The sequence below is a fragment of the Mesocricetus auratus genome, unplaced genomic scaffold (assembly GCF_017639785.1).
Source record: "Mesocricetus auratus isolate SY011 unplaced genomic scaffold, BCM_Maur_2.0 Super-Scaffold_100007, whole genome shotgun sequence".
Classification (NCBI taxonomy): Eukaryota; Metazoa; Chordata; class Mammalia; order Rodentia; family Cricetidae; genus Mesocricetus; species Mesocricetus auratus.
In genome coordinates, this window is record NW_024429191.1 from 62,205,519 (window position 1) to 62,706,502 (window position 500,984).

Here is a 500,984-nt window from a genome sequence, read left to right on the forward strand (position 1 = left end):
GACCCCTTTCTTTCTCCCTCATCTCTCTCTTCCTCCCTGCAGCTCCTCTGACAAACCCACAGGCTGAGTGATGGGGGGGCACTATACCAGAGATGATTTATGGTGCTTTGTTATACAAATCTTTTCATATTCCTTCCCGTCCATTCTGCAGCCAATTCATCATGCTATTTCAACACAGCTTCGGATGGTGCACTGTGGTTCACAGTCCTGAGGACAATTGTTCACTCCACTCTGGCATTCAGGTCTAAAAGAGAGAAAGACCACCTCTCTGTTGGGGTTGTCTTAAACTCCTCTGCTTTCCCAAGACCCAGTGCACAGCCAGAGCAGTGAAAAGAAAAAAAAGAGTATCATGTAGCTAACTGGCATGGAAGCTAAGGTCTGCAGCTGCCTTGTAATTACAGCACGGGAGTCAATGTGATGATACAAGTGTGTTGTTTCAGGGAGGCTACAAAACCACTTTGCAAAGAAAATCCCAGAGATATATTTTACTCAGTGCTCTGGGAACTCCAGATCTGTTGGGTCAATTTTATTTTCAATACTAGAGATCAAATTCAGAGCCTCCTGTATGCTAGGCAAGCTCTCGCCTACTGAGTTATAACCTACTCCCCAAAGCCAGTGAAACATTTGAGGCTTCCTTCTATTATGTAAACAGACATTACAATGATCAAAATTATGTTTTTCATGACTACGAGTAAAATGGAAATGAACATTTCCTTCCATCATTTTTGCTCTGTGTGTGTATGTGTGTGTGTATACATTTGTGTGTGTGTGTGTGTGCGCGCGCGTGCGTGTGCACATTTGTACATCTCTGTGTGGAAACATGCTTGTGTTCCCTCCAGAGTGTGTGTATGGAGGTCAGAAGAACCACCTCAGGTACCAGTCCTGGCTATCCTGTAACTCACACTGTGAACCAGGCTGGCATGGAACTCACAGATTGCCTGCCTCTGCCTCCCGAGTACTGGAATTAAAGGCATGCACCACCACTGCCTGGCATGTGTCCAGCTTTATTGTGGGTAGGGAGCCAAACTCAGGTCTTCAGGCTTTTGCACAGTGAGGCTTTCACCCACAGAGCCGTCTCCTTAGCCCTCTGTCCTATTTCAGGCATGCCGCTCATGCGATACTATATCTGGTGCCATTTTCTTGCCATGCGGACTTAAATTCTCAGGTAGAAGTCACATCTGCTGAATGCTAATATAAAAGCATGTCAAAACGGGTACTTTGACTTTGTTTATTGATTACTGCATGTCATCACCTTACTGCAAAGAGGTAAGTAGATGATATATCCTTGTTTCCTACTGAGTGATGCTGAGTGAACTCACTGCTTCCCTCCATCCTCATTTTCCCTTCATGCACATACAGAGGGAATGTTTGCTTCCTAGTTTCAAAAACAACAAACAAGACTTCTTCTTCTTCCTCCTACTCCTCCTCCTCCTCTTCCTCTTCCTCCTTCTCCTTTTTCTTAATCTTCTTCAACTGGGTCTCTTTACATTTACTCAAGTGGTCCTCAAATTCATTAGTGTAAACTAAGTTAGTCTTGAACTTGTAATCTTCCTAATCAGCCTCCCAGGTGCACTACCACACCCAGCAGTGTGTGTGCGTGTGTGTGCGCGTGCGCGTGCGTGCACGCACATATGGTCACATGAGCTTGCATATGTGTGCACATGAATGTATCCATGCATGCACATGTGTGCACGTGTAGATGCCAATGGTCAATGTTAAGTGTCTTTCTTCCGCAACCAATGTCCACCTTATTTTCTGAGACAGGGTATCTAACTGAACCTGGAGCTCATCACAGACTAGGATGGCTGGCCAGTAAGCTCCAAGGTTCTGCCTGGGTCCACCCCACTTTGGTGTTATAGACTGGTTCTGCCAGGGACCACTTTTCACATGGACACTGAAGATCCAAGCTTAGTAAGCATTTTACTGACTGAGCCAGTGCCATGGCTCTTAAAAAGAGATATTTTGTAAAACAATGAGTTCAAAACATTAAATACTCCTTATATGCAGGCATTTACCTTTGATCTACAGGACGCTAACGTTTTATTGCTCCTTCCAAATCATTCCACTTCTGTTTTGCTGTAATAAGATAGGAGGCTATCCAAAAGTAGTCAGATGGGACAAAGGGCATGCACGTGAAAGATTTTACAAGTATTAAGTCATTTGTGAACACTAATTATTATGGAATATCAAATATGACAATCTGTTTGGGTTTTCTCCTGAGAAATTTGTCCCCAGGAATTGTACAATCATGGTTCCCAAATACCCTGGGGTGGCACAACAATATGTCTACTGTGGCAACACAAAGTATTTAAATCTGTCAGCAACACAACAGTAAAAGTCAACTAGGAATGGTATAAATCACTAGTTGAGAAAACAGATCCTGTTTCAGTTTTTAAAAATTGTTTGTTTGTTTGGTTGGTTAGTTGGTTGGTTTTGTTTTGAGACAGGATCTCTCTATGTAGGCCTGGCTGTCCTGACATTCACTATGTAGATGGACTAGCTTCCCAGAGATCCACCTGCCTCTGCCTCCTGAATGCTGCCATTAAAGGCATGTGCTGCCATACTCAGCAACTGTTCTCCACTTAATAAGTTTGGATCTTTGTGCACCTGTGTTTTCTGCAGCTGTGTAATGAAAAAAAGAGCTATATGCATTATAATGTGGAATGAGAAGTAAGTATGGCATTATCCAGCTGGTTGTGCAATAGCCAAGACACACATACATCTCACTAGCAAGTGAGTATAATTTAAAATGAAATTAAGATGTATTTTCTTTGTAATTATGTATTATGTCTTCAAGTTGCTACTAAGTTATGAGATCATAAACATTTATTGAGGTATTTGGACCTAATAACTTAATGTATGGAATTCAATTGTTTTCATTTATGTGTTCATTCATTCATTTATTCTGAGGGGAGGCATGTGTGTATCCAGGGAACACATGTAAAGATTATAGGTCAACTTGCAGGAGTCAGTGCTCTCTTTCTACTATGTGGACCCCAGGGATTGAACTTAGGTCATCAGTCTTGGCTTCTACCTGCTAAGCCATCTTACAAGCCCAATATATGGAATATTAAGGATATTTCTTTTAGTCAGAATTGCTGTAAAAATAAAATGGCTGAGGTAGCACAGACACGGATGTTTGTGAACCTTGATTTCTCCACTGTATGCTGGTCCTGAGAATGATACAGCATTTATTGGCTGTGATGCTGAGTGAAGCACAGAGTTTTCAAAATAGCACCAGGAAGCTGGCCATTGCTGCTTCTTTGCTTAGGGCAGGTCTCTTCAATAATGCTACTCTCATTTTTGTGTGAGACTACAAAGACTTCAGAGTATGTCTGCATGAGTAGCAATAAAACTTTATAGCTGTCGTTACAACCAGACATTTGGGGTTAAATCTGCTATCTACTGCTTATTCCATGTCTTTCTTATTAGTTTAACTCTTAGGTTTTCTAAGACTGAACTCCTCAACTACTTTTCCACAATTAGACACACAAAATTCATGTCTGGTACACAGCAGAGGTTTTAAGGCTTTTTTTTGTTTGCTTGTTTGTTTGTTTGTTTTTCGAGACAGGGTTTCTCTGCGGCTTTAGAGGCTGTCCTGGAACTCGCTCAGTAGACCAGGCTGGCCTCGAACTCACAGAGATCCGCCTGCCTCGGCCTCCTGAGTGCTGGGATTAAAGGCGTGCGCCACCAACGCCCGGCTTAAGGCTATCTGTTAAAAATTGTGTTACAACAAGTTTACATCATTTGAAAGTCAAGATATGTTTTTAGATTGTGTTCAAGGAGACATAAAGCTTTTCCTCTTCTTCCGTCTCCCTAAGTCCAGCTGTGGCTTCCATAGCTACTGGATAGAGCAAGTGGACAGAAGTAACTTTCTATAGTACAGCTTTTGTCTTGCTGTGGCTTAGCAATATCTTCTGAGGTGCCTCCTGTTTCAGTACAACTTCAAACTTGTACAAAAATAGTACACCAGCCTAGAGTTTTGTTATTGATATTATTATTATTACGGTTTTTTGAGACAGGGTTTCTCTGTGTGGCTTTGGAACCTGCCATGGAACTTGCTCTGTCGACTAGGCTGGTCTCAGACTCACAGAGATCTGCCTGCCTCTGCCTCCCAAGTGCTGGGATTAAAGGTGTGTACCACCACAGCCCAAACAGAGCCTTAAAATATTGGTACCATATTTGTTTTCACATTTGTACTTTGATCCTTTCATTAACATGTTATCTGATGGTTTGCTCTACGATAAGCATAATTTTCTTCTTTGTAATGAATGAAAATCTTGTAGGGACAGACTTTGTGACAATGTGAATATTCTGTTTTTTCATCTGAATCTCACCCATCAGTTTTCCCATACATAGATGACTATATTATTACTGATTAGTGTCAGAAAATTATTTTCCAATTCTAACTTCATAATTATTTTTCTACATTTTATATATTTGCTGTTCTTTGGAGACAGAGTCTTGCTATGTATCACACGCTGACCTAGAACTAATGATCCTCCTACCTCAATCTTCTGAGGACTGGGATTCCAGATATATGTTATCATACCCAGCTTATTCTACACTTACTAATTAATATTGTTTGCTATTATTGTTACGTTTTGTCTGTGTGTGTTTGTCTGTCTGAAGACAACTTGTCAGAGTTGTTTCTCTCCTCCCACCGTGTAGATCCTGTAGGATCAAATTCAGGCCATCCAGCTTGATGGCAAGCCTGGTTACCCATCACCTACTCCCCTTGACAATCTACCAAAAAGTCTCACTCTCCCACATTTATGTACTTGATTGTTTGTATAGCTACATATCTTGTTCAATGGATTGTGATTCATTATTATCACTGCTTTTATACTAATTACCCCAGCTTTGGCCAGTCAGAATCTCTTCAGAATGACTCTCTTGGTCATCATGATTTTTTTTCAAGCTGTAGCCACTTTTGCCAAGGAACTATGATTCCTTTCAGTAGCAAGTGGAATTTAGAAGCCAAGATGTGTGGGAAAGGTTTGTGTATTGTTTCTAAGAGAAGGAAACACACACATACACACACACACACACACACACACACACACACAGAGGGGGGAGAGGGAGAGAGGGAGGGAGGGAGGGAGAGATAAAGAGAGAGAGAGAGAGAGAGAGAGAGAGAGAGAAGCTTTATAGTAAAAATCATGATTTTAGGGGTTGGGGAGAGGGCGAAATTGGTAAAGTTTGAGGGTCTGCATTCATATTCCCAGCGCCAACATGAGGGGTAGCATGAGCCTGTACCTTTGGGACTGAGGATGGAGGTAGTGACAAGTAAGTCCCCAGAAAGAGAACCTGCCTCAAAAGAACAAGGTGAAGAGCAATGGAGAAATGTCCTGACATCAGCCCTTGACAGCCACATGCTCAAAAGCCTACACACACACACACACACACACACACACACACACACACACACACACACACACACACACACACAGAGTGATAGTTTGAGTACAATTAGCTCCCATAATCACATAGGGAGTGGCATTATTAGGAAGTGTGGCTTTGTTGGACTGGGTATGGCCTTGCTGGAGGAAGTGTGCCACTGTGGAGGTGGGCTTTCAGGTCTTCTATGCTCAGAATATCGCCCAGTGTCTCAGTCCACTTCCTGTTGCCTGCAAGATGTAGGACTCTCAGCTACTCCTCCAGCAACATGCCACCATGCTTCCTGCCATGATGATAATGGACTGGACATCTGACATTGTAAGCTACCACCTCAATTAAATGCTTTCCTTTATAAGAGTTGCCGTGGTCATGGTGTCTCTTCACAGCAACAAAAACACTAAGACACACACAAATACGCATACATATGCACACTGACATACACACAGACTACATGCAAACACGTGTACACACACATACACACATATACACACACTACACACATACACACACATGTATACACCAATAAACACATATACAATAAATATAAACACACAATAAATACACACACAATTTTTAATTCATGAATTAAACTTGTCTATCTTGCCTAATTCTAACTACCTTTGTAGAATTCCTGCCATTATTCTCCCTTCCCAGAGTAGTGACTTTCTTTTCTCTCTGTTAGGAAACGGAACCTCATTATTTATAGCATATTACTTATTTACCTAATCCCAGAATACCCAGAATGAATCACTGACAAAAATAAGAGGCACACTACTTCAAGAAAACACATTAGAGTTTAATATTAATTTATAGTTTCCTTTTATTTATTCTAAGAGTATTTAGAGAGACAACATTGTATATAAAATTCCTTGGGCTGGATGGGTCCCCACTACACACAAAGCTGCTTCTCCATGTGATTATTATATTATCCACTTCTATTCTATTTAGTAATTTTTTGGTATCATATGGACAGCGCTCTAAAACTCAGAACCACACAAGAAGAAATATTCATAAACCATGAACAGTAACACATACCTGTAGTACCAGCTACTCATGAGGCAGTGAATTGGGCACCATAGCGAGACTCTGTTGAGACTTGGGTTAGGGAAGAAGCAAGGGGTGAGGGGAGGGAAGAAGAGAGAAATGCCATGTCCATCCCTCTGCTCAGCCCAGCCCCGCGCTCTTTTTACTTCCTTCCCACTCACATCTTACAGGTAATCAGTCTTACTCATTTCTCATTCACCTCCCGGATTTTCATTTTTGGTTGCAAAAGCAGACACATACTTATTTTCTCACTTGTTTTTTTTTTGTCTGTTTGTTTTGCTCCAATAGAAGTATACTAGAAATATTCTTTTACACTTTGGATTTTTTTCATTAAATCACATATCCTGGAAATGATTCCCTATTGGCTTACACATCTCTTCACTGATTCTTTTCTACAGATGTATAGAATGTAGAATGTACTATCATTTATTCCACCGCCCTTCTCACACACACCTTCATGTGGCTATTTAGGTTGGCTTTATTATTTTGCAAGTATAAATACAAGCACTGCAACAAATAACCTTGAGTATTTTCACGTTGTCGAGGCACATGTTCAGGGTAAGTTCTTAGAAGGATTGCTTTCTTGAAAGTCACCATTTTAAAGCATATTTAGATATACAATGAGATTTTAAATAAATTTAAAACACTTTCATAATCATGTTCATTATATATTTATCCAGATGGGTACTTTTGTTTTAGATTTTGAGCCACTGGACTTTGTATACCATATTTTGTTTTGAAACGTCTTAACTATATTACCCAGGTTAGCCTGGAATTCATTATATAGCCCAGGCTATTCTAGAAATTGTGATGCACTGGCCCCAGCCTCCTGAGCACTGGGTGTAGAAGGTTCACCACCACACCCAGACACTTTATCTTTCACACAGCATAGATATACCCTAACAAAGGTGTTATGATGATGATTGTCTGACAAACCCTTCCTAAGCAGATTTAGACTCATGTGCATTCATTTAGTTTAGCTCCAGGAATAATATTGCATAAAAAGACTGGGGGAGGTCCCTTAGATCAGAGTAACAGTGGTAGGTAAGGGCAGGTGTCGTCTGCCTGTGGGAATGGCTGAGTCAGGATATCTCTGCATCTTCAAGGAGAAGGTATTTCATCTACACAGAACTGGAGTCTCGTAATGAATAGTGAAGGAGCTGATGGGAAGGTGCTATAGAGATGGCAAAGCGTGCTTTAAATCATGTAGAACATCTCCTTTCTCACTACAAGAATGTATGTGTGTATGTACATATACACACACAGATTGATAATTATCTTAGGCTGATATTGCCACAGCTTTCAAGTTAATAAAGTATTTTAAAATGTTTTATAATTATGATTGGACACTCTTGGCTGGGCATCCAAGGAGCAAAGGCGGCTCCATCTCAGCCTGACCATGCTCAGTACAGCGACATTGTTCTGAGTTGTATTGTTTGTGTCTTCCTTTGAGACAGATTCCCTTATACAGAGTGGAGATGCTCTGAAGACAACACAGCCTGAAGAAATCTCTGGAATTTATGGCTTTCACAGCTTGAGAGCAAAGACAGGAATCACTCATCTCTTCCATTGCTTACCAACAATGGCAAAAAGAAAAACAGTCCTCCTTTGTCCTTTCCACTGTAAAAAAGAAATCTCCCTATGGTACAACTTTACCGTTTCTTAGCCACTTTATACTTCAGTCATTTTCTTCACATGGTTGTCTACCATGCTCCTTCAAAGTAAATTCGCCTATTTTTCTCTCTATAAGTAACAAATACCCGCCCCCCCCCCGTGTGTAAATATTTCCCTTCTCATTTGCGACAAAGTTTCATGAAGAGATGTAACAACAGGAACCTGACAAGACCCCTTAAATTCCATTCTACACAAATAAACTCCTGCCAAGTCCCTGCAACCAAAAAGCAGTGCTTTATTAATTTGTTGCAATTGTGACATTATTAACCAACTGTGTTCCAGGAGCTCAAGCCCTGAAATCACACAAATGGGGTTCAGTATCCAGCGTGGCTATTTATTGTGTCTGAGAATGAGAGACAGGCTACTTTATAGTCCTGAGCCCTGGTTTCTTGGGGCAGGGGAGCAGGGTAAGAGCTGTTACAGTAATTTGGAGAACTCAGATAATCTGAAAAGTACCCAGGACTGCAGCAAGTGGGAGATGCTCAATAAGCGATAGGCGTAATGAAGAGATTTGTTTTCATTAGTTTTGAATTCTGATGTAATCTCTCTTCCAGACATGCATTCTGCCATACCACACACTGTATTATTACAGGTCAAAGCTGGTCTGAAACAGCATAAGCCCTGCATGTAATTTCGCTCCAGGAAATTAGGCTGTGGGGTCTATGAACCCAGAGTTTGTGTCTGCTCTTCATTGTGGACGGTTCACTTAGGAAGGCTAAAGTCTGTACTCCAACAAGCCTGGAGTGCCACCGTGAGGTCAGCGTTGGTGCAGGTGCTGTTTCTTTGAATTCTTTCCTAATGACAGACAGGAATGCCAGAATAGTCAACTTCCACTGAGTCTTTTTACAGTGAAACCGGCAGAGAGATTTCTGTTGACTCTTATCACAAAAAAAGGAAAAAACCAAACACTTCATCTGGATCCTGAAGTCTTGGTGTATCTTGAGAATTTGGAATTAAGACCTTAGTTTCAAAAAAAGTGAGGAAAGTGGTCTCACTATGTTAATGACTGCTGGCTTTGTTCTCTATAGCCCACCATCCTCTGCATAAACTAGATTTTAATTGAGGCCCCAGAGCTTTGGTCCAGGTGTCTCTGTTGTCCTTAGAGATATATAACAGTTCCTTTCTCCAAATGACTATTAGAAACACCACTCGGGCTGGGAGGTGATGACGCACACCTTTAACCCCAGCACTTTGGGGGCAGAAGCTGGCGGATTTCAGTGAGTTCCAGGCTAACCTGGTCTACAGAGTGAGTTCCAGGACAGCCAGAACTGTTATACAGAGAAGCCCTGTCTCAAACAACAACAACAAACCCTCCACTCAGGACTGGGGAGTTGGCCTAGCTAGTGAAGTGCCTGCCCTGCAAGCACGAGGACCTTCATTGAAATCCCCAGAGCTCACATCAAGCCTGCTGTGGTAGCGTGGATCTCTAATGCCAGTGCACTCTGCTGACATAGGGGGTGGAGACAGGAGAATCTCTAGAAGCTCCCAAGCCAGCAAAGAAACCCTGTCTCAAACAGCATGGAAGGCAAAGACTGACGACAAAGTTGCCCTATGACTTCCATACAAGTGCTGAGGTCTCACTCTACAACTTAAGCTGGCTGTGAACTCACAGCGGTCCTCCTGCCTTAGCATCCTGAGTGCTGGGATTACAGGCATGAGCTGCCACACTTGGTATTAACGTGCTTTGAATGCCCTCCTTTCCTTGGGGTTCATCTTTAGTTTCCCTGATTCTGGAGTTGCCTCCTTTTTGCATCGCTGTGATCTTAAAATTTCGAAGTGTTTCTGTCATTGGCTCAACACCCTCGGATGGCTTTCAGTACCTCCAAGGGTGCATAGGGCTCTTTCAGCTTTTGGAACCGTTAATAGGCCTCAAACACACCAGGCTGTTTGAACGACTATGGACATTCATAGCAGCTGCTTGCTGCATTACACCTTTACCCACTGCGTCTTTTGGAGAACATTTTTTAAAGATAGTATTTCATGTAGTGTCCAGGCTAGTCTTCAACTGGATATATAGCCAAGGGTGACCTTGAATTTAGTTTTTAGAAATGTATTTATTGTGAATGTGTACATGCCACAGCAAGCATGTGGAGGTCAGAGGACAACTTGTGGGACTCTGTTCTCTTCTTTCACCATGTGGGTTCTTGGGAATGAACTGAGATCATCAGGTTTGGCAACAAGTGCCTTGACATGCTGAACCATCTCACCAGCTCAATGACCTTGAACTTCTGACCCTTCTGCCTCTATTTCTCATGTTCTGGGATTATAGGCATGTGCCACCATGCCTAGTTTCCTAGTTAATGGGAACTTAACCTAGGGCAACCACTTTACCAACTGAGATATATCCCCGACCTGCTGTGTCAAATTAATCTTCTTTACAAAACCTATCCTAATGTTCTACAATGCCCATGCCATCACCCCACAACTCCCAACGACAACTCCTTCACTCCCTATGTCTTCTACTGCTGGTCTTAGAACATTTTCTTACTTTGAGCTCTGCATCCCTAGAAGACTCTACTCCTTGAGAACAAAGACGGTCTAATTCATCTTTGCATGCAGAGGCTGTGGTCTAAGGCAGCCACAGTAAAAACAACACTCATGCTGAAGTTGGTTGAATGATAAGCAGGGAGTATAAGAGGAAAAAATTACAAAACACACCTTCAGGCCATGGAGTGGTCACTCTGTTCATAACAACAAACTGTCCCAAGCAGCTGCCACCTTGGTGTTGCACAGACTTTGTGTTCACTGGCTACAGTTGAGAAGCCATGTGTGTCCAACAATCGCACCACACTAGTTTTTGGAGAAATTCCAGTTATACAGAGCCCATGATTCAATTTCCTCTCCACTTTGATTGACGATACTTTCAAATAGTTTTGTTTTGTTTTTCCCCAAGGGGAAGTGCTCTCTTAATGAGTCAGCTGGATATTGTTGAGGCAGGCAGTGTTGTAAGTCTGCTTCCTTTTGACTTCATTCTTCAGTCTGCCAAAATCTATTAATCCAAAGCACCAGCCTAAAGAAATAGGTTCACTGCTAAGTTCATAGAGATTGTTGTGTGTTTTATCCCATTTCCTTAGCTCAGTAAGATTTGCTGGGCTCAGAAGGTGGCTCAGTTTGCAACTGACTAACCATGCAAGCATGAGGACCGGAGTTCAGAATCAAAGAACCCACACACAAAGCCAGGTACGGTGGCATGTGCCCATAGCCCTAGCACTGCAGAGGTGGGAGATGGTTTTGGAGACAGATGGATTCTGGAAGCTCATTGGCCAGTAAGCCTAGCCAATTGGATGGGCTTCAAGTTTAACAAGAGACCTTGTTTAATAAATAAATGTGGGGTTTTGAAAGATGGCTTAGTAGTTAAAAGCATTTACTGCCCTTATGGAGGATCCAGGTTCAGTTCCCAATATCCACATAGTGGCTCACAACCACTTATAACTCCAGTTTCAGGGGATTCAGTGCCTTCTTCTGACCTCAGGGGAACCAGGCACACATGTGGTACCCATAAATACATGCTAGCAAAACAAACAAAATAAAAAATCTAAAAAAAGGATGTGGAGGGCCAGAAAGGTGGCTCAGCAAATAAAAGTAGTTGCTGCCAAGTCTAAAGTCCTGAGTTTGAGTCCTGGTGTCTACAAGGTGGAAAGAAAACACCAACTCCTGCAAGTTATCTTGTAACATCCACACATCTGCTATAGTACGTGCATATATACACACAAACTTAATCTAACTAAAATTAATAAAAATAGAGGTGATATCTGCCTCTGGCCACATACATTCATGTGTACCCACATGCATGCATGAATACATACATACATACACCCATGCAAACCTGGACGCAGACCACACAGACACACTGCAACACACACAGAGTATAACACTCGAGCGTGCATGCGCGCATGCACACACACACACAAATTTATTGACAACTTAATGTGAACCAGACTACATGCTCAGCAAATGTATTAAAAAGAGGCATGACGCCGGGCGTTGGTGGCGCACGCCTTTAATCCCAGCACTCAGGAGGCCGAGGCAGGCGGATCTCTGTGAGTTCGAGGCCAGCCTGGTCTACTGAGCGAGTTCCAGGACAGCCTCCAAAGCCACAGAGAAACCCTGTCTCGAAAAACCAAAAAAATAAAATAAAATAAAAAATAAAAAAAGAGGCATGACACATGGTCTCAGCTTCAGGAACTGCAAAGACTGTGGGCAAATATAGAGATAAAAATGCAGGGCAGTAAGAAAGGAGCTAAAATGGAGGAACATGGGCCAGGCATGGTGCTGCATGCTTTTGACCCCAGCACTCAGAAGGCAGAGGCACACGGATCTCTGTGAGATTCAGACTGAACTCCAAGCCCATACTTTTAAAGTAATGGATTTGACCTATAGCACACATTTAACGAGCAATACAACTCTAATCTCTGAAAGGATGGACATGAGCTGAGTCGTTGGTACAATGTTCAACATTTCCTAGCAAGCAAGGCCATCCACAGGACTTTCCTCACGGCTCCTGGGAGGTTATTTCTTTAGTGAACCATCAATACTGGGTGGCTATAACTGGAGGGGGAGAAACTATAACCGGCCCTTGCTTTATCTGGTCTTTTACGTGAGTTCCCAGGATCAAAGCATAATCATTAAATTTGCAGAGTTAGTGTCTTTGCCTGTTCGGCTGTCTCCCTAGTCCCCTCAAAGTTCTATTTTCTGGGAGTAAATATACTTAAAACATTAAATGTCCCCACTGTAAGCCATAAGAAGGAGAAAAAACTCCAGTCTCATCTCATGGTCACTCCACACCCGTTCTATTTGAGTATGAGTCTCACCAGAACTTATTTTTCTCTCTGTCCTGCCATATGTGTTACATATGTAACATATATTTATCTCTATAATTGATATAGATATATGAACCTTGAGTATATGTTCTGTACTATTTATATGTTAATGGCTCCCAATTTTGTTTCTACAGCCTTCACCTTCATTCCTGAACTTCAGACTCTTAGGTTCAAGTACCTACATGGATGGCTTCACTTAGTCAACTAAAAATCTTCATATCTATACAACATAACAATTCCATGTTTTATGCCTCCCACCAAAAAGGCTGTTCTTCCTTTATTCTTAGTTCAGTAAATGACATGCCATCAACCCAGCGCAAACCCTAGTACTTAGCTCTTTTTTATTCTTTTTCCTCATCCCAGGTACATTAAGCTCTACCTCCAAACTATATGCCAAATCGATCTATCCACACTTGCACAGATATCAACCCAGACAAAGGCAACACCATTGCTACTTTAGTCTCCATTTCCACTCTTATCCATTCTGTGTCCTTTCTTCAAATAACTAGAGTAATCATGTATGACACTTTCACACATTCATTCACCAAGTATTGAGAGCATACAGAACCCGGGATTCAACAGTAAAGCAAAGTAGATCTTCATGGACTTTCATTCCAGGAGAGAAACACTACAAAGCTAAAAAAAAAATTGTGTATTTCAAACACAGTGAGGATGAAACTTAAAATGTGATAAACTAAGATAGTTGCCCTTTGCATAAATATTTTTAGTTTTGTAGCATGTCTATATTAAAATCCAAGTACTTGCCGGGCGTTGGTGGCGCACGCCTTTAATCCCAGCACTCGGGAGGCAGAGGCAGGCAGATCTCTGTGAGTTCGAGACCAGCCTGGTCTACAGAGCAAGTTCCAGGACAGCCTCCAAAGCCACAGAGAAACCCTGTCTCGAAAAACCAAAACAAAAAACAAAAACAAAAACTAAAATCCAAGTACTTCCAAGGTTTTGAGATCGGGTTTGTTTGCCACTCCATCTGTAACCCTGTAAGCTTAGCTCCAGCCACTCCAAACTTCTTTTCTTCCTTCCTCATCCCCTCTTTCCTTTCCTTTTTCTCTTTCCTTCTTTGTGTGGTACTGGAGAGCAACTCAGCACCTGGCTTCTGTTCTAACAATGTCTCAGACCCTTTCCTTTCTTCAGAATGGTTTCCTCTAATCTGGAATGCTGTTCCCATGTCTTGGAAAAGTAGCCCCTTCTCACTTGATTGAACCGTCCAATCTAACTAAAAGTAGCCTCTACCCCTTCTCTATCCATCAAACCTTTACATTTGCTTCACAGCACTTTTCATTTTCCTAAGTTACAGTGTCTGGTTAAGTGTATCTCGTCCCCGCTAGACGGTAACCGTAAGTGCAGAATCTTGGCGTGCGGCTCAAAACACTATCCATACAAGCCTAGAACGCTCCTTCGCACAAGAAGCGTCTATTTTGTGAACGAATCTACAGCTCAGATTTCCACCACGCAGGTCACACACAGGCTCCGCCTCCTGGAGCTACTTCCGCCTACGGCCTCTCCGGAAGCAGTCGCGGAGCGGAAGTCGTATACACAGGCGCTGTGAGGCTGCGGGGTTTCTGGGTAAAGATGGATGCCTATGATCTGTTTCGCCGGCTCGGAGCTGGCGCCAAGTTCGACGTGAAGCGGTTCTCGGCAGACGCTGTTCGATTCCAGGTGCTTTCGGTACACGGGGAGCCGAGTACCCGGGAAGGGGAGGGGTCCGTAGAAAGACTGCTGGCAGCGGGGCAGCGGGCACGCTGGATTCCGGAGGCCTGGCTCCGACCACCCCCAGGGCATTTCCCCTCTTTAGGGTTCCGCTTGACCTCAGACCTACCCCGGACTTCTGAACGACCGTCTCCGGAGCCCAGGTCGACTCAGTTGAGCCTGGCACGGACACTTTTGTTTCCCGGCTCCTTGCTTTACTTTCAAAGTTAGAATCCTTTCAAAGGCCTCTTCTCGGAACCCAGAGGAAAGGAATTTGGGAAACAGTCTTTCACGGTAGCCTACCCAGGTTTGACTTCAGTGTGCAGATAGCTGTGATTTACTGGCATGGTTCTTTTCAGCGTTACAACCAACCAGAAGAGTGGTGTTGAAATGCGGTGAGGGGAGTGTCTTAGAGTAGTGAGCATGAAGGGAAGTCAGCGTGAGCTCCTTTGCGAACAGTTTGATCATAAACCTTACTGTCAGAGAACAGAACCTTTGTGAGGGGCGATGTCTGTGTTTCTTCGTCCTGATTGCAGTGCTGTTGTTAAATTGTTGATGTGAGAATGAAGTAATTTAATATCTAATAAACATGCTTGACATGTAGTAAATTGTTGTACCCAAGTCGCAAAGTCCCCAGAGACCACCAGGAAGACCCACCAAATTGCAAAAGTAAGGTTTTAATGATTGTTCATCCAACCATGACAGGGACCCCTTCTGGCAAGCTGACACAGCAGCCTCCAGAGGGAGAGAAGTTCCCTGTCTACTGCTAGATTTTAAAGACAAAAGTTACAGGATTACATCAGTAGGTACGGGTTGGTTTCTGATTGGTTGACATTTGGGAACAATCAAAATCATCTTTTGTGGCCAAACAGTTCCCAGGAACCAAGTATCTAGATTGCTGGGGGGTCTGGAGTTTCTCTGTGTTCAGTTTTGGTCCTAGACTCCGGGAGGCCAGAGGATCTGGAGTTTCCTTGTGTCTTTTCTGTAGCCTGTCATGGCTACTAAAGCAGGGGGCTGAGTGAGGGTCTGATTCCTTTATTTCTAAATTATTAGAAGTGAAGCCCTTGAGCTTAGTTTACCCCCTTTCAAAATGTTTATAAGTAGTCATTGCTGTTAGTGTAAGGAGGTCAGAGAGAGGGAGGGAGGTGTGTGTGTGTTTGTATTCTATTTGCCTAAACTCACAACACAACAGATTCCTGGTTGAAAGGGTTAAAATGGTGAATTGCTGAATTCATGTCCTCCATGGTGATAGTCATGGTTGGGTGAAAACAGCACTATTCTGGCATTAGATCTCATTTGAAATTTTGGGGGTTTTAGGTAGGAAAAAGGAAATGCAATCCTGATTCTTCAGAGGTGCTAGACTTCTTCGGAAACAAGAAGTCTGTCTCAGATGAGTGTGAAGCATTACAAACACACCAGGAGCTCCAAAATGAGGAGAAAACAGAAGAGGGCCTGTTGGAAAGGAGTAAGGAGCCCAAGAAGAAAAAAAGAAAGAAGGTGACATCAGGTTAGTATTTCTGTTTAACTTTTTTTTCAGCTGTGAAATAGTGCAAGCTGGCAAATCAGATAACACATACCCATTCCTCTGTTGATGACATTTGGATTATATCTAGGTGCTGGCTATTAATTGCTACCACAATGATACTCACACATAACCTTTTGTACAGGTGTTGCTCTCTCTGTAGGCTAATAATCCCAAAGTGGAGGCACTCTGTGAAACGGTATGCACACTCCCTTTGAATAGATACCACACAATGACTTCCACACCTTTGTCAGTCCCCGGTTTTTTTTTTTTTTTTTTTTTTTTTTGGTTTTTCGAGACAGGGTTTCTCTGTGGCTTTGGAGGCTGTCCTGGAACTCGCTTGGTAGTCCAGGCTGGTCTCGAACTCACAGAGATTCGCCTGCCTCTGCCTCCCGAGTGCTGGGATTAAAGGCGTGCACCACCAACGCCCAGCCAGTCCCGGGTTTTTGATTTGAGACAAGGATTTTCAAGTGCTGGGGTTGCAGGCCAGTGAGGTAGGACAGCAGGTAAAAAAAGGTATTGCCACCAAAGCCTGGTGACCTGAGGTTTGATCCCCAGAACCCACATAAAAGGAGAAGGATAGAACTGACTCCACGATGTTTTCCTCTGACCCCACCCCCAATAATAATATATTTCAATAAACCAAGTGCTCGGGTTAACTAAATGCTGGGATTACAGGCATAAGCTACCACATCTGACCTAGCACTATTATTGGTCTTATTTTTTTCGTTGCCAATCTACTTAGTGAAACTTAATTTAGATATTAGTACTATTTTGAGACAGGTCTGTACCCTAGGCTGCCCTTTAACCTTCTGAACACTTGCTCATTGTGCCTCCATCTCCCAAGTGCCGTTGTTTTTTTAGATATATGCCATCACCTGGTTTTATGCTGTGAAGGGGATTGAACCTAGGGCTTCATGCACACTAGACAAGTACTCTGCTCACTGAGCTGTAGCCCCCCCCTTAAATTTTGTGTTTTCTTCATAATTGAGGTGGAATATCTACTTATTGTTTATTTATTTTGAGGCAGTTTCTCCGTAGCTCTGACTGTCTTGGAACTCACTGTGTAGACTAGGCTGTCCTCAAATTCACAGAGATCTACCTTCATCTGCCTTCTAGCGCTGGGATTAAAGACCCACGGCACTACATCTGCTTTGAACATCTTTTTCTATGCTTTATGGATACTTCACTTCAGCTTTTCCTTTTCATAGTTTTTCTCTCTTTTTTTCTCCTGTATAAGAAATGTATTGTAAGAGCTTTTATGTTTTATGTCTATTAAGTTTCCTACCCATTTACCTTTTTTTACAAAATAAATACATAAGTTATACAATGATGCTGAATATATTTCTTTTTCAATCTTTATCTCCTGTTACTTAGTTTTATTATATTTTTCTAGAGCTACTGTATTTGTACTCACTTATGCTTATCTTCAAAAAACAAAGGCATGCTATTTTCATATGCTTATATACTTAATAAATATAAATTCTTTATATGCTTTCTTTTATGACCCTTTCCCCTCCTCTCTGCTCCTACCTCCTCCCCGTTTTTTGAGACGGTCTTGCATGGTCCTGTCTGCATTGGATCTGGCTATGTAGACCGAGATGACCTTAACTTAAGGCCATCTTTTTGCCACTGCCTTCTCTCTTGCTGGCTTGTGTGTGTGTGTGTGTGTGTGTGTGTGTGTGTGTGTGTGTGTGTGTGTGTGTGTGTGTGTGTGTGTCTTGGAGATGTTTGGATCAATAGGCAGTTCACTGATTTGTTCTCTTTTTTTTTTTTTTTTTTTTTTTTTTGGTTTTTCGAGACAAGGTTTCTCTGTGGCTTTGGAGGCTGTCCTGGAACTCACTCTGTTGACCCGGCTGGCCTCGAACTCACAGAGATCCGCCTGCCTCTGCCTCCCAAGTGCTGGGATTAAAGGCGTGCGTCACCAACGCCTGGCTGATGTGTTCTCTTTAATACAGTATAGTATACCATTATGTTCCACAATTGATTTAAGTTTGATTTTTTAAATGGGGTGTGTATTGTGTGTGTTCATATGATGATGCTGTATATGTGGAAGTTAGAGGACATCTGCAGGAGTCTAGTCTCTCCTTCTTTCGTGTGCATTCTGAGGATCAAGCTCATGTTGTCAGGCTTGAGGGTTAGGACCTTAACCTGCTGAACCTTTAAGATTGATTTTACAAGGTCATCTATGACTGGCATTTAGTTTATTTTCATACTTTTGCTCTTGTAGTGTTACAAAAATGTCAGTGCACTTATCTTGTGCATTTGTATGACTGTATCTGTCCAACAGATACTTAGAATTGCAGAGTGGGCGAGTCAGTTTAAATTTAGATATTGTAGGATGATCTACCAGAAACATTGTGTCACTCAGAAGCAGAGTGTCTTCTTTTTAGCACAGTGTAGTATGCCATTGTACTCTGTAGGGCTAGTACTTCCATTTTTCTGCTATTACATTCTAAGAGTTTTCTCTTTCCCTAGCTTCAAGGTAGATGGTGAAAGCTTTGCCTACTGTTAAAAAAGAAATGCCACAAATATAGAGAAAGGATTCAAATGTTGAGCAATCAGAAATACATAGATGTGTACTGTAACCATTCAGTAATAAATGTATGCAGGCTATAGATCTATGATATGTGTATTTATTTTCAATTAGAAATGTTAACATCATGGATTAGTGGTGACTAGGGCTTATTAGGACTGCTGTCTGTGTTACCCAGGCTTACCTTAGACTGCTAGGCACAAGTGATTCTCCTCCACAAGCTGAATACAGATGTGCACCACTGTCTGCAGGAGTCTTTTCTCTCTCCCTTCTCCCACTTCACTCTCTCTTAAGTAATTCTTCCCTGCAATGCCTACTGAAAATACTGCTTGGGAAGCAGAGGCAGGCAGATCTCTGAGTTCATGGCCAGCCTCATCTACATATCAAGTTCTAAGTCAGACAGGACTACATAGTGAAACCCTTTCTTTGAAAAAAAAAAATGAAAGAAGGAAGGCAGACAGACAGAAAGAGTGAACAGGGAGCTACATTCTTTTTCCATAGCTTTTTGTTTGTTTTTTGGCCTAGCAGGCCCGAAAGTTGAGATCCTTCTGTCTCCCTCCCTTGTGCTGGGATTATAGGCATGCACTGTCAGACACAGCTCAAATATAATTTCTATTGTAAATTTATTTCCTCCCTTTTATTCAAGACTGTCTATGGACTCTGTTCTGTTCAGTTGACTTATATTCCTGTGTTCTCATACCAGTAACACTTGTTTTAATTCTTGTGACATTAAATCTAAAACCAAAACAAAAAGCAGAGCAACAGATAGACTGGCAGGGCATAGTATCACACACACCTATGTAGTGTACTAGAGACCACCTAAGACCACATACAAGCTAGATAAGAACTCTACTGCCTCTGAGCCCCAATATATACTTTAAAACAGATGCAGTTTTATTGAATGTCAGTTATGTCTCTATGAAGTTAAAATTTGTGTTTTTAAAATTCCATAGAGGAGCTGGAGATACGGCTTAACAGTTAAATGCACTGACTGTTCTTTTAGAGGACCCAGGTTCAATTCCTAGTTTGTACAAGGCACCTTATACTGCCCATAACTTCAGTTCCAGGGGAATCTGATGCCCTCTTTTGACACATGGTACACAGATAAAACACCCCTATACATTTAATAATAATAAAAAAAATCCAGGCATAGTGGTATTCGCCTATAATCTCATCACTTAGGAGGTGGAGGTAGGAAGATCAGGTGAGGAAGGTGAGTTTTACCTACATAGCAAGTTCAAGACCAGACTGGGCTAAAGAGGACTCTGTTAAAAAAAAAAAAATACTCAGTAAAGATCTTTGCTCACTAGTCATAGAATTTTTTTTTTAGATTATTCTCACCTGTTGGTTCTACCATGCAAATATTACAGCTAATCTGGTCTTTAAAACAATCATGTCTGCTTTATAGATACAGAGAGAATTGCTATCTTTATAATATTGGAAAGCCCTATGCATTATGGTTTTATTGCTGTTGCCCATGAAATCTTTCATCATAATACTTTGTGGTTTGTGTTTTGGTAAGCAGAAGCTGGCTGCCGTATCACTTGTGTAATTTTCAGTTTATCTCTTGTTTGAAGCATACAGTTGTCCTGATGTTCACAGCTGAAACAACTAGCAAAAGGAAGGGAGAGCTTCAGACTTTGACTGTACCATCAGTATACCTCACCCATTTCCAGTCTTACATGCACTATTTTGTAATTTAAGAAAAGCAGTGCAGAGGAGAAAGACACCCTATGACAGGGTCCAAGCAGAGGGTTGTTTTTTGTTTTGTTTTAAGTAGGGAAAGGGATCATAAAAGGGGAAGGGGGGAAACTGACCTCCGGGGACAGGAGCAGCATCAGAGAGGAAAAGAGGGGCACAGAGAGAGGGTGGGGAGGGAGGGAGGAACAGACAGGGAGAAAGAGGGAGAGAAGAGAGAGAGGAGAATGGGAAGTAGGCAAGGCCCCTTTAAAAGGGAACATAGTGAATGTGCATAGGTGGTGCTCTTAGAGGCTGCAGGAGCTTAGTGGCTGCAGCTGAGAGCGTATCCTGTCAGAACCCAAAGGACAGGCCAGTACAGATGCTTGAATACTAACAGCTATTATTCCTTCCCCAGTTGGATCTGCTAATGTTTTTTCTGGTTTAGTGGGAAGTGTAGCCAGTCTGGCACACCTAACACAGTTGCATTTGGTAACTTTTGATCCTAAAAATATAGAAATTACTGCTCAAGAAGAGTTTGATGCTACTATACAGTGGACGTCCTCTGTGGAAGCAAAGATTCAAGAAGAGAAAAACACCAAAGGAGAAAAGAAACTAACTTCAGAAAAGTTGGAACATCTCAGAAAGGAAAAGGTTTGAAAAATATTTTCAGTAGCCGTCTGTGCAGAGCTGGAAGTGTTTGGTTGTGATTACAAATAGATCAGATAGAAAGAATTTAGTTCCAGTTGTTTATAGATATGTAGTGTTTGTATATAACAATTCTTGACCTCAAGTTTCAAGAGTAGAATTAAAATTTTCAAGTTTCTTTGACTGGAGAGATTTCTCAGTGGTTACTCTTTCAGAGGACCCAGGTTCGGCTCCCAACGCCCACATGGCAGCTCACAACCAACTGTAACTCCAGTTGCAGTGGGTCCCTGTTCCTGCCTCTGTAGGCATCTCTTGCACACAAGGTGCTTATACATACATACAGGCAAAAACATTCATATATATAAATTATTTTTTTAGTATTTAAACTCCTTTTGATACACATAAAATCTGGATCCCTTTCTCTTTGGTGTTGAATTTACTGGTTTAAAAGTATTTTCTCCTGTAGGGATTACAGGGTCAGAAATTTGTTTTGTTTTTTATTTGTTTGAGTTAAGGTGGCAAATGGCCCACATGGATCTCCTGATTCTCCTGCCTCTGCCTCCCACTGTCAGGATTGCAGGCATGTGGGGGATAGGACACCAAAGCAGTGACTGGCACCGTTGCCTCCTGTGCCCTTTCACTTTGCTAGTGGAGATTGGGTGCTTCCTTCAGGGTTATTGTGCTGTGCTTCAGTAACCCAGAGGCCAAAATGTGGCTGGCTGTGGACCAGAAAATGAAGTTGCCCAGTCACTACCTCTAAACTCTACACTTGGCACTCAATTTTTAAAAATGCAGGGGCTGATTGGCTTGGTTTTTCCTTGTTTTTTGGTTTGTTTTTTGTTATTTTTTTAGGTTTATTTATTTACTATGTATACAGTATTCTGTCTGCATGTATGCCTGCAGGCCAGAAGAGGGCACCAGATCTCATTTTAGATGATTGTGAGCCACCATGTGATTGGTGGGAATTGAACTCAGGACCTGTGGAAGAGCAGCCAGTGCCTTAACCTCTGAGCCATCTCTCTAGCCCCCTTGTTTTTGTTTTTAAATACTAAAAAGCACTGGCATTTGTATGCTGAGATTGAAAACATAATTTCAGCGCTTGCCTTCTAGAAATTTCTATAAAGTCATGTAAGTTACAAGTGTGACAGAAGCACATTTCAGTGTGTGACACACCTCTAACTTCAATTTGAAAGCACAGACAGGTGGGTCCCATCATCTGTGAGGGTCTTCTGGCTGTGAATACCACAAAATGTACTTAGTGTCTGTGTTGATTAGGGCTTGAATTTAAGCAGAAAGCTTCATGTGTCACCATAGCTTATCCCAGAGCTATTGCTGCTGTTTTAAAACATCTAAGATTGTTGCTGTTTGGCCATATCCATGGTGGCTCCTTTGTCTAATTTACAGATCAACTTCTTTCGGAACAAACACAAGATTCATGTCCAAGGAACTGATCTTCCTGACCCAATTGCTACATTTCAGCAGCTTGACCAAGAATATAAAATCAGTTCTCGATTACTCCAGAACATTCTAGATGCAGGCTTCCAAGTGCCCACGCCAATTCAGATGCAAGCCATTCCAGTCATGCTGCATGTGAGTGCAAAGATCTAGGATGCCTGTAACATTCCACTGTGTCCTCATTCTCTTCCTGTCCCCTTGAAATTCTTTCCACCTTTGGTCTCCTGTTAAATCCTTCATTTGCTTTGAAAGTCTCAAGTGCTTATGCCCCATAAAGCCTGCTTAACACAATAAGATGTGATAATTTCCTTTCTCGGTACCTCTTGTGCGTAGGCATGGCCTTGAATCCATGGTCCTACTATCCTAGCATCTTAAGTGCTAGGACTTTGGGAATGTGCTACTGGGCCTGACAGTCAACTATTCTTTTTCAAGAAGCATTCAAACCCTCTGAGTATGCCAATTGTTTTGTCTTCTCATTCCTAGTTTTTTAACATTCTTGTCCATATTTCAACTTTGCCCCCAATACTCTTTATTATTGAAATATCCCTTACATACAATAAACCACACCAACTTTAAGCTTAGTTTAGTAAGTCTGAACAGTGTGTAACCTACGTAATGTAATTGTTTTCTAATGGAGATGTGCATTTCTCAGAAAATTCTGTTGTGCCCTGCTTGTTCATTCTTTACCTTACCCTACCCAGGGGAAAAAACAAAAAACAAAAAAAAGAAGATTGTTTCCTGTAAACACTCTTGTCACCTAGGTCATTAGCCACTATTCTAATCTTCACACATTGTATTATTTAGCAAAATCTTCCCAAGGCATACTCAGTTTTATTTGTTATTTCCATATATGCTCACATTGGTTTGACCAGGCTCTAAAAACTTAATGAACTTTTCCTGTGCTTACTGTGTTCTGTTGTTAGGGTCGAGAACTTCTGGCTTCTGCTCCTACTGGATCTGGGAAGACTTTGGCTTTTAGCATTCCCATTTTAATGCAGCTGAAACAACCTGCAAATAAAGGCTTTCGAGCCCTGGTTATATCCCCAACTCGAGAACTTGCCAGCCAGGTATGACTATGACATAGAGTTTTGAGAGAATGCATTCATGTTTGCTTTGATACCTTTCTTGCTTAAGTTGGTAAAACTCTCAGAAAAATGTCTTCCAGCCAGGCAGTGGTGGTGCACTCCTTTAATCCCAGCACTCAGGAGGCAGAGACAAGTGGATCTCTGTGAGTTTGAGTTCAGCTTGATCTACAGAGCAAGTTCCAGGATAGACTCCAAAGCTATAGAGAAACCCTGTCTCGAAAAACAGAAAAAGAAAAAAAAATTTTGTCCGTCGTGGTCTAGTGTCCCGTAGAAAGTATTCTATATATTACAGCATATGGGCTGGTCTTTGAAAAGTCTATAATTTTATGAAATGTGATTTTGACAATTATCCTTCTTTATAAAGGCTCCCAAGATCTTTGAGGTTGAAAAGGTACAGTGATATATTCATCGCTGAAATTTTGTTTTTTTCATCCAGAAAAGTGAAATATTGATGGACATGGTGGCTCATACCTGTAATTCCAGCATTGGGGGGAGGAAGAAAGAGGATCAATATTTCAGAGTCATCTTCAGTTTTTTTTTACATAAGTCTCAGTCTTTAGTCCCAACACCCTGGAGGCAGAGGCAGATGGAACTCTGTGAGCTTTAAGCCAACCAGGGCTACATAGTGAGACCTTGTCTGAAGAAAAGAAGAAAATAAAAGAAACTACTTCATTCTCTGAGAAAGTAGGAGCTCTCCGTTGATGAGTTCTATGGTTCCAGTGTGAAGAGTAAGCACATGCTGTGCAGGAGGATGGTCAACACTGGGCTGTGAACACTGCAGCACATGGAAGGAGTTTGCTGTTGTTTCATGGACTAAATTAGGATCTTGAGGAAGATTGAGTCCTTTCAACTAGAGCACTGCAGGTTTCATCTGTGGGTTGATAATAGATGTGTTAAATGAAGTTGTGCATCCTGATCTAGTTTGTTTGTTTGTTTGTTTGTTTCTTTCTTTCTTTCTTTCTTTCTTTTTAGTTTTTCGAGACAGGGTTTCTCTGAATTGCTTTGGAGGTTATCCTGGAACTCACTCTGTTGACCAGGCTGGCCTCGAACTCACAGAGATCTGCCTGCTTCTGCCTCCCAAGTGCTAGGATTAAAGGTGTGTGCCACCAATGCCCGGCCTGGCCTAGTGTCTTAACCACTTTGGTTTTCTCTTTTTTTGTTTTAGATTCACAGAGAGTTAATTAAAATATCTGAGGGCACAGGATTCAGGATACATATGATCCACAAAGCTGCAATAGCAGCTAAGAGATTTGGACCTAAATCATCCAAGAAGTTTGGTAAGAACTTCCTGCTTAGTGTATCTAAGGGATTTGGAAATAATAAAGGTGGTGCTAATTGCAGTGTAAGAGTTGTTACAGTGCAAGTCAGGAGAGAGAGATGTTTTTTTAAGTCAAGATCTCATGTAAGTCATGCTAGCTTCAGATCTAGTTGAGAATGACCTTGAACTTCTGACCTTCCTGCTTCCCAGTCCTGAGTGCTGGGATGTATACCACCACCGAGTTTATGTGGTGCTGGGAATGGAATCTAGATCTTTATGAATGATGGGTAAATACTATACCAACTCAGGCACATCTCTAAGCTTGTAATTATTTTATTGAGACAAGGTTTATCTGTGTATTCCTTACTGTCCAGGAACTAGCTCTGTAGACCTGGGTGGCCTCAAACTCAGAGATCCACCTGCCTCCTGAGTGCTGAGATTAAAGGCATGGGCCACCATACCTGGCTTTAATTAATTTTTATTTTTTGTTGTTGTTGTTGTTGTTGTTATTTTTCAAAACAGGGTTTCTCTATGTAACAGCTCTGGCTGTCCTGGAACTCTCTCTGTAGACCAAGCTAGCCTCAAGCTCACAGAGATCCACCTGCCTCTGCCTCCTGAGTGCTGGGATCAAAAGCATGCACCACCACCGCCTAGCTAATTAGTTATTTTTAAAGAAGATAAACATAGATTCCTCCCACCCTACTCCACCCCCTCATTTCCCCCAGGAGATCTGTGCTTATATCCCAGCAGATTCTCCCCACTAGTCACTGTTAGTATTCAGGCATCTGTTCTGGACTGTCCTTGGGGTTCTGACAGGACACGCCCTCAGCTGCAGCCATGAAGAGCACCACCTGTGCATATTCACTATGTTCCCTTTTAAAAGGGCCCTGTCCACCTCCTATCTTTCTCTTTCTTGCCCTCTCTCTGTCTGTGTGTCCTGTCCTGTGTCCCCCATGTGTCCTGTCACCCCCCTTTCCTTTCTCCACCTCTTTCCTCTCTTGCTGCTCTTATCCCTGGAAGCTGGTCTCCCTCTTCCCATTCCCCCTTTTGTGATCCCTTTCCCTAATAAAAAACCCCTCTGGTTGAACCCTGGTGCATAGTGTCTACCTCTTGCACGCCACTTTTCTTAAATTACAACAGTCACCACAGTACATTTGGATATTTGTAGTTGTTACAGCTGGGAAACCAATAGCCCATTGTGGATGAAGGCTAGAAATACTGATAAGCCCCCTACAATGCCCTAGACAGCTGTCTATAGAAAGTTGTGTGACTCAACATATCAGCAGTGCTAGGCTTGGGAAATCCTACCTCGTGCCCTTGATTTCTAATCTACTGTGGAAATGCCTTGCAGGTGAGAATGGATTGCATGGCTCCCCTTTAATGAACCAGAGAATTTGCTTTTTAACTTGAGTTCTGAGAAAGATTTCATTCAAGATTTTTATCCAAGCATGGTGACACACACCTGCAGTCCTAGTGCTGAGGCAGGAGGATCAGAGAAGTTTTTAGGCCAGCCTGGGCTTAGGATGATATAGTTTTGCCTCTTAAAAGTTGGAAAGGGCCAGGCATTGGTGGTGCACACCTTTAATCCCAGCACTCGGAGGCAGAGGCAGGCTGATCTCTGTGAGTTCGAGACCAGCCTGGTCTACCGAGCGAGTTCCAAGACAGGCTCCAAAAACAATACAGAGAAACGCTGTCTCGAAAAAGTTGGAATGACTGATCAGGTGGTGGTGACGCATTCCTTTAATCCGAGCAGTTGGAAGGCAGAAGTAGGCAGATCTCCGTGGGTTCAAGGCCAGCCTGGTCTACAGAGTGAGTTGCAGGACAGCCAGAGCTGTTACACACAGAAACCCTGTCTTAATCCCCCCCCCCAAAAAAAAAGAAAGCTGAAATGGCTGCAGTATAATAAGTTGGTACAACTTTTGCCTAGCATGTGTAATAAATAGAAGGCCTTGGCTTTTGCTCCTGGGGTGGGGAGAAGCACAGCAACTAGCCTGGCACTAGGCAGGGATAAAGTGATCATGAGTTTGGGGAGTCTCAACTGCATAGCAAGACTCTGTCTTAGGCAACGAGAAGGTTGGGGAAGCTGCTGAAATAAAATAGAGTACAAATAGAGAGTTTTATGATGAAGGGGAAAAATGTGTGTTGGCTTACTAACAAGCAAGACTTTTTGTATTTAACTGCTCTTCCCTTCCTACTTAAGGTTATTAACTGAAATTCTGAAGGCTTAATTCTGTACTCAAAGGAATGCATCTTACTTTTGTAATTTCTAATTTTCCTATAGATATTCTTGTGACTACTCCAAATCGACTGATCTACTTGTTAAAGCAGGATCCACCAGGGATAGACCTGACAAGGTACAGCATGCTAGTCTTTTGTTCACCTGCTTATTTTATTAGTTTTCTCATTACTGTGACCAAATATTTGACAAACAGTAATTTAAGGAGGAAGGAAGACAGGGTTATGTTTGAAGGGATATAGTTCATTGTGTCATTGGGGCCAGAGGGTGAGGCACCAGTTCTCCTTGCATCCATAGTTAGGAAACAGAGAATGACAGCTGTTGGAGCCTAGCTTGCCTTCTCTATTTTATTCAGTACTGGACCTCAACCAGTGGTGTGGTTCGTACAGTGTGTCTTCTGACCTCAATTAACCTGGTGTAGGTAATTCTCACCAATGAGCCCAGAGGCTTGTCTCTGGAAATTCTGGGTCCTGTCAGGTTGACAGTCAGTGTCCTCCGTCATGGTTATATTGTGTTCTCAGTTGCTTTTATTATTGTCCTTTGGCACATACTGCCTGCCAGCTTGTGTCAGTGTAATGCTCAGAATATAATAGCTTTAATTAACTAATAGAAAAAAACAATTGGTCAGGAAGAAACTTACACACTTGATAAACAGTACATAATCACCCAGACCTTTTTCACATATTTCAGCAAAGGCAATGGAATCTTCTGTTGTTGCTAATACAGCTTGTCTTTGAGGATTTAAAATAAGTGACTGAGCTACATTTATCATGTTTTGTGCTAATTTTTCTTGTATATTTTTTTTCTCATTTGATGAACTCAATCAAAAACAGCATCATTGCTGGGTGGTGGTGGTGGTGGTGCATGCCTTTAGTCCCAGCACTTGGGAAGCAGAGGCAGGCGGATCTCTGTGAGATCGTGACCATCCTGGTCTACAAGAGCTAGTTCCAGGACAGCCTCCAGAGAAACCCTGTCTCTGAAAAAACAAAACAAAAAACCCAGTATCATTATGGGACTTTTTTTTTCATGTATCCTGACATGTATTTTTTCATGTATCCTGGATGAATTATCCCAGATCTTCTAGTTCAATAATACAGGTTGTTTTGCTATTTCTTAGTGTTGAATGGCTGGTAGTAGATGAGTCAGACAAACTGTTTGAAGATGGTAAAACTGGGTTTAGAGGCCAGCTGGCTTCCATTTTCCTGGCCTGCACATCCCACAAGGTCAAAAGAGCAATGTTCAGCGCAACCTTTGCATATGATGTCGAGCAGTGGTGCAAGCTCAACCTGGACAATGTCGTTACTGTTTCCATCGGAGCAAGGTAAATATCTGTTCTTTATGTTATCCCACTCACTTCTCTTAAAGTAAGATTTTATGTTTGTTTTGACTTAATGAGATAGTTTGTTTGGCATGACACCAACAAGCAAGAAAAATTTTACTGATAGAAGTGTGTGTGTTTGTGTCTGTGTGTGTGTGTGTGTGTGTGTGTGTGTGTGTGTGTGTGTGTGTGTGTGTTTATTTTAGTATGTGCATGTGGGGGGTGGTATGTGCACATGAATACAAGGTCAAAGATGTGAGAGCCCCTAGATGTGGGTGTTGGGAATCAGCTCAGGTCATCAGTGGCTAGAGAGATGACTCAGAGGTTAAGAGCACTGGCTCTTCTTCCAGAGGACCTGGGTTCAATTCTCAGCAACCACGTGGTGGCTCACAACCATGTGCAATGAAATCTGATGCTCTCTTCTGTAATGCAGGCATATATGGCAGACAGAGCACTCCACTTGTACATAAAAATGAATGAATGAATGAATGAATGAATATGTTTAAGAAAAAAGAAATGAGGCTTTTTTAATAGTTTATTTAAATTCATTTTATGTGCATTGGTGTGAAGTTGTCAGATCCCCTGCCATGTGGTTGCTGGGAATTGAACCCAGGTCCTCTGGAAGAGCAGTCAGTGCTCTTAACCACTGAACCATCTCTTCAGCCCCTAAAAATGTGTTTTTAAAAGTCAAAATTAAGGATTTTTTTCCCCTCAGATTTGCATGATGAAAGATTCTGATGTTTCCATGTTACTCTTCCCATCATTGTACCTTTATTTCATTCACAAAATATATTGTAAGCTCTGTGGCCACCCATACTTAGTTTCTTTGTTTGTTTAAGTAGGAACAAGCTGGTGTTACTTAACTACTTGATAAGTGATTCTTGTACAAAACATGATTTTGTTAAGTACCAGGCATCTAGTTCAGTGATTGAGCAGTTACTTAGCATGAGGTCTCTGTTTCATTCTTCAGCACTGAAAAAGAGATAGGTAGATAGGCATTTCATGCTAAATTAAATTACACAATCATTGTTTTTTGTTTTTTGTTTTTTTTAAGTTCAAAGTGAAACCTTGTTTGGCAAGATTGCTCGACATGCTTTCCACCAAGCCTACCAGCCTGAGTTAGATCGCAGAGTCCGTGTATGGAAGGAAGGAAAGCATATGTGGTGATCAGAGGACACTGTCAGGAATTGATTGAGTCTCAGGCTAGCCAGTTTACATAGCTTGCACCTTACCCGTTATGCCACCCCTGTGGCCTGTTTGGGTTTTTTGAGACAAAGCTTTACTATGTGTCCCAGAAAATTAGCCTAAACTCACAGAAACCTGGGCCAGCCTCCCCGGAGCTGGGATCACAGGTCCTCACTAGCGTGCCTAGCTCAAATTTGATTCTTAAAAGTGCTTTTTCTTAGGAATTCTGCAGTCGAGACTGTTGAACAAGAACTGCTCTTCGTCGGTTCTGAGACTGGAAAACTTTTGGCCATGAGAGAACTTGTGAAAAAGGTATGTTGGACTGTGTACTTGACTTTTGGTGAAGGACATTCATTTTCTGTCATCATCGGCATTATATTTAGTGTTGATTCATTCTTAATGATCCAGTGGTGGTGAGTCTTCTGTTCTTTGCTTGAGTAGAAGATCTACCTGGTGATACCTTGATTCTCCATCTACTAATCCATGTCCCCTTTGTTCCCTTGTCTTTGTTGGTTTGCTAGAGATTGTCTGGGGCACTTAGTAATGAATAATTCCTTGTGTCTGGTTTTCTTTTTTTATTCCAAAGTAAGTACTAAATAGAATCCTTGGTTAGAAAGTTTAAAGAGTGAGTTTTCTAGTGGTTAAGAGTCCTTACTGCTCAGCAGAGAACCTGGGTTCAATTCTCATTACCCACATGGTGCCTTACAATCATCTGTAACTTGAGTTCCAGGACATCTGACACTCTCTTCTGACCTCTGTGGGCACCAGGTACACACATGGTCACATACATATATGTAGGCAAAACACTCATACACATAAATCTTCAATTTTTTTGTTTGTTTTTTGTTTTATGAGACAGGGTTTCTCTGTATTGTTTTGGAGGCTGTCAGTCCAGCCCAGCCTCGAACTCACAGAGATCCGCCTGCCTCTGCCTCCCGAGTGCTGGGATTAAAGGTGTATGCCACCACCGCCCGGCTCAAATTTTAAAAATAAATCAACTACTGGGTTCAGGGTAAGGAGCAAAAAAAGAAATATAAATTACAAGGCTGCTTTTTGGAATATATTCTTAAAGATGAACAAAAATATGGCAACTGCCTTAGTGGAAGCAGTTAGGATGGTTGGAAAATGGAAAAGAAAGGCATTTATACATCCTTGGGTGCTGTGCCTTAGGAGTAGGACATGGGCTTCTGAGCTGGGGGTACCATTCTACCTTTGGGCAGCTCACCTCCCATAGACCCCAACTCTGCAGTTTTTACTTTGTAAATGATATAATATCTACTTCAAAAAGCTATTCTAATATTTAATGTGTTATACTAGTACTTATAATAATGTTTGCCTATGTATATGTACTCCTGGGATTATTTTTATTTTATTGAATTAGGATCCCACTCCAAAGCTCAGTTTTTAAAGGTTTATTTATTATGTACAGTGTTCTGCCTGCATGTATGCCTGCATGCCAGAAAAGAGTACCAGATCTCATTATACATGGTTGTGAGCCACCATGTAGTTGCTGGGAATTGAACTCAGGACCTCTGGAAGAGCAGCCAGTACTGTTAACCTCTGAGCCGTCTCTCTAGCCCTATATTGACTTTTTTTTTTTGAGACAGGATTTCTCTGTATTGTTTTGGAGGCTGTCCTGGAACTAGCTCTTGTAGACCAGGCTGGCCTTGAATTTACAGAGATCCACCTGCCTCCTCCTCCCGAGTGCTGGGATTAAAGGCGTGCACCACCAATGCCCAGCCCTTTATTGACATTCTTAAGGATGTCATTTTGCCCCTAGAAAATTTAAGATTTTTGCAGGTATTGATATAGTGAAATTAGATCAGAGATTTTTAGTCATGTAAGATCTCTGGAAAATCTATTTGCAGTTAAAAAGCTTTATTCTTTCATTAGATCCCCAAAGAGTATAAACAAAGCAAAAAGGAAGAGTCACTGATAGGGACATTTGGGAACATGAGGTGGGGTATAGGGAGTGTTTGATGACAACAAATGTAAAAATAGTGTGCTGAGAGCTGTTAGTTAATGATCAGGGGATTGGGAATTTTATTTGTTTACATTGAGACAACTAGAACTTAATCTTTATTAAGATGCAGGGAAATTCTAAAGTTAGATGTGGTTTTTACATTATGAGCAGAATCAAACTTCTGGAGCTAGGAAGTGGTGGTTTTAGCATGAGCACACATTATTGTAGGAAAGCAACTTTATTGGAATTAGTAAGATAAAGAATACAGTCCAAAAACAATGGAAAGAACCCATTGTAGAGGGTAGATGATGAGGAAGATGGAGGCAGATTTAGACACTGTGAGTAGAAGTGCGTGTCTTAGAATCTCTATTGCTGTGATAAAACACTGTGACCAAAAATAAAGCAACTTGGAAAGAAAGGTTTATTTCGGCTTACTGTTTCACATTAGAGTCCATCATTGAAGACAGTCAGAACAGGCACCTGGAGGCAGCAACTGCTGTAGAGGCGATGGAAGGGTGCTGCTTCATCGCCTGCTGCCCACTAGCTTATTCAGCCTCCCTCTCTGTCTGTCTGTCTGTCTCTCTCTCCCTCTCCCTTCCCCCCTCCCCCTCTCTCCCTCTCTCGCTCACTCTGTTTCAGTAGCTATGAAGCCAGTCTGGAGCTCACTCTGTAGACCAGTGGCCTTGAACTCAGAGATCCGTCTGCCTCCCGAGTGCTGGGATTAAAGGCTGTGCCACCAACGCCCGGCAAGCCTACCCTCTTATAGCACTCTGGGACCCCTGCCTAGAGATTGGCCCATCAATCATTAATTAAGAAAATACACTACAGACTTGCCTACAGGCAAATCTTGTGGAGGTTTATTTTGTTTTGGTTTTTTTGTTTTGTTTTGTTTTGTTTCAGTGGTTAGTCCCTCTTCCCAGATGACTCTGGTTTTATGTCAGGTTGACATAAAACTTGCCAGGACAGTGCATCAAATTGAATGGCTTATTTGTGAACTGAAAACATATTATGAAATACTGATTGTGTTCTTCTAAGTTATACATATAAATTTTGCCTCTTTCTCCTAGGGTTTCAATCCACCTGTTCTTGTTTTTGTTCAGTCCATCGAAAGGGCTAAAGAACTTTTTCATGAGCTCATATATGAAGGTATTAATGTGGACGTCATTCATGCAGAAAGGACACAACAGCAGGTAGAAAGTCAACTGTACTACAAACATACACTGCCTGTTTTCCACTCTAGAATGGTACTAAAGCATTTAACATGTCTTCTTTCACCAGCGAGATAACACAGTCCACAGCTTCAGAGCAGGTAAAATCTGGGTTCTTATTTGTACAGCCTTGCTCGCAAGAGGGATTGACTTTAAAGGCGTAAACCTGGTCATCAATTACGATTTTCCAACCAGCTCAGTGGAATACATCCATAGGATAGGTGAGCCTTTTGTCTTCATGCCCTGTTGTCCTCTCATCTTTCTCAGCACCTCTATTCACTCTTTGGTTCTATGAAAATCCAGTGACTTTGGGGAGCGGTTCTTACTTTAATGGTGTGTGCAAGCATGCTCATGGTGTGGGTGTTGGTCCTCAACTTTCCATGTGTTTGAGGCAGGGACTTTCTTGTCCATCATTATATATATCAGGGTCATTGGCCTGTGAGTTTGCATGGATTCCCTGATCTCTACGTCCCATCTTAACTAGGGACATAGGAATTACAGGCACATTTTTACTGTTTCTAGCTTTTACGTGGATTCTGGGGATTTGAATTCATATCTTCATGTTTGTGCAGCAAATGATATGTCCACTGAACCATCTCTCCAACACTCAGTGACCATTATGTGAACCTTGAGAATGTCCTTCCAGTAAGAAACAAAAGCTTTTTGTGGTTTGATTTCTCCTAGGTCGAACTGGAAGAGCAGGGAATAGGGGAAAGGCTGTTACATTTTTCACTGAAGATGATAAGCCGTTATTAAGAAGGTAAATTAGTGGCTGAGGTATAGCTCGGTTGGTAGAGCTCTTGTCTGGTATATTTTGATTCCAGCGTCAGTCCTACCACCCTACCCTCCCCCAAAATGTAAGAAGCATGTAAATTATGAAATATAACTATTTTAGTTGCAGTTGACAAAATTGCTTCATTATTTTTGTGTGTATATTTTATTAGTAGATAATAAAAAATATGTCTATGTCCCAAATTCTGTTAGAGGCTGTATAGTAAACCCTGTCCTAAGGATCAGGGGAGAGATCAAAGAGCTGTGTTTTTGCCCTTCCTCTATTAGGACTTGGAAGCATTGACAGTGGAATATTCAGTGTTTGGTTTCAGAGTAACAGAACTCCTCTGAGAGCCAGCATCCTTACTGCATGATATTAAGGTGTAAGTGGGAGGGAAAGTGTGTGTGTGTGTGTGTGTGTGTGTGAGAGAGAGAGAGAGAGAGAGAGAGAGAGAGAGAGAGAGAGAGAGAGAGAGAGAGAGAGAGAGAGAGAGAGAGAGAGAGAGAGAGAGAGAGAGAGAGAGAGAGAGAGAGAGAGAGAGAGAGAGAGAGAGAGAGAGAGAGAGAGAGAATGACAGGGTCTTACTGTGTACTTTGGTCTCTGAGTAGCATGGACTATCCTCAGACTTAGAGTCTGGGCCTCCCAAATCAATGCAGGAGTATCCCACCACACTTGGCTTATTAGTAAGGTTTTTGAGTTATCGAATACTATATATGGCTTGTCACTTCAATCAACATTCTTTTTTACCATGGTGCATCCTTTCCTTACTTGGGGCCAGATGGAGTTTTATATTTAGTCCAAGAATCATTTGCTACAGAGGAAAAAATATTTTAGTGACACATTTTATTTTTAGTTAGTTGTAGCTCTTTGAAGTCTGGATATCATATACTTTTAGACTCTCAGGTCTTAACATAGCCTGTCATTATAGATTTTTATGCAGATTTCAGCTTTTGGAGATGGGGTTTCACTAAATAACTGAGGCTGGTCTGAAACTTACAACCTACCTGCCTCAGCCACCTAAATGCTCGTATTTCAGGCTTGTGCCAACACTGCCAGCTATAAAGGTTCGGTGTTCTCTGCCTACAGTGATTTTTGGTTGAAGGATAACCGATGGCATCTACCATTTCTAACAAATGAAATGCAGTTAAGGCAAAGGGATTGTACTCTGGTCTGTTTATCAGTTCTGATGAGTTTGATGTATACCTTCAAAGCCTCTGTTATGTCACCCTTTGTCTTTCACATGTCCATATGTAGGAGTATGTTACAAGAGCCTCGATGGGTCTAAGGCCTTAATAACCACAAGGATGTGACTGATGACATCTGTGTAACTGTGACCGTTAGTTTCCCCATCAAGCCATTGTGATGACTAAATAGGTTATTATATGTAGAAATCTTGGAGTGCCAACCCTTTAGTAAGCACTGTCACTTAATGAATTCTGGCTTACCTCTATTTTGATTTAGGATTTGTAATAGCTGCTACCTAAAGTTACTCATCAGTATATCAAATTCAAGTTCCATGAATGCTTCTCTCAGGAATCCACTATGGTTCATTTGACAGTAATTGGTATTCTCTGAGAAGACAGTGCTGGAATACTTTTGGGTAGTTTTAGTTCCTCTTATGTTGTACAGAAGGTTTTGTACATGACTGATTTTGTATTGTACAAGACACATCCCTGTTTATGGGTTCCTTTTTCAGTGTTGCCAATGTTATCCAGCAGGCTGGCTGTCCTGTACCTGAATACATAAAAGGTTTCCAGAAACTATTAAGGTATGCATTTAAACTTACTTGAAACCTTCTCTTTGGGTTTTTACAGATACATTCTTGCTTTTTGCTTACTTTGTTTCTTCCCTCTTGCCTTTATTTAATTTGCAGTTTAAGTATATATATCCCAGAATGGTGCATTGTTGAATTTTACATGTTTTTGTTTGTTTGGAGAGAGGGTTTCACTCTGTAGCTCTGGCTGTCCTGGAATTCTCTCGGTAGACTAGGATAACCTTGAACTCATAGAAATCTGCCTGCCTCTGTTCTATAATGCTGGAATGTACACCACTATGCCTGACAAATTTTACATTTTTAATCTTATATACCGATGATCCTTGACTTAAAACAGGGTTAAAGTTAGCTGGGTGTTGGTGGCACACGCCTTTAATCCCAGCACTTGGGAGTCAGAGACAAGTGGATCTCTATGAGTTTGAGACCAGCCTGGTCTACAGAGCGAGTTCCAGGACAGGCTCCAAAGCAATTCAGAGAAACCCTGTCTTGAAAAACCAAAAAAATGCCGGGCGGTGGTGGCGCACGCCTTTAATCCCAGCACTCGGGAGGCAGAGGCAGGTGGATCTCAGTGAGTTCGAGGCTGGGCTGGACTGACAGCCTCCAAAACAATACAGAGAAACCCTGTCTTGTAAAACCAAAAAAAAATTAAAAACAAAAACAAAACAACACAAAAAAGTGTTAAGGTCCACTAAGCTCATTTTAAATTGAAGATATTATAAGTAGAAAATTAATTTAAATGTATCTAGTCTACCAGATATCTAAGTGTAGTAACCCAGTGTGCTGTAGGATTTCACAGTTTATGTAATTTTGTTTGTTTTTTTTTAAATAGGGTCTCAGTTTGTACTCAGGCTGGTCTGAAACTCACAGCAATCCTCCTGCCTTGACTATCCTAACTACTGAGATTACAGGCATAGATCACCACACCTTTCTAGAGTATCTGTCATCCTCATTGTTGAGTGACTCACTTGGGGCTTTGATTCCCTGCTGCCATCCAGCATTGCTAAAGAATTTTGTGCCACCTGATGTGTGCTGTGAAGGTCAAATACTGAGCAGGTGTCACTTTGCATCATAAAGTAAAAAACTGTGAGCGTGCTGTAGCATGGCTTCTGTAACAGCATCAACTGGGTGTGCTGCCTAACTCTGTTCAGTTTCCCTTGTGTGTGGCTGAGTGCACACTGCATTCAGTCCTGTGCACTTGCTACCTGTCTCCAGGACTCTTCTTCCTGCAGAACTGCACCTCTGTACCCATTAAACAGTCTTAACCTTTTCCTAGGTCCTGGCAACCACTGTTCTGTTCTGTTTGCTGTTTCTGGTTTTGACTGTCTGGATGCCTCATATTAGTGGAACCACATAGTATTTGTCTTTTTGTGGTGGACTTATTTCACTTTGCACAATGTCTATTAGTCAGAATTTCCTTGCTCAAAGCCCCTACCACATTTTACCTGTCCCTATGTAGGTCATTTAGGCTGTATCCATGATACATCTATTGTAAGTGATACTGTTAAACATTTTGCTTTAGAATATATTATTTCCTCATCAGCTTTTTCATCTTTGAAATTCAGATTTTTTAAAAAACTATTCAGTGAGTGAGATATGCTTAGACTTATTAGTGATGGTTAATTTTATGGAGTCACACTGTTAATGTCTACTGACATAGACATTGTGAGGTAGTCCCAGAATGTATTTTAATCATAGCCAATGTTTTTTTAAAGACTGATTTCCTGTATACTTATGAAATAGTTGTAAGAGCTATCAGCTAATCTGCTTCATTGAAATGTGTATAGCCTCACCTAGCTTTAGCTTTTAAATGATCTTGTGTTTAATTAATTTCCTTTCTCACTTCCTAACTTCCAGCAAACAAAAGAAAAAGATGATTAAGAAACCATTGGAAAGGGAGAGTATTAGTACAACTCCAAAATATTTCTTAGAACAAGCTAAACAGTAAGTATATATATGGTAAGAAAAGTACCACATAGAGTGGGCATTGTTTTTCCTTAAGATACATTTCTAGAAGTAAAATGAATAGATAGGTAATCCATTATAAGATATAATAGAAATGTGTTTCAGGTTGCCTCTTTGAGAATTTGCATATTTCAGTGTTAAAATTTTTCTGTATCCGTATGTTAATCACCTGGGTTTCCCCCCATGTTTAAAAATAGATTACAGTTTGCTGTGAATTAGAATTGCATTGCCTACTCTTTGTACCATCTGTATCAGGTCATCCTACTGAAGCCAGTAGTTAGGATCATTGACAGGCATTGATTGAGCAGTTCTTGAAGTTTCCATCTCCTGGGCAGGATTTCATATAATCCTCTGCTTACATTGAGGTGCACTGTAACATTTAAAAAGGACTACTTAAAGGTTTTTTTGGAGGGTATTAGCATAGGTCTTGGAGGATACATACAGGTATGTTTTGTCTATTAGTGCTAGGAAGCTACATGTTTTCATAGTTTGCCAGACTCTTCTGAGTTCTGTTACCCTAGTTAAAGAAAATTGCACTTTTCACAAATTTCTCAGTACTAGAGTAACATGTGCTCTAATAGAATTGCTCAGTTCTAGTGATTTCTTGTGTGTATTCCTGAGGGTGCCATTGGTGTCCCAGGATGCTTTGTGAAGTAAGCTAATGCTTCTTTCCATTACCTTAAACTTGGTGGGAAAAGCCATTAGGTAAACTGTTCCATAGACCTACATCATTCACGACAGAACACTTGATGCTGGTGTGATAGAGACTATAAAACAGGCCATTTGAGAACATTAGAGGATTTTTTTTTATAATAATACTTTTGTTTTCCCTTTTTTTTTTTTAATTTAAGTTAGAAACAAGCTTCTTTTACATATCAATCCCAGTTTCATTAGAGGATCCTAAACAAAGGGCTGGAACAGTTACAGGAAGTTTCAAAGTGGTAGAGGTGTCTAAGAAAAGATGAAATTTAGTTCTTTAGAAAGAACAAAGTATGTAAAGGTATGAAACTGTGCACCATCCTTGTAAGAAGAACAGGAGTCTTGCACGACATTCTAGTACTCTGGAAATGTTCACTCCCGGGCTGACAGTGCACAGTGTCCCGGAGTTTTGGTGGGTTCTCAAGATTTAACATGGAGGAATAAGCACCACAGACTTAAAAGATTTGGAAGCTTACTAGTTTAAATTCCATTGGTACTTTTTGGTACTTTCTCAGTTTTATGAATTTTTAATATGGTGTTGTAGGGCCTCTGTGTGTGTGGTGTGTGTGTGTGTGTGTGTGTGTGTGTGTGTGTGTGTGTGTGTGTGTGTGTAGTCTTTGTGGAGCACAGACTTTATCTAGAATGTCATGAGGACTATTAGGCATGTATCAGAGTCTTACTCCTTGGGAGAGCTGAGAGCTAAGATAACATGTGCTGACTCTGGTACTGAGTAGAAGCCTGTGGAGGTTTTTCTAGAGGCTGAAAGTCAGCTGGGGCAAAAGATGGAGGCTATTAGATTTTAATAGGATGCAGCAGTGGTTTTTTTATTTATATAAAACACTGTTTTGAGTAATTGTACCTTAAATGTTTTGTGTTCGTAGCATTCTGGGCTAATTAAAACTTAGCTATAAGAGGACTTTGGGATACTGGTGTCAGTCTTGTGGTACCAGCCACACAGAAAGGTGCTTTAATTTTCTTTGTTTTCTCCTAATTTAAAGGCTGTCCTTAGCATAAGAACAATATCCATCATGATCTAGTTCCTGCCCCTTCTCCATTACAGATGTGGGTGGCTTTGGGGCATATAAGTTCATGTCTTCATCTCAGCTTCCACATTAAACTTGGAACCTGATTCCTTGTTATCTAGTGGCCTCACTTCATTCAGGTCCTGCGGCCCCAACCTGGTGTGATGAGGGGTAGATCTGGATTTGAAGCTTAAAATAGATTCTGATAGGGACTTTCTTGGGTGACTTTGGGCAAGTTCTTGTCTCTCAAAAATTGTCTCCATTATATAATGCTTGCATTGGAGGTACAAACTCTGCTTTCGGAGTTAGTTGGTCCAAAAATTACATGAGCAAACAGTCCAAATAACTTCTTACTGTAGTATGCAAGTATTTATTGTCTCTTAAGTTTTTCCTTTTTCTATATTAACACTAGTTAATGCATTCACCATTCACAGACTGTCAGTGTTCATGCCTAATATTTATTACTAAGGTGTGATGACCAGCAAGTTTTTAGCCATTCTACCTCATTGTCTTCATTTGTAAAATGGGAGTTAGGAAGATCCCTTGACTTAATGCATGTACAAACAACACTTAACAGCAGTGTCTAGTACTTAACACTGAACCAAGGGGTCAAGATCAGACTGTCCTTTGTGCTATGTAATAGTGGAGTTGGTTGTGATGTTTTTCATATGAACAGTGGTTTTTATCCTGGATGGAATTAGCTAACATCTTTGTTCCCAGTGCCTCATATGCTTTGCTGTACACTAACTTTCAGCACATGTTCATTTATGTTCTTGGTTATAGAAGTAAATGTATATAGAATTGCTGATTTGATGTGTCTTCCTTTTCACAGGAGAAAGGTTGCTGGCCAGAACAGCAAGAAGAAAGAAACTCTTGAAGAGAAAAGTTAAAAATAGATACCTTAGAAGACTATCCCCACAGTTTAATTTATAAGCCCAGCATGAATTTTCATGGATTATTTAACAGCCATCTTTACCAAACATATTAAATCAACAAGGGCATGAGAGAAGAAAATTCTCCTAATTTACTGATGCATCAGGGCAAGCTTCACCTTGTAGGTGAAATTTATACAATGGAAATAACATGCATTGACATTTCTGCCTGAATCAGAGAGATACTTCTTATAGAAGAAAAAGAGTTGATGTTAAAAATAACACCCAAATGTGGTGAACTCTTAAGGATTTTGCCCTTCAAGTGTGAAGCATGCTGTGAAGAGGCATCTGGAACAGAATTTTAAAATAAAATCTTGAGCTTGAATGCACCATCCACACTTGCATGCATGGAGAGTGTTGTGTTTCTGATGTGGACAAGAGCAGCACAGGCCATCCACTAGGAAGAAGTCTAGCGCTCCTTTAGTGTTTATTTTAATGGCTTTTGTGGTATGAACCACAGAAAGTACCTTATCTATGGCTATCCAAGTTCCCGAGGACTAGAAACTTCAGTCTGTTGAAGTGTACTTCAGCATGCTGGGAAGGAAGTTCATGCTTGGCTGTCACAGTGTTGCAACTGTAGGGTTATAATCGTCCTCTCCCTTTGACTTTATTCTCCATCATTTAACATGTTCTTTCCTGTCTTCCTGTCTCTTTCCATTCAAGATGAAAGCTGACAACAGTGTTTTATCCTGATAAGGAAAAACAGTCCTGTTACAGGATATACCTGGCTTCATTTTCTCAGAGGCTTATCTTTGCTGAAGCTTGATAGCCTTCATCCACCCTCTGCCAAAGGAGTGTGGTCATATGCGGGCCAAGGCAGTGCACAATGTGCGGGTGTTCCTTAATTTCTTGTTCTTTACAGTGGAATTCAAAAAGGCTTGATACATGTTGAAGCACTTAGACCTGGTACCTAGAGTTGCCCGGGGATCCATGCTGCCACAGGACTGCAGTGCAGATGACCGCCAGCATCTGAATTAAACCTGTTTCCTTTACTCTCAGCAGTTGATGCTTCATTCTAAAATCAGCACAGGAGACCTTTTTAATGTGTGTTTGTTTTGAGAAGGGATCTCTGTAGCCCAGACTGGCCTAGAACTCACAGTGATCCTCCTGTTTCAACCCATTGACTACTGAGAATACAGACATGAGAGAAGACTAACTTGAATATATGGGACAAAGATTTTTTTTTAGTCAAAATTTATTTAAATAGATTGACTGCTCCAGGGAGTAAAAATAAAAGTACATAGATTTTTATTCTTGCAGATCTCCAAATCCGTGCGTCTCCTAAAGTGGATAAAATGTTGGAACTGTTTGCCTGGTATATTCTTTAGTTTCTTAGAGCTTCAGTTTCTCCTGTGTCTTAAGATGTAAAGGAGCTCCGTGTCTGAAGCTTTGTAAACTCACAACAAATAGTCCTTCAACAAACATTAAGTTTATTTATATTTTTTTAGGAACACAGGGCTTGCTAGCAGCACCACTCTTACAATTAATGGCAGTGAGGAAGTACAGGAACACCTTGTGTGGTGTAAGGCCATGATCCTGAAGTATCTGAACAGAACTAAGATGGGGAATGTCGTGGAAGGCTGCAGGATAGGGATGCTAAGGGATCACCTTGGCAATTCCTAATCTACTTCCTTATTTGCTCTTTATTCTCCACTAAGCAACCTCCTAATCTATACAGTAGCTACAAAACCTACATTAGCATGGTTTATAAAGGGTTACTGGTGAACTTAAACCCCTATATATCAGTCAGGACTCTGCTACACAAATAAAGCTTTGTTCAAGGAAGAATAAGACTGAAAATAGAGTCAAGACCAAACAATAAAAAGAAGAAAAGAGGGCCCATTGAGTCCTGGTCTTGGTGGTTGTAGCTCTGAGATCTGAGCATATTACATGAAGTTTCAAGATTATTTTTTCTCATTTGTAAAATAGCAGTAGTAACTTATAGGGAAACCAGACTTTTAAATGCACATAAAATTCCTGTCTGGTGGTTTATGTTTAGTAACCTATTATAATTTGTCAGTGGAAGCTGTAAGGCAAACCGTGGCAGGGACTGATTGTAATTAATCTGTTAAGAACTTGAGAAAGTTTTTTCTCAACATACTTTACTTCTAGGTAGCTTGATTAGGAGCTAAAGTGTCAAGGTAAAAACATACTCTGCACAGGTTTAGCATAATTGTGCTTACTGCACCTTGCCGAGAAAGGGAAAACACTACATGACGCAATGGCAGAATCAAACACAAGAGTGGTGCACCTTGGAGGATGTCCCCTTCGTGTGTATGGGATTTATGTGCTCTTGGTTGGTTTACTAGAGTAAAATTTAAATACCGCCATTGCCTGTGATGGATGCTGAAAAGGTTGCCAGGGAAAACAGCTGTAAAGCCGTCAAAAGGCCGTCCAGGATCCATCTATTGTGTAAGAACAGCAAAAGAGCACCTGTGTACCGTCATCCAGTTCAAAAATCTGCATCAGTGCAGACCTGCATTTGCAAAGGGACTCCGTCTGTCTCGCGAAGCCCACAGTGCTTGAATCCCGCAGCGCGCGACGAGGTCGCGCCGCTCGTGCCCGACGGCTCTGGAATCACGTGGATGCTCGGCCCCGCCCCGTCATCGGCCCCGGCTTGGTGGGGCGGTGTCTGCCCCGGAAGTGCCTGTCTTCGGCTGACAGCTGCTGGCGCGGCGGCCGCCCGAGCAAGATGGCGCTGCGGCCCGGAGCCGGAGCCAGCGGCGCGGCAGGGGCGGGCGCGGGGCCCGGCGGGGCAGGCAGGTGGGTCGGCGGGGCGGGGCGGGACGGGGGCACGGGACCCGCAAGTGGGTCGGCGCGATGGGCAGGTGTGGCCGGGCTCAGGGGCGGCGGTTGCGGGGCGCGGGCGTCCTGGGGACCCGCGGGGTGTGCGCTCCTGTGCAGGCGCCGCCGCCGCACCTGTCGCGGGGCCTCGAGAGCCGGTGTTTCCCTGCCAGGCTTTCTGGGCTTGAGCTACTGTTGGAGCGAAGGCTGTGACAATCTGGTCACAAAGCTGGAGCAACCGTTTTGAGAGTGCCTGTAGAGTATTATTGTTTTTTCCTCTTTATAAAGCATCCTGTCGTGTCCTTTTTTTTCACGTACAAATAGGAAGATTTGAAAATCTTTGAATTAGTAATTGTCTTGAGATAGAGCTTGTCTTGTAGATTAGCTCAACACTTGCTTGTCTCCTTCTTAAAAAGGCATTTTGAAACAAAGAATTCACCGAGCAAAATCGGTGTGCTCTTTTTACAAAAGCTTCCAGACTTTATTGAGCTCTTGAGAAAAAAAAAATCTGCCCTTTGTTATAGTTCAGATAATTATTACCCTGTGCTTCCTGTATCCAAAATGGCAAAGGGGCATTTGTAACAAGTTCATTATTATTTAGCGAAATGTTTGATTCCAGAAAGTCTGCACCCCATTTCTATCATGACTCAGTCTGAGTTTGTTTAATTAGCTGACATACAGAACACACATTCCGAGGTAAAATTAGCTTTTCATTTTTAAATATCCCAAGTTATCTTTGGAAATAGAAGTGTTGGGAGTTTTTTTCACGTGTATTTTAATTTTGGAGTCACTTACACTCCAAACGTGTAAAGGACTTTAAAGTTACTACCTCTTACAAGTGCATATATGTGATATACATACACACATGTGCGCTAGGAAAAAAGCAGTCACTTGAATAAACCAATGTATGTGACTGGGTTTTCCACTTCCTCTATATATCTTTGTTTTGCTTCCTCCTTTGTTTCTGTTACTGTTTCATTAGGGTTTTTTTGTTAGTGGTTAGTATAAATCATTTTTGCATGCAGAATATGAATATACATGATGACAATTCCTAAAATGTTCCTAAATGGCATTAGTCTAATCAAATTTATGATTAATAATGGAACCAGTTCTAGGGATTTTGAAAGAATTTTATATTTTAGGCACAAATGTTTTCTTTATTCAAAAAAGAAAAGAAAAGGAAGAACCACAGGCGCAGAAAGTTAAGTGCATTCGTGGGTCTGGTTTATAGTACTTTAACGTCACTGGTGCAAGCAGGTGTGCTAGCACATGCCTAAGATACCAGTTCTAGGGCCAGGCGGTGGTGGCGCACGCCTTTAATCCCAGCACTCGGGAGGCAGAGGCAGGCGGATCTCTGTGAGTTCGAGGCCAGCCTGGTCTACAAAGTGAGTTCCAGGACAGCCTCCAAAGCTACAGAGAAACTCTGTCTCAAAAAACCAAAAAAAAAAAAAAAAAAAGAGCACTTAGGCTCTGGCCAGCATCCAGAAAGGGGGAAAAAACAGAAGAGAAGAAAAAGAAATAATTACACTCTTCTGAGTCAGGTCCCAGAAAAGTGGATACCTCATAGGGACTGCACCTGGAACTCACCCTTTTCGAGTTCCAGCACAGCCTCCAAAACAATACAGAGAAACCCTGTCTCGAAAAACAAAACAAAAAAAACAAACAAACAAAAAAAAAGATACCAGCTCTAAGGCATGCAGGCAAGAGAATCAGGAGTCCAAAGATATCCTTAACTACATGAGAGTTTGAGGTCATCCTGGGCACCCTGATATCCTGTCTTAGGGAAAAGAAGGACAACAAACGTGCAGGCCAGTCCAACAGGTACCAAATAGGGGACAGAAAAGTGGTTACACTGGTCCTTTGAAAGGCATGTGTTGTTACATTTATTAGATACTTTCTTAGGCTGAATATACATATTCAGGAATATTTGGATTTGGGGAAAGCAATGCTAAGGGCTAAAGTTATCTGATAAGAAACTAACATAGTAGCTTAGTATACTTAAAGAAAAACAAAAACCAGCACACTCTATCTCAGCCTTCAGTAGAAAAAAAACTACAAACTAGAACTGATTTTGTAGTCTTTCTTCTGCCTTAGATACTATTTCTTGAGTACTTTCTTTTAGCTACTTAGTTTTCTAAAAAGCTAATCAAAGGCAGCCACATGCAAACAACGGCTTTTAACCAATACACTGGACTATTCTAGAGTGAATACATAAGACATACAAATGACAAAATTTACCTTTGACCAAGTAAAGCAGCAGAGTTGAAAAAAAATCTGGATTAGTCTAATGACCCTGCTTGTGCTCATTAAATGCCTGTGTGTGTAAAGTACTGTTTTGAAAATGTTCTTTGTTTTTTGAGACAATGTCTTATTAATTTAACTCAGGCTCAACATAGAGCCTAAGGTAGCCTCAAACTTGTGTCTACCTCAATCTCACTAGTGCTAGGGTCGCGGGTGACACCACAGTGAGCTAAGCATTATTATTCTTGATGCTCTAATGGGTTCAAAAGACTCAGTGGTCAGACTGTGCACAAACAACCTGAGCGCCCTTTGTCTCCCTGCTCTCTTAGAAGCTTTGTGAATGCTTGGTGTCTCCATCATCTGCAGTTTCTTGCCTATCCTGGCATATTTTTTTAATGTAAATATTTGTGGGTTCCACCAAAATGGGCAGTAGTGAAGTTGATTTTCAGCTGCACCCAGCAGGGTGGGAGGGAGAAAAAGGAATTGTGGTGTGGGGATGGGGTGGGGGAATAGCAAACACTGCAGGAGCAACAAGCAAACCCATCTGCGTTGCCAGACAGGCTGCTACTGGACGCAAAGAAGCGTTTCATGAGATGGAAGGAAAGGAATGCCGGATCAGAGAAGGCCATGAGGGTAAACTAAGGCAGACTCCGACTGCTAAAGGAATCATGCCCTTTTAAGCCCAGCTGTGCATCTTCTGACAGGCTCTTTACCGAATGGCCTTCGGAGGATGCCTTTCACCAGTGCTGTATTAGATTAGAGACCAGAGCCTGAGGCTGAGAAGATCCACTGAGAAGACTGTATTTAAGAGTCCCGGCCTGAGACATGAAAGCTGGTAGCAAGTGTGGGTTGGTAGCAGAGTCTCGTAACAAGCAGAACTCCAGGTCGAAGACTTGGCAGCTCAGTTAGCATTTGTCCCTTCAAGTCTAATTCTTGGAAGCTTTGCTGTCATTCACACCCTGTGCCCCGCCCCATCCCTGTCCTTCCCTCAAGCTTACTTAACTGCTGTCTAGCCACTCTGAAAATTAGTTGTCAGGTCCTGGCTGGGGTGGGATTGGGGTTTACTGCCAAGCTTCATGACCTCAGTTCAATCCCAGAGACGCACATGGTACATGGCGATGACTGACTCCCCCGAGTTGTCCTCTGTCCTCCACATGAGCACCCGCCCCCGACACACACCCAATAAGTAAATGTAACGAAAAAGAATGTTAGGGTGCTGGAGACATGGCTATGCTGTGGGCACTTGCTGCTCTTCCAGAAGACCTGAATTTTATTCCCAGCGCTCACATAGGGGAGAAGGCTCATAACTGCCTCTAACTCCAGCTTCAGGGGCTCTGATGCCCTCTACTGGCCTCTTCAGGTATCCACACACGGAATCACACAGGAAAAGAAAAGTAGTTATCTAAATATTTCAGTCATAAAAATACAGGAGTCAATAAGCAACTTTGCATTGTTAAATTTTTACTAGAATAAGCCATGTTTATCAATACAGTTACGTTATTCTTATGTGAGCTTAGTTTTTCAAGTAGCTTTTATTTATAAGTATTCTTTTAAGATCGTTTTTTAGATTTATTATCTTGTGTGAATTTTTGCCTATATGTGTGCACCAGAGGTCAGAAAAAGGTGACATATCCCCTGGAAATGTAGTTATAGGTGACTATGAGCCACCATGTGGATGCTGGGAAATGAACCTAGGTCCTCCACAAGACAGCTCACTATCCACCTTCCCCACCCTGTGATACGTCCTCTATCTTGTCTCTGTGGTCACCTTAGACGGGACCTTGACAAACACTGGGTCCTGTGTCCTCACTGGACGGGGGGGAAAGTAGACAGGTAGGGTAATAGGAGGGCTGAAACTGGTAAAAGAGAATACAGTTCACTCCAAGTTTTTACTGAGCTGCTCTGACAGGTTTGCAAGGTCTTGATAGGTTGACTACTTACCTGCATCCTTTCTACTAACTTTATCCATCTTGGTGTGTGAGTGGCAACCAGAGCATTCCTTTAACACAAACAGTTTATCTAGTGCACAGAGCCTGGCATGGCAGCACACATCTATAGTCCTAGTTACTCAGGAGACGAGACAGAAGGATCCCTAGAGCCTAGAAGTTCCATCTTAACAGAAAGATGCGAACCAGTCAACACACAGCTCAGCTATTGTTGCCTCTTGTATGCCATTAAGAAAGAGGGCTTACTCTTGGGGCCTACTTGTTAGCAGCAAGATTCACTCAGTGACCCAGCCCCTCTACAAAAGCCATAAGTAACATACAGCCAGATGGATGTCCAACTAGAATGCTAAACCACCTTGCAGTTAAAAGGAAACAAAACACTAAATTGCTTTAGTGAACCATGAACTCTAAAATTGAGTTTCAGGCATTTTCCTGGAAATGGGAGGACCAGTGTGGTAAAACAAAACAAAAATGCAAGGGCTCTTGAATTTGACATAGTTTCTGGTGCTCTCTAAGTTACACAGAAACTCTCAAGTCTTTGACTCTGAAATTGAGAGCCGTTTCCAGTCAAGAGTTTTCCTTTCTTAGTCTGGAGAGTTGCTGAAGTGGCTAACAGCCCAAACACCCCTACACATAAAGTAATTTCTTGTAATTAAAAAAATCTTCTTGATTTTGTCCCCTTTCCAGCCTCAGCGAATGGACTAGTTCCTCAAAGTAGATCCTGCGTTATCCTTAGTCCCATTCCTTCAAAAACCTTGTTTTCCAGGCAGTAAGGATCTTATGTGCATCCTCCCGAACCTTTCTCCCTGCCGATGCTTCTTCTCCCCGCAAGACCATCATCCCCAAGGCACGGGCTTTTTCCTTAATCTTCATCTACACAAGTTTTGCTGCAGCAGTAGACACTGGCAGCTACTTTCTTGAACTCTGTCCTTAGTTCTGAGATGCTCCCTTGCCTCTCAGTGTTCACTCTCTGTTTCCAGTGTAAGACTCCAAGGTTGCTATGTGTGCCTACTTCCTTGTCTATGTTATGCATTTTGGCTTTTTAAAAAATCTTTATTTAAAAGATTTATCTGGATCTCTGGATTTTTCCAGGTCTTTCTCCAAGACAGGGTTTCTCTAGTAGCTCTGATTGTCCTGGAACTTTGCTCTATAGGCAAGGCTGTCCTCAAGATCTCATAGAGTTCTTTCGGTCTCAGAGCGATCCACCTGCCTCTGCCTCTTGAGTGCTGGGATTAAGGTGTGCGCCCCCATACTCAGCCTGAGTTTCTGACTGCCTGTGGGTTGCTCCTCGAGGTCTCCTCCCCAGCGCCTTCCTCCCCAGGCTGTGCACCGGGTTCCCAAGTCCTCGCATTGTCCCAGCTCAGCGTCCCCTTCAGTGTCCTCTGCTCTCCCGCTGCTGTTCCACACCCTGGCAGCTACCAGGTTCTCTTAAGTCTTCCTTCTTCGTATCTTTTGCCCACTTCCTCTCCATCCCTTCTGCCTTATGTATCACTCTTTTTAAATCACTCCTTAGGAACATTGTGGTAGTTTCTTGGCCAGTTCTTTTTACTTCGTCTTTCCATATGCTGTCATTAAAGTACACTTTGTGACATGTTGTTCTTCCTCTCAAAATGTCTAATGGCAGATGTGTCACATCCAAACTACAGTGGCATACCACTTCATGTCCTTTTGGGTAGCTGTCTTTACTTGTGTGTGTGTATGTATGTATGTGTATATGTATATGTATATGTATATGTATATGGGACTGACAAATGTGTCTCTGGTTAAGAGCACTGGCAGCACTTCCAAAGGTACAATGTTTGATTCCCAGGACTCACATGATGGTTCCCAATCATCTGTAACTCTAGCTTTCCAGAATATCAAACTTTATCCTCTTGCCTTTGCAGGCACCAGGTGTGCATGTAGTGCCCAGACGTACATGCAGGCAAGAGATCTATATCACACACACACACACACACACACACACACACACACACACACAAAGGTGTTGTGTGGGATGTGAAAACAGAGTCCTGTGCCTTGCTGCTAGGAATGTGGACTGGTGCAGCCACCATGGGAAACAGAATTATATGACCTAGCAGTTTCACTGATGGGTACGTATCAGAAAGAACCGAGGGATGACTCAGGCACTCACTCACACAGCAGTGTTCATAGCAGTATTGTTCACATCAGCCAAAAGGTAGAAGGAACCCGTGCGTCCGTGTAGCGATGAGAAGATAAACGGTGTGCTGTGCATATTGAGTTGGATCAAAGCTGTGGAGGGGACTGAGATGCTGATGCATGCTATAGTGTGGATGAACCTGGAACAAGCTTACCTAAGTGAAATAATTCAGGTACTAGCTGGTTCTAGTTAATACTCAGACTTGGACTAGATAAATTCACAAGTGACAAAAAGTAGAATCACGGGGCTGGAGTGTGTTAATGGCACCAGAGTTTCTGTTTGTGCTGAAGGAAAAGTTCAGGACATGGACAGTGGTGGTAATGGTTTAAACATTGGGATGTCCTCATTATCACTGAATTATATACTTTAAATTATTCAAATGGTAACATTCTACAATATGTATATACATACATATATAATATATTCATAATATATGCATAATATATATTATATACATATATATACCAGCTTCTGACATAGAATGTTCAAAATAAAAAATAAAAAATAAACATTTTAAAGACCTATGACTGGGTTTAGTGGCTCATGATTATAGTTCTAGCATTGAGGAGATGGAGGCAGGAGGATTGTTGTGAGTTCAAGGCCAACCTGGACTACATAGTTCTAGGCTAGCCTAGGCTATAACATGAGACCCATGAGACCTGTGAGATCCTACCCTATTTAAAGAATAAATAGACTATAATATTTTCTTCCTTCCTTCCTTCTTCTTCTTCTTCTTCTTCTTCTTCTTCTTCTTCTTCTTCTTCTTCTTCTTCTCCTTCTCCTCCTCCTCCTCCTCCTCCTCCTCCTCCTCCTCCTCCTCCTCCTCCTCCTCCTCCTCCTCCTCCTTCTTCTTCTTTAAGATGTCTCACTGTGTAGCCTTGGCTTGCCTTGAACTCCCCACCTCATAACGGCTGGGAGAAAAGGTGTGCACCACCAGGCTTAAAATCCTTTCTTACTTCCTCTCTCCCTTTCTCCCTCCCTCCACTGGGGACTGAGCCCAAGTGTCCTACCCCTGAGCTGCACCCTGGCAATCTGGTTATTTTAAAACATATGTTTAGCCACAGATCATCTTTTTTAATGATTTATTTTTTCTTATTTTATGTACATTGGTGTTTGCCTGCATTTTTTTTTTGGTTTTTTGTTTTTGTTTTTTGTTTTTACGAGACAGGGTTTCTCTGTATTGTTTTGGAGGCTGTCGGTCCAGCCTGGCCTCAAACTCACAGAGATCCGCCTGCCTCTGCTTCCTGAGTGCTGGGATTAAAGGCGTGTGCCACCACCGCCTGGCCTTGCCTGAATGTTTATCTGTGTGAAGGTGTCATTTTGAAGTTAAGGACAGTTGTTAGCCACCATGTGGGTGCTAGGAATTGAACCCAGGTCCTCTGGAAGAGCAATCAGTGCACCTAACTGCTGATCCATCTTTCCAGCCCCCACAGATCATCTTGATTGATGTCCTACATCTCAAACCTCAGAACTTTTGCCAAAAGTGTATGTTGTACAACTTTTCTTTTTCCCTTTAACAAGCTTAAAGCCAACTCTGCAGATCCTCCTAAGGTATAGCCTAAAAATTAACCTCGCTTTTCTGAGCTCTTAGTGTTTGGATCTTGCTTAAAATAGTATACTTACTACTGCCTGCACCTGTGCATTCAAGATTGCAAGATGTTTCAGTCCTTCCATATAGTAGATGCTCATTAAATGTTCCCTGAATGGACATGAATCCAGCCCTCTCATTTCATGGCTGGAGAATTTTGAATCCAGGGAGTTCACAAGGTGACAGAGCCAGGAATAGTGTCATGGTCTTCTGTTTTCTATTTCACCCCACAAAAAAATGTTCTCTCCACATTAGCAAGCTGATACTTTGTATCATAGGAAAGGTAGTCTTTGTCTTTATTTTTATTTTATTTTATTTTTTGGCTTTTCGAGACAGGGTTTCTCTTTGTAGCTCTGGCTGTCCTGGCACTTGCTCTGTAGACCAGGCTGGCCTCAAACTCACAGAGATCCATCTGCCTCTGCCTCCCAAGTGCTGGGATTAAAGGTGTGTGCCACCAACGCCCGGCTGTCTTTACTAATATTAATAATTCTGGGGCTAGAAAGATGGCTCAGCAGTTAAGATCATTTGCTGGTTTTGCAAAGAACCTGGATTTAGTTCCCAGCATGCACATGGAAACTCCACAACTTTTTGAAACTCCTGGGGGATCCAGCACCATCTTCTGGGTTTATGGACATTACATGCATACAGTGCACAGGCAAGCACACAGGCAAAGGACACACATACACTCTTTAAATATGCGGAGGCGCCAGCATTGTACTGCTGACGTGATAGCAGGCCCTGTCTGAGTCTTTCGTTCTTGTCTGAAATCTTATACAGATGCAGATACTGATGTATTTGTATTTCTGTTGCAGCTTCATGTTTCCTGTTGCAGGTGGGATGAGGCCCCCTCAAGGTATGTGAGAGCTCACATTTATCTGTCAGTACTGGAGTGGAACCCAGGGTCTCACACTCTGCCCCTAACCCACATCCTCGGGCCCACACTGAAGTTGTTACCCCCTGTTTCTGAGTTAAATGAATAAGTAGAAGATAAATTATATTGCTGCCCAATGAAGTAAATTTATCTTATAGTCTTAACTCTGTATGACACCTCCCAAAATTTCTTTTATTTTTTATTTTATTTTATTTTTGTTTTTTTGAGACAGGGTTTCTCTGTGGCTTTGGAGGCTGTCCTGGAACTTGCTCTGTAGACCAGGCTGGCCTCAAACTCACAGAGATCCACCTGCCTCTGCCTCCTGAGTGCTGGGATTAAAGGCATGCGCCACCAATACCCAGCTTCCAAAATTTCTTTTAAAAATGTTTAATTTGGGAAGTGAAAGGATCACTCCTCAAGTTTCCCAGACTTACTTGTCCATTATATCTATAGGTTATTATTTAACCTCAGAGATGAAGGAAAACTTTTCAGGGCAAGAAATTAAGGACAAGTGATGACACTGAAACAAACTGTAATTCCCATGTCTTCTTCCACCTTCTTTGTGCCAGAGGGCAGGAGCTGGTATCTTGTGCTTCCCAGGATCTCCAGCACCCTGCCTGCATGTGTGGTGGACTCCATGTGATATTTATTGAGTGAATAAGTAAACCTCTTTAGTATCTCGTGTGTGCTTTTCCTGTGTGTCATGGTCTTACTATAATGATGCACATAAAAGAGATCTGATATCCTGATTTAAAAGTCTATAAGTCTCAAGTTAATGCTAATGTACACCTTTAATCCCAGGACTTGGGAAGTGATGGTAAGCCAGTTTCTTAAATTTGAGGTTGGTCTGCAAATTGAGTTCCAGGCCAGCCAGGGCTACATAGTGAGGTACCTGGAGAGGGAGGGAGGGAGGGAGGGAGGGAGGGAGGGAGGGAGGGAGGGAGGGAGGGAGGGAGGGAGGGCAGGCAAGAAGGAAGTCAGGCAAGAAGGCAGGCAGGAAGGAAAGTATGTCTCAGCCATCTTGGGGACATATGCCTATAATTCTAACAATTGAGAGGCTGAGGCAGGGTTGTGAATTTGAGCCAGCCTGGACTATATAGCAAGACCCTATAGAAAATAATAGGAGTTGAGTCTCAGTTTTATCCCTGGAAATGTCTGTATTCAGTACACCCATCTCTTGACTGTAGAACTGGAGCCCACCAGAATCAATTCTAGCCATACCTTGAAGGCACCCGGAGTTGACCCATTCTGCTATAGACAAGAATTGAGGGAAGAGTTTACCTGCACTTGTCTTGCTTCTTTCTGCTCCCTTCTGCGTTCCATGGGCTCCCCCTCACCCCCCTCAGCCTCCAGCTGCTGTTGAAAAGTTACCCTTCTCACAAAGCCAGTGCTGGTTGGCTATGTGAACTCACTGGGGAAACAGAAACTTCTAGGTCACCAGGAGAGAGGAAAGATAAAGGGCACTTAGGGCAAGTGGGAATTAGCTCCCTCTGACTTTGTCTCCATCCGTGGGAGAGGTTGAGTTCAGGCCAAGTTTTCAAGGGTCAGTTGTATGCTTTTCATTGTGTACATGTGTATATGTTTCCTAAGCTAGCTCTGCTCAGGTGTCCCAGATTTACCTCAAATGGTCTAAGGTACCCTGTCCACAGAGTTGTGTTAACTGGCATGTGTGGTTCGTTGCTTTGTATCTTCTTACTCTTCGAGGTAAAAATCCACATACAGGACAAAGAAACTGAACAAGAAAAAGATCCCAAGAATGGCTGATAATTTTTAATTCTAGAATTAGGATTTTTTTCTAACATTGTGTGTATATGTGTGCACATGAATGCATGTAAATGTATAGTGTACCACATGTGTGTTGGAGCCCATGAAGGTCAGAAGAATTGTCATATTCCCTGGAAGTGGAGTTACAGGTGCTTGTGAGTCACCATGTGGGTGCTGGGAATTGAACCCAGGTCCTCTGTTAAGAGCAGCAAGTGCTCATAACCACTAAGCCATCCCCTCCAGTCCCTGAAATTTTGAATTGTTTTGTAGGGGTGTTTTGTTGTTGTTTTTAGTGATTTTAAAAAATTGTTCCTGTGGTGTTAAGTAAGCTAGTGATTTTGTATTGGGCTGTATTTATGACTGTCCTCAGATCAGCTGCATGTAGCCCACAGGTTGGACATGCCTGCTAGAATCAATGAGATTGCAGGGTGTGGTAAAACGCAAAGTTCGAGTATAATTTGTGCTCAAGCTATATTTTTATTCACTGTCATGAACAAGGCATATGGAACTGTTCCTTATGTGTGGTAGACAGTTACTGTTACTAAGCCCCAGAGAGCGACGCATCTGTTCTCTGCTCTTGGACTGGGGAAGTTTTAGAGGTACTAGTGACATGGTACTTTGCCCGTGATTTTCCTGTCCTGTGTCACACATGCTTCACACAGCACTGACTGCTCTGGGTAAACCTCGTTAAGGGAGGGGAAGAAGACTAGCATCTCTTTGACATAAAAAGCATTAAGTGGCTTTGCAGATGAGAAGTGAAGTTGCAGAGCAGAGTTAAGAAAAACCAGGAGTGCCATAACTCCGGCACTCGAGATGTTAGAGGCCAACCTGGCTATATAGTAAGTTCGAGAGAGAGAGAGAGAGAGAGAGAGAGAGAGAGAGAGAGAGAGAGAGAGAGAGAGAGAGAGAGAGAGAGCATAAATACATGCAGAGTGAGCAAATACTCAAGGTACCATGGGTAGTACATAGCGCATTCATTTGGCTTCCAGAGTCATGATCTTAAAGTGTTATTATCCACTGTTACATAGCAGAGGACCCCAAAACTTTACAAAAGAAGCTTTTTCTTTTACAATGTGTCTATGAATCAGGAATCTGAGAGCAGCTTTGCTGGGTGGTTCTGGCTCAGAGCATCTTGTGAGTTGCAGTAAATCTGTCAGGCAGAACTGCAGTCATCTGAAGGGTTCATGGAGGGGAAAGATCTGCTTTCACGATGGCTCATTCAAGGTGGCAGACTCATGCTGCCTCTTTGGAGGAGGCCCCAGATCCCCACATGCGCTTCCTGTGATGCAGAGTGGCTTCCCCTAGAACACATAGTTTAAGAAAGCAACAAGGAAGCTAATGACTAGCCTTAGGAGCCAAGGTATGCTGGCACGCACCTGTGATTACAGCTTTGGGAGATAGAGGCAGGACGATCAGGCTAGCCCTTCAGTCATATCAGATCTTGTCCCCAAAAGAACTAGACTGGGAATTATGTGCTGTTGCCACCACAGTATATTGTTAGCTGTACAAGTTCAGCATGGGAAGAAAGATGCAAGCTTATGAATACCAGTGGGCAGGAATCACTGGGGCCCACAGTGAAGACTGAATACTGTATTTAGGCCACATTTCATATCCACATTTCAAGTTCTGCAGAGCCAGTATTATTACTTTCACTTAATACAGATCCTTTAATACAGTTCCTCATGTTGTGGTGACCCAACCATAAAATTAATTTCGTTGTTGCTTTTATGAATCGTAATATGAATATTTGTGTTTTCTGATGGTTTTAGCTAACCCCTGTGAATGGGCAGTTCCAATACCCCCCAAAGGGGACTGGACCCGTAGGTTAAACACCACTGACTTAACAGATGGAATTTTATAACTTGCTCAAGATCACATAGCTAAATAGGTGATGGAATTCTCATTCAAGCCTGTCTCATCAGGACCATATGCATTCTCCATTGTACTGTACAGCTTTTCAATTAGCAAGTCCTCTGGGTGTTGTGGTTTCAAGGAAATAAACCTTTAGAACATGTTGATTTTAATAAAGTCTTGGTGTTTTCCAGCAGGCCTGATGCCAATGCAGCAGCAAGGATTTCCTATGGTGTCTGTCATGCAGCCCAATATGCAAGGCATGATGGGAATGAATTACAGCTCTCAAATGTCCCAAGGACCCATTGCAATGCAGGTACTTGCTTCTTAGTTGATTGTTGTTAGGCATCTGTATGTCAAGAGCTATGGTTTTAAGAACTCAATGTTGTGTTTAGAAATAGTTTGCATTTTATGGAGTTTTATCTCTCTGTCTATCACCTGTCTGTCTATCTATCATCTATCTACTTTTCAAGGCAGGGTCTCTATGTAGCCCTGGTTATCCTGTAACTCACTTTGTAGACCAGGCTGGCCTCAAACTCACAGAAATCTGCCTGTCTCTGCCTCACAAGTGCTAGAATTAAAGTTGTACACTACCACTGCCCAGAATTATGGAATTTTATTATATCTGGGTTCAGGGAATCCCCATTGCCTTGGCCTTCTGAGTAGGTGGAATTGTAGGTGTATGCCACAGTGCAGTTCAAACTCAAAGACTCAACACATGCAGGTGACTGTCTCAGTTTCCTTTCCATTGCTGTGATAAAACACCATGACGAAGGCAACTTATAAAAGACAGAGTTTATTAGGGGCTTAGAGCTTCAGAGGGTGAGTCCATGACCATCATGGTGGGGAGCATGGCAGCAGGCACACAGGCATGGCACTGGAGCATAGCTGATAAGTCACATCCTTATCCACAAATGAGAGGCAAAGAAAAGGAGCTGCCTGGGAATGGTGCTGGGTCTTGAAGAATCAAAGCCCATCCCTGTGACACACCTCTTCCAACAAGGCCACGCCTCCTGATTCTTCCCAAGTAGTTCCACCAACTGGGGAATACGCATGCAAATAAGAGCCTGTGGGGCCATTCTCATTCATACCAGCACAGCAACTGTTCAGGACAAATGTTAGTGTTGCAATTAGTAGAATAGACAATGGAGCTATATGTTCTTTCTTACGATCTAAGAAATAAAAGCTGAAGTAGAAAAATCTTGGTAGGGAACTCAAAATTATAAAAAAAAAAGACACAATAGATTTAAGCAATTTCAGGATTGAAAAAATATGCTAACCAAAAGACTTCTATGGGTGGTTTAGCTGGAGATTAGAAATGGCTAAAGAAAGACTTAGTGAGTTTGAGAGGTCAGAAGAAGCTATTTCAGTTGAAGACAAAATAAAATGTATGAGAGGAGCCGAGGAACTGGCTTAGCAATGAAAGTGCTTGATGGCAAGAATGAGGGTGGTATTTGTACCTCAGAAGCTGATTTAAATGCCCATTGGGCATGGTGCCCTGCATATAAATCTAGGCCTAGATGGTAGAGATAGAGGGATCCCCAGAGCAAGCCAGCAAGGAAAACTAGCTATATCAGTGAGCACTGGGTTTGAATGAGAGACCATGCCACAATAAATAGGTGGAAGAATAATTGAGAATTGTTCTGGGCATCCTGGTCCTCCATCTGCATGCTCATCTAGGTATAAGAGCGCATGCATGCACGCACGCTCACACACACACACACCAGAAAAAGAAATGTGTGAGAGAGTTCAATGATATGAGAGAAGACCTAATATGTGTCCCATTGAAATCCTAGAATTAAAGGAAAAAGAGAATAAATGAGAAATAATAGCTGAAACATCTTCTGGGTTGTTGATGATGCTGGTGAATAGTATCAGGAACAAGTGTTCCCCACTTCTAAGACAGTAGTCTCTAGTAGGCTTCAAAAGCATCCACAGTTCAGAAGGGAAGCTGTCGGGAGAAACTTCTACTCAGGAAAAATTGCCATTATTGTTACTCTAAGTTTAATGTTAGAGTTTGTGAGTGGGTATTGTGCTGAGGGATTCTTATTTCTGAATACTTCAGCTAAGTATATATTACTGTATTGAGAATAATTTATTTTTGATTAAATCTATGTTACTTGTGAAAGTTTAGGCTATTACAACTTGATATGAATATCAAAATATTTATCTTTTGTTAGATTTTATTTATTTTATGTGTATGAATGTTTTGCCTGCTTTTATATTTTTGTACTGTGTGTGTGCCTGGAGCCAGGCAATGTCAGAAGAGTCCATCCAATCCCCTAGAACTGGAGTTACAGGTGGTTCAAGATACCATGTATGTAAAGAGAAGCTTTTTCCTTGAGAGAAGCCTTCCTGCCAGTCTGGTTCTAGAGCCGCATCAGTCCCAAATAAACACACAGGAGGCTATATTAATTATGAAGCTGTTGGCCTTGCTTGTTTCTTACTGGCTAGCTCTGACTTAAGTAATTACCCCATAATTGTTAATCTGAGTATTTCTCTTACTGGAGAATAGTTCCAGGCTTCCTACCCCATGGCGTTACATCTTGACTCTCTGTGTTTCTCCTGTTTCTCTTTCCCAGAGTCCTCCTCGACTCCTAGTCCCACCTATCTTGATTCCCTATTGGCCAGACAGTGCCTTATTGACAAATGCACAGGACTTCCCCTAACACATGTAGGTGCTGGGAATCAAACTCCAGTCCTCTGTAAGAGCAGCAAATACTCTTCTTTTTTTGTTGTTGTTGTTTTGTTTTGTTTTGTTTTGTCTTGTTTTGTTTTTCGAGACAGGGTTTCTCTGTATTATTTTGGAGCCTGTCCTGGAACTTGCTCAGTAGACCAGGCTTGGTCTTGAACTCACAGAGATCCACCTGCCTCTGCCTCCCGAGTCCTGGGAATAAAGGCGTGTGCCACCACCATCTGGCCGCAGCAAGTACTCTTAAAAATCTGAGAATCATTTTACATGTGAAATGACTGCCGTATGCCGGGGTCTTCACTGATGCTGGGAAAACAGAGATGCATACATAATGCTATGACACCTTTCCTCAAAGCATGTGGATTTCTGAGCACACTGGCGTGTAACTTTGTGCTTCCGTGAAGCCTGATGGAGTTTACACCAGTGGTGTCCTCTGACACTAACGGCCTATGTTGTTTTAATCTTTCACTAGAACGTATCATGTATCTTACTAGTAAAAATACTATGAAATAACTTTGCAAAGTTTGTTAATAATTAAAAAGAAAACCCATATATTAATTAATCTGTTGCCTGTTGTTTCTTCTAGGCAGGAATACCAATGGGACCAATGCCAGCAGCAGGCATGCCTTTCCTGGGGCAGCCACCATTCCTGGGCATGCGTCCTCCAGGCCCACAGTACACTCCAGACATGCAGAAGCAGTTTGCTGAAGAGCAACAGTAAGAGATGCCCAGGATCCAGGGATAACACAGTTGCAGCTATTCTATAGATTATCAGATGTTCTGCACTTTGAGGCTAGAAGAGATACATTGTTTTTAGGACAGTTTAAAAACGGGTTTGTTTGTTGTCTCATTTTGAGACAGGGACCCTTAAATACTTTGGTAAGACGTTTAGAGACAACTGAATGGCAGGGCACTTAACTTGTAAGCCCAACCTCTTGGGAGGCTGACATAGGAGAAGTGTGAGTTTTAAGCCAGGGGGGCAATATAACAAGAGTCTATCTCAGACAAAACAAAACAAAAATACAGAATAAAATGCTTTCAGTTCTAAGAGGGACCCAAAATGAAGTGGTTTGTCAGCACAGGTTACAAAGTTACCAACAAACTTGGTTGCCTGGCTGGCTGGCCCCTTGCTCCTGAAAACATGGTTCTTGATCCTGGAGACTCGGCCTTCCTTCCCAAAGAAATTCCCGGTATATTTGGTTGTTTTTTGTCTTTTTTGTTGTTTTGATTTCTGGAGTCAGAGTAACAAAAAAGGCCCAGGGTGATTTTGAATTTGCAGTCTTTGTGCCCAGGCCTCCCAAATGCTGGGATTATAGGTTTTTGCTTCTACATCCAGCTTCCTAAATTGGTTGTTGTTGCTACCGCTGCTTTATGGTACAGCACTAGCTGCTAGGCAAGTGCTGTACCACAGAGCATGAATTTTACTTTCTTATATGCAGAACAAAGCGTGCTTTTATGTTCATCTGCCTCCCTGGTATTCGTGACTGCTCAGTGTACCAAGACTGTTTCCTCTACTGCTGGAAATCTAGGGGTGGAGAAAGGGGTTCATGTTCTCTGTCAATTAAGGAAATAAAAGCAGGAAAGAAATAAAACTGGAGATCCATGGAGTCACAACAAAGCCATCATATGATACCTTAGGGATCGGTGTCCCCTCCTGGGGTTCTTTGTCTTACTGATAATACAAATTAAGAATGTACACAAAGGGAATTTGAGGACAAAGAACAGATTCAGACAGATGTTTATGGGCAGTTTATTAGTTTGAAAGGAAAAGTCCAGGGCAGGAAAACTAACTCTCACAGCTGTCTAAAGGGGGATGATGGGGAGGATAAGACTGTGTGGAGGTCAACCACATGGCAGGGCAAGGGAACCTTAGAAACAGAGTTAGGAAGCCCCAAGCCTTAGGAGTTTAAGAGCACTTAGGCTCTGGCCAGCATCCAGAAAGGGGGGAAAAAACAGAAGAGAAGAAAAAGAAATGATTACATTTTTCTGAGTCAGGTCCCAGAAAAGTGGATACCTCATAGGGACTGCACCGGGGGGAAGGGACTCTGGGAACGAAAGGCATGTTAACTTTTTTTTTTAAGATTTATTTATTTATTATGTATGTAGTGTTCTGCCTGCAGGCCAGAAGAGAGCACCAGATCTCATTATAGATGGTTGTGAATCACCGTGTGGTTGCTGGGAATTGAACTCAGGACCTCTGAAAGAACAGCCAGGACTCTTAACCACTGAGCCATCTCTCCAGCCCCATGTTATCATTTTTTAATTGATAATTTGGAAAATATTTTAAAATTAAATATAATTACACAACCGGGTGGTGGTGGCGGCACATGCCTTTAATCCCAGCATTCAAGAGGCAGAGGCAAGAAGGATCTCTGTGAGTTAAAGGCCAGCCTGGTCTATAAGGCTACACAGAGGAACCCTGTCTTGAAAAATCGAATATCTATATTTATATTTACATATAATTATATATATGAAATTACACTACCCCTGCCTTTTCTTTCCTCCCTTGAAGTCTTGCCATATATACTCTCCCCTTGCTTTCTGTCTCTCAAATCTATGGCCTCTTAAGTACAACCTACTTAGCCCATATTATTTTACTTGTAGGTATATAATTTCAGGGCTGACCATTTTGGTGTGTTAGATAACCAACTGAGGGGCTCTTTCCTAAGGTGAACTTGCCTTCCTGGGGTGGCCCCCTCGCCAGGTCCTTGGGCTTGCCCCATTGGGTTAACCCTTCAGAGAGGGGACAAGGCCATGTCTCCACCTAGAGGTGAATTTCCCTCTTTACACTTGCAACTATCTCAATTGCTGTCTGGCATGCATAGGCCCTGGGTTTCATACTCAGCTCTACCATCACCAAAAAAACAACAACAACAAAAAAAAACCCAAACAAACAAAAAAAAACAACAACAACAAAAAATCTTTGTCTTACAAATTCAGTAAGAAATAAAAATACATGTAGATTAAGTGAATCATTCTATAGATTCATTTAAAATATTTTATAGCTATTATTCAGAAGAAACAGATTGTCATAAGAGAATTACATATAATGAAGAGTGAAGAGTATCATTTTAGAACTGCAAATGTGTATTGCTGAAGCTGATAGTAAAAGTCTGAATGGAACTGTTACTGCTTGAAGCTGAATGTTGATGTAATTGTTTTCCCTTCAGAAAACGATTTGAACAGCAACAAAAGCTCTTAGAGGAAGAAAGGAAAAGACGTCAGTTTGAGGAACAAAAACAAAAGCTCAGACTTTTGAGTAGCGTGAAACCTAAGGTGATGTATGCACGCCCCCACCCAGCACGCGTGTGTGCGCTGCACGTGCCTCCTCTCTCTCTCTCTCACACAGCACGCGTGTGTGTGCTGCACGTGCCTCTCTCTCTCTCTCACAGCACACGTGTGTGTGCTGCACGTGCCTCCTCTCTCTCTCTCACACAGCACACGTGTGTGTGCTGCACATGCCTCCTCTCTCTCTCTCTCACACAGCACACGTGTGTGTGCTGCACGTGCCTCCTCTCTCACACAGCACGCGTGTGTGCGCTGCACGTGCCTCCTCTCTCTCTCTCTCTCTCTCACACACAGCACGCGTGTGTGCGCTGCACGTGCCTCCTCTCTCTCTCTCACACACAGCACGCGTGTGTGCGCTGCACGTGCCTCCTCTCTCTCACACAGGCAGCAGCCCAAGCTGAGGCTGCAGTGGATTTCTTTACATCATGGTTTTCCCCAGGCCTAAAGGGAAGGATTTTTCTTTCTCTGTACAGATAGATGTGCTATTGTTGGGGAAAACAGGTATCAGCCATTGTCTTCTCAACTCTCTCTTTTAAGCCACCATGTTGGTAATATTTTTCTTGGAAAGCATTGGTCATAATAGGATGATAGGAAGTGGATTTGTCAGGTTCCTCATAAAACATTTAGTATCTCATAGCCTTGTCCTATAGTATTTGAGAATGAACATTTTTAAGTTATTATTTTTGGTAGAATGTCAGAAGTACATGGTGAGAATATTGGAACTAAAGCCATTCCTGTATTCTCACACTTGAGAGTCAAAAGCAGGAGAATGGCCATGGGTTTGGGGCCAGTCTGGGACACAGTAAACTTTAAAACTGTGTCTCAAAAAACAAAAAGAGAGAGAGAGAGAGAGAGAGAGAGAGAGAGAGAGAGAGAGAGAGAGAGAGAGAAAAGCGTATCAGAAATAGGTCTCTGTGTATTAGCTTGAGAAGGGAAGAGCGTGGAAGACAAGGGAAACTCTAAACACAGGTTTCTATCTTGCAGACAGGAGAGAAGAACAGAGACGATGCTTTGGAAGCCATAAAAGGAAATTTAGATGGATTTTCCAGAGATGCTAAGATGCACCCTACTCCAGCATCACACCCCAAGAAACCAGGTAGTTTCATTTTAAGAAACATAAAAAACTTTCTTTCCTTGGAAGTCAGTTGATCATCTCCCCATATTCAGTTGGTCTCTGTGTGTGAAGGTCAGTGCTGAGTTTTTCCTCCAAGCTGAATTCAGATTTGAACATTTTAAAATATAAGGGATCTGACCCAGCTAACAGCTAAGCTGGAGCTTAAAGTCCTTAGTCCTCTACTTACCATCACTTTAATAACTCCCTGGAAAATTTGAATAGTGAGTGTACTGATGTTAGGAAAGTCTTTTGAGTCAGGTGGTGGTGCACACCTTTAATCCTAGCATTTGGGAGGCAGAGGTAGGCAGATCCCATTTTTAAATAGTCATGAGTATAATACTCCTTAGGAAAGCTCAGTTTCTTCAGTTAATTTCTTTGTAGTTTTTAATCATGAGGTAATCAAATAAAATTGCCTTTTAGAGAAGCAGGGTAGAGAAGAGGGTTTTTTTATGTTTTGTTGTCATTTTAAACACTTAGTTAAAATTATCGCAAAACGTTCTCTCATCTCTTTGAAATTAAATATTTTGACATTTTGTTATCAGTTAATTTCAATAATAATATACTATTAATAGCCAAGCAATTTTCATAAAACATTCATCAAATCAAAAAGTACTATATACTGCTAGAAAATATATCAATAAACTTTATCTTAAATTCTTGTGTTTTAGTATCTCTTATAAGTTAATATCAGGAGGAAACAATAGTGACATTGTTATAAATTTTTTAAGTATTTATTTTTATTTATGTGTGTCTGTGTGTTGGTGCCTAACAACAAATCCCAAACCCTGGAGTTACAAGCTGTTGTAAAACTGACGTGGGTGCCAGGAACCCCCACAGGTCCTCTGGAAGAGCGTTAAGTGCTCTTAACCACTGAGCCATCTCTCCAGCCTGTTATTAATTCTTGATCCTGTTCATTTCACTGATTAGACTATGAACCTTGATTCCTATTACCAAAATCATGCCCAAAGTAAAGTATATACTAAAACTGGAAAGAGAATAGATGCTTTCAGTCGTCTTGAGATGAGGAAAAGTGTGTCTAGAACTGAAATTATTTATAAGCCACACAGGCTGGTGATGGAGTGACTCAGACTGTGTGGTGACACAGCCCTGCGATCTCAGCACCAGGGGCCAAGGCAGAGGGGCTGCAAGCTGGAGGCTGGCATGGAGTGCAGACCTAGCAAGTTACATAGCTGAGCATACAAACATTGACAGTTAGGGCTAAAACTGAACCTGGCACCAAATTTACAAAAGGCAGAGAGCGGTGGCCATTGTGAGGTCCCACATTGTGTTCATACAAAGACATCTGTTGTCAACACAGATCTGTGGGTAGCAGTTAGCCTCAAGGGAGACATGTTAAGTAATTAGCTGTGTTGTGCTGTTCAGATCTCTGTTCATATATATTTGTTTGTTTGTTTAGTAGGATTGTCTAGGCCAAATGTAGTGGCACATGCCTTTAATCTCACCACTTGGGAGGCTGAGACAGGTGGATCTCTGTGAGTTTGAGGCCAGCCTGGTCTACAGAGAAAGTTCCATAGTAGACAGGCTCTGTCTCAAAAAATAAACAAATAGACAAACAAACAAAATATTATGGATAGACCAGTTGGATTTCAGAAATGATTACCTTTTTGATAACACCTAATAAAATGAAAGAAGGAAATGTGAGTTAATTTTATCTGGTTTTCAACCAAATATAAAACAGCTCTAGAACTTCTTTTAGAATAAAACAGAGCACTCTGGTTCCATTGATCCATGGTTGTCTCTCACTCACCTCCACTGTTCATATTTCATATGTGCTGAGGGTTGTGTTACATCTGGATTTCTTTCTCTCTTCGGTTTTCATTCCTGTATGTTTCATTGCCATTTTCCATTTTGCAGATTGTCCCACATCATCTCATTCTACTAAAACTGTCTCCCCATCACCTGCCTTTCTTGACGAAGACGAATTCAGTGATTTTATGCAGGGGCCTGTTGAGGTTCCCGCTTGTGGGCCCCCTTCCACAGCCAGGCCCTTTCGGTCTTTCCTCCCCACCACCCCTCTGGGCCAGTTGCACACACAGAAGGCTGGAGCACAGCCTCTCCCTCCAGGTCAGGTTCCAGTGTCTTTTGCCTTACATGGTGGCCCTGGGCAAATTCCTTGTTTCTCTACTGCTTCAGCTTCACACGGTGTGCAGAAAGCAGGTAACTCTAGCGTTATTATCGAAGTGTTAAGATATTCTAGGATAATATATTTCTCTTATGTAAAATTATATAGTGCGATTGGCAAAGAAACATGGTATATGATTTGTGCGAACCATCAACAGCCACCAACCAAGGCCAGATGAAGTTTTCACAGCTTCATTTGCTAGAAAAGTGATTTAAAACCTTTTGCTGCTGTGTTAGAAACAGGTGAAACCATCAGAAAACTTTAAAAGCAAACTGACCTCTTAAAATGATGCTTTTGCTTGGGAAAAAAAGAATCACTGATATAGTGTTAAAATAATGCTCTAGAGAGAACTCCATTAAAAGTAATCTTTCAGGGCCCATGAGATGGCTCAGCAGATAATGTACTTGCCACCAAGCCTGATGACCTGAGTTTATCCCCAGAACTCACACCCTGGAAGGAGAGAAAAGACTCCTACAAGTTTTCTTCCCACTTTCACACATGCACCAACATACACACACAAAAAGAAATAAATGTAACCCTTTTAAAGTGTGATATCTTAGTCAGCCATGGTATACACATCTATAATCCATTCCTTGAGTCATGGAGGCAGAAGAATCAGGAGTTCCAGGTCATCCTTTGCTACATAGTTCAAGGCAGCCTGAGCTACATGAGACCCTGTTTCTAAAAGAAAGGAAGGAAGGGAGAAAAGAAAAGAAAAGGACTCCATCTAAGATGGACATGGTGACAGTGTATGTAATTCCAGCACTAGGCAGACAGAAGCAGCAGGACCTGCTCAGATTTGAGGCCAGCCTAATGCAGTGACATGTTTTATCCTTGGAGAAGTCTTTAAATATTTCTGTACTTCCATTTTTGTCATTTGTGAAATTATGGGGCAGGCACAGTCTATCTCAAGACAGAGTGTGCTAGGAAGGGTCCTGGGAGACCTGTATGTAGTCTATAAGATTTCGTCATTTGACAGATATGGAAAACAGGCCAGATGGTCTCCCACTAGTTAGGAGACTGTGTCTGGGAGCTTGCTGAATTTCCACAGCATGCCCCTCCTTACTTCACAATTCTACCTCCTGTGGCATGGAACCCCTGAGAACCAGAGTAAGGTAATTATGTTAAGTTCCCCCAAACCTCTGAAGTCTCTCAAATCCTTCACCAATGGTAATAATTGAATTATTATGAAATTCCATGCTCTGTGGGAGTTCCTCCACTGAGAACATGAGGGCGGGGAAGGGATGGTGAAAAGATTGGGATATGCAAGTCATATACAAGTAATCCTTCATGCTGTTTGTTTAGGCCCTTCCTTGGAAGAGAAGCTCCTAGTATCTTGTGATATAAGTACATCTGGGCAGGAACAAATTAAATTAAACACTCCTGAAGTTGGGCAAAAAGCTGTAGTCCCAGGTTCCAGTAAGAACTGTCCCGGCTTAATGGCCCATGACGGGGGTGCTGTAGATGGATGTGTAAGTGGTCCCACCACTGCAGAGGCAGAAAAGACTTCAGACCAAAACCTGCCGAATGGAGAGAGTGGTGAGCTCCTGCAACGTTCAGCACAAACTTTGTTTAACCAACTGCCGCTCAGCCGCTAACACGAGCATTAATCTTAAAATGGATGTTGCTTGATTGTGCTAATTCAGATTTTGCTTAAAAACATTTATGCAGTCTTTCCTCCAATTAACCCCTAAGATTTTGCTCTGAACTCTGAACACACTGTGATACTCCTCTTCAAATGATTTTGATAACCCTGTTTCTTAATCGGAATCACTCCTAATCTAAAATTTCCTTTCATTTGACAACAGTTCCCTTTTGGTTCCCCTCGTGCTTTCTGGTTTTTGGTAAAAGTTAAAAGTTTAGCTGTAACTGGAAAAGTCACCAATGAAAATGCAGTCTTTCTGTCTGAGCTAAATTGTCTGTGCTGTGGCCTGAAAGATCCAGATTCACACACTCAGGGCCCTGGGCTGGAGCCCACAGCACCACAGAAAGACAAGCAGGTCTTTGGGCTGCAGTAGACTGCACACTCAGCACCCACATGACCCTGGGTCCTGTTCCCAAAACACAAAAGCTAAATCCATATTTTAACTGGAGATGAATCAAAATATGGGCAACCCTGTAGACAAACCCCAGGAGGATATTTTACACTTGTAATTTTAAGCCACTCTCTTGTGTTTTCCCCTTAACTTGTCAAACACATTAAATGGTGCATGCCCCCTGTGACTCTGATTATTGATTTGGTACCTTGTACTCTCTCTTTATATTTTAATTCATAGTTACTGCACAAGAATTGTTGGAAACCAAGTACTTTTATTATATTGGTGACTTTTTTCTAGTGACTCCAGCCAGTGCTCCTCTTTGTAAAAAGCAGTGGCTTTTCTCTTCTGCAGATCATGTGTACATTAACCATCCTTACCTTCTAGGGGTGGCTGTGTTTCCCTCTCAGGACCCTGTTCAGCCCAGAATGCCTCCTTGGATTTACAATGAGAGTTTGGTTCCAGGTAAAGTAAGGCTGCTTTGCCCAGCATTCTCCTCTGGATATTTTACTTTAAATATTATAGAGATATTTTAAAATATTTACTGTCTTGGTAATAAAATATGCAGAAGGAAAGAAGGAATTGTTACTTATATTTTTTTCTGGGGGAATATAGAAAACTACATAAATAAACCTCATGCTTAAGACTGCTTTATGGGCTGGGCATGGTAATGCATGCCTTTACTCTCAGCACTTAGCAGGCAGAGGCAGGTGGCTCTCTAAGAGTTCCAGGACAGCCAGGGCTACACAGTAAGACCCTGTCTCCAAAAAAAAAAAAAAGAGAGAAAGAGAGAGAGACCGCTTTATTGAGAGTGGCAAGGTGATTCATGGGGCAAAGGCCAAGCAATTAGAGTTACTGTGTTTTAAATGATGATATGATCAGACACTTATTTCAAAGACTATCAATAATCTATCTATCAAGAATCACGGTATTGGGGCTGAAGCGACGGCTCAGTGGTTAAGAACATGGCTGTTCTTCCAGAAGACCTGAGTTCAAGTCCTAGCACCAGCATAATGACTTAAAATCACATTCCAGTTCCAGGACACCAGACACATGGCTTCTGCAGGCACCAAGCACACATATTTACATGCAAGCAAAACACATAAAAAATTTTAAATATCTTTTTTTTCTGAGACAGGGTTTCTCTGTATTGTTTTGGAGCCTATCCTGGAACTCACTCTGTAGACCAGGCTGGCTTTGAACTGACAGAGATCCACCTACCTCTGCCTCCTGAGGATTAAAGGCATGTACCACCTGGCAAAAATATCTTTTTTAAAGAATCATAGTAGTATGTTTAAGACTTTCTTAATTTTTTTTTGCTGATTGTCTTATGAAACTATATGAAATGAAAGATTGGGTAGCATCGTTTTCTACATTGGAAAGTGGGGTTTGTTTTTTCTTCATGTGTAGTTTTATTGCTGACCTGAGGAAATGACTAAAATTGTGTGGTAGTACTTAGTGGACACCAGTATGTTTAAGTCAAGATCAATAAACACAGAAACAGCGGTCATGTCAGCAGCAGACACTGTGGTTAGTAAGAGCTGCTTGATTTGCTGCTCAGTGCCTTGCAGACGGGAGGTGATGTCCGCCAGCTCATCAGTGCTGAAGGGAGGCACAGACAAAGTTATTCTCCACTTGAGTAAGTCAACCTTGATGCAAGAGCTATACAGGAGAATTTCTTTCTGGGAGAAATTGGTAATATCTACTTGTTATTGTGATCAGCCAACTGTCAGTCAAAGGCTAGATATTCTCCCAAACCATGCAGAACTCCATTTACCCATTTTGAGTCTCATCCCCTTTCTTTTCTTCAAAGCTACAGAAACTAGACCTTAGTGTATTTTTTAGTTCTGTCCACTTTCTGATAGTTTATCTTTTTCTTCATTTTTTTTCCGTACACATGCATGCATCCTTTCCCAGTCAAGTCTGTGGAAGTCGGAGGACAACTTTGGGAGTAGGTCCTCTCCTTCCACCTTGTGGGTTCCAAGAATTGAACTCAGGTCATCAGGCTTGGCAGCCTTTCCCCACTGAGTCAGATGCCAACTAAAGTAAAGCAACTTGACTTTAATTTATTAAAGATTATTCTTTTATACCAACAGTGGCAACAACAAAGTCAATCACCTGCAATGTGTCTGCATTTGTCATCTGGTCTTTCTTTTAATAGATGCCTATAAGAAAATTTTAGAAACTACAATGACTCCAACTGGAATAGATACTGCTAAACTTTATCCCATTCTGATGTCATCTGGACTTCCCAGGGAAACTCTCGGACAGATATGGGCCCTAGCCAATCGTACTACACCTGGCAAACTTACTAAGGAAGAGCTTTATACTGTTCTCGCCATGGTAGCAGTAACACAGGTAGATCATTTGTGATAAAGTGTTTAAAAATGCGTAGTTTATATAATGCACATCCTAGCAAGTTATTCTTTTGTTTGAAAGTGAAAGTAATTGATGAAATAAATTTCTGCCCTTGTTTAGAATTCCTTAAAGTATACTTGGTCTGTCTGGGCAGTGGTGGCACATACCTTTAATCTCTGTGAGTTCAAGGCCAGCCAGAGCTACATATTGAAACCTTGTCTTGAAAGACAAACAAACAAGCAAAAGTATAGTTAGCCTTGTAACAACTTTTCTTATATTTTGGAATTAGTTTAAGTTAGCTAAACTTACCAGACAGAAAATGTCACAGTTGGTGTGTACTGGCCTTGTCTAAGTATTAGCGTTGGAGTTTTAAGTGGGGATAGTTAGATGAAATAAACAGGTCCAGTTTTCTGTGTGTATAATTACATTTTTAGAAGTATAGAACAGTAGTGGATCCTGCTGCATTGTCCTTTCTACTTTTCTCCTGGTATCAGATTCGTGTATTTAAGGAGTCAGACAAAGAGAGTGAAACAACAGGAAAGCTATGTGTAGGTCTTTCTTGCACAGAATTTGAATGGTCTGCAGTCAGCTAAAATGTTTTCATCTCCTGATGTTCCTGTAGAGGGGTGTTCCTGCCATGAGCCCTGATGCTTTGAACCAGTTCCCAGCTGCTCCCATTCCCACCTTAAGCGGCTTTCCTCTGGCTCTGCCTACCCCAGTGAGCCAGCCGACTGCGATGCCTTCTGTCCCTGCAGGCTCCATGCCCCTCAGCCTTGGACAGCCCATCATGGGCATTAACCTTGTTGGACCAGTGGGTGGAGCTGCAGCACCAACTTCCAGTGGCTTCATGCCAGCCTACCCCTCACACCAGGTATGTGTGTGCTAGATGATTCCTAGAAATGCATGTGGGCAGCTTTCCTTCCAGAGATATAGTCTGCTGGGTTATGGTGAGCGCTTGATGTGAAAATTAAGCCCTGTAAAGATGGAGGTATGGGTCATCAATGAGCACCTACAATGCTCAGGATTCTAAGTTTTACCCCAGCTCTGCAAGAAATAATTTTTAAGTATTAAGATAATACATTTTTTTTTTGGTTTTTCAAGACAGGGTTTCTCTGTAGCTTTGGAGGCTGTCCTGGAACTCACTTTGTAGACCAGGCTGGCCTCGAACTCACAGAGATCCACCTGCCTCTGCCTCCCGAGTGCTGGGATTAAAGGCGTGCGCCACCAACACCTGGCTGATAATACAAATTTTAATTGTTTATTTTTATTTGTTTTTAATTATTCTTTAGACACACAGAATATTTGTTGAGAATTAAGGTATTTGCTACATTGGAAAGCAGTTAAGGAAGACTCAATAACAGCCTCTGGACTTCTGCACATGGCACACACATACAGAGAGAGCTTGATTTAAGGCCAGATGTGGTAATCCACACCTTTGATTACAGCTTTCAGGTGGCAGAGGCAGTAATCTCTTGAGTTTGAGGTCGATCCTGGTTTACACAGAAAGTTCCAGGTCAGCCAGGACTACATGGAGTCTTAGTTAGGGTTTCCATTGCTACAATGAAACACCATGACCAAAAAGTAAGTTGAGGAGTAAAGTTTATCTGGCTCACATTTCCACATTGCTGTTCATTATTGAAGGAAGTCAGGGCAGGAACCTGGAGGCAGGAGCTGATGCAGAGGCCATGGAGGGGAGCTGCTTACTGGCTTGTTCCTCATGGCTTGCTCACCCTGCTTTCTTATAGAACCCAGGACCACCAGCCCAGGGATGGCACCGCCCATCATGGAGTGGGCCTTCCCCCATTGATCACTAATTGAGAAAATGCCTTAGAGCTGGATCTCATGGAGGCATTTCCTCAACGGAGGCTCCTTCTCTTATGACTTATGTCAAGTTGACACACAAAACCAGCTGGTATATGTGGTGAGATCCTGTCTCAAAAAAAAAAAAAAGATTTAAAAGTTTCACTTCTTAAATTAGCACACCAATATTTTTAATGTGTAGATATTTAAATTCAGTGAACATGTAAGGAAAGTGACTAATCCTTCAGGTCTGTTGGTACAACTGTTTGAAAACACACCCATGTCTTCAGAGATAGTAACTGAGGTTAGCATAGATGGACATGATGCCAGCAGTAACCCTTCTCGTTAGATAAAACATACTGCTCATCATAAAGAAAATGTTCACTGGGTTTCAGTTTCTCCATACAGTGGATGTAATCGCTAAAATTAACAAAATAGATCTGCATTTATGGCATGGAAGGATGGTCCTGTTGCATAATTCCATTTTTTAAGTACTGAACAGTGCAGTGTGAGCTTGTTCCATAAAGCAAATGGACCATGAACAGTCTGCTGCTGCTCTGGGTGTTAGCCTAGGAGCCTGTGGTTGCTTTATGCATGTGTATGACTGGGTGTGAGGCAATCATGGCGTGTCTGTTCACAAACATTGCTGTCAGTATTGGTTTGCTATCAGCAACCCAACAAATGTCATCCAACTACTTTAAAAATACTCAGAGGTTAGCTATTTAGGCCAGTCTCTTTACATTTATACCAGAGAATACTTTAAACTATGAAACAGAATTCTTGCCTTAAGCACTTTATGCTCAGTGGTAGTGCTTGCCTAATGTGCACAAGACTCTGTGTTTGCCTCCAGCACAGTCATGTGTACACACACACACACACACACACACACACACACACACACACACACTCAATTATGAAATAAGGCAGTTGTAACTTAATTGAGCAATTAAGTAAGAGTCTCTGAGATTGCTGCTTGGAGAGCAGTTATTTGCTTTGGCAGTCTTGTGTTCCCTAGGTAAATATCCCTTCTGTACTGGCTAGTTTTATGTCAGTTTGACACAAACTAGAACTATCTGAAAGGCCCCAATTTAGAAAATGCTCCGGTAAGAGTTGGTTATAGGACATTAGTGATTGATGGGGAGGCCCAGCCCATTGTGGGTGGTGCCATCCCTGTGCAGGTGGTCCTGGATGCTATAAGAAAGCAGGTTGAACAAGCTATGTGAAGCAAGCCAGTAAGCAGCTCCCCTCCATGGCCTCCTGCCTCTAGGTTCCTGCCCTGTTTGAGTTCCTGTCCTGACTTCCTTCAATGATGAACAGTGATATGAAAGTGTAAGTCAAATAAACCCTTTTCTGCCTAAGCTGCTTTGGTCATGGTGTTTCATCACAGCAATAGTATCCCTAACTCTAAGACACTTTGTAATCTAGGTGGTAAAGACAGAAGAAGATGACTTCCAAGATTTTCAAGATGCTTCCAAGTCAGGATCCCTAGATGATTCTTTCACTGACTTCCAAGAGGTGCCTGCTTCCTCAAAAACAAGTAACTCCCAGCATGGAAACAGGTAGAAAAGAGTTGAATATATTTAACATTGCACTTTACCATTCGGGGAAGGGCATCCAAAGAGCAGTTATGTCCCTATTCCTCTCATGGGCCTGGGCCATCCTCTGCCTTCATACTTTTATTCTCCGCTGCTGTGCTCTGCTGTCCACTTGACCTTTGGTGTAACGAGTCTTTCTCTGTCCCACCAGCCAGCTCCCAAATCATGACACGGAAACTTCTTACTAATTATGAAAGCTTAGCCAACAGCTTAGGCTTGTCTCTAACCAGTTCTTATACCTTAAACTAACCCATATCTTTTAATCTCCATTCTTTTACGTGGCTTGGTTACCTTTACTTTGTACTACCCATGCTGCTTGACTCCATCCTTCTTCCCAGCATCTGCTATGCCTGGAAATCCTGCCAGTCACAATGACATACCTTCACACAGTGTAAAGAAATATTCTATCACACTTTGTCTCCTCCCCTTCCTTCCAGTGTACACTTGCTTGTCATATTTGTCTTTAAGCCTGATTTGTGGGGCAGGGTGTGGTGATGCACCCCTTTAAGGGAGGCAAAGTCAGGTGGATCTTTGTGAGTTCAAGGCCAGCCTGGTTTACTTAGTGAGTTTCAGGACAGCCAGGGCTACATAGAGAAAACCTGTCTAAAAAGGAGGAAAGAAAGAGTCAGGGGAGAGGAAAGAAGGGTGGAAGGGAGGGAGGAAAGAAAGGAAGAATGGGAGGGAGGGAGGGAGGGAGGGAGGGAGAGAGAGAGAGAGAGAGAGAGAGAGAGAGAGAGAGAGAGAGAGAGAGAGAGAGAGAGAGAACAATAACAACCTGACTTGTGACAGCTGAGTGCTTGTACCACAAGGCTTTGAATTCCGTCATTAAATCAAGTCTTCAGCTGTTGAAAAAAGTTTGTTACAGAGCGAGTTCCAGGACAACCTCCAAAACAATACAGAGAAACCCTGTCTCAAAAAAAGCCAAAAAAAAAAGTAAGAAAAGTTTGAAGCAGGAATATGTAATTTTATATTTTTAGTAGTATACTGTGCTCCTGATTTTCCATGAAAATCATAATTCAGGGCTCTGAACTTTAATAATTCATTTGTCATTGTTTCCCATCAGTGGCTTTTGACCTTCAGATTTCTGCTTGTTTGCATACAGATAAACAAACATTTAACTTAGGTTTTTCTCTAGAGCAGTAGTTTTCCACCTTCCCAATGCTGTAACCCTTTAATACAGTTCCTCATGTTGTGGTGACCCCCAGCCATAAAATTATGTTCATTACTACTTCATGACTGTGATTTTGCTACTGTTATGACCTGTAATGTAAATATCTGTTTTCCAGTGTTCTTAAGTAACCCCTGTGAAAGGGTTACTAGCTCCCAACAAAGGGGTTGCAACCTACAAGTCGAGAACCATTGCTTTAGACATGGTTATTGGTTCAGTCAGTATTTGTCCTTTCTTCCCATACTTTCTCTATGATTAGGATACCAGGCAGAATACACAGAAGGGATGGTTTCTGTTATACAGAACACATCTTTGTTTCTTTTATGTTCCTGTTTGTATAGTTGGTACCATTTTAACTAGTCAGCCCTCCCTGAATAACAAAATAACTAAAAATAGGCATGATAGAGGATTTTTCAGATCAGGAACAGAAATTGTTCTTCTGAGTATAAGAATATATCATATGCCAGTTCATGGTGGTGCATGCCTTTAATTCCAGCACTTGGGAGGCAGAAGTAGGTGGATCTCTGTGAGTTCCAAGCCAGCCTGGTCTACAGAGTGAGTTCCAGGACAGTCAAGGCTGTTACACAGAGAAACCCTGTCTCAGGGAAGAAAAAAAAAAGAATATATCATACAAGCTGGGCAGTGGTGGCACATGCTTTCATCTCAGCACTCAGGAGGCAGAGGGAGGTGGATCTCTGTGAGTTCCAGGACAGCCTGGTGTACATAGAGAAACCATATCTTTAAAAAAATAAATAAAAAGAATATATCATACACAGTTGGATATGGTGGCTCACACTTGTAATCCCAACACTTAAGAAGCTGAGGAGGAGACATGCCATGAGTAAAAAGCCGGTCTGGGCTACCATGTGAGTCCCTGTCTCAAAAAACAACAGAAATATATACCAAACATATGTAAGCAACATGTAGTGTCTACTACTGTAATGCCAGCATTGCATCACACATCTCCTAGACAAAGCATTACATCACATGTCTATCCAGATCTCTTCCTTCAAATAAACTTTACACATACAATCTGGGTGCTCCTATCTTAATGACTCAGGCAAGACATCTCAAATTTACTGCATAGAATTAAGTTAATTTCCTACTGAGAGACTTGTATTTGTAGCATCACCATTACTAATTTTCTTTGGTCCTTGGTCCATGATATCACCACACCCAAACACCAGTGTGTGTCCTCTCTCTCTCTCTCTCTCTCTCTCTCTCTCTCTCTCTCTCTCTCTCTCTCTCTCTCTCTCTCTCTCTGTCTCTCTGTCTCTGTCTCTGTCTCTGTCTCTGTCTCTGTCTCTCTCTCTCTCTCTCTCTCTCTCTCTCTCTCTCTCTGCCTTTGCCTGGTGTGGAAAAACAGTCCATTTTCATGTAGTCCACACTCCAACCTGTCAGAGAGACTTGCTTCTCACTATTCCCTTTTAAGCTTCCTGCCATTTGTACTTTCTCTGTCCCTCAACCTGGAAAACCTCACCTTATTGGTCTCTCAAGTTAAGTGAAAAGTTATTTCAAGTCAGGTGGTGATGATGCACGCCTTTAGTCCCAGCACTCAGGAGGCAGAGGCAGGCAGTTCCTGAGTTCGAAGTCAGTCTGGTCTTCAGAGTGAGTTCCAGGGCAACTAGGACTACATAGAGAAACCTATCTAAAAATTCAAAAAAAAGACATTTTCTAACTCTTCCAGCAGCCCATGCCTCTGAGATGAGTTAGCATTCCTCCTTTTCTCCTAATTGTACTCTAATTGTAATGGCCTATATTCCCATGTTTCACCCCAGTAGTGCTTAGCCATATAATTGTTAGATGACTATATTATTGTAGGTGAACTATAAACCGAGTTCATCAAGTGGGTGGCACATTCCCTCAGGGAAAGGCCTTTTAGTATATTAAGTCAAAATTTGTGGGTAAAAGTTTTAAAATGATAGTCAGGCCTGAGATGTATGGGCTTTTGATAGGTTTTTATTTTTTATTTTGGGGTTTTTCTTTGTTTATCGGCTGTTTGGTTGGTTTGTTGTTGCTGTTTTTCTTGTTTTTTAATGTGTGTGTGTGACTGTATGTCACATGTGTGCAGGTGCCCAAGGAGGCCTGAAGAGGGCATTAGATTTCCCTGGCGCTGAGTTAAAGGCAGTTGTGAGCTGCTTGACATTGGAGCTAGGAACTGAAGTTGGGTGCACTGGAAAAGCAGGAAGTGTTCTTAATAATTGAGTAATCTAGTTGTTTTGTTTGTTTGTTTTGCTTTTTTTATTTTTTGAAAAAGTGTTTTTACTATATTGTCCTGGCAGGCCTAGAACTTACTGGGTAAACCAGGTCAACCTCAAACTCATAACTCTCCTTGTGCCTCTACCTCTTGAAAGTGCTAAGGACCACCATACCCACCATACCCAGCTGCTGTTGGCATTGTTTGCTACATTGTTTTCATGTCATTTACCTTCGTATACAGCTGCACATGTGCCTTTTACAGCTTTCATTTCACACCTCCATGTTTTCCTTTTGTAGGGTTGCAGGTGTGGAGACAGGGTTTCTCTGTGGCTTTGGAGGCTGTCCTGGAACACACTCTTGTAGACCAGGCTGGCCTGGAACTCACAGAGATCTGACTGCCTCTGCCTCCCAAGCGCTAGGATTAAAGGCATAGGCCACCACTACCCAGTGCCATGTTTTCCTTGAATGAAATATTTATCTCTTGTCTTAAAAGTCTATACTTGTGCATATGTGCAAATTCAGCATATGTAGCAGACAATGGGGAAAAACACAAGAAACAGAGACCAAAGTTCCCAATTGCTGCTGCATGGAAGCTGTTTCATCAGGGTGCCTAACCTTTAAAGCCCTCATGGCTCAGTCTGAATTGCATGTCTGTGGAATCTGCAGCTGCAGACAGCTGAAATTGGAAAATTCAGAAGAATATTGTGTATCTACTTAAATGCACCAAGTCTGGCATCTTTATCTCTAGACAGTACTGCACACTGACTATGTGCACATCCTGTACAATGCTAGGTACTGTAACTAACTAGGAAACTGATTACAGATGTTCAGAGGGTACAAAGGGGTTACAGGCGAATACTATGCTGATCATATAGCAGACATCTGTATGTGAATTCTCTAGAGTATGATAATCCATATTATGTATTGTGAATTTATTTTAAAAGCAGCCTGTTGAATCATAATAAATAAGCCTAGAGAATCCACCTTGATCAGTGTCTGAAAGCAGAAAATGGACATTATTTGTCAGAAAAGATGACAAAACAAGGGTTTAGAGGTAGACTGTGGTGGAAAGTGTTACATCAGAGAAGGAAAGACAGACAAGGGAACAAATGACTAAAGCTTTATTCAGGAAGAGACCTGTGGAGGGGAGCTCTCTAGTCAAGAAACCAGAGAGCCTACCACTACGTACAGGCTGAGCAGTTATGGGGCAGAAAGGGAGAGGTATAAGGGGACTGAATTTGCCTTTTGGGTACTGTTGTTAGGGATAGCTAAGGAAATAGGTGCTTGGTGTGTGAGAGAATGTTAGGCAACCCATAACCATATCTGTGGCCACAATTACAGGAGGGTTGACAGGGTGGAGAGAACAAGAATCTAGAAAAATAATTTGCTTTAGTTCTGAGAGCCAAATTACTGCAGTTCCTGCAACTGCTGTGTTAGCCAGAATGGAGAAGCTTTGCCCAGCAGAGCAGCGTGCCTGACAAAGAGCTGTGTTAGTTGGTGAGAACACAGCAGTTAAGGGCAGCCCTGTGGTCGGGAGCCTGGGATCTATGGTCTAACCTGTGCCATATCTTCAGAATAAGAAACGGCTTCAAGAAGGGCTTTTGCTGCGCAGAGAGCTGCAGCATTTGAAGCACTGTGTCCCTGACACAGCTCTGATGTCAAGGAAGAGAGAGCATCCCAGGCCTGAAAGCAACAACATACTCGGGTGGAGTGACCTGGGAGCCAGTCCATAGATGGGGTTCTGAGATAGAAAGTTGTTACAAACTTGAAGCACCAGGACCCTGGGGTCTGGTTCATTTGTTTCATTTTGCTGAGAACTAAGTCAGTTCTTTGTTTTTGTTTATGTTTTTTGTGAGTTGTTTGTTGAAACAGGGTCTCTGTATTACATAACCCTGGCTGACCTGAAACTTGCTAAATAGACCAAACTGGTCTCAAACTCACAGAGATCTGCCTGTCTCTGCCTCTCAAGTGCTGGGATTAAAGATATACACCACTACACTCTACTCTTAAGCATTTCTTTATAGATATTTATATTTAGCAGAATGAGAAAATGTCTGTGTAAGAAATCTCAAATAGGAGTCTTTTCTATCACATACTAGAAAACTTGTATTTGGGACAAGGAATTCAACTCTTTTTACCCCCCTGTAAAACTTGGATGAAAATGTTTTAAAATCACCCCCCCACCACCACCACCCCCACCTAGTACAACGTTTGTTTATGCAAAGGTCCGCTCCTCTAGTCAGGAATCTGAAAGCCTGGAGCAGTGACCCTGCTCCCCTTCCTTCATTTCCTTTCTAGCACCAATTCTTTTTTTGTTGTTTTTTTTTTGTGTGTGTGTTGTTTTTTGTTTTTCGAGACAGGGTTTCTCTGTATTGTTTTAGAGGCTGTCCTGGAACTCACTTTGTAGACCAAGCTGGTCTCAAACTCACAGAGATCCGCCTGCCTCTGCCTCGAGTGCTGAGATTAAAGGCATGCGCCACCAACGCCTGCAGCACCAATTCTTTACAGACAAAGTCAATTAAATTAAGACTGTGAGGTCAGACCCCAACCATTAAGGAGAAGACACAGTCACCACCCAAGTTAGAATAAAAACCAAATGGTACTTCCGGTCTGTGTATTTGCTCTTCGTGATCAAGAGTGACTTTGCCTTATCCAGACACTTGGGCCGGAATGGTGGTCTCTTATTCTTAACATCTGCCACAGCCCTATGGAAGTAGCTTCTCTGGAGGGAAACAAATGTGTTGCAGATTCTTACGTTTTAAAACAATGTGGCCCTCTCACTTGAGTACTTCCCTTAAGGAACAGAAATGACTGTTTTCATGTATAAAACAGATAATAACTGCTATATATAACTGCCATAAACACTCTGATGCTGATTACAGCCTTCTTTTAAAAAATAATAGCTCCAGAGAAGGGACTGGAATGGAGCACTGATTTGTGGTGTGCATATAATTAGTGTGTGTCAACTTTCTGCAAGGGAACTGAATTCTGTTGATTTCCATCAGCACTATTTCATTACCCTGCAGAGTCTCTTTTTGTCCAGTCCTGTGAATATAATTTTAAAATTAATTACATTCAATTAAATGTCGCATTTAGTAGAAAGATTTTGCCACTGAGCTTTAAAAAGACCATAGCTAAAATTGGAGGGTTCCAAAAAGCAGGCAGACCATCCAGCTTCCTGGGCTTTTTGTCCTTAAACACCAATTACCTGTATTACTATGCACATTCTGGTCAATGAGCTATAGTTTAATTATTTATGGCATTGTAAAAGCATCCACCTACATGTATAGATGATAAGCTATTACATTTGTCAAGATCAGATAGCAGCAGCTGTGTGGCAGGGATGTGAAATTTTAATATTCAATGCCTGTCAGTCTTGAAACACGGTGGACCCCATTACCATGCATGCAGGACAGCCTGGTTCCTGAGTTGGTTGTGGACCACTGATAAGAAGATTTAAATGACTGTGGAAAGGCTTTTGCTCCAGGGCAGAGACCTCAATAGAAATCCATTTCTGTGTCTTGTGCTGTGGTATTGACTGACACCAGCTGGTGGTGAAATGCAGCCATTCATATGTAAAGGTTGTTCTTCCAGGGAACTGCCTGGGTCTGATAAGAGAAAAGAAGCAAGGCTCCTATAGTGTGTTTAAGCTTTCCAAGAGTCACCCACGCAGATGTTACTCATTACACTGTTTTTCCAACCAGAAAGAAAAAAAATATGTCCACAGATAAAACTATCTTCAGTCTAATTTTGAAGAGATTGTTGTTATTCTACAAAGATAGCTCTCTGGGACCACGCGTGTGATCCCTGTAAAAATGTGCATTCTCTTACCTCTGTGGTTGCTTATCAGATGTCTGCACTTCTGCACAATGATCAAAAGCAGAATTTACATCTTGGCTTGAACAGCATTTTAGAAATAGACTTTTACAGCCTGAACCCATTTAAGAGAAGTCTTAGTTTGTAATTTATCTTTAAATATTAGATATACATGTTTGGTGGAATTCACTATTAAATTATTGTGAACTGTAAGTTAAAATGGCAGGAGGCTGTCATTCTTTAATGATCTATTTTCAGTGCCTTTATGGCTTAAACAAATGCTTAGATACCATTAGTGTAGATGTCACCCCTCCTCAGTCAGACAATTATTACTTTAGTGTTAATATTTATTTTCAAGAAAAGGGACATCGTTTGTAGAGTTTATATGTAGTTTCTAACTTTTAAAGCAGAAAGCCATGTAGTCCTAGCATTCAGGAGGTAGAGGCAAGCTGGTCAGGAGCTTGGTATCTTCCTCAACTACATGAAGGAAATGTGAGACCCTGTCTCTCTCCTTTTAAAAACATCTTCCATTCTTTAGTGTTTGTGAAGTGGCAGTGGGCACGTATGTGCCCCGGCACGCATGGGAAGGTCTAAGGACTGTTTCCGGGGCCAGCTCTCTCCTTCCACCATGTAGATCCTGGCATGGGACCTTTATCCACTGAACTGCCAGCAGCTGTTTTGGGGGTTTTGTTTGTTTTTTAATGGTAGGAAGGTCTGCAGTTAAGAGCACTTGCTGCTCTTCCATAGTGAGGGAGAGTTGGGAGAACATTCCCTTTCTCTTGGGAAAGGCAGTGGAGAAGAAAAGGCCTGCCTGCGGGAAGAGGGGGGCAAACATCTGGGTAAAAGGAGATGAAAACAGAAAGATGGGGGCTTACAAATTGCCTAACCTTGAGTCCCCACCCCTGGGATGCTCAACTGTTTCCCCTCTTATCCCCCAGATGTCAGCCTGCTTCAGTAAAGCATTTTGATGTTTGTTTGTTGTTTTCCTTAGCTCCCACTGTGTTTCTGTCTGCGTTCTTTCCCGGGCAGTCTCTATGCCCCACAGAATGAATACAGCTAACACCTGGATAAGTTCCATTCCCAGCACCCACGTCAGGCACCTCACTTCTACAGTAACGACAGCTCCTAGGGAGCCAATGCCCTCTTCCAATCTCTAGGTGTATCTGAATACATATGGCATACACACAGACATACATTTTCTTTATTTAGGTTTTTCGAAACGGGGTTTCTCTGTGTAACAGCCCTGGCTGTATGGAACTCACTCTGTAGACCAGGCTGGCCTCAAACTCACAGAGAATCCACCTGCCTCTGCTTCCTGAATGCTGGGATTAAAGACTTGTGCCATCACTGCCCAACTGGCATACACATTTTGTTTGTTTTGAAACAGGGTCTCACTATGTAGCTCTGGATGTCCTGAAATTCACTATGCAGACGAAGCTGGCCTTGAACTCACAGAGATCTGCCTGCCTCTACCTACTGAATTATTGAATTGAAGGTGTATGCCTGACACACAGAAGTAATTTTTTAAAAAAATTTTTAAAAGAAAGGGAGGCTGGGCAGTGTTGGTGCACACCTTTAATCCTAGCACTTGGGAGGCAGAGACAGGCAGATCTCTGTGAGCTTGAGGCTAGCCTGGCCTACAGAGTGAGTTCCAGGACAGGCTCCAAAGCTACAGAGAAACCCTGTCTTGAAAAACCAGAAGGAAAAATGAAAAATGAAAGGGAGCCAGGTGGTGGTGGTGTACACCTTTAATCCCAGATTTAGGAGGCAGAGGCAGGTGGATCTCCTAGTTTGAAGCCAGCCTGGTCTACAGGATGAGTTTCAAGCCAGGCAGGCTACACGGGGAATCCCTGTACAGAAAGAGGGGAAGGGCAGAGAACCGTGACCTCTAGCTGTGTCCTCAGTGCTAATGAAGGAGGATTCTTTGGTCTGATCAATAACGTACGTTTCCTCCTTCCTTGTAGTGCTCCGTCACTGCTGATACCACTTCCTGGAACTAAAGCCTCCACAGATAAATACTCAGTGTTTAAAGGAATCTCTGCTGACAAGCCCCCTGAAAACCCTGCTTCGTTTGGAGGTAAAAGCAGTTTGTCAGTTGATAAATCTGTGGCCCTAATTTTTAATTAAGTTGTATAAATCTTTACACAGCAGGTTTTTTATTGACTGTATCAGGTGCTGTTCCACATGTTAAATGTATTTGCTCAGCCCAATCTGCTGTGCTTCTCTGGCTGATGGCTGGGTTCCTCACGGTAATGAGTTTCTGTCTCTCTGTCGTAGAGTCTGGTGACAAATACAGTGCGTTCAGGGAGCTTGAGCAAACAGCAGAGAGTAAGCCTTTAGGTAAGTTTGGAGTCCGTTCCTTCTTTTTTCCTTCTGATGTATGAGGGGTAAAAACCAGTGCCTTGTGTGTGCTAGACAAGGTTTTACCACCGAGCTACATCCTCCAAATCTTTAAGAATCTTTCTGAGGGCTAGGCAGTGGTGGTGCACGCCTTTAGTCCCAGCACTTGGGAGGCAGAGGCAGACAGATCTCTGTGAGTTTGAGGACAGCCTAATCTACAGAGTGAGTTTCAGGACTATTTCACAGAGAAGCCCAGTCTTGAAGAAAAGAAAAAAAACAGAATTTTTTGTGGTTTTGTTTTTAGTGACATCCATAAACATTCATTTATTGTATATGTGTTTAAAGGAAAAATAATTTTAAAGAATGGCAAACCAAATGTTATAGCACACAGCTGTATTTGTAGCACTTAGGGGATATAGACAGGAGGATCACAAGTTAAGGGCAAATCTAGGTTACATAGCTAATTCCAGGCCAGCCTGGGCTATCCAGTGACAGCCTATCAGTCTCTAGATAGGCCCAGCTGGCCGGGAACTTTGCCCTTCAAGTGCTGGGATTAAAGGTGTATGCCACCATGCCCAGCTGAATAAAATTTTGACATACTGTTTTATGGCACGGTAATGATTGTTGTGATACATACTCAGACTGCAAGGTTTTAATTCAAAAGTCCTTAATAGTTGTTGCAATGCCTAGTCAGCCTTGTGGAACAGTGCTAATCTGGGGAGCCTTGAAATTACAGTGAGGCTGTGTGGCTGGTTTGGGGGAGGTACTTTTAAAATTTCAGGTAAATGTCAAGTCAATACAGTTTCCTTTGAAAATGGTGCATTGCCTTTCCCTGGCATCTGCCAGGCAACTTATATCCTGTGTCAGAATGCAGGGTAGATACCATGATCACGTAGGTGGTTTTCCCAGGGCGAGGCCCACCCATTGCACTTGGGGTGTGCTGACCCCTGCGATTTCCTCAAATGCGGGAAACTCGACTGCATAATTTGTGGTAGTGTGGGACTGAAAAAGAAAAAAAAAAAGAATGTAAGACTGCTCTATCCTGATGTGCCACGGGGCTGCTCATAGCAGTGCTCCTGTGGACTGTGGGGAAGGCAGCCACCAGTCTTAATCAAGACTCTTAAAATCAGTTCTGGCGTGGTGCTTGGCATTATTATTGTTCTCTTGGCTTCTCATCCATCATTTGGAAAGAAAAACATTCTAGAATAACATTATTCAAGACAGCTCTGGGGCTGGGGAGATGGCTCAGTGGATAAGGACACTTGCTGCCCAGCCTGACAACCTGATTCCTGTAGTTGGAATTTTTTCTCTGTCTCACCCGGTCCCACTGGACCAGTTTCTCTCCTGCCCGCCAGGTCCCCACACCTGCTTATGAAATAGCACTCTGAGGCTTAATATCAATTACAATTGTTTGGGCAATGGCTCAGACATTAAATTACAGTTACAATATTTAGTCTATTTGCATTTGGCAAATTTTTTAAAAATACTCTATCATCTATCCTATCTTTGTGAGTCTAAAGTTTTATATCTAACTTATCTTTTATCATAACTAAGGAAAACTTTAACTATCTGTCTTCAACTCCATTAAAGACCCCAGAAGGTTGTAATATTACCAAAGTAAACAAGAAGTACATTGCAAGCAGTTTCCAAAATTCTAGAAATGACAGAGACAGCTGGCTGCCTGGACAGTCACCCAAAGTTCCTCTGTGATATTGGGACATCCATTTTTAGCCTGCAGACCTAGAGTATCTGGCAGACTTCTTAGTGAAGCAGGAAATTTGAAGATCTGTTCTACCTTATACTGACAAAGTTGATCAGTTGCTTTCTTCTGTGTTCTGCAAAATGTCTGGCAGTTTCCTTTGTGAAGCAGGAACTCTGAAGGACCATCCTGTCTTAGCTTGGCAAGTTTAGCAGTCACTCTCCTGTGGGTCCTGTATGCCCAGTTCATACAACATACTGTCAAGCAGTTCAGGCAAGAGACGTTTCTTGACCAAGTGGCTAGCCACACTGAAAGCAAACTCCATAATGAGTTCTTCATTGCCCATCTTCCTCTCTGAAGTAATTGGTGTTGCCAGGAGCAGTTGTGTCTCACTGTTGAGAAAAGTCTAAGTTCTTAAAACGTTTTAAATGCCATATTCTGCAGGTGTTTGAAGTGTTGAAGATTATCTATCGATCTGAACTATATCTCTGTATAGCTAGAAAACCTAGCATTACTGTAAGTTTGACTATTATAGATGACTATCTATTAATGTGTATTTCTTAGTTATATATTATATTTTTAAATTAACAGCATAAACATAATACCTTAAACAAGAGTAGAAATATATACAGTTTAACAAAATCGATCTTAAATTTGTATCAATAAACCAAAAATCCATACTAATGTAAATTATTCATTTCTATATCATATCCCCCACTTTTTTTTTTAGAGATTGACTGTGACCATCAACTATATATAATCAACCCCTCTTAGATGAAAACAAACCTTTATAAATCATATTTTGGAAATTTGGACATAGTTCTCTAGGCTGATTGGAGGTGCTGTTAATCTTATGGAGGTCCTGAGAAAATTCAGAATTATGGTTAGATTTTGGCTGTAGTAGTCTGTGAGGCTGCAGTCATCTCAGGCAGTTGTCTTGAAGCTGTTCCAGGTGATCTTGTTCAATCAAACCATATTAGCCTGGAAGGAGTCCATAGCTTTTTATCTTCTGTGAAACAAAAACAGAGCCTCTTTTAAAGTAACATGTCCATAGGCTAACATATGGGTTTAGCTTAGCAATCCCCACAATGAAATGTCACTCTATAGTTATCTCATTAACAGCCAAAAAATTTAAAGAAAACACAGTAATATATATAATCCAGACTCTGCATGCACTTTCCATCTTTACATTTCTTGTTGTAATTTTTTATTACTCTATTTCTCCTCTAAGGACCTCAGTTTATTATCCTTAAATTGTCTTTAAGCTTTCTCAGATCTTATGTGGAGCCCTGAGAGCCTCACTTTGGGCGCCACATGTAGTTGGAATTTTCTCTCTGTCTCACCCGGTCTCATTGGACCAGATCATTATCATTAAGCCGGAGCCTCGTGGCAATATTTCCTTGTGTTTCATCTAAGCCTATAAGATGTGAAAGCTCTTTCTTCCTCCATACTTGTGTTAGACACTAGGCATTCAAATGTGATCTCAGAGGAATCCTGACTTCATTTTGTCTAAGGTCAGTTTCTAGGGGAGCCTGGTTTAATGTCAGGGTTTTTGTGTGATATGGTGTTAATGACCATGATATAAATGTTACTTTAAAATTTTTTATTTTATGTATATAAGTGTTTTTACCTGCATGTATGTCTATGTACCACATGGGAACCTAGTGCCCACAGAGCCCAGACGAGGGCATTGGATTTCCAGGAACTGGAATTACAGACAGTTATAAGGGGCCATGTGAGTACTGGGAACTAAACCCAGGTCCTCTGAAAGAATAGTCAGCACACTTAACTGCTTAAGGGGCCATTTCTCCAGTCCTGTAAACATTATTCTTATTAGAGACAAGAGGGAAAAGGTAGTGGTGCTCAAAATGTAAGCAGTGCCTTAATCTTGCTTTCTCAACCTGAACCAAGGCCCAGTTATTGCCATTTTGGTTTGCTTGTTTTCATTTCTCTCTACTTCACTCAGTTTAAAACCTTCTGAGCTACTAACTTTGATCAATTATGTTGAATGTTTTAGTCTCCTAAATTTTTTTTTTTTTTTTGGTTTTTACGAGACAGGGTTTCTCTGTATTGTTTTGGAGGCTGTCAGTCCAGCCCGGCCTCGAACTCACAGAGATCCACCTGCCTCTGCCTCCCGAGTGCTGGGATTAAAGGCGTGCGCCACCACCGCCCAGCTAGTCTCCTAAATTTTTTTTAAAATTTCCTTGGCCTGAGCCATATGTGGTACAGACCTTTCCTCCAAGCACTTGGAAAGTGGAGGCAGGAAGATGAGGAACACAAGTTCATCCTTGGATACATAGCAAATTTGAGCCAAAAATTAGGAGCAGTGGGGGTTCTTAATGTCAAGCCTTAGGGCCTCTGCAGGACCACAGTATAGAGTAGAGTTTCTCCCATTGCTGAGTCACAGGCTAAGCCACAAGTTCCACCTAAATTCTGAAAATGTTCTACATAAAGAAAGGACACTTGGCCGGCATTGTTAGCTCACGCTTTAATCCCAGCACTTGGGAGGCAGAGGCAGATGGATCTCTGTGAGTTCGAGATCAGCCTGGTCTACAGAGAGAGTTCCAGGAGAGGCTCCAAAACAATACAGAGAAACCCTCTCTTGAAAAACAAAATAAAACAAACAAACCAAAAAAAAGAAAGAAAGAAAGAAAGAAAGAAAGAAAGAAAGAAAGAAAGAAAGAAAGAAAGAAAGAGAAGAAAGGACACTTCTTATTCGGGCTTTAGCCAAATATACTCACTTGAATTTCTCAGGGACTAAAACGTTAAAAGGAGGAGCTTGCAAGAATCTACAAGTGAACCAAAAAACTGCCAGTGGGAAAGCAGATCCACTCCTACTTAGCCTTTGTTGAAATATGCTTTGTTTTTGAAGTTATAAACCCCCATTTTCATTTCCTTTTAACCCTTTCACCCAGTTTACATTTCTGGTGGAAAAATATACAGTTCATCATCAGTAAGTTTAGTTTGTTGTGTGATTTGTGTTTAAAAATCAAAGTCTGTCAATTTCACAGATATTTCAAAGCAGTACATCAAAGGTTTATTTAGGACATGATCTGGACATCATAGCTCACACTTGTAATTATTGCCTCCATGAGACTGAGGCAGGACAATTGCCGTGAATTAAAGGTCAGCCTGGGCTACCATGTGAGACTCTGCCTCAAAAAAACAAAATGACCAAAAATTTTACTACCAATTACCTTTTCATTTATAGGAATAACACAATTGTCATAGATGTGTCTCTAAAATCCTAGGATAATTTTCAACTTTGTATTTCCTGTCAATTTGTGAAATTGACCTTTTTTATGTTATGACTTTTAATGTTTATGTCTTGAAAACAATAATTATAGGAAACTTGAAGGCTGCTCCTTTTTCTCAGATTTCTTTAATACTGTGGATGGATTGGTATTGATGTAAATAGATTCCGTATCAGACTAAGAATAAAAATCACATTGTTTCAAATGCTTTTCCATCTGGAAAATCAAAGTGCATCTCATGCATCAGACACAATAGGTTTAAAGCCTGTCTTCCTTGGGGTCAATTCTAGGAACTGATTTTAAGGGTTTGACTCTAAGTACATTTTTATGGATCATATACATCTGTTTCATCTTTTAGGAAACATATTTTTTTTTGAGACAGGGTTTCTTTGTGTTGCTTTGAAGCCTGTCCTGTCACTTGCTCTGTAGACGAGGCTGACCTTGAACTCACAGAGATCCATCTGTCTCTGCCTCCCCAGTGCTGGAAGTTTTTTTTAATGGGTGAGAAGCTGGACATGGTAGTGCATGCCTATACTACCAGCACTCAGGAAGTAAAGACAGGAGACTGCTACAAGTTCAAGGCTGGCTTGATCTACCTAGTAAATTCTAGGCCAGCCCAAACTGCAAAGGTTTTTTTTTTTTTTTTTTTTAAAGGGGGTTAGGGAGTAGTAAAGAAATTTAGGGTTTTTTTTTTAATCTCTAGAAGTGAAAAATAGATGATGTTGGTTGGTATAGCAATATTCATGTGTCACGTCTGCTGCGTGGCCTGTGTCCGAGAACGTGCGGAGGGTGTCGGGGATTGACAACACAGAGACTCGTTCAACGATATAAAGAGAACTTTAAACAGGCTCCAAAAAGGTTCAAGAAAAACTTCCTAAGAAAAGCTCCCACCAGAGAAGCTTCTGCTCTCTCCTCTCCCCTGGCTGGTTCTGCTCTGACACCAGAGGTGGATGTGTGTGGGTTTTTGAAGGTGCGGTTAGTCTTTGGACAAGGTCGAGGTCAGGGCGGTTTCTGTGGGAAGGCCTTTCCCAGGAACTTATTGTATCATTTTTAGTAAACATGTTTTTACTAAACATTGTCTTACAGCTGCCTACTCCCAGGCAGAAGGGGAAGTGGCCAGGAACTTATTGTATCGTTTTTAGTAAACATGTTTTTACTAAACATTGTCTTACAGCTGCCTACTCCCAGGCAGAAGGGGAAGTGGGTCTCTGCTCAAGGTCTGGTGTTCCCACAATTCACCCCTTTTTATTTTCAAATGAGGCACTCCTGGCTTAGGTCAAGTAGGGTCACCCTCCCTTTCCCGTCTTTGGGGGACCTTGAACCCCTGTTTTAGGTGGGAGGGGTCTTCCCCACAGGTTGCCCGTCATCGGAGATACCCCAACCTTAAATCATCTGTAACCAACCTTCATGGCTATTGGGATTGCTATGGGCTAAGCTAAGCAATACTTGGTTACGGATCTCTTGTCTCTGGAACAAGGCACGTTTGAGCTCGGCATAAAGCCAGAATGCCTACTGCCACTGCCACCATTTCCAGGACCCCCATCGACATAGCGCGTCTCCATCACCATACCCATCACCAGATCTGGGCCATAACATTCTACCAGCCTTCATCTGTTACAAGGGTAACCAGCATGTGATTTACATTTACAATTTGATAAAGTTTCCAATCGTTTCAAGATCTGCTCAGGAAAGCATTTAGAAAGTGCACTTGCACAGATACATTGGGCACAATCATTGATGTTACACATGTAGCATTATGAAAAATATGAACAATAGTTGTCGCATTAGGACAAGTTGCATTTCTCCAGAAAAATACACTGGCCTAGTCGTGATTCCAGAAATAGGAACCATCAAGTCTGATATTTCAAGTGACCATGTCCTGTTCAAATACTGAAAAGAGGCTTTTGCCATTCATCATAGTCCATACCAATGTCCAAATGCTTTAAATGGGTCCTTTTTTCTCTGTTGGCTTCACGATGAAAACTCATGGGTCCGGAAGGTTGATGCAGTAGGTCTGTTGAGAAACTGGAAATCTCGAACCGACTGTTTTCTTTCTTTCTTGGGCTCTAGATTCGATGACATCAAGGGTCAGGAACACTGATTTAGGAGATCTCACTCAAACTGGCTTAGGTAGGCTCCCATGGTCTCAGGTCCAGTTTTTCTCTGCTCCATGCATCTCACTAAATGGTCTGACAGCTGCCGAAGCTTTATTCTTTTCCTGCAAGAAAACACAAACATGCCCTCGACCCCAAATTAGGGTCTTCTCCACTGTCTAGTGTATGGCTGTCTCCATTTGACCTGAGCAATGGTTGCTCAAGTTCCATCATGCCAGAATCTGTCTGAAGCTCACTGGCATTCACATTATAAAATTTTTAAATGAGGAGTGTATTATTTGATGAGTCATGTGGGGACTGGGGGCATTATTCCCCCTTTTTTATTTTCTAAAAAATTTTTTCTTTTTGAACTGTTGAAGCTGGACCATAACAGTAGAAGGATTTGTCTACCCTCCTTGGTTAACTATCTAGGTAAATTGGGATTACTACTTAGATTATTTGTAGATGCCCATTAAAAAGGACATATCCTTTGGATATTTCCCAAAAACTTCTGAAAATCACTCAAAGATTGTAAACTATACTGTGTCCAAATAAGTTTTGAAAATTATTTGAAGTCTGTGAGCAGTCTTTCCCAATCTAACCTGTAGAGCTCTCACTAGCTGACAAGGCCTCATTTGCATCTTAAATTTTTCTGTTAAAACATTAACAGACTGGCTGGATGTTCCTTTTGGCTATATTTAAAGCAATCTAGGTAGCTTCTTAACTATTTTTGAAGGGATTTAAGTATCCTTTTAATCATATAAGCAGTTCACACTCACGCATTCACAATCACATTTCATACATACCGGTGTGGCCACACCATACATTCAGAACATACATGCATCTTTCAGTCATCCTTTTTCCCTAGGTCATGATTAGTCTGTTGCAATGAAGCTTCCTTAATTGAAATCTATGTAAAAGAACAACTCCAGCCAATCCTTGAACTAAAAAGGTTAAAAAGTCCTATATGTTTTTATCATTCCTCCATTTGAGCTACAGTCATGGGGTACAGCCGTACCTACTCCTTGTAACTCTGTAGATGCAAGGTAGAGAGGCCAGGCTTTTGGCCAAAAGTTTTTAGAGATGACTCACAAAATAGAACTTAAATGTAAACAAAATTTTCCATTCCATATACCTTTGTCTTTTTCTTTTTCTTTACTTAATACCAGTACCTCTTTACTGTTACCAAATTTTTTTTGAGTCAGGGTTTCTCTGTATTGTTTGAGGCTGTCAGTCCAGCCTGGCCTCGAACTCACAGAGATCTGCCTGCCTCTGCCTCCCAAGTGCTGAGATTAAAGGTGTGTGCCGCCAACGCCCGGTCTCTCTATTTAACACTATGTTGTTTTTTTTTCTCTCACTCCTACTTATATTTTTAAACACACTGTAAACCTTCAGAGGTTTTTCTTCATCCGAGTCTGACTTTACTGTAAATCTTTATGTTTTTCTGACCACGTGTCTTATCTGTTAAAACCGTGGCTGTTTATACTGCAGTTTTTCTAAGATGGCGGGCATAAGCGTGGCTCCAGACTATCTCCTCAGTCTATGCTGACATCCAGCAAAAGCTGCTGGCTTGGAGACATGGTCACTGCCACTGCCAGATGCAGGGGTCATATACAAGTTGGTTTTGGGGCCCTGGGGTGGGGCCCTCTTCCAGTTTCCCTGATTATTATTAGTAGGAAGGAAATTTCCCTCCCAGTCAGTTTTAGAGTAGCAGTTATTGGCCCAATGATATCCCCTTCGACAACGGGGGCATAAACCAGGTCTCTTGAGACCCGTAGTACTATTTTGAGGGCACTCTCTACGGAAGTGTCCCTCCCTGCCGCAGCTGAAACATGTTTTTCTCCTTCCCAGAGTAGGTCTTTCTTTCCCCACTTGGGGCCGAATAGCAGCAGCTAACACTTGGCCCTGGATGAAGTTCCCATCAATGTCCCTACAGATCCGGATATAGTCATTTAGACTTTTATTGCGATAGGGGCGAAGGGCTTCCTTACAATACTTATTTGCGTTTTCAAATGCCATCTGCTTGATGACTGGCATCGCAGGCCCAATGCCCCCAAATATTCTTTCTGCTACCTGACTGAGACGGTCTACGAAGTCTTGAAAAGGTTCGGAAGGTCCTTGAAGGATTTTGGACAGATGATCCCCTCCTTCCTTGGAAGGCAATGCTTTCCAAGCCCCTTGGGCCGCTGCTGCCACTTGGGCATAGACTGCGATGTCATATTGCATTTGTTGCTGAATGGTGGCGTATTGACCACTCCCGGTAAGCATCTCCACATTTCTCTGGGGCTGTCCAGCCTGTGCATTCCTTTGGGCTGTCTGGCTGCATCTTTCCTGAAACTCACCTCTCCAAATCAAATAATCTCCCCCCGACAGAGCTGCTCTGCAAAGCTGCTGCCAATCGCCAGGTGTCAAATTAAGAGACGCAAAAGATTCCATTAAGGAAAGTGTAAAGGGAGCCTGTGCTCCATAATTTAAAGTTGCCTCTTTCAGTTGTTTTATATCTTTGAAACTTAAAGGGTCATGGCGCCGAATGACCTGTCGAGAATTGTTCGGATCTGGAACTTCCATTACTGGGGCCACCACCGGGCAGCATTGGACCCCTCCTCTGGGTCTTCCCTCCAGGTCTGAGAAGGACTGGGTTATCTCATAGGAGGAGTCCCTTTTTTCAGAGTATGGGGAAGGGTTTCTCTCCCTGTCCTGTCTTTCCTTAATTAGAATCTTTTTAGTTCTTTTTTAAGGGCTGCGATCTCAGCAAGTAACCGTTCCTTTTCAGACTGTGACGAGTCTGAGTCTGAGCTACTTCCATTTTCTAGGTCTGATAGAGAAGGATATAACCGATTCTGACCGGAGTCCTTCTTTTTGGGTCGCGCCCGGAGATGTCTACCCGTTTTTTTGTTGTTACTAAGAGACTCCTCCTCATCCTCACTAACAATGGAGCCTCTAGTTTCAATCACGGTCTCTTCATCATCACTCTCTGCCCCTGAACTCAAGGAGGCTTGAGTCTCAGTCTCTTGTAACTCTAAAAAAGCCTCTTTTGTGTCCTGAACTACCTGGTGGTGACGAACCTTATCTGTCAAAAGTGCTCCCCTCACTAATCTCCATAAGGAGAATGTCGTAGGGGGCAAGGACTCAGATCCCTCTTTTCGTAAAAGTCTATGAAGATCACGGCGAACCTCCTCCCAATCTGGAATATTTAAGCTTCCCCCAGTAATGAACCATGGACTGGCTCGTTTGATCGATTTTAGAAAGCCTTCTAGGGTTTTAGACTTGACTGCAGTCCCATGTTCTTTAAGTAACTTTTTTAGTTGATACTGTAATGATTCTAGCTTCCCGGAACTATTCCCCATAGTTTCTTAACCCCGTCCACTTACCTCGCTTTCACGATCTCGGTGGAACCTCCAATTGTCACGTCTGCTGCGTGGCCTGTGTCCGAGAACGTGCGGAGGGTGTCGGGGATTGACAACACAGAGACTCGTTCAACGATATAAAGAGAACTTTAAACAGGCTCCAAAAAGGTTCAAGAAAAACTTCCTAAGAAAAGCTCCCACCAGAGAAGCTTCTGCTCTCTCCTCTCCCCTGGCTGGTTCTGCTCTGACACCAGAGGTGGATGTGTGTGGGTTTTTGAAGGTGCGGTTAGTCTTTGGACAAGGTCGAGGTCAGGGCGGTTTCTGTGGGAAGGCCTTTCCCAGGAACTTATTGTATCATTTTTAGTAAACATGTTTTTACTAAACATTGTCTTACAGCTGCCTACTCCCAGGCAGAAGGGGAAGTGGCCAGGAACTTATTGTATCGTTTTTAGTAAACATGTTTTTACTAAACATTGTCTTACAGCTGCCTACTCCCAGGCAGAAGGGGAAGTGGGTCTCTGCTCAAGGTCTGGTGTTCCCACATTCATGTTTGGCATATTCTGGATTTCATTAAATGACTTATCCTGGTGGGTTTCATTGTAGACCTTCAGACAGTGTAAGAAATCTGAGGTCATCTGCATCCTGATATTGTAATTGTGAGTGATAAGACTGGATACTAATGAAGGATGGAAACCTTAGTAAAAATTGTGATTCACCTGGTCTACAGAGCAAGTTCTAGGACAACACAGAGAAACCCTGTCTCAAAACACAACAAAAACAAAGAATCATGGCTCCAGAATTTAAATAATCAGTTCTCAGGGGCTGGAAAAAGTGGGTCAAAGAATACAATGTCTGCCACAGAAGCCCAGTTCAGTTCTCAGATTCCATAGGAAGAAGAAGGGGATACTCAGTGCCCCAGAGCTGTCCTCTGACCTCCGCATGTACACATCGTACCCACACATCTAACAACAGTAATCGTGGGTTTTACATCTTTATAGTGCTCTTGTCTAGGGCACTTAACTTGCTTTCCAAATAAGTAGTTATTTTTTTAAAGATTTTTGTCAAAATTTTTCAAATTAAACCAAGCAGTGGTGGTGCATGCCAGCACTTGGGAGGCAGAGGCAGGTGGATCTCTGTGAGTTCAAGGCCAGCCTGGTCTACAGAGTGAGGTACAGGACAGCCAGGGCTATTACTCAGAGAAACCCAGTCTCAAGAAACCAAAAAAATGTTCTTCAAATAATATGTCCATGTACTTGAGCAAGACCTCATTGTATACTGTCTGATAATTGTATTCTTGTGTGTATGCTCAGCATTGAAACTCAGTTATGGTTGTATTGTGTATGAGCTTTACCACTGAGCGCTGAGCTACAATGCTAGCCTCTAGTAATTGGATCATTTTGTTTTTGATGGCAGTTAAGTCATTGGTTGTTTGGTTAGTTGGTTGGTATGTTTGAATCCTGGTCTTGTTATGTCGCCCAGGTTGTCTTCAACTGTGATCCTTTTGCCTCAGCTTCCCAAGTTCTGGGAAGGTGCGTGCCACAACACCCAGCTTCTAAATCTTTTGAAAATGATTAGTTTTCAGTGTTGTTATTCTGAAACTCAGAGGCAGACCTTTTCTCAATACTTCACCATTACTTTTGATTTTGTTTAAAACTATATGACATGTATCATCTTTAAGGGGCTGCTATTACAGTGTGCTTCTCCAGAGCCTCCAGCTTCTCTTTCAGTTTTTACCAGAGGAGGGGAGAGTCCTAGGCAGTGCTTTCCTGTTTCCGTATCACTGGCTTTAATGAAGAAACAAGTTGTCTGTAGAGTGTGGACTATGGTTACTGTCAAGCCAGGGGAGAAACCTACAGAATTACTCTTCAGTTCAGTGCACCACGTTCTCTATGGCCTTCAACTCTGTGGCTGTGCTTCACTGCACTTTTTTTCTTTCAGGAGAGAGCTTTGCCGAGTTCAGATCCACAGGAACAGATGACGGCTTCACCGACTTCAAGACTGCCGATAGTGTGTCACCCCTCGAGCCACCATCAAAAGACACTTTTCCGGCAGCCTTTCCCTCCGGAGCTGCACAACAGAAACAGGCACAAGTGAAAACCCCTCTGAACTTAGCAGACCTAGATATGTTCTCCTCAGTAAACTGCAGTGGTGAGAAACCAGTACCCTTTCCAGCTGCATTTAGCACGTCAAAGTCAGCTTCCACGAAGCCTCCACCGGCCGGCTCTGCGGCCCCCTCGGCAGCACTGGTATCCACTAAAACTTCTAGTTTGGTAGATGATTTTGGAGAGTTCAACCTCTTCGGGGAATACTCGAATCCTACCTCTGTTGGGGAGCAGGACGACTTTGCAGATTTCATGGCTTTTGGCAACAGCTCTATTTCATCTGAGCCAAAAGCAGATGACAAATATGATGTCCTCAGAGAGGAAGTGAGTCCCAGCCCCTTGGCCAGCAGCACAGTGGAGAGTGTACAGAATCCACCTGCTGCATCTTCCAAGTATGATGTCTTCAAACAGCTCTCCCTAGAGGGAGCTGGACTGGCCATTGAGGAGTTCAAAGAGAACACTCCTTCCGCAAAGAGTGACGATGACTTTGCTGACTTCCACTCCAGTAAATTTTCATCCACAAGCTCCGACAAATCCCTGGGAGACAAAGCGGTGGCTTTCAGACATGCCAAGGAAGACTCTGCCTCGGTGAAGTCTTTAGATCTCCCCTCCATCGGTGGCAGCAGCGTTGGCAAGGAGGACTCTGAAGATGCGCTTTCTGTTCAGTTTGACATGAAACTGGCTGATGTGGGAGGAGATCTTAAGCATGTCATGTCTGATAGCTCTTTGGATTTGCCAACAGTTAGTGGCCAGCATCCTCCTGCCGCAGGTGAGGAATTGGTGAGATTGCTTTGGTGATGGTGGTGTAGCTTTTAAAGATGATTCTGTGGGTACTGTTGACTGACAGACTGAGGATATCTAGTAATTAGTTAGCCTCCTGTTGTCTGTCTGCTCCAAGCAGTGTTAAACATGATATTATGGAAACCTTAATCTGTGGGTACTCTGGCTGCTCCCAAGCTTAGACTGGAAATGCCGAAATATTTTTATTTTTGAAACCCGAAACTGACTTGGTGTCAGAGGCCCATACAAACTCACTGCTCAGTGAACCCCACTTAGCCAGGAATTTTATCATAACTTTCGCAGTGTCCACAGTGTTTCTTCATCCCTGTGAGCAGGGCCAGTGCTCCTGCTCTCCTTTTGTCTTCTGTTGAGTATATTTAGAGTTGTTAAGACAGTATTTATGTGGTTGGTTTACAGAAACTGACTTCCTAGATCAAGAGAGTGAAAAACTCTCCCCACTTGGAATGCAGTTTGCCAGCTTCCTTGAGTAGAGGGAAATAGGTCACTTAGGGATGCTCGGCGTGTCAGGACCTAGCGGGGAGCAGGCCTATTTTCAGTGTTGCTGTTGCAGTGTTACTGCAAGGATTAAATTGTGATAACCCTGTAGATGCTAGGGTAGGGTAACTACTAACTTCTGATCAGATGTGTGAAACCTTTCACTAGGGAGCCCTCTTTAAACCTTGTGTGGATTTGCGTGTAGCAGTTTATTCTCTGGTTCAACTTCCTGTCACAAGAACTAGATTCCCAAGTGTCCTAGTTTTTATTTTGTTTTTTAATATGTATATAGAAAGATAAACCTATTTTGTGGCCTTTAATATTGAGAACTCTCTCGGCATTACTGTATTATTCTAGAAAATGTAGTGTGCACGTGCAGGGTTTGTTTCTTTACCTGAGAGGGACAGGTAAGACACTTGCAAGTTTACAGGCTCAGCAGACATTGTGAAGTGCTGTAGGATCCACAGATTTCAAACTGGCAAATAGTGTCCGTCCTTTGCTACTGAAAGGGTTTCTTAGCTGAGTTTTGAATGGGAAGCAACGTTAGCAAAGATGCGCGTGTTTCGTCTGCTGCAGGCCAAGGGGTTCCCCCGGGTGCAGCAGGCTGTTAGCGCTCCTCTGCCCTTTGCTATTATTTCCTCATTTTTTCTGTTTTTCCCTTTGCTGCTGTTTGTTTGATTGGTGATTTTATTCTTCTTTTTTTTTGTATGAGCTGAGTGAGCCACAACACTTGGTCATAAGGGCCATTGTTTTTTAAAAAACAGTATTTGATTTTATTTAAAAAAAAACAATTTCACAACATGTATACTAGCCTTTTGGACTCTGAAGTTATTAATTAGAGGCTATTTTTCTGAAAATGAATCTATATTCTTTCACAGTGCCAAACCACATATCTTTGTGAAATGAGTTAATCCAGGTTTGGGATGTCTTTTTCCTGCCCTTTATTCGGTAAGGGGAGGTTGGCCTTTGACTGAGCTCATTCCAATGGACCTGTTAAATAATCTGTGCCCATGCTCTCTCTGTATGTTTGGAACATTCCCGGAATGGAACCTGTCATGTTCAAGCCAGCTCTCGTCAGAGGAGGAGGCCTGACAAGCAGATTGTTTCCTCCTGTGGCTCTGTAAACCTCTGGTGGGAAAGGAGCAGTAACCCTTCAGAGCGGTTGTTAAGAGGGTTGATGGCTGACCAAGGAGTTATGCCTATGTGTCGTTGAGAAAGATTGCTGCATAAGTAAATATATTACAGAGGAAGAGTGGCAGGCAGGCATCGCTTCAATGCACTGTGACTTTATTTTACCCTTCCACTCACCGTGGAGTCTCTTGCTCTCTTCTTCTGAGGGTTAAAAGAATATCCTGGAGAAATAAGAATTGGGCTGATGGAGCAAAAAGAACTTGCATGATTACTGTATTGTTTATGGACCATGGTCCTGTTTGGAAGCCCTAACTTAACTCTGAAGGGGATACTGTCTCTAGCCCATGCTGTTAACTCTTTGTATGGAAGGTAGATAATACTAATAATATTGCCTGGTTTCTCTCTGCACATCGTCACATTTACCTTTTAGCCCTACCTTGCTGCGTATAATCTCAATGAGGCTGCTTTCCCACCCCCTAAATTTACTCTTTCTGGCACAGCATCGTCTTGATGTTCAGTCCTTAAGATCCTTTGTTTCTCTGGCAGCAAGAGCTTACTTTGATTTGTGACTTTCTTAAAGAGTTAGCAAGACCTCTGTGGCTACCTACCTGTGAAGTAGCTCTTTTTGACATGGAAAAATCTTTGTATTTTAATCAGCACCTTATTATTTTGGGGGCTGCTTTTCTGATGTCTTTTTTCAACATAGACACTTGTGTGTGAATGTGCCCTTTGGAACTTGCTTTATCCTCTTTCTCTGCAAACACTGGCCTGCATGCTTACTCTGATGGCTCCTTCCCAGCTATTCTGTACCATTCTCTTGCAATCTGTAAGTCCTGTGTTAATAAACAATTCTTTGGCATATTTTGAAAGTGTGGGGATGTGTGTAATTTATGTTTTTCAGAATCAGACCAAAGAAATACCTGGCTGGTATAAAATTGAAGTCATGTCCCTTGAGACTGTGTTTTCTTTTTTTCCTCCTAAGAAAGCAGGGGTGTGGTTTAGTCCTTGCCCCTTGTAAGACCATTGACAAGAGTCCTTAATATAGCCTCGAACTGAAGTGTAGCTTGAGCTCAGTTAGTAGCATGCTTGCCAGCATCTGCAGAGGACTTATTAAACCTCAGCACCAAATAAATCAATATATGTAGAAATATATTAAGCACAGTCCTTAGCAATGTAAAGCTAAAGCTCAGCCAGGTGTGAGACACACACCACTGATCTTGGCACTTATGAAACTGAGACAAGATTGTGAGTTCAAGGCCAGCCTGAGTATACCATTGTGTCTCACTAGACAAAGTAAAAGAAAAAAACAAAACCAAAACATGAAAGAGTGGAAGGAGATAACGTGTACACTCTGACCTGGACACTCACACATGGCACACTTGTGCTCACACATAGACACACTATACACACAATAGTAATAAATGTTAAAAACTAAAACAACCCACAAAACAAAAGAACTAAGCTTTAAACCATTTTCATTTCTCAGAAAGCAGTTTCTGGCCTGACTCAGTGGTAGACTGTTTACAAGGCACTGGATTTGATGCCAGCATTGCAATACATCAGTCAGCAAATTAATTAATAAAAACCTCAAAGACCAGTGAAAGTGAGCAATGAGGAGCCAGACTTGGAAACCATTTGCTCTACTTTAGAATAGGATAACAGTGAGGAACCTTGACAATCTACTTATTTTTCAAGTCCCAGACCCAAGCTACCTAAAGATTTTGGAGAAAAGAATCTTTTCAATATTTTCACTTTTACACATGATTTGAAGTTTTTGTTCATTTTTAGAATTTGTGGAAGAAAGGATATTAAACTCCTGAAAATGGGAATTTTGAGTAGGATTCCAGAGATCATTTTCATATGCCACCAGAGAAAGAAAAAAGCTGTGTGTTGGGGTTGAAGTACACTCAAAGAAAAGCCAGGCCCTCCACTCGAGATGTATAATGTGTTGGAAGTTGAGAGGTTACTGTTAAAACCTTGTACAAGATGCTCTGCATTTTAGCTGTGTGTGCCGCTACCAAACGTGGAAGAAAAACCTCCAGCTAGTGATGCCAGCAGCTGCACTCTCCATTGTGAGACCGACCTCATGGAGCTGTGGCTTCCTTTGTCCGTAGATTCTGTAGAGCCAGAGCAGCCTACTGGGATTGCTTTAACTCCCTTGTGAGTGGAAGTGACTGTCCCTGTGTGTGACTGTCATTCATTGAGCAACTCATTGTGTCTAGGTAGCGTATTATTTTTAGGTAGGTAATTTTAATAGCACAATCCAACATCCCTTGGATTCTGTGCTATAGGTTCAAACAAATAGCACTGTGGTGTTTATCCTGATGCCAGGTAAGGTACGGTTGGTTAACACTTATTTCTGTTTGTGCCTGAGACATCCCACAAATGTGCTGGTGTTCTGCAATCACTGCATTGTTCCTGTTAGAATCCACGCTGATCACCAGAGGGAACTGGTGAGAACAGAGAACATTGGCAATGCCATACAAGCTGTGCCAGCTTCTAAAATAATTGAATGAATTGGATTGTTATTATTATTATTATTATTATTGTTATTTGTGTTGTTGTTGTTTGAGAAAGGGTTCCTCTCTGTGGCCCTGGCTACCCTTGCACTCACTCTATAGATCAGGCTGACCTTGAACTCAAGAGATCCACCTGCCCCTACCTCCTGGGTGCTGGGATTAAAAGTGTGCACCACCACCACCTGGTGATGATTTTTATTTATATCACTTCTACTTTGTTTGAGTCAAGGTCTCACTATGCTGCCTAGGCTGATTTTGAACTCCTGAGTTTAAGTTACCCCTGCTGCCTCAGCTTCCAGAGTAGTTAAGACTACAGGTACATGTCATCATGCCCAGTTATTTTTACTTATGTACATTTTATTTATTGCATGCTAAACAAGTGCTCTACACTTGAGGTACACTCTCAGCCAAAATCACTTTGTCTTTCTAATGAGTGGCTTCTGCTTGGTTCTGTCATTTGAGGACTTTGGATAACTTGTTTGGGAAATGTCAGAGAGCATATACCCTGGAGGCTCTGCCCCCTAAGTCTGCTCGCTCCCTTTTGGTAGTCAGAAAGCCTTCATTGTAATTGCCATCTTTTGTGCTCATTTGGTATCATTTTGATGGGATTTCTATTATTTTGTACTATTTTTAATTATGTGTGTGTGGGGGGGGGGGTGCTTGAGTGCAGGAGCTGCGGAGACCAGAGGTATTGGGTCCCCTATAGTTGGAGTTACAGGCCGTTGTGAGGTGCCTGGCATGGCTGCTGGGTCCTCTGGTAGAGCAGTAAGTACATGCTCTTAACCTCTGAGCCCTGTTTCCAGCCTGGGATTTCCCTGACTGGCCTTGGACGGTCTTACTGTCTCTTGCCTTCTCTCCTCCTCTTGAGTTTAGTACTCTCGTGCTTGCTGCTTTTCTTCATTGAACTTAAAGCATTGACATAGAAACCTGAAGATGCCTACAGTGTGGACACAATGTAAACCATAACATCACAGGAGTCAGTGTAAACATGCAGAGTAGGAAGTTGCTGCACAGATTAGAAAACACAGGAAGGCCATCAAACAGCAATGTTTTGTAGCCTGTTGCTTGGTGAAGTCATTTTACCTGTTCTCTACCACAATGCCTATCAGGATGCTTGAGACTTAACAAGACATAGTCAGTCCAAGCCTTGCAGTTAGTGGAGAATATTCTCTAAGGCAGAATTGGACCCAAAATGGGGAGAATTGGAAATACACAAATATTTCATGGTTTGTGTTGATAAATGAAGGCTGGGTTAACTCAGCACTAGATGTTAGAAGTTGTTTCCTCTTTGGGCCAGCAAACGTTTCTACTGCTGTGCAGAACACTGAAGAATGGTGGAATTCTACATGTAATTTTTTTTCTTTCTCTAAAAGCCTGAGCATATGCCCACAGCTTTAGAAAACATCCACAGGGGTGGGTCTCACCTTCAGTGTCCTGTGTTGGTGACTTGCATGCCTGGGGATACCCTGTTTTCATGTACAACATGCATTCAAAGTGGATTTGAATAGAGGTTATGGAATAGCCTGATGGTGTTAGCTGCCTGTAGGAGAAAAGGCTGTGTCTTGACTTGATCATGATGAGTAGGTTGAACTGTTTATTCTCTTGCCCTTTGTCATAGCGAATTTCTGGTTGCAAACAAATCCATGTGTGAAAGCACACAGTTTGGCTTATTACCTGAGGCCGCTTGCTGCTCTGTCTCGCACCACCCAGCAGCAGAAGAATTGGAGATGCTCTTCTTTTATTGCAGTCATTACACATTTTCTTTTTTTTCTCTTATAATTTTAAAAATTCAGCTACAAAATTGCGAAGCCATCTCTAGTCACTTTCGTGCTTATAACATTCGATATCATTTTTCCCAGACAGGGCTCCTGTTCTTTATGCTGGAGGCCTTGCTCATTATTTTTAAGATCTTTATACAATAATACGTAGAACCAGGTTGCTAGGCAAATAGGGAGCTGCTAACATGAAAAAAAAAGTTGTTCTTTACCTTCAATCAAATTATGTACCAATGTTTTCTTAGAAAATGGTTTACCAGTATTCACTATACCAAAAAAAGCACACTCCGTATTTATAGTGTATATGGATGCTAACCTCAGGGATGGGTATTATGTAACTGTCATCTTTTTGGCTGTTATGTAATGCCAGTTTAGTGCTTATGTGTTGGAATTAATTACTTTTTAGTAAATTGCTTTTCATCCACTGGCAGCCAGTAAACAAGCAAAAGTAAAAACATTCCATTTCAAAGGTTGCATTTAGTGAGTAACTCATAGTATGTTTACACACACACATATATCAACATATCAAACATCTCCTTTTAAGTCTTTCATTTGGTTTTTCATTTAGTTATTTGATCACCTCAATGAGTAGCTCCGGGAAGTGAAATGTTCTATGATTTCATTGAAGATCTTTGTAGTTTTAAAGTCTTGTGAGCTCTTTAGCTAAGGTAATCCTTATTGCTTACAATGCCTTTTACCTGATGTGAGTCATTCTTGATTAAAAAAAAAAAAGGCTTGCTTTCCTGTTGTATAATTAGGCAAAAAGGTCTTTTTTATTGCCATAGCAACTTGGCTGCAGTGTTTGAGCCAAAGCCAGAGCTGTCATTCCATAAATTTATCTTTGATCTGAAAAAAAAATCACTATTTTTTAGCAGATAAGATACTGGAAGCAGTTTCTGATATGGTTTCCCCAAAGGGCCTTCTGGAAGGGTCTAATAATAAATGTATCTGTGTGGTAAAGCATTCTGCTGAATGCACCCCTGACAAATGAGTCTTGTGTTTGCTGGAATCTTCCTCCAGGTTGAATGACACCTCATTTGAGACTGCACGTCTAGATCTAGGCAGACCCTCTACCCAGAAGGGAAGTACTGCAGTGAGGGACTAAGAAAGTGCTTTGTCCAACAGCTTGCTTCATTCATTCTAAACTATAAACGTGCTGCCCAAATCACTTTCCTTCTTATTAAGTAAGCCACATGTGAAGGGTGCGGTTTGCACTGCAGAATTTTAAAGTATTCCATCATTTAGCAAAGGAGAGTTGCTTTTTTACTGGTTGACTACCTAGCATTTTTGGGGGGGCGGGGGTTTCAAGACAGGGTTTCTCTGTGGCTTTGGAGGCTGTCCTGGAACTAGCTCTTGTAGACCAGGCTGTTCTCGAACTTACAGAGATCCACCTGCCTCTGCCTCCCGCTGGGACTAAAGACACCACTGCCTGGCAACTATCTAGCATTTTTATTATTAATTTAATGCTCTTATCAGAGCATAGGGAGATGTGTGGAATGATGGTGGGAGAGCTGTGGAAGTGTCCAGAACCTCGTACCTATTCGAAACTATATGCTATTGCTCTGAAAGGAGGGAAAATGACCAGTGCCATTCACCCATTGACTTAGTTATGAAAATCTGGTCACAGAACTTTGCATTCCTTGTGAGTTGTGTGTAGCTATCAGTGTGGTTGGCCTTCTCATCTCAAATACAGTAGTGAGAGGAGCTTCTTTCAGCAGGGTACTAGGGCAGGCTAGAGACGGCTTCCCTGGTGTTGCTTTTTGAAAACTAGCTGCAAAGCTAAGCCTCGAATCTAGCTACTGGAGAGGCTGAGGCAGGAGGATTTTGAGTTCAAGGCCAGCCTAAGCAGGTTAATAAGAGCCTGTTTCAACAGAGTTGAAAACAGAGAGCTGGAGATGTGGGTCAGTGACCACTGCCTGCTGTACCAGATCCCTGGTCCAATTTCCTTAGTGTAGAAGAAGGCAGAAAACGAGCGGAACAGGTTTTCCTAACAAATCACTGAGATAGTGAGCTGCCTTTTTATTTTCACCCTGGAAGGACTCGTACTGTTCCGTGTGTTGCCCTCCAGGCACTGAGCAGCCTTCCACACACGTCATCACAGCCGATTGTCCTCAAAACCCTTCTAGCACATAGACTCACCTCCACGTCACAGATGAGCAGACCAGGCTTCAAAGGAGTACACGTGGGAGCTAAGACTAAGATGGGAGGGCTTGCCAGGAGTTCACGGCCAGGCCAAACTAGAAGGCTGGTGCCCATGCTAACGAAGGAAGTGGGTGGCAGAGTCTAACTCTGATCTTCCCAGACTGAAAAGCTGCATTCGTTCTGCTGCTGTCTCATTCATTCATTCATTCATTCATTCATTCATTCATTCATAGACCAGGCTGGCCTTGGAGATCCGCCTGCCTCTGCCTCCCACGCGCTAGGATCAAAGGTGTGCGCCACCACTCCAGCTTACTTACTTAAATGTAGACGAAGAAGAGAGTGAGTCTTCTAGCCTAGCACACCTTCCTCTTACTTCTTCCACTTCTCAGTGAGTTTGAGGAAGGAGATGCATTACTGAAGCAGAAACAGCCCACAAGGACCTCGGGCTTTTCATTTGCTGGTCTGGAACTCAAAGAGATCCACCTGCTTCTGCTTCCTGGAATTAAAGGTGTGTGCCACCACACCCAGGCCCTCCATTCTATTTTTTTTTTAGGACTAAAGTAATTCAGGTTGATTTTATTTTTCTCACAATCCATCCCAGCAATAGGATATCCAAACTGACCAAAATTAAAATGAGGTAAGTGACTTCTTGATTCAAATCCTATACGTGTCTTTGCCTGACACAGAAATTTCTAGTAACTTATTAAAAGTTAGATGAGAAGGGTTTTACTTTTTGTTTTGAGAAACTGGATTTTTGGTTTGTCACATTGCCAATAGCTATGCTTAAGAGGAACACTGTCCAACATGGTCCAGAGAAAAAGGGACAAGGTTTGAGTACGGAATACGTAAGTATGCCTTCAAACTAAAAATGAATAATCACTAAATGACCGCAGTCTTCTTATCAGTGTGGGCATGGCTATATAACCTGTCTTTGTAGTAAATTTTTACATATGACAGAAAGGATTTGTTTTTTTGTCTCTTTGTAGACCTGGCTGTCCTGCAACTCTGTGTAGACTGGGCTGGCCTCAAACTCATAGAGATCTGCCTCTCAAATGCTAAGATTGAAGGTGTGTGCCACCATGCCCACCTAAAAAGATTCTTTAAAATCAAACATAAATGCTAGCTGAAAATGAATGTGGTTCTCCTTTAGTTTTTTTTTTTTTTGGTTTTTTTTTTTTGTTTTTTTTTTTTTGGTTTTTCGAGACAGGGTTTCTCTGTGGCTTTGGAAGCTGTCCTGGAACTCGCTTGGTAGTCCAGGCTGGTCTCGAACTCACAGAGATCCACCTGCCTCTGCCTCCCGAGTGCTGGGATTAAAGGCGTGCGCCACCAACGCCCGGCGGTCCAACTCCTTTAGTTTTAGTACAAGCTTTGACTATAGTTCCTGCAGCATGGCGTGGGACTACTGAAATGGTCTAGGCATTTTGCCTAACTTAGGAGCTTGCCTCTAACCGTGAGGCCACCCTTCCCTTTCAGACGTAGAGGACTTAGAATGCGACGCTTTCAGAAGCTATGGTAGCATTCTGCAGTGAGCACATTTAGAAACTGTGTGAGTGGCCGGCCAGACAGGGGTGATGCATCTCAGGGTAGAAATCTCTCTCCATTTGTCCCCTCAGCAGGAAGTGGGTACTTCTCGGCCACCCCAGATCTTCTAAAGAAAGAGGCCTCATTTGGCAGTTCTGAGAACATCACCATGTCATCTCTCTCCAAAGGAACGGCCTTGGCAAGCGAGGATGCTCTCCCGGAGACTCCCTTCCCAGCCTTCGCCAGCTTTAAAGACATGATGCCTCAGACCACTGAGCAGAAAGAGTACGAAAGTGGGGACTACCAGGACCTGCCCACAGTGGAACGGAGCCAAGAGACCACAAGTCCAAGTCCAGCTTCCAGTGTTGCCTCTCACGAAACTCCCAAAGAGTGTGCAGATGACTTTGGAGAATTTCAAAGTGAAAAGCCCAAAATCAGCAAGTTTGACTTTTTAGTAGCCAATTCACAAAGCAAAATGAAGTCCAGCGAAGAAATGATCAAAAGTGAGCTGGCAACCTTTGACCTTTCTGTTCAAGGTAAGATTTTCTTCCTGTGGTGTTATTCCACTGAGGTGTTACACATTCTTTCCTGAGGATAAAATGGTGATTTTTAAAACCAGGCATGGTGATGTGTAGGTGGAAGTTTCTGTCCTGCCTGGTCCTACAGCCGTTTAGTCCCAAACAAACATACTGAGGACTATATTAATTATAAACTGTTTGGCCGATGGCTCAGGCTTCTTAATGGCTAGCTTTCTTAATTATTAACTCATAGCTATTAATCTATGTATTTCCACGAGATCTCGGCTTACCAGTGATGCCCAGGTCCCTTTCTTCCTCTGCAGCTACATGGCGACTCTGTCCCGCAACTCACACTTTTCCTTTTCCCAGAATTCTCCTAGTCTGGTAGCCCCCACCTATACTTCCTGCTGGCTACAGTGATGCATGTCTGTAGCCCTAGCGTTCAAGATGCTGAGGCAGGAGGATCATGAGTTTTAGATCAGCTGGTTATAGAACAAGCTTCAGGCCAACTTAGGCTACATAGTAGATACTATCTCAAAAACTAACAAATAATTTCAAAGAAAAAGTAAAATGGTGATTCTTTGTTTAGCAGGAAATAGATGTTCCAACCTCTAAGACTGGAGTTTCCCTGGAGCTCAAGTCAGTTTCCTGTCCCTCACAGCTGCTTACTGAAGAAAGACCAAGTAGAACGTGTGTCTTTCTTCACTCTCTAGTTTGCTTACAAGTGTGCTGTATGCCAACCGTGGTGGTGAATGCTTTAATTCCAGCACTAGGGAGCTGAGACAGAACTATCTGTGTGAGTTAAGGCCAACCTGGTCTACATAGCCAGTTCTAGGACTATATAGAGAGACCCTGACTCAAAAAAAAAAAAAGTGTGCTATCTAAAATAGCTGAAGAAGTGAATTTGATCATTTTGGGGGCAAGTTAGCTCTGCTCTTGTTCCCCAAGTTGAGTATAGCTATGGGTCTTTATTCAACCTACAGATCTGGGGGTTTTATTTGTTATCATTGTTGTTGTTTTGTTTTGTTTTTTGACAGAGGGTCTCATGTAGCCCAGGTTGGCCCCAAACTCACTGTGTAATAGAGAATGATCTTGAGCATCTGATCCTCCTGCCTCAACCTCCCAAGTACTCCTAAGTTCTGGTGTGCACCACCATGCCTGGCACTGAATGCATATTTATTTAAGTATATGTGTGGGCACACGTGCCAGGCATGCGCAGGAGGGCAGAGGACAACTTTTAAAAGTCTGTTTTCTCCCTCTGTCATGTGAGTCCTGGCCATCCAACTCTAGTTGTCAGGCTTAGCAGCAAGAATCTTTATTTTCTGAGCCACTGTGCCCATGAATGCATTTTTAATGGTCTCTTTGGGCCGATGGCTCAGTGCTTAAGAGTGTGTACAGCAAAGGACCCTGAGTTCAGTTCCTACTGCCCACGTCAGGCACAACTGCCTGTAACTCTAATTTCAAGGAGGATCCTACAAAAAAAAGGGGAGGAAAAAAATAAAGGAGGCTCCCATACCTCTGGCTTTCATGTGCACATGTACTACATACACAATTATTTTAAAGTAAAATAAGGGTGCTGGTGGAGAGGTGGCTCAGTAGTTAAAAGTATTTGTTCTTGCAGATGACCTGGGTTTGATTCTTGATTTCCAGCATCCATATGGTGGTTCACAACCATTCACAGTTCCAATTGATCCAATGCCTTGACTTCTGGGGATGCCAAGCATGCATGTAGTGTACATATGTACACACAGGCAAAACACTCACACATAAAATAAAATGAATAAATCTAGTAAAAACACTTTAATAAATTAAATATTTTTAAGATTTATTTATTTGTTTATGTATTTAATGTAATGAGTGCTCTATCTGCATGTATGCCTTTATGCCAAAAGAGGGCATCATATCCTACTATAGATGGTTGTGAGCCACCATGTGGTTGCTGGGAATTAAACTCAGGTCCTCTGGAAGAACAGTCAGTGCTCTTAACTGAGCCATCTCTCCAATCAAAATTAAATATTTTTCTAAAAGCTACCTGGGGCTGAATAAATGAATCAATGGTTAAGAACATGCCCTGTGTCAGTCATGGTGGTACACTCCTTTAATCCCAGTACTCGAATCTCTGTGAGTTCAAGGCCAACCTGATCTGCAGAAGGAAGTTTCAGGTCAGGCTCCAAAGCCACACAGAGAAACCGTGTCTCAAAAAACAAACCCAAACAAACAAAAATTTTTATAGCTGAACCTGACAGCACATCCTTTAATCCTAGCACTCCAGAGGCACTCTGTGAGTTTGAGGCCAGCCTAGTCTACACAGTGAATTCCAGGACAGTCGGGGTTACATTGTGAGACCCTGTCTCAGAACAAACAAACAAAAAGAACATGCAGTGCTCTTGCAAGGGACTTGAGTTTGGTTCCCAGAACCCACATCTGGCAGCTCACAACTACCTATAACTCTAGTTCCAGGGAATTTGATACCTTTGGCCTCTGTGGGCACCTGCACTCCTATACTCATAACCAAACATATAGCACACATACATAATTAAAATTCACAAAGATCGGCACCTTTAAAAAAGGTTTAAAACTGATCCTTGAAACCTGAAGTAATAACAAACATTTTAAAATTGTATTTCTCAATCTGGATTTCTGGTTTTTCTTGCAAAGCTGTAATATCTGGCAGTGGAAGGCCTGCATTCCCAATTCTTAACAGTCAGCCGGAACTGAACAGCAACACACCCCAGAGGTGGAGAGGTATCTCCCAGTTAGTCAGAGTCTCTGCCATCTTTCTCCAAATCCTCTGCTTCATTACTAACCGCACATCCTGTCTCTGGAGCTCTGGATCTACAGGAGAATGCCAGTCTTCAAGCAGGGAGGTGCAAGCCTACAGCCAATGATAGGAAGGGTCTTATGGCTCCTAGGCACCCATATTTAGAAAGGCACTTGGCATCTAGACACTGGTGATTCAGACCTTAGGGTTATGTAGTGTAGTGATAGATCAGAGAGGAGTAATGGAAGAAACCAGAGGAAGGCTCCAAGCACAAGAGATCAAAACTCAAAGAACTTCCCAGACAGACCGAATGAAGACTGTGTTTCAAATGCCTCCTGATGTGACCTCCTGTAAGACGGTCACATTAACAAGCAGGCCCCTGCTTGAGCCAGGTTGAGTAGCGGAACCTTTGTACCTACTGTTCCCTCCGCCCAGGATCACACAAGAGGAGCTTAAGCCTTGGGGATAAAGAAATAAGTCGGTCCTCTCCTTCTCCCGCCCTGGAGCAGCCTTTCAGAGACCGTTCTAACACCCTGAGTGAGAAGACGGCGCTGCCCGTTATCCGAGACAAGTACAAAGACCTGACTGGTGAGGTGGAGGTAAGCTGGGCAGCTTCCTGGGAGAGCACCCCAGGAAAGAATGTTTTTCCACTTTCCCAAGGAAGAAGGAGGGGAGGGATGAGGAGGAGACGCTGTATACCAGGTAGCAAATAGATCATTAGACGTGGAGGCTGGTAGCGTTAGCCCAGGATGAAAATGTATCCTATGTATGACAGCCATAAAAGTCATGGCTAAAGCTGAAAGTGTTCATGGGACTTTGCAAGGAGAGAAGCATTTAAAAAAAAAACTTTTCCAAAACTTACACTTTATCATCCTACTGAATTTTAAAACATCAACATAGAGGAGAGGAAAAATGTTTTGAACCTTCTGTTTCTGTTTGTAGTACCTTAATTCCATCCCTGTCCCTTGTGATACATGCAAGTGTATCCACACATACACATGCACACACAGTAGTGAACTATAGAATGGAAAGCTGGGGCTGGAGAGATGGCTCAGCCATTAAAGGCTAGGTTCACAACCAAAAATATAAGAATGGAAAGCTGTAGTTTTATTCTGTGTTGGGGGGTTGTTTTGAGACAGTCTCATATAGCCCTGGTTGACCTAAAACTCTCTATGTTGACCAGGCTGGCCTTAAACTCAGTGATCCTGCTTCAGTCCCCCAAGTGCTAGGATTTTGGGGGTACACCCCCACACCTAACTAAAACTATAGGATGGCAGAAGCTCATATAGTAGGTACCTCCATGGTGAGTAGCTGGATAGAAGCTTACACTGTTACTGACTGGAACAAATGAGGCACATTTACACAGAGAGGCTGCTGTAAAATAAGTCCTCCAAGTCCCTATTTCTTGTCTCTTAGTGGATTTTGGGTGATAACTGTCTTTTGCAAGCATGCTTTCGATAGAAGGGAGTCATCCAAGCCCTTTGTATTGAGAGGAGTCACGAACAGAAGACCCTAAACCCACCTGTTGAACTCAGTTCCTTTTATAAAACCCACAGGAAAATGAGAGATACGCGTATGAGTGGCAGAGATGCCTGGGGAGCGCCCTGGATGTGAGTATGTCACTTCTGTGAATCTGAGCACTCTCTTGCAGTTTTGTCTCCTCCTGGTTCTTTTGAATGAATGCAGGCAAACATGGGGGATGCCTTACTTCCATCACCATGCACAGCACAGAAATCATGCATGGCCCTCAGAGAGATGGCTCAGTGGTTCAGAGCACTGGCTGCTCCTCCAGAGAACCTGGGTTCATTTCCTGGCTTCCACATGGTGGCTCACAACCATCTGTAACTCCAGTTGCAGGGGATCCAACACCCTCACACAGACATGCATGCAGACAAAACACCAATGTACATAAGATGAAACTAAATAAACTTAAAAAGAAAAGAAAACCATGCATCCTTCAAGTTTACAGCAGTAGACACTGGCTCATTTGTCAGCTGTCCCCTATGTTTGTCACTGTATTTAAGAAGTAGCAAAGTGGTATCATTGTCTCTGGCCTACATAGAGGTAATGTTTTAACTAAAGACCCTATTTCTCTCCCCCACCCCCATCCCTCTCTCCCTCCCACAGGAGTGAAGGATGATTTCTTCAAAGTTAAAATTGAATTCTTAGGTTTGTCTCTGCATAGGCACTTGTACAAGCCTGTTGGGCACAGATTTTCACACTGGTTGGGTTTTCTACTAATGGGAAATTGATTTGCAGTGACCTTTCTTAGTTATATGAGATATTGTGATTTCATTTCTTGTAGGTCATTAAGAAGGCAAATGACACCTTAAATGGCATTAGCAGCAGTGCTGTTTGCATGGAAGTTATCCAGTCAGCCCAAGGCATGGAATATCTCCTAGGTATGTTCTTTGGTATTTCACATAATCAAACCATGCCATGTTATGTTAGCATCAGTGTTCACTAACTCTACTTTATATAGCTTCACAAGCAGCTGCATTCACAGGCAAAACGTGGACATCATGGGCAGCAGCTATTTTACTTCAGTCTCTGTAGTGTGTGTGTGTCAATATAAACTTTATCTGTAGGGGCTGAAGAAATGGCTCAGTGGTTAAAGTGTCTACTGCTTTTACAGAGGACCAGTTCCCCACACCCATGTTGCTTGTCTCAGAACCGCCTGTAAATCCAGCTCCAGGGGACCCAACACACTTTTCTGGCCTGCACCAGACCCTGCACAGACATGGCATACATTCACACAGATTTACACACGTACACCTGAGTAATAACTAACATCTTAAACCAGCAACAGATATATATAATTCATTTATTTTATCAGCAAACCTTAACTAGTAAGACATTTTAAGTGTCGTCATTTTATGGGTGTCAGCTCCTCCTGCTCTCTATGCATTCTTCCTCTCTGTCCCTTAGTGACAGAAGCAGATCCCGTATCTTCCTGGCTGTCTTCAGCTGTTTACATCGAACTTGAAGCCCCAGTCTGATCCAGGGTTCCTCCCTCCGCAAGCTCAGGCCTCCCTGTGACCTGGGCCACAAGCACAGGAGACCTTCCCTCACCTGTCTGCTTTGTCAGTAAAGCTTTCATTCCCCTTTCTCAAAATCCCATCTCTTCTCCTTCGCCCTATAACCTTGAATATCTTACAGTCCTTTCTGTTTACACTACCTCCCTTCACTAGGGCGAGCCTCTAAGAGGGCAGAATGGGGGCTAGTTTTGTTCATCCCCACACCCCTGACCTCTGTCTTAGTGACTGGCACAGAGAGCATGCTAGTGAAGGGTGGAGGGCTGGTCATCTTGACTCCTGTACCAGCCTCTTGCTCTCAGGCATAGTTCTCTCCTCAGCTGGCTGACTCCCACTGCCCCCAAGGAATGGTGCCTTTCCTTCTAGGGGCTTTCCTAGTATATCCATGGAAGGGTCTATTGGAACAGCCCTTACTTTTTATGGTGGACAGCCATTCCTGCCCTTCCTTTGGAGAAGAGGAGGAAAAGCCTTGGTGTTGTGTGAAGTGATGAGGCCTGGAATTCTCTAGGGTTCACTAACAAAGTCTGGAGTGTATGCCTGTTGCCTGCCCTTAGGATAAGGAAGAACTTGGTACCTCCCTCCTTGCTTAAGAATCCAGCCTCTTAGGGCTGTAGAGATGGCTCAGCAGTTAAGAGCACTGGCTGGCCGGGCGTTGGTGGCGCACGCCTTTAATCCCAGCACTCGGGAGGCAGAGGCAGGCGGATCTCTGTGAGTTCGAGGCCAGCCTGGTCTACAAAGTGAGTTCCAGGACAGCCTCCAAAGCTACAGAGAAACCCTGTCTCAAAAAACCAAAAAAAAAAAAAAAAAAAAAAAAAAAGAGCACTGGCTGTCCTTCCAGAGGATCCAGGTTCAATTCTCAGTACCCACATGACAGCTCACAGATGTCTGTTACTCTAGTTCCAGGTGATCTGGCAGGCAAAACACTAAAAAAAAAAAAAAAAAAAAAGAATTCAGCTTCTGCCAGGCATGGTGGCGTACACCTTTAGTCCCAGCATTTGGGAGGCAGAGGTAGGCAGATCTCTGTGAGTTTAAGGCCAGGCTGGTCTCTACAAAGTAGGTCCCAGGATAGCCAGAGCAAAAAAGAGAAAAATAATTCAACCTCATCAGAGACCACAGGAATAGAACAGTCCTGACCAGGCTCCTGCCCATAATCCCAGCACTAAGGATGCTAAGGCAGGAGGATTGCTACTAGCTGAAGGCCAATGGGTTACATAGTGAATTCCAGACCATCTGGAATTCCCAAAGTCAGTGCACTTGCTACCAAGCCTGATGATCGGAGTTTAATCACAAGACCGACATGGTGGAAGGAGAGAACCAATTCATGCACCTTGTCCTCTGACCTCCAGACTGGCACAGATACCTCGCCACTCCCCCTCCCATATGCAAATACGTAAATGTATTTTTGTTTTATTTAATTTGGTTTTTCTTTTTTTGTTTTGTTTTGGTTTTTTGTTTTTTTATTTGTTTGTTTTTCCAGGCAAGGTTTCTCTGTGTTGTTTTGGAGCCTGTCCTGGAACTTGCTCTATAGACCATGCTAGCCTCAAACTCACAGATAATCTGTCTGCCTCTGCTTCCAGAGTGCTGGGATTAAAGGCGTGTGACACCACTGACCTGCTGTTTTTTGGCTTTTGTTTTTAAAGCTTGAAGATTCAGCGTGGATTACTCTGTGATAACATTAACATTTAGATTCTTTAAAGCTTTATTTCCATTTTCAGTCAGTTAATGGGATTTCTCTGGTTCAACCAAAAACTCAAAGAAATCTGAACTAAAAGCTTAGTATCTCACACAATGTCTTCTGCTCACAAAACACAATTATAAGCATTGTACAGTGTTCATGTGTTTCATCCTCTCGCCTATCCTCTGAGGAGTTGCTGTTAAAGTGTTAATGAGGCACACGGAGGTTCATAACTTGCCCTGAGATACATGGCTGCTGAGAGATGGGGCAGGGATTTGAGCTCACAGTGCATCGCTGTGGAGTTCATGTTCATACTTAAAAGCCTCCAGCAGCATTGGGCAGCACAGTGGTCTGGTGATGGCCACAGTGAAGGCCTGAGGATGTGTCTAGTGACCATCCTAGAATGAGGAGGTGCTCAGACCTCTTCTTGTTGAGACAGTTGGGCCTGACTGAAGACCACAGGAACAAAACCATCTGGCTGATCAAGGAGGCTCACACCTTGTGGTGTTTGAGCAGAATGGCCCCCATAGACTCATAGGTTTGAATACTTGGTTCCCAGTTTGTGGAACTGTTCAGGAAGGATTAGGAGGTGTGGCCTTGATGTAAGGGATGTGTTGGGTGTGGGTGGTTGGGTATGGGAGGTGCTTTTGGGCTTCAAAAAACTCCTGCCATTGCCAGTATGTTCTCTGCCTCCAGCTTGCAGTTTGAGACATGAGCTCTCAGTTCCTGCTGCCATGCCTCCATTCTGCAATTATAGAATGTAGATAGATTCTAAGCCCAATTAAATACCTTTTTTCAAGTCGCCTTGGACATGGTGTTTTATCACAACAACAGGAAAGCAACCAGTACATGCCTGTACTCACAGACCCGTCTCCACACAGTTGTGTTCCTCCTAGTCAGTCATCAGCAAGCTGCAGCTCTGCTTTGTCCTGCCTGCTTTTCCCATACCCAACTCTCTCCTCTCTCCCTGTCAGGCGTCGTGGAAGTGTACCGAGTAACCAGGCGTGTGGAGCTGGGGATAAAAGCCACTGCTGTGTGTAGTGAGAAACTCCAGCAGCTGCTGAAGGACATTGATAAAGTGTGGAACAACCTGATGGGCTTCATGTCACTTGCCACACTCACGGTAAGCCTGTGCAGCAGCTGCTTCTCTTTCAGAGCCTGTCTTGGGGCAGATAATATATTCTTAGGATGCACCTATTGGAGGATGAGTGTGCCAGCTGGACTGCGTTATGTTGCTGGAGGTCTGAGATAGCAGCCCCAGACTGGCTTTGGAGTTCCAAGGCCACTGGAGCTTGGGAAAGTTTTCCACCTTGGCAAAATAGAAGTGTACAACAAGATCCTTATCTGTAGTTGTTCATTTGTCTGTGTGTGTGTGTGTGTGTGTGTGTGTGTGTGTGTGTGTGTGTGTGTATGGAGAGAGAGAGAGAGAGAGAGAGAGAGAGAGAGAGAGAGAGAGAGAGAGAGAGAGAGAGAGAGGTAGAGAGACTGGGTGTGACCTTGCCACAATGTGTGTGTGGGAATCAGAGGACAACTGTAGATATCGGTTCTTACTTTCTACCTTGCATGAGACAGGGTCTCTATTGTCAGCCTCTGTGCACACTAGACTGGGTGACCCACAAGCTTCCGGAGGGGATATAGACATTGGCCTTACCACCTCCTGCTTTATATAGGCTCTGGGAAATTGAATTCATGTCCTCAAGCACTTTGCTCACTGAACTATCACTCAACACCAGTCTTTCTTGATTCTTACGAATGTAAGTTTTACAAAAGCAATGATTTGAATTATCCCTTTGCACTTAACTGATTTATACCCCATAGTGTTCTTTAGAGAGCTGTGTGGTAGACCATCATGTTGTTGTCCTACAGGCCACTCGCCACTGTTATTACTTTTCTTGGATTCATTTTTTCCATGATATGAATAGCTCTGCTCTAGATAAACAGATGACTAGCTCCCCTCTCTGTATTACAGTCTCTCAAAGTGGAGAAGGCCAAAGTGTGTGTACATGCATGAATGCAGCCTGCGGGGCTGCTGCAACACTTTCCAGGTAGCACTTAAGGCCTTGCTCTATTCCAAATGATAACTTACTGGTACTGTTCCTCTCCTCTATAAGCTAGTCACTTCTTTGGACCATTTCAGCATTCTTTTGATAGAATACAGCCGTTAACATGTTTCTATTCATAATATATATCCTAATAAACGTATCAGTTTGTTTCCTGCTTTTATTATTCTCTCTTCTCACCGTTCACTGTTTAAATGGTCAAACCCATTCAGTTAGTCCCTGATGTAGTCCCGTGTTCACAGCAGACAGAACTGGAAGCATGCTGCCACTCCTCCAGTTAACTAGTGACCCTCTGAGAGGGTTGCAGCTCTGCAGGAGGGAGGAGTTCCTAGTGTCCTTGGCTGACAGCCCAGTGATAGCCAGCTGTCCCATTGTGTCCTAAACAACAGATCTCACTGTTGTTCCGTTGCTTCTAGTTTTACTTTATTAAGTTCTTAGCGAGATTAAATGAGGGGCTGGAGGGATGGCTTCTCAGAGCTGCACTGCTCGTTTGTTTGGATTTTGTTTTTTCTTTGGTGGTGCTCGGGCTGGACCTCAAGACTCAGGAAGGCTAGAGGAGTTACTGTACTGCTGCTGAGCCATACACCCCTACCTAGTTCTTCTCTTTTTTTCAAAAGCCTCCATCTGCCATTGCCAAGATGTTCTGTGTAAACTGTAAATCTGGTTGTGTCAATTAAATTTCATTTAAAATCCTTCAGTGGCTGGGCATGGTGGTGTATACCTTTAGTTCCAGCAGAGGCAGGTGGATCTCTGTGAGTTGGAGGCCAGCCTGGGCTACAAATTGAGTTCCAAGACAGTCAGGACTACACAGAGATACCTTGTCTCAAAAAAACAGATAAAAGCAAAAACAAACAAACAATATATTACTGGAGCAGGCCTCCATGGTCTCCAGGACCTCAACCAAACTTCTTAGTTCAGCAGAGAGCTTTCCTCTTACTGAACTAGGCAGCTTTCCCTCTGAGCTCTGCATGGTTTTTCCAGAAGGCATTCCCAATGCCCTTTAGTCTGAATCAAAGGCCCTTCCTGCCTGAGTGTCTTTAGTCCATTTCTCTCAAACATCCATAGTGCATACCTCATTAGTTACTTTTCTTGTTACAACAAAATACCTCATTGAAGCAATTTGAAGAAGGTTTTTGTTGGCTTCCAGTTCATGGTGCGTGGTGTTGTGAGCAATTCTAGCTGTGGTGAGAGCTCCAGACAGCTGATCTCATTGTGTTGGTAGACAGGCAATGAAATGGTGATCTGTGGGTGCTGGTTCTCCCCCTTTCCATCTCTTTGTTCCAACTGAGTCCCATGGTTCACTGTGTTCACAGCATAAAAATAAACTTGATAGTCGAGAGGAGTTTGCTGGCAAGAGGACTAGAATGGATTTTTTTGTGTTCACCTTCTGGGCTCCATGTGAGCCCAGCACTTCAGATGCAGCCCTGTAAAAGCCGAGTGCATCCGAGGGCTCTCGCATCCATGGTCATTGTTTTGCTGATGCTACTTCTGAGCAAACTTGTCCAGTTGTTCCAAATGTCTAGTCACGAAAAGAAGCCAGCAAAGTGCAGAGCATTGTCCCTTGTCAATGAGAAAAACTGGAAACCGCCTGAAAGCTCTAATCTGGAGTTAGTGAAATAACCGGTGTGGCCCCTCATATGAGGTGCTGTGGGCATTTTGTCAGGGAGCATTCTCAGAATAACAGAACTATCACCACATGGCTGGGAGGGAGGCTGCCAACATAATGATTAGGTTGTGCTTAGTGATAGAATCTGTGTTTATAAGTATTCTCTGCCTTTCTCAGCTATCTTTAATGAATATTTATTTTGCTTGCAATGGAAAATAAATTTTCCCTCTGATTGAGAAATTTCTCATTCCCTTCTCACACTCGAACCCTTCCCCAAAACCCCTGTTGGTTGCCGTGGCCTCTTCTTCGGTCATTCTGATGGGTTGTCCAGTTGGCTGAGCTGTATGGTAGGGTCTTTAGCTGCATTAAATCTACACAGCAACTTGACATCTTTACTCTGCCACCATCCTGTCCTGAATCAGGGAAGGACCAGAGGCATCTAGCATGCTGTGTGCTTCATCCTATCCTGAAAAGGTTGAGTTAGGTAGACAAAACCGAAGATTCACAAAGGCTTTTGCTGGAGAGTAGATTGGCAGAGTGTAAGGTTAATGAGAAAAGGTACCAGGAGCTTGTCCTGGTACACAGTCAATCTGAAGTCAAGTCACTTTCTGTACCTTCCCCCTGGCAATTTATATCCCAGGATGGCAGAGCAATTACAGGCCTCCCACTTTGCCTTTAGATTTGAAGGTTCTGTGTTTTGGTGGCAGTCAGTTCTCACTGCTTGGAAAACTAGATCTCCATCCTTCCTCCAGTCAGCCACCACAGCCCCCCTCTTCCAGTGCTGCTGGTGAAGCAGACCAGGGTTAGAAAACCCATCTTGCCTTGCCTTGAGATTGTTGCTGTTTGTCCTTCCAGTTAGGGTGAAGAAAAACCTGGAAGTGTCAGGCCTAGTTGCTGGCCTGTGTTCACCAGGTGAAGTAGCTGCTGTCACTAGCAACTGGAGAAGCCATTTTCCTCAGTGTACATCTTCCCCAACTCCCTGGAGAAGTTGGGAAAGATGCCCTGCCACTGTTGATGAAAATGACTTGTCTTCTAGGCTCTGCTCCTCACTCCAGGTCACTTCTGAGTTTACACACAACAAAATGCCCAGAACCTTAGTACCATCACACCATGCGTTTTGTGACTTTCCCCATCTGTTGACAAATGCATGGGCCCTTCTGTATCATCTGTGCCCTGTCAAGCTGTGGACTATTTCGGCTTCCTTATGCATCTTCCCAGTCTCTGCCTGGCTGCAAGCTTTCACACCAAGCATCACTTTTGTCCAGACCTTTTCAAAGAAGCCACAGGATATGATTTTGTAACGTCGAAGGAAATTTGTCATCTGTTTACCTAGAATGTTCTGCTCCATTCACATCTGATGGCTCTAACTCACTTTGCAGGGCCAACACCGTTAGGTAAATGGAGAGGGGGCTTCCCATTCATGCCATCTCCTCAGATTCTGTTTGCAAGCATCCACTCCCAGTGCCCATGTCCAGCATCTTGGGGGGGGGGGTAACTAACTGGTCTGGCTTTTCAGGCACACATCGTAGCACAGGGATTCATTATCTCTCCTCTGCAGTGCTAGGATGCATTGCAGAGTGCACGTGAATACTGAGTCTTCACTTCCTAACTAGCCGTGTTCTTCAGTTATAATTGCTTCTCTTGCCAGGGTAGCTGTGACAGAGCAATGATCATTCTCTGTTGAGATACTTCCTAGTTATACCATACCGTTTCCTCTTGAGAGCCGGCAGGTAGGTCATGAGTCTATAAACCTTAACTCGGATTACCCACTGCATAAGGAGTAGCATATATCTCACGGATATATAAGGTATGAATAGTTATGAATGAGCCTTTACTGTAACAGAACTGACAAAGAAAGTCATATAAATGCCAATAGCATAAAACCCAGCGTCTGACTATGTCATTCCCACTGTACCACAGCTCTGAAAACCCAGCAACCCTGATGAGGTGCTCAGAGCCAGCGGGTCATTACCAGAGACAGGCAGGCTTAAGGTGGCACCAAAGCCTTGAACTCTTAGCATCTTTGTTTGGCTTGGAGTAAATGAGCTCCTTAAGAGACCACACCACCATTCAGAGATTCATTGTTCTCAATGCACTACCAGTACTGATGGTTACCATTCGTATTTGCAACTAGGACACTGTGGTGGTTTGAATGATAATGGCCCCCACAGGGCCGTAGGGAAGTGGCACTATTAGGACAAGTGGCCTTAGAGTAGGTGTGGCCTTGTTAAAGGATGTCCGTCTCTGGGTTTTGAGGTTTTAAATGCTCACGTCAGGTAGTGTCTCTTGCTGTTGTCTGCTGACCCTAATGTAGAACTCTGAGCTACCTCTTTATAAGAGCTGCCTTGGTCATGGTGTCTCTTCACAGCAACAGAACATTGACTAAGACAATTAGTCACATTATTCCACATTTTGACATTCATTCTCACTTAGTCCTAGTAATGGCATATGAGGTCAGTATCATCTCCATTTCTTTGTAAAATGTATGTATGTATGTATGTATGTGTGTGTGTGTGTGTGAGTGTGGGAGACATGCATGCCATGGTGTAAATGGAAGTCAGAGATGATTTAGGAATTGGTTTTCATCTTCTCCCTTGCTGAGGCAGGGTCTTTCTCATTCTGCTGCTGTACTCCAGGCCAGCTGGCCAGCAGGCTTCCAGGAGAGTCTCCTGACTCTGCCTCTCATCTCACTATAGGAATGAAGTACTCACCACCGCATCCAGCCTTTTGTGGATTCCAGAGAGTAAATGCAAGTAGTCATTACAGAAGATGAACACTTTTACCTTCTGAGCCATCTCACTGGCCCTTAATGTTTGTTTCTGTAGAGGAAGAAATCAGGGCTCAGAAATATCAAATTTTAATTGAAACTATTAAAAACCTAGATTTTGAATCTATATCATCATTTTAAAATCTGTTTTTCCTACTATGGAATTTCTAGCTTTCAAAAGACCCAGCAGCACAGGAACCAAGGTGTCACTCGGTGGACAGCAGTGTTTTTTGTCTTGTTTTATTATGTTTTTGAGATTGTGTTTATTATGCTTGCAGCCTTGGTTAGATATATTCCCCAACTCTCCCCAAACAAGCAAACAATAAAACACCAGCTGTGGTTTCTCTACCTAAAAATGCCCCGTGTGTAGTGTTCATCACAGTGGGGATCCTTGAGATAAGTAAGGCAAAGCACACAGTCATGATTCCAAAATGTGACTTAATATATTCTTAAACTGAATGTTACGGGGCTGGAGAGACAACTTGGCAGTAAGGAGCTCTGGCTGTTATTCCAGAGGACCCAGGTTCAGATTCCAGCACCTGCAGCTCACAACTGTCTGTACCTCCAGTTCAAGAGGATCCAACACCCTTACACAGACATAAATACAGGCAAAACACCAATTCATACAAAGTAAATTTAAAAACTGAGAGTTACATTGCAAAAATCCTTTAATGCTCTGGGTGACTGTGAACTGAAACTCCCTCTTGTGGTAGAAGCAGGCATTCCTCTAGCAGGAAAGGCCATCTACTTCTGTGACTTATAGATGGATGCTCTGATGATAGCCCCCAGAGTGAAGGTCAGCTAAGCTTTTATCTTTTTTTTTGTTTGTTTGTTTGTTTGTTTTTTCGAGACAGGGTTTCTCTGTCGCTTTGGAGGCTGTCCTGGAACTCACTTGGTAGTCTAGGCTGGTCTCGAACTTACAGAGATCCGCCTGCCTCTGCCTCCCGAGTGCTGGGATTAAAGGCGTGCGCCACCAATGCCCAGCTAAGCTTTTATCTTATGAATCTGTTGGATCAAAGAAGCAATTCAGCCCTGGGAAACAAAACTTTGGCATATAAAACCTAATAAGAGAAAAAGGACTGTTTTTCTCCAGATTTGTGGCCAACTGAAGTCACACATTCATGCCTTTTGATTCCATTGTCCCTTGGTAATTCCTCCCAGCATGAAGAAATGGTGAATTTCAGAGTGTTTACTCCCTTAATGATGTGAAATTTCAAGAGAACAAACAGTACACTTTGATGGGAGCATCTCTCTACCCCCTGCTCATCTTGCAAGCATCATACTTTAGAGGCAGCATCTTTACCATGTCTTCTGCTGACAAATGGCACTCTCAAACTTGCCATGTGACCCTGGAACCTTTACTACCTCCTGTGTCACCTTATATGGCAATAATAGCTTCGAGACGGGATTGTTGAGTTAGGGGTGTGTGGTTGAAGAAATGGCCCTGGTGTCACGGTGTCCTTCTGGAAGAAGGTAGCAGATAGGGGTGAGGAAAGGTGGTACGACAGTAGAAGCAGAGAGAGATTGGCAGGCGCTCCTGCTGCTTTTGAGATGGGATCTTGTGTAAGGAATGCACAGTTCTAGACATTTTGGGAGGTGATCTCTAAACGCTCTACAGACAGGCAGGGAAAGAGAGTCTCCTCTGGAACTTCAGAAGGCATGAAGCGCTGTCAGTCACTCCAGACTCCTCCCAGTCATGTTGGGGATAAAGTCATGTTCTTTTAAGCCTTTAAGTTTTGTCTAATTTGTACAGCAGCAAGGTCAGTAGTTTACAACACACTGTAACCAGGTCTAGAACTGCTTGTGGAACTAGTATCTAGGAAACTGTTTTCATCTGTCCGAGTAGACTGAGCTACGGTGTAGTAACAAACACTCCTCTCCCATTCTCAAACAAACCGGCCTTCTTTATTGTTCAGATTGTATGTCCATTTCAGCAGAGAGGCTCTAAATCTGCCTTCACTCAGGATCACTTCCTACCCTGCATGGAATGTAGCTGGTCATCCATGAGGGTCGACGAGCATAAGAAATAGCACATTTTATTTTATTATGATTTTATGTGTCACTGTTTTGCCTGTGTGTCTGTATACCACATGCCTGGTGCCCAGGGGAGGCCAGAAGAGGGAGTCAGAACTAAAGTTACAGATAGCTGTGAGCTGCCATGTGTATGCTGGGAATCAAACCCAGGTCCTTGGGAAGAGCAGCTGGCACCCTTAACCTTAGAGCCAGCACAATGGTTTTAAAGGCTTCCTTCAAGCAGTGGCACACGTGACTTGCTGGCATGGCAGGTGACAGAGCCAGGCCTCATTTCGAGGAAGGTAGGAAGCTTTTCACACCATTTGTCCGGAAAGGGAGAACATGAATGTTGGCAAAGAACCCTGAATGCCACCATCTTCCTTACTGCTGCTTCCCTTCATACCACAGCTGGCAGTTGTTACTGGTGAAGGAGTCAGGCTTACACACTCACTATAGCTGTCTCCGGACTTGTCTGTGCAAGCAGTTTTATAGGACACGCGGCTCCTTAAACTATCCTACAACTCCTTTCCACTTGGGGTATTTTTATGTATACAAGTATATGAAATAGGTATGAAATCAAATGTTTACAGCTAGTAAATCATGAAGACATTTATTTTAAATAGCCTTTTGGTATACATATAATTTACTATTTACTAAGGATGAAAGCAAATTTGCATACTGATGAGATGAATGTGGTTGTTTTTGCTTCAGAAAGATTTCAGTCTTAGCCAAGCAGTGGTGGCACACACCTTTAATCCCAGCACTCAGGAGGCAGAAGCAAGTAGATCTCTGAGTTCAAGGTCAGCCTGGTCTACAGAGTTAGTTCCAGGACAGTCAGAGCAATATAAAAAGATCCTGTCTTGAAAAACAAACCAACAAAAAAAAAAATCAGTCTTGGCTTAATATCTGGTTCTATAGGATAAAGAGCATCTTCATTTTTCAGAGCTGATTGATATTTCGATTTTATAATTGTCAATGCTGAGAATAAGTATAAAATACAAAATGGCTGAAATATATTTAAGGCTATTTTACAAATTGTAAGTAATTCTATACTAGGTGGGTGTCGGTGGTGGATGCCTTTAATCCTAGCACAGGCAAAAACTGACAGATCTTTATGAGTTCAAAGCTAGCCTGATCTACATAGTTCTCACGTAGAGTCCTAGTGAGTTCAATGACAGACAGGGCTACATAGAGAGACCCTGTCTCAAAAACCAAAATCAAAAGGAAACAACAAAAAATTTTATACTGATCCCAAGCCAAAATTCATTTACTGTTCTTTTAATGAAATTCCAGTCAGCAATTCAACACCAGTTTTAAGTCAAACACTAACTATATAACCAAAGAAAAATACACCAATTTGATACTTAGATGCTAAATAATGGTGGCAGAAAAATATTAAAAGTATTTGTTTTCAACTAGGTGTTGGTGGCACACACCTTTAATCCCAGCATTTAGGAGGCAGAGGCAGGCAGATCTCTGTGAGTTCCAGGCCAGCCTAATCTACAGACTAGTTCCAGAACAACCAACAGCCAGAGCTAAACAGAGAAACCCTGTCTCGTAAAACAAAAAAGGATTTTTTCTATAGTTAAAGCATTTTGTTTCTATAAAAACAGAAGACTTTGTATGTACAGTAAGAACTCTGCAATTCACAGCAGAGTCTGGGATCTGAGCGGGGTGTTCAAGGCAGCACTCACTGGCATGTGACAGGTAGCATGTGCAGTGCAGTGACATCACGTGATACATGGAAGAGTGCTATCAGAAACACCTCAAGTTCTTTAGCATCTGGTTCTGAATCAGAGTTTTGGAGTTGCATAGTCAGAAACCTTTTACTGTTGCCAACTTCCTGAAACTCCCACATCCTGTTAGGTGACCCATCTTGGTGACCATAACCCACAGTTTAAGAAGCTGGGTTCCAGGGCTGGAGAGATGGGCTCAGCAGTTAGGAGCACTTGATGTTTGTCTTAGTCAGTGTTCTATTGCTGAGAAGAGACACCCTGGCCATAGCAACTCATGAAAGAAAGTGTTTAATTGGGGCTGGTTCAACAGTTTCAGATATCTAGCCCATTAATGTCTCGTTGGAGACCATGGCAGCATGCAGACAGACATGGTGCTGCAGAAGCCCCAGAAAGTTCTACATCTGGATACACAGACAGCAGGAAGAAGGAAACATTAGACCTGACTTGGGCATGTGAAACCTCAAAGCCCACCCTCAGTGACACACTTTCTCCAATAAGGCCATACCTCCTCCTAATCCTTCTCAAGTAGTGCTACTCCCTGATGACCAGACATTCAAGTATATGAGCCTACAGGGGGCATTTTTATTCAAGCCACCATACTGCTTCACAGCACCTACATGGTGGTAAACAATTAACCTTAACTTCAGTTCCAGAGGATCTGACACCCTCTCCCAACATCCAATGGCACTAGATGCATGTGGCATGAAGAGGCATTTGGATAAAACACACATACATATAAAAATAAATGTTTTAAAAAGAAGCTGGTATATATAATCATTACTAAATATAAGAAATACTTTCCAATCAAAGTTGATGGTCAACCCTGCCTGGGGTGGGGGGAGTTAATGGTCAATTTACAGCAGCCTATAGCAGGCATGATTTATAATTGTGGCCATGGTTGGTGCCAAGTTGCTACTATACATTACAATATAATCCCCTGCTTTTAGATATGTGTTTAAGGGGGCTAATTTGTTTTTGTTTTGTTTTGTTTAAGACAAGGTTTCTCTGTGAAGCCCTGACTGACCTGGAACTCAATCTGTAGATCAGGCTAGCCTACAATTCACCTGCCTCTACCTCCTGGGAGCTGGGATTAAAGGTGTGCACCACCATTGCCTGCCTAGGAGAGCTCGTTTTACCATTTGGAAGATTAATTTAATCACAGATAGTTTATGCAAAGCCTATGGTTCTGGCAACTTACAGTGCGCCCTTACCATTTGCTTTCCTGTGCACCCCATAAACAGATAGTAAAAGACTTTTTATTAATTTGACTGATTTCTTTTTTTGTTTGTTTGTTTTTTGTTTTTCAAGACAGGGTTTCTCTGTGGCTTTGGAGACTGTCCTGGAACTAGCTCTTGTAGACCAAGCTGGCCTCGAACTCACAGAGATCCACCTGCCTCTGCCTCCCGAGTGCTGGGATTAAAGGCGTGCGCCACCACCGCCCGGCAATTTGACTGATTTCAAGTCTCACAGTTTAATTATTTTCTAGTTATTTCTCCAACAGTCCCTGATATGGTAACATGCTCCTTATGCTCTGGACTGGGGAAGTTAATTTGATGCTAAAGTCAGAACAATTTTGAGTAAATGCAGCCGAGAGTAGCGGTTGGTCAACCTAATCTTGGTCAGCCTAGAGTAGCAGTTCTGGATGGTATAGTCACCAGGTAGCTCTGCGCTGGGCAGCCCTTTCCAGCTCCATGTTCAATGATGTCACACAGCAAGCTTGAGAGTCAGCCATGACGGGGTACTTATAATGTGGAACTCAGCAAATGTTTCCTGGGGCTTGATTTATTGTTTTACTGACTGTTTATATTTAAGAAAGTGGCTGAGAAAAATGCTGATGATGCAAATCTTGAATGTATCTAAAGCTATCACCTGTGAATAGCACAAAAGCTGAGGAAACCAGCAGTCACTCAAGTCTTTGACCAGTGACGTTTCCAGAATGTTCTTTTTGTTTCAGCTTAGCCTTAAGTCTAATCAGGTCTAGGGGGTGGGGGATATGGGTCAGTGGCTGAGAGCACTGGCTGTTCTTGGAGAGGACTCAGGTTCAATTCCTAGCACCCACATGGCAGCTCATAACCACCTCTAACTCCAGCTCCAGGGGATCTGGCACCCTCTTCTGGTGTCCATGGGCACTGCTGCATGTGGTACAGAGATACAGGCAAAGAACCCATACACATAAAAATTATTAAAAATTTAAGTCACCAACATTCATGCCAGTATTATACTTATTTGTGAAAACAAAAGTTGACTATGAATCCAAAGGATGGGGAAAAATGAAAAAAAATGTTCTGTGAAAATCATTTGGCAGTATGGAATTTACAATGAGGTAAACAGGTATTCTCTGCTGCTGTTTTAGTTTTTGAGGAGTTTTGTTTGGTTTGGTTTTTGTTTTTTGTGGGTGGGGGTTGGTTCATTTGGGTTTTGTTGTTGTTGTTGTTGTTGTTGTTGTTGTTTTGGTTTTTCAAGACAGGGTTTCTCTGCGTAACAGTCCTGGCTGTCCTGGAACTTGCTTTGTAGACCAGTCTGGCCTCAAACTCACTGAGATCCTCCTGCCTGTGACTCCCAAGTGTTGGGATTAAAGGTGTGCACCATTACTGCCTGGCTGGTTTTGGGTTTTGTTTTTTTTTTAAGATGTATTTATTTATTATGAATACAACATCCTGCCTCCATGTATGTCTGCATGCCAGCAGAGGGCACCAGATCTCATTATGGATGGTTGTGAGCCACCATGTGGTTGCTGGGAATTGAACTCAGGACCTCTGGAAGAGCAGTTGGTGCTCTTAACCTCTGAGCCATCTCTCCAGTCCTAGTTTTGTTTTTTTAAGACAGGGTCTCACTCACTATGTAGCCCTGCCTTGCCTGGAACTATATAAACCAGGCTAGCCTCCAACTCACCCAGACCTGCCTGCCTCTGCTTCCTGAGTGCTCTAATTAAGGTCCTATGCCAGGAGGACCTTAAGGCCTGGAAAATATTCAGAATATTTTCATCTCTTCCTAAAGTTCATTCCAGCTCTTTCATAGTCAACCCCTGATCTGATTTCAAAAGCCACCACTGACCTGATTTCCATAGCCAGAGACTCCTCTGTTTTAATTCTTTATAAACATGAAATGACATCAAATGTTAGCACTCTTGTATCTGGCTTGCTTAGGAGCATAATATTGAAATGCAGTCATGTTGATCAAATGTCACTTTGCTCCCTGGCTGAGTAGTAGTGTATTGTATGAATACATCACAACTTGTTATCCATCTTCTTCTTATTAGACACTAGTTAGTGCCAGATTTAGCTAATATGGATACAGTTGCTATGAATGGTTTGGTTTTTTGTTTGTTTGTTTGTTTGTTTGTTTTGGAACAAGATTTGTTGACATATGTTTTCTTTTTTCTTAGATAAATATCTAGGAATAAAATTGCAAGCACATAGCAGATCTGTATTTAATCTTTAAGAAACTGAGACCTGCCCCTTTAATCGCTGCATTACACTCCCCATATTTCATAGACTTTTGTCGTTGTCTGTTTGGGTATAAAGAGCTGAGCAAACATAGTACTTAGCATACGCCTGCCTGCAGCTATTCCATTTACTGTCTCTAGCCGCTGACTTTCCGTCTCACTCATAGCATTATCTGGACCTCACGCCTCCACCACTGCCCTTGTGACCTTGGCAGCTGCAACTCAGCCCGAACCAAACTATGCTCTCTTCTGTCCTTGGGCACAGGGAATCTCCTGAACTGCCCAGGCCTCCCTTCTTTATCTCCTGCACATGCCCACGGCCTGTGGGTTCTGCCCCCTTCTGAGCCCTTGCATGCGCCCCCCTGCCCTTCCCCTCTGTTGTCTTAGCAGTCGTCTAGCTGAAGAAGCTGTACCTTGAGGACTGCCACCCCCAATCTCTCGCTGACACTGTCATAAGAAGACGGGGTTGTGCCTGCAATGTATACTTTGTCCTGTCTCACCTCCTATCGTTTCTCTGTGGTTCCTTGGTGCTCTAGCCTCGTCCCCCTCCACTCTCCGGGGCTTGGCTCCCACCTTCAATTCTCCTCATAGCTGGACTTTGCTTAGATGTCTTTGCTTTGCGCTGCTTGTGTGTGAAAGTGACATCCTTCCCTTCTCCTACTGCACCCGACTCATCACCCCATTAACCCACTGACCTGTCCTTTGGTAGTCTCATCAATACTCAGGCAGGGTGATTGTGAGTTCCAGGAAGCATTCTCTTGGCTAAGTGCCCCCGTTGAGTGCCTGGACACTCAGTACTCATCCCAAAGTAAGTACTGTAGCACCATTGGCCTTGCATTGCTTGACACCCACCCCCAGCTCCACCCTAGACTGTGAGGTCCCCAGGCTGTGGAGTGGTTTTCTTCCCACAGGCATCGCTAGCAGCTAGAACATAGCAACTGGTTGGCAGATCTAGGAAGTAAGCACTTGTGTTATTAGCTGACTTAACATTGTAGTTGACCTACACAGCATCTGAAATTGCTATGTCCTTATCCATCTTTCCTGTCATCCTCAGCCAGATGAAAATTCACTGGATTTTTCCTCCTGTATGTTACGACCTGGGATTAAGAACGCTCAGGAACTGGCTTGTGGGGTGTGTCTCTTAAATGTGGACTCTAGGAGCCGGGTAAGTTCTTGACTTCCCCTTCCAAGTGTCAAGGTTCACCGCTAATGTGACCTGGGGGACAGCCACATGTAACCCACTTTACAACAAGCTCTGTGACCAGAGGTGGGGATTTGGAAGTCTAGAAAGTTCTATAGAAGCAGACCTGGTTTTTCCATGGGGCAGTAGGGAAGCTGCTGAGGAAGGGAGTGGACAAAGTCCTCCCCTCCCTGCTGAGCATGTGGTTCACAGGGTCTCTACAGCACCCATTAACAGGGGCTGGAGGAGAACATGGCAAGCCATGTGGATGTACCTGGAGGAAAGAGGCAAGAGGCCTGTTCTAGGGACATGGGTTGGTTTGTTTTTTGTTTTTTGTTTTTTTGTTTTTTGACCGTATGGTTTCAACATTTCAGAAAGAAGAGAAGCCTGCAACAGAACAGCCTAAAAATGTATGAGCCAGTTACAGGTTACCTTAGTGTGTCCGTCTCAGCCTTGTGTAAGAGGTCAACAGGCAATTCTGTTGTTGTCCTGGCAGTGCCAATCGTGAATCCTCTACTGACTCATTTTTGTCCCCGTAATGTTTGATCAAACCAACTAATGTGTCTACATGAAGCCACTGCTGTCTTGTTTGCACGCTTGTAACAGCTAATCAGCTTCTGGTGTTGTCATTTTTCTCTGCCATGAACCAGCACCTTCTGGAAGACTAGAAGCTGTAGTGACACACAGAATGAATGAGATCAGAGAGCTTCAAAACAAATCATTTGGATTTTAAGGTTTTATCTGTGGTGTTTAAGAAAGCAAACAGCAGAATGTTAAATAGGTAACCAGAGCTACAGACGAAGGGGACTGTTGTATGTCCACTCAGTTGTCAGCTCCCAATGGCATTAGACCAGTGGTTCTTAACCTTCCTAAAACTTATGCCCTTTAATACAGTTTCTCATGTTGTGGTGACCCCAGCCACAAAATTATTTTGTTGCTACTTCATAACTGTAATTTTGCCACTGTTATGTATTGTAACCATGGCATTAGCCTGTAAGCATTAGGATCAGTTCATTTCTAGTTCTTTTAAATGTTTTCATTCCTGATAGGACTGACACCAGCCATGGAACTCTAAGGGGCCACATGTTTCATTTATGGCAGCCTCCAGGGAGGGAACCAATTCCCCTGACTATTTTAGTGCCTGTGTCCTGCCCATTCCTCCCTCCTGTCACCTTCCCTGTCTTTTCTGTGAAGATTGGGCCCTTTGCTGAAACTAGGTTGAATGGTACCGACTCTTATACCTTTAATTAGCAATAAAAAAAATAAATAAGACCTTCTTACTTGAATCCTATAGCCACCTGCTCAACTTTTGTCTGTGTGTGCCATTCCGGCCTGGGCCTCTGTGCACCTGGGGATTGCCTGTGGCGGCTGCTGACAAACTCTTAGATGTAGGAAGAACCTGACTTGACCCATATCTATTTCTGGCAGGCATTCAACTCGGAAACAGACAGTTTCAAGCTTGCCTATGGAGGACACCAGTACCACGCCAGCTGTGCCAACTTCTGGATCAACTGTGTCGAACCCAAGCCTCCTGGCCTCCTCCTGCCAGATCTGCTCTGAAAGTTTCTCAGTGAAGCTCCAGTTGATGTTTGGTTGTTTTTGTCACATGACTAGGGGTGACAGGGATCAATAAACAGAATACAAGTACTGCAAAATTCCCTTCCATCCATCTCATTGAAGCATTCCCCAAGAGGTGGGGTAGAAAACTGCAATGGAGGTTCCCATCAGACAGCCTTTGACCACTGCTTCCCCTACCCCTTTGTAGCCTGAGGTTAATTGGTAGACCTAAATTGCACGTGACACTGGACACTTGTTTGCTTATCTCTTCTGGTTTTTGTTGATGGTGATGTTGGTTTGACTTTTTTTTTTAAGGATAGGGTCTTGATGCATGCCCCTGGCTGACTTGAATTTGTAGCGATCCTCCTGTCTCTGCCTCCCAAGTGCTGGGTCACAGGCATGTGCCACCATACCCTATTTCTCTTAAGATATTTTAAAATATGGACCACAGTTTTCTGTAAGGAGTAATCTGCTGCTGAAGTGTTTAAACTGTGAAAAATTGACAAAAGAGGAAAAGTAAGTTATCCTAGCACTGGAATCTGCAAGTTTGTCTCCAGCCAGTGCTCGCTTACATCTCCAACTTCAGGGTCCCATGAAGCAGGACACATCTTTCTGCATTTTTCTTGTAAATACTTGAAATAAAAGGGGATTGTGATTAAACTGACACTCTGGACTTGTCTCCACTGGACAGTGGCAGGCAAGGAGGGCATAACTCCCCATTCCTGTCAAACCTCACCCTCTTCTCCTCCCCTGAAACTAGCTCTCAAGGAAACCATCCCCAGAGCCTGAATCAGATGCACACCCTTCTCCTTGGAGCCTTTACTGAGATCCTGCCATTTTGCCTCAACATCAAGACTGGCACAACACAGAGAAACCCTGTCTCGAAAAAACAAAAAAGACTGGTACAAACCATGGTGTTTTTCCTCCAAAAGAAAAGTCTCTAACAGCTGTGGAATGAAATCTCTTCATAGTGACCTCTCTCCACATTCCCAAAGATGGCTGCATAGGGGCCAGCAAGTGGAGAGAATGGAGTTTTGGGTCTAGTGTGGTAGTTCTCAGCCTTCCTAATGCTGTGACCTTTAATACACTTCCTCATGTTGTAGTGACCCCAACTTATTTTCATTGCTACTTCATAAGTGTAACATTGCTACTGTTATGAATTGTAATATAAATATCTGATATGCTGGATATCTGATATGTGACCCCTGTGAAAGTGGCATTTGATGTTGTCCGTCTCCCCCAGGGTTGTGACCCACAGGTTGGGAACCATTGGCCTTGTGAGAGGAACAGTAAGGTGTGTGTGTGTGTGTGTGTGTGTGTGTGTGTGTGTGTGTGTGTGTGTGTGTTAGAGAAACATACCTTAGATGCAACATAGGAAAACAGCAACAGCACTGAATTTTCAAATGAAAAGGCTCACACTGGTGTAGGCATTTGTCATGTAAACAAAATGCATGAAACTAAGAGACCTGAAGCTTCAGTGGTTAAAAAGTGTTACTCCCAGGAAAAGCCCAGCAGTCTGGGGCTCTGGCTGTTAATTTGTGCATTGAGACAGACTTCAGGTCCTACATGCTTTGCTGACCTGATTTAGTTTTTATTTGAAAATCTAAAACACTGGGTTTAGTCTATCTCACTGCTGCGTCTACAAAATTCACCATTTCCCCTTCCAGGGCAAAACTATTCTGTGTTGTTCCTTCTTGTATTTGCTCCAAGATACTGGTCATTTTCACCTGTTGATGGTGCTTCTCCTGGCCTTGCTGAAGAGCAATGCAGAGAGAAGAGCTGATGAATCCACTTACTCAGCTGTTCCAGATGATGTCATCTGCACTGCTAACATCCAGACATCTGTCTGCACTGTGACCACGAGGCCTTTCCCTGCCCGGCCCGGGGCTGGTGGAGCGGGGAGGCTCCAGTGCGCACACGCAGGTGGGTTGGTTTTCAGCAGCCCCTGAAACAGCACCACTAGTGTTTCACCATGGCCCAGAACAGCAATCGGGCTCTCCAGTCTGTATTCTAGATTATTCCCTCATAAGAACAATAGGATTGACCTTAACCAAAGAATATTCCCAGTTTAGCTACATTTACACTGCTGAAGCATTTTCTGGAAATGCTATGGTGAAGTGTTGACTACACAGTGGCCTGTATCGATGACATCTTAAGTACCTGTTAGCTAGATTGTCTCCACTTGTAGATTTATTCCAGAATACCTATGTTAAAACTCCTTACCCGTAGGGTTACTTACTCCTTAGGAGGTGCCAGAGGAAAATTCAATAGACATAGACGAAAATCTTTTACCATGAAAAATATTGGCTGTTTAATACTTTAAGATATTTAGTTAGATACTTCCACCAGGGATTTGGGGGAGTGTAGACTATTAGCAGGCTGGTTTTCCTTGTGTGCATGTATTAAAATGATTCACGTAGCATTCAGCTTCACCTCAGCTCTTTTCTTGTTAGCCAAAAGCCCAGTGTCCTTGGAAACAGTAACCAAGGTTACTTATCTGCATACTGTGCATTGTGTCAGGCAGCTTCACCCACTGCTTGAATGGAGATTAATAAGCACCACTCGGTTTGGGAACTGTGCTCTGCCTTTCCCTGCCTGTGGGTTGGTGTGTGACCTGTGTCTGGACATGCTTGAGACAGAGGAGGCTCAAGGCATGCTCAGATATTACCTCTGTCTTCCTTTTCTGTGTCTGCTAGTTAGCATTCCCTCTGGGATGCACATTTTTAAATTAATATTTTGTGTTGCTATACATATTTCGGGTGTTTGGGTTTTGCTTGTTTTTATGTTTGGTCTTATTTCCTGTTTATCTGTTTATGTGTCATCAAAAAGATTTCTTGAAAACAGGTATTGGAAATTCTTGCTTTGTACCAGGGTCTCTCTGAGAATTCTCCTAAGTATCTCCAGTCAGACACCTTTTGTTAACAGTTCATAAATGAACTCACATTTCCAGGCATTTGTCCTAAAGAAGGGGCCACTGGAGCCTGCTGGAGACATTCCAGCGGATATCAGAGTACAGGTCAAGATGTGTGTAGCCTGTGGTTTTGTGTCTAGATTGGGTACCATTTCCTCGGAAAAGGGTTCACCAAATGATATTGAAAAGCCCCTCCTCCTTCCAAAGTCTAGCCAAGGAAATAGGACCTAAGTGAAACAGCTCATAGTTTGTTTTGTAAATGCCAGTTTACAAATACTTTTCTAACAAAGTATCATAAAAATTGTTTTACTTAGTTTCATTCTTTTATGTTGAATATAGTACAAGTGACTGACAAAGCATTCACCTCTCAGGTCATAGCTGTGGCTTTGTTAGCCGGAGGAATGTTGCAAGTCCATGAAGCATGTCTTGTGTGTGATCTGGAATGTGGTCCCAAATGTTAAAAGACGGTGTGCCGCCTTTCCCCTTTGTCTACATTTTAATAAACAACTACTCTTAATTGCCGTGTTTATGCACTGTAGAACTGGAAGTCTAAATCCACTCATGCTAGTTCTAAGCTGCCCTCTCTCTAACAGGAAACACCCCAACTTCAGACTGCAGCCCTTTTTTTTGTTGGGTTAAAATTCCACAGGTGAGATCACAGATGAACACAGAACAAAGCACTGAGGAGGGCGGTCCACTTCCAGGTGCTCGAGGACACCTGTAGTTGCATCCCAGTGCTAATGTTTACCTGGATGTCTTTTGAGGGAGTTACTGCCATTTGTTCCTATCAAAGGATGACCGTGGGTGTCATTCCCCAGGTGGGGAGGGACCCAGGAGCAGAGCAAAGAGGAGGAGGGAGAGACTTTAGGAAAGAGGCAGCAGGTCAGGAGGGACCGATGGCCTGGAACTTACTAAGTAGGCCGGGCTGGCTGAAAGGCCCCAGTGTCGACCTCCCCAACACTGAGATTACAAATGTGTGCCACCACCTAGCATTTCTCCTTTATTTTTTCCCTTTTACTGAAATTAATTTTTCTCACATAATATATCCTGATTATGGTTTCCCCTCTCTCTCCTCCTCCCAGTTCCTTCCCATCTACCCTCCCCAAAATTCAGATCCACTCCCTTTCTATCTCTCAGAAAAAAAACCAGGCTAAGAGAAAATAATAAAATATGGGAGAAAGCAAAAACTAACACATCAAAGTTGGACAAGACAAACAGAAGGAAAAGAGCCTGAGTGAAGGCACAAGAATCAGAGACCCACTCTTTCTCACACTCAGAAATCCATAAAAAAAGGCTAACTGGTGCATGCAGAGACCCTGGTGCAGACATGTGCAGGCCCTGCGCTTGCTGACTCGTTCTCTGCGAGTTCGTATGAGCTTTGCTCGTGTTGACTTAGAGGGCATTGCTTTCTTGGTGTCCTCCATTCCCTCTGACTCTTACACTCTTTCTGCCTCCTCTTCCATTGGTTTCCCAGAGCCCTCCCTAGGTCCCTGGGCTATCTGGTTTCTTGGTCACCCCAACAATGTTGGGTATAGGTCCCATCTTGTGGAGTGGCCATAAGCTTTGTGTCACCATTGCCCTAGCGTATTTTTCAGGCAGGACACTAATGGGGAAATCCTGTGTATATGTCAATAAAGCACTGTTGGCCAATAGGGAAGCAAGATAGGTGGGACTAGGAGTCGAGGAGTACTCTGGGAAGGAGAAACACAGAGAGTCAAGATGTAACCGCCATAGGGGTAAGAAGCCCGGAAACTTTTCTCCGGTAAGAGAAATACTTAGATTGGCAGTTATGGGGTAAATACTTAAGTCAGAGATATCCAGTAAGAAACAAGCAAGGCCAACAGCTTCATAATTAATACAGCATCTTTTGTGTTATTTGGGGACTACAATGCGGCAAAGCCCAGGCGACTGGCGGGGATAAACCAAAGCAGCTAGCAAGGAAAAGGCTTCTCTCTACAGGACACCATTGTAGATCAAAGGATTTGTGGCTTGACACACTTCTCTTTTGATAGTGTGCCAAGTACCTTCCTGTACCAAAGATGCTAGAACACAGGGATGAAGGCTCTATATAGGCATCAATTTGACTTCTCCATCTTCAATGAGTTGTGTAGGTGTCTTTCAGCAATGGGGCCTTGCTGTCAGTTTGTGGAGAACAATTTATACTCTTGGCAACAGTTTGGGTGATCTGGGGATTCCCATGAGACCCTTTTGGTCAACAATCCAATGAAATATAACCCAGCCCTGGTTCTGGAATCTTGATTTGGTGACAAGAGATGTTCAGTTGGGACTTTGTCTCCCTCATTATTTGATGATTTCATTTAAATCACTTTCATGTATGTATATATTTTAGGAAGCTCCTACTGTATTAGGTTTCCGTGCTACCCCTCAAATGGCCCTTACTTTTAGCTGTCTCTCATCACATTCCCTTCCTTATCCCTCTATTGCCCCTTCCCTACTTGATCCTTCTGTTCCAGCCCTCCCATCCATAACTATCTATTCTATTTCCCTTTTCTAACAAGATCTGTCTGTATCCACTAGTTAAGGATGGATCCTGTTTTTACATATATTCTGTAGTCTGTGTCTTTTTACTGAGGATTTGAAATCATTGATGTCAAGAAATACCTATGAGTACTATTGTTGATTCCTTTTATTTTGTTGTTGTTGTTGTTGTGTGTGGATGTGTGCTTCTCTCTTATTTGATGGTCTGGGATGATTTGTTCCCTTTTATTCCATGTTTTTCCTTGGGTATAGTTAACCTCTTTGTTAGTTTTGTGTTTTGTTTTTTCTCCCAGACAGGGTTTCTCTATGTAGCCCAGGCTGTCCTGGAACTCTCTCTGTAGACCAGGCTGTCCTCAAACTCAGAGACCTGCCTGCCTCTGCCTCCTGAGTGCTGGAATTAACTGCATGCACCACCACCTCCTGGCATAGTTAATCTCTTTGGTTTGGAATTTCCCTACTAGGGCCTTCTGTAGGGCTGGGTTTATGGATAGAAAATTGCTTAAATTTTGTTTTATCTGCCAGGCGGTGGTGGCGCACGCCTTTAATCCCAGCACTCGGGAGGCAGAGGCAGGCGGATCTCTGTGAGTTCGAGGCCGGGCTGGACCGATAGCCTCCAAAACAATACAGAGAAACCCTGTCTTGTAAAAACCAAAAAAAATTTTTTTTGTTTTATCATGGCTTTCTCCATCTACTGTGATTGGCGATTTTTCTGGGTATAGTATTGTGGACTCAGCGTCTGTGGCACTTTATATGTTATTTGGTCCATTTCCCTTGGAGCTTTAATATTCTCTTTTCTGTACATTTAGTGCTTTGATTATTATGTGGCAAGGGGCATTTCTTTTCTGGTCCGGTCTATGTGGTGTTCTGTATGCTTCTTGTGTCTTAATTGGCACCTCCTTATTTAGGTTAGGGAAATTTTCTTCTATTATTTTGTTGAAAATATTTCCTGTGCCTTTGACATGAGTTTCTTCTCCTTCCTGTATTTTTCAGTTTGATCTTAGTGTCCCATATTTCCTGGATATCTTGTGCCAGGATTTTTTTTAGATTTAACATTTTCTTTCACTGAGGTATCTATTTCTTCTGCCATTGGGTCTTGAATACCTGAGATTCTCTCTTCCATCTCTTGTATTTTGTTGACAAGACTTGCCTCTGAGATTCCTGTTCAAGTTCCTACATTTTTCGTTTCTAGATTCCCCTCCATTTAGGTTTTCTTATACATACATACATACATATATATATTTTTTTTTATTTTTAAATTTAAATTTAAATTTAAATTAGAAACAAGGTTGCTTCACATGTCAATTCCAGGTCCCTCTCCGTTTCTCTCCCCTCCTGTGTCCTCTCACCAACCCCCCCAATATCCCCTCATTCCCCAGGAAGGGTGAGGCCCTCCATGGGGGTGTCCATAGTCTTTCATTTCATCCAGGGCAGGGCCTAGACCCTCCCCCAAGAGTTCAGGGTGAGAGTGCGTCTCTCATTGTTAGATAGGAGTCCAAAGTCCATTTGTATACCCGGGATAAATACTACTCAAGGCTCAATAGATTACCTAGGCCTTCTCACTGACACCTATGTTCAGGGGGTCTGGGTTTTCTTACATTGATTCTTTTTCCATTTTCAGGTCCTGAACTGTTTTTGGTTTTTTTATTTCCTCCTATTGTTTGTGTTTTCATAGATTTAAGGGATTTATTAATTTCCTCTTTAAGGACCTCTAACATATTCTTAAAGGCTATTTTAAGATTTCTTTCTTGTGCTTCAGCTATGTTGAACTACTCAGGGCTTTCTGTGGTAGGGTTGTCGGGCTCTAGTGAAGATGTGTCCCGGCTGTTACCATGTTTTTACACAGGTGTCTAGGCATTCGGGATTGGGAAGATTGTAACCCTGGGTGCTGATATATGATCTTGTCTTTGTTGGGTAGATTCCGTGGCTTCTGTTGTCCTCTCTAGTTTTTAGGAGAGTGTTGACCTGGTAGGAAATTCTCCTCAGATCCTGATTAGGTGTGGCCACTGGTAGTTCCAGGTAAAATGGTTTCTGGGTATTGGGAACTGACACTTAGGAGTGGAGATGGTCTGGGGAGGTGAGGGGTCCACATGGGGAATGCAGGGTGTTCCACCAGGGTCCACTTAGACCCCTGGGAATGGGGAGAAAATGAGGAGAGTCACAACAGAAGGTCTGCTACGGAGCTGGGAACAAGACTGGGGGATTTGACTTGCAGGAAGAGAAGGAGAGGTAAAACTGCACCGAGCCTACTTGCTTCCCCTGTTAGAGAACTACGGTTCCCAGGGAGTGCCTGCTAGGAAGGTGAGATAAAGCAGTGAGGGAGGAGAGGGAAGTGGGAGGGGCAGACCTGTGTGAGCCACTGGGAAGTGGGAGGAGCAGACCTGCGTGAGCCACTGGGAAGTGGGAGGAGCAGACCTGCGTGAGCCACTGGGAAGTGGGAGGGGCAGACCTGCGTGAGCCACTGGGAAGTGGGAGGAGCAGACCTGCGTGAGCCACTGGGAAGTGGGAGGAGCAGACCTGCGTGAGCCACTGGGAAGTGGGAGGGGCAGACCTGCGTGAGCCACTGGGAAGTGGGAGGGGCAGACCTGCGTGAGCCACTGGGAAGTGGGAGGGGCAGACCTGCGTGAGCCACTGGGAAGTGGGAGGGGCAGACCTGCGTGAGCCACTGGGAAGTGGGAGGAGCAGACCTGCGTGAGCCACTGGGAAGTGGGAGGGGCAGACCTGCGTGAGCCACTGGGAAGTGGGAGGGGCAGACCTGCGTGAGCCACTGGGAAGTGGGAGGGGCAGACCTGTGTGAGCCACTGGAGAATGGGGGCAGGGGAAGGGAGGCTGCAGCACTCGTCCTGCTGCAGAGCTGGCGATGACCCTGATGGGGTTGGGCTTGGAGGAGATGAGGGACTGGAGTGCATACCTGGCATTTTATGTGGGTTCTGGAAATGAACTCAGGTCCTTATGTTTGCACAACAAGCACTTTACCAACCAAGCCTTCTCCCCAGTCCTTGCCAAGATTTTCACAGGAAAGTTTTTCCTAATTACAAGGAATGTCAGCAAGTATTTTCTTTCTATAGTGCTGTGATTACTATGGTGCTCCTATTCAGAGACTGCCTGACTTAAAGCCTGGCGTCAAGCTAAGAAGCCAGTCTCCTTGTGTTGTTTTTGGTCAAGTACTAATGTTGCATGTATGCTCCTCTGATCTCCCAGAGAAACTGTTCTAAAATTTCCTATATAGATAATGATGTATGCTTGTACTGTGGCTAGCTGTAGACAGAACAGTTTTGTGTTGCTGTGTGAGCAGAGGCATGTCTTCTGTTGTGTGTGTTTTTTTGTTTTGTTTTGTGTCTTTTTGGTTTTTCGAGACAAGGTTTCTTTATGTAGCCCTGGCTATCCTGGAGCTAGCTCTGTAGATCAGGCTGGCCTCAAACTCAGAGATCCACCTGCCTCTGCCTCCCAAATGCTAGGATTAAAGGTGTGCACCAACACCGCCCAGCTATCTTCTCTGTTTACTTTGATGGTGGACTTGAAACTTTGATTTACCAAGATAAAATGGAACGCAGCACCTTTTATCTGTGTGTGTGTGTGTGTGTGTGTGTGTGTGTGTGTGTGTGTGTATGTGTGCGCGCGCGCACTTGCCACCGGGGTGCCCAACCTTTTGACATTGTGACATGTCTGACTTTTGTCTGCTACAGTGTGGGGCCACATTCTATCCTGGGATCTTACTGCTCATAAGCTGCAGGTTAGACACACCTGCTCTATACTGTTCCCACATGCGGATGATACTGATTTCTGCTTGTCTGCAGGGGTGTGAATTGCTGACATGATTCGGCTGGGGTTTCTACTTTAAGTGCTGACCATGACTGTCCTAATGGCTACAACTGAACAGTGACTGGAGAACACCTTTCTTCCACTGACACACATACACACACACCTGAAATGATCAGTAAAGAGCTTATGTTAAGCAGACAGGTTTATTAAAAATAATGCTAAAATAATCCCAGGGCACAGATTTCAAGAGGGTCTTTGCAACAGATTTCATCATAATTACTTATCAACTAAATAACAATGGTTAACTTATAGAATTGCTAAATAACAGAGGAAAAGAAAAGACCATGCTAATCCAATAGAGACTGAGCTGGCCTTGGTATCCCCTAAACATCAGTCTAGCTGGCAGCCATGGGCAAAGCTGGTCTCTAGAGGGTTAATCAGGGCCCTAAGTGATCTTTGCAATGAACTCCTGCACCTGCCAAGACTCCAAAAGGCTTGGGAGACAGAAAGAAAGCAGGAACAGTATCCTATGCTGTTATAAATGAGTAAAGGCCAGTTAAAGATTTTCATGTTTGCTATTTCAAAATGCTAGTTTTAAAAAAACGTTACTAGCAATGTATGTATTTCCCCTCCCTGTCTCTTAAACCTGAACACCAGTGTAGAAACACTCTCGGGAGAACCAGAGAGAGGCAGAGGGGAGAAGACTGTGTGTGGCAGATGCTGGTACTGCTGAGGGGCTGTGGATGCCAGCTGTGGCAGCACTAAATCCCCCAGTAAGGCATCAGGTGTCGGGACTCCTTCTCGTAAACGTCTGGAATGACACCATAGGGTGTCTGTACCATCTTAACCGTCGACTTCCCAAAGAGCTGGCTTTCGTAGTCTATCAGCTGCCTCCAGAAGCCCACGTTGGGCCTGATGACAGGCCTTCGGGCTTTCACCCAGTTGTATGCCTCCAACAGGCACACATTGTGGAATTTCATCAGGTACGCAATACAGAGGGTGGCCGAACGGCTCACTCCTGCAGCACAGTGCACCAAGGTAGCCCCATGCTTCTTGCTCACACTGTGGATCTTGTCGGCCACCATGTCAAAGTACAGTCTAATGGGGGCATGAGGAATGTCAGCCAGAGGCACTTTAACATATTCAAACTGGGGCCAGTTGAAGTTGGGGATCTCAATGGTAGCATTCACGATGCAGGTGATACCCCGGGCCTGGAGGAGGTGCCGGTTGGAGGCCACACTGCCTCTGCCCAAGAAGAGAGAGGAGGTGATCTGAGCAATGCCTCCTATGTCTCCCTCGGAAATCATCCGAGGAGCCATGAGAGTCCGTGGGAGCGTGCTGTGACCTCTGGAGCTCATGAAGAAGCCAGCAGTCACACTTTCATCATCAGGGGCAAGACCAGAGAATGGTAGAGTCCGTCCTCCACCAGGGATTCAAGACTGTAGCCTTCTTCCTGCAAGATATAGGTATCTGTCAGAGCTAGATGTGTTATTCATCTCCCACAGCTGCCGCCAGTGCTTGGGGGAAGGAAAGAATTTGGAAGTTATTTTTAAGGCATGGTACATTCTTTGTAGGAACTATAGAAATCATTTTCTATTGAGTATTGGGAAATGGAGCCTGCAGTGCCAACATGTAAAATCAATACAAGACTACGCTTTTTTTTTTTATAGCCCTTCAGTGAAAATAGTCACCCTATTTTTAGGAAAGTTAAAGACAGAAAACATGCTAACTGGTTCCTGAAGAGCCATCTGGCAGAATCCTGCTGAATGAGGGGCATTCCTTGTTTTTTTTCAGGGTTGGGCTCCAACTCAGACTCAAGCTGGCTAGGCAAGTGTGTTATCAAGAAGTTGCATCCCCTGCCCAGAAACCCAGAATGTTGTATTGCAGAGCCATGGTGTCCTTCTCCCTGCCATGTTTTCCTAACCTAATTGCAGACACTGAGACTCTGTGAAGAAGGAATATGAAAATGATGTCACATCAGGCAGAACAGTAACTGGGCTTAGAAAAAAACACATCGTCTTTTCTTGGAAAAGGGGGCACTTTGCTTTCAACTGCATTTAGCATGTGAGCAGAATAGTAACTTGGCTTAGAAAAAATGAATTGTCTCTCCAAGGTAGGTAATAAACTGCCTTAATGGAATAAATAACAAAACTGAACTGGAAGCTAACAAAAATAAAGCCAAGCCATCTTTTTTGTTTTTGTTTTTGTTTTTTTGTTTTTTCAAATAAGGTTTTCTCTATAGATCAGGCTGGTCTTGAACTCACAGATTACCACTGTCTCTGCCTCTCGAGAGCTGGAATTAAAGGCGTGCACCACCACTACCTGGCTTAAACATACTTTTTATATCTATTTATTTATTAGGTGGGGTGTCTGTGTGTATATGAGGGGGCATGTGGAGGTCAGAGGACAACTTGTGGGAGTTGGTTTTCTCCTATCATATGGGTTTCAGGGATCAAACTCAGGTCTTCAGGCTTGGCAGCCAGCACCTTTACCTGGTGAACCATCTCAACAGCCCCAAGATGCCTATTTCTTGGTAATTTTTATAACACATGAATACTTTGGAAGTCCAAATTTGGGGAAAGTACTGTGCCCTTTCCATGGAAATAATCCCAGGTAATTTGAAGGCACAGTCTTAGTGTGTGCATTTGTACGTATACAATACTGGAGAGTGAAGCAAGGCCTGCCTCAAACGTGCTAACAAGTACCAAGGGAGCTAAACCCTCAGCCTTGAATTGAAGGTCATGCATGCTCTTCAAATTGTATTACTGTCAGAATTGATTTGAACTGACCCTGGGTAATGTAAATGATAACCTTACCCCTTTCTGCCAAGTCTAACCCCCCCCAAGTGAATTCTGCTGGGTTCAGGGATGTGCTGGAATTAATACTGACTTAGTTCAGTATCTGTTCTATGTTTTCTCATTAGTAAAATGTTTACTATAAAATATAAATGTAAAATATCTTCTTTAACAACAGAAAAGGAAATTATTGAGCTAGGTATGGTAGCACATGCCAGGCAGAGGACAGTGAGTCCAAGGTCAGCCTGTGCTACTCAGTGAGACCATGTCTCAAGAAGGAAAAGAAAATTATTTTAATTATTGGTCTCCTGAGATTTCAGACATACCATTCTCTCACTGCCAAACCAACATGTTTCATGATTTGTGCATCCTGACCAGTGTGTAACACCTGCCTGCCTGGTGCCACAGGAAACCTGAGTGTTCCGCCAGACAAACATCCCTGCTTGTGTAGCCACAGCCCCATGGTACTCACGTGCTGAGGAGTCCCGTGAGCTGGAGCCCTTGGTCTGGATTCTGACAGCCTTGGGTAAACAGTGGTTACAGTGTATACAAATCAGATCTGTAGGAAGGCAAAGAGATAAGGATGTAGCGAGTCAGGAAACCTCGTGCAATCCCTCCTTGATTCTTGCTACTAAAATCAAATTTGGGATGAATCTTGAAAGCAGGGGTCTGCTGAACATTCTGGTATAACTTGAAGAATACACCAAGCACCAGGTACAGTTTTGGCACTGACGAAGACAAAGGTAACTCAGGGACCACACCACATGATACTACGGAAGACATCCCATAGACTGTGGCTCAGCCTCTTCATGGCACCTGCTGTCACCGCAGGAGCATGAGGACCTGGGCTGGAAGTCATGGCAGGAAGGACAGAGAAGCAAGAACAGGGGTGGCAAGATGAGCTGTGACACGAGGTATAGAGGGCAAGATGGTGTGGTGTGGGGTTAGCATTATCTTCAGACAAGGGTCCAGGCAGCCTCACAGCAGTGCCACCAGCTGGCCCTGTTGCAGAGAGCAAGCTGAAAATTCACCCTTTCCCCCATTTCAGCCTCTGTACACTCTGTAGACTGACTAGCGCCATGGCCATCTCCAGGAAGGGCTTCCCTCCCACGCAGATGCCCCGCCTCACCCACACAACCCTCATGCTACATGCTCATTTGTGCTCTGCTCACATGTGAATGGTGTGTAAACTGGCATAACCACCATGTGCCACTTGATAGATTTGACACAAACACTCCAGACACCAGACCTTCTAAAATAACACCCTCGCATCCCACTCAACATCCTCGTGTTCCTTTACAATCCATTCCTCTTTGCCTACCACCCTCATTTTACTTTTTAAGTTGTGTGTGTGTAAGACAGACTCTTACTAGGCAGCATTGGTAATTACTAACTAACCTTGAACCACCTACGTAGCCTAGGCTGGCCTCAAACTTTGTTTGTTTTTTGTTTTTTCAGAGATAGGGTTTCTCTGTGTAGCCCTGGCTGTCCTGGAACTCACTCTGTAGACCAGGCTGTTCTTAAACTCACAGAGATCCACCTGCCTCTGCCTCCCGAGTGCTGGGATTAAAGGCATGTGCTACTACCCGGCTGGTCTCAAATTCTTAATCCTCCTGCCTCAGTTTCTTGAGTATTGGAATTACATACATGTGTCACCACCCGTAGATGTCCTATAAGAGTCCTGTAAATTTGAGGATGTCTGGTTCCTTTGAGCAGAGCATGGGATTCATCAGTGATGCTGGGTGTAACTCCGTTGTTATTGCTGAGTAATACTCTGCAGTGTAAACACACCATGTGATTTCTTTATCTGTCACCTACTGATGAATATGGGATTGTTTCTAGCTTAAGGTTATTGTCAGTAAAGCACTACAAATATTCAGGGGCAGATCCTTCTGTGAACAAATGGCCTCCCTTGGTTAAATACCTAGGAGTAAAGACTTACATGACATATAGGTTTAACACTTTCAGATAGTTTCGAAAGCTGGGCATGGTGGGGTAAACCATAATCCCAGCATTGAGAGGCTGGGGCAGTAGGATCCTAAATTCAAGGGCAGCCTGAGCTACACAGTGAGACCTTGTCTCCACTGCAAACCAGCAAAAGAAAAGAGAATATAATAAAATATTTTAAGAGAAAAATTAGGGGCTAGTTTAGTTCTATGGTAGTGTTTGCCTGGCATGTGTGACTCCTAAGATCCGTACCAGCAAAAGAAAACAATGAAAAAATAGTTCTGGGGCTGGCAAGATGGCTTAGCAGGTGAGGTACTTCCCACTGGGCTGCAGGACCTGAGTTCCTTCCCCAGAACCACATGGCAGACATCCACACATGATCTGTGGTGTGCCTCATCCAACAAGCTAACAATGTAGAGACACCAGCATCACCACAGGAAACTAGACAGACGGCTGGCAGTTAAGAGCTCCATGCCCTGCTCTTGTGAGGGATTAGGGTGCAGTTCTAGTACCCACAAGGCAGCTCACAAACCTGATTCCAGTGGCCACCATGGGCACCAGGCCTGCATACATCATACGTACACACACACACACACACACATACATACATTCATACATACATATATACATACATACACACACATACATACATACATACATACATACATACACACACACACACACACACACACACACACACACACACAACAATACATCCAGACAGGCAATCATACACGTAGTCATACACATATGTGGCTCATGTCTGTAATCACAGCACTTGGGAGATGGAGACAGGAAGATCAGGAGTTCAAGATCATCCTCAGCTGTGTAGCAACCCAGGGGCAGCCTGGCTTACATGAGACCTTATACTACACCCAAAGCCAGGTTCAGTTCTGCCACCACGCAGTGACTTTCCTGTCAGGACTCTGACCACTGGGCCCCAGCTTCTTTGGTTCTGAGCAGACTAGAGAACTTGAATTTCCTAAGTTTTGCTGCTGTGGGTCAGGGACAGTCTGAGAACTGCTGAAGCAGTGGGTGCCACCCAGGACATCCATCAAGGCTGAGGTGCTCAGAGAGCTGCCCTCCTTGGAGCTCCACACTGAGAGCTGGCCCATGCTGCAGGGTTCCACAGAGGACCTGAGGTACAAGTGTACCCCGTGGAGGCAGAGGAGGTGATGATGTAAGGAGATGTGTGTGTTGAGGTCTTCCCCTGGCAGAATTCTAGAGAGCAAAATCACTCAGTGCTGGGGACTCTCTACTCCAATTTCCATGTGACTATCTCATTGCCTAGTTAGGAGACATAGCCTGTGTCGTCCCAAACAATCCTGCCATCCATGAGGCTACCAGCCCTCCTGAGCTCGGTGCCCAGGCTGGAGGCCTCTGCAGCAGGATGGTCTTCCAGGGTTCCAGGCTGTGCGGAGGCAGGTTGGAGGCCAGGCTTCACCCATTACTGCTCATGCGCTTGGTGTGGACAAGGAGGACAGATTGTGTGTCCTCTAGACAGAATCCAAGCAAGGCAGACACGATGCTCTGTTCCTGCTGCTGCCACCAGTCATGTGCCAACAAACCTGCTCCAAAATGCCAAAGCTGGCTACAAGGTTTAGAAAAACACCTTCTGCCAGTGAGTGCTCAGAGGGCAAGTACAGCAAACACATCTCTGACAACTGCCCTTGCCCCTTACAAGCTGGAAAACACAAGTTTGGGTAGGGTGGGGTGATTGCAACTGGGAGAAGGCAAATAAAGCCAGGAAAGCTCCAGAAAATAAAAAAAAAAAAAACGTAGCCTCCACCTCTGCACCGCACACTGCTTCTCTGTGGGACTGTATGGGACGCTGTGTCCTCGTCACCTGTGTCACAGTGTCCTGACTGCAACAGCCAGGGAGCACCCCTTTAAATACTGACAGACAAGCCTGAGCCCAGATGGGCTAAGCTCCTGTTTGTCACCTAGTATCCAGAGCAGAGGACTGCCACAGCCTGCACACCCTCTGGGGCACAGAGCCTTCCTCACAGCACAAGGACACAAAGAGCTGTCCCTGAGAGGGCATAAGCAGCTTAGTGTGACCCAGTTCTAAGAATGGCAGAACCTAACCGTAAAGAATGTAAAAGCCCACAGGTATTATACATCACAGGCACATAACATCAACTTAGGAGATGTGTGCTGACAGACAGAAAGGAAGTCTGGCCTGTGTGTGTGGGATCAAAGACTGCCCCAGGGACAAGTGAGCAGGACCCTCTCCTGTTGCACAGTCCTTTGGGAGCATCTACGACACTGACTGTGGTGTCCACCTCAGCCTCCCCAAGCTGCGGTGCAGCTGCATTTTCTTCTTAGAGGGAAAAATGGTTCCTGACCAAGGAACCAACAACGGGACACCAGAGGCACGAAAGCACAGCTGTCCTAAAACAAACACAGAAGGTTGGGTGGCATGCTCTGGGGCATTTTAAAATAAGATATCTTTGGCTAACATTTTTAATTTCAGCACTTAGAGGCAGACAGATCTCTGAGCTCAAGGCCAGTCTGGTCTATGTACCAAGTTCAAACCAGCCAGGGCTACATAAGACACTGTCTTGCCTGTCTTGCCGGGTGATGGTGGTGGTGGGGACATGCCTTTAATACCAGCACTCAGGAGGCAGAGGCAGGTGGATCTCTGTGAGTTCAAGGCCAGCCTGGTCTATAGAACTAGTTCCAGGACAAAAAACAAACAAAACAAAACAAAAAAAACCACTGCCTCAGAACAAAACAGAAAAATCATGTGTACAAATGTCCGGGATTCCAGGCATGGTACATGCCAATAATGCAGTACTCAGGAGAAGCCCACAGAAGGACAGCAGCCAAGATCAGAAACAGCCAGGTGACATACTGAGTCCCTGGCATCAAGGATAGGAACTAACAAAGTTTAGTGTCAGTGTCTCACAGGGGCCTGTAGTCTTAGTAGCATGCCAGCTAGTAACAGCTGCCCTTGCTCCTGGCATGCAGATCTCTGGCCATGTAGAACTGTCCTGTGGTTACACAGTGGTAATCCACACCCGGATCAGTGCCAACGTGGCTGAGAATGGCTGGAAGTCCCAGCCTGTTCAGAGCATCCACCCAAGTGTCACCAATGCTGCTTTTCCTTCTTAATGCTGACAGCCACCAGGCTCAGCAGTTAAAGAAGTAAAGATCCTAGCTGCAGAAAGTGGCCACACTGGTACAGGAGAGCCAAAGAGAACTGCAAAATCATTTAAAATACTTTTAGCTGGGACCAGGGGGGTGAGTCAGGGTGTGTGTGTGTGTGTGATACAAATTATGTACATGTTACATATGTGTGTATACATATATATTATACACATATCTGACGTTCTGTCACTTGGACTGACAATGCTCCTCACAAGAACCATAGACCGCTGGGCGTTGGTGGCGCATGCCTTTAATCCCAGCACTCGGGAGGCAGAGGCAGGCGGATCTCTGTGAGTTCGAGACCAGCCTGGACTACCAAGTGAGTTCCAGGACAGCCTCCAAAGCCACAGAGAAACCCTGTCTCGAAAAACCAAAAAAAAAAAAAAAAAAAAAAAAAAAAGAACCATAGGCCTCAAACCTAACACCAATCACAAGAAATTTTTTAATTTGTTAGCCAGACTCTTGCCATTGCCTTCGGATGCCTGTCAGAGGTTGAAATGAAGCCCCTGTTGCTGACAGCAGCACACATTTAGAACACAGCGCTCAGGCTATTGATCTGGACCTGACCTGGAAACGTCCTTTCTACAGTCTACTTTCCATAATGCCAGAATGTCCTATGCAAGCTGCCAAGGGAGGGGAGCAGTTAGAGTCCTACCAAGCTATGACACCAATGGGCCACAACAATGACCAGCATCACAAGATATCACAAAGGTGTGATAAGTGGCACTCTCACGTTGGCGGCAACCAACAGCTGTCTAATTGGACGTAAGGCCCACTCCACAGGAGGGAATCATGCCTGGGACGTAAGGCCCACTCCACAGGAGGGAATCATGCCTGGGACGTAAGGCCCACTCCACAGGAGGTAAGGCCCACTCCACAGGAGGGAATCATGCCTGGGACGTAAGGCCCACTCCACAGGAGGGGATCATGCCTGGGACTTAAGGCCCACTCCACAGGAGGGGATCATGCCTGGGACTTAAGGCCCACTCCACAGGAGGGAATCATGCCTGGGACTTAAGGCCCACTCCACAGGAGGGGATCATGCCTGGGACTTAAGGCCCACTCCACAGGAGGGAATCATGCCTGGGACTTAAGGCCCACTCCACAGGAGGGGAATCATGCCTGGGACTTAAGGCCCACTCCACAGGAGGGAATCATGCCTGGGACTGGAAACCCAGTCATCTTCCCAGGGCTAGCGAGGTCATGGATCTTAGAAAAGAATCTTCTTGCACCAGGCAGTGGTGGCACACACATTGAATCCCAGCACTCCCAAGGCAGAGGTAAGCAGCTCTCGTGAGTTCGAGGTCAGCCTGGTCTACAAATCGAGTTCCAGGACAGCCAGTACTGTTACACAGAGAAACCCTGTCTCAAAAAAAAAATCTATCAGCATTTTGCTAGACCAACATAATTCCTTGCTACATTCTAAATCTTACCCTTATACCAACAGATAAGTGTGGCTACCACCCCTCATCAAGGAGGCTTCTCTACAGCAAATGGAGACCATTACAGAAAAGCACAACTGGACAAAATGCAGAGATCAGTGGATTGTGGGGAGCCCAGCCCCAAGGGATATATCTGTATCACAACCCCTGCATCTATGGCTCTGGAACATAAAGAAGGAAGGGCAGAAAATTTCTAAGAGCCAGAGAACTAGGAAGACTGCTGTGTGACTGCCTCTCTTAGAAGTGGCTGAGTAGCCGGACGTGGTGGCACATGTCTTTAATCTCAGCACTCGGGAGGCAGAGATGGGATCTCTGTGAGTTTGAGGCCAGGCTGGTCTACAGAGGGAGTCCCAGGACAGGATCCAAACCCTGTCTCAAAAAAGAAAAGGCTGTGTAAACAAGACTTGAACAATGACAATATCAACAGGCATGCTAATGAGGAAGGGATAGATTTTTACAGGGTTCCATCCCTAGACAAAGACCTATAGGCAACTAATGACTGCTAAGAGAGGGGAATTAATCTCTTCCAGGGTTAAGTACCATAATTGGTAATCCAGTACAAAGTGATCAAACATGGACTCAGCAGGTTGCTTGTATATATTTGTCCATATATAAAGAAAAAGGGGCTATCAATTTGAGAGTAGGGATGGGACATGGGAGAGGTTGGAGGAAGGAAAGGGAAGTGAGAAGTGATGCAATTATATTTTAATTTAACTTAAATAAACAAAATAATAAAATATCTCTTAGCTTTAGGAACTTCAGAGGGTCAGTACATACAGGGTGGAGGAGGATATATATATGTTATAGAAATTAAAAGTACACAACACACACACACACACACACAGAGGAGATTTGTCTGTGTGGGTATATGCAAGAGGCCAGAAGACAGTATTGGATCCCCTTGGACCTAGAGAGAGGTGGGGGTTGGGAACTGCCAGAGGGTCCTCTGCAAGAGCAAAAGGCATACTTAGCCCTGAGCCAGCTCTCCAGCCCCTATAGCACTGTTACTTTTTTATACTCAGAAAGCTATGCAATCATATTTTATCCTTCTATTAAGCATCCATATAGTTCTGTAAAAAACAATGAAACTGCCGGGCGTTGGTGGCACATGCCTTTAATCCCAGCACTCAGGAGGCAGAGGCAGGCAGATATCTGTGAGTTGGAGGCCAGCCTCCAAAACAACACAGAGAAACCCTGTCTCGAAAAAACAAAACAAAACAAAACAAAAACAAACAAAAAAAGAAACAGTGAAACTTAAGGTCACTCCTTTTGCTTTTTTGTTTTGTTTTGTTTTTTGTTGTTGTTGTTTTTTACGAGACAGGGTTTCTCTGTATTGTTTTGGAGGCTATCGGTCCAGCCCGGCCTCGAACTCACAGAGATCCACCTGCCTCTGCCTCCCAAGTGCTGGGATTAAAGGCATGCGCCACCACCGCCCGGCAGGTCACTCCTTTTAAGAAGCATTTTAGCCTACACAATGATAAATACTGCTTTTCTCACTTATTTTCACTATTTTTTTGGTTTTGCTTTGTTTTTCAAGACAGGGTTTCTCTGTGTAGCTTTGGAGCCTGCTTTGAGCTCACTCTGTAGACCAGGCTGGCCTCCAACGATCCACCTGCCTCTGCCTCCAGAGGCTGGGACTAAAGGTGTGCGCCACTGCCACCACCCTTGGGCTATTTTCACTATTAAGAACACTAATGTACACCACTGAAGGAAAAGTTGAGTCACTTTGTTTGTTTGTTTTTGAGACAGGGTTCTTAGGTAGTCCAGGCTAGCCTTGACCTCACTATATAACTGAGGCTGACCTGGAACTCCTGATCATCTTACCACTACCTCTCAAGGGCTTGGATTACAGGTGTGGGACAAGCCTAAAAATCATAACATGACTGATAATCTTTCATTAAGGAAACACTTGACAGAACATTAAGAATACAATTCTAACAGATATGATCTAACATTCATGTCAGAGAAGCAAAATGAAATAAAAGATACCCACAAGTTGCTTTTAACGTAAAAAGTGAGCTGACTGAGTGGGGTGGGATGTCTTGACAGTCGTGAGGTCATTTTGCTTTTTCCACCTAATTAATGAAGCAATACAACAGTGTTCTTGGATGAGGACAAATATACACAGTACTCATGAAACTAAAAACACCTGTAATCCCAGAATTTGGGAAGCTGGACAAGGAGGACTATGGTGGGTTTGAGGCCAGCCTAATCTACAGTGAGCACCAAGCGACTGTCGAGATTCCATCTCAGAAAATCTAAACACACAACAATAGAACACTTTAGACAGTTCCACCTGGCTCAGCCACCAGTAATCTAACGAGCAACTGCCTGCAAGACCAGCTGACCATCTCCTTGACCTCTTGTGGACACATTTGTTAAATTAACTGTAGGACACTAGCTAAATGCAACTGGACAACACATCACAGCCCAGGGGAGGAGATGGGCTCTGCATTTAAGGGTAGCAGGGAGACAGAAATCCAGAATAGTGGCATAATACACAATTCTGATGATGTCTGGTTCTGGGCCAGCCATAGTATCTCATTCCTGTGATCCCAGGACTCAGAAGTCTGAGCCAGAAAGACTACTGTGAATTCCAGGCCAGCATGGGCTAAAGATCGAGACTGATTCAAAAAGCAAAAACTGTTTAGTTCTATATGATAAATCCATTGATCATCCAAGCTGGGATAAAATGAAAAGCCTGCAGGTAACTAACTATGTGAGGTGAGAGGTGCATTCACTCAGGCACCATGGGGCAACCTGGGATTTTTTTTTATACTGGGTTAACTAAACAGCACATACGCAAGCACTCTACCATTTATTTCTTTTCCCAGCCCTTTGTTTATCTGGAACAGGGTCTAACTTGGTCAGGCTGACTCTGAACTCATTTTGTAGTCAAGACAATCCCTGAAATTGCAATTCTGACTCGGTTTCCCAAATTGCCAGGATTACAGCCCTAAACCACCAGACCCAGCTAAAATCTTTTTTTTTTAAATCTTTGTAATTTGAGACAAGATCTCATGTAACCTACACTGACCTTGAGCCCCTGATCTTGCCACCCCATCCCAGGTGCTGGAAACAGATGTGTGCCACCAAGCCTAACCCAGAACTGAAGTTTCAAGTGTGACCTTAACCCAGCTTGGTGCTTACCTTGCTGTCATTCATTCATGTGGCAGTGTTTTACTGAGTTATTTAACATACAGCGTAATGTTGACATTGGAAACCCAGAGGTCTGTGAAGGCCTCAATGGGAAAACCAAAGGAATGTAACAGACATGAGGCTTCCAAGGTGAGGCTCTAACCAGGACTTGCTCTTAGAACTCAGGTACTAAGCTGTGAGGAAGCCCAGACTAGTCCAACAGCCATCATGTGACGGGCTATATGTAGGTTTTCCAACCAACAGCCCAGGGGAGGTCCCTACTGATCAGTGATTAGATATGTAAGACGCGTGAGCATGAGCTTAGCCCCAGGCCCCAAGTCACTCCTGACTTTAATTGCCCTCTGAGGACCTAGTCATTATGAAGCTGTTCCCATTATAAAAAGGTCTGTAGGAATCTGTGAACAGATCATTAAAGGTACATGGCATGGATGCTAGGAAGCAGACTAGTAGCCATATGTATGATCACAGCATCTGGGAGGTCTACATCAGACCATGTCCCAAAATTAAAAAAAAAAAGCTGTCAAAAATCTCATCATGACGGGAGGCAGAGGCAGGCGGATCTCTGTGAGTTCGAGGCCAGGCTGGACTAACAGCCTCCGAAACAATACAGAGAAACCCTGTCTCGTAAAAAAAAAAACCAAAAAAAAAAAAATCTCATCATGATGAAGAAAAGCATTGAATAATGGAAAGCAACAAACAGTAAGTGACTCAAATGGAGAATGCAAACAACAGATCCTGTAGCAATGCAAAAAAAGGAGCCCATGATTAAAGCAAAGTAAAATTAGCCAGCAACGCCAAAGCTCAGCTCTTCCTTAGGGAGAGACAGGAGTATGTTTTCTACTGCTATGGCACAATACCATAGGCTGGGTGCTATATGAAGGGCTGATTATACATCTCGGGTAGAATACATGCTTGATATACACAAGGCCCTGGGCTTTATCTCAGTAATCCCCTCCTCAGTGGGTTTATGTAGCTCACAGCTTCTGAGGCTGAAAGTCCATGAAAGGCCAGCTTCATCTGCACTGCCTCTAGCTGAATGACAACACAATTGGTGGCATCAAGGTGGAGGACACGGAATGATGCAACAAAGCCAGAAACCAGGAAGGGGCCAGGCTGACTTTCCGGACAACTCACCTTCATGAGAACCCGCTCCAAAACAGCACCAATCCCTAATCTGAGGGTGATGCCCTAGTGACCTAATCACCTTGTGGTAGGCCCCACATCTTCAAAGTTCCGCCCTCCCAACATGGCCACACTGCAAGCCAAGCCTCCAGCACACGGGCCTGGGATCTCGGCAGACGGAGCCTCACAGACAGACTAACATGCTTCTTTCTACGATCCATTAAAGGTATGTTGCCATTACTGCCTTCCTTTTTTAAAAATTGTTTGATTTTGTGTATTGTACGCGTGTCCGGGTGTACACTGCGCCATGGCAATGTATGGAGGTCAGAGGTGGTTCTCTCCCCACCATGTGGGCTCCTGGGATCCAACACAGGTCATCAGGCTTGGCGGCTTTATCTGCTGACTCATCTTCCCAGCCCCATTATTGCCTTCCAAGCTCCTCACTTCCAGATTCTAGGCACAGAATGCAGGCCCTTTGTTACTGCCCTCTCCACGAGCTTGACAGAAATGCAATGTCCCAACAACTACAATCAAATTCTTGCAGGTCACAAGATGTCAGTAGATCTACATCCACACTCTAGTGTGGGAGACGCTGCTCACTCACCCACCTCACTCTGCCTCACAGAACCTGCTGAGGTAAACGAGAGCTCCTATCCCACTGCAGAAGCCACTGGAGCCGGCAGAGTGCCCCGAGGATTGCTGTCACTCTGCTGTAGTTCTGGGATGAGGGGTCAGAGGGAACGGGAGGGTGAAGAGACTTTTGAAGCCTCCACGGAGAACACTAGTAACCCCTGTGGGACCAGAGCCTCCTGCCACCAGCTGGGCCTTGCTGATGTCACTCAACCGGACCACGGCAAACCAGCCATGCTAAAGAGTCCCAAAAGATCCAGTGAGAAAGATATAAGGAATAGAATGTCAGTGTGTGTTCATGTCCTCTGTGCTCTAGGTTTTAACCTCTCAAAGTCCTAAACTGCTGGAACTCAGACAGTCCTGGTGAAGAGACGACAGAAACTGAACCAATGAGATGCTGATGAGAGCCCATGACACATCCACAACTGTCTGTTGATAACTTGAAATAATATATGCAACAGCCTATGTAAATAATACCTTAAGACCTTATAGTAATGTCAAAAACAAAAAATAGTGGACCACAGATGTCCGGTGAAAGGTAGACAACATTAAATGTCAATACATAAAGCTGAGGCACTTTAAAGAGAGAAAAGCCACAAATCCTCAAGGTTGACAAAGTTGGGACTGTCCTCTGAGAAGTGGGGCCAGAAAACTTGAGATCTCAGTCCCCAAAAGGTCACATGATTAAATTAAAGAGTCAAAAGAGTTCTTAAACTAGAATTAAGGAGACAGGGAAGAAAGCCCTTCAGTGTTAGCAATCACCCCTTGGCCCGTTTACCCTTTGATGTGCAATTGGACCAGATCAGAATCCTAAAAACTCCAGCAGCAAGGTTCACCCTTCTCCCTCCACAGATTTATCATATACCTGACCCAATTTGTGTGTGTGTGTGTGTATGTGTGGTTTATACCAAATTAAAAGAGTGCTGACAAGTTAATTTCCATTTCTCCCATCTTAGTTTTTTAAAATTGTCTTATGTGTGGGATGTCTTGCCTACACACCTTGTGCATCTTGTGTGTGCATCAGGTATGTGAAGACGCCAGAAGAGGGCGCCAGATCACCTGGAACTGGAGTTACAGACTGTTGTGAGCCACACACAGTATCACAAAGGATAAGAAAATAAATAGGTTGGATGGAAACTACGAAATTCATAATAAACACTGTTTCAGTGAAGGAAGAAGAGGAGGGGCCCAAGAGGGCTTCGACATTATAGTGCTTTTTGTTTTCTGAGACAGAGTCTTCTGATCCCAAGCTGGCCTCAAATTGCTGTTTATCATAGAATGATCTTGAACTTCTGATCCTTCAGGCTCCACCTCTCAAGTGCCAGCAATATAAAAATGGGACACCACACCTGGCTGAATTCTTCATGGGGAAAAAAATCTCAACCTTAAGATTATATGTAATCTGTATGGGGACAGTGTTATCCCCAATCTTGTTTTCACCAGTGTGTCCTAATCACTTGTGGCAAACTCACACCGACCCACCTCCTTCTCCTCTTCCCCTCCCCCCCATACCTCCCAGGAGAGGAAGGCTTGGAGCTTCATATGCCCTCTTTGCCATGCAAATGAACATTCTAGTTAAAGTTGTCTCATTATACAGCTACAAACTCAAAGACCAAGGAGTCAGAAAAGTCTGAGATATATAGTCTTTCCATGGGGAGAGCACACCAATGGGCTGCTATCCAGTACCAAATGGTCAGCCCTGGAACCATGCATACAGGTAATGGTATACAGACTGAGCAGAATATATTTAGGAATATATGTGTATATACATATCCATGTATACATATAACAACAATGAAAAAGGAGATCATGCATTTGAAAGAAAGCAAAGAGGAGTGTATGGAAGGATTTGAAGAGAGGAAAAGGAGAGGGAAAATGATATAATTTCAAGAATAAATAAGAGGAAGGAAGGAAGGAAGGAAGGAAGGAAGGAAGGAAGGAGGAGGCCTGCCACAGGCCATCAATCTGAGATCTGACTGGGCATGTATTTCAAAGGGCCCATTCCTCCACAGAGCCTATGGGATGGCAGGAGGAGTGAACAGCTAACAAACTGGACAGGACGTGTTCCCTGTTAGTGTCACACTGAGGTGTCCAGAGGAGCTGGGTCAGCCTCACAGACGAGTCATTGGCAAGGGACTGCAGCAGCAGCTGCAAGGTCAAGGGTTATCAAAGTACACCACGGGTTCCCTCCCTCCCGCTCATCTTTGAAAACCAGATCTGAAAGAAGAAAACCTTTACGAGCAAAAAAAAAAAAGTATTTATGGCATACATAAATAAAAACCAAAAGAGCCTCACAGAGTGTTTTTTATGGTGCCTTACAGAAGAAATAAACAGGAACCATGGCCCCCACATGCTCTTAGCTGATTCTCGAACTGACCCTCGGGGTGTGAGAAAGAAGCCCCTAGGTTAGCTGGGAGGTCACAAAACCTATGCTCTCAGGACAGAGAGGAAATGTAACAGGCAACTCAGTACAGACCAGAATTTAGTAAATGTCTTGGGATGACTTCATTTCTCTTTCCTCGCCCCCACACACATCCCTAACTTAAACTCCAGCCAGCAAACCCAAACACAGGCAAAACAAAGCCTAACGACAGTGTGCTCCAAAAGCAGGACACCTCTGTAGCAAATGTATTCTACATTGCCCCTACTTTTACATATGAAGGAAGAACAAGAGAAAAGCTTACCCTGACAACTGTGTACCACTTATTCCTGTAGTACAGACACTGTGTTCTGTGCCTCTTAGGGAACACCAACACACACAGTGTGACTGCCCTTCCTCAGGGTCCTTGACCAAGGATGGGTCTGAGTTCATGCCTACTTCACACACTTTGAGCTCCACCTTTAGGATTGGGCACAAAGCAAGCATTCACCAGGAGTAGGAGTTAAGGCCTTTAAAGACTTCTAGTTTTAGTACCTCATTTTTGCATAGGTAAATCTTCTATAACTACAGACTGTCAAAATCAATAGGAAGATTCTGTTGAGTATTTTTCAACTAAGTACAATGGGAAAACTGTCTCTCGTGTTTGACTGATAAATCAACCCAAACCATAGACCTTTTTGCTTTTGTTTTTCATGACAAGAGTCTCTCTATGTAGCCCTGGCTGTCCTGGAACTCACTCTGTAGACCAGATTGGCCTCCAACTCAGAGATCCACCTGCCTCTGCCTCCCAAATGCTGGAATTAAAAGCATGTGCCACCACTGCCCAGACTCAAACCATACAACTTAACATGAATAAATAGAAACATATTAGTGGGGCTGGAGAGATGGCTTAGTGGTGAGGAACACACTAGCTGCTCTTCCAAAGAACCCTGGTTCAATTCTTGGCGATCACCTGTTGGCTTACAACTGTCTATAACTTGTGTTCCAGAGGATCCAATGCCTTTTGGCCTCTGAAAGCATGTGGTGTACAAACATACATGCAGGTAAAACCACCATTCACATAAACACACTGGTGTATGACACAACAGGAACCAGATTAACACCACCACCCCACCACCACCCCCTGCCACCCCACACTGCTTATTCATTTAAGAAACATCCAAGCCTATTGTGGTTAAATAGCAAACACAGTGATTTATGACTTCAAGGTGGATGTCACTGGAGGAATGTAAATTGGGACAACCACTTTGGAAAAGGAGCATCACAAATGACTATTCATAATTGCCCAAGGCCACAAACAATCCAGATGTTCATCATATCGTTTGTAGTAAATCTACCCCAAATGAATCAACTATAATCTCACACAATATAAATTAATCTTTAAAAATCATAGTGCTGCCGGGCGTTGGTGGCGCACGCCTTTAATCCCAGCACTCGGGAGGCAGAGGCAGGAGGATCTCTGTGAGTTCGAGGCCAGGCTGGACCGACAGCCTCCAAAACAATACAGAGAAACCCTGTCTCATAAATACCAAAAAAAAATCATAGTGCTGGGGCTAGAGTGATGGCTCAATGGATAAGAGTACTGGCTGCTATGACAGAGGACACAGGTTCAAGTCCCAGTCCCCACAAGGCAGCTCACAACTGTCTGTAACTTCAATCTTGGGGGTCTGAGACCCTCTTCTGGCCTCCTTGGGCACCATACAAACATGCAGCTGAAACACCCATATGCATAAAAATATACAAATAAAAAATTTTAAACACTATAGTACCTGAATTTACACAATTATTTATGTATTGTGTATATATATGATGCCAACCAAAAGACAGATCTAAGCCTTGTGTGGTGGCACATACCTATAATTCCAGCACTTGGGAAGCAGAGGCAGGCAGATCTCTGTGAGTTCAAAGCCAGTCTGGTCTAAAGAGTGAGTCCCAGGACAGCTAGGATTACATACAAAAACCCTATCTCAAACAAACAAAAACAAGAAAACCTACAAGAATGTTGCATAAAGGTGGAAGAGGAATGAACAGCTGTGCTGTTTAGAGGTTTGTACTTAGGAGGTAAAAGCCATAGAAAAAGGAGATTATTTCTCTTAAAGTCAATACAGTAATTGGCTGTCTTGAAAAAGTGTGGGGGGGGGAGTAGATGGAGTCTGCTTCTTGGCCTATGAGATTAGTTACATTTTCTCTAAAATACCTCATCAAGTTACCTTTTCAGTGTATTCCTTTATCTTCCTGTCACATTTAAAAGGTTAAGTAAATACGTCATTGACCAGCAGACAGGGAAAGAACCTGTTCTCTTTGAATGTCACTGTTACTCAGCATCTAAGGTCAGGGCCCTCATCTGCCCTCTACCTCAGTACTCAGCCCAATGCCTCTGGAACAGCAGAACTACTTAATAAAGGTTTGCTATGTAAACCCATGCACTGCTGGCATGCTGACATGAATTGTGTTACACGGAGCCCTTTTCCTGACATTGCCTATTTGAGCTGTGACCCCCATTAATGCTTTCCTTTCTGTTGTGTCTCCCCAGTGATGCTATCATAAATAATGAAGCTACCACCTTAAATGCCAGCTCTGTAAGTTTATACCCAGGCTGCCTCGGTTGCTTTAGCAACTCTCCCTGCCTTCCACTCCCTCTTGTGTCTCCTCTCAGCAAAGACAATTCGCTGCTGTTGGCCATGCATGTTTGTGTTTTAATAGGAAAGTTTCCATTTTGCACCTGAGAGTAAAGCCAGGCATCATGATGATTCAATTACTTTCAAGTTGTTTGTGAAGGGCTCATTTGCCTGTCGCTGGAGAAATACTAAGCTGCAGTCAGAGTTAACATAATTTTACAACCAATTGTACTTAAAAAGCATGCTACCTGTTCTAGAAAGCAAATCCCTATAAACAGGAGCAGCCAACTTTAAAATAATTTTGTTAACAAATCACTTATGCAAATACACATCTATGAAAATGTGGGGAAGGATCCAGGAGATATCAACAGAAAGACACACAGCCATTCCTTTGAAGATGATTAAAGGAAAACAAGGACCTCATCCCTAAAGTTTTAAGTTTTCATACAGAATGAGCAAAGCCTTTTTTGTGATGCTGGGAAAATATTTTGAAACCATCTTGTTCTAAAACAAAATCCCACATGCAAAGACATACACCTAAAAGCTCTTTGTTAACACTAATTTTAGTAACGATGTCTTGAAAGATTTCCCAGACTTAGAGTCTCTAGCCATTTCTTAGGATAGGAGTAAATCTGTATACTATTCGGTTAAGGGATCAGAGAATGCATACCTGCAGTCAGTCAGTAGCAAAGATTTCCGAGGAGAACTCGGCTCAGCGGCGCTCCACAAGGATGCTGAGAAGACTCGAATGAAGCCAACTGTCTCCCGTTTTATGGGGGAAAGCCAAAAATACCAAGCAGCTTTTCTCCTCCCCCAGCGTCAGAGGTGAGTCAGAGCTGGAGGCAGGAGTGGGGCCCATGTGTCAAGCCGCCTGTGCAGGGCTCCTTCCTCCCTCCTTCCTGGGAATTCTCGGCCCTCATCTGACCTGATGTGAATTCTTAAGGTGTCTCTGGCGAGGAAGATGTGGTTACACATTCTGAGGGAGCCTCATTCCTCCGTCTCTCAAAGGAACTGAGACTAAGCCCTTTATGAGCCCACAAAAGACAACGGCAAAATTGCAGCCCTAAACACACAACTTTGCAAAGAAGACATACAGCACCTTTGTTTCCCCCGTTTTTAAAAGCAAGCAATTAGAAAAAAAAAACTTGCATCTTGTCAAAGGACACCTAGATTTGTGGGAGAAGACTGCAGCTGCAGACCACGACCCTGGCCTCTCTGACCTTTCATTGACCTCAGGAAGGCTATTTCGGTATCCCAAGAAACTTAGAAGTGGCTTTTAGAGGCGCAAGAATTGCAGGAAACTGCCTTAACTCTTGGGCCACATTTCATTAAATTCAGTTAAAAATCAGAATCTTTGCCTCCGTTTTTACATCTGCAAAATGGGAAAGCACAGCTTTGCCACCTACCTCTTACAAACCCCACTGAAAACTAACCAGCGAGTATAAGCCAAATGCCTAGGGCTCTCCCGAGTGGAAAGTACAAGGTGTTGTTTTAGTATCCCTAGACAGTGAGACTACTGGTAAACCACCCCGCCTTCCCTTGCCTCCAAGATGCCCAGTTACCACAACATTAGCCGGTGCCACTGGCAACATCCACTTCAATACAAGGTAGTTATACAATCCACGTAAAGCGGCTACACCACTTGGCTCCCTCCCCTACCCCAAGCTCAGCACAGCTCAACTTCGATCCAAAGCAAGGAGACTTAGGAGAAATAAGAGCCATATGTGAGCACTGCACACACCAATCTACCACCGCTAAGTTGAGTACTTAGCATCGCAGAAAGCCAAGAGTTTCCAAGAGCTGGCGGCGCCGGTCGCGGGTGCATGCCAGCAGAGGTTCAGGGATCCCAGCCAATCCCACCCTGCGCCCCGAGACCGCTGGGCACTCGCACAAAGTTTGCAGTGCCGAGGGTCGCGCGGACCCGGGGCCTCTGGCGTCCCCCGCACTCCGTACCGAGAGTCCCAGCTGCGGTGGCGGCTCTCCGGTCCGTGCTGCTACCCTGCTCACGGCTTCTGCCCGCCAGCCTCGCGCGCCTCCCCCTCCCTGCGCGCCACCGCCCTCTTCGGAGCGCGGGCCCGCGGCGGGGACGTGCGTGGGTTCCGGGCGCTGCGCGTGCGCGCTGCGGCGCGGGTAGGGCGTCCCGGCCGGGGTGCCTGCTCACCTGGACGCGCTGGCAGACCCCGCTGCAGTTGTCTTCCTGCCCAGTTTCTGGGCTGGCGTTCGTGGGTTCTTGTCCACATGCAGAGAGGTTACTGCAGGTAAGCACGGGATAAAAGGTGTAAGCGTCTCAACCAGTGACTAATCACCACCTCTCAGCCACCCTCGTCTCCTCCCCCCGCGCGAGACAGCCCCGGGTGCTGACACAAGGGTGAAGGCAAACTCACTCTTTTTGGTTTATTTGTTGAGACAGGGTCTTACTATGTAGACCAGGCTGGCCTCAAACTCACTAAGATCCACCAGCCTCCGCCTCTGCCTCCCGAGTGCAGGGATTAAAGACGCCTGCCACCACGCCCCCAACTAACTCTTCTGTCCCTCAACTGCTGAGTGAATTGTGATGGATAGGTGTGGGCAATTTCGAGTACCTGGGAAACTCCAACAGAGGCAATAAAGACCCCCAAACCACTGACACTACGCTGACGCACTGACAGTGACCATCCACGCTCCTAGGTACTGCCCGGGCTGGCATGTGGATCCCTTGAAATTTATTTGCTCTCGTTCTGGAGGGCTCACTCTCTCCCCTCCTCCCTCTTTCCTCTCCTCTCTCCCCCTCTCCCCTCTCCCCCTCGCCCCTCTTTCCTCTCCTCTCTCCTCCTCTCCCCTTTCCCCCTCTCTGTTTCCCACTTATAACGAGCAGATGCACTTTCTTTAATTCCACCCTGCTCTCCCCTCCACCAGCAGAACTGAGGGAGGACACAGGGGAGATAGGAAAGACTTCCTCTAGCCTCTGCAGTGAGTCAGACTCCAGGAGTCCTGACTTGGTGCCCGGTGCTGTGCTCACCGGAGCCATGTCCTCACTGTAGCAAAATAGTAGGCATCAGAATTGGATTTGGGGAAAGGGGACAGGGGAGGAGCACACTGCACTTGGAGTTTGCAGCTTTCAACATCCTCAAGGAAAAGCTTGAAAGGAAGGTCCTTCCTTCCTTCCTTCCCTCCTTCCCTCCTTCCTTCCTTCCTTCCTTCCTTCCTTCCTTGCTTCCTTAATGAGATACCTAATCACCACTGGTCAACAGGATTCAGAGTCATTTTGTGGATGCTGGGGTATCTAGAAGCTTTGTCTACTTCCCAGATGAAAAGATAACACCAAAGGCATTTTAGTGCTAATCCAAGGAGAGCTAAAACAGCCTAGACTGAAGAGATTTGATGCCACAAAAAAGCATCAAGGCAGCCGGGCATTGGTGGCGCACACCTTTAATCCCAGCACTCGGGAGGCAGAGGCAGGCGGATCTCTGTGAGTTTGAGACCAGCTTGGTCTACAAAGCAAGTTCCAGGACAGTCTCCAAAACAATACAGAGAAACCCTGTCTCGAAAAACAAACAAACAAACAAACAAACAAACAAAAAGCATCAAGGCTTTAAAATTAAGCAAAATTAACCTTTTAATGCAAGCAAAGTAGACTAAATTTAGGCTAAAGCACTGAGTTCAAACTATGCTTGGGGAAAGATATCTTCCTGGCACTATATTCCAGCAGTTTACCTAGTGACTTGTTTTTGACATGTCTGTGTAAAAATAGCAAAATCTGCCAGGAATTGGTGGCCCACACCTTTTGTCCCAGCACTCAGCAGACCAGGCAGGGTCCACAGAGTGAGTTCCAGGACATCCAAAACTACACAGAGAAACCCTGTCTTGAAAAACCAAAACAAAACAAAAAAAGCAACATCTCTAATAGAAGTGATTGTATGCTGGTTTCATTTCTGTATGTTCCTCTACAGCAGTGGTTCTCAGCCTTCCTAAAGCTGCAACCCTTTCATACAAATCCTCTTGTTGTGGTGACTCCCCCAACCATTAAATTATTATTATTGTTGTTGTTTCAAGACGGGGTTTCTCTGGGTAACAGCCCTAACTGTCCTGGAACTAGTTTTGTAGACCAGGCTGGCCTCGAATTCACAGAGATCCACCTGCCTCCGCTGCCCAAGTGTTGGGACTAAAGGCATGCACCACCACTACCCGGCCATAAAATTACTTTTGATGTTACTTCATAACTATAATTTTGCTACTGTTATGAATCGTAATGTAAGGTTGTTCAGCCCCCACCTCAAAGGGCCATGAGCCACAGGTTGAGATGCTGTATTACACAGCCATTCAGTTAACTCATGACTCGGCAACATTCCTCTTTAAATTCCAGCCACATCTGTTTCTTGGGTTTGTTTTCTTTTGTTTTTATTTGCATGTGTGAGTAATATCTAGGTGGTGACAAGGCAGAGCTCATTTTCTGTGGACTATAGGAGCTAAGCCTTCCAGGAAAAATCATGCCTTGACCCAAGGGGAGGGAGGAAAGCACCTGTGAACAGAGATCCTTCTTTGTGTTGTGTGTGGTGTTGATGTAGAGTCGAGAAGGAATTGCTGTAATATCTTTTCTGTACAACACAGGTGTCCCAAGAGCCTCTCTGTGGCTACTAAACCCTTGATAGACAGCCTGTATGACCAAAGAACTCATTTTTAAATATTTTTTGTTTGTTGTCTTTTGGTTTTTTGAGACAAGGTTTCTCTGTGTTGCTTTGGAGGCTGTCCTAGAACTCATCTGTAGACCAGGCTGGCCTGGAACTCACAGAGATCCACCTGCTTCTGCCTCCTGAGTGCTGGGATTAAAGACGTGTGCCACCAATGCCCGGCTTTGTTTTTGTTTTTCAACACAGGCTTCTCTGTGTAGCCCTGGCTGTCCTAGAACTCACTCTGTAGACCACGCTAGCTTCAAACTCTGAGGTGTGCCCTACCACTGCCTGGCTTAAAGTTAGTCCTTTTTAATCAATGTAAATTTATTTATTTATCGTACCGATGATTGAACCTAAGGTCTTTGTGCATGACAGGCAAGCACTGTACCAGCTGAACTTTATCTCCCAGACTGGTAACTTCATATTTATTTACTTAATCTGTATGGGTGTTTGCTTACATGTTTGTCTATGTACCACGTGGGGGCCTGGCGCCTGCAGAGAACCTAGACAAGGGCAGTAGATTCCCTAGAACTGGAGTTACATACGTTTATGAGGCACCATATGTGTGCTGGATGTTGAACCCAGGTCCTCTTGAAACACAGTGCTCTTAGCTGCCTTCTCTCCAGCCCCCAAAGAACAGGTCCACCTGCCTCTGCCTTCCCAGTGCTATGATTTACGGCCTATGCCACAAAGCCTGGGTCACTTCAAATTTAAATAGTTACATGTAGCAAATGGATCGGCACTTTCTAGACTATAAATACGTTTATTGATGTCAATTACTTTAGGAGTCATCTGCTACAAAAGTACAGGTTGTAGGTGGCCAGCCAGGATTTGGGTCCTCCTGGCCACAACCACTTAAGTGGTACTTTGGAGCAGTGCAGTGTCTTCAGAGTGAGATATGGTTTGACAACAGAGCTGATTCCACACTAATGTCTTCCCCCAAATATTCTTAGTTGCTTGGGCAGTGGCTTCTCTTTAGATTGATTTCTATGTCTATCTCTCTCTCGTTTTTTGAGACAGGGTTTCTCTGTGTAGCAGCCCTGGCTGTCTTGGAACTTACTCTGTAGACCAGGCTGGCCTTGAACTCACAGAGATCCACATGCCTCTGCCTCCCGAGTGCTGGGATTAAAGGCGTGCGCCACCACCGCCCGGCCCATGTGTCTCTTAAAAAGAATGTTTTCAGACTGGAGAAATGGCTCAGCAGTTAAGAATTCATACTGTTCTCTCAGAGGATCCTAGTTTGGCCCTGGCATCTACATTGGGTGACTTATAGCTGCCTGCAATTCCAGTTGCATGGGATTCAATGCCCTATTTCAGTGACCTCTCCTGAACTTCTCAGGCACCCAAACACCCACATGCTCAAGCGCACACACACACACACACTCATTTTTTAATTAAAAAAGAATGCCTGCCTCTTCTATTTATGTCCCTGCCTCTGGTTGACAAATTGGCATGGTTTTGATGTCATCTGTGAGACAGAGGAGCAGCAGTGATCAGGAATCTCAGTCTACAAAGTTTGATTTGGGGGTGCCATAAGGTCTTGTGCCTCACAACCTGATTATAGATTATATGGCACTGAAGACTATAAAGATGCAAATCCCCTATGCTAAGTCATAACCTTTGGCAAGTTTCAAAAGGACGGTGAGAACCAGGTATCTGGGAAAGAGGTCTAGTGAATGTAGAAAAACAAAAGAATTAACAAGGCCAAAGTCTCAAGACACATTTCTCGGTGACAGAAGTTTGCCTAAGGCTTGTGTTACACCATAAGATGTAAGACAGCAAGTGTATACCTATCATAGAGATTAAATAGATTTTATTACATATAAAAATGCTTTAAGTTTTACTGTCTCCAAATCAATTTTTTAGTAATAAAGGAATATTCTATTACCCAAGATGAAAAGGAAAATAAGAAAGTGTATTGATAACCATCATTAGTTAACAACACAATGATTAGCATGTGGATGTCTTTACTTTTTTTTTTCTTCCTGTTTTTGATTTTTCTTGGAACAGGTCTCACTATGTAGCCCTGAGAATATTCTATTACCCAAGATGAAAAGGAAAATAAGAAAGTGTATTGATAACCATCATTAGTTAACAACACAATGATTAGCATGTGGATGTCTTTACTTTTTTTTTTCTTCCTGTTTTTGATTTTTCTTGGAACAGGTCTCACTATGTAGCCCTGACTGTCCTGGAACTCCTGGAGATTCTCCTGCCTCTACCTCCCAAGTGCTGGGTTTAAATGCATGCCTCACCATACCCAGCAAACTAATCTCTGTGAATCTTGGATTTGAACCAAGGATCCTCAGCTCCCTAGGCCTTATCCTTTAGGCCATTGGCTCACTATGCCCTTTCCTGTTTGAGATTTTCTGTTGTTTTACAGTTTCAGTCCTGCTATATACCATTGTATAACTTGAAAGCATCTTGAGGTAAGCAGTATGAAGGACATTACAACATATCTAGAATAACTAGGTAATTTAAAATCTGTCCCAACTCTCTGGCCTCAATTCAATGCTAGGGGCTGTGGTAATGCAAGATTCCAAAATAAACAGCATCCTTGAAACATTCATAATTGCTTTAGTATTTCTTTCAGCTCTTAGTGTGCCCTGTATGACCCTGAGTGATTTTTAACATGATCTGAATTATGACATACAAGTGTAACTTCTTGTTCTTGCTTGGCTATATACAGCTAAACTATCAAAGTTTCCATCCTTTTTCCCACTTAATCTTTGCGAAACCCAGCCACATTTCAGACTCGAAGGGTGAAGAGTCTGGTCTAAGGTTATGCTATTACTAAACAGTGAACAAGGTAACAGGATGGTGGCAAAGACTGGCAATCCTCGTGAGAGGCTCTTGACCAGGTCAGACCGAACTGGCAGTGAACAAGCTCAGGTTTATTGGTGCATCTCTCCGAAAAGGTTCACCAATCCCAGGATTCAAGATCAGAGAAGCTGGGTGCCTGTTCCAAGATGGATAGTTCTTATAATCCCAAGCAAAAGGAAGGGTCGTGGTGAATGTCCGGTGGATGCTTAGGTAGGCGTTTAGGTGGCCGGCTCCACCCAGAACTCAGTTTTGGTGCCAATTGGGCAAGAAAGGCATTGTAGCAAGCGTGAGCAGGAATCTTTTCTGTCCCAGCCTAACACCTAGAATTTGAGAGGTAGAGACAGGAGAATGGAGTTTGTCAAGGTCAGCCCCAGCCTCAGCACAGCAAGTTTGAGGACCAAAGAATGCACCGAAAAAAGAAACAACAGTGAGCAAAGATTATTGCTCAGATCTTTCCAATACACCAGTTAAAGGAGACATTTACCAAAGGCCAGTAGCGTATTCCCCTCCTCCTGTTACTTGCTGTATAAACTCTTCATTTAAACACCAGTGTTGGGGCTGGAGAGATGGATGAGTGGTTAAGATCACATGTTGTTCTTGCAGAGGACTTGGGTTCAGCTCCCAGCACCCAAATTGTGGCTCATAATCAACCATAACACCAGTTCCAGATCTGACATCCTCTTCTGACTCCATTTGCACCAGGCACTTACATACATGCAGGCAAAACAATCATATACAAAAATAATAAAATAGATACATCTAAATTTTAAAACTATTTTTTTTAAAAAAGGGAATGAAAAATTAAGAAGGTTGCCCCCAAAGAACAGTTACCTGCAGTGGTAAGAGTACCAGAAATGGTAAGAGACAGCTTTCCTTTTCTTTTTTTTGGGGTGGGGGTAGGGGAGGTGGGGTGGGGTGGGCGGGACAGAGGTCTCACTATGCACTCCTGGCTGTCCTGCAACTTGCCTTGTAGATCAAACTGGCCTTCTGGCTGCCTCTGCCTCCCTAGTGCTGGGGAATAAAGGTGTGTACCACCACACCCCACAGGAGACACCCTTTTAAAGACATCTAAGATAATTAATGGTGCTTTACACAATTTCCTAAAACACCAGAAGAGAAAAAACCTGGTCCTGCTCAAGAGAAGCAGATGCACACGTCAGCTCTGGAGACTCCCCTTTGGTTATGAAATACGATCTGTATCATCTCAAGCTGCTGAATATTTAAATGAAAGACGTGAGTGGCAGGACAGCAGAGGTTTTGGGCTGCTTCCACGAGGCCTACTGAGCTGCTCATCTGTTCTTTGCTTTGCTAAACACTAACAAATCTGTTACAGGAGGGCTGGGAGACTCTTCAACAGGCCCAAGAAGCATACTTCCTTGTAAACAGATCCTCTGTGCAAAGCCCTGAGGCCCTGTCTGACTATACCCTGGATGCTAATTAGGGGTATCACCTTTCATCCTGGGCCTCTGGGTTTCCGGCCTCTTCATCCACCCCATCTTGTTACATGCTCTGGAAATCCAATGCTTCACCCTCACCAGTTTCCATGGAGATGCAACAGTTTACTTTTTTCTTCCCAAGTCTAAGCCATGGTTATTTTTAACTGGAAAACTCTGAGCCAGGTCACAGCTGGGATCTGGATGATGCAATGACGTCTATAGCTACCCTTCTCTCCCACAAACGCCTTCTTTTCTGCAGTTGTTGGGGGCGGAGGCGCTCCTGGGAGACTTTGAAAAGCTGTTTTTGCTTTGTTTCATGAAGTTAAAACTCATACCTTGACTTAGAGCTGGCAGACATTCTCAATCTGAAGCTGTGTGACTACAACCTGGTAAAGATGTTCTTATTGGGGTGGGAAGCCAGGTGAGGCTGACATTGCTTAGGTATCTGTGGCTGGGCCTGGGTCTGGCAGATTGGCTATTTGCTGCAGCTTGTCTTGGTGAAAATGAAGCTTGCAAAGGGGGACAAAGGTAGAAACAAGTGGAGAAGCAAGTGCTCACATCTCCAGCACAAGCAGCAGATGCCCTGGATACCTTACTGTCTACCCATCCTGCTGGAGAAACTTGGTCAGTCCACCTAACGCCAAGGCCCTTCGTTCCCTGGAGCTGGGCTTATCAAGGCCTTTCTGAATGTTTCAACTCCTTAGGATTTTCCTTAATTACCTGGAAACTGCCCTATTTCACTGACAACTCTCTAGGATTATTATAAAAGACTACAACAAAAATAATTCTAAGCAGTCATACATATTAACTATCCACAACTCATCATTGCTTTAAAATACATTTTGTTGTTCTTTTAAAGAAATTTCTTAAATGAGGAGTGATACCAGAGCACAAATCAATAGTTTTCTGTTGTTCGGTGAGAAAACTGATTACTCAGAAACTGGGGGGGGGGGGGAGAGAATGCATTCCACACAACCCTCCAAGGAGAAACATTAGACGTGTCATGAGCTGGAACTTGGCTATCAGCCTGCCAAGATGATAGCATTTCAATGTTTTAAGAAAGGGTTGGTTTGCCAGGTGGTGGTGGTGCACTCCTTTAAACCCAGTACTCAGGAGGCAGAGAAGTTCAAAGCCAGCCTGGTCTACAGAACTAGTTCCAGGACAGCTAAGACTACATAGAGAAACCCTCTGGAAAAACCAAAAAAGAATAGGTTGGTTTAAGTGTCTGAATATGTTCATATGTGCACGCAGAGACCAGTGTCTTCAACTTGTTTTTGCTTTCCATCCTGCTTTTTGAGAAAGAGACCGTCAATGAAGTTGGAGCTCACCCATTTGGCTAAACCCATTGGCCAGTAAGCCCCCTTGAATCCTCCTCTGCTCCCCCCCCCCCACCAAGATTACAGGCTCATGTGGCTATACCTATTGTTTTATGTTGATGCTGGAGATCCAAATTCAGGTCTTCATCCATGCAAGCACTTTACCAAATGTCATCTCCCCAGTCTTCATGTAGTGACCTTGAACTTCTGGTCCAACCTCCATCTTCTGAATATTGAGATTACAGGTATGCATCACTACTCCAGTTATACTAGGCAAACATTCCACCAACTAAGCTATGCTTTCAGCCCTACGGCATCTTCTCACACTTCCTAAGATGCTGATTTTTTTTTCCATAATAACTATGGATCAAGGCATATTAGTAGGTCAAGACCTCAGACCACAGAAGGTCTTGACTAATACAAACTGAAAAGGTTTGCCTGGTAAAGAATGCAAGGTTAATTCAACCTAACAATTGAGTCTGATGCCAAAGACATCTACGACCTGTACTCTGAAGTAGAAAATCAAGTGCGTCAGACTCAATTGCCTGGCCTTAAAGGAGACAGGACAAGCGAAGGATGGCAAAGCACGGGGTTTTCAAATACAAACCCAGTTGGGTGACCTTCAAGGCTACATCTCTTGGATTTTTTTTTTTGTATTGGGTTTTAAATCTTTTTTTTTTTTTTTTTTTTTGGTTTTTTTCAAGACAGGGTTTCTCTGTATTGTTTTGGAGCCTGTCCTGGAACTCGCATGGTAGACCACCTGCCTCTGCCTCCCGAGTGCTGGGATTAAAGGTGTGCGCCACCACTGCCCGGCAGGTTTTAAAGCTTTTAGGAATCACTGTTTTCTTACCTGTATTTCATTCCTGTTCTCAATAGGGAAAGGGGCCTAGAAACATAATGCCCGAGTAACAAGGAAGTCATCGTGAGGAGGGAATTTTAATGTTTTAATGTCAGATGCAAAACATTCATCTTTCCTGCAAGTATCTATGTCACTGAGTGGGATGCCTGGTCAAGGAAATCAACGGGCAGTTAGTACACTTCCGCTGCAGAACAATTGGTTTTTGTGTATTTTGTGAACATAGTATATTATCTTGAAGGTATTCCCAAAGGCGGCCTTCAAAACAGATGGATGAGCAGACAGTGGATCACAACTATGATCCCAGTATTTGGAAGGCAGAAACAGGGGGCCTGGAGTTTGAGAGAGTAAACTTTTTTTTGCACTGATGAGGGATATGAGAAACCTCTATCATTATAGCTGGCTTTCAGTCAAACCTATGTGGATGCAGAGAACCATGCAATGTTAATGAAATCTCTTGCTGGTACTAGGTAGCCTTGTCTAGGTGTTAAGAATATAGATGGAAATAAAAACAGCCGTATCAAATTCAGCAAGTGCTTTTCTAAAATAAATGCAAAAGGTAAGTGACTCCTCTCAAAGGACTCCCAGACTGGAATGTAGCACTTGCCAGGCAAGAGCATGGCCTGTTCAACTTCCAGATTTTTGGGGAAAAAAGTCACTCGGCATGAGTATGGAAGCACACACCTATAATCCCAGCACCCGATCGATTTAGGCAAAAGGATTACAAGTTGGAGACCAGCCTGAGCTACATAGTAAGACCATGTCTCAAAATGAAAAACAAAACAACCCCCCGCAAAGCAAGGCTAGACCTTTGAGAAATTTCAGAACACTAGGCTTGAAATTTGGCAAAATTAGACTCACCAAAGCAATAGTAACCCTACTTCCTAAAGTCTAGCGATCTGCAATGATAGCTTTCTCTTTCCATTGCTATTTCCCACCATGTCTACTAATCCCCAAGTGCTCTCCAGCGTGCGATTGCTTCCCAGGTTTCAGTCTGTCCTACCATCCTCCAGTTCGGGACGGCCGCAGCTGCCCCTTGTATGCCAGCCAGATCTCTTGGCGGCTCCCCTTACTCCCACTGCTGCCTCCACACCATCCTCCACCCCTCCCTCTGTCTAGAACAGTTTCCCACTTCCATCTGCCATTTCCCCACCGCCTTTCATGTTCATCTCTGCCTCAAAAGCCCTCTTCTCCCAGGAAGCTTTCCTTAATCAAGATTAAAACCCTTCACACAACAAATACTACCAAATATTGAAGTTTCACATGTCCCAAGTTTCAGACCAGTGGTTACCCTTCACGGTAGGATGGAATCTGTTTATAAACAACCAGTATTGGTGGTGATAAAATGAATTTTCAAAGAAGAATGACTACTAAAGGAAATCATTTCCACAAGTTGTCCTTTTTTAATTAAGAATTTTTCAAATATTCTGATTATTTCTCCTCCTCCAACTCCCCCATATTCTGCCCACCTCCCCAATTTCATGTTCTCTTTCAAAAAAAAAGAAAAAGGAAAACAAACAAACTCAGTAAGACAAAAAGTTGTCCTTTTAAAGAGGGGAAGTTACTGGACTACTCTCAGAGCCAGCATTTTTGGCCCAGCAGTGTATTTAGTCAGCGAGTGTTTGCTGCAGCAGCCTGATGACCTGAGTCTGATCCTCAGAACCCATAGTGGAAGGAAAGAACGGACCCCAGAGAGTGGTCCTCTAACTCCACATGCACACATGACACAGCCATCCCACCTGCCCTGACCATATGAATTTAAAAAATGTACTATTTTCTCAATCTCTGGATACCCATTAGCAAGTTACAAGTCTGAGTATGTACTTCCAACAAGGCACATCCTAACCGGGTACTTGAATGTTAAAGGAGTTAAAGAATTAGCTATTGGAGGTGATTTGTGCAGATTCTAAGTTATTCCCACCTGCACCTTTGCTTGCAACAGACATGAGATAACCATGACTGTGAGTTTGGCTTCTTATTTTGCTGCAGGCTTGAGGACCACGTTTCAGATGTGGTGGAGCTACTCATCCCCACAGCCAGTGAGTCTCATATGAAGTGGCTTTCCTTGTGTTTGAAAGCAGCTTTTATTGCAGGCTAGCCTCTCACCACTGAGAGACGAGGGTTCAGGTCTCAACTGAAGTACAGCTGAGCTAGTTGCATCATCTCCATCCTCATGGACCTGGTGTCCTGGGAAACTCAGGGTGACAAGGTGAGACCAGGACACAGGACACACGTGTAAGCAGAGACAGTACAGTATGTTGAGGCGGACTCCAACAACCCAAGTGTGCTTTAGCTACCAGAATATCTGACACACCCACAAATTAAATAGCAAAACATTTTAATCCATTAATTCTAAAAATAACAGAGACATTTTATATCCGGTGCCACCTCCTCAAGAGTCTACTGCAGATCAGACAGCCAGACTGCAAAGTACAAAGCCAGACACGAAAGTTAAAAATGCAGCTTGAGGCAGACCATCATCGGGAGATGTTCCACCTCTTCAGCTCATAAACTAAGATGTCAGCTTAAAAAAAATCCTTGAAAGGAAAGGTTTTCCTGTGCTTTAAAAGCCCTCTTTATTTAAAACCTCTCTGCACGATGGGAAGGCAGAGAGTCAGCGAGCTTCACTCTCGAGTGCAAGGATCTGAGCCGGACTCCTGGGATGAAATGCTGTGGCTTGGCTTGGTTCTATTTTCACCAAAGCCACGATGTGAGGTACTATGGTTCCTGTCTGAGTTACAAGAGGTGCTAGGAAAGAATGCCCACTCATGTTTAATAATAACTAGGTGAGCACACACACTGCATCACTATCCCCACAACAGGAGCTCTTTACAGCAGGGCAGAGCAGAAACTGACGCACGTAGAGTCCCTGCGTCTTTCCTTCTTTTCACAATAAGAATCCAACTCAAACCCAAGTCTCCAGCGTGTGTGCACTGTCCTTTGACCCGCCGCATTCCAAACTCCTGGTTTGCATTGCTAAGCAGAGACTCAGGCTTTGGTGATGTATCCCTCTCGGATGAGGAAGTCATAGATTTTCCGGGTTTTGTTCACGTCTATCTTGATGAGTGCTCTTGCCTGTGCCAGTCTCAAGCCTCCTTGCTTGTTACACTCATTCAACAGAGCGGATTTATATTCTAAATAGGCTCCAGGTACCAACCTCACCACCTGGCAGAGCTGAAAGAGAGACAAATGTAATAAACATTGGCATCTGCCACTCTCAAATTTTAATCCAGAAGATATAACAATCCCAAGAGAAGGGGGGGGGGATGTGGTGGTTCAGTAGGTAAAGGCATTTGCCAAGACTTGAGACAACCCAAGTTTGATCTCTGGGACTCAAATGGGGAAAAGAGAAATCCAACTTCTTCAAATTGTCTTCTGACCTCCACATCATACTGTGACACACACATGCCCTTCCCTTCCCCCACACCCAAAATAAAAGGTATTTTTAAAAAAGTGACATCAACCTCCAACTATTTATGGGAGCTGTCGAGTGGCTGGACCACATTCCACTTCCTCTTTTCTCAGTAAGAAAAAGGCACTTGTGATATCAGCCAGGAGAGCCTTCAGCAAGTGAAGGCTGGCTCAAGGGTCTAGTTCAGGTAGGGAACAAATACACGTCCCTGAGGAGCTGCCAGACTTTGCCCAGGAGCTGAGTGCTAAATGCCTGGGGTTGTCACCCAGCACCATTCTGACAAGGACTAGTCAGGGAAATGACACAGAACACAGCAGGGCATTGAGGGGTGGTGGCATTGCAGGTGCCTGGATTCCTAAGTGTAAATCACATCATTGGTACTGGCAGAAGAGAGTAACTTCTGGTTTTTCATCTCCTACCACGGGGAGGAGGCCATCTTTACTGCTAATGCAGAAAGCACATTCAGTTCAGTTCACCTGCCATTATCAGCAAGGAGCGGTCTGAGCCCCTATCATATGGGTAAGCAGTAAAAAGCTGTTTGGACTTCCAGACTATTCAACACACAACCCGAAGAAACTGATCTGTGACTTTCTTCAATACACACTTATTTCTATCCCAAAAGAAATGTTTATGTTTTCTGATGGATAAAAGACTAACTACAGTACACTTTGGTTTCTTAGTGTCTGACATGCGCAGATGTTATAGACCAACAGACAGGGACAGACACTGGACCTGAAAGGAATAAGATGAGCTCCTCTTTTGTTATACTTTGGGGTCTGTTTGTTTGTTTTTGAGACAGGGTCTCTTGCTTGGAGCCCAGGGTTGCCTCTGGCTCCTGATCCTCTTGCCTCCACCTCCCGAGTATCGGGATTACATGTGAGTACCGCCCAAGAAGACTTTCGTTTGTTTTGAGATAGCCTCTTCACTGTGTGGACTAGGCTGACCTCACAGTCTCCCCCATCTCAGGCTTTCAAGTGCTAAAATTAGAGATCTATACCACACCTGACTAGATGTGTAGATTTAAATGTTAGAAACTGACAAAAGTTACACAGAGACAGCTCAGTGATTACAATGGTAAAGAAGGTTATGGTACTTTTCAAACCAATGTGTTGTAGGTGTATTTGTATGTGCATGTGAGTGCACCTGGGAGGCAGAGGCAAGCAGACCTCTGTTGAGTCTGAGGCAAGCAGCACTACACAGGGATTTAGTTCCAGGTCAGTTAGTGTTACATAGTGAGACCCTGTCTCAAAGGTAAAAAAATAATGTGCAATTATATATGATGTTGAATTATTTTCATTATACTTATCAACATGATATGGAGACAATTACAAAACCATTTTAAGTGATGGTTATATTGCTGAAATAAGTGCAGAACCTCTCAAAGCACCCATTTTATTGGGAAAGTCCTATTTTCATGTAAAAGCAACTTAAGGTCTACAAAAAGTTTCACTTACATAAAGCATTGAGTGGAATGTCTGCCATATAAATGCTCAATAAATGACAGCTACTGCTATTATTTAATTGACACTGTTGCATGAACTTCTCTCTAAGAGGGGAAAGGTAGCTTTGAGATGAAAGGAATTTTCTGGTGCTTACCAAAGTTAGCTCTTAACTCCTAGACTACTCATACAAGAGCTGAGCACATTAGACAAGTACAGTAAGATAGACTTGATGTTATAATGGATTTTAATGACAACTCAATGAATTAATCAACCCCTCTCTCTTTCCTCTAGTTCCCCTCCCTTTTATTACCTCCTTTTCTTTTTCATTGAGCTTCTCTGTACCAGGGAGGCCAGTGAGGTTCAAAGGTGGTGCACTTCGTCTTCCTATAGACACAGATGCAAAAGAACAAGTATTTCACAGAGGTGTAACTGTTCAAGTATAAAACAGAAAGCCTAACCCACTCCCTTAGGCGGGTTTAGCAAGCTCCTTGGTCACTGTAGTGGTTAGATTGAGAACAGCCCCCATAGGCTGATATTTAAATGCTTGGTCCCCAACTGGTGGGACTATTTGGGAAGGATTAGGAGGTGTGGCCTTGACAGAGATGTGTGTGTGTGCGGTGTGTACTTTGAGGTTTCAAAAGCCTCCAGCCATTACCAGTGTGCACTATGCTTATTGACCAGCGATCAAGATGATGGCCCTCAGTTATTCCTGCTGCTATGCCTTTGCTCTGGATCATGGACTCTAACCATAAACCAAATTAAATGCTTTTGTTTACAAGCTGCCTTGGTCCAGGTGTCTGTCTTATAGCAACAGATAAGTAACTAATACAGTCACCCCAACATTCATTTGAAAATAAAAATGACAATCCATGTGCTCCTTGTTCTGTTGAAATACAAATATGATCACACTCATCTTCATATCAATGACCACTCAGCACAGAGGAGGAACCTATCTGATCCTCCCACATGGGAGGCTCTAAACTCTGGAGCCCAGATGTTCATACAGTTTAGGAAGGTTATATTCTACGTGCCTGGACAGCTGACAAATAGAAATAGGAGTCCTGCAGGAGAGAGATTCTTTCTTGTCACTAGTCTCCAGCAGGACAAGGCAAGCATGGTAATTAACCAAGTACTATGTACCTTTAGATCAAAGGCAGAGTCAGGTCACAAAAGCTCTGCTTATTTTTTTTGAAAAGAGTGACGTTTAACTAAAAGATCCACACTGGAATAACAAATCAAATGCTATATTTGTTACATGGCAAAGCAGGGACTAATGTCAACTTCCTACCTGAGAAAAAAGCACAGGCATGAGGCAGCACTGGACTTGCCAGGCCAGACCAGTATATAAAGATTAACGCACAAGAGCTTCTCCCTTAATGGACGATGATGATGATACGTCTATGTGGTGCACCGGCCACAGGTCAGACTACAACTGTGTGGTGCCAATGCCCTCCTTCTGGCCTACTTCTCCAGGCTCTATGGATGGAACACAGGTTGCCAGCCTTGCATAGCAAGCACCTTTACCTGCTGGATCATCCTACTTGCCCCTGGTTTTATTCTGAATAGATGCTTGGAATGAGTGATCAGCTGGTGATGGACAGAGTGGGTTAAGTTTTGTGGGTATAGCCACTGGAATGGGGCAGAAGGAAGAAGGGGGACTACTCAAGTTGTTCTGGAGAACCTGATTCTTGGGGACATCCAAAGTGCTAAGAAATGAAGGCTTAGAAATGGAGATAAGGGGCTGGAGAGATGGTTCAGCAGTTTAGAGCACTGTTTTTCCGGAGGTCCTGGGTTCAATTCCCAGCATCTACAGGGTAGCTCACAACCATCTGTAATGATCTGGTGCCCTCTGCGGGCAAGCAGAGCATTCATGCATAGAATATAAATAAATAAACATTTTAAAAAACGGAGACAAAATCATGAGCTACCTCACACATCTCCCAAGGCTGGGCTACAGCAACCAGGGATGGTGGGCTCCCAATCTTTTACTGCCTGAAGAGTACAGAGTCAGAGCACAGAGAGGAGCCAGGAATCTCAACACTAACACAAAGAGAAAGAAGGCAGGCTAACACCAGCCTAGGAGGAAATGGTGAGCTACACAATCATTTTAATTAGCCAGTATTACGTTTCTGTGTTTAGCAAGAGGGGAGGTTTGAAGTAAGAAGTTTACAAAATGAAACCTCGATTCCACTGTCTTTTTGGCTCCTTAAAAGGCTCTCTTTTCCTCTCAAGTATCAATGATGACTTGAGGGGCTGGAGGCAGTTTAGTGGTTAAAAGCACTTGCTGCTCTTGCAAACAATCCAGGTTCAGCTTCCAGCACTGCAGCTCACAACTATCTGTAACTCTAGTTCAGGGGTTCTGATGCCCTCTTCTGGCTTCTGCACACATGTGATACACACATATAACTCAGGCATACCGACATACAATACATTTTTAAATAAAAAATAATTACTTGAAACAAAGGAAAACAATTATCCAGTAAGTGACTGTATCTGAGCACTATTAGATCCTGAATATAAGGAGACTTTTGTTTTGTCTGAGACAAGGTCTCACTATGTAATCCAGGTTAGACCCAAAATTTCCATCCTCCTGACCCAGCCTCCCCAGTACTGGGATTACAGGTATGTGCCATCATAGCAAGTGTTACTGAGAAAATTTCAATTGTTACAAAGAATGTGAACTGGTAACTGAGTCAGATTAGACCACTATGCTTCTTATGGTGGAATGGTCTGGATGCTCAGATTAGGAGAAATGCTGTCATATGAGGCAGGTGTGAAGAGTGTTCAGGACAATTGACAAAGAACAGCACAATTTGGCTCAGGAACTTCATACTAGTATCTCCCCAAATATTTAGTCATAAACAACAGTCACCAAGAATCATCAGACTACATGGTTTAGTCTTGTTCTATCAATTAATCTCAAAATAGGACATACTCAAAAGAGGTAAGCTCAGAAGCAGAGATTCCTTAAGTCTCTCATTACAAGAAATCTTTGAGTTTCTGGCAAGTGATTTGCTGCTCATGTCAAATACAAAGCTCTTCATGTAGCATCCCCAAAGTACACTGCAACTCTGCCACAGAAACAAGTCCAGTCCTAACTGTAAACACCAGGAATTACAAGAGCATCCTTCTGAGTCCTGCTTGAGACAAGGCCATCCCTGTCTGACTATGAAGTCTGAAAGCTTGTGGGTATCCACAAACCATTTCAACAGCTGATTACCATCACTACGCAGAAGGAGGGGAGCTGTGTTACCATAACCCCTGAGATGTAAATGTCATAGTCCGCACTTGCTCTGGGCAGGGGGATGGTTCAGTGCTAGGGGATGCTCATGCCAGTATATGAGAGGCCCTGGCTTCAATCTCCAGTGCTGAAAAAGGAAAAGACAAAATAAAAACAACCCACAAAACCCCTGCTAATAGCCTGAGAAATCATTACCTGAGTTTGAAGCCGTCAGAACAGAAGGACTCAGCCCAGAATCACTAAGACAAAAAGGAATTTAAACTTAGGTCATATCAAAGAAGGCAATTTCTAAAATTCCCTCATCGAACTGTGAGCATTTATGAGGAAGGTCACCCAAGAAGAGCTATGGCGAGACTGCATGACATTTCACAGGATATCTCACTGTACAGGAAAGAAAATGTATTCCAAAGGAGGCATTGCTAAGGGCTCTTAACAGGTGACATCACCAAAGCCATTTGAAACTTTAACAAAAACTGCACTAGCATCTAAGTGGGGAGACACGAGTGAGAGTAGGGGTGAGACAGGGCTTCAGTGTGTATCCTCCGATGGCCTGCAACTCACGGCAGGACCCCTATCTCCAGAGTACTGCAATTACAGTTGTATACCACCATAACCAGCTTCAGGTTCACTTTTTTTCTTTTAATAAGAACAAAAGGCCAGTCACTTTTTTTTTTTCCTTTTGAAGGGAGGGAGTTCAAGACAGGGTTTCTCTGTGTAGCCTTGGCTTTCCTAGAACTTGCTTTTTAGATTAGGCTAGCCTTGAACTCACAGAGATCCGCCTGCGTCTGCCTCCCAAGTGCTGGGATTAAAGGTGTGCACTACCACTGGCCACCCCAGTGCATTTCTTAAATCTGCCAGTACCACATTGTTCCTAGATGGACTGGTAAGAATCCTTACTACTCTAACACACAGAGTACACACATAGGTGTCCAAAAATACATGTTAAGGCCCAAGTATCCCAGGAGGAGCGCCCTCTGCGGCCCACCCTAACTGCGCACATGTCAGCCTGCCGGCGGAGCCACTGCTGGCACGCACTACTGTCCTGGATGTACTGGAGAACTTCCGAGAGCATGGTACGTTTAAGGCGCTCCTCCTCTCTAGTCTTCTTCAGGTGGTCGTATGTCCTGGCACCTGGAGGGAGAGAAGACACTTGATTTCAAGGATAGCACAACAGAGTCAAAGGGCTTACTTACTAAGTGAGCTCAACCAACATTGGTCACTACAGATTTTCTCAGGAGCCATACTTGGTTCTTGCTCTACTTCTTTCATTTGTGAGTGGATCTGACCCAGGGTTCTGAACATCCTAAGATAGTGCTATTCCACTAAACTATACAATCAGTCACACAGACGTCAGATTACCATACCAGTGGCTCTCACAGATTCTAAAGAGACTCAAAGAGCTGGTAAACAGAGAAGCCAGAACATAGCCATAAGCAATCCAGTCTCTCATTGGCTTGTTTACATAGTGCTGTGTCTCAACACGGGGCCCCGCGTGTGTGGTAAGCAATCTAAAGCTGATGGACACTCCCAGATCTGTGCTGCCTTTCTTTATGACCTGGCTCTTCTGTTAACTAGCTTTTTAATTTCTCTCATTTTTCTTTTTCTTTTTACCCAGGAGATAATTTCTCTGTTTAGCCAGGCTGTCCTGGAACTCACTTTGAAGACCAGGCTGTCCTTGAACTCACAGATAACCACTTGCCTCTGCCTCCCAACTCCTGGGGTTAAAAGCATGAGCCACCACTGCCCGAATGTTAAATCTCTTTGAACCTTGAGTTCTTCGTTAAATAGAAGTGATGATCTCCCTTATGTCTGTCATGATATACAATGACTTGAAGGTGAAATGTATCCCACAGACCTGGTACATATTACTTAAATGATAGATATTTACTTCTATTAATAAAATTATGACCAGCTCCTTAAGTAAACTGGATGCAAGCACCTGAGCTCCAGTAGAAGCCTGGTAAACAAAAATGATCATATGTATAAATAAATTTTAAAAGGCTGAGATTAAGACATGCAACCTACGAATCACACATCCCACCCCACCTTACTCTCATGGCCTAGAACATACTATACAGACCAGGCTGGCTCCAAAGTTAGTGATCTGCCTGCTGCTGCCTCCTCAGTTTTGGGATTAAAAATGTGAGCTACCAAGCTCGGCTAAGACTTTCTTTTTTTTTTCCCCCTCGAGACAGGGTTCTCTGTATTGTTTTGGAAGCTGTCTTGGAACTCACTCTGTAGACCAGGCCTCCAACTCACAGAGATCTGCCTGCCTCAGCCTCCCGAGTTGGGAACAAAGACGTGCGCCACCAATGCCCAGCTTAAGACTTTCTTAAAGAGCCAAAGCAGACTCCCAGTTCTAAAGCAGAGTTTCTTTTTGCTGTGTGCCGTAATTTTTATTTTGTCCTGATAAAATAATGATATTTATAGGAATTGAACAGATGAAACTTTAGTAATGAAGTTTTTAAACTCCTCTGAAAAGATTGTTTTTTTTTTTCAAGACCCCAAAGATTCCCTTTTGTACATGCAAGTCACTAGCACTTTGATACTGTAGGTAGTGGAAGCATACTTACTACAAAAATTGGTAATGCCTGCTGTCCTATATTCTTGGAGCCTCTTGATTTCCCTTCGGAGTTCAAATTCCACTGTTTTCCCAGGAGAACAAAGGAGAAAATTTGGAAAAACAAATCAATGTCAGAGAGTTGTTGGGTACGTTTCAGTGATTCTGTAAAAGGCTAGGTGACTTCATTCTAGGATACTCTTTACTGTGAACATCTCATTAGAAATGCCTCCCAAAGCCAGTGGTGGAGGCTCACACCTGTAATCCCAGCACTTGGGAGGCAGAGACATGTGCATCTCTGTGAGTTTGAGGCCAGCCTGATCTACAGAGTGAGTTCTAGGACAGGCTCCATAGCAATACAGAGAAACCCTGTCTTGAAAAACCAAAAGAAACTGTTTTTAAATACAAGGGTTCCTGTTCCACCTTCTGTGTTAGCACTTCTACTCACACAGCCGAGGTCTGTGATGCAGTTTGCCTCTCGATGAGGCCATGCAGCACAGGAAGGACAAAGCTTTGCTTAAGCCCTGGCTTCTTTTTAGCTTTTTCCTATAGGGACCAAAGAGCACAGCATCTTCCATGAGCCAAATTGCTGCTGAGCAGACAGCTCAGAACGCACTGGATTATTCTATGATAGAACAGTCCAACCTGGGTGCCTTTCAAACATGTAATGAAGGAAAGCCATCCACAGGGTGTAGTTCTCTGTAGTGACACATAAGCCGGGAATGATATAAACTAGGACAGGAAGTAAAGGATAAGTCATTCGATACCAACCACACAGAGAATGACAACTAAACAAGGTGTTTCCTGAGGACAATCAACCTGGCTCAGATAAATACCTATGGTTCTTCCTAAGAAATATTTGCACCATGAGAGCAGTGGTAAAGCACTTTTCTAGAAAATTACAACATGACAAAAAGCTTCCTAGAACTAAACTGAGGAGTCGAATATATAGCTCTTGTGAGGCAGGTATAGAAACAAGATCTCAGTGCAGGTTGCCTCAAAGTCTTAGGCCTTCTTGCTTAACAACTTCCATTTTCTTTATAGTGGAAAATCCAATTATAACTGGGATGAATGCTCTTGGGAACACCAGAGAAAGGCCAGAGGAAGATGGAGGTATTGGTTCCATGAGCCAACAACCCTGTTCCCATGACTGAAACTAGATTTATTTATTTATTTGGTGTTTTTGAGTCAGGGTTTCTCTGTGTAGCTTTGTAGACCAGGCTGGCCTCAAACTCACAGAGATCTGCCTGCCTCTGCCTCCCAAGTGCTGGGACTAAAGGCGTGCGCCACCACTGCCTGGCTTGAAACTAGTTTTAATGTTAAAATATTTATAAGCAAAACCATGATGTTTGGAATTGGCTTCAAAATAACCAGCTTGTGGACAGGAGGGAGGGAGTTCTCCCTCCCCTTCAGATGCAGCTGGACAGGTACTGTGAAGCTGCTCACAAAAACACAGGGATTCATTGTGCTGTTCCCTCTGCTTCTCAATATCCTTGACAAGTCCTGGAAGAAGTAAAAACTGCTCTACATGCTGGCACCTATCTGCAATCCAGTTCTTGGAAGACAAAGGTAGGAGGACTGCAAGTCTTAGTCCAGCTTGAACTACTCAGAAAGTCCTAGGCCAGCGTGGGCTACACATCAAGACCCTGTCTTAAAACAAAGACTTAAAAAAAAAAAAAAAGACACCAAAAAGAAAATAAAAACAGAACAACAACAACAACAACAAAAAATCCCCCAAAACAATGAAGAAAAGCCCCCTGCTAATTTGCAAGTTACTAAGTGTTTTCCTTCTTTGGTATGTAGGGTTGTGTCTGTGTATAGTATACACATGCACACAGAGGCCAGAGACATGGGTGTCTTGTTCTATCATTTTCCACCGTATTCTTTTGAGCAAAGAACTAGGTGTTGGCCAGTAAATCCCAGAAATACCCATTTCCGCCTCCTACAAGCACTACCATGGACAAATCCAGCTTTTCATATAAGTGTTGGGATCTAAACTTAGGTCTTCATGTTTATGCAGCAAGTACTCTTACCCACTGAGCTATTCCCCTGCCCCTTACTTAGCTTTTAAATGTACACACGCATATATGCACGAACACAGAAGCACATGCACACGTACACACAAAGCTCAAAAAAACACCTACATGCATGGCTTTCAATGAACTTGTCATGTTCCACTGGTCCCACAATCCTTGCAAATCGCCTCATTGTTTCATAAAGGTCTTGGACCTCCTTGGGATACCGCCGTTCCATTACTAGAAAAAATGAAACACAACATGTCACAGAGATGTAAGGACTTCTAAGTTTCTGGTATTGTTTTTTTTCCAGTTTTTTAAAAATTTAAATTAAAAACAATCTTATTTTACATACCAATCCCGGCTCCCTCTCCCTCCCGTCCTCCTACTCTGGTATTATTTTCTAAAACAAGATGTAAAATGCAAGGACATTTTCCTAACCTCACATGAGTAACTCACTCATTACAACATGCAAACAGGACAGTTGAGAATGCAAATCACTAATCATAATTATAGCATCACAGCACCTCACAAAGAAATGCTTTTATCATGGAGATCATCTCTGCTACCAAGTACTATTGATGTCCCTGCTCATGTCTTTTAATCTGCATGGGACAAGGCAGTAGACTAGGCACTGCTGTCATAAGGGAAAAGGGAATTAAAGGCAGAACCTATGTTATCAGACACAACTCTGGCCAAAATTTTGGTATGGATTATTGTAGGAAAACAAGGAAAGCAAAGACATAAGAAACCTTCTGGCTGGTGTGGAAGTCTAAGCCTATAATCCCAGTACTTGAGGTACAGGCAGGAGGACCATCACAAGCCTGAGACCAGCCTTTCTCTAGAATACTGACTTCCAAGCCAGCCAGAGCAAATAGCAAATCTTGCCTCAAAAAAAAAAAAAAAAAAAAAAAAACCCAGAACAAAAACAAAGAACACCAGAAAAGGTCAATTAACCTGGAAAAACTATGTGCCTTTCTTATCTGGAATAGCCTGTGTGACAACCTGATTTGTGTAGCACCGTGGAAGGCACTCTTCCAATGTGAGGTATCCCTAACCCCTTAGATTTTTTTTTTTGCTTTAAATATGCACAAGTGTTCTGCCTGCGTGTATGAATGTGCATCATGTGTGTCCACAGGGGTAAAAAGAGGGCATCCCTGGAACTGGAATAATAAATAGATGGTTGTGAGCCACCATGTTGGTGCTGGGACCCAAACTCTGCAAGAGCAGCAAGTGCTCTTAACTGCTGAACCAACTCTGTAGTCCTACAAAATGTTTTTATAACCTGAGACCAAAGTTATGTTCAACACATAATTTCAAAACAAGACTGTCTAGAAAATGATCCATTAATGTTCATGTTGTAATTACTGTAACAATTAATTCTTGGGCAATATTGTTGACTATAAATGAATAGCTCTTCACTATGACCATGGACCAGAGCTGCCTTGAACACTTTTGGTTTCATTTTGTTTTGCTTTGGTTTCTGTACAAGGGATCAACGTCACCAAAAACACGTTAGACACCCCTCTACTACTGAGCTACCCCCAAGTCCTGCGTCAGAATTTTCAAATCTTCCTGGGTAATTCTAGCTAGCATTCAATGTGAATTATTAGCACTCCCACAATGACGTGAAACTACTCAACAGTGTTAGAAAAATTTAGAATAAAGAAAAACCAGGTCATACTCACACCGGAACTTTCTAAGGTTGACTAATCCATGATCTCTTATAATCCTAGAATGAAAAACCATAATAATCTAGGTTAAAAGTAAGTTTCATATTTAATGTCTTCTATATGTTAGTTTTTATCACACATCCTAAATATTATGAAGTAGAATATCAGGGTCCAGAGAAGTCAAGTCTCCACACATTTCTGAATTAGCCTCTAAATGGAGAATCACACACTGTCCTTCTTAAGGCATAGAGGACTCTCACAGATGACTCAGTGACCAGTGGCAAATGATGAAAAAACACGTGTTTGTCAAGATGGTTGAGAAGGAAATCTGTCAACATCATGAGACTAACTTACACAATCTGTAGAAATGATAATTAAGATCAGTCATTTAAGGGAAACTACGAGCCATGAAAGTACACACCGATCACACATTAAGCATTTACAACCATACATTTACACACTTTGAAGCCACCTGAAATATAGATTGACCATGTTTAAATAGAAGATCATTATAAAATGTAAGATTTAACAGTAACTCTCAACAAGCAAGTTCTGCAAGGTCACATGGAAAGCCACAAGTGGAGTGTTCTTAGACAACAAGCACCCAACAGTCCAAAGGTCAGAAAAAACAGGACGGCTTTTCTATACTTACTTTTTTCGTCTTTGCCTCTCTTTTAACCTGGAATGATAGATATCCACCACAGCCATCTTCAGAGCTACAAATACAAACACACATATAAATAATAAATATAAAAATAAAAATCAATACAAACCCCCCCCCTGCCAAACAATTATTCCTAAGGGAGGGTGCTGGCCCAGAGTTTTGCTATATGGGCTGGCTTTGAACTTAAAGTCATCTTCCCTCTTGCCTTTGCCTTCTGAGAGCTGGGATTACAAGCATTTACCATCATGCTTGGCTTATCTGAAACTTAACTATTCCATGGAAAATATCCTAGCACACTAAATTTCTCTATCAGTAAATAACAACTGTTATCATTATTTTGGTAGCACTGGCAACCAAACCAGACCAGACAAGTTCTGTACCACTGAGCTGCACCTCCTCCAGTTCAAAAATGAGTGTTGCTCTAACTGTACAGGATTAAGCTCAAGAGACAATGACAGAGCAGCATTGAGGGACAATGTTGGCGTGTTCCTAGAGTAACATTTTCAGTTGGGTGACAGCAGCTGTTTACAGTGCTGACTTCTGCATTCTGTGATGAAAAGAAGCATTAAGCAGCTTAACCACAGTAAAAGCCATGCCTTACTTGCCTGCTCTTGTCCCAACCCTTTCTAGCTTTAGTCTCAGGGAAGGGCGAGCTCTTTCTTGCTCTTTCTTTCCCTGCCGTGCCATTCCCATCTTCAAAGTCCCTAAGGTTGCTGTTCTGGCCTCTCTTTTCACTCCTCGCCTCACTTCTACAAGCTCTTTGGCTCTCAGGGTTCCAAGTTTCATCAGACTATACTATCTAAAACTCTCACAACTATTTTAAGCATCACATTCTCTTGGATATCCCTGTTTACATAGCTTCCATTGCAATCTTACATATTCTGCCTCTTTCCCATCTTAAAAAAAAAAACTCCTACCTCAGTTAACAGCATTACAGGAAAGCTAGTTGTCTAAGACAGAAACCAACCTGGTACTTCTTTCCCCTCTTCCTACATAGCTAGCTAGAGTCTTATCTAAACATCTAATGTTTGCCCTGCGTATCTCTTTCCAATACCATCACTCAGCTCAGGCATATCGTCCTGATGCCTCCTTACAGTACATTATCAGACTTACTGACTATGGTTCCTGCCTTCTTCAACTCCCTTCCTCCAAATGGTACTGAGAGTATTATTTTACAACATAATTTGATGGTACAGTTCCTATGCTTCCAATTCTTCAGTTACACCTACCTCCCTAACCCCCCTTAACAGGAACTCAAGGTCTACACGGTTTAAACTGCCTTCCACTGTCTTGTTTCCTCTCATTCCCTCATACGCTCTCTGTACCATACTCAGAAAGCACCAGCCCCAGATCACACAGCTGCTAAGAACAGATCAGGGATCTAAATACAGGTGACCTGGGTCTAGAGCTGTAAGAAAAACAATGAAGCTGGGCATGGTGTCTCATGTCTTTAATTCTCTGCACTTGGGACGCAGAGGTAAGTGGATCTCTGAATTTGAGGTCAACCTAGTCCACAGACTGAGTTCCAGAACAGCCAGGCTACAAAGAGAAACCCTGTCTCAGAAAAATAGTAAGACTTCCACGTTCTGACTATTCGTTAGTAGCTTTACTTTCTTTATTACCCCTATCCTAAATTTGGCTTATTAATAGTATATTAATAAAAAATTTAGTCTTTTAAAAAACCCACAGGCAGTTTATACTTAGAAGACCTCTAGGGTTAAAAAATGAAGACTAATTATTAGCAATTCTAGAAGAAACCATGAGTAAGACATAACTTAGCACAACACTGCTTAATAACCACCCTTCTGTTTGGAGTCTGAAAGTACCTTAATGACTTCAGTATGTTCTTAAGAACTTGTTGCCTCCTTAAGCTTTGTATAATATAGTGTGTGTTCATTACTGAATACATTCATGGAAGGAAGAAGTCCCAGCATTGCAAAGCTATCTGCCACATGTCTTTTTAACAACCCAAGTGCCCAATCCAAGTGTCAGGAAATATAATCTTTAAAAATAGACCAGCGCCGGGCGGTGGTGGCGCACGCCTTTAATCCCAGCACTCGGGAGGCAGAGGCAGGCGGATCTCTGTGAGGTCGAGGCCGAGCTGGACCGACAGCCTCCAAAACAATACAGAGAAACTCTGTCTCGTAAAAACAAAAACAAAACAAAAAACAAAAAAAGACCAGCTTTTCTACAATGAATTTGACTATGTATGGAAATATACATTTATCTTCATTCAAAATTAGAGCCCAGAGCCCCTGGAATGCTGACAACGCAAAAGCAATGCAATCTCATCTTTAACCCTAGTACAGAGATCCAAGTTCAAGGTTAGCCTAGGACAGCAATGGGTTATGTCCTATTAGTTTTAAACACTTTATTCACACAAAATCTTATTAAGCACAGCAAGTAAGACCTTATCTGGCCTCCTCAAGGCCCAGCTATATTTCCCAGCAGTAGTTCCTGAAGGTCCCTCCACAGAGACAGTCTGAACCCCACATTTCTACTCAAACCAGACTATATGATAGAAGGCAAAAAGGACCAATGAAGTATCGGATATAATGACTTCTTTTAGTGTATGAAGGCAAATAAAAGTTTCAAACTACATACAATCCTGGTAGGCTGGGGGCAATATAATAAATTTTAGCTGGACATGGTAAAATATATATGCAATCCTTCTAACACTTGGAAGATAGTGACAAAAGTATTAGCATTCCAGTTCAGTCTATGCTATATGAAAACCTGTCTCAATGTCTTAAATATGTATGTATTTAAGGAGATGGATGGGTTTTCAGATCTTTAGGTAACAAACTGGTGGGCCTTCCTTCCTTCCTTTCCCTCCCTCCCTTCCTGGAGACACTCTTATTATGTGGCTCTAGCTGGCCTAGAACTCACCAGGACCTGGTTGCCGTCAAACTCACAGAGATCTGCCTGTTTCTGCCTCCCCAGTGCTGGGATCAAGGCGTGTGCCACCACTGCCTGGCAGCATTACAAACTTTTAAGAATGAAATCTTTCTTGATTTGGGGCTTGTTCCATGTAACAGTTCTGCTACCCCAGGGCAATCCACACCCTGCCTCTGTAAACAGAGGGTTGGCAGGTAGGCTGTGGAAGAGAAGGGGATCTGAAAGGAAGTGTCTCTGACATGTGGCATGAACACATACAAAGTTTATAATGAAGTTTCTTACTAAAATGGAAGGACTGAGAAGTAACAATTCCAAACGGAAGGAACAAAAGTAAGAGTAGCATAAATACTTGGAGAACTCACGTTTATGTTCTGTGTGCTTCACTTCAGTATCTATGCATTTAGTATCTTGGAGATCAGTGCAAATTAGAGATACTGTTTTTGTTTTGTTTTTCGAGACAGGGTTTTTCTGTGCAGCTTTGGAGGCTGTCCTAGAACTGACTCTGTAGAACAGGCTGGCCTCAAACTCACAGAGATCTGCCTGCTTCTGTGTCTTGAGTGCTGGGACTAAAGGCATGTGCCACCGCTACCACCTAGCACGAATTAGGAATACTTTTGATAAAAATATTTCTGTAATTTTGTAAAACACTAACTTTACCATGTTGTTTCCCAAGACTTGTGTAGGAATGACTAAATTAAAACAGAAAAAGCCTTGAGACTGTACTACAAAAATAATCTATAAATAAATATTGCTAACAACTGGGTCTACTGCTTGATCATGCCACTGGCTCCATGCAACAAGGAAAGAAAAGAAATAGCAGCAATGGGAGGAGAACTGCAATTCTCCCAGAGAAAAATTAGTATTTGAAACTACCCCCTTTCCTTATAAAGCACACTCAACAACGCAGATTGCAAGATCTTAACAGCAGGAACTACCCAGGGAGGCACAGAGCAGGCACAGTGAAACAGTGTCACTAACTCACATTCCACTCCAAGCAACTTGGAGCTCCAAGTACGAGTTGTCAGAAAAACCAGTCAGAGACCACTAAATAGAACCACCTAGAATGTACCCACTGACACCAGGCCCTGAAATCTCAGCTTGCGGGGAAGAATAGTCGCCCTGTGATTACACTAGGGACTGATAGTTTCCAAATGGCTGGCCTTAAAATATTTCAAGAAGTGGGCAGAAGACAGAGGCAGCTCCTTCCCACTGCAATGTATTTCTAACATTGTTCAAAATAGCTAGCAACATGTTTCTGTTTTCTTGACAGAAGGCACTTACTGCTTGCTTGGCAAGAAAATCAGTGGAGAGGACTGAACTGCAGAGAGGCCACCAGAATCCTCACTGCAAGGGCACAAACACAGTCAGACCCATGACTGAGGTTCCTCAGAAGCAAAGCTTTCTAAATCTCACCTGTAATCCCAGTACTTAGGAGGCTGAGGCAGGAGGATTAGGTTCAAGGTCATTCTCCACGAGAGTCTGAGGCCAGCTTGTTTAATAAGAGACTCTGCCTCAAAAATAAAGGGGGGTGGGGTGAGACTGAAGAGACAGATACATGGCTCAGAGGTCAAGAGCCTGGTACCCATGTCTGCTAGTTCAAAACGGCTTGTAACTGAGCCAGCTGTGCTGTCACTCGCCTTTACTCCCAGCCCTTGGGAGGCAGAGGCAGGTGGAGCTCTGTGAGTTTGAGGCCAGCCTGGTCTACAGAGCAAGTTAAGGGACAGCCAGAGCTGTCTCAAAACAACAACAAAAGGCTTGTCAATGAAGCTCCAGGGGATCTGACACCCTGACATCTGTAGGTACCTGCACTCACATGCACATAACATGCATACATACAAATAAACATAATTAGAAATAGCAAAAATAAAGCTGGGGGGGCACTTTTGAGATAAGATTTCTATGTAGCCCTGGAACTCACTACATAAACCAGGCTGACCTCAAACTTGGAGATCCTCCTGCCTCTGTCTCTTGAGTGCTGGAATTAAAGATGTTTGCCACCACATCATGCATAAAATAAAAAGGCAACTGGGCGGCGGTGCCTTTAATTCTAATACTCGAGTTTCAGGACAGCCACAGCTACACAGAGAAACCCTGTCTCAAAGAAATCTAAACCCAAAACAACAACAAAGAGAGGCTCCGTGGATAAGAGTGACTGTTATGAAAGCAAAACGACCAGAGATCAAATCTACAGAACTCAGGTAAAAGCTGGGCATGGCTGCATGTGTCTACAAGAGCAGAGATGGACAGATCCCTGGAGCTTGCTGACCAGCTAGCCTATGGGTTTAATGAGAGAATGTCTCAAAAAAGTAAGGCAGAGAGAGACTGAGGAAGACACTGACATTCTCCTCTTGCCTCCTCATGAACACACATGGGTATGTACACCATATGCACATATGGACGGACAGACGGACGGACGGACGGACACACACACACACTGTTCATTCAAAAAGGGCCAAGTGTGGTGGTGCACACCTTTAATCTCAGTACTTGAGAGACAGAGGCAGGTGGATCTCTGAGCTTGAGGCCAGCCTGGTCTATAGACTGAGTTCTAGGACAGCCAGGGATACGTATACACAGAGAAACCCTGTCTCAGAAAATAAAATAAATAATTACAATAAAAATAGTCATCTTGAGCCGGGCGTTGGTGGCGCACGCCTTTAATCCCAGCACTCGGGAGGCAGAGGCAGGCGGATCTCTGTGAGTTCGAGGCCAGCCTGGTCTACAGAGTGAGTTCCAGGACAGCCTCCAAAACAATACAGAGAAACCCTGTCTTGAAAAACCAAAAAAAAAAAAAAAAAAAGTCATCTTGCCCTTGCAAGGTTTTGGCCAAGATGCACAAATATAATTCTATCAATGGAAAACTATTGGCCTAATAGTTAAAGTCAGCTAGTAGGAAGCCAGAGGAAAATTACTTAGCTTTGCATAATTATTTGAATGTAAAAAGGGAACATTATCTATTCCTACCTCTCAGTGTGGTGCAGCTATACAAGACTATAAACGTGGGACACAGAAGAAAAAAAAAAGCAACAAAAACATTAAGTAATAACACGAAGAGTGAATGCAGTAGCTGTGATGACTCTCATCTGGATTCCTAGCACTTGGAAGGCCAACCCGGGAGCATAGCCATAAGTCTGAGGCCAGCTTAGGCTACAGTGCAAAACCCTAATTTAAATAAATAAATAAGTAAGTAAATAAATAAATAAATAAATAAAAAGGGCTGGAGAGATGGTTCAGCAGCTAGGAGTACCGGATGGTCTTCTAGGACCTGGGTTTAATTCCCAGCACCCACATGGCAGCTCACAACTGCAACTCCAGTTCCAGGAGATCCTATATCTTCATACCAATGCACATAAAGTTAAATAAATTATTTTTAAAATAAATAAAATAAAACATAAGGAGCAGTGAAATGGTTCAGTGGGTAAAGACTCAGCACCAAACCTGACAATATGAGTTTGACCCCTGAAACTTACATGGTGGAAAAGAGAACTAACTCCTGCAAGCTGTCCTCTGACCTCCATATTAGTGTCATGGCATACACACGTGCACACACATACACACACACATAGGTAAACAGATAGTAATCCTCACCCAAAAAAATACAGAAACAAAACAAAACAAACAAAAAACCCCAAACCAAAAAAAAACTAGATAGTATTATCCAATGCTAAGAACACACTGTGGGATTGCTGCCTGTATATAGCAGGTGAACATTTGACCTTTCCATGCTCCAATTTCTTCATCTGTAAAATAGACATAATGGTAACTTGCAACTCATAGGGTTCTATAAGTATTAAACGATCTCACAGAGCTGGGTGAGGTGGTGTACACCTACAAACCCAGCATTCAGGAGACTAAAGAAGAAAGATGAAGAGTTTGAGATTAAGCCTGGATTATATAGCAATACCCTGTCCCAACAGAAAAAAAATTTTTCATACAGGTGAAGGGCTTAAAATAGTACCTGGCAAACAGTAAATAAAATATATGCTAGATATTATTATTGATATAGTATTTATCTAAACTGCCTTAAGCATAAACAGTTAGATAACTATAAACGAGGAACAGTAACAAGTGACGGCAGTGACCAGCTGAACATCTGTCTGAAACCGGAAATTTAAATCAAAGAAATACACTCTGAAAAATAAAAACGGACTGAGAAAAAGGAAAACCTTGATAAAATTAGTTTTCTACATAGAGGGGGCATGAAAGTTTGGCATGGTGGCGCATGAATGAAATATCAGCACTTGAAAAGCAGTCAGACACAACAGGAGCCCAAGACAGCCTAGTCTACACAGCAAGTTCTAAGCCAGCAATGGCTACACAGTATCTGAAACCAACCAGCAAGAGGGCAGAACACAAACATATAACCCTGTGAATCACTGCAAACACTGACTCAGCACATAGTGCCTGATGCCTCCAACTTGCCTGCTTCTGGGCTCTATCCATAAGCTCTGGATGGTGGGACACTTAGGGGAAAGTGACATTTAGAGATTTTCACAGATGAATGGAGGCAAGCATCTGCCTAGAAATCTCACAGTGTCACAAGACCAGAGTGCCGTGTTAATGAGTCTTCTGTTTTTTTTCCTGAATCAGTAATAGCTTATTTCAACAAAGTAGGAGACGGTACCACTTACAAGATTGCAGAACTTCCTTATTTTCCTCAGACATTGCTTCATTGGACATTCATTTCCTGGGCCTATGCTGGGAACTTTCTGGTATACTTGGAATGCAATTAACTATCTCCCTATTGTATCCCATGCCTCTCTAATGGACCACAAAGCCAACTTTACTGGACAGAGTCCATGAATCAATGCAAATCTTTGGGTGACACAAAGAAAGAGCTTATTAGCATAAACCCACATTCCTTTTAGTAGTTTTGAGTGAGGGAGCCTAGAAGGAATGTTGTTAATGCTCAGTCATATTAAGAATACAATGGTATGGAATAACAACACCAATCTGCATTGCACACCATTATTCACTGGAAACATGTACACCCTGACTAATCAGTGTCACTCATTCTTTACTGATATGGGACACAGAGAAACAGTAAGCAGGACTCCAAAGACTTGCCCAAGATTCTACAATGACTCACAAGCAAGCCCAAGCTTGAATCAATGTCCTGATTCTCACCAATCTGTGCCCCTCTGTGTGCCAGGTATGCTTAAAAGCTCCTTCTTGTTCCTTCTTGAGTCTTCCTGGGCTCCTGGAAGCCTTTTCACTTGGTGTTCTACGAGATGGCTGGGGCAACATTTGCCAGCCATGGTCATGCTGCCAGAGAAGCTACTGTAAGAGTTCAGAGCCAGAATCAAGTCACCTTCATGGTACTGCCAGGACCAATGATCTCCATTGTTTCCAAAATATTCTCTTTAAAAGCACCTATTTGTATACTGTTGGAAGGCCCTGCTGGTCAGAAGTCACAGTCCACCATGGCCTGACAGTTTTTTCCAAAGCTCGATGTCATGGGAACTTCCTCCTCAGAGAGACTTCCTGCTCTCTACTTGCCCAGTAAATGGACGTTATCTGAACGTTGTCTCTAAGCCCGGGTGCCTGATTAACCTTTTTTTTTTTTTTTTTTTGGTTTTTACGAGACAGGGTTTCTCTGTACTGTTTTGGAGGCTGTCAGTCCAGCCTGGCCTCGAACTCACAGAGATCCGCCTGCCTCTGCCTCCCGAGTGCTGGGATTAAAGGCGTGCGCCACCACCGCCCAGCTGATTTATCTTTTTGTTTTGCTTTGTTTTTGTTTTTTGAGGCAGGGTTTCTCTGTGTAACAGCTCTAGCTGTCCTGGAAATAGTTCTGTAGACCAGGCTGGCCTCAAACTCAATAGAGATCAAACTTTAATCCCAAGTACTGGGATTAAAGGTGTGAGCCACCACTGCCAGGTGGCTGATTTATCTTTAGCATGACCCTTGGCATAGTTCCCTGCTAGAAGCCTCCCCTGCTGTACTATGGTAACTAAGACTTATACTAGAAGCTTTGCTATAGGACCCTGCTGCCACATAAGAAACCTCAAGATAGGACTGCACTACTTAATGCAAATCAGGGTTTGTCCCCAGGCTTCCCAATCTTATTAGGTATTTCCTATACTCTGGAATAAAGCTGAGCTGATTCAATGAAGTCATCTCCCAGAGGGTGTTCTCTGTGGAACGCACAGCCTTCCAAACCGCTTCTGCTCTCTCTACTCTCATGAACCAATGTACCAACAATCCAGAGGAAGAAGCAGAGCCACAGTATATCATACAGTTCACAACCGTCAATCTCTAGTGTGGGAGAAAGACGATACACCCCAGTGATTGTAACACTTAGGAGGTGGGCATAGGAGTATCAGGCATTCAAGATCATTTTGGCTATAAGTGTGAGATCCTAGACTATATAAGACACGTCTCCATTTTTAAAAAGGAAAGGGGGAGCTATGGGAAATAGTTCAGCTGGTAAAGCTCTTAATCTGAACCTACATAAAAGAAAAGCAGGACTGGGTAGCAGATACTTATATTCCTGGGAAGATAGAGACAACCATATCCCCAGGACTCACTGGCTATCTAGTCTAGTCTACTTGGCAAAAGTTCCAGCTAGAGTAAGAGACTCTGTCTCAAAATAAAATGAAAGTACTGCACCTGAGGAATGACACCTGAGGTTGTCCTCTGACCTCCAGATAGGTGTGTACAGGTATACATACATACGTACATACAGACACATACACACACAGAGTACAATGTATATCTAAGTAATAGCAACAATAATAAAATTTAAAATTAACAGTTCTGAGAAACAAGAACTCCCAATTTTGATCTAAAGTACACCCTTGAAGAATGACCATTTCCAAGGCTGGAGATACGGCTCAGAGGTCAAGAGCATCAGCTGTTCTTCCAGAGGACCTGAGTTCAATTCCCAATGAGATCTGGCACCCTCTTCTGGCCTGTGGGCATACAGACAGACTCTGTATACTAAATAAATAAATCTAAAAAATGTTCCAAAAAAAAAAAAAAAAAAAGAATGACCATTTCATCCTGATAACACATCCCTTTAATGCCTGCACCTGGAAAGCAGAGGCAAGAGGATCTCTGTAAGTTCCAGGCTAGCCAGGTCTACAGAGTGAGTTCCAGGCCAGCCAGGGCTACACAGAAAATCCATGTTTTGAAACAAACAAACACAAATTTAAAAACAAAAAAGGAAAGAAAACAAACAAACAAACAAACAAAAAAGACCATTTCCTAACTACTTGTTCACAAATGATGATGAACATTCAGTATTTGCAGTTGTAACTGAAACCCAAGGTGTGTACTATTTCCCTACCATCTAAGCAACCAAGGGCCACTTAATTACCTCAACATGGGCTTCCCTCAGCTCAAGGGACTAGACAGTCCCAAGTACTATTATGTAATCAATATTCTTACTATCATCACAAGTCATTCAAATGGGCCAAAACTTGACAAGAGGTTAAGTTCAGTAACTTAGCTAGTAGATTTTGCTTTTTTTGTAGTACCTGAGTTCAAACTAGGGCCTAGGGCATTCTCTACCACTGAGCCATGTCACCAGCCCAACCACTAAGCTCTGAATTTGCTACGGGCAGAGGACATGTTTTACTAATCCTTATCCTAGCACACAGCACAACGTCATCAATATTTGTATTCAATAAGCATGTGATAAACATTACCATGTAAGATGTCTGAGTCGTCTTCAACAAAATCAATGTCTCTTAAGTCCCATTCTGCGTAATTGTCAAACTCCTGTTAGAGGGGGAAAAAACATCCAAACCCAACAGTTTTGAGTAATGTCTTTACAATAGCTATGCTTTAGGGGCAAAGAGGAAATTCTTGAGCCAATATTTGCTAAGTACTAAATTGGATAAAAGGCAAAGATACTGCTCTAAGAGAAAAATTATAGGAAAAATCTGAGAGACTTTTGGCAGTCATGAAAACAAAGAGCTGGGATAGCATAATATTAGGAACAAAGACAAGCCTATTGTTTAAAAATGTTTAATAGTCTGCTCATTCCAAAGAGAATCTTTGTTAGGCCTTTAAATATTCTGGTAAGAATTAATTCATTTTCTTTTTTATCACCCTTTGAGAGATCTGTTTAGCCCCAATATCGCTTATACACTAAGAACAGTTCAGTCTATTTGAGGACAGTTCAGAGAAGAGGGTGACTGGAGCATTCTGCACTACCACCTGCCATGAACAAAATGACCAACTGGGTATGGCGAGCCGGGTTCTAGTTTAACAACCTATCCCCAAGAGCACTGCAGATGACATCAGATAGCAAGCTAAATTTTGCTTTTGTTTTTGCTTGAGACAGATGTGCAATGTGTAGCCCTGGCTATCCTAGAATTCACTCCCTAAGCTGGGCTGGTCTTGAACCGTGCCTCTGCTTCTCAAGTGCTGGGATTAAAGGTGTGCATCACCATCACCACCTGACTGCAAATTAAAATCTTATGACTACTTCCACACTTATTTTAATTCCATGGATAAATGCAGAAAATAGTTTGAATGAAATAGTTTTTTCCTTCAAAGACAGGATTTCTCTGTGTAACAGCCCTAGTTGTCCTGGACTTTGCTTTGTAGAAAAGGTAGGCCTCAAACTCACAAAGATCTGCCTGCCTCTGCCTCCTGAGCTCTGGGACTAAAGGTACGTGCCACCACACCCGGCTTAATGAAATAGTTTTAAAGGACACATGCATACATATAATGCAGGACTCAGCTACCACTCCTCACTGCCTACTTGGGAAATAAGCTTTCACTGGAACACAGACATATCCTTTTGTTTATATGTTATCTATGTTCCCTTCCTTCTTTCCTTCTTTCTTTCCTTCCTTCCTTTCTCATTACACAGCCCAGGCTTATCTAAAACTAAAACTCATAATGTTTCTGTGCTATTTTTACACAATAACAGCTAAGTTTGGTTGCAACAGAAACTGAATAATTTAAAAAACTTAAAATGTAACCTGGCCCTGATATAGCACAAGCTTGAAAACCCCTTGCTATGGAATGACAACTGCAGAAATTTCACACCTACCAAGATGGTGGGAGCAATACAACTCCACCTGGGAGGCTGGCTCCCCCTCAAAAGTGTCACTGCTCCCTCCACAAGTGGTCACAATGAAAAAGGAAAGGCCTGGAAATAACAATGCCTTAAAAACTCTCCCAGAAACAAAAGTAAGTTTTTCCTTATTGTATGCTAGAAACAAGTTTTTGTTACCTCAATGAAATCTGCCCGAGCTGGCATGTATCCTGCCATGTCCCGAGACAACAATGAGTCAAAAGCAGGCCGGGGAGGGTCATCTGTAGCTGCAACAAACAATGGGTTTTTCTTAATAAAATGTCAAATAAACGTCTTTAAAGTTTGGATTTAAAAACAAAAACAAACTGTTGCTGAATATTTGTTTACACTGTAAAGATGTTTCTTTGCCAAGGTGCCTTCTGATTGGTTTAATAAAGAGCTGAATGCCACTAGCTAGACAGGAAGAAGTTAGGTGGGACTTCCTGGGCAGAGAGGACTCTGTGAAGAAGAAAGGCCTGGTCAACAGCCAGATAACACCATGTGGCAGAACGTGGATTAATATAAATGGGTTAATTTAATTTATAACAGCTAGTTGAGACAACCTAAGCTAAAGGCCAAGCTTTTATAATTAATAAGTTTCTATGTCATTATTTGTGAGGTGATGGCCAATGAAAAGACTTGCTAATTTAACAAACAAGCCCCCCCAAAATAAACAAACCAACCAAAAATTAACAATAACAACAAAAACAAAACAGAGTTTCTCAGAGTATGAAGGCACATGCCTTTATCCTAGCACCTGAGAGGCAGAAGCAGAAAGATCAGATCAAGGGCACACTTAGCTATACAACGAGGTCCAGGAAATGCCAAGGCAGGGCATCACTAAATGCTAGGGTGGCCTCAAACTCTTGTGATTCTCTTGCCTCAGCCTGCTGAATGCTGAGTTACAGGTGTCAGGCACCACATTCAACTCTGAAACATTTCTTTGAGAAAAAGGATCTAAGAATAAATTCAAAAGTTTTAGAAAGAATGAAAAGGTAATTATGAAAAAAAACCCAACAGCCTCGTTAGCCTGTGGGGGGGGGATAGGGTCTTCTCTCTATGTAGCTCTGGCTATCACTTGCTATGTGGACTAGGCTGACTTTAAAAAGATCTACCTGCCTCTTCCTCCCAAGTGCTGGTGGTGTTTTTATTTTGTGCTGAGACAGAAGTTTAAAATTCATTATATATTCTACACTACTCCCAAACTCCCAATCCTCAGGCCTCAGCTTCCCAAGTGGCAATCATGGGGTTATAGTCATATGCCACCATGCACACCAAACCCCAGATTGATTTCCTAATGAAGGAAATTAAGTCTGAAGGAATTCTCCCAAAATATCCTCTGATTTGCATGTATTTGTGCAGGCAGGCATGCGCAATGGCATGCATCCAGAGGTCAGAGGACAACTTGCAGAAGTCCGTTCTCTCCTTCCACCATGCGAGTGCCAGGGACTGAATTTAGGTCACGCTTGATGGCAGGTGCCTTTCCCTCTCAGACACTCTGTAGCCTTGCCCTCTGGTTTTTGCTTTCCTAAAATGATTGAAAAATGGAACAAGGGTATTTTCCTTCAATGTTGTATAGAATTCAAGTATCCTGTCAGTGTCCTGCTCCTTTGATCTTTAGGACCACTATCCACTTACAGATCTCATCTAACCAAGAAGCAAAACATCCTGGATTTTGAAGTTAATCAAACTGGGTCCCAGTGCCAGCCCACACCAGTTCCACAACTTTGTACAAATTATTCAACCTTTTACAATCTCAGATTCCTTGTGTGTAACACAAAAGCATCTGTTCTAATTATTTCACTGAGTTGCTGTTCATAAGAAATAGGCTTAATAGACTCAAAGAAAGTGCTAACATCCAGAGTGCTATCCAAGTAGGAGTTATCAGTAATCTCTGAGGTAGTCAGCTAAGAGTTGTTTCCCAGAAATGAAGAAAGGCAGGCCAGTGGGGAAGCATGTATATATCACTAGTGTTCTGGGACCATTCACGGAAGATGCCTGTTTGTAATTAATCAGGTTCTGGTTACACTGTATTAAAAGACCCACTGATCCCCACAGGCACAAAAGATTTAAAAAAATTGCCTTCACTGCCATAACCAAGTGAATAAAAAGAAAAAACTACTCCTTGGACTTAACACTGAGGCAATAATGAATACTGGTAAGCAACTCTTACCACAGGTACCATAAGAAGGCTTATAACAAAGACAGCATAGATAGACTGGCCCCTTTTTAACATAACATCTTACAGAAGCAACCGTTAATTAATGTTAACTAATATATTGCAAGAGATCCAGAGTGGAAGGCTGCTACTCTGACCTCTGGGATGTGCTCTTTCTTTGCCATATCATAGCCCTGACTCAATAGCTATCATACCAAACTCTCTTACCTTCTAGAAGCTCTTTATCTGTCCAAGTCATCACATCACTGTTTATCTGCTATGGAAACAGAGCCCAAGAATGGTTTAAGTACCTCTTACCCAAATAGGCAGGCACTTACAGTGAAACGGAATGGCTGTGTCAGCAGTTTTGGCTGCCTCAGCTTGCTTCAGGGTTAGCAGGGTGGATGCAAACAGAGGGTTATTGATGAAATGCTTCATGTAGTGCTTCTCACATTCCTCTTTGGTTTTGGTGCACATCTGATTAGCTACATCCTGCCTAAAACAATGTGGAAAAAGAGCAGAGAGTAGTTTTCTTACTGATATAGACCACCGAAAGCTTGGTTTGTTCATTCCATATTTGTAGTCAAGTCAATATAAAAGCAATCATCTGATACTTCCAAGTAGGTGTCAGCAAAACAACAGTGAGACAGATATATCACTGATACTCGTGCCATCTGATGTTCCAAATCTTGCTACTTCAAGATAGAGAAACAATAAAGGGACCTTTCCTTTCCACTGAAAGGATGATGGCTATTTTTTGACCCAGTAATTTCCAAGCTGGGTATGTAGCTTAGTTGGTCAAGTACTTTCGCCTAGAATGCATGAAGCCCAGACATGGTGGTACACACCTATAATCCCAATACAAAAGAGGTAGAGGCAGAAGTGTCAGAAATTCAAGGTCAATCTTTGGCTGCATATTCTGTTCAAAGGTCAGTCTGAGATAGACACATGAAACCTTGTTTCAAATATCATCATCAACATCACCTATAAATTTCCCTGAGGTAGGCCAGAGAAAGAAATGTTATAATCAAGAAGCTACTTTAGAGTAAGGAAATGGTAGCAATGACTACAATATCAACACTGGGGAGGTAGAGGTAGGTACTCTGTGAGTTTCAAGTTCTAGATCAGCCAGGGCTATAGAGTGAGACAGTGTCTTTCAAATAAAAAGAGGCCAGGTGTTGTGGCTTATGCTTTTAATCTTAGAACTTGGGAGGTAGAGGCTGGAGGATCTTCATGAAACCCAGGCAAGCCTGACCTATATACTGAGTTCCAGGATAGCCAGGACCGCATAGAGAGAACCCTATCTAAAAACAAAACAAAACAAAAAAAAGACCCCACCACCACCAGCAGCAGCCTCCTCTCTGGAAGGAGAGAAGCAATTCTTGCAAGTTGTCCTTTGAACGTCACATGTGTGTGCCCATAGACATACACTATAATAAATGTGACTTAAAACATTTTTAAGGGGGCTGGAGAGCTGGCTCAGAGGTTAAAAATAATTCCTTCAGTGGTCAACGAGTGCCTGTAACTCCACTCATTCCCTTTTCTGGCCTCTTTGGAATGTGAACACGAGTGACAAACACTTACATAGACACATACACACCTAATAAACAAACAAACAAGCAAACAAAAAGCCCTTAAAAAACTTAAAAGATTATTAGTAACAACAGAAACCATCTTGGAACATACAAAATGTAGAAAAGTGCCAGGCATGGTGGCACACACCTTAAATCCCAGCACTTGGAGGTTAGAGGCAGGTGGATTTCTGCAAAATTGAGACTAGCTTGGTTTACAGGTTTACAAAATTCCAGGCCAGCCAGGGCTACACAGTGAGACTGTCTTAAAAAAGTATATAAATCTAGTTTTATTTCTGCATGTCTTATAGTATACAAAACACAGGTCATGAACAGACATTTCTTCACTAGAATTCATACGGATATGCAAGGCATTGAGATACAAATACCCAAACATAATTTAAGATCACCTTAGTATTAGCCTTGTGTAGGGGTGAGCCCCACAAAGCTATCCACCCTAAGGGTGGGGATAAGGAAATTTAGGACAGGTGGAGATAAAAGGAAGTGAAAGAGAAACAAAATCCTTCTCCTCGATTGGAAGCCTGACACACTTCTGACTCCCCAGCTTGTGCCTTGTGTGTAAGTTCTTATTCTGGTAAATAAATATATTATATTCCATATTGCGTTGACCTTTTGCATCACTCAGCCTTGTAGTGTATTGTTATTTTTATTTCATAGAATAAAAAAAAAAAGACACCTAAGAGAAAATATACCTGCTAAAGAAGACAAAGCCAGAATTTACTTATTTTTTTATTTTATGATGGGGGAAGTCCTGTGTATATGTCAATAAAGCACTGTTGGCCAATAGGGAACCAAGATAGGTGGGACTAGGAGTCCAGGAGGACTCTGGGAAGGAGAAACAAGGAGTCGAGATGTAACACCATGCCATGGGGTAGGAAGCCTGGAAACCTCTCCAGTAAGAGAAATACTTAGATTAGCAATTATGGGATATATACTTAAGTCAGAGCTAGCCAGTAAGAAACAAGCAAGGCCAACAGCTTCATAACAGCCTACTGTGTGTTTATTTGGGACTGATGCGGCTGTGGAACCAGGCTGGCGGGAAGGCTTCCCTTTACAATTTTATTTTATTTTTTGGTTTTTCGAGACAGGGTTTCTCTATATTGTTTTGGAGCCTGTCCTGGAATTCACTTAGTAGATCAGGCTAGCCTCAAACTCAGAGAGATCCGCCTGCTTCTGCCTCCCAAGTGCTGGGATTAAATGTGTGTGTTACCAACGCTGGGCTCAAAGCCAGAATTTATACTGAGACTGATGACTCCTACCTCAGGTGATGCAGAGGTAGAGGTAAATCTCTTAGTTCCCTCTGCAAGCTCACTCTTACAGAACCCTTCCTTAGGGGATCACTATGATGCTGTGTTCGTCAGTCAACTGTGGACAGTTTGATTCCTTTAATAGATAAAGAGCCCACACGAGGACAGGAACCTAAATTTTTTGTGCTCTTACCACCAAGCCAAGTCCCTTATCCACAATGGATACAGAAGCAACTAGATAATCCTGCATAGTGATGGGGATTGAACCCAAATAACTCACACATCCTGAGCAAAAGCTCTAACACTCAGATATGTATCTTCTCCACCCAGGCAAGATGACTAGTAAACTGCTCACAAGTGATCTCTGGTACTCTCCACACATACGGTGTTTTCATCACGTGTAGGTGCTAAATGAATGGAAACAAAATGTGAGCTGAGCTCTAGTCTGCCACTTGACCCTGGACATAAGGAGGGCAGCACTCCTAATAACACAAGGAAGTACTATGAGCACTAGCAACCAGGGAAGATCCAGGAGGTTCCTTCACTACCAAGTTATGAAAAACAAGAAAGAATTTAACTCACTAAGATTCAGATGCTTCATGAATAAAAAATATGTTTAATAACATCTCTGCTGTCTACTTCACAAAACAGAATTATCAGCATGAGTGTTCATAAATTGTAAAATCTGGGAGATTAACCTCCAGATCAAGTGAGAGACTTTGTCTCAAAAAATAACATGGAGAGCAAAATCAAGGACATTTGACATCTCTCCAGCCACCACACACCACACACCACACACCACACACACACACACACACACACACACACACACACACACACACACACACACACACACACACACGATGGGACGGGGGAGGGGGCCCCCCTGCAAACTCCTACCCTCAAGCCCTAACAAGTACACACACATTTTTAAAGCTGTATTGTGTGTCTAGAAATCTATAAAAACAGAAGGGAGAAATAATCAGCAACCTATACTTCTCCACAACTCAGGAAGAGCAATCTTGGGGTTGATGATCCAAAGTAACTCTGAGAACTGCTCAGTCATGAGCCACTAAGCATCCTGTGTTCTGAAGGTATTTCAGGCCTAGAAGAAGCGTACACAGATGAGAAACTGCCCCAGAGTCCCTGGTCATCAGGAAAGCAGCAGAGCTGCAGAGCTTTTCACTTGTTGAGGCACTCTGCTTTTATATTTCCACAGTGGTTTCTCTTCTGAGCCCATAGGACAGGAACACCCAACACTAAACCCTTACCAGTTTCCAAAGCCACAGTCCATTACAGCTTCTAAAAGGGCCATTTCTTCCTGAGCAGTCCAGCTGGGATCAAGAACAGGAAAGTCTGAGGTCTAAGGAGAAAAAAGATTTGGTTAAGAACAGGGACAGGAGTGACATGCAGGAACCCCAACTGTGGTACATGGTTTAAAAAGACTACGTCACACTGGCAGTGTACATCTATAATCCCAATGAGAGGCAGGCAAGGACTTCAGGTTCAGTGAGGCACACTGTCTCAAAAAATAAGGTGGAAAGTCTTAAAGAAAGACACCTGAAGTCAACTTTCAGCCTCCATATACAGGTGCACACACATACATGTACAACATGTTGCACATACACAAATACTCACTGTGCCCCTCCCCATATAAAGACTGTCATTATTTTCCTTAGGATTTATTATTATTTTCTAGCTTTTCATATCTACCTCTATGAGCTACAACGTTTTCCACTAAAACAAATCAATATTTATTTTTTTCTGAAAAGAATGGTTCTGAATGTGTTCACAGTAATTATGGTAACATTTATTGGTTCAGCAGTCAGAAGTGCACACTGCTCTTCCAGAGCACCAGAGTTAGATTTCTAACGCCTATGTCAGGAGGCTAAGAACCATCTGTAATTCCAGAACCAAGAGATCTAACACCTATGGCCTCCACATGCACCAGAACTCACATGTGTACATGCATGTGCACTCACACACACACACTGTCTCTGAAAAACACATCTTACAAGTAATTAAAAAAGAAATCAATTTAAAAAGAAAAGAAGCATGGTGGCACACACCTTCAATCCCAGCATTTGGGAGACAGAGGCAGGTGGATATCTATAAGTTCTAGGCCAGTCTGGCCTACAAATTGAGTTCCAGGACAGCCAGAGCTACATATAGAGAGACACTATCTCAAAAAACAAGAGAAAAAAAGAACCTGATGAGGGATATACTTCTGTATATATGTTTCTCTTATTAGTTGATGAACAAAACAGTTTGGCCAATAGAGGCAGGAAGATAGGCAGGACTAGAAGACGAGGAGAATTCTGGGAAAGGTAGGTAGAGAGAGATGTCATGTAGAGACTGGGAAGATAGGACACACCAGGCGTTCTCCAGTAAGATAAGGTCATGTAGAAATACATAGTAGTTATGGGTTAATAATTAAGACAGAGTTAGCCTATAAGAAACCCTAGCCATCAGTCAACTGTTTTATAATTAATACAGGTCTCTGTGTGCTTATTTGGGGCTGAAGCAGCTGTGGGACCTGGTGAGACAAGAAAACTCCAGCAACAGAACTCACAGTACTAACAGGCAACACATTTTGATCTATGCCTGCCATATGAGCTTATTTTGAGAAATTTCAGAGACCATGCTTATATTAAACCTATTACAAACACATTCAACCTGGAAAGCACCATAAAGATTTGCAAATATGAAGTCACATATTGGTTGACATGTGTGGTAGTTTGATAGAAAATGGCTCCCAAAGGGAGTGGCACTATTATGAGGTGTGACCTTGTTGGAGGAAGTGTGTCATTGTGGGGGTAGGCTTTGAGTTCTCTTTTGCTCACACTTGTCAGTATGACAGCCAACCATCTTCCTGCTGCTACTGGTCAAGATGTAGGCAGCACTACTACAACTGCCTGAAGGACATCATGCTATACCCATCATGAAGACAATGGACTGAACCTCTGAAACTGTAAACTATCACTCCAACTAAATGTTTTCTTTATAAGAGTTGCCATGATCATGGTGTCTCTTCACAGCAATAAAAACTTAAACTAAGACAACAGTTGTGCCGGGCGTTGGTGGCGCACGCCTTTAATCCCAGCACTTGGGAGGCAGAGGCAAGAGGATCTCTGTGAGTTCGAGGCCAGCCTGGTCTACAGAGTGAGTTCTAGGACAGCCTCCAAAATAATACAGAGAAACCCTGTCTTGAAAAACAAAACAAACAAAAAGACAACAGTTGTGTTGTTTCTAACAACTGTTTCAGAATACTGATTTGCCATTCACCGATTTATAATATAATCATTCTGCACTATAGAAGAACAACAAAAGGCTTTTTGGAATAACATTGACTTCAAGAAGAAAATAAAAAGCCTGCCCCTTTCTTTAGTGTTTTCAATCCTTGACCCAAACTTGGGTCACAATCTCTAACAATGGGACCTGGAAATCTACAATTCTAAGTTCCAGGTAATAAAGTCTAAGAATTACTGTCATAAAGGGTGTGGCGGAAGAGCTGCCTTCTCTTGCTCAAGGTCCTAAGAATTACAAGACAAAAATAGCTACAGAATTCAGAAATCTCTATTAATGTACCACCCACCACAGCATGAGTAACTCCCCAAAATACAGCACCATGAGATGAGAAAAGTATGGAAACCATTTAAAGTTATCAGATGCTTTATGCTGCAAAGAATCAAGATTTTAGAGGCATGGGGTATAGAACGCCAAAAGCTGGTCATCACTTCTCTAGAAGGATAGGAAAGATTGGCTAATAAAAGGTGGAGAGTATTAGTATTCCCCAAAGGCTCCCTTGAGTTCAGATCCCTGAAAGGTGTTTGTATGGGTGGGGACCATGTGAGAAAGAATGATGTAATAAGAATTAAGTGAACCTGGCTGAAGTAAAACAATGTTTTTAGCATTATGTGGAAGATGTAGAGCTCAGAAAAGCTAGAGAGTTCACAGTCAGCTTTCCTTTGGTGGCTGAGCATGACTACAAACTACCCAAGCTACATAACTGTCTCATAAGAGCTATTCTACCATCTCACATGAATAATTCTGGATACTGGGGATGTAGGTCAGGAGTAGCATGTGATCCAATCCCCTGCACCATAAAAATAATTAAAATAAAACAGATAACAAAATCTGAGTCTAGACATTCTTAGGTGGATTTGGAAAAAGTGAATCAATTTTCTGAAGATACAGTAATTTTGGTGAAATGAACTCAAAGCCAAAGCTGCTCTGATCCTACTTTCCAAACCTTCATTCAACATGCAACTGGAAAAAGGAGGAATGTTTTGGTTACTGTTCCAATTAGTGAATATGAGACTTAAAAGAAAATGCGGTCACCCCTGGAAGGTGGAGGCAGGAAGACCCAGGATTCAAGGCCATCCTTGGCTACCTAGCAAATTTGAGGCCAGTCTGAGCTACATGAGTGTCTCAAAAAACTCAAAAAAGCAAAAAACAAAACAAAAACCTTCAAATTAAAAAAGAGATTGCAGGCTGGAGAAATATTCAGTGATTAAGGCCTATCTTCTAGGACCTGAATTTGGTTACAGACCCCATGTCAAATGCCTCACAACTGTCTGTAGCCCCAGCTCTGAATGATCAGGGTGCCTCTGCCCTCAGCTGACACATGAACTTACATGAACATATCCACATGCAAGCACACACACCTACACATAATTAAAAACAAAAAACAAAACAAAAAGCTGAGCAGTGGTGGCACGTCTTTAATTCCAGCACTCAGGAAGCAGAGGCAGGCGGATCTCTGTGAGTTTGAGGCCAGCCTGGTCTACAAAAGTGTTCTAGGACAGCCAAGGTTACACAGAGAAACCCTGTCTAAAAAAAAAACTATAACAAAAATAATACTATCTTAAAAGAGAGACTGGAAACTGCAAGGAAAGGCATCTAGTTATTCTCCCAAAAATCTTATTAAGTTGCTTTTTGACTAACTCATTATAGTCTAGAACATGACAGAATTATGGGTGCAAGAACACTAACAGGAACCAACAAATGATCAAATTCATGTTCAGTCATTCATTCTGAATGCTTTGTTTTATTTTGTTTTTGAAGCAGGGTCTTATGTATCCCTGGCTAGCTTCCAACTTATGATGTAGAAAATGAGAAAGACCTTTGCTGGCTTCATTTCCCAAGTACTCCCTGGTACTTACTGTGTGCCGCAACACCTGGCTTTATGTGCTTTGAGGATAGAACCCAGGGCACTATGTACGCTAGGTAAGCACTCTACCAGCTGAGTTACATCTAGAAAGCTGCCTTCCTAGCCATTTTTTTTTTTGACGCAGGTTCTCACTATATATATATAGCCTGATGTGGGTTAAGGTTTGATAAGGTACTGCTTGATAGAATTAAAATTAAACACTCTGCAGATGGAATTAATATTACTAACAACTAGCAAAGTAGAGGAAAGGCCTGGTTTATCTAGGTGGGCCCAATGGAACCATACAAATCCTTAAAAGTAGCAGAGGGGACCTGAGAGATGGTTTAGTGGTTAAGAGCACTGGCTGTAAAAGAAAACAAAACGAAAGAGCACTGGCTATCTTCCAGAGGACCTGGGTTCAAGTCCCAGAATTCATATGGTGGTTCACAACTGTTCAAGACATTTGACACCCTCTTCTGGGAGTGCCAGGTACCATGTGGTGAACTAACATACACACCCAGCCATAACACACATAAATTAAAAAGAAAACAAAATCTCCCCCGCCCCAGAACCCTTTTAAGTATTAGAGAAAGGCAGAATGAGAGAAACTACGTAAGCAGTATAAAGTATTAGGTCAGAGGCTCAAGCACTTTCTCAATAGTCCTCAAGGGCTCCCAGTGTCCCTGGCTTTGCAGAAGGCAAGGGGGAGGGGGGACCACCTCTGGAAGCAAAGAACAAACTCTAGCCAACAACCAACCAGGAAGCAGAGGCGCCACTCCTTCAATCTCAGGGCAGTCAATTCTGCCACCGACCTGAAAGAACCCAGAAACAGATTCTCCCCCGGGGTGTCAAGATAAAAAGCTCAGGCTAGCCAAACACCTCCATTTCAGCTTCTCAAGACCTGCCACAAACCAGGAAACCCACTGCTCTTTTGACCTATTAAACTGTGTTATCTTAAGCCACTAAATTTTTTATAACTTATAACAGCAATTGTAGAAAACTAAAACAGTGCCAAAGATTTAATCTACACTGTGGAATTAGCACTGTAAGAAAAACTGTACCAGAGGCTAAACTTGCTTTAAGTACTCTGAAGTGCTAGGGATCAAATCCAAAGCTCGGTGCACAATGGGGGGGGGGAGCTCTACTACTGAGCTAGAATCCCAGCCTCCAGACAAAACTATTTTAATAAGGTACATATACCTGTCAAGAGACCTGATTATTCACACTGGCTTATTAAACTCCTGGTCAGGTCTTGGAGAATGGCATATTTTTTTTATTAAAGGTGGCATGCCATTATTCAAATCAGAGTCAAGTCTTATCTGGCATATTGTCTAGTTTGTCTCTTCAAATTTATTTTGCTTTATCTTGTTTGGTCTTTTTTTTTTTTTTTCAAGACAGGGTTTCTCTGTATTGTTTTGTAGCCTGTCCTGGAACTCACTCCTCACTCGGTAGACCAAGCTGGTCTCAAACTCACATAGATCCACCTGCCTCTGCCTCCCAAGTGCTGGGATTAAAAGTGTGTGCCACCAACGCTTGGCTTGGTCTTTTTTTTAATATTTATTCTTAATTGAGTACGTGTGTCTGTGCATATATGGGTAAGATATGTTGTGAGATATTTGTACAGTGTGTGAAAATCTATTGCTGTGATTGGTCTAATAAAAAGTTAACCGGCCAGAGAAACCCTGTCTCATAAAAACCAAAAAAAAAAAAAAAGCTAACCGGCCAATAGTTAGGCAGGAGGTGTATGTGGGACTTCTGGGCAGAGAGAGAACTCTGGGAAGAAAGAGGGGCAGAGTCACCAGCCAGATGGAGAGAATCAAGAGGTGCAAGATGAAAGAAAGGTAAAAGAGCCACGAGGCAAAAATGAAGACTAACATAAATGGGTTACTTTAAGTTACAAGAGCTAATGGGACAAGTTTAAGCTAAGGCCTACCTTTCATAATCAATCATAAGTCTCCTTATCACTACTTGGGGTTGGCAATGGAAAAGAAAATCCCTCTACAGAGGTATTTATGGAGTCTAGAAATAGCACTGGTTTCCTTGAGCTTGTGTGCTGTCCAGTATCAGTACTAGTACTCTGCAAGAACAGTTGGTAAGTGATGGACTGCTCTCCAGTGCTACTGTTGTTTTTAGAAACAGAGTGTGGTAGTTTGAATGAAAGTGAGCCCTGTAAGTCTCAGATATCTGAATACTTGGTCCCCATTTGGAGGCTGTTTGGGAAGGATTAGGAAGTATAGACTTTGTTGAGAGAGGTGTGTCACTGGGGACAGGAAGTTAAAATTCTCCTGTCACCCCATCTTTCTGTTTCCTGTTCGTGGATCAGGATGTGAGCGTTCAGGTACTATTTCTATGCCATGCCTGCCTGCTCACAGCTATGCTCCCCATCGTGATGGATGGATTCCTGTCTCCCTGGAACTGTAAGCCCTTCCTTGTCTAAGGCGCCTTGGTCACAGTGTTTTGTCGAAGCAACTGAAAAGTAAAGTTACTTCCCAAATAGTCACCAAATGGGGATGAAGTATTCAAATGCCAGAGACTTGGGACCACCATTCTCATATAAACCTCTACACAGAGTCTCACACTACATCCCTGACTAGCCTTGAACTCATGGCAACCCTCCAACCCTTCTGTCTAAGTGCTGGGATTATCACACAGCTGTCAGTCATTTTTATGTTACATGTTGTCTTAGGTTTTCTATTGCTGGGAAGAGACACCAAGATCATGGCAAGTCTTTTAAAGGAAACACTTAATTGAGGGGGTGGCTCATTTACAGTTTCAGAGGTTCAGTCCATTATCATCACAATAGGGAGCATAGGTGGTGTTGGAGCTGGGAATGCTGTATCTTGCAGGCAACAGGAAGTCAACTGATACACTGGACAGTATCCTGAGCATAGGAAACCTCAAAGCCCACCCCTACACACTTCCTCCAACAGGCCATACCTAACCAACACAGGCACATCTCCAAGTAGTATCATTTCCTATGAGACTACGGGAACTAATTACATTTAAACTATCACATACGTATATACATACATGTTATGCTTCTTTTGTTTGTTTGTTTTATGTTTTGTTTTGTTTTTTGAGATATGGTTTCGCTGTGGCTTTGGGGGCTGTCCTGGAACTAGCTCTTGTAGTCTTGAACTCACAGAGATCCATCTGCCTCTGCCTCCCCAGTGCTGGGATTAAAGGCATGTACCACCACCACCAATATTAAGCTATTTTTATATTTAAATATCTTAATAGGTTACAAGGAACTAAAAAGCCTACTAGATAATTATCAAATTCAGAAGAGAAAAAGGACAGAGATACATGGAAATAAAGAAAATGAGTTATTAGTTCCCATCAACATCATCATTACCATTATCTCGTAAGTATGATCACTCTGATGTTTCTTGTACTCAAATCCTCGAGTGAAACACTGTGAAGAAAAAAGTTAAATTACCAAAAGCTACACACACAAAAAAATATTTTCTTTGGGCTGGGAATGAGGCTCAGCTGGCACTGGACTCAACCCCAGCATTTGGGAGGTGGAGCTAGGAGGATCAGGAGTTCAAGGTCATCCTCACTCAGCTACATAGCCAGTTCAAGGCAAGCTAGACTACACGAGACCACAGCTTTAAAAAATAAAATAAAAGCCAGGCTTGGTAATGCATATCTTTAACCCCAGCATTTGAGAGGCAGAGGCAGGTGAATCTCTGCAAATTTGAGGCTAGTTTGGTCTACACAGTTCCAGGAGAGCCAAGGCTATGTAGAGAGACCATCTCAAAACACCAAAATAATAAACTAAAATAAAAAACAAGACAAAAAATGGTTTGAGGGTGTTCTACTTTTACTTTTTTTAATTTGAGAAAGGATCTCATTAGTTCAAGTTAGTCTTAATCTCCCTATGTAGTCCAAGTTGGCCTTGAACTCCTGATCTTCCTGCCTCTCCACTTCCAAAGTTCTGAAACTACAGGCATTCACTGCCACTACCAGCCTAGAGTGCTCTAGTTTTAAGAGCTGTAGTTTTGTGTGTGTGTGTGTGTGGGGTCTTCTCTTGCTTTTGGTATGTTAAAAAGAATTTTTCTATGTAACCCAGGCTGGCTTCATCTTCCTTCCCGATATTCATCCTCTCAAAATGCACCCCATATCCAGTATATAATCTTATAACTCAAGGTGTATTGCAACGTTCATCAGCCACTCTTTACATTTTAACACATGTAAAACTGGACTGGTGTGTGTGTGTGTGTGTGTGTGTGTGTGTGTGTGTGTGTGTGTGTGTGCGCGCGCATGCGCGCGCGCTCTTAGGTGCACTTGCCTATGCATGCCCTTATGGAGGCATCACTGAGTCTTCCTCTATGGCTCCCCCCTTTATTTCCCGAGACAGGGTCTCTCACTGAACCTAGAGCTTGTTGTTTTAGCTGGTTTGGCTGGCTAACAAACTCCCAGGATCCCCCTATCTCCTCTTCCTCCCCAGTATGGGGTTATAGGCAAATGCTACCATGCCTAAGTTTTACATGGATGCTGGAGATTCAAACTTAGGTCCTTATGCTTGCACAGCCAACACTTTACCCCCTGAGCCATTTCTGCCATCCCTGGAATATTTTTTATAATCCAGTGTCTTAGAATGAGTAAAACCTGACATTCTCAACAAACAAATTATTTAGGCTTTCTTTGCCTGAGTTTCATCTGAAAAAATGCACATATTTATTTATTCACTTCAGAGCACTGTAGTGATTAGGGGCTGATTCACATGAAATACTCAAAATAGTACCTGGCACACTCAGTATTACTCTTAATATAACCCACAAAATGGTTTGTTCCCTTGTCATCTATACAAAGGTCGCTCTAACAAGCTAATAAACAGTGAGATCAAAAGGAACAACCTGTCATTTCTGATCCCTATAATCTAAACACTTTAAATTTACTCAGGAAAAGTGGTAAGCATTAAGTTGGGACGATCTACGAACAGATGGATGGTCTGTCTCCTCCATCTGCTGTTTCTGAATTTCCTGGTAAAGTTTAAGGAGGAGGACCACTTGCAGGAAGAGAGCTCAAGCAGTGTGGTCCTGAGCTACCTCAAGTTACTGAATCCACAAAATACACCAAGACAGACACTCTGTCCTCACTGAGTTACCTGCAAACATAGGAAGAAAGGAGGAGGCCCACATTCAGCACACTTAATGTAAGGTTCCATGAGGTAGGAGGAGCAGCCTCTGCAAGGGGGCTTATCAGATGGATCATCTAGAACAGAGAAAACAAACACAAGTTTAAAACTCCTGAATACCACTAAGTACAAATGGGGAAACTCTGCAAAGGCTGGAGACCGTGACTGTGTTGACAAACTTATTCTACACATAAACAAGAGCACTCCTTCTGTTACATGGCAGTGTGTTCCTTCCTCCAGGGCATCTATGGCTTCAAACATGGAGGCAGAGAAGGTGGAGGCGGAGAAACTTAACAGCACTTTTAAAGTTTTACAAAGCCCACTTTGCCACAAGGAAAAGAAAAATGGGCACATTCCCTACACAACACACATATACAAGGCAAACCAGACAGAATGGTGACAATTGCTCCATCCAGGCAGCGGTGCACAAGTAGCCAATGGCTATTCTTTCAACTTCTCTGCAAGTTTTAATTTTGTTTGTTTGTTTGTTTGTTTGAAGACAGGGCTTCTCTGTAGCTTTGGAGCCTCTACTGGAACTCTCTCTGTAGACCAGGTTGGCCTCAAACTCATTCCACCTGCCTCTGCCTCCTGAGTGCTCCTGATTAAAGGAGTGTGCCACCACTGCCCGGCTTCATTTTTTAAGCTGGGGGAATTCTTATTTGGGATTTAAGCTTTGTGTCTAGGTTGAGACTTCCATCCAGGAAAACACAAAACGTTGCAGACCTGCTCTTGTTCTGGTGAAACCAGTAAGTAGGTCTCTGAACTATAAAGGCAAAGAGCACAATATAAACTCTCCAAAGCCCTAAAACTCCAGGTATACATGTTCTAGGTTGCCCCAAATCCTGCCTCTCTGAAGTCAGGACAATTGACTATTCTGTGATTACCCACAGGAATGTGGAACAAAGGCCTTGGAAGGGAGATGGGGCAGGATCTCTTATGATAGCATCTTTCTCCTTAAAGCCAAAAACCCTTCAAGGCACCATTCCTTCCTCTAACAGCCATTTGCTTTGAAATGAAGACAGGGAGGAAAATGACAGGATAAAGAAATGTACTCCCCTGCTGGGCAGTAGTAGGGCACACCTTTAATCCCAGCAATTAGGAGGCAGAGGCAGGCAGATCTCTGTGAGTTCTAGGCCTGCCTGGTCTGCCGAATGAGTGCCAGGACAGCCAGGGATACAGAGAAACTTTGTCTCAAGAAAAAAAAGAGAAAGAGAGAGAGAGAACAAAGTATTTCCAGAAGCATTTTCCTTTTGTTCTGTTTTTGAGACAGGGTCTCATGTAACCCAGGCTGTTCTCCAACTATGATGACCTTCAACTCCTGATCTTCCTGCTTCTGCCTCCAAAGTAGAGGGATTACAGGCATTGCCATCCACCACTTATGGTGAAAAAAATAAAATATAAGGTGCTAGATGTCATTTGAAAAAAGTGGGGGGGGGAGGGATATGTGAATCCAGGTGCCCATGGAGACCAGGGGTTAGGTCCCAGAGCTGGAGTTACAGGCAGTTGTGGGCCACCTGATGTGCTTGCTGGGAACTAAACTCCAGTCCCCACAAGAGCAGAACACCTTAAGTGACAAGTCACCTCTCAAACCCCAGATGCCCATCTTTACCAAATCAGCATTTCCTGAACTCTTGCTTTGATTTTATTTTTTTTTTCTATTGAAATTAGAAACAAGCCTGTTTCATGTGTCAATCCCAGCTCCCTCTTCCTCCCCTCCTTCCTGGCCCCCCACCAGACTCCCCATCCCATCTTCCCTCCTCTCCCCAGGGAGGGTGAGGCACTCCATGGGAGATCCCCAAAGTCTGTCATATCATCCAGGACAGAGCCCAGGCCCTCCTCCATTTGTCCAGGCTGGAAGCACATCCCTCCACATGGAATGGACTCCCAAAGTCCATTCATATGCCAGGGTTAAGTACTGATCCACTACCAGAGGCCCCATAGATTGCTGAGGCCTCCTTACTGACACCCATATTCCAGGGGTCTTGTTTTTATTTTTAAGGGACAGGCTCTACATTGTTCAGGCTGCCCCTGGACTCCTAGACCCAAGTCATTCCCAAGTCATCACCATTCTTAACATTTAGTGTGTGTGTGTGTGTGTGTGTGTGTGTGTGTGTGTGTGTGTGTGTGCATGCAACAGCATATGGAGGTCAGAGGAGACTTGTACCCAGGGACTGCACTCACATCCTCAGGCTTGAGCCATCTTGCTGACCCTTTCTATCCTCTAACAGTTGACTAGTTCACTGCATCAATTAACTAGCCTCATGGTTCTCTGCCACACCTTAGGAAAACATTTTGAAAATCCCCCAAAAGGTAGGTTTTTGCTGCTATAATGACTAGGCTGAACATTCTGCAGACAGGAACTGGGATTCTAGGTGTTCTGAAGTACTCAGGGTACTCCTTCCTAAACAGTGAAACAAAGCAAATGAACAAAAAGCCCTGCTCAAGTCCTTAGCAGGTTTCAATTATTTCATTAAAAGAACTAGAAAGAGTTGGTGGTAGCCGGGCATTGGTGGCACATAATCCCAGCACTCGGAGACAGAGGCAGGAAGATCTCTGTGAGTTCCAGACCAGCCTGGTCTATAAAGTGAGTTCCAGGACAGGACAACCAAGGCTACACAGAGAAACCCTGTCTCAAAAAACAAAAACAAATCAACTAGACAGAAAAACAAATCTCACAATTACAGGACCTAGAACCCATTTCTATTTCACATGTCAAATATGTTTTTGCTAGTGTTGGGAATCTGACTCGGGACCTTGTACATGCTAGTCAAGTAGGCATGCAGCAGGAGCCACTAAGCAATAGTCCTAGGCCCAACTAAGATATTTTTGAGAGCTGGGTGTGGTGGTACATGCCTCAATCCCAGCATTTAGGAGACAAGCAGGCAGATCTTTATGAGATCACACCAGCTAGAGCTACTTAGTGAGACCCTGTCTCAAAGAAAAAATTTTGACAGTTTAAACATATTTGAATACCCTAGTATGACAAGTATACAAGTCAAGAGGAGGCTGTAATCTGTTTTGCTGAAACTTGACGATGGATTACTAAGACTTGCAGCATCTCTTAGTCACTAACAGCCTGAATCATCCTCAATTTCTCATGGTAAGATGTAGTGAGCCAACCTATGGGTCTAAGCAGCTGACTGCTTAAGTCATCAAGTCTCTCACTGCTTTTATGTCCTGCCCCCATCCTTCCACACCCACTTTTTTTGAGGAGAGGTTTTACTGTAACTCGGGCTGTTCCCCAAAATGGAGACAATCCTTGCTCTAGGCACCCAAGTTCCGGGATTACAAACATGTGTCATTAACCTGGGTGTAATCATGTCTTAAAAAGCATACTGACACACTATTTTACTATAGATTACATTATTTCATTACAGACTACCCCTTTTACTATGGAATCATTTTTATTTTTGAAAACATGTATCTGTGTATTCCATTTTTGAGAACCAGTCTTACCAGTGCCCACATAGTGGCCATATATGCATTTATGACATCATCATCTCTTTGCTTTTTCAGTATCTTTGATATATGCAACATTTTAAATTTCTCCCTCTCCATGTATTTTTCTAAAATTAAAATTACTGAGCACACAAAGGACAGATCTAGGGTTTTGAAGGTTTATTTACTTTAAGATCATATTTATTTATCCACTTTGTGTGTATGTGAGTGGGCAAGAATGAATCATATAAGATGAGCACATTTGTGTTATATAACTAACAACCACCTGTAATTCCAGTTGCAGGGGCTCTGATACCTCTTCCAGGCCTCCACGGGTACCCGCACTCTCTCTCTCTCTCTCTCTCTCTCTCTCTCTCTCTCTCTCTCTCTCTCTATATATATATATATATATATATATATATATATAATTAAAACAATAAAATAAAAAAATTCTGAGGAAATAGTTTTAAAACTGTGAATTTTTTTGTTTGTTTTGTTTTTTGTTTTTGAGACAGGGTTTCTCTGTATTGTTTTGGAGGCTGTCTTGGAACTCACTCTGTAGACCACCACCACCAAGGCCTGGCTGAAATTGTTTTAAAAATGTGGCTCACGCCTTTAATCCCAGCACTCAGGAGGCAGAGGCAGGCAGATCTCTGTGAGTTTGAGGCCAGCCTGGTCTACAGAGTGAGTTCCAAGACAAAAAAAAAAAAAAAAAGAAAGAAAAGAAAAGTGACTAAAGCAATAAAAACACCCTAAATGTGCTGGAGAGAAGGCTCAGTGGTTCAGAGCCTATCATGCTCTTCTAGAGGACTGAAGTTTGGTTCCCACTAAGCACACTGGATGGCTCACAAAAGCTGTAACATCAGTGCCAAGGGGTCTTGACACCTTCCGGCCTCCTCAGGCACCTGAACTCACAAGGACATATTCCCACACAGATACACATAATTAAAAATTAAATAAATCTTTGGTGCTGGAGAAATGGCTCAGCAGTTAACAGCACTGGCTGTTCTTCCAGAAGACCAGCATCCATATGGCAACTCACATCCATCTGTAACTCCCTCTTTTGGCCTCTGAAGGCATCAGGAATGAATGTGGTCCACAGACACACATGCAGGCAAAACATCCAGACACACAAAGTAAGAAAAACTGAAAAAAAATTTTATAAACAGGCTAGAAATACGGCTCAGTGCTTAAGAGTGTTTACTGATCTTGCAGAAGACTTAGGCTCTGTACCCAATACCCACACATCTGTAACTCCAGTTCCAGGTGATCCCTAACCCTTTTCTGGCCTTCATGGGTCCTGTAAACACATAGTGCACATAAACTCCGAGGGGTGAACACACATACACATAAATAAATACATCTTTACAAAACAAAAACTATAAAGTTGAAAAAGCAAGTAAACTGGAAGAAAATATCTGCAAATCCTAGAGAAAAAGGCTGCATTTTTTTTAAACCTTCATTTTTATTTTATTTGTAGAGGTGTTTTAGCTGCATGAATGTCTGTGCACCATATACATGCAGTACTTGTGGAGACCAGAGAATGTCAGCTCCCCTGGGACTAGAGTTGCAGACAGTTGTGAGCCTTCATGAGGTTGCTGGTGGTCAGATTTAGGTCCTCTGGAACACCAGCCAATGACCTTAACCACTGAACCATCTCTCAAGCACCTGAAATTCTTTTTGGTTTTTGAGACAGGGTTTCTCTGTGTGTAGCCCTGGAGCTTGCTCTGTGTCATGCCTTAACAATTGTGTTTTAAAAGATGGGAATAGCAGCCGGGCGTTGGTGGTGCTCACCTTTAATCCCAGCACTCGGAGGCAGAGACAGGCGGATCACTGTGTGTTCGAGACCAGCCTGGTCTACCGAGAGAGTTCCAGGACAGCCTCCAAACTCCAAAGCCACAGAGAAACCCTGTCTCGAAAAACCAAAAAAAAAAAAAGAAAAGAAAAAAAAAGATGGGAATAGCTGGGCATTGTGGCGCTTGCCTTTAATCCCAGCACTCGGGAGGCAGAGGCAGGCGGATCTTTGTGAATTCGAGGCCAGCCTGGTCTGCAAAGCAAGTTCCAGGACAGCCTCCAAAACAATACAGAGAAACAAAAAAAAAAAAAAAAAATGAGAGTAAACCTGGTGGAGGTGCTTTAATCCCAGCACTTGGGAGGCAGAGGCAGGAGGACCTCTCTGAGTTCCAGGATAGCCAACACTGTTACACAGAGAAAGCCTGTCTCAAAAAACCAAAACCAAACCAAATCAAACCAAATGGTAGGGGTAGTTTCAGTTTATACTCGGAGCTTTGTTAAACTGAAAATGTAGAAGTAAATATGTCCTAAAATTCTTCTTTTCTAAAAAATGTAGGGAAAATGCAGAATGTCTTTAAGAAAATGACAAAGAAACAAAGCCTGAAAAATACATTTCTGGTTCTTACTGGGATACTAATGAACATCTAATTTGTGATTGTACATATGTATATGTGCCTGTGTATGCACAAGTGTGTATCACCTAATTTTGTGATTGCGATTTCTTCAAAATCTAATGATGGTACATGTCTGAATTCCCAGCACTTAGGAAAATAAGTAGCTCAAGGTCTTCCTTAGCTACGAAGCCAGTTCCAGGCCAGCCCAAGTTACATGAGACCCTGGGCTCAAAAATAAAAGTGTTTAATTACAGATCAATCATATCGTGGCTGGTCCACTCAGCTTGGTTTTATTCTAAGACTTGGAGTGATAGATACATTTGTGTTATGGTCAGCAGGTAACCACTAGGTACTGGCTGATTCCTCCACAAGTTATCAATCAATTTCAAAGACGTTGCTTCTATGATCAACTTCTACTTTAGTTTGCTATTCATCTTCATTTGAAACTTGCCCCATGGTACTTACTGCTAAAGGAACCCAAACGGTCCATTCTCTGACAGTGACGGCTATTATTCCTGATCTTCCTTGACAGGGAGCTTCTTCAAGACTTCAGAAGTGGCCAAAATTAACGATCCCCTATGAACAAAGAGAAGAGCCACATGGATCAGAAAACCATTCAAAGACAGGTGGTGGTGGCACATGCCTTTAGTCCCAGCACTCGGGAGGCAGAAGCAGGTGGATCTCTGCGAGTTCTTGGCCAGCTTGGTCTACAGAGCGAGTTCCAGGACATCTAAGGCTGTTACACAGAGAAACCCTGTCTCGAAAAACCAAAAAAGAAAGAAAACCATTCAAAGGTCTGTTACAAGCAGCACCTTCAACCCAGTCACACCAGGAGTTTGTGATGCTGGGGGACCTGCTCTTCCTCTACAAACTGGACTGGCCTTTGTATAAAAGGGTTATGATACAACAAGCTCAGCCTCAAAGTCGGGAGCATTAAGTGTACACTTAAATATCCATAAGCGTATTCTTGCTTTTGAAGCAGACTCACTATGGTAGTCCAGGCTGGCATCCAACTAAGAGCCTATCTTAGCTACCCAGGTCAGGAGTCACAGGTGTGCTCCACCTCAACCAGCAAATGCTTATGAATTTCTAACAAACAACTTTTGGCTTTCTCTGCCAAGTATCCATTCCCTTTGGCTGGATTTGCTTTGGTGAAATTATGGCAATGGTGGGGTAGCCAATCACTGCGCTCAGACCTCCATGTTAAAAAAATCTGCAACTTGCTGGTGTGAGGGTATACAAAATCCCAAGAGGCAGAAGACAACAGGTTTCTGTGAGTTCGAGGTTAGCCTAGTCTACACAGTGGGTTCTGGGACGGCCAGTGTTACATTCTGAGACCCTATCTCAAAAAAATATTTTTTCCCTTTGGTTTTTCGAAACAGGGTTTCTCTGTATTGTTTTGGAAGCTGTCCTGGAACTTGCTCGGTAGACCAGGCTGGTCTAGAACTCACAGAGATCCGTCTGCCTCTGCCTCCTGAGTGCTGGGATTAAAGGCATGAGCCACCAACGCCCTGCTCGAAAAAATAAATTTTAACTTGTTTTATTACTGGAGACCAAGAAATCCTACCCAAGCTAGGTAGTGGTGTCAAGAGCACTTAATTCCGGGATTTGGGAGGCAGAGGCAGGCAGATCTCTGAGTTTCAGTCCAGCCTGGTCTACAAAAAGAGTTCCAGGACACCTAGGGCTGTTACACAGAGAAACCCTGTCTGGAAAAAAACAAGAAACAACAACAAAAAAATCTGGGACAGATTTGTCTGTGTAGCTCTGGCTGTTCTGTCTAAACGAGGCTGGCTCAGAACTCAGAGGTTTGCTTGCCTCCGTCTCCCGAGCACTGGGGTTAAAGGCATGCTCCACTACCACCCAGAAGAAAAATGAATTTAACAAAGGAATAGTATACATCCAGGAATAAAAATAACAAGCCAACATCGATATAGACAGGAAATGAATATTATCACTCTATGTGGAATATCGCTTGGAATCCTAACAATCTCCTGGAACAGACTGTTTTTTCCCGAGGAAAGGAAGCGCTAAAGACTGGGGCATTGGCACAATGTTTTTACAGGTTGGTGAACAGCAGGGATCTATCAATAGAAGCTTACACCGTAAAGGATGCTAGAATACACTCTGACAAACACTCCACGTCACAAAGCACAATGCTGCAGAAGGCAAAAATCTTTCTTCTCCTTTCTTAGAAATCCCACGCAGTGACACTAACATCCTGGAGAGACGGGTTACATTCGGATTAATTACTAGAGGGAGTAAGGAAGGGACCGAGGGGCAGGCTCCCGGAGTTGCCGTTTTGGCAGTTGTGCAGACAGCATCCTTAAAGCTGTATGGCCTTGGACAAGTCATTGTACCCTCGCCTCGGCTCGCAAACGCAGCTCAACACTGGCTCGCCGAGACCCACGTGGGGGTTCGGCGGATCAGGTGGGCCGGGGCCGCCCTCCACCGCGCAACCGGGGACACTGAGGTGCGGCACCACCAGCCACCAAAGAGCGGGGGGAGGGGCTGCGGACCGATGGGGCCGCACCCGCCACGCCCGCCGCGTGACCCCGCCGCCGCAGCCCGCACCGCGTGACCCCGCGTGCCCTCGCTCCCGCCGTCCGGCCCAATTCTCACCTCGCCAGGTCTCGCACCCCTATACCCAAGATCCTCCCGCTGCGCGCGCCGTCCAAGTTCCCTGCGTGCGCGCTCCTGCCTGCGTGCGCGGCCCCGCATCACGTGCGCGGCCCCGGACTACGCCGTCGCGAGCACGCCGCGTCTGCCCCGCCTCCACCCCGGCCGCGGGCGGGTCCTGGTGGCGCTGCCCCGGGATGGAGAGAGTGATGCTTGCCCTCTCTCCAGCAGGCCCTGGAGTCTGATCTGCTGTCACCTTTCGCGAGGCCACAGGAGTCCCAGTGCGGTGCTCAAAGGTGGCCCCGCCTGGTTCAGTCTGGATTTTCTCATAGCAATCCCACTCCAGTCCTGTTGCAACCGAGGAAACTGAGGCTGCCCAGGCGCTGGGCCGGACGAAGGCAAGCCACTCCTGGATTATTCAAACTGAAGAGGGTTCTTTTCATTCTGATGCTTCTGGGACATCGCAATTGTCTTCTCTGGAAAGACCCATCCCCTCCCCGAGCTTCAGATGCTCACGTGGAAGTGCAGTGATGATGTGGTGGTCCACTCTGATGTCAATCTTGAGGGCTAGGTATGTCCCAACATCTCTTATTACGACTAGTAGAGATTGTTATAAGGGCTTCCATTCCTTACTGTATGCTAGGCATTGTACAAAGCGCATTACACCAACAACTTTCTGAGGGAGGCACTGTTCCTGTCCCCGTGGTCCAGCTGAGAAAATTTAGGCACTGGAATATATAACTTAGGATCACATTGCTACCAAGTGTTGGAAGGGATGCCAACCATGGTTGATCTAAACTATATGCTGTATAACTATTTAAACATTTGTCTTACAGATTTACCCAACTTCTGTTGGAATTCATTTATACACTGCCTGTGTGGCATCTTTATTAGTTTTTTGGTACAAAAGTAATATAAGTCCATTGTTAAACAAAAATATCAGCTGGGTGTAATTAGTAGCATACATCTGTGATCAAAACACGGGAGACTGCAGGACAATTTGAGGTCAGTCTAGGCTACAGAGTGAAAGGTCTGTCTCAAAAAAAAAAGGAAAAGAAAAGATTAAAATTCACATGTGAAAATCACCCCACCATGCTAAATAGTTAATATTTTTATGTATTTCCTCCCATACACTTTCCTATTTATTGTATCAATATTATATGGTACTTTATATTTACTGAGTCCTCAAATCTATTCATTCATTTGGTAAATACACAACAGTCACTGTTCTAGGTACTGAGAATTTGAAAGTGAGTAAAACTTATTCTGCTCATAAGGCTCATATATTACATATGAGTAAATGATAAAAGATAAGCATATTATACATAAATAATAAGTATTAAAAGATGCCTCATAATGTGGTTTTATGGGAAATTAATTGGGGTCAAGGGATAGCAGTGATACAGAGATTTTCTTTTAGTTGGGATGGGGAAGAAAGGCCTCTTAGCAGACACAGCTCACAAGCAAAAATCCGTTTATTTCACGAGGAATGGAAGCTAAGTGGATTTCTAGGAAGAACTGCAGATGAGAGACAGCAAGTACGGTGACCCTGGTGCATGGATCGCCATGGAAAAGAAGCAGGGAGGCCAGAATGGCTGAAACAGAGCTGATTAAAGAAATGTCATAGCCAGGACCCAGATCTTGTGTCATCTGGTAAACTTTGGCTGCATTTTGGATTTCATTGGGATGGGTTAGAATTCCATAAAGGGTTGAGATCAATATTCTGCTCTTTTTTGTTTGGTTTTGGTTTTGGTTTGGTTTTTGGTTTTGGTGTTTCAAGACAGGGTTTCTCTGTAGTTTTGGAACTTGCTGTCTGGCAAGGCTGTCTGGCCTTGAACTCACAGAGATCCACCTGTCTCTGCCTCCAGAGTGCTGGAATTAAGGTGTGCGCCCCTACCACCCCACAAGATCAATGTTCTGAAGAAAAGCATAGTGGCTCATGCCTGTAATCCCAGCACACAGGAGGCCAACCCTGACAACACATAAAATTCCAGTCCAATCTGGTATATAAGACCCTGACTCAAAAAAATGGATAATTAAATTGTCCAGGGAGGATGAAAATTAAATTATAAACTAAAATGTATCCAAGGGGATACAACAAAATATGATGTCATATATGTGTGAAAATGGCATAAAGAAACCCATTATGAATAGGTTAACTTAAAAATTAATGCAATAAGAAAATGTTCAGGGGGGATGGCTCAGTCTGTGTAGTGTTTGAGTTTGAACTTCAGTATAACCCCTATATGAGGTGATGTGTGCCTGTAGCCCCAGCACCTGGGAAGGAGACAGGAGGATCCCCTAGGGGCATGCTGGACAGACAGTCTGGCTAAATAAATGAACTTCAGGTTCATTGAGTGATACTCTCAAAAAATAGAATGAAGGGGCTGGGGAGATGGCTCAGTCAATGAAGTACCTGCTGCACAAACTTGTGGACCTGAGTTCAGATCGCCAGCACCAGTACTCCCTTCGCTGGTAACCCCAGCACTAGGTAGAGTTGAGACAGGCACAATCCTGGAGCTCATTGGCCAGCCAGCCAATGGGTGAGTTTCAGGAGAGACCCAGTCTGAAAAATTAGAAAGACACCCAACATCAACTTCTGGCCTTCGTATATAGAGGTACTTCTGGGCAGATAACACACACACACACACACACACACACACACACACACACACACACACATTCTCTCTCTCTCTCTCTCTCCAAAATATGAAAAATAAAATTTCCCGTGAGAGGAAGGCTAACACTGATGGAAGCAGCACTTTCCCTGTTTTCTTCTTTAAGCAGTGTAGTGGTGGTGGCATCGCAAGAAGAAGGGAGAATCTAATTGAAGGAAGACCAATTTGGAGGAGAAAGTAACTTGTGTTTGGCATCTACGTGTTGCATACTAACTGGAAATGACAATAGGAATCTGCAGCTCAGTGGAGAGGTCAGGGCTCAGATTGTGTAAGGAGTAGAATTGCTTCTTTGTGTTTTCCTCAGCTTGTGAACAGACTGTCTTTTCTCTTTGTAACCTCTGTTCCCAGAAAGGTAGGGTCAGCAGATAACTGGTGAAATGAATAAAGACAAAGGTTTGGCCAGATGTGGTGGCACACACCTTGAATCCGGGCACTCAGGAGTCAAGTGATAGGAGCATTGCTGCAAGTTGAGGCCAGATTGGTCCATAGGGCAGCGGCTAAGCCAGTCAGGGTTACATAAAGAGTTCCTGTCTCAAAAAACAAAACAACCAAACAAACAAAAACAACAACCAGGCAAAAGGTACAGATGGAGTTACTCAGAGAAAATGTGTGAGACTTAAAAAGAAGACCTGGGAGTGGAGAGATGGTTTAGGGGTTAAGAGGACTGTGTATTTGTACAGAGGACCTAGGGCCCACGTGGTAGCTCACAACCACCTGTAATTGCAGTTTTGAGGGATCCAGTGCCTTTGACCTCCATGAACACCAGGCATGCAAGTGATACACATATATGCAGGCAAAACACTTATACACATAAATCCCAAAAATGTGTCAAAAAATAAAAACAAAACGAACTCTACTTTTACTGGGTGTCCAAGCAGCTGAACATGACTTACAAGTAGAGTGACCATAATTCCTGAATTGATCAGGCGGTTCCTGGTTTATTCCTGTTGTTGTCACTTAATTATTAATATTGCCTTGATTCACTAAGATGTACCTTGCTTTGTACAATAAATCTATAGATCATTCTTTGTAGAAAGCCCATCTAAACCTATCTCAGTCTCACTTCCTTTTGGTGTTATGTTTTGGTGCCAGGGATGGGAACCAAGGCAAGCACTCTGCTACTAAACTACACTTAACTGACTTCTTTGTTCATCATCTTGTAGTCAGTTCCCCAGCGCCATGGAAGGACCTCCTGTTCTCAGACGCACTCTCACCTCCTGGCTTCCTTTGCCAAGGGAGGGCTTTACTTCAGCTTGGCTGTCACTTCTCCAGAAACCTTCTCCTGACCCTTCAAAACTCTGAGTCCCAGCATACCCTGTATTTAACTTCAGAACAAAGGTGCCTTGCTCCTCCTCTCACCATCTCTGTAGAGAAATCTGGAAGCAAAATGAACTCAGTAATTTTACATATTTACTGACCACTGATTTTAAACCTGGACCTTCAGGACAGGCATAGCACATTCTCTAAGGCCTTCATTCTTGACTAAGAGTAAACTTTTGAACTAGAAGTCTAACAAAGACAATTGTTTCCAGGCTCTGAAACGTGACTGCATTGGTTGAGAACAAACAAAGCTTCAATTCCTCCTCATCCATGGAGCTGCTGTGGTTAGAGTCAAAGTGCATGTTCCTAGCCTCCTTCCTGTGAAAATAACACCCTGTCATGTCTGCTTTAATTCTCCTTTTTTCTAATGAGACTGAGTCTTGTTATAAGGCCTGGAACTCACTGTGAAACTTAGGCTAGCCTTGGTCTGGTGATCTTGCTGCCCCAGCCTGAGCTCACAGGCATGTGTCACCCTACTTGTCTCTCTTATTATTTTCTACATCCCAAATGTTGAACAGCTCCATAAACTTGCTCTCCTCCAATTTTCCACATTTTCCACCTAACTGAGATGACTGTTGGTAATGACTATGGAAGTATGTTTTTAAAAAACAAGTCTTGGGTCTCAAGAGATGGCTTAGTGGCTAAGAACCCTGACTGCTCTTCCAGAGACCCAGGTTCAATTCTCAGCACTCAAACGGCAGTTCACAACTGTCTATAACTCCAATTCCAAGGGATGCCCTACAGACATACATGCAGACAAAACACCAATGCACAGAAAATTTTAAAAAGTTTTTTTTAAAGCAAGTCTCAAAAGACCCGCTATGCCTTCTCCCCTTTTCTCTGAGTAGTACCCCATCAATGGAGATATGCAGGGGATTTAGATCTGCATTCGACCACTTTTCTGATCACTGTGGCTCTTCAAAGTGCCCTCCTATGATAGAATCCATGGGAGGAAGAGCAACTTGGCTCACGAAGGGCCTGAGCCTCAAGTAGGACAGTGTTAGAGGCATCTACATCAAGGTGTTTCCCTCAGGAGCCCGCTAGTCTCTTACACTCAGCGCATTGCCTTCCTCCTTTCTCCCCCACTCTATGGTCTTCTCTCTGAGGCTATCTGCATGCAAAGAGTTAGAGAACTGGAGTAGGTGTCCACACTGTCATCCAGAGACTGTCCAATCTGTCCTCAAATCCTATGCCTGGGACAGCACTGTGATGTGTTGCTTTCAATGGGGGTGCCTCTCTCTCTTTGTGGGGTGGGTTTTAAGGCAGTGTGCCTCTGTGTTAGCAGCCCTGGAACTCGCTCTGTAGACCAGGCTGGCCTCGAACTCACAGAAATCCTCCTGTCTCTGCCTCTCAAGTGCTGGGATTAAAGGTGTGCACAGCCACTGCCCAGTGGGTGCCTCTCTTAACTGACCAAATGCTGCCATGTTTGGGCCCTGAATCAATAAAGAATGAAGAAGAAGAGTTAGGGAATTAATGCCTTTCCTCACAGAAGGTTCCTAGACATCATATGACTTGGTCCACCACTACTATAACCAGCATGCAGAGAAGGGTTGAAGCACCTTTATATGTGCATGTGGGGAAGATGAGTCCCAAAGATAAAAAGGGTGAAGAAGGGAAAACAAAATCCTATTAAAAGGTCTTGCTGTGTCCTTCTTTACAATAAGGGAAAATAGGGTTCACTTGTTCCCAAATCATTCCGGTAACACAGCCAGAAGTAAAACCAGATCTATAATCAGACATGGTGGCCAGCACAAGCGAATTCCAGGACAGTCTCCAAAACAATACAGAGAAACCCTGTCTCGAAAAACAAACAAACAAACAAAAATCAGACATGGTGGCATGTGCCTGTATTCTCAACACGAGACACAGAAGTAGGAAGATTGTGAGTTGAGGGTATCCTGGGCTACATGAGACCCCACCATCTCAAGCGCAACAGTAATTAAAAAAATCAACATTTTAGGGACAGGGCTGTAGCTCAGTCGGTAGAGTACTTATCTAGAATGAACAAACCCCTGAGTTCCAACCCCAGCATTACCTAAAACTGGGCATGCTAGCACACACACCTGTCATCCCAGCACTGGAGGATCAGGAGTTGGAGGCCATCCTCAGCTACATAGCAAGTTGGAGGCCAACCTGTGCTACATGAAACCCTACCTACCTATAAATAAGAGAATAAAAATGTAAAGTAATATGTTGCAAGTAAAGGTATTTTGGAGTGCTATTCAAAAGAAAACAAAATAGTTTTGTTACAATGTATGTAGTAACAGTCTGTTATTAAGATTTTCATGCCATTGTGATTTTAAAAAGCTCTGACATATCCAGGCCATCATTACCCTTATCTTCTGCCTTTCTTCACCCAACCAACTTCTTTCTCTTCCTCACAAAGTACAGGATATCTGCCTCATGACTCATCCAGGCTTTGCATAGAATCTAAAAGGTTGGGTCAAGAGGGAGTCTTCTAGGACATGATAGTCAGAGAAATTAAATATGCCTGTTCAGCACTTGGCTGCATACCTTTCAGCCTGATACACAGGGCCTCCACCTGTCAAAACAGGCTGGTAACAAATAATCTGTACTCTTTTGCAACCAGTGAGTGAAGGCACAGTGAATGTTTAAATATCTGTAAGGATATTGGCCTGGTTAATAAAATTCTGAGAATGGACTTTGATAAGGGGAGTCCTGAATTTGAGTCCTATCTCTCTACCCCTTAAGAACTGGGTCAAGTTCAAAAGAGCTGGTGGGATAATCCTGTGGTAAAGCACTTGCCAGGCAAGCCTGACGTCTGAATTTGATCTCCAACCCCCACAGTGGAAGAAAAGAATCAGTTCCTAAAAGTTGTCTTTTGCCCTTCACACATGTACTACAGCACATGTGTGCTCACATACATGACGATGATAAAAATAAGTCAGGCCGGCAAGACGGTGCAGCAGACAAAAGTGCTTGCTGCTTTGGAACACAGGGTGCAAGGAGAACTGGTCCCTGTAAGCTGTCCTCTGGCTGCCACAGCATTGTCTGGTCTGTGGACACACACACACCTGCACATACACGTATATTCATGATAATAAATAAATAAAGTTAAAAAATAATTTAGCCGAGTTAAAAAGCTGGGCATGGTAACTTACAGTGACTATCCCAGCCCCTAGACGCTGAAGCAGGAGGAGAGTTTGTAGTTCTAAGTGAGCCTAGGTAATAGAGTGAGAACCTGTCTCAAAACAACCAAAAGGAGAATTTCAGTAGTTATTACCTTTCTCTGACTTTTTTTTTTCCTTTTAGTTTTTCAAGACAGGATTTCCCTGTGTAGCTTTGGAGCCTGTCCTGGAACTAGCGCTGTAGACCAGGCTGGCCTTGAATTCATAGAGATCTTCCTGACTCTGCTTCCTAAGTGCTGGGACTAAAGGTGTATGCCACCACTGCCCCACCTGACTTTTTTCTTATATATAAAGTGATTATATTACCTAATTCAGACAGTCTTAAGGTGGGAATGTAGCCTAATCAGTAGAGTGTTTGCCAAGTGAATACAGAGCTCTTAATTCTGTCCCTGCATAAGACCAGGAGTCTGGGACTGGAGAGATAACTCAGTAGTTAAGAACACTGCCTTGCCTACTCTTCCAGAGTCCCTGGGGTTGGTCCCAGCATCTACCAGGCAGCACACAACTTGGTCCAGTTCCAAGAGGGAGATCCTTTGCCCTCTTCTGTCCTCTATGGGCACTGTACACACAGAGACACTCATACACATAATTTCAAGTATTGAAAGATTAACCTTTTAAAAGTTGTTCTATGGGTGGTGGTGGTGTGCTCCTTTGTTGCGCACCTTTAATCTGTGAGTTTCAGGCCAGAGAAACCCTGTCTTGACAAACAAAAGTTCTTCTAGGTTCTATTGTCTGGTGCTGGGCACTGGGATATTTCTATTATTTGAATCAGTGACTATTTCCTGAAACCTATAGGTTTCTAGAACAAGGGGCATACAAACAGAGTTTCTTTGTTGCTGCTTAACACAAAGCAGAGAGTCTGGTATCTCAAGGTCATGGGACAATATAGTTACATGAGGATGAGTGTAGTAGAGGCTGTTAGGAATAAGCAGGAGGGGAACCTTGATGGATTCCATGTCCAACATGGGAGACAAACATGCCAGGCAGACAGAGCTTAGTGAGTTTTATTAGAAGGTGGGGGAGGAAAGAGACACAGAGACAGGGAGAGATCAGAAGAGGGAGAGGAAAAGTCCTCTCTGCCCCAGGGGAACAGCAGGAAAGAGAGCATAAGTAGGCTGGGATCTGTCTTTTAAAGGGTTCGTTTGCAACCTGGAACCCTGGGCTGACCAGGGTACTGCTTGAGTGCCTTCTGCCAGGTGACAGGGGCAAGCCTATGTGACGCCTGGATCCTTACAGGCTCAAGTGGAGACGAGTTTGGAATCTGTCCCATTTCATTAAAGTGAGTAGTGAACAGACTTGTGTATTAGGAGGAATTAGCAAAGACTGTTCGTTGGGAGCGGCGTGTACTTACTTTCCTACTGTAATCAAATGGAAGGAGCCCAGAAAAGGTTAACCCGATGCATATTTAATGATATGTGTAATTGTTATGGTGCTGCACGATAATTAGGCCTTAAATGTTAAACTGCTTGTATAAATGACTCTAATTGGGTATTTTTACACAGCCAACACATTTTTCATTTTGCCTCTGCTCATTTTATTAATTTTCTAGAATCTATAATCACAGCAAGAACATTTTTCTCTGCAACTCTCTACTATTTAATCATGTACTCACAAACGCACTCTTCAGAATGACACAACAAAGTACAAAATAGCTATTGTCTAAGGTTCTCTGTATATGGTTTACTCATTTTCGTCCTAGGAAACCCTTCCAGGAGGGGGTATTACTCCCGTGTCAGTGACGCGGAGGCTGACCTATGGAGAACCTAAGCCAACAGCAGAGTGGAGACAAAAGCTTCTCGGCCAGATGCTGACCACTGCTTTGTACAAGAAGAGGTGGTAAAGCCGGGCAGTGGTGGTGCACACCTTTAATCCCAGCACTCAGGAGGCAGAGGCAGGCAGATCTCTGTGAGTTTGAGGCCAGCCTGATCTACAAAGTAAGTTCCAGTGCAACCAGGGATACACACAGAGAAACCCTGTCTCAAAGAAACAAATAAATGATAAATGGTAGTGCACATCAATAATCCCAGGAAACAGCAATAACAAACATGAATAATAGAAAACCTGGTAAGGTTTGAGACATTTCTTTTAGACCTTCTCACATGGTCCAGGCTGGTCTTGGACTTTCAAGTACTGGAATGGCAGGTGCCTGCCACCACACTTGACTCATTTCTGTTAGAGGTAACTGTTGAGCTACTGTGGGAGAGACAGTCACTGAGTAGTTTTCTGCTGGAAAGCAATGCTGTACTGTTTGCACTTTGAAAAGCTCACCATGTCTGTATGCTGAGGACTTTGTAGAAAAGACGACGGAAGGTAGTGGGCAACAGAAGCAGAGGCTGTTATAGTCCCCATCAACCTGCTTCTTTCCCTGTCATGACCTCAGACAAAGGCAGAGCCCTCTGTCCTTATATGGTATGCCTCAAATGTCAGTAATTATCTACAGAGATAAAAGGCTTAAGGTTAACCCAGCAGGAAGAAGGGACTCACTGGAGTGAAAGGATTTCACTGAAGCACAGATAAAAATCAGATTCATTCTTATGCATGTAGGGAGAGACCCTCTGGGGGATGAAAGTGGTAGCACAGCAAGGAGAGGCTTCTAGAAAGACTTCTCTACTGGGCCATGGCTGTGGCACTGTACGTAGTGGTTTTGTCAACTTTCATCTTCAGTACACTCGGACAAAAAGTTTGGGCAAAGGTTCTTTAGGGCATACCCTGGTGTGGTTGGGGCTTGTGTTATTTTTATGCAGGATCTCACTGTGTTGTCCCCTGATGGCCTGGAACTGTGGGTCCAAGTTATCACCATGTCTTTGCCTATGAAGTAGCTTGTATTATGAAGACTTGTGTCCCTTTGCTTTTTTGTTTGTTTTTTTGATTTTTTTTTTTGAGACAGGGTTTCTCTGTGGCTTTGGAGCCTGTCCTGGAACTAGCTCTTGTAGACCAGGCTAGTCTTGAACTCACAGAGATCTGTCTGCCTCTGCCTCCCGAGTGCTGGGACTAAATGTTTGTTTTTTGAGACAAGATTTCTCTGTGTATCTTTGGATTCTGTCCTGGAACTCCTTCTGTAGACTAGGCTGGCCTTGAACCCACAGAGTTCAGCTTGCCTCTGCCTCCCGAGTGCTGGGATTAAAGGCATATGCCTCCACAGCCCACCCTTTTTTTTTTTTAACACAGTGATGTCTTCATAGATATCTAAGAGACTAATATCTACCTAAATCATTCTGAAATTGAACTGGGTATTAACTGGTATCATTTCACAGTAAGACCATAACAGGTCTTAGAAATTGACAACTTGGTTTGAGTATTTTTTTTTCCCCTCTCGTTTTAAAATAAAGGATGAATAGGGCCAGCCAGATTGCTCTGGGTAAAGGTCTCACAGTCAAACCTTATCTGAATTTGATTCCTGAGACCTACATGGTATAAGGAGAACACTGACTCCTCCAACGTGTTTTCTGACCTCCATGTAGTCCATGGCACACGCACTGGGCTGTGTGCAAGCCTGTCTTTCAACACACACAAGTTACCCAAACAAAGAAAAGAAAATAGGGTTGGAATATGCTGACAACCCAGTCAACCACCTTGCTTTGTCATACATTAAAGCAGGGTCCTTCAGAATCCTTCCACTGGCCACAGAAGCTTGGGATTGTGGGGAGGAGGAAGGATAGAAAAGGATGGGTGTGGAGTATGGGCACCTTGTTGGGAAGAAGTTCTACTTTTCTGTAGCACTTGTGGCTGCAATGAACAATTTCGTAAATATTTCAAAATAGCTAGCTAGGAGAGCATTTTGAATGTTCCCAACACAAGGTTTAAAGTGATGAAAATGATATTACCCTTATTTGATCATTATATTTACATTCATATATTGAAATATCACATTAAGCCCCAACTATATGCAGTTATTGTATGTCAGTTAAGCATAAAAGCACACAGGGAGTGGTGGCCTTTAATCCCAGCACTTGGGAGGCAGAGGCCAGCCTGGTCTACAGAGCTAGTTCCAGGACAGTCTCCAAAACAATACAGAGAAACCCTGTCTCAAAAAAACCAAAAAAACCCAAAAAACCAAAAATAAAATAAAAAATAAAATAAAATCCAGCCACAGAAGTCAAAATGAAGAAAATTCTTGAAGCCAAATAGGACTCCTAGAACCTCCAATCCTGATGGTTTATTTAAAAAATGTTTTTAAAAAGTCTTATGTACCCCAGATTGGTCTCTAACTCCTATGTACTGAGGATGACCTTGAAATTTCTACTCTGAAAGTGGAGGCAGGAGGATCAGGAGTTCTGGCCATTCCTTGGCTATAGTTACTTGGAGGCTAGCATAGGCTAAATGAGACCTTATCTCAAACAGACAAAAACAAAAGAAATAAAATGCATAAGACAATGGCACAGGAGCTAGAGAGTGGTTAGGAGTGCTTACTGCTTTTGCAGAGGATCTAGGTTCAGTTCCAGTACCCACATGATGGCTCACAACCATCTTTAACTCCAGTTCCAGGATATCTTCTGGCCTCTAGGGGCTCCTGCATATACATGGTACACACAAACTCATGTAGGCAAACACATATACACAAATTAAAAACTCAATCTTTTAAAAATTATATTTAATTTTTTTTTTTTTTACTTTGCGTAGGTGTGGGGAGCATGCCATGTGCTTGTGGAGTTCATAGGACAACTTGCAACAGAAGTGCAAGTTTCTGCCATGTAAGTCCCAGAGAAGGATGGAACTCTTGGTTCTTGGACTTGGTGGCAGGCACCCTTAAACCCTGAGACATCTCACAGGCAAAGTAATAAATTTATCTTTTTTTGGGGGGGGCATGCAGGTTGAGACAGGGTTTCTCTGTATAATAATAGCCTGGCTGACTCAGAACTCAATCTGTAGACTAGGCTGGCCGAGAACTCACAGAGATCTGCCTGCTTCTGCCTCCAGGCGTGCACCTCCACTGCCTGTCTAAATATATCTATTAAAAAATAATCAAAAACAAAACAGAAGGAGAAGGAGGAAGAGGAGGTCTGAGCATGGTGACACACTTTTTAACCCCAGCACTCAGTAAGTAGAGGCAGGCAGATCTCTGAGTTGAGATCAGCTTGGTGAACACAGTGAGACTTGGTTTGTTTGTGTTTTTTCTTCAAATCAGGGTCTCACTGTGTAGCCCTGGCTGTCCTGGAACTCCCTTTGCAGATTAGGCTGGTGTGGAACTCACGGGGGTTAAGGACGTTCTCCAACCCCACCTGTCCTGGAGAGTCTTTTTCAGTCTGGCAAAGTTGAGTCTATGAATCCTAAAACCTGTGACTCTTTGACACAGTCCTAGACACAGGCATGGGCAAGCATAGTCATCCTACAAGAAACAAATATTCTTGTGTGACTGGTTCATGATCCTTCTATTTTAATGTCTTCTCAGCAGGAGGTTGGTTTTTCTAGATGTTAATAAGGACCCTATGTCCTGCACTGTTTATTCTTCATTTCCAGCCCATTGCAGAGGAGGAGTGACTTGAGTAAGATCCTTGAAAAGTTTTCAGGGCACCATCTAATCCTGCAGAGACCATGGCTACTAACCTCTGAATATAACCTCCCCCATTCTGTTTAAGTCATTTAGAAAATGAGACTTAAAGCAGAACTGTCTTTGGCTGTTAGGAATTATCACCCCCCATCCCCCGCAGTAAAATAGACCCTGCCTTTGTTGACACTTACCTGTGTTGCATTTATTCATGAATGCCTGTGCTTTTCAGGATGCAGTTACTAGTTTAACCACGGGGTGGCACAAATCATGGGAATCCAATGAACGTTTCTAAATAACAGCCCAAAGAGTACTTGTTAGTAAGTGGCACCACATGAAGGAAGGTTGAGGAAGAACAGGTTTATTTGACCTAAAATTCCAGTGTACACATGAAGATATATATTCCCTAAAATTCAGGTCATATTATTGAATAAGAAAAAGAAAGAAATGAAAAAGTGTTGGAAAGCTCAGCACTTGGGAAACTGAACCAGGAGGATTGCCACAAATTCAAGGCCAGCCTACATAGTGAGTTCCATGCCAGCCTGAGCTACAGAGTGAAACTCTGTTACAAACAAATGGTGTACTGTCTACACACACACACACACACACACACACCTAAATAAAGTGATACAAACAAATCTTTTTTAAAAATTGCATATTGCTCTTCTCCTCACTCCTGCCACCTGTGGTGGGAGACAGACTTGACCCTCAGGAAAGTGAGTCCTGACCTTGCCTGGGCAGCACAGTAGAGCTGACCCTGTTGACAAGGATGCAGGTGGACCGACCGGAGAATATGATTAACTGTGGGAGATCTGGCCTCTGCCCCTCATCTGTAATAAGGTGGTGGTGGAGGAAGATGCCCTGCCCCCCTCTGCCTGTGGTGGGTAGGAGAGCTGCCTCTGCCCCTCACTAGCTGCAGCCCTCAGGAGAGCAGCCCCTGAACCTCACCCGGGCTGGCCCTGATGTTGTAGGTGCCGGTGCACTGACCCTGAGGGCATGGAAGCAGGAGCTCTGGCCCCGCCCCTTGCTCATTGCTGCCAGGGGTGAAGTAGCCAGGACAATGCAGGAGAGCTCACCCTGGTGGTAAGGACAAGGGAGAGCTGCCAGGCTGACTAACCCTGCAACTACCCAGACCCGGAACCAGGGCTATGAGTTGGCACACCACAACATCCACCCCAGCTGTTATCTGCTGGAGCATGCGAAGGGGCTGGTCCTGTAGATCCAAACCAGAGGCCTTGAAGCAGGCCAGTGATGACCCATTGCAACGGACTCTTGCAAGTGAAGATATATGGATAAAAGTTTAGTACCCGATTCACTGTGTCACATTACAGCTTCCAGCTTCTATGATTTGATTTTTCCTTTTTTCTCTTGAATTTTATTTTATTCTATTTTTCAGGGGTATTGCAAGGGCAGAGGGCAGATACAAAGGGCCAGGGAAATGAATGGAATTGAGATGCATACTGTGAAAGACACAGATAAAAATAAAGTAAAAAATGCATATTGGGGCCAGGTGTTGGTGGCGCACACCTTTAATCCCAGCACTCGGGAGGCAGAGGCAGGCGGATCTCTGTGAGTTCGAGGCGATCCTGGTCTACAAAGCGAGTTCCAGGACAGCCTCCAAAACAATACAGAGAAACCCTGTCTCGAAAAACCAAAAAAAAAAAAAAAATGCATATTGGAAGGAAGGAGGAAGTGACGAGATATAGAAATCTGAGAGGGAAGATGTAAAATTAGCTAAGTGTGGTAACTCTTGCCTATAATCCCAGCACATGGGAAACTGAGGCAGGAATACTAGTTATGACTTCTAGGCCAGGCTGGGCTACAAACGTGAATTCAGTTTAGTCTGGGCTAGAGAAATTGTCCTAAAAACAAATAAGTAGACCAACAGAAAAGCAAAAACCAAACAGAGCTGGAATTGAAGCTTAGTGGGTAGAGTGACTGTAGAACTCTACTTCATCTTCAACACTGTAAACTGGACAAGAAGATGGAAAGTTCAAGGTTAGCCTCAACTATATGGGACTATGTCTCAAAACCACAAATTCTGATAGAGGGATGACTTATACAGCACATTGCAAGCTTGAGAATCTGAGCTTGGTCCTCAGTACTCACATGAAAAAATGGGTTTGTTAGTGTAAGATTGTAATCACTGCTGGGGAGGTAGAGACGGGAATATCGGGGCTCCCCAGCCAGCCCAATTAGTAAGTAAGCTTCATGTTTCAAAAGAGATTGACAGCATTCTTCAGGATGCTACCTGAGGCTGTCCTCCCATTTCTACACACAGGCACACACAAGTGTACACACACATTAAATAATAACAACAAATGAATATGAAATGAGAGATGAACTTGCTCGGTGTGGAGGCACACACATGTAATCCCAGCACTTGGGAGGCAAAAGCAGGTGACTATCTAGGAACTTAAGGTCTGCCTGGTCTACATGATAATAGTGAGTTCCAGGCCAGCCATAGCTACATAGTGAGACCTATCTCAAATTCTTTTTTTTTTTTTTTTTTTTTTTTTTGGTTTTACGAGACAGGGTTTCTCTGTATTGTTTTGGAGGCTGTCGGTCCAACCTGGCCTCGAACTCACAGAGATCCGCCTGCCTCTGCCTCCCGAGTGCTGGGATTAAAGGCGTGCGCCACCACCGCCCGGCCCATCTCAAATTCTTAAAGTAGTAGTAGTAATAATATAACAAATAATAAACAGAGAGAGAGAGAGTAATTCAAGTTTCACCAAGCATTGCAGTATAGGCCCTCTTTGATTCTCCTTGTCCAAAGAAACCAATAGAAGCTTGGGGCTGGAGAGAGCTCAGTGGTTAAGGGGGTACTACTCTTGCAGAGGACTTGAGTTTGGGTCCCAGCATCCATGTAAGGGAGGTTCCAACCTTCTGTAACCCCAGCTTCAGAAGCACCAGATACCCCATCCTCTGTGGGCACTGTATACACATGTGCTCACACACATTTAAAAATAAATAAATCTTTAATAAAAAAAATAGCAGCTTTTATGTGAAAATGAAGAACACCCGATTCTCTTGTACAAAAGGAGTCATGCAGTCAGGCTTGGTGTCACAGGATTTTAATCTCAGCTACTAAGGTACAAGAGGTGGGAAGATCACAAGTTCAAAGTCATCCTGGGCAAGTTAGTCTGTGTTTCAAAAAATAAAAACAAAAAAGAGGCTAGGCAGTGGTGGTACACATGCCTTTAATCCCAGCACTCAGGAGGCAGAGGCAGGAGGATCTTTGTGAGTTTGAGACCAGCCTGGTCTACAAGAGCTAGTTCCAGAACAGCCTCCAAAGCCACAGAGAAACCCTGTCTCGAACCCCCCCCCAAAAAAAGGGCTGGAGATATAAATCAGTAGTAGAGCACCATGTGGTCCATACCAGGCCTGGGAACCATCTCCTTTACTGGGAAAAAAACAAAAACAAAACTGAGTTTTGCCTCCTGTAACCCTCCATTCAGTGATGGGACATCAACATGTAATTTGAGTGTTTACTATAAATATGATGCTTTATTAACACAAAGCAATATAAAGATACACAATGGTGGTGACTCACACCTTTAATACCAGCACTTGGGAGGCAGAGGCAGGCAGATCTCTGTGAGTTCAAGGCTAGCCTGGTCAAAAGTTCCAGGACAGCCAGGGCTACACACAGAGAAAGCCTGCCTCAAGAAAAAACATTACACACACACACACACACACACACACACACACACACACACACACACACACACAAATTCGTACAAGGATTACAGACTTTAAGGACAAGAACCAGGAAGTACACTTGGTAAGAGAACTAGCAAGTCCTCAAGAAAACACAAGAGCCATTGTGTGAACTCACGAATGAAATTCTGAGAGTGGGAGGGGAGGGGGAACATAGACTCTTAACCTGTCTTAGGCAAATGTGTAAAGGGTTTGTGGCTCCTTGTCTTAAGTAACGCCTCTTGGAAAATAGCTGAATCTAAACACCGGGGAAACATTTTAGGTCAGAATCCTCTGGGTAGTGTTTAAGGAGCGTCCAAAATCAGAAGTGGAGGTAGAGAGTGGTTAGGGCTGCTGTTGTTCCTAAGCCCACCCTGGCATAGCTTTAGGGTGCAGGAAAGGAGGAATGGTAATGTTTGCTCAGAAGTTCCAGATATCCAGAATCCTACATCAGTTTCATTTTTTGTTTTTGTTTTTCTATATATATACTGCACACGCTAATTTTGAGCTCATTATGTAGCTCAGGCTGGCTTCAAACTCATGTCAAGTCTTTTTACTCAGTTGCCTGAGTAAGGGGATTACAAGCAGGTGCCACCACAGCAAGCTTGTTCAATTCTGATTTGGTCACTGCTATAGCTAAAATAGTAATAATAATAATAGTAATAAAGAAATGGGGACTGGTGAGCTACAGCAAAGAGCACTTGTTGCTCTTGTAGAGTTCAGTTCCCAGCACCCCCGTGTCAGCTCACCACCAAAGGCACCAGACGTACACATGGTGCATATACATACTGGAAGACAAAACACATGTGCACATTAAAGAAATCTAAAAGTGGAGAAATGGCAGAATGTATGTATGTATGTATATATATATATATATGTATATATGCCGTATATTTTTAAGTGCTAATATTTTTAGATTTATTTTTGTTATTTAATTTATGTGTATGTATTGGGAGGGATCTGTATGAGGAAATGCCACATATGTGTCTGTACCTGTGGAAGTCAGAAGAGGGTGTTAGGTCCTTTGGAACTAGAGTTCCAGATGGCTATGAGCTGCCTGGTATGGGTTCGAGGACCGAAACTCAGTTCATCTGGGAAAGTATCAATCTTTGTAGCCCTTTATATTTTTATAGTTATGTTATTTAACAAAATAATGTGCTTTTAGGGGAAAGAACCTCCCTAGTAGCCCTTCTTATTTTCTATCGTTTGCTTAGCATATTAAAAAATGGGTTTTGCTATGACATTGTCATATGTAAGTATTACACTTGAATCTTATTCTTTTACCCCACTGACCTCTTTATTCTTCAAAGTAGTTCCCATTTCTGCTTTCAGTTGTTTACATTCCATTACTCTCTCTAAAAGTAAATTTTTTTTTGAGGCGAGGTTTTACTCTGTAGCCAAGGCTGACAGAGAACTTACTATGTAGTCCATGCTGGCCTGGAGGAAAAGATGGCAATCTTCCTGCCTTAGCTTTCTGGATGCTAGGATTACAGGTATGAACTATCATGCCTGGCTTCAAAGTAATCCTCTTAACACCCCATAAATACAGATGTTTACCCAGTCATTAAGCAATAGCTTCAAAAGTTCAAAGTGGAGGTTTTTGTGAACTTGTCTTGTTTGCACCAAGCAACTATCTGCCTTAATCTTTGGACCTATCCAAAAGTACTGGGAAGCTGAGCAGGGGGTTCATGCCTGTAATCTCAGCCTTTGGGAAGCTGAGGCAAGAGGACCCTGACAGTCTAGCATACATAGTAAGTTCAGAGCAGTCTGGGCCACCGAGTGAGAGAGAGAGGGGGGAAAAGTACTGTATTGGGATATTGGCCAGGTGGGGTGGTGCACACTTATAACCCTAGTCTTAAGAGCTAGAGGGAGAAAAATCAGAAATTCAAGATCACCCTCAGCTGCATTGTGAACTCAGAGCTAGCCGGGCTATATGAGTCCTTGTGTAGCAAAACAAAAGGTCTCAGGGTCATGCAGGTCCTTCAAAAAGAAAGAGTTCTAGCTCCCTTTAAAACTGAAAATAAGGGCCGGGCGTTGGTGGCGCACGCCTTTAATCCCAGCACTCGGGAGGCAGAGGCAGGCGGATCTCTGTGAGTTTGAGACCAGCCTGGACTACCAAGCGAGTTCCAGGACAGCCTCCAAAGCCACAGAGAAACCCTGTCTCGAAAAAAATAAAATAAAATAAAATAAAATAAAACTGAAAATAAACACAAGGAAATGAATGTGCCAAGTGGAAATATGACAGTAATGTATTAGTGGAAAAAGGGCATCATGTTAAAAGTAACATGGAGAGTATTATGCTGTGCAATATATGTCTCATCATATGCACATATATTTATCATGCCTATAAAAGAAGTATCAATGTTATTGGTTACCCGTGGGAGACTAAATATAACTTTTATTCTTATATTTTTTTGTAGACCAGGCTGGCCTCGAACTCACAGAGAACCACCTGCCTCTGCCTCCCAAGTGCTGGGATTATAGGTGTGCACCACCAACACCCGACCATTTTCCATTGTTTGATAGAAATTTTAATAATAAATGCACTTTGGTAATCAGGAAATATGATATTTTAATGAGAGAGAATTTGCAGCAGATTCTTGGCAATTGGCACAAGACTCTTTGGCAGTTGCACTGAAGTGTTTTATAGAGTGTCATCCAGAGTGATGACCTGAGCATTTGTGTCTGACTCTGGAGCAATCTGCAGACTGAAGTCCACATTCCAAAGTTCAGGCAGGAAGGCCCTCTCCTCCTCCTCCTCTCATCTCCTAGTTTCCAAAATCCTCCCTCCACTGGGGAAGGGATTGGAAAGTGTTGACTGATGCTCAGAAAATTCTTGCTTTTGCCAGGGAAAACAACAGTCTCTAGACAAAATGCATAATTTTGATCATGTAAGTTTCCATGAAGAAAATCAGCACAGTTGTTCCCTAATTTCACTCTTGCAGAAGAGCACAGGCTCAGCCATGGTTTTCATCTTCTCAGAAATCTCATGTTTCTGGGTTATAGGACATTCTGTTGTGGATGAGGACAGGGATGGATGTTGTCATTAATCCTAGAATCAAATAGAAGCTTTTTAATAACTTCCCCTACTAGACCTGGGGAAGAACAGTTACTTTTTTGCTCAAGTATATGGTCAAGCAAAGTAGCAGGTGTCTGGATAAACTTGAGGAAGTGTTTTGAGTCATCAGTGGTGTACAATTGATCCACCCTCACTCCAACACCTTGCATAGTCCTTTGTTCCATTTCTGCTGTGTGCTGAAACTGAGTTCTGTGGGATTTGGGAGGTTCTTCAGCTCTTCCAGGAGACTCTGAGTCCCCATTTGTTTGTCCTTTCCTCCTGGATCAGCTTGTCCCCCTGCTTAGTTAACGAACTTTCAAGATTCCTGTTTGGAACAGTACTTGATGTGAAAGGAGGAAGATTAGACTTTGTGTACAGTTTCCTCAGAGAACTAAGAAAACAGAATTATGTGCCAGGCCTGGTGACACATGCCTGTAATTCCAGTGCATGGGAAGTGGGAGACAGGAGGATCATGAGCTGAAAGCCATCCTGGAATGTGTATGGAGTTCAATGCTAGCCTGGGATACATGAAATATATATTTATATATGGAATAATATGTACATGAAGGAAGTTGGAACATTTTGCAGTTGGAATGGTTTCACACTCTTGGGAAAGAAGCAGGGTTTCATTCACTATGTCAGCTGCTCAGTCCCTAGTTCTGCTTTCTCACTGAGATCTATTTAAGCAGGTCAGACTCTACTTAATTGCTGTGCTCCTGTGAGTGGGATCATTGTCAGAATCACTTGTTCTGGAGTCCTTATCAAAAGCACATTCAGCTCATTGGTAAAATACTGCCTACCCAGGAGGTAGAGACAGGAAGGTTGGGAATTCAAGGTGATCCTCAGCTTGAGGTCAGCCTGGGCTACCTACATAAAAACCTGTCTCAAAAAATGAAAAATTAAATAAGGCATATCCAGGCCTGGTGGTGCACAGTTGTATTGCCAGCTCCTCTTGGAGGCTGAAGCAAAGTTCTTGAAAGTTCAAGGCCCACACAGAGTTCCAGGCTCTGGGTAACCTGGTGAGAACCTACCTCAAAAGTTACTTTTACAAAAAGGCTTAATATATACCTCAGTGGCGTAACACTTGCAGTGTGAGAACCTTGGTCTAAATCACAGTACCAGAAAAGAAAAAAAAAAGCATTACATCAGATATCCTTTAGGAAATCTAAATTTTCCAATTTTATTTTTTTTTGGTTTTGTGAGACAAGGTTTCTCTGTGGCTTTAGAGGCTGTCCTGGAACTCACTCTGTAGACCAGGCTGGCCTCGAACTCACAGAGATCCAATTTTATTTGAATGCTTTTTTCCTGCTGTCCTGAAACTCTTCAGGAATGACTTATTAGAAGGGCTGTTGGGATGCTTAAGGCTGGGTTCCCTTTACCAGTTCGTTGATAACTATGTGTAGTGACAGGCTAAATCATTACATTGTAAGCCTGGGAAAGCAGAAGCCCCGGTGTAAGCTGTTGACAGCCAGTGATCATGAAGAAAGCTGGGAGGACAACCGAGTAGGTGGGATTTGTGCCACACTGTTGGCTCTACTTCTTGGAGGCTGTGCTTTGTCTTTCATCAGAGAAGGCAGTGAGGTCCACCCGTAACACTTGGAGGCAGGGACTCTGTCTTCTTTTGCTGGGGTGGAAAGATGACCCCATTTTTATGGATGTACAAAGTGAATCACAGAGGCTTATGCCTGCCTCAGTTGCAGTGGCATGAGGGCGGCCCAGGGTCTTCCTTCACTGTCCTGTCATATCGTTTGATTATAATGTCCCTGTGAAGATTTGCGTGTAAGGGCTTCAAGAGTCATCCTGTAATGGTTTGCAATAAGGAGACGGCGGTGTAGAAGACAGCACTAGCATTCAGAGTGAGGCAAAGCAGAACTCAGAAGTATGCCTGCTGGATTATAGTGACCCCTGTGGTTTTCTATGAGTCTGAAGAGTTAGGAACATCTTTTCCAACCTAGAGATGGAAAGGGCATGTGAAAGGTAAGTAAGTGTGCAAATGAACCAATCAGCAAGGGATCGCTGAGGAGAAAACCCCACTTAAATTAAGTACACCTGAGCTTGCCTCTTTGCTGCCTAACCATTGTTCTGAGAATGCATGAACACCATGCTCATGAGCCGAGAACCTGTAAGCCACAAGAGTGCTCGCTGCCCATGTCTTGACCAGGCCCTGAGTGTGCTGCTGCTTTAGATCTCATATACACAGGAATTCCACTTAATTGCTTGAATCAAACCCAAAGGATCTCATTGTTTTGAAGAGTATTTAGAAAGAAATCTTAGGGTCTGACTGAATATTTATTTTTGAAACAATGTCTCTTGTATAGCAAGCTGCCTCACTTGGTAGTGGAGAAGGCCTTGAACTCCTGCTCTTCCTGCCTCCATCACCCAAGTGCTGGGAATAGAGGTGTGTGCCACCACACTTGTGGGGAGTGGATGAAGTCCTGAGTGAATGTGTATTGTTAACATGGGCACAGCCAATGGCCCCAATGCCTCAGACCCAGGGGAGTGGGAAGCCTTCCCTGGTGAGGCTCAGAGAAATGGCAAAGCCTTCATCTGGTCCAAGTACCAGTGTTTACAAATGATTGCCCAGTGTGTGCAAAAACTAGAAACCACAGCTTCATCCTCCTGGATGACTGCAGCCTGGGACTTCTCCCCTCCAGAGACTTCCTATGGGATGAGTTAAACTGGCCTCCTTGTTCAGTTGTAGACCATGAGCCCACTTCCTTATTTGGCTGTATACAGTAAACCTGCCTCCTTCATCCAGGTGTATAAAATAAATGAGCAGATGTTCTGGGCAGCAGTTGGTGCTCTCTCCATCAGAATGAGCATGGCCCAGCTGATCCCAGTCTTTCTCTATGTATGCCTGTCCTTCTTACACTCCCTCGTCACCCAGTTAGGCCAATCCTTGAAGCCTTCACACACACCTGGCTTAAATATTTCAAATAATCCAGTTCCACCCTTACTGTATTTGAGTTTGTGTCCTATCAAATTTTGTATGCACTTTCTGAATGCCCAGTTATTATGAACATAACACTGTTTTGTTTGAATTTTGTTTATAGGTATTTATAGGTGTGTGCACCATGTGTGTGTTTGATGCCTGAAGAGACCAGAAGAGGGTGGTGGAACCCTTGCAACTGGAGTTGTTCCAGTTGGGGGCCACCAGGTGGGTGCTAAGAATCAAATCCTGGTCCTTTGGAAGAACAACAAGTACTCTTTTTTTTTTTTTTTTTTTTTTTTTTGGTTTTTCGAGACAGGGTTTCTTCTGTGGCTTTGGAGGCTGTCCTGGAACTAGCTCTTGTAGACCAGGCTGGCCTCGAACTCACAGAGATCCGCCTGCCTCTGCCTCCCAAGTGCTGGGATTAAAGGCGTGCGCCACCAACGCCCGGCTACAACAAGTACTCTTACCCACTGAGCCATCTCTTTGGCAATCCCACCCCTTTTAGATGGGATTTCACTAAGTAAATTTGGCTGCTTAGAACTTACTTTATAAACCAGACTGGACTTGAATTTATATCAGTCCTCCTGCCTTAGCCTACAAGTGCTGGATTTCAGGCATGTACCACCGTGTACTAACTTTTGTGTTGTTTTGCCTTGTTCATTTTTGAGACAAGGCCTCATGTAGCCCAGGCTGGCCTTGAATTCTTGACTCTCCTGCTTCTACATCCAAAGTGCTAGGATTGCAGGTATGTGCTACAATGCTAGTTCTAAAGGTATTTTGCTTTGTTTTGTTTTTGTTTGTTTGTTTTGTTTTGTTTTTATGATACAGGGTTTCTTTGTGTAGCCCTGGATGTCCTGAAACTTACTTGTAGACCAGGCTGGTCTTGAGTTCATAGAGATGCACATGCCTCTGCCTCCCAAGTGCTGGAATTAAAGGCCTGTGTCATCACACCTGACCAAACCCATTTCTTTTAATGTTCAGTAGAAATGACAATGATGATTGGAATAAAAATCTAAAAATATGAATCCATCATCTACTATTTGAAGAATCAGGATTATAGAAGTATTAATCTAAGGACTGGAGAGATGGCTCAGTGCTTAAGAGCACTGGCTGCTCTTCCAGGGGACCCAGGTTTAATACCCAGAACCCACATGATGGCTTACAACCATTTGTAATCCCAGTTTCATGAATCTTAACACCTCTTTTGGCCTCCATGGCCACCAGTCATGAACTTGGTGCACATACATTCATACATATAGACAAAATCCATATTCATAAAATTAGAAAATACTAACCTAGCCCCAAGAGAACAAATAAGTAAATAAGTTCACTTGATTGAATATGTGATAAGAAAGAGTCTGTTTCTAGGCTGCAGGTACTGTTCTTGGTTGCTATTCTGTGTGGTTGATAAGGCTTAAAAAGAATAGAAGCAAGTGTACCATCTTAGACTGTGTGTGTGTGTGCACACACATGCATGCTGTGTGTTGGTGATTGTGCTGGGGGATCAAACCCATCTACTATATCATCTCTGAGAGCAGTTCTCCATGCTATAATTCTACAAAAATGGACACCTTGTTTAGTTTAGTTCGTGGGGTATGGCTGTCTGTTTGATGGTTTACTTTGTTTTTGAGACAGTCTTACTGTGGTGACCCGACTGAGACTTTGAACCAGGTCAATGGCAGTCTTGTCTGCTTACCTTAGTGAGTGTTTGGATGTCTTAGGGAAAGTGCCCACTTACCACTTTCTACTGTCCCAAAACAGTCTAACCTGGCTTGGAGTCTGGATTAAAGGCAATCTGGTGAATCAGCCCTGTGGTAACAGCTCAGACACCAAAAGGCACTATTTATAATCTTGTCAGGAAACCCAAAGATAAGGAAAAAGAAGGTTGCTTTGCCAAGTTTTTAAACTGGGTTGAAGTGCAGTGGATCCTAAACGTTGCTGTATCTGAGAATTACCCAGGGTGAACACATGTTATAATGCTAAAGATCTTACAATTAGGAGGAACCTAAGGAAAGGCACACACCTTTCATCCCAGCACTCAGAAAGTAGAGGCAGGTGAACCTCCGAGTTCCAGGCCAGTCTGGTCTACAGAGTAAGTTCCAGGACAGCCAGTGCTACACAAAGAAACCCTGTCTCAGAAAGAAACAAAAAACAAAACAAAGCAAAAAAAAATAAAACCTACAATATTAGATACAAACCTTGGACAAGGTCCATGGGACCTGAAGTATTAGTAATTTCACAATAAATCCACCTCTACTTGTAGGGCTTGTAGTTTATGTATAGATGGCTGCTTGCCTGTGTGTACACCATATGTGGACCCAAGGAGGCCAGAAGAGGGCATTGTAACCCATGGAACTGGAGTTACAATGTAGTTGTGAGCCACTCTGTGTGGGTGCTAAGAACTGCTTTTAACTTCTGAGCCACCTCTTCAGCCCCCTTAGGGAGCTTATTAAAAATTTTAATAATAGGATGAGCATGATAGTAGCATAAACCTGTAGTCCAAGCTTCTTGGAAAACTGAGACAGGAGGATGACCTGCAGTAAAAAATTTAAGGCTAGTCTGGGCAACATAGTGAGAACCCATCTGAATAATAGTAATGATAATAAGGCCCCAGGTCCAACTCTAGACATTAAACATTCTGATCCAGTGTATCTGGGTCCAAGAATACTGGGAATCACAATGTGGTTTTTTTTTCTTCATTTTGTTTGTTTGTTTTTTGGCTGGCCTGGAACTCACTATGTATACCAGGCTGGCCTGAACTCATAGAGATCTGCCTGCCTCTGATTCTGCCTCCTGAGTGTTGGTGTAAGTTGTGTGGTATCACATCTGGCCAGTTTTTTTTTTTTTCACAGAATAATTCATCACATTTGCTTTACAACTGAAGCATTTGACTACATATCACCAATTACAGGTTAACATTGTTTTGTCTAAACAAATGGCATTAACTATGCAGAGAATACTTCCCTTCTCAGGCTGAGAGCCCAGCTGGGACTCAGTTGTCCCAGGTTGCTGGTCTTCTTTCCTTTCCCTTCTCCATAACCATTGGCATGGGCACAACCTTCTGAGACATGGACTCTGAAGAGAGAATGGCTGGTTATCCTTGATGAATTCAATGTCAAGCCATTTAAAAGACATAATACTTGTCTCCTTACACTCCCCCTTCCACCCATCTTTCTCTCATGTAACCTGACTGGTTTCAACTTTGCAATATAGACAAGGCCAGCCTGGAAATCCCGGTCTGCTCCTCACCTTCCAAGTGCTAGGATTCTAGAAAAAAATGCTCATCTCTAAGAAGACACTAGAACTACACTTCCTAGGAGCTCGCATTAAGAGAGCACCTTTGATGTACCAGGTGCCTCTCAAATGGGATCCTCGTTAATTTCCACAGCCACAAGCAAGGCAACATCTATTTTACAGATAAGGCAGCTGTAGAATGGAGAAGTCAAGCAGCTTTCCACAAACCACTCAGCTAGTGTTTGCTTTCCTTATGCTATGCTGCGTTTCCAGCAGAAAGCAGTCTTTATTGATCAAGCCAGGGACCAGGTTCATCAGTGTACATCAGCAAACTTACTGGACATGGGACTTCAAAGATGACAAATACTATAATGATGACTCCGCTGAGCAGCAGAGTAGCAGCAGTCAGAACTTTGATGACAGTGCTCCATTTCTGCCTCTTCTTTAAGGATGCATCTGTGTCTGAAAGGAAAGAGGGACGGAGGAGAAGAAAAAAGAACGGGAGCAGGGCTCACCTTGACTACAAGTTCTCCTTGCTCAGACTAACCAGGACATCTGACTCAGACAGAGGCTAGATTTCCACCTGGGGCTGGGAATCAGGTGGGGTGGCAGCATGGACTCTTCACTAGCTTCTTTCATGAAAGAGCCACCTTCCCTAGAATTTGGGATTCTCCATAGTCATGCATGCTGACTCTTGTACTGTTCCTGAGAAGAAAAGGCTTGGGTGCACAAGGGGGTACTTAACCCATTGTTCCTAGTCAGTCTTCTTGACGTTCTCAACCTTAAAACAAAAGTCATATCTCCATCTCTAGCACTGAAAAAATAGAAACAAATACAAACAAGCACACAGAAATCCCCTTTATTTCAGGCCTGGTGGCGTGGCACATGCCTTTCATCCTACCACTCAGGAGGCAGAGGCAGTCAGGTCTGTCTCTAAATCCAAGGCCAGCCTGATCTATTTAATGAGTTCCAGGTTAGCTAGAGCTACATAGTGAGACCCTGTCTCAAAAAGAAATAAAAACAAAAATTACCTTTCCTGGATTTTGGAGTGTATAGGAAGAACAAAAATGAATTGTGATTGCTTTTGAATCATAAGCCAAATCCAGGGCAGAAGGCTTATATCTATTATGTTATTACTAATCTCATTTACTTTTCCACTGCTATGAACCTGGGATATAACCCAAACTTGAATCTTACACAGTTTGAGTCTTGGCCAATTTAGGAAAGGCAATTTTTAAAAACAGTGAAGATGAAAACTTGTGGTTGGTTGGTGTCATCTTTGTAAACACATACACACACACACACACACACACACACACACACACACACACACACACACACGGCTGGTATCGTGTACCAGTTGAATTTAGTTCATGTTTTTCAAATCTGGCTACAGGGTGAGTTCACTTTCATGGGGTAAGGGATTACCATTTTAAAGACTTTATACTTAGTTTGTACCTTGTGACAAAGGGTTGGAAAAGTCCCCAGTGCTTGTAGTTTCCTCTCGTTTACTTCTAAGAGTTATGGAGGTGGTAGTGATGGGCACCATCTCTGATGAAGCAGATCTGTCCTTCACTGGGTAGAGCTTGCATTGAGAGATCCCCGGTAAGAAAACTATAGAACAAAAAGAAGCAACAGATAGACAACAGTGTGACAACATCATCCTGCTTTGGTTTTACCTGACAAAATCCTAGCTCTGAGCCAGACGTTGGTGGCGCACGCCTTTAATCCCAGCACTCGGGAGGCAGAGGCAGGTGGATCTCTGTGAGTTCGAGGCCAGCCTGGTCTACAAGAGCTAGTTCCAGGACAGCCTCCAAAGCCACAGAGAAACCCTGTCTCGAAAAACCAAAAAAAAAAAAATCCTAGCTCTACTCACTTCATACTACATTTCTAACTGTGACCCCACTGACCTGTATGTTCATATGTTTTAGGGGTAGGCAGAATAATGCCAGGAATAGATGAGGCCAGGAATACTAAGAAGAGACATGGATAAAAATCCCCAGGGGTCCTTTGACTATAATTAGAGGGAAGGAACGAACCATATCTTGCTTGCCTATCCTTCGTCAAGTCATCATCATCATCATCATCATCATCATCATCATCATCATCATAAAGGTGGAGGATGTAACACAACTGAGAGTTTCATCCATTAATAGAGGTGGTTGCAAAGTCCAGGGAAGAACGTGAAATGCATTTGCCTGAATGACTGTTGTAGGTCTATTTAGTGGAGCCCAGTCAACTACTCTGGAGACAGTGGAGAAATCAAGAGGAAATAGAAAATGGAAAGGCACCCAGCTTCCTGTTCTCCTCAGTTTCATTAATGTTAAAAATCCAGTGTCTTGGGCTGGAGAGATGGCTCAGAGGTTAAGAGCACTGACTGTTTTTCCAGAGGTCCTGAGTTCAATTCCCAGCAACCATATGGTGGCTCACAACCACCTTGAATGAGATCTGGTGCCTTCTTCGTGTAGGCAGAAGACTGTATACATAATAAATAAATAAAATAAAATAAATCCAGTGTCTTATATGCCAGGCACTGCCACAGTATTTTATATCAGTTGGATTCATAATAACAAGAGAACAAACAAAAATGTCAGGACACAGGAAGCAGAGACAGCAATGACTATCATATATTTTATGGTTGGGTATAGTGGCACCTGCCTATAGTCCCAACATTTAGGAGACTGAGGCAGGAAGATAACATTGAGTTCAAGGTCCACATGGGCTACATAGTGAGTAACAAGCCAGCCACAGCTAAATAGCAGGATCCCACCCACCCAAAAACAAAAACAAAAAAGGTATATATTAGGGTAAGTGCTACTTAAATAAAACTAGAGCTGGGCATAGTGGCACATGCCTTTGATCCCAGCACTCAGGAGGCAGAGGTCAGCCTGGTCTACATAGTGAATTCCAGGATAGCCAGGGCCACAAGGAGAGAGACTCTCAAAAACATCAATCAATCAATCCATTCATCCATCAATCTAGAACAAGAAGCAGTCATGGTAGCTCATACCTGTAATCCCAGCATTGGTGAAGCTGAGTTGGAGGATTACCAGGAGTTCAAAGCTATTCTTGGGTAACTAGCAAGTTCCTAGCCAGTCTGAGCTACATAATGTGAGACTCTTAAAAGCCAAGAACAGGAATGGGAGAGATGGCTCAGTGGTTAAGAGCACTTACTGCTTTTGCAGAGGACCTGGGTTTGGTTCCCAGCACCATGTCAGGCCACACATAAGCATCTATAACTTCAGTTCCAGGGGATCCAATGCCGTCTGCTAGCCTCTGTTGGCATCCATATATATGTGATATACATACATGCAGGCATGCATACATACACACATATTTTAAAAAATCTTTAAAAACCCAAACCAGCCAGGCAGTGTTGGTACATGCCTTTAATCCCAGCAGAGGCAGGAGGATCTCTGAGTTTGAGGCTAGCCTGGTCTATAGAGCAAGTTCCAATATAGCTAGTGCTACACAGAGAAACCTTGTCTCAAAAACAAAATAAAACAAAACAAAAAACCCAACCAACCAACCAAACAAATAAACATAAAAAATTCTTGCAAGATAAAGTAGTTTGAGGAGTTCATAGGTAATAGTTGGGCAACCTGCAATATAGGCCAAGCCTCTCTGAGGTTAGAACTGAGCCAAAACTTGAGGGAAGTAACTTAGAGGAGACAGTGGTAGTGAAACCCCCAACTCACAGTGTGTCTGAAGGTTACAGTTGTAGGGAAGCTGTGAGGGAGCCAGTAGCCAGCATGGAGGAGAGCAAGGGAGGGGATGAGGTTTGAGAGGATATAGGGATCTAGGCTCTGTGTGCCAAGTTCAGGGCTTTGGAGATAAGGATCTGTTGCAAGGTTTTGATCAAGATTGACCTTTTGTGGGCAGGGATTATTTCTCTTTCTTTCTTTCTTTCTTTCTTTTTTTTGAGACAGAGTCTCACTCTGTATCCTAGCCTGGCTTCCAACTCACAGCAGTCCTGCCTCAGCTTCTTAAGTGCCAGGATTGCAAGTGTGAGCCACCATGCCCAGCTAAGCTTCATTTATAATTGACCACTCACTGAACTGCTGTGTCAAGAATGGAGCATTGTGGGACAAGGGTAGAGGCATAATGACCTGGGTGGTGGCAGCAGATTTTGTAGACAGCAGATGGGAGGTGAGGAGATTCGGCTAGGGATAGAAGTGAGGAAGAGCTGATGAATTCTGGCTGTAGTCTGCACTCAACTCCACCAGCTTACAGAATGGACTTAATCCAATTCAGACGGTGGTGACTATTTCCTCTTCTATTTAAAAGATGGTGTGGCTATGTAACCCAGACTGGCCTCAAACTCACTATGTAGCCAGACTGGCCTCAAACATGAGTGAGATTCCTGCCTTCCCAACTCCTGAGGTTATAGGTGTGACACCAAACCTAGTCTACTATTCCATTTGAAATTGTATTATTTACTGGGAAGGTGCATGCCAGGGTGTCCATGTGGAAGTCAGAGGACAGCTTTGTGAAGGTGGTTCTCTCCTTCTATATGTATTTGGGTGCTGGAGCTCAAACTCAAGTAGTCAGGTTTGGATCACTGGGCAGCAAGCATCTTCATCTTCCGGGCCATCTTGTGGGCCCTTATTACATTTTGCATCATTTCTTATAATTTTCTAAATTGCTTGTTTTGTTTTGTTTTGTTTTGTTTTTGAGACAAGGTTTCTCTGGGTAGCCCTGGCTTTCCTGGAACTCGCTCTATAGACCAGGCTGGCCTTGAACTCACAGAGATCCTTCTGCCTTTGCCTCCCAAGTGCTATGATTAAAGGTGTGTGCTACCACTACCTAGCTCTAAATTGCTCTTACACATCTTAAGTCCCTTTAAATCGCCATTTGTTGTTGTTAATCTTCATAGATATTGAATAACATGACAAGCAAAACAATAGAATGACAGTTTTAACAGTTGTGTAGAGGGGAACAATCAGGCTTTGGCAGTTTTCAGTACCAGTCATTGTAAAGGGAAGCCTTCCCGCCAGCCTGGTTCCAGAGCCGCATCAGTCCCAAATGAACACACAGGGGGCTATAATAATAATGAAACTGTTGGCCTTGCTTGTTTCTTACTGGCTAGCTCTGACTTAAGTATTTACCCCATAATTGCTAATCTAAGTATTTCTCTTACCGGAGAAATTTCCCCGGGCTTCTTATCCCTTTCGAGATTACATCTTGACTCCCTGTGTTTCTCCTACCCAGAGTCCTCCTCGACTCCTAGTCCCACCTATCTTACTTCCCTATTGGCCAACAGTGCTTTATTGACATATACACAGGACTTCCCCAACAAGTCATTATACAACAAATTACAGGAGAAACAGTGGTCCTTGGTTTCAGTTTAACTGGGAAACAGTGTTGGCCACCATACCTGGCTCCAGTCAGTTCTCTTAAATAGTAACAAGCAAATGTTTGAAGATAAGCAAAACTCACTTTGGACAAGTTATATGATTTCTGAGTTTTGGTTTCCCTGTTTGTAATATGGTGGTAAAAAAAAAAATACTTGCTGTATCTATTTCTCTGAGGTGTTATAAGGTTAAGAAACAAAAATGAAAGAGCAGGCGTGGAAACATTGCAGGCTGAGTGAACTGGGACTGAAAGATAAGGGAAAGCCTAGAAACTGTCTCTTTAAACAGAGTAACTCTGTCTGGTAGCCAGAGGGATAACAGCCCAGAGACAGACGGCCTGTATTCCCACCTGCTGAGAAATGTGACTTCAAAGTCTACTAAATAGGCTTCATCTGTCACTGTACTTTCAGCCCTCCAAATTAATGTTCATCTGTGTTGGCAGCTCATCTCTTTCAGGTCTCATCTGAAGTAACTGAACATCAAGGTAGAACAGTTTTGAAAATATATTGTTTCTACTGGGTGGTGGTGGCGCCCACCTTTAATCTCAGTACTCAGGAGGTAGAGGCAGGCAGATCTCTGAGTTCAAGGCAATTCAGAGTGAGTTCTAGGACAGCCTGGGTTATACAGAGAACAGCCCTGTCTCAAAAAAAATGCACTTTATTTCCATTGATTATGGGATTGCAACATTAGTTTTTCTTTGGCTAAAGGTATTTGAACAAGAATGCCCCAACTTAAGGGAGGCATGATGACATATACCTCTAACTCCAGCACCTGGAAGGCAGAGGCAGGAGGAAGGTCAAGGCAAGTTGAGATCAGCCTGGTTTACTTGAAAGTTTCATGCCACCTAGGGTCACAGAATGAGGCCCTGCCTAAAAAACAACCCACAAGAACATCCCAGTTTGCTGGGCATGGTGGTACTCACTTTTAATCCCAGTGTTCTAGAGCAGAATCATGAGTTCAAGGCCAGTCTGGCTTATATACAGAATTCTAGGCAAATGAGGGCTGTATAGTTAGACTTTTTTTGTTTTAGCATAGAAATACCTCCATTTAAGGAATTTTGTCTTTAAAAATTTAGCTTTATGAACTTCTTAAAGACAATAATTCATAGTTCTGAAAGATATTGTTCCACAAAATCATTTTACTTCCTTTTTTTTCTTTTTTGGCTTTTAAATACAGGGTTTCTTTGTGTAGTCCTAGCTGTCCTGGAACTTACTCTGTAGACCAGGCTGTCCTCGAACTCACAGAGATCCGCCTGCTTCTGCCTCCTGAGTGCTGGGATTAAAGGCATGCACCACCATCACCTTGCTTTACAAAATAATTTTTAAATAAAGAACATTAAATACATTATATTTAATCCATTTTAATATGAATTTAATATAACTTTTTGTTTGGTTTGATTTTGAGATAGGATCTGGTTATGTAGCCCAAGTTAAACTTGAAATATGTATTGTTATTATTTTTTTTCTGAGAGAGTGTTTTATTATATATCTAGGCTGTTTTCAAACTTCCTGTCCACCTGCCTTTGCTTTCCAAGTACTGGGATTGCAGCATATACCACCAAGTCTAGATGAACATGTTATATTTAGGGGTTGGAGAGATAGCTCAGTGGTTAAGAGCACTTGAAGAGGTCCTGAGTTCAATTCCCAGCAACTACATGGTGGCTCACAACCATCTATAATGATATCTGGTGCCCTCTTTTGCTGTGTAGTGCAGGCACACATGCAAGCAGTACACCATATAATAAATAAATATACATTATATTTAATAGAGGTGTCATTTCCAGGTCAATCTCTGACTTTGAGGGCAGCCTAGTATACATAGTTAGCTCCAGGACAGCCATGGTTACATAAGGCTCAAAAAACCAAAAGAAGAAAAAGTCACACACAAGAAGAAAATACTGGCCAGATGTGGTTGGACACACCTTTAATCCTAGCATTTGAAGGCAGAAGTGGATCTCTGTAAATTTGAGTCCAGCTTGGTCAAACTTGGAAGTGAGTTCCAAGCCAGCCAAGGCTATACAGTGATACTGTTTCAAAAAACATGTATCAAATGGATGAAACAGCTGTGGGTGGTTAGGCACACTTGTAATCTTGGTACTCAAGTTCAGGCTTATCCTCAAATACATAGTGAGTTGGGTACCTGAAAGCCAGTCTCGAAAAGACAAAACAAAATCAAACATTCTTGTGTCCTTTAAAAAACAGATAGGTTTCTAGGAAACCTGATAGGTAACTTGGAAAGCTTCTAAATAGAAAATCTGAGCAATAGGTACAGGAAATAGAAACTGTAATGTTAACTGATTGCACCAGTTCCCTTTATGTTGCTATGAGAAAAGCAACTTAGGCTATATCCTCAGCCACTGTCTTAAAATTTTTCCTACATTTTATGTTTGGTCCATGTCTTGTGAAGACCAACTGTGTTGTAGAAAGCTCTCATCCTTAAAATTCTACATTCTTACTTTACTTTGAGGATATTTTGATTAATGTCATTTAACTATGTTTTAGACACCTTCCTCTGCAGACTGACATAAGCCAGAGTGGTAACTTCAGAGTGCATGTCTCCTGTGACCATCTAATTCTGACCATTTTCCTAGTTTTTATTTCTAACCTATTTGAGATCTGTCACAACTTTGTGATTTAATGTGGTTTAAATTCAGAACAGGTAGCCGGGCGTTGGTGGCGCACACCTTTAATCCCAGCACTCGGGAGGCAGAGGCAGGCGGATCTCTGTGAGTTCGAGGCCAGCCTGGTCTACAAAGTGAGTTCAGGACAGCCTCCAAAGCTACAGAGAAATCCTGTCTCGGAAAAAAAAATACCCAAAATAAATAAATAAATAAATAAATAAATTCAGAACAGGTATCTCCAAACACTGAAAATAAGTTCCTTTCAGAAGTCCATTTATAAGATGGTTGGGATTGTGGTTTCATAGAACTGTATAATGAATTGTGATTAGGACCCAAACTAACCTACAGATATCTATTTGGTCTCTTTACATGACTCAGATCGTATAGGGTGCTGCCTCAGATTCTGGATCTCAGAACCTTTGCCTTGAGCAAGCATCCAGGAGAAGGAGGAAGACTCTTCCTCTTGGAAAGAGCTCAAAGCCCAGAGGTCACACCAAGGCAAACATTTTCAATAGGGCAGGCTGATCTTTGACAACTTTCCTGGTTCAGAATTTCTGACAGCTAATGTCCTTATTGACCTGAGGTCCCACGGTGCATGGCATGACATAGTACCACTCAGAGAACTGCAGACTGTAAAATGACTTAAGGCCATACTGTGTTTGGTTAAAGCAGGGTGTCACATGATAAGAGCAAAAGGTCCAAATGAATTGATATTGAGTTTCCAGTTTTAAGAGCCCTCCCAGTGGTAGAGTTTAATTAAATGATTAATCTCCCCCTCTCTCCCTCTCTCTCCCTCTCTCCCTCCCCCCCTCTTTCCCAGGACCTCATATAGCCCAAGCTGTCTTCAAAATCAATATGTTTTATGATGGGATTAATTAGTCAGTTAGTCTTCCTTCCTTCCTTCCTTTCTTTTTGAAACAGGACCTCATAGTCCAGTTGTATAATGGGATTACAGGTGTACCCCACCATGCCTGACTTTTAGTGGTAGAATTTTAAAAATTCTAATAAAGTGACTGAAACATCCAAGTAATATAGGAATAAATAATTTACTGTTCTTGCGCCTTATCCTAAAAGAATGTTTGCCCCCTTATTTCTTGATCTCTAGTCTAGGTTGTAAAAGTTATCTCTGTGAGTTTGAGACCAGCCTGAGCTACAGAGCTAGTTCCTGGACTGCCAGGGCTACCTACACACAGAAAGTTTATTTCTGTTTTTTTTTTAAAGATTTATTTATTATGTATACAGTATTCTGCCTGCATTCATATCTGCATGCCAGAAGAGGGCGCCAGACCTCATTACAGATGGTTGTGAGCCACCATGTGATTGCCGGGAATTGAACTCCGGTCCTCTGGAAGGGCAGTCAGTGCTCTTAACCTCTGAGCCATCTCCCCAGCCCCAGAAAGTTTATTTCTATGTCATTCTGCTTGTGATCCTTCTACATCCTGGTTTCTCCAAGCATTGAGTGTTATTTTCCAATAGTCTAGCAGAGTCTAAACGACTGCCTTGTGTAAAGGGAGAGCTGTATGCTAATCTACTGATCAGAAACTATTTGACAGAATGTGTAAGAGAAGAAAAGGATGGCAGACGTTGAGATCAAGAACTGCTGCTGTTGGGGAACAAGTAGTTTCACACAGTGTAGATAGGAATGGAAATTGGAACCACCTGTGTGGGGGTAAATGAGCACCAGATATGTGCTGTCAGTGTGGCCGTTCTGCTTCTTGGAATTCATTTTCTTGATAAGTAGCAGATACATAAGAGGACTGTAGAAGGTCATTGTTGTATTAGTAAAAGAATGGAAATAACCCAAATTCCTATCAGTGGAGAACTAGGGAAATAAATTGCAATTTAGCAGAATACCGTGAAGAAGAATGAGGTAGGGCTGGTGACATAATATGCTCAGAAGTAGGACATGTACTTAGCATGTTCAAGGCCTTGGATTCAGTATTCTACAACACACAACACAGGAGTCAAATTTATGGATTATGGACATGGGACAAACCCATGCCTGTGGAAAACCAAGGTGAGGAGCAGAATGTGTGGTGTGGTACTGCCTATGCTTTGAACATATGCAAATGAGCTGGGTATGGCATCTCATTCCTGTAATTACAGCACTTGAGGGGTAGAGGGAGGAGTTTCAGGAGTTCAAGGCTAGCCCTAGGTATACAGCAAGCTAGAGGCCATCCTGAGTAATATGAGGTGGGGAGATATATGCACACCTATTGGTGCTGTCTTTGGAAGGAAATACAGTAGGTAATAGTGGTTCCTTCTATCCTCAGAGACAGAGAACTGGAGGACTGAGAGACAGGAGTAGGAGAGAGGATTACTTTTCACTATAAATATGTGCTGTTTGTATATTTCACTGTGTGCACTAAAGTAAATGAAATTCACAAAATAGTTTTTTTTTATTTTGTTCAGCTATAGTTCTTTTTTAAAATATTTATTATGCATAAAGTGTTCTGCCAGAAAAGGGAACCAGATCTCATTATAGATGGTTGGGAGCCACTGTGTATTTGCTAGGAATTGAACTCAGGACCTCTGGAAGAGCAGCCAGGGCTCTTAACCTCTGAGCCATCTCTCCAGCTCCTCAGCTATAGTTCTAACTATTCTTTTTTTTTTTTTTTTTGTCTTTTGTTTTTGGTTTTTTTTTTTTTTCGAGACAGGGTTTCTCTGTGGCTTTGGAGGCTGTCCTGGAACTAGCTCTTGTAGACCAGGCTGGCCTCGAACTCACAGAGATCCGCCTGCCTCTGCCTCCCAAGTGCTGGGATTAAAGGCGTGCGCCACTGCCTGGCTCAAAAGTTTTTCAGATTTTATGAATATCATAGGACAGTAGGACTAAAAGGAGTCTTAGAAATTAGAAATGTGGGGCTTGGGTCACTGAAGTGGATCAGGGATTTGCCACCAAACCTATTTGGTCTGACTGCCGAAGGTGTCTTCAGTTGTCCTCTAACTTCCATACAAGTCCATGCCCGCACATGTGTGTGCATGCACACCCACTAAATAAATAAACATATAAATAAAATTTAAATTATTGTTAAAGAAATTAGAAATCAGAGAGGACACTGATTTTTCCCAAGGGGAGAACAGTATGTTTCACTGTGACTTTGGCTGCTGATAAACACTGGCCACCAAGGATGTCACCTGAAAGTGTCAACCTACCTCTATCAGATCTTTGATCTCACTTTACCTGTTAGAAGGGATCCATTCTGAAACTGGGAAGTGGGCATGAGGTGACAGCGTGGGGAGGCCATACTGTTTCTATGGAGATCAGCATAGACTCTCAGGTTCTTCAGTATATACTCAACCTTTGGCCTTCTCTCTGAATGTACAAGGTAGACTCTCAGTCTCCTCCTAGAGCAGAGGCACTGCAGGGTAGCTATAGTCTGATGTTGGATGGACGGGGCCCCTTTGATGTCTGTGTGAATTTCTGGGAGAACTAAACAGAAAAACAAAGCTGGTTCTTAGTCACATAGTGCGCAGATAACCCACTTTCATTCATGATGCCTGTTCAACTCCGTGGCTGCACTTTGCCCTCCTCTGGTTCAGCTCCTCCCCAATCTGTAATCTGTGTTTATGGTAGTAACCAAGCAGGTTCTGCTTTTCTTCCTGCAAGGAGCCATGAAGATAAGTGACTGCAGTAAATCCAGCACAGAGAAATGCTCATAGAACGTTTTCTTAAATGGGGGGAGGGCTGGGTGTCATTCCTTCTCTTTTTTCATCCCAACCCGATTTATACAGTCATACTTTAGGCAATAAGTCAATATAGAAATTTATTTTCAGACATTCTCCTGAGGAGATGTGTATCTTTAAGAAAGTATATTTGAGATCTGGACTAAGAAGTGTAGAGAATAGGCATTTTAAATTTTTATTTTATTTCATGTGCATGGGTATTTTGCCTGCATGCATATACATATCCCCTGGAAATGAAGTTACAGACATCTGTGAGCTGCCATGTGGGTGCTGGGAATTGAACCTGGGTCCTCTAGTACTCTTAGCTGCTGAGCCACTGCTCCAGCCTCCAAAAGGCATTTTTTTAAAGGTTAAAAAGAAAATCCTGGGATGGCAAAGGGATTTTCCAAAAAGGTCTCCATTTCCTACCTCTTATCACCAAATCCTTATGACTTCTCACATCCTTTGGGAAGAGGCTGGGCAGCTGTTCCACTTGGCAGCTGCTCTCTCTGGGGTCTACAAAGGAAAAAAAAGGGGTCAGGATGTACTGTGTCCTCTCTGTTTAGAATTCTGAGATGGGGAAGAGATAAAGTCCCTGCCTAAAAAACTTAGAACTGTAGAGATCAAATACTCCCTAAAAGAGATTTTAAAACACATGACCAACTACATTTAAGTAGGAATTGCCCCATCACAAAGAAAACTGACTACCAATGTATTCTTTCTGAAAGAAAAGTGAGAGATGTGATTACTAAGTTGAAAAAATAACACCTATTCTCTTTAAACAGTTTATTTTCTCTGCTCACTCCTGTTCTATCTTCCTGACATATTCTATATACTATATACTATATAGATCAAGACAGGGTTTCTATGTGTAGTCCTGGCTGTCCTGGAACTGGCTCTGTAGATCAGGATAGCCTTGAATTCAGAGATTCACCTACCACCACTAATCAACTTCTGCTTACTGTATTAAGGAGAGAATCTTGGGGGCTGGAGAGATGGCTCAGAGGTTAAGAGCACTGACTGCTCTTCCAGAGGTCATGAATTCAATTCCCAGCAACCACATGGTGGCTCACAACCATCTGTAATGAGATCTGGTGCCCTCTGCTGGTGTGTAGACGTACATGGGGGCAGGGTGTTGTGTTCATAATAAATAAATCTTTAAAAAAAAAAAGGAGAGAACCTTGAAGGTTTATTATGTCCTCCCTTGGATATAGGCTCTTTATAGATTTTCACAGAGTTATAGACCACATTTATGCTTTTGTAGTACATGACTCACAGGCTGTCGGAATTTCTTTCTCAGCTTTTCTTTTCTTTTTAAGTTAGGGTCTCACTATGTAGCTCTAGCTGTCCTGGAACTAGCTATGTGGACCAGGCTGGCCTTGAATTCAGAGAGCTACTTGCCTCTGCCTTCCAAGTGCTGAGATTAAAAGCATCCTCTACTAGCTAGAGGACTGGCTCAGTAGTTAAGGGGACTAGCTGCTCTTGCAGAGGACAAGAGTTTAATTCCCAGCTCCTACATGGTGGTTCCCAGCTATTCCTAACTTCACTTCCAGGGCATCTGGTGCTTTTTCCCTCCCCCCAATGGCACCAAACACATGGGGTACACAGACATACATGCAGACCAATAAGAAAATTTATAAAGCATTCTCTACCACATCTAGCTTCAGCCGCAATAAGAGGAGGGGGGAGATATCTCACTCTGTAGTCCAGACTGACTCTTTTCTGATGGCAATTCTCCTGCTTCCATATTTCATGAGCTTTGGTCACAGGTGTTAATTTTCTTAATTTACATAGGCATGGTACTGCTACACCTTATACTATTTTGCTTTAACCTCCAGCTAGCTATTTTAGAGTAGAAATGTTTAGGAAACTCATATTTTAAATAAACATTTACTATCAGGGTTGGGGTCAGAGCTCAGTCAGTGGCCGAGCACTTGAAAGCATCCTGAAGCTGGCTTTCAAGCCTCAGTACAAAACAAAAAAACTCAAGTTAATCAACAATTACCAAAGAGTAACAAGCAGTGCCATTCCACCCCCATATCCCCTTTCCCTTAACTCTTCCCCCACTAACATAACATATCCGTTTAAACTATTTGAGTGTATCACCTTAAAAATGAAAGCAACATCTTATGAGGGGTTATGAATCTGAGAGCCCAAAGTGCTAATTACAAAACTGGTACCATCTCACAACGAAAGCTCACCAACCATGTCAGGGAAAAAAGCCTCCACATTTCCCAAAGACTTAGCACACAACAGATGTCTCCTTGGGCTTTTTTTTTTTTTTTTTTTTTTTTTTTTTGGTTTTTTCGAGACAGGGTTTCTCTGTGGCTTTGGAGGCTGTCCTGGAACTCGCTTGGTAGTCCAGCCTGGTCTCGAACTCACAGAGATCCGCCTGCCTCTGCCTCCCGAGTGCTGGGATTAAAGGCGTGCGCCACCAACGCCCGGCCTCCTTGGGCTTAATGATCAAATGTATGGGATAATTTCTGCCAAGTGCAACATGTTGGGTATTGGCTATATCCCTATCTGATGGAAGAGGCTCCAATTGTTTTCTAGGCTACCTTTTGGGTGTTCCAACCTATTAGGCTAGAGAAGTACTTACCATTCTTGTTGGAGTCATAGGATGCAATGATTAAACTGAAGACTAAGATGATATCCATGCAACCTGAGCTCATAAGCACGTATTGCCTACGGCCCACTGTTACTCCGTCATAGCTGCTTACAGCCTTGCCTCTTGGTTGCTTTTACTGTCCTGGAACCAAGTTTCACTGTGACTATCTGGTTCTACCCTGACGATTTTGCCTTGTTTCCCAAAGACCCAGGAAAACAGTTGATTGGAGAAAGAGCCAAATCTGCTTATTAATCATTGACTTTGAAGGTCTGCCCCGACTTTACTGCTGATGCCAACTTTGAGAACTGTCATTATCTAGAGCTTTCCCTAGAAGAAAGGGCATAACCACCCCAAGATATGCTTTATAAATACTTGCAAATAGACACGTACTCATTCACAGGTGTGCTCTCTGATGGAGGCACATTGATATGTAGACCAACATTAAGAGATACCGAGATGCCAATTAAGAGGTAAATTTCTATGAAAGAGGAAGAAATTAGGGCTGAACGAGTCAGTGCCTTATGCTGGGGAGAACACTGGACTTCAGGAATCAGTAGAACTGAGTTCAAGTTCAAGTCTGTTTTGCCACCTTGGGGAAATTACTTGGATACTCGGGATTTCAGTTTTTCCCTTGTATAAACTGAGAACCAAAAGATCTCTGGAATTTATTTACAGTTATGACCGTAAGTTCACAAGGGCATAGGCATACCTATGGAACTATGCATATTTTCCCTCTCATGTATAATGGAATGAGTACAGTTAAAATGACTTTCTTATAACTACTGGGTCAAGAAGTTATGTGAAGGAGCTCTACATACGGTGCATGAGTGATACTGTCTGCAGTTGAGAGTAGCTGCTATTGAATTTTCCACCCAAAATTCTATTTTTCAGCAAAGACTATATAATTAGTATTATGTTTTAAAGACTTTTTTTTAAAAGAGGAGGTCTTCCCATATAGCCCAGACTTTCTTGAAACTCATTCTGTGTCCCAGCTGGCCTTGCTTCTGTCTCCCAAGAACAGATTTTTTTTCTATTTCTATTTTTTAAACTTAAATTAGAAACAAACTTGTTTTACATGTCAATCCCAGTTCCCTCTTCCTTCCCTCCTCCCCTGCCCCCTAGCCCACTAGCCTCCTATCCCCTTTCTATTCCTCAGGGAGGGTGAGGCCTTCCATGGGGGATCTTCAAAGTCTGTCATATCATTTGGAGTAGGGCCTAGGCCCTCCCCTGTGTGTCTAGGCTGAGAGAGTATCCATCTATGTGGAGTGGGCTCCCAAAGTCCATTTGTATGCTAGAGATAAATACTGATATACTACCAGAGGCCCCATAGATTGCCGAGGCCTCCTAACTGACACCCACATTCAGGGAATCTGGATCAGTCCTATGCTGGTTTCCCAGCTATTAGTCTGGGGTCCATGAGCTCCCCCATGTTCAGGTCAGCTGTTTCTGTGGGTTTCACTAGCGTGGTCTTGACCCCTTTGTTCATCACTCCTCCCTCTCTGCAACTGGATTCCAGGAGTTCAGCTCAATGTTTAGCTGTGGGTGTCTGCTCCAAGAACAGAGATTACAGGTGTGTACCACTGTGCCTGACTATAAAGACTTCTTGATAGCATAGCTAGGTGAGCTCATAAAGAAGAAAACATCTAATTAGATATTTGTTGATGTCCAGAGCCTTTGCAGCCTCCCTACCAGCTGTAAACATGCTTCATTGAAGCCAACATGAGCTTAGCTATACATGAGAAGGTTCTGGAGGCTGAAACTCTTGCTTGAGAATCACATAAAGAGTTGATTCAAAGGACTTTCCATAAGAGGCTTTGTGATACTTTAATCAAATTATGGTTTAAGTAGCATCCTGTGACCTGATACATTAATACACTTGAAATCTGGCCAAACTGAGCTTCAAAGTCTTGGTGGGAAACATTATTGGAAGGGAGATCCCTGAAGGACATTTTGTTGGCTAAAATAGGGAAGGGACAAAGGAAGCCCTGGGCACCAACTCAGCAGCAAATCTCCCCTGGGCCTGCTCCTCTTCCTCTACTTCAGTTGCTTGGTTCTTTCAATGCAGGAGAACAGAATTAAGGGTTCTGTTGCTTTCCTGGGTTTTCATGATTTTTCTTGACCATTCTCTTACTATGATCACATGATTCTTTTTCCCTTGTGGTGTTGATACATTCTCTGCTATTCTGTTTAAAAACTTTTGTGGCTGCCATGGAACAGTGCTGCCACCTTGCAGCAAAGGTAGGAATGGATCTGAAATCTCATTTCTCACCCTGTGTCACCAAAGAAGAAAGTCTAATTTTTCTCAAAAGCAATCTCATGCATGGCTAAAAATGAAATTGCAATTTTCTTTTATAAATTCTTGGAGATTTTCTCTTTGTGTGTGTCTCTCTCTCTGTGTGTGTGAGAGTGTGAGTGTGTGTGTATGTGTCTGTGTGTATGTGTGTGTAAGTACTAGGTACTGAACCTATTGATGGATGCCCTGAAGTCAAATTGAATGTTGAAGCATGGAGCAGAAACACAAAACTAAAATTAAGACAAAATATGTAGTGGTAGAGATGATGTGTTCAGTTCTGACCTCTGAAAGTGGGTAGGCAAGAAGGAATGAACAGTCAGAGGGTCTGGAAGAGGAACCCTTGACCAGAAGCCAGGATGCCTTTTAAAAAGTGATGGAATTATTTCAAGGAAGTTCCTTAACCTCTTTGGCCTTCATTACTTCAGTCCTTCTACCATGTGTATTCTGGGAATGAACTGAGGTTGCTAGGCTCAGCAGTAATCACCTTGACCTGTTGAGGCATCTCATCAGTCTTTTAAATTAATTAATTGATTGATCTTTTTGTTGAGACAGGGTCAAATTTGAACTTGTGACAGTCTTTCCTCAGTCTCCCCAGTGCTAGGATTATAGGGATAAGCTACCATACCCAGCTTGGGGATAACTATTATTTAATTCTTGTTACCACAAATGAGTTTTGCCTTTTTTTCCCCCACTTTTGGTTTTTTGAGACAAGATTTCTCTGTCTAGTCCTGGCTGTCCTAGAACTCACTCAGTAATCCAGGCTGGCCTCAAATTCACAGAGCTCTGCCTGCCTTTGCCTCCCAAGTGCTGGAATTAAAGGTATATGTCACCATTGCCAATGAGTTTTGCTTGTTTTAAAAATAATGTCTTATTAAATTCAGATTGGTCATGAAGTATACCCTTTTGCCCAAACAGCTTTACTTGCAAATGTTCATTGCAATGAGTTCTTGGTCTGGTTCAAAGCCTCTGGCTTCTGCTACATCATCAATGCTGGACACTCACTGACACTCTTCTAAAGTTCTATAGTTTCCCTGAGTCGTCGAGATCCTTTGGTTCCACAGGACCTTCCCCTTCATATGATCAAACAACTCATAGATTTAAAATTTTTTTTGGCAGGGGGTAGGTTACAAGGGTGGAGGGAAAGCATGGAAGGACTTGGAAATGAGTGGGATTGGGGTGCATGGTATGAAATCCCCCCCAAAAATCAATACATAATTGTTTAAAATTTTTAGGCTGGAATCAAAAGCAATGGAGAACCTTTGTGGCAACCTTCATATATATGAATTGTCAAACTTTGTTCTCATTCATTCAGATTTTGCTTCTTATTTGTTATTTATTTTTATTTTTATTTTTTTGAGAGAGGGTCTTACTATGTAGTCCTGACTGGTTTGCAACTTGTACTGAAAAGGCTCACAGAGGTCTTCCTGCCTCTGCATCATGGAATTAAAGGTATATGTCACCATTCCTGGCCTTGTCTATTTTTTTTCCCAAGACAGGTTTTTCTGTGGAGCTCTGATTGTTTTGGAATTCACTGTGTAGACCAGGTTGGCCTGGAACTCACAGAGATCTGCCTGCCCCTACCTGGGATTAAAGGGGCACATAACTACCACTCTGCTGCCTTGTCTATTTTTTTTTTTTTTTGGTTTTTCGAGACAGGGTTTCTCTGTGGCTTTGGAGGCTGTCCTGGAACTCACTTTGTAGACCAGGCTGGCCTCGAACTCACAGAGATCCACCTGCCTCTGCCTCCTGAGTGCTGGGATTAAAGGCGTGTGCCACCAACACCCAGTGCCTTGTCTATTTTTTAAATTCGAAACTTATGTATTCATTTTTTGTTTTTATCTATCTGTGTGTCTATCTATCCAACTATCTATCTATCTATCTATCTATCTATCTATCTATCTATTTTTGAGACAGTGTCTCTCTACATAGCCCTGACAGGCGGTCCTGGAACTCAGAGAGATCCACTTGCTTCTGCTTCCTGAGTACTGGGATTAAAGGGATGCACCACTATACCCAGCTCTGTCTTTTATATTTGCTCAGTACTAACTTTAAAATTGATTCATAATGTTTCATGCAGCAACTTTTTGTTTGTACTCATAATATTCCATTTTATGAATGTAGCAAAATTTAAATACTCAACTGTTGTAATTTTCTTGGAGCATATTTAAAGGTTTCCCAGGGTATAAATACAAAGGTTGAAGCTGGGTTACAGGGTATGTAAGTTATGTTCAGCTTGACTATTTATAGTAAATTATAGTAAGTTATTTTCTAATTTGTTTCCAATAACTCCATTTGTAACATATACTTGTTCTATATTCTTAAAACATTTAGATCTATTCATTTAATGTGTAAGTGTTTGCCTGTATGTATGTATATATACCACATGCATGTTTGGTGCCCTCAGAGAGCATCAGATCCTCTAGAACTGGAGTTATGGATCATGGTGAGCTACCATGTGGGTGTTAGGAACCAAACCTGGATCCTCTGCAAGAGCAACAAGTGCTCTAAACCACTGGGCCATCTCCTCAGCTCCTTGTTCCATATTGACATAGGGGCCAAAGAACTGTTCCAGTATGACCTGAAATGAGCCTGAGTATCCCTTTGGCTGGTCTCAAAACCTTAGCTCACAGACAATTGCTCTCTGTCTGCAAGCAAGGGTAAAATGCTGCTTGGTTCTCGCACATACTCTGCTATCCTGAATTAATGACATAGAATTTAATACCATAGAACTCCTGAATCGAGTAGGCATCCATATTGAATGTTTTCTAAGTACTCATAGAAAATGAGTGAAGGGGGTATAAAGAGCGAGTAATATTTTCTCTGTGCCTCCTATGTTTCAAGCTCTGTACTAGAGGCTTAGGCATTTGGATTATATTTCATCCAAAAATCACCCTATAGAATTGATTGTATAGTCAAGGAATCAGAGACACAGAAGAGGAGTCACCTAGTCACAGTCTAATTAGTGACAAAGCTAATTAGGATTTTAAGCCTGGTTTCTCTGGCTAAACAGCTCAAGTTGGGTGGGGGTTTTGTGTTTGTTTTGTTTTTTAAATAATGTATAACACAAAAGAAACATCTCTTATCTTTGTCTTAGATTACAAAGAATCAGTTCTTCTCAGTTCTGGGAGTTCAAGGCCAGCCTGGTCCACAGAGGAAGTTCCAGGACAGCCAGGGCTGTTACACAGAGAAACCCTGTCTAATAAAAAAAAAAAAAAAGAATTATGGGCATTCATTCATTGATTTAAGCTACATTTCCTTTTGATTGTTATCATCCTTTGTTTTCATTAAGCAAATAAGTTGCATTGGAATAGGAGGTTCAATAGCTTTCTATCTGTATGTCTAGGTTATTTATCAGAAGTGTTTTTCTCTTTAAAGACAGAAGCAATGAAATACAGTTTAAAATCTAATAAAGGAAGACAGGCCTGTATTCCCTCTGGAGATAGAAGCAGGAGAATGAAGAATTTGGGCTAGCTCAAGCTGTGAGTCTCAAAAGAAAAAGAAAATAGGAATGAAAGGATGAAAAGAAGTTGACTAATGGATCAGTGTTCTCTGACAATAAAAACTGCAAATATTATGTTATTTTATTATTTATTGTGCTTCATAGTAACAGCAGCAATGGGGAAGTTGAAGGTATTTGAGGGAGACAAATGCCTAAACATGCAGCAGGAAAAACTCAAGTCTGATATGATGTAATGGAGATACTGAAAAAATTTAACCAGAGCATAATGACATGGGGAAGAAAATAAGTAGCCAGGAAGTCTTTTGTAGCTGTAGGAGAATGAGGTGTGTAGGTTGTAAAGCAGAGTAACACAAGGTCAGAATTCTAGGACTAAGCAAAAAGTAGCTAAGTTATCCTGGTTTTCTGCCTTTAAGTAAAAAGGTCTTTAACATTTCTCCAGGTGTCTAGTTTTTCTGTATGGGTGTATATGCTTGTGTAAATAACATAATACACACACACACCTGTGTGTAGGTCTCATAGAAGAAGAAACTAAGGTGTAGGACTGCCTAAAATACAGCTAGGGACTGGAAGTGTTTGGGATTAGATAATAAGGGGGGAGGGGATCTGAAATGCCATGTGAAAACCCAAGTACACTGTCAAAACCCTGGTGTCCATGTGAAAATATCGTGGGCAATTTCCAGTATAAACACTGTCCTACATTATGCAATGTAATCTTGCCTTTCAACACCAGGACCAGTCTTATAAAGAGGCCTTCGTGAGGAGATTTCTGACCTTCTGGTGTGAGGTTCCATAAGGCTCTTAACTCTAGACAAACCTGAATGGTTGACCAGAGCAAAGGGACTGGTGTGCAGATAAGCCCTTTGTGCCTTTTATCTTACAACTGGAACCACAGCTTTTTGGCAAGGGGTTGGCTTTCTTGAATTCTGATCATCAATAGAGCTGCTAAGTAACTTACTGGAGACTGCCTCCCAAAGGCAAAGTGAAGACAGATAAGCAGAGATCAGTGGCCTCTCAGGTACAGTGCTAATCTTTCTTCTTCTTCTTTTTTTCTTTTACTTTTTGGTTTTCAAGACAGGGTTTCTTTGTATAGCTTTGGTTGTCCTGGAACTCACTCTGTAGACCATGCTGGCCTTGAACTCACAGATGCACCTGCCTCTGCCACCTGAGTGCTAGGACTAAAGGCTTGTGCCATCACTGACCAGTGCCAATCTATTTTTAATCAATGAAACACTAACTAATATCTATGTCTGGCCTTATTCTCAGAATTTTAAAGAGGGGAGCTAAATTGTAGGATGCTGTCTTTAATATTCACACAAAATTACAGTAGAATTAAAACACTGTATCTTGTGGCAGTAACCATTTTGCTGCTAGAATGCATAGGAAAAGAGATGAATGGACAACAGAGAAGAGCTAGTGTCTAAGAGAAAACGAGACTTTTAAGGTCTAAAAAGATGCAGAATGGTAAGTCTGAGAGCATGAGGAAAGGTATAAGAACAATTATAGAGGGGTTCAGTGGTTGAGAGCACTGACTGTTCTTGCAGAGGACCGGGTTCAATTGCCAGCACCCACATGGCAGATCACAAATGTCTGCAACTCCAGTTCCACGGGACTTGACACTCATGGCAAACATACCAATGCACATAAAAATAAAAAATAAAAATTAAGAACAATTATGACAAATTCTAAAGCCAGATCAGACTATGAATATTGGAGGTTACTGGAAAAAGGCATCTTGATTTTGTTTTATTTTATTCAGGGTTTCATTATGTAGCCCTGGCTGACCTAGAACCATTTATGCTGACTAGCCCGCCTTCAGACTTGTGGTGATTCTCCTGCTACTGCCTCCTGAGTGTTGGGATTAACAGTTTGTGTGACCACACCCAGCTAACATCTGGGTATTTTACCTACCAGGCTCCATTTCTATAAGGCACTTTCTTTCCTTCCCTTTTGTGGTATTGGGATTGAACCTGGGGCCTCAGGCATGCTACACAGATGTTCCACCACTGAACTCCAGCTCCAGGACTATAAAGATACTCTTTCCTTCTTTAATTCAGCTCAAGCCTGACCTGAAGATCGATATCTTAGAAATACAGGTGTTGGATACATTGGTATTCAAGAAGATACTCTGGCAGCAAACAGGAACAATAATGCTAAATACTAAACTTGTGTTGTCAAACTTCATAGTGAACAATGACCAGGTGTCCCTTTAACAAATTACATATTGTATATGTGTGTGTGTATAAATTGGGAAGCAATTAGTGGGAATCTGTTCTGATTTTCCACCTGTAGGACCTACAATTGAACTCAGGTCATCAAACTTAGTGGCAAGTGTCTTATTGACTGAGTCATTTTTTTTGGTTTTTCGAGACAGGGTTTCTCTGTATTGCTTTGGAGGCTGTCGGTCCAGCCTGGCCTCGAACTGACTGAGTCATCTTGCCTGCCTCTTTTCTTCTTTTAAAATGTCATTGTATATACTGATTGCATATATTCTTATATACAAGTATATGTTGTATTGAGAATGCAATTTTGTGTGTGTGTGGGTGGGTATGAACATGACTTGGTACTGATGTGGAGGTCAGATAACTTGTGGGAGGCTGTTCTCATTCTATTTTCCAACATGTGGGACCTGGAGATCTAACTTAGGTCATCATGATTAGTGCCAAGTACCTTCACAGGTTGAGCACCCTTGCTTAGGATCAGTTCAGTGTGTGTGTGTGTGTGTGTGTGTGTGTGTGTTTTCTGAGACAGGGTTTCTCTCTGTAGCTGTGGCTGTTCTGGAACTCACTTTGTAGGTCAGACTGGCTTTGAACTCACAGAGATCCACCTGCCTCTGCCTCCCTAGTGCTGGGATTTAAGGCTTGTAACATCCTGTACAGCCCCCCCCCTTAAACTTGCAGTTATTTATGCTGAATTTGTTCTTGTGCCGTAACTTTTTGTCTCTTCAGTTTCTTCTGGAGAATCCTTTTCTTCTGTGCACCCTCCTTTTCTGGCTTTGGAACAGTTTTTCATTTCAGTGAGGATTATGGCGGGGGAGCACATGTGTGGGCTAATTTGGTCATGAGCTCTGTAAGTTTGCCAGCACATCTTAAAGTGCTTTGTTCACCTGGATATGTTCAATGACTATAGATCCTACATCTAAACCCTTCAGTTCATGCTCTCTGCATTTTTTAAGCATGCAGAAAAAACTTACTCTTTTTGAGCCACAGACCCTGTGTCCTGGCCCACTGTTTGGCTTGGACAATCTGACTCCACCATTATATAATAGAAAGGGACACATTACTTTTTTAAAGTGACATGTTTTAGACACTCAGTGGTTTTTGGACTATGTATATCCTTGATGGTCTGGACAGTTTCACTTTGTTAAAGTGAACACGAGGATTTGAACCTCTTGATTAGCATGATTTTGTAGGGTTTTCTGGGTCAAGAAAGTAGTGAACCATTTTCATAGGTCACTCAGGCCACTTACAGGAAGAGCTGACTTCCTCTTTACACAATCTTTTTTTTTAATTTTTAAAAAATTGTATGAGTATTTTTCCTGGACGTTTATTGTGAACCACATGTGTGCCTGGGGCCTGAAGAGTCAGAAGAGGGTGTCAGGTCCCCTGAAACTGTAATTTTAGAATGTGGGCTACCCATTTGGGTACTAGGGATTGAACCTAGGTCCTCTGAAGAGTCATAAGAGGGTGTCAGGTCCCCTGGAACTGTACTTTTAGACTGTGGGCTACCCATGTGGGTACTAGGGATTGAACCTAGGTCCTCTGAAGAGTCAGAAGAAGCTGTCAGGTCCCCTGGAACTGTAATTATAGATTGTGAGCTACCATGTGGGTACTAGGGATTGAACCTAGGTCCTCTGGAAGAGTGGTCAGTGCTGTTGAGCCATCTCTCCAGCCACTAAATGACTTTCTTGAAAAATTTGGAGACCTTGTGTTATGTCTTTTAGGGTAGTTATAACAAAATACCACATCACAGAAACAATATAGAATTCTTCACATTTAGCCGGGCGTTGGTGGCGCACGCCTTTAGTCCCAGCACTCGGGAGGCAGAGGCAGGTGGATCTCTGTGAGTTCGAGACCAGCCTGGTCTACAGAGCGAGTTCCAGGACAGCCTCCAAAGCCACAGAGAAACCCTTTCTCAAAAAAACCAAAAAAAAAAAAAAAAAAAAGAATTCTTCACATTTTTGGAGGCTGTAAGTCCTTGATTAAAATGTTGGCAGTATTAATTTTCTTTTTAAAGATTTATTTATTTACTTGTTATGAATACAACATCCTATCTCCATATATGTCTGCAGGCCAGAAGAGGACACTAGATTTCGTTATAGGTGGTTTTGAGCCACCATGTGGTTGCTGGGAATTGAACTCAGGACCTCTGGAAGAGCAGTCAGTGCTCTTAACCTCTGAGCCATCTCTCCAGCCGGCAGTATTAATTTTTTTCTGAAAATTTTCTCTTAGGCTTGCCAATCATTGTCATTTTCCTGTTTTCAGAGAATCTCCTATGCTATCTGTATCTTAATATTCATTTGTTTAACTTTACTTATTTTACTAGGGTCTACCCTAAATGATCTTGTTTTAACTTAATAATATCCTTAAAGACCCCACCTTCACCCCCCCCACAATCTTGAGGTACTGTATAGATTAGGACTTCAGCATTGGGCTTTAGGGATGTAATTCAGCCCACAAAAGACCTCCAGTTTCAGTTTCTGTGTGTACTCATCCCCTTCTCTTCACCTGTTAGTCTTGTATGGTATGTTTTCTCCACCCTTTGGCTTTCTTCCTCCACCTCTTACAGGCATAAGGCTTGTGTGGCAAGAATTCATGGAGACCAGCTCTAAAAAGCCTATGGTAGAATGGGCAGGTCTTGGCATGCCCCAAACAGCACAACACTTAGGAGTTCTGGTTCCAGGAACAGAAACAGTCTTTTGCCAGTTCTATGCTCCATGTCTGTGTCTTATGACTTGATAACAGATTCTTTGGAAATGGTCATGGGCTATCCTCATTCTTGGTTTTTTTTTCCCCCTGTAGCTTTTTGTGTTTTGTGTCCTTCAGTCTCCTAAGGCCAAGCTATGCACAAACTTGAAGGCCCAATTCTCCTGCATCTGCCTTGGAAGTGTACTCTTTTGTATAGCTCTTTCATTAGGGTATTCCTTGAGTAGTTCACTTAAATTTTTTTTTTACTGTGTGTGTGTGTGTGTGTGTGTGTGTGTGTGTGTGTGTGTATTTGTATGCCAGTTGTACTTGTGAACTCTGTTCAGTTTTCTCCTTCAATCACATGGGTTCTAAGGACAATACTTTGGTCCTCAGGTCTGATAGTAAATTCCTTTACCTGCTGAGCCATCTCAAGGCCTTCCCTGAGAGCTGGACTATTTGAATATTTCACTTGAGGATGGAACCCAGGGTCTTGCATTTGTGAGACAAGCAGTTACATCCCACAGTCCTGAAGTTTAGAGGGCAAATCCCTTATTGTGACATCCCTAAAGCTGGCAAACACCAGCATCATTAAGAATCCTAGGGAAAAAGATTGTACCATTTAAAAGTAAAAAGAACAAGAGGCAATTTAAAGGTTTTTAAAATTCCTCCCTTGGTCTCTTCTTCATGCCAGCTTCAGAGAGTACTACTATGAAGAGGCAAAGCTTCCCAGATCATTCTTAGTAAGTCAAACATCTTGTTAAACCAGAAAGTCTTGCTCAATTATCTTTTTTTAAAGCTCCGCGTTTCCTTTGTTCAGCTGACATTTATCCCAATGACACAGTTACTGTTAAAATATAGGTCACTGTTTTGTAAAATTCGCTAATTCTCCAATTTGTTTCCAATCCTTATTACTTTAAAAGCGAGCGGGTAAATTCTTGGAGAAGCTGCCACCTAATGGTAATGAGGGATCCCATTGTTCCTGTTGACCAATCTTAATATCTTCCTGTCTTCGCTTCCATTCAAGAATTTGTTTCCTGGGGTGTGGCTTTCTACCCTTTTCACTTTTTGCCCTCTGGCATTGAAATACTCTTCTGGCCAAGATGTTCTTTGCACTTTTCCTGGCCTTCATCACAGGCTTGTGTAAGGACTGGGAAAAGAACTCTGGGTACTCTTCTTGCAATAGGTTAGAACTCACCCCATTCTTGTCAAATGGATTTCCCGTCATTGTCACTGCACCTACGCTCAATGGCTATATTGTGTTGGGAATTCCTCCAGTTACCATTAATTAACAATACACACTGCCATGAAAGTCTTGCTGTGAAGTGGCAGAACTAGAGTAATTTGTTGGCAACCCCAGTAAAAGATGGAAGGCAATCTAAGAAGTCAGGACTCAGTGGCACTTAACGGTTGAAGGCAGGCATGAGACTGCTGTCCTTTGTACCGGGTCTTGCCCAGCAAACTTTCTTTACTAACACTTCTCTTCAGGACTCCAGGATCCACCAACAGCTCCTTTGAGGCAGGCTGGGGGGTGGTGATGGGTTAGTTGCACTGGTTAGCTTGTACTAACCTGAAGGCAATGGATGGTCATGATACCGACCTCATTAATGTCAGGATTAGCAATGCCATGGTCCATCCAGACAGGCCGGTACATCGCCTACCGCACCACTTGGCCCCACTGGGTTCTGGGTTCCCTTCCCGCGCTACTCGCCACAGATCCTTGCTGGGAGGTTCGAGAGGAACCATTTCATTCACTCCGCTCTCTGCCGGGAGGTGGAGCCATTGGGCTGGCCCCAAACCCTCCCAGGCAGAAGGGGCAACCACCACGTCCCGGACCCGCCCGCCCTCGCACCGCTCGGCCCCGAATGGCAGAGCGGCGCTCGGACCATCGGCATCGCCTCACATCGCCCCGCCCCGCGCCGCGCGCCCATTGGCTGACGCCGGCCGGAGCCCGCGCCTCGCCCCCTTCCTCCGGCACCCCGACCGCGCGTCTGCCCGGAGCGGGGTCGGAGGTCAACGGCCTGGAGTAACCCCGGACGCGCGCGTACCTCATGGGGCTGGGCGGCTGAGGTGGGCGGCCAGGAGGGGGCGGGCCAGGGGCGGGGCAGACCGCAGAAGCCCCGCCCTCCTCGGCCCGGGTGCCCGGCCGGCCTGCCGAGCGCCTGTCAGCCATCGCGGAGCCGCCGGCGTCGCCTCCCGCCCAGCACACCTCGGCGCAGGGGTTCCGCGACCGCCGGTCGGTGCGTGCCGCCAGTGTGAGGTGAGGGAAGGGCCGCAGCGCCACCCGGAGCGGCCCGGGCCGGGGAGGGGCAGCCGGCAGGGGGCGGCCTCAGCCTTCGACCGCCAGCCCGCACGCGGTGGGGCTCCATCCTATGCAGACCCCGGGCCGGGCAGCCGAGTCCTGCCCTCAGCTCCGCGGCCTCTAGGTCCCCTCCCCCGAGCTCCGCGTGGAGGACTCTGGGGTCCGGGGCTGGCGGGCTGAGACCCCGGAACCTGGGAGGAGTGCCGCCCAGGGCCCTTAGGGAGGACCCAGTGTGTCCGCCCGCCCGGTGCTTGCTGCCACTCGCCGGACTGAAGCTTTGCGTCGGACCCTGGCCTCCGAGAGAGCGAGAGAAGAGCACGTGGGAGGCGGGTGTTGAGGGCCGGGTCTGGTTGCATGGAAAGTCTTGTTCCTCTCTTGTGGAGAGGTGTGGGGCGCAGAGGCGCGGGCTGCTGTGGCTCTCACTGCGCCTTTGTATCGCGGGGAGAGCCCAGGCCAGGCGGGCTGTCCCTTTGCCAGTTCCTGCTCGCAGAATCTGAGGGTTTCTATGAGGGAAGCAAGTAGTAAAAGCGTACTCGCCAGTTCTTAACTCTCCCCTTGGCGTTCGTCTTGCTGGTTTAGAGCAGCTGTTGGAGATAGGACATAAGAAGGTGATAGGAAGCTGAAGATTTTAGAGGAAAATGTGCGTGGAGATTCTGCCCACGGCTGAGCCAGTATTTTTGGATTTGAGTATCCGGCAAGTGGACACTTGCAATCAGCTTTAAAAATCAGAGCTTCATGTAGGCCTTGTAGGGTTTATAAAAGCATATAGGATTATAACACCTCAGGGGACATAATTTTAGATGGTTTTGCTGGGAAATTTAAGACAAATCAAACGACTCTAGGATTTCCTGATTCCAAGTTTACATAAAATGTTTCAGAAACTTCCCAATGTGTAGAATAAATCTAATGACCTGGCCTTCACTCTCAGAAGTTGATTTCTCTTGACTTTTCTGTTTCATTTTTTCCCTTTAATCCTACAATTCAGGCTGGGTAGTATGCTTTCCTTGGCTACATAGTTTCCTCTCTCTTAGGGGATAGGAATACCCTAATTGGTTGCTTCATGAATGGGGATGCCCTTGACATCTGTCTTGGGGATTTCTGTGCTTACTTGACAAGCACTTGCTGGGGAAGCATTGTTGTCTTGAGAACAGGATCGCAGCGTAGGTAGTAGGTGTCTGCAGCAAAGTAGCAAGTCTCTTCCCACTTCTTTGGCTTCTATTGCATTATTTCTAAATACTACTTAAGCCTTAAGATGAGTATTGGTGTGACCCCAATAATGACTAAAAAACCACTGGGGCTGTGAAAGACATCAACAATAAAATACTAATTTCCGAAGCTGCCTGTGTTTATTAGTGTTGTAGAGGTTTTGGTTATGTTTTACCGAAGTAGAATAGAAATACGTCAAAGGTAAGATTAAATTGTTTTTAAAATGGGAGGAAAAGTTAGGAAATAGTGAGCTTTTCACTTAATGAATTTGTACATCAGATCATAACTAATATCAAAGAACTGTAATTGTGAAAGCTAGCCTTGGAGAACTCTAAAGTGCTGTGAACAAGTTCAGGTGTAGAGCACTTTTCAGTTAATGAGTAGGAAAATTTTACCTGTCACACAGACTGGTTTAACTGGTCTGAAGCTAGTGTTTTGTCTTGTTTGGAGGGTCTGCATGTGTTCATCCTTGAACTCGGAATCCTCCTGCCTCAGTGTCCCAAGTGCTAAGCATATATCACCATACTGTTCTACGTTTTCCCTTTCTCTCTCTCTTCCCTCTTCTCTTCCCCCTTCCCCTCCCTCTCTCTCTTTAGGTAGGATTTCTTTATGTAGTGTGTAGCCCTGGCTGTCCTGGAACTCACTCTGTAGACCACGCTGTCCTCAAACTCAGAGATCTGCCTGCCTCTTCCTCCCAAGTGCTGAGATTAAAGGCCACACTCGGCTTTTCTGTTGTTCTTTTTTCTTCTTGTTTTACATTTATTTGTTTTCTGTGTGTATGTGCTTATGCGTGGTCACGAAGGTGCTGAAGTGCGTGTGTGGAGGTCAGAGGACAACCTTCCGGAGTGCGTCCTTAGGTTTGAACTCAGGTTCTCAGGCACCACAGTGCTTTCACCCACAGTCATCCTCCCTACCCTTTTAAAAAACAAACCAAAAGCTTGTATCTACTTATTTTTTTGTGGGAAGCCTAAGCATGTCATGTGGAGGTCAGAAGACAGACTGAAATCTGTTTTCTCCTTCTATGTCATGTGAGCCTTGGGGACTGAACTCAGATCATCAACTCAGCAACAATCCCCTTTACCAGCTGAGCTACCTCCTGGGACTACAGGTGTGCACCGCCATACATGCTTTACTTTTTTGCAGTTATTTGTGTGCTTGTCTGTGTGAGTGTGCTCATGTGTGCTTGTGTGTGCTCGTGAGTGCACTTACATGAGGTCAGAAGACAATTTACAAGAGTTGGTTCTCTTCTACCATGTGGGTTCCTGGCAAGTACCTTTATGTGCTGAGCTGTCTCTGACCTTCTCTCCTTTTTTTTTTTTTTTAATGTAGTGCTGGGGATTGAACGTAGGGCTTTGTGGATTCCAAGCAGGCACTTCATCAGTTCAAAATCCTTAGCCCCATTGCACCTTTCTTTAAAATTAAGGCATTTCCAACCTACAGCCCCTGGGCCACATGAGTCTCAGGGTATCTGTGAATAGGACCAAGATACTTGCAGATGACATTTTAGAATGTCTAAAAATCGGGTATTCCTTTTTTTTTTTTGTTAGTTTGTTTTTGTTTTGGTCTTTTTTTATGCTGGTTAATACCTTAACTATTGAATGAGGAAACAAAAAAAATTGTGTAATAATACAGCCAAATTTAATGTTTCTGCTTGGGAGAGAAAGGCTATTTTCAGCAATTTAGAAAAAGACTATTTTATAAGTTTTCATCATTATTGAACTTTTTTTTTTTTTTAATTTGAGACAGGGTTTCTCTGTACTGTTTTGGAGGCTGTCCTGGAACTCGCTCTGTAGACCAGGCTGGCCTTGAACTCACAGAGATCCTCCTGCCTCTGCATCCAGAGTACTGGGATTAAAGCCAAATGCCACCAAAAGTTAAAGCCCTAACTTTAAAAAAAAATAATTTATATGTGTATATGGTACAGGAGGGAGCAAGCTCAGGTCAGAAGACAAATTTGGAGAGTTTTCTCATTCCCTTGTTGTCGCCAAAGATCAAACTCAAGTGGCCAGGCTGGCTCTTGAAATTTGTCTGCTAGGTGAGCCATCTCACCACTCTCAGCATGTTCTTAAAGATTAATAACTGTAGAAGCCGTACATCCAGCATCTTTCCATACATTTAAATCAATAGGCTTATGAAGAAGTGAGTAAACACTGAAGCCTCCTTGACTGAAAAGAAAAATCTTAATCACTGTTGAGGGGATTACCATTTGAAGGTAGTCCTCATTGATCATCCACTTTAACAGATTCCCATTTAAGTAGTTTGTTTTTAATTTCTGAGACTTCAGTGAGAATTCGAAGCTTTACTTGAATGTAATGGTTCATTTGTCATGATAAAAATAAAACTTAACTGTAGGTTTACAAGGATGTTGCACTTGCATGAATACTGCATCTGATCTGGCATAAGCGCTTACAAGTTTAGCCAGTTAATCTTCGTGATTGGGTTCTCTTACCAGTTTGACACTTATTCAAGTTGCCATTACGCCATCTGGTTTTGGGATGTTTAAGGAGACAGGTGAGAAGTAGTTTCACAGTAAGGGATTTTGTTAGGTGCTGTGGCCCTTGTCTGTAATCGCAGAACTCAGGAGGCAGAAACAGGAGGACTTCCCTGAGTTTGAGACCAGTGTGGTGTACATAGCAGGTTCCCAGGTGAGCCTTGGACTGCATAGGAAGAAACCTTTCTCAGAAAAAGTAAAAATTGAAACCCAAGGGAATGTTAATCCATATACCTAAAAGTTGATGGCCTCAATTGAGGCCACCTTCCAGTGTTGTTCTTTGAGACATCTTCATTCCACCCTTCCAGCATTCTGTTCTGAGTCTTCCTTAACGTGAGGAACTACAAAAATAGTCACTATTCCATAACACTGGGGATTGGAGTCACATGGCCATATGTACAAGTTATAAAGAGGTCATTTTATAATTCGTCTATATAAATAATTTTCTTTGACATGGTAACAAAAGTTTGAAAATTTTGAATGAACTTGTTAAATTTGAAGAATAGACCTATCTGTGCAGTGGTGGCACATGCCTTAAATCCCTGCACTTGGGAGACAGAAATGGAGGATCTGAGTTTGAGGTCAGCCTGATCTACAGGGAGATTTCCACTAAAAAATAAAAAGAGTCATTTACACTGGAAAACATACAGTACTGTTTCCATTGTCTAAATGTTCAAGATAAGGGGTCATAGCATCTTGGATTAATAGGAAAGCTGGCTACTAAGTTTATTTTAAAATCTTCAGTTAATGATGCATATACAAGTTAATTTCAATATTTAAGTACAAAAGAGTAAAGCAATGTTTATCCTCCTGTCTTTGTTTTATAGCCACCTTGTTACCCATACCAGGAACAGTGTTTTTAATTTCTTTTTTTTTTTTTTTCTTTTTTTCTTTTTGGTTTTTTCGAGACAGGGTTTCTCTGTGGCTTTGGAGGCTGTCCTGGAACTCGCTTGGTAGTCCAGGCTGGTCTCGAACTCACAGAGATCCGCCTGCCTCTGCCTCCCGAGTGCTGGGATTAAAGGCGTGCGCCACCAACGCCCGGCTTGTTTTTAATTTCTTTCTTTCTCTTTTTTTCTTTTTTCGTTGTTGTTTTGTTTTCTGAGACAGGGTTTCTCTATGTAGCCATGGTTATCCTGGAACTCTGTAGCTCAGGCTGGTCTTGAACTCATGAAGATCTGCCTGCCTCTGGCACCCTAGTGCTGGGATTAAAGTTGTGCAGCCCCTCTCCCCTTTAATTTCTTACTAGTTATGAAATAGTTTATTGACTTGTTCTTTGTGACATCTTACAAGCTGGCTTAGAACTCCCTCTTTAGGTCAGGCTGACCTTGAATTCAACAATCCCCTTGTCTCTTTTGTGTTGGGATTAGAAACTCCTGATACTTCACCCAGGTTGTTTGCTTATTTTCAGACATGGTTTTACCCAGTTTACTGATGGCTCCCAACTTACATTGTAGCCATTATAGCCAAGGGGCTGTGATAGCTGCCTTTTCTGCCTCTTCCTCTAAGTAGTGAGGTTGTAAGTTTGTACCTCCAAGCCTGGGTACATATACATGTTATATATGTATTTGATTTAGATGAAGTTTTTTATGTAGCCTTGGCTGGCCTAGAACTCAGAGTTCTACCTGCCTCTGCCTTCCAAGTGATGGGATTAAATGTGTGCAAATGCTATACATCCCTTAATGTCTAGAAATTATGTGGGGTTTGGGAATTGAACACACCTTATGGGAAGTTCTTTTTTTTTTTTTTTTTTTTTTTTTTTTTTTTGGTTTTTACGAGACAGGGTTTCTCTGTATTGTTTTGGAGGCTGTCAGTCCAGCCTGGCCTCGAACTCACAGAGATCCGCCTGCCTCTGCCTCCCGAGTGCTGGGACTAAAGGCGTGCGCCACCAACGCCTGGCTTATGGCAAGTTCTTATCTTCCTCCATCCCATTTATTGAATCCAGGGCATCATACACTCTGCCACATTACTAACTCCTTGCTTATAGTTTAAAAAAGTTACACGGTCTATAAAGTTTCTAAAATCCTAAGCATTTCTACTTAGGTTTCTCTTGGTAGATAATATTTGTGATATGTAGTTTTGTGTGTGAGTAACATGCTTGTCTTATTGCATCTTGATTTTTCACAACTGTTAAACCTTTCTTATTGATATCTTAGGATAGATATTGAAGATTTGGCTCTCAATCTATTGCTTACCTTCATGGTTCATCTTTATCTTTTCTGTATCCACCAACTGTCCAAGTTACTTTATAGCCTTATTTTTAATCAGGAATTTTATGTGTATAGGATTTAGTTGTAGCTAGACAACTCTTTCTTTGGAGGTAATAATGGTCTTTATTTCTGTTGTTAACTTTCTGTGAGCTTATCATAATATTAACTCTTCACCAGTTTTCTAAATATTTTAGGACACTGATATGAGCCAGATAGTCCATTAAGTTTCATCTATAAAATTCTTCTCAGGCTTCTCTGGCTGGCTCCAGTCTAAGTTGCTTGCCTCTTGCCTCTGCAACTTAATGGTCATCCTGGGCTCCCTCAGCATTACTCCAGGGATTCTCTTTACCGTCTCTTCTGCTGATGGAGTATTCATATCCCATCTTCCACACTCTTGGTTTATTATATCCTCATCAGGGTAGAGAATTTCTTTTAGTGGCGTCCTGAGAAAAAATACATGGAAGGCTGATATTTTTAACATTTTACTTAAAAATTTTTATCTTACAAATAATAATGCAATAGACACCAATGTTCCCTTGACCCAGATTCATCAATTTTTAACATTTTGCCACATTTGTTTTATTGCTCTCTTGTGTTTTTTTTCATAAGTTATTTCAACTAAGCTGAAACACCCCTTAATACTTCTGCTTATTTCTTCTAAGAATTAGGGTATTCTTTCTGGTGTAATTACTTATTATGCCCCCTCCCCCATTTAACATGTTTGTAAAATTATGTAATTCATATTCCCATTTTTAGATTTCTTACTCATTTCAGTAATAGCTGTTTGTTGTTTTGTTTTGAGACAAGGTCTCATGGTGAAGCCCTGACTGTCCTGAAACTCACTCTGTAGACCAAGTTGGTCTCAAACTTACAAAAATCTGTACCTGCCTCTGCTTTCTGAGTGCTGGCATTAAAGGTATGCATCACCATGCCTGGGGATATATATATATTCTTATTCTTTTCTCATATATTATATCCTGATTGCAGTGTCCTCTCCTTCTCCTCTCCCCAGCCTCCTCCTCTCCTTTAGAAAAGAGCAGGCCATCAACCAAACACAGCATAACAAGCTCTAATAAGACCAGGCACTAGCCGGGCAGTGGTGAAGTACACCTTTAATCCCAGCACTCAGGAGGCAGAGGCAGGTGGATCTCTTGTGAGTTCGAGACCAAGTCTGGTCTACCGATCGAGTTCCAGGACAGGCTCCAAAACAATACAGAGAAACCCTGTCTCGAAAAAAAAAAAAAAAAAAAAAAAAAAAGACCAGGCACATACCATCATGTCAAGGCTGGACAAGGCAACCCAGAAAGAGGAAAAGGGTTCCATAAGCAGGTGAAAGAGTCAGAGACAGCACCTATTCCCACTTTTAGGAATCCCATAAGAACACCAAGCTACCAGCCATAACATATGCAGACGACATAGTTCATCCCTTACAGGCTCTCTGATCTCTGTGAGCCCTCACTAGTCCCTGCCAGTTGATTCTGTGGGGTCATTTTTTTGTGGTGTCCCTGACCAGGGCTTTTAAAAAATGTAAGATAGGGTCTAACTATACTTAGGCTTTGAACTCACTATAGTCCAGGGAAGATTTCAAATTTAAAATTGTCTTTCCTCAGCCTTTTAAGTATCAGAGATTCTTAGCAGCATTCTGATTCTTTTTTTTTTTTCTTTTTGAGACAGAGTTTCTCTGTGTAGCGTTGGCTGCCTTGGAACTTACTTCGTAGACCAGGCTGGCGTTGAACAGACAGAGATCCGCCTCCTGAATGCCCACAATGTTCAGTTTTGATTCCTGATTATTTGTATGAATAATCCTCCCTCCCACCCCTTGGGGTGAGGGGGTGGGGTGGGGATGGTTTAAGACAGGGTTTCTTTGTGTAACCTTGGATTTTTCTTGAATTCACTCTGTAGACCAGGCTGGTCTTGAACTCAGAAAGATCTGCTTGTAAACTGAAGTAGAAGGAGCACTTACTTGAGCCCACAAAATTGAGATCAGCCTCGGTAACAGTGAGATGCTGTATAAAAACAATAAAAGGGATTTATTTCTAGGATTTTTTCCTTGTGTTTGTTTTTCTGAGATAGGGTCTTCATGTGTAGCCCTGCCTGACCTGGAACTCGATAAGTAGACTAGGCTGGCCTGAAACTTGATGTGATTCTTGGTATCATAGGCATGTGCCACCATGCCCTGTATATTTCTTGGTTGAAAATATTTGTTTTTAAAAAATATACCACCCAATGGTGGTGGAGCACACCCTTAGTTCCAGCACTTGGGAGGCAGATCTCTGTGAGTTTGAGGCCAGCCGGGTCTCATAAAAACAAAAAGAAAAGAAAAGAAAAGAAAAGAAAAAAATCAATTGTGTTTTGCCTATGTAATATTTTATCTTAGATCTTTTAGGATAACAATGGTAGTTCTTTAGACTTCAGACTTTTTTTTTAAAAGATTTATTTATTATGTATTCAGTGTTCTGCATGCATGTATGCCTGCAGGCCAGAGGACGGAACCAGATCTCATTATAGATGGTTATGAGCTACCATGTGGTTGCTGAGAATTGAACTCAGGACCTTTGGAAGAGCAGCCAGTGCTCTTAACCACTGAGCCATGACTCTAGCTCCCACTTCAGACTTTTTAAGATAGTAATTGAAATACTTGCATGAAAATATTCTACAGAGAGGTTTTGCACACCTTTGACTAAGCTTTACTCAGTATGAACAGCTCATATGGTTCCGTACCTTTATCAAAGCTAAGACGCTAACATTGGATATGAGGGTGTACTCACTGGCAGGACTATTGCCCAGCATTTGAGAGCCAAAAGTGTTCAATCCCAATACACACAAAAAGAAAAAGACAGAAGAAATGATTACTCATAGATATTGTTTGTTGCAGTTTACCCCTCCTGTTGGGTAGTTAGATCATAATATTGCATTGCATTTGGTGGTTGTGTACTTTTTTTTTTTTTTTGGTTTTTCGAGGCAGGGTTTCTCTGTATTGTTTTGGAGGCTGTCCTGGAACTCTCTCTGTAGACCCTGGTTCTATTTTTAGCACCCATGTGATTGCTTGTGGCAGTCTTGCAACACCATTTCCAGGGACTCCAGTGCCCTCTTCTGGCCACCATGGGTACCAGCCATGAAAGCGGTACACAGATGTGTATACAGGCAAAAAACACCCACACCCATAAAATAAAAATAAAGGTAATTCAGATGCTTGCATTCCCTCCAACTGCAGATCTGATTTAGTAGATTTGGAGTGGAATTAACACATGGGTATTTTAGAGGTTTATTTTTTATTCATTTTGTGTTTTCCTTCCTTCCTTCCTTCCTTCCTTCCTTCCTTCCTTCCTTCCTTCCTTCCTTCCTTCCTTACTCCCTCCCTCCCTCCCTCCCTCCCTCCCTCCCTCCCTCCCTCCCTCCCTCCCTCCTTCCTTCCTTCCTTCCTTCCTTCCTTTTTTTGAGACAGGGTTTCATATAGCCCAGACTGGGCCTAGATCTTTTTGTGTTACCTTTCAAATGCTAGTATTACAGGCATAGGCCACAGGTCTGACTAACTACACATGGGTAAATTTGCAATGCTTCTAGGTGTTTCTTATATGTAATCAAAATGGAGAGTTTCTTCCCTGGATATTTTTAAATTTGTAGCTTAGAAGTAAACCTAGGATTTGGGAAGGAGAGACTTTTTTGGTCTTTTAGAGTTTCATGATTTTGTATAATGGGAATGTTGTCTTCTCCCTGGTTTCTAGTCTTTGTGGCTATTTATGACCATTTGGAAACATTCTCAACTTGAGTTTTAGAGAATCAAGTTATTTTTTTCCATTGCCTTGCTTTTTAATGAATTGTTGGAAGCAATAAGTGTAATGCATTTATTTTGAGTATAGGGTTTTTTTTCAGAAAAGCTATTTTATGAAATGATAAGCTTGAACTGTTGTTTATTAGAAATAATAAAAGTTTCTGAACATGAAATACTTTTGTTTTGCATAATTAAGTAATAAACTACTGAACTTTGTACTTCAATAAGTAATATTTACAAGAAAACATGTTATTTTGAATTTTACTATTTTTGTACTACACTGAATAAAACTAGAATTGACAAAAATTTGGGATTAAAAAAGCAAACAAAAAACAACCTTCAAATCTCCGTTTTTCTCTTTGTTTAGTTCTTTTTGGAGGCGGATATCTGCTGAGACAATAAGAATTATAAGAGGTCAGTTTTAAATAATACTCTTTTATGTTTATAATGTAGTAAAAATTTTCATGTGCTAAGATGTTCAACTGTGGGGTTTCTGTTGTCTTCCATGGAGAATACTGGCAAGTGAACAAGTAGTCTGACCATGGTGATGACCCACTACTTTCTCTCTAATTCAGGACTAAAATCAATGGAAATGGGACAGGCTGTGGTAGCTTCTAGAGTGTCTGGGTGGCTACTCAGTGATTTTCCAGGCATGACCTCCCTTTCTGGTGGTGTGCATGCTTGTGCTGGGAAGCAGTGTTCTGAACAGGTGCTTGCTGCTGGGCAGGTGTCAGAGCTGTTAAACACTGAGCTGTTTCCAGTCTATGCAGTCATTAGAAAAGGCCTCCTGGTGCTAGTAGCTAGGAGAGGACAGCTTGAAGCTGACTGTGTTGAGCCTTTGCTTCCTTAGCCCAGGAACTCTGTTTTATTAACAGTGGCCTTCCATGATTTAAAGAATCACTACTTGCTTGTGAATTTAATTTTTGTGACTGCCAAATTATAAATTAGATTGTTGATGTGTGTGTGTGTGCCTTATTAGTTCACTAATGAAGGCAGATGTAAGCCAGATGTGGTGGCATACACCTATAGTCCCAGCTGTTGGGAGATAGAGGCAAGGCAAACTCAGCTGCAGAAATTTGGGGTTAGTCTGGCCATTCGATGCTATCTCTCCCTGGCCTCCTCCCAAAAAAATTGATTTTCTTTTGCTGTATCTTAATATTTTTCAAAGTGGTCTGTATATTAGAATATCCCTTTTTCTTTTTCTGTTATTCCCTAACTCCCTTTTTTCTTCTAATGACTTGGTTTTATTTTAGACTGAACTCCATACAATTTGGAGACTTAAAACAAAGGAAGAAAGAAATATATTGCAATGTAAATTTATAGTAAATTTAGACAATTTTTTTCTATTGCTGGGGTTTGAAATAGGGCCTCCTATTTGTTCAGCAAGTGCTTTACCACTGAGTTACTCCTCTGACCCAGAACTTTTATATTTGATTTTTGTTTTGTTATTTTAATGTACAAATAATGGGTTTCATTTAAACGTTTACCAGACATGTATATCATTGTATATTGCTCATGTTTACTCTTGGACTGTCCTTTCCAGTCCCTCTTTCCACCCTATTGGTCCCCTTTCTCAACTCAAATACTCATTTTTTATTTACAGGTCATATATATGCATGTATATACACACACAATATGTTTAAGTCTAGATTCTACATAGATTCTCTTACTTCTCCCGTGTTATGCTGTCTTGTTCTCCTCTGCCCCTTACCTTTATACCTCTTCCTCCCCCCCATTGTCTCACTTCTATGCTGGTTTCATAAATAAAGGTTAGTTTAAGTATTCTTCAGCTGCTTTCCAGAATGTTCAGATTCTTTGTTTTGTTTTTTCCTTTTATTTTCCATGTATATTTTGTATTGCTGACAATTTGTTACTGTTGTTTTCCTCTTGCAGCACAATGATTCTTAAGCTTTAGGTTTTGTTAAAACACACTATTACACCTCAGCCTAGAGCTTCTGAAACAGTTGGTCTAAGATGGGCCCAAGGACTGGAACTCTTACAAGTTCCTCAACAAGCAGCTTCCGGGCCAGGGATCACATTTGAAAACACTATTTTGTCTCTAAACAGATAAACTCTGGCTTCCAAATCATACCAAAAGAATGGTGAATGTGTAATTTTAACATACTCATTGTTATTTCCAAACATTTAAAAAACTTCTGGTGGCAAAGGAATGTAACCCCAGTGACTCAGGAGGCTGAGTCAGGAGGATCACATTTTAAAGCCAGCCTGGTCTGAAGAGTAAGTTCAAGGTCAGCCTGAGCAACTTGGTGTGACTCTATCTCAAAATAAACATACAAACAAAGTTTGAATGTGCAGAGGGTATTCCTAGTGACAGAGGATTGCCTTATAGGTGAAGGCCTGGGTTTATTCACAGAACCATTGCCACCTCCTACCAAAACATTGATATTTTCTTGTCTGATATGATCACTGTTTTCCACATACTTTTGTTCCTGATAGTGGCTTATAGCATATTAAAATTTATCAATAAATGCATTGTTTTCTAATAGTACCATATCTTGGAACACCTTAAAATTAGGATTGGTAATCATTTTCTGAATTTAAATTATTGGCTAAATCACAAATTGTTTAGTACCAAGTTGATATATAGAGTTAGCCCTAGTTGTCCTGGAACTCACTTTGTAGATCAGGCTGTCCTTGAACTCCCAGAGATCCATCCACCTGCTTCTGCTTCCCAAGTGCTGCAATTAAAGGTGTAAGCCACCATGCCTGGCTGATTTAAAGTTTTTTAAAATAAATATTTGAGGGGACACAATGCTTTTAACTTAATTTGGTGTTTTCTTGCTATGGGGCTTTGAACTGGTAACTATTTTGGTTAAGTTTGTTTATAACTACTGATAATGACTAGTAAGGTACTGTATCTAGAAAAATGGTGTTTGAGATGATATATCCACTACTTTGAATACATGTTTAAAATTTGGTGGTAGAATCACTTCTTCTACCAATTCTGTATACAGAATTAACAACAAAAATAACATTCAGGGGTAGACTTTTTTTTTTTTTTTTGGTTTTTCGAGACAGGGTTTCTCTGTATTGTTTTGGAGGCTGTCAGTCCTGGAACTCGCTCTGTAGACCAGGCTGGCCTCGAACTCACAGAGATCCACCTGCCTCTGCCTCCCGAGTGCTGGGATTAAAGGCGTGTGCCATCAACGCCCGGCCTCAGGGGTAGATTTTTAAAATAATCATTTTGAGGGGAAAAAACACATGAAAACACAAGTTTTTTGTTTACTGTTTTACTTTACATGTGTGTGCTTAATAAAATACATAATGTCTCATTATATGGTGTTTGGAACCAGGTGATCTTTTTGTAGTTTAGACACCGAGTTTTAAGTGGTTGCTAGTCTCCCTAAACTCTTAGCACTCAGTACCCACAGTGCTACAGATAAGTCACAATCTCATCTAGCAACACCTTTGGCTTATAGTGAAGATTCCCATAGATCATAATTACCTCTACAGTATCACTGAATTAGTGGAAAGATGGAGAATGGCTTATAGAGTGTGAGAAATATTTTTCTGGGGAAAATAAAACTTTTAATTTATAAACATAGTTACTCTGATTCTTCCTTTTCTTCCTTGGAGGGAACAAGTACTGGACTAGATTAGCCACGGAAGCCAGTTCTCAGACGTCTTGTTTCCAGGGGCTGTTTGTGGTTATGACTCACTCTCTTGAGTGTCCTCACCTTTATGTTATAGCCAATAACTTGCTTTTCTCTTCATTTTCCCCACAGCTCTGAGAGCTTATTTTGAAAGAATAATGGATGAACCATCTCAGTTGGCCAAAACTCTGGAGCTGAACCAGCACTCCCGTTTCATAATCGGGTCTGTGTCTGAAGACAACTCGGAAGATGAGATCAGTAACCTGGTGAAGCTAGACCTATTGGAGGAGAAGGAGGGCTCCCTGTCACCAGCTTCTGTCAGCTCAGATACACTTTCTGATTTGGGGATCTCTGCTTTACAGGATGGTTTGGCCTTTCACATGAGGTGAGAAGAGTTGCTTCATGGGTAATGTGTTTACTCTGTTTTGTTATTTTCACTCTCATGTTCTGAAAGGAAAAAGAAAATTTATAAACATCACCTCCATTCACTGGGCCCATCTTCTAAGAATAGGAAATCACGCACTTATCAGGTTTAGGGAGTATCTTTTCCTACATGTTCCTCTTAGCTTTTTTCCAGGTCTTTCAGTATGACCCAGTGAATGAAAGTTAGTTTGAGGAATTTCAGTTTCTGTTGTACTTTGCAGATTTGGTCACATTTGTAGTCTTCACCCCCTCCGCCCCATGCCCATCAGTGCTAGAGATTGACCTCAGGATCTTATACATGGTAGGTAAACACTCAACCACTGATCTACATCCTTAGCCCTTGTGTGTTTTGTTGTTTGTGTTTTGAGGCAGGGTTCCATTAGCCCTGCTTGAACTGGAACTTCTTATGTAGAGCAGGCTAGCCTGGAGCTTGTTGAGAACTTCCTGCTTTTGCTTCCTGAGTGCTGGAACTGTACACAGTGCCTATGGACACTGCCTTTTTTCTTTGTTTGTTTGTTTGTTTTTTTGAAACAGGGTCTAATGTAGCTCCAAATTCCCCTGATTTCTTGATCTTCCAGACTCCACCTTCTAAGTGCAGATATTACAGGTGTGTGCTAGCTCACTCATGTTAAAGTAACTGTTTTTGGTTTTGTTCTGGGACAGGGTCTTATGTAACTGAGACTGGCCTCGAATTCACTATGTAGCCCAGGTTGACTTTAAATTCCTAAAATTTTCCTGCCCTGAACTTTGGAGTGTTAGAGTTACTGGAGTGCTGGTATGAGCAACCATGCTCTTTGATTGATTAGATAACTAGTTTAGTCATTTGCTTTTCAGTTTTTCGGTTTAAAGAGTTTGGGTCAGATTTGTTTATCCTTCATTTGTGAGTTAACCTTAGGAAATAAAAACCTCATCTCTCTCTCTCTCTCTCTCTCTCTCTCTCACACACACACACACACACACACACACGCACGCACGCAGGGAGAGGGGAGAGGGAGAGAGAGAGAGAGGGAGAGGGATGCTATTCAGGTGATTCTAATGTACACTGAGGGTAAATATTATAGTAAAATTCCATACTTGTTCTGATAATTCTTTGTTGTTATCCATGGGACTTGGAATCCTACCTTCTGTAAGATGAAGCAGTTTAGTGTATATTAATAATCACTCCCATTTAAGCTATGTGGAGGTCAGAAGGGTAAAGCAAACTTAGATATGTTTTACTTCATGGTTTCTGTGACTTGCAGTGAAGAAGATAACTTACCTAAAGTTTTAGTGCTTTTTAAATGTATTTGTCAAGACAGAATCTCTTATTCCTTAGGCCAACCTAAAACTTGGACTTATCCTGGCTTAGCCTCCCGATTGCTCTGATTACAGGTACATACTACCTTGCCTAATTAGTTGAATGCTTTCAATTTATTAGATAGAAAACTGAGGTCTGATGAGGGGAAATAACTTGGTTAATGTTGAGAATTCAAACTCAAATGTCCCAGTTGCATTTTTGGTTGTGAGCCTAGCCTTCAATGGCTGAGCCATCTCTCTAGCCCTCCCAGTTGCGTTTTTATAATTGTTTTACTCTGTTTGCCTGCCTGACCTTCAGCAGCTTTTTTTTCTCTTAAATTTTGGAAGTATTTCTGATAAAGTTGGTTTTCTGGAGTTAATGAAAAAAATATTATACCTAACTTCAGGACAAAAAGAAGAATTAGCATCAGGGATTATAAATTAGGACTTTAGCCGGGCGTTGGTGGTGCACACCTTTAATCCCAGCACTTGGGAGGCAGAGGCAGGTGGATCTCTGTGAGTTGGAGGCCAGCCTGGTCTACAAAGTGAGTTCCAGGACAGCCTCCAAAGCCACAGAGAAACCCTGTCTGGAAAAACAAAAAACAAACAAAAAAAATTAGGGCTTTATGCAAACATGCTTTGCTCCTTTATGACTTAGGTTGACTCTTAGGTTAGTACTGGTGTTATTGTCCCCCTCAAAGTCATTTGGAAGTATGTGGGAGTTGTGAACTACTGAGACTACTCACATTTGGAGGACAGTTGACTGGTGGTACTAAAACTTTTGCAATAGGACTGAAGATGATGGTGCTCAGGAGTCAGAGGCAGGCAGATCTCTGTGAATTTGATGCTAACCTGGTCTACAGAGTGAGTTCCAGGACATCCAAGGCTATATAGCTCTCTCAACACAACTATCACCACTACTTTTATAATGTAGTATATCATTCCATACAACCAAGAATTAGTTTCAAATTGTCATATTGACCTATTGAAAAAGACTAGGTTAGTGCTAAATCTTTGAAGTCACACTGCTCTTTGAGAAATTTGTCCAGCTTAATTTTATGTGAGACATAATGTTCATTTGTTGAATTAGGACACTGAATTTGGCAATAGTGCAATACATGCTATTACAGGAAACTCAGCTGATGATATTCTGAGGCAGTATGTAGGTGCCAAGCCATTCCCAAGGCCCATGGCTGTCAGGCAGTGGCTGTGTGGTCAGTGGCATGACTGCAATATCTTGGATGCCTCATTGTTGTCAGAACTCTCTGGTTGTTGCTCATGGGTAGGAGTGTGATCAGCAGCTGGGGAAGAGGACAGTTGCCAGTTTTCAGTAACTTCTTAGCACTGTTCCAAATAGAACAAGGTTTCTTTCTTAATCCTTTTTACCCGTGGATATGACGGTGTCTTTGGGAGTAATTTAAATTCTTTCTTTGATAGGGAGACTTTTATGATGTCTGTTGCTAATTAAATTGTATGTGACTATTGGCAGTCCATAATTTTGCATTGAACTCATTTGCTCTCTTGAGAAATGAAGATAATGCTGATTCAGTCACTGCTTTCACTTTTTGAATACTATGTATAAACTGGTTGAATTTACTAGCAGTTCCTAGAATAAATGGCCTGATCTTTCATACACGATATAAGTTAAGGAGACAGGCCCAGTCCTCACAAGTGTTAACTCGGCCATCTAAAACAAAGAGAAATAATTGCTGTGAGCTTGAGGTAGGGTGCTAAGTGAACATTTTAGTGGTCTGATGGATAAGCAAGATTAGAACATAGACTTTCTAGGGACAGAGCAGACATGCATCATGTTTGTTCAGTCATTGAAAGATTGGGTAAATCACTTCCTAAGCTTTATCACCCCAGTATTTGAAAACAAAGGCGTGAGAAATAGTTACAACTTGGTGGGAATGGGCAAATCTCATTGAAGAACTGCTTAGGCTTTTTAATAGATAAACGGGGGAGGGGGAGGGAGATGGCAGGGTGGGGAGTCTTATCAGCTATAGTTAGGATTGTAACAGCCCTAGCTGTCCTGAAATGTGCTCTGTAGTAGACCAGGTTGACCTTGAACTCACAGAGATTTGCCTACTTCTGCATCCTGAGTGTTAGGAATTAAGGAGTGTTCCCCTACTGCTTGACAAAGCTCTTTTGTAATTAGAAATTACCTGTAGTTTCTCCTGTGACACCAAACAGACATGAGTCAGTTTGCAATTGCCTCCCAGATAACCTTTTTCATTGTTGTAGACTTAAAAAAGAAAACCATACAGAGTTCTGTGCATGTTTATCTCTAGGATATAATGATGTTAAAGTAAGGTTCGTAGAGAATCTGGTATTGACTTTGAGTGATGGGGCCTATTTTTTGCTGGTATGGCCTATTCTATTTTTCACATTATCTTTTTTATGTATTAGAGCTTGGGACTGAATCCAGGGCCTCATGTTTATTTAGTTCTGTTATTGAGCTGTATTGCCTCTCGCTTAATAACACTCAGTCATGTTTTCTCTGTGACTGATTAGAAAAATAATGGCAATAATAGATAGCATTCATCAAGTGCTTTAGTGTATGTCAGACACTGCTGCTGTGTTTTGTGTGGAGCGTCACACTTAATCTTCAGTACAACCAGTGAGGCAGCTGTTGTATTATCATTCCCATAATATACATGTGGGGAACTGATATAACATGTGTAAGGTCACTTGACTGAATATGGAAACTAGTCAGAGTTGTGTCAGCTATTCTATTAGACTTATGATTTCTTTGAGCAGGTCTTTAGTTCAGTCAGCCTTACTTCAAAAGGATATAAAGTATATTTGAAAAGTAATGATTTATTTAATAAATATCACAGAAAATTAATAAAGGCTTATATATCCACCAACCAGACATTATTCTGCTAATACTCTCTTTAGTCTTCTGAATTCTTTTTTTTTTAAAATAATTTATTTAACTTTATTTTATGTGCATTGGTATGATGGTGTCAGTTCCCTTGGAACTGTAGAAAATACAGACAGTTACAAACTGCCATGTGGGTGCTAGGAATTGAACCCAGGTCCTCTGGAAGAGCAGCTAGTGCTCTTAACCGCTGAGCCACCTCTCCAGCCCCTAGTCTTCTGAATTCTTTTCTTTCTTTCTTTCTTTCTTTCTTTCTTTCTTTCTTTCTTTCTTTCTTTCTTTCTTTCTTTCTTTCTTTTTCTAGACAGGGTTTCTCTGTATTGTTTTGGAGGCTGTCCTGGAACTCCCTCTGTAGACCAGGCTGGCCTCAAACACACAGAGATCTGCCTGCCTCTGCCTCCCGAGTGCTGGGATTAAAGGCGTGCGTCACCAACGCCTGACTTTTATGTGTAGCCCAGGCTGACCTCGAACTAGTGATCCTCCTGCCTCTGCCTCCTTCAGCAAACCCTACCAGATTGTGCCACCACAACTGGCCTTTTCTTTCTTTTATAATTTTTATTTATGAGTGTGTGTGTCTGTCTGGGTATGTGTATGCTATATAAGCTCAGTACCCTCAGAGATTCAAAGAAGGCATTAGATTCCATGGAACTGTAGTTATAGGTGGTTGGTTATGAATTTCTTGACTACAATAGGTTCTAGGAACCAAACTGGAGTCCTCTTGAAAGAGCAGCAAGTGCTCTTAACCCCTGAGCCATTTTCCCAGCTCCTCTGAATTCGCTTCTTGCATCCACCTTTGTTGCATTGTGTGTTTCTCTTCCTGCTCTTCATCATTCTTTTCTTCTTTCTTTTTGAGACAGGTTCTTCTTATGTATCTCTCACTGTCCTGGAGCTCTCTGCTATCCTCCTCCTTCAGCTCCCAAGTGTTTAACCATCATGCCGTGCCACACATACATTTCTTATTTTTATTTATTTTTTTTAAGTTTTTATGTTTTATGTTTCTGGGTGTTTTGCTTGCTTGTATATCTGTGTACCACATGCATAGTGCCTGCAGAGGCCAGAATAGGGTGTCAGAGGTCTTGCAACTGGAATAATGGACTGTTGTTAGCAGTTGTGTAGATGTTGGGAATGGTGCATGGGTCCTCTGGAAGAGCAGCCAGTGCTCTTAACCACTTAGCCACCTTTCCAGCCCCATATACATTTATAAACTGCCTTTTTTGGTGGTGTGGTTATCGTAGATTGAAATCTCGGGCCTGATATGTTACAGACCTAATCTACCAAAACTCTCTATCTTTCTGTTTCAAAATTTTCGTGTCAGGTGTGAAAGATGGCTCAGCAGGTAAGGATGCACATACACCTTCCCACTCCCAATAATTATAAATGATAAAGATAAACTAGACAGTGGTGGTGCATGCCTCTATTCCCAGCACTAGGGAGGCAGAAGCAGGTGGATCTCTGAGAGATTGAGGCCAACCTGGTCTACAGAGTGAGTTCTAGGACAGCCAAGGTGACACAGAGAAGCCCTGTTTGGAAAAAACAACAAAAAATAATAATAAAGATAAATCTTAAATTTTTTTGTCTCATTTAATAAATTCCCAAATTCTAATTCATTCAAACATATATGCAACATCATACATTACATTTTACATCTTTTAATTTCTTTTGAAGAAATTTTTTATATTTATTTATATGGGTGTAGGCAAAAGTGTCCCACTGTGTATGCAGAGATCAGAAGACAACTCCTTTCACAATGTGGACTCTGGGATGAAGTTAAGGTCATCAGGCTTTGTCAGGTTTTACCTGCTAAGACATCTCATTTCTCATCCTCACTTAATCTTCTTTTTCTCTTTTGGCTCTGGATGGCCTGGAAATCACTAGACATAGTTGGACTCAAACTCTCACAGATATCCCCGTTTCTCCCTCCACCCCTACCTTTTGTGATTGTGACTAGAAACTTATTTGAAAAGGAGTTAATAATTCACGGAAATACATGTATGATTGTGTTGCGGGATTTCCGCCTGGGTTCTGTCGCCGCTTCAGCGCCCCCAAATAACACACAGAGACTCTACTAGTTACAATGCTGTCGGCCAATGTCCAGGGCTTCTCATTGACTAGTTCTGTTATAAGTATTAACCCATGACTACTAATATATATATATTTCTATAAGGTCTTACTGAGAACGCCAGGCTCATGGGTCCTCTCCTGCCAGGATGATATAGTGACTTCTCTTTACTACATTTCCCAGAATCCTTGTTGACTCCTGGTCCCACCTATCTTACTTCCCTATTGGCCAACAGTCTTTATTCAACAACCAATAAGATAAACATATATAAAAGACTTCCCCAATCATGATTGCTAGTGATTATTTGGTGCAGGGAAAAAGAAAAGCAGACTCAAACCAGTACCATTTGGCACTTCCTTAACACTAGTAATATAGTCAGCTGCATAGTCATGATGAAGATGGCCATTTTTGTTAAAATCTATGAAGAATAGAGCTTTTTAGTTGTAGTTGAACTATTTTTGTTTGACATAGAAAGAAATGGGAATTTGTTAATTTAGTCTCACTTAAACTCCTTGAGTTTTATGACTTTATAGTCAGTTTAATGACGTCATTGGAGCTTGGTGGTAGAGGTTTTAAAGTTAAATAATAGCTGCAAAAGCTTTCAGGAATATAAAATGTGCTGCACCCAATATCATGTGGTTTAAAGTTTGCTTATAAATTTCTTTGAAAAAAATAAATTTTTTGAAACATGGCCTTGTTATGTAACCCTTGAACTTGAAAGTCTCCTGTCTTAACTTCCAGTTGCTGAAATATTATCATGTAACCCTTAATCAAGATAATTTTCTTGTTTTGGTTTTGAAACAGAATTTTACCATGAAGTTCAGGCTAGCCTTGAAGTTACTTTGTAACCCAGGCTGGCTTTGAACACATGATGATACTGCCTTTCTCTTTTGAATCCTAGATTTACAGGCTTGTGCCACTGTGCCTAGGTGATAAAATGTTTGACTCAGGAAAGTCAGTCTTTTGCATAACACTTGGATATTTAGTGTTGAAAGGCTTGATTACAGAAAACATGTGCCGTTATTTTTCCTGTTCTTACATTGAGAATAACCATCATTAAAATACATGCCTTTTCCCTCTCTTGGTCTATTTGTGCCAATCTTGATAAGTAGGGAACTGGCTCTAGTTGCACTTCCCATCATGGCTTTACTTATAGATAGATAGACATGTAAGGGTGCCCTATGTTTCTCTTAACTTTTCTTATTTGGCTTGCCTAAGTTTTTCTCCTTCCCCCAGTAGCTTTTCAAATTTTCTTTCAGTACTCTTTCCTTAATATTCTGAGGTTCCCAGTTGCCATGGTAGTGAGTAGACACAGAAGGTCATTATGAGATCTGCAACTTGGTGCTCTTGCTGGAGGCAACAGTCTGCTTTCTCTGTTGCTTACCCTTTCCTCCTTTCCATTCTGAAAACAGGAGCTGTATGTGACCATGTATGTATTTATCTCTCAGGAGTTTATTCTATAAAGTTAAATGTTCGTTACAAGTAAAGCTCTGTTCCACCATGATATATTTCTCTTATATTTCATGAGTTTTTCCCTTGCCTCCATTCTATTGGCATAAATTCACAAGTGAATTTGCATTTATTGTTTTATTAACAATTGATTTTTATTTTATATTCATTGGTGTTTTGCCTGCATATATGTGTGAGGGTGTCAGATCCCCTGAAACTAGACTTTCAGACAGCTGTGAGCTGCCATGTATCGGCTGGGAATTGAACCCAGGTCCTCTGGAAGAGCTGCCAGCGCTCTTAATCTCTTAATATGTTCATTGTAGACAAGTTAGAATTCTGACATATAAAAAGGAACTAAAAATCTAAAATCGTTTCTTCCAGTGATAATCACTACTTAATATTTTTTAACCACTTAACAATAAATTTTATTAAAAATAATGTTCTAGTGAATACATAATTCAGTTTTTCTAATGTAACACTTTCTTGTATTATTAAAACTTTTTGAAACTTAATTTTATGAAGCCAACCTGGTCTATAGAGTGAGTTCCAGGACAGCCAGGGCTACACAGAGAAACCCTGTTTTGAAGAATTAAACGAAATTAAACCAAACAAACAAACAAAAGAAACCTTACTTTAAAAATCTTTTCATTTTAGCCGGTCAGTGGTGGTGCACGCTTTTAATCCCAGCACTTGGGAGGCAGAGGCAGGCGGATCTCTGTGAGTTCGAGGCCACCTTGGTCTACAGAGCAAGTTCCAGGACAACCTCCAAAACAATACAGAGAAACCCTGTCTGGAACCCCCCCCCCCAAAAAAAACAACCAACCAAACAAAAAAACAAAAACAACAACAACAAAAAAAGACAAAAAACAACAACAAAAAATCCTTTCATTTTGAAATAATTTTATACTCACAGAAAAGTTACAAAAATAGCATTCCTATGTATCTTTCATTGTTTCTCCTAATGCTAATTTTCCATAGCTTTACTAGCAGTGTCTAGAATTACCATATTTAACTCTGTTTCTAGCTATATTTTAGATTTCTCTCCCTCTCTTCTGAGTCCTTTTGGAAAACCAAATTATTTGTGTGTGAACCATGTGTAAGGAGAAAATGCAAAAGAGAAGAGAGATGGGGTGAGAAAACACTGAATGTAGACAAAACCTCTGTATTTTGAGACCATCAGGAACATTCTAACATGAGTGAAGAAGCCAAATAAGTAGACAGAGAATAATATCCCTTGCTCTCCTGGGTTTGAAGCAACTGTAGGGAAATTGGTTTAGGGGACTGTGGTTAATGCTTACAAGGTCAAAATCTGGAGGAAAATCTTCCTGCCTTTGCCATCTTTTTATAACTAATTTAAGTGCATTGGTCTGGAACTGGAGGTAAAGACAGTTGTGACTTGTCACGTGGGTGCTGGCAACTGAACCTGGGTCCTCTGGAAAAAGCAGCAGTGCTCTTAACCACTGAGCCATCTCTCTAGCATCCCAGCCTTTGCTATTTTGATATGGAGAGTTCTGCAGACAAAAAAGGAGGTATTACATAATTCAAAAGTGATAGGTGCTGTACTTGGGAAACATATATCATTAAAAATGTTAAATTACTGACAGCCCTAGCTTGAGTTTATGGGGAAATTAATTAGATAGTTTTTCTAATCTGTAAGAAAATAAAGGCTGTTTTTTCTTTTTGTTTTTGTTTGACTTTTAAACATTTAAAAAAAGACTTATTATATATGTATGAGTTTTCTTGCATGAAAGTATGAGTACCATGTGCATACCTGGTGCCTGTGGAAATTAGAAGAGGGTATCAGAGTCCCTGGAAATGGTTGTAGTGCTGGAAACTGAATGTATTATCTGTAAGAATAACAAGAGCTCTTACCTACTGAACCCTTCCCAGCTTCTGATTTTGTTTTTTCAAGAAATGCCAAGCCGTGGTGGTGGCACACGCCTTTAATCCCAGCACTCGGGAGGCAGAGGCAGGCGGATCTCTGTGAGTTCGAGGCCAGCCTGGTCTACAGAGTGAGTTCCAGGACAGCCTCCAAAGCCACAGAGAAACCCTGTCTCGAAAAACCAAAAAAAGAAGAAGTTGGGCAGTGGTGGTGCACTCCTTTAGTTCGAGGAATATAAGGTGGGTGGACACAGGAGCATAGTGTATTCAGTCTGCAGTCACACTGAGGACAGGATCACCCCTTTTTGGTTTGAGCCTTGGTAGAGGTAAGAAGTTTCTAGAGGCTTGGCTGCTTTGCTTCTCTGATCTTTCAGCTTTCCCCCCCTAATATCTGTCTCTGGGTTTTTATTATGCATGCTACAAGCCAGGAACCATCATGGTAAAATATAGAATATCAGAAATCGGTTAATTTGTATATAGAGCTAGTCAGTAAGAAGCCCGAGCCATCAGCCAAGCAATTGTAATTAACATTAAGCCTTAGAGTGGTTATTTGGAAACTGGCAGGCAGGATGAGAAAAACCTCCAACTACAGTTGTCCCTCAAAAGCATGAAAAAGAATAAAATGGAAACATGATTATTCTAATAATTTTCAAAACTCAGTGATTCTAAATTTATTGTTTTTTTTTTTACAACTGATTAATTTTCAGGCAATTTGTTCAAAACAGAAACTAGATCATAAAACAAGGTAATAGACAAAGATAATGGAGGGACTTTTAATGACTGCTGTCAAGCAAATCATTTGTCTTTTTTTTTTTAAAGATTTATTTATTTATTATGAATACGGTATTCTGCCTGCATGCCAGAAGAGGAAACTAGATCTCATTACTGATGGTTGTGAGCCGTCATGTGGTTGCTGGGAATCGAACTCAGAACCTCTGGAAGAGCTGCCATTGCTCTTAACCTCTAAGCCACTACCTCTCCCATTTGTCTTTTTTTTTAATGTATGTTTTTAAAGTGTATGTGTGTTTGTGTGTGTGTATGTGTAGATGATGTATGCATGAGTATGTGTGTCATCATGTATATGCAGAGTCACAGGACAACCCTGGAGTTGGTTCTCTTCTTTGAACCTTATGTGGAGACCAAATTCAGGTTGCCAAGCTTTCTCACTGAATCATCGCACTGACCACTCATTTAGGTCTTTTATGTCGGTCTTTTCCTACAAGACACAGACCTGCAAGAAGCCTGAAGCAGGACCAGAAAAGTCCTGTACATATCCTCTTCAGTATAGGAAAAAGTTGGGAGTTTGGCATCCTCAACAACTCCAGTCTGACTACATGGCAAGACAACTTCATCAGGCATCTTCTCAAGAGTCAGAAAAGCTCTTCAGCAAAACTGTTTTCAACAGGGTGCTACACACTGCAAAGAGCCTTCCTCCTTTACTATAGCTAAAGACTCTTAATTTTTGAAAAGGCATCCAAATCCAGTTATCAACCAGGCACTGACTGCCTACTTCGTGGACTAGTAGCACCAGAAGGTCCAAACAAGATTGCTGCTTTTTAACATAGCTACAATATCACATCGTTTCACATATCTTTTATCCAAATTCTGCGTGCAAAATAAGGGTGTAGATATTCAGGGGTAAATATGTCACTTTTTATTCTTTGGGGTTTGTTTATCTGCTTGTTTGTTTTGTTTTGTCTTCTTTTTTGAGACAGCGTTTTTCTGTCCTGGAACTCAATTTGTAGAACAGGCTAGCCAGAACTCACAGAAATCCACCTACCTCTGCCTCCTAAGTTTATGTCTTTGTACACATGTGTGTGCATCAAAGCTTTTTATTGTCAAAGGACAAAGTTATACAATTTTAAAGATTTTTACTTAGCTTTATTTTCAGTTCAAGAACAGAGTAGCACTTATTACACACAAAAAAAGTGTTCCAATGTAATGAGCAAAATATAGCATGCTATAATGTTTTTTTTTTTTTTTGTTACTTAAAAACTGAATAGCTAGGTGTAGTGGTATATGCCTTTAATCGCATCACCTGGGAGGCAAGGCAGGCTGATCTTTCTTAGTTTAAGGCCAGCCTGGTCTACATAGCAAGACTCTTAAAAAAGGGAAAACTAAGCTGATTGGTCTTTCAAATCTACTTTCCTTGTAAGGCAGACACAGGGAGACAAAACAGTAAAGTCGCTATAGTTAACTTCAGTTTACTTCAGATACCTCTCTGTGTGTATATGTACTAAGGTAAAGGGAACATTATTATATTTAATAAAATTGTCAGTAGAAGGTTGTCTATCATGTCTGTAATCCTGATTTCTCCAGAAGGTTAGATAAGGAGCTCAGCTTCTGTTTACTTAGGGCTTTAGTGTGGGTGCCCCACTTGTAGCTTGATCCATCTGGTGTGCAAGAGCTAGAATAATAACCTTTTATAATTTTTAACACTATATATAAACAGAACAGCTAACCCCCTCACCCTTTAAAATTCTGAAGTGGTTACCATTCCCGGAACAATTTATCCTCTAGTTTTGTTTTGTTTTTGTTTGAATCTATTTATTCTGTATACAGTGTTCTGTCATCATGTATCCCTGTACACCAGTGGAGGGCATCAGATCTCTTTATAGATGGTTGTGAATCACCATGTGGTTGCTGGGAATTGAACTCAACCTCTAGAAGAGCATTCAATGTTCTTAACCTTTGAGTCATCTCTCCAGCCCCCTATCCTATAATTTTAACTGTCATCTTGGGGGATTCTTCCATGTGACATTCTCTGTTGCCTTGTCTTTTCACTTTTGTTTTGCCTAGATTCTTACTTTCTAATGGTTTCCTGGGAAAGGTAGGTGAGGAGTGGTTTGTTTTCATGCTTGATCCATTTTTTTTCACCTGGTGCTTTTGCTGTTCTCTGTGCCCGGGTACACTACTACTTCTCTTGTGCTGTTATATTTATTGCTTACCCTGTCTTGGGCCTCTGTAGTACATCACTTCAGAGAGTAAACTCCAGTAAAATTTAATTGCTGGTGTGGAAAAAGATAATTATTGAACTGTAGGATAAAATGGAAGGGTTTCAAATGTCTGGGAGCATCATCTTGCTGTTCTCATGTAGCTCCCTAGTCAGTTCTGCTTTCAGTTTCACCCTGTCTCTATTTGCCTCTCAAAATTCTAGTTATTAACAAATTTATAGTCACAAAACAGGGTCATATCTATTTACATGCTATTATGCAGCTAAGGACGACATTCACTGTCTCTCTTTAAAATCACCTCTTTAGCTATTGGGTAGATAATAAGCTTTGTTTTAATTTATCACCTTTTATTTTATGTGCATGTGTGTATGCCTGAAAGTATGTATGTACACACTTGCATGCAGATGCTCATGGAGGCCAGAAGAGGGCATTTATTTAATCCCCTGGAACTGGATTCATAGACAGTTATGATCCACTATGTGGGTGTTGGGAACTGAACCCAGGTACTCTGGAAGAGCAGCAAGTGCTTTTAACCATTGAGCCATATCACCAGCCTGAGTTTTTTGTTTTGTTTTTGGTTTTGTTTTTCGAGACAGGATTTCTTTGTGTAACAACCTTGGCTATCCTGGAACTCCTTTGTAGATGAGGCTAGCCTTGAACTCACAGAGGTCTGCTTGCCTCTGCCTCCCATAGTGCTGGAATTAAAGGTGTGCACTACCACACCTGACTTTGTTTCAGTTTTTCTGAAGTCAGACTTGTAGAGGTACAATTTACTAATAGTAAAATCTACCCTTTAAATATGATAGTTCTTGTGGTTTGGTGCATGTAGGTAATTGTGTAATGATCATCTCAATCAAGATCAACACACAGAGTATCTACATCCTTCTCCCATGCCTTTGAAGGCATTTCCCCACCAGCATACTCCTGAGCTTTTTGTACTGCAGATGGGTTATCCTCATTTCAGAGTGTCACTTATGTGGAGTTACTGTGCAGTTTTGTTGAGTTTCCCTTGAGTCTGATGCTTGTGAAATTCATCCATGTTATTGATCAGTGTGATTCACTGGTAAATGTCATTGGATGTGGAACCTGAAAGAAAATAATAAATAAATAGCCAGTATAACTGCATACAAAGAAGGAAAGATTTTTGTTTCCAAGAACAGTGTGCCCTGGCATTGTTTCCTGTCCGTGTTAATGTTACCATAGATGTTTCATGATATAAGTGGAAAAACACTGAAAGAAGGACTAGGAAGCTCTATTTCTTTGTGTTTTAAACTTCCTTTGAAAATTTGGACAAGTCATTCTATTTTGAGGGTTTAATTTTTTTTTTTTACTCTCTTTAAAGTTCCAATCTGAGTGCAGAAAAGATGAAGTTTTGGTTTTGTGTGTCTTTTCTTTTCCTTCCTTTCGCCCCCCCTTCCTCCCTCCCTCCCTCCTTCCCTCTCTTCCTTCCATACTTTATTGAGTGTACTCGAAGAGGACAGCACTCTTCGAGTGAGCCACTGCAGGCTTTTTTGTTTTTTTTTTTAAGAGTGAAGAAACTTTTAGCAAATTGAATAGTTAGAAATATTAACCTCAGAGAGTGCTTTGGCATATTAGCATACACTGAGGGCCAGCAGTGGTACGTATGGCCTTTGTTGTGACTGTATCATTAAATCTAATAAAGTAGCTACTACTTAGTCTCTGAACATCTCTTGTTGCTATCTTATGGGTAATAGTTCTGTAAATTAAGAAGAACCAATTTAGCCAGGCCTGGTGGTACATGCCTGTAATACCAGCACAAGGGAAGTTGAGGCAGTAGGCTTGAGGGCTATATAGTGAAATACAGGCTAGCCTGAGCCCTACATAGTAAGGCCTTGTTTCAAGCAAAGAAATATACACAGAGCCATTTTAAGTCATTAAAAAGCATAAGGAGAGATCTTACCCATTGACTTTTATAGATCAATGAGAGAAGAATGATTGGTTTTCTTTTTTCAAATCTGTAAAGCTATATAGGTACATAGAAAATCACATATTAAAAAAAATGTAAGATTTTGGTACCACTCCTCTAGAAGACATGCAGTTTCAAGGGACAAAGAAAGAGCATTTCACATTTAATATTGGAACCAAAGATGGAAAATACTACTGTAAACAAGGCAACCAAGGAATATGACTCTTGATGTTTTTATTTTTGTTTTATTTTGAGACAGGATCTTACTGTGTAGTTCTGGCTGACCTGCAACTGTATCTGTAGACCAGGCTGGCCTTGAGTTTTGCTGCTTCTGCCTCTTGAGTGCTAGTATTAAAAACTGACTTCAATATTTTTATTTTCATGATGTTTCTCTTTTTCTTCTCCTAAATGCTGCTATCCCTCATTCTTTCCCTAGATAATAGGATGTTGGAATGTTGTCTGTTTCTCTATTACTTCAGATAGATAAAATGTTTTTGCTTTTGTTTAAGGCAGAATTGCAATGTGTAGCCCTGGATATTCTGGAACTCATTCTATAGACCGGGCTGGTCTCCAACTCAAAGTTCCTTCTGCCTCTGCATCCTGAATGCTGGGATTAAAGGCATGTGCCTTCATGCCTGGCAAGAATTATTTAATCAAGCCGGGCGTTGGTGGCTCACGCCTTTAATCCCAGCACTCTGGAGGCAGAGGCAGGCGGATCTCTGTGAGTTCGAGGCCAGCCTGGTCTACAAGAGCTAGTTCCAGGACAGCCTCCAAAGCCACAGAGAACCCTGTCTCGAAAAACCAAAAAAAAAAAAAATTATTTAATCATAACCAGGCAGTGGTGGCTCACGCAGGTGGATCTCAGTGAGTTTGAGGCCAGCCTGGTCTACAGAACTAGTTCCGGGACAGACTTTAAAGCTACACAGAGAAACCCTGTCTCGAAAAAACAAAAAAGAAAGAAAGAAAAAAGAATTATTTAATCATATAATTATAATCCTTTTTTTTGTGACACACTGGTCTACATGTGGCCCACTGTTTATTTTAAAAATGATCTAGTTTTTAAAATGTATTTTTACTTACTATTGTATGTATGATGTGTGTTTGTGCTGTACATGCCACGTGCACAGTGGAGGTCAGAGGCCAACTTCTGGAGTTGATTCTTACCTTCCACCTTATATGGGTCCTATAGATTGAACTCAAGTTTGCAGGGCAAACACTTTAACCCCTTATTCCATCTTGCTGGGCTAAAAATAATCTAAGAATAATTAGAATACCTGCCTACATGAAATAAAGATAGGCCCTTAGTTCCTATGTCTAGCTATGGCTTCTTCAACCCATTCCTTTTGTCTTCCTCCATCTACATAACCACTCTGCTTAATTGTCCAGTCCCCTGGATCTGGAGATACAGTTAATTGTGAGCTGTCTGATAGGGAACTGTGAACTGAACTGTGATCCTCTGAAAGAGGTGTTCTTAGCCACTGAGCCATCTCTGCAGCCCAAATTTTCTTTTTTCTATAGAGTATCTTTTACCATTTTTCATGCTAGTGATTGAACCCAGGGCCCTGTACTTGTTAGACAAGTGTTCTGTCTACAGCTGAATAAAGTCTCCAGCATCTCTGTCCCTCCTTAGATGTATTTATTTTATGTGTATGAGTGTTTTGAATGCATGTGTGTCTGTGCACCACATGTGTGTCTGGTGTCTACAGAGGTCAGAAGAGGGTGTCCAATCCCCTGGAACTGCGTTGGCCACCATGCACGTGCTGAGGACTAGATTCAGGTCCTCTGCCAGAGCACTCAGTCACCTTCGTAGCCCCCCTTTTTTCATATTCTTGAGACAAGAATCTCACTCTTCAGCCCATATTGGCTTTGTAGCTTGTGGCAGGCCTCCTGCCACAGCCTCACAGTGCTGGGGTGACAGGCTTGATCCATCACATTCACTGAGGATTGTATCCTTTCCTTGATCTACCAACATGTAGACTCCACAAGGGTCCTGGGGGAGTACAGTTGTAGTGTGGTAGTGAGAAGGAGGGTTTTTAGGAGATACTAATGTTGTGAGGAAATCCTATGTAAAGTTTCTCTTGGACACTCTTCTTTTTTTTTTTTTTTTTTTTTTTTTGCTTCTGTTTTTATAGATCTAGCATGTCTGGCTTGCACCTAGTAAAACAAGGTCGAGACAGGAAGAAAATAGACTCACAACGAGATTTCACTGTGGCTTCTCCAGCAGAATTTGTTACTCGTTTTGGTGGAAATAAAGTGATTGAGAAGGTAAGTTGCAACTTACTAAAAACAATTGTGCCTAAAATATGTGACTTAATATGTGAGACTTAATGCCTAGATTTGTTATTTCTGTTTGTGTAGAATTTTATTTACTAAACCAGTATTGCCTCTCTTAAAAGTATTGCTTCATCAGTGTCTTATATTTGTCTTTCAGTAAAGGTAGATTATGTGTTTATTATAGGCTAATATTTTCAGGGGTATGATTACAAGATATATGTAAGGAGATGGAAGGCTAATTTACAGACATTTCTCAGGATTATTTGATTCTTGTGACCAGGAAGCTGAGCAGTTTCTTTCATTCTGAAGCACTGGGGGTTCAGCATTTTGGAGAGCAGCAACTGATGTCAAGTGTCTTTTTACAATAGAGAGTAGTGTATAACGCCCCACAGTATAGCTAGCTGTCCCTCATTCCTTATTGGGTATATGTCATGTTTCTTAGTAACAGTTATGATAGAATAGTTTACAAACAATATGAGCACTTATGATTTTAAAATTTTGTTTTCAAGAAATGAAGTTGGAAAGGAAGTAGTTCTAGCTAACACATGTTGAAATATTTGCTTAGCAAACATTTAAAAATCTTGCTTTGTCTTGTAAGAGTTACTTCTCAGCAACTTGGGCTGGCAACAGCTTTTTCTTGAAATTCTTTTTCAGACAAAGGGAGATGTCTAAAAATCTTTGTTTTTCTATCACTGCCTTTCTTTACTAACTTTTCTCCCATTTTCCATATCTATTTCCTTCTCCCAGGTTCTTATTGCCAATAATGGTATTGCAGCAGTGAAATGCATGAGATCTATTCGTCGGTGGTCTTATGAAATGTTTCGAAATGAACGTGCAATCCGATTTGTCGTCATGGTTACACCTGAAGACCTTAAAGCCAATGCAGGTGAGTTATTAGCTTTATGTCACTTTAGGTATAAAACATTGAATAGACCTGTCTGTAAGTAGGAGAATGTGACCTTAGGGAGATTTTCAAGTCCAAGATTGCCAGTGAAATCCTATGCCAGGATTTCTCTTTTAAAAGGTGTCAGTAGTAAAAACAAATAATAAAATATATCAATACTAGACACACAAAAATGACTGTACTGTAGTTAACTACCATAAAGGTCCCTGTGGTCTGAGGTAAGTAGTTAGAAATTTAACACAAGTATTTGGACTATGAGGTATATGACTTTTCCAGTGTTAAGTATTTGTTAGGTCACATATGTTAGTGTGTCTAACTGAAAATGTTTGGAAGAAAATAATATTTCCCTTGTGACTTATCTGGGATTAGAGAGCATTTTAGAATAAAGATTCCAATTTTTCTTTTGACCACTTAGGGAGACATATCTTGTAACCCAAATGGGTTTTCAATACAATTTTTTTGTTTGTTTGTTTTTTGAGACAGGGTAGACACTATGTAGGTCTGAAACTCACTGTGTAGACTAGGCTGGCCTTGAACTCACAGAGAGCTGCCTGACTCTGCCTTTGAAATTCTGGGATTAAAGGTGTGTACCACCCCTGCTCTACCCCACCCCCGTTTAAAAGTTTGCTCATATTTTATGTATGTGGATATTTTGCCTGCGTGTACATATTAGATATGAATTCTTTTTTTTTAAGTTTTTTTTTTGTATATGTGTGTATTTGTGAGTTTATGTGTATTATGTGCATGCAGGAGCTGCCAGAGGCTGGAAGGGGGTATCTAATCCTCTAGAATTGGAGTTGTAGATGGTTGTGAACCACCATGCTGATGCAATATGTATTTTTAACCAGTGAGCCATCTAGGCCCAAGTTTTTTTTTTCCTTTTAAAGAAAAGAATAAAGAAACCAACAAATTAGATGATTCTGTGAGAAACTTGAAAGATCTATTTGAGGAAGAACAATTACAGAATACAACTTGGGATTTAGATATGTGAATTATTGCAGATATGTAGTGTAGTTAACACTGCTCTCCAGCCGGGCGTTGGTGGCGCATGCCTTTAATCCCAGCACTCTGGAGGCAGAGGCAGGCGGATCTCTGTGAGTTCGAGGCCAGCCTGGTCTACAAGAGCTAGTTCCAGGACAGCCTCCAAAGCCACAGAGAAACCCTGTCTCGAAAAACCAAAAAAAAAAAACAAAAACAAAAACAAAAAAACAAAACAAACAAACACTCCTCTCCAGAGAACAGCTAGAAAATGAAGAGGGATGAATGTGATATCTCATAAGAGTATAAGGGTTAGACTCAGGAAGCCAAGTCCATAAGCAAATTTGAGAAATGAGTAAAGAGATAGGAGGCAAATGGAAAAGACAATTTCAGGGCTGGGGTAGTAGTTCAGTGGCAGAGCACTTGCCTTGCTATCATCCATGAGGCCATGGGTTTGAGTTTCAGTGCCATGAGCAAAAAGAAAGAACTGGAAAGGCCATATGTATCAACAGTCTAACAAATAAACAAGACCAGGAAGACCAGAGCCCCATCTAACAATTAGGAAATCACTGGCCCATTGGTAACTATGGAGAATAATTTCAGTGGGATAATATGAGTATGAAAATTAATATAAGGTATTAAGGAGTGTGGGAAGTGATATGGAGGCAGTATAGACTAGTTTATAAGAATCCTTTAGGGAAGGGAAGAAGAAAAGGCAGTAACTATAGAGAGTTCAACGAAGTTTTTATTTTTTGACTACTTTTTTTTTGGTTTTTCGAGACAGGGTTTCTCTGTGGCTTTGGAGTCTGTCCTGGAACTAGCTCTTATAGACCAGGCTGGTCTCGAACTCACAGAGATCCTCCTGCCTCTGCCTCCCGAGTGCTGGGATTAAAGGCGTGCTCCACCAACGCCCGGCTTTTGACTACTTTTAAAAAATGAGACAGTCTTGTGATTTTCTGCTGTGGTTTTGAGATCCCAAGTGCAAGTCATTCTGCTGCCTCAGCCTCTTGTGACTACAGGGGAGCATCATACTTATCACTTTGTCAGAAAGGAGCATCTTCAGGAATGTGTACTGTCTGTGCAGTAGGAGTCAAGGATTTGCAGAGATGGAGGAGGCAGGCATTAGGAGCATAGATGAACAAAATATGCATATATCTTCTGACCCCAAATTCCTACTTCTTGGTATTTATTCTGAAGGAAAAAAAATCGTTAATGTCCCAAAATAAGTACCAAGAAGGCTGATTGTTAGGGATAGGTTACTTTTGATTCCTTTTCACATGGACACCCCTAAACCACTGCCTGCTTCCTGTGATGGGTTGAACATCTCATCACCTGTGCTGTCTGCTCTTCTAGAAAGCAACAAGTCACATATAGAACTAGAAGGATAGGAAGACTTACCATACCGATGAGACAAGTTAGCAAATTAGTATTATGGGTGAATTTTACTTTTGATTCATGTCTAGTAGCTTTATTCAGTATAGTTTATGTAACATAAAAATCACTTTTTCTAAAGTGTACAGCTTTGTGACTCTTAGTAAATTTATATAGTGGCATAATTATTTTTTAGTTTAGAACATTTAAGAAATTAAAGATTGTGAAAAATTTTAGATAGGAGAATTGGTTATTGACATGAAGAGTGAGATTAATCCTTTAAGACTGTAGGGGAACAAACAAAATTGAGAGGTTAAGAAGGATGATAATAATTAGTCCATTACATAATGTAAAGTGTATGTTTGTGTGTATGTGTTGTGTGGGGAGTTGGTGGTCTCCTATTTGTGGGTTCCTGGGATCAAACTTAGGTTATCAGGCTACAAGGCAAGTGTCCTTACATTCTGAGCTATGTCACCAGTCCCCTATTTCATAATTTTATGTCACAATGATTTCTATAAAAGCTGGAAATATGGATGATTCATGAAATAATAAGGTGAATTTGAGTATAGTCATCCTCAGTGACTGTGCATGACTGTTTCATGTCACTCTACTGATGCCAAAACCTGCAGATACTCAAGTCCCTTATGTAAAATAGTATAGCATTTGTTTATAGCCTATCTTTATTGTGTGTGTGTGTATGTGTTTGTTTGTTTGTTTTGAGACAGGCCCATGCTGATCTCAAATTCTTAGCATTCCTCCCACCTAACCTTCCAAATGCTGAGAGTACAGAATAAGCCACCACATCCAACCCTCCTGTATTTTTAAATCTCTAGTACTTAATACAGTGTATATGCTATGCTGCTTTGGGAGAAATAACACAGAGAAAATTCCTTGTTTCCTCCCCTCCCCAAGTGTTTACAATTAGTCACTGGTTGAGTCTAATCTGTGAGTCAATAATTAGGAGTACAGTATTATTATTATTATTATTGTTTTTTGAGACAGGGTTTCTCTCTGTTGTCCTGGCTGTCCTGGTACTCACTCTGTGGATCAGGTTGGCCTTGAACTCAGCTCTATCTGCTTTAAGTCATGAGCTACAACTTGTCTAATTATTAGAGAATATATGCTAGAATAGTGCTACTGGGTGCGGTTACAGGAAGTAGGAATTGATGGAAAAATACAGGTTATGAGGTTAAAGTGAGGTTTTTTTTCCTCCTAAGGCTTCTTTTTCTCTTTTAAATTATAAACTCAATACATTTTTGTTTAAGGGATTTTACATGTGTTTCCTTCATTGTTCATTAAGGCCACTCAAGTTCAAGATTTCTGACAATAACCCTTTCTTAAAGAAAGATGCTTAATCCAGTTATACTGTCAGACCATAGTTCTTTTATCTCTCCTTTACTTAAAGATACATACTCATTACAGCTTCAACGTTTTCATACTTTTATTGTTTTATAATTATGCGTATGTATGTGTTGGGGGAGGGTGTGCATGTGAGTTCAGTGCTCACACTGGACAGAAGACTTTGTCAGATCCCCCGGAAGTAGAGTTAAAAGAGATTGTGAACCACCATGTGGTGCTGGAAATCAAATGGGGTTATCTGTAAGAACAGCCAGTGCTCTTAACTACTGAACCATCTCTCCAGCTCCAACTTCAAAGTTTTCTAACTGGAGAATTTCTGGCAGTTTCTTCCAACAATTGACATTAGGATATAGTTTAAAGTAGATGTGCCTCTCATTTGCTGACATTCCACATCTCTGAAGAATAAGTTAGCTCAAATTCATACCTATCATACCCAGGATGCTAGTCTGTATTGGAACAGACATTCCTTCATGCATATATTCAACTCTGACATCATGTTCAAGACAAGCCTCATTACTGGTACCATCATCCCTTTGAGCCGTCTTGTATGTATCAGAATTCATCCTCAACAGTGAGGTCTGTGCTGCACAAGAGTATTACTTTTGCACCTGTCTTCTGTGCCTTTGTCCACCCATTCCTCTCTTTTCTTTACTGTTTTCTTGGATACAGAGACTCGTGAATTCAGGCTGGCTTCACATTTGCTATGTAGATGAGGATGATTCTGTTTCTCTGCCTCCCAGGTGCTGGAATTATAGACGTGAACTACCATGCCTTATTTATGCGCTGCTTATGAATCCAAGATCTTCATGCTGCTAGCCAACACTCTACCAATTAAGTCACATCTCCCACTTTCTTTATTGTCCTTAATAACAGCAATTGAAAGTTGATTTGTACAGAACCTTGAAATCTTGTTAGCTGGCATCTGTACTATTTTTTGAAGTCTTTCTCACTCCCTCTGTGTGCTCTCTGTCTCTCTGTGTGGATTGTGTAGGATATAGGTGAACAACTTTTTTCTTTCTAGGGCTACTAAAGTATAGAAAAGACTAAGCCATAGTGGAAAAGTTATAGATTTGACTACATAAAAATTGTTATTTTGTGGGCCTGGAGAGATGGCTCAGTGGTTAAGAGCACTGGCTGCTCTTCCAGAGGACCAGGGTTCAATTCCCAGCACTCACATGTCAACTCACAACTGTCTGTAACTCTAGTTCCAGGGGATCTGACACCCTTACACAGACAGACGTACATGTAGGCAAACACCAATACACATAAAATAAAAATAAATTATAAAAAGAAAAAAATTGTTATTGTGAGGGGCTGGAGAGATCTGGCTTAGCCCTTCCAGATAATTGGGTTTGATTGATTATCCACATGGCAGCTAACAAGTGTCTATAACTCCAGTTCTAGGGGATCCAACACTCTCTTTTGGTCTCTGAGGGCATTGCATACACATGCTGCATAGACTTAAATAAAGGTAAAGCACCCACACACTTACAGCAAATACAGCCAAATCTCAAAAAGGTTTTAATTGCTATTTTGCAGCTAAAATATAAGTATGTTTAAGACAGACAATTGCCGGGCGTTGGTGGCGCACACCTTTAATCCCAGCACTCGGGAGGCAGAGGCAGGTGGATCTCTGAGTTCGAGGCCAGCCTGGTCTACAGAGCGAGTTCCAGGACAGCCTCCAAAGCCACAGAGAAACCCTGTCTCGAAAAACCAAAAAAAAAAAAAAAAAAAAAAAAAAAAAAAGACAGACAATTATATGGGTTAACACTGGCAGCAGTTTCTGCCTATAATGTAAGAGGAAAACATACCTCCATACAAAATATGTGGAGATTATAAATTAGAAGTCCATAAAAACCAGACATAAGGCAAGTGTGGTGACATAGGCTGTAGTCCCAGGTACTCAAGACTGAAGCAAGTAACTTGTTTGATCCTAGGAACTCAAGGCCAACCTGAGTAGCATAGGAAAACTCCCATCTCAAACACCAATCAATAAGATAAAATAAATATATAAGGAAAAAGGAAAAGATATAAAAAGAGTAATATGTATATGAAAAGAGAAATGCAAATAGAAACAATGGTAGATAGTGTCACAACTGAAAAAGATAGTACAGGTGGAAGTGTAAGCAATTCATTCAGTTTTATCCTACATTTACTTACTGTGTATGCATGTGTTTGGGCAGAAGGGTATATGGTGTGTGTGTGTGTGTGTGTGTGTGTGTGTGTGTGTGTGTGTGTGTGTGTGTGTAGGTCAGAGAACAACTTGTGGGATCCAGTTCTCTTTTACCATGTGAATGCCAGGGTCCCAACTTGAAGTTATAAGGCTTCACAGCAAGTGCCTGTATCCACCGAGCCATCTTGCTGGCCTGATTTGTCACTCATATTGCTAATGAGAATATAAAAAATAATATCCTTTGACTTAATAGTTTTATTAGAGGAACAAATCTCAAGAATACAACTATACATTGATAAAAGGATATGATATATGTAATACTATTTTAATATTTATTTTACTTTGTTTATGAATGTTTTGCTGACATATATGTGAATATACCTGGTGCCCATGGAGACCAGAAGAAGGGCATTGGATTCCCAGGAATGGAGTTACAGATAGTTGCTGTGTATGTTGTAGAACTTGAACTCGGGTTCCCTACAGGAAAAGAAAGTGCTTTTAACTGTTGAGCCATCTCTCCAGCCCCCAGGATATATATTATCGTAATCATTTCCAAATTTTAAGTACTCTTGTATTTCCATCAGTAAGATAAGTGAATTATAGACTACTGAAATAATAAGTATGCATTTAAAAATTATATTATGTAATCTTATATCTTGTCAATGTGGAAGAGAGGTACAGTATGTTGTTAAACTGACTACTATTTATTGCAGCAGTTCTCAACTGAGATCCTATTGGGGATCTCATATAAGATACTTATGATTCATAGCAGTAACAGATTATTGTTATGAAGTAGCAATGAAATAATTTTATGGTTGGGGGGTCACCATAACATGAGGAACTGTATTAAAGGGTTGCAGCATTAGTATGGTTGAGGACTACCAGTTTATTGTTATATAAGGTTTCAGAGGGGCTATAGCGTAAGTTAGTTATCTCTGAGGTGGACAATGGACAGTTTTGACCTGTTTTAAACATTTGAGGCAAGGTCTTACTCTGTAGCCCAGGCTGATTGCAAACTTGGCATTTTCTTTACTCCACTTTCTGAATGCTGGAGTTGCAGCTATGTATCAACATCTCCTCTTGAACGTGACTTTGTCAAAATAGTGTTATTACTTCCTGAATGTGTTGTCTAACTCTTTTGTAATTACCATGCTTCCCTCTTATAGAAAACAAGCAAAAACCAACTTTATAGTGACATGTTAATAACTAGTGCTTCAGGTGATTCCTAAATATGTGGTTTATATGGTGATTTTTTGTTTGTGCTGTAACAAATAAAGCTTGCCTGAAGATCACAGAAGTAGAACAGCAAGCCGCTAGTTCTTATCTCAACCTGAATGATCAGACCTAATGAACAGCCCTGTCTCTAGAAATCCTTAGATTGAATGCTCTGAGCTCCTAGCTTCTCCTGCCTTGTATTCCTCTCTCTGCCCAGCCATGTCACTCCTGTCTTCACCTCCCTAGTGCTGGGATCAAAGGTGTGAGCTCTGTTTCTCTTTTAGACTGATTTAATCTTGTATAGTCCAGGGTGGCCTTGAACTCACAGTGATCCTGGCCTCTATAGCTAATTATTGTGGCTAGCTCTGCACACTGATCTTCAGGCAAGCTTTATTTGTTACAGCCCAAGCAGAATATCACCACAGGTTTAAAATCAGAACCTCCAATGAAATGATGTAAAAATTACCACATTAATGCCATTTATTCTGTGGTTCTGAGGATAGTCTCCATTCTTACCATAGTTTTTCTTTGTCATAATAATTTGGAATAAAATTATGTATTATTTATTTTCCTCATAAATTTGTTTATGTTTTCAGAATACATTAAAATGGCAGATCACTATGTTCCAGTGCCTGGAGGACCAAACAACAACAATTATGCAAATGTGGAATTAATTCTTGATATTGCTAAAAGAATCCCTGTACAGGTAAGAGTCTTGGAGGAACAAGTTCACCCATTTTATATGTTGTCAAAAGTGTAGAAGTGTAGAACTCGTATCCAAAGAACTTAATGTAAAGTCTCTTTTTGGAAAAATCTTTTTTTTTTAAATGGTGTATTTTTATTTTAAACTCATTGGTAAATGTTTTCTGCCTGTATCTTCTGGAACTGAAGTTGTAGACAGTTGTGAGCTGTCATGTGGGTACTGGGAATTGAACTTAGGATCTCTGGAAAAGCAGCCAGTGCTCTTTAACTACTGAACAATCTCTCTAGCCCTGGAAAAATCATAAATGTCTTTATACAAAATAATTAAAACAGATAAGGAAAGAAGACATGGAAAGGAAGGCATACTTAAACATAATAGGATAGAATGTTCGGAAAGATCTTTCAGAGATTTTTTTTTCTCCTATTCTGTGCACCTTAACTCCAAGCCATCCTAAGTAAGAACATGAGTATTTTCTGCAAAATTTCTTAACTGCAATATGTTACTGTTTTAGAACATTATTTCTTCCTTTCATACTCTATTGGGAAATAACCTCTCTATCAATGGTTCTCAACCCTTCTAATGCTGTGACCCTTTAATACAGTCCCTCATATTGTGGTGATCCCCAACTGTAAAATTATTTTTTGTTGCTACCTCATAACTCTAATGTTGCTACTGTTATGAATTATAATGTAAATATCTGTGTTTCTCGATAGTCTTAGGTAACCCCTGTGAAAAGACCTTTTGATCCAAAAGGGGTTGTGACCCACAGGTTGAGAACCACTGCTAGACTTAGGGGACCATGTCACCACTAAATAGGAATACAGAGTTGGGTGTGAAAATGGTCAGGATTTCTTCTCCTTTCCTTTCCTCCTCCCCTCCCCCGCCAATTCCCTCCCCTTCCCCACCTGTCCTCTCCCCTTCTCTCCCCCCTCCCCTTACCTCTTCTCCCATCCTCTCCTCCTCTTTCTTCTCTCCTTTCCTTTCCCTTTTGAAACAGGGTTTCTCTGTGTAGCCCTGTCTATCCTGGAACTTGTTCTATAGACCAGGCTGGCCTTGAACTCAGAGATCTGCCTGCCTCTTGCCTCCAGAGTGCTGGGAAGGTGTGTGCCACCACACCCAGCTCATAGGCTTTCTTTAAAAAGCTCTAGAGAACCTAGCTGAAGGACTGTGAGTTGCATTTCCTAAAGAGCAAAACTGAGTATATCTTTCTGATCACACTTGATTTTGTTCTCTTGAGGGCTTTTGCCACAATCAAATGCTTTTTGTTCTGTGGAAGGTTTGCCAGCAGTCAAGCATAGAAGTTGAATTAACCATTGGGCTGCTGTGGAGCTATTATACCACATCTAGCAGGGCCAGCCTGGATACAGTAAAGCAGCTTGTAGTTTTCTTCATATGACTTTTAAGAATGATTCATATCATTGTTCTGTTGTAGGCTGTGTGGGCTGGCTGGGGTCATGCCTCTGAGAACCCCAAGCTTCCGGAGCTACTCTTAAAAAATGGCATTGCTTTCATGGGTAAGCCTTTGTGAGCTACGCTGTTCCTGTAGTACTTATGTCAATTTTATATGTATTCTGTAGTCTTAGTTTTGTTAAGTCAGTAAGCAACTCTCAGAGTAACTTCCTTTGTTTTTTTCACACTCCTTCATTTCTTAAGTTGGGCTCTTCAGTTCTTAAGTTGGAGTTCTTTCATTTTATCTTGAGGATGTTTTTTGCTCCTGAGTCCTTAATCTGAGATATGAAAAAGACTGGTTTTGAAACACAGGCTACTTAAAAACTTTGCTGTTAACCTTAAGAAAGTATGTAGGAGGACCTGGTTCTTGATAGTACAAGTAAATAACTACTTAGGACACCCCATCAGTGTCTTTAAATATGAATTATCACTTGTATTTAAGTACATAATTTATATTTTACCAGTGAGAGCTGTTTCTTCCTTCTTTTCTACTCTTATCATGGCAGAAGGAAAAATGGAGGTTATGTGACCTCTCCAATGCTAATGATACTTTGTAAGCATTATTAAGGGAAAAAAAGTCTTTGTTCAGTTTCCTTAGATCAAGTAGTGTATATTTCAGATGGAAACCCTAAAATTTTGCCATCTTTACTTTAGGATATAGATTTAGAGAAATTACTTTTTTTTGGTTAATGTGGATCATGATTCATAAAATTAGATTTTTTCCCCCCAGATACTTAATGAAACAATTTCTGTATGTTGGACTTTCCCTGTATGCAACAAGTTTACTACTACATTGGCTTCTAGAAGTAATGCAAAGATGAGTCAAAATGTAGTGGTCACTATATGTCATGAGTGGGACAAGACTAATATAAAATAATTGTAAGACCAAAATATATGCACCAGAAAGGAGGCAGAGATGCTGCTTTTCAGGTTCCTTTCTTGTCTTCTTTTGTTTTTAGGCCCTCCAAGCCAGGCTATGTGGGCTTTGGGGGATAAGATTGCATCTTCTATTGTGGCTCAAACTGCGGGCATCCCAACTCTTCCCTGGAGTGGCAGTGGTAAGAAATTACTTCTTGGTTTTTTGTTTGGTAATTTTTGTATGTATAAGCAGTATTGTGGATGTATATATATATATGTATAGTTTTCATATGTATATGGGCATATGTGTGAGTGCAGAGTGGAGGCCCAAGTGTCAAAGACCTTTGTTTGCCATTCCCTATTTACTCTTGTGATTTTTTAAATCATATTTTAGGAATATAAATGGAGTACTAGGCACAGATACTAAATTGAGATCTTCAATGATACAGGGACTTGATTTGGATAAACTCTGGGATACATATTTTGGCAGGAGTAGGGCTAGGCTTCTGATCTCAGGGTAGGCTGGAAGCATCCTCAGAGGCAGGCTTATTTGGTGAAATTAGACTTCAGCAATACCTAGGGAGTAGCCTGGATTACTATGAAGAGCCTTGATCTCACTTCCTTAGATGTCTGCCTGCTGTTATTTTCTATAGATGCAGAAAATGATGTCAGTAGTCACCTTTCTCCCAAACATGCTGCAGAGGGATAAAAAGAAAAATTGCCACTGTCAGTGGTAGTGCACACCTTTAATCCCAGCACTTGGGAGGCAGAGGCAGGTGAATTTCTGTGAATTTGAGGCCAGTCTGGTTTACAGAGTGAGTTCAGGACAGCCAGGACTGTTTCACAGAGAAACCCTGTCTCAAAAAGCAAACAGAAAAGTTGAGGAATAATTTGTCCTTGCCAATTCTTTAGATTGTCATGTGAATTTTTTTAAAAGCAAATAATAATAAGAGCCCCCCCCCTTATGCATTCACACACAAGGAACAAATAACCTTTTAAAAACAGGAATGACTATTGTTTTGAGGCTGAACAGATTTGAATACTTGTTCCTCTGGCTCTCCAGGGGATTGCCATATCCTCTCTAGACCTGCTGGGTCAAATAGTTTAAAAGGTTGAATTTGTTATTGTTTGAATGGAGAGGCTGTAATGTTCCCCTTGGAGCTGAATACGGAGACATTCAGGGAGCTTGGAATCATGACTCTGCTGAGACCAATAAAACTGCCATTTCCGTTTCCAAAGGCTCATAAAGATTGAATTATTTCTCTGGCCACAGAGCAGGTCTGAAAACACTGAAGGTATTTTGCCTGTGTATTACTGTGCGAAATCTGCCATGCTTCTTCCTCTCTTCTTTCCCCTTTTCCTCTGTTCCCACCCTACCTCCAATCCTTGTGTTTTTATAACTAGATATCTGCCCACTTTCCTTGATTTTTCTAATCTAAGAATCCCAAATGCTAGCCCATGCTATGGCTGAATACTATTATCTCCAAAGACTGATCAAGGTTTTACATTATTCTTGTATCCCCCCCCCCCTTTACCTTCTATCTTTGGTAATAGCTTTTAAAGGAAGGTATCGCAGAATTGAGTGTCTGGAACATGTTTGTAATCCCTATACTGAGGATGCAAAGGCAGGAGGATTGCAATTTTAAGACCAGACTCCACTACATGTCAAGCATCAGGCCAATGTAAACTACACATCCTTTTTGAGAGTGGGCAGAGATTGACACAGGCTTTCATAGGTGATCTCAAGTCATTATTGTCTATTGTAGGTCTTCGTGTGGCTTGGCAAGAAAATGATTTTTCAAAACGCATCTTAAATGTTCCACAGGATCTGTATGAGAAAGGCTATGTGAAGGATGTGGATGATGGACTGAAGGTAAGTTATTGACTCTAGGGAGGGTCAATTCTTGTTACAAATATGGGGATTTGGAGTCTGATCCATGACACAAATCCTTGCTAGCATAAGGATTGAAAGCCAGGACAAAGATTTCTTAAGTATGGAGTGAGGAAGTGACTTTAAACTTAAAACAGTTTAGTTTTGAAGGGGACTGATCACCTACAGAGTTTCTTGGGTGTTAATACAGTGTTTTAGGGAGGTACTGATTCTTCCTCTCTACCAGCTGTTATTGTGTGAGGAATGGTCAACAAGCACCATCCTTTTTCCCTAGTGAATCAAAACAGAGAAGCTGAGCAGGTGGATGTCAGATCATCAGCTTTATTGTTAGAGAGGTATTTGTAAAAATGACATATGTGTATAGCAGCAATGAAATTTTTGGAATGAATGGAGAATTAACAAGGCTCCTCCCTCAGTCTCTTAACTGGAAGTGCTAAATAACCAGACTTCTTTCCATAGAGACAGCTTTTATCACTCAGCTTTTTATATGACTGAGAACTCTAAAGAGCATGTGTTCAGTGTTGTGGGCTGATCTAAGAGGAAGAGCTTGAACAAGCATGCCCAGTTTTTCTTTCCAAATTGGCCAGTCAAATAACTTTTTTCTTTGAGGAGTGAAGGAGTGAGCCAAGAGAGGCTGATAGTATTATTATTGCTCATAATTATTCTCTGTTTCTGTAGAAATGTGACCCCACCATCACCTTTTTTTTTTTGCCTTACCGTTCCCTCCAGTGTTTCTCTTTCACTTGTGAACTAGTGGAAGCCTCAGTTATGCCTCCCTCCCCCCACCCTCTCTTCCTCCCTCCCTCCCCTCCCTTCTCTCCTTATTTTTCTTATTTTAGGACAAGGTCTCTATGTAGACCTAGCTGTCCTAGAATGTTCTATGTAGACCAGGCTAGCCTTGAATTCACAGAAATTGGTCTGCCCCTGCCCATTGACTGCTGGTATTAAAGGCATGTGCTACTATGCCTAGCTCTTTAATGACTGGTTTCCTAAATGTAGAAAATACAATTCTCTTTCTCTATTAACATGGCTCTTCTATTTTTCTCTTTTTTCTTGAAGGCAGCCGAGGAAGTTGGTTATCCAGTAATGATCAAGGCCTCAGAGGGAGGAGGAGGGAAGGGAATCAGAAAAGTTAACAATGCAGATGACTTTCCTAACCTCTTCAGACAGGTAGAGTACAAATTGATTTTGCTTGTTTGAGTTACCATGTATATCAGACATGAGTGATTTAACTTATACTGTAACTTAGATATATAGAAAATGTTGAGCTTTTACTTTTATGTGTATGCAATCTAAGCTTTGTCTGATAGCCTTTATCGGATTATTCATAGGAGTGGAGGAAATTAATGAACTATCTAATTTAATGTAAATTCTTTTCATTATGTAATTCAAGTACTAGCTTTTCTTATATAGAATATAGCTCTTCTCTACATGGTGTGTGAGGCTCACAGCATCTCATGATGGTAAGAAGAGATAATGTCATTCCACATTCTTGTGCTCTTGTTTTGACCTTGTAGGTAAGGGTGTGGTATGATGGAATGCTACTCATGTTTGCCCTCATGTTGAAATGATAGGCCAAGCTCTCAGATACTTCATGTGAAGTTGACTTTGAGTTTTTACCATGTTCTCTATCCTGTTGGTCAGTAGCTCATATCCTTGCCTATGCTGTATGGCCATCACACCCTGGCACTGGAACCTCATGGTAGGCCCTCAGTATGTGTTGGATTGGGTGCCTCAGAGAGCTTAGCCTATCATTTCTCTTGGCTTTACCCTTCTTGATGTGGCCATATTATTGGTAAGTTGTAAAAGGGAGACAAAATTCTTTCCTGTTCTACCCTAAGAGTTACCTTCACATGCTTGGAACCTTTTTCTTCTTCTACCTATACTCAAGAAAAGATATGACAGAAAAAAGAAAATTGAGAGACAGGTTTTATCTTGTGATGTTGCTAGTACTTTTTCTTGTACCTTATGCCATCGTTTTGTGTGATTGCCCCTACTTATCTTTGTTTGCCCCACTTCCTTTTTAAAAACCATTCAGTGGCAAATTTCTTGCTTAATTGTCAAGATGTAAGAGGAAAAGCTATGATTTGATAAAGAAAATTATAAAAGTATTATCTTAGTAAATTTTAAATGTCAGAAGTTTACTATCACCTGTTCTTTTATTATATTCCTTTTTTAAAGTTTAATTTTGTAGGCACATTAATGTTTCTTGGAGTTCAGAAATAAGAAAGCTTGCTTTCATAATGTAAAAGCATTTTAATTAATGATAACACAGATATTTCCTAACTATTTCTTAGCTTGGAATTAAGTATATGAAGATTCCAGAACACTAATTGTTTAACGTGAAAGTCCTTAATTTCTAATAGTAGCTAGCTAAACCAATCTTTCCATTCAAAAGCAACTAAAAATGGTGCTGATTTCATAGTTTAGTTGGTAGGGTGCTTGTTTTTCATGAGGATGCCTTAGTTTCAGGCCTTCTGGTATTATATAAACCATTCATGGTGGTGTATTCCTGTGTTCTCATATACAATCAGATATATACACACACATACAAAAACAGGAGGTATAAGCAGGATAATCAGATGACATTAAGCATGTTCAGGGTGGTATGGCCATAGAGAGCAGCAGGATCGGAAATTAAGGCCACTCTTGATTTAGTTATGTACTGTAGGGGACAAAAAAGGAAAACTGGATCAGATTTTTTTTTTTTCCTATTTAAAGCCTTTTAAGAGATTGGACGCTTTTCAAGATGGTAAAGAATTATAAGACTCTGGATGGTGGTGATGCATGCCTTCAATCCTGGCACTCCAGATAAAGAGGCAGGTGGATCTCTATGAGTTTGAGGCCAGCCTGCGCTACAGAGCGAGTTCAGAGGGATTACTAGGACAGCCAAAGCTACACAGAGAAACCCTGGTTTCAAAAAAAATAAAACAAAACAACAAAAAAAAAAAAAAAAGAAAGAAAGAAAGAAAAAGAGTCAGAAGAAATAGAAACTCAGAGATGAGCCTGGGAGTTGAAGACATTGTTTTGTTTTGTTTTTTTCCTTCACAGAGATATCTTTTAGTTTAAGATAAAACAGCTAACTAGATATCACAGCTCACACACCTAACACCAGCACTCAGGAGTGTGAAGCATATTAAGTTTAATGACAGCCTTGTCTGTATAGTAAGAACCACCCTCAGAAAACAAAAACACAGTCTTTTCCTCAGGAAGGAAATGTAGACTTCAGAGATGGCTGAACACGTATTTTTGGAGGTCCCAAGGACTCTTACATTTTATATTGGTATCCTGAAGGTCTGTACCACAGGAGAAAGCATAAACCAGAAGTAGACCAGCCCTCATAGAGACTAAATCCCAGATTCAAAGTACTCACCTTGATTCAGGTATTATGTTTATAATTGCCAATGCTCCTACCCATCTGTATGCAGAAAGTAAATGTCCATCCTCTCCAGAGGAAGATTATATGTAGAATTTCAAGTTATTACTACTAATCTTTTTCATGTGGCATATTAAACATCTAGTTAAAAGCTAGTGGTTATATAAATTGCATGATTCAAAACCAAGAACAAAAGTCAGTGGAAATGGATCCAACTAGGATTTAGACTATTAGACAAAAGTTTTAGAGTAGCTATGCTTAGTACATTTAAGAAAATAAAAGGCAAGGCTGATAATTTGGACAGAGAGTTAGAAATCATAAAATAGAAACATTCTAGGACTGAAAATACAGTAACTAAAATTAAGACATCAATATATGAATTAAATAGCATGTTAAGATTGAAAAAGGAGTCAATCATTGAAATATAGAAGAAAATTTAGACTCAAGCATATAGAGACACAAAAAGATTAAAAAAATACAGGAAAGAACAATACATTAGTTGCAAAGATGACCACAAAATCATATGTCTCGCCGGGCGTTGGTGGCGCATGCCTTTAATCCCAGCACTCGGGAGTCAGAGGCAGGTGGATCTCTGTGAGTTCGAGGCCAGCCTGGTCTACAAGAGCGAGTTCCAGGACAGCCTCCAAAGCCACAGAGAAACCCTGTCTCAAAAAACCAAAAAAAAAAAAAATCATATGTCTCTTCACACAATTTTACTGTACATTTTAAGATCATGTCTCGTACCATCAAATAGAGCAATGCTCTTTTTCATCCTTGGATTTCAGCTGACTTTTTGATTTATACTGGCCAGCAGAAGGCGGCATAAATGGTGTACAAATTGTGAAGCTTATGTTTCAAGTGGTTGTGTAGTTTATACTTTTCTTCAGTGGAATGAGCCCTCAACTGCCACATGAAGAACCCATTCTACAGTACTACTGGATAAAGAGAGACCATATGAATGAAGCAAAGCAGAGAAGAGTTCTTCCAGCCAAGGCCTCTGAGTCCTACTGGTGACTGCTAGCACCACATTTGAACATGTCAGTGAGACTTTGTTAGACTATCAAACCCTAGTTGAGCTGTTAGGATGGCAACAGTGCACAAGTGACAAGTTACCAGCTAAGTCTAGCTTAAAATACTGTCCTAAGTCACTAGTTTTTTTTTTTTCTCCTCTCTGTTATTTTTAAGTTTGTTAGCTAGAACTGTAGGTCATTAATAGAATGCTTGTCTAACATACATTATGCCCTAGGCTGGATCCCTACTACTGCCAGACAAACACACACACAATAAAGGGAAACTATTGTCAAAGCATTATTGACAGAGAAATTGATAGCAAAAGGTATGCTACCATCATGAAAAATTACATTTAGAATTAGCTCATGGGTTAAATATGCTTAGAAGGATATTAATGACATTGTAGGAATGTGAGCAAACTGCAAATGAAACTAGACTGTAGTAAAGTATTGCTAATGGAGTCTGGAAAAAAGATTACATATGTTCTGTAATAATGAAACAACTGGCAAAAAAACCTATTATCTGAGATAACTTAAAAGATAATGTAATTCATGCCTGGAGAGATGGCTTAGCTGTTCAGTTCCCGGCACTATTAGGTGACTCACAACTGCCTGTAGTTCCAGCTCAAGGACATCTGATAGTTCATCTGGCCTCTCAGGGCACTTGGATTCATGTGCCCATACACTCACACAGACATACACAAAAATACATATAATTACATAATGATAATTGAAAAAACTTTCAAAAGATAATGTAATTCATGAAGTCATAAATCTGAGAAGTTCTCAAAGCAAAATACTGAAAGTATTAATGTTGAATAACTGTAAAAGATGAGGGACTGGGAGTATACTTCAATTGGTAGCATGCTTGTTTTTGCATGCATGAGGCCCTGGGTTTGATTCCCAGCACCACATAATGTGAGCATGGTTTTATATGCCTGCAATATCAGCATTAAAGGAAGTGAAGCAAGATCAAATTTCAAGGTCATCTTCAGATACATGTCGAGTTTTAAGCCAGCCTGACAACATGAGACACTGTCTTGAAAGAGAAAGGGGCTGGAGAATGGCTCAGCAATTAGAAAACAGACTGCTTTTCCCAAGGATCTGGGTTTGATTCCCAGCACTCACATGGTGGTCGCAGCTAGTCCCAGGAGACGGGATGCTCCCATTTTGCCTTCTCTGGCACCAGGCACACATGTGGTCTGTAGACATAAATGCAAGCAAAACATCTGTACACATAAAATAAAATCTCCAAAATAAATAAATAGATAAATAAATTTCTGCTCTTTGAGTAAGGGAATCTGAATTTCAAAATTGCTGTGAAACCAGTGACTGACCACTGAATAACCCAGTCCTTTCCATTTGAACAAGATTATCCTTTGTAGGTTTCTCTCCAATTTCCTCATTAAGTGTTGGGGTTTGGGGCAGATAACTTGTCTTTTTAGTTCTCAGGTCTTTGGATGAAGACAATGTAACTGAGGAGCTGTACCCAAGGGCACTCTTGTTTCTGGATATGAGTCATGAGAGCAGTGGAGGTCAAGCCTAATGACATGATTGGATGAGACTTTAGGGGTCTTGGGAGGGGGTGAGTCTACTTTGCATGTGGGAGGTCTGTGAATTATTGTGGCCACAGGGTGGACCAAAGCACATTGTTTCAAGAGATGGACACAATAATGCCTCCCATTCCTGTATGTATACCCTTTGCATTGTGACTTTGCTATCCTTCCCATGAAGAGATGGTATATCTTTCCCCACTCTTTGAATTGTAGCCATTTTTGTGGCTTTCTTAGACCACTGTTAGGTGGCCAAAGTCACATACATATATTGGAGTCTAGACTTCAAGAGGACATGCAGCTTCTGCCTTCACCCTCTAAGAACATTGTTCTGAAGAAGCTTGGTCTGTGCTGTGTACCAGACTGAAAAGCCCACTGGAGGATGAGAGACCACGTATACCATAAATAAGCACATTCCAGTTGATGCTGTCTGTACTTACAGCCAACAGTTAGCACAGATCACCAGATTTGTGAAAGAGGCCACTTGAGCCACTAGATGATATTACATGATTGCAAGAAAAATTGTACAGCTGAGCATCATGAGAAAAAAGGGGTTGACATTTTCAGTGGGCCACTGAGTTTTGAAGTAATCTATGTACAAGCTAGCAGACTAAAGTAGAAAAACATGGGCTACAGTGACGTTCTCTAGCATTAATGCACCTTAACACTCAGATATGAGGAAGAGAGTGAAGCAAAGCAGTAGTTGAAGAAATTATGGAGTCAAAAGCTGCAGAAAAGTTAATGTCCAAGAATTTTCTCAAATTAATAAAAGCTGCCAAGCACAAATAACAAAACCCTGAGTTTCAAACATGGTGAATACAAATAAAACCACATCTAAGCTTTATGAGTAAATCTGTCACATGCCTCCCCCAATTCCCTCCCCACAAAAAAAAGAAAGAAAGAAAGAGAGACACATACATACAGTCTGAAAGCTGTTGGAGCAAAAAGTTTACTTGAAAAAGGCTAAGAAGATTAACAGTTGAGTCAGGCATGGTAGCCCACAACTTTAATCCCTGCACTGGGGACATAGAAGCAGGTGGATATCTGTGAGTTCTAGGCTGGCCAGGGCTATACAGTGAGATCCTGGAACACACACACACAAAGGAGGAGGAAAGAATAAGTATGATTGAAATCTCAGTAGACATCCTGGAAACTAGGAAACACTGGGATATCTTTGAAGTGCTGACAAAAATTAACTGGTAATTTAAGATTTCTTTCATCCACTGACAGTGTTTCTCAGAACTCAAGATGGAAGACCTTTGACTTCAGCACCATCTAGTTAGGAGCAGTCTACTGTGACTGCCTTTTGAGTAGATAACAATATTTTTGCCCTGTTGTAGAATTTGTGTATGTGTGTGTTTTCAAGTATTTTGTTTGTCCCTTTTAACATACTGATGTTTTATGTTTTCATATTCCTTAATTAATACTGGTGCTATAACTAAGAATGCAGCACGTTAAAGATAGACAAAGGCATGGACTATATTTCTTCTGTTCAGTATTCTCATTGTTTTGTAGTCCCGGAAACTTTTAGGCATTTGCTTATTGAAAGCAAATCAACTTTTCAGTATAGAAAAAAAAATCCTCACTGCTTAAGAATCTTGCTTCCTTTTCCAACACAGGTTCAAGCTGAAGTCCCTGGATCACCTATATTTGTAATGAGACTAGCAAAACAATCTCGTCATCTGGAGGTCCAGATTCTAGCAGATCAGTACGGCAATGCCATTTCTTTGTTTGGCCGTGACTGTTCTGTACAGCGCAGGCATCAGAAGATCATTGAAGAAGCTCCTGCTGCTATTGCTACCCCAGCAGTATTTGAACACATGGAACAGGTACACCTACTAAATGCTTTCATCTCTGTCTTCCTACACAAAGGCACAGCTCACCCTGTTCATACACTATTATAGGACTGGAAGAATTTTAAACAATGATTCTAGATAATGGATAATAACATATTCTGGTGTTGTTCTTCTGGAAAATTGTCAAGAAACTTACCAAAGTCTAAAAATAGTTAATACTAAAAAAAAAAAAAACCAAAAAAAAAACCCAAAATACTTAATTTCCCCGTCCCCAACCTAAAACAATAACAATAAAACCAATGATATTTTGAGTGAGATAAGTATGAAACAAGCTGAATTTTTAACAAGTTCATGAAGAGCAAGTGTAGTTTGCTGGGTTCACTAGCATCATATCTTCTGCCATGTATGGTTATACACTTAGAATTCTAGCCTCCTCTGTGCTATATATACTGAGACCTTGTTTAAAAAGAAAATGTTTTCAGCTGGTTTCATTTCAATTCATTATCTTCTTATAAAGTCCTCTAGGTATCTGTGAGCTTATGTATTTAGTGCTTTTGTATAAAGAAGGATTTCCTTGTCATGAAGAAGTATGCCTTGGAAATAGTTGTAGCTTAGGGGTATGAACATGCTTTTTCTTTTTTCTTTTCTCCCCTGGAAGAATTGCCCATTCTTGATGCCATTAATGATTCATTTTCCATCATTCTGCGTTCTAAACAAATTGAACTATACTCAGTCTTAGAAGCTTATTTTGTATTTCTTCAGTCACCTTCTGTAATAGGAATGCCTCAAATACAGTGATTTAAACGAGGCGTAACTTCCTAATGATCTCTTTCATTCTAGTTCAGATATAGGCTTCTACCAGAGACCTAGGTTTATTGTTCTAGCCCTCCCTAAGATGGGGCTTGGCAAATTATAGCTCAGTTCACAGACCAAATCCCACCTGCTGTTTGCTTGTGTAAATAAAATTTCAGTTTTTATGCTCAGTTCTTTAATGCTCAACGATTTATATATTATATTTGACTGTTTATTGCTGCAGTGAGAGAACTGAGTAGATGTGACAGAGTCTTTGGCCCACAAAACTGAAAATAATTACTATCTCATCCTTTACCAAAAAGGTTTGTCAGCCTTTGCTCTTGTATAGTGTCATAATTTTGATAATAAAGCAAACTCCATGATTATGTTCCAGTTGTAGCCAGGGTGGAGTGGCCCTCAGAGGGCAAGCAAATTATAACAGAACACATAAGTCACACATGACAGTTCTCATGTACCTCTGCACACAATTTCTTCATAGCCAAGCATAAGAATTGTTAGGAGTTATAGTCATTAGCTAGATGACCATGTGCCAACTGAAATTTGAGAAATTCTTCCTAAAAAGATGAAGAAAACTTGTTAGAGGCCTGGAATAACCTGTGACATAGTCTGTTCTTGCTTTGCATTTCCTATTTGTTAGTTCAGGCTGAGAACACATGTTCTTTCTCTAAGGAAGTCAGCCTGAAGTCACCACAGTCACTTAGCTCTGTAAGATAGGCATATCAAATTAAGGGTCTCTAGGTTTCTGAAGAGTTCTCGGTGAGCTACTTTCCTTTCTGTTCATGGGCCAGTAATCTAAAAGTTTTGTCTCTTCCCACTGTAGAATGTGAGTCAGAGATTTGCTATTTGGAAAAGTGCAGTATACACATCAATTACTGGCCCACAGGAGCTAGCAAGCCTTTTTGTGCAGCAGTTGTGCTGTCCCTGTTACATAGGGAAGTACTTTCTCAGTTAGACCTGGCTGCCCGTTGTTCTGCTCCTAGGAAGTAAGCTCATTTGCCATTGTCCTATAAAACACCTGAATTGACTCTGTATGAAGTTCTTTTACTTCGTTTCTGTCACGTGGGTTTTGCAGGTTATACTTCCTTTGGGGGAAATATTGTAGCCTGATTCCTACTGGTGCAGGATTAGAAGTACAAATATTACTTCACAAGTTAGTCACTATATTTTGAATGCCAGGCTGTGGTCTGTTCTGAAATGTAATTCTATGAATTACTTAGTAACCTTCTAGGCTGTTTACTTTTACCCAGCTTCAAGTTGGAATAATCAGATGTAGTGATTTCTTTTAGATGTGAAAACTCTTGCTTATTGTGTTTTGTACATGGCTTAACCTCTCTCTCCCTGAGTATTTTGAAGCCATTTGAAACTAAAGCAGCTTCTCATTAGTCTATTTGACACTGTGTTGCTGTGGTGTAAGAATCTAATTTCTTGACTTTGGGCTATGAAAGCAGTTTGCCTTTTCAATTTTCTTAATCTTTTTTGTTTGTTTGTTTGAGACAAAGTCTCACCATGTACCTTTACCTGGCTTGCGGTTCACTAAGTAGAACCAGGCTGGCTTTGAATTCACAGAGATCCCCCCTGCCTTTTCTCTCTGAGTGCTTGGGATTACAGGCGTGCACTCAAATCTTAAACTTTGTTTCTCTGTCTTTTGGAGGGACTGTTTTGTGTCTCTCAAGCTGAGCTCAAATTCTGTATATAGCTGAGGATAATGTTGAACTTCAAATCCTCCTGCCTCTACCCCCTCAATATATTTGTCACCACACCTGGTTTATGTAGTGCTAGGGATCAAACTCAGAGCCCTGCCTGTGCATGCCTGTTCCTGCCTATCCACTAAGCCACAGCCCCAGTCCTTACCTTTTTTTCATCAGCGTTAGTTGTTAACTTCTACCTTATTGGTAAACTTGCATCACATATTTTAAGTTTCAAAATAGGAGCACTCCATCTGAACTTCCTAATGACCATTTTGGTTAGGATAACAAGGTAAGTTGCTATAATAAAAAGATCCAAAAAATTCAGTGACCCAAAGAAGATAAAGGTTTATCATCATAGTTTGGTGTAAATTTTACATGGCTGGTGGGACAGTTATATTTTCAAAAGACATTTTGAGATTCTAGTCCTTTATGTTTTGATTTGTCATTTTAACTGTATTCTCATCTGCTTTGTTGAAATCTGATATATATGCTTATGCATCTCACTTACCAATGCTTGAATCCTGTTGGTGAAAAAATGGTCCCTATAAGAGATTAGTCAATAGTTACGTGAGAGATTAGAAAACCCAGCCTTTAGCTGGGTAGCAATTTTCTAAGAAGATGAACATATTGGGAATACTGGAAATTAGAAGACAATGAAGAATTTGCTGGTGATGCAATGGCTGGACAAAGTGAGAGACTTACAGTTTTCTATCTTCCTTTAAAGTGTGCAGTGAAACTTGCCAAAATGGTTGGTTATGTGAGTGCTGGGACTGTGGAATACTTATACAGCCAGGATGGAAGCTTCTACTTTTTGGAACTGAACCCTCGGCTACAGGTTGAGCACCCTTGTACAGAGATGGTAGCTGATGTTAATCTTCCGGCAGCACAACTTCAGGTGAGTCACTTTAACCTGGGCTCAAGTTAGAGCTTAGAGAATTTAGGAATCTCAGAGATGCCTGAAAGAACAATGAGAAAAAAAAGCACAAATAACCCATAGCCTCACCTATAATGAGAAGTTTTTTTCTCTTTGTCTTTTTGAGGGGCCCACTGCCCAGTTCCCAAATAAATCACACATGGAATCTCATAAATGCCTGGCCTTAGCTTGGCTTGTTGCTAGTCAGCTTTTCTTAACTTTAATTAGTCCGTCTACCTCTTCCCTCTGGGCTTTTATTTTTCTTACTTCCCTATATATTACTTTCCTTCTTACTCAGTGGCTGGCTGGGTGGCTGGCTCCCCTATATCCTCTTTTCCTTGTTCTCTCCTATTTAAACTCTCTGCCTGCCAGCCTCACCTGTCCTTGCTTTTTCCTTACTATTGGCCATTCAACTCTTTATTAGGACCAACAGGTGTATTAGACGGTCACAGTAACACAGCTTCGAAGAGTTAAAAAAAACACAACATAACTAAAAGTCACACACCTTAAAATAATATTCCCCAACACTCACCCGTCTTCGTTTCTCATAATATGGATCATGTGGGTATGGGTTAGTTTCCTGTTTGTTCAAACACAAAAAACTCTCCTGTAATTTCTAGCTAGGCACAGCCTATTAACTGTTTTTCAAAGAAAGATTGACTTTAAAGCCTTTCTTTAGGGCTTTGGGGCTAGAGAGATGGCTCGGTGATTAAGAGTACTGGCGGATTTTCCAGAAGATCCAGATTTGATTCCCAATACCCAGTTGGTGGTACACAATAGTCTGAAATTCCTGTTTCACAATATCTGGTGCCCTCTTCTGGCTTTTGCAGTCACTGCATGTGATGTACAGACAGGCAAAACATCCATACACATACATTTTTTAAAAATTAATGTTTTTAAAAACAATCTATCCAGGTGGTGGTGGTGCATACCTTTAATCTCAGCACTCGGGAGGCAGAGGTGTGGTCTACAGAGTGAGTTCCAGGACAGGCTCCAAAGTTACACAGAGTAACCCTGTCTTGAAACAACCAAAACAAACAAGCAAACAAAAATCTGCTTTGTTTAATATTTAAATATAGTAGACTTCATAACTTTGGTATTAAGCCCCATTTATGTTTCTAGTCTTATTTATTGGAGCAAAAACCTCCAAGGTGGAGTGTAAAGCCAGCCTGGTTCCAGAGCCACATCAGTCCCAAATAAACACACAGAAGGCTATATTAATTATGAAGCTGTTGGCCGTTTGCTTGGTTTCTTACTGGCTATCTCTGACTTAAGTATTTACCCCATAATTGTTAATCTATCTTACCAAAGAAAAGGGTCCGGACCTCTTATTCCTATGGCGGCTACATCATGACTGCCTGTGTCTCTCTTTCCCAGAATCTTCCTCAACTCCTAGTCCCACCTATCTTGCTTCCTATTGTCCAACAGTGCTTTATTGACATATACACAGGACTTCCCCATCAGTGGTGGTCACTATTTTCCTAGAAAGACTGTGGTAATACGTATTTTTAAAAATAATGTATAAAGTGGTAGCTATTAAGTCTATGGTCTTATTTCAGCCTGGAAACAAACACTATGGCAAATAATAGAAGCAAATTATAAGATTAGGTATTATTTTAACCTGCTTCATTTCTAGTCTGTTCTGGTTCTTTCCTCTTAGGCAACCTGGTGGTCTCTGCTTTCTGGAGGGACTGTATTGATACTGAACTTAGTATGGATACCAATCAGCGTCTAATCTCAAGCATTTCTCTTATCCCAGCCTTCTGAATAGTTTGGACTATGAGTACACGACAAAGTACTTAGCTGATCTTGTATGATTTATTTTTGGCTCATAGTGAGAACATTTTGCAAGTTCCGCTTAAAAAAATTCAAAGATTTTCTTTACTTTTTTTTTTTTTTACATTTATTTATGTGTTTGGGTGTGCATGTGCCACAATGTGTGTTTGGAAGATAGAGGACAGCTGTTGGAGTTAGTTCTCTCCTTCGATCATGGGTTCTGGAGATTAAATTTAGAGACTTGACTTGCTGAGCCATCTCCCTGTCTCTTATTAGAGCATATTACTTTTATAAAATAACAGGTTTTCTGGGTATACTGACACATACCTTTAATCCTAGCACTCAAGAGGCAGAGGCAGGCAGATCTCTGTGAGTCTGAGGTCAGCCTGGTCTACACAGCAAGTTCTAGGCCAGCCAGGTTGCCATAGTAAGACACTGTCTCAAAGCAAACAAAGGTTTCCGTATGACATTTTCATACATGTTTGTTGTGTACTTTGATCACGTCCTTCCCCAGTTGTTATTTCTTGTCCTCCCGTTGTAGAAACAGCCACTAGCCCTTCCCAAGCAAAGATCTAAAGGTCCCTTTACTTTTTTCAGTAGTTTGCATGCACGAGAGACATTTATAATGTTATGACTTTTTAGCTATGTGAACTTTTTGACTGACTGTTGTCTCGGATAATTTTATTCTCATCCATCCACGGAGAAATGACAGCCTAAGAAAATCTCTGTCGTATTAGGAATTTGGGAACATTGTAGGAAAGGGGATTGATCCCAGCAAATAGCCCTTAACACTGTATTCTGTTTTGTGTAGTTTAGATGACTGTAGAATACAGATCACAAAAGTGGAATTTTTTAGTAGTAACTTCAAAAAAATGCAAATATTTTGATAGCTTCCATCTGTCAAGAAAAGGGTTCTGTGGAAAATGACATGTGTTTTATTACCTTTCAGATTGCCATGGGGATCCCTCTATTTAGGATCAAAGATATTCGTATAATGTATGGGGTCTCTCCTTGGGGTGATGCTCCCATTGATTTTGAAAATTCTGCTCATGTTCCTTGCCCAAGGGGCCATGTAATTGCCGCTCGGATCACCAGTGAAAATCCAGATGAGGTAACCCTTTACTTAAATGGCTTAACATTAAGACAAATGTCGGATGACATGCTTTTGAAAAGTCTTGGAACTTCATTTTGAGAGGGAAATTTATAAAAAGATTTTGAGATTAGATATGTGATGGTTGTTTAATTTCACTTAAGTCACTTAGGAAGCATCTGTGGGACTATAGCACTGAGATTGGCTTGCACGGGTTTTGGGTCAGTTGTGCTTGATGATCCCAGAGCCTGCACACTGAATATCAATGTTCTTTTCCTTGGGAATTCAATGTAGTTTCTCGTGTTCTTCATTCTCTAACAGGGGTTTAAGCCCAGCTCGGGAACAGTTCAGGAACTTAATTTTCGCAGCAATAAGAACGTTTGGGGTTATTTCAGTGTTGCTGCTGCTGGGGGACTTCATGAGTTTGCTGACTCTCAGTTTGGTCACTGCTTTTCCTGGGGAGAAAACAGAGAAGAGGCAATTTCGTGAGTATAATAGCATTTGATTGCATTTTGCTTAATAAACTTGGCCTAATCCTTGGTGAAGGTATGATCATCCTTTATCTGCTGTGAAATTGCTTACTTCAAGAAATATATATCTTAGTTTGTACTTGAGTACATGCTTCTTGTGTGTATTTGCAAGTTTTTTTGTTTTGTTTTAAACACATGAAGTCATCTGCTTTGTTTTTGTTTTTACAGTAATGGTAGTATTACTGGGGAGAGGCAGAGTCTTGACCATGAATTAGGTATCAGATAATTTATAAATAAAGGTCTTTATCTGTCATGAGAATAAAGTGCTTCTTAGGTACTGTGACTGTACCCAGAGCCTCATAATATAGCTGTGAACAACTCATAGTCATTGAGTTTTCTAATTTGAAACTTTTATGTGTGTGTATGTAAATGTATGTGTATATTGGTGCACCATATGCTGCTTTGCTAAATGCATGCCTCATGAAATCAAGCTCTTTGGCATTTGCATCACCTCAAATTCTTACCACTTTTTATTTCTGGTGATAATCCTAGCATTTTCAGATATTCAGTATTGTTAGCCACAATCACCATGATGTCTTTACATTTAAAATATTAAAATATTGATTGTTTTTTATGAAAAGAATAAAATAATTATCAAAATTGCATGTAAGAGACTTCATTGTATTAGAAAGCATGTAGCAGTTTACACAAATATAAATGGTATATTAAATATTAATATTCTGCTAATCATAAATATTAAATTATCAGCAGTTTTAATTGCCTAAAAAATAGGGATTTTAGGAAGTAATTTGATTAATATATGTTTTAAAATATCTGTCCCAGATTAAAAATTTAATTAATCTGCCTCTTTCTATCTTCCCTTCCGGCCTTCTCTGTCCCTCCGTCTCTCCCTTGTCACTTCCTTTCTCTCTCCCAGCCTCCTTCCCTTCCTTTTTCCTGCTTTTCTTTGTGGTGCTAGAGATTGAGCCCAGGCCCTTATGGATGCTCTGCCTCTGAACTACTTCTAAACTTCTCTTTCTGTTTTTATTTAAGTTTTAAGGGTGCGTTGCCTATGCCACAGATTTAATAGTATTCCCTTCACCTTTGAACTGTTCACAGAGTGGGTATTCCATTAGTATTTGTTAATAGTCTTAAGAGGTTTGTTATTGTTGCTGGTAATTTTTTAAAAAATTTTAGGTTTATGAGTGTTTTCCCTGCATGTATGTATATGAACTGTATGCATGGTGATGTCTACAGAGGTCAGAAGAGGAGTTACAGATTGTTGTAAGGTGCCAAGGAACCCTTGTGCTCTGTAAGAAGAGCTAGTGCTCTTAACTGCTGGGCCATCTCTCCAGTCTAATTCTTAAGTTTTTGAAAATGTTTCAAAAGTGAGGAAGTCTCACTGTTTCTCTCTTTTGTACTTTGCATTCTTTACATTTCTTCAAGACTGTGTGAAAATTTTCAAAATTATAGCAGTGCTACCAGAAAATAATTGTATAAAGTTGTCTTATACTGCTGGTGTGTGTGTGTGTGTGTGTGTGTGTGTGTGTGTGTGTGAGTGAGTGAGTGAGAGAGAGAGAGAGAGAGAGAGAGAGAGAGAGAGAGAGAGAGAGAGAGAGAGAGAGAGAGAGAGAGGGAATGGAGGGAGAGGAGATAGGGGAGGAGAGCCTGAAGGTGTCAGTTCTTCCAGGGTGTGGTTTTTGGGACCTGGTGGCAGGTTAAGCCAGCTTGCTTGCCAGCCTGTAGTCAAAGTTTTGTGTGACTGTTTCTTTTAACTGGGACATGAGTTGAGTATTTTAGACAGTCCCCCTTTACTTTCCTTGTCTCATTTACATTCACAGACTGGTCTCTATTGGCATTTTTGTTTCAGTTTTAACTAAACAGACCACTGTTTTTATTCTGCAGGATATGTCCAATGACTTGATCAGAAGTCTTGACTTCTTACTTCTGATCTGCTCTGCAGAAGAAAGCAAACTAGGTCACCTTTTAGCATATTGCAATTGTCTCTGCAATGTTTGCTTCCTGATACTGTGTTAAGAGTTCTCTTTTCAGCTCAGAGCTTTTTTTGTTGCATTCTTTGTTACAGCTAATCTGTATTCTTTTCTCTGCCTTTAGATATCTCTGTAATAGTCTTAGCCCACACATCCAATATCATTTCTCATAATGTAAATACCAAGAAAACAGAAACATATCTATGTTGTTACTGCTATATCCCCTGAACTATAAGCATATAATCCATATATTCCCTTTGTGTCAGCATTCAGGAAATGTTTGTGGAATAGTAGATTTGCCTCTGTCACTGTCTTCAAGCCCTCTGTTTCAGTCACACTGTTTCCTGAACACAGCACTTATTTTCTTCTTGCTCCTGTTTGTTTTGTTCTTTCTTCTCTCCAGTCATTCATAAATTCACCATACTCAACATATACCATCATGCTGGGCCTGACAGTAAAGACTAAACAGAGTCTGTATCCTCATGGTACTATATAATCCAGAGGAAGAGAGACAAGCAATAAAAATGTAGTGTTGTGAGCAAGTATGATGGCATTGGGATTATAGAAGGACACTACAGAAGTATGTAGCTGTCAGCCAACTCCAGTCTGTTGCTTTGGGTAGGGAAACCTTGTCAAAATTACTAAACTATAGCTTTTAAGTATGTTTTGTTGCATGGAAATGATACATAAAGTAAGGATGGTATATAAATTAAGATTTAAGGAATTGGAAAGTTAGTGACCTATTTCTTACTAGTCAGCAATAAATGACTGAAACAATGAAAATTGACAAGTGAAAGCTGAGAATGGTTCTGCCTGTATTCTTTAAGGTGAAATGTTTTTGTTTGCAGATGCTTTTTGGCAATATTAGTCAAAACTCCTGTATACTGACTTCTTGGAAGCTCTCCTATCTGGAGTACATGAAAATGAGCTGGCTTACAGCTACACCCTCATCTGTTCTTGGAACTGCCTGTCCTCCTGCTAAGCCTCCAAAAGAATGAAACAAAATATTTGTAGCTGTAACAAATTTTTTTCTGTTCTTCCCCTAGAAATATGGTGGTGGCATTGAAGGAGCTGTCTATTCGTGGTGACTTTCGAACTACAGTTGAATACCTGATCAAACTGCTGGAGACCGAAAGCTTTCAGTTGAATAGAATCGACACTGGCTGGCTGGACAGACTGATTGCAGAAAAAGTGCAGGTGTGTGTTCTCCTGTTGTGCACATAGCCTTTGGGATTGATTGCCTGTTTGTGAAATAGTCTTTGATTTGCTCAATGAAAATTTCACATAGAGTAAGAAGGAAAATTAATTTTTAAAATCTGTTTCCAAATTCTAAAGGTAAATGTAAGGATTTTTTTGTTATTTCTTTTAAAAACAAGTTGTAAATGTTATCATTAAAAACCTTGCAATTAGACTCTCCTTGTAGGGGTGGCCTAAGTGCACAGTCCAAGTTTCAGTGGATACAAATCGGGGCTGGACAAGATTTCAGAAAGTTTCTCCTGCTCTTTGGCAGAGTATTGCTTGAAAGGAGTGCCACTGAAACTGTGACAAAAGGTGACATTATGCTTCTAGAAAAGTCTCAAGGAAAAGTATTGCAAGCAGCAGTAGTCCCTGTGGGATCAGGCTCGAAAGGAAAGGATGGAGAGATTCAGCTGGTCAGTTCTACCAGAATAAGGAAGCATCAGAGTAATTCTAGATGACAAAGATTATTTCTTATTTAGAGATGGTGACATTCTTGGAAAGTATATGGACTAATTGCTGTTGAAATGGTGTCACATGAAGCTGCTCATTCCACTGACATTCTGAATTATTCATCATGTAAATAATTTCCATGTCTTCTTTTTATACTAAACTGATGATACCTAACTAAAAACAAAAAACATGGAATTAAAAATCACTACAGTGGCTGAAGAGATGGCTCAGCCATTAAAGTCTAGGCTCACAACCAAAAAATATAAAAAAATCTTTACAGACGAGAAGTAACCAAATCCCAAGTCTATACATCTCAATGAACTTCAATACAGTCATTCTAAAGTTGTGGGATTTCACACTGGGTTTTATTCTTTAACTACTGATACTATTTTTATGCATTTGTTCACTACCAAGAAAGAAGGAAAAAAAGATCAATGACAGAGTTAGAATTAGAACAATTGTCTTTATGTCCTCTTGAATGGCTTGGGTCTATCATCTGCATTAGTCCTTTCTTATGTTCCTTAAGGTTTCATGGAGACTGAAAAGATGACTTGGCTGCTTTTCCCAAGAACCTAGTTCAGAGCTTAGTATCCATGTAGTGGCTCATAGCCAGCCATCTGTAATTCCAGTTCTAGGGGACCTGATGCTGCCCTCTGACCTCAGAAGGCACCAGACACATGCAGGGTACACTTTCATACATGCAGGCAAACAACATACATGAAATAAAAATAAATTTTAAAAAAGGAAGTTCTCTTGTAGTCCTAGCTGGCTTCAACGTTATCTGATAGTGCCTCCACCTCCCAGGTGCTGGGATTACAGGTGTATACCACCATTCTTGGTTCAAAAATCAGTAAGGAAATAAGGATGTTTCTTCATAACAAATTTGATTTTAGTTTTATTTGAGTTGCTTTGGTGTCCTATAACCATGCTATTGCTCTGCACTCTGTTCTTTTTAGGCAGAACGTCCTGACACCATGTTGGGAGTTGTGTGTGGGGCTCTCCATGTGGCAGATGTGAGCCTGAGGAATAGCATCTCTAACTTCCTTCACTCCTTAGAAAGGTAGGCCTTGCTCTTGTGTCCGTGCCAGCCAACCAGTGATTGAGAGTACAGAACTACAGCTCAAAGGCCCATTTGTTTTTCTGCAACTTTCTGGCACCATATGAGTGCTAGTTGTTAGTCATGAACTGGTAGCAAAGGAGAGGGTGAATGACTGGAAATTCGTTTATGCCACAGTAGAACAGGTCACTTTTTAAAAGTGTGTATGTGTTATGTATGTGTTCATGTGGGTATATACATGAGTACCTGCATGTGTAAGCATGAGATTAGAGGCAAAAAATGGACATTTGGTGTCTTTTTTTAATGTACATTATGGGTTTTGTTTGGTTGGCTGGTTTTTGTTTTGTTTATTTGTTTTTCTGTTTTTGTTTTTTTGAGATAGAGTCTCTCTCTCTCCTCTCCCCTCCCTCCCTCCCTCCCTCCCTCCCTCCCTCCCTCCCTCCCTCCCTCCCTCCCTCCCTCCCTCCCTCCCTCCCTCCCTCCCTCTCTCTCTCTCTCTCTCTCTCTCTCTCTCTCTCTCTCTCTCTGTACTTGAATTCACTGTATAGACCACACTGGCTGCAAACTCACAGAGATCCACCTTCCTCTAATTTATGAGTGTTGGGATTAAAGGTGCGCACTACCATATCTGGCCTCACCTCATTTGTAGAAATAAAGTCTTTCATCAAACCTAGAGCTCACGAATTCAACTAGGTTTTCTGGCCAATGAACTCTCAGGATATGCCTATCTTTATCACCCCAGCCTCTTCCCCCTACAATCACTACAGTGCTGGAGTGACATGAGTCATTGTGCTCTGCTTTTCACAGACACTGGGAATCTCAACTCAGATCCTCACACTTTTATGGCAGGAACATTACCCACTGAGCCATCTCCCCACCTCCAAGGCTAATTTAGTTTTTCAAACACTGAAACCCAACTGCAGCAAACATGATTTCCTGAGAAAACCGTGGGGATAAACCCTAAATATTTCCTGTATTACCTATAGCATCATTTCAGGAATTAATAATTGAGGCTGATAATCAGGATGACCTCACAAGTCTTTGAGTGGAGGGTCAAACATGTATGAAGCTGAACTAATTTTGTATGTTGATTCCAGAGACTAAGCTCTGCCCAAGTCCCCAGGGGAATGGTCCAAAGGACTAATCACATCCAAGCACTTTAACTGCAGGCACTTTATTTCCTTCTGTGTTGTTAGACTTATATTGCTCCCTTTCAAAGTATCTGAAAAGAAGAAAAGAAGCAAATTTTTGAAAATTGAACTGAGGTTTCAAGCCCTGTGATAAATATCTCGGTATGCTATTCTCATACACTAAAGCCTTCAGCACCTTGAATTTCCTTTTTTACTCAAATCTAAATCCCTCGGTGTGACTTTCAACTCCCTGAACACTTTGGCCCCCTTACCAGTCCATTCTTTCTCATTTCTATTCCTCAGCACACATCTCTAACCTAGTTAAATGGATCCCCTATGAATGTAAAAGTGCATTAACAAATCCTTTAGTTTTCTTTTTTTTTTTTTCTTTTTTTGTTGTGTTTTGTTGTTTTGAGACACTCTCATTGTATGTATATCACAGGTTGGCATTGAGTAGCTAGCCTAAGTAGCCCAGGCTGGCTTCTAATTCACAGTTCACTTGCCTCAGTCTCCAGAGTGCTGGGATTATAGATCTATCAATATGCTGAGCCTACTGTTCTTTATAGAAAACAAAACAACATTTATGTGTTTATAAATGGCACATATGTATGGATTGCAGAGGCTAGAAGCTGGTGCTAGAGTTAAAACACAATTGTAAACCACTTCGTGTGAGTTCTGGAAACTGAACTTGAGTCTTCTGGAAGAGCAGCAAGCACTCTTAACTGTTAAGCCATCTCTCCAGCCCCAACTTTTTTAGACAGGGTTTTTCAGTAGCTTTGAATTGTCCTGGAACTGGCTCTGCAGACCAGGGTGGCTTCAAACTCATAGCGATTTGCCTGTCTCTGCCTCCCGAGTGCTGGGATTAAAGGCATGCACCACTATCTCCTGGCTCAGCCCCAACATTCTATTTTAATAACTTGAATTTGAAATAATCCTGGGGGAGGTGCGTAGTGTTGTCCAGGCTGTTCTCATACATACTAGGTAGCTGTTCCTGGCCTTGAACTCATAATCCTCCTGCCTGTACCTCCCAAGTGCTTGGATTACAGGCATATGCCACAACACATGGCACAATTAAATTTAAACTTTTTTTTTTTATTGTCTCTTGACTCATTGTGTAGCCCTAGTTGGCTTGGAATTCACTGTGGAGATCAGGTTAGCCTTGAGTTCATAGAGCTCTGCCTTCTGCCTCTAAAGTACTGGGACTAAAGGTGTATGCCAGCATACCCTGCCTCATAACTTGCCTTTTATAGCCAGTACAGGTAATGTGCATGCATGCTCTTCACCCATACCTACTGGCTATCAGTAACTCAGCTGTCCTCTCTTTACCTCTCTTTAGTACTCCCCCTCTTTTTTTTTTTAATCAGAGTTTCAAAGTCTGACATCTTTTGTTTGTGACAGCAGTCATCCATCCTACTTCAGCTTCTTTTTTTATTTTTCATTTCTCGAGACAGGGTTTCCCTGTGTGGCCCTGTTTGTCTCAGAACTCTTGTAGTTCAGACTGTTTTCCACTATGCACCTTTTTGAAATATAGAATATCTATTTTTGTTCTTTAAAATGAAATTGCTAAGCTTAGTGGTTCATTCACACCTATAGTCTTAGTACATAAGTAGCTGAAGTAAGCTTGGTGGTGGTAACACATGCTTTTTGAGAGGTAGAGTCAGGTAGGTCTCTGAGTTCAAGGCCAGTCTAGTCTACACAGCTTGCTTCAGGACAGCCAGGACTACACAGAAAAACTCTGTCATGAAAAATAAAAACCAAACCAGAAAAAAAAAGAAAGGAAAAGAAAAAGATGAAATAGGGGACTGGGCTGTGGTAGTACGCACCTTTGATCCCAGCACTTGGGAGGCAGACAGATATGGTTAGAGAAGTAGCTGGAGTTGGGTGGACTGGGCTCTCTGATGATGAAATTACAACACCAGGAAGTTCAGTGTATTTGTTATATACAGTTGAACAAAGAGGTAGGTTATTGTATGCAGTTGAACCAGGAAGTAGGGTTGCTATACACAGATGACCAGGGAAACAGGATTGATGGTATGCAGCTGGATCAAGGAACAATGCAAGTTTAGGTAATCTTGGTAGGCATAGTAGCTTTAGGGAGTAGTCTTAAGGCTGTAAATGTCTGGGGGAAAAGAGCTATGATGGAAGTTTTCTGCATACACTGTCAGCATTTGCACTAGGACTAGAAGAGAAGGCCTTCCAATTTCTGTGAGCTTGTCCTGGGAAGGCTTTGCCATTTTCTTATGAGTCTGAGGCTTTAGGGGGTCCTTGGCATGCCTGTCAGCAGCACACATTCATGCAGAAAGTCACTCACTCGGTATTCTCCATTCCCCATTAATAATAAGTTTTATGTTTTGTATATCATACCACTATTTAACATAATTTTTTTCACAATGTATATGATCAATCTTTTATAGACAATCATTTAGGTTTTTTTCTCTTATTATCATTTCAGGAAATATCACAATCAATAATCTTTGAGATTTCTTTATAACTTATTAGAACTTTATAGAAGTAAGTATGTCATATATTGTCTTTCTTTCAGGGGTCAAGTCCTTCCTGCTCACACACTTCTGAACACAGTAGATGTTGAACTTATCTATGAAGGAATTAAATATGTACTTAAGGTATGCAATTCCCACCAAAGTCTGTCTACACCTTAGTTTCTATCTTTTCTTCTTAAAACTAGTTGTCTGAGGTTGAGAGACAGAGAAAGTTTGCTTTTGTTCACAGATTGGAATATTCCAGTCATTATTTGTGTCAGTTTCAGGAATCAGTATTTGGCAATTCTATGAAAATCTAATTATTTCTTACCTTGACATACTTCCAGTAGATAATGAAGAGGCAGGGAACAGCTGGATCAGAGAAAAGCAGCTGAAGTTACCTCTGTTTGCTTGTAACAGGACTGTCAATAGCTAGACACATTGGTATAAGCAAACCATTGTCATCATCTTGACAGACTTCTTAACCTGTATGTTTGAAATACTACAGTTTATCTCAGGCTGTTCTTGAAAGGGATCACTGGCTTGTCTTTTTGGGTCTTGTTTACTGCAGGTGACTCGACAGTCTCCCAACTCTTATGTGGTGATCATGAACGGCTCATGTGTGGAAGTCGATGTGCATCGGCTGAGTGATGGTGGATTGCTCTTATCCTATGATGGCAGCAGTTATACCACTTACATGAAGGAGGAAGTGGATAGGTGAGCGACTGAGGTCTAATTGCTTGCCATTGTATTCTTTAGCTCTTGGAATTTTTCCAAGAGTGCAAACATGTTTATAATTGTAAGTGTGTATATAATATAAACATGTCTGTAATTATAAACATGTCTCAAACTAGGTGTTGTCTGTGCCTATAGTTTCAGCTACTCAAAGGCAGAGTGCTTTCCTCCTTGAGGGAAGGAGTTTAAGGCCAGCATATGCAATTTAGTGAGATCCTGTTTCTTAAGGAAAGAAAACGTTTCCCTACTACTCCAATGTGATGGACAGTGAAAAGTAATTTACCCTTGAAATAAACTATAATAGTTGATAGTTGCTTGTATCTTTATTAGAATTTATATAATACATATAAAAAGTGCATACTATTTTTCCTTTGAATATATCCATAAATGAATATCTGTTAACTATTGTTTGCTCGCTCTTTCTTTCTTTCCTTCTTTCTTTCTTTCTTTCTTTCTTTCTTTCTTTCTTTCTTTCTTTCTTTCCTTCCTTCCTTCCTTCCTTCCTTCCTTCCTTCTTTCTTTTTCTTTCTTTCGATTTATTTATTATGTACAGTGTTCTACCTGCAGGCCAGAAGAGGGCACCAAATCTCATTATGGTTGTGAACCACCATGTGGTTGCTGGGAATTGAACTCCCCACCTCTGGAAAAGTAGCCAGTGTTCTAAACCACTGAGCCATCTTTCCAGCCCTTTCCTTTCTTTTTAAAACAAATGTTTATTTCCTTTATGTGGTTTATATGTGCCTGAGTATATGTGTGTGTATTGTGTGTATATAAGAGTCATCAGAGATCAGAAGAGGGTTGGGTCTCCTGGAACTGGAGTTCCAGAGTTGGGTCTCCTGGAACTGGAATTGCAGGTAATTGTGAGCCACCATGTAAATGCTGGGAATTTATCTTCAGTCCTTTGCAAGAACATGAAGTATTCTTATCTCCACCTCCTACCCCCATTCCTGTCCCAGTCTCATAGCTCAGGTCTTGTTGTGTAGAGAATGATCTTGAATTTCTTTATGATCTTTTTGCTTCTACCTCCTGAGTGTTGAGGTTATTAATATACATCACCACACCTGATTTATGTGGTCCTTGGGATTTAACCCAGAGCTTCATGCGTACTGGGCAAGCCCTGTACCAACTGAGCTACAATCTCAACTGTCTGCATCCCCTCCCCCTCTCTTTTTGATAGTGTATCACATGAGCCATATTATTGTGAGAATTGAATGAGTCAACCCACTTGAAATGCTTAAAATAATGCCTACAATATAGTTATCATTTCACAATTGTTAGTTATTGCTGAGCTTGGTTTTTCATGACTGTAACTCTAGCATTAAGGAAACAGAAGATGACTGAGGCCAGACTCAGCTACATAGTGAGTGAGGTCCTTTCAGAGAAAGATATAGAAAGTAAGGGGAGAGAGAGAAAAAGGAAGGAGGGGGTATTCAATATTATATCATTATTATCTTTGTATTTTAATATAATTATGCTTTTTAATTTATGTTGTATTCCTATATAGGAATATATCATAATTTATTGAATCTAACTTTTTGGGGGGGCTTCAATAGAGGGTTTCTGTGTACCTTTGGAGCCTGACCTAGGATTTGCTTTATAGACCAGGCTGACCTCAAACTCACAGACATCTGCCTGCCTCTGCCTCTGCCTCCCAAGTGCTGGGATTAAAGGTGTGCACCACTACTGCCTGCCAGTCTATTTCTTAACAGAAGTGTTACTAAAATTGTAAATAAGGGCCAGCAAAACAGCTAGACAGATAAAGGCAATTGCTGCCAATCCTGCCACCTAAATTTAATCCCTGAGACCCACATGGTAGATGGAGAGAACCCACTCCTGTATATTGTCCTCTGACCTCAATAAGTGCATATACCCACACATAGTACAGTTTCATGTAAACTAAATAAATTAATATGTAATTTAAAAATTATAAACAAGTCGGGCGTTGGTGGCACACACCATTAATCCCAGCACTCAGGTGGTGGAGGCAGGCAGTTCTCTGTGAGTACAAGGCCAGCCTGTTTTACATAGCGAGTTCCAGGACAGCCTCCAAAACAATACAGAGAAACCCTGTCTCAAAAAACCAAAAAAAAAAAAAAATTATAAACAGGTGCAGCCAATGCCCTGTTTGTATGTCTGCATTGTGTATATGTTAACATTTTCTGTGGATTTTTTTTCCTCTCATTTTGTATTATAACCTGAGTGCTTTATTGACTTGCCTGTTCTACTTATCTCCTAGATACCGAATCACAATTGGCAATAAAACCTGTGTGTTTGAGAAGGAAAATGACCCATCTGTAATGCGCTCACCTTCTGCTGGGAAGTTAATCCAGTATATTGTGGAAGATGGAGGCCATGTGTTTGCTGGCCAATGCTATGCTGAGATTGAGGTCAGGGTGGGGATAGGCTATTGGATCATGGGCGAGAACATAGGTTGGTGGGGATAGACTCGAATTGAAAGTAACAGAGAGGAAGAACATCAGTTAATTTAGTGTGGACTAAGATTTAAAAACAAAAGCCTCACCATTTTCCTTTGACAGATGAAGAAACTTGAGCTTTGAAAATATAGTAGCAGGAGTATTAAGTGACTGGTGCTGTGCTAACTGTTGGCTACACAGAGAGCATACTAGGGAGAGCTGGGCTTAAAGCAGATGAATAATGATGAATTCTAAGAACAAGAGGGTCACCTAGCCCTAACTGAGATAGGTGTGAGGTAACGAAAGACATCCTAAAAGAAGAGATGCTTGTCTAGTCTTACTTTTGAAAAGATAGATAGCTTGTGAAGATGGGTAGGGGACAGTGCTTGACACTGAGCCACAGAAGCAAGTCAGTGTGTTGTGGTAGAATTGACTGAGGATAGATTAAGGTTTCATGTGGAGTGGCAGGTAAAGATGCCATAGAAGAAAATTGAGGTCATGATGGAACCAATGACTGCCCTGACGCCCACAGTGAATCACTGAAGAAATTTAAGTGGAAAAATGGTATGAGATTTAGGCTCTAGAGTGATGGTTTGGGTGAACCTTATTGGAGGTAAATGCCATGAAGGGACAGACATTTCATAGTAGATTTTTAAAAACTAGTCTAGTAGGGCTGGAGAGATGACTCAGTGGTTAAAAGCTCTGGCTACAGTTCCAGAGGACTAAGGTTCAGTTCCTAGCACTCACATGGCAGCTCACAGCTGTCAGTAACTGCAGTTGCAGGGGATCTGATACCCTCTCACAGACAAATGTCCACATGAAATAAATAAATAAAAAGTGTCCCTCACCTTCACCCCCTGAAAAAAGTACTCTAGTACTGCAGGCCTGAAATGAATGGCCTATCACAGAGACACTTCAAGAGAAGGTGTTTGTTCTAGATTTACAAGTTGTACTTCCTGGGCTGGTGACTGGGAGGTACAGGATAAAGGTATGGGAAATGCTGCTGTGATGAAGACAGATTGTCCATCACTTCTAAATATAAGACACATAAATTCCCAAACAGTAGCAAAATGTATTTAAGTTAGAACATTGCCAATGGGGTGATATAATCCCAGCACTTGGTAGGCATGAGGGTCAGGAGTTCAGAGTCACCCTCAGCTACATAACAAGCTTACATAGCTACATAGACTGCTTTGGGCTCATCAAACACTGAAAACAGCAAAATCCCTCAAGAGAATCCAAAAGCAAAACAGGAGTGACTGATCTATTATTAACCCTCAGATACAGTTCTGAGAAATTTATCAATTGCATGCCTTAATACTTCACTGATCAGATTCCCATTTTTGGAGGGTGAAACCAAGTGCATTCCAACTTAGATGTTAAGGGGGAAAACTGACCTTTAAATAGTTATGTATTTATTTATAGGTAATGAAGATGGTGATGACTTTAACAGCGGCAGAGTCAGGCTGCATCCATTATGTCAAGCGACCTGGAGCAGCTCTTGACCCTGGCTGTGTGATAGCCAAAATGCAGCTGGACAACCCCAGTAAAGTCCAACAGGTAAGGAGGAAGGCACTAAGATATATCTCCAAGAATGAAAATCACAGGAACTTGGAGGTGCTTGATTTGACAGTTGCCTCTCCTCTCCCATTCTTTCTGTCCTTGCATCCTTCCCCCCCTTTTTGCATATGTGTGAGAGTGTGTATGTGGTGCAACCTGAATGCATGTGTGTCAGAGGAGGACATTAGGTGACTTGCTTTATCACTCTCCACCTTCTTCTTTCCTGGAGATGGGGTTTCTCACTGAACCTGAGCTAGGCTGCCAGCCAGCAAGTCCCAGCAGTCCTGCTACTGTTCCCCAACAATGATGCGTGTGGCCAATCCCACCTCTTTTGTGTGGGTCCTGGGATCTGAACTCGGGTTTCTAATGCTTATGCAGCAAGTGTTCTTACCCACTGAGCCATCTCCCCAGCCCCTGTCCTGTCTTTCTTTTCATCTTGAACTCCTTTCTTCCTGCATCTGTCTCCCAAGTCTTGGGGATTACAAGTATGTGCCACTATAGTTAACTTCTTGTCACTTTGTTTGTTTCTGTCTTTCCTTCTTTGTTTCTATTTTTCTTTCACTCATTCTTTCTTTCTTCTTTTGTTCTTTTTTTCTCTCCAAGACAGGGTTTCTCTGTGTTGCTTTGGAGCCTATCCTGGAACTTGCTTTGTAGATCAGGCTGGTCTCAAGAACTCACAGAGAGCTGCCTTTCTCTGCCCCTAGTGCTATGTTTAAAGGCATGCGCCACCATTGCCCATCGTCAGTTTTTTTCTTAATCTCTTTTCCTTCTGATTTTGTGCTTTGTATTTGTGCCTATAGTATTGTGGAACAATTTACAGTAGCCAGTATAAAAGTGAGATTCTGTCATTTTCTCATAGTGTTTCTTCCACTGATTTCTCTCTAAATAATTCTGTACCATGAAAGGATGTCTCAGTTTTGATGGTGACTGAATTGCAGTGGTATTTGTGCCCGGAGTAAAAGGTAATGAATGATGATCTCTTTGATCCACAGGCTGAGCTTCACACAGGTAGTCTGCCAAAGATCCAGAGCACAGCTCTCAGAGGGGAGAAGCTCCATCGGGTGTTCCACTATGTCCTGGATAACCTGGTCAATGTGATGAATGGATACTGCCTTCCAGATCCTTTCTTCAGCAGCAGGGTATGAATCACTCCCTTGGGGAAGAGATGTATACATGTTTTGCTTCTCTAGAGTAGTTTACCGTCTCAGGAGGAATATTTTAAGATCATTCCTCCACCCCACCCCCTTTTTGGTGGGGATTGAACCCAGGACCTAAAGCATGCTCTGCAAACACTGTACCACTGAGGTACAGCCTCAGCTCAATGTTTTTTTTAGGAGGAATAGTTGTTTGACTTGTAACCTTCCCACCTTTTGTTGTTGGACTTGGTTGTTTTTGGAGACAGGGTTTCTCTATATAGCCCTAGCTGCCCTGGAACTCACTGCTATGTAGACCAGACTGGACTCAAACTTGAACTCACAGAGATCTGCTCGCCTCAGCCTCACAGATGCTAGGTTTAAAATCATACACCACTATGCTTAAACGGACTTGAAGTTTTGAGTCCTTCTTTCTTAGTTTTGTCATTTGCTTGCGTTTATTTCTTTTTGAACTATAGACTGGGACAGTGTTTATATTTATACTATACTTTTAAAGTAAGCACTGGGAGTTGGCGAGAAGGCTCAGTGTTAACATCACTTGTTCTGGGGCTGGAGTGGTTAAGAGCATCAACTGTTCTCCCAGAGGACACAGGTTCAACCCTCAGCACCTACGTGGCAGCTCACAACTCTCTGTAACTCTAAGATCTGACACACTCACACAGAAATGCAGGCAAAAATGCCAGTGCACATAAAATAAAGATAAATAATGAAAAAAAATCACTTATTCTTCTTGAAGAAGATGGATTCCCAGCATTCACATGATGGTTCAGAACCATCCGTAACTCCCAGGCACTTATATGATGCACTTTCATGCACATAAAATAAATAAATAAATAAATCTAGAGTAAGCAGGAGCACTGTAGTACAGTGGATTCAACTATCCATTTTATTTTGGGAATTATGTTGACTTTGTAACACATTTGATTATTTCTCTCTCCTAAGGTAAAAGACTGGGTAGAACGACTGATGAAGACTCTCAGAGATCCCTCCCTGCCTCTTCTAGAGTTACAGGATATCATGACCAGCGTTTCTGGCCGTATCCCCCTCAATGTGGAGAAGTCTATTAAGAAGGAAATGGCTCAGTATGCTAGCAATATCACATCAGTCCTCTGTCAGTTTCCAAGCCAGCAGGTATTTATGGAGTAACACTGTCATTATTTTCTGCTTGCTGCCACTGGAGTGCATGCTGTAGGAGACCTTCTGTTTGGCTCTTCCTTACTGTCTGTGGTTTTACCATTGTAAGCATTGAATTTTGTTTGCTTGTTTGTTTGTTTTGTTTTTGTTTTTTGAGACAGGGTTTCTCTGTGTAGCTTTGGAGGCTGTTCTGGAACTGGCTCTTGTAGACCAGGCTGGTCTCGAACTCACAGAGATCCACCTGCGTCTGCCTCCTGAGTGCTGGGATGAAAGACATGAGCTATCACCACCCAGCAGCATTGAGTTCTTAATAAAACTACCTCAGGATATGAGCCCAATAAGGAAGCACTATATGTTAAAATATAAAATATCTCATGCTCTGTGAGGAAAGTGTGCTTTGGCTATGTATTCCATATCACTTTGCTTTCAGGGTGAGTCCCCAATTAAAGGTGCTTCTGTAAGATTGACATGAAAGATATTGCTAATCTGTTTGTCTGACACTCTGGCTACCTCATCAGCATCTTTACTTATCCTTTGCTATAATGCAGGGTTGTATGGGGAGTAAAGCTGGGCAAGTAGGGGATTAAGAGGAAGGTGTGGATTTTGACCTTAGACAGCTTTTGTTCACAGTTTCTGGGTACATGTAGTTCTACGATACAGTCATTAGTCTATCTGGGAAAGGGTGAAAACAGTTAGAAATCGCTTGTTTATTTAGCAAGCTTCTAAAGTTCTAGTAACTTCCTACTGCTGACAGCATGTCAAATATAGGGATTATGTTATAACCAAAAAGGCTCTTTGGTAGGTGTGATGATTCAGAGAAACATGTGTTGGGTCCCTTTGGCAGGAGAGGTTTCATTTTTCTTACTTCTTTTGTCTTAGATTGCCAACATCCTAGATAGTCATGCAGCTACCTTGAACCGGAAATCTGAGCGGGAAGTCTTCTTCATGAACACCCAGAGCATTGTCCAGCTGGTGCAGAGGTTAGTCACATGGATCTCCAGAGTCTTGTGTCATCTTTGATTTCAATTGGGCATAAAGATTCACTTCAAGTTTGACTTTGCAGAGATGGAAAAACTTTATCTCTCAGAAAATGCATTGTGTCTTTTTACTATCTTAGAATTGTGACCTAACTCATTTAATATTTCTGCTGTTTTCATAATATTCTGTCAGTTATGATAGCCTCCAAATCCTATTGTTTTTATTTGCTGTTTCGAAGAAGATCTTAATTTTTCTCCTAGTGTAGACTCCAATGTGTTTAATGTTTATATTTTATGGATCCAGGTATTGGACTAAAAAGCCGTCCAGAGCATTTTCAGCTTTAAGATACTTAAGCTGAAAACTTCTAATCAGTAGCAGGAGCTAATTCAGGGTGTTATTAGATAAGAATATGAAGTCTGGGATGTGAGGGGTGGTCTTTATTTTCCTTTTCTGCTTTTCCTTTAGAAAAGATTTCTTATGTACTGAAGTTACTTTTCAGCTCAGAATTTAAGTTAATATGTTTGGGTGATTGAATTTTCAACCTGAGAATACAAGCTACAAGCCTGTCTTATATTCAGAGGGAAAACAGTTCAGGGGAAAGTCTAGAAAGTAAATTTGGCCTCTGGGTTTATTAAATAGTGTTGGTGTGTCCTGATTCATAGGTACAGAAGTGGCATCCGTGGCCACATGAAGGCTGTGGTGATGGACCTGCTCCGACAGTACCTGCGTGTAGAGACACAGTTCCAGAATGGTAAGCTTCATCCTGAGGACTCTGTAAGGAGAAGCTTGTAGTTCTGATTCCTACACCATGCAAGAGCTAAGCCAGTTCAACCTTTTACTATCACCTCCCATTAACAAACTTTTCTTCTCACTACTTCCGTGAAAAACTATCACCTCCATACCTCACCAATATGAAAAAGAACAGTAACATAATATAGCTTGGTGAAACTGGAACTCCAGTGTGCTTTTGAGGAAGGGTAGAGATGTTCTTGCAGAGATTAGCATTCCCTGTTGATATCTTCTTGACCTTGTGTAGTGAGAGTTGGTTGAGTCATGACCAGCCTGAAATTGAAATTCCCTGTCTCTAGAGCCTGCCTCTCAGCAGCTAATCCAAGGGTTGAACCACAGGCAAATGGGAAGAGCTTAAAATCTCTACCACATTTTAGTGTGTCATTTAGGTGGAATTTATCCCTGGATTTCTCTGGAGAGCTTCACTAAATGATGGATAGTCTTTAAGAGTGAAATACCTTGGTTAAGATTTTAAAGCTACATACTGCTATTTATGGCATCCTGCCACAAGATGGCAGTGTAACACCAAATTCTCTTTTCCTTTGCTCTGCTTTTACATCATTTAAAAGATCTCTTCCCTTTATGACCAGTTAAATCCCCCATGTGATATTTGCAAGCTAAACCAAGTTGGTTTTATGCCTTTTAAAGTAGGTTGATGAATTCAGGGGCAGTTGAGGTAATTTATCATGTACTAGTAGAATAAGAAAGAATAAACAGGGTCATCATCTTAAGATATTAGGAAAAAAACACTGAACAAAAGTTCATTATGGAATGAAATGATACTTTTTGCGAGTTGGTATGCCCCCACCTCTACTCCTGTGCTGGAGATAAATCACTAAGTTACATTCTTACCCCTGAAATGCAGCATTTAAACTTGTTAAGAGCATCCACAAACATTTCACATTTATACTACGTTAACGGTAACATATTCCAAACATCCACTTTAAGACAAAAGCATTGGTATCACTATGTCCATTCAGCATCATGTTGGGTATCTTTGCTATTATAGTAAGGTAAGAAAAGGATTTAAGAAATCTTAGAACATGAAGCCATCCCCCCCACCCCCACCCCCAGAAATCCTAGAACTTGGAAAATGGAGACAGAGGCATATTAGGAGTTTAAGGCCAGCCTTGGCTATATGAGACCCTGTCTCAGAAAATAAAAAGATTTGAGGACTTGTGGTAATTAAGATTGGCCACCAAGAAATTCAGTGTCTACTTGAAACGCTCAAAGAACACCCAGGTTTATTACTAAATTATTTAAAATGAAACAAAAATTTTAAGTACAAAAGTCAAACATGCAGGGATTAGTGGTGAGTGCCTTTATTTGGGAGGCAGAGGCAGGATCTGATTCAGACAAACAAATCAACATAGAAAATTCAGTTGCGTCCAGGCATGGTGTCGCAAGCCTTTAATCTCAGCACTCAGGAGGCAGAGGCAGGGGATTTCTGTAGTTTAAGGCAGCCTGGTCTGAAGAGCGAGTTCCAAGACAGCCAGGGTTATACAGAGAAACGCTCTCTTGAAAAACTAAAATAGTAAAAAAAAAAAAAAAAAAAAATTTTTAATATAAAATCCAGTTGTACCTGGGGTGCAGCTCCAGACTATAGCATTTGGCTAATACATGAGATCCTGGATTCAGTCCTCAACAATACTGACAAGATTTTTTTGTGTGTTTTAAATATTTACTTATTTATTTTTGAGACAAGGTCTCATTCTTTAGCTCTGGCCTGCCTGCCACTTTCCCTCAAGACCAGGCTGGCCTTGAATTCATCGAGATCCCTCTGCCTCTGCCTCCCAAGTGCCAATTGGGATTCAAGGCATGTGGCATCAGGTCCAGCCAGAAAAGACCTCTTTATAGCAATTGTTTAGAAAAACAGTTTTGAAAAATATGCCGTTTAAAATCTCAGTTAAAACCCATAAAATACAAAGGCACAAATACAATAAAAACATGCAGTCCTCTTCTGGAGGAAATCCTGATGAGTGAACGGTAGTAAAGAATATCTAGGTAAATATCAAGAGTAGACAGTTATAAAGGTTTTGATTATCCCTAAATTATCTTTGTCTATCTGTTGACTGTCCAAAGATACCTTTTAGGTATCTTTGTGAAATTTGTCAAGGTAATTCTAAAATTTACACAAAATTCTGGCAGCAGCCAAGGTATTTCCAAAGTATGTGTAGCTGTAATCCCAGCACTCAGAAGTCAGACAGGATTGATCTATGTTCAAGACCAGCCTGGTCTACACAGCAACTCTAGGGCTACCTGTTTCAAACAACAAGATGAATTTCAAAGAAATAGAATGTAAAAAAAATATTTGCTGGATGAGATAAGATGATTTACTATAAAGCCATATTAATTAAATAGCTGTGACATTTGTGAAAGGACAGAGTTATAGATGATAGAAACATAATTACCCAGAAGTAGATCCATATGCATGTGATTCATATCATGATAGAGCAGGCATTGTGATCATGAGGAAAGGATAAAACACCAATTAAACAATACCAAGATGATGAACCAGGCATCCACATTTCATTTCATACACTCAAAACCAATTTCAAGTGAATTAACAAAAGACTTAATCATTTATCAAAGAGGCAGAATTTTAAAATTTTAGGATATTCTTTTGACCTCAGGAGAGAGAAGAGTTTATCATACTACAAACAGGAAATGCATATTCTAAAGGAAACAAGTCTTTAATTCTGTCTGCTCAGGAGTTTCTGTTCATCCCATGTACTGTTAAGAATTCGATAACGCAGGCTACAAAGTGAGAGGAGCTATTTATAAAATTTACATCTACGATAGGATTAGTACTAGTACGTAAAAGGCAATCAAATAGAAAAATTGGCAAGAGAGAGAAAAAGATATTTCACAGAAGAGGAAGCACAAATAATCCATAAACTTCAAGAAAATGCTCACTCCCATTACCAATTACAGAAATAGGAGCCCAAATCACAGATTTTACAATCACATTATTATCTTATACTGCCCTTGGGAGTGGAAGTGCAAATGGCATGATTGGTTCACAAAACAGCATGTCCATATCTAATCAGGCTTTCATAAAGTTGACTCTTTAGTAATCTTACTCTAAGATATAAGGACCATTTTGTGCCACTAGTATTCATAATAACAACAACAACAACAACCAAAAAAAGGACACCCTCTAAATATATACAAATAGAATGGCTTTTTGAATTCTAGGATATTTCTACAGTAGAATATTGTATAGCACTGAAAATACATGATTCCTAGGAACTCATATAAACAAATGAATCAGTACATAGTACAGTACTATTTTATCAAGTTCAAAACCAGGGAAAAAATAAGCTAGATATACTTTTGACAAAGGTAAGAAAGTAAACATATTATTAATATAAAATTATTAATATAAAATTCAACTTTAATTATTTTTGAAGAATACATAGCAGATAGGAGTATTAAAAGGTACTAAATGTATTGTTAAAATTTAGTAACTTTTAAGGTAATTATGGTGACTCATGCTTCTAGCACTTGGGAAACTGAGGCAGGACGTTTGCCAAATTCAAGCCCAGCTTTGGACCATATGGGTAGGGGATTATACTAGGAGAAATAGTTCATCAGTAAGAACATTTACTACAGAGCTCACAACCATCTGTAACTCTAGTTCCAGAGGATCCCACACCTCTTCCGTCCTTGCTGAGCTCCTGCATACTCGTGGTACGATACACATAAAATAATATTAATATTCTTTTTTTTGTTTTCCAAGACAGACTTCATTTTATATATGCATATTATATGTATATATAAAGCATACATACATACATACATACATACACACCTTCAGAGCTGGGCAATGGTGACTCACATCTCTAATCCCAGTACTTGGGGAGCAGAGGCATGCAGATCTCTGAGTTTCAGTCCAGTGTGCTCTACAGAGCGAGTTCCAGGACAGCTAGGACTATGCAGAGAAACATGTCTTTAAAACAAAACAAAACAAGAACAAAATTGAAATAGCACATTGGTATTTATTCATTTAAAATAGTACATGGGTATTTATTAGTTTTAGTATGTACTTTATGTGTTTAAGGGTTTTATTTTTCTGGACTGTAGAGGTAGCTTATAAAAACTAAATGTTTAAAAAGAAGAATACACACTCTACCTGTTGGTTAAGCACATTGGATGCTTTTCCAGAGATGCTGGGTTTAATTCCCAGTATTCACAAGGCAGCCTTCTTCTAGCCTCTGATGGCTTTGCATGCATGTAGTGTACAAACCCGTGCAGTCAAAACACCCATACACATAAAATAAAATAATTTAAAAAAAAAGATTTATTTTTATTTTATGTATATGGATATTTTGCCTGAATATATATCTGTGTACCATATGCATGCCTGATGCTTGAGGTGGCCAGAAGAGGGTGTCCTATTACCCCTGGACCTGGAGTTACACATGGTTGTGACCTGTTGTGTTGGTGCTGGGAGTCAAACCCAGGCTGTCTGGGAGAGCAGCCAATGTGCATTACCACCCAGCCATCTCTTGTTCCTGTATTCTATTTTTTTTTAAGATAAATTTTATTGATTCTTTGTGAATTTCACATGATGCATCCCAATCCCATTCATTTCCCTGCCCCTTTGTATTTACCCTCTGTCCTTGCAATATCTCCCCCAAAATAAAATAAAGTAAAATTAAAAGAGAGAAAAACAATCTCATTGTGGAGGCTGTAGTGTGACACAGTGAGTCACACAGAACACATTTTAGAACATGGAACATTACTTGCAAGTGTTCATTGCAATGAATCATTGGTCTGATTTGAGGTCCTTTGGCTTCTGTTACACTATGATAATGGGTCCTCACTGGGACTCCTCCCCTCCTTTTTTTAAACACTTATTTTTAATTATGTGTATATGTATAACGGGAGGTTATACACATGAGTAGTGTTCCGTGGGAGCTACAAGAGGGCATTAGATCACTTGGAGCTGGAATTATAGATGGTTGTTAACCACCAGATATGAGTCCTGGGAACTGAACTAGGGTTCTCTGCAAGAGTAATAAGTGCTTTTAACCACTGAACCATCTTCCCACATCCTGTTTTGTCCATCACAATTAGTAGTTATTTTTAAAGTGACTACTTGTTACTGTTTTGTTTTTGTTACTGTGGTCCCTCACCTCATGTAAATACATGCTTTTGATTTCCCTTGCTTCTAATAATTACTGTTGCCCAGATGTATTTCTTTTGTCACTGCAAAGCTGTGTCTGAGTAGAAGATATGCAGGACAACCACTTTTTTTAAGGCAGTGCTGGAGATGGAACATGTTCAATGAGTGTTCTACCATTTAGATATATCTCTAGTCTAAGGACAATTGATTTTTAAACATTTTCCGTTTTATCAAAATTTGATTTTTTTTGATTAAGTGTTTTCTAGCTTCAAACATATTAGTTTTATTTTGAAAAATACTACTTATGTTCATTTCTGTTATTTAAAACAGTTAAGTTAGGGTTTCCCTGGTCAATTGCTACTCTAGAAAAACACAGTGATATGTTTCAAACATCACTATTTTTATTTGTAAATTAACACAGAATCTGAATAGGGTGATAATCCTTTTCTATTATTTCATAAAATTCTGGCCCATAAATATGCAAACCCTAATTTTTCCTTACTTGGAAATTTAATTTAGAGACAAGCTATTTTCTAAAGACCCATGTATCACATATGCTCCATCTCAGATGCATACATAGGTATTCAAGAGCCTTATTTCTGCTGCAGACACAAATTTCCTGCCCAGCATTCCCCTTCCTGTGGTGCCTTACAGAAGCACACAAAACTGTACTCCCTATAGTCTTTTGGCACATATGAGGCTTCCCGTCATGTATGATGTGGTTTGGATTTGGAATTCCTGGGCATTGCTTGCTTTTTTTTCTTGACTTACAGTGGAAATATTGATTCCCAATAGCCCACACACTTATGAATATTGTTAAGTTTTATTTCTTGAGCTAAAACAGTTCTGGTATTACCAGTTAGGGTGAAACATTCTCAATGAGTCAGATGTGAAACCAGAGGCTCAAGTTGGAGTAGACCTCCAAGATTGTCAGGATTAATGGTTTCAACATTTATTTTGTTAACACATAATATATTCATGTGCCCCCTACATGAATGCATGTTCCTTTGTGGGTGTGTGTATAACTGTATAGGTGGTAAGACAATTGTTGGTCTGAAATATCATCCACTTATTTTGATATAAGCTCTCTCCTTGGCCTGGAGCTCACCAATTAGGTTAAACTGGCCGTCCAGCAAGTCCTTGAGATTTTTCTGTGTCAGCCTCTCCATCTCTGGGATTACAAACATGTAATCCCACAATGTTGGGCATTTTTATATGGGTTTTAGGGTCATACTCAGGAACTAGTTCTTGTGAGGCAGCACTGTACCTGCTGAGCATCTTCCTAGACCTTGACATTTGTTTTTAAGCACCTGAATTTTCTTTTTTTTAAGGAAATTATTCCAGGAGAATGGATAAGATCATGAAGAGAAAAAAGTGGAAGTGGAGTCACACCTTTCCCACCTTTATTTTAAAAGCATATCCCTTTCCCTTTTAATTTCTAAAATAAAATCAAGACCCAGAGAGGTCAAGTGATTGGCATAGGGAATTGGTAATAGAGCTAGACCTTAAACCCAGGTTTATACATGGCTTCTCATGACTTCTGATCTAGTGCTTCTTTTATGGCCCACATGCTAGCTCTGTCTAAATCCATTCCCTCCCCCCCAAAAAACCTATAAGGTATATCTTCTCCCTCTTATCAAGTAAGTTACAGGCATTAAGAAACAACCAATAGCATGTAAAGATGATAACTCATGTATACATGGTGAAGACCAGTTTTCTTTACCACTTATAGGCCACTACGACAAATGTGTGTTTGCCCTTCGGGAAGAGAACAAAAGTGACATGAATACTGTTCTGAACTACATCTTCTCCCATGCTCAGGTCACCAAAAAGAATCTTCTTGTCACAATGCTTATTGTGAGTACCATGTTTGTTGTTTTTGCCATTTCCAGAACTTGCTTGTTGATGTTATGCAAAATGGTGTGTGTGTGTGTGTCTGTCTGTCTCAGAACAAAAGCTGCTGTCTTTCATAATTAGTGATAAGTGGAGCCTGGGCTGAGGACTTTCAGATTTGTTGTTGTTTCATTATTTTCAGAACTTGGAAGGTTGTCTGATGTTATGAAAAATATCCTGTGTGTGTGCGTGTCTGTGTGTGTGTGTCTGTGTCTGTCTGTCGGTCTCAGAACAAAAGCTACTGTTTTGTATAATTATGATGGGTGGAGCTTGGGCTGCAGATTATCAGTTGCTGAATCTGAAGCAGTGCATGACAGTTAGGAAGGGACTGTTCTGTGTGAGATGTGTACAGGAACTTAGCTCTCTTAGATCTACTTAGAAATGCCTGACCCTTCCCACTTTGTGTTGTCAACGGGATAGCAGTCTCCAATGCAGTTTCCTCTAACTAGTGTGGCTGCACTTTTAAGTCTTGTTTACATCCAGCAATGCAAGCACTGGCTCTGACACATGTCACAAGCTTAATAAAATGTGAGAAATTTAGTACTGTCCCTCCCTGTCCAGAAAAACAGTTAAATGTATTCAGCATCTTCTTTGGCCTTTCTTTTTTGATTTACATGAAAATCTATGCTCAAGATAACATGTTGCAGTGAATCAGTTCTTTTGTGCCTTACCTGACTAATACAAGAATAGGAAATGGGAGGGGGAATCAAACTGGCAACTGTGAGTTGGAATGAGATACATTTGACTCTGGTAGGAGTTTGCAGAACTGAGGGTTTTCATGTTGTTTTTGAGTTCTCTGCTCTTAGTTCTTCCTGGCTGAGCTAGTGTGTAGTGTTTGAGAACAATAGGGCTTCTTTTAGAGGTGGTCCTCCACAGCCGTGAGGACGGGACCTGCATATTTGCCTATCAAGGGACTGAAGTACAGTCCAGTCCCTGAGCTCCCTTTCCCAGCTTTGTGGGATGATCAGTCTTGATATTTTTAATTCCATCATTTCTTTATAATAGGGAAAACCTCTTGTGAATCTTCACTGCCAATTTTTGTAATCCCTCAGAATGAAAAGGAAGCGTCTTCCTCATGTCTCTGGTTGACAGTATTGCCACTCACTCAGCCATCTGCCTCACTGTTTGGTCTATCAGATATAGCATTTTTTAGATAGCCACTTTTAAAAACATGTCATTATAGGGAGAATTCATTACCTTTGCAACCCTGGAATGGCTGCCTGGTGAGGAAACCAGGCCTTTGAGATGGACAGAAGTATTGACACAAAGTACTGCTTTAATTTTCCCATGAGGTAGCATTCTGCAAAGAGTTTATAATCTATAGCAACTTACTGTTTATTTTCCCTCAGAAATCCTACTTTCTTTTTCAAATTTTAATTCAAGGATTGTTAATTCTCACTTGGAGAAAGTTAAGACTTTCTAGCAGAAAAGGGTAATGATTACAAAGTAGACAGATCTGTCAGTATGGACCAAAATGGGACTGGAATTTGCCTTTAGAGGAAGCTAATTATGGCAAATTTTTCATCTTATTATGATTACCTTTTTAAGAACTTAACAGTTTTCTGCACTAAAAATAGACCAAAGCCCAGAATCCTTGGAGCAGGAGAAGAGTAATGATCGTCCAGGACTGTCGCTGGGTTTCTTAAATTCTAATTTGTAAGATATAGGGGCTCGGCTCGCTCCTTTTGCGGAGTGATTGTAAGTAACGCTTGCCTTAAGAATCTCATTATTGGAACACGGAGCCATATTTCCTCTGAGAATTCTGGAGTAGCTTTGAGCCGGGGCTGTTCATTTCTCAAGTAATCACGCTGGTGTGATGGAGAGAGAAAATGGCAGCTGTTCGGAGCTCAGGCCTTCAATTTTCTTCAGAGTCCAGTCACTCAAGTGTGTAATTACACGGGGGTGCTGCAGAGGCGTTGGGCCCTGTCAGAGAACCGGTTTGAGGCTTTGCTTGCTGCTTTTGCCAGTCAGGACAGGCAGAAGCCAATGGGACCCTGACTTGCTGCTGTTTTTTCCCCACCTTGTCATCCTGATTATTTCTTACCTGCATGCATAGTGCCCCAACTTTCTTCATAGCAGGTTGAGCTCTGGCAGCTGGATTTACCTGTTTTTCTATTTTATCATGTTCACTTATTTTTTTCCTCCGAAATCAAAACAAAGTTCAGTAAGCACAATAGTATCTATAATCTTGCATATCACTAACTTCTTTTCAAATATCAATGATTTTCACATTATTGTAAAGATTTTGAAATCAAGGAGTTAATTGTTATGATTGATCTCAGGGCCAGCTATTAATGACATATAGATAAGGAAAAGACTCAGATGGTGCCCTTTTCCAATCCAATGTTTCTGAATGCCAGGCATATTTTCCTTTTTGACAATGGCCAGCTGCTCCCTTCTCCCACATCTGCATTAATGGTAGTGGCCTGTAAGAGGCGTTTTAGCTGTTAGGGTTCCTTTTTCTCCAGCTCTTACTGTCTTTTACAGATGTTGCTGGGACATGGTAGCATTTCAATTCCCCCAGCTTATGTTCTCTTCTGGTCACCTTTCTTTGCTTACTTTGGTCTCCTGATTGATGGTTATGTGCCCGGCATTCCAATCTCTGCTTTCTAGAAGTAGGAATGTTGATAGTGTACTTTGCTGAGCCAGATGATGACTTCTGGGCCTTTGAACCTAAAGGAGAGGGAATCAAGAAAATCAAGTTGCATCAATGGAAAGGTGGTGTGGTCCTCTGCAGTTGTTAACATATGTTGCATAGTGGTAACTTGCTCCAAGGACTGCTAAGCAAATTTCTATTGAGTAGACTTCTCCAATGCTTTCATTCACATGAACATGCTTTTTCAAGACATACTGTGTGATTTGATTCAGACATAGCATATAAAATGCAGAACAGTTCCTTTCCTCTTTTCTTTTGTCATAACTACATATAATCTGTCCAATGTAGGTAAAAAGAAACATCTTTCTCAGAAGTCTCAAATTTAATAAATGTTCAGTTTCATTTCTGTTGCTCCAATAAAACAACTGAACAAAAAGCAACTTAGGGTAAAAGGAGTTTATTTGAGCTTTCAAGTCCAGGTTAAATTCCATTATTGTGGAGAAGTCCAGGCAGGAGCTTAAACAACTAGTCACATCCACAGTCAAGAGCAGAAAGAAATACATGCATGTTCACTTGCTTGCCTGTATTCAGCTTGATTTCTCCACTGTTACACAGTTCAGGACACCCTGCTTAAGGAATGGTGCTACCCATCATGAACTGGGTCTTCCCACCAAATATGCCCATAGGTAAACTCTGTGTGGACAGCCCCTTATTGAGACACTCTTCTCAGTGATTCTAGCATGTCAAGAGCCAACAATCACTGAATAAAGGTGCTATTAACAATTGATTGATAAACTTATAGCATCTTTCTCAGGAAGAAAGACTTGCTCAACTAAATGGTAAACAGTTAATGTTTTGACGGTATTATATATAAGACCTGATCCCTTCTGTTTTGAATTCCCTTTCTTGGGACAATTCTAAGATGCTAAGATTGTATTTGAATCTGTTGGGCTTTTCGGTTAACTAGTTGTGTAACTTTGGCCATGGATTACTACTATAAGCATATTTATTGTATTTCTGAAAATCCAAAATATTTCTTAGCAAACATCTAGGATGAGAATAAAAGCAAGAAATAACTGTATTGTATGGTCTTTACCAGGGATGGTAAATAGTTTCATTTTATTCTGCAGATTTCTGAAAATGATTTAAAGTTAGCTGATTGGTTATCTAAATGAACATTTTTGTTGTTGGTTTTAAGGTTTCTTTGTGTACTGTTTTGTTTTGTTGACATGGTTGCCCTCTGATGGCATTGTTACAAAATTTAACAAAATAGAATGGTAATCTTGGCCTATCCAGTTGTCCAAAGGAAGCTTAGAGTGTGTATGGAACAATGATTGTTTCTTTCATGATCTTAGCACTTAGGCCAAAAGAGTGTTGAAAAGTTACTCCACACATAATTTATTATTGGTAATCTTTTTCCAAGTCTCAACGACAATGAAGAAAATAATATTTGAGGGGCTGGAGATGTTCAGTGGTTAAGAGCACTTGCTGCTCTTGTATAGGACCTAGGTTCAGTTCCCCGTACCCTATTGTCAACTCACAACTGTCTATAACTACAAATATTTGAATGGAAAACTAATACAAATGGAGTTCCTTACAAAGCATATTTGATTTTGTCCTCTGAGGAGGTCTGGTTTTTATTGCTGTGTCATGGGGAGTCTAGGAAGATTGTCACTTTGTAAATGAATAATTATTTAATGTTTTTTCCCTGAATCTCCATGTTCTCTCCCACTCCACCCTATTCCCCACAGTTTATTTAAATAAATAAAATTTAAAAGATGCTGTTTTTCCCCTACCCTCTTTCTCATTCCCTTCCTTTCTTGAAAAAGAAAGATGATTTTGTGTGTTTTACTTGGCTTTGTTTTTTTAAGTTGGAACATAGTCTATAGTTGAGCAAGAGGATAACTTAATTTTTCCTCAACTTAAGTTAAGCCTCAGTTGCTTTCAAAGGGCTATTCACTGCCCCCCCCCCAAATTCTGTAGGTTGGAGAACTGAACGGCTTTATTTTATTTTTTTTTATTTTTTATTTTTTTGGTTTTTACGAAACAGGGTTTCTCTGTATTGTTTTGGAGGCTATCGGTCCAGCCCGGCCTTGAACTCACAGAGATCCGCCTGCCTCTGCCTCCCGAGTGCTGGGATTAAAGGCGTGCGCCACCACCGCCCAGCTGAATGGCTTTATTTCATCGAATTGACTTCTGCATGTGTTGGACCTTAGCCTAGTCATTTGCAAAGTTTGTGAATTGTTCTACCCAGAATGTTTCTATGTTTTGAGATATTTTAGTGGTTTGTTCTGATAATTGAAGTAAATAACTCAGAGAGCATTGCGTTTATACATTATAGGGGTGTTAGGAAGGGAAGGGTTGGGATAGGGAAACTTCCTTGTGGCGTGGGTTACTGATTTTGGAAAAGGTGTTTGGGAAATGCATGTGTCTCCCAAAGACTGTGTGTGTGGTGTGGTGTGGTGTGGTGTGGTGTGGTGTGGTGTGGTGTGTGGTGTGGTGTGGTGTGGTGTGGTGTGTGTGTGGTGTGGTGTGTGTGTGTGTGTGTGTGTGTGTGTTTAAGGTATTTTAGATTTATTTTTATTGTCTATGAATATTATTGCCTGCATGCATGCCTGGTGTTCTCAGAGTTCAGAAAAGGTATTAGATCCCTAGGAACTGGAGTTTCAAGTGATTGAAAGCCACTATGTGGGTGCTAGAAACCAAACCCAAGTCCTTTGTAAGAGCAGCAAGTGCACTTAAGTGTTGAGCCGTCCTCCAGCCCCATGCTTTCACTTGTACTTTTGTGATAAAGGTCTATACAGGGATAAAGAGTATCCCTAAGATGAGAAATGGTAAGTATGGTACGGAAATCCTTCCAGCAATGGTTGATTATCAAGAGGAGGGGAAAGGAGATTGAAGCAACAGTGCTTAAGATGCAGCTCAGAAGTGGAGGTATTTCCTTTCCCTATTTTACGAATTGTGTGTGTGTGTGTGTGTGTGTGTGTGTGTGTGTGTGTGTGTGTGTGAGAGAGAGAGAGAGAGAGAGAGAGAGAGAGAGAGAGAGAGAGAGAGAGAGAGAGAGAGAGAGACAAGCTTATGTGTTCCTTATGTGTTCCTTTACATATAAACACTTAGGATCAGTTGTGTGGACGGGACCCTACGCTTACTGATGAGCTGCTAAATATCCTCACAGAGCTAACTCAACTCAGCAAGACCACCAATGCTAAAGTGGCACTGAGAGCTCGTCAGGTAAGAATAGTTGTTGGTTATCTTGAAAGAGTGTGTTTCTTGTAGTTTGGGCTATTATAGACACTGCACTTTCACAAAGTTAATACAGTGTTTTCCTCTGATAAAGTATTTTTTTAAAGGCAAAGGACATGATTATTGCTGGGTTTCTCACATTATAAAATACTGGTATTGCTCCCTATCTTCTATACCAGCCCTCCCTGTAGTAGTTAACTGGGGTCAGGTGGAGGAAAGGAAACTGAGGGAAGGAAATGAATTCAGTATTTTTTACTTCCTAAAGGGAGCTTAGAGACAGATGAAAAGTTACAAGTATATGAAAATAATCAAGTGTGGAAAGCAGAAAGATAATGACATGAATCTTAGGCACTAGCAATCAGAACAACCCCAGAGAAGTCCAGTTAGCTTCACCCTGTAGTCCTTATTTCCATTCCAAAAGGTTTCTGCAGGGAAGCTGAGAGTTGGCACTCCCTTTGTGTTTTCATTGCATGGGCATTGACAAGGACACAGCATTTGAAGCTGCTCAGTGACCTTCTGCTTTCTCTACAATTGTATCCATGTCACTGAACTCCTCAAAGTTATTGAACCTCTCAGTGACCTGCTGAGGATATTCAGGTCCTACGGACTCTGTTTGTTTGTGACACTGCTTTTACATTCTGCCCCTCACATGCATCAGTGTTAGCTCCTTATGCCTTCTCCTTGGTGCCGAGTACCTGGGGCTGTCAAAGCAGCTTTTCCTCTTTTTCTACTGCAAAGTTGCAAAAGGCTAGCTATACTGCATCCACCTTCCCCACTGCTGTTCCCTGCCAGACCTGATTCCCAATTAACAGCTAGTCATGCAGTCTCCAAGACTAGCAGCTTTGCAAAGGTAAATCACATGCACTAATGGAACTTGATTGAAGCTGTTTGCTCTCCCTTCCCCCTACCCCTATGGGAAATTGTCCACGAGGCAAATCATGGTGAGAAGCAACTGAGGTTCAGTATTTGGTGGCATTGACTTTATGCTACAGGACCTGAAGTTGTTTTACTTGGTCTCTGTTTTATCTCTGATGCCTGCACTTACAGATTTATATTTATTGCTTTTGTATCAGGCTGCCTAATAGGAGCCTAGAATAATCACTCCCTCAGGAACTTATGCCTCTTTATTTTGCCTTCACTCTAGGTTCTTATTGCTTCCCATTTGCCATCATATGAGCTTCGCCATAACCAAGTAGAGTCTATCTTCCTATCAGCCATTGACATGTATGGACACCAGTTTTGCATTGAGAACCTGCAGGTATTTATGATAGCCTCTTCCTCCTATTTTACACTCCTGTTCCTTTTATTCCCACAAGCATATTTCAGTTAAAGATTTAATAATTTAATTTGACTTGTATGTAATGAAATTTTATACCTTGCATTTTAAAAATGATTTATGTTTGTTTTTTCATAAAAATATTGCCTGATTATAGCTTAGCATTAAAAATCAAATAGGCCTTCTTTGATAGAAGTGTCCTATTGAAGTCTCTATCTTTTGAAACCATTCTACACCAGAATTAATTTGCAGCATTATTTGATTTCTGATGCTTGAATTAGATGCATACATAGATCGTTGTTCCTCTTCTGGAGACAAAGCTATTTAAATATCATTTAATTTTAATTTTATTTTAATACTTACTATTATACTTTATAAAGAGCCAATTTTATAAAATTATTGGATAATTTTACTACAAATGAAGGACTTCAACTATTTTTTAAATAACATCATTTTCTCTGGGGTGCTTTTGTGTTTTCCTCCTGAGAAACCAGTGTACTGTTGTTATAACTGGCCAAAGGAATCTTTGTAATTTCTGTAGGATTTCCTCCTAGGGAACCTAGAAGTAGAAAGAGGCAGATTTTTATTATGTGGTTCATAGTGGACATCTAGGGTTTCTATTAATTTTCAAGCCTGGGATTCCTGATAGTGGAGTATTTAGGCCATACTGAGGAAGTACAAATAGAGGTCTGAAATGATAATATTCATAAGCACTTAATATTGGCATACTATTGATATATTCTAATAAACAATTTAAGAATTTTGTGTCTTAAACTACTTAGTTCTTAAGGCAACCCTGTGGAACACAGTATTATTGTGTTCTCCACAATAGCTGAGGAAGGAGAACATGAACCGTTATGATCATATATGTCATTTACCAGCAGAGTTTTTAGGTCTCACTGAGTACTGAAATGTCCTTTTGCCTTCTAGAAACTCATCCTATCGGAAACCTCTATTTTTGATGTCCTACCAAACTTTTTTTACCACAGCAACCAAGTGGTAAGGATGGCGGCTCTGGAGGTGAGTATTCTGGTCTGTAACACAACCTTCTCCATGGTTTGCCGGAGTTTTCTGTCTATTCATGTCACTTCCCTTCTTTTCTCTTGGTCTTTTCTTCTCGAATACTAAATGCTTAGTCTGGTGCTTTACCTGCTATTTTATCTGCATTAATCACCAGCTTCTGGGTCTAATGGAAATAGCTGCTGGATTTTTCAAAAGCCTCTTCTTTCCAGATATTTGAATTGTCCCATTTCATAATGAATTAAGACTCACAGCATAGGTGAAAAGTATATGGTTAATTCACTTATTACCTGATCATTTGTGATTTGAACCAAATTTTAGTTATATGGTGTCTAATGAACTGCAGTTTAGGTGCATTATTTTTCCATCTAATACTATAGTTTTATAAAGTTTAAAAAAAAAAGTGAGACTTCGAGGTGTGGTGACTTGTCCAGAAAACACAGATTTAAGCAGAGGAGTTTGCGTTTGAACTCAGGGCAGTCTGATTCCAAAGACTTTTCTGTTGCACCACAGCGCATCACCTCATTAAACACAAAAATTGCAGACACTGAGTGCTGTTTTAACATTGCCAAGTAGATATATTTTGAAAATGGGATGGAGAAGTGTTTTCAATGCTTTCATGTAATAGAACATCGCATACTCTCTTGCTAGCTTTCTTGGGTTATTTTTTATTTGTATTCTGTGGGTAAAATGTAAAGTATCCTGCTCAGTAAATATCAAATATTTGAAATATCTTGGTGTTTTTCCAGGCTTTCATGTCATTTAATGAGATGCCTCCTTATATGCCTCACATGCTGATAGAACCTCATGGCAAATTGAATATGAAGTGTAGGAGGGTAGACTGCTGGTTTTTCCTGAGATGTATTCTGTTGCTGTTTCTTTAACTATTGAATCAAGTTAGTGGGTTTGGGGTATTGCATGTCACATTCATGTCTCACTGCTTTTTCATGTAGTTGAGATGGAAATCATTCAGAACTGATTTGGGGCAGTAAGATTGGTGGTGCTGGTGGTGGGGTACAAGGTAGATAAAAAGCTGGACTTGACATTGATTTTCTGTTTTCCCTCTTTAATCCCCAAAGTAGCCTGGAATCAGCACCCCTTTTCTCACTGCTTGAATTATCTTCTGTTGGAATCATCATGCTAATGAATTAGAAGTCATGTTTCTGTATGTTCTCTTTTACTAAGGGTGGAACCCCTAGCATTTAGGTTAGTGTGAAAGTTTTACTACGTGTCTGTATATCCAGCAGGAGCAGCCTCATTTTATTTCACTATATTACAATCATGGGTAAAGCATTATTACTCCAGCTTTAATAGCTAAAGCCAGGTGTTTTATGTTCAGGGCCTTGGGCTCTCGTGGGAAACTGCCATCTTTATAACAGATGTGTCTTTTCAAGACTTTTCCTTGATCCAACCATCCTCTTCATTTTTGTTTTTGAAGTATATTTACTGAGGATTACTTTTTAACCAGGTATATGTTCGAAGGGCTTATATTGCCTATGAACTTAACAGCGTACAACACCGCCAGCTTAAGGACAACACCTGCGTGGTGGAATTTCAGTTCATGCTGCCCACATCTCATCCAAACAGGTGAGCTTGAGCTGGTACATACACCTGAGCTAGCCAGTGGCCTAGTAAGACACATTGGAGGGGCGGGGGGGGGGCTACTAAATGACAATTCCTTGATACCCTTGATACTTGCAGCAAGAAATGTAAATAAATGGACAGAGAGAGAGAGAGAGAGAGAGAGAGAGAGAGAGAGAGAGAGAGAGAGAGAGAGAGAGAGAGAGAGAGAGGGGAGGGAGGGAGGGAGAGAGGGAGAGAGGGAGAGAGGGAGAGGGAGAGAGGAGAGAGGAGCTTCTTGATGCCTATGTCTTGTCTTGATCTAGGGAGATGCAGCATAGTTCTAGTTAAGACAGATGGTTAGGGTTATCCTGTTCATTCTTGCTTGTATATGTAATTAAAGAATATCCTCCCTCTTCCCTCCCTTTTTTCTTTCTTCCCTCCTTTTGATTCATTCTTTCCTTTCTCCCATGAGCATTGACTTGCCAACTACACACACACACACACACACACACAATCTAAGTTAAGGCAGCAGTTGAAATAGACAAGAATGCTGTGTACAAGTTCTGCTTTGTCATGTGCTGACTATGGATTAATCTATCTGAGCTATCTGAGCCAGACTCCTCCTCCCTTAACACTGACACCTGAATTTAACAGTTGTAATTCAATCATGCTTTTTTTTTTAAGTCACACTTGAGAGCCAAACTTCTTAAATGTAGATCAGTTGCTTAATTGGCCTTCTAGTTCCATTATTCTTCTCTTCCCAAATCTTTTAAAATGCGCCTATGTAAATTTGTTTTTGCTTTGGGTTTAAAATGAAAATAATTTATTTATATACCAATTTAAAAATATTTTGTGGCAGTGAAATTCTAAGAATTCCAAGCCACTCATTTGTTCATTCCCTCTTGTATTTTTATTCTTTTTAGTAACGCCACAGGAAATATAAATACCACAGCCAATCATACCCTGCTCCTCTCCATTTCTTCTTTATTGCCTTTGGTTCTTCGCTTGGTATTACAAACCGCTATGTCTTTGGGGATCCTTAGTTACAGACACCAGAAATGGTTTTGTTCTGAATTGCCACTTCACCCAAAGCAATAGAGCTTTTCTGGAGACAAAGAAGTCTGTGCTGAGACTTTTGGCCACTGGATGCCACTGTTGATCCAGCAGAGGTCGGCAGATAACAGAGGCATCTTCAGGAAAAGTACATCTCTTCTTTGTCTCAGAAGATCCTTTCACTTTTCCACCTCAAAAAATGTCTTGTGGCTGGCAGAGAAAAGCACATATCCTTGATTTAGCAAGCATCTCAGTGCGTTTTCGCCTCTATGGATTTCAGAATCTCATTTTCTAGAAACGAATGGCTGTCCTTCATCGAGCAGCGAAGTACTTGTGGCACATATGAGCTCGGCACTAGGTCTTTCTTTTCCAGCATTCCTTGAATAATTGGAGAGAACTACATGCTATACTTAATGCTCTGTAATTCTCAAGACAACCTCCCTTTCTTTCTGCTTTCTCCTGCCTCTTTCTTGTGGGCAGTGATTTGTAGTCAGCCTGCAGGGCTCATTCTGACTTCCTTCTACATTGCTCCCCTTGTCTTTGTAAATTACTCTCATCATATCTTTTTTTCTTTCTATTTGTGTGTGTGTGTGTGTGTGTGTGTGTGTGTGTGTGTGTGTGTGTGTGCGTGCGTGCGTGCATGTCTGTAGGAAGACATCTTGCAGGAGTTGGTTCTCTCCTTCTACCTTACATCTAGAGATTGAACTCAGGTCAGGTCATAAATGCCTTTAGCCTCTGAGTCATCTCACTGGCCCTGTCTTTTAAATTTTGAGACTGTATGTCCAGTTTGGTGAAAATAAGATGACTAGAAATTGAAAGCAATGCTTAACTGTTTTGTTTAGAAGCCTTCTTCACCTTTCTACATAAAGGAAGTAAATCGTGGTTAGTCCTGATAGGGCTTCAAAATGTCCTTGACCCTCCCAACAAATGTAATGTATATATTCCTATGCATAAAGACCAGGTTTGAAAAGAAATATAACCCATAGGTTCTAAAGTTTTCCTTGATTATGTGTGTAATTGTGAAGCTGCTGGAATGTCATCATTACTAGTAGAAATAGTATTTATATAGATGTGCAAGTAAAGATAAATGCAAAATAAAGATAAATAATCTTTGTGAAAACTGTAAGTATTGGCTGGGGAGATAGCTTAGTCAGTAAAACATTTATCACACAAGCATGAGGACCCAAGTTTAGATTCCTGTAACCATGTGAAAGTGAGGTACAAGGCATTCAGTTGTAACCCCATGCTGGGGAGGGAGAGACAGACAAGTGTGTGTGTATGTTCGCACCTGAGCACACACAGACACATAGCACAGATCTATAAAATATGTAAATTATTTTAAGTTCTAAACCTTTTTGTTAGTTTAGGATCAGATTATTACATTTAATCACAGAATGATATATTTAATTTCAGAGAATAGCTTATTCAGAGAGTTATGGATTTGCTATTTGATTTTACATTCGATAAGATTTTATATTTGCTTACAAATATATTTGGAATTATAACTTTATTGTGATACCAACTGATGGATTGCAATTCAATTTTGATTGTACCCATATCAGATTTGATTAAATCCTATCAAGTAAGCACTTGGTCTTCCATGGTACAGCCTCATTTTTGATCAGTGGACTACAAAGCTGGTGGTCTCTACAGTCCTCAGTTTATCTTGCAAAACTTTAGCACCGTAATTTTATTTGCAGATCTATAAAAGTTTTGTTTGTTGAAACAGCACTTACTATGTATCTCAGGCTGCCCCCTCAATTCACAGTCTCCCTGCCTCAGTCTCCTGAGTGCTAGGGTTATAGTTGTGCCTCATTGTGCTTTACTTTAGTTTTATTATAAAGGATATAGATCAAGGCCATGCAGGTGAAGCATATGGAGAAAGTCTGCGAGGGCTTCAAATGCAGTGTCTTTGTTCTTCCTCTGTGGAATCAGGCGTAGCACCTTCTCAGCATATCAGTGTGTTCACCAGTCAGGAAACTCCCAACAAGCTTGTGTTGGGCTTTTAACAGGGTTTAATTTTATAGGCACTGTGAAACGAATCATAGGCCTTATGAATGTTCTCTGTCTTTCCTCCCAAGAGGTCGGGTCAGCAAAAAGCCCTAACTAACCCTCTAACCACATGTTTGATGTTTCTAGTGAATCTCCAAGGACTTAAGGAATCTTTTCTCCTGGCAACTGAGACAATGACTCAAGACTCACAATAAACCTGACAAACCTGCTCACTTTTTAAAAAAAGCTTATCTAATTTTTCTAACTCCAATATTTTTCTTTCATTGTGTGCTAAGTATTATCAATATTATTTAAGGAACGCCTTAAAAAAACACATATTGGTATCCTGGTATCCTATCCCTGACTCATTTTGGATTAGAGTCCTGTTAATGACTATTTGTGAAGTTCGTCTAGTTCAGCATGTTTGGATAGAATCTAATGTAAACCACATACATAATTTTAAATTTCCCATTAGCTACATTTGAAAGTGTAAAAAAGTAATAACTCCATTATAATCAGTATATATGAAATATCTTTTCAATATATAATAAAATTATTAATGTAATCTTTTCTATTTTCTTATTCATACTTAGTCCTTGAAACTCAGTTAATTTTTCATATATAGCATATTTCAGTACAGACTAGCTACATGTCTAGCACTCCCAGACCATACATAACTAGTTACTGCCATACTACTCAGCTCAAATCTAGACCAAATTTCAATTAGGACAATGATATTGAATGCTTTTTATTTTACATTCATGGCATTGTACCTAGGAGAGAGGGAGAAAAACACCTCTTAGGTTACTATTCTTAGCAGTTATAGGAATTATCCATACCAGATACATATTTACATTATAATACTTTATACATGCTTCAATAATTACTCTGTTAAAATAGAGAATGTAGAATCATATATCAATGCAAAACAGATTATAACCTTTTCTCCCAATTGGGGTTAACAAATAAAAAATTCTTTGGGAAGAAAATGCTTATTTGCCTTTGAACTCTAGATCCTCCTGTCTTCTCTTCCTGAGTAAAGGGGTTGCTTACAGGCATGCTGGCTTGAAAACACAGATTTTATTTAACTAGTGACTTTTGCATTTTCTTTCCTAGTCCTAGACTAAAATTGTTCAGCACTTTGTTAGGAATGTCTTTGTAAGCTGTCATAGCTAACAAATCCATGGTGTTACCTGCTAGGATTCCCACTTCAGTTTTTGACTATTGATTTGACTCCCATAGGTTGGAATAGAACATGGATCTCTGTCTATAACCTGACAGCAACATTGGGCTTTATTGTTGTTTGTCAGGAAAATGCTTCAGATGCCTTTTGTATTGAAGGTCTATATTTTGTTAGGATTTGTTTAGATTGTTGGAACATAGGCAAAAGTACATTTACAAATGAGTAAGGCAGCTGTAAACAAGGAAAGATTCCTTTTTAGGTCACTTGGCTAATTAGCTTTCAAAGTTTCCATAAGGCTTTTTTCTTTAAGATTCTATTTTGTGCCAGGTGGTGGTGGCGCACGCCTTTAATCCCAGCACTAGGGAGGCAGAGGCAGGCGGATCTCTGTGAGTTTGAGGCCAGGCTGGACTGACAGCCTCCAAAACAATACAGAGAAACCCTATCTTGTAAAAAAAAACAAAAACAAAACAAAAAAGATTCTATTTTGTGTTTTATTTTATGTGTGTGGGTGTTTTTCCTGAATATATGTCTGTGCATCATGTACATGCCTGGTGTCCTCAGAGACCCGAAGAGAGCATTGGATCTCCAGAAATTGGAGTTACAAATAGCTGTGAGCCACCATGTGGGAGCTGAGGTCCTCTGGAACAACCTCCAAGCCATTTCTCTGTCCCACTCAATGACTTTCTTTGTTTTAAATAGAATGCTAGTTCTTTGCTAATCTCTGTGATTTTTCTGCTTCATCCTTACCAGACATCCCTTATTCAGCATGCCATTTTCTTCTTGAATTTACTCACAATTCCCTGATTTTCTATGGGAACTGTAGTTTCTCCTTACTTGGTTTCCTCTGTATTGCTCACCAGAGAAGCTGTAGCCTATTAAATCTCCCCCTCCACCCCCATCCCTGGGTTTCTCTGTTTAGCCCTGGTTGTCCTGGAACTCCCTCTGTAGATCAGGCTGGCCTTGAATTCAACATAGATCCTCCTGAGTGCTAAGATTAAAGGTATGTGCCACCATGCCCAGCACTCCCTTCTCTTGAACAATAAAAGAAACCTGTGACATGTGTCTTATTTTTGTATGTTTCCTTTTTAAGAAAACTTAGAATTTATATTTTATTTGCTATTATGTATACTTTTCTTTTTAAGTGTCAGATTTTAACTATGAGTTGTAGTCAACAGTTATCCTTGAGGGAGATGTATGTAAGATACTTCAGTCATTTTCTTAATACAATATAGCTGGGAGCTAATTCTTAGTTTTCAGAGTCCATGAGCCCAGCTCTTTAGTGACTTCAATTAATTTTTGATATGGATGGATCCTAGAGCTCAGGCTTTATCATTTGCCTTTTCTTATTCTGAGGCTTAGGGTCTAGAGCTAGAGGTATGTTTGTATCTGTCTTGTCCCCAACTCTCATCCCCACCCCTTTCCACTTCTGAAACCATGGTATCATTCACTGTTGCTAAAAATGCCAGAACCTTGTTATATTGAAACCATTATCCTAATGCCTTTATTTTTGACAGTTTGTTAGATGATTTGATATTAGGTTTTTACTTGGCCCCAGACATATTAAATGTCTCAGAATAATGTGGAAACAAATTCTTCAGTTAGTCTGTGTAGTTAAAACTCTAAAATGTAACTACTTTATACAAATCTATGTAAAGCAAATTATGCTATAAATTTTGTGATTGCATATAGCTCTATATTATTGACGTTCTGGATGTACAAAACCTAAAACTCAAATTTTATATGTAACACACAGTAGTTAACTTAGGCAGTTTTTAAACCTTATTTCACATAAGTTGATGCTGGAAATGAAGTTATATATACTTGCTGTATATTTCCATACATACTTTATAATGGGGGAGGGCCTATTGGTTTTTCCACCTACTTCTTAGAAATCCATGCTCTAAATTTGGGTTGCACTTCACCTTCTTTGGTGTTTGTTCCCTGTAAATCAGCCCTTCTGTGTTAGAGCACTTTAGCTCAAGTACTTTGCTCTTCTCATGCCTTACATTCAGAAGCATGTGTTCTTTCCTGATAAAACGTTTTATTCCTAGCTGGGTTTAATGGTCTGGCACCTTAGGTCTTCAGTTGTTGGTCAGTGGTCTCTAGACTTTCTTTTGATTTGTGAAGAAAGTTAGAAATGAGAGTATTTCCATGTGACTAATCAGCAGCCTGTCATCATTCTTGAAAATGTTGATAGTCTTTGACATCTAGAGATTAGAACCCTCTTTTAGATAGTACTGAGACACTCAAAAGTCATCCAACTTGTACCATTTTTAGCAGTGGGAGCACTTGATTGTAGTTAGCAGGCTAGAATGAGCTATAAATAAGTATAATCCTACAGTGCTTGCTTTCTTCATTCAGTGCAGTCTGCTGATAAGATGCAAGCATCTGGCAGAAGAGAAGATTCTCAGCAGGTTTAAGTGCTTACCAAAGTGCTTTCCTGTGTCCATGGCTAAGCTTCTAGCCTCTACTGTATTATTTTGGCACTCAGGACTTGTAAGATTAGAGAGTCAAGTTTAAAACTCTCAATATATCATTAGGGTAGCCCAAGGTCCCTTTTTGTCAGGGAAGACTAGCTGATTCCAGGGGGAAGGAAAAGCAGAATCCAGGACACCTGTAAGTAAATCCCTGTAGTTTTATGCAGTGGGTTTGTAGCTAATTATACAGCAGGCACCAGTAATGTACTGTAACCCTGTTGTCATTCCTGTTTCAGGAAGAGCACAATCTTCCAGCAGAGCAAAGAAGGGGGTTTGAAGAGGCTGCAAATGAATGAGGCAATGATCATTTTATTGTAAACTCAAGCTTTGCAATGGAATCAGTGCATCTGTACTGTGAGGAGATTGGGGAGGGACACCAAGGGAAATTTGTGGTTCAGGCATGTTTTACAGCTCTTGATTTGGATTCTTCTGCTGAAATATGGTCACATGAGGAGACCACCACTGGTCACAGCCAGTCTAATTGCTCTTTCTCCTGTGGTACTGTTGTTACTGGCTGCTAGTAGGTTACTCAGCTGGCCTCTTTTGTTTCAGCTTTGCTGCCTGATTTCAAAGGATTTGTCCTATACTGGCTCTCAGTCACAGCTTGATGCAACCACTGCTGGTTTGCATGCATCCCCATCGTTTTCATATAGGACTCTTTTTCTTAAGTTAGAAGGCAAAATAGCCAGGAACATTTTTATATGATAAAAGATCTATGTAGGCCCATTTACAACCAAGCAAAATGAAATTCAGCTGTAAGGGGTTGTATATGGCTCAAAGAAGTTTAAACTGTCAGTGTTTGTTAAGTTAAAGAGGACCCAGCTAGTACAGGATAACTCTGACTTTGCATTCATACATGCTCCCTTGCCATTCTGGGTTGGTGGGTCATTAAAATGGGAAGGAGTTAATGCCAGGAACTAAAGGAGCCAGAAGACTTTATCTTGTCCTGTAAGTCTATATCGATGTGGAGTGCTAGCTTCAAGTATAGAGATGAGAAAATATAAGATGCAGATTCTGATTTGTGGCACCATATAGAACAGTATCTTTGGAAAAGATCCACCTTGTTGTACAGTTGTCATTCTGTAAAATGGAACTAATTTAAATTACTAAAGGGAGAGTCCAGTACTTACTAAAACATACAAATGAAAATTCAACATAGTAAATACTTTGATTAGTATAAACAGCAGTTTTTAGAAGTTAATTAATAACCCTCTTATGTAACTATAGTACAGTTGATTGCCTTATCGGTGATGCATATGCAGTTGAATATGGGAAATCTTCTTTTATTTTTAGCTAATAAATGGAATATTTGACCCATAGGCAATCTATAGTCCATGGATATAAACTTCTAATGTGTTAAAATACTGAGTAGTAGGTAGTGTTCATCAAATTCCTAAACTGATCCTTAAGGATACGACTAAGCATTGGCCTATTAAAAGACAGTTTATCCTTCCCTCTTATTCATCTCCTTTATGACGCCCAAATTCTTACTCTACCTATGAGGAGAAATTAGCCAAAACTTGTTTCTCAAATGATTAATTTGGAGCCATTTTTAAATTATTTAAATAATTATGTTGGGAGTTTTTGCCCCCCCTTTACTCCAATATATATAATGTATGTATAAAATATTACATAATAATAATATAATATGTATATAATAAGTAATTCCCATGGCAAAGCAGCAGGGGGCCCTCTATGAGATCTTGAAAATTGCTGGTAGAGAAGACTAGCTTTTGGTTGTAGCTGATGTACATTTTAATTTAGGTCTGTAATTATGAAAACACAGCCTTCTTCCTGTGAAGACACAGTTCAGGGCTAGGGTAGCCACAAAAGTAGTGACTCCATGTTGTCAGTTTAAGGAATTGGTTAACAGTTGACATTGTGCTGGTTCTTAAACTCTGCTAACCTAGATAAATGGAGCTAGAGACTGCTTTGGTTGTAGGTCTCTTCACTCTGACCTGGGTATCTGGAAAGAGAACCACTGTGCAGGTGACCCCATTGTTTAGAGTCTTTTACATCACAAGACTTAAAGCACTTCTGTATTCTTTTAACCATCCACAGTAAGTTTTCTGTTCAGTTACACCAGCTCTGCTGTAGAATCTGCTGCATATTTCATGTATTTGTGAGGACTAAGTGTATGGTAATTAAGAATCTCTCATATATAAGCCCATTCTCCTAAGTGAGAGCTCAAGGAATCCAGACAGACAAGTTTTGCACTCCCAAGTAGCTCTTGTTGTCTTACAAGCTCACCCTGAAACAGGTTTGATGCAAAGAGCATTGCTGCTCACAAATCACACAAGGTATACAGTTCGTGTGCAGTGGTATGTCACAACCTTTATTTATATGGCCAGTTCAGTCTTTCCTGCTCCTTTCACTGCCATGGAAAGTGCATCATTTTCCTTCCCTGGTCCTCCTTCCCACACATCAGCAGTACCACCCAGCATGTTCTGCCCATTAAGACTTCTGTGCCAGAAAACCCGAATAATGATTCAGTGCTGTTAAAAAATGTAAGAACGTTAAGGAGCAACCAGTCAAACTCCTTACAGTACCCCTAAATTGTGGGTGATATCCTTTTGCCATTTTAACATTGAAAGTAAGAGCTTTTGTTTGATTTATTTTCTGTTTGGAAGTATCTGACATCAAAATTCTGAGAAATAGTTTCAAATACCAATGAGAATTCAAGAATCTTTTCTTATTTCCCCTTTGTGTAGCTCAGTCTGTTTGTTTGTTTGTTTTTTTGCTTTTTTCAAGACAGGGTCTTCCTGTATACCTAGCTGTCCTTGAAGTCACTCTGTAGACTAGGCTGGCCTTGACTCAGAGATCAGCTTGTCTCTGCTTCCCCCTAGTGCTGGGATTAAAGGTGTGTACCACCACCACCTTCCTCAATCTTTCTTTCATGAGTTTGGCACATCCTTTATAAGGAAGTTAAAACTAGTCAAAGTTAGGTGCAGTTTTATTTATGAAACTACAGTTTTCAAGTTAATAACAATTAAAAAGAATTATCCTACACTCATTTAAAGTAGTATAACTTAAGATTCCTCAGGATTTTCAGTACTCATAAAATCCTGTGCCCTAAGCTACCTGCTGCCTGTTAGAGAGGAAGAATGTGACTGAATTCAGAGTGTTAGCATCAGTAGATTCATTTCCTTAGAGGAAACTGTAGGTCCATTACATATCCCAGAAAAACAAGGCAGGAGGAGGTATGGAACCAACTTCTTATTGCTCCTTTGTAATAGGAGCAATGAATAATCTAGAAATTTTCTCAAGGATCATATTTCATGTTACACATTAAGATAATGTGCCATGTAATATAGCTTGACTTTTTACCAGTCCATATTTTACCACTATTCCACATTATTTTTTTATGTAATGACAGTTATTTTTTTTAAAATGTATGGTAAATACATCTGGACTCTTTCCTCAACAGCTGCTGTAGTGAGGTAGGTCAGGAGGATGCCTCTTTGGAGGCACCCTGGGCGTTGAAAGGTAATGAGCACTTAATTACATCTGCTGATGCCAGAGCAGCTAAACTGGAGCTCCTGGTGACTGGTCTGTATCTACTCTGACAATTCTTTTATTATGGCTTTCACTAACCTATCAGTGACTAACTGTGGTTGTTTAATTACAGAGGGAACATCCCCACGCTTAACAGGTACCGTATATTTAGTTTCTTTTTCAATTAAAAGTGATTCCCCTTCCCCATAACTTAAAATAGTGAAACAAGAAAAAAATGATACTATAGTCAACAAGCTCTAATATGTTATCTTCTGCTAGGGAATCCTTGGTTTCCCCTTGGACACGCCGAGTTGCCCTTTCTGTTCAGAAAACATGTCTTCAGCTGTACTAAATGTACTTGAAAAGTGTCAGTGTGGCAAAGACCACATTGAGCTCCGTGTGAGAGGGATAGTGTGGGCCGATGTTCAGCATTGCTGGTAATATCTTGCTGAGTTCACATTACAGCTGGGGCTTTCAGAGGAGAAACCCTAAGGGTTACTCTTAGCCTGGCAAATTGTTCACAGTTTTTGTTTTCTTTTCAATTTATAGTTTCTCTAATTTTGCTTCTCTTTTTAGAGTGAAAATCCAGAAATAGCTGATCTCATGTTTCATCAGTTTGTTTACTATTTTTCTAAAATGTTAAAGTATTGTGATTTAAAAGTAATTTTATTTTATACCTATAAGATTATCATTGGAAAAAATATTAAGTTTTGTTACATCGAGTCTTTTGAAGAAGTTTACAAGCCAAAATATTTGAGCGCTACTTTAGTATATGTTTTACATTTCTCTGGCTTCCTCAACCAGGCAAGGTCACATGCAAGTTTGAGAGGACTGGATTAAATCCACAAAATGCTAAAGCAGTGACAAGTGGTGGCAAATTCTTTGTAGATCCTACTTGTGAAAATATTTATAATCTTACATTTTAAAACTCATTTAAAATACTAAGTAAAAACAAATTGTAGTCTTGTCTCTATTTAAATGTGGAAAACAAAGAGTGTGTTTTTGTAAGCTCTTGGTCTTCCCTTAGAGAGTAAGCTTGGTTCTTTTCTGCCAACCTGGGCTGTTCTGGCCCACAAGCACAGTAGTAGAGGGAAACTGAATCATGTATGTATTTCCCATGGGGTTCCATCAAGTGAAAAAGATATTTAACCCTATGTTTTGCCACAAACACAGCCTGTTAGCTTATTTAGAGGGAGTTCCTTTTAAATGATATCTGGAACCCTTTGTCTCTTTCCTGTCATATAATAGGCAAATAGAAAAGATGCCTCACAAACTTGCTCCTTTGATAAATGTACTTGGTGATCCTAGAAATCAGGGTAATAGCATTTCTGAGTTAATGCAGCTCAGAATCCAAATTTCTAGTGAGCACCATGTATAAGACTTGCTTGATGTGTGCTTCATTTGTTTGTTTTGCTCATGGTATCAATGGTTTCCTCTTTCAATCTGCATTCTACTTCCCAATACTGTTGAAAGATGAAGTTCCTTTCCTATCATCATCACTTACCAAAAGGATAAAAACCAGGAGTGTCAGTCTCTTTAGTCTGTGTGAGCAGCATCCCCATACTATAAAGCATCCCATTGTCTTTTATAAATATGATTTTCTGTGGGGCCTGGGCTACAGTGCTCTCTTTTCCTCCTGTAACATTGCAGGTAGTGTTCTTCAGGGAGATTTTTAAATAGTTTTCCAAAGTGCAGGTGTCATCATTTTACTCTGAATTTATTTCAGATCAATATGCCAGTAATGTGTCAGACAAATCCTGGAGGCATCCTTTAGCTTGGTCCTTCCTAACAAGCTGTCCTGATTGGTCATTCATTAATACCTTATGATATTATTTATGAGTACATTCTGCTGAGATGCATCAAAGAATATTCATACTCATTATGGATTTAGATTGAACAAATCAATTCAATTCTCTTCAAGCATTTCCATTTAGCAACTGCTTGTTATGCTTACACATACTTTGAGACCAATGCTCTACCTTTGTATCTTGCTAGAAGTTAATAAGGCTTTTAGTGGAGATATTTTTCCTCTAGTAGAAAAGTTTTTAAATTTAAAAAGGAATTTTTGCATTATGGGCTAAAACTCTTTCAAAAAGGGAGAACTATAGTCAATACATATCTGTCAGTCTACTAGTAGAAAGGGTAATACCTCAATAAAGTTCCTTTTGAGGACTTCTGTTCCATAAATAATAAATTGCTATAATTATTTACTAAACCACATCATTCTTTACTGTTTGATATTTATAAAACTATATCTGGGAATGTTTGACCTATTACTATTCTTAAGGGGAAAAAGTCTTAAGTATTAAATAATTGCAACTCATTTGGCTTGCCTACTTTTTTTTAAAGGAGAAAAGGAGATGGAGAAGATGCAGGATGGTTTTTAGCCCCTAAGTACTGCTCATTCACCCAATATATTCCTATCATTGTATTAAAAACTACCATAAAATCCCTGGTAGTCCTTAGATTCCTAAGGACTTTGGAATGATGAAATATAGTGCTGAAAAATTCAAATGAAATATGAATCTTGCTACAGCCTTATCTGTAGTGGGGGGAAAATGAACAACAACAAAAACCATATCTGCTCTGCAACCTGACCCTACAAGAAAGTTTTCTCCACACTCCTTTTCCCTTTTATTAGTCTCCCTGTCCATGATCCTTTTCTAATGAGATCTATTGAATTGCTGTTTAGAATGTCCTTTGCCTCCAACCTCAACCACTATGGCATGACTCATGTAGCTAGTGTCAGCGATGTTCTGCTGGACAACTCCTTCACTCCTCCGTGTCAGCGGATGGGTGGAATGGTCTCTTTCCGAACCTTTGAAGATTTTGTCAGGTAAGGTTTTATGGGACTGTGTCTGTAAAAGGGAAGCCATGTACTCCTAGTTTTTTTGGGGGGGGGAGTCTCACCTTTCTGAAAAATAAAGCTTTCCATGAAGAGCCATGAGCCAGCCAAAGAGATATAGCTTTTGCTGTATATGCCCTCAGAGAAATAGATATCTCCTGATTTCTACTCCTCGTTCAGCCTCTCTTTGCAGTATAAAGCCTGGTCAGGAAAAAAAAAAAAGAAAGAAAGAAAAGAAAAGAAACAAACAAAATCATCTTTTCCTCAGGAGCTAACAGAGAAGCTGTCTGCTCTGTGATGAGTGAAATGTCAGGAGAAATTAAACACAACACTAGAGTGAGCCCCACTAGAGACGATACATCTTTTGATTAAATGCATTCAGCGTCTATCTCTTGATGTATACTGATGCATTACCCTAGGGGGAGGGGTAATTACATTGGCCTGTCACTGCTCCAGTCCCTGGCTCCTTCTGTTACTTTAAGAGCGATGATGACAGCACTGCACATATCTTACATATGAAAACCAAACCAAACCAAAAAAGCTTTATATCATTTTTAAAAGAAAAATATATATGGTTTATTAAAGTTTAACCAATCCATCCTCCTAATTTCTGCCACTTGGTGATATTTTGCATGTCATCTCTAGCTACTGGTATTTCTATTCTGCTGACTCTTGAGCATACTACAGGGTAGATTATTCTTTTAGACTGAGCTTCCATGGCAGCGCTAGTTTCCTGCCACCTGAGTTTTTATTGTGGATGTTTCTCTGATTTTTTTTTTTTAGGATCTTTGATGAAATAATGGGGTGCTTCTGTGACTCCCCACCCCAAAGCCCCACATTCCCAGAGTCTGGTCATACATCACTCTATGATGAGGACAAGGTATGGTACTCCCTTTAGAAGACTACTTTGCTCTCTCCGACGTGGGACTTGTTTTGTTGGGTTTTTCGAGACAAAGGTTTCTCTGTGAAGCTCTGGTTGCCCTGGAACTCATTCTATAGACTCGCTGGCCTTGAACTCACAGAAATCCACCTGCCCCTGCCTCCCCAATGCTGGGATTAAAGATGTGCGCCACCACTGCCACCACTACCAGACATGGAACTTGTACTACATTATATATTTCTGACTTTGAATGGTACTTTTTATACTATGCTATATTACTTGATTTTGTATGTCTCTTCAAAAATACTTTGTAAAATAATAAATGGATATAAATTATAAATTTATGAAGTACTATCTTAATTTTGAAGTCTGTAGTGGAGAATGTGCTCTATTATATGTAGATCCATTAGAGCTGCCTCTGGGTCTCCTAATGTTGCTTTAAAGATATTTTTAGTTTCTGGAGTTACCACACAATGATAGCTTATGTCTTTATATATGGTACTATAATAGTCCTCAGGAAATGTTGGACTTTGACATTTTGTTTTTAAAGGTATCCTTTTATTAAATCCCTCCTTCTAATTTCTTAGTAAATGAATGTTCTGTTCTTTCCCTCCATTATTTTCCTATGGTTTGATAACATATAAGAAAGTGAAGTAAGTGGGGCTATGTTACAGTGCTTTCTTTCCTGCATGCAGATTGTTTAGTTCCATTTTGTTGGAGATACTGTGACCTTCAAGTTTGTTTCAAGATTTGAAGCCACCTCAAACTTCTGCCTTTGATGTCTTCTGTGTTTTATTTAGCTCTACTGTGACAGTTGGACAGTAGTTTGAGTATGCTTATTACTACTGAATAACAAATCAGAGTATCTTATGGGTTTGTTTTTGTTCTACCAGGTACTGTGACTTCTTCCAGCTTCTGTAGCAGCCAGCCTCATAATCTTCTTTGGTTTGTATTCTTGGATTACAGGCCCCCAGGGATGAACCAATACACATTCTGAACGTGGCTATCAAGACTGATGGTGATATTGAGGATGACAGGCTTGCAGCTATGTTCAGAGAGTTCACACAGCAAAATGTGAGTCTTAGGTTGGGTAAAAAGTGGTGGTGGCTCTTTCCTGCTGGTTGCATAGCCTTCCTTTCATCAGTTTCTACTTGTAAGGTTTTGTGATTTTTTTATTTTGATTTTTTTCTGGACAGGGTTTCTCTGTGTAACAGTCCTGGCTCTCCTAGAACTTACTTTGTAGATCAGTCTGGCCTTGAACTCACAGAGATTCACTTGCTTCTGCCTCCTGAGGGCTGGGATTAAAGGTGCACACCACCTTGCCTGGCTTACTTGTAAGGTTTTTCATTTATTGTCTTTTTTTTATTTTTATTTATTTATTTAGATTCTTTTCGAGACAGGGTTTCTCTGTGTAACTTTGTGGCCTCAAATTCTCAGAGATCCGTGTGCCTCTGCCTCCCGAGTGTTGCACCACCACTGCCCAGCTGATTGTCTTTTTATCATAACTCTCAAGACTATGGCTAATTTTACCTACAGGAAGAAAATTCCAAAGTAATTTAATTATCTATTGTGAATATCTTTTTATGATAAGACTTCAGATATTTCCTAATCTGTTTTAGAGATTCAGTTTTTTTTTTTTTTTTTTTTTTTTTTTTGGTTTTTCGAGACAGGGTTTCTCTGTAGCTTTGGAGGCTGTCCTGGAACTCACTCTGTAGACCAGGCTGGCCTCGAACTCACAGAGATCCGCCTGCCTCTGCCTCCCGAGTGCTGGGATTAAAGGCGTGCGCCACCAACGCCCGGCTTGAGATTCAGTTTTGAACTTTCCTTGTTCAGTCTTGAACTCACTGCTGAATATATCCCTTTGGTGACAAACTCCACATGTGCCCAAGTCCACGAAGGTTTTTTTTTTCTATACTCTTTCTTCCCCCCACCCCTTTTAAAATATTTGCAGTACTTGCAGCTTCCTTTTCAGGGTTTGTTGTTGTTGTCACTTGAGTATATTCCACATTGCAATCAAACTGTATACTCAACCCTTAGATTCTCATCATCATTACCTCTCTCCTGAGGTGTTTTCCTGTCTCTCATGTGCCCTTCCCTCTCCTTCAGTTCTGTGAGAATTGTATCAGATTTCACTTCCTTGATAGGACTGAGTAGCTAAACTAACTTTATCTTTTAAATTACCAGTTGATCAGCATGTATGCATGCACATACATACATACATACATACATACATACATATATAGTTTTTGTTGTTTTTTGTTTGTTTGTTTTGTTTTTTTTTTGTTTTAGGGGTTTTTTGTTGTTGTTGTTGTTGTTGTTGTTGTTGTTATTCTGAGGCAAGATGTCACTATGTAGCACCAACTACCTAGAACTCACTATGTATACCATGTTAGCCTCAAACTCGAAGAGTTATACCTGCCTTTACTTCCCAAGTATTTGAGATAACTGGCAGTTTACATTTTTAAAACAACAGTAATGTTTATTTATAAAGAAATTCTGCCTCAACTTATTTTCACTTTTCTACAATCATACACTTTTTTTTGTTTGTTTGCTTTTGTTTTGAGACAAGTTTTCTCTGTATTGTTTTGGAGGCTGTCCTAGAACTAGCTCTGTAGACCAGATTGGCCCTGGAACTCACAGAGATCCGCCTGCCTCTGCCTCCCGAGTGCTGGGATTAAAGGCGTGCACCACCAACGCCCGGCCAATCATACAAGTTTTAACATGAGTTAGGAGTTATTCTAGTTGTACACATGGAAAGTTCACATTCTGAGAGGTTAATTAATGCTGTTTTGTGAGCAAGTGAAAGATGATGGAGCAAAGGCTTTCATGCCTGATCCAGGAGATTTGGAAGATGATACATTTTTATATCTGTAGAATCTAGTTAGGGCAACTGAATAGGCATGTTTAAGACAGTAATGAACAGTGATGATGATACTGGGGATAGAAATACCTAGCCTCCTGCATACCAGGCAACTGCTCTACTATTGAGCTGTTCTCTTGATATGTGATAGATGCCAAAGTGTATTCTTAAACTGCCTTTAATGGTCATATCTGTGTGTTACATTTGAAGGGGTAGTACTTAGTGTTTACCATAAAGAACTCGGTAGACGTTTTAAAATTAATTCAGCACTTTAAAAAATTAGTGCCCTTGGCATTCATATCAGGTAATACTAATGTTCTAGATACCTAGGAAGAAAATGATAGAAATTAAGACGAGTCAGCATTTACTCTGACACTCTCAGTGGGTGAACTGATGTGGGTGTTGCAGTGGCCAACACAAGGAGATTGTTCTTCCAAAGAAGTACATTATGACTACCTAAAGTCAACCTTCAACCAGTAACCAAGGTTACCTCAGTGGAGGAGTCCTGATGTACACAATAGTAGCTGCTTCAAAGACTAAGCCAGTAAAAGTTTCTGTCTAGGTTTTTTTAGTTGCAAATGACCTGTATTTGATTGTGTTTTCACAACTTTAGGCTTTTTGTTTTCCTAAAACCTAAGCATTGTAATACCCTTATACAGTGATCTAAAGAGGTGGCTTCATTTTCATACATTGAGGCAAAGGGAAATCTAGTGTCATTGCCTAAGGCATTAAGAAAGGTCAGGGCAGAATGCTAACACTAGGAGCCTAGAGAAAGCATCAGTTAAGTTGCTTACCTTGGAATATTTGCTATTTTCATCTACATATTCTTAAAATAAACTGAGAAGAGGAGGGAAAAGCAATTTTGAAAAAAACTGGAGTAATAATTCGTTTTGTTTTTCACTTCATAATCATACTTCTAGCAGTTTAGAAAAAGTTTATTTTTAAAGCACACATTAAACTATCAAATAGGTTGATCCAAATTGTCCAAATAATCTTCTAGTCCCAGCATGTCTTTTTTTCTCTCACAGAAATTAGGATCATATATTTGTAAATGACTTGTAGAGGAGATTGAAGCAGTCAGTGTAAATGGAGTTTCTCCAGGTGATGACGCCTAATCGCTGGGTAATAGCTGTGGACTTGCTGTGAGACCTGCATTATTACAATGTAATCAGAATCCTGTTGCTCTGCTGTTATTGTCAGCCACTTGTGGAATTTTAAAAGCAATAACAATTTTGATTTTAAATCATGGCATTATTAAAGTTATTTTCTTCCCTTGCCCGAACATAGCTATTGATGCTTGTTTTTGAAGAACTCAGCTGTAGTGGAATTCTTTGTTGGTGTCTGCAGTGTTTCTGTTGCTCAGCATACTGAGAACATTTTCACATCTCCTTTCTTTTAGCACATGTTATCTTTATTGTAATATCCGTATTTGTTTATTTATACTGAAGAGTATGATGACAGTGTGGATAATTTTTAAATGTGGGTAGACTAAAGTTTACTTTTATTTTTCATAGAAATTTATTGTGGAAGTTTGTTTATAAGAAATATAGTTTTGCTATTAGTTTTTGCTTATACTACCAATAGTAGTAATGTTATTTCTTAGTAATACCATAGCAGAAATCCAGAAATAGGAGGAAATGACCTAGAAATATGCTTCTTTTTTAAAATAAGTTATTTATTCTTATTTTATTTACACTGGTGTTTTGTCTGCATGTGTAAGAGGTCAGATTTTGGAGTTACAGACAGTTGTTAGCTGCCATGTGTGTGTGTGGTGGGAATTGAACCTGGGTCCTCTGAAAGAGCAATTAGTGCTCTTTACCACTGAACCATTTCTCCAGCCCTGAAACATGCTTCTTTATAAGAAAACAAAACAAAAAAACTGCCAGGCATAATGATTCACGCCTTTAATCCCAGCACTCAGGAGGCAAGGCAGGTGGATTTCTGTGAGTTCGAGGCCAGCCTGATATACAAAGTTAGTTCCAGGAAAGCCAAGACTATATACAAAGAAACTATAGAGAAAAACAAAAAGATCAAAAAACACAAAAACCTTACATATTATCTTGGATGTTAAGAATTATCTTGGATGTTAAGAATTGGAAGCCTGCAAGATGTCTCAGTGGGTAAAGATACCTACCTCCATGCCTGATGACCAGCTTTGAGTCCCTAGGACCCACATCCATATAGACACATACACACAAGTAATTTTTAATTTTATTTGATGTGTATAAGTATTTTGCCTACATGTATGTTTGTGTGCTATGTCTAGGGCCTATGGAAGCAAGAAGAAAATGTTGGATACCCTACAACTGGAGTTATAGTTGGTTATGATCTGCCATTTGGGTGCTGGGAATCAAACCTATGTCCTCTGGAAGATGGGTTTTAACCACTGACCTATCTCTCTAGCCCCAATAAATGAAATTTGAATGATTAAAAAAAGAATTTGTTTATAAACTGGTATATAGCTAGGAATATAATCCAACCACAGTCTTGCTGAGGGCTGTAAAAGTTTGTTTCTTTTTCTTTGTATTATTCATGAATTCTCCCAAGTCATTCAATTGATGGGATTGCTTTCCTGCTTATTACCATGTACTCCTTTGTATGGACATTTAAAATTTATTATTTTTTTTGCCTTATGAAGGAAACAAACAGTACAGAATTGAGGAAAGCTTAGGTTTGGGAGTTCAAGACACGTATAAGCTGGGTGTTGGTGGCACATGTTTTTAATCTCAGCATTCAGAGACAGAGGCAGATAGATCTCTGTTCCAGGACTATTACACAGAGAAATCCTGTCCTGAAAAGCCAAACCAGAAAAACCAAACTGAAACAAAACAAAAAAAACAAACACATGCCTGCAGATCATCCTGATCAAGACAGTCCCACATTGAGACTCTTCCTGTATTATTCTAGATTGTCACATAGACAGTTAATACTAAGCATCCCAGTATGTTTTAACTGGAGATGAATTAGCTCTAAGACTTGTTTCTCCAAGAGTTCTCTTTCCCTTCCCTCCTGATCAATAGAACCTCTATTCCTAACACTTAATTCCAGGAGCAATGTTCAAATTTATTTCTAATTTTGAATGTTCTGAGGTAAGGGCCAGAAAGGGTGCTTATTCCAGTCAGACTCTTGTGAAGACTAAGTAAGGTAAAATTTGGTTGTCATCTCTCTTATGTTCTATGTGTTTGTTCATAGAAAGCTACTCTGGTTGAGCATGGGATCCGGCGACTCACGTTCCTAGTTGCACAAAAGGTATTGACATTTGAATTTCATCTATCTATCGTTTATGTTGTCACTACATTTTTTGGGTTTTGTTTTGTTTGTTTTTGAGACAGGGTTTCTCTGTGTAACAACTCTCTGGCTGTCCTGGAACTCACTCCGTAGACCAGACTGGCCTCCAACTCATAGCCTGCCTTTACCTCCCAAGTGCCTGCACCACACCACAACATTTTTAAAGATAAGAAATGGAGTTACCATAGTATGTCATTTATAGGTTCTATGTAAAGAAACAGCTATTTCTCTATAAACTTAATTTTTAAAAGGCTTTTTGATAATATTTGGGATTCTTGGAAGGATTTTTTTCTTTTCTTTGTTTTTTTGTTTGTTTGTTTGTTTGTTTGTTTGTTTTTGGAGACAGGGGTTCTCTGTGGCTTTGGAGGCTGTCCTGGAACTAGCTCTTGTAAACCAGGCTGGTCTCTAACTCACAGAGATCCACCTATCTCTGCCTCCCTAGTGCTGGGATCAAAGGCGTGCGCCACCAACTCCCGACTGGGAAGGATTTTCTAAAGTCATCTGTTACTCAGTTTGTTTCCAGTATTTGTACTAATTGCCAAATGCTAATTTATTCTTCTCTTTCCATTTTTTTTATTTGAAAGGATTTCAGGAAACAGGTCAACTGTGAGGTGGATCAGAGATTTCATGTAAGTAAAGGCATCAACTACCACAGGTTTTATGTTTGTCACTGATTACTTAAAGAGATTATAGCTGAGTTTTGTGGAAGGGCTAGACTTGAGCATGATTCCTCTAAAGTATGGGAATGAATTTGTAATTGTATCTAATAGCCTAGGGTAAATTTCTTCTTTTTTTAAACACTGAGTTAGAAATCTCCATGTAGCTCTGAGATATATATAAGAATGAGCATGTACATTGCCTCTGTTGAACAAGAAGTAGGAACTCACCAGTCATTTCCCCTGTGCATACAGTGGGTCAGTCAAAAAACAGTACCAGTTATACTTGAAGTCTTAGTTTCTACTAAAAATGGGTACAAGTTCTGATATCAAGAAACCTCAATTCTGGAGCTCACAATTTATTGTTTAAAATGCCTTTGTAGAGCTCAAGTTGCAATTTTTACGTTAATTCCAAGAGCATAAGTAAATAAATATTAAGTATTCTCTTTGCTCTCCCATTTAACTGAGTTAAGTATTCGATTTTGTAAAGTTAATGTTTTTATTGGAATGAAAGTTAAGCTAATAGTAGGCATCTGAACTTTACTTTACACTGAGATCATAGTATGGAGATAGTATCACCAGAAATCTAGCCTGCATTTATGATGTCACTCAAAATGACTGATTTATAGTCAAAATGTTTCATTACAAATTGCTTCTGTATAGTTAAGTAAGATTCCAAGGGTATTAGGAAGTCTTGGTTTTACTGAAGAAATTTTTATTGTTCTTGTTATTTCCATTTATTTATTGTAGCAATTAAGACAATTAAGCTGTTATTCAAGTACTGCTCATTTTTAATAATGAGCAGGTAACATTTTGGGTTCCAGAAAGGGCTTTCTAAACTCAGTGCATTTGATATTTTTTTCCCTTCATGCAGTCAACTTGCTGATCTATTAGTCTATAGAGAAGGGAGAGAACCTCCCCTGCAAGCTAAACAGCTAAGATTTTTCTGAGATGCTTTAGGAAATGTTGTGGACCGCACACTCCCTTGTGTTATTGATGTCAGGAAGTCCAGCAGAGTGCAGGTATATATCAATCAATAACTTCAGACAGGAAACTGGAGTCAGTGGAGAAGTATGAGGAGCTTAGAGAGAACCCTGGGGCTTTAGGAAAGAAAAATCAGGAGCTTAGAGAATAAAATTGATACTTGGGGATAGAATATGAGTGCCCATGAATAAACTCTCAGAACTAAGGTACACATGCCAGAAGCCAGGCCCTGTACGTGCAGTCAGAATTGGGCTAGGCTCCTAAACATTTGGTAAACTCACTTTTATCACTGATATTGGAATAATAGCATATTATTAAAGACTGACATGAATTTGTATAATTATTTTACTTTTTGCTGAGTGCATATAGTGTCATCTATGGTACAGTGATTGGTTTCCTATAATGATTCCATAGTCAAATAAAACTGTTCCCTATAATTTTCAAAAAACTAAAATTCTTTGTTCTCATTACAATATATATGAAATACACACTAAATAAAACAATAATAAAACCACAAAAACAATTACAAAAAAAATCTTTGTTTCTGAATCTGTAGCATGTCATAGAGTCTATCTAACTGCTTTAATTTTTTTTCTTCCCTTTCTCATATTTCTGAATTCAGGTTGCATATGTGTGTAGGCCAAATCTACTAGTTAATGACACTAGCAGGCTGGTCTTCTAGCTGTTATTAATCCAGTTTTCATTTACAGTAGCATCAAGTGGGAAATCAGTGAGATTATAAATGCCTTTGTTTTTCATGTAGATAAGGCTGCTTTAGAGCCACGTGAAAATTTAAAGTGTAGTTGTGGGCTGAATTCGCTTTAAGGAGTGAGACACTTTCATGTTTGACTTCTCAGAAATGATTATTGGGTTTGGGGGAGTCAGGGGAACAAGGGCAACTGTTACTGAACTCTAGGGAACCTTGGCAGGAATTGTACAAGTCCAGGACTACAGTACTGCTCTTAGTTTTTCTGGTGGTGATAGCTTGCCATTCACGAAGAATGCATAGCCTCTGTCATGTTGTTTGATATGTGCTTGGCCATAGTTAGTGTAGTGTGAAAAAGAGGAAGCTTTCCAGGAGTGTTAGAGATGAATCCCTTGATCTTGCTGGCTTCTTGGTAATCCACAGTGATGTATGCAACTCTCTCTGTTCTACACTGTGAAATCCCTGTATTACTGAATAGAACAGAGAAGGTGTCCATGTGTGGCAAAGAGAGGAGAAAGGTTACAAAGTTTTGTTAAGAAAACATTGGTTGGTGTGAAATGAAACAAACTGCTATTTCAAAAGCATGACTCTTTTTGGACTTTCCTAGAACCATGAGACAAATAAGGACCAGACAAAAGAGGGATTCATAGAGTGCAGTTGTACTGTGAGGTATTTATTCTGATACCAGTGAAGTCCACAAGCATCTCAGTACTTCATTGTGCAGTCATGATTGTCCCCAGAAAGCTGAACACTGGTGTGTCTGCTTCTGCCTTGATTGCTTGACTCTATACACGGACCCTTGGTATAAGACAGCTCTTACGCCACCAATAAAGACTTGGAATCTGTTTTCAAGTCTCTTCAATATGAAGCAAAGAACGGCTGGAAAAGAAAAGGTTTCTTGAATTGATTTTTATTTGCTTGGGTTTTTTGTTGTTGTTTTCTTTCTTTTTCTTATTCTTTTTTGTTGGGGGGGGGTGTCTTACTCTGTAGCCTCAATCTCCCAAGTGCTGGAACTATATAGGCCTGTGCCACCCTGAACAACCTTATAGTTTTGGCTTCTTGAACTTCTCTGTTAGGTCCTGGTTAGTTACACTGATATTTTAGATTTTAAATTCCAAAAGGTGTATCAGAAAGAGCTAACTGATATATATTATACTTTAAAGATTTTGATTTCTCTTTATGGTTTTTTTTAGCCAAGATATTTTCAAGGATATTAAAATGTGTATTTTGGGATTTCTTCCTGTCTTTTAAAACAAAAACTTGAGGTTCAAGTGTTATGACTGGCTTCTAAATTACATAGTTTGTGTTTTGTTTAAATGTTTTCTTTCTTTTTATTTCTTTGTCTTCTTTTTGTTTTAAGGGTTTGTGGGATTTAAAAATTGCCACAAATTTCCCAAGAGCTAGTTATCTTTTCAGGATTGTTTACATGTGAATGACTCCCATGTAAGGTGAAATATTTTGGATTGTTTAGTCCTTGAGGGAGGAGTTTCCTATCACAAACAGTTATCATGGTTCATAGTTAGTAGTTTTAATTTGCTTCTTTTCTTTTTGCAAGGTAGTTAGTTGTTTACTAGTGGATTAACTAGCCAGGTTTGGTTGGGGTTTTGTTTTAATTACAGTCCATATAATTAGTTCTCAGCATGTTGAGGTAAAAGAGAATTGCACCAGCAAGCTCCCAATTTCTTCATCTCATTAGGTTTTTAACACGATTATTAGTATCATAATCAGCTATGATGCTTTCTCTTTCAGGTTTTCACATTCTCTGATTTGCAGGGTGTCTTGATTGGCTAATTTAGGCAAATTATTTTGATTGTCTTGATGATGGTTGGCTGATTAGAACACAGCAGGGGTATAATTTCTTCCTGAGAAATGTTGCATTCTTTTGTTTTTTTGGTGTCAGAACACTAAGAGGGTTTTCTTTGTGTACATTCAATTATGATATTTGCCCATAACACTAGAGCATGCCTGGAAAGCAATTACATTAGAGATGGAATAAACAGGAGTGCTGTTAGTGGAAAAATTGGCAGCACGGAGATGAGGTGAAATGCAGAAAGTTACACAAACCTTAACATCAGAATGGTTTTTTGTTTTGTTTTGTTTTTGCTTTTGGTTTTTTGAAACAGGGTTTCTGTTTTACAGTCCAGGCTGTCCTGGAACTCTGTAGACAAAGCTGGCTTCAAACTCACAGGCCTGCCTCTGCCTCACAATTGCTGGAAATTAAGTCATACACCACCATGCCTGGTTTTGTTTATTTATTCATTTTTTTCCTGATGTTTTGGAGTAGTTTGTTTGCCTTATGTGTGCCAAAGTGACTTTTTATGAAAGTATGCAGTCTTCTGGTCTCCCATGAATGTATCAATAGTCCTACTTTCTTATTGTTGACATTTCATGCCAGCCCCTGTTATAAATGTTCTAAATTTCTATGTATCAAAGTTTCCTAAGAAGCTGGGGAGAAGGTTTACCTCTATCACCTCAGATGCTGTCTCAACTCTGTATCATGAAAATGGACATTTGTTGTTTATTTGGAAGGGGCTACTGCTTCTTGTTTGGGTTTTTGTTTGTTTTGTTTTTTGAGATAGGGTCTTACTATGTAGTTTATCTGTTTTGTCACCTTACAGATAACTTGCCCTCTGTCAAAAGGTAACTCTTTCATTCTGTACATTGAAGATATTTCCATTCAAACTGTTTGATTTTCATGCCTACAATTTTGATTAAATGATTTGGTGGAAAAGAAAGCTTCTATTAAAAATTTGTGCTTATTATTGTTTTGTTTTTTAGTAAAAATGGGACAAATATACATAGAAATGACATATCAGTACCAGCTCAGTTCAGGCAGATGTGTGCTTAAATGTTATCTTATGACTTTACTGACTTCTTTCATGAGAACACCACAGAAGGATTTGTTTCTCTTTCATTTTGTTATGTTATACTTTTTAGGTAATAATCTGGAAACCAGATTTCTCTAGAATTAAACAAAAACCAGAAGATGTAAAGTTTAGAATATGGAATCTACTGACAGTTCAGCTGCCACTTCCTAGTTAATTTTGAAGTTACCCCCTGTGCTTCACTGTCATTGGGGCTGCCAGAAGGAGGTGTGCCAGAAAATTGTTGAGAACAAAATCCTATTAGTAAAATGTCAGTCATACATAAAACCCACTTTCACTTTTGAAGGGCTTTTAAAGACCTTTTGATTCTCCTAGTATTGGTAAATGAACTCCTAGTAGTCTGTTAAATTAAATCTTACAGTTAAAATACTAGGAAAATGTAGGTAGTCATGGTGAGGCTTTCCTGCTTTCCTAGCAGTGGGAAGCAGAGGCAGGTGGAGGTCAAAGCCAACCCCAGTTTCAAGCCAGGATGGCATGATGAGACCCTGTCTCATGGGAAAAAAAGGAAAGAAAGAAAAAAAATTTCTGTAAATTAAAAACTCACAGTGTTACAGTATGAGTTTACCTTGTTTCCTACTTTGTCTTAATCTGTCTTAATTCCCACTTTTTTTTTGTCTCAACAAAGAAAAACATATAAATAAGAAATTTTGATTATAACAAGAATAAAAATATAATGCCCTGCGCTTGAGAGTTGAAAGGCATGGGCTCTGTCAACTTGGGTTGATCCCTTAAAAGGTACCGGAGAGTGTCCTCCAACTAGTAGATTTTGAGTCTGAATTTCCTTCATGCTCCTGAAGAATGTGTAGCTAGCTAGTCCTGGTCTCTCTGCTTTATGCCAACTATCACTTGATTATATTGCACTCATAATGAAGAAGGTGCCTAATGGAACCTCCTAGAGAGGAAATAGTAATGACTCATTGCAGCACTGCCAGGAGAGCTTCCCATCCGAGAAACAGGGGTATTTGGTGTTAATAAGTTAAATTTCAGAAACTAATGAACTCTCCTAATTGAATTCATCTTTGTTAATTAATAGGGTTCTAGTAAATTGGTTGCTTTCTTGTGTAATGCTGTGTAGGAAGACCTAATGATTTCAAGTTCACTGGTCCCACCCCTTTCTTTCCCAGGCAAAGCAATAGTGACCAAAGTAGCATCCACTACTTCCTTTGTCTTGAAATGTTATTATTAAATCGTTGAGATGATCGGCTTTAGAATGAGTGCTGGAGTGGGGGTGGGGACAAACCACCACAGACTGAAAATTTACTTGGCTAGTTTACATTTGAAGAGTTTTCTTAAGGAGAAGCTTGGGAAATTAGTAAGTCCATTACAGTGGTTGTAGTGTAGGGGATATTGATTTTATTTGCCAGATTGTGCTAAGAGTAGCACATAGGAAACTTTTTCTTCCACTTGTGAAATGAAATGAAAACTTTTCTTTGGGAGATGATGGGGTCAAAGTGAGGAGTATCCAGAGGGTCCCTCTGACCTGGAGTAAACTCAGATAAGGAACATTTTTTTTTTTTTTTAGGAAACTGATTTCTAGATACTTGACTGAGCCCATACTGTATGCTGTTTCCACAAAAGTCATTCCATGAAAGACTAACATACTTTGCCTTCTTCTTTAATGCAGAGAGAATTTCCCAAATTTTTCACATTCCGAGCAAGGGATAAGGTAAGGCTGATTCACTCCATTGCCTCTTTTTTTCTCCTGTTCTCCTCCTGCCTCCTCCCTCTTCCCCTTCCTCTCTTTCTCCTCCTCCCATCCTTCCCTCCCCACCCCCCTTTTTGTGCTATGAGTAGGTTCTTGTTGCTCTTCTCTTTTATCTAAAACACATGTTCTTCAGAAAGAATTTACTTTAAGAAATGATCAAATGTGTTTACCCAAGGAACGTAATAACTTCAAAAGTATCCCTTCCTTTTTTGTTGATTTAATTGACAGTCTTACTAGCAAAACAATTTATATTCAGCAATGTAGAAAGTGTATTTATAGAACTTTTTGTATATAAGTGATGATGTAACTATTGGGATAGAATGCCCCAGAGCCAGATGTCATCTAAAAATGTTTGTTTATTATTACGTGATAAGATAGGAGTCCTGCTCTTAAGTACTTCATACTACTTGGGTAAACCCATAACACTGTCATATGAAGTGGATATTAATTAATGTGACACAATCTGTATAGTTGGTTGGTTTTTTTTTAAATTGCAACAACTTTAAATACTTTACAAGTTATAAGGGAATTGAAAGTTTTTGTTTGTGTTGTTTTCATTTATTTATTTTTTTGGGGAGGACAGAATCTTACTTATGTAGCCCTAGCTGGCCTGAAACTCTATGTAGGTCTGATTGACCTAAAACTCAAAGAGATCATCTGCTTATGTCTTTGTTTTTTTGTTTTATTTTGTTTTGGGGTTTGTTTGTTTGATTGTTTGATGAACATCGTCATTTGTAGAAGCGTAAAATGTTGAAAACTTGAGAAACAATAAGATGTTTGGATAGCAATGAGGGACGGTCCTGGTTTCAAGATAAGGTTTCTCTGTGTGACAGTCCTGACTGTCCTGGAACTCACTCTGTAGATCAGACTGGCCTCCAACTCAGAGATCCACCTGCCTCTGCTTCCAAAATGCTGAAATTAAAGGTGTGGGCCATCACTGCCCAGCTAGGGCACCTATATGTAAGCTATTGTAATAGTTCTGAATGGAGCTTATTAGTGTATTACAGCTTACGTTTCTATTTTTGAGATCCCTCCCTTTCTTTCTTTTCTTTTTTTATTTAATCTGCAAGCTGATTGCAACTCATTTTTTAAAATATTTTATTTATGATGTATACAGCCTTCTGCCTGCATGCCAGCAGAGGGCACCAGATCTCATTCAAGGTGGTTGTGAGCCACCATGTGGTTGCCGGGAATTGAACTCAGGACCTCTGGAAGAACAGTCAGTGTTCTTAACCACTGAGCCATCTCTCCAGCCCCCTCCCTTTCTTTCTTATAGATGGAGTTTCACCCTGTCACCTAAGCTAGCCTTGTTTTAGTTTTTATTTTATTTTAGTTTATTGTGGTGCTAGGGATTGAACCCACATATTATGCAAATACTCTACCTCTGAGCCACATCTCCAATCCCCATGATAGCCTCAAACTTTGGATAATCCTACTGCCTCAGCCTCTTGGGTGCTGGGATTACAGATGTGAATCCACCATGTCCAGTCCTTAAGAATTTGTTTTACCAACACAGTCTTAAAGTAATTTTGAAACTGCCTCATGTAAGCTGTTTTTCCCTCTCATTCTTGTACTCAGTTTGAGGAGGACCGCATTTATCGTCACCTGGAGCCTGCTCTGGCTTTCCAGTTAGAGCTGAACCGGATGAGAAATTTTGACCTCACTGCCATTCCATGTGCTAATCACAAGATGCACTTGTACCTTGGTGCAGCTAAGGTAGAAGTGGGCACCGAAGTGACTGACTACAGGTTCTTTGTCCGAGCAATCATCAGGCATTCTGATCTGGTCACAAAGGTGGGTACTTTAAGGGAAGTTATCCATGAGGGAAAGGACAGAGAGTTAGTTATGGCTCAAAATCTTAGTTTTACTATTTGTGGTTTTTTTTTTTTTTTTTTTTTTTTTTGGTTTTTTGAGACAGGGTTTCTCTGTGGCTTTGGAGGCTGTCCTGGAACTCACTTGGTAGTCCAGGCTGGTCTCGAACTCACAGAGATCCGCCTGCCTCTGCCTCCCGAGTGCTGGGATTAAAGGCGTGCACCACCAACGCCCGGCCTAGTTTTACTATTTGAATCAAAGCTTTTGTCTTTGTCTTCTCCAATATTCCAAATATTAAAGGCTCGGGTTTTTTTTTTTCTTTAATTTGATTTTTCTTGATAATAGAAGTACTAGTGCACTCACTTGAAGAAAGAAAATTATGCTTAGCAGACAAAAACCACAAAGACTTGGGTAATGGTAATGAATAATGAGAAAAATACAGTAACCACATTGTAAACCTGTCTAAATGTGTGAGCTTCTCATATGCTAACTATTGCATCCCATTGCCATAAGCTTCCTTTAGCTTTAAAGAGCTCTATTTGGCATATATGAAACATAATCATATTGGGATTTCAGTTCTGTGGATGCCTAATATCTGTACCCCTTAAAAGGAAATTATATCCTAAGAGGCTGGTGAAAGGGCTAGTAGAGAGAGACTCTATAGCCTGCCAGCCCTTGCCTCCTACAGTCAAGACTTACAACCAAGAGAAAGGTAAACAATGTGTAACCAGATATTTATAATTTTGTTATATTGCTTCTCAAGTTATAACTTTGGGTTTGGGATGTGTTGCATGTATCCTTATTTATTCAAGCACATGTGGAGGCCAGAAGTTGACATGAGGATATCTTCGTCTGTTATTGTCCATATTATTTTTATAACTATTTGTGTGTGCGCCCACATGTGCACCTCTGTCATGCTCCACCTTGTTTGTTTTTGTTTGAGACAGTGTCTCTCACTGAACCTAGAGCTTACAGTTTCAGCTACACTGGCTGGTCAGTGAACACTTGGATTCACTTGTCTCCATTCCCTACTTCTCCCTGGTGCTGGGATTATAGAGGCCAGGCACCACTCCAGCTTTTTCATGAACCCTGGAGATCTAAACTTCAGTCCTTGTGCTTTCCCAGCAAGCACTTTGCCCACTGAGCCACTTCCCCAGTCCCTCTTTATTGCTTTTAAAGCACATTAATCGTGGTGATTTTCTTCCCATAAAGGAAGCTTCTTTTGAATATCTACAAAATGAAGGGGAGCGACTGCTCCTGGAAGCCATGGATGAATTGGAAGTTGCTTTTAATAATACAAATGTCCGCACTGATTGTAACCACATCTTCCTCAACTTTGTGCCCACAGTCATCATGGACCCATCAAAGGTACCTTTCTCACCGTTTCTCTGTCAGTCCCCACAGAGAGACTCATTTGTATGTTGCTCCCTTGGATTTGGAAACAGGTGTTCATGTTACAAAGTTGACTTGTTAATTTTTTTAAAGTTACAGGCTACTTGTAAGGCCAAGTTTCATGGGACAGTCTGAAAATTGCTTTATTTAGCCATTAAAAATAGTTCTGAAGGGCTGGAGAGATGGCTCAGTAGTTAAGAGCACGCACTGCTTTTCCAGAGGTCCTGCGTTCAATTCCCAGCAACCACATGATGGCTCAAAACCATCTGCATGCCATCACACTGTATACATAATAAATAAATAAATAAATAAATCTTTTTTTTTAACTCTTCAAAACTGAAGGTGCTATGCTACTTATTTGCTTTAATAAGAACTTCTCCATTGATACTAGTTTTATATTTGTTGTGTGGTCCTATTTTATATGGTCCCCTAGGATTCCTCATCCAAAGTAATTAATTTTGCTATTATTAGACATTTTGGCTACATTATTGCCTTTGCATTAAATGCTACTTATGAGTGGCCTTGCTTAGAAGCAACAGTGTTTGAAAATGTCTACCCTATTTCTCCACAGTGAGAGAATTTGACTGTAAGGAATTTCATGTGACATATCTGGTTTTTGCCTTTGAGGCTCTGTTCAAAACTGTGTTCTGTACAATTTAACGGAGGAAAAGAAGATGATTCTGTACTTAGCTTTTCTTCTAGGTGGAATAAAAGCAAGTGGCTTTATTCCTGATCTTTCTGCCTTTCTCCTGTGTTGCTGTGCATTTGGACAGGACAGTCAATCAGTATCTGCCTTTCTCTACATCAGTTGTAGTCATGAACGTTTGCTGCTTCTTTTTTTTTTTTTTTTTTTTTTTTTTGGTTTTACGAGACAGGGTTTCTCTGTATTGTTTTAGAGGCTGTCGGTCCAGCCTAGCCTGGAACTCACAGAGATCTGCCTGCCTCTGCCTCCCAAGTGCTGGGATTAAAGACGTGCGCCACCACCGCCCGGCTTTTTTTAATTTTTTAATTTTTTTGCTGCTTCTTTTTTAAGACATCATCAAATGTTCCTCAAGCTAGCCTGGAACTTCCTGTGTAACTGAGAATGATCTTGAGTTTCTGATCCTCCTCCCTCAACCTTCTAAATGCTGGATTATACAATGCTGGGTTGTATAATGGTGGATTAGGTTGTGCTGGGTTATACAGTGTTAGGCTATACAGTGCTGGGGATCAAACCCAGTGCTTTATACATGCTATCCAATCATTCTGCCATCTTAACTGTATCCCCATGTCTGATTTTACCCTTTCAGCTTAGTACCCAAGACCTAAGAAAGTTTCCTGCTGCTTTTCCTTAAAACCCTAAGCAAATGGTGGGATAATTGTGTCTGTTTGGAAAGATGTTTTTTGAGTCTCAATTTGTATCATCTGATACAGTAAGATTTCACTTCAGCACCAATAAAGCCAGAAGTCTTACACCAGGACTAGGATATTGTGCTTTTTTAAATTGGTCTTTTGTCTTTGAGTAATTTCATTTTAAAACATCCAGGCTCTATGCCCCTACTCTTAGTACTCAGACTGCCTTGCTGGTCATAGATCACTGTTGTTTCCTGCATACACAGATGTTGGCTTTTATCCTCTCAAAAAAAGAATGGATAAACATCTATTGGCTAGCAAGCACATCGTATGAATGGGAAACTTATCTACTTGAAACTTATCCTAAGTTAAAGTTCTATGATACAGAAACAAAATTCATGCAGGATGATACCTGCTACTGGAAAACCATAATTGGGGCATGTAAGGTAATTTCAAGGCTTTCTGTCTAGAAGCTGAGACAACACTTTAGAAAGACACTTCAGAATAATCTGGGTACTTGTAGCCCTATTGGAAACAGTTAATGCTTTAGCATGTTAGTAGCAAAGCCATTTATGCATTTACTTACTTGGTGAGACTTGGTTCTCTCCTTATACCATGTGGGTTCCAAGGATCTTTAAGTTCTCAGGCTTGGTGGCAAGTACCCACTAAACCACCTTGCCAACCCACAAAGTCACTTTGAAGGATATCCAGTAAAACTAAGTTTTTGAACATTGAAAACTATGAGTACCATGCTGTCTCTGTAAAAAGCTTCAGGGAAATGAGGTAATATCTTATCTTCGTAAATCCTAGTTGGACTTGGCAGTGACCAAACTTTAGAGCACTAATGTTTAGAGGGAATGTTCTGGTACAACCTACAAATTGCCTTTCTTTAATTTGTGCAATTTACTAAGAGACATACATTATCAAGTTTAATAAAATTTTGTGGAAAAAAAGCTCATGGTGGTAATTGCTATGTTGATTTAAGGTCCTGTAAGTGCAATGAAACATAGTTACCATGCATAGAAATGCTACTTAATAGCTATTTAACCAGGGATTTTATTCTTATTTGGGGCTTTCTCTTAAATCCCCTGGCTTTTAATTTTAGATATTGCAGATCTTTGATATAGAGTATGAATATAATTGGGAAAGGGGAAGGAGTTGTACAGATTTGGGGGTTGTAGTCAAAGAAAACCACTCAAATACCAAACCAGCATGAAATTGTTTCTAACTTGTTCCATGCAAGAGTAAGTTGAGGCGTGTCCTAGTTTCTTTCTCCTGGTGTGATAAAAAAATACAACCAAAATGTAGGGAAGCAAATGGTTTATTTCAGCTTCTAATTTCAGATCAGAGACCATAATTGAAGAAAGTCAAGACAGGAACTTAAGGTAGGAACCTAGAGGAGACACCATGGAGGAAGGCTGCTTACTAGCTCATACTCCGTTAACTTTCTTATTATATACAGCCCAACTCACCCACCTAGGTATAGTGCTGCCTACGGTGGCCTGGACCCTCCTAATCTATCAAGACAGTCTAAACAAGGCAATCCTTCAGCCGAGGTTTCCGTCTTTCCAGGTGATTGTGTTGTGTCAGATTGACTATAAAAACCAACAGGGACAGGGAGAATAAACTGTATGAGTTCTCTTTGTAAGGTGTATGCGTGGTACATATCTCCATAAACCATCATCTTTTCCAATCCTCTTTTTGCAAAAATGTTCAAACAAATCTTAGTTACAAAGTATTTTGGTTTTACACTGGTATTGTATCTTTGTCAGATTGAAGAATCTGTGCGAAGCATGGTAATGCGCTATGGAAGTCGGCTGTGGAAATTGCGCGTCCTCCAGGCAGAACTGAAAATCAACATTCGCCTGACAACAACTGGAAAAGCAATTCCCATCCGCCTCTTCCTGACAAACGAGTCTGGCTATTACTTGGACATCAGCCTGTATAAGGAAGTGACTGACTCCAGGACAGCACAGGTACAGTAGTCAAATAGACTCCTCCAAGGTTTCATTTGGTCCAACATATAAAATGACCCAAAATCCCATGGTTTACCCTTTGCATTTGGAAATGTCTTTGTGCCTCTTGATCAAGCATATTAAGAAACCTTATTGTCAAATATTGGATGAGCAATAACAGGCCAGCTGAACCAATTCCATAGGTAATTGTGCAGTTCAGATGTTCGTTGTTTCCAGGGAGCTCTGGTGCTAAGTAATCTAGACTTCTTGGTCTAATTTGTTTTCCTGTTCTCAGTGCAACCTTTAAAGGGGGGAAGTTTGAGCATAGTATCACATCAGGAGCAGAGCCAAGCAGTGTCTTCTTCATACTTGTACACTCCTTATTCCATTCCTTCATGGAGTTCAGAGTGCTGTATCCCTATACATGAACAAAGTGACAAACTATAACTCATTTTCCAATGGAAAATAATTTGGGAATGTAGAAATGCAAAATGAATAATAATTCTGATTCTATGATGACAGCACATTCTATTTTAATTGGCTTGCCACCTTAGTTTCTAAACATTTGGGCTATTTTCAGTGGTATGGGAACATCTTCAGAGGTAGTATGTTATTTTAGGGCTTCGGTGTATACTTGAAAGGTGTACTCTTGATAAAGGGTAGACTTGGACCAGAATTCACAAACATGGGTTATACACTGTTTTGTGCATTTGGTCCTGGGAAGAGATTAATGGAAGTAGAAAAAGACTTTTTGTTTTGTTTTGTCTTTTTTGAGACAGGGTTTCTCTGTATTGTTTTGGAGGCTGTCCTGGAACTTACTCTGTAGACTAGGCTGGCCTCGAATTCACAGAGATATGCCTGCCTCTGCCTCCTGAGTGCTGGGATTAAAGGCATGCGCCACCAACGCGCAGTGGAAAAGACATTTTTTGTCTGTGTTTTGGAGATGAATTTTTTTAAATCCTAGTTTAGGCTGTTCTCTTAGTGACCTTTTATTTTGTTCTTTGCTCCTCAGTTAGATGATCAAAGAAATCTATCCTTTAAGAAGCAAGCAGTTAGAACAGCATGCACAGAGCACAAGGGTGAGCAAGAAAAAGAGTGCTCAATAATTTTTGCCGCATGTGATGTTTTTCAGGACAACCTTAAGGACATTTCCAGTCAGGGCTTTCCATGGTTAGGGATGCTTTTAATTAACTTCTACAATGGCTTCAAGGCAGGCCTATTCTTCTGTAAAATAAGAGAGCCACTTGAGATTTTAATGTTTTTGATAAATGTTTTTTCTTCATAACTTTATTCTTTTTTCCATTTCTTTTATTAGAAAGCTCTTAGATTTCCCTGATGCTGGTTAGTGGTGACACGGGTGCATGAAAGGCACAGGTTCTTTCAGCAGAGATTTAGTATTTCACCTGGCACAAAATAAACACTTAATAGGCATCTGCAAGAGTGAATAAGCTACCCTCGACCTGAAGGGGACCAGCATATTTAAAAAGCCCTGGAGGTTGCTGAGTCTTGCTGCAGTGTAGAAGCTAGGTTGTAAGCAATGTTAGATATGGGAACTGACCATAGAGCAGCCTCAGCCAGTTCCCATGCACCAGTGCCTACTTGGTGCTTATCACTGGACTCTTTCCTTAGTGAATCATAGGAAATTGAGATACTACAGAACCATGTTTATCATCTCTTCATTTGCTTATGTAATATTTACTGACTACATATAGTTTGCCAGGAGCTATGTATACAAAGCAGTTCCTCCTTAGGAAATGTATGTCAATGGGAAAAGACAGATGAGTAATTGATGCTTCTATGATATAAGAGACATCATAAAGTGAAATATGTACAGGACTCTAAGGATACCCACTGTGTAGATCAGAGAAGGTTCTTCAAGAGAAGTCCTGCCTTCAGTGGGAGGTATAAATAAAACCTGTTCATGTTTTTAAACTTGTAAAACATGACCTCTACCAACTTTTAATTACCATGTTCATCCTAGAAGAAAATGAAGCTAACATAACTGGTCATCAGTTAGGATCCATTACTACCAACCTCTTGCCCTAGTGCATTGTTTATTGACAATAAGAAGAAAAGTTAACCAGCTGGAGTTTCATTTTCTTTCTGTCTTTCTTCCTTTCTTTTTGTTTTGTTTTATTTTTCAAGACATTGTTTCTCTGTAGCTTTGGAGGCTGCTCTGGAACTCACTCTGTGGACCAGGCTGGCCTAGAAACCACAAGAGATTCGCCTTTCTCTGCCTCCAGAGTGCTGGGATTAAAGGCATGAGCCACTAGCACTGGCCTCTTGTTTCTTATATAGTTTTTGTTTTATAAGCTCTAGTGGACAATGCCAGGCAGTCCAAAGTAAGGAGAAAAGGTTTGGATAGACCAATACTTAAAAGAATTGATTTCCAGTAAGGAAATTAAAGAGAACAGTTTAAAGTCACCCTTAGTAAGTTTATATTTTTATATAGCTTACATGTACAAAAATGGATTCATTTGTTGTATTTGATTTGATCAAGTTTGACAATTGTGTTTGATATGTAACTGTCATCACAGTCATGATAGAAAGCTTCTTAGAGAACTTCTTGTCGCCCTACAAAGTTTTTCATTCTTTTCAGTGAAAGGCAGAGCACCAATTACAGGCTTAGGCAACCACTGATCTGCTTTCTGTTGCTGTAGATTAGTTTTGCCTGTCCTATAGTTGCTTGTAAATGAAATCAGACAATTCAAGCTATTCTGTATCCTACTTGTTTTGTTTAACATAATGTTTTGGAAGCTCATCTATGTTGCAAGGATTATGAGTATACTCCTTTTCATTGTTGAGTAGTATTACATTTTGTAGGTTTACCAAAATGTTTATATCCTTTCAATTATTGGAGTTTTATTTCCAATTTTGGGTTGTTGGAAATGTATCTGTAATGTGCATTTGTAAATTTTTGTCTTTTTGTTTTGTTTTATTTGAGACATGGGGTTCACTATGTTGCTCAGGCTGTCCTAGAACTCACTCTGTAGACCAAAGTGGGCTTAAATTCAAGGAGATACTCTTGCCTTTGCCTTCTAAGAACTGGGATTAAAGTCATCTGCCACCATGCCCAGATATTATTTGCAAATCTTTATATAGATAATTTTTTTATTTTTCCTGAGTTATACATAGGAGTCTAATTGCTGGTTAATAGTATTTTTAACATTGTAAGAAACTGACAAGGCTTGTTGTCAGGTATCTTTACTGACTGAGTTGTCTCACAGTCTTAAATCTGATGCTTTTATTACTTTTTCTTACTCTGATTCAGTCTTTGTCCCAAATCCAGTTTTCTTATACTGTATCCTTGCCAAAACACTTGAAATCTGCTAAAAGTATGACTAGTTCTTTTACTGCCATGGTGTTGCTGCTGCTATCTCCCATATAGTAACTTTCCCCCTGGTCTTTTAGAAGAGAGTTGAGCTGGAGTTTCCACTCTAGGACCTTTAATTAGCCTAGGGCATGTTTTGTCCAGAATAAGACCTAATTGACAAGTCACCAGAGCACTCTTATTCTTCTGAGCTAAAATGCTAAGGATTCACTTAGCTGGATGACCTTCAGGTTTAGGACAATACTTAATTCCATTCTATGCATATATATCAAATCCACTGATCTTTTCATTAATGGTACACTTGTGCTTATATTTTAGGTCCAAACAGATATATGAATATATATATACTTTTTCATTCCAATCTCCATTTGTATTCAGTGTGTTGGGAATCTATATTTTATGTGTTCATACATAAAGTGCCTAGTTTAGTGTTATACAACCTCTGAGCACTCAATAAATATTAATTGAATTGAAATAATGACACCCCTTATAAATATTCATGAGCAAATAAAACTAGCTAAATATATGGAGTATGAAGTGCTCTTCAAGAAATATTTGAGTTAAAAATGATTAAAAACTGGTGTGGTGGTTTCACTATGTGACAATCCAGCAATTGCAGGAATTCACTAGTTACAGATAGTATACTATAGAGAAATATATATTTAATATGTAATTTAATAAGATATAGTGATTTTTATCCTAGGCTATGTCTTATGAGCTAACAAGAATTAATTAGGTGAGTGGATGAAATTTACTTACTCTGGTAAAAATATTTGAAGCATTTGTGTGGCTAATAATACTACAAAACACCTTCTAATCAAGGGGCTAACACATTATCAAGTGCTAGAACCTTGATCTGGCTCAAGAATAAGAATTACCTCTAGTATAGCTGTTTTGGGTTGTTTGGTTTTTTGAGACAGGGTTTCTCTGTAGCTTTGGAGGCTGTCCTGGAACTAGCTCTTACCAGACTGGTCTCGAACTAACAGAGATCTGCCTGCCACTGCCTCCCTAGTGCTGGGATTCTTTAAGGCGTGTGCCACCACCACCTGGCTAGTATAGCTGTTTCTTGACTTAAATACTACAACTTTTCTGTCTAGTTAGCTGACATGCTTCATTTTTTAGTATCAGTGATTCAAGTCACTTTAGAAGGCATATGCCATCACTTTGTCTCTGAGATGTGAAATTTATGCTGGGCCTTCTTGTTGATCTCACCTAATCCCAAACTAAGCTCAGCCTAGTATATATGCCTGGTTGGCTATACATCACTATTTTAGAGTCAGTTAACTGGCAGAGAATATACAGTGTCATGAGGCATATCTCTACCATTAAACACAAATAACATTGTGAAACAATACTATAGATAGTAATTTCATTTTCCGTCTGTCTCTTAACTGTCTATGCATTCTGTTTTTTCCCCACAGATCATGTTTCAGGCATATGGAGATAAGCAGGGCCCACTGCATGGAATGTTAATCAATACTCCATATGTGACCAAAGACCTTCTTCAGTCAAAGAGGTTTCAGGCTCAGTCCTTAGGAACAACGTATATATATGATATCCCAGAGATGTTTCGACAGGTAAAGGTGGCTAATGGGTGGGAGTTCTAAGGAAATGAGATTGTCCTGAATGTCCACCAGGTCCAGCTTTCCCTAGAGAAGGGGATTCTCAGGGGTAGGAAGTATCTTGACACTGTTCTAATTTCTGTCTTGTTGATGGTTTAGTTTCTAACTCAGGTGCTGCATGAAGAGTGGTGAGAAGAGATGTATAAAGTAGAAGAGAGTAAACCCATGCCATGTGATATATTTATAAAGACCTGTATGAGGACATGTATTAAGTCTGTGTTCAAATTAGAGATTTTAATAAGGAGAAAGGGAATGAGTTTTCATTTTCCTACTTTTCATGATGGTTCCTTAGCCTAAGCCAAGATGAGAGAGTCATTATAGGTAACATAGACAAATGGGTATCACCACTATATATATAGTTTAAGGTATAGCCTCTTTGTAGATCTACTATAATTGAATAAAAACCTAGCATGAAAAAAGTAAGACATTATGAAGTTCTTCCCCTATATGGAAATAAACTCCTTGATCTTTATGATGGCAAACCCTTCTATACTGCAGATTTTTCCCATCAAAAATAGGGAGGTATATCACAAGCAGAGAATACAACAGGTAAAGAATAAAGCATCATAGAATATGGGATTTTTAAAAAAAATCTTTGATGTAGAATTTTTCAAGTTTCTTAGTCAGTACTATCAATATTATCACATTTGAAACTTAATGTAATATTTGCCTTTGGACTTGTTTAATAGTCTGTGATTCTTGTAGTATTCACAAAACAAGTTATCTTTATGTAACCATTTATTTATACCATCTTATCTCAGAACACACTAACTTTCATGCATTACCTCCATTTTATGGTGTTATTACCCTGACAACTGGGTGTGGTATGATTCTCAGTGTCAGTGCTATGTAAGTTGTCTTGTAATTGACAAGGGACAGAGCTAGGACACATAGTGTGTGTGAGTAATTTGTGCTTTAGCTGTTTAAGACAAGCAAGCACAGAGCTTCATGAACAAGTTGATTTATTTATATAAGAAGTAGGAAATGGAAATCATCAATGTTTTTACAAATGCATGGGTATGTCTGTGTTCTCAAATTTGATATTTAATTGATCTTATATACATCTCAGCTAATTCCTGTGAGGGGTGTGGCTATTGCTGTGAAAAGTAGTAAAGGAATCTTCTCTTAACCTATAGTAGAAACCTAATCCTGGCTTTCTTGGATTTGATTGTTGTAGCAGAATGTCCTATCTGCTTTTTTTGAAAATCTTCTACTGCCAAGTTTCCCTAAGATCCTTACCCTCCCACATACAAATACATAAACTTTTAAGAAAAGATGGTGTCATTTATTTGGTTTGTTTTGCTTGAGACAGGGTCTCACTGTAGCTTTGGCTGGCCTAGACCTCATTAGAGATGAACCTGCCTCAGCTTCCCAGTGCTGAGGAGGCGATTAAAGACATGAGTCACCACATTGGACTGATGCGTTTATTTGAATTTGTTATTTTACTCTCACTGGGATGATATTAGGGCTTTTGTATGTCTTAATGCTCCGTGCTATTTCATAATTATTCAGTAGTTTGACTGTATTGGGGAAGTACCTGACTTTTGACATTACTGAAAATGCTGTAAAAATGACTACAAGTATATGTTTGCTAGGAATGAAGGTTGGAGCATTTAAGTCTAAGGCTCACACTTTCCTAGAACTCTTGGAAAAGAAAGTAGAGTCAGAGTGACCGAATCTGACTGATTTTTTTTCCATGTTGAAATGTTAATTGTCACTGATAAGTCAATTTTCTTTCTTCCTTCTTCCATTAGTCACTCATCAAACTCTGGGAATCTATGTCCACTCAAGCATTCCTTCCCTCGCCCCCTCTGCCTTCAGACATGCTGACGTACACTGAGCTGGTGTTGGATGATCAAGGCCAGCTGGTCCATATGAACAGGCTTCCAGGAGGAAATGAGGCAAGTAGATAATAATTCTCCCTTTTTGTCTCTGTGTCCACTAGTACTAGCCTTCCATGAGAGCTGTCATTACATGGTAGGAGTTAAAACTCAAGTGACAGAGTCAGGACAGCATTCTTGGTCAGTTTGCTCATTGAGAGAATGGACCAAACCAAGAAATTACTATGAATTTTTTTTAGGTGAAATAATGGTATTACTCCGGGTGTTGGTAGCACATGCCTTTAATCCCAGCATTTGGGAGGCAGAGGCAGGTGGATCTCTGTGAGTTTGAGGCCAGCCTGGTGTACAGAGTGAGTTCCAGGACAGCCTCCAAAGCCACAGAGAAACCCTGTCTCGAAAAACAAAAACAAAACAAAAAACAAACAGAAAAACCAAATAATGGAATTGCAATTTTGCTTTTTGAAAAGGAATATTATTTTCTGATGGGCATACATACTAATACAACATCTTTACAGTTCAAAGGTCTAATGTCTAGAATTTGCTTCAAAATAGAGATGTAGGTCAGATTTTAAGTGGAGCAAGATTCATGAGTTCATAATTGAAGATACATGATACTAGATTATTGTCCTTTTTTATTAAGTTTGGTATTTTGATATTTTTTAAAATTTTATTATTTATTAATTATTAAGTATACAGTGTTATGCCTGCACACCAGAAGAGGGCACCAGATCTGGTTACAGATGGTTGTGAGCCACCATGTGGTTGCTGGGAATTGAACTCAGGACCTCTGGAATCGCAGCCAATGCTCTTAACCTCTGTGCCATCTCTCCAGCCCGAATTTTGAGATTTTTAGGTATTCTTTTTTATATTGGATTTGGTGATATTGTATGATAAAGAAATTCTTCCTAAAGGTCTCAGTGATAGCCAACAGTTTAAAAAACAAAACAAAAAGTCATTTAGTCATTCATTCATTTATTTGTTTTGCAATAATGTATCACTCACTACTCAAGCCTGTATGGCCTTGAACTCACAACATTAACCAGGCTGACTTTAAACTCACAGAGACCCTCCTGGCTCTGCCTTCTGAATGCTGGTTTAGGGAAGTGTGCCACCACACCTGCCTGATTCTGGTAGTTATTAAAACCTTATACTTAGCCGGGCAGTGGTGGCGCACGCCTTTAATCCCAGCACACGGGAGGCAGAGGCAAGCGGATCTCTGTGAGTTCGAGGCCGGGCTGGACCAGCAGCCTCCAAAACAATACAGAGAAACCCTGTCTTGTAAAACCAAAAAAAATAAAACCTTAAACTTGGGGGGAGAGGAACTAGCAAGACTAGGGGAGGGGGCTATGATCAAAATATATTTATATTTTAAAATAGTTTAAATGAAAAATATAATAATAAATTATTAACCATTAAGATAATAAGAATTTTTAAAAAAGACATTTTCTATCCGTGTGTTGTGTCACATACCAGCATTTAGAGGCTGAGGCAGGAAAATTAGAAGTTCAAGGTTAACCTAGGCAACATGCATCCCTGTCTTGAAACAAAACAGAACGCATTTTCTAGGATTAATAACCTTTTTCATGTAGTACCATACTAATAATGACATAAATTCTCCTACGTCCCCTCATATTATTTTCCATACAATAAGATCCTTAAAATTTTGACTATACTTCTAAGGTATAATTATAATACTGGTAAAAATATTAACACACCTAAAATATAGCTATTTTTTTTGCAGATTCAGATATAACCCCTGCCTAAACTCATTCCTTAAAATAATGTTTATCTGTGCCAGACTGTGGTGGCTGACACCTTTAATCCCAGCACTTGGGAGACAGAGGCAGGTGGATCTCTGAGTTTGAAGCCAGTCTGGTCTTCAGAGTGAGTTTCAGGATAGATAGAGTCATACAGAGAAACATTGTCTTGAAAAACCAAAAATAAATAGATAATAATAATCTTTATTTTGGTGTTAACATAAGCAAGCTGACTGATTACTATAGATGATATGTGAATTTTTCCCATTGTGTTGAGTATCTTATATTTTAGTTCTTTGGGAAAAGGGTCTCTCTTCGTAACTCTGGCTGTCCTAGAACTCACTATGTGCCACCAAGCCCAGGTCCAGTATCCTTTTCAAAAATATTTGTTCTGTGTGCAATGTATATGACTGTTGAGTGCCACAGTATAAGCTGCAAGAGCAGATGATGTAGCATTAGGGTGGACAATCACTGGACCAGATGGAGAGGCTTAGAGTTTTAGGAGTTCTTTCAAGATGATGGGGTGTAGGTGGCAGGTGTTGCCAAATGAGAATGCATATGCATCACCACACAAAGTTGAAGCAGAGTTCTGTACCTACTGTATGGCTTCTGCTTGTAAGCCCCTCAGCAGAAAAGAAAAGCTTTGTTGTGCTAGTCTGTAATTTTGATTCATTGAATAGTTGTTGAGGAATAGAAAGCAGTCTTGTGAACATGAGGCTGAGAGTAAAATGGTTTTAACTAATGTAATTAAAACACAAAATGGTGTGGGTTTTTTGTTGTTGTTGTTGTTGTTTTCCTTTTTGCCACATGAAAACTAGCTGCATTGCTGTGTGAAACCTCTTGCCATGATCTTTCTTCTCCTGTTTTCTCTGTCCTCATTCTGTGTTTGAGTGAATGGAGACTGAGGGAATAGTGAAGTCCCAAAGGGACAGAGCTCTGTTCTTGCTGAAATTACAAGCACAGAGCTGCCTGGGCATGAACATGTAGTGTTTACTCTGCCAGTATGAATACAAATAGTCTTATTATACGGAACTCTGTACCCAAAGACCACACACACACACACACACACACACACACACACACACACACACACGAACAAAAAAAAATTAAAGGCCTTTTTTTTTTTAACTCCTTTAAGACCTAACAAACCTAAGTGTATAAGGAGTGGCTACTCAGTGAGTGGCAGTCTATAGTCGTGACCATGAGTTTTCTTTTGCCCAATCCTAATAGTTGTGAAACCAGAAAGAACAGCATTTGTGGAAATGACAGTTAGACTTTTCACATTATTCTCCCTTTCTCTTTCTAAGTTTTATATTTTCTTTGTTCTCTTTTCCTTTTCTTCAAATGATTGACTAGGATTGAGCCTGCATGCTAGCTTGCTGTTTCTGAGCCTAAGAGTTCAGGAAGAGTGAGGCTGATAGTCTTTTGTGAACAATCAATAACTGACGCCCAGGATGGCTGGTGAGTCACTGACCTTAACTAGGTTATGGATACTGCACGATAGGAATGAGGTTAAGGTATAAGAATCAAGCTCTGCTACCAATAGCTTGGACATACAATGGAATGTGTCCATCGAGAGAAACTAACCCTCCATCTAAGGATGGAGTTTCATCGTTCTACTCTGAGGGACAGCTGTATATAAGAGATGACGAGGTGTCAGTAGGATGTATTTCCTCATGGTGAGACCAGTTTTATCAGGGCATGTTGGCTCTCTACTACAGTTTAATTTTCTTTGGCCAAAGTGACAAGTTTGTCATGAGCCCAGCACTCTACATATTACCTGAAGACTGGTGTGAGGAGAACAAAGTGAGCTCATGCTGATGGGATTTGGAGCAAATCTGTCCTTTGCCAAAGAGAATGGGCATCAGAACAGAGCCTTGAGAAGTGATTTTATTTAAAAAGGAATAAGAAATTGACCTGTTAATGTTCTGAGAACCAAGGCTCAATATAAATGCACTGATGCTACATAGACATTAAATCATCATAATGTGGTGTTCTCCAGAGTGATGGCACTACCAGGTCATCATTGTAGGTGATACTGAATTACCTTCAAGTATTGGAGTTTCTGGGTTTAAAAGCTAGCACATGGATATTAGGAATGAGCGTAAAACATGAAATTCCTGTATAGTTTTTTTTTCCCATGAATTGAGATGCTTCTCCTTACAGGCAGAGACAGAAAATGTGCACTTATCAGAACATTGGTTACCTTGTTGGCTGGCCTTTCTTCTCCCACTTTTTTCCTAGGATGGTAAATTGGTAACATGGTGATAGGACCAGAGCTTGGACTGATTCAGTTCCATTTAGTTTTAGGTAACCTGTTTGCCATTTGAGGAAGAGATTGGCTATTTCAGCAGAGATGTGACCTGCATTTTGAGCATTTGTACCTGTGCTAAAAGCATGAGAAAGAGCTTGTCTGATTCTGTCTTTGCTTACTTTCTTCTTCCTATTTTCCTAGTGTCCCTTTCCCATCAAGAAGGATGTAACTAAGGAAATGCTACCTAATTCCTGGTGAGAAGTATAGGATACTTTTTTCTCATTGTCAGATTTGAATGGCTTGCATTTAATATGAATTTTGAGTGGGCATAAGAACGATGTGGACCAAATCTGTGAACTACATTACTTGCAAATAGCTCTAAAGATGAGTTGCCTGGGATTTTCTTAATAGTTTCAAGTAAAGATGAAAATTGAGGAAAATGTGATTGCAGCACAGACTAACTGATTTCCTTTCTTGCTGCTCTGATGCAGCAGTGATGAACACTGTATGTAAATACATAGCTAGATGAATGTACGCTGCGAAGCTACAGAAAAAACACAGCTATCCATCCAGTCTGCTTTACTGCTTCTCTGTTTTAGAAGAATTGTTTTAATTTTTCTGCTTGTTTGCTAACCTATTTTGATCATTTTGTGGAAGCTGTAATTGCAGATGGGCACATTTTGAGTAACACTTTGCAATCCAGCACAGCTGCTTTTTATACTAAACCCAGTTATTAAAAAGCTCAGTCTAAGATCAAGTGAAAGGCTGTAATGCACTTGACAGAGAACAACTTAACTTTGCATGGTAGGACAAAGGAAAAGCCTGACTCTTATGTGGTTACATTCTTATTTGTTCTGAAGTAAGTCCACTAGTGTTTTATTTCTTTTTTAGTTATTTGAACTCGATCAATAATCTGTAATGATGAAAATGTGATAAAGAGGCAACTCTTACAGAAATTTTATTGCTTATGGAGATCAAGTTCCTATAGCATAGACTTTTAACATTCCTTCCCATCATTTTTGTCATCATAAAAAACTGGAGATGAGAAAACACTGTGTTTAGAAGTAGTTATAATAATGAGGCACCCCAAACAAGAGTGGTAATAAAGACAGACTGCCATCCTAGCATGGCATAAGAATTTTTCCTTTGGTTTCCCCCACCCCCCACCCTGGGAGAAAAGTATATTCTACATTTAATGCATTTGAAGTCACCTCTGCCTAAGCTGTCATGCAAAGGCATTAGCATGGCTCCGAGGCTTCGTTTTTCCAGATGGGCACTAGGTGTCAGGGTTTTTCCTTCCCAGCAGTTTTAACATTCATTCAGACAAGCTTTTTGAATTCCCCTGTTTGAAGCAAACCCACTTGTTTCCTTCATTCCCTTATATTATTTTGTTATTGTTGTTGGCATGGTAGATTTTTTTTCCTAATGTTCCTGTAATGTTCAGTTGGCATTTTAACTCAGGTTGAATCCACATCATGACCTGGCACTTTTTTTTTAAAGAAGAGAATGCTCAAATAGGAAATAAAGTAATATAAATTAAAATTTAAAGACTAGTTGCCAACAACTGATGTCTTTATTTCATTTCTTGTTTATAGTCTCTGGGAAATTGTGGGGAAGTGGATATTAGGAATTCAGCTTTGAAACTACTTAGCCTACATATATCTGTATTTATTGTCATTTAACTGTTTATAGTGTACTATAATCCTTTGTGTGTGTGTGTGTGTGTACGTGTGTACACCATGGCACACAGGTAGGTATCAGATGACTACTTGTGGGAATTGCTTCTTTCCTTTGGCTGTGTGTGTCCCAAGTCTCAAACTCAGGTTAGCAATGTTAGTAGAAAGTGCCTTTACCAGCCGGGCGTTGGTGGCGCACGCCTTTAATCCCAGCACTCGGGAGGCAGAGGCAGGCGGATCTCTGTGAGTTCGAAGCCAGCCTGGTCTACAGAGCGAGTTCCAGGACAGCCTCCAAAGCCACAGAGAAACCCTGTCTCGGAAAAAGCAAAAACAAAAAAACAAAACAAAAAAAAAGTGCCTTTACCTACTGAACTTCTTGACCAGCCTTCTTGAATTTAATTATAAAATTATTTAAACAATATAGAAAAGATATGAGGAAACTTCAGTTACCAACCACTAAGATCCTACCATTGTGACTGTGCTTCTCAATTAAGGCTGTATTTCTTTGCAAGTTTTTGTCATTATTTTATTTTTTGTTTTTTTTGGGACAGCATTTCTTTGTATAATAATTCTGACTATCCTAGAACTCACTTTGTAGACCAGGCTAGCCTCAGACCCTCAGAGATCCACCTGCCTCTGCCTCCTGGGATTAAAGATCTGTACCACCACCACCCAACTTCTTTGAAAGTTTAATTTGAGCATTTAAAGAATGTTTCCCAGCACTCAGGAGGCAGAGGCAGGTGTATTGTAAGTTCCAGGCCATTCTGATCTACATAGTGAGTTCTAGGACAACCAGGAATATATGGAAAGACTCCTCTCAAGAGGGAGAGGGAGAGAGATTATGATGATGATAGGCCTGGCCCTTTCCATACTTACCGAAGAATTGGTTAATCTTCATTTTCAACCTACCTGGTGTAAGACTCACACAGAGAGGTTTATCTCCTAAGGAAATTCCTCCCTGACTATTGTGACCCATTTCCCATGGAATACAGACTTCCATTGATGCTATCTGCTTCCTGACTGCAGACAGTGTTATCCCCCCTCTGCCTCCCCCCCCAGATAAGGTTTCTCTCATAGAGATCCATCTGCCACCACACCTGTCCAGTGTATCCACTCTTGAACCTGAGCTTAAATAATCTCTTAAGTTTACTTTAGCTGGGTATTTGGTCATAGTGATGGAAAAAGTAACCGATACAACTTGGCTTATTATGAACTCAAATTCTCACAATCCTATTATTGTCTAAAACTGCCTGGATAGTGTTTGTGGGCTTGAGTACAAAAATGATTGCTTGTTTATCCTGAACACAGGACCCATGTATTTTTCTGGATTGGAACTATGTTTTTATATATATATATATATATTTTACTCAACCTCAAAATAGCTTCAAGGATGAGAAGTTAATGGAGATAAATTGTATTGTTTTCTTTAATTCTTTTGAAATCAGTTTGTCTTCTTAAATGCTGAATATTAAAATTAAGTCAGTATTGACTTATGAGGTATGTGTTAGAAAAGCAGCTTGTTTAAATTGTGCGGAGCAACAGGTGAGCTCTGGAAGAGCCCTTAGAGAAGCAGAAGACCAGGGCTGGAGGGATAGTTCAGCCACTATAGTCAGGCTCACAACCAAAAATATAAGAAAAGCACAAGACCATGAACTCTGAACTTATTGAGGAATCACAGCCACTGATCTATGCCTGAAGACAGGAGAACATCTTTAAGTACTTGAGATCTACAGTAGAACGGTGTCATAACCAACTACTAGGTACACACAAATACTCCTAATTTGTATTGAGAGAGCCTTATTTTCTGTGAAGGGCTTTAAAGGAAGAAGAAAACACTGACTCCTTCCAAAGGCAACAGATAAAACTCAGTGATAAAGTGCTAGTCTGACATGGAGCAGGCTGTGGGTTCAGCCCCATCCTCAAGGCTTAGCAAGATAGAAAATCTAAATATAGAGAGTATGTATTCCATGGCATGTGTAACAAAATTAAAATAATGAGTGTAGATATATAAAATTGCTATGGTTTCATATATGTAAATATCACAAGGAGAAATTATTCCCTAATACAAGATTACTATTGTACTCTTTGGTTATAGTTTCATATAGTTGAAAATTTTTTCCTATAACAATGATTCTTACCCTCATGTCAGCTTTTAATTAGAAGGGTTGAGGTAGCTTTACATTTTTATATTTAGCATAAAAAACTAAGTTTTCAGTTGTCAAGAAAGTTGTCTTGGAGTTCATGTGATTGTATGACATTAGACAATGAGACATACTGTATCTAACAGATCATATAGCATGGAAAGACATTAACTATTTTCAGTATAGTTTTCACAAACAGGAGAAATTAAGTCAAATACCACATTGCCTTGTGGCTTAAAAATGAATTTTTTAAAAGCTTTTAATATTTTCTGTATTTTGTTATTTTTATTATTGTTCTTTTTGATAGTTTTTAAATAAAAGTATAGTTTTAATATGCTAGATCTCTATTTAAAAGGACAAAAAGTAAATTTTGATGTAAGTACCCAAAAAGAAGCTCAGGTTCAAGTTTATTCTATCCATCATTTTTGTGATGCAATGTCACCACCCATCTCAGCTATAACCATTTAGGATTCTTTAGGATTCTTTGTGTTATTACTCTAGTGCCTTGTAAGTAGTTATCTCCCTAGTATTAGCAGAATTAGAACAATAGCTATTGTAGATTTTAACGTGGGAAGTGACAAACATACCCACCTCAACCACAGCCAGCCTGTGCCTAGATCTATGTGGGAAAGTGTGGTACAGCTGAGCTTAAACTGTGGAGAGAAGAAAGGCAACTAGGGAAAAGACTCCCTTTCTGCTCCCACTGCCCTCAACACCAAACCCTGTCATGTTTTGCTCCTTAGGTTTTCCTTCACATTTTTATGTTGAACTTAATGTTACTGTTTTATGATAACAACAGCAGCTTTGGAAAAATGCCTGTGTGCACTTGTACATTCTAGTCACACTGATAGTACAATTAATGTTGATATCAATTTTGGTGTTAATTTTGGGTCATGATTAGTGTTGACACTGTATGTCAGACTAATGGCATTTATAAATGTTAATATTATCTCCCTTTTTTTGTATCTGTTATAGTAACATTAAACCAGGGTCCTCCCAGGGGGAATAATACATATATGGATAGATAGATAATGCCTTTCTCTATTGCTGGTGTTACTCAGCGAGAAAATGACATCTCAGGGTAGAATCCTAATCACTGTTTGGAGCATCAGAAATAATGATCACCTCTGATCGGAGGTTGTGAATAATTCATTTGGTTTGATTTTCACGTCCTGTCCAGTGATACTTTTCAAACCAAATGTGTTTCTACAGGAAAATAATGGTCCCACTTCTTATGGAAATACCATGGCACAAATCATTTTGCCCACATAAAAACAGTTAAATAAGACTGTTTTTTTTCTGCTTGCTTTCCCCTCCCTATTCCCTCCTCCCTCATTTGAGCATGTTTATTCCAGAATCAAAATGTGACCTGAGAATTATTTTCTTCCTCGGACTTGCATAAGGAAAATAAAAACTTGTTTTTGCTCCTATTTACCTTATTCACTGTAGCTCTTTTGGTCTGCCTCTCCCTTTTACCTTTAGACAATTAATTAGCTTGAATTGCTAACCCTAAGCCTAAGAAACCTGCTTGCTGGAAGTTCTGTTATAAAATATGTATGTATGTATGTATATATGTATGTATGTGTGTGTGTATGTATGTATTTCTGAAATTTGGTATTTTAAAACTTACTTTTAATGATAGGACTACTTAGCTAGTCAGTGCTGTAAAAAGAGGATGCTTGTGCTGCCAGCGCCAAGAACACTACCCAGACAAACAGGCCACAGGCTGCCCTTTGGTTGCTTCTGCAAGCTTTCAGTTCTCTTCAGGCTTCAGCCCTGGAATTCATTTTTACCAGATTTCACCTACATAAAATATGAGAGAGGAAAAGAATTGGAGAAAAAAGAGGACTCAGTGATGACATTTCCCTTGGTGGCTATTCTGTTAATATATAGGGCTGTTTGAGCTTAGGTGAAGTCAGTGAGTGCTACATGCCTAATCACCTCGGCATGCTGTGTATATTCATATAGAACTGCAGTTACTAATATGAAATCTTCATTATGTATATAATATAGACCCACATATATAAAGTAACTGGAGTGAAAAACTTATGGTGTCACAATTAAAAGGGGAAGGGAGAAAATAACTGTCTTTGATGTAGTGCTGAATCCTCTGAGACAAAGCTATTCTTAGAATATTTTGAGGCTTTTCTCCTGACAGTTGTAACCCTGCCCCTTACCCCCCTCTTCAAATCAAGGGCAAGAGGAAGCGTTTTTCAACCTAGTGTTCAATCATCAGACGAAGTGTTTTGCATTCAGAAACCATTTTCGGTATCAAATTCAATTTTGTCAAGTGATTAGTTGAGTTTTGTAGAGAATAATTTAAGAACACAAAGCTGGAAATGGCCATAGTGCTTCTGTACCGAGGAAAGCAGTTGCTGTTTTCCAGCTGATGTCCTTTCAGTGCCTGTGTGTTCCAACTGGATTATTGTGTTAATGTCTTTGCAGCTGTTACAGGCCTGTGTCTGTTGACACTCTGTATTCCTATCCAGGACTGCTGAGAGACATAGGGAAGTAGGGAACTGATGCCTTGCCTGCCTATCAGTACTAACGCCTTTTATGTACATATGTTTGTAAGCTCTTTAGCCCCCTTCAAGATGAAAGGCTCTGTATAAATATAAGCTTTTGATTTTAGTACATGTTTGTAATACATGTGGTACAGTCCTAAATATGTATTTAGCTGATAGGCACTGTTCTTGTCTATTATACAAATATTGACTTTAAAAGTATAAATATGTATTTAACCATCAGACCAGAAAAACACTGAGAAGCGGTTTCTTCTCAGGTAGAGATATTAATATTGTATAAACCTGTGTATACACGTGTTTACATTCTACTACAGCACCACAGAGCACTTCTCTTAAAAACAAAATGATATTCCCAATAGCCTAAGATAGTTCTTTCTGTTTGTTTTGACACAGGCTGTTGCCTTATAACCCTCACTGGCCTGGAACTTAAAGCCATCCTCCTAAAGGTTGGACTTATAGATAGAGGTGTCTTGCAGGGTGACTCAGTCTTCTTGCCTCCCAAGTGCTGGGATTACAGGTGTGTGCCAACACACTCAGCTTCTAAGAATATGACTTCCTAGTCTATCTCCTTAACTACCACATTGTTTTACCTATTACAGTTATATATGTATTTTTTGTGTTCTTTTCTAATTTTGTGCTATATTATACTTTAATGCTATTCATAATTTTCAGAGCCATCACTTTGTTTTTGAGAAAACAAAACAATAAAGAATTCTTTTATTGGCTAAAAATTTCCTCCCTGTCAAAGACCTAAACTCTACACTTCTCTCCTTTTTGACACATCTTCACCCATAATTCTTTTTTTTTTTTGTTTTGTTTTTTGTTCTTTTTTTGAGACAGGGTTTCTCTGTATTGTTTTGGAGGCTGTCCTGGAACTCACTCGGTAGACCAGGCTGGCCTCGAACTCACAGAGATCTGCTTGCCTCTGCTTCCCCAGTGCTGGGATTAAAGGCATGCGCCACCAATGCCCGACCACCCATAATTCTTATACACACTAAATCCCAGTAGAATGTCCTTCTTTGTACTTTCTCCATTCTCTTCTTGATCCATCTGGCAACATCTTAGATGTTTTGACTATCAGGACCATGCACTTAGCAGTTTCATGATTGTAGTGCTATTCAGAATACTAATAGTGAACCAACTATCCAATTTACTTTGCTTCAAAAAAAAAGGTGTGTGTGTGTGTGTGTGTGTGTGTGTGTGTGTGTGTGTGTGTAAGAAAACAGTTATTCCATATAGTACAGGGAGAGAGGTAAGCATAGCAGAAACCCAGACCAGTTTGGAACTTTAAGCTTGTAATCCTCCTGCCTCTACCTTCAGAATGCTGGAATTACAGGTTTGCACTATTTTAAAGTAATTGTAGATTCAGAAAAGTTTCAGAAAAAGTATGGAGAGTTCTTTTTTCATGCATCTTCCTTACACACTTGCATACATGTGTGTGGGCACTGTAGTGTGCACCCTACCACTGAACTATATTCTTTATATTCCCTTGTATTAATATCACATAATCATAGTAGAAATATCAAAATGAAGAAATTGTCATTGCTGCAGTTCTATAAAGTAAACAGGTTTGTTTTGAATTTCAGGAGTTTTTTTTTTCTAATAATCCAATCCATGAAGCACATTGCAGTTAGCGATTAGTGACATTTACGTTTATGCTGTAATATTCACCATCCATATTGTATTCAGCTAAACACAAAAATAATATTCTGAAATATACTTCCATAATTTCTCTAGTAAATAAACAGCATTTCTTTTTCCTGTGAGTCTAACCTTAAAAAAATAATTCACACTAGTTATAAAAATAAATTACTGGCCTGAGGATATAGCTTAGTGGTAGAGTGTGTTCCTAGTATGTGTGGAGCCATGGTTTGATTCCCCGTAACCCCTCCCCCCAAAGTTACTTTGTACCCCAGTTTCCTTATGGCAATAACAGCTACCTTTGTGATATGACAACAGCTACATTAAGAACAAATTGGCAAAGAATGGGCTGGCAAAACCAGCAGAGACAGCTGATCTGAACAGGGGAGAGCTCTTGGACCCCAGACCGACAGGTGGGAGGCCAGCATGGGACTGATCCAGACCCCCTGAATGTGAGAGTCAGTGAGGAGGCCTGGGCAACCTATGGGGCCCTGGGCAGTGGACCAGTGTTTATCCCTGGCATACAAACAGACATCGTGTGTCCATAACACAAAGAGGGATGCTCTCTCAGCCTGGACTCTTAGGGGAGTGCCTGGACCCTGCCCTGAGTAAAATGACAGACTCTATGTGGAAGGAAATGGCTATAGGGTGGGGAGGCTGGGGGGTGGTGGGGGGGTGCGGGAGAGGGAACTGGGATTGACATGTAAAACAAGCTATTTAAAATTAAAATAATAAAAAAATAAAATAAAAAATTTTTAAAGTTGTTTTTTTTTTAAAGACCATTTATGTATGAGGCTCTGTACTACTTTAATGTGTTCTTCCCAACAATCCTTTAAGTACTATTTTGGGGAAAGTGAGGCTTGTCAAAGCTTGTTTTGTTCAAGGTTTTACAACTAGTATGAAACTGACATTTGGACCAAAACATCTTGACTTACTCAATCTCATAATCACTGTCAGTGTTTGTCAACTTATAGTGCAGTGCAGCATGTAGTAGGTAATCATTTGACAATAGCTGTTATTCTTACCTTATAGGTTCACTTAGTGATACTTAGTACTATTTATAATCTTTTGATATTGGTTATGATCAGTGTTTTAAACCATATTGTTGACCATTTTCCAAGTATTTCCAACTAGTATTGTTTGTTTGTTTGTTTGTTTTAATGAAATGAGTATTCTGTGAGTGATGGCACATGCATGCAGTATCAGCATTCAAGAGGCTGAGATGGGAGGATTTCCATGAGTTTGAGGACAGCCCTGTGCTACATAATGAGTTCTAGGCCAGCCTGAACTACAAAGTGAAATACTGTCTCCAAAAAAAAAAAAGAAAGAAAGAAAAGAAAAGAAAAAAGTAGTTGGTTCTAAGTGGTATCTGATCTATTATCAAATGAATTCTTTGCATGAAGATCAGAGAATACAGGAATACAGGAGTCACTTTAGGATGGAGACGCTTTAATAAGGAAATAGAGCTGGAATAAAACTTTGAAATAGATAGGATTCAGATTGATTGGGAGGAAAGAAAAGGGCAAGCTTTGTGTATGTTGGATTTAATACAGTCCTGCTTCCAGTAGTTCATCAAACTCAAGGGTGTTCTTTGTCTTTCATGTAGGGACATTGACGTTCAATAAGGTTAAACATATACCAAGGTCACTAAGCTAATAAATGATAGATCCTCGATTTAGATCGAAGTTTGGGTGAATCCAAAGCCTATGTTTACCCTTATATGTCCTACTGTTTGATTAGCAATGAAATCCAAATTTTAATGTTAATTGAACCACAAATGCTTCCTCGTGTGTTCATTATACTAACTCAAACTGAGTATTTTCTCATAAGGATACTTACTATACTGAGACTGGCCTAACACTCTCAATTCTGTTGTGGTAGGAAGTAGGGAATAGGAGCTGATCGGTGAAAGAATGAGTAACATGTAAAGCCAGATGTCATGTTGTGTTCATAATTCCAACTCATAGGAGGCTGAGGCAGGAGTGAGTTCAGTCCAACTTGGATTACATAACTAGTTCCAGATCATCCAAAGCCATATAACATGACCTGCCTTAAAAAACTGAAGAGAGGGGAAAAACTGTTCTTGGTGCTGCTGTGTTGACACCTAAGTAGAAATCAATTTTGCAAGCATAATGACCTGGCCAGTTGCTGAACTGACTGCCCAAGTGGCACAGGAGTCCTTACATAATGAGGAAAGATAAGAGTATTATCTGTCTACCCAGTGCCACACAGTCATAGTGTTTACATTAACACACAAGTGCCGAAATAGATTCTTCAGGACTTGTATATAAACTGGCCTAGGTGACTAAGGTTAATATAGCATAAAATTTGCTGTAAAAACCAATCTTCCTAACTACAAATACACTTACAAGAAAGTAGACATTAAACAGCTTTTCTTTTCTGAAAAACGAAGAGTGGTTTAGCTAAAACTGCACTTGAATGTAGAAAAAAATACTTCTCACCACACATGCATTATAGTTAAGCCTTCTTGTTTTGTTGCTTTTTAAAATCTAAGATTATCCTGATATTTGGGGTTTCTCTGTGCCACATTCAGATGGTAGGCTTCTTTTTCCTTATTTGTCTTTAATGAGCGGATAGAGTAATACCTTGTCTCAGAAAGTGATTGGAATTTTTCTCCTCTATTACATCCATTCTGTATTTGGCCAATGGTATGATATATTACATAGCCTATATTTATCAGTGGGTGTTTCATATATATTTCTTAATGCAGAGAATCACAAATAGCTGTGTAGAAAGCTTCAACCAGCCTGATTACAGTGAATGTGCAATTGGATTGAAGAATGTGTACTCAGAGCTTATGATCGCTGGCCGGGTTGAGTCTGGGTGATGCATGTGACTTTCCAGGGATGCTGCTATTTACATCTGTTAATGGCCCTTCTTGATGGCCAGTTCCCCAATGAGGTGATATGCAGCAGCCTGGGGATGAGGGACCACGACTGCAGATGTGGCTGGGCTCCATTAGGCAGGGCCAGAAATGCTCATCTGGTAGGCCTTGTGTTTGGATATGAGTTGTGGGGGTAGGGAGAAAAGCAGGAGACAGAAAAAAAAAAAGAGGAGAAAAGAATGGAAAGCATTATTTATCCAGGTATATGGGAAACAGACAGGCAGACATGAAAAACTGCAGCTGTAACTGAGGTCTAAGTGAATAGGAAAGAAATGGGACTAGCAAATAAACAAGTAGGATTGAGTAGCTCTCATATAGAAGGGGATTAAAAAGGAGAGGACTGTGAGAGTTTGAGAAGAGACATGTCACCTCTGTCTTTCATGTCTGTATCATTTGTTTGTGTGGCTGGTCAGATGCCACTGAACAGAGATCAGAGATTTACATACATCACAGTGCATCAGGAGATTAGCTCTGTGCCTCCGTTGGTTTTCTGGAGCTGAAGAAAGCAGCAAGAGTTGCTCTCAAAGATACAGTGCTGAGCGATAGTAAATCCTTGCAGAAATGGAAAATACCTGGACTGAGCCAGTGAAGAATCTTTCTGTCTTTCATAGAGGACAATAAAAAGGCCTCAGATCACAAAAGTTGGACAGTCTATAAGAGCTGATGCTCTTTCTATCCCTTGTGTGCTAAAGGTTTCTTGAAACAAATCTCACTAAAGCTGAAAATAGTGTCTTAGTGTGCAGTTTGGTAGAATGGGCATTCTGGACTTACCTCCACTGCCATAGCATTCTTCAGCATGTAATCTTGAGTGCATTTAGTTGTGGAGTTTTTCTGTTTTCTTTAAGTAAATCAAAGAATTGAGACAACTTTGGAATACACCATAATAATGTGAAGCAGTGTCCTAGAATATTTTTCTGTTTTCCAAGGAGTAGCTTGGTTCTTTCACAATGCATTACCTGCTAAAGGATGTATCTAAATCTAGTGTCTTACCTTCAAGGAACCTGAAAAATAAATGCACATAAGAAGCTGTATTTATCTGTTTCTGTCTTTGTAGATTGGTATGGTAGCTTGGAAAATGAGCCTTAAAAGCCCTGAATATCCAGATGGACGAGATATCATTGTCATTGGCAATGACATTACATATCGGATTGGGTCCTTTGGACCTCAAGAAGATTTGCTGTTTCTCAGAGCTTCTGAACTTGCCAGGGCAGAAGGCATCCCACGCATCTATGTGGCAGCCAACAGTGGAGCTAGAATTGGACTGGCAGAAGAAATCCGTCATATGTTCCACGTGGCCTGGGTAGATCCAGAAGATCCCTACAAGGTACAGTCTACAAGGAGATAACACTCCTTGACTCTGTATGTTTATGTATGGGAATGTGTTTGTATGTGAGAGAGGAAGAAAGGAGGAGGTTTAAGTTTAAAAGGCCAACATTTACAAAATTACTTAAGAAAATCCCTTAGGGCTCAGTAAAATGGCTAAAGGTAAGGTGCATGCTGCCATACACATAATACACAAAATAAATGTAATTTAAAACAAAATAAGACCACCTTTCTTAAGAGCTAGAGTGTAGCCCAATGATAGAGCACTACTTTGAATGCTCAAGGCTCTGAATTCAGTCTTCACACTGAGAAACAGACAACATCAAAACTAAAGACAGTGTGCTAGAGACAGGTTTTCATTATGTTCATCTGGTTTATCCTGCAGCTTTTACACAGGTGACTGTTTCTGTGGTTGAACATTAGATGAGAAGAATAACAATGCACTTAGTATGACACATGATAAACCCAAAATATCTGTCTTTAAAGTATTCCACTGTGGTTTCTGGGACTTAGGAGCAGTTATTCGTCATTAGCAAAATCTCTTTTATCATCAGTTCTTCCAAAAACTGCTTTTCTACTTGGAAACTGTCTCTAGAGACACTAATTCCCTTGTTTCCTTCTTAAATAGCAGCTGTGTTCTCCTCCCCTTGTGCTATTTAGCTTGTAGGGGGGGAGCACTATAGTTTTTAATTCTCATTGCCACTTTTAGACCCTTTTCCCTGTGGGGTGGGGTGGGGGAATCCAATCTTACAGTCTCCCCTTATGCTACTTCTTACTATTCCCTACTCTTTGATTGTAGCCTCTTTTTCTTTGCATCTTTAAAAAGATATTTATTTTTTTATTGTGTTTCTGTGGGGATGGATGCATGTGTGCAGGTACCCTTGGATGCCAGAAGAGTGTATCAGATCCCCTGGAGCTGGAGTTATAGGCAGTTGTGAGCTGCCCAACATAGATTTGGGAACTGAACTCTGGTCCTCTGCAAGAACAGAAAGCATTCTTAATCACTGACCCATCCCTGCAGTCCCCAAATTTATTTATTTTATACACATAAAATGTATATGCACACACACACATATATATGTCATGTGTGTACATGCACCTGTGCACAACAAAAGAGGATGTTGGAGCTGCCCGCATAGGTGCTGGGAATTGAACCTGGGCTCTGCAAGAGCAATATCAATAAATGCCTTTAACCACTGATCCACCTCTCCAGCCCACTTGCATCTTTTAATTCTAGTATATTGTTACTTTCTCCAATGCTGCTTAGTCATGTGATAATTCTTGGGGATTGCTGTATTCACCTGGATATATTTTCCATAACTGGGAATGACTCTCTCCTCTAATGGTCCCATCCTTGATCAGTTTTTCTAGAATATGTTTCAAGCATCCCTCTTTGCTATCCTTCCATCCTATTGTCCTCAGAGCTTCTGAACTTAATAGAATAGAGGTCATCCCACACACCTATGTAGCAGCCAACAGTGGAGCAGGAACTGGACTGGCAAATCGTCATCATATGTGTTCCATGTATTCATTTTCTCTATAGTACTCAAAATTCAACAAGCCTTTATGCCTACAAATACTATGATTCTACCACTTCTTTCTTTCCATTTCCCATGCTCCCATTTCATTCAACTTATTTGGTGTATTTTTACTGTTTTGTTTTTTGTTTGTTTGTTGTCTTTTGTTTTTGTTGTATTGTATTGAAACAAGTCTTTCCATGTAACTTTAGCTTGCCTGGGATGCACTATGTAGACCCAGTTGAATTTACAGAGGTCTGCCTGCCTCTGCTGGCATTCAACTTGTTATAAATTCCAAGATTCATGATAATATAACTGCCATCTTTTTGTGTCTCTGTAAATTGTTTACTCCATACCTTTAGAAGTAAAAGCTTTTAAAACTAATTTTGTTTGCCTCCTCCACATGGCACCTGCACGACTGCACACAGATGAAAAAGGTTCTCTGGCTGGTCCTACTTTTTAAATCTGAGGGTAATTAACTCTTAGATGGTTGATGGTTCACCTCTCCTCTGTCCTCAGGACCTCTCCACCTTCTTCCCTACTTAGTATCAGTCCTTACTTCCTTTCCAAGATGCTCCAAAACAAGAAAAGGGAGATTTGCTTCTACCCCAAGCTCTTCCCCAGTACTGCAAGAGAACAAAAACAAAAAACAAAACTCTGGTTTGTTGTGTAGATGAGCATTTCCTGTGTCTGTTCCCACTCCTCTCCATCTCACTCCTGAGCTTTAATGGAATAATTCCCACCCCTTCTTAAGACCATCCCTCATTTATACCTTTGATCTTCTCGCTTCTGACTCATCACCTTTTCCCTCTCTCTTGGAGCTCCCCTTCACAAACAAACAAATACCCTTCAAGTAACTCCCTCCATCCCTTCTTTCCTTTAGAGCAAAACTTCTTCAAAAAGTTGTCTGCTCTTGTTGTCTCCAGGCTCTATTATTGCTCTCTTGAACCCTTTATGTAAAGCTTGCACCTGAACCATTATAATTGAGTTACTTTTATCAAGGTCACCAGAAATTGTATGTTACAAATTTGATACCATTGGTCCCTGCTCTATCTTTTAAAATACTTCTTGTCTTTGTTTTTCTGCCTTCATGGCTCCTTTTTCTCAGTTTCTTTTCCTAACTTTCATGTTCTTATATTTAAGACTGTTTCAAGGTATAATAAAAATGTTCTTATTATGATTGTGGTGGTGCTTACACAAGTATACACATTTATCAGAACTCATCAGATTATAATGATTGAAGCCAGGTATGGTTGCTGAACTCTGTGATTCTAAGTCCTCTGGATGCTTAGGCCAGCCTGGGAGGCATAGCCAGACAATGCCTCAAAAATAAAAGTTTATAACAAACTCAATGGATTTTTAGTGAATGTAAACTATAGTTCATTAAACTTCATCTATAAAATATATGGATGTTGTCACTAGCAAGTTTGTGTTTCTTTTGGGTAATGGAAGTACTTAGAATTGGTCATGATGGTTGTGCCACATCTCTGTACAAGAAATTAATACCTTTAGCATGTTAAACATGTATAACACGGTATTCTACCTTAACTGTAAGTTTGTACATGTGGGCATGCAAATAAGCCATTAAGTATTAATATGGTTTTTGAATGTTAAATAGTACTTATTTATTGAAGAATGCAAAAGTATAAATTCTGTGTTCAAACTGTTTGTACTGCTTAGGCCTCTGGTTTCAATATTAACTTCCCAGATTTGTGATCCTTTCAGTCATACTTTACCCCTCTCTACTTTGATAATGATATGGATTTGAGTGAAGAACAGTAATTCATGCAACTCCTGAATCCCATGTTGATATCTTTAATGGAAGTGTCACTAAAGACCCAGAAATGGCCCTTTAACCCTATTGAAAATTGAAATGAATGGAACATACATGAAATTATAACTATAGGGTATCTTGTTTCAAGGGCAGATAGTCAGTGACTAGAATATAGGAACTTCCTTTTTCAAACTACCTCTGCTAGTGTTCTGTTAGACAGTAACTTTAATGATTTATCATTTTAAAACCAGCTTTGGAACAAGCTTCATTATATGTTTGACTCTGTCTTGGTTATGTGAAAAATGGCAGATAATGAGTTAAAACTATTTGTGCTTCACAGGGATACAAGTATTTATATCTGACACCCCAGGATTATAAAAGAGTCAGTGCACTCAATTCTGTCCACTGTGAACATGTGGAGGATGAAGGAGAATCCAGGTGGGTATTTATATTTCAGATGAATTTGGCCATGAATCTCAGAGGGAAGACAATATTTCCTTACTTTCGTGCTCCTATAACCTCAAAGAGCTTTGTTGCATAATCTAGACATCTTAGATTTGTGCCATAGATTTACTACTTATTAGCTGAAGTGCCCTGCTATTGATGGAGGCTTTTAGGTAATATTTATATGTTTACCCATTTGAGAAACAATGAAATGTGTAAATAATTCTGAAGAAAAAGTAAAACACCAGCCATAGGCCTACCCTAGAGCCACAATTATGAATCTATGCTATTCTTAGTGTCTTTTCTGTATTTGTTATCTTTTCTTTCTATGTGATTGGGATTATAGTAGATAAGAATTTCTTTTTAATTTATACTTTGAACTAAATTTTATTTTAGGGGAATTTCTTATATCCAGATTAGAATTACATTACAAATAAAACTAATCTTTCTTCAGAAGTAAACATGAAGTTTAATAGTTGCATAGGATTTCATCATAATGGTCATTTCCAGCTTTTCACTATTAAGTCTCTGAGCTGAATATTCCTTTACAGACACTTTTAGAACTGTTCCTAATTAGGTTCTCAAACTTTCTTTGTTCTTGGCATTCTCGATATGCCAAAGTTTTCCTCCACTATATCCATAAGCTAAAACATACACTGATGTTTCTGTTTAAGTAGTTAAATGCAACATCTTCAAGTGTTTGTGTCCTAACAGTTTGATCACTTGAATAAAGCAATGCAGCACATGAATGGCAGGAACTGTTTCATTCTTGAGGGCTTTTTCGAGGGAGGGTTGGGAGATGTTGAAACACAGGGCATTGTATAACCCTTTGGGTTAATTTCTGGATGTTAACAGGTCAAAAGTCCATATTTATGTTTTAGTGTTAATAAAATAATAATTACTCTATTACAATAATGAGTGTTATTTTAAAGACAGCAACTTTATGTTGCATTTTTGATTACCAGTGAGACTGAATGTTTTGATAATCTTTCTGAAAGCATATTCTACAATGTTAATTGCTGTACTATTTATTGACTAATTCTTACATTCTTGGGCCATTGCCACAGTATTGCTATGGGACAGCTTTCTCACTTTATTTTTCAAGTTACAATTAGCTGGTGTGTTTTTTTGCTTTTTGTTTTTTTTTCTTTTTTTTTCTTTTTGTGGTGCTGGAGAACAAACCTAGCACATGTTTTGATCATCAGAGAACTTTCCATAATGACTTTAATTTGGATTGTACTGGTTTTATATATAATTTATAGGGATCTAACAGCTTTCTGTTTAATTTCCCTAAAAAGAAACATGGCTTGTTTTTCTACTTATTGATGTGTATTTTTTTAATGTTTTATAGTTTTCTTCATATAGGTTATGCCATAGGCTTTCAGACTTCCTTAGTTCATGGTATATTTTGGATTTTTTTTTTGTTTGTTTTTTGGTTTTGTTTTTCTGTATAGCCTTGGCTGTCCTGGAACTTGCTCTGTAGATGGGGTTGGCCTCCACCTCATAAAGATCTGCATGTGTCTGCCTCCAGAGTGCTGAGATTAAATGCATTCACCGCCACTGCCTGGCTCATGGCACCTTTAGGATCTTAAAATTTTTTTCACAGCACCTCTAAACTAAACAGAGATATAATAGGTTTTTTTTAAAATTAAGTGGTGAAATGTTAACAGCATGTTAAATGTCTCTGTACTATGAGATTAATGATTACTTGAATAAAGTAATGCATGTGAATTGGAAAATTTATCTCAGTTTTGTTTTTCTGGCTTGGGGGGGTGTTGAAACAGGGTTTCTTGTACCTCAGACTAGCCTTGAACCCACTATGTAACTAAGGTCTTGAACTGTTCCTCATACCTATACCTCCAATGAGACTATTACCTAGCTAATTCCTAAATAACTTCAGAAACTCACTAATAGCGTGATAACTGTGTTTGCAGACCATTCAGACCTTGGAAGTCACCTTGCATATGACTACCGCTTGTTTCTTGTTGTTCTTCCTTGGTTTTTGTGCAAAGCTTGCATTTGTTCCACAGAACCTGCAAAAAACTTGCTTTGTAAAGTTAGTGCTGCATTTCTTTTGTTGTTGTTGTTTGTTTTTTGTTTTTTTGAGACAGGGTTTCTCTGTATTGTTTTGGAGGCTGTCCTGGAACTCACTCTGTAGACCAGGCTGGTCTCGAACTCACAGAGATCCGCCTGCCTCTGCCTCCCGTGTGCTGGGATTAAAGGCGTGCGCCACCAACGCCCAGCTAGTCCTGCTTTTTTTTTAAATGTGTCCAAGGATATAAGAAAGGGCCTTTAAATCTGAGATATGTCATGTCATCTTGTTACGTTGTGTCTCCTGTATCTTAGAAGTTGATACTGTGATTTCCCATTTTACAGAAATGATTATCCTTAGAGCCATACCACTGTTTGTATCAATGAACTATAACCTAGCTGCTAAATTCCAGGTTTTGTTGTTTCTGTTAACAGCATATTACTCCCAAGTAAGTAGTATCCAAGCTAAGATGGAGATTGCTTAGACATGAAGAACATAAAAATAATTAAAGTGCTTGTGTTAAATGGTCTTATAAAGGTTGCTGTTCTGTTTGAGCTAACTGTTACTGTGTTTAACCTTTGTGATTTGGCATGGTTGTATCCAACAGGTACAAGATTACAGATATTATTGGGAAAGAAGAAGGACTTGGAGCAGAGAACCTTCGGGGTTCTGGAATGATTGCTGGAGAATCCTCATTGGCTTATGATGAGATCATCACCATCAGCCTGGTGAATATTCCTAGAATGATGTTTCCTTTTAGTGCTGGGGATTGAACCTGGGGCCTCATATAATCTAGGCAAGCCCTTTCAACCATTGAGCTACATCCCCCAAGGTATGAATTTTATTGAAAAGCAGTGTATGTGGCTGGCTTTATTTCTGCCCTTCCTTACTGTTATTCAGTCCTAAATTATTTTCTGAAAATGATACATCTACAAATTTATTGTTATCAGTCCGGGTGGTGGTGGCACACACCTTTAATCCCAATACTTGGGAGACAGAGGCATAAGTGACATGCACAGTTTATTCTTTTTTAAGGTTACATGCCGAGCCATTGGTATTGGGGCTTACCTTGTCCGACTGGGACAAAGAACCATCCAGGTTGAGAATTCTCACTTAATTCTGACAGGAGCTGGTGCCCTCAACAAAGTAAGTTGCCAGGGTTTGGGACAAGTATATGAGATTGTTTAATGATTGAAGAGTGTGACTTTTTAATTCAAGGTCCAGACTAGAGGGCAGCCTTCAGCCCATACCTTCCTTTCTGTATGTCCTCCTCTAATGTTTACCAGTGGACTTGAATGTCTATTCATTTATTCATTCATTCATTTCATTCAATTAAATATTTTGAGTACCTACTTGTGTACCAGGCATGATTGCAAGTTGTGTGTGTCCATTATATATACATATAATATATAATATATATTAACATATACCTATGTATTATATGTGTGTGATATGCAATGTGTATTATATATATATATATACATATATATATGGGAACAAACTATATAATCTCTGCTCCAAAGAGGTCATAGTCTAGTCTGTCTTTAGAAAGACTGAGAATTGAGTGCTTCTGTTTTGTCCCAGCCTTTGATATATGAAGAGATCTGCTCTCATGCAGGAAGCTGTTATGATATAAGTGTACTGGCTTCTGTTTTATTCCTCTACATTATGGATTTAACATTGGTCAAGGTGTTAAGGATGTGCAATTTTAATGTTTTGAGAAATTTCTAAATATGCCTTTGAAAAAGAACACTCGTCTAGTAGAAGTACTCAATAAATAATGAGTGGTAAAATGATTGGGAGAACATAGATGGATTGCTGGAGAAAGGAACGACACAGACATGTGCCTTCTCTTTCAGAGCATGGCGATACATCTAAGCTTACAGGGCTCTTCTAAAAGGGGAAAAAAAAATGATGAGGTTACTGCTCGCAAGAGTAAAACTAACCAAGGCAGTGCAGCCTCCTCCTCTCTCCGTCTCTGTCTCTCACATACACTTTAGGTATCTGAACTTTATTTTCTCTCCAGAGCAAGAAATATATGTATGGAATTTGTATGGCATAGTTTGAGATTACTTGGCTTCCATTGTACAAGTATATAACTCTCAGCTCTACAGCTTTCTTATCTACCGAAGTGGGGGGTTGTTAATTTGCACCTTAATTTTGTGAAGCTAAAGAAAGACATACTGGTACTTGGCACAAAGGGTAGGTTTTCATTGATCTCCCTTATGTGGCTTGGTGACTGTTCTTATAGAATTATACACATACCAAGTTGTACTGGAAATTTTGTTTATGACACTTGGTTTTGGAGTATGGATTAAATACCTGTCGGGGTGTTGAGGATGTACAATTTTGCTGTTTTGAGGAATCTCTAAATATACCTCTGAAAAAGAACACTTGTGTAGTAGAAGTGCTTTTTAATTTCTCTTTAAGGCTTGGTTTTTAAATGAAAGACTAAGGACTAGCTGGCCAATTTAAAGAAAGTTGGTAATTTCATTGTCTAGTTAGCTTAAGGGGATGTCAGAAATCACAGGAATTGTTTGATGTGGGAGCTTGTTCTCTGCTTTCTTATGAACTGTGTCCTTTGGATTTGCTTTTCTTTCTAAGGAAAGGCAAAACAGTACCAGCCTGTAAACAAAAGTAAAGAACTGCCACTACTGAAGATTATTGCACTGAGAAAAATTGCTGAAAGTCCTAATTTTTTTAAGTTGCTCTTTGGATATTATCTGAGGATGAGTTTTTGATGAACATTGAAAAGAGTTTTATATACCATTTTAGAATTTTTAATGTTACATAGCCGAGTATTTCTGTGATGTTTTCATATGTGGACAGAGAATGTGCTTCTGAAGTGTATATGGTTACATTAGTGCACCCCCCAGTATGTTACACACAGAGATTGTTGAACAGCAAAGATTTTGTGTTTTGAGGGAGTTGAGTGCATCTTGTTAGTTAATTTCATTTGTGCCAAGAAAAAAACACTAGAGGTTTTTTTCTTAAAATCTGTTCTAGTCAAATTTAGTGTTCAACTCTTCCCTAGCCTACAGGGCTTTTTGTTAGAGCAGAGCCTGGGTATTGAGGGGCCGTTCTGCTGTATCTTGACAATGCTGGTTCCCAGAAGCGCGTGATCGTTTAGCTGAAGGGAGTGCTCTTTGTTGAGGTTACCTAATCCTACTCCACCTGCTTTACTGTCTCATGTATGCACTTCTTCAGTACAAAGTCTTGTTGCTGGAAAACACCCAGTTTTGTGCGCATTCGTTAAGAATGTCCTACTGTGCGTGATTCATAGTCTACTCACACTGTACTATGTACTTTATGCTAGTCCACCATATTTTCAGAATTGCCTTCTAGAAAGCCACCCCTCCAGCCAACATTGTATACTTTACATGGAGAATTACATTGTCATTTATGGGGAAAAAATGTCCTATTGGCCCCCTTGCTTATCAGGAATGAAAAGGGACGCTATCAGAGAGCTCCCTCGCTCAGATTGCCCCCTCTGACTCACTCCTGAATAGTCTTCTAACATCCTTACTCTTTCTAGTCTTTCACCATTCTCTCTGCACATTTCTTTCTATCTCATTCCAGGGCTGTGCTAGTCACTCTTAGTGTACATCTTTCATGTGAGTTGACCTCTCTTTGTTTCTGTGTGTTGTTTGTAGAGTCCTCTCTTTTTCTGAATGTGCTTCTCCCTAAGTGCTCATGTATGAGAAAGCCTTTGTGTGTTTAAAGTACTGTGTGGCTTCACTTTAAGCCTTGACCATTTGCTCACTGTATTTATGTACCTATGTGTAGAGCGGAAATGTAGGCGGTATATGCAAGCTTATATACAGTATTAAATTGTAAACATCTGATACTCACCTTTTGGAGTCTTTATCCTTTATGTTAAACATTGGGGTAAAGAATAAGAAAGGGGTTTACAGAGGTTATAGGGGAAAAAAGATTTTGTGTGTGCAAGTGCTGATCCCGTTGACCCCTTTGAAAATTGAAATAATGATAATGTGAGTCTCCTGACTGCATCAAAGTATCAGCACATCAAAAGCCAGGAGGCATGAAATGCAAATGATAAAGTGAAAGCAGATGGATTGTGCATGATCGCCTGATGCCCAATGAATTTTAAAAGGTGCTGGTTTGCAAGGGGTGGGGGATAGGGTGGGGGTAGGGGGACTGAAATAAACACGTTATCCCTGCAATTTTTTTTGTTCTTGACGCTTACTCCTGACAATATTTTTTCACACTTGAGTGAACACCCACTCCATCTCTCTCTCCCTTTCTGCCTTTCTCTCTCTCTCTCTCTCCTTTCCACCATCACCCCCCCCCATCCCACCTCTTACACGTCTCAGGTCATGTCGCCGCAGCTCCGGTGGAAATAATAAGATATAAACCACGAGGTTGTTATTTGCATAGAAATAGCATGGAGCCCCAGGCAGCAAGAGAGAAGGACACAGGGATCATTTGTCTAAAATTTTAATGAAAACTTTTGCTGAGACAGAGATTTTTTAAAAACTTTCTTTCTCCTGGATTTTCCCCAGTTCTTCCCACCCCCTCCAGCCCCATCTCTGATTTAACTTAACATGGGAGATTGGGAGAGGAAGGGTCGACATGCCACATATCCTACTCATGTAATGCAGCAACATGTAAGCTGTTTGTTCCTTTAAAAGATAAGAGGCTTCAGCACACACAGTTTCCATCTTATTGCATAGCATGTGTGCATCCGGCTTTTATGTCTGCATTCCATCCCTGCACACATGGTGTTGGTGACCTGTTTTTAGTGTACACCTTCTTACCTTTCACTTCCAAAGGATCTTACTTAAAGAGATTCCTTCGTCTTCCCTGTCTTCCTTCTATAGTAACCTACATCATAAATACAAGTATTGTATTCTTCCATTTTTGTCAACTTTTCTGTACATTTCATTCTTCAAAACTGTTCTCTGCCACTGTATATTTTGTTTCCAAACCAGAAGACATTTCCCACATTTGTATTTTTGTCCTTTTGCCTTGTGATCAGAGTATTTATGTTCCTTCCACACCTGCCATGTTTTGTTGCCTGCAGTTAATTATAAAGTATTCAGAGTATTGTTACCTTGAGGAGAGAGATGATTTCTGGATTTGACTGTTGTGGTACATATTTGACACTTAAAACAAAGCTGGTGATTGGAGGTAGCCCAAATGAAATTCAAAATCAATTCTTTCCGGTTCCTTATAGTTTAGGTGTTAGACTAGTGGTGTCAGGGCCCAAACAATACTGAAACAGGAGAACATTGGATCAGTTAGAGAATTAACTTAAGTTTCACTACAAAAGAGCTCAGTCTCTGCTTAGTGTCCACAAGAGAGTGTTGAGAGTGGTAACATAAATGGAAGTTCATTAGGATTTGCTTCTTCATGTCTCTCAGGTTACAGTAGGTGGAACTTTAGGAACTATAGGCTGCAGGTGTCTAAGTTCTCAGGGTGATGGGGCCAACCTGATGGGTATGACTGCCTGGTGTGAAGGGACTCATGTTGGTGTGACAAAGGCAGCCGTGTGTTGGCAGCATAGACCCTTGGGGAGCTGAGATGATTTGCAGTTATAAACTCCTAAGTTAGGGTGCCTTTTGGACATTTTCAGTGACATAAATATTTCCTTTCCCTGAGCACCTCTCAGTTTCTATTTCACGTGTTTAACATAGTGCCCAGTGGCAGCCATGCCAGAGGAGCCTGTGTTGTAAAGGAACACTGATATAGGCCAGAGCCTGCTATCTCTCAGCCTCAGACTTGATAAAAGCCCGATCGTTGACAGCAGTCGGAATTTGTGGTTTATGAGTATGCTCAGGACAGCAGTTGTCTGTGGAGGTAAGGCCTCTCCTAATGGCTGTGATGTGTCGGGATTGATTACTCCGAAGGTAATATGTGACTTCCTTGGAGTAAACATTTTTTTAAGCTTCTACTTTTTTAGAGGAAAAGATTAACTTCATTATGTGTGTACATATTATGTGGTAGGAGTGTGCATGTAAGTGCAGGTGCTTTTGGAGACCAGAGGCATGGGGTTCCCCTGTAGCTGGAGCCACAGGTAGGTATGAGCTGCCTGATGTGGACACTGGGAATTGAATGCAAGTCCTCTTGAAGAGCAGTGTGTGCTCTTATTCACTGAGCCATCTCTTTAGCCCTAATCTTGCTTTTGAGAGTTAGTTCAAAAAAGTTGCACTATGCAACATGAAATGTGTGTAGTTACATCTGGCTCTCTTTTTGTTTGGTTTGTTTTGTATTTTAAGACAGGGTTTCTCTGTATAGCAGTCCTGGCTATCCTAGAACTCACTTTGTAGACCAGGCAGCCCTCGAACTCACAGAGATCTGCCTACCTCTGCTTCCCTAGTGCTCGGATTAAAGGCATGTGACACCACTGCCTGGCTTACATCTATCTGGCTCTTGAATGCAGTAGTGAGGTTCAAATGAAGGAGAATTGTCTGTGGGACCAGGGACTTGTACTGTATACAGTTTTCATGTGGACCCATGATGCTGTTGTGAGGGTGCTAGGGACATTGAAGAAGGGAAGAAAATATTCCTTAGCTATTATTGTGGGATGGGTAGCATTGGTACTTTGACAGAAAGAGGTTCATTGACTATCAACATAAGACTCTAGAGCCAGGCTCCTCAGGTTTAATTTCTGCCTCCACCACCTACAAATTATCACCTTGAGCAATTTATTAACACCCCCACCCACAGCGTGTGTTTCTGTTTTATTAATTTATAAAACAGGAGGCCATTATAATACTTATGTACCAAGGCTTTTGAGGGGATTAGATGAGCTCATATAGGAAACTACTGGTGCTGTTGCAGTCTTCTCTAAAATACATTCCAGGTCTGTACTTACTACAGTTCATTATCCAGACCCTGGAAAAGAAATAGAAACACAGTATTCTTTAAACTTTCTGTCTCTCTGAAGGCAAAGATTCTTTTTTTTTTTTTAAGTGAGATGGCTATCCTCACTGTAATAGTTCATTCACATATTGATATTCCCAGTAGGTGTTATCTAAAGACCAGTAACACACTGTGGATCACCATGGAGTGGCACCATGTTTGGTCTTGATAGGGTAGTATATGTGTCAATCATCTGTCTCCAAGGTCCCCAAAGACTTGTTGATACAGTAGCCCCAATCACTCAAAGCACCAGTCCATCAATTAGCATTTTCAAAAGTCCCTTACTACTTATTTTTGGCATAGAAAGTACCTATATGTTCCAAATGGAGTCTCTCTCCTTTGTGAAAAAGCTGTTTAGCATCTTGTCAAGTAAGCTTTACATTGATACCATGAATGAATTTTCAGAGAATATTGTAGTGGCCAGATCTCCCTAATTTTCAAGCTCATCTTCTACACACTGATAAAATGTTGGTAAACTGGTCCCATTTTAGAAAGCTGTTTTGCTTTTCCTTTGATACTCGTCAGGTTTGTGGGAAACCCTACTAAGTATTCCTGACTCTGTTAGCAAGCCTTAGTGATCTGTAAGGGGCCAAGTCCTGAGTACTGGCTTGAAGATACTACACAGTGGAATTGTCATTCAGATTTCAATTACAAAAGTTGCCTCTGACTGTCTAAGAGTGCCCCATGTGTCTTTAATGGCCTGAATATTAAGGACTTGGAAAAACTGAGACATTCAAGTGCAGAGCTTCTAGATAAAGGGAAAAGCCTCTGCTTTGTGGCATGGAATACAGATAGAGGAGTGATCACACTGACAAACATTGTAGAAATGTGCTAAAAGCCGGGCGTTGGTGGCGCACGCCTTTAATCCCAGCACTTGGGAGGCAGAGGCAGGTGGATCTCTGTGAGTTCGAGGCCAGCCTGGTCTACAAGAGCGAGTTCCAGGACAGCCTCCAAAGCCACAAAGAAACCCTGTCTCGAAAAAAAAAAAAAAAAAAAAAGAAATGTGCTAAAAGTTTTTGGAGTTCTAGAGTGTTCTCATTTGCTTTCTGTTTCTATGTGAGCCACCATGACCAAAGCTATTTGGGAAGAAAAGAGTTTATTTGACTTATACATCCTGATCATAGTCTGTCATGGAGGAATGTCATGCAGAAGCAGAGGTGGAACCATGGAAGGAAAGCTGCTAACTGGCTTGTTCCCTGTGGGCTGTCCAGTCTGTTCTCTTATACAGTGCAATACCACCTGTTCAGGAGTGGCACACCCACAATTAGCTGGGGCCTCGTCAATAATTAATCAAGAAAATTCCCCACAGACACATCCCACAGGCCAATTTGCTGGAGGCAGTTCTTCAATTGAGATGACCTCTTCCCAGGAGAATCTAGTTTGTGTCAAGTTGGCAAAAACTAAGCAACACACATGCTCTCTAACAAACAAACAAAACCCAGGCTTTTCCTCAGTCCCCATCTTGCAAGTAACTTTGGACGTTAGTCCTTTGTGTAAACTGGTGGTGATGGTGTTGGTGGTGGTGTAGCACTCCAGAGACAGAGGCAGGCAGATCTCTGAGTTTGAGGCCAGCCTGGTCTACACAGTGAGTTCCAGGACAGCCAGGGCTACAAAAAGAAACCCTGTTGCAAAAACAAACAAACAAAAATATAGGAAGCATATAATGTGTTGTTTACCTTAAAATAGAAGTCCAAAAAAGCTCTTAAATTCCTTTTAATTGACAATATTATGATGCTATTAAGATGTGTGTTGGTCAGCAGGTAGGGAACTATGTTAGGGTAGAACAGAAAGAATGGGTTATGAGAGTGGAATTTTAAAAAGATATATTATGGTATATAATAGTGAAATTACATAATTAAAATTTATCTTGAAGGGCATAGTTGTTCATGTTTTTAATCTGCAGAGGTAGGTGGATCTCTTTGGGTTTGAGACAATCTTGGTCTGTGTAGTGAGTTCGAGGACAGACAGGGCTACATGGTGAGATCCTGGGGATGGGGGAGTGTAGGGAGGAGGAGGAGAGAGAGAAAGAGAGAGAGAGAGAGAGAGAGAGAGAGAGAGAGAGAGAGAGAGAGAGAGAGAGAGAGAGAGAGAGAGAGAGAGAGAGAGAGAGAGAGAGAACAGTTAAAAGTTAATTGTGCTGTAGAGACTTAGGGATCTCCTACAGCGTCATACTGAAGTTTGAAGTTTTGGTGTCAGTTATCTTTTGCCTTGTCGTTGGCTGCTTTGTCAAAGGTCATAGTTTGGTCTAGAGAATAGGCATTTAGAAGTATGCCAAGGTTTAGCATAATCAGTAAAGGTATCATAGTTTGAGGCACACAAACCTTGAGAGCACACAAGCAAAAGCTAACCTGATAGAAGTCATTCTCCTCACTTCAGCATGCAGTCTCTAAGTCACCTTATGTATGTGGACCTCTGATGTATCTCTGCCCCACATCCAGGATAACCATTTCACTCTTCAAGATTCTGGGGTGTCCTTTGAGTGTTACATGAAGAAGTGTCTCTACTTCACACATTCCGTGGTTCACAAGGATCTCTTTACTTTCTGCTGCTAGTAAAGCGTTTTCCCTGAACTCAAGATAAGTGCCTGCTTAGGTTTGTGAATATGGTCCTCTTAGGCAGAATCTTGCCCTCAGCTCCTTCATTTTCTAGTCATCCATTCATTACACCATTGTTTGGTATGTTTTCTTCACGTTTTCTCTGCCTATACATGTTCATAGTTCTTTTTCAGATTGTTCTTCACTTGAAGCTTACTACCCTTTCAGCCCTCTCCTCTCTCTTCAACCTTTCTTCTCCCCCAACCACAGCCTGAAAATCAAGTAAATTAGCTTCTTACCCTCAGCTCCCAGTTAAAAATCCTGTACTCCTCCAATAGTGTCTCCTCTTAGATTTGCAGTCCTTAGCCATCTCCAATAACCATCAGGCTGTCAGCTTTGCAGCTCCCTGCTACCTCCCACCTCCCCCATCACTCACCAGAGGAAAAAGAGAGCCGGAGCCAGAGCTTGAAATATATCATGCAATAGTGTATCATGAATTTGTTGTGAATCACAGCGGTGAAGCAGGTTTATTTATTTCTGAGACCTTAAATCAATACAAAGTAGGTCTCTTAGTTCTGAAGCTGGGATGGAGTGTGAAAAAATGAGCCTATTGTACTCTTAAAACTTTGGGGAAAGGAGATGACAGCTATATAATTCCATTTACCAGGCACTAGGGGCTTTAATGTGAAGGTGACAGGGAGCTCTTTGTGCATTTAGAGCACCATATCTTCTAAATAAAAGATCTGTACACCTGATAGTGGAACACAGCTCCAAGTTTAATAATCTCCAAGCATTAAACCAAGCCAATATGTTCCCAAGTCAGAGGGGCCCCCCAACACCCATAAATTAAAAGTACAAGAACTGCACATGTTGGTAGATTAGAAATGCAAGGACTCCAGTCTTTTCTGAGGAAGATAAACCTGAGCCCTTGCTGTGCACAGACTGCTGTGTGAATATGATAAAGACTTGGAACTCTAGACTATTTAGAAACCTGACTCCTGGCTGTTCATCTTACTAGGAGATATCCCCTGTGCATGGATCCAAATCTATGTCCCTCTTCTTCAGAGTGGCCATCACCACACAGTCTAATCAGCTAATGTACACAGACAGGAGTGTTGAATCATCAGAGAAGCTTGAAGAGCTTTTTAGATTGAAGTCCAGATTACCGTGCCTCGGCTTCACATTTGCTTTAGTCTTGACCAATTCCTAATTTTAATAATGTCTCAGTGCCTAGGATTTAAGTCCTTTAAAATAAAATGAATATTTGAAAAATTGAGAGACCAGTGTTATTTTAAGGAAAAGAATTCACTCTAGTTTAACCAATAGCATAAGATGCAAATATGAGCTAGACCATCTTAAAAGATAATCAACTTTTGAATATCTTCATGTTTATCTGATTCATTGATAAGATATCTTTTCTCAATCAATAAAGCAGGTTTATACAGAACAGCCCTGATAATATGTGACTAGAGTTACCGATTTAATACTGGCCCATATAGAGATTTTTTAAAAAGAGTTCTAGAGGGGATGGCTCACCTGGTAAGGGCACTTACTGCCAATTTTAAGAAACTGATTTCCATCCCCAGATCCCACATGATAAAAGGAGAGCACTGACTCCCACAAATTATCCACTGACTTACACACACACCATGGTGCAGAAGCACATGTGCACTCACACACACATGCACACACACAAATAAATAAATGTTAAGGGTTGTGATAGGAACCAATAACAATTCACAAGCATCGCCTAGCATCTACACCAAGGAGAGCAAAAAGGAATAAATAATTTGCTTCTCTTTTACACTATACAGTATAGCACTAATATAAGACTTCTGTTTCTAGTAGCTCAACTTGCTTAAATATGTCTGTGTTGGGTTTCTATAGTGTCCTTGGAATTGTGGCATGCATTCATTGCATTTATGTTTTCTGTAAAGTTGGTCTTAGGCTATGAAGATACCATGATTTCTGATTTTATGATATTTAAAATAAACTTCATTTGCAAGAATATCTAATCTTTAGACATTACAACATATGATGTCATCTATAAACATGCAGCATGCATTCATGCCTGTCTCAGGATACATGTATCCTGTGGGCTAATGTTTGGACATGACTGCTAGTAAGGGATTAAAAAATTTTTTAAATGCTACCCACCAAATATAAATGAAAAAATGCAAAAGAAAACTACAGAGAAAGAATCAATGTTACTGTCCAGGAAGCCAGACTCCATTGAGTACCAAAATGATATCTGGCTGCTATGGGCACTGACATTTGGTCATTCCACCATTTGCCTCAAGTGCCCAATATATTTAGAAAAGTCAGGAGGTGACTAAAAACAAATTTTATTTTTTTATTTTATTTTTTTTTTTTTTGGTTTTTCGAGACAGGGTTTCCCTGTGACTTTGGAGGCTGTCCTGGTACTCGCTTGGTAGACCAGGCTGGCTTCGAACTCACAGTGATCCACCTGCCTCTGCCTCCCGAGTGCTGGGATTAAAGGCGTGCGCCACCAACGCCCGGCCGACTAAAAACAAATTTTAAAAACTCCATCTATGTAGTCAAACGTAGTGGTGCATGCCCTTAATCCCAGCACTGAAGAGACAGAGGTAGGTGGATCTCTGTGAGTTCAAGGCCATCCTGGTCTACAGAGCTAGTTCCAGGCAGCCAGAGCTACACAGAGAAACCCTGTCTCAAAACAAACAAACAAACAAAAACCTATGGAAGACATATACTTGATAAAAGATATAATCCAGAATATATAAAGAATTCTCAGAACTCAAAAAGAAAGCAACCTAATGGTGAAATACGTGGGAAAGAAATTTGAGTATACTCTCTGTGAAAGATATTTAAGGATGGAAAATAAGTACATGAAGTTATGTCTGTCACCACTCATTAGGGAATTTAAAACCAAGTTTCACAGCATTGCATTTTTTTCATAAATGATAGCAGCTTTTTGTTGTTTTTGGTGATGGGAATCAAATCCCAAGCCTGATACATGCTTGGTAAGTGCTCTACAACTGAGGTACATCCCCCCCCCCAAAAAAACAAATATTTTTTAATGTTTAACAAACTGACAAATTCCAACTGCTGATGAGGATTGGGATAACTAGAACTATGTGTACAATTGAAAGAAATGCAAAATGGTATCACTACTTTGAAAATTGTTTTTGGTTTTGTTTCTTTTATTAACTATAGTTACCATCCAATCCAGAAGTTATCTGTCTCCAAATATGTTTGTAGCAGCTTTCTTCATAATGTGTCCTCAAACTGACAGAACCTAGATGTCTACCAACTGACAAATGAATGAATTGTGGCACTCAGCTATGAAAAGGAGTTACCTACACCTGGACTGTATGAATGAATATGATATATTCATTATGATAACCAAAAGAAGCTGGGTTCTGAATGCTGCACACTCTCAATCTATTTCTGCTCCGTCTTACAAAAGGCAAGACAGGCAGAGCAGAAATGAAGTCAATGGTTGTTAGTTAGGAGTGGGCAGAGGGCACTGGGGAGCACAATGATAGAAATGATCCCATGTCATTGTGGTACTGGTTGTAAGTATATATTTATGTTTGTCAGTGTCATAGAATTTTGTACCATAAATGGACACATTAATTAGATATAAATTATACCTCAAGCAGCCAGACTTTTCCCCACCCCCTTGGTTTTCTTTTGAGATAGGGTCTCGTGTAATTGAAACTGGCTAAGAACTCTTGGTTCCCCTGCCTCCAGTTCTCAAGTACTGGGATCACAGGCATGAGTCACCTCACCTGGCTGTAAACCAGACTTTATTTAAAATACTAAGTATTTCCATATTTGTAATTGATTAATGTCAGCACTTTCATGTCTCTAACTAATTGAGTGCTTAGTTGATGGATCCCTGGGATGAGTGATTTCTTTTGGCAGTCAACTTTCTATCTGGAAGCCTATGCTTTTTCTCTCATATTTGACAGGCAAACTATCCATGGATCTTCTCTATTCCTTTTTATTTTAAGTGAGTCTCTGTCCCTTACCCACTCCACTTTATTGTCCTGCCGGTGAATTTCTGCTTGTGTTCTCAATAAGCAGAGGTCTTGCAGTACTTTTTCAGGTCTGTATCTTAGTGTCCTTGTGGCTAAATACTTTCCTGTCAGAGAATGATGGCATGCACCTGCCCTAGGGAGACCAGGACAAGATGGTCAGTTTGAGGCCAACCTATGCTACATAGCAAGGCATTTGTTTTTAAATACATTTAAAACAAAATCAAAGTCTTTTCCTGCCACTGGTAGCAAGTCTTTGTCCAAGTTCACTCTTCAGCAAACTCAGTCATAGCAGAATTTGTTTTTTATTGAGAGAGTTTTGAGTCTTGCAAGGAGATTACCTTGACTCAAACTATGGTTCAAATCAGCCCCCCTACCCACCAGTGTGTGTCATTGAGCTTCTCTCTACCCCAAGCGTAATTCACCAGCTTCGAGGTAGCTCTCCAGTTTGCCAGTGCTAGCAGTGACAACAAAGGTATAGAAAGAAATATAATCCTTTAACTGTGTATTTTGTAACATCCAAATACTTCTGATCACAGAGGTATTGTCCCTGGCTCCCAAGAAATTAAATTCCATTCACCGTGGATATATTCCTGGAGAAACATTTACACAGTAATATGTGCAGTGCCACTTAGAATTGTTAATTGGAGATTGAATTACTTGTCAGCTTTTGAAAATGTGGTTCTCTCAGGTCAAGGAGGATGGTAGCAGCACTGAGTAGTTGTGCTTTTTCCGTTTTTCCTTCCCTTTCTTTTCTCTTCTCTGCCCCTTTCTTCTCTTTCGTCCTCCTTCTCCTTTTGTCCCCATTTTACCACTTTCTCCCTACTCCAATCTGCTTTTACTCAAGTCTTTCCGCCCTCCCCAATCTTTATCAATAGCATCAGAGAGTAACTTTCATACCTAGAATCATGCATGACATCCAGTGATGATGATTGCTCAGTAAATTTACCTTCTGGAGAATGGAAATACCATGAGAAGATTGAATCAAGGCCTCAGCTTGTGTAGCCTGATTCTCAGGTTTGGAGGAATTTTGTGCTCTCTGCTTCCTAAAATTGTAAATGCCCTGACTCTCCAAGGATTGTTAAAAAGAGAAGAAAAATGCAGATTTCCTTTTTTTACTTCATGATTAATATGCACCATTATTATTTCCCATACAATTATTACACTCAATATCATTATTACATGATTGCAGATATTTAATATATATATCAGGATAAAAGCAATATTTTAAAAATTTAGATAAGCTGCATCTGTGAAACTTGAAAATCTCAATACCTCTGCTGACAAATTACTGATAAGTAAATACTATACTCATTCAGTATTACATAGTGATTTCATTTGCACAAACCCTCACAGTTACTCTGCTAGTTCAGTCAAACGTCTGGAGCACTGGGGAAAGGAAGAATGTGTTTATCTTGATCTCCAAAAAGGGATTTAGGGGTGAGAGCAGGCGGTATATTAGACTGTTTTCATTGCCTGTCAACTGTGGTAAACCTGAGCTGTCTGCAGTGTCTCTGGATAAGCAGCAGCAGCAGCAGCAGCAGTGGCCTTAGAATGTTTGACTGCATTCATTTATATCTCTTGGGCATCTCAGCGTTTCTGCAGGCTCTGTAGCACCTTTGGTGAAACCTTTAACAATTGCATCTCTACTAATCACTGGCTTTCTTGAGATACTTTAATTCTTAAGTCTGCCAACTACAATAAGTGGAGCGTTCAATGAAGCTTAAATATATAGCAAGAATAAATGAAGATCCTCTTTCCTCTCAGATTTAGCCCTTTAGTTCTGTGACCTGAGCACTCCTAAGCAAACGACCCTGTAATGGTGCTTTTCTTGTTATTTCATATTGCTGCTTTGGCCACTTAGAGCTAGAGGGCAAAGGTGGCCTCAGGAGTGCCCTTTTGAATGTCTGTTGGTTCAAATGGTAGAAGGTGCTTATTAGACAAATAAATTAGAAGTTTGTATCATGTAGTAGACAATGTGAGGGGAATGATTCAGAAATCAAAAGTATTGCAAGGAATTTGACTAATACAGAAATGCCTCCACCAACATTTAAATGAGTGACAAATGAAGCCCACCTACTTGATGAAAATATGATGATGGTGAGGACTGTTGACCCACAGTTTTTTCTCACTGAGAAAAACTGATTTTTTTTGTGGGTTCTTTCTATCTTTTAGTTGCCGGCGGGACTTTTGTGGCTATCACTACGTAATCATTTCAGAAGTAGGCAGAATGGAATCTGTCCTAGTTCAGATGTTGCTTCCTTGGTTGGAGTTTTCTAAAATCATTAAAACCAGTTGAGTCAGCAATGACCCCTACAAATCGATAGTTATTGTGAGAGTCCTCACTCATCTCACTGATACATACTCCAAACCTATAGGCAGCTGAAGATAACCAAGGGTACTTTTTTCTTTTGATTGTTGAATAACTGTGATTGTTGCTGTTTGTTTATAGTTGTGGAAGGGCTTCTTTTCTGTGTTTCTATCTCTGCCACACCCCCATTTCCCAAGTTAACACTGGTCAGAAACATCTCTTTGGATGCTCTGTTAGCCTATTGTGATTTCTCGTTCATTAATAAACTAAATGAATTTTCTCAGGTGATAAGCATTTGTTAGCACAGAAATTAAGTTCTCAATTATGGTGAGCCCTAGGGTTTCTTTGGAACCCAGAGGAAAAGAAATGTGGAAATGCTGGTGCTTTCCCAAACATTTCCAAAGCATCAGAACTGGAGTGAGAAGATGTGCTACTACTGAATCTTGCTCCTAGTTTGAAACTGTAGAGTTGGGGTTCAAAGAAGTGTGCCCTTGTTTCAAAGTAACAATTAGTATAGAATGGGTAAGTGACTGAACCTCTCTGGGAGTTGCCTGGTTCTGGATGCCCTTTTCAACTCATCAAAAAGAGGGTAAAGACATTTAAGATGGTGTACTTAAATAACTAAGCTGTCCTTGCTCCTCTCAGATTCCTTTGTCTGAGCTTGGTCCTTCATGGGTTCATTGCTAGTTTTGTAACTGCTCAATGTTCTCATGGTTAGACATCATCAAGTATTAGAAATGGTACCAAAAATAATGTTTCTGAACAAAAAAAACCTCTTTCCTATGCAGCAGGGAGTATCTGGCTCCTGACATAAATTGGAAATATCAGATATTCAGGGTCAGCACTATGTCTTCTTTTTATTTCATTTCTCCTTTCCAATTTTATTTTAATAATTAAAAATACTGCTGATCACACTGAATGACTTCTAGCAGAGAAGCAGTCTGTCCCAGAAGGACCAGTTGTGGGCCATCAGGTTTATGACAGCCATAAAACCAGAGTCAGATCAGAGCATGGCCTCCCTGAATGACGGGCCTTTTGCCTCCACCAGAGTCCCCCATCAACTGACTGCCTTAGAATTTTGTATTGGTTTTGTTTTTGTTCTGTTTTGTTTTCTGGTGCATGTGCAAGAGTGTGTGTGCAAGCACGCTTAAAGATATAAATGAAACAGGTATGTAATGCCCTCTGCCTGTTAGAAAGACTAAAGCCATAAAAATAACAAACGGCATGTATTTGCTAGAATGTCAAAGTTATGAGTTTATTTTGTAATGATGTGCTCCTGCCTTCATGAGGTAAACTGGCCGTGGCGGAGGTGTTATTAGTAATATGGACTCAGTAGAGCAGAAAGCCAAGTGACCGAGAGATCAGTGTATCAGTCAGAGAGAGGGCAAATGGAAAGAGACAGCAGGAGAATGAGAAAAGAGCCACAGCGCCTGGGCTAAGATTAAAGACAGACGGAGAGGAGGATGGCAGCCCACTGGTCAGATATGGTCTCCCCTATTCACTGGCTCCTTCAAAGGAGCTGCCAGCATGTTGCTTGGCTTAGGGCTGCCTGGAAAGGCTTGTTCTCTCTGCCTCCTTATCAAGGAAAGCAGTAATCGGAGAGCAATTTTGCTCTCCATATTCTTTTCAGAAAACTCGCTATGCCTTTCCTAGCTGAAGTTAAATGGAACCAAGGCCAGCGGGATCACAGTGAGGTTATTACTTTGGTCACCAACTTGCTCAGTCTTTGGAAGGCCTTGATGTAGGAGGCTGACCCAACATGCAGGGGAACCTCTCCAAGCTCCTAATAAGAAAGGGCCAATTGAAAATATATAGGCAGAGTTTGTTGGCCTTTAATTTGTTTAGGTTCTCCCAAGACGATGAAAATGAATAAAAGTAAGTAAGGAAAAAATTATGTTGTTGTTTTTTAGAAGAGAGGAGAGGGAACAGAAAAGAGAACATAGAGTGAACACTCACAACTGTTTAGCACTCTCCAGGGCTACCCTAGATGACTGGCAATTACTACACACTCAGCAGTTTGCAATAGTCAGTGATCAGGCCGCCTGACTCCATCTGCTGGGTCAGAAAACCTCCCTCCCTGGAAGAAATTATTAACCAATCTTCAGGAAGAAATGAAACCCTACAATTTCCAAGTCCAAGAATATTTTTTTCTTTTCCTTTTCTACTTTAAAGGAAACTTTGTAGTTTCCATTTACAAGTGCCCCCAACCTGACAAGGGTTAAAGTCCTCCAAAGACACTGGGATAAGGCCTAAATCCTTCCCAGTCCCAGTCCTCAGAGGGAAACAGGCTTAGAAAATAAATCACAGCCTCACACCCAGCACACAAAGAGACTGAAGTCTAGGGGTTTGTGTGTATATGTTGTGAGCTGCTTTGGGATTTTGCCTGCTTTAAGGATGGGGGAGTGAGATAGTGTGCCAGCTTTAAAATTCAAATGTAAGGAAAAAGCTAATTTTTTAGAAAAAATAAGGCACCCAACCCCATAGCATTTCTTCAACATAAACATCACATGTGCATATCCATGTAGCCAATTCCCCCAGGGTCCCAACCTACATACCACAATTTCAGCTCAAAGCTAAAGGCTTCTGCACATGTCTGTGATGACTTCTAAAAAGGGGGAGCTTGATGATTTTAAAACTGCAACAATGTATGTAACTGTTGAATATCTTTTTTGTCTTCTAAATTTCTTTTAAGAAAGGAAGTCTGACAGTCCCTCTGAACAAGGTACAGAAAATGGGGTTGTCTTTTGTGAAGGAAAGAAAAAAAATTTAGTTAGAATTAGGAAATAATATACATAGTTTTATCTGTAAACACAAATGTCTTTTTACTTGCTTATTTGTCTAGGTCCTTGGCCGGGAAGTGTATACCTCCAACAATCAACTTGGGGGCATCCAGATCATGCATAACAACGGGGTTACACATTGTACTGTTTGTGACGACTTTGAGGGGGTTTTCACAGTCTTACACTGGCTGTCATACATGCCTAAGGTGAGCCTTTCCATCTCTGCCACAGCTTATTGTGTTTGAGGTACCATTTGAATAATTTTTCATGAAGTGTTTCTCTAAAACCTGTACATTTCTTCCTTCAGAATACCTTTGTATCTCACCAAGCCCCACTGTTTTCTAGCCGTAGATACTTTGATGGTGTCTATATGTTCACATCCCCAAATAGTTAGACTTCCTCAGTTACATGAGTTTCCTCTCTGTAGTAACTATTTGTCCTCCAGGCACTTGCTTCTCAAAGAGCAAGGGCACAGTGGATCAGGTCAAAATGCACCACTGTGCATCAGGCTCATAAATGAGAGTTGGGAACTGTGCAGGTTCCTTATGTTCTTTGACACATAACTGGGATGCTTCTACTTGACGATTGGGACTGTTGGGTGTTGTTCTATAGTGGGCCTTGATGCCTTTGTCTGGAATTATTGCTGCTGAGTTGGTGTGTAAGACTGACATCTCTAATGGGTGTGTTCTTTCTCTCTCAATCTTTCTTTAGAGCGTGCATAGTTCAGTTCCTCTCCTGAATTCCAAGGATCCTATAGATAGAATCATTGAGTTTGTTCCCACAAAGGCCCCATATGATCCTCGGTGGATGCTGGCAGGCCGTCCTCACCCAAGTACGTATGTGTTTAAGTACCTAGTGGTATTCTTACTAGCTCTGTGTTGTCAGCTATTCAACTCTAGCACAAAAGCATATTACTAAGAAATTGGAGCTAAGTACCCAGAAATAAGGAAGATATAAAAGCTCTATGAAGAAAATGTAAAAAACCTAAATGTGAACAAACGAAAAAGGTGAGCTTTATTATTCACTTATTTAGTCACAACTGGTATAGTCACTAATTCATTCCTTTTGTTACTAAGAAATTTAGTAGGTTAAAAGGTTTTAAACAAGTTGGCATAAGCCATAAAACCATGGTCTTACAGGACTAGAGTCCTTTTTTATGGGTAAGGGTGGGGATTCTGGGGAATCAATCTCAGAGCCTCATTTATGCTAGATAAGCATTTTATCAATGAGCTGCATCAACGACCAAGGACTAGACTCCGTGATTAACTAGTGTCTGTAAAAAGAGCATTGAGCCAACAATAGGTGTACATGCCTACAGCCTCATCTCTTGGGAGGTTGAGGCATGAGGATTGCTAGCAGTATAAAGCCAGCTTGGACTACATAGTGATTCAAAAATCCTGCTATGCATAACTAAACCATGTTTCCAAAATAAAAGGTGGAAGAAGACAGATTAATGAAGTTACCTTGAGAAAATGTCTCTAAACCTTAAATGTAGAATTCAGTTATACTCATCTTAACAAACTATTGCTGAATACCACCTTATGATACTGGTAACAGTACTGATAGTAAAATGTTTTTAAGAAGGCCTAAGTTCTATCCCTAGAACCCTCATTTTCAATAGCTGGGCATGGTTGCATGTGCTTGTAGTCTCAGCATGGAGTGGGGGTTGGGCGGATGACAGATGAATCCCTGGGTTTGCTGGCCATCCATCCAACCTAGTGTACTATAGTTCCAGGCCAGTAGATGGCACTTGAGTGATGATGACACCTAATGTGTCCTCTTTCCTCACATGCCACATACAAAAAATACACACACACACACACACGCACGCACGCACTCACTCACTCACTCACACACTGCAGGAAAAAAAAATGAATAGCTCTATGTGTTTAAATTTATATTTGTTAATCCACTTGGCAATTGCAGAAAAATATCCTTTTGTAATGCCCCAAGTAGTATGTTTTACTTTGTTTTCTATTGAGATAAGGTTTCAGTTTATAGCCCCAGTTGGCCTGGAACTTGCTATGCAGCCCACGTTGGCTTTTTTTTTTTTTTTTTTTTTTTTTGGTTTTATGAGACAGGGTTTCTCTGTATTGTTTTGGAGGCTGTTGGTCCAGCCTGGCCGCCTTGAACTCACAGAGATCCGCCTGCCTCTGCCTCCCGAGTGCTGGGATTAAAGGCGTGCGCCACCACCGCCTGGGCCACGTTGGCTTTTAACTCTCAAATTCTTTTCCTTCAGTCTGCCAAGTGCTGAGATTCCAGGCATGAACCTCCCACCACACCTGACACCTACTTTCTCCAATTGGTATTAGGAAGTATTTGTTCTTTGTCCATTTTATTGCCGCTATTCATTTTTAAAACACTATACATAAAAGAATGGGTTGCAGGAGCTGGAGAGATGCTTCAGCAGTTAAAGCACTGACTGCTGTTCCAGAGGACACAGGTTCAAACTCCAGCACACACATGGTGACTCACAACCTTCTGTAACTCCAGACCCATGGGAATCAGACACCCTGTTCTGACCTCCCTGGGTACCAGGCATGCATTGGTGCACAGATATACACTCAGGTAAAACACCCATACATTAAGGGTCATTGTGATTCTGCTGAAATAAGTCTTTCTTATTCATAAGGAAGACTTGATAGAAATCACTTAAGGTAGAGCTGATATAAAAGCACTTCCATATATATATCTTATTCTTGCAAGATCCCACAGCTATTACTTTGATGCTGAAGCTTCATCTTGATGTCTAACTGTAGATATTCTAGAAATATCAAATCTTAGTTTTAATTTATAACCATACTTCTTTTTGTCTGTTTCTTTTCTTACTAACCATAATAAAATTGCTTTTTCTTACATAGGCAGAAAAATCACCATAGTCATCTTTTCTCCTTATTTTTAATACATGATGACAGTGAGAACCATACGTCTGACGTAGTTATTGGCCTTAAAAACCCAGAACTTTCCTGATAATTCAGTGGGTCTCCTCTAAATTCAAAATAAAGCTCAGTGAGTGTTCTCCCAGGAAACATGGGGAAGTATCTCAGTGACATCCAAGTCTACATCTGAGCTAAAGTGGCCTTGCTTGTGGGACCATCAAGTCCAGCTAACATAGCCAATGGCCTCTTCTTCCCTAGTCATCACATAAGGCAGGGCAGTTTTGTTGTGGGGGTACTGGAGAATGAACCCAGGAAAGAATCCTACCACTTAGCTATACTTCTGGATGGCTTCCCAGGGTTTTGAAACAAATAAATGTTCTGATTTTGAAGTTATTTCTATAGTTCCAAATCATTATTATCAAAATGAATATTATAAAATGATCTAGGCATATAAAGTTAAAATTTCAGTATCTTGATGAAACTAGAACCAGTTTGGTTTAGAACCTTCATTAGAATTTGGGCCCTTTGCAAAGCATAGTGGTATATGCATTTAATTCAGCATTTAAGAGGATGAGGCAGGAGGATTGCAATTTGAAATCTAGCCAGGGTAAGATTGTCTCAAAAAAACAACAGTTTTGTTTCATAGGGTGATGGGAAGTACATGTGCAGGTGGGCATCATCCAGGTCATTATTAATAAAGCCTACAGAGTAAAACAAAATTGGAGATAAACTAAGTTTTCTAGTGTTTTGGATAATATTTTTTCATTGACTCTCTAGTAATTCATCCTGCTGTCTAGATGCAGCTAACACTTGCTCCCAAATCGAGTGACTTCAGATTTTAATTTAGTGGAAGTGTTAAAGAAAGCAGATGATTCCCTATGATAAGTTAAAGCAGATATCTTCTAGGTGAAAAGTTAAAGTCATTTATTAGAGGAGATAGTGCTGTGATATTCTTCAAACTGACGCTCAACACGAGACCAGAATCTAAACGATCAGCTTTGGGCTCACGATAGAGAGATAATTTTGAAATGGATGATCACATTTTACACTGGGGCCATAGAGGCAAAGAATGTAGAACACAGTAATTACAAGTTTAGTCTTGATAAAACACTCTCCGTCCTGTTTAAGTCAGCAGAGGTTAGCTTGCTCAGATCTCTACTTTTAATTGGTTTTGGGCTTGAGGTTTAGGGGTGGGGGGCCATGTTCAAATTACAAGAATCACTGAGAAACTGTGAGCTGAGAGGGCAAACGAGGAAACAGTTATTTGCAGAAGCCTTTATGGGCACTTGGTCAAACATTCATGCCTTTAAAACAAAAGTTTTGTCTTAGGTGGTGAAAGTTAAATGCCTTGTCAGTATATGGAACTGAATGAGGAAGGGAGGTGATGTTATTAAGTGTGTATATCTTTTTTTAAGTATATATATATATTTTAACTGTGGGAACACCAGACCTTGAGCAGAGACCCATTTCCCCTTCTGCCTGGGAGTAGGCAGCTGTAAGACAATGTTTAGTAAAAACATGTTTACTAAAAACGATACAATAAGTTCCTGGAAAAGGCCTTCCCACGGAAACCGCCCTGACCTCGACCTTGTCCAAAGACTAATCGCACCTTAAAAACCCACACACATCCACCTCTGGGTCAGAGCAGAACCAGCCAGGGTAGAGGAGAGAGCAGAAGCTTCTCTGGTGGGAGCCTTACTTAGGAAGTTTTCTTGAACCTTTTTGGAGCCTGCTTAAAGTTTTCTTTACATCGTTGAACAAGTCTCTGTGTTGTCAATCCCCGACACCCTCCGCACGTTCTCGGACACAGGCCGCACGGCAGACGCGACATTTAACCATTATGTTTTTGTTCTGTTAAGAGCATACCCTTCATGTAGAAAGATTATACTTTGTCAGCCATAAATAAAATGAGTCTCTATTGTTGAGTTTCTGGCTGAGAGACTAAATCTCTTATTTACCTCCAAGTTTGAGTCTTCATCTGATCATTAATACTTATGTTTTCATCTTCCCATTAAAAGAAAATCAGTGGAATCAAACAAAATTGTCAGGCAAGTTTTAAAACAGAAATAAACATTTTTGAAACATCCTTAATGACTTGACTGCCTTTTGACAAATGTTTGTGGCATCTTAAAAAAAAAAAAGAAAAAAAAAAGGCCAAGCTATTTATTTAAAGGAATGCAAACTCTCTGCTAGCTGAGCCCCATCGTTTAACAATAAATGATGCTTTTGCTGATAAATGATTCTATGCAGACTAGCAAGTGAAATAGGGGATGATTTCTGAAGGCAGATAAGCACTCAGTTGTTTAATGCTCCCATCTATTATAATATGGTTAATAACAACAAAGTCCTCAAAATAAGTCCCCAAATCTCACCCTAAACTCATCAGCTCAGTTAGTTGTCAGTTGTCAACGGGTGGACTGTCCTTATGCTCTTCATTTCCCTCCTACCCCCACCCCTTTTCCTTCACAGCCCAGAAAGGCCAATGGTTGAGTGGATTTTTTGACTATGGATCCTTCTCAGAGATTATGCAGCCCTGGGCACAGACTGTGGTGGTTGGTAGAGCCAGGTAAGACCTCTTTTTGTTTTGGAAACTCTTTTTCTTCCCAAGTAAAAATAGGGCAGGAGGAGTCGTAGTATTCACCAGTGAAGCTTTGTCTGGATTTTCTAAGAGTATTAGTAGCCATAGCCAAGGTCGCCTGCTGGTCCCTATAGCCGTTCAGTGTTTTGTTCTAATGCTATGCGTAATCTGAAGACTGATTTTTATAAGTATTTCCTTTTTATACTTCAAGAGAAACTCTTTGGGAACCACAGAGCTGCACTACAATAGCCATCACCAATCAGGTCCTCCCCACAAAACTGCTTTCTCTCAGGAGCACACACCATATGGTTCATTGTGTACCCTGAGAGGAGTCTCTTTCTGACATCATGTCTACTGAAGTGACTTATGATACTGCATTGTATTGGAATAGAATCAGATTTGAGTTGAAAAAATTTTTTTAATCTGAAACAGGAGTGAGTAAAATAAGCTGGCATAGGTTGCTGGGATACCCATATTTTTCAAGTGGGAAATTGAAGTTTCTATTAAATTTTAATACCCACTCTAAGAAGTGCTTCACTCAACAGCAAGCTCTGTGCAAAATAATCTGTCGGGCTTGCTATAACGAGCACCTGCCAAGGCTGATCTTAATCTAGGTCTGTGCTGCAGACATGCTGCCTGAGAGATCTGCATCAGGGGCTCACCTTCCTCCAGGGGGCAATCAGTTTTTCTTATCTTGGTGAAAAGAGGCACCTGCTCAAGATTCTCCAACATGCCACATTGCCTTGAGATTTAGATGCTAGCCTTGAAAATAATTCTAGGCTTTGTGGTTCTCTCAGTACATCAGGTCAGCATGCCTCATGCAGCCAGTGACAAGGAGCCATCAGATGGTGAATCCCACAGACAGAGCCTTCCACTGTGACACCGAATAGGAGTCATCTGAGACAGGAACTCAGAAACTAGCTGCTCATTTTCTTTCGAGTGTCAGGTCTTTTCCCTCACTCCTAGCTACAGCATCCCTGTGAGAATTACTTTGTGCAGGTAAAATCCCTGCTGAGGAAGTGGAAGTGGGGCGTGCAGCTAGTTACAGGGTTTCATGTTATATTAGAATCGGGGTTTTTGAAAAATTATGTTGTTTATTCTGTTTCACTTTTCCTGTGTATAAAGTACATACATGACAATCTTTAAGCTTTCCAAAGTTAAACTTTTGTTAGTCTTTAAGATCTTCCTGTGGGTTATGAGAGAACAGGGATTGCTCTGCAACCAAGACCAGTCAAGCTTAGCATTGGTTAGCTCAGCTATTGTTTATTCCAGCTCTCACTCCGACTTCTTCCTTTCTTTCTATCTGATGAGTTCTGGGCTTCTTACTCCAAACACATACACATGCTCAGGAAGTATATAAAACAAATGCAGCTAGCTTCCTTGAAAGGCAGTGGCATTTCAAGAAATAAATATAAATGTATTCTTCTGGGATTGTTACTGTAAGTGCTGCCAAAACTCATCTTTGGTATGTATGTTTGGAATATGTGTGCTATTGGCTGTAAATTGTCTTTTATTATTCCATGGCACCTTGTCCAGGGACACACTATAAAACAAGATGTAGCATCTTCATGTGCTAGCCTGATAAAATTTATATGAAGTATAATAGAAAACAGAAGTTGTTCTGAGCTGTTTTCAACTTCAATAAATAACTGTAATACTCGGATAAAGATGTTCTTTATTAGGTCACATGGGCCCTAATATATAAGTTATAAGTTACCGATTTAGGGTGGCTTTTGCAATTACAAGTTTCCAGTTGGAGTGTTAATCATTGTGAACAGAAATATTTCTGAACCCTCCTGTGTACCTACAGCTCGTTGTCTGGTTGTCTAGAGGGCTTTTGATTCTGATTCAGTGCAGGCAAGTGACAAGGGGGTGGTGGGTGGTCTCCACTCAGCTCCACTTAGGTCTCTTGTGATGAAAAGAGTCCATTTCTAGTAATTGATGTAAGAGCTAAAGACCATCCTTCATGGAAAAGTTTGTTACAGACATGTCACAGGAGATGAGAGTATAACCCAGCCTAGCCCCAGCCCAGAGGAAAGCAACTGATAGAATGAAGATGGAATCACACTTTCCAGAGTAAAGGATTCAACCACCCTGGACATTGCCCTCTTGTTTCTCTTCATTCTTCCTTCATCTCTGATTTGTTCTAGGAAATCTTAGTGAGGACCAATATGGGAGATTATTACCAAATATATAGGCAGAAGTTTCAAACTTCTGAGTCTTACCATAGCTTTGAAATTAAGTATCTGCTTCTGATAAAGAGTTCACCAAGATTATTACTAAAAAAAATATTCCTGTCTCTTTGTTCTTTTCCACTGAAGGAAGGGCAGCGGCTTGTTTAACTGCTACAGCTCTATACCATAAGGCCAGCAGTTTCAGGCAGTGTCCCACCATCAAGAGATGACTGATAGCAAACTGGGAAGTTTCATTTGACAGCCACATAAGTAGACGTGTGTGCTAAGCTGTTGAGTCTCACCTAATACAGCATTCAGTATGAATTTAATCTGTTGGGCATTTTAGAATATGAATGAGTGTAGGGGGACTTTCCTCCATATTTGTGAAATGAATACCAAACCCCAGAAGTCTCACATTTAACGCCTAGAGGTGTCAGAGTCTCCTTTGCTGTCTTTTTGTTTCCAGTTTTCCCTCAGTGTTTGTGTGTGAATGAAAAATAAATGCCTAATTGTAATATTAACCTGCATTATGTTCCTGTGAGGCTCATCTCCCTCTCCCCCACCCCAGGTTAGGGGGAATACCTGTGGGAGTGGTTGCTGTAGAAACCCGAACTGTGGAACTCAGTATCCCAGCTGATCCTGCAAACCTGGATTCAGAAGCCAAGGTTGGTTACCTCAAATACTCCTTGTGCTGTGCTTGAAGTACCTTTGTGCCTGGAGTTTGTTTCCCTTCCACAGTGCACACAGATGTATTGGGAGTATTGCAAGTCACCAGATTTTGGAGGGAAGTGTGGCAGCCACCTTAAATGATTGTAGATTACTGCAAGTAAAGTTTTATGTAAAAAGTTAAACAGACCTCTATGGTGGTCTTGGTGATACAGTCTACTTCTGTTGGGAGCTAGTCTAACAGAGAAGCAATAGACACAGATGCTCATCTGTTCCAGTTTCTCTGAGCTACACCTAGGTGTGATAACATAGTCTCTTGAGGGCCAGATATGGAAGCTGTAGCCCCTCTCTTCTTTTCCTTAAGATGGATACTATTTCATACTTTATCACTGTCTAGAAAGGGAGAGGTCAAGGAGGGCAATAAGAAGGCTCCTCAGCAATAACATACAGATTATCTGGTGACTAGTTGCAGTACCAGAGAGTTTAAAGGACTTGGAGACTGTATAGTTGGCATGCTTTGAAGAATAGTATAGGGTCAGGGAAGATAGCTCAGTTCAGTAAAGTGCTTGCCATACATGCATGAAGGCCTCAGATTGAGTCCCAGAACCCACATTTAAAAACAAAAAGATTATATGTGATGGCACATGCCTGTGATTACAACATTGGGGAGACAAAGGCCAGGGGATTCCTGCGTCTTACTTACCTAATTGAGTGAAGTTTAAGTCAGTGAGAGACCCTGTCTCAAAAAAGCAAAGTAGATAGAACCTAAGAATGACACCCATTATTGATTCCTGGCCTTTGCATGCATGCACATATAAGTACACACATGTTCACATGCATGTATATACATAGACAAAAGAAAAGAAATTAAAAGATAGTAATGTAACTTAGTTGCCTTTGAAAAGGGTTCCTATGACTGCTTGAGAGAAGCACTTCAACCCCTCCTTTTGTCTAAGTAATAACAGTATAGTCAGGCTCCCAAGCGAAGAGTGTTTAACAAGGTCAGAGAGCCAAGACCTTTTCTTTTCACTTGCAAGGTCATCCTCCTGATGAACAGCGATTTCTAATTTAATTTGTTTGATCTTGGATTTACTTTTTTGTTGTTGTTTTGTTTTTCAAGACAGGGTTTCTCTGTATTGTTTTGGAGACTGTACTGGAACTCGCTCTGTGTACCAGGCTGGCCTTGAACTCACAGAGATCTGCCTGCCTCTGCCTCCCGAGTGCTGGGATTAAAGGCATGCGCCACCAAGGCCCGGCGGATTTACTATTTTTAATAAATAACAGCTTGATCAATTGGGGAAAGTTCTTCATACTGTTATTAACTGGCTTTTCCTTGCCTTTCCCCAACAGATAATCCAGCAGGCTGGCCAGGTTTGGTTCCCAGACTCTGCATTTAAGACCTATCAGGCTATCAAGGACTTCAATCGTGAAGGGCTACCTCTAATGGTCTTTGCCAACTGGAGAGGCTTCTCTGGTGGGATGAAAGGTGACTAGTGGGCTGAGAAGAAAGTGACTGGTCTGCCCCGGCTCGAGGGGGATCAGTGATTGTTAGGCATGAGTGGGGATTGTTGGCAGAGTGTAAATCATAGAAATCCTGTGGGTGTCCTAACAGCTCATCACCTGTGACCTGACAGTTCCCTCTGAGGTACTGGAACAATAAGATATGTCTTCTAAGCTTGGGATGGTGGCGCATGCTTTTAGTCCCAATTTTGAAACCTGGTCTATAGATCAAGTTCTAGAACAGCCAGGACTACACAGAGAAACCCTGTCTCAAATACCACCCCCCCTCAAATAAAAAAAGTTATATCTTCTAATTTGACAAAAAAAAAAGTACAGAATAATCTAGTATTATGTAGGTGGGCTACTGTTGAAGATTCAGTTCCATGGGTAGATGTTGATCATTTTGGTGATCCTGGGAAGCAGCATTTCTCTGGTTCCCACCCTGTTCTCTTACGTGTTCTTCATTCACACCACTCTCTAACATTTTCATTGACCAAGATGTATTCTGAAATTAGCAGTAACTATACCAGAGTCTGGCTGTTCTTTGTAGCAATTTGTGGCATCTTTTATTATTATCCACCAACAGCCCTAGGCCTGTGGCTCTAGCAGATTAGAACATTAGTATCAAGGCTCTAGTCCATGCCATGGGAATTTCTTAGTGATTAGGCAGCCAGTGTCATCATTAAATAAAAATCCTCCATGAACAGAGCCTCTGTGGACAGTCCAGAGAGAGACAAAAAGGATTACCTCATATAAGGATAGACAGACACCCACAGCTGTGAAAAGGCCAGCATCTGCCCCTACAGCCTGTGAGAGTATGTGGGTGGATGCATTCCTCATTCACCTCCGGGTTCTAAGGGAATATGTGGCTGGGGAAATGGAAGAAGCTGACATGCCAGAGTGATTAAAATTGCTGAGAGCGTAGAAATGTGGAGTAATGAGCTCTCCATAGAGACCCTACACAAAGCTCCAAACGGGCACCTCTGCTTTCCAAGTGGGGAACAGCCAGGGATAACTCACCCTTGTAGGCTACTAGCCATGTGTGAGAGGTAGTCACAATTTTTGCCAATGACATACACTTGCCAGGCCTCATTGGAAAAATGGAGAGCTGTTGTTATTGTTTTTGCCCCTTTTCCTGGAGAAGGCTTTGACTATACATACATACTTATATTTGGTTGTGGGAAGGGTGGGTCAGAGGACAACTTGTAGGAAGTGGTCCTCTTCTCCCATTATGTGGGTCCTAGAATTCCAACTCACATTGTTAAGGTGTGATGGTAAGCACCTTTACTTGCTGAATCATATTACCAGCCCCTTCTGTACTTTTTTTTAATATAAAGATGAATCTTTTATGAAAATATCATGAGAAAAGGAGTGTCAACACTACACACTTTTACTTATGTGCAACTTTATTAGCCACCTCTGAAAAAACAAAGATATGTCAGAAACAGTTATTGCCTCAAGGAGTCAAAATGTTCTTTGGGTAGTGTGATAAAGCTGTAATATATAAGCAAAATACCAGGGTATTCAAGAGAGGATAACACATGGATGCTGGGATTAAGGGGGTGTTAACACTCTGGTTCATACATGTAAGATGCAGTTAACACTCAGTCTCACTTGGCTCCCACTTCCTTTGCTACATGTTTTATGCTGAGACCTGATAATTCAGTGATTTTGTTTCTTAGTGACTTCAGTGCAGGGCACTAAGAATGCACTCTTCTTGACACACTGACAGGGAGTCACCTGCTTATCCTATTTTATCTAGAGGTCAGAGTTGCCGCTTCTACTAAAGCTTCAGTTCTACTGCCTGTTTTGGCATCAGTCCCTTATTTGTTGCTAAGCCCCAAAACATTAAGAACAAAATTAAGATTCAGGGGCTGGAGAGATGGCTCAGAGGTTAAGAGCACTGCCTGCTCTTCCAGGGGTCCTGAGTTCAATTCCCAGCAACCACATGGTGGCTCACAACCATCTATAATTCAATCTGGTGCCCTCTTCTGGTGTGCAGGCAGAACGCTGCATGTGATAAATAAATAAATCTTAAAAAAAAAAAGATTCATTGAAGGCACTGGGAGGCTGAGGCAGGAGGATTGACATAAGTTTGAGGCCATAGCAAGACCCTGTTCTCAGTGTGGTATGGGAGGGTTAATGAATCTTTGCACTAGAAACTACATTAACTGCTTTCATGTCAGTTTCTATAATCACAACAAGCACCTGTGAGAGGCATGTCATATTGTTGTCTGCAGTTTACATGAATTGGGACTTGAGATAAGTAAACCTCTTTAAGTGACTAGCTTTAAAAAAAATGACTGAGTTGATAGAAGAATGTAGATCCACCAGGTGGATCTACACCTTTAATCCCAGCACTCAGGAGGCAGAGGCAGGCGGATCTCTGAGTTCAAGGCCAGTCTGGTCTACAAAGCAGTTCCAAGACAGCCAGCGCTGTTATACAGAGAAACTCGTCTCGAAAAACTAAAAAAAAAAAAAAAAAAAGAAGGTAGATCCATCTCTCATCGTGTGTGTGTGTGTGTGTGTGTGTATGTGTGTGTGTGTGTGTGTGTGTGCGCGCGCCAGATTTGCTCACTGAGTGCCTTTATCCACTGAATATCCTGCCTTCCCATCTCTCTCTCCAGAGTATTCTGGCTGACCAGAGTCTAGGAACAGAACCAATCAACTTGGAACATCCCTGGATATCCTAAGAAAGTTATCTCTTATCTATTTTCCCTTCCTTTGGAAATGTCTGTGGTTATTACAGGAAGAAATAGCTAGAGCTCAGAAATGATATTTGGGTTTTTTGTTTGTTTTCTGAATGTTATAGCAAATTCAAAATTAGTTTGCTCTATATAGTAACTTCTTACCTCAAAAAAAGTTATTCTTTGTGGTAAAATACACATAATCATTTTAACCATTTCAAAATGTACACTTTATTGGTAGTCACCTTCATAGTGCTCTTTAACAATTAGTATTGCTTCTATTCCAAACTTCATCATCTTCAACTTAAACCCTGCTCATTAAATAGTAACTGCCATCCCCTCCTTCCTGTCCTTGGTTGGAAATGAGTAATTGGCCTAATATATTCCAGGGAAAAGTTCTTTCTTGTGATTTTTGGTGTGATACATCTATTTATGCATCACATTAGACAAATAGACTATAGAGGAGATGGATGTCTGTGTGAAAGCAGGAAGGGGAAGAACAGGCTCTCCTGTGTACATACAGGTCAGACTTTCCCACAGATTATCTCATGTAAAGGGACCTAAACTGAGAGCCTCTTGTCATTCTTCACATCCCTTGGGGAGATGTTTGCAGTTTTGGTTTCAATACTGGCTGGGGATTATGCAGGGAGGAAAAATAAACAATTATGCCATCCCTCAGTGCACACAAACACACAGCCAGGAGCCGACTGCACTGTGGGTAAAATGACTCCAAAATTGTGTGTAATGAGTAGGAAAAGATTAGAGACAGCTCTTGCTATGCTGAAAATTGACATTAGTGGAGGGGGGAAAAAACTCTTTACTAGTCGGCCTAGGAGGTCTAATTCGAGCAGTAAAAAAATATAAATAAATAAATAAAAGCTTGTCAAGATGGTATTGGTGCTTTTTTTCCTATGAGTTCTATCTGGCCGGAAGGCTATTCAGCATAATGCAAAATTAAATTATAAAAACTGGCTGAATATTTAGATGGAAGAGCCATTTGGAAGCAGTTTATTTAGACGAACCGGCAATGACCCACAACAGGGAGACATCAAGCGTGAAATTTACTAGAAATTAGCACCAGGGTCCCAGCCTCAGCGTGAATAGCTTGATAGGATGCAAATCCCAGTGATATTAAGCCGCCTCAGTGCTGGTACTACAGGGTCACTCTCAGTTGGCTTTTCGTGTTATACTTATTATTTTTTCCTAGGACAGGTTATAAATAACAATAAAAAACCACACTTATTGAAAACTTTAACTGGAATGAAAGCCTATTTTAAAGTCTCTGATTACTTGGATGTTGAAATACAATGTCCATCCGACAGCCATAATGAACTCCTGAGAGACATTACATGTATGCAGCTTGTGTATGCCTAATGTTTACCTCAGTGCCTAACATAGTCTCGCCTAAGCCAATAAGGTCCGTTTCAGTTTGTGAGTGTGGTGCACTGCAGAAATACTTCCACACCCCACTCCCTTGTTTGGTGCATGTGGCTGCCACAGCTTATCTATGTTGTATAACAGTGAAGGCCTCAGGCAGAGATGAATCCTGGGTGCTGGGTGTGATCACCATTCATGCAGATATACTTTCTCAAGATGCTGAAAGCTGCTTCCTCTATTTCTTTAATATGAAGGGGTTGCAGACATTTGCTTGTCAGATCATTGTTTCATAATAATACTTGGTTTGGGGAAACTTGCCATTTAGTATTAACATCTTAATTGTAGAATTTGCTTTGTGTTTATATTTGAGTAGCCTGTTTGGGTCTGTTTGTGTTTCAGGGGAGACAGTATTCCAGGGGAGATGGAGGTGTTATTTTAGCTCTAAGCATGGCATCTTTAAAGAAGTCTGAAGTCCCTTTTCTACATCAGTTTTAGTGCCTAAAGATATTTGTTTGGCAGCCAGATCCAAGCCCTTCACATAACTGCTAGTACTGTCAATGCAGTTCCTGACATCTCTAAACATGAAGGAAATCCAGGCCACATTTAGATAGGTTAAATCACTCAAGTCTCTTCTGGTCTTAGTTTAGTCAGTCATTAGATGTTAGATATTCCTCGCAGTCCTCACACCCTCCTAACAGTAAGAATGAGTAACTTTAAAGTCGTAAGATATAAGTTTGAAGCTGGGCATGGAGATGTGTACGCATAATCTCAGCAATCAGGAAGGTTATAAATTCAAGGCCAACCTGGCTACGTAATGAAACCCTATCTCAAAAGAAAAACTGCATTTGAATGTCATCTGTGCCATTTATTCTTACTTAATTTCCTTTTTACTAGCTATAACATGGATATAGGAAAATGATAGTATTCTGATTATTAATGTTGTGCATTTATACCTGGGCACATTAGTGTGTATGTGTATAGTCATGATTCCTGGTATACAGTAATCTACCCTGATGGTAAGGAAAAAACAAAGTCCTTTTCAAAAAAATGAAAAATCTGCACTTAACATCATCCCAATTCCATATAGTGTGAAGTCAAGTGGTATCTTTTTAGTATTAAATGAATGACCTTTGGAGAGTTTCTCTGGTAACCAGATAGTACAGAGATAATTTTTTATATAAATACAGTTTTAGCAAAAATGAGCAAAGTGGCAGGAAACTGTCTTCATTTGCCGGTAACAGCATTTTTTTCCAAATCAAATGACTTTTGTTTTATCTTGTTTATTTTTATCTTTTATCTACATCTTTTATCTGTTTCTCCTCTGTGCACATACCAAGAGGGCCGCTCCTTTCTGCTACTTGTTCTGAAACTGTTCTCTTGGCAGTACTGAAAAATGTACTGCTAATTACACAATTATTTTATTATGTAGCACTGGTTGAAATATCCACTAAAGAATTAATTTAGTTAAAATAATTTGAACTGAGCAATTATTTTCATAAGCACAGAATTAGCGTAAAGCGCTTAAAGTCCTTTATTCCCACTCTTCATACAGCAGTTGTGCAATTAGCAGTAAATTTTTTTTTGGTCTTTGCTTTCCACCCAATGAAATAAATGACTTCCCTCTGATCATATATACAGAGTATATGACCATATACGTTCCACATAGAATAGGAAATATATCGTGGGGCAACCTGGAATTTCTGAAGTCCTCACAGATAAGGCAGGTTAGAGCAATGGCCAAAGGCATATGCCTTGAAGTAAGCTGTGCTCACTGATGGTCTGGATATAGAGCCATTTTTGCTCTGGAGAAGGTGGCAATTTTTAATTTGCTCGTAACTACAATGAAAGCAGTTTCTATTTAGTTTGCTCTTAACTTCCTGCCTTGGATTTTCAGAATTGATTTATTCCAGATTAAGATCCTGTCTGGATATTAAGCTTGGAACATGGTTGAGCCTGTAATTTGTTGTCTGGAAAGGATCCTTTGTGACTCCACTGAAGTATTCATTAAATGTCTGGGACCAAAACCCTAACATTAGTAGTGTTTAAACTTTAGGGAGCTGGGAAATGGGAAGCAGCCCATAAAACACTGGAAAATAAATGACTGATCCCAAGGACTTGCTCATTTATGCACCAAGGATCTTTGCAAGCTTGTCCTGGCCTTTGGGGAACTATAGAGTATTCTCTAACAGAATACAAAGGTTGGCTCTTCATGTGGCCATGTGAGATTTCATATGTGATTGTGCATATATAATTTTCCTTCTCACTGATATCCTCAAGCTACAATTATTAAATATTTTTATTATATTCTTTCAAAAGTATGTATGCTCATATGCTCATTCACTCATTCAGTACCAACTTTAAGCACTGAGTATGTTTTGGTAATGGCAGGCCTTTGTGTATACATGAATGAAAGTCCAGCTCTTTTTTTTTTTTTTTTTTTTTTTGGTTTTTCGACACAGGGTTTCTCTGTATTGTTTTGGAGGCTGTCCTGGAATTCGCTCTGTAGACCAGGCTGGCCTCGAACTCAGAGAGTTCACCTGCCTCAGCCTCCTGAGTGCTGGGATTAAAGGCATGGGCACCAACGCCTGGCTGAAAGTCCAGTTTTTATCCTATTTTTGAAACAAGGTATCATTAAATTGCTTGGACTGACCTGTGGTCCAGGCTAGCCTCACAAATCTCCTGCCTTGGCCTCCCAAGCACAGGGATTATAGGTTGACCTAACACTCCTGGCTCCTGTTTTTTAAGGATCAATTTTTTTTTTAGAATCCATTGCCATTAGCTGCATATTTTAAGAATTCAATGTATGCTAAGACTCGTGAAAGGAATTGAAAAAAGCTAGAATAGTTCCTTCCCTCAGAAAACTTAATGTAGTGAGAGAGATCACATATTGACATGAAAAATACTTAACGTTTGTAGAGCAAGTATGAATTAATGTGGTGAAACCTGAATACCGAAATGCAGGGAGGGTATAAAATGGATATTTAATCGTGGGCTTTGCATAATGTGTCTTGTGAGTGACTGCATTTCTGTCATGTGCTTTTGAAGCTCCTCTGAAGTATTGGATCAGGCACAGGTGGAGGCACCAATTTCTGTAACCTTTGGGATAGCCACAGGACCCATGGCAGCTGGAACCCTCAGTCCTGTCACTTCTCCCATGGAGACACAGTGTGCCATCAAAGTCTGATGTCTGTGTTTCTCATAACATGAAAGCTTTGCTTTGAGGAGAAGTTTGATTGTTTCTCATTTGTCTTGTTCTCCATAGATATGTATGACCAAGTGCTCAAGTTTGGCGCTTACATTGTGGATGGCTTGCGGGAATGTTCCCAACCTGTTATGGTTTACATTCCTCCCCAGGCTGAGCTTCGGGGTGGTTCTTGGGTTGTGATTGACCCTACCATCAACCCTCGGCACATGGAGATGTATGCTGACCGAGAAAGCAGGTATTATGCCTTCTTTATTGCATTCAGTGCCTCTCGGGACCCTCTAACTGTTGGTTTCCCTGCCCCCTAGGGAAAATTATACCCAAGACAACTTCATTTGAATCTTTCCATTCCCAAAGAACACCAAGATGATTAAAAAAAAGTTGGCTATCTAAATAGTGTCTGCTGGCATGAGAAGGAAACCAGTCTAGAGTCAGCTTTTCTCATCCCAGTCTTCATCCCACATCATTTTACCACAAAGTTCTCTTTTCCATGCCCTTCCAATTTGCTATTTGGATATGACTCTTAAGTATCTCTTTTTAGGGCAAAAGGAGCTTGAAGGAAAGACTCAAATATAATCAGGACTTCTAGGGGTTGTTGTGTGTGTTGTATGTGCCTGTGTCTGTGTGAATGTATGCCATATGGGGGCTGTCTATAAAGGTCAGAAGAGAGTGTCAGATACCTGGAGTTGGACTTAGACAGTCGTAAGTCATCATGAATGCTAAGAATACAGGCCCTCGTGAAGAGCAGGAAATACTCTTAACCACAGAGCCATCTCTGTAGCCCCGTTCTAGGTTTTAATCCATTAATTGTAGATAAATTTGTAGTGGCCTTTGCTCTTCTGAGACTGTCTCCTGTTAATGAGCTCAGTAGTCTTGGTATGCACCACAGAACCCACACAGTGTGACTGCAGACCAAAGCTGCTCCTTTCTCTTAGAGCCTAAAGCTTTACTCTGGTATTCTAAGATGCTAAAGAACCATGTTTGCAACCCCCCAAAAAACTGCAAAGAAGCCCACATCTATAAGAAGGTGGTTCTTGAAACTAAATAAGACAAATAATCAAGCCCAGCATCCTCTCATAATGTGTTCACAATCCATTCCAGGGGACTTCAACATCATCGTCCATATGCTTTACTACATGTCATCATTTTTTTTTTGGAATACCTACATCTTTCTCTCTCCCCAAATCTTAGACTTCTACTTCAAAGACTGCTTAGGAAAGTGCAATAGTCTCACTGTTGAATTCCTAGGTTGACATTCTACACCAACAAGTATATTATTTTTAAGTCCCAAGGTATCTCTTTATACCAGATCAGAGAGGTAGGTAAAACATCCCGTCTGGTGCTATGGAAGTTAGCAAAGTTAAGGCCTCAGAGTTTCCTTTTTCTTTCTTTTTTGTTTGTTTGTTTGTTTGTTTTTCGAGACAGGGTTTCTCTGTGTTGTTTTGGAGCCTGTCCTGGAACCTGTTCTGTAGACCAGGCTTGGTCTCGAACTCACAGAGATCCGCCTGCCTCGGCCTCCCGAGTGGTGGGATTAAAGGCGTGCACCACCCAGCTGGCCTCAGAGTTTCTTACAATGAGTATTAATGATACTATAACACCAGAAACCCTGCCCTAAACAATTTTTTAAGTCCATTAAGTAATACATATCTAGACTGGAGGAATGGTTCAGTGGTTAAGAGCACTTGACTGTTCTTCCTGAGGACACGGGTTCAATTCCCAGCATCTACATAGCAGCTCACACTGTCTGTAACTCCAGTGCCAGGAGATCTGACACCCTCATACCAATTGTACATTGAATAAAATAAATTAAAAAAAAAAAAAGCCGGGCATTGGTGGCACACACCTTTAATCCCAGCACTCGGGAGGCAGAGGCAGGCAGATCTCTGTGAGTTTGAGATCAGCCTGGTCTACAAGAGCTAGTTCAAGGACAGCCTCCAAAGCCACAGAGAAACCCTGTCTTAAAAAAAAAAAGAAGAAAGCCGGGCGTTGGTGGCAAACGCCTTTAATCCCACCACTCGGGAGGCAGAGGCAGGCGGATCTCTGTGAGTTCGAGGCCAGCCTGGTCTACAGAGCGAGTGCCAGGACAGTCTCCAAAACTACACAGAGAAACCCTGTCTCGAAAAAACCAAAAAAAAAAAAAAAAAAAGAAGAAGAAGAAGAAGAAGAAGAAGAAGAAGAAGAAGAAGAAGAAGAAGAAGAAGAAGAAGAAGAAGAAATCTCTATATCTAATGCCTCTCAGCCTTGCCCAGTGTGTATGGTTTTAGGAACAGCTATGGTACAGGACAGTCATCACCAACAGTACCTCCCCCTACATACATGTGCAGCCCAAGAACAGGAGGCAGTTCCTCTGCCAGGAAACTGTTTTTGGGGGGGTTGTTTTGTTTGCTTTTCTGAAAAATAGAAACTTGATGACTGTCACCTTCATCAGCTGTCAGTGGTGGAATCTGTATTCTCTCTTTGCAAAAATCTACTGGTGGGGTAATGAGAATAATTTTAATTGCTTTATGCTAGGCCTTTCTCAGACCTCACTTAGATACATCTTAGGTGCCTGCCCCCCCAAGGGGGGAAACTTCTGGAAACCATGGGTAGCTAAAACAGTAATGAAGCTATTTCCTGGTCCACAAATTGTAACTGACTTCATTCTGTGTCTTCTTTCCTTTTAAGTCCTCTATTTTGTTTTCTTTCTTGCATCCAGGGGATCTGTTCTGGAACCAGAAGGGACAGTAGAAATCAAATTCCGCAAAAAGGATCTGGTGAAAACCATGCGTCGGGTAGACCCAGTCTACATCCGCTTGGCTGAGCGATTGGGTATGTCTGCTTGTCCTCCTGGCAAATCAATGAGCCATTCAGCTGATTTGTAATGAGTGCATTCATAGGTCAGGGGAGGAGGCACTGAAGCATTTGATCAAATTCATGATGATCTTTATTTACTATCCTGTATATGGTAAGAACCCTGGTAGGATGAAATAGTGTGATAGGAGGGAAGGTGGGCATTGGAAAAGAAGTCACGTGATTTTTCTTCTGATATTTCCTTAAAGTGCAAATAACCCATTTAATGGTATGTTCTTGTAGAGTATCATTAACTAGAGGTTGCTTTGGGAGGCAGGCTAATCAGGTGGAGAATATCTGTGACTTAAATATTTCTTATTTCTGCAGTCTCTATAGACAGCCTGTCTCATTCCTGGGGCTTGTGAGTCAGTATCACATTATACCAAAGCCAGTCTCTACCTAGACAGTGTTCTGGGGTCAGCATGAGCTGTAGAAAATGGAAGTAAAGATTGTGCACTATATGCCTTCAAATAGTGGCTTCAGCAGTCACAGTCCTCAGAGCATTTGCACGCCATGCATCTAGCCAGTACTCTGTTGCTCATTTGTTTTCAGAGCTCTTGGAAGAAAACTAAACTGTGGGAGCCCTATAATGACTGTTAGATACTTTTAAAACACTGGTTTTGTCCCATTGAGCCACTTGATATGTCAGAAAAGATTGCTTAGGATTGTTTTGTTTTGTTTTATTGTGTTTTTGTTTTTCTAAAGGAATAGAGAGGTTATGTGTAAAATGTAGTACAACCCAGTGAATGATGCTAGCTCATTTATATTTAATGAAATACTATTTGGGGATTCTATTATCTTTACCATGTAGGATCAGAAAAGCTCCTGAGTGCCTATAGTGTGGAGGCTCCTTGTCTAAGCAGTTGAAGCCTGGCTCAGATTGTTTGCCAAAAAGACTTGAGTTACAATAATCCATTTGTGCCCCCATTATTTGCTGTTAGGTAACAGCAACCAAAAACTAACCCAGCTGCAGCATGACTCTTTCTGAGGAAAGCACACATAAAAAGGGAAACTGCCAGAAGTTGTTCTGAAATCTACTGCTGCCAGATTTGTTGAGGTGTTTTCTCCCCTTTCTCTTCCAAACAGGATAATTACTTCTGACCAACCCCATACACTTTAATTAAAGTGACCACAGCCCAAGAACAAGTTACTTACAACTGTACATAGCCACTGATAAGCATCTCACTTAGGTGGCTCATAATTGCTCCCGGCATCCAGTGATCGTCGCTGCTGTTTTACCAATAATTCTGTACAAAAGCAGCAACACCACGATTTGTAGGACACAAAGAATTGCCTAATTTTCTTTCATTTATTTTTTTCTCTTTTTTTTTTTTCCTTTTTTTTTCCCCTGGTTTTCTTTCTGGCCAATTTAAAATTTGTCAAAGTCGGTCTTCTTCTGGATCACTGCCCTTTGATATTTCGCGCACTCCATTTGCCACAAACAAGCCGCGGGGCCGCAGTTCATGCTGACTCTAGCAGAAGCAGAGAGAGCCCCATTTATCTTGCACTGCCTGCTGAATTCCTACTCATTAACTGGGGGTTCACTGCCTCTTTTTAACCCCCCAATGGCTGTTATCATCCCTTTGAGTAACAGGATGGTAGTAAGAGGACCCTCTGCACATCTGTTTGCAGAAGGACTGGGTGGTGAGGGTGTGGGACCACAGGCTTCCTTCTCACAGGAAGTGGTGTTGCTCCCGTCTTCCTCTAGCACCTTTAACTTCAGAAGCATGTGCAGGGAAGAGGGAGGAGATTCCCAAGTGATAGCCATTTAATCATTTGTTACGAATCAGCTCATTATCAATTTCCTGTCTATGCTGAAGAAAATCATATTTATTTAACCTTGACCAAACAATGACACTCAAAAAAGAATCTATGCTCAGCACTCGGGAGGCAGAGGCAAGCAGATCCCTGAGTTTAAGGACTGCCAGAGCTACACAGAGAAAACTGTCTTGAAAAACCAAAAAAAAAAAAAAAAAAAGAAGAAGAAGAAGAAAGAATGGATGAGAGTGAATGAATGAATCTGTGGTCTTCTAAATATGAAGCAAGCTCTGATTCAGGCCATCTTGGGAATGAGTGATTATAGACTAGAAATTGTTGCCTAAGCATAGAAATGTTACTTACAGGTATTTGAAGCCTTTCAGAGACTGCTCAAGTACAGTTACAACTTAACAGATTGGCTTGGATGTACTACTGTGAGGAGAGTTTACACTGTCTTCTGGCTTCTTTCACAATCTCATAACCAAAGACTACCAAAATACCTTTTATAAAATAAGTGAAAAATGACCTTATTTTCCAGATTGGGAAATTGAAGCAAAAAAAAAAGTCAAGATTAAACAACTCTTCCAGCATATACAATAAATGTACATGAGAGCACAGAATAGAATTCTCAATCCCTAAGCTGAATACTGAGCCTGGTCTAAATCAAACAGGGATTCTTTCCCTTTGTGAGCTAAAACCAGCAGCATAGAGGAAATCTGATTTAGGAGAAAGCCTATGGTAGTGGGTGTTATCTTGTGTTTTTGATCTCCTTCCAAGTCAGCCTCTGTACTGGGGAACACTCTTGGAGCACCTGGACTAACCAGTGCAGACTGATTGACTGCACAGAATCACAATTCCTTCTCCAAGGACAGCTATAATTATTTCTGAACTTAGAGAGAGAGAGAGACAGAGACAGAGACAGAGACAGAGAGAGAGACAGAGAGATTTTTCAAGTCAGGGTTTCTCTGTGTAGCTCTGGCTGTCCTCGAACTCACAAAGATCTGCCTGCCTCTGCCTCCTGAGTGCTAGGATTAAAGGTTTGCACCACCACTGCCAGGCTAGGAGTTTATATTTTATTAAATGAGTTTTTACTGTTTTCTATGGCTGGTTTGGATAAGAAGTTTGCAGATCAGCTGGGCAGTGGTGGTACATGCCCTTAATCCCAGCGCTTGGGAGGCAGAGGCAGGCGGATCTTTGTGAGTTCGAGACCAGCCTCCAAAGCCACAGAGAAACCCTGTCTCAAAAAACCAAAAAAAAAAAAAGTTTGCAGATCTACAGTGATAACAGCAAATGTTGATTTCTGCTTGAAATAAAATAATTGTCCTTAAAAATAAGTGAACTAAGTTCATATAGCTGTATGTCCTGTTGCTGAACCGGTTCTGACCCTGTGTTCTCAGATGCAGGCCTTGGTAGAGTCTTCCAAGGGAGGATTACATCTCGCCTTTCTGGATTAAGGAAATCAAACTTCTTCATGGAAACAGAGCCCCAGTCCTCCAAGGCCTTTCTGTGTCTCTATATCATCCTTGTGCTGCCTCTCAAAACCAGAGCAGAATGACTGGGGAGCAGGAGTGCTGTGCTAGCCTGACCTCTGCTATGCTGTGAGCTAAGGTCTTCCAATAGATCTTTATTTACCCCGCTCTTTACATGCAGAGAGAAATGACAAATCAATTTAGATGGAGAAACAACTATCTAGCCCAAGTGCAAAGCAATTACTAGTTTCCCACTGTCCCTCTCCCTCAATACAGCAAGCACCTGGGCAAAGGACTCATGTAGGTGACCCTTGTTCTCTATTATGGCCCTTTTCCCACACAGCTGGGCATCCTGCCGTGTAGCTCTGTAGTTCTACCCATACGAAATCACCCTGATGGCTGACATGTTCAGGACCTCCTGGCCCTTGCCTGATCTTTCAGGCCTAACTAGTTTATTCAACATGCCTAATGACTAGAGGTATCTGGTGCAGTTGGAGATTTGTGGCAGTCAAGGATATTCATGAAAAACTTCCAGAATACCTTTCTCCAAAGCTACCTCTTTATCAGCAAAAATGACCTGAAAAGGGTTATCTTGGGTTTTGGAGATTTCGGGGTTACCATCAAAAGTGTGTATCTTTCCATCTCTTCAATCTGTTGTAAATTAAAAAGCTTGTCTGAGGCAGAGAAAGGTATCTTTGCCTAGGAAGTTGAGACTAGGAAATAAAGATGCCCCAGTATGCATGCCTTGAAATGCATGAGTGTCCTTTGTGGTGAGGAAGCTGAGAAGAAACAGCTTTCTGTCATCAAGGTTAAGTGAGGATCTGCCTCCTTCCTTAAGTTGCTAGTAGCTAAAAACCCACCTCCTCACTTTAATTCACAGCCTATGTGGCTTAATGTAATTTAGTGAGACCTTGACATTTGTGGGGGGAGCCATATTAGTTTGATCCAAATCCAATTATATTTATAAAAGTACCTGCCTTGTCCCCCCCCAAAAAAATCTCTGATTCACAATTAGGACTTGGCTGGATGGGGGTTGGTCAAGTAAACCCAGGCTTCTCTCTACCTGAAAGCTATTGTTAGAATATGTCCAAGGCCCTCTTCCCTACTTGTTCTCATTGGCCCAGATCACTGTATCCTGACCTGTCAGATTTAGGAAGAGCAGATTAGGGAGAGAAAATAACAAAGGCTGTAGAGGGATCTCTCTATCGGAATTCAGGAAAGTTCAGTGTTGTTTCCTCACTCTCTCATGTGGCCATATCTGTATGACGGTGGAGGGGCAGGACTGGAGGGAGAATTATTCAATTTTTTTGTTTGTTTGGGTTTTTTTTGTTTTGTTTTGTTTTGTTTTGTTTTGTTTTTAGAGACAGGGTTTCTCTGTGGCTTTGGAGGCTGTCCTGGAACTAGCTCTTGTAGACCAGGCTGGTCTCGAACTCACAGAGATCCTCCTGCCTCTGCCTCCCGAGTGCTGGGATTAAAGGCGTGTGCCACCAACGCCCGGCTGAATTATTCAGTTTTTATTCTTATTTGGAAGTCTGAGTTAACTGTAATGATTATTTAAATATGAACAAGAGATTATTCATACTACTGCAAGAAACTTCAGTAGACCTCCCTTGAAAAGATTGCACTTGGAATCAATATGCAATGCCGTTGTGTTTACGTAGGCATGGCCTCTTTTGAAAAGAAAGCAGACATGAAAATGGGACTGTGGACAGTGGTAGCCTAGATGCATTCAGAGAAATTATTCCCATTACAAAAGGTTATTTGCTACTGTGAAGTTCCTTTCAAATAGCTCCCTTGGGGATCTTAAAACAAGATCCGATTTACAGTTTCTCAAGAATGCTTTTTGTAGTTTTGGGGTTTTTTAAGCATTCCTGTTAATGGATATAGAAATACAGAAATACTTTTATATGATTTTCCTTACTATCTCCATAGAAGAATTTTTTTCCAACATAGAAAACATGATTGCATAGTTTTTTGTTTTTTTGTTTTTTTTTTTTACTTAAAAACAGGAGATTTATTTGGGCTCATGATTACAGAGGTTCTGTTCCGTGGTCATTTAGCCCCATTTCTTTGAGCCAGTGGTGAGGTAAAATACCATGGCTAGGGGTTGGGATTGTGTGGTGGAGCAAAGTTCATTACCTCATGGTGATTGTGGTGGGGCAGAGAAAGAGGAGGGACAAGAAGGAGGGGCAAAAGGAGAAGGGGAGGGGAGGGAAGGATAAAAAGGGGGGACACAGACAAAATGTAACTGTCCAAAGGATTATTGACTATCTATTTCACCTAATGTGGTCCCATCTCCTACAATTTCCACTAGTCCTACCCTCACCCCACCCCCGACAATAGTAAAAACAAACTCATGATTTAATCTTTCCAAACTCCTCACCCCAAAAAACCTGCTGCATCAGACACTGAGCTTTTAACAACATGAGGTTTCTGAGACATTCAAATCCAGACTTTTAACAACAGTGGTACCCACAAGAAATACTAGGTCAGTAACTACAAGATAAACAACCATTTTATAGTAAGCAACTGTGTAGCTGAGCTGTGTAGCTGTTGAAATGTGAGACTGTCACTGTGCTCCATGCACTTTGACCCACAGAAGGACACTCTTTCCTGTTATGTCCTTCACTGTTCTATCACACTCTACTTCGTAGTTTCTTTTGAGTACCTTATACTCAGTTTCCTACATAGTTTTGAATATCTGTTTCCTCTGTTCTTTTAGAAGATGATTTGATGTATTTTGAAGTGTCCAAAGTGTCTCTGTTACCATTAGTTTTAAGTTTAAGACATGGCATGGAAGTATAGCAATAATTAGCTGGGGGGGCATCTCCAACTGTAGATAACAAAAACATAGGGAGGACTCTTCCTGGTAAATCTTCATAAAATATTTTTTTTCTTTTTTTTTTTATTTTCCAGTTTAAATTTAGATAAGAAACGAGGTTGCTTCACAAGTCAGTTCCAGGTCCCTCTCCCATTCCCTCCCCTCCTCCCGTGCCCTCCCCCAAACCCCCCCCCCCCCCCGTTATCCCCTCATTCCCCCAGGGAAGGTGAGGCCCTCCATGGGGGTGTCCATAGTCTGTCATTTCATATAGGGCAGGGCCTAGACCCTTCCCCAAGAGTTCAGGGTGAGAGTGCACCTCACATTGTTCTATGGGAGTCCAAAGTCCGTGTGTATACTTGGGATGGGTACTGATCTGCTGCCCAAGGCTCAATAGATTCCCTAGGCCTCCTCTCTGACACCCAGATTCAGGGGGTCTTGATCAGTCCCATGCTGGATTCCCAGGCTGATGTCTGGAATTCAAGAGTTAACCTTTGTCTGGTCAGCTGTTTCTGGGGGTTAAACCAGCCCAGTCTTAATCCCTTTGATCATCAGTCCTCCCTCTCTGTTACTTGCTTTCTTGAGTTCAGCTCAGTACTTAACCAAGGGAGTCTGCCTCTTCTTCGATCAGCCACTAAATAAAGTGGGAATCCAGCATGGGACTGATCAATACCCCCTGAATTGGGGTGTCAGATTGCATAGTTCTTTTAACTGCTGTTTGTGTTGGTGCCTTTGGACCTGAAGAAGAGTTCAGTTGTTGTTACTTTTCATTATCAAGGTTTAATATCTGTGGTGTTCAGGAGCCTTGGAGGGAGGGTAGGTAATCCAGCTCTTATCTCTTGTATATCTTCATTTAACCAATCAAAGCAACTGCTTTTTTAAGAGCACGGAGAAAACCCTATAAAAGTTAAAATTAGAAGTTAAAAGTTAGGTTTAAGCCAGGCAGTGGTGGCGCCCACCTTTAATCCCAGCATTTGGGAGGCAGGCAGATCTCCATGGGTCTGAGGCCAGCCTGATCCACAGATCCCAGGACAGGCTCCAAAGTTACACAGAGAAACCCTGTCTCAAAACAAAAAAAAAAAAAAAAAAAAAACAAGTTAGGTTTAAATTTACATAGCACCCTTATAAGAAAATAATGTTTGTTTTTAAAAACTTTAATATTAGATTAGAAAGATAACTCAGCAGTTAAGAGAACAGGATGTTCTTCTGGAGGTCCTGAATTCAATTCCCAGCAACCACATGGTGGATCACAACCATATGTAATAGGATCTGATGCCCTCTTCTGGCATGCAAGTATACATGCAGAGCACTCATACATAAGATGTAAATAAATTAAATTTTTAAAAAATTAATATTACTTTTTTAAAAATAAAACTTTATCCCCATTTCCCAGATAAGGATTGTAAATAAGAGGGGTACACTTTCTGAGAGTCATTATTCTAGGCTTTAAAAATCTCAGCCCCCCCCCATCCTCCTTCCTGGGATGTGTCTGCTAGGACCTTGGATAGGGCTGGCCCTCCCACCCCCCCTTCTTTCTGTGTTAAACAACTGCTGTAGAAGCCTGTTGTTCCTCTGTGTGGTACTGTTCGTCCTGGCTTCAGAGTATGCCTGGCCGGCTGCTGGCCTGAGACACAAGTAGATCAGATTAAGCTGTTTTAAAGACCCAGAACTTGTAGCTGGAGAAATAGTACAGCACTTTGAGTACTTGTTGCTCTTCCGGAGGACCAGTGTTTGATTCCCACACCCACATGGTGGCTTACAACATCTGTAACTCCAGTTCTAGAGGATCTGTTGTCATCTCTGGCCCCTGTAGGAGCCAGGCCCACACATGGTGCACACACATACACATGAAACACTAATCCACATAAAACTAAAAGAATAAATAAAGATCTAGGACTGTGGCTAGACTCTGTAGACTACAAGCCCAGCTTTGGTTTCTTGGCTCTGCAGCATTGGGCAAGTTACTTGTCCCTTAGTCTCCTCAGCTTTGAGGTCATGACCTTTCAGGTCTGGTGTGTTAGAAGAAATGGAAGTTTCATAGCATCTCAGTGATATTAGCTCTTCACACTTGATTAGGCTAGTGATGCCTCATCTGTGTTTAACTCTTTTCTGTTGATTCTCGAACACTTTAGGTTTTCGTGGGAACTTTTGATTTTGTGAAGGGATAGGAACTGTGTACCTTTCTCCCATTTCAGCCTTTGCCTAAGGAGGGACTCTAGAAAAGAATGGCTGTTCTTTGTAGAACATATTCTTAAATACACACACACACACACACACACACACACACACACACACACACACACACACACACTTGCTTTCCTAAAAACCCTGAGGCCCTGCAATCTGGCTAGAAAAGAAAGAAATCCATTCCAAGATATTTAATTGTACAGGGAGCTTACAGGATTGATCGTGAGCTTAGCTTTTTACAATAGTCCAGTGAATAAGAAATGCTCCTGACAAACGATCAATGATAGGATAATCACTCTCTATCCCCTCCTCATTCTTACCTTCTTTCTTTCAGGAGAACAGGGTTCAGAAGTCAAAAATCTTTATAGACGCTGCTTTTAAATTAAGCAGAAAATAGACATTGACATATTTGTTAATCTCCCCTAAATCATTACCAGGGCTGGCTGCTATGCTGTAGAGGGAGCAAGGCCCTCGGTGTACAACACAAGGGTAGCACCCACTTGAGAACAGCCTTCTGCTCCTAGGACATAAAAGACTTAGAGACACACAGACTCTGGGCCTTCTTACATGCCTAAGACTTTCAACACCTCTCCTTGCCCTCTTTCTTTTCTGAGGTGGCCTTTAGGGAACTCTACTTCATTTTCTGACTCCTGAGAAGACAAGAGCACTGTTGTATCTATCCCATTATTCCTTTGACACTCTAGACTAGCACAATTGACCCAACCTCCCTATTCTTCCCACACAGTAAAACCAACGCCCTGTCCCCAGAAGGCTCCCCTCAGCCTGTAGTTCCTCTTCATTCAGATGTTGAGGCTGCTCTTAACTTTGCAAACACAAGGAACCAACACTTCAGCTACTGTCAAGAGATTTGCTAGACCACTTTCAGTACCATTTATGAGGACAGGCACAGGCTTTGGGGGTGGCCAGACCCAGGTGTTAATCCTGACTGTGTTACTTCAACCAGCTAGGTACCATTTTACATTTCAGAGTCTCTTTTTTTCTGGTTTATAAAATGAATACTTTGTCTATAAGGTGGTATAAGGATCAGAGATAATGTATGTGAAGTGACCTGGAAAATGCTCAGCAGCACTGAAGTATTCAGTTTAGCAGCAGGGTTAACAGCTGTCCAACCCTAGGTCAGAATCATATGTGTGTGTTGACTTATGAGGTATATGATCCTGAAAGACTGGAGAGCAGTGCCTGACACACAATAAATGGTGTATTATATATGGCCCACACAGATGCACATGTGCGTTCAAGTACAATGTCAGCTGTTTACCCAGAAGAAGAATCTGGGAGGGTTTAGAGTTTCCTGTTAAACTTTCTTCACAGTCCTGCCATCCCTTGCGCCCCAGCATTTTTGCGTCCTCAACCTCATAGCAATAGGAAAAGCTTGTTTAAATTTTGGCACTTCTGAGAATATTGCAGACATTGCCCTGGTCTTAGCTACACAAAAAGACAAAGATGACTTCCATGTAACTTAGCCTTCTGAAATGGAAGGGTCCACTATTGCAGAAGTGCAGGTCTTCTGTATTAAGAAAGGCAGTGTGGCACTGTACCCCAAGTCCTGGCTATCACTCTCTTGCCCTTGGCCTTAATGAGTCACACAAGTTCTTGGTATCTATATGCTTACCTGAAAGGTGCTAAGGAGAATACAGCCTCAGGAGATTGTGAAGACTAAATAGGACCTGAGGCAGCAGGTCAGAGGTAGAACTGAGCATCCAGAAAGCCACATAAAATGAAACTAAGTGCTAGAGTCCCATCTCTTCTCAGTTAACATGTGCTTATGTGTGACACTTATGATTCACTCAGCAGCCCAAGACCATGCATAGCAGCATATGATTCGTGTGGAATAAAAAACAAGGCCTGTTCCCAGACAGGCTTGAAACAGACCTTTTCCTGCTGCATCCCACCAGGACTTCACCAGTTGTTCCTTCAGCTAGATGTACTTGTCCTTCCTAGGCAGGCCGATAAATTTTCAGTATTGATTGCAGACCCTACTCTGAAAGTAATTAGGAAGGAAAGCTTAACATAGCAACACCTCTGCTAAAATCCAGTAGATGGGGATGGCCTTCCTTGTTATAAGAGTATCATCTTTGTCTGGGTGAAGGTACTGTGTGTTCCACGCTTAACAATCCACACAGGGTCGGCTCTTCTCTCTCCCTGTTCCTCCCCGCTTAGCCCAGGACCTAAAAGTTCCGTCACCTGGTCAGGGATTGGGAGACCAGGAGGTAATCCATTGAACTGATGTGAGATATAGATGGATCTGGTTCTACTCGATTGATCGTACTGCTTTGAGGTTAAGAATATCCAAATCTGACATTAGAAGCTAAGGAATACAGCAGTTGCAACTTAGGGGTGATTCTAGTACTTAACAGTTTCCCAAGCACCTGTTCAGAACTTTGTAAAACCTGTTGCTGGTCTGTGCTGTTGTCTCAGGGGAAGCTCTCTTACAAAAATCCTATATTTGGACTAGTCCAGCTGCTCAATGCTAGTTAGTAATAATTGGCAAGATATCTATGCACCTGTCTTGATTTATGGGAGTAGAGGAGCCTTGCTATTGGCAGTGAAGTGATGAGAGAGGTACAGACCTTCAGGTGATCACTTGACCTGTTTAAGAGAGGCCTGGAGAGCAGGATTGCCACCACTGCTTTCATATCTGTGACCTCTGTAGGGAAAAGAAGACGTGTGAGCTGTCTGTGACAAAGTAAGGACAGGAGTACTATCTCATAGAGTCTGTTCTATAGCAAAGAGTAACACAGTGGAAAGCCAGGCACCAGAGGGGAGGACTGTGGCTGCATCTGTGCCAAGATTCTTGATCCCTGCAGTGTGACAGGTAGGTTTATGTAATTGCAGGCACCCCAGAGCTAAGCCCCATTGAGCGGAAGGAGCTGGAGAACAAGTTGAAGGAACGGGAGGAGTTCCTAATTCCCATTTACCATCAGGTAGCTGTGCAGTTTGCTGACTTGCATGACACACCAGGCCGGATGCAGGAGAAGGGTGTTATTAACGTAAGTACCATAGTTGCCATTTCTGACTTATCAGAGCCCTGCAAGTGACATAGGCCCACAAGCAGGGAGCTGCTAGGGCCAGATCAGCACATATGCAGATCAAACCATTTCCAGTTTTTTATTTAAGAGATCATTCCCCTTTTCTGTATCCACTGACATCTAAAACAAAATTATTTAGGTTTCCATGGAATCCTCAGGCAAGCCCTGAGGTAACTAAGTCAGGTGTACCTTCACTGGTGAAAAGCAATCCAGGTGATTCTCAAACTAAATTACTATAATGTCAAGGCTATGGTGACAGCTGACTCACCTTTGATCTAAAAAAAGCTGAGCTGTGTGCTCAGAACAGATTCTTTCCTTTCTAGTTCTGTGGGAGCTCAGTCTTTTCCTCAGAACTACAGTCATGTATGGGGTATCATTTGCCAGGTTACTGGCTGGGCACAGTGTTGCGTGGTTTGTGGGGATGTACTGATCGTGTGGGAAGTTTAGGCCAGCTTTGGGTTCTCTAATGGGCTTTCCTGGAGAGTGACTTTTTATGCCTGTGGGGTTCCTTCAGATTGAGTGCTATTGCTAGAGTAACCACACAAATTCCTCTATGTTCTTCTGTGTGTCTAGGACATCTTAGATTGGAAAACATCCCGTACCTTCTTCTACTGGCGGCTGAGGCGCCTCCTGCTGGAGGACCTGGTCAAAAAGAAAATCCACAATGCCAACCCTGAGCTGACTGACGGGCAGATCCAGGCTATGTTGAGACGCTGGTTTGTAGAAGTGGAAGGCACAGTGAAGGTAGGTGAAGCACCTACCAACAAACCTTCATGCTGTGCAGGTGACCATGAGAGTTACAACAGTTATCAGCTAAGAATCTTCAGGCTTGCCGGGCGATGGTGGTACATTCCTTTAATCCCAGCACTTGGGAGGTAGAGATAGGCATATCTCAGTGAGTTTGAGACCAGCCTAGTCTACAAAGTGAGTTCCAGGATAGCCAGGACTGTTACACAAAGAAACCCTGTCTTGGAAAAAAAAAAAAAAGTTAAAAAAAAAAAAGAATCTTCAGGCCTTTAGGGACAGGAAATACAAGGAACCAAAAGCCTCTCCTACTATTCCAAATTACAGCCAAATAATATACTATGATATCATGTTAGGAAAGTCTATCTGCAGCCCAGAAAGTCATTCGGTAAACCGTTTTGAACACTTACAAGATGCCAGACACTGAGCTTGATCCTGGGGTCTTAGCAGTGAGAGACAGTATTCCTGCCCACAGAGAGTTTGTCTTGTCCTACACAGCAGTAAAGCTGGCATTAAGCCCAACAAAGAGCATAGTCACATTACACAGAGTAGACACCCAATTTTGAGGAAGAGTGAGATTTCTGGAGGAAGGGATGTCTCAACAGAGACTTAATAAACCAGAAGAAAAAGTTGGGTTGGTGGGGCACGGGTAGAAAGAACATTCCAGGCTGAAGCAATTGTGTGCTCCAAGGTAGGCTCTCAACAGCAACAATATATCTAGAGAGCTATAAATACAGCAGGGGGATGACCAGGTGGAATCCCAGCTGCACACACTGCCGAAGAGTCTGCATTGTCTGGAAAATGCTGAGGGGTTGTCAACAGTCGAGTCACACTCCTCAGGAAACTAGTAAATGTATTGATCTCTCTCTCTCTCTCTCTCTCTCTCTCTCTCTCTCTCTCTCTCTCTCTCTCTCTCTCTCTACACACACACACACACACACACACACACACACACACACACACACACACGATGCTAAGACTGTAGCTTTAGTTTTACATCTGAGCTGGAAGGAAATGCCTGACCTGCATCTGGTATCGTCTTAGGGTGATCCTCATGGAAGGGACTCATGCCTTATGGCAGTGGCCCTATCAAGACAGTGTTCCCAGTGCTTTTGCCTTAGAATTACAGACAGGACAGGTCTGAGGTCAGCTTTTGCCCCCTGGATTTCACAAAACAGTCCACAGGGAACAGGGAAGGAAAAGCTGCAAACTTTTTACTAAGAAAAATTAGGGGCAGGTATGAGTAACTCAGGGAAAGAACATTTACTTGTGTGGCATGTGTGTACCCCTGAATTAATTCCCCAAGAGAAAGATTAACCTTCCTTAGTAGTTACTATATACATTTTCTTAAACATTTGTGTGTGAGCCCAGGCATGCCACAGTTTACATATAGATGTCACAGGACAACTTGAAGGAATTGGTTCTCTTCTTCTACCATGTGGGTTCCTGGGATCAAACTCAGGACTTTACGCTTGACAGCAAGTGCTTTTAGCTGCTGAGCCATCTTGCTGGTCCTATTTTAATCAGGCTAGATTAAACAGATATATTTTGTAATATATTGATGGCTGGTTGGTGGCGGCATGAAGTGCCTTGTCCTACAGAGGGTCACTCCAGTCTCCTGGAAAATGCTACCTGGAGGCTTTGCTAACAACTTTTCAGCAACAAGGAACTCTAAGGCTCACTGTTGGTTTTAAAGCCAGTGATGCAGAGTGTTCTGAGACTCACCTTTGTGTTAAGTCTGCCTGTTTCTTTATGATTGGGAAGCTACTTGGATAAATATTTCAGATGTGCAGCAGGGGAGTGGGACATTATCTGGCATTTGGTTCAGGTTAAGGTCAGTCTGTGGCATCATAATTGAGTGAGACAATTTTGTCAGTGGCTACTAGCAGCTTCTAGTGGAAGTTGGCATTGAAAGTCATGCAAGTGTAAAATAAGAGGTTGTTCTCCAGTTAAGAGTGGCCGGCTAGGTAAATGGAGTGTGTGTGTGTGGCCTGTACGCCTCCCTACCACATTAGTCACTAATGGACGTGCACAGCCTCGGTGGGCACAAGAATGAGGAGAAGGAATAGCTCCCTCCAAGCATGAAGTGAATAGATAGGTCCCCTCTCTTGCTCCTTAGTGGCACCCTCCCAGGGGGCAGTGTCTGAAGAAACAGGCCATTGCTGTCTCTCATCAGTGGGGAGCTGTATGTGCAGAAGGCTCCTGGCTGGACTGAGTGCAGAAGACACTGCAGGCTGACAGCTCAGAAAGAGGCTGTGAAAATCAGGGATCCCCAACAGTTGATACTATTTCCCTTGCCTGTGTTTACAGAAGATTGCCTTTCCTGTGAGCTCTCATCCCAGGGGACAGGGAGAAGAGAAAGGAAGGACAAGTGATCCTGTGAAGTCAGGACATGTGGCTTTGAAATCTCCTGCCACGTTCTGCAGGCTCAGCAGGACTTGAGTGTGGGATAGGTGATAAAATCTGCAGTGTCCTTGAGAGAAGAAAGCGCTGCAGTGTACAAGGTGTAGTGTTGCCTCTGAAGGGCTGCTGTAGAAGCTGCCTGATGTTAAGAGATGGCTGAAAACACTGTGTGTGGTGGTGGGGTCTTCAAATAATGACAGATTTCATGTGTTGTTTCACTCTAATTCAAAGACTAGTAGAGTCTTTATGAGTACCAAGATCTTTGCTATAGTTATTGGCAGAGAAGTCATGTGGTGACAGGCATTTATTAGCCATGCTCGATATTGGTATGTTCTCCCCCCCCCCAGAAATTTCATTTTCTTGATCCTGGAAAAAAATTTTAGGATGGAAAATTGAGCAATATGAATCTTCTGTTCCCCATAGAGACCACCATCCTATGAGTTCTAGGATTGCACTTGGATCCACTGGGCAGTCCTGTTGTAGGAAGTAGTTGGGTTTATGGCTCATAGTTTCATTGTGGGCAAAAGCAGCAGCATCACTCCAGCTCCCTGAGGAAAAAGTTCCAAGAGCTGTGGATTGAATTTGGTTGTGCAAACACGGCACATGCCTGCTTTATGTGGATGGTTTCTACCTTGATTTCTAGCTCCACAATTTGAAGTATACAGTTTTCCTAACAGGCTGATTGGTTCTGTGCCTATAAACTCTGAGAGGAGAAACCACAATTAAAGACTCTGCATGGAGCCGAGCCATGGTTGTGCACACTATAATCCTAACACTCAAGGCCAGCTTGGTCTACAGAGCAAGGTCCAGGACAATCAGGGCTACACAGAGAAACTGTGCCTTACAATACAAACAAACAAGCAAAAAAAGACTTTGTTTGCATGGAACACTGAAAAAATGTGGGTTTTTGGGATCTCACACAAAAAGAGGTCTCCATCTTTGTATCTGTTTGCTTGGACACATTATTTGAGCCTCTATTCCCTCGTGTATAAAATGGGGGTGATGTTTATGTTGTCACAGGATTCAGTGGGTTTAAATGTCAAAGGTAAAGCATGTGATATGATAAATAGCAGCCAGGCATGGTGGAGCATACCTTTAATCTCAGAACTTAAGGATGTGATCTCTGTGAGTTCAGGTGAGACCCCAAGGGGGTGGGTGGGAGAGAAGAGTGCATAAGAAAGTCAAAGCATGAGATGAGGTGAACTGACTCACCCTGGAAGGGCTGCCTGACTCACTAGTGTTCCCAGGGCTTTAGTGCCCAAATTCATTCTAATGATTCAGTTACCCACTTCCTCTATTCTGGATTTCCAAATGGAATGAGGATCAGAGAGGAAGAGCACTATGGATGAGATCTTCACTGCTTCAAGCTATCCACAGATGGCGAGTGTACCAGGAAGGGGTGAGATAAGGGGAAAATAGGCACGAATTGCCTGGCCTAGCCATGGATCTAGGATGCCACTGTTCACATGGTCTTTTGGTGAAGACTCTGAAAGAAACCACATTGCATCTTGGGCTTTGGAAGATCATAACCTTAGAAACATAGATGTATTGAAAGCAATCTTCCCTTCTAAGATGTCTACCCTCACCATCCTCAAACCATGGACACACCAGGTCAGATGGCTCCTAGGCTTTTCTCTAGCAGGAAGCATCTCTAAGCAACCCACATGGTGAAGTCATTTGTAGGCGTGGTAATCAGGGCTCACAGCCACCAGGTTATGCCCTAGTCACTCCCTGGCCCTATACTACCATTGCTTAGGGGGAGCTTAACAGCTGCCCAGCACATTAGAATTGAACCTTTTCAAACAGGTCATATAGATTTTGTAAGCTAGACTAATTATTACATATAATTAGCGAGGCTGAGTGGTGCCTGAGATGCTTATCCATTGATGCAGAAAGAGTATCTGGTGAACATGTATTGTAAGACAATCCAGTGTTGTGATTAATTGTTGATATTTTATTGATATTAAGATGCTCTGACTGGGATGTCAAGCAGATGACATGGACCCAGGACTGTCATGGGGCTAGTAGTCCAGCATTTCACACTTGTTTTTGTTTTTTTGTTTTGTTTTGTTTTTTGAGATAGGGTTTCTCTGTGGCTTTGGAGGCTGTCCTGGAACTTGCTCTGTAGTCCAGGCTGGTCTCGAACTCACAGAGATCCGCCTGCCTCTGCCTCCCGAGTGCTGGGATTAAAGGCGTGCGCCACCGACGCCCGGCTCCATTTCACACTTGTTTAAAATCCACTCTGGAATCCTAGGAAGGTAGATAGATAGCTACATTTTTATAATTCTAAGGAAGAAACTTGATAATGGCTTTCCCCCTTGGAAGTGCCCTTCCCCATGACTGGAATGGTGAGTCTTGTGGTTGTCTCCAGAAGGCAGCCTGCTTTTCCTGAATGGAAGAGAATAGCTCAGAGCATGGTAAAATTGAGAGAAAGCGTAGCACGGTGTGTACAAAAGTTTCTTTTTGCTAAGATGTAGTTGGTTAGAACCCATAGTCCAATGTCTTCATGCACTGTGGGTTTTAGGCTTGATGTTGGCATCCAGTTGTGTTCTGGATAAACAGTATGTTTCATATGGAGGATCCATATTTTTAAGCATCTAAAAACTTGGAATGCGTTACTATCGTTCTGCCCGGGATCTGTTTTAAATGTTTAAACACCTACTGTAGTTTGTGGCTGCAGGAGGAGAAGGCAGGAGTGTTTACTCTAGAGGATAGCTGCCTTTCTCCAGTGTAGTGTGTGAGCATTGTTAGAAGCCGGCATCTCTTTAGCTAATACATTACACCAATCAAGGAGAGTTATCTTAAGCCACAATTAATCTGCTCCCTGGCATATGTTGATAGCAAAGCATCATGCTGTTTCTTAATTAAAAGCAAACGGATTAAAAATGATTAATAAGAGTATTAAATATTCTCCTAAACTAAAGGCTTTGGGACTCATGAGTGAATCTAGTTGGGTTTTGTTTGGTTTCCTTCTGAAGCTCAAGAAGCCGCCATTGTTTTATTTTTGCACCTCTCTCCACCAAATCCTCCTAAGTTGGGGAAGCTGTGGAGTCCTCCAGCCACAGAGAACTCTTAATCACCAACAATGGAAACGGCCAATAAAGGTGGTAGTGGCTGGAGTTCAGGTGTGTTCATTCATCTGGGGTCCAACTAGAAACGAACACATGAGCAAGGCACTTCATTCCCTGTACAGACCCTCAGAGAGGAGTGACTCCCAAGTGGAACATGGAGGTAGGTAGTTCCCAGCTTGTCCTGTGAGGGAGAGCTGATCTCTGTCAGAGATGCCTAAGGTAGGCAAATCTGGAGCCAGGAAAGGAGGTAGACATACTGCTAGCAAAGGCTCCCTACTGACCCTTAGTCCTGGGAACCTGTGATCCAGCATAGTAAACAGGTAGGCACAGCCAGCCAATTTGGAAGGGAGTCTGAAAGGAATCCATGGTTTGTTTGGTTGCTTTGTGTGACAGGGTCTCACTCTGTACCCTTGCCTAGTCCATAACTTAGTGTAGCCCAGGCTGGCCTTGAACTCCCCATTCTCTTGCCTCAGCCTTACAGGTGCTAGAATAAAAAGTGTGAGCCACCACACTTAGCAATAAATGGTAATTTTTAAAGTATGAAATCTGTTAGAAGACAGCCCACTCCACATTGTGCAGGCCCTGAGGTTACAGCTGTGTCTTTTGTGCCATTGCTGGTATCTGGAGTTCCTGAAGCCACAACACAAGCCCCAGAGTCCCTACAGTGCCCACCTATTAAATTACAGCGCCAAACTCATTGTCATTCTGACTTTGACTTCGTTAGTGATAACAGAAAAGGATAGCGCACCTTTAAATGACGAGCTTTGTGTTTAATTACCCAAACAAAATGACATAAATATGAATGAGCCCTAATGGTGGTACTTGGTTTTCCGGAAACCATTAACAAAACGATTCCTAAATGATTTGTAAAGAAATGAGAGAAGAGAGCAAGGAGAAGGCTATTAGGCTTCTAACACACTCCTGAATTATTATGTAGTCAGCTGCCTCAGAAATACTCAGCTAAATGATCTTGAAAGAAAGGAGGGGAGAGGTGGGCTGTGGAGACTCAGGACTACAGACTTCTTGACCCTCTGCAGAGCTCTCATAGCTAATAAAGTGGGGTGGGTTTCTGGCTGGTGGCAATACTATAGCAACAAGACTTCCTCCGAATCAGTATCCATGTTGTATTTTGGGTTGCCTATAAACCTTGCTCCCATGTGTCCTTAAAAGAAGTGGTCCAAGCCAGGCAGTGGTGGTGCATGCCTTTTATCCCAGACCCTGGAGGCAGAGGCAAGCGGATCTCTGTGAGTCTGAGGCCAGCCTCGGCTGTAAAGCTACACAGAGAAACCCTGCCTCAAAAAAAAAAAAAAAAAGCCACAGGAAGCTTCCCCAGCTAGAGGGCTCAGGCACACCTCAGAGCCTTGCCTGCCACATCTTGCTGGAATTACACTTAGGATCGGTATCTCAGCTCCTCCATAAAGAAGCAGCCACGCATACCGTTCCCTACAGCCACATCTTTTTTGGGTTTTTTTTTTTTTTTTTTTTTTTGGTTTGGTTTGGTTTTTGGTTTTTTGAGACAGGGTTTCTCTGTGGCTTTGGAGGCTGTCCTGCAACTAGCTCTTATAGACCAGGCTGGTCTTGAACTCAAAGATCCACCTGCCTCTGCCTCCCAAGTGCTGAGATTAAAGGCGTGCACTACCACCGCCAGGCACCCAGTCACATTCTTAAGTACCCTGCCCCTGGAATACTGATTGTCATGGAACAGTACATGCCAGAGCCTCATAGGACAGATTCCCATGGGAATGTCTGAAGATCAAAGGAAGGAAGAGGGGTGAAGGCAGCTCCTGCCTGGGAACCTGTCCCCTCCTCCTCCAACCTGAACAGTAAAGGAGAATTGTCAATAATGTTTTTGTGCCGAGAAAGTTTTTGAGATACTGACAATCAGGTGTTCGCACTTTACCCCTGCACTTGACTAAGATCTGATTGTTTGCAGGCTTACGTTTGGGACAATAACAAGGACCTGGTGGAGTGGCTGGAGAAGCAACTGACAGAGGAAGATGGTGTCCGCTCAGTCATAGAGGAGAACATCAAATACATCAGCAGGGACTATGTCCTCAAGCAGATCCGCAGGTGAGGCTGCAGGGATATATATAAAATAAACTAGGAGATAATGCTGCCTTGATCTCTGTGGGTCCCTGTTTGGAACTGCTAGAGTTGACCAACAGATGCAGACACAGCCCTGAGACACAGCTCTCTCCCAGCTGACTCCGGGCAGGCACTTTTACCCATGCATTCACTCTAGGTACAGATATTCAAACCAAGTGGATGGTTCTGAAAGGAAGGAAAGCCGATCATCTCCTTGGGAGACCTCCGTAAAATTATTTGGAAACATATTACTTAGGGAAAAGCTGTGAAATAGAAGCTAGTGCTAGTAATCACCTGTTTGAAATGTTTGCCTTGTCATCGTGAGCCAACTCTCTAAGGACAGAAGTTCCCCTATGTGGCTACAGTAAAACCATCAACTTTAGGGAGTTACTGGCTGACTGCTTTTATGGAGAGTTTCCCTATGAGCATGGGCTCAGTGCTGGAGCACTCTGGCATCCCCAGCAGTGCGTGTTCCAGTCTTCCACTTGTAGAACATCATTTTTTAGGTTCTGCCTTATGGCCTTGTCATCACACGTGTTATTCTGGCCATCACAGAGTACCCCACTGAAAGGTACCCAGTGTTCATCTGCCCCCAGGTGTTAATTTCTCTCACCTAGCCAAGCTGTTCCTGGATCCCCCACTGTGTAATTACTGATCATCGGCACTCCCTTTGCCCTGCTGCTCACTAACCAATCTGTGAGAGACACTTGCAGGCCAGAGAAGCTGTCTTGCTGCCCGTCAGTACTTCCCTCTAGACTGAACATCCACTGATATCTTGACTGCAGTCTTTACTGTGACCTGTACTCTTGCTTTCACAATCATGTCCTCACTTGAGCTCTGTAACCAAGAGTTCCTGTCTTCCCTGATACATTCTCACATTATTGATATGGACTAGGAAATTCCTACTTCCATCATTTTGTAGCTTACTTCTGGGACATTTGACATCAAAATAAGTGCATATCTGTCTAGGAAGGGCCCTTCATGCAGGAGCCATTGTCAGCGTGTCCCCATTGTTTTTGTTGTGGGGGTTTGTTTTTTGTTGTTGTTTTGTTTTTTTAAGGCAGGGCTTCTCTGTGTAGACCTGGCTGGTCTCAAACACTCAAGAGATCCACCTGCCTCTACTGCCCAAGTGCTGGGATTAAAGGCCTGGCTAGGGTTGTTTTTTGTTTTTTGTTTTAATTACTCCTTATTTTCTAACATAGCAAAATGTTTTCTATTTCATTTTATACTACTCCTTAGCTGTTAGGGACATTTGGACAAAGGAAAACTCATGAGGTGGGGAGTACAGTGTGTGCAGCTGCCCTTGTTAGCAGATCTGTTAAACAGTCCTTAAGCACCCCAGTGAAGACACTTCACCTATCTTTTCTTCACCATCTGTACTCTTCTCTCCAGCTTGGTACAGGCCAATCCAGAAGTTGCCATGGACTCCATCGTCCATATGACCCAGCACATCTCACCCACTCAGCGAGCAGAAGTTGTAAGGATCCTCTCCACCATGGATTCCCCTTCCACATAGGAGAAGCTTCCCACCCATTCCTGCCCTCCTCTGGAGGAGAGAGCTAGGGCTGCCTCTTACATCTGAAACCACTGTAATGAGAAGGCACCAGAAGCCGGTACTGGAGTCAGAGTGGCATTTGCTTCCCCTTGAGTGTTTCAGGTTCTGCATGACATCCTAGGCTCTAGGATCACAAAGCCCAGTCACATATACCCGGTTCAGTATTTATTAGCCCAGCTGTGATGACAGTTCTCTTTCCATGCACAGGACTGAGAAGGCAATGAAGGGTACTTTCTTGTACCACGAGGTCTTACTAGACTAAAGCAGGACTGCCCTTCTGTCCTGCCTGCCCCAGCATAGGGCTGGGCCATGTGAACAGTGTCCAAGTGTCTGTAGCCCCTGCCCCATGAGCCACAGCCGCAGGCAGCAGGGGAGGGCTGGGGCTGAGGAAGGAGACTCAAGTCCATCGATCAGTACCCCATGTACAGCCTGGCACACACCGGGCACTGGAGAAGAACGGTCCCCATCTAACCGCACCAAGATACCTATTTATGGAAGATGAAGGCAAAGCCATGATCTAAGAGGCAGGCTCAAAAACAGACCAAGTCATTGTTCCTGGTAAAACACTCTTAACTTTGAGTAGCTAGTTGACTATACCCAGGAGCTAAAGGCCAATGCCTAAGAGCCCTAGCCTCTGTGTGGGTGGCTGGAGGCAGGCAGTGCAGGAGCCTGAGGTAATGAGCTAGAAAAGTAGTCCAAACCAGGAGAAGTCTCTTCTGTGGACGAGGAAGGTTGTCACTGTGGGACCATGCCTGCAAAGTTACCCATCCCTATTCCTGGCAGAAAGTGTAGCAGGTCACCCGCCTTGATGACAGCTGTGCTTTCAGCACCAGAAACTGGCCTTCCTGGTGTGAGGAGGCTTCCGGGGAACAAGAATTCACCTGCCCTTAAGATTCCTTACAGTTCAGTCATGGTGCTGGTGTTTCCAGACTTTCTGGGCTCTCCACGGCCAGCAACAGGGTCTCCTCAGGGGTGGCCCGGAGAGCTTAACAACCCATTTATCCAAGAACACAACATTGGTGTTCCTAAAGGAAGAGTGGAGATGGTCAGAACTGTAGCACCCAGTTCCTACAGTGTGACTCATGCATCTTTTGCTGGAGATCAAGGAGGAAATCACTAAAATGCCACAGAAGCCATTGGCATGATTACTTCAGTCTGAGCCTTAACCCTGGATTCCACAAAAGGAGCTGGCCTCCCCTTCAGGAACACCTCATGCAGATATTCCAGAGGACCTTCGCACCAGTTCCACATCACAAGTGGACATCCAGGGAACCGGATGCAAGCTGTCCCACTCCCACAAGCCCTGGTGGAAGGACAGGTGGGCAGGGGCAGGTGGGAAGCACCCTCAGTGCAGAGGGAAGCTTTCCTGGCCGCTGGTTCTTTGCTTACCTGCTAGGTGAGGATGGGATTTGCTCCAGCCTTCACTTTGCTACAGCACGTCCAGTCCCACACACCACTGCTGTATGAGAGTTGACCCTCCTGGAGGCCTGCCCTGGCATTTCTTCAGAGGTGAGATGGGCTGTGCTTCTCACTCCCCTCTCCCTGCTGCCCCATCCCCAGGACAGGAGCTTTTCATATGGAGAAGTCAGAGCCACAACACATGAGCAAGCTGATGGTCCCACAGCCCATTACACATGCAAGGTTACTGAGGGAGGAGGATGAATGATGTATTGACCCAGACTTCTTGAACTCAGATTGCCATATTATCTGTTCACTTCGTTCACAAAGCAGCCTTCACTCGTGCCAGTGAGAATTCGATGGACACACACGCCAACGAGCAAGGGGCTTCAGTCCAATGCACTCTTTTCACATTTTGTTGAAATAAACCTCCACATTTGTAGAAGAGCTACCCGTTTGTCATTTCAATCCATGCCCAGCCACCCATTTTCTTGTCCCATTTTCATCAGGGACTGAGAGAAGGGATGAGCCCCCTCCTTGGCTCTAGAGTACCAACTAGCCTTTGTCTCCTGAAATTGCTAAGAATGAACAGGGTAGCTGTCCAAAGCTGGCCTTGGCCTGCCCTGTCTTAGGACACTACTCCATATCCCTCCAGCCAAATACCAGTTCTTTAGTGGTGTTTTCCCATAGTATTCTACTACAGAATTCTCACTGCTGAGATTGGAGTGGGTGTCCTGGCAAGTTCTCCCTAAAAGAGAATCGGTTTAGGGCAGGGACAAGAAGGACATCAGGAAGAAGGGAGTTGACCTGTTCATGGGAATTGGTTCCAAAGTCCCAGCCCAGAAAAAAGCTACCTGAAAATACTTGAAACCCCCAACCCAGCTCCCTGCAGGTATGTGGGATTCCCAGTGTCCTTGGCACCATGAGCTCTGGGACCACCCCACCCTTGAAGATTTTGAGGGTAGAATTTAGGCCTTCTGGGTTGAAGTCTGAGCACATCCAACACTAGGATCAGGAAAGACATGATTGTGTGACCTTGACACCCTCCCCCACCCAGCTCCTTGGGACCAGTTCTATGTCCCTTGGGAATGGAGGGAGCATCCGAAAGAATTACAAGCAAAGCAGGGCGTGAGGGGGTCTTGGTGATTATTAAACTCAGTTCTGGTTGAGGGTTTGTCTGTAAAGCCGAGTGATTTTATGAAATAGTACAAGATACAATACTGACTTGAACTACCCTAAATCAGTGTTCTAGGAAGAAGAGCAATAAGGAAGGCTCTAGCTGCACATTGTGGTCCATGACTGAGATCTAGATAAGCCAGACCTATGTATGAGACTATCTCAGAACAAGTAGTAGTAGGAGAGGGTTACAAAATCCAGCTGCCTGCAGCGTCTCCCTGTGCACAGGAATCCAGAGTCAACACAGATACCAGGTCAGCAGCTGAGAGCCAGGGCCAGGGTGTGGCCTTTCAGCTGTCCCTATGCTCAGCTAACACTGGCAGATGCTTCTGGGATAGGCTCATTCTGCCCCTGATCCACTCAGGGAGACAGAGCACTGATGCCCAACTGAGGGTCAAGGCCTCTTGTCAGAAAAGAGGAGAAATATGGGGTGTCTGCTGTTATTCAGAGCGGCCAGGTGCTGGATGGGAGCAAAGCTGTCATTTGGGGGTCGTGGACAAAGCAAGCAGGCATCAAACATGAAGCCAGCACGCCTGCTCTTAGATGCCTCTAAGTGTGGGTCAGTGTGTGGGAAGCTTTAGGCCAGGGCCACAGAATCTGGATCTAAGCTCACCTCCCTTGTGTATGTATTGTTCATGAGTTGGCAGGGTCACCCTGGACAAGTAGTGGAAAAAAAAATAGTGGTAGACTAACAGCTATTTTCTATATTCCAAAAATACATGTGCCTCAGACATGAGTTGTTTTTGTATCTGCTGGAATTTCTCTAGTCCTGGACATAACTGGCTGCCTTGTGGTGGATGGAAACTCTACTAGGCAGTTAACAAGCAATGGTATTAGGACCACTTCATAAATGTAGAATTTTATAGTAAGCAGCGTCTCCCAAAGAAGGGTGCCCTGTAGATGGTGATAAAGCAGGATAATGGTGCCTGTACTCCACCAGGTGAGAACTGAAAGTAAATGGGTTGAACCAGTCAGTGGGGCTAAATTACTGGATTATTCTAGAATAAGCAGGAAGGTTGCTAGAGATGAGGAGAAACTGTAAACCACACTAAAGCTTTGATTCAGGAAAAGGCTAGCAGCATTCTGCCTGCACTACCAAGGCCCTTTGATGGCCACCTCACAGAGCGCAGATAGAGCTGGGCATGGTGGTGCACACCCATAATCCCAAATCTGGAGGCAGGAACAGAAGGTCACAGCACATTCCAGGCCAGCCTAGAGCTGTAGCAAGACCCCTGCCTCAAAACTCGACTAGGTAAGCCTGAGTGGAACTCTTATTCTGACCCTTCACCTGCACAGTGTGGATAATAACAGCTTTTGGAGAAGTCACATCATATGGCTCCATTGCTGGATGTTACTAGCAGGTTCTCAGGGCAATGATATGCTTACATTGTAAGTGAAGGCACAAGTGTCATAGTGCATGTGTGTAAGTTAGAGGACAGCATGGGTTCAGGGCACCAAACACAGGTCATCAAGCTGTGTGGCAAGCACTTTTACTCACTGAGCCATCTTACCAGTCCTACCTCTTCATTTCTTAGAAGACCAAGGGCCCATCATCACTCATAGGACATTGTCAGGGAATTAACCCTTTTGGTCCAGGGATCATCTAGGCATTGAGTAGACATGAATGCCAAGCAGAAGTCACGATGAGGAACAATGCAATCCCATCAGAAGGTTAGCCACTGAGCCTGGCTACCTTCACAAAAGGGCTCAAGGGCCTTCTGGAGTAAGACTTGCTTTCTGTGGGATGCAAGAGAAAGGAATGGGGGAGACCCCAATGATTTCATCCAGCTCTAAAGACATTGTAATCTGGGACCCAGGATGAAGCTGAAGTCCAAATAGCATCCCATGCCAGTGGCATTGGCAGTAACAGTAGTTAACTAGTGAATGTGTGGATAGTGCCCAGCTAGCCTAGCATCATGACCCTGGCATCAAACCAGCAACCTCAACAGATCGTCAGAATGGGAAATTAGGCAGCCACGGAGATCTTTATGCTCTCCATAATCCACCTAGAATAACTGAGCACATAAGGAAATGCAAGAGGACTCCTCCAAAAATACAAGGTAGGGCTGACTTTCAAACTGAATATGCACCCTCATATAAACACACAAATAGAAAACAGAGGAGGACCTGGCTCCAGGGATGTCTGCCCACATCATTGGCTGGCCTTTAGGCAGGCACAGGGTGACTAATGAAGCTCAGCTTCAGACTTTCTGTAGAATGGAAGAGGGTGGGAACATTACCTCTGTGCCATTCAGGAAACAGGATCCACAGATTAAGCCAAGGTGCTAAGAAAGAAATACAGCTCTTGAGGGGTAGGAGCAGGAAGATAGGGAGTTCAAGGTTACCTTGGTTACACAGCAAATTCAAGGCTAGCCTGAGTTGTGCAAGAGCTGCCTTAACCAAAAATAGTAATAATAATGAAGAACCTCCTTAACAAAGGGAGAATTGAGAGCCTCTAATTACTAATATCAGTGTCCATTTTCCTCAGCCAAAGCTGACACATTCAAAGAAAAACTCACCCTCAAAGGGAAAAGTCAGAAATCCTGTGTGTGCACAGGTGTTGGACTCAGATCAAATCATCAATCACAAAAGTGATCCAGGTTGGGAATGTGACTCAGTGACAGCATGTGCTTAACTTATACAAGGCTCTGCTGTTTTCAGTTCATGGTCACACATTCAGAATCCATGAGAGGAAACCTCTTAAAGTGTGCAACAATGAATTAGCCAATAGAGACTCTCAATAAAGAAGCAAACTGTATTTTTAGAGGGCATCCTAAACACTTGGTACATGCCTGCCATCCCAATACTTGGTAGGCACAGGCAGGAAATGACTGCACTCTGACTCTTCAGAGACCCTACCTCAAAAATGAGTAAAATGTACTAGACTGTGGACAGACACTGAAGACAGCCATAGAACCATCCAATGTGGAGAACTGGGAAAACAAGAATAAACGACCTCAAATCCTAAGGCAGCAACCCTGAGCGTGCCGATAGAGCCAGAGGAAGGGAAAGGGCAAAAAGATACTTGAAGAAAACTGCCCAATCCAATAAACATTAACTTCCATACCCAGGAAGTTCCACAAACACAAAGGGAATAAACAGTCAAAAGCCTGAAAGATAAGACCCTGAGAAAATCATACAGGGGACAGCAAAACACTACCCCACACCAGTCACCAGGAGGCAATGAACTAACACTGTATGGGAAAAAAAGCAACTGAGAATTCTAAGGACGGGCTGGAGAGATGGCTCAGCTGTGAGCACTTGCTGCTCTTCCAGAGGTCCTGAGTTCAGTTCCCAGCACTCATACTGGGCAGATCACAAGCTCTAGAGAGTAGATACCCTCTTCTGGCCTCTGCAGGTACCTGGTGCACACATGTGACACAGACATAATTTTTTTAAATAATAAAAATCATTTTTAAAAAAGAAAAATGGGCAGTGGTAGTACACATGTTTAATTCCAGCACTCAGGAGACAGAGGCTGGTAGCTCTCTCTGAGTTCAAGGCCAGCCTGATCTACAGAATGAGTTCCAGGATATCTAGGGCTACACAGAAAAACCCTGTCTTGGGTGGGGGGAGAAAAGGAGCCATAAGGATAGCAAGACTATCTCTAGAATAAGTGGAGTTAAAGATATTACCACAAATTTAATAACTACAGGACAGTGGGCCAGCCTACAGTTGTTAGAGGCAGTAGTCATTCAGATAAAAAAAATGATTTCAAGTAGCAATTCAAATCTACAAGATGAGGCTCCAAGAAAGGAAATATCATGGATAATACGAAAATCGTGTGTGTTCTCTTTTCTGTAACCACCCATGTCAGCTGTAGTTGTACCTGCCTGGCCAGGAAGGTCCCAAGTTCAAAGCAACCTGGGCTACACAATGAGACCTTGCTTCAAGAAATCAGAGTAGACCAGCAAGATGGCTCAGCAGGTAACAACTTACCTGCAAGTCTGACAACCCAAGTTCAATCCCCAAAACCCACATGGTGGACAGAAAGAAGCAACTCCAGTAAGTTGTCTGCTGACCACCAAACGTGTATACTGGCACACACACACACCCATAAATGTAAAAGCTTATAATGTAATATATGTGACAATCACACAGAAGAGGAAGAAGAAAGACAGCTATGATTTTTAGCTAGATATGCTTAGGAAAACCATGAATATGACAATATAAGTCATAAATGCATATCTTATGTCCAGTAAGGGGTTGATATATAAAATATATAAAGAGCCCAACTCTGCAGCAGCAAAGCCCACGTCAAAATGAGTGAAGTACTTAGACATCGCTCCAAAGATGACAGGAACCCTAGAAGCATGATGATGGTCAGCATCACTGATAAGAGAATAGCAGAGCACAGCAAGATGCCACCTCAAGTGCATTAGGATGGCTGATGTTAAGGTAACAGTGCTACGAACGTGGAGGCAGGACTTCCTGCTCTGGGGTGAGAAAACGGTTCCACCAAAACCTTTTCATTGTTTATTGGTGTGTGTTTTTCACACGTGTACCAAATGTACGCAGGTGCCTGTGAAGGCCAGAAAAGAACATTGGATCCCCAGGAGCTGTTGCCTCAAGCAGTCATGAACTGTCCGGCTTGAGTGCTGTGGCCAGATTCGGGATCTCTGGGAGAACAGTAAGCACTCTTAACCACTGAGCCATCTCTTCAGCTCCCACCTCCCTCAAAAAAACCTTTTAAATAGCAGTACATATGATCCAGAGATCCACTCCAGATACATCTTCCCAAGAACTGAAAGTAGAGTGAGACGGAGCCCTGAGTTCACAGGAGCATTCTTCACAGTAGGCAGGAAGTGGAGTCAGCCCAGGTGGCTGTTGACAAATGAGTCTCAGTCTCTCTCTCTCTCCTCTCTCTCTCTCTCTCTCTCTCTCTCTCTCTCTCTCTCTCTCTCTCTCTCAATAAAGTAGCTCACAGACAGAGACGGGGTGGGTGGGATTAAAAGATTTGGAGATCTGTTACAGAGAAACACAAATATACTTACCACTTTTAAATGCATACTTCAGTGTATCACATTTCATAATTTAACCCACTCTATACAGGACATATACACATGTTATAAAATGGCATGCTATTTCACAGATAAGGTGTTAAACAAATCAGCAAAAGTTGTATGAAATTTAAGACCTTATTACAGGGTCTAGCAGGGAGCCCAGCTGTGCAAAGAACAGCCCCCCATCTGCTTAGGGACAGATGCACGTGGGGCATGAAGAAGGAGGACACTCTCCTAATCAGCCATATCAGCTAAATGGACTCTGGTAGTCATTTGGTGGCAATGTTCAGTCAGATGCTCCCCCTTACCTACAAAAATGTATTGAATTTCAAAGGAATCAACACTACAATCAAAAGATAAAGACTAGCAAAAAAAAATCCAACTATATGCTGTATACAAGAAACACTAGATTAAAAAATGGGCTAGAAGTAAACTGCAGAAAACATTCTGGGTGTGCAAACAGGAGTCTTAAGGGTTGTATGGCTCTATTAATACTGGAAAAAGTATTCATTAAAGGTATCATTAGACAGGCCAGGCATAGTGATGTACACCTTTAATCCCAACACTTCAGAGGCAGAGGCAGGCAGATTTCTGTAGTTCTATATAGCGAGTTCAAGGGCACCCAGGGCTATGTAGAGAGGACTGCCCCCATCTCAAAAAAAGATTTCCCTAGAAACAAATTGACATAATAAGCAGATCCATCTATCATGGAACTATAGTTATCACTCCTAGCAACACAGTCCCAAGATACAAAATAATAGAAGAGAGAAACACACAAGTGGTGCAGAAGTAGACATGGTGGCAGATGCCTATGATCCCAGTACATGGGAGGCAGTGGAAAAGGAAATGGCAGCCTGGAGAGATGGCTCGGAAATTAAGCATGCTTGCTGCTCTTGCAGAGGACCAGGGTTTGGTTTCCAGTGCCCACAAGGCAGCACACCTTTAACTCCCGTTCCAGAGTATCTGATGCCCTCTGCTGGCTCCTCTGGGCACTGCACACACATGGTGCACAGGCATACATGCATGCAAAACATCCATACACAGAAAAAGTAATTTTTTTTAAAGGAAGAGGGAAGGGAAAGTCATTTAACAGTAACAGGTCTGGGGCTGGAGGAATAGTTCTCCTGCTTAAGACCAACATCCAACTCTGGAGAAAGAATGGAAAGCCCAAAGCAAATGGAGAATGCAGGAGAAAAGTAGAAGTGAATGAAAGAAAATGGTGAAAACAGAAAAAACGTGCAAAGCCAAAAGCCTTTTAAAAAAGGCCACACCAGACAAACGTCCAAAATTAGGAATGAGGGGCTAGAGAGGTGGAGATTAAGAACACTGACTGCTCTTCCAGAAGTCCTGAGTTCAATTCCCAGTACCCATGTGGCAGCTCACATCTGTAACTGTAGTCCCATGAGGTCCAATGCCCTCTGGTGTACAGATGTGAAAAATACAAACATACATATATACATATGTAAATAAAATGAGAGAAAACTGTACCAGTGTCCATACAGCAAGGAGTGTAAGGCAGGCAGCTTTCTAGGACACATGCTGAGAGCTCAAATCCAAAGAAGAGCATCTGCCTCCCATGACAGAAGGCAGAAGAGGGCACACCTAGTTCATCCCGTTAGGCCAGTGTCCTGATAGCAAAGCCACAGGAAACACCCATCCATCATGAACATGGGTGCCAAAATCATTGGCTGTCCAGACATGGTAGCACAATTCTTTGATCCTAGCACTCAAGAGGCAGAGGCAGAGGCAGGCAAATCTCTGGGAGTTTCAGGCCAGCCAGGGCCACATGGTGAGACCCAGTCTCAAACAGCACAAAAATCTTAGCAAATCTGAGCAAACAGTCCAGCAATGTTAATTTTTAAAGGTATGCCCCATAGCCAGTTGTCATCTGTTCCAGGAGTACTAGATTAGATTACCATCCAAAATCAATGAAACAAACATCAGTACAGGGCAGAAAGAACCCACTGGTCATAGAGTAGTGTCACCAAATGCATCTGGGAATCCAGCACCAACCCACATCAACTAGGAGAATGACCTCATCCTTGGAAAGCAAGTCATGAGGACTGATGATGCTCCCAGGCACCCACTCTTGCCACTTTCTGGGGCGCTGGAGGCTAAAGAAAATTACAGGCCGAGGGATCATGAAAAATACTCCAAAACTCGGGTTGTGCATGATGGTTCACACTAATAATTTTAGCACTTGCAGGCTGAAGTTAGGGGCCTGTCATGAGTTCAGGACCAGCCTGCCCTACCTAATGTCCAGGCCAGCCTGGGCTGCATGGTGAGACCTTGTTTCAAACAAGACAATCACAAAATAAATAAGATTCTTACTTGTGTCTCTGTATGCTATTAAGGAGGAAATTAAGTTTCACTGACAGCACCAAAACAAGATATTTAATAATTTCACAAAAGGACCAAGACTTGTTTTTTTTTTATTTTTTTTTATTTTTTTTTGAGACAGGGTTTCTGTGTATTGTTTTGGAGGTTTTCCTGTACGTCGCTCTGTAGACCAGGCTGGCCTTGAACTCACAGAGATCCACCTGCCTCTGCCTCCCAAGTACTGGGATTAAAGGCATGAGCCACCGACGCCTGGCAAGGACCAAGATTTGTACACAAGAAAGTATAATGCTACTGAGAGAGACTAGGCATGAGCAAAGAAGAGTACACCCACACTTCAGGTTACCATGGCAATTTCCCCAGATGGCTCTGCAAAGCAGTCCCTAGAAAACCAACTTTTTTTTGTTCTGTTTTGTTTTGTTGTTGTTGTTGTTGTTTGGTTCTTTTTTGTTTTGTTTTGTTTTGGTTTTGGTTTTTCAAAACAAGGTTTCCCTGTGTAGCTTTGGAGCCTGTCCTGGAATCAGCTCTTGTAGACTAGACTGGTCACCAACTCACAGAGGTATGTGGGCCTCTGCCTCCTAAATGCTGGGATTAAAGGCGTGAACCATCACTGCCCAGCTATTTGGCTTTCATTATATTTTCAGTTCAGGGACCAAGCAGAACTATGCCTCCACCTCCCCAAAAAGGTGTGTGTACCCATGCCCAACTCAGCAGGCTTTTTTCTCAGAATGGACAAATGTGGACCCTGAGGGTCTGTCTCTGTGGCTAAAGTGTTTGCTTAGCATGCATGAAGCTCTGGGTTTGATCCCCAGCATAAACCAGGAGTCATGTGAGTTTGAGGTCAGCCTAGGCTATATGAGATTCTGTCTCAAAACAGAATTAACAAATTTATCCTATGGAAATACAAGGGGCCAGACAGCCAAAATAACTCTGATAAATATTTATAGGATTTAATGTGGTTGATTCAAAACAGACACAGTATAAACCAAGCAAAGGAGTCTATCAATCTTACATTTATGGTCAGTTGATTTTGGACAAAAGACTCAGATAACAGCACACAGTCTGCGATGGTTGGATATCTATACACAAAAACTATATTCTCAGACTTCCACACCAGGACCAAAGACAGATAGTAGACATATGTGTAAGAAGATATTCACCCCTCCCACACCTGTAGTACTGACCACGCAATTTGGGCATGGTCACAGGTGAGGATGTGATGGGGAGTGAGTTTAGGTCTGGGGTCTGTGCAGGTGGCTCTCTCTTGGATCTGATCAGGTCACAGGGAGCAGCCTGTGCGGATCCTTAGAGCAGGAACCTGCTTCTTGTGTAAGTGACTTCTCCCCCGAGATAAATTATATTTAACCTGTATTTGAACCTAGTCCTTTGAATCATTATCTGTGTCTCCACACTAGCGAAGTTAGTCCCACACTCAGGAGACTCAGGCAGGATGGCCCTGAGTTCATGGCCAGTCTGGGCTATGGCAAGACCCTTTCTCAAAACCCAAGTAGACAAATAATAAATGTCCTCTAAGTTGGGAGGAAAGTATCAACATGTTTGTGACTTTGGGTTAGAGAAAGCCTTCTTACATGTGACACCAAAACCATAACAGAAAAAAGAATCAGATTGTTTTTAAATAGTGTCTAACTGTGTAGCCCTGGGTGCCTGGAACTCTGTAGACCAGTCTGGCTTCAAACGCAGAGATCCACCTGCCTCTGCCCCATGAGGTCTGGATTCAAAGGAGTGCACCACACACCTACTTCAGATTTTGTCAGAATTAAAATTTTTGTGCTTTTAAAGACATTCCTTATTAAGAAAAGGAAGACAGGCTGGGTGGTGGCGGTGCAAACCTCTAATCCCAGCACTCAAGAGTCAGAGGCAGGTGGATTTCTCTTTAAGTTCAAGGCCAGCTTGGTCTACAGAATGAGGTTACAGCCAGTGTTACATAATGATGCCTTGTCTCAAAAAACAAAACAAAACAACAACAAATACAAAGCAAGAGAGAGACAGAGAATAGAAAAGAAAGACAATCCCTGACCACTCATCTAATAAAGGACTCATATTCAAAATGTACAAGGAATCAACACAATTAGTCCATTAAAAATGGGCAAAGATGTGATTGGGCATTTTGCAAAAGATAGATCAGTAGATGAATGGCTAATAAAAATCTTAGCATTGGTCCCACATCAGGCGTGGGGAAGAGTGCGTGGAAGCCAAGCTAAGACTCCTCACTGGGATGTCACAGACAGACTACCAAGAAGGATGGGCTGGCTGTGGAGAAATATAAGCTGTGGAAAACCTGTCATTTCACAATGAACCATGAAGTCACCTCTAACTTACATAGGGGGGAAGGCCCTGCCTCCCCAAGAGAAATGAAACCATAGCCCACAAGGCCTTGTGCTCATCATCAGCCTATACATTATCTCAACAGAACTGAGTGGACCCACAAAGTGTGGCATTAGTCATATGGTGGGACACTGACCTAATAAAAGGAATGAACTACAATACACACTGCATGAGAAAGGCTTTGTACTAAGTACACAGCCAGAAAAGCTACTTGTCTGAGCTTTTTTGCATACAACATCCAGGAATAGTGCCTGCAGCTACAGGAAGTAAGCTATTCCTGGGTCTGGGGCCAGAAATGCACTGTCAGGCAGAATGGAGGAGCTGGGGGGGTGATGTAAACACCCTAAAACTGGAGCGTTGCTAGCATTACAACTCTACAGACCTGCTGAGAACCACCGTACTAGGTTGTTTACAGCAAGTGGATTTTAGGGCTAAAGAGATAGCTCAGCAGTTAAGAGCACTGGCTGCTCTTCCAGAGGACCAGGGCTCGATTCCCAGCACCCACATGGTGGTGTACTGCCATCTGTAACTCCAGTTCCAAGGGATGTCATGCCTTCTTCTCCCTCTGCAGGCACCAGGCATGCACAGACACACAAGCAAAAACAGCCCCTCGTACAAAAGTTAAAATCTTATCCCTCAAAAAGGTGGATTTTAATCTACATACATTGTACCTCAAGTCACAAAGCTACAAAGTTCACCAGAAGGGGCCAGGGTGACAAAGGTGACAAGGGTCACCATGCACCAGCACCCAGGCTCTTCTGGCACACCTGCCCCAGCTGCCCTCGGCATCAGGGCTGCACCCCTCAGCTGATGTCTCCTGGGTCCTCTAGAAAAGCTTGATAAGGGGGCAGCACTCTTACTCTCTACCCAGAAAAGGAACGCCAGGCCCCGACTCTTTTATAAGCAAACCAGACTAAAAAAATGAAATATTTTTGGATCAAATCATATGACAACGGCCCCATGCCCCATTTTTACTGTTTGCTTTCTCGGTCTTCTAGGGCTGGCCTCTGTGGATTTGGCTCAGCGTAGTGGGGGTTCCGGGTGCCCAGCCTTTCAGGGGCCCGCAGTAGTCATTCTCCGTGCCCTTCCCATAGGTCCAGACAGCACTTATTACTCGACACCCAATGAGAAGGTCAGCAGCACCCCAGGGTGTGAGCTCTGTGTAGACACTGGTCTCAAGGAGTTCTGACAAGTCACTGCTGTCGAGAGTGAAGAAACCTCACTCGTAACCCTCAACACAACTGCACAGGCGCAAACCACCTGACTGGGTGTGCAACCCCAGACTGAGGCCCTGGTCACCAGGCCTGTGCTCAGAGCCAAAGTTCCTTTCTTCCACGCAGGCTCAGGGTCTTTTCCCTGATGACTGGGTGCTCTGCTGGGTACTCTTTCCAGGCTTTATGCTGTCCCCAAGTCTATCCCCCTGGTCACTTACGGGCACGGAGGCAATGGGAGGTTACTCAGTGCCACCAAAGCAAAGCTACCGCATCTGCATATTAAACCACCAGGGACAGCGCGGCCTTCAAAGGGAGAAGATCAAAATGCTGTCATCTTTTAATTTAATCCTTTTGTTGCATCGGTGGTCTTAGGAGGGACGAGAGAGAGCCAAATAAAAATGGAAACAAGCTATATCTTTGTGGCTGTTATGTTTTAGTCTTTTTTTCTCAATTTGGGCCATAAAATAGGTCAGCTCCATTACTGATCAGCCTTCCCACAAATATTTAAAACAAATTGAATTGCACACCCAATACCCATCACAATTACACCAGGCACAATAACTAAATTAGCAATTCAACAAAATAATTGGAAATGCGATTCTCTCTATTCCACCAGTGTCCCTGGAGGGTTTAGCCGATCTATGGGGGAAAACTCAGCTTTCCTAATTCTGCAGCTAATTAGAGGCACACTTGTAAATGAAGTTGTTTGTCTTGAAGTTGAAATTCTCTTCTGGGCACGGGGGAGAGGAGGGGAGACTGAAAGTCCTGCCTCTGGAAGGAGCACATGAACGCAGAGGTTCACGGAGCACATGGCCGGGTTCCGTGGGGCAGCCCTATCTGCATCACCTGTCCCCTCATTTAATAATGAACTCCGGAAGGGCCGGCCCGCCGCTCATCCTTGTAAATACAGAGGCATGCACGTTTCTTGTACTCACAACAGCCAGGGTCCACGGGCTGTGGGAACCATGACCTCAGTAATCATCAGTGACAGAGCCCCCACTTACTCCTAGCTCCCCTTGAGCTCCCACTTGGGACAGAAAGCCCCAAAAGGAAGCTAGGGCATACTCCTCTCCTAACCGGCCCTCCTGGCCTTTGGGCCTGCAGAAGCCAAGGCAGGACCTGCTGGCCAGAGCGGAGGTCTCCTGGGACCTACGTGCCCAGGCCACTGTGAGAAAGTCTCAAAGCTTTGCTTAGTCTGTCCTTGGCCTCCTTTTGTTCCTCCAGGAGGAGTTCCGTCTAATTATATAACAGAACTAGGGCTTACAGCAGTCCCCTCTCACCCTCCTCTTTCAGGATTGAGATGTGACCTTAAATCGGTCACTGGGGGCTCCAGGGGCCAACTGCAGGGCAACCCGCCCTGCAGGAGACACACATGCACACCTGGGCCCGGTCCCCCTGGGAGCAAAGATTTGCAAGGCAGGGGAGCCTCCAATTCAGAATCCTGGGAGAACATTGCAGCTCCTGGGTGGGGTGCAGAGGGCCCCTGTGCCCGCTAGGGTGCCGGTAAGTGGATTCGGAAGCCCCTGCCCATTTCTGCTTATCTTCTCAAACAATAGAGTTATCACACTCAAACGCGTTCCCTATTTGGCTTCCAGCTGGCTCTTCAAGCCAAGTGCAGTGCACTACAACTTGAAAGGACGCAGGGATCAAACTGGAAAATAATTGTGTGGCATGGGGGAGTCCGTCCCCAGCCTGATCCCTCAGGAGGGGCTCCCCCCTCCCACAGTACTCTGGGCACTAGATGCCAAACCACCCACTTCTCCTCCGTGTTCACTTACCTCAGATCCTAGGACCAGGAATTCTGGAGGCGGCACACTCCTACCATCTCACAGGGCCTGCTGCCTGCTGAGCCTGGCACGGGTATGTCAGATACAGGCCCTTCTGCCCTGGGACAGCTGCAGCTCCGGCATGCCTGTCTATTAACCATTTATCCAGCTTCCAATGTGTGGACTCAACAAAACATTGGGGAACAGTTATACAGGGCGGAACTGTCCACTGCAGCCTCAGGCAGCCCCACTGTAAGTGATCAAAATCTACACCTGGCTAGTGATTTCCAACATGGGTGACAGGGCCAGAAGCAACATCACCCTAGAAAGTTCCATCAGACGCTGTGGTTTAGATGCCTCGAACCACTCCTAGAGTCAGAAGAAGCACTTCTTAGGCTCCCCAGATATCATACGGGACAGAGGGAGGTCCATGCCTGGTCACCCCATGGGACAGAGGAGGG

General features: G+C 41.6%; 7 protein-coding genes, 1 long non-coding RNA gene and 1 pseudogene across 26 annotated transcripts; 6 read left to right on the plus strand and 3 right to left on the minus strand.

Annotated features, from left to right (window-relative positions):
* The first annotated feature begins 14,471 nt into the window (after positions 1-14,471).
* Ddx52 (DExD-box helicase 52) lies at positions 14,472-40,230 on the plus strand. Its single transcript, XM_040749365.1, has 15 exons — positions 14,472-14,612; positions 15,960-16,149; positions 20,895-21,031; positions 22,430-22,615; positions 23,404-23,547; positions 24,731-24,842; positions 27,105-27,177; positions 28,177-28,380; positions 29,784-29,874; positions 32,593-32,715; positions 32,804-32,954; positions 33,418-33,493; positions 35,202-35,273; positions 37,134-37,220; positions 39,795-40,230. The coding sequence occupies exons 1-15, from the start codon at positions 14,526-14,528 to the stop codon at positions 39,850-39,852; spliced, it is 1,791 nt and encodes a 596-aa protein (XP_040605299.1). The 5' UTR covers positions 14,472-14,525; the 3' UTR covers positions 39,853-40,230.
* Positions 40,231-42,553: 2,323 nt separating this feature from the next.
* Synrg (synergin gamma) lies at positions 42,554-132,288 on the plus strand. Of its 11 annotated transcripts, none has more exons than XM_040749353.1 (23): positions 42,554-42,657; positions 51,427-51,467; positions 55,298-55,416; positions 58,379-58,509; positions 60,963-61,068; positions 62,065-62,176; positions 64,070-64,372; positions 65,643-65,876; positions 66,761-66,838; positions 68,535-68,731; positions 69,354-69,602; positions 71,957-72,090; positions 81,274-81,386; positions 81,587-81,649; positions 93,981-94,913; positions 104,600-105,043; positions 108,222-108,385; positions 109,343-109,396; positions 110,092-110,188; positions 113,471-113,619; positions 127,178-127,288; positions 127,678-127,713; positions 128,732-132,288. In XM_040749353.1, the coding sequence occupies exons 1-23, from the start codon at positions 42,587-42,589 to the stop codon at positions 128,861-128,863; spliced, it is 4,071 nt and encodes a 1,356-aa protein (XP_040605287.1). In that variant the 5' UTR covers positions 42,554-42,586; the 3' UTR covers positions 128,864-132,288. The 11 variants fall into 11 exon arrangements, with proteins under 11 accessions (XP_040605287.1, XP_040605291.1, XP_040605296.1 ...); XM_040749357.1 differs by having other exon boundaries at positions 104,696-105,043; XM_040749354.1 differs by having other exon boundaries at positions 42,557-42,657; positions 55,295-55,416; positions 104,603-105,043.
* LOC121141687 lies at positions 82,515-82,691 on the plus strand (annotated as a pseudogene).
* A 5,925-nt stretch (positions 132,289-138,213) lies between the features above and the next one.
* Dusp14 (dual specificity phosphatase 14) lies at positions 138,214-159,531 on the minus strand. 3 transcript variants are annotated; one of them, XM_040749366.1, is made up of 4 exons: positions 159,229-159,292; positions 157,946-158,224; positions 141,297-141,383; positions 138,214-139,482 (listed from the first exon to the last, which is right to left on the minus strand). In XM_040749366.1, the coding sequence occupies exon 4, from the start codon at positions 139,385-139,387 to the stop codon at positions 138,791-138,793; it is 597 nt and encodes a 198-aa protein (XP_040605300.1). In that variant the 5' UTR covers positions 139,388-139,482; positions 141,297-141,383; positions 157,946-158,224; positions 159,229-159,292; the 3' UTR covers positions 138,214-138,790. The 3 variants fall into 3 exon arrangements, with proteins under 3 accessions (XP_040605300.1, XP_021086756.1, XP_005076983.1); XM_021231097.2 differs by lacking the exons at positions 157,946-158,224; positions 159,229-159,292 and adding an exon at positions 159,437-159,531; XM_005076926.4 differs by lacking the exon at positions 157,946-158,224 and having other exon boundaries at positions 159,229-159,367.
* Positions 159,409-167,069, plus strand: LOC110342180. Of its 2 annotated transcripts, none has more exons than XR_002384184.2 (3): positions 159,409-159,533; positions 165,538-165,604; positions 165,721-167,069. It is a non-coding gene; the product is annotated as an uncharacterized LOC110342180 (long non-coding RNA). The 2 variants fall into 2 exon arrangements; XR_002384185.2 differs by having other exon boundaries at positions 166,081-167,069.
* A 3,607-nt stretch (positions 167,070-170,676) lies between these two features.
* Positions 170,677-219,150, minus strand: Tada2a (transcriptional adaptor 2A). 3 transcript variants are annotated; one of them, XM_040749368.1, is made up of 16 exons: positions 219,049-219,150; positions 216,895-217,005; positions 210,554-210,660; positions 208,796-208,855; positions 201,560-201,651; positions 197,788-197,945; positions 195,451-195,539; positions 193,910-193,982; positions 183,351-183,414; positions 182,714-182,757; positions 181,155-181,265; positions 179,024-179,095; positions 177,449-177,581; positions 176,646-176,689; positions 173,520-173,593; positions 170,677-171,529 (listed from the first exon to the last, which is right to left on the minus strand). In XM_040749368.1, the coding sequence occupies exons 2-16, from the start codon at positions 216,917-216,919 to the stop codon at positions 171,344-171,346; spliced, it is 1,332 nt and encodes a 443-aa protein (XP_040605302.1). In that variant the 5' UTR covers positions 216,920-217,005; positions 219,049-219,150; the 3' UTR covers positions 170,677-171,343. The 3 variants fall into 3 exon arrangements, with proteins under 3 accessions (XP_040605302.1, XP_040605303.1, XP_040605304.1); XM_040749369.1 differs by lacking the exon at positions 219,049-219,150 and adding an exon at positions 218,529-218,748; XM_040749370.1 differs by lacking the exon at positions 208,796-208,855.
* A 66-nt stretch (positions 219,151-219,216) lies between these two features.
* Acaca (acetyl-CoA carboxylase alpha) lies at positions 219,217-487,128 on the plus strand. 4 transcript variants are annotated; one of them, XM_013118312.3, is made up of 56 exons: positions 219,217-219,616; positions 281,845-281,891; positions 285,224-285,476; positions 302,076-302,208; positions 302,965-303,103; positions 310,814-310,923; positions 312,353-312,434; positions 313,329-313,427; positions 314,994-315,100; positions 316,178-316,288; positions 322,677-322,886; positions 326,079-326,249; positions 328,993-329,154; positions 329,455-329,618; positions 332,641-332,791; positions 334,240-334,343; positions 338,013-338,094; positions 338,522-338,667; positions 340,922-341,072; positions 342,525-342,659; positions 343,652-343,798; positions 344,756-344,944; positions 345,827-345,927; positions 346,588-346,676; positions 353,578-353,702; positions 359,452-359,565; positions 360,722-360,835; positions 361,784-361,873; positions 363,342-363,460; positions 373,770-373,793; positions 376,329-376,472; positions 377,265-377,361; positions 378,328-378,435; positions 383,414-383,470; positions 384,094-384,138; positions 390,365-390,406; positions 392,024-392,239; positions 393,470-393,625; positions 396,754-396,957; positions 401,689-401,844; positions 403,644-403,790; positions 419,684-419,953; positions 423,584-423,681; positions 426,327-426,447; positions 426,755-426,865; positions 444,314-444,457; positions 444,963-445,083; positions 449,600-449,696; positions 452,451-452,547; positions 453,899-454,034; positions 461,375-461,552; positions 464,010-464,122; positions 475,232-475,386; positions 475,999-476,169; positions 483,577-483,713; positions 485,121-487,128. In XM_013118312.3, the coding sequence occupies exons 1-56, from the start codon at positions 219,576-219,578 to the stop codon at positions 485,242-485,244; spliced, it is 7,155 nt and encodes a 2,384-aa protein (XP_012973766.2). In that variant the 5' UTR covers positions 219,217-219,575; the 3' UTR covers positions 485,245-487,128. The 4 variants fall into 4 exon arrangements, with proteins under 4 accessions (XP_012973766.2, XP_040605301.1, XP_012973771.2 ...); XM_013118317.3 differs by lacking the exon at positions 219,217-219,616 and adding an exon at positions 271,611-271,759; XM_040749367.1 differs by lacking the exon at positions 281,845-281,891.
* Positions 237,932-258,894, minus strand: CUNH17orf78 (chromosome unknown C17orf78 homolog). The gene is made up of 7 exons (XM_040747917.1): positions 258,837-258,894; positions 256,667-256,753; positions 255,756-256,004; positions 246,059-246,214; positions 244,938-245,062; positions 244,331-244,441; positions 237,932-240,385 (listed from the first exon to the last, which is right to left on the minus strand). Exons 1-7 carry the CDS (start codon positions 258,892-258,894, stop codon positions 240,350-240,352), a joined length of 822 nt encoding a protein of 273 aa, XP_040603851.1. The 3' UTR covers positions 237,932-240,349.
* On the plus strand, positions 332,799-333,459 carry LOC106021662 (10 kDa heat shock protein, mitochondrial-like). The gene is given in 2 exon segments (XM_040749371.1): positions 332,799-333,251; positions 333,253-333,459. Coding segments are annotated over 2 exon segments (369 nt in total). The 5' UTR covers positions 332,799-332,976; the 3' UTR covers positions 333,347-333,459.
* Positions 487,129-500,984: the final 13,856 nt, after the last annotated feature.

Bases quoted from the DNA above. Each gene is read 5' to 3' on its own strand.
- Ddx52 (XM_040749365.1), top strand. From the start codon at position 14,526: ATGGATGCCTATGATCTGTTTCGCCGGCTCGGAGCTGGCGCCAAGTTC. The intron at 32,716-32,803 runs GTAGAAAGTCAA...TTCTTTCACCAG, and splicing joins CAGAAAGGACACAACAGCAG to CGAGATAACACAGTCCACAG. The intron at 37,221-39,794 runs GTAAGTATATAT...TCCTTTTCACAG, and splicing joins TTCTTAGAACAAGCTAAACA to GAGAAAGGTTGCTGGCCAGA.
- Synrg (XM_040749353.1), top strand. From the start codon at position 42,587: ATGGCGCTGCGGCCCGGAGCCGGAGCCAGCGGCGCGGCAGGGGCGGGC. The intron at 68,732-69,353 runs GTAGATCATTTG...ATGTTCCTGTAG, and splicing joins CCATGGTAGCAGTAACACAG to AGGGGTGTTCCTGCCATGAG. The intron at 69,603-71,956 runs GTATGTGTGTGC...TTTGTAATCTAG, and splicing joins CAGCCTACCCCTCACACCAG to GTGGTAAAGACAGAAGAAGA.
- Dusp14 (XM_021231097.2), bottom strand. From the start codon at position 139,387: ATGAGCTCCAGAGGTCACAGCACGCTCCCACGGACTCTCATGGCTCCT.
- Tada2a (XM_040749368.1), bottom strand. From the start codon at position 216,919: ATGGACCGTTTGGGTTCCTTTAGCA. The intron at 201,652-208,795 runs GTAATGATGATG...TTTTCTCCTTAG, and splicing joins ATCATACTTACGAGATAATG to ACCTCAGACTTTCCTGTTCT. The intron at 171,530-173,519 runs GTAATAAAAGGG...TCTCTCTTTCAG, and splicing joins TCAATGAAAAAGAAAAGGAG to CTCTGCCAGGTGGTGAGGTT.
- Acaca (XM_013118312.3), top strand. From the start codon at position 219,576: ATGATGTGGTGGTCCACTCTGATGTCAATCTTGAGGGCTAG. The intron at 322,887-326,078 runs GTACACCTACTA...CTTCCTTTAAAG, and splicing joins TATTTGAACACATGGAACAG to TGTGCAGTGAAACTTGCCAA. The intron at 361,874-363,341 runs GTGAGTATTCTG...CTTTTTAACCAG, and splicing joins TAAGGATGGCGGCTCTGGAG to GTATATGTTCGAAGGGCTTA.
- CUNH17orf78 (XM_040747917.1), bottom strand. From the start codon at position 258,894: ATGGATATCATCTTAGTCTTCAGTTTAATCATTGCATCCTATGACTCC. The intron at 256,754-258,836 runs GTAAGTACTTCT...TTTCCTTTGTAG, and splicing joins CTATGACTCCAACAAGAATG to ACCCCAGAGAGAGCAGCTGC. The intron at 246,215-255,755 runs GTAAAGTGAGAT...TTTGTTCTATAG, and splicing joins GAATGGATCCCTTCTAACAG to TTTTCTTACCGGGGATCTCT.